Source organism: Schistocerca gregaria, chromosome 11 (assembly GCF_023897955.1).
Source record: "Schistocerca gregaria isolate iqSchGreg1 chromosome 11, iqSchGreg1.2, whole genome shotgun sequence".
NCBI lineage: Eukaryota > Metazoa > Arthropoda > Insecta > Orthoptera > Acrididae > Schistocerca > Schistocerca gregaria.
Genome location: NC_064930.1, coordinates 128,771,162 through 129,347,877, shown reverse-complemented (window position 1 = coordinate 129,347,877; position 576,716 = coordinate 128,771,162). Strand labels below are relative to the sequence as shown.

General features: G+C 42.4%; 1 non-coding gene across 1 annotated transcript; it reads left to right on the top strand.

Moving 5' to 3' along the window:
• Positions 1-532,431: 532,431 nt before the first annotated feature.
• On the top strand, positions 532,432-532,506 carry Trnat-ugu (transfer RNA threonine (anticodon UGU)). The gene has a single exon. It is a non-coding gene; the product is annotated as a tRNA-Thr (tRNA).
• The last annotated feature ends 44,210 nt before the right edge of the window (positions 532,507-576,716 follow it).

Here is a 576,716-nt window from a genome sequence, read left to right as displayed (position 1 = left end):
GTTATCGAATCGACTTAAAGCCACATCGTCACATTGGCCGCTCTTCTCTCTGAAACGGTTGTACTTATCGTCTGCAAAACTATGTCGCGTGCTGCGGTATGCGGAGAAACTAAAAGCACCGTAGTAGAACACAGATGAAGCTTCTAAGTTGATGTAATAGCCAGTAAGAAGTAGTACAGTTCAAGTTTTAGGTATTGATTATTGACTTTTTAGCTGGCTTTGGTGGCTTGGACATGAGCTAGGATCTTAATATTCTGCATGAAAGGAGGACTAGCAGCCGAGTTGCACGGGAGAATGGGAAAAGTGTTCATATGTAGTAAAAACCTAAGAAATCCGTCCGTTTTCGTCATTTGTTATCGAATCGACTTAAAGCCAGATCGTCACATTAGCCGCTCTTCTCTCTGAAACGGTTGTACTTATCGTCTGCAAAGCTATGTCGCGTGCTGCGGTATGCGGAGACACTAAAATCACCACAGTAGAACACAGATGAAGCTTCTAAGTTGATGTAACAGCCAGTAAGAAGTAGTACAATTCAAGTTTTAGGTATTGAATATTGACCTTTTTGCTGGCTTTGGTGCCTTGGACATGTGCTAGGACCTTAAGATTCTGCATGAAAGGAGGACTAGCTGCCGAGTTGCACGGGAGAATGTGAAAAGTGTTCATATGTAGTAAAAACCTGCGAAATCCGTCCGTTTTCGTCATTTGTTATCGAATAGACTTAAAGCCAGATCGTCACATTGGCCGCTCTTCTCTCTGAAACGGTTGTACTTATCGCCTGCAAAGCTTTGTCGCGTGCTGCGGTATGCTGAGACACTACAAGCACCATAGTAGAACACAGATGAAGCTTCTAAGTTGAGGTAATAGCCAGTAAGAGGTAGTACAATTCAAGTTTTAGGTATTGAATATTGACCTTTTAGCTGTCTTTGGTGCCTTGGACATGAGATAGGACCTTAAGATTCTGCATGAAAGGAGGACTAGCAGCCGAGTTGCACGGGAGAATGTGAAAAGTGTTCATATGTAATAAAAACCTGAGACATCCGTCCGTTTTCGTCATTTGTTATCGAATCGACGTAAAGCCAGATCGTCACATTGGCCGCTCTTCTCTCTGAAACGGTTGTACTTATCGTCTGCAAGGCTTTGTCGCGTGCTGCGGTATGCGGAGAAACTAAAAGCACCGTAGTAGATCACAGATGAAGCTTCTAAGTTGATGTAATAGCCAGTAAGAGGTAGTACAATTCAAGTTTTAGGTATTGAATATTGACCTTTTAGCTGGCTTTGGTGCCTTGGACATGAGCTAGGACCTTAAGATTCTGCATGAAAGGAGGACTAGCAGCCGAGTTGCACGGGAGAATGTGAAAAGTGTTCATATGTAGTAAAAAAATGAGTTATTCGTCCGTTTTCGTCATTTGTTATCGAATCGACTTAAAGCCACATCGTCACATTGGCCGCTCTTCTCTCTGAAACGGTTGTACTTATCGTCTGCAAAGCTATGTCGCGTGCTGCGGTATGCTGGACACTAAAAGCACCATAGTAGAACACAGATCACGCTTCTAAGTTGATGTAATAGCCAGTAAGAAGTAGTACAATTCAAGTTTTAGGTATTGAATATTGACCTTTTAGCTGGCTTTGGTGCCTTGGACATGAGCTAGGACCTTAAGATTCTGCATGGAAGGAGGACTAGCAGCCGAGTTGCACGGGAGAATGTGAAAAGTGTTCATATGTAGTAAAAAAATGAGACATCCGTCCGTTTTCGTCATTTGTTATCGAATCGACTTAAAGCCACATCGTCACATTGGCCGCTCTTCTCTCTGAAACGGTTGTACTTATCGTCTGCAAAACTATGTCGCGTGCTGCGGTATGCGGAGAAACTAAAAGCACCGTAGTAGAACACAGATGAAGCTTCTAAGTTGATGAAATAGCCAGTAAGAAGTAGTACAATTCAAATTTTAAGTATTGATTATTGACTTTTTAGCTGGCTTTGGTGCCTTGGACATGAGCTAGGATCTTAATATTCAGCATGAAAGGAGGACTAGCAGCCGAGTTGCATGGCAGAATGTGAAAAGTGTTCATATGTAGTAAAAACCTTAGAAATCCGTCCGTTTTCGTCATTTGTTATCGAATCGACTTAAGGCCAGATCGTCACATTAGCCGCTCTTCTCTCTGAAACGGTTGTACTTATCGTCTGCAAAGCTATGTCGCGTGCTGCGGTATGCGGAGACACTAAAATCACCCCAGTAGAACACAGATGAAGCTTCTAAGTTGATGTAATAGCCAGTAAGAAGTAGTACAATTCAAGTTTTAGGTATTGAATATTGACCTTTTTGCTGGCTTTGGTGCTTTCGACATGTGCTAGGACATTAAGATTCTGCATGAAAGGAGGACTAGCTGCTGAGTTGCACGGGAGAATGTGAAAAGTGTTCATATGTAGTAAAAACCTTAGAAATCCGTCCGTTTTCGTCATTTGTTATCGAATCGACTTAAAGCCTGATCGTCCATTAGCCGCTCTTCTCTCTGAAACGGTTGTACTTATCGTCTGCAAAGCTATGTCGCGTGCTGCGGTATGCGGAGACACTAAAATCACCACAGTAGAACACAGATGAAGCTTCTAAGTTGATGTAACAGCCAGTAAGAAGTAGTACAATTCAAGTTTTAGGTATTGAATATTGACCTTTTTGCTGGCTTTGGTGCCTTGGACATGTGCTAGGACCTTAAGATTCTGCATGAAAGGAGGACTAGCTGCCGAGTTGCACGGGTGAATGTGAAAAGTGTTCATATGTAGTAAAAACCTGAGAAATCCGTCCGTTTTCGTCATTTGTTATCGAATAGACTTAAAGCCAGATCGTCACATTGGCCGCTCTTCTCTCTGAAACGGTTGTACTTATCGTCTGCAAAGCTTTGTCGCGTGCTGCGGTATGCTGAGACACTACAAGCACCATAGTAGAACACAGATGAAGCTTCTAAGTTGAGGTAATAGCCAGTAAGAGGTAGTACAATTCAAGTTTTAGGTATTGAATATTGACATTTAGCTGTCTTTGGTGCCTTGGACATGAGATAGGACCTTAAGATTCTGCATGAAAGGAGGACTAGCAGCCTAGTTGCACGGGAGAATGTGAAAAGCGTTCATATGTAATAAAAACCTGAGACATCCGTCCGTTTTCGTCATTTGTTATCGAATCGATGTAAAGCCAGATCGTCACATTGGCCGCTCTTCTCTCTGAAACGGTTGTACTTATCGTCTGCAAAGTTTTGTCGCTTGCTGCGGTATGCTGAGACACTACAAGCACCATAGTAGAACACAGATGAAGCTTCTAAGTTGAGGTAATAGCCAGTAAGAGGTAGTACAATTCAAGTTTTAGGTATTGAATATTGACCTTTTAGCTGGCTTTGGTGCCTTGGACATGAGCTAGGACCTTAAGATTATGCATGAAAGGAGGACTAGCAGCCGAGTTGCACGGGAGAATGTGAAAAGTGTTCATATGTAGTAGAAACCTGAGAAATCCGTCCGTTTTCGTCATTTGTTATCGAATCGACTTAAAGCCAGATCGTCACATTGGCCGCTCTTCTCTCTGAAACGGTTGTACTTATCGTCTGCAAAGCTATGTCGCGTGCTGCGGTATGCTGAGACACTAAAAGCACCATAGTAGAACACAGATCACGCTTCTAAGTTGATGTAATAGCCAGTAAGAAGTAGTACAATTCAAGTTTTAGGTATTGAATATTGACCTTTTAGCTGTCTTTGGTGCCTTGGACATGAGCTAGGACCTTAAGATTCTGCATGGAAGGAGGACTAGCAGCCGAGTTGCACGGGAGAATGTGAAAAGTGCTCATATGTAGTAAAAAAATGAGACATCCGTCCGTTTTCGTCATTTGTTATCGAATCGACTTAAAGCCACATCGTCACATTGGCCGCTCTTCTCTCTGAAACGGTTGTACTTATCGTCTGCAAAACTATGTCGCGTGCTGCGGTATGCGGAGAAACTAAAAGCACCGTAGTAGAACACAGATGAAGCTTCTAAGTTGATGAAATAGCCAGTAAGAAGTAGTACAATTCAAGTTTTAGGTATTGAATATTGACCATTTTGCTGGCTTTGGTGCCTTCGACATGTGCTAGGACTTTAAGATTCTGCATGAAAGGAGGACTAGCTGCCGAGTTGCACGGGAGAATGTGAAAAGTGTTCATATGTAGTAAAAACCTGAGAAATCCGTCCGTTTTCGTCATTTGTTATCGAATAGACTTAAAGCCAGATCGTCACATTGGCCGCTCTTCTCTCTGAAACGGTTGTACTTATCGTCTGCAAAGCTTTGTCGCGTGCTGCGGTATGCTGAGACACTACAAGCACCATAGTAGAACACAGATGAAGCTTCTAAGTTGAGGTAATAGCCAGTAAGCGGTAGAACAATTCAAGTTTTAGGTATTGGATATTGACCTTTTAGCTGTCTTTGGTGCCTTGGACATGAGATAGGACCTTAAGATTCAGCATGAAAGGAGGACTAGCAGCCGAGTTGCACGGGAGAATGTGAAAAGTGTTCATATGTAATAAAAACCTGAGACATCCGTCCGTTTTCGTCATTTGTTATCGAATCGACATAAAGCCAGTTCGTCACATTGGCCGCTCTGCTCTCTGAAATGGTTGTACATATCGTCTGCAAAGCTATGTCGCGTACTGCGGTATTCGGAGACACTAAAAGCACCACAGTAGAACACAGATCACGCTTCTAAGTTGATGTAATAGCCAGTAAGAAGTAGTACAATTCAAGTTTTAGGTATTGAATATTGACCTTTTAGCTGGCTTTGGTGCCTTGGACATGAGCTAGGACCTTAAGATTCTGCATGAAAGGAGGACTGGCAGCCGAGTTGCACGGGAGAATGTGAAAAGTGTCCATATGTAGTAAAAAAATGAGACATCCGTCCGTTTTCGTCATTTGTTATCGAATCGACTTAAAGCCACATCGTCACATTGGCCGCTCTTCTTTCTGAAACGGTTGTACTTATCGTCTGCAAAACTATGTCGCGTGCTGCGGTATGCGGAGAAACTAAAAGCACCGTAGTAGATCACAGATGAAGCTTCTAAGTTGATGTAATAGCCAGTAAGAAGTAGTCCAATTCAAGTTTTAGGTATCGGTTATTGACTTTTTAGCTGGCTTTGGTGCCTTGACCATGAGCTAGGACCTTAAGATTCTGCATGAAAGGAGGACTAGCAGCCGAGTTGCACGGCAGAATGTGAAAAGTGTTCATATGTAGTAAAAACCTGAGAAATCCGTCCGTTTTCGTCATTTGTTATCGAATCGACTTAAAGCCAGATCGTCACATTGGCCGCTCTTCTCTCTGAAACGGTTGTACTTATCGTCTGCAAAACTATGTCGCATGCTGCGGTATGCGGAGAAACTAAAACCACCGTAGGAGAACTCACATGAAGCTTCTAAGTTGATGTAATAGCCAGTAAGAAGTAGTACAATTCAAGTTTTAGGTATTGATTATTGACTTTTTAGCTGGCTTTGGTGCCTTGGACATGAGCTAGGATCTTAATATTCTGCATGAAAGGAGGACTAGAAGCCGAGTTGCACGGGAGAATGTGAAAAGTGTTCATATGTAGTAAAAACCTGAGAAATCCGTCCTTTTTCGACATTTGTTATCGAATCGACTTAAAGCCAGATCGTCACATTGGCCGCTCTTCTCTGTAGACGGTTGTACTTATCGTCTGCAAAGCTTTGTCGCGTGCTGCGGTATGCTGAGACACTACAAGCACCATAGTAGAACACAGATGAAGCTTCTAAGTTGAGGTAATAGCCAGTAAGAGGTAGTACAATTCAAGTTTTAGGTATTGAATATTGACCTTTTAGCTGTCTTTGGTGCCTTGGACATGAGATAGGACCTTAAGATTCTGCATGAAAGGAGGACTAGCAGCTGAGTTGCACGGGAGAATGTGAAAAGTGTTCATATGTAATAAAAACCTGAGAAATCCGTCCGTTTTCGTCATTTGTTATCGAATCGACGTAAAGCCAGATCGTCACATTGGCCGCTCTGCTCTCTGAAATGGTTGTACTTATCGTCTGCAAAGGTATGTCGCGTGCTGCGGTATGCTGAGACACTAAAAGCACCATAGTAGAACACAGATCACGCTTCTAAGTTGATGTAATAGCCAGTAAGAAGTAGTACAATTCAAGTTTTAGGTATTGAATATTGACCTTTTAGCTGGCTTTGGTGCCTTGGACATGAGCTAGGACCTTAAGATTCTGCATGAAAGGAGGACTAGCAGCCGAGTTGCACGGGAGAATGTGGAAAGTGTTCATATGTAGTAAAAAAATGAGACATCCGTCCGTTTTCGTCATTTGTTATCGAATCGACTTAAAGCCACATCGTCACATTGGCCGCTCTTCTCTCTGAAACGGTTGTACTTATCGTCTGCAAAACTATGTCGCGTGCTGCGGTATGCGGAGAAACTAAAAGCACCGTAGTAGATCACAGATGAAGCTTCTAAGTTGATGTAATAGCCAGAAAGAAGTAGTACAATTCAAGTTTTAGGTATTGATTATTGACTTTTTAGCTGGCTTTGGTGCCTTGGACATGAGCTAGGACCTTAATATTCTGCATGAAAGGAGGACTAGCAGCCGAGTTGCACGGGAGAATGTGAAAAGTGTTCATATGTAGTAAAAACCTTAGAATCCGTCCGTTTTCGTCATTTGTTATCGAATCGACTTAAAGCCAGATCGTCACATTAGCCGCTCTTCTCTCTGAAATGGTTGTACTTATCGTCTGCAATGCTATGTCGCGTGCTGCGGTATGCGGAGACACTAAAATCACCACAGTAGAACACAGATGAAGCTTCTAAGTTGATGTAATAGCCAGAAAGAAGTAGTACAATTCAAGTTTTAGGTATTGATTATTGACTTTTTAGCTGGCTTTGGTGCCTTGGACATGAGCTAGGACCTTAATATTCTGCATGAAAGGAGGACTAGCAGCCGAGTTGCACGGGAGAATGTGAAAAGTGTTCATATGTAGTAAAAACCTGAGAAATCCGTCCGTTTTCGTCATTTGATATCGAATAGACTTAAAGCCAGATCGTCACATTGGCCGCTCTTCTCTCTGAAACGGTTGTACTTATCGTCTGCAAAGCTATGTCGCGAGCTGTTTTATGCGGAGACACTAAAATCACCATAGTAGGAACAGATGAAGCATCTAAGTTGATGTAATAGCCAGTAAGAAGTAATCCAATTCAAGTTTTGGGTATCGATTATTGACTTTTTAGCTGGCTTTGGTGCCTTGGACATGAGCTAGGACCTTAAGATTCTGCATGAAAGGAGGACTAGCAGCCGAGTTGCACGGGAGAATGTGAAAAGTGTTCATATGTAATAAAAACCTGAGAAATCCGTCCGTTTTCGTCATTTGTTATCGAATTGACTTAAAGCCACATCGTCACATTGGCCGCTCTTCTCTCTGAAACGGTTGTACTTATCGTCTACAAAGCTATGTCGCGTGCTGCGGTATGCGGAGACACTAAAATCACCACAGTAGAACACAGATGAAGCTTCTAAGTTGATGTAACAGCCAGTAAGAAGTAGTAAAATTCAAGTTTTAGGTATTGAATATTGACCTTTTTGCTGGCTTTGGTGCCTTGGACATGAGCTAGGACCTTAAGATTCTGCATGAAAGGAGGACTAGAAGCCGAGTTGCACGGGAGAATGTGAAAAGTGTTCATATGTAATAAAAACCTGAGAAATCCGTCCGTTTTCGTCATTTGTTATCGAATTGACTTAACGCCAGAGCGTCACATTGGCCGCTCTTCTCTCTGAAACGGTTGTACTTATCGTCTACAAAGCTATGTCGCGTGCTGCGGTATGCGGAGACACTAAAAGCACCATAGTAGAACACAGATGAAGCTTCTAAGTTAATGTAATAGCCAGTAAGAAGTAGTACAATTCAAGTTTTAGGTATCGATTATTGACTTTTTAGCTGGCTTTGGTGCCTTGGACATGAGCTAGGACCTTAAGATTCTGCATGAAAGGAGGACTAGCAGCCGAGTTGCACGGGAGAATGTGAAAAGTGTTCATATGCAGTAAAAACCTGAGACATCCGTCCGTTTTCGTCATTTGTTATCGAATCGACTTAAAGCCAGATCGTCACATTTTCCGCTCTTCTCTCTGAAACGGTTGTACTTATCGTCTGCAAAGCTATGTCGCGTGCTGCGGTATGCTGAGACACTAAAAGCACCATAGTAGAACACAGATGAAGCTTCTAAGTTGATGTAATAGCCAGTAAGAAGTAGTACAATTCAAGTTTTAGGTATTGAATATTGAATTTTTAGCTGGCTTTGGTGCCTTGGACATGAGCTAGGACCTTAATATTCTGCATGAAAGGAGGACTAGAAGCCGAGTTGCACGGGAGAATGTGAAAAGTGTTCATATGTAGTAAAAACCTGAGAAATCCGTCCGTTTTCGTCATTTGTTACCAAATCGACTTAAAGCCAGATCGTCACATTGGCCGATCTTCTCTCTGAAACGGTTGTACTTATCGTCTGCAAAGCTATGTCGCGTGTTGACGTAGGCGGAAACAGGAAAAGCACCATAATAGAACACAGATGAAGGTTCTAAGTTGATGTAATAGCCAGTAAGAAGTAGTCCAATTCAAGTTTTAGGTATCGGTTATTGACTTTTTAGCTGGCTTTGGTACCTTGACCATGAGCTAGGACCTTAAGATTCTGCATGAAAGGAGGACTAGCAGCCGAGTTGCACAGCAGAATGTGAAAAGTGTTCATATGTAGCAAAAACCTGAGAAATCCGTCAGTTTTCGTCATTTGTTATCGAATCGACTTAAAGCCAGATCGTCACATTGGCCGCTCTTCTCTATGAAACGGTTGTACTTATCGTCTGCAAAACTATGTCGCGTGCTGCGGTATGCGGAGAAACTAAAACCACCGTAGGAGCACAAACATGAAGCTTCTAAGTTGATGTAATAGCCAGTAAGAAGTAGTCCAATTCAAGTTTTAGGTATTGATTATTGACTTTTTAGCTGGCTTTGGTGCCTTGGACATGAGCTAGGACCTTAAGATTCTGCATGAAAGGAGGACTAGCAGCCGAGTTGCACGGGAGAATGTGAAAAGTGTTCATATGTAGTAAAAACCTGAGAAATCCGTCCGTTTTCGTCATTTGTTATCGCATCGACTTAAAGCCAGATCGACACATTGGCCGCTCTTCTCTCTGAAACGCTTGTACTTATCGTCTGCAAAGCTTTGTCGCGTGCTGCGGTATGCTGAGACACTACAAGCACCATAGTAGAACACAGATGAAGCTTCTAAGTTGAGGTAATAGCCAGTAAGAGGTAGTACAATTCAAGTTTTAGGTATTGAATATTGACCTTTTAGCTGGCTTTGGTGCCTTGGACATGAGCTAGGACCTTAAGATTCTGCATGAAAGGAGGACTAGCAGCCGAGTTGCACGGGAGAATGTGAAAAGTGTTCATATGTAGTAAAAAAATGAGACATCCGTCCGTTTTCGTCATTTGTTATCGAATCGACTTAAAGCCACATCGTCACATTGGCCGCTCTTCTCGCTGAAACGGTTGTACTTATCGTCTGCAAAACTATGTCGCGTGCTGCGGTATGCGGAGACACTAAAATCACCACAGTAGAACACAGATGAAGCTTCTAAGTTGATGTAACAGCCAGTAAGAAGTAGTACAATTCAAGTTTTAGGTATTGAATATTGACCTTTTTGCTGGCTTTGGTGCCTTGGACATGTGCTAGGACCTTAAGATTCTGCATGAAAGGAGGACTAGCTGCCGAGTTGCACGGGAGAATGTGAAAAGTGTTCATATGTAGTAAAAACCTGAGAAATCCGTCCGTTTTCGTCATTTGATATCGAATAGACTTAAAGCCAGATCGTCACATTGGCCGCTCTTCTCTCTGAAACGGTTGTACTTATCGTCTGCAAAGCTATGTCGCGAGCTGTTTTATGCGGAGACACTAAAATCACCATAGTAGGAACAGATGAAGCATCTAAGTTGATGTAATAGCCAGTAAGAAGTAATCCAATTCAAGTTTTGGGTATCGATTATTGACTTTTTAGCTGGCTTTGGTGCCTTGGACATGAGCTAGGACCTTAAGATTCTGCATGAAAGGAGGACTAGCAGCCGAGTTGCACGGGAGAATGTGAAAAGTGTTCATATGTAATAAAAACCTGAGAAATCCGTCCGTTTTCGTCATTTGTTATCGAATTGACTTAAAGCCACATCGTCACATTGGCCGCTCTTCTCTCTGAAACGGTTGTACTTATCGTCTACAAAGCTATGTCGCGTGCTGCGGTATGCGGAGACACTAAAATCACCACAGTAGAACACAGATGAAGCTTCTAAGTTGATGTAACAGCCAGTAAGAAGTAGTAAAATTCAAGTTTTAGGTATTGAATATTGACCTTTTTGCTGGCTTTGGTGCCTTGGACATGAGCTAGGACCTTAAGATTCTGCATGAAAGGAGGACTAGAAGCCGAGTTGCACGGGAGAATGTGAAAAGTGTTCATATGTAATAAAAACATGAGAAATCCGTCCGTTTTCGTCATTTGTTATCGAATTGACTTAACGCCAGAGCGTCACATTGGCCGCTCTTCTCTCTGAAACGGTTGTACTTAACGTCTACAAAGCTATGTCGCGTGCTGCGGTATGCGGAGACACTAAAAGCACCATAGTAGAACACAGATGAAGCTTCTAAGTTAATGTAATAGCCAGTAAGAAGTAGTACAATTCAAGTTTTAGGTATCGATTATTGACTTTTTAGCTGGCTTTGGTGCCTTGGACATGAGCTAGGACCTTAAGATTCTGCATGAAAGGAGGACTAGCAGCCGAGTTGCACGGGAGAATGTGAAAAGTGTTCATATGCAGTAAAAACCTGAGACATCCGTCCGTTTTCGTCATTTGTTATCGAATCGACTTAAAGCCAGATCGTCACATTGGACGCCCTTCTCTCTGAAACGGTTGTACTTATCGTCTGCAAAGCAATGTCGCGTGCTGCGGTATGCTGAGACACTAAAAGCACCATAGTAGAACACAGATGAAGCTTCTAAGTTGATGTAATAGCCAGTAAGAAGTAGTACAATTCAAGTTTTAGGTATTGAATATTGAATTTTTAGCTGGCTTTGGTGCCTTGGACATGAGCTAGGACCTTAATATTCTGCATGAAAGGAGGACTAGCAGCCGAGTTGCATGAGAGAATATGAAAAGTGTTCAAATGTAGTAAAAACATGAGAAATACGTCTGTTTTCGTCATTGGTTATCGAATCGACTTAAAGCCAGATCGTCACATTGGCCGCTCTTCTCTCTGAAACGGTTGTACTTATCGTCTGCAAAGCTATGTCGCGTACTGCGGTAATCGGAGACACTAAAAGCAACATAGTAGAACACAGATGAAGCTTCTAAAATGATGTAATAGCCAGTAAGAAGTAGTACAATTCAAGTTTTAGGTATCGATTATTGACTTTTTAGCTGGCTTTGGTGCCTTGGACATGATCTAGGACCTTAAGATTCTGCATGAAAGGAGGACTAGCAGCCGAGTTGAACGGGAGAATGTGAAAAGTGTTCATATGTAGTAAAAACCTGAGAAATCCGTCCGTTTTCGTCATTTGTTACCAAATCGACTTAAAGCCAGATCGTCACATTGGCCGATCTTCTCTCTGAAACGGTTGTACTTATCGTCTGCAAAGCTATGTCGCGTGTTGCCGTAGGCGGAAACAGGAAAAGCATCATAATAGAACACAGATGAAGCTTCTAAGTTGATGTAATAGCCAGTAAGAAGTAGTCCAATTCAAGTTTTAGGTATCGGTTATTGACTTTTTAGCTGGCTTTGGTGCCTTGACCATCAGCTAGGACCTTAAGATTCTGCATGAAAGGAGGACTAGCAGCCGAGTTGCACGGCAGAATGTGAAAAGTGTTCATATGTAGCAAAAACCTGAGAAATCCGTCCGTTTTCGTCATTTGTTATCGAATCGACTTAAAGCCAGATCGTCACATTGGCCGCTCTTCTCTCTGAAACGGTTGTACTTATCGTCTGCAAAACTATGTCGCGTGCTGCGGTATGCGGAGAAACTAAAACCACCGTAGGAGAACACACATGAAGCTTCTAAGTTGATGTAATAGCCAGTAAGAAGTAGTACAATTCAAGTTTTAGTTATTGATTATTGACTTTTTAGATGGCTTTGGTGCCTTGGACATGAGCTAGGATCTTAAGATTCTGCCTGAAAGGAGGACTAGCAGCCGAGTTGCACGGGAGAATGTGAAAAGTGTTCATATGTAGTAAAAACCTGAGAAATCCGTCCGTTTTCGTCATTTGTTATCGCATCGACTTAAAGCCAGATCGACACATTGGCCGCTCTTCTCTCTGAAACGGTTGTACTTATCGTCTGCAAAGCTTTGTCGCGTGCTGCGGTATGCTGAGACACTACAAGCACCATAGTAGAACACAGATTAAGCTTCTAAGTTGAGGTAATAGCCAGTAAGAGGTAGTACAATTCAAGTTTTAGGTATTGAATATTGACCTTTTAGCTGGATTTGGTGCCTTGGACATGAGCTAGGACCTTAAGATTATGCATGAAAGGAGGACTAGCAGCCGAGTTGCACGGGAGAATGTGAAAAGTGTTCATATGTAGTAAAAACCTGAGAAATCCGTCCGTTTTCGTCATTTGTTATCGAATCGACTTAAAGCCAGATCGTCACATTGGCCGCTCTTCTCTCTGAAACGGTTGTACTTATCGTCTGCAAAGCTATGTCGCGAGCTGTTTTATGCGGAGACACTAGAATAACCATAGTAGGAACAGATGAAGCATCTAAGTTGATGTAATAGCCAGTAAGAAGTAATCCAATTCAAGTTTTGGGTATCGATTATTGACTTTTTAGCTGGCTTTGGTGCCTTGGACATGAGCTAGGACCTTAAGATTCTGCATGAAAGGAGGACTAGCAGCCGAGTTGCACGGGAGAATGTGAAAAGTGTTCATATGTAATAAAAACCTGAGAAATCCGTCCGTTTTCGTCATTTGTTATCGAATTGACTTAAAGCCAGATCGTCACATTGGCCTCTCTTCTCTCTGAAACGGTTGTACTTATCGTCTACAAAGCTATGTCGCGTGCTGCGGTATGCGGAGACACTAAAAGCACCATAGTAGAACACAGATGAAGCTTCTAAGTTAATGTAATAGCCAGTAAGAAGTAGTACAATTCAAGTTTTAGGTATCGATTATTGACTTTTTAGCTGGCTTTGGTGCCTTGGACATGAGCTAGGACCTTAAGATTCTGCATGAAAGGAGGACTAGCAGCCGAGTTGCACGGGAGAATGTGAAAAGTGTTCATAAGTAGTAAAAACCTGAGAAATCCGTCCGTTTTCGTCATTTGTTATCGAATCGACTTAAAGCCAGATCGTCACATTGGCCGCTCTTCTCTCTGAAACGGTTGTACTTATCGTCTGCAAAACTATGTCGCGTGCTGCGGTATGCGGAGAAACTAAAAGCACCGTAGTAGAACACAGATGAAGCTTCTAAGTTGATGTAATAGCCAGTAAGAAGCAGTACAATTCAAGTTTTAGGTATTGATTATTGACTTTTTAGCTGGCTTTGGTGCCTTGGACATGAGCTAGGACCTTAAGATTCTGCATGAAAGGAGGAATAGCAGCCGAGTTGCACGGGAGAATGTGAAAAGTGTTCATATGTAGTAAAAACCTGAGAAATCCGTCCGTTTGCGTCATTTGTTGTCGAATCGACTTAAAGCCAGATCGTCACATTGGCCGCTCTTCTCTCTGAAACGGTTGTACTTATCGTCTGCAAAGCTATGTCGCGTACTGCGGTATTCGGAGACACTAAAAGCACCATAGTAGAACACAGATGAAGCTTCTAAGTTGATGTAATAGCCAGTAAGAAGTAGTCCAATTCAAGTTTTATGTATCGGTTATTGACTTTTTAGCTGGCTTTGGTGCCTTGGAAATGAGCTAGGACCTTAAAATTCTGCACGAAAGTAGGACTAGCAGCCGAGTTGCACGGGAGAATGTGAAGAGTGTTCATAAGTAGTAAAAACCAGAGAAATCCGTCCGTTTTCGTCATTTGTTATCGAATCGACTTAAAGCCAGATCGTCACATTGGCCGATCTTCTCTCTGAAACGGTTGTACTTATCGTCTGCAAAGCTATGTCGCGTGTTGCCGTAGGCGGAAACAGGAAAAGCACCATAATAGAACACAGATGAAGCTTCTAAGTTGATGTAATAGCCAGTAAGAAGTAGAACAATTCAAGTTTTAGGTATTGGTTATTGACTTTTTAGCTGGTTTTGGTGCCTTGGACATGAGCTAGGACCTTAATATTCTGCATGAAAGGAGGACTAGCAGCCGAGTTGCACGGGAGAATGTGAAAAGTGTTCATATGTAGTAAAAACCTTAGAAATCCGTCCGTTTTCGACATTTGTTATCGAATCGACTTAAAGCCAGATCGTCACATTGCCCGCTCTTCTCTCTGAAACGGTTGTACTTGTCGTCTGCAAAGCTATGTCACGTGCTGTGGTATGCGGAGACACTAAAATCACCACAGTAGAACACAGATGAAGCTTCTAAGTTGATGTAATAGCCAGTAAGAAGTAGTCCAATTCAAGTTTTAGGTATCGATTATTGACTTTTTAGATGGCTTTGGTGCCTTGGACATGAGCTAGGACTTTAAGATTCTGCATAAAAGGAGGACTAGCTGCCCAGTTGCACGGGAGAATGTGAAAAGTATTCATATGTAGTAAAAACCTGAGACATCCGTCCGTTTTCGTCATTTGTTATCGAATTGACTTAAAGCCAGATCGTCACATTGCCCGCTCTTCTCTCTGAAACGGTTGTACTTATCGTCTGCAAAGCTATGTCGCGTGCTGCGGTATGCGGAGACACTAAAAGCACCATAGTAGAACACAGATGATGCTTCTAAGTTGATGTAATAGCCAGTAAGAAGTAGTACAATTCAAGTTTTAGGTATCGGTTATTGACTTTTTACCCCTCTTTGCTGCCTTGGACACGAGCTAGGAACTTAAGATTTTGCATGAAAGGAGGACTGGCAGCCGCGTTGCACAGGAGAATGTGAAAAGTGTTCATATGTAGTAAAAACCAGAGAAATCAGTCCGTTATCGTCATTTGTTGTCGATCCGATTTAAAGCCAGATCGTCACTTTGGCCGATCTTCTCTCTGAAACAGTTACATTTATAGCCTGCAAAGCTATGTCGCGTGCTGCGGTATGCCGAGACACTAAATGCACCATAGTAAAACACAGAAGAAGCTTCTAGGTTGATGTAATAGCCAGTAAGAAGCAGGACAATTCAAGTTTTAATTATCGATTATTGACTTTTTACCCTTCTTTGGTGCATTGGACATGAGCTAGGACCTTAAGATTTTGCATGAAAAGAGGACTAGCAACCGCGTTGCACGGAAGAATGTGAAAAGTATTCATATGTAGTAAAAACATGAGAAATCCGTCCGTTTTCGTCATTTGATATCGAATAGACTTAAAGCCAGATGGTCACATTGGCCGCTCTTCTCTCTGAAACGGTTGTACTTACCGTCTGCAAAGCTATGTCGCGTACTGCGGTATTCGGAAACACTAAAAGCACCATAGTAGAACACAGATGAAGCTCCTAAGATGATGTAATAGCCAGTAAGAAGTAGTACAATTCAAGTTTTAGGTATCGGTAATTGACTTTGTAGCTGGCTTTGGTGCCTTGGACATGAGCTAGGACCTTAAGATTCTGCATGAAAGGAGGACTAGCAGCCGAGTTGCACGGGAGAATGTGAAAAGTGTTCATATGTAGTACACACCTGAGAAATCCGTCCGTTTTCGTCATTTGTTATCGAATCGACTTAAAGCCAGATCGTCACATTGGCCGCTCTTCTCTCTGAAACGGTTATACTTACCGTCTGCAAAGCTATGTCGCGTGCTGCGGTATGCGGAGACACTAAAATCACCACAGTAGAACACAGATGAAGCTTCTAAGTTGATGCAATAGCCAGTAAGAAGTAGAACAATTCAAGTTTTAGGTATCGATTATTGACTCTTTAGCTGGCTTCGGTACATTGGACATGAGCTAGGACCTTAAGATTCTGCATGAAAGGAGGACTAGCAGCCGAGTTGCACGTCAGAATGTGAAAAGTCTTCATATGTAGTAAAAACCTGAGAAATCCGTCCGTTTTCGTCATTTGTTATCGAATCGACTTAAAGCCAGATGGTCACATTGGCCGCTCTTCTCTCTGAAACGTTTGTACATATCGTCTGCAAAGCTATGTCGCGTTCAGCCGTATGTGGAGACACTAAAATCACCATAGTAGAACACAGATGAAGCATCTAAGTTGATGTAATAGCCAGTAAGAAGTAGTACAATTCAAGTTTTAGGAATCGATTATTGACTTTTTAGCTAGCTTTGGTGCCTTGGACATGAGCTAGGACTTTAAGATTCTGCATGTAAGGAGGACTAGCAGCCGAGTTGCACGGGAGAATGTGAGAAGTGTTCATATGTAGTAAAAACCTGAGAAATCCGTCCGTTTTCGTCATTTGTTATCGAATCGACTTAAAGCCAGATCGTCACATTGGCCGCTCTTCTCTCTGAAACGGTTGTACTTATCGTCTGCAAAGCTATGTCGCGTGTTACGGGATGGTGAGACACTAAAAGCACCATAGTAGACCACAGATCAAGCTTCTAAGTTGATGTAATAGCCAGTAAGAAGTAGTACAATTCAAGTTTTAGGTATTGAATATGGAACTTTTTAGCCGGCTTTGGTGCCTTGGACATTAGCTAGGACCTTAAGATTCTGCATGAAAGGAGGACTAGCAGCCGAGTTGCACGGGAGAATGTGAAAAGTGTTCATATGTAGTAATAACCTGAGAAATCCGTCTTTATTCGTCATTTGTTAGCGAATCGACTTAAAGCCAGATCATCACATTGGCCGCTCTTCTCTCTGAAACGGTTGTACTTATCGTCTGCAAAGCTATGTCGCTTACTGCGGTATTCGGAGACACTACAAGCACCATAGTAGAACACAGATGAAGCTTGTAAGTTGATGTAATACCCAGTAAGAATTAGTACAATTCAAGTTTTAGGTATTGATTATTGACTTTTTAGCTGGCTTTGGTGCCTTGGACATGTGCTAGGACCTTAAGATTCGGCATGAAAGGAGGACTAGAAGCCGAGTTGCACGGGAGAATGTGAAAAGTGTTCATATGTAGTAAAAACCTGAGAAATCCGTCCGTTTTCGTCATTTGTTACCAAATCGACTTAAAGCCAGATCGTCACATTGGCCGATCTTCTCTCTGAAACGGTTGTACTTATCGTCTGCAAAGCTATGTCGCGTGTTGCCGTAGGCGGAAACAGGAAAAGCACCATAATAGAACACAGATGAAGGTTCTAAGTTGATGTAATAGCCAGTAAGAAGTAGTCCAATTCAAGTTTTAGGTATCGGTTATTGACTTTTTAGCTGGCTTTGGTGCCTTGACCATGAGCTAGGACCTTAAGATTCTGCATGAAAGGAGGACTAGCAGCCGAGTTGCACAGCAGAATGTGAAAAGTGTTCATATGTAGCAAAAACCTGAGAAATCCGTCAGTTTTCGTCATTTGTTATCGAATCGACTTAAAGCCAGATCGTCACATTTTCCGCTCTTCTCTCTGAAACGGTTGTACTTATCGTCTGCAAAGCTATGTCGCGTGCTGCGGTATGCGGAGACACTAAAAGCACCATAGTAGAACACAGATGATGCTTCTAAGTTGATGTAATAGCCAGTAAGAAGTAGTACAATTCAAGTTTTAGGTATCGGTTATTGACTTTTTACCCCTCTTTGCTGCCTTGGACACGAGCTAGGAACTTAAGATTTTGCATGAAAGGAGGACTGGCAGCCGCGTTGCACAGGAGAATGTGAAAAGTGTTCATATGTAGTAAAAACCAGTGAAATCAGTCCGTTATCGTCATTTGTTGTCGATCCGATTTAAAGCCAGATCGTCACTTTGGCCGATCTTCTCTCTGAAACAGTTACATTTATAGCCTGCTAAGCTATGTCGCGTGCTGCGGTATGCCGAGACACTAAATGCACCATAGTAGAACACAGAAGAAGCTTCTAGGTTGATGTAATAGCCAGTAAGAAGCAGGACAATTCAAGTTTTAATTATCGATTATTGACTTTTTACCCCTCTTTGCTGCCTTGGACACGAGCTAGGAACTTAAGATTTTGCATGAAAGGAGGACTAGCAGCCGAGTTGCACGGGAGAATGTGAAAAGTGTTCATATGTAGTAAAAACCTGAGAAATCCGTCCGTTTTCGTCATTTGTTATCGAATCGACTTAAAGCCAGATCGTCACATTGGCCGCTCTTCTCTCTGAAACGGTTGTACTTACCGTCTGCAAAGCTATGTCGCGTACTGCGGTATTCGGAAACACTAAAAGCACCATAGTAGAACACAGATGAAGCTCCTAAGATGATGTAATAGCCAGTAAGAAGTAGTACAATTCAAGTTTTAGGTATCGGTAATTGACTTTGTAGCTGGCTTTGGTGCCTTGGACATGAGCTAGGACCTTAAGATTCTGCATGAAAGGAGGACTAGCAGCCGAGTTGCACGGGAGAATGTGAAAAGTGTTCATATGTAGTACACACCTGAGAAATCCGTCCGTTTTCGTCATTTGTTATCGAATCGACTTAAAGCCAGATCGTCACATTGGCCGCTCTTCTCTCTGAAACGGTTATACTTACCGTCTGCAAAGCTATGTCGCGTGCTGCGGTATGCGGAGACACTAAAATCACCACAGTAGAACACAGATGAAGCTTCTAAGTTGATGCAATAGCCAGTAAGAAGTAGAACAATTCAAGTTTTAGGTATCGATTATTGACTCTTTAGCTGGCTTCGGTACATTGGACATGAGCTAGGACCTTAAGATTCTGCATGAAAGGAGGACTAGCAGCCGAGTTGCACGTCAGAATGTGAAAAGTGTTCATATGTAGTAAAAACCTGAGAAATCCGTCCGTTTTCGTCATTTCTTATCGAATCGACTTAAAGCCAGATGGTCACATTGGCCGCTCTTCTCTCTGAAACGTTTGTACATATCGTCTGCAAAGCTATGTCGCGTTCAGCCGTATGTGGAGACACTAAAATCACCATAGTAGAACACAGATGAAGCATCTAAGTTGATGTAATAGCCAGTAAGAAGTAGTACAATTCAAGTTTTAGGAATCGATTATTGACTTTTTAGCTAGCTTTGGTGCCTTGGACATGAGCTAGGACTTTAAGATTCTGCATGTAAGGAGGACTAGCAGCCGAGTTGCACGGGAGAATGTGAGAAGTGTTCATATGTAGTAAAAACCTGAGAAATCCGTCCGTTTTCGTCATTTGTTATCGAATCGACTTAAAGCCAGATCGTCACATTGGCCGCTCTTCTCTCTGAAACGGTTGTACTTATCGTCTGCAAAGCTATGTCGCGTGTTACGGGATGGTGAGACACTAAAAGCACCATAGTAGACCACAGATCAAGCTTCTAAGTTGATGTAATAGCCAGTAAGAAGTAGTACAATTCAAGTTTTAGGTATTGAATATGGAACTTTTTAGCCGGCTTTGGTGCCTTGGACATGAGCTAGGACCTTAAGATTCTGCATGAAAGAAGGACTAGCAGCCGAGTTGCACGGGAGAATGTGAAAAGTGTTCATATGTAGTAATAACCTGAGAAATCCGTCTTTATTCGTCATTTGTTAGCGAATCGACTTAAAGCCAGATCATCACATTGGCCGCTCTTCTCTCTGAAACGGTTGTACTTATCGTCTGCAAAGCTATGTCGCTTACTGCGGTATTCGGAGACACTACAAGCACCATAGTAGAACACAGATGAAGCTTGTAAGTTGATGTAATACCCAGTAAGAATTAGTACAATTCAAGTTTTAGGTATTGATTATTGACTTTTTAGCTGGCTTTGGTGCCTTGGACATGTGCTAGGTCCTTAAGATTCGGCATGAAAGGAGGACTAGAAGCCGAGTTGCACGGGAGAATGTGAAAAGTGTTCATATGTAGTAAAAACCTGAGAAATCCGTCCGTTTTCGTCATTTGTTACCAAATCGACTTAAAGCCAGATCGTCACATTGGCCGATCTTCTCTCTGAAACGGTTGTACTTATCGTCTGCAAAGCTATGTCGCGTGTTGCCGTAGGCGGAAACAGGAAAAGCACCATAATAGAACACAGATGAAGGTTCTAAGTTGATGTAATAGCCAGTAAGAAGTAGTCCAATTCAAGTTTTAGGTATCGGTTATTGACTTTTTAGCTGGCTTTGGTGCCTTGACCATGAGCTAGGACCTTAAGATTCTGCATGAAAGGAGGACTAGCAGCCGAGTTGCACAGCAGAATGTGAAAAGTGTTCATATGTAGCAAAAACCTGAGAAATCCGTCAGTTTTCGTCATTTGTTATCGAATCGACTTAAAGCCAGATCGTCACATTGGCCGCTCTTCTCTATGAAACGGTTGTACTTATCGTCTGCAAAACTATGTCGCGTGCTGCGGTATGCGGAGAAACTAAAACCACCGTAAGAGCACAAACATGAAGCTTCTAAGTTGATGTAATAGCCAGTAAGAAGTAGTCCAATTCAAGTTTTAGGTATTGATTATTGACTTTTTAGCTGGCTTTGGTGCCTTGGACATGAGCTCGGACCTTAAGATTCTGCATGAAAGGAGGACTAGCAGCCGAGTTGCACGGGAGAATGTGAAAAGTGTTCATATGTAGTAAAAACCTGAGAAATCCGTCCGTTTTCGTCATTTGTTATCGCATCGACTTAAAGCCAGATCGACACATTGGCCGCTCTTCTCTCTGAAACGGTTGTACTTATCGTCTGCAAAGCTTTGTCGCGTGCTGCGGTATGCTGAGACACTACAAGCACCATAGTAGAACACAGATGAAGCTTCTAAGTTGAGGTAATAGCCAGTAAGAGGTAGTACAATTCAAGTTTTAGGTATTGAATATTGACCTTTTAGCTGGCTTTGGTGCCTTGGACATGAGCTAGGACCTTAAGATTCTGCATGAAAGGAGGACTAGCAGCCGAGTTGCACGGGAGAATGTGAAAAGTGTTCATATGTAGTAAAAAAATGAGACATCCGTCCGTTTTCGTCATTTGTTATCGAATCGACTTAAAGCCAGATCGTCACATTGGCCGCTCTTCTCTCTGAAACGGTTGTACTTATCGTCTGCAAAGCTATGTCGCGAGCTGTTTTATGCGGAGACACTAAAATCACCATAGTAGGAACAGATGAAGCATCTAAGTTGATGTAATAGCCAGTAAGAAGTAATCCAATTCAAGTTTTGGGTATCGATTATTGACTTTTTAGCTGGCTTTGGTGCCTTGGACATGAGCTAGGACCTTAAGATTCTGCATGAAAGGAGGACTAGCAGCCGAGTTGCACGGGAGAATGTGAAAAGTGTTCATATGTAATAAAAACCTGAGAAATCCGTCCGTTTTCGTCATTTGTTATCGAATTGACTTAAAGCCACATCGTCACATTGGCCGCTCTTCTCTCTGAAACGGTTGTACTTATCGTCTACAAAGCTATGTCGCGTGCTGCGGTATGCGGAGACACTAAAATCACCACAGTAGAACACAGATGAAGCTTCTAAGTTGATGTAACAGCCAGTAAGAAGTAGTAAAATTCAAGTTTTAGGTATTGAATATTGACCTTTTTGCTGGCTTTGGTGCCTTGGACATGAGCTAGGACCTTAAGATTCTGCATGAAAGGAGGACTAGCAGCCGAGTTGCACGGGAGAATGTGAAAAGTGTTCATATGTAATAAAAACCTGAGAAATCCGTCCGTTTTCGTCATTTGTTATCGAATTGACTTAACGCCAGAGCGTCACATTGGCCGCTCTTCTCTCTGAAACGGTTGTACTTATCGTCTACAAAGCTATGTCGCGTGCTGCGGTATGCGGAGACACTAAATGCACCATAGTAGAACACAGATGAAGCTTCTAAGTTAATGTAATAGCCAGTAAGAAGTAGTACAATTCAAGTTTTAGGTATCGATTATTGACTTTTTAGCTGGCTTTGGTGCCTTGGACATGAGCTAGGACCTTAAGATTCTGCATGAAAGGAGGACTAGCAGCCGAGTTGCACGGGAGAATGTGAAAAGTGTTCATATGCAGTAAATCCTGAGACATCCGTCGGTTTTCGTCATTTGTTATCGAATCGACTTAAAGCCTGATCGTCACATTAGCCGCTCTTCTCTCTGAAACGGTTGTACTTATCGTCTGCAAAGCAATGTCGCGTGCTGCGGTATGCTGAGACACTAAAAGCACCATAGTAGAACACAGATGAAGCTTCTAAGTTGATGTAATAACCAGTAAGAAGTAGTACAATTCAAGTTTTAGGTATTGAATATTGAATTTTTAGCTGGCTTTGGTGCCTTGGACATGAGCTAGGACCTTAATATTCTGCATGAAAGGAGGACTAGCAGCCGAGTTGCATGAGAGAATATGAAAAGTGTTCAAATGTAGTAAAAACATGAGAAATACGTCTGTTTTCGTCATTGGTTATCGAATCGACTTAAAGCCAGATCGTCACATTGGCCGCTCTTCTCTCTGAAACGGTTGTACTTATCGTCTGCAAAGCTATGTCGCGTGCTACGGTGTGCGGAGACACTAAAAGCACCATAGTAGAACACAGATGAAGCTTGTAAGTTTATGTAATACCCAGTAAGAATTAGTACAATTCAAGTTTTAGGTATTGATTATTGACTTTTTAGCTGGCTTTGGTGCCTTGGACATGTGCTAGGACCTTAAGATTCTGCATGAAAGGAGGACTAGCAGCCGAGTTGCACGGGAGAATGTGAAAAGTGTTCATATGTAGTAAAAACCTGAGAAATCCGTCCGTTTTCGTCATTTGTTATCGAATCGACTTAAAGCCAGATCGTCACATTGGCCGCTCTTCTCTCTGAAACGGTTGTACTTATCGTCTGCAAAGCTATGTCGCGAGCTGTTTTATGCGGAGACACTAGAATAACCATAGTAGGAACAGATGAAGCATCTAAGTTGATGTAATAGCCAGTAAGAAGTAATCCAATTCAAGTTTTGGGTATCGATTATTGACTTTTTAGCTGGCTTTGGTGCCTTGGACATGAGCTAGGACCTTAAGATTCTGCATGAAAGGAGGACTAGCAGCCGAGTTGCACGGGAGAATGTGAAAAGTGTTCATATGTAATAAAAACCTGAGAAATCCGTCCGTTTTCGTCATTTGTTATCGAATTGACTTAAAGCCAGATCGTCACATTGGCCGCTCTTCTCTCTGAAACGGTTGTACTTATCGTCTACAAAGCTATGTCGCGTGCTGCGGTATGCGGAGACACTAAAAGCACCATAGTAGAACACAGATGAAGCTTCTAAGTTAATGTAATAGCCAGTTAGAAGTAGTACAATTCAAGTTTTAGGTATCGATTATTGACTTTTTAGCTGGCTTTGGTGCCTTGGACATGAGCTAGGACCTTAAGATTCTGCATGAAAGGAGGACTAGCAGCCGAGTTGCACGGGAGAATGTGAAAAGTGTTCATAAGTAGTAAAAACCTGAGAAATCCGTCCGTTTTCGTCATTTGTTATCGAATCGACTTAAAGCCAGATCGTCACATTGGCCGCTCTTCTCTCTGAAACGGTTGTACTTATCGTCTGCAAAGCTATGTCGCGTACTGCGGTATTCGGAGACACTAAAAGCACCATAGTAGAACACAGATGAAGCTTCTAAGTTGATGTAATAGCCAGTAAGAAGTAGTCCAATTCAAGTTTTATGTATCGGTTATTGACTTTTTAGCTGGCTTTGGTGCCTTGGAAATGAGCTAGGACCTTAAAATTCTGCACGAAAGTAGGACTAGCAGCCGAGTTGCACGGGAGAATGTGAAGAGTGTTCATAAGTAGTAAAAACGGGAGAAATCCGTCCGTTTTCGTCATTTGTTATCGAATCGACTTAAAGCCAGATCGTCACATTGGCCGATCTACTCTCTGAAACGGTTGTACTTATCGTCTGCAAAGCTATGTCGCGTGTTGCCGTAGGCGGAAACAGGAAAAGCACCATAATAGAACACAGATGAAGCTTCTAAGTTGATGTAATAGCCAGTAAGAAGTAGTACAATTCAAGTTTTAGGTATTGGTTATTGACTTTTTAGCTGGTTTTGGTGCCTTGGACATGAGCTAGGACCTTAATATTCTGCATGAAAGGAGGACTAGCAGCCGAGTTGCACGGGAGAATGTGAAAAGTGTTCATATGTAGTAAAAACCTTAGAAATCCGTCCGTTTTCGACATTTGTTATCGAATCGACTTAAAGCCAGATCGTCACATTGCCCGCTCTTCTCTCTGAAACGGTTGTACTTATCGTCTGCAAAGCTATGTCGCGTGCTGCGGTATGCGGAGACACTAAAAGCACCATAGTAGAACACAGATGATGCTTCTAAGTTGATGTAATAGCCAGTAAGAAGTAGTACAATTCAAGTTTTAGGTATCGGTTATTGACTTTTTACCCGTCTTTGCTGCCTTGGACACGAGCTAGGAACTTAAGATTTTGCATGAAAGGAGGACTGGCAGCCGCGTTTCACAGGAGAATGTGAAAAGTGTTCATATGTAGTAAAAACCTGAGAAATCCGTCCGTTTTCGTCATTTGTTATCGAATCGACTTAAAGCCAGATCGTCACATTGGCCGCTCTTCTCTCTGAAACGGTTGTACTTATCGTCTGCAAAGCTATGTCACGTGCTGTGGTCTGCGGAGACACTAAAATCACCACAGTAGAACACAGATGAAGCTTCTAAGTTGATGTAATAGCCAGTAAGAAGTAGTCAAATTCAAGTTTTAGGTATCGATTATTGACTTTTTATCTGGCTTTGGTGCCTTGGACATGAGCTAGGACCTTAAGATTCTGCATGAAAGGAGGACTAGCCGCCCAGTTGCACGGGAGAATGTGAAAAGTGTTCATATGTAGTAATAACCTGAGAAATCCGTCCTTTTTCGTCATTTGCTATCAAATCGACTTAAAACCAGATCGTCACATTGGCCGCTCTTCTCTCTGAAACTGTTGTACTTATCGTCTGCTAAACTATGTCGCGTGCTGCGGTATGCGGAGAAACTAAAAGCACCGTAGTAGAACACAGATGAAGCTTCTACGTTGATGTAAAAGCCAGTAAGAAGTAGTACAATTCAAGTTTTAGGTATTGATTATTGACTTTTTAGCTGGTTTTGGTGCCTTGGACATGAGCTAGGACCTTAATATTCTGCATGAAAGGAGGACTAGCAGCCGAGTTGCACGGGAGAATGTGAAAAGTGTTCATATGTAGTAAAAACCTTAGAAATCCGTCCGTTTTCGACATTTGTTATCGAATCGACTTAAAGCCAGATCGTCACATTGCCCGCTCTTCTCTCTGAAACGGTTGTACTTGTCGTCTGCAAAGCTATGTCACGTGCTGTGGTCTGCGGAGACACTAAAATCACCACAGTAGAACACAGATGAAGCTTCTAAGTTGATGTAATAGCCAGTAAGAAGTAGTCAAATTCAAGTTTTAGGTATCGATTATTGACTTTTTAGATGGCTTTGGTGCCTTGGACATGAGCTAGGACTTTAAGATTCTGCATAAAAGGAGGACTAGCTGCCCAGTTGCACGGGAGAATGTGAAAAGTGTTCATATGTAGTAAAAACCTGAGAAATCCGTCCGTTTTCGTCATTTGTTATCGAATCGACTTAAAGCCAGATCGTCACATTGGCCGCTCTTCTCTCTGAAACGGTTGTACTTACCGTCTGCAAAGCTATGTCGCGTACTGCGGTATTCGGAAACACTAAAAGCACCATAGTAGAACACAGATGAAGCTCCTAAGATGATGTAATAGCCAGTAAGAAGTAGTACAATTCAAGTTTTAGGTATCGGTTATTGACTTTGTAGCTGGCTTTGGTGCCTTGGACATGAGTTAGGACATTAAGATTCTGCATGAAAGGAGGACTAGCAGCCGAGTTGCACGGGAGGATGTGAAAAGTGTTCATATGTAGTACACACCTGAGAAATCCGTCCGTTTTCGTCATTTGTTATCGAATCGACTTAAAGCCAGATCGTCACATTGGCCGCTCTTCTCTCTGAAACGGTTGTACTTACCGTCTGCAAAGCTATGTCGCGTGCTGCGGTATGCGGAGACACTAAAATCACCACAGTAGAACACAGATGAAGCTTCTAAGTTGATGCAATAGCCAGTAAGAAGTAGAACAATTCAAGTTTTAGGTATCGATTATTGACTCTTTAGCTGGCTTCGGTACATTGGACATGAGCTAGGACCTTAAGATTCTGCATGAAAGGAGGACTAGCAGCCGAGTTGCACGTCAGAATGTGAAAAGTGTTCATATGTAGTAAAAACCTGAGAAATCCGTCCGTTTTCGTCATTTGTTATCGAATCGACTTAAAGCCAGATGGTCACATTGGCCGCTCTTCTCTCTGAAACGTTTGTACATATCGTCTGCAAAGCTATGTCGCGTTCAGCGGTATGTGGAGACACTAAAATCACCATAGTAGAACACAGATGAAGGATCTAAGTTGATGTAATAGCCAGTAAGAAGTAGTACAATTCAAGTATTAGGAATCGATTATTGACTTTTTAGCTAGCTTTGGTGCCTTGGACATGAGCTAGGACTTTAAGATTCTGCATGTAAGGAGGACTAGCAGCCGAGTTGCACGGGAGAATGTGAAAAGTGTTCATATGTAGTAAAAACCTGAGAAATCCGTCCGTTTTCGTCATTTGTTATCGAATCGACTTAAAGCCAGATCGTCACATTGGCCGCTCTTCTCTCTGAAACGGTTGTACTTATCGTCTGCAAAGCTATGTCGCGTGTTACGGGATGGTGAGACACTAAAAGCACCATAGTAGACCACAGATCAAGCTTCTAAGTTGATGTAATAGCCAGTAAGAAGTAGTACAATTCAAGTTTTAGGTATTGAATATGGAACTTTTTAGCCGGCTTTGGTGCCTTGGACATGAGCTAGGACCTTAAGATTCTGCATGAAAGGAGGACTAGCAGCCGAGTTGCACGGGAGAATGTGAAAAGTGTTCGTATGTAGTAATAACCTGAGAAATCCGTCTTTATTCGTCATTTGTTAGCGAATCGACTTAAAGCCAGATCATCACATTGGCCGCTCTTCTCTCTGAAACGGTTGTACTTATCGTCTGCAAAGCTATGTCGCTTACTGCGGTATTCGGTGACACTAAAAGCACCATAGTAGAACACAGATGAAGCTTCTAAGATGATGTATTAGCCAGTAAGAAGTAGTACAATTCAAGTTTCACGTATTGATTATTGACTTTTTATTTGGTTTTGGTGCCTTGGGTATGAGCTAGGACCTTAATATTCTGCATGAAAGGAGGACTAGCACCCGAGTTGCACGGCAGAATGTGAAAAGTGTTCATATGTAGTAAAAACCCTAGAAATCCGTCCATTTTCGTCATTTGTTATTGAATCGACTTAAAGCCAGATCGTCACATTGGTCGCTCTTCTCTCTGAAGCGGTTGCACTTGTCGTCTGCAAAGCTAAGTCACGTGCTGCGGTATGCGGAGACACTAAAATCACCACAGTAGAACACAGATGAAGCTTCTAAGTTGATGTAATAGCCAGTAAGAAGTAGTGCAATTCAAGTTTTAGGTATTGAATATTGACCTTTTTGCTGGCTTGGTGCCTTGGACATGTGCTAGGACCTTAAGATTCTGCATGAAAGGAGGACTAGCAGCCGGCTTGCACGGGAGAATGTGAAAAGTGTTCATATGTAGTAAAAACCTGAGACATCCGTCCGTTTTCGTCATTTGTTATCGAATTGACTTAAAGCCAGATCGTCACATTTTCCGCTCTTCTCTCTGAAACGGTTGTACTTATCGTCTGCAAAGCTATGTCGCGTGCTGCGGTATGCGGAGACACTAAAAGCACCATAGTAGAACACAGATGATGCTTCTAAGTTGATGTAATAGCCAGTAAGAATTAGTACAGTTCAAGTTTTAGGTATCGGTTATTGACTTTTTACCCCTCTTTGCTGCCTTGGACACGAGCTAGGAACTTAAGATTTTGCATGAAAGGAGGACTGGCAGCCGCGTTGCACAGGAGAATGTGAAAAGTGTTCATATGTAGTAAAAACCAGAGAAAACAGTCAGTTATCGTCATTTGTTGTCGATCCGATTTAAAGCCAGATCGCCACTTTGGCCGATCTTCTCTCTGAAACGGTTACATTTATAGCCTGCAAAGCTATGTCGCGTGCTGCGGTATGCCGAGACACTAAATGCACCATAGTAGAACACAGAAGAAGCTTCTAGGTTGATGTAATAGCCAGTAAGAAGCAGGACAATTCAAGTTTTAATTATCGATTATTGACTTTTTACCCTTCTTTGGTGCATTGGACATGCGCTAGGACCTTAAGATTTTGCATGAAAAGAGAACTAGCAACCGCGTTGCACGGGAGAATGTGAAAAGTGTTCATATGTAGTAAAAACATGAGAAATCCGTCCATTTTTGTCATTTGTTATCGAATTGACTTAAAGCCAGATCGTCACATTGGCCGCTCTTCTCACTGAAACGGTTGTACTTATCGTCTGCAAAGCTATGTCACGTGCTGTGGTATGCGAAGACACTAAAATCACCACAGTAGAACTCAGATGAAGCTTCTAAGTTGATGTAATAGCCATTAAGAAGTAGTCCTATTCAAGTTTTAGGTATCGATTATTGACTTTTTAGCTGGCTTTGGTGCCTTGGACATGAGCTAGGACCTTAAGATTCTGCATGAAAGGAGGACTAGCAGCCCAGTTGCACGGGAGAATGTGAAAAGTGTTCATATGTAGTAATAACCTGAGAAATCCGTCCTTTTTCGTCATTTGTTATCGAATCGACTTAAAGCCAGATCGTCACAATGGCCGCTCTTCTCTCTGAAACGGTTGCACTTGTCGTCTGCAAAGCTATGTCACGTGCTGCGGTATGTGGTGACACTAAAATCACCGCAGTAGAACACAGATGATGCTTCTAAGATGATGTAATATCCAGTAAGAAGTAGTACAATTCAAGTTTTAGGTATCGATTATTGACTTTTCAGCTGGCTTTGGTGCATTGGACATGAGCTAGGACCTTAAGATTCTGCATGAAAGGTGGACTAGCAGCCGAGTTCCACGGGAGAATGTGAAAAGTGTTCATATGTAGTAAAAACCTGAGAAATCCGACCGTTTTCGTCATTTGTTATCGAATCGAATTAAAGCCAGATCGTCACATTGGGCGCTCTTCTCTCTGAAACGGTTGTACTTATCGTCTGCAAAACTATGTCGCGTGCTGCGGTATGCGGAGACACTAAAAGCAACGTAGTAGAACACAGATGAAGCTTCTAAGTATATGTAATAGCCAGTTAGAAGTAGTACAATTCAAGTTTCACGTATTGATTATTGACTTTTTAGCTGGCTTTGGTGCCTTGGACATGAGCTAGGACCTTAAGATTCTGCATGAAAGGAGGACTAGCAGCCGAGTTGCACGGGAGAATGTGAAAAGTGTTCATATGTAGTAAAAACCTGAGAAATCCGTCCGTTTTCGTCATTTGTTATCGAATCGATTTAAAGCCAGATCGTCACATTGGCCGCTCTTCTCTCTGAAACGGTTGTACTTACCGTCTGCAAAGCTATGTCGCGTACTGCGGTATTCGGAAACACTAAAAGCACCATAGTAGAACACAGATGAAGCTCCTAAGATGATGTAATAGCCAGTAAGAAGTAGTACAATTCAAGTTTTAGGTATCGGTTATTGTCTTTGTAGCTGGCTTTGGTGCCTTGGACATGAGCTAGGACCTTAAGATTCTGCATGAAAGGAGGACTAGCAGCCGAGTTGCACGGGAGAATGTGAAAACTGTTCATATGTAGTACACACCTGTGAAATCCGTCCGTTTTCGTCATTTGTTATCGAATCGACTTAAAGCCAGATCGTCACATTGGCCGCTCTTCTCTCTGAAACGGTTGTACTAACCGTCTGCAAAGCTATGTCGCGTGCTGCGGTATGCGGAGACACTAAAATCACCATAGTAGAACACAGATGAAGCATCTAAGTTGATGTAATAGCCAGTAAGAAGTAGTACAATTCAAGTTTTAGGAATCGATTATTGACTTTTTAGCTAGCTTTGGTGCCTTGGACATGAGCTAGGACTTTAAGATTCTGCATGTAAGGAGGACTAGCAGCCGAGTTGCACGGGAGAATGTGAAAAGTGTTCATATGTAGAAAAAACCTGAGAAATCCGTCCGTTTTCATTTGTTATCGAATCGACTTAAAGCCAGATCGTCACATTGGCCGCTCTTCTCTCTGAAACGGTTGTACTTATCGTCTGCAAAGCTATGTCGCGTGCTACGGGATGCTTAGACACTAAAAGCACCATAGTAGACCACAGATCAAGCTTCTAAGTTGATGTAATAGCCAGTAAGAAGTAGTACAATTCAAGTTTTAGGTATTGAATATGGACCTTTTTAGCCGGCTTTGGTGCCTTGGACATGAGCTAGGACCTTAAGATTCTGCATGAAAGGAGGACTAGCAGCCGAGTTGCACGGGAGAATGTGAAAAGTGTTCATATGTAGTAATAACCTGAGAAATCCGTCTTTATTCATTATTTGTTAGCGAATCGACTTAAAGCCAGATCGTCACATTGGCCGCTCTTCTCTCTGAAACGGTTGTACCTATCGTCTGCAAAGCTATGTCGCTTACTGCGGTATTCGGAGACACTAAAAGCACCATAGTAGAACACAGATGAAGCTTCTAAGATGATGTATTAGCCAGTAAGAAGTAGTACAATTCAAGTTTCACGTATTGATTATTGACTTTTTAGCTGGTTTTGGTGCCTTGGACATGAGCTAGGACCTTAATATTCTGCATGAAAGGAGGACAAGCACCCGAGTTGCACGGCAGAATGTGAAAAGTGTTCATATGTAGTAAAAACCTTAGAAATCCGTCCATTTTCGTCATTTGTTATTGAATCGACTTAAAGCCAGATCGTCACATTGGTCGCTCTTCTCTCTGAAACGGTTGCACTTGTCGTCTGCAAAGCTATGTCACGTGCTGCGGTATGCGGAGACACTAAAATCACCACAGTAGAACACAGATGAAGCTTCTAAGTTGATGTAATAGCCAGTAAGAAGTAGTACAATTCAAGTTTTAGGTATTGATTATTGACTTTTTAGCTGGCTTTGGTGCCTTGGACATGAGCTAGGACCTTAAGATTCTGCATGAAAGGAGGACTAGCAGCCGGGTTGCACGGGAGAATGTGAAAAGTGTTCATATGTAGTAAAAACCTGAGAAATCCGTCAGTTTTCGTCATTTGTTATCGAATCGACTTAAAGCCACATCGTCACATTGGCCGCTCTTCTCTCTGAAACGGTTGTACTTATCGTCTGCAAAACTATGTCGCGTGCTGCGGTATGCGGAGAAACTAAAAGCACAGTAGTAGAACACAGATGAAGCTTCTAAGTTGATGTATTAGCCAGTAAGAAGTAGTACAATTCAAGTTTTAGGTATTGATTATTGACTTTTTAGCTGGCTTTGGTGCCTTGGACATGAGCTAGGACCTTAAGATTCTGCATGAAAGGAGGACTAGCAGCCAAGTTGCACGGGAGAATGTGAAAAGTGTTCATATGTAGTAAAAACCTGAGAAATCCGTCCGTTTTCGTCATTTGTTATCGAATCGACTTAAAGCCAGATCGTCACATTGGCCGCTCTTCTCTCTGAAACGGTTGTACTTATCGTCTGCAAAACCATGTCGCGTATGCGGTATGCGGAGAAACTAAAAGCACCGTAGTAGATCACAGATGAAGCTTCTAAGTTGATGTAATAGCCAGTAAGAGGTAGTAGAATTCAAGTTTTAGGTATCGATTATTGACTTTTTAACTGGCTTTGGTGCCGTGGACATGAGGTAGGACCTTAAGATTCTGCATGAAACGAGGACTAGCAGCCGAGTTGCACGGGAGGGTGTGAAAAGTGTTCATATGTAGTAAAAACCTGAGAAATCCGTCCGTTTTCCTCATTTGTTATCGAATCGACTTAAAGCCAGATCGTCACATTAGCCGCTCATCTTTCTGAAACGGTTGTACTTATCGTCTGCAAAGCTATGTCGCGAGCTGTGGTATGCGGAGACACTAAAATCACCATAGTAGGAACAGATGAAGCATCTAAGTTCATGTAATAGCCAGTAAGAAGTAATCCAATTTAAGTTTTGGGTATCGATTATTGACTTTCTAGCTGGCTTTGGTGCCTTGGACATGAGCTAAGAGCTTAAGATTCTGCATGAAAGGAGGACTAGCAGCCGAGTTGGACGGGAGAATGTGAAAAGTGTTCATATGCAGTAAAAACCTGAGACATCCGTCCGTTTTCGTCATTTGTTATCGAATCGACTTAAAGCCAGATCGTCACATTGGCCGCTCTTCTCTCTGAAACGGTTGTACTTATCGTCTGCAAAGCTATGTCGCCTGCTGCGGTATGCTGAGACACTACAAGCACCATAGTAGAACACAGATGAAGCTTCTAAGTTGATGTAATAGCCAGTAAGAAGTAGTACAATTCAAGTTTTAGTTATTGAATATTGAATTTTTAGCTGGCTTTGGTGCCTTGGACATGAGCTAGGACCTTAATATTCTGCATGAAAGGAGGACTAGCAGCCGAGTTGCATGAGAGAATGTGAAAAGTGTTCAAATGTAGTAAAAACCTGAGAAATACGTCTGTTTTCGTCATTTGTTATCGAATCGACTTAAAGCCAGATCGTCACATTGGCCGCTCTTCTCTCTGAAACGGTTGTACTTATCGTCTGCAAAGCTATGTCGCGTGCTGCGGTATGCGGAGACACTAAAAGCACCATAGTAGAACACAGATGAAGCTCGTAAGTTGATGTAATACCCAGTAAGAATTAGTACAATTCAAGTTTTAGGTATTGATTATTGACTTTTTAGCTGGCTTTGGTGCCTTGGACATGAGCTAGGACCTTAAGATTCTGCATGAAAGGAGGACTAGCAGCCGAGTTGCACGGGAGAATGTGAAAAGTGTTCATATGTAGTAAAAACCTGAGAAATCCGTCCGCTTTCGTCATTTGTTATCGAATCGACTTAGAGCCAGATCGACACATTGGCCACTCTTCTCTCTGAAACGGTTGTACTTATCGTCTACAAAGCTATGTCGCGTGCTGCGTTATGCGGAGACACTAAAAGCACCATAGTAGAACACAGATGAAGCTTCTAAGTTGATGTAATAGCCAGTAAGAAGTAGTACAATTCAAGTTTTAGGTATCGATTATTGACTTTATAGCTGGCTTTGGTGCCTTGGACATGAGCTAGGACCTTAAGATTCTGCATGAAAGGAGGACTAGCAGCCGAGTTGCACGGGAGAATGTCAAAAGTGTTCATATGCCATGAAAATCTGAGACATCCGTCCGTTTTCGTCATTTGTTATCGATTCGACTTAAAGCCAGATCGTCACATTGGCCGCTCTTCTCTCTGAAACGGTTGTACTTATCGTCTGCAAAGCTATGTCGCGTGCTGCAGTATGCTGAGACACTACAAGCACCATAGTAGAACACAGATGAAGCTTCTAAGTTGATGTAATATCCAGTAAGAAGTAGTACAATTCAAGTTTTATATATTGAATATTGAATTTTTAGCTGGCTTTGGTGCCTTGGACATGAGCTAGGACCTTAAGATTCTGCATGAAAGGAGGACTAGCAGCCGAGTTGCACGGGAGAATGTGAAAAGTGTTCATATCTAGTAAAAACCTGAGAAATCCGTCCGTTTTCGTCATTTGTTATCGAATCGACTTAAAGCCAGATCGTCACATTGACCGCTCTGCTCTCTGAAACGGTTGTACTTATCGTCTGCAAAGCTATGTCGCGTGCTGCGGTATGTGGAGACACTAAAAGCACCATAGTAGAACACAGATGAAGCTTCTGATGTATTAGCCAGTAAGAAGTAGTACAATTCAAGTTTTAGGTATTGATTATTGACTTTTTAGCTGGCTTTGGTGCCTTGGACATGAGCTAGGACCTTAAGATTCTGCATGAAAGGAGGACTAGCAGCCGAGTTGCACGGGAGAATGTGAAAAGTGTTCATATGTAGTAAAAACCTGAGAAATCCGTCTGTTTTCGTCATTTGTTATCGAATCGACTTAAAGCCAGATCGTCACATTGGCCGCTCTTCTCTCTGAAACGGTTGTACTTATCGTCTGCAAAGCTATGTCGCGTACTGCGGTATTCGGAGACACTAAAAGCAACATAGTAGAACACAGATGAAGCTTCTAAAATGATGTAATAGCCAGTAAGAAGTAGTACAATTCAAGTTTTAGGTATCGATTATTGACTTTTTATCTGGCTTAGGTTCCTTGGACATGAGCTAGGACCTTAAGATCCTGCATGAAAGGAGGACTAGCAGCCGAGTTGCACGGGAGAATGTGAAAAGTGTTCATATGTAGTAAAAACCTGAGAAATCCGTCCGTTTTCGTCATTTGCTACCAAATCGACTTAAAGCCAGATCGTCACATTGGCCGATCTTCTCTCTGAAACGGATGTACTTATCGTCTGCAAAGCTATGTCGCGTGTTGCCGTAGGCGGAAACAGGAAAAGCACCATAATAGAACACAGATGAAGCTTCTAAGTTGATGTAATAGCCAGTAAGAAGTAGTCCAATTCAAGTTTTAGGTATCGGTTATTGACTTTTTAGCTGGCTTTGGTGCCTTGACCATCAGCTAGGACCTTAAGATTCTGCATGAAAGGAGGACTAGCAGCCGAGTTGCACGGCAGATCGTGAAAAGTGTTCATATGTAGTAAAAACCTAAGAAATCCGTCCGTTTTTGTCATTTGTTATCGAATCGACTTAAAGCCAGATCGTCACATTGGCCGCTCTTCTCTCTGAAACGGTTGTACTTATCGTCTGCAAAGCTATGTCGCGTGCTGCGGTATGTGGAGACACTAAAAGCACCATAGTAGAACACAGATGAAGCTTCAGATGTATTAGCCAGTAAGAAGTAGTACAATTCAAGTTTTAGGTATTGATTATTGACTTTTTAGCTGGCTTTGGTGCCTTGGACATGAGCTAGGACCTTAAGATTCTGCATGAAAGGAGGACTAGCAGCCGAGTTGCACGGGAGAATGTGAAAAGTGTTCATATGTAGTAAAAACCTGAGAAATCCGTCTGTTTTCGTCATTTGTTATCGAATCGACTTAAAGCCAGATCGTCACATTGGCCGCTCTTCTCTCTGAAACGGTTGTACTTATCGTCTGCAAAGCTATGTCGCGTACTGCGGTATTCGGAGACACTAAAAGCACCATAGTAGAACACAGATCACGCTTCTTATTTGATGTAATAGCCAGTAAGAAGTAGTACAATTCAAGTTTTAGATATTGAATATTGACCTTTTAGCTGGCTTTGGTGCCTTGGACATGAGCTAGGACCTTAAGATTCTGCATGAAAGGAGGACTAGCAGCCGAGTTGCACGGGAGAATGTGAAAAGTGTTCATATGTAGTAAAAGAATGAGACATCCGTCCGTTTTCGTCATTTGTTATCGAATCGACTTAAAGCCACATCGTCACATTGGCCGCTCTTCTCTCTGAAACGGTTGTACTTATCGTCTGCAAAACTATGTCGCGTGCTGCGGTATGCGGAGAAACTAAAAGGACCGTAGTAGAACACAGATGAAGCTTCTAAGTTGATGTAATAGCCAGTAAGAAGTAGTACAATTCAAGTTTTAGGTATTGATTATTGACTTTTTAGCTGGCTTTGGTGCCTAGGACATGAGCTAGGATCTTAATATTCTGCATGAAAGGAGGACTAGCAGCCGAGTTGCACGGGAGAATGTGAAAAGTGTTCATATGTAGTAAAAACCTTAGAAATCCGTCCGTTTTCGTCATTTGTTATCGAATCGACTTAAAGCCAGATCGTCAAATTAGCCGCTCTTCTCTCTGAAACGGTTGTACTTATCATCTGCAAAGCAATGTCGCATGCTGCGGTATGCTGAGACACTAAAATCACCACAGTAGAACACAGATGAAGCTTCTAAGTTGATGTAACAGCCAGTAAGAAGTAGTACAATTCAAGTTTTAGGTATTGAATATTGACCTTTTTGCTGGATTTGGTGCCTTGGACATGTGCTAGGACCTTAAGATTCTGCATGAAAGGAGGACTAGCTGCCGAGTTGCACGGGAGAATGTGAAAAGTGTTCATATGTAATAAAAACCTGAGAAATCCGTCCGTTTTCGTCATTTGTTATCGAATTGACTTAAAGCCAGATCGTCACATTGGCCGCTCTTCTCTCTGAAACGGTTGTACTTATCGTCTACAAAGCTATGTCGCGTGCTGCGGTATGCGGAGACACTAAAAGCACCATAGTAGAACACAGATAAAGCTTCTAAGTTAATGTAATAGCCAGTAAGAAGTAGTACATTTCAAGTTTTAGGTATCGATTATTGACTTTTTATCTGGCTTTGGTTCCTTGGACATGAGCTAGGACCTTAAGATCCTGCATGAAAGGAGGACTAGCAGCCGAGTTGCACGGGAGAATGTGAAAAGTGTTCATATGTAGTAAAAACCTGAGAAATCCGTCCGTTTTCGTCATTTGTTACCAAATCGACTTAAAGCCAGATCGTCACATTGGCCGATCTTCTCTCTGAAACGGATGTACTTATCGTCTGCAAAGCTATGTCGCGTGTTGCCGTAGGCGGAAACAGGAAAAGCACCATAATAGAACACAGATGAAGCTTCTAAGTTGATGTAATAGCCAGTAAGAAGTAGTCCAATTCAAGTTTTAGGTATCGGTTATTGACTTTTTAGCTGGCTTTGTTGCCTTGACCATGAGCTAGGACCTTAAGATTCTGCATGAAAGGAGGACTAGCAGCCGAGTTGCACGGCAGATCGTGAAAAGTGTTCATATGTAGTAAAAACCTAAGAAGTCCGTCCGTTTTTGTCATTTGTTATCGAATCGACTTAAAGCCAGATCGTCACATTGGCCGCTCTTCTCTCTGAAACGGTTGTACTTATCGTCTGCAAAGCTATGTCGCGTGCTGCGGTATGTGGAGACACTAAAAGCACCATAGTAGAACACAGATGAAGCTTCTGATGTATTAGCCAGTAAGAAGTAGTACAATTCAAGTTTTAGGTATTGATTATTGACTTTTTAGCTGGCTTTGGTGCCTTGGACATGAGCTAGGACCTTAAGATTCTGCATGAAAGGAGGACTAGCAGCCGAGTTGCACGGGAGAATGTGAAAAGTGTTCATATGTAGTAAAAACCTGAGAAATCCGTCTGTTTTCGTCATTTGTTATCGAATCGACTTAAAGCCAGATCGTCACATTGGCCGCTCTTCTCTCTGAAACGGTTGTACTTATCGTCTGCAAAGCTATGTCGCGTACTGCGGTATTCGGAGACACTAAAGGCAACATAGTAGAACACAGATGAAGCTTCTAAAATGATGTAATAGCCAGTAAGATGTAGTACAATTCAAGTTTTAGGTATCGATTATTGACTTTTCAGCTGGCTTCGGTGCCTTGGACATGAGCTAGGACCTTAAGATTCTGCATGAAAGGAGGACTAGCAGCCGAGTTGCACGGGAGAATGTGAAAAGTGTTCATATGTAGTAAAAACCTGAGAAATCCGTCCGTTTTCGTCATTTGTTATCGCATCGACTTAAAGCCAGATCGACACATTGGACGCTCTTCTCTCTGAAACGGTTGTACTTATCGTCTGCAAAGCTTTGTCGCGTGCTGCGGTATGCTGAGACACTACAAGCACCACAGTAGAACACGGATGAAGCTTCTAAGTTGATGTAATATCCAGTAAGAAGTAGTACAATTCAAGTTTTAGGTATCGATTATTGACTTTTTAGCTGGCTTTGGTGCCTTGGACATAAGCTAGGACCTTAAGATTATGCACGAAAGGAGTACTAGCAGCCGAGTTGCACGGGAGAATGTGAAAAGTGTTCATATGTAGTAAAAACCTGAGAAATCCGTCCGTTTTCGTCATTTGTTATCGAATCGACTTAAAGCCAGATCGTCACATTGTCCGCTCTTCTCTCTGAAACGATTGTACTTATCGTCTGCAAAGCAATGTCGCGTGCTGCGGTATGCTGAGACACTAAAAGCACCATAGTAGAACACAGATCACGCTTCTTATTTGATGTAATAGCCAGTAAGAAGTAGTACAATTCAAGTTTTAGATATTGAATATTGACCTTTTAGCTGGCTTTGGTGCCTTGGACATGAGCTAGGACCTTAAGATTCTGCATGAAAGGAGGACTAGCAGCCGAGTTGCACGGGAGAATGTGAAAAGTGTTCATATGTAGTAAAAGAATGAGACATCCGTCCGTTTTCGTCATTTGTTATCGAATCGACTTAAAGCCACATCGTCACATTGGCCGCTCTTCTCTCTGAAACGGTTGTACTTATCGTCTGCAAAACTATGTCGCGTGCTGCGGTATGCGGAGAAACTAAAAGGACCGTAGTAGAACACAGATTAAGCTTCTAAGTTGATGTAATAGCCAGTAAGATGTAGTACAATTCAAGTTTTAGGTATTGATTATTGACTTTTTAGCTGGCTTTGGTGCCTAGGACATGAGCTAGGATCTTAATATTCTGCATGAAAGGAGGACTAGCAGCCGAGTTGCACGGGAGAATGTGAAAAGTGTTCATATGTAGTAAAAACCTTAGAAATCCGTCCGTTTTCGTCATTTGTTATCGAATCGACTTAAAGCCAGATCGTCAAATTAGCCGCTCTTCTCTCTGAAACGGTTGTACTTATCGTCTGCAAAGCAATGTCGCATGCTGCGGTATGCTGAGACACTAAAATCACCACAGTAGAACACAGATGAAGCTTCTAAGTTGATGTAACAGCCAGTAAGAAGTAGTACAATTCAAGTTTTAGGTATTGAATATTGACCTTTTTGCTGGATTTGGTGCCTTGGACATGTGCTAGGACCTTAAGATTCTGCATGAAAGGAGGACTAGCTGCCGAGTTGCACGGGAGAATGTGAAAAGTGTTCATATGTAATAAAAACCTGAGAAATCCGTCCGTTTTCGTCATTTGTTATCGAATTGACTTAAAGCCAGATCGTCACATTGGCCGCTCTTCTCTCTGAAACGGTTGTACTTATCGTCTACAAAGCTATGTCGCGTGCTGCGGTATGCGGAGACACTAAAAGCACCATAGTAGAACACAGATAAAGCTTCTAAGTTAATGTAATAGCCAGTAAGAAGTAGTACATTTCAAGTTTTAGGTATCGATTATTGACTTTTTAGCTGGCTTTGGTGCCTTGGACATGAGCTAGGACCTTAAGATTCTTCATGAAAGGAGGACTAGCAGCCGAGTTGCACGGGAGAATGTGAAAAGTGTTCATATGCAGTAAAAACCTGAGAAATCCGTCCGTTTTCGTCATTTGTTATCGAATCGACTTAAAGCCAGATCGTCACATTGGCCGCTCTTCTCTCTGAAACGGTTGTACTTATCGTCTGCAAAGCTATGTCGCGTGTTGCGGTATGCTGAGACACTAAAAGCACCATAGTAGAACACAGATGAAGCTTCTAAGTTGATGTAATAGCCAGTAAGAAGTAGTACAATTCAAGTTTTAGGTATTGAATATTGAATTTTTAGCTGGCTTTGGTGCCTTGGACATGAGCTAGGACATTAATATTCTGCATGAAAGGAGGACTAGCAGCCGAGTTGCATGGGAGAATGTGAAAAGTGTTCAAATGTAGTAAAAACCAGAGAAATACGTCTGTTTTCTTCATTGGTTATCGAATCGACTTAAAGCCAGATCGTCACATTGGCCGCTCTTCTCTCTGAAACGCTTGTACTTATCGTCTGCAAAGCTATGTCGCGTGCTGCGGTATGCGGAGACACTAAAAGCACCATAGTAGAACACAGATGAAGCTTGTAAGTTGATGTAATACCCAGTAAAAATTAGTACAATTCAAGTTCTAGGTATTGATTATTAACTTTTAGGTGGCTTTGGTGCCTTGGACATGAGCTAGGACCTTAAGATTCTGCATGAATGGAGGACTAGCAGCCGAGTTGCACGGGAGAATGTGAAAAGTGTTCATATGTAGTAAAAACCTGAGAAATCCGTCCGTTTTCTTCATTTGTTATCGAATCGACTTAAAGCCAGATCGTCACATTGGCCGCTCTTCTCTCTGAAACGGTTGTACTTATCGTCTGCAAAGCTATGTCGCGTACTGCGGTATTCGGAGACACTAAAAGCAACATAGTAGAACACAGATGAAGCTTCTAAAATGATGTAATAGCCAGTAAGAAGTAGTACAATTCTAGTTTTAGGTATCGATTATTGACTTTTTAGCTGGCTTTGGTGCCTTGGACATGAGCTAGGACCTTAAGATTCTGCATGAAAGGAGGACTAGCAGCCGAGTTGCACGGGAGAATGTGAAAAGTGTTCATATGTAGTAAAAACCTGAGAAATCCGACCGTTTTCGTCATTTGTTACCAAATCGACTTAAAGCCAGATCGTCACATTGGCCGATCTTCTCTCTGAAACGGTTGTACTTATCGTCTGCAAAGCTATGTCGCGTGTTGCCGTAGGCGGAAACAAGAAAAGCACTATAATAGAACACAGATGAAGCTTCTAAGTTGATGTAATAGCCAGTAAGAAGTAGTACAATTCAAGTTTGAGGTATTGATTATTGACTTTTTAGCTGGCTTTGGTGCCTTGGACATGAGCTAGGATCTTAATATTCTGCATGAAAGGAGGACCAGCAGCCGAGTTGCACGGGAGAATGTGAAAAGTGTTCATATGTAGTAAAAACCTTAGAAATCCGTCCGTTTTCGTCATTTGTTATCGAATCGACTTAAAGCCAGATCGTCACATTAGCCGCTCTTCTCTCTGAAACGGTTGTACTTATCGTCTACAAAGCTATGTCGCGTGCTGCGGTATGCGGAGACACTAAAATCACCACAGTAGAACACAGATGAAGCTTCTAAGTTGATGTAACAGCCAGTAAGAGGTAGTACAATTCAAGTTTTAGGTATTGAATATTGACCTTTTTGCTGGCTTTGGTGCCTTGGACATGTGCTAGGACCTTAAGATTCTGCATGAAAGGAGGACTAGCAGCCGAGTTGCACGGGAGAATGTGAAAAGTGTTCATATGTAATAAAAACCTGAGAAATCCGTCCGTTTTCGTCATTTGTTATCGAATTGACTTAAAGCCAGATCGTCACATTGGCCGCTCTTCTCTCTGAAACGGTTGTACTTATCGTCTACAAAGCTATGTCGCGTGCTGCGGTATGCGGAGACACTAAAATCACCACAGTAGAACACAGATGAAGCTTCTAAGTTGATGTAACAGCCAGTAAGAAGTAGTACAATTCAAGTTTTAGGTATCGATTATTGACTTTTTAGCTGGCTTTGGTGCCTTGGACATGAGCTAGGACCTTAAGATTCTGCATGAAAGGAGGACTAGCAGCCGAGTTGCACGGGAGAATGTGAAAAGTGTTCATATGCAGTAAAAACCTGAGACATCGGTCCGTTTTCGTCATTTGTTATCGAATCGACTTAAAGCCAGATCGTCACATTGGCCGCTCTTCTCTCTGAAACGGTTGTACTTATCGTCTGCAAAGCTATGTCGCGTGCTGCGGTGTGCGGAGACACTAAAAGCACCATAGTAGAACACAGATGAAGCTTGTAAGTTGATGTAATACCCAGTAAGAATTAGTACAATTCAAGTTCTAGGTATTGATTATTGACTTTTAGGTGGCATTGGTGCCTTGGACATGAGCTAGGACCTTAAGATTCTGCATGAAAGGAGGACTAGCAGCCGAGTTGCACGGGAGAATGTGAAAAGTGTTCATATGTAGTGAAAACCTGAGAAATCCGTCCGTTTTCGTCATTTGTTATCGAATCGACTTAAAGCCATATCGTCATATTGGCCGCTCTTCTCTCTGAAACGGTTGTACTTATCGTCTGCAAAGCTATGTCGCGTACTGCGGTATTCGGAGACACTAAAAGCAACATAGTAGAACACAGATGAAGCTTCTAAAATGATGTAATAGCCAGTAAGAAGTAGTACAATTCAAGTTTTAGGTATCGATTATTGACTTTTTAGCTGGCTTTGGTGCCTTGGACATGAGCTAGGACCTTAAGATTCTGCATGAAAGGAGGACTAGCAGCCGAGTTGCACGGGAGAATGTGAAAAGTGTTCATATGTAGTAAAAACCTAAGAAATCCGTCCGTTTTCGTCATTTGTTACCAAATCGACTTAAAGCCAGATCGTCACATTGGCCGCTCTTCTCTCTGAAACGGTTGTACTTATCGTCTGCAAAGCTATGTCGCGTGTTGCCGTAGGCGGAAACAGGAAAAGCACTATAATAGAACACAGATGAAGCTTCTAAGTTGATGTAATAGCCAGTAAGAAGTAGTCCAATTCAAGTTTTAGGTATCGGTTATTGACTTTTTAGCTGGCTTTGGTGCCTTGACCATGAGCTAGGACCTTAAGATTCTGCATGAAAGGAGGACTAGCAGCCGAGTTGCACGGCAGAATGTGAAAAGTGTTCATATGTAGTAAAAACCTGAGAAATCCGTCCGTTTTCGTCGTTTGTTATCGAATCGACTTAAAGCCGGATCGTCACATTGGCCGCTCTTCTCTCTGAAACGGTTGTACTTATCGTCTGCAAAACTATGTCGCGTGCTGCGGTATGCGGAGACACTAAAATCACCACAGTAGAACACAGATGAAGCTTCTAAGTTGATGTAACAGCCAGTAAGAAGTAGTACAATTCAAGTTTTAGGTATCGATTATTGACTTTTTAGCTGGCTTTGGTGCCTTGGACATGAGCTAGGACCTTAAGATTCTGCATGAAAGGAGGACTAGCAGCCGAGTTGCACGGGAGAATGTGAAAAGTGTTCATATGCAGTAAAAACCTGAGACATCGGTCCGTTTTCGTCATTTGTTATCGAATCGACTTAAAGCCAGATCGTCACATTGGCCGCTCTTCTCTCTGAAACGGTTGTACTTATCGTCTGCAAAGCTATGTCGCGTGCTGCGGTGTGCGGAGACACTAAAAGCACCATAGTAGAACACAGATGAAGCTTGTAAGTTGATGTAATACCCAGTAAGAATTAGTACAATTCAAGTTCTAGGTATTGATTATTGACTTTTAGGTGGCATTGGTGCCTTGGACATGAGCTAGGACCTTAAGATTCTGCATGAAAGGAGGACTAGCAGCCGAGTTGCACGGGAGAATGTGAAAAGTGTTCATATGTAGTGAAAACCTGAGAAATCCGTCCGTTTTCGTCATTTGTTATCGAATCGACTTAAAGCCATATCGTCATATTGGCCGCTCTTCTCTCTGAAACGGTTGTACTTATCGTCTGCAAAGCTATGTCGCGTACTGCGGTATTCGGAGACACTAAAAGCAACATAGTAGAACACAGATGAAGCTTCTAAAATGATGTAATAGCCAGTAAGAAGTAGTACAATTCAAGTTTTAGGTATCGATTATTGACTTTTTAGCTGGCTTTGGTGCCTTGGACATGAGCTAGGACCTTAAGATTCTGCATGAAAGGAGGACTAGCAGCCGAGTTGCACGGGAGAATGTGAAAAGTGTTCATATGTAGTAAAAACCTGAGAAATCCGTCCGTTTTCGTCATTTGTTACCAAATCGACTTAAAGCCAGATCGTCACATTGGCCGCTCTTCTCTCTGAAACGGTTGTACTTATCGTCTGCAAAGCTATGTCGCGTGTTGCCGTAGGCGGAAACAGGAAAAGCACTATAATAGAACACAGATGAAGCTTCTAAGTTGATGTAATAGCCAGTAAGAAGTAGTCCAATTCAAGTTTTAGGTATCGGTTATTGACTTTTTAGCTGGCTTTGGTGCCTTGACCATGAGCTAGGACCTTAAGATTCTGCATGAAAGGAGGACTAGCAGCCGAGTTGCACGGCAGAATGTGAAAAGTGTTCATATGTAGTAAAAACCTGAGAAATCCGTCCGTTTTCGTCATTTGTTATCGAATCGACTTAAAGCCGGATCGTCACATTGGCCGCTCTTCTCTCTGAAACGGTTGTACTTATCGTCTGCAAAACTATGTCGCGTGCTGCGGTATGCGGAGAAACTAAAACCACCGTAGAAGAACACACATGAAGCTTCTAAGTTGATGTAATAGCCAGTAAAAAGTAGTACAATTCAAGTTTTAGGTATTGATTATTGACTTTTTAGCTGGCTTTGGTGCCTTGGACATGAGCTAGGACCTTAAGATTCTGCATGAAAGGAGGACTAGCAGCCGAGTTGCACGGGAGAATGTGAAAAGTGTTCATATGTAATAAAAACCTGAGACATCCGTCCGTTTTCGTCATTTGTTATCGAATCGACGTAAAGCCAGATCGTCACATTGGCCGCTCTGCTCTCTGAAATGGTTGTACATATCGTCTGCAAAGCTATGTCGCGTACTGCGGTATGTGGAGACACTAAAAGCACCACAGTAGAACACAGATGAAGCTTCTAAGTTGATGTAATATCCAGTAAGAAGTAGTACAATTCAAGTTTTAGGTATCGATTATTGACTTTTTAGCTGGCTTTGGTGCCTTGGACATGAGCTAGTACCTTAAGATTATGCATGAAAGGAGGACTAGCAGCCGAGTTGCACGGGAGAATGTGAAAAGTGTTCATATGTGGTAAAAAAATGAGACATCCGTCCGTTTTCGTCATTTGTTACCGAATCGACTTAAAGCCACATCGTCACATTGGCCGCTCTTCTCTCTGAAACGGTTGTACTTATCGTCTGCAAAACTATGTCGCGTGCTGCGGTATGCGGAGAAACTAAAAGCACCGTAGTAGAACACAGATGAAGCTTCTAAGTTGATGTAGTAGCCAGTAAGAAGTAGTGCAATTCAAGTTTTAGGTATTGATTATTGACTTTTTAGCTGGCTTTGGTGCCTTGGACATGAGCTAGGATCTTAATATTCTGCATGAAAGGAGGACTAGCAGCCGAGTTGCACGGGAGAATGTGAAAAGTGTTCATATGTAGTAAAAACCTTAGAAATCCGTCCGTTTTCGTCATTTGTTATCGAATCGACTTAAAGCCAGATCGTCACATTAGCCGCTCTTCTCTCTGAAACGGTTGTACTTATCGTCTGCAAAGCTATGTCGCGTGCTGCGGTATGCGGAGACACTAAAATCACCACAGTAGAACACAGATGAAGCTTCTAAGTTGATGTAACAGCCAGTAAGAAGTAGTACAATTCAAGTTTTAGGTATTGATTATTGACTTTTTAGCTGGCTTTGGTGCCTAGGACATGAGCTAGGATCTTAATATTCTGCATGAAAGGAGGACTAGCAGCCGAGTTGCACGGGAGAATGTGAAAAGTGTTCATATGTAGTAAAAACCTTAGAAATCCGTCCGTTTTCGTCATTTGTTATCGAATCGACTTAAAGCCAGATCGTCAAATTAGCCGCTCTTCTCTCTGAAACGGTTGTACTTATCGTCTGCAAAGCAATGTCGCATGCTGCGGTATGCTGAGACACTAAAATCACCACAGTAGAACACAGATGAAGCTTCTAAGTTGATGTAACAGCCAGTAAGAAGTAGTACAATTCAAGTTTTAGGTATTGAATATTGACCTTTTTGCTGGATTTGGTGCCTTGGACATGTGCTAGGACCTTAAGATTCTGCATGAAAGGAGGACTAGCTGCCGAGTTGCACGGGAGAATGTGAAAAGTGTTCATATGTAATAAAAACCTGAGAAATCCGTCCGTTTTCGTCATTTGTTATCGAATTGACTTAAAGCCAGATCGTCACATTGGCCGCTCTTCTCTCTGAAACGGTTGTACTTATCGTCTACAAAGCTATGTCGCGTGCTGCGGTATGCGGAGACACTAAAAGCACCATAGTAGAACACAGATAAAGCTTCTAAGTTAATGTAATAGCCAGTAAGAAGTAGTACATTTCAAGTTTTAGGTATCGATTATTGACTTTTTAGCTGGCTTTGGTGCCTTGGACATGAGCTAGGACCTTAAGATTCTTCATGAAAGGAGGACTAGCAGCCGAGTTGCACGGGAGAATGTGAAAAGTGTTCATATGCAGTAAAAACCTGAGAAATCCGTCCGTTTTCGTCATTTGTTATCGAATCGACTTAAAGCCAGATCGTCACATTGGCCGCTCTTCTCTCTGAAACGCTTGTACTTATCGTCTGCAAAGCTATGTCGCGTGCTGCGGTATGCGGAGACACTAAAAGCACCATAGTAGAACACAGATGAAGCTTGTAAGTTGATGTAATACCCAGTAAAAATTAGTACAATTCAAGTTCTAGGTATTGATTATTAACTTTTAGGTGGCTTTGGTGCCTTGGACATGAGCTAGGACCTTAAGATTCTGCATGAATGGAGGACTAGCAGCCGAGTTGCACGGGAGAATGTGAAAAGTGTTCATATGTAGTAAAAACCTGAGAAATCCGTCCGTTTTCTTCATTTGTTATCGAATCGACTTAAAGCCAGATCGTCACATTGGCCGCTCTTCTCTCTGAAACGGTTGTACTTATCGTCTGCAAAGCTATGTCGCGTACTGCGGTATTCGGAGACACTAAAAGCAACATAGTAGAACACAGATGAAGCTTCTAAAATGATGTAATAGCCAGTAAGAAGTAGTACAATTCTAGTTTTAGGTATCGATTATTGACTTTTTAGCTGGCTTTGGTGCCTTGGACATGAGCTAGGACCTTAAGATTCTGCATGAAAGGAGGACTAGCAGCCGAGTTGCACGGGAGAATGTGAAAAGTGTTCATATGTAGTAAAAACCTGAGAAATCCGTCCGTTTTCGTCATTTGTTACCAAATCGACTTAAAGCCAGATCGTCACATTGGCCGATCTTCTCTCTGAAACGGTTGTACTTATCGTCTGCAAAGCTATGTCGCGTGTTGCCGTAGGCGGAAACAAGAAAAGCACTATAATAGAACACAGATGAAGCTTCTAAGTTGATGTAATAGCCAGTAAGAAGTAGTACAATTCAAGTTTGAGGTATTGATTATTGACTTTTTAGCTGGCTTTGGTGCCTTGGACATGAGCTAGGATCTTAATATTCTGCATGAAAGGAGGACCAGCAGCCGAGTTGCACGGGAGAATGTGAAAAGTGTTCATATGTAGTAAAAACCTTAGAAATCCGTCCGTTTTCGTCATTTGTTATCGAATCGACTTAAAGCCAGATCGTCACATTAGCCGCTCTTCTCTCTGAAACGGTTGTACTTATCGTCTACAAAGCTATGTCGCGTGCTGCGGTATGCGGAGACACTAAAATCACCACAGTAGAACACAGATGAAGCTTCTAAGTTGATGTAACAGCCAGTAAGAAGTAGTACAATTCAAGTTTTAGGTATTGAATATTGACCTTTTTGCTGGCTTTGGTGCCTTGGACATGTGCTAGGACCTTAAGATTCTGCATGAAAGGAGGACTAGCAGCCGAGTTGCACGGGAGAATGTGAAAAGTGTTCATATGTAATAAAAACCTGAGAAATCCGTCCGTTTTCGTCATTTGTTATCGAATTGACTTAAAGCCAGATCGTCACATTGGCCGCTCTTCTCTCTGAAACGGTTGTACTTATCGTCTACAAAGCTATGTCGCGTGCTGCGGTATGCGGAGACACTAAAAGCACCATAGTAGAACACAGATGAAGCTTCTAAGTTAATGTAATAGCCAGTAAGAAGTAGTACAATTCAAGTTTTAGGTATCGATTATTGACTTTTTAGCTGGCTTTGGTGCCTTGGACATGAGCTAGGACCTTAAGATTCTGCATGAAAGGAGGACTAGCAGCCGAGTTGCACGGGAGAATGTGAAAAGTGTTCATATGCAGTAAAAACCTGAGACATCGGTCCGTTTTCGTCATTTGTTATCGAATCGACTTAAAGCCAGATCGTCACATTGGCCGCTCTTCTCTCTGAAACGGTTGTACTTATCGTCTGCAAAGCTATGTCGCGTGCTGCGGTGTGCGGAGACACTAAAAGCACCATAGTAGAACACAGATGAAGCTTGTAAGTTGATGTAATACCCAGTAAGAATTAGTACAATTCAAGTTCTAGGTATTGATTATTGACTTTTTAGCTGGCTTTGGTGCCTTGGACATGAGCTAGGACCTTAAGATTCTGCATGAAAGGAGGACTAGCAGCCGAGTTGCACGGGAGAATGTGAAAAGTGTTCATATGTAGTAAAAACCTGAGAAATCCGTCCGTTTTCGTCATTTGTTACCAAATCGACTTAAAGCCAGATCGTCACATTGGCCGCTCTTCTCTCTGAAACGGTTGTACTTATCGTCTGCAAAGCTATGTCGCGTGTTGCCGTAGGCGGAAACAGGAAAAGCACTATAATAGAACACAGATGAAGCTTCTAAGTTGATGTAATAGCCAGTAAGAAGTAGTCCAATTCAAGTTTTAGGTATCGGTTATTGACTTTTTAGCTGGCTTTGGTGCCTTGACCATGAGCTAGGACCTTAAGATTCTGCATGAAAGGAGGACTAGCAGCCGAGTTGCACGGCAGAATGTGAAAAGTGTTCATATGTAGTAAAAACCTGAGAAATCCGTCCGTTTTCGTCATTTGTTATCGAATCGACTTAAAGCCGGATCGTCACATTGGCCGCTCTTCTCTCTGAAACGGTTGTACTTATCGTCTGCAAAACTATGTCGCGTGCTGCGGTATGCGGAGAAACTAAAACCACCGTAGGAGAACACACATGAAGCTTCTAAGTTGATGTAATAGCCAGTAAAAAGTAGTACAATTCAAGTTTTAGGTATTGATTATTGACTTTTTAGCTGGCTTTGGTGCCTTGGACATGAGCTAGGACCTTAAGATTCTGCATGAAAGGAGGACTAGCAGCCGAGTTGCACGGGAGAATGTGAAAAGTGTTCATATGTAATAAAAACCTGAGACATCCGTCCGTTTTCGTCATTTGTTATCGAATCGACGTAAAGCCAGATCGTCACATTGGCCGTTCTGCTCTCTGAAATGGTTGTACATATCGTCTGCAAAGCTATGTCGCGTACTGCGGTATGTGGAGACACTAAAAGCACCACAGTAGAACACAGATGAAGCTTCTAAGTTGATGTAATATCCAGTAAGAAGTAGTACAATTCAAGTTTTAGGTATCGATTATTGACTTTTTAGCTGGCTTTGGTGCCTTGGACATGAGCTAGTGCCTTAAGATTATGCATGAAAGGAGGACTAGCAGCCGAGTTGCACGGGAGAATGTGAAAAGTGTTGATATGTGGTAAAAAAATGAGACATCCGTCCGTTTTCGTCATTTGTTACCGAATCGACTTAAAGCCACATCGTCACATTGGCCGCTCTTCTCTCTGAAACGGTTGTACTTATCGTCTGCAAAACTATGTCGCGTGCTGCGGTATGCGGAGAAACTAAAAGCACCGTAGTAGAACACAGATGAAGCTTCTAAGTTGATGTAGTAGCCAGTAAGAAGTAGTGCAATTCAAGTTTTAGGTATTGATTATTGACTTTTTAGCTGGCTTTGGTGCCTTGGACATGAGCTAGGATCTTAATATTCTGCATGAAAGGAGGACTAGCAGCCGAGTTGCACGGGAGAATGTGAAAAGTGTTCATATGTAGTAAAAACCTTAGAAATCCGTCCGTTTTCGTCATTTGTTATCGAATCGACTTAAAGCCAGATCGTCACATTAGCCGCTCTTCTCTCTGAAACGGTTGTACTTATCGTCTGCAAAGCTATGTCGCGTGCTGCGGTATGCGGAGACACTAAAATCACCACAGTAGAACACAGATGAAGCTTCTAAGTTGATGTAACAGCCAGTAAGAAGTAGTACAATTCAAGTTTTAGGTATTGAATATTGACCTTTTTGCTGGCTTTGGTGCCTTGGACATGTGCTAGGACCTTAAGATTCTGCATGAAAGGAGGACAAGCTGCCGAGTTGCACGGGAGAATGTGAAAAGTGTTCATATGTAGTAAAAACCTGAGAAATCCGTCCGTTTTCGTCATTTGTTATCGAATAGACTTAAAGCCAGATCGTCACATTGGCCGCTCTTCTCTCTGAAACGATTGTACTTATCGTCTGCAAAGCAATGTCGCGTGCTGCGGTATGCTGAGACACTAAAAGCACCATAGTAGAACACAGATCACGCTTCTTATTTGATGTAATAGCCAGTAAGAAGTAGTACAATTCAAGTTTTAGATATTGAATATTGACCTTTTAGCTGGCTTTGGTGTCTTGGACATGAGCTAGGACCTTAAGATTCTGCATGAAAGGAGGACTAGCAGCCGAGTTGCACGGGAGAATGTGAAAAGTGTTCATATGTAGTAAAAGAATGAGACATCCGTCCGTTTTCGTCATTTGTTATCGAATCGACTTAAAGCCACATCGTCACATTGGCCGCTCTTCTCTCTGAAACGGTTGTACTTATCGTCTACAAAGCTATGTCGCGTGCTGCGGTATGCGGAGACACTAAAAGCACCATAGTAGAACACAGATGAAGCTTCTAAGTTAATGTAATAGCCAGTAAGAAGTAGTACAATTCAAGTTTTAGGTATCGATTATTGACTTTTTAGCTCCCTTTGGTGCCTTGGACATGAGCTAGGACCTTAAGATTCTGCATGAAAGGAGGACTAGTAGCCGAGTTGCACGGGAGAATGTGAAAAGTGTTCATATGCAGTAATAACCTGAGACATCGGTCCGTTTTCGTCATTTGTTATCGAATCGACTTATAGCCAGATCTTCACATTGGCTGCTCTTCTCTCTGAAACGGTTGTACTTATCGTCTGCAAAGCTATGTCGCGTGCTGCGGTATGCTGAGACACTAAAAGCACCATAGTAGAAACAGATGAAGCTTCTAAGTTGATGTAATAGCCAGTAAGAGGAAAGTACAATTCAAGTTTTAGGTATTGAATATTGAATTTTTAGCTGGCTTTGGTGCCTTGGACATGAGCTAGGACCTTAATATTCTGCATGAAAGGAGGACTAGCAGCCGAGTTGCATGGGAGAATGTGAAAAGTGTTCAAATGTAGTAAAAACCTGAGAAATACGTCTGTTTTCTTCATTGGTTATCGAATCGACTTAATGCCAGATCGTCACATTGGCCGCTCTTCTCTCTGAAACGCTTGTACTTATCGTCCGCAAAGCTATGTCGCGTGCTGCGGTATGCGGAGACACTAAAAGCACCATAGTAGAACACAGATGAAGCTTGTAAGTTGATGTAATACCCAGTAAGAATTAGTACAATTCAAGTTCTAGGTATTGATTATTGACTTTTATGTGGCTTTGGTGCCTTGGACATGAGCTAGGACCTTAAGATTCTGCATGAAAGGAGGACTAGCAGCCGAGTTGCACGGGAGAATGTGAAAAGTGTTCATATGTAGTAAAAACCTGCGAAATCCGTCCGTTTTCGTCATTTGTTATCGAATCGACTGAAAGCCAGATCGTACTTGGCCGCTCTTATCTCTGAAACGGTTGTACTTATCGTCTGCAAAGCTATGTCGCGTGCTGCCGTAGGCGGAAACAGGAAAAGCACTATAATAGAACACAGATGAAGCTTCTAAGTTGGTGTAATAGCCAGTAAGAAGTAGTCCAATTCAAGTTTTAGGTATCGGTTATTGACTTTTTAGATGGCTTTGGTGCCTTGACCATGAGCTAGGACCTTAAGATTCTGCATGAAAGGAGGACTAGCAGCCGAGTTGCACGGCAGAATGTGAAAAGTGTTCATATGTAGTAAAAACCTGAGAAATCCGTCCGTTTTCGTCATTTGTTATCGAATCGACTTAAAGCCGGATCGTCACATTGGCCGCTCTTCTCTCTGAAACGGTTGTACTTATCGTCTGCAAAACTATGTCGCGTGCTGCGGTATGCGGAGAAACTAAAACCACCGTAGGAGAACACACATGAAGCTTCTAAGTTGATGTAATAGCCAGTAAGAAGTAGTACAATTCAAGTTTTAGGTATTGATTATTGACTTTTTAGCTGGCTTTGGTGCCTTGGACATGAGCTAGGACCTTAAGATTCTGCATGAAAGGAGGACTAGCAGCCGAGTTGCACGGGAGAATGTGAAAAGTGTTCATATGTAGTAAAAACCTGAGAAATCCGTCCGTTTTCGTCATTTGTTATCGCATCGACTTAAAGCCAGATCGACACATTGGCCGCTCTTCTCTCTGAAACGGTTGTACTTATCGTCTGCAAAGCTTTGTCGCGTGCTGCGGTATGCTGAGACACTACAAGCACCATAGTAGAACACAGATGAAGCTTCTAAGTTGAGGTAATAGCCAGTAAGAGGTAGTACAATTCAAGTTTAAGGTATTGAATATTGACCTTTTAGCTGGCTTTGGTGCATTGGACAAGAGATAGGACCTTAAGATTCTGCATGAAAGGAGGACTAGCAGCCGAGTTGCACGGGAGAATGTGAAAAGTGTTCATATGTAATAAAAACCTGAGACATCCGTCCGTTTTCGTCACTTGTTATCGTATCGACGTAAAGCCAGATCGTCACATTGGCCGCTCTGCTCTCTGAAATGGTTGTACATATCGTCTGCAAAGCTATGTCGCGTACTGCGGTATTCGGAGACACTAAAAGCACCACAGTAGAACACAGATGAAGCTTCTAAGTTGATGTAATATCCAGTAAGAAGTAGTACAATTCAAGTTTTAGGTATCGATAATTGACTTTTTAGCTGGCTTTGGTGCCTTGGACATGAGCTAGGACCTTAAGATTCTGCATGAAAGGAGGACTAGCAGCCGAGTTGCACGGGAGAATGTGAAAAGTGTTCATATGTATTAAAAACCTGAGAAATCCGTCCGTTTTCGTCATTTGTTACCAAATCGACTTAAAGCCAGATCGTCCCATTGGCCGATCATCTCTCTGAAACGGTTGTACTTATCGTCTGCAAAGCTATGTCGCGTGTTGCCGTAGGCGAAACAGGAAAAGCACTATAATAGAACACAGATGAAGCTTCTAAGTTGATGTAATAGCCAGTAAGAAGTAGTCCAATTCAAGTTTTAGGTATCGGTTATTGACTTTTTAGCTGGCTTTGGTGCCTTGACCATGAGCTAGGACCTTAAGATTCTGCATGAAAGGAGGACTAGCAGCCGAGTTGCACGGGAGAATGTGAAAAGTGTTCATATTTAGTAAAAACCTTAGAAATCCGTCCGTTTTCGTCATTTGTTATCGAATCGACTTAAAGCCAGATCGTCACATTAGCCGCTCTTCTCTCTGAAACGGTTGTACTTATCGTCTACAAAGCTATGTCGCGTGCTGCGGTATGCGGAGACACTAAAAGCACCATAGTAGAACACAGATGAAGCTTCTAAGTTAATGTAATAGCCAGTAAGAAGTAGTACAATTCAAGTTCTAGGTATCGATTATTGACTTTTTAGCTGGCTTTTGTGCCTTGGACATGAGCTAGGACCTTAAGATTCTGCATGAAAGGAGGACTAGCAGCCGAGTTGCACGGGAGAATGTGAAAAGTGTTCATATGCAGTAAAAACCTGAGACATCGGTCCGTTTTCGTCATTTGTTATCGAATCGACTTAAAGCCAGATCGTCACATTGGCCGCTCTTCTCTCTGAAACGGTTGTACTTATCGTCTGCAAAGCTATGTCGCGTGCTGCGGTGTGCGGAGACACTAAAAGCACCATAGTAGAACACAGATGAAGCTTGTAAGTTGATGTAATACCCAGTAAGAATTAGTACAATTCAAGTTCTAGGTATTGATTATTGACTTTTAGGTGGCATTGGTGCCTTGGACATGAGCTAGGACCTTAAGATTCTGCATGAAAGGAGGACTAGCAGCCGAGTTGCACGGGAGAATGTGAAAAGTGTTCATATGTAGTGAAAACCTGAGAAATCCGTCCGTTTTCGGCATTTGTTATCGAATCGACTTAAAGCCATATCGTCATATTGGCCGCTCTTCTCTCTGAAACGGTTGTACTTATCGTCTGCAAAGCTATGTCGCGTACTGCGGTATTCGGAGACACTAAAAGCAACATAGTAGAACACAGATGAAGCTTCTAAAATGATGTAATAGCCAGTAAGAAGTAGTACAATTCAAGTTTTAGGTATCGATTATTGACTTTTTAGCTGGCTTTGGTGCCTTGGACATGAGCTAGGACCTTAAGATTCTGCATGAAAGGAGGACTAGCAGCCGAGTTGCACGGGAGAATGTGAAAAGTGTTCATATGTAGTAAAAACCTGAGAAATCCATCCGTTTTCGTCATTTGTTACCAAATCGACTTAAAGCCAGATCGTCACATTGGCCGCTCTTCTCTCTGAAACGGTTGTACTTATCGTCTGCAAAGCTATGTCGCGTGTTGCCGTAGGCGGAAACAGGAAAAGCACTATAATAGAACACAGATGAAGCTTCTAAGTTGATGTAATAGCCAGTAAGAAGTAGTACAATTCAAGTTTTAGGTATTGATTATTGACTTTTTAGCTGGCTTTAGTGCCTTGGACATGAGCTAGGACCTTAAGATTCTGCATGAAAGGAGGACTAGCAGCCGAGTTGCACGGGAGAATGTGAAAAGTGTTCATATGTAATAAAAACCTGAGACATCCGTCCGTTTTCGTCATTTGTTATCGAATCGACGTAAAGCCAGATCGTCACATTGGCCGCTCTGCTCTCTGAAATGGTTGTACATATCGTCTGCAAAGTTGTGTCGCGTACTGCGGTATTCGGAGACACTAAAAGCACCACAGTAGAACACAGATGAAGCTTCTAAGTTGATGTAATATCCAGTAAGAAGTAGTACAATTCAAGTTTTAGGTATCGATTATTGACTTTTTAGCTGGCTTTGGTGCCTTGGACATGAGCTAGTACCTTAAGATTATGCATGAAAGGAGGACTAGCAGCCGAGTTGCACGGGAGAATGTGAAAAGTGTTCATATGTAGTAAAAAAATGAGACATCCGTCCGTTTTCGTCATTTGTTACCGAATCGACTTAAAGCCACATCGTCACATTGGCCGCTCTTCTCTCTGAAACGGTTGTACTTATCGTCTGCAAAACTATGTCGCGTGCTGCGGTATGCGGAGAAACTAAAAGCACCGTAGTAGAACACAGATGAAGCTTCTAAGTTGATGTAGTAGCCAGTAAGAAGTAGTGCAATTCAAGTTTTAGGTATTGATTATTGACTTTTTAGCTGGCTTTGGTGCCTTGGACATGAGCTAGGATCTTAATATTCTGCATGAAAGGAGGACTAGCAGCCGAGTTGCACGGGAGAATGTGAAAAGTGTTCATATGTAGTAAAAACCTTAGAAATCCGTCCGTTTTCGTCATTTGTTATCGAATCGAATTAAAGCCAGATCGTCACATTAGCCGCTCTTCTCTCTGAAACGGTTGTACTTATCGTCTGCAAAGCTATGTCGCGTGCTGCGGTATGCGGAGACACTAAAATCACCACAGTAGAACACAGATGAAGCTTCTAAGTTGATGTAACAGCCAGTAAGAAGTAGTACAATTCAAGTTTTAGGTATTGAATATTGACCTTTTTGCTGGCTTTGGTGCTTGGACATGTGCTAGGACCTTAATATTCTGCATGAAAGGAGGACTAGCTGCCGAGTTGCACGGGAGAATGTGAAAAGTGTTCATATGTAGTAAAAACCTGAGAAATCCGTCCGTTTTCGTCATTTGTTATCGAATAGACTTAAAGCCAGATCGTCACATTGGCCGCTCTTCTCTCTGAAACGGTTGTACTTATCGTCTGCAAAGCTATGTCGCGTGCTGCGGAATGCTGAGACACTAAAAGCACCATAGTAGAAACAGATGAAGCTTCTAAGTTGATGTAATAGCCAGTAAGAGGAAAGTACAATTCAAGTTTTAGGTATTGAATATTGAATTTTTAGCTGGCTTTGGTGCCTTGGACATGAGCTAGGACCTTAATATTCTGCATGAAAGGAGGACTAGCAGCCGAGTTGCATGGGAGAATGTGAAAAGTGTTCAAATGTAGTAAAAACCTGAGAAATACGTCTGTTTTCGTCATTGGTTATCGAATCGACTTAAAGCCAGATCGTCACATTGGCCGCTCTTCTCTCTGAAACGCTTGTACTTATCGTCTGCAAAGCTATGTCGCGTGCTGCGGTATGCGGAGACACTAAAAGCACCATAGTAGAACACAGATGAAGCTTGTAAGTTGATGTAATACCCAGTAAGAATTAGTACAATTCAAGTTCTAGGTATTGATTATTGACTTTTAGGTGGCTTTGGTGCCTTGGACATGAGCTAGGACCTTAAGAATCTGCATGAAAGGAGGACTAGCAGCCGAGTTGCACGGGAGAATGTGAAAAGTGTTCATATGTAGTAAAAACCTGCGAAATCCGTCCGTTTTCGTCATTTGTTATCGAATCGACTGAAAGCCAGATCGTACTTGGCCGCTCTTCTCTCTGAAACGGTTGTACTTATCGTCTGCAAAGCTATGTCGCGTGTTGCCGTAGGCGGAAAAGGGAAAAGCACTATAACAGAACACAGATGAAGCTTCTAAGTTGGTGTAATAGCCAGTAAGAAGTAGTCCAATTCAAGTTTTAGGTATCGGTTATTGACTTTTTAGATGGCTTTGGTGTCTTGACCATGAGCTAGGACCTTAAGATTCTGCATGAAAGGAGGACTAGCAGCCGAGTAGCACGGCAGAATGTGAAAAGTGTTCATATGTAGTAAAAACCTGAGAAATCCGTCCGTTTTCGTCATTTGTTATCGAATCGACTTAAAGCCGGATCGTCACATTGGCCGCTCTTCTCTCTGAAACGGTTGTACTTATCGTCTGCAAAACTATGTCGCGTGCTGCGGTATGCGGAGAAACTAAAACCACCGTAGGAGAACACACATGAAGCTTCTATGTTGATGTAATAGCCAGTAAGAAGTAGTACAATTCAAGTTTTAGGTATTGATTATTGACTTTTTAGCTGGCTTTGGTGCCTTGGACATGAGCTAGGACCTTAAGATTCTGCATGAAAGGAGGACTAGCAGCCGAGTTGCACGGGAGAATGTGAAAAGTGTTCATATGTAGTAAAAACCTGAGAAATCCGTCCGTTTTCGTCATTTGTTATCGCATCGACTTAAAGCCAGATCGACACATTGGCCGCTCTTCTCTCTGAAACGGTTGTACTTATCGTCTGCAAAGCTTTGTCGCGTGCTGCGGTATGCTGAGACACTACAAGCACCATAGTAGAACACAGATGAAGCTTCTAAGTTGAGGTAATAGCCAGTAAGAGGTAGTACAATTCAAGTTTAAGGTATTGAATATTGACCTTTTAGCTGGCTTTGGTGCATTGGACAAGAGATAGGACCTTAAGATTCTGCATGAAAGGAGGACTAGCAGCCGAGTTGCACGGGAGAATGTGAAGAGTGTTCATATGTAATAAAAACCTGAGACATCCGTCCGTTTTCGTCACTTGTTATCGTATCGACGTAAAGCCAGATCGTCACATTGGCCGCTCTGCTCTCTGAAATGGTTGTACATATCGTCTGCAAAGTTATGTCGCGTACTGCGGTATTCGGAGACACTAAAAGCACCACAGTAGAACACAGATGAAGCTTCTAAGTTGATGTAATAGCCAGTAAGAAGTAGTCCAATTCAAGTTTTAGGTATCGGTTATTGACTTTTTAGCTGGCTTTGGTGCCTTGACCATGAGCTAGGACCTTAAGATTCTGCATGAAAGGAGGACTAGCAGCCGAGTTGCACGGGAGAATGTGAAAAGTGTTCATATGTAGTAAAAACCTTAGAAATCCGTCCGTTTTCGTCATTTGTTATCGAATCGACTTAAAGCCAGATCGTCACATTAGCCGCTCTTCTCTCTGAAACGGTTGTACTTATCGTCTGCAAAGCTATGTCGCGTGCTGCGGTATGCGGAGACACTAAAATCACCACAGTAGAACACAGATGAAGCTTCTAAGTTGATGTAACAGCCAGTAAGAAGTAGTACAATTCAAGTTTTAGGTATTGAATATTGACCTTTTTGCTGGCTTTGGTGCCTTGGACATGTGCTAGGACCTTAAGATTCTGCATGAAAGGAGGACTAGCTGCCGAATTGCACGGGAGAATGTGAAAAGTGTTCATATGTAGTAAAAACCTGAGAAATCCGTCCGTTTTCGTCATTTGTTATCGAATAGACTTAAAGCCAGATCGTCACATTGGCCGCTCTTCTCTCTGAAACGGTTGTACTTATCGTCTGCAAAGCTATGTCGCGAGCTGTGGTATGCGGAGACACTAAAATCACCATAGTAGGAACAGATGAAGCATCTAAGTTGATGTAATAGCCAGTAAGAAGTAATCCAATTCAAGTTTTGGGTCTCGATTATTGACTTTTTAGCTGGCTTTGGTGCCTTGGACATGAGCTAGGACCTTAAGATTCTGCATGAAAGGAGGACTAGCAGCCGAGTTGCACGGGAGAATGTGAAAAGTGTTCATATGTAATAAAAACCTGAGAAATCCGTTCGTTTTCGTCATTTGTTATCGAATTGACTTAAAGCCAGATCGTCACATTGGCCGCTCTTCTCTCTGAAACGCTTGTACTTATCGTCTGCAAAGCTATGTCGCGTGCTGCGGTATGCGGAGAAACTAAAACCACCGTAGGAGAACACACATGAAGCTTCTAAGTTGATGTAATAGCCAGTAAGAAGTAGTACAATTCAAGTTTTAGGTACTGATTATTGACTTTTTAGCTGGCTTTGGTGCCTTGGACATGAGCTAGGACCTTAAGATTCTGCATGAAAGGAGGACTAGCAGCCGAGTTGCACGGGAGAATGTGAAAAGTGTTCATATGCAGTAAAAACCTGAGAAATCCGTCCGTTTTCGTCATTTGTTATCGCATCGACTTAAAGCCATATCGACACATTGGCCTCTCTTCTCTCTGAAACGGTTGTACTTATCGTCTGCAAAGCTTTGTCGCGTACTGCGGTATGCTGAGACACTACAAGCACCATAGTAGAACACAGATGAAGCTTCTAAGTTGAGGTAATAGCCAGTAAGAGGTAGTACAATTCAAGTTTAAGGTATTGAATATTGACCTTTTAGTTGGCTTTGGTGCCTTGGACATGAGATAGGACCTTAAGATTCTGCATGAAAGGAGGACTAGCAGCCGAGTTGCACGGGAGAATGTGAAAAGTGTTCATATGTAATAAAAACCTGAGACATCCGTCCGTTATCGTCATTTGTTATCGGATCGACGTAAAGCCAGATCGTCACATTGGCCGCTCTGCTCTCTGAAATGGTAGTACATATCGTCTGCAAAGCTATGTCGCGTACTGCGGTATTCGGAGACACTAAAAGCACCACAGTAGAACACAGATGAAGCTTCTAAGTTGATGTAATATCCAGTAAGATGTAGTACAATTCAAGTTTTAGGTATCGATTATTGACTTTTTAGCTGGCTTTGGTGCCTTGGACATGAGCTAGGACCTTAAGATTATGCATGAAAGGAGGACTAGCAGCCGAGTTGCACGGGAGAATGTGAAAAGTGTTCATATGTAGTAAAAACCTGAGAAATCCGTCCGTTTTCGTCATTTGTTATCGAATCGACTTAAAGCCAGATCGTCACATTGGCCGCTCTTCTCTCTGAAACGGTTGTACTTATCGTCTGCAAAGCTATGTCGCGTGCTGCGGTATGCTGAGACACTAAAAGCACCATAGTAGAACACAGATCACGCTTCTAAGTTGATGTAATAGCCAGTAAGAAGTAGTACAATTCAAGTTTTAGGTATTGAATACTGACCTTTTAGCTGGCTTTGGTGCCTTGGACATGTGCTAGGACCTTAAGATTCTGCATGAAAGGAGGACTAGCAGCCGAGTTGCACGGGAGAATGTGAAAAGTGTTCAGACGTAGTAAAAACCTTAGAAATCCGTCCGTTTTCGTCATTTGTTATCGAATCGACTTAAAGCCAGATCGTCACATTAGCCGCTCTTCTCTCTGAAACGGTTGTACTTATCGTCTGCAAAGCTATGTCGCGTGCTGCGGTATGCGGAGACACTAAAATCACCACAGTAGAACACAGATGAAGCTTCTAAGTTGATGTAACAGCCAGTAAGAAGTAGTACAATTCAAGTTTTAGGTATTGAATATTGACCTTTTTGCTGGCTTTGGTGCCTTGGACATGTGCTAGGACCTTAAGATTCTGCATGAAAGGAGGACTAGCTGCCGAGTTGCACGGGAGAATGTGAAAAGTGTTCATATGTAGTAAAAACCTGAGAAATCCGTCCGTTTTCGTCATTTGTTATCGAATAGACTTAAAGCCAGATCGTCACATTGGCCGCTCTTCTCTCTGAAACGGTTGTACTTATCGTCTGCAAAGCTATGTCGCGAGCTGTGGTATGCGGAGACACTAAAATCACCATAGTAGGAACAGATGAAGCATCTAAGTTGATGTGATAGCCAGTAAGAAGTAATCCAATTCAAGTTTTGGGTATCGATTATTGACTTTTTAGCTGGCTTTGGTGCCTTGGACATGAGCTAGGACCTTAAGATTCTGCATGAAAGGAGGACTAGCAGCCGAGTTGCACGGGAGAATGTGAAAAGTGTTCATATGTAATAAAAACCTGAGAAATCCGTCCGTTTTCGTCATTTGTTATCGAATTGACTTAAAGCCAGATCGTCACATTGGCCGCTCTTCTCTCTGAAACGGTTGTACTTATCGTCTGCAAAGTTATGTCGCGTGCTGCGGTATGCGGAGACACTAAAAGCACCATAGTAGAACACAGATGAAGCTTGTAAGTTGATGTAATAGCCAGTAAGAATTAGTACAATTCAAGTTTTAGGTATTGATTATTGACTTTTTAGCTGGCTTTGGTGCCTTGGACATGAGCTAGGACCTTAAGATTCTGCATGAAAGGAGGACTAGCAGCCGAGTTGCACGGGAGAATGTGAAAAGTGTTCATATGCAGAAAAAACCTGAGACATCCGTCCGTTTTCGTCATTTGTTATCGAATCGACTTAAGCCAGATCGTCACATTGGCCGCTCTTCTCTCTGAAACGGTTGTACTTATCGTCTGCAAAGCTATGTCGCGTGCTGCGGTATGCTGAGACACTAAAAGCACCATAGTAGAACACAGATCAAGCTTCTAAGTTGATGTAATAGCCAGTAAGAAGTAGTACAATTCAAGTTTTAGGTATTGAATATTGACCTTTTAGCTGGCTTTGGTGCCTTGGACATGAGCTAGGACCTTAAGATTCTGCATGAAAGGAGGACTAGCAGCCCAGTTGCACGGGAGAATGTGAAAAGTGTTCATATGTAGTAAAAACCTGAGACATCCGTCCGTTTTCGACATTTGTTATCGAATCGACTTAAAGCCACATCGTCACATTGGCCGCTCTTCTCTCTGAAACGGTTGTACTTATCGTCTGCAAAACTATGTCGCGTGCTGCGGTATGCGGAGAAACTAAAAGCACCGTAGTAGAACACAGTTGAATCTTCTAAGTTGATGTATTAGCCAGTAAGAAGTAGTACAATTCAAGTTTTAGGTATTGATTATTGACTTTTTAGCTGGCTTTGGTGCCTTGGACATGAGCTAGGATCTTAATATTCTGCATGAAAGGAGGACTAGCAACCGAGTTGCACGGGAGAATGTGAAAAGTGTTCATATGTAGTAAAAACCTTAGAAATCCGTCCGTTTTCGACATTTGTTATCGAATCGACTTAAAGCCAGATCGTCACATTAGCCGCTCTTCTCTCTGAAACGGTTGTACTTATCGTCTGCAAAGCTATGTCGCGTGCTGCGGTATGCGGAGACACTAAAAGCACCATATTAGAACACAGATGAAGCTTCTAAGTTAATGTAATAGCCAGTGAGAAGTAGTACAATTCAAGTTTTAGGTATCGATTATTGACTTTTTAGCTGGCTTTGGTGCCTTGGACATGAGCTAGGACCTTAAGATTCTGCATGAAATGAGGACTAGCAGCCGAGTGGCACGGGAGAATGTGAAAAGTGTTCATATGCAGTAAAAACCTGAGACATCCGTCCGTTTTCGTCATTTGTTATCGAATCGACTTAAAGCCAGATCGTCACATTGGCCGCTCTTCTCTCTGAAACGGTTGTACTTATCGTCTGCAAAGCTATGTCGCGTGCTGCGGTATGCTGAGACACTAATAGCACCATAGTAGAACACAGATCAAGCTTCTAAGTTGATGTAATAGCCAGTAAGAAGTAGTACAATTCAAGTTTTAGGTATTGAATATTGAATTTTTAGTTGGCTTTGGTGCCTTGGACATGAGCTAGGACCTTAATATTCTGCATGAAAGGAGGACTAGCAGCCGGGTTGCATGAGAGAATGTGAAAAGTGTTCAAATGTAGTAAAAACCTGAGAAATACGTCTGTTTTCGTCATTGGTTATCGGATCGACCTAAAGGCAGATCGTCACATTTTCCGCTCTTCTCTCTGAAACGCTTGTACTTATCGTCTGCAAAACTATGTCGCGTGCTGCGGTATGCGGAGACACTAAAAGCACCTTAATAGAACACAGATGAAGCTTGTAAGTTGATGTAATACCCAGTAAGAATTAGTACAACTCAAGTTTTAGGTATCGATTATTGACTTTTTAGCTGGCTTTGGTGCCTTGGACATGAGCTAGGACCTTAAGATTCTGCATGAAAGGAGGACTAGCAGCCGAGTTGCACGGGAGAATGTGAAAAGTGTTCATATGTAATAAAAACCTGAGAAATCCGTCCGTTTTCGTCATTTGTTATCGTATTGACTTAAAGCCAGATCGTCACATTGGCCGCTCTTCTCTCTGAAACGGTTGTACTTATCGTCTACAAAGCTATGTCGCGTGCTGCGGAATGCGGAGACACTAAAAGCACCATAGTAGAACACAGATGAAGCTTCTAAGTTAATGTAATAGCCAGTAAGAAGTAGTACAATTCAAGTTTTAGGTATCGATTATTGACTTTTTAGCTGGCTTTGGTGCCTTGGACATGAGCTAGGACCTTAAGATTCTGCATGAAAGGAGGACTAGCAGCCGAGGTGCACGGGAGAATGTGAAAAGTGTTCATATGTAGTAAAAACCTGAGAAATCCGTCCGTTTTCGTCATTTGTTATCGAATCGACTTAAAGCCAGATCGTCACATTGGCCGCTCTTCTCTCTGAAACGGTTGTACTTATCGTCTGCAAAGCTATGTCGCGTACTGCGGTATTCGGAGACTCTAAAAGCACCATAGTAGAACACAGATGAAGCTTCTAAAATGATGTAATAGCCAGTAAGAAGTAGTACAATTCAAGTTTTAGGTATCGATTATTGACTTTTTAGCTGGCTTTGGTGCCTTGGACATGAGCTAGGACCTTAAGATTCTGCATGAAAGGAGGACTAGCAGCCGAGTTGCACGGGAGAATGTGAAAAGTGTTCATATGTAGTAAAAACCTGAGAAATCCGTCCGTTTTCGTCATTTGTTATCGAATCGACTTAAAGCCAGATCGTCACATTGGCCGCTCTTCTCTCTGAAACGGTTGTACTTATCGTCTGCAAAACTATGTCGCGTGCTGCGGTATGCGGAGAAACTAAAACCACCGTAGGAGAACACACATGAAGCTTCTAAGTTGATGTAATAGCCAGTAAGAAGTAGTACAATTCAAGTTTTAGGTATTGATTATTGACTTTTTAGCTGGCTTTGGTGCCTTGGACATGAGCTAGGACCTTAAGATTCTGCATGAAAGGAGGACTAGCAGCCGAGTTGCACGGGAGAATGTGAACAGTGTTCATATGCAGTAAAAACCTGAGAAACCGTCCGTTTTCGTCATTTGTTATCGCATCGACTTAAAGCCATATCGACACATTGGCCGCTCTTCTCTCTGATACGGTTGTACTTATCGTCTGCAAAGCTATGTCGCGTACTGAGGTATTCGGAGACACTAAGAGCACCACAGTAGAACACAGATGAAGCTTCTAAGTTGATGTAATATCCAGTAAGATGTAGTACAATTCAAGTTTTAGGTATCGATTATTGACTTTTTAGCTGGCTTTGGTGCCTTGGACATGAGCTAGAACCTTAAGATTATGCATGAAAGGAGGACTAGCAGCCGAGTTGCACGGGAGAATGTGAAAAGTGTTCATATGTAGTAAAAACCTGAGAAATCCGTCCGTTTTCGTCATTTGTTATCGAATCGACTTAAAGCCAGACCGTCACATTGGCTGCTCTTCTCTCTGAAACGGTTGTAATTATCGTCTGCAAAGCTATATCGCGTGCTGCGGTATGTTGAGACACTAAAAGCACCATAGTAGAACACAGATCAGCTTCTAAGTTGATGTAATAGCCAGTAAGAAGTAGTACAATTCAAGTTTTAGGTATTGAATATTGACCTTTTAGCTGGCTTTGGTGCCTTGGACATGAGCTAGGACCTTAAGATTCTGCATGAAAGGAGGACTAGCAGCCGAGTTGCCCGGGAGAATGTGAAAAGTGTTCATATGTAGTAAAAAAATGAGACATCCGTCCGTTTTCGTCATTTGTTACCGAATCGACTTAAAGCCACATCGTCACATTGGCCGCCCTTCTCTCTGAAACGGTTGTACTTATCGTCTGCAAAACTATGTCGCGTGCTGCGGTATGCGGAGAAACTAAAAGCACCGTAGTAGAACACAGATGAAGCTTCTAAGTTGATGTAATAGCCAGTAAGAAGTAGTACAATTCAAGTTTTAGGTATTGATTATTGACTTTTTAGCTGGCTTTGGTGCCTTGGACATGAGCTAGGACCTTAATATTCTGCATGAAAGGAGGACTAGCAGCCGAGTTGCACGGGAGAATGTGAAAAGTGTTCATATGTAGTAAAAACCTTAGAAATCCGTCCGTTTTCGTCATTTGTTATCGAATCGACTTAAAGCCAGATCGTCACATTAGCCGCTCTTCTCTCTGATACGGTTGTACTTATCGTCTGCAAAGCTATGTCGCGTGCTGCGGTATGCGGAGACACTAAAAGCACCATAGTAGAACACAGATGAAGCTTCTAAGTTGATGTAATAGCCAGTAAGTAGTAGTACAATTCAAGTTTTAGGTATTGAATATTGAATTTTTAGCTGGCTTTGGTGCCTTGGACATGGGTTAGGAAGTTAATATTCTGCATGAAAGGAGCACTAGCAGCCGAGTTGCACGGGAGAATGTGAAAAGTGTTCATATGTAGTAAAAACCTTAGAAATCCGTCCGTTTTCGTCATTTGTTATCGAATCGACTCAAAGCCAGATCGTCACATTAGCCGCTCTTCTCTCTGAAACGGTTGTACTTATCGTCTGCAAAGCTATGTCGCGTGCTGCGGTATGCGGAGACACTAAAATCACCACAGTAGAACACAGATGAAGCTTCTAAGTTGATGTAACAGCCAGTAAGAAGTAGTACAATTCAAGTTTTAGGTATTGAATATTGACCTTTTTGCTGGCTTTGGTGCATTGGACATGTGCTAGGACCTTAAGATTCTGCATGAAAGGAGGACTAGCTGCCGAGTTGCACGGGAGAATGTGAAAAGTGTTCATATGTAGTAAAAACCTGAGAAATCCGTCCGTTTTCGTCATTTGTTATCGAATAGACTTAAAGCCAGATCGTCACATTGGCCGCTCTTCTCTCTGAAACGGTTGTACTTATCGTCTGCAAAGCTATGTCGCGAGCTGTGGTATGCGGAGACACTAAAATCACCATAGTAGGAACAGATGAAGCATCTAAGTTGATGTGATAGCCGGTAAGAAGTAATCCAATTCAAGTTTTGGGTATCGATTATTGACTTTTTAGCTGGCTTTGGTGCCTTGGACATGAGCTAGGACCTTAAGATTCTGCATGAAAGTAGGACTAGCAGCCGAGTTGCACGGGAGAATGTGAAAAGTGTTCATATGTAATAAAAACCTGAGAAATCCGTCCGTTTTCGTCATTTGTTATCGAATTGACTTAAAGCCAGATCGTCACATTGGCCGCTCTTCTCTCTGAAACGGTTGTACTTATCGTCTGCAAAGTTATGTCGCGTGCTGCGGTATGCGGAGACACTAAAAGCACCATAGTAGAACACAGATGAAGCTTGTAAGTTGATGTAATAGCCAGTAAGAATTAGTACAATTCAAGTTTTAGGTATTGATTATTGACTTTTTAGCTGGCTTTGGTGCCTTGGACATGAGCTAGGACCTTAAGATTCTGCATGAAAGGAGGACTAGCAGCCGAGTTGCACGGGAGAATGTGAAAAGTGTTCATATGCAGAAAAAACCTGAGACATCCGTCCGTTTTCGTCATTTGTTATCGAATCGACTTAAAGCCAGATCGTCACATTGGCCGCTCTTCTCTCTGAAACGGTTGTACTTATCGTCTGCAAAGCTATGTCGCGTGCTGCGGTATGCTGAGACACTAAAAGCACCATAGTAGAACACAGATCGAGCTTCTAAGTTGATGTAATAGCCAGTAAGAAGAGGTACAATTCAAGTTTTAGGTATTGAATATTGACCTTTTAGCTGGCTTTGGTGCCTTGGACATGAGCTAGGACCTTAAGATTCTGCATGAAAGGAGGACTAGCAGCCCAGTTGCACGGGAGAATGTGAAAAGTGTTCATATGTAGTAAAAACCTGAGACATCCGTCCGTTTTCGACATTTGTTATCGAATTGACTTAAAGCCACATCGTCACATTGGCCGCTCTTCTCTCTGAAACGGTTGTACTTATCGTCTGCAAAACTATGTCGCGTGCTGCGGTATGCGGAGAAACTAAAAGCACCGTAGTAGAACACAGATGAATCTTCTAAGTTGATGTATTAGCCAGTAAGAAGTAGTACAATTCAAGTTTTAGGTATTGAATATTGACCTTTTTGCTGGCTTTGGTGCCTTGGACATGTGCTAGGACCTTAAGATTCTGCATGAAAGGAGGACTAGCAACTGAGTTGCACGGGAGAATGTGAAAAGTGTTCATATGTAGTAAAAACCTGAGAAATCCGTCCGTTTTCGTCATTTGTTATCGAATCGACTTAAAGCCAGATCGTCACATTGGCCGCTCTTCTCTCTGAAACGGTTGTACTTATCGTCTGCAAAGCTATGTCGCGTACTGCGGTATTCGGAGACTCTAAAAGCAACATAGTAGAACACAGATGAAGCTTCTTAAATGATGTAATAGCCAGTAAGAAGTAGTACAATTCAAGTTTTAGGTATCGATTATTGACTTTTTAGCTGGCTTTGGTGCCTTGGACACGAGCTAGGACCTTAAGATTCTGCATGAAAGGAGGACTAGCAGCCGAGTTGCACGGGAGAATGTGAAAAGTGTTCATATGTAGTAAAAACCTGAGAAATCCGTCCGTTTTCGTCATTTGTTATCGAATCGACTTAAAGCCAGATCGTCACATTGGCCGCTCTTTTTCTCTGAAACGGTTGTACTTATCGTCTGCAAAACTATGTCGCGTGCTGCGGTATGCGGAGAAACTAAAACCACCGTAGGAGAACACACATGAAGCTTCTAAGTTGATGTAATAGCCAGTAAGAAGTAGTACAATTCAAGTTTTAGGTATTGATTATTGACTTTTTAGCTGGCTTTGGTGCCTTGGACATGAGCTAGGACCTTAAGATTCTGCATGAAAGGAGGACTAGCAGCCGAGTTGCACGGGAGAATGTGAAAAGTGTTCATATGCAGAAAAACCTGAGAAATCCGTCCGTTTTCGTCATTTGTTATCGCATCGACTTAAAGCCATATCGACACATTGGCCGCTCTTCTCTCTGAAACGGTTGTACTTATCGTCTGCAAAGCTTTGTCGCGTACTGCGGTATGCTGAGACAATACAAGCACCATAGTAGAACACAGATGAAGCTTCTAAGTTGAGGTAATAGCCAGTAAGAGGTAGTACAATTCAAGTTTAAGGTATTGAATATTGACCTTTTAGTTGGCTTTGGTGCCTTGGACATGAGATAGGACCTTAAGATTCTGCATGAAAGGAGGACTAGCAGTCGAGTTGCACGGGAGAATGTGAAAAGTGTTCATATGTAATAAAAACCTGAGACATCCGTCTGTTTTCGTCATTTGTTATCGGATCGACGTAAAGCCAGATCGTCACATTGGCCGCTCTGCTCTCTGAAATGGTAGTACATATCGTCTGCAAAGCTATGTCGCGTACTGAGGTATTCGGAGACACTAAAAGCACCACAGTAGAACACAGATGAAGCTTCTAAGTTGATGTAATATCCAGTAAGATGTAGTACATTTCAAGTTTTAGGTATCGATTATTGACTTTTTAGCTGGCTTTGGTGCCTTGGACATGAGCTAGGACCTTAAGATTATGCATGAAAGGAGGACTAGCAGCCGAGTTGCACGGGAGAATGTGAAAAGTGTTCATATGTAGTAAAAACCTGAGAAATCCGTCCGTTTTCGTCATTTGTTATCGAATCGACTTAAAGCCAGATCGTCACATTGGCCGCTCTTCTCTCTGAAACGGTTGTACTTATCGTCTGCAAAGCTATGTCGCGTGCTGCGGTATGTTGAGACACTAAAAGCACCATAGTAGAACACAGATCACGCTTCTAAGTTGATGTAATAGCCAGTAAGAAGTAGTACAATTCAAGTTTTAGGTATTGAATATTGACCTTTTAGCTGGCTTTGGTGCCTTGGACATGAGCTAGGACCTTAATATTCTGCATGAAAGGAGGACTAGCAGCCGAGTTGCACGGGAGAATGTGAAAAGTGTTCATATGTAGTAAAAACCTTAGAAATCCGTCCGTTTTCGTCATTTGTTATCGAATAGACTTAAAGCCAGATCGTCACATTGGCCGCTCTTCTCTCTGAAACGGTTGTACTTATCGTCTGCAAAGCTATGTCGCGAGCTGTGGTATGCGGAGACACTAAAATCACCATAGTAGGAACAGATGAAGCATCTAAGTTGATGTGATAGCCAGTAAGAAGTAATCCAATTCAAGTTTTAGGTATCGATTATTGACTTTTTAGCTGGCTTTGGTGCCTTGGACATGAGCTAGGACCTTAAGATTCTGCATGAAAGTAGGACTAGCAGCCGAGTTGCACGGGAGAATGTGAAAAGTGTTCATATGTAATAAAAACCTGAGAAATCCGTCCGTTTTCGTCATTTGTTATCGAATTGACTTAAAGCCAGATCGTCACATTGGCCGCTCTTCTCTCTGAAACGGTTGTACTTATCGTCTGCAAAGTTATGTCGCGTGCTGCGGTATGCGGAGACACTAAAAGCACCATAGTAGAACACAGATGAAGCTTGTAAGTTGATGTAATAGCCAGTAAGAATTAGTACAATTCAAGTTTTAGGTATTGATTATTGACCTTTTAGCTGGCTTTGGTGCCTTGGACATGAGCTAGGACCTTAAGATTCTGCATGAAAGGAGGACTAGCAGCCGAGTTGCACGGGAGAATGTGAAAAGTGTTCATATGCAGAAAAAACCTGAGACATCCGTCCGTTTTCGTCATTTGTTATCGAATCGACTTAAAGCCAGATCGTCACATTGGCCGCTCTTCTCTCTGAAACGGTTGTACTTATCGTCTGCAAAGCTATGTCGCGTGCTGCGGTATGCTGAGACACTAAAAGCACCATAGTAGACCACAGATCAAGCTTCTAAGTTGATGTAATAGCCAGTAAGAAGTAGTACAATTCAAGTTTTAGGTATTGAATATTGACCTTTTAGCTGGCTTTGGTGCCTTGGACATGAGCTAGGACCTTAAGATTCTGCATGAAAGGAGGACTAGCAGCCCAGTTGCACGGGAGAATGTGAAAAGTGTTCATATGTAGTAAAAACCTGAGACATCCGTCCGTTTTCGACATTTGTTATCGAATCGACTTAAAGCCACATCGTCACATTGGCCGCCTTTCTCTCTGAAACGGTTGTACTTATCGTCTGCAAAACTATGTCGCGTGCTGCAGTATGCGGAGAAACTAAAAGCACCGTAGTAGAACACAGATGAATCTTCTAAGTTGATGTATTAGCCAGTAAGAAGTAGTACAATTCAAGTTTTAGGTATTGATTATTGACTTTTTAGCTGGCTTTGGTGCCTTGGACATGAGCTAGGATCTTAAGATTCTGCATGAAAGGAGGACTAGCAACCGAGTTGCACGGGAGAATGTGAAAAGTGTTCATATGTAGTAAAAACCTTATAAATCCGTCCGTTTTCGACATTTGTTATCGAATCGACTTAAAGCCAGATCGTCACATTGGCCGCTCTTCTCTCTGAAACGGTTGTACTTATCGTCTGCAAAGCTATGTCGCGTGCTGCGGTATGCGGAGACACTAAAATCACCACAGTAGAACACAGATGAAGCTTCTAAGTTGATGTAACATCCAGTAAGAAGTAGTACAATTCAAGTTTTAGGTATTGAATATTGACCTTTTTGCTGGCTTTGGTGCCTTGGACATGTGCTAGGACCTTAAGATTCTGCATGAAAGGAGGACTAGCTGCCGAGTTGCACGGGAGAATGTGAAAAGTGTTCATATGTAGTAAAAACCTGAGAAATCCGTCCGTTTTCGTAATTTGTTATCGAATAGACTTAAAACCAGATCGTCACATTGGCCGCTCTTCTCTCTGAAACGGTTGTACTTATCGTCTGCAAAGCTATGTCGCGAGCTGTGGTATGCGGAGACACTAAAATCACCATAGTAGGAACAGATGAAGCATCTAAGTTGATGTAATAACCAGTAAGAAGTAATCCAATTCAAGTTTTGGGTATCGATTATTGACTTTTTAGCTGGCTTTGGTGCCTTGGACATGAGCTAGGACCTTAAGATTCTGCATGAAAGGAGGACTAGCAGCCGAGTTGCACGGGAGAATGTGAAAAGTGTTCGTATGTAATAAAAACCTGAGAAATCCGTCCGTTTTCGTCATTTGTTATCGAATCGACTTAAAGCCAGATCGTCACATTGGCCGCTCTTCTCTCTGAACGGTTGTACTTATCGTCTACAAAGCTATGTCGCGTGCTGCGGTATGCGGAGACACTAAAAGCACCATATTAGAACACAGATGAAGCTTCTAAGTTAATGTAATAGCCAGTGAGAAGTAGTACAATTCAAGTTTTAGGTATAGATTATTGACTTTTTAGCTGGCTTTGGTGCCTTGGACATGAGCTAGGACCTTAATATTCTGCATGAAAGGAGGACTAGCAGCCGAGTTGCATGAGAGAATGTGAAAAGTGTTCAAATGTAGTAAAAACCTGAGACATCCGTCTGTTTTCGTCATTGGTTATCGAATCGACTTAAAGCCAGATCGTCACATTGGCCGCTCTTCTCTCTGAAACGCTTGTACTTATCGTCTGCAAAACTATGTCGCGTGCTGCGGTATGCGGAGACACTAAAAGCACCTTAATAGAACACAGATGAAGCTTGTAAGTTGATGTAATACCCAGTAAGAATTAGTACAATTCAAGTATTAGGTATCGATTATTGACTTTTTAGCTGGCTTTGGTGCCTTGGACATGAGCTAGGACCTTAAGATTCTGCATGAAAGGAGGACTAGCAGCCGAGTTGCACGTGAGAATGTGAAAAGTGTTCATATGTAGTACAAACCTGAGAAATCCGTCCGTTTTCGTCATTTGTTATCGATTCGACTTAAAGCCATATCGACACATTGGCCGCTCTTCTCTCTGAAACGGTTGTACTTATCGTCTGCAAAGCTCTGTCGCGTGCTGCGGTATGCTGAGACACTACAAGCACCATAGTAGAACACAGATGAAGCTTCTAAGTTGATGTAATAGCCAGTAAGAGGTAGTAAATTCAAGTTTTAGGTATTGAATATTGACCTTTTAGCTGGCTTTGGTGCCTTGGACATGAGCTAGGACCTTAAGATTCTGCATGAAAGGAGGACTAGCAGCCGAGTTGCACGGGAGAATGTGAAAAATGTTCATATGTAGTAAAAAAATGAGACATCCGTCCGTTTTCGTCATTTGTTATCGAATCGACTTAAAGCCTCATCGTCACATTGGCCGCTCTTCTCTCTGAAACGGTTGTACTTATCGTCTGCAAAACTATGTCGCGGGCTGCGGTATGCGGAGAAACTAAAAGCACCGTAGTAGAACACAGATGAAGCTTCTAAGTTGATGTAATAGCCAGTAAGAAGTTTTAGGTATTGATTATTGACTTTTTAGCTGATTTTGGTGCCTTGGACATGAGCGAGGACCTTAATATTCTGCATGAAAGGAGGCCTAGCAGCCGAGTTGCACGGGAGAATGTGAAAAGTGTTCATATGTAGTAAAAACCTGAGAAATCCGTCCGTTTTCGTCCTTTGTTATCGAATCGACTTAAAGCCAGATCGTCACATTGGCCGCTCTTCTCTCTGGAACGGTTGTACTTATCGTCTGCAAAGCTATGTCGCGTACTGCGGTATTCGGAGACACTAAAAGCACCATAGTCGAACACAGATGAAGCTTCTAAGATGATGTAATAACCAGTAAGAAAAAGTACAATTCAAGTTTTAGGTATCGGTTATTGACTTTTTAGCTGGCTTTGGTGCCTTGGACATGAGCTAGGACCTTAAGATTCTGCATGAAAGGAGGACTAGCAGCCGAGTTGCACGGGAGAATGTGAAAAGTGTTCATATGTAGTAAAAACCTTAGAAATCCGTCCGATTTCGTCATTTGTTATCGAATCGACTTAAAGCCAGATCGTCACATTGGCCGCTCTTCTCTCTGAAACGGTTGTACTTGTCGTCTGCAAAGCTATGTCACGTGCTGTGGTATGCGGAGACACTAAAATCACCACAGTAGAACACAGATGAAGCTTCTAAGTCGATGTAATAGCCAGTAAGAAGAAGTACAATTGAAGTTTTACGTATTGAATATTGACCTTTTTGCTGGCTTTGGTGCCTTGGACATGTGCTAATACCTTAAGATTCTGCATGAAAGGAGGCCTAGCAGCCGAGTTGCACGGGCGAATGTGAAAAGTGTTCATATGTAGTAAAAACCTGAGAAATCCGCCCGTTTTCGTCCTTTGTTATCGAATCGACTTAAAGCCAGATCGTCACATTGGCCGCTCTTCTCTCTGGAACGGTTGTACTTATCGTCTGCAAAGCTATGTCGCGTACTGCGGTATTCGGAGACACTAAAAGCACCATAGTCGAACACAGATGAAGCTTGTAAGATGATGTAATAACCAGTAAGAAAAAGTACAATTCAAGTTTTAGGTATCGGTTATTGACTTTTTAGCTGGCTTTGGTGCCTTGGACATGAGCTAGGACCTTAAGATTCTGCATGAAAGGAGGACTAGCAGCCGAGTTGCACGGGAGAATGTGAAAAGTGTTCATATGTAGTACAAACCTGAGAAATCCGTCCGTTTTCGTCATTTGTTATCGAATCGCCTTAAAGCCAGATCGTCACATTGGCCGCTCTTCTCTCTGAAACGGTTGTACTTATCGTCTGCAAAGCTATGTCGCGTGTTGCCGTAGGCGGAAACAGGAAAAGCACCATAATAGAACACAGATGAAGCTTCTAAGTTGATGTAGTAGCCAGTAAGAAGTAGTACAATTCAAGTTTTAGTTATCGGTTATTGACTTTTTACCCTTCTTTGGTGCCTTGGACACGAGCTAGGAACTTAAGATTTTGCATGAAGGAGGACTAGCAGCCGAGTTGCACGGGAGAATGTGAAAAGTGTTCATATGTAGTAAAACCTGAGAAATACGTCCGTTTTCGTCATTTGTTATCGAATCGACTTAAAGCCAGATCGTCACATTGGCCGCTCTTCTCTCTGAAACGGTTGTACTTATCGTCTGCAAAGCTATGTCGCGTGCTGCGGTATGCTGAGACACTAAAAGCACCATAGTAGAACACAGATCAAGCTTCTAAGTTGATGTAATAGCCAGTAAGAAGTAGTACAATTCAAGTTTTAGGTATTGAATATTGACCTTTTAGCTGGCTTTGGTGCCTTGGACATGAGCTAGGACCTTAAGATTCTGCATGAAAGGAGGACTAGCAGCCCAGTTGCACGGGAGAATGTGAAAAGTGTTCATATGTAGTAAAAACCTGAGAAATCCGTCCGTTTTCGTCATTTGTTATCGAATTGACTTAAAGCCAGATCGTCACATTGGCCGCTCTTCTCACTGAAACGGTTGTACTTATCGTCTGCAAAGCTATGTCGCGTGCTGCGGTATGTGGAGACACTAAAAGCACCTTAATAGAACACAGATGATGCTTCTAAGTTGATGTAATACCCAATAAGAAGTAGTACAATTCAAGTTTTAGGTATCGAATATTGACTTTTTAGCTGGCTTTGGTGCCTTGGACATGAGCTAGGACCTTAAGATTATGCATGAAAGGAGGACTAGCAGCCGAGTTGCACGGGAGAATGTGAAAAGTGTTCATATGTAGTAATAACCTGAGAAATCCGCCCGTTTTCGTCATTTGTTATCGAATCGACTTAAAGCCAGATCGTCACATTGGGCGCTCTTCTCTCTGAAACGGTTGTACTTATCGTCTGCAAAACTATGTCGCGTGCTGCGGTATGCGGAGAAACTAAATGCAACGTAGTAGAACACAGATGAAGCTTCTAAGTTGATGTAATAGCCAGTAAGAAGTAGTACAATTCAAGTTTTATGTATTGATTATTGACTTTTTAGCTGGCTTTGGTGCCTTGGACATGAGCTAGGACCTTAAGATTCCGCATGAAAGGAGGACTAGCAGCCGAGTTGCACGTGAGAATGTGAAAAGTGTTCATATGTAGTAAAAACCTGAGAAATCCGTCCGTTTTCGTCATTTGTTATCGAATCGACTTAAAGCCAGATCGTCACATTGGACGCTCTTCTCTCTGAAACGGTTGTACTTACCGTCTGCAAAGCTATGTCGTGTACTGCGGTATTCGGAAACACTAAAAGCACCATAGTAGAACACAGATGAAGCTCCTAAGATGATGTAATAGCCAGTAAGAAGTAGTACAATTCAAGTTTTAGGTATCGGTTTTTGACTTTTTAGCTGGCTTTGGTGCCTTGGACATGAGCTAGGACCTTAAGATTCTGCATGAAAGGAGGACTAGCAGCCGAGTTGCACGGGAGAATGTGAAAAGTGTTCATATGTAGTACAAACCTGAGAAAACCGTCCGTTTTCGTCATTTGTTATCGAATCGACTTAAAGCCAGATCGTCACATTGGCCGCTCTTCTCTCTGAAACGGTTGTTCTTATCGTCTGCAAAGCTATGTCGCGTACTGCGGTATTCGGAGACAATAAAAGCACCATAGTAGAACACAGATGAAGCTTCTAAGATGATGTAATAGCCAGTAAGAAGTAGTACAATTCAAGTTTTAGGTATTGAATATTGACCTTTTAGTTGGCTTTGGTGCCTTGGACATGAGCTAGGACCTTAAGATTCTGCATGAAAGGAGGACTAGCAGCCGAGTTGCACGGGAGAATGTGAAAAATGTTCATATGTAGTAAAAAAATGAGATATCCGTCCGTTTTCGTCATTTGTTATCGAATCGACTTAAAGCCACATCGTCACATTGGCCGCTCTTCTCTCTGAAACGGTTGTACTTATCGTCTGCAAAACTATGTCGCGTGCTGCGGTATGCGGAGAAACTAAAAGCACCGTAGTAGAACACAGATGAAGCTTCTAAGTTGATGTAATAGCCAGTAAGAAGTAGTACAATTCAAGTTTTAGGTATTGATTATTGACTTTTTAGCTGGTTTTGGTGCCTTGGACATGAGCTAGCAACTTAATATTGTGCATCATAGGAGGACTAGCAGCCGAGTTGCACGGGAGAATGTGAAAAGTGTTCATATGTAGTAAAAACCTTAGAAATCCGTCCGTTTTCGTCATTTGTTATTGATTCGACTTAAAGCCAGATGGTCACATAAGCCGCTCTTCTCTCTGAAACGGTTGTACATATCGTCTGCAAAGCTATGTAGCGTGCAGCGGCATGTGGAGACACTAAAATCACCATAGTAGAACACAGATGAAGCATCTAAGTTGATGTAATAGCCAGTAAGAAGTAGTACAATTTAAGTTTTAGGAATCGATTATTGACTTTTTAGCTGGCTTTGGTGCCTTGGACATGAGCTAGGACCTTAAGATTCTGCATGAAAGGAGGACTAGCAGCCGAGTTGCATGGGAGAATGTGAAAAGTGTTCATATGTAGTAAAATCATGAGAAATCCGTCCGTTTTCGTCATTTGTTATCGAATCGACTTAAAGCCAGATCGTCACATTGGCCGCTCTTCTCTCTGAAACGGTTGTACTTATCGTCTGCAAACCTATGTCGCGTGCTGCGGTATGCTAAGACACTAAAAGCACCATAGTAGAACACAGATCAAGCTTCTAAGTTGATGTAATAGCCAGTAAGAAGTAGCACAATTCAAGTTTTAGGTAATGAATATGGAACTTTTAGCTGGCTTTGGTGCATTGGACATGAGCTAGGACGTTAAGATTCTGCATGAAAGGTGGACTAGCAGCCGAGTTGCACGGGAGAATGTGAAAAGTGTTCATATGTAGTAATAACCTGAGAAATCCGTCCTTTTTCGTCATTTGCTCTCGCATCGACATAAAGCCAGATCGTCACATTGGCCGCTCTTCTCTCTGAAACGGTTGTGCTTACCGTCTGCAAAGCTATGTCGCGTGTTGCCGTAGGCGGAAACAGGAAAAGCACCATAGTAGAATACAGATGAAGCTTCTAAGTTGATGTAATAGCCAGTAATAAGTAGTCCAATTCAAGATTTAGGTATCGGTTATTGACTTTTTAGCTGGCTTTGGTGCCTTGTACATGAGCTAGGACCTTAAGATTCTGCATGAAAGGAGGACTAGCAGCCGAGTTGCACGGTAGAATGTGAAAAGTGTTCATATGTAGTAAAAACCTCAGAAATCCGTCCGTTTTCGTCATTTGTTATCGAATCGACTTAAAGCCGGATCGTCACATTGGCCGCTCTTCTCTCTGAAACGGTTGTGCTTATCGAGTGCAAAACTATGTCGCGTGCAGCGATATGCGGAGAAACTAAAAGCGCCGTAGTAGAACACAGATGAAGCTTCTAAGTTGATGTAATAGCCAGTAAGAAGTAGTCCAATTCAAGTTTTAGATATCGATTATCGACTTTTCAGCTGGCTTTGGTGCCTTGGACATGAGCTATGACTTAAAGATTCTGCATAAAAGGAGGACTAGCAGCCCAGTTGCACGGGAGAATGTGAAAAGTGTTCACATGTAGTAAAAACCTTTGAAATCAGTCCGTTTTCGTCATTTGTTATCGAATCGACTTAAAGCCAGATCGTCACATTGGCCGCTCTGCTCTCTGAAACGGTTGTACTTATCGTCTGCAAAGCTATGTCGCGTACTGCGGCATTCGGAGACACTAAAAGCAACATAGTAGAACACAGATGAAGCTCCTAAGATGATGTAATAGCCAGTAAGAAGTAGTACAATTCAAGTTTTAGGTATCGGTTATTGACTTTTTAGCTGGCTTTGGTGCCTTGTACATGAGCTAGGACCTTAAGATTCTGCATGAAAGGAGGACTAGCAGCCGAGTTGCACGGTAGAATGTGAAAAGTGTTCATATGTAGTAAAAACCTGAGAAATCCGTCCGTTTTCGTCATTTGTTATCGAATCGACATAAAGCCAGATCGTCACATTGGCCGCTCTTCTCTCTGAAACGGTTGTACTTATCGTCTGCAAAGCTATGTCGCGTGCTGCGGTATGCTGAGACACTAAAAGCACCATAGTAGAACACAGATCAAGGTTCTAAGTTGATGTAATAGCCAGTAAGAAGTAGTACAATTCAAGTTTTACGTATTGAATATGGACCTTTTAGCTGGCTTTGGTGCCTTGGACATGAGCTAGGACCTTAAGATTCTGCATGAAAGGAAGACTAGCAGCCGAGTTGCACGGGAGAAAGTGAAAAGTGTTCATATGTAGTAAAAACCTGAGAAATCCGTCCGTTTTCGTCATTTGTTATCGAATCGACATAAAGCCAGATCGTCACATTGGCCGCTCTTCTCTCTGAAACGGTTGTACTTATCGTCTGCAAAGCTATGTCGCGTGCTGCGGTATGCTGAGACACTAAAAGCACCATAGTAGAACACAGATCAAGGTTCTAAGTTGATGTAATAGCCAGTAAGAAGTAGTACAATTCAAGTTTTACGTATTGAATATGGACCTTTTAGCTGGCTTTGGTGCCTTGGACATGAGCTAGGACCTTAAGATTCTGCATGAAAGGAAGACTAGCAGCCGAGTTGCACGGGAGAAAGTGAAAAGTGTTCATATGTAGTAATAACCTGAGAAATCCGTCCTTTTTGGTCATTTGCTATCGAATCGACATAAAGCCAGATCGTCACATTGGCCGCTCTTCTCTCTGAAACGGTTGTACTTATCGTCTGCAAAGCTATGTCGCGAGCTGTGGTATGCGGAGACACTAAAATCACCATAGTAGGAACAGATGAAGCATCTAAGTTGATGTAATAGCCAGTAATAAGTAGTCCAATTCAAGATTTAGGTATCGATTATTTACTTTTTAGCTGGCTTTCTTGCCTTGGACATGAGCCAGGACTTTAAGATTCTGCATAAAAGGAGGACTAGCAGCCCAGTTGCACGGGAGAATGTGAAAAGTGTTCATATGTAGTAAAAACCTGAGAAATCCGTTTTCGTCATTTGTTATCGAATCGCCTTAAAGCCAGAACGTCACATTGGCCCATCTTCTCTCTGAAACGGTTGTACTTATCGTCTGCAAAGCTATGTCGCGTGCTGCGGTATGCGGAGACACTAAAATCACCATAGTAGAACACAGATGAAGCTTCTATGATAATGCAATAGCCAGTAAGAAGTAGAACAATTCAAGTTTTAGGTATCGATTATTGACTTTTTAGCTGGCTTCGGTACCTTGGACATGAGCTAGGACCTTAAGATTCTGCATGAAAGGAGGACTAGCAGCCGAGTTGCACGGGAGACTGTGAAAAGTTTTCATATGTAGTAAAAACCTGAGAAATCCATCCGTTTTCGTCATTTGTTATCGAATCGACTTAAAGCCAAATCTTCACATTGGCTACTCTTCTCTCTGAAACGGTTGTACTTATCGTCTGCAAAGCTATGTCGCGTGCTGCGGTATGTGGAGACACTAAAAGCACCATAGTAGAACACAGATGAAGCATCTAAGTTGATGTAATAGCCAGTAAGAAGTAGTACAATTTAAGTTTTAGGAATCGATTATTGACTTTTTAGCTGGCTTTGGTGCCTTGGACATGAGCTATGACTTAAAGATTCTGCATAAAAGGAGGACTAGCAGCCCAGTTGCACGGGAGAATGTGAAAAGTGTTCACATGTAGTAAAAACCTGAGACATCCGTCCATTTTCGTCATTTGTTATTGAATCTGCTTAAAGCCAGATCGTCACATTGGCCGCTCTTCTCTCTGTAACGGTTGTACTTATCGTCTGCAAATTTATGTCGCGTACTGCGGTATGCTGAGACACTAAAAGAACCATAGTAGAACACAGATGAAGCATCTAAGTTGATTTAATAGCCAGTAAGAAGTTGTACAATTCAAGTTTTAGGAATCGATTATTGACCTTTTAGCTGGCTTTGGTGCCTTGGACATGAGCTAGGACCTTAAGATTCTGCATGAAAGGAAGACTAGCAGCCGAGTTGCATGGGAGAATGTGAAAAGTGTCATATGTAGTAAAAACCTGAGAAATCCGTCCTTTTTCGACATTTGTTATCGAATCGACATAAAGCCAGATCGTCACATTGGCCGCTCTTCTCTCTGAAACGGTTGTGCTTATCGTCTGCAAAGCTATGTCGCGTGTTGCCGTAGGCGGAAACAGGAAAAGCACCATAGTAGAACACAGATGAAGCTTCTAAGTTGATGTAATAGCCAGTAATAAGTAGTCCAATTCAAGATTTAGGTATCGATTATTTACTTTTTAGCTGGCTTTCGTGCCTTGGACATGAGCCAGGACTTTAAGATTCTGCATAAAAGGAGGACTAGCAGCCCAGTTGCACGGGAGAATGTGAAAAGTGTTCATATGTAGTAAAAACCTGAGAAATCCGTTTTCGTCATTTGTTATCGAATCGACTTAAAGCCAGAACGTCACATTGGCCGCTCTTCTCTCTGAAACGGTTGTACTTATCGTCTGCAAAGCTATGTCGCGTGCTGCGGTATGTGGAGACACTAAAATCACCATAGTAGAACACAGATGAAGCTTCTAAGATGATGCAATAGCCAGTAAGAAGTAGAACAATTCAAGTTTTAGGTATCGATTATTGACTTTTTAGCTGGCTTCGGTACCTTGGACATGAGCTAGGACCTTAAGATTCTGCATGAAAGGAGGACTAGCAGCCGAGTTGCACGAGAGAATGTAAAAAGTGTTCATATGTAGTAAAAACCTGAGAAATCCGTCCGTTTTCGTCATTTGTTATCGAATCGACTTAAAGCCAGATCGTCACACTGACCGCTCTTCTCTCTGAAACGGTTGTACTTATCGTCTGCAAAGCTATGTCGCGTGCTGCGGTATGTGGAGACACTAAAATCACCATAGTAGAACACAGATGAAGCTTCTAAGATGATGCAATAGCCAGTAAGAAGTAGAACAATTCAAGTTTTAGGTATCGATTATTGACTTTTTAGCTGGCTTCGGTACCTTGGACATGAGCTAGGACCTTAAGATTCTGCATGAAAGGAGGACTAGCAGCCGAGTTGCACGAGAGAATGTGAAATGTGTTCATATGTAGTAAAAAACCTGAGAAATCAGTCCGTTTTCGTCATTTGTTATCGAATCGACTTAAAGCCAGATCGTCACATTGGCCGCTCTTCTCTCTGAAACGGTTGTACTTATCGTCTGCAAAGCTATGTCGCGTACTGCGGCATTCGGAGACACTAAAAGCAACATAGTAGAACACAGATGAAGCTCCTAAGATGATGTAATAGCCAGTAAGAAGTAGTACAATTCAAGTTTTAGGTATCGGTTATTGACTTTTTAGCTGGCTTTGGTGCCTTGTACATGAGCTAGGACCTTAAGATTCTGCATGAAAGGAGGACTAGCAGCCGAGTTGCACGGTAGAATGTGAAAAGTGTTCATATGTAGTAAAAACCTGAGAAATCCGTCCGTTTTCGTCATTTGTTATCGAATCGACATAAAGCCAGATCGTCACATTGGCCGCTCTTCTCTCTGAAACGGTTGTACTTATCGTCTGCAAAGCTATGTCGCGTGCTGCGGTATGCTGAGACACTAAAAGCACCATAGTAGAACACAGATCAAGGTTCTAAGTTGATGTAATAGCCAGTAAGAAGTAGTACAATTCAAGTTTTACGTATTGAATATGGACCTTTTAGCTGGCTTTGGTGCCTTGGACATGAGCTAGGACCTTAAGATTCTGCATGAAAGGAAGACTAGCAGCCGAGTTGCACGGGAGAATGTGAAAAGTGTTCATATGTAGTAATAACCTGAGAAATCCGTCCTTTTTCGTCATTTGCTATCGAATCGACATAAAGCCAGATCGTCACATTGGCCGCTCTTCTCTCTGAAACGGTTGTGCTTACCGCCTGCAAAGCTATGTCGCGTGTTGCCGTAGGCGGAAACAGGAAAAGCACCATAGTAGAATACAGATGAAGCTTCTAAGTTGATGTAATAGCCAGTAATAAGTAGTCCAATTCAAGATTTAGGTATCGATTATTTACTTTTTAGCTGGCTTTCGTGCCTTGGACATGAGCCAGGACTTTAAGATTCTGCATAAAAGGAGGACTAGCAGCCCAGTTGCACGGGAGAATGTGAAAAGGGTTCATTTGTAGTAAAAACCTGAGAAATCCGTTTTCGTCATTTGTTATCGAATCGACTTAAAGCCAGAACGTCACATTGGCCCCTCTTCTCTCTGAAACGGTTGTACTTATCGTTGATGTAATAGCCAGTAATAAGTAGTCCAATTCAAGATTTAGGTATCGATTATTTACTTTTTAGCTGGCTTTCGTGCCTTGGACATGAGCCAGGACTTTAAGATTCTGCATAAAAGGAGGACTAGCAGCCCAGTTGCACGGGAGAATGTGAAAAGGGTTCATTTGTAGTAAAAACCTGAGAAATCCGTTTTCGTCATTTGTTATCGAATCGACTTAAAGCCAGAACGTCACATTGGCCCCTCTTCTCTCTGAAACGGTTGTACTTATCGTCTGCAAAGCTATGTCGCGTGCTGCGGTATGCGGAGACACTAAAATCACCATAGTAGAACACAGATGAAGCTTCTAAGATGATGCAATAGCCAATAAGAAGTAGAACAATTCAAGTTTTAGGTATCGATTATTGACTTTTTAGCTGGCTTCGGTACCTTGGACATGAGCTAGGACCTTAAGATTCTGCATGAAAGGAGGACTAGCAGCCGAGTTGCACGGGAGACTGTGAAAAGTTTTCATATGTAGTAAAAACCTGAGAAATCCGTCCGTTTTCGTCATTTGTTATCGAATCGACTTAAAGCCAAATCTTCACATTGGCTACTCTTCTCTCTGAAACGGTTGTACTTATCGTCTGCAAAGCTATGTCGCGTGCTGCGGTATGTGGAGACACTAAAAGCACCATAGTAGAACACAGATGAAGCTTCTAAGTTGATGTAATAGCCAGTAAGAAGTAGTAGAATTCAAGTTTTAGGTATCGATTATTGACTTTTTAGCTGGCTTTCGTGATTTGGACATGAGCAAGGACCTTAAGATTCTGCATGAAAGGAGGACAATCAGCCGAGTTGCACGGGAGAATGTGAAAAGTGTTCATATGTAGTTAAAACCTGAGAAATCCGTCCGTTTTCGTCATTTGTTATCGAATCGACTTAAAGCCAGATCGTCACATTGGCCGCTCTTCTCTCTGAAACGGTTGTACTTATCGTCTGCAAAGCTATGTCGCGTGCAGCGATATGCGGAGAAACTAAAAGCGCCGTAGTAGAACACAGATGAAGCTTCTAAGTTGATGTAATAGCCAGTAAGAAGTAGTCCAATTCAAGTTTTAGATATCGATTATCGACTTTTCAGCTGGCTTTGGTGCCTTGGACATGAGCTATGAGTTAAAGATTCTGCATAAAAGGAGGACTAGCAGCCCAGTTGCACGGGAGAATGTGAAAAGTGTTCATATGTAGTAATAACCTGAGAAATCCGTCCTTTTTCGTCATTTGCTCTCGCATCGACATAAAGCCAGATCGTCACATTGGCCGCTCTTCTCTCTGAAACGGTTGTGCTTACCGTCTGCAAAGCTATGTCGCGTGTTGCCGTAGGCGGAAACAGGAAAAGCACCATAGTAGAATACAGATGAAGCTTCTAAGTTGATGTAATAGCCAGTAATAAGTAGTCCAATTCAAGATTTAGGTATCGATTATTGACTTTTTAGCTGGCTTTCGTGCCTTGGACATGAGCCAGGACTTTAAGATTCTGCATAAAAGGAGGACTAGCAGCCCAGTTGCACGGGAGAATGTGAAAAGTGTTCATATGTAGTAAAAACCTGAGAAATCCGTCCGTTTTCGTCATTTGTTATCGAATCGACTTAAAGCCGGATCGTCACATTGGCCGCTCTTCTCTCTGAAACGGTTGTACTTATCGTCTGCAAAGCTATGTCGCGTGCTGCGGTATGCTGAGACACTAAAAGCACCATAGTAGAACACAGATGAAGCTTCTAAGTTGATGTAATAGCCAGTAAGAAGTAGTACAATTCAAGTTATAGGTATCGATTATTGACTTTTTAGCTGTCTTTGGTGCCTTGGACAAGAGCTACGACCTTGACATTCTGCATGAAAGAAGGACTAACAGCCGAGTTGCACGGGAGACTGTGAAAAGTTTTCATATGTAGTAAAAACCTCAGAAATCCGTCCGTTTTCGTCATTTGTTATCGAATCGACTTAAAGCCAAATCGTCACATTGGCTACTCTTCTCTCTGAAACGGTTGTACTTATCGTCTGCAAAGCTATGTCGCGTGCTGCGGTATGTGGGGACACTAAAAGCACCATAGTAGAACACAGATGAAGCTTCTAAGCTGATGTAATAGCCAGTATGAAGTAGTAGAATTCAAGTTTTAAGTATCGATTATTGACTTTTTAGCTGGCTTTCGTGCCTTGGACATGAGCAAGGACCTTAAGATTCTGCATGAAAGGAGGACAATCAGCCGAGTTGCACGGGAGAATGTGAAAATTGTTCATATGTAGTAAAAACCTGAGAAATCCGTCCGTTTTCGTCATTTGTTAGCGAATCGACTTAAAGCCACATCGTCACATTGGCCGCTCTTCTCTCTAAAACGGTTGTGCTTATCGAGTGCAAAACTATGTCGCGTGCAGCGATATGCGGAGAAACTAAAAGCGCCGTAGTAGAACACAGATGAAGCTTCTAAGTTGATGTAATAGCCAGTAAGAAGTAGTCCAATTCAAGTTTTAGATATCGATTATCGACTTTTCAGCTGGCTTTGGTGCCTTGGACATGAGCTATGACTTAAAGATTCTGCATAAAAGGAGGACTAGCAGCCCAGTTGCACGGGAGAATGTGAAAAGTGTTCACATGTAGTAAAAACCTTTGAAATCAGTCCGTTTTCGTCATTTGTTATCGAATCGACTTAAAGCCAGATCGTCACATTGGCCGCTCTGCTCTCTGAAACGGTTGTACTTATCGTCTGCAAAGCTATGTCGCGTACTGCGGCATTCGGAGACACTAAAAGCAACATAGTAGAACACAGATGAAGCTCCTAAGATGATGTAATAGCCAGTAAGAAGTAGTACAATTCAAGTTTTAGGTATCGGTTATTGACTTTTTAGCTGGCTTTGGTGCCTTGTACATGAGCTAGGACCTTAAGATTCTGCATGAAAGGAGGACTAGCAGCCGAGTTGCACGGTAGAATGTGAAAAGTGTTCATATGTAGTAAAAACCTGAGAAATCCGTCCGTTTTCGTCATTTGTTATCGAATCGACATAAAGCCAGATCGTCACATTGGCCGCTCTTCTCTCTGAAACGGTTGTACTTATCGTCTGCAAAGCTATGTCGCGTGCTGCGGTATGCTGAGACACTAAAAGCACCATAGTAGAACACAGATCAAGGTTCTAAGTTGATGTAATAGCCAGTAAGAAGTAGTACAATTCAAGTTTTACGTATTGAATATGGACCTTTTAGCTGGCTTTGGTGCCTTGGACATGAGCTAGGACCTTAAGATTCTGCATGAAAGGAAGACTAGCAGCCGAGTTGCACGGGAGAAAGTGAAAAGTGTTCATATGTAGTAATAACCTGAGAAATCCGTCCTTTTTCGTCATTTGCTATCGAATCGACATAAAGCCAGATCGTCACATTGGCCGCTCTTCTCTCTGAAACGGTTGTACTTATCGTCTGCAAAGCTATGTCGCGAGCTGTGGTATGCGGAGACACTAAAATCACCATAGTAGGAACAGATGAAGCATCTAAGTTGATGTAATAGCCAGTAATAAGTAGTCCAATTCAAGATTTAGGTATCGATTATTTACTTTTTAGCTGGCTTTCTTGCCTTGGACATGAGCCAGGACTTTAAGATTCTGCATAAAAGGAGGACTAGCAGCCCAGTTGCACGGGAGAATGTGAAAAGTGTTCATATGTAGTAAAAACCTGAGAAATCCGTTTTCGTCATTTGTTATCGAATCGCCTTAAAGCCAGAACGTCACATTGGCCCATCTTCTCTCTGAAACGGTTGTACTTATCGTCTGCAAAGCTATGTCGCGTGCTGCGGTATGCGGAGACACTAAAATCACCATAGTAGAACACAGATGAAGCTTCTATGATAATGCAATAGCCAGTAAGAAGTAGAACAATTCAAGTTTTAGGTATCGATTATTGACTTTTTAGCTGGCTTCGGTACCTTGGACATGAGCTAGGACCTTAAGATTCTGCATGAAAGGAGGACTAGCAGCCGAGTTGCACGGGAGACTGTGAAAAGTTTTCATATGTAGTAAAAACCTGAGAAATCCATCCGTTTTCGTCATTTGTTATCGAATCGACTTAAAGCCAAATCTTCACATTGGCTACTCTTCTCTCTGAAACGGTTGTACTTATCGTCTGCAAAGCTATGTCGCGTGCTGCGGTATGTGGAGACACTAAAAGCACCATAGTAGAACACAGATGAAGCATCTAAGTTGATGTAATAGCCAGTAAGAAGTAGTACAATTTAAGTTTTAGGAATCGATTATTGACTTTTTAGCTGGCTTTGGTGCCTTGGACATGAGCTATGACTTAAAGATTCTGCATAAAAGGAGGACTAGCAGCCCAGTTGCACGGGAGAATGTGAAAAGTGTTCACATGTAGTAAAAACCTGAGACATCCGTCCATTTTCGTCATTTGTTATTGAATCTGCTTAAAGCCAGATCGTCACATTGGCCGCTCTTCTCTCTGTAACGGTTGTACTTATCGTCTGCAAATTTATGTCGCGTACTGCGGTATGCTGAGACACTAAAAGAACCATAGTAGAACACAGATGAAGCATCTAAGTTGATTTAATAGCCAGTAAGAAGTTGTACAATTCAAGTTTTAGGAATCGATTATTGACCTTTTAGCTGGCTTTGGTGCCTTGGACATGAGCTAGGACCTTAAGATTCTGCATGAAAGGAAGACTAGCAGCCGAGTTGCATGGGAGAATGTGAAAAGTGTCATATGTAGTAAAAACCTGAGAAATCCGTCCATTTTCGTCATTTGTTGTCGAATCGACTTCAAGCCAGATCGTCACATTGGCCGCTCTTCTCTCTGAAACGGTTGTACTTATCGTCTGCAAAACTATGTCGCGTGCTGCGGTATGCGGAGACACTAAAATCACCATAGTAGAACACAGATGAAGCTTCTAAGTTGATGCAATAGCCAGTAAGAAGTAGAACAATTCAAGTTTTAGGTATTGATTATTGACTTTTTAGCTGGCTTCGGTGCCTTTGACATGAGCTAGGACCTCAAGATTCTGCATGAAAGGAGGACTAGCAGCCGATTTTCACGGGAGAATGTGAAAAGTGTTCATATGTAGTAAAAACCTTAGAAATCCGTCCGTTTTCGTCATTTGTTATCGAATCGACATAAAGCCAGATCGTCACATTGGCCGCTCTTCTCTCTGAAACGGTTGTACTTATCGTCTGCAAAGCTATGTCGCGTGCTGCGGTATGCTGAGACACTAGAAGCACCATAGTAGAACACAGATCAAGGTTCTAAGCTGATGTAATAGCCAGTAAGAAGTAGTACAATTCAAGTTTTACGTATTGAATATGGAACTTTTAGCTGGCTTTGGTGCCTTGGACATGAGCTAGGACCTTAAGATTCTGCATGAAAGGAGGACTAGCAGCCGAGTTGCACGGGAGAATGTGAAAAGTGTTCATATGTAGTAAAAACCTGAGAAATCCGTCCTTTTTCGACATTTGTTATCGAATCGACATAAAGCCAGATCGTCACATTGGCCGCTCTTCTCTCTGAAACGGTTGTGCTTATCGTCTGCAAAGCTATGTCGCGTGTTGCCGTAGGCGGAAACAGGAAAAGCACCATAGTAGAACACAGATGAAGCTTCTAAGTTGATGTAATAGCCAGTAATAAGTAGTCCAATTCAAGATTTAGGTATCGATTATTTACTTTTTAGCTGGCTTTCGTGCCTTGGACATGAGCCAGGACTTTAAGATTCTGCATAAAAGGAGGACTAGCAGCCCAGTTGCACGGGAGAATGTGAAAAGTGTTCATATGTAGTAAAAACCTGAGAAATCCGTTTTCGTCATTTGTTATCGAATCGACTTAAAGCCAGAACGTCACATTGGCCGCTCTTCTCTCTGAAACGGTTGTACTTATCGTCTGCAAAGCTATGTCGCGTGCTGCGGTATGTGGAGACACTAAAATCACCATAGTAGAACACAGATGAAGCTTCTAAGATGATGCAATAGCCAGTAAGAAGTAGAACAATTCAAGTTTTAGGTATCGATTATTGACTTTTTAGCTGGCTTCGGTACCTTGGACATGAGCTAGGACCTTAAGATTCTGCATGAAAGGAGGACTAGCAGCCGAGTTGCACGAGAGAATGTAAAAAGTGTTCATATGTAGTAAAAACCTGAGAAATCCGTCCGTTTTCGTCATTTCTTATCGAATCGACTTAAAGCCAGATCGTCACACTGACCGCTCTTCTCTCTGAAACGGTTGTACTTATCGTCTGCAAAGCTATGTCGCGTGCTGCGGTATGTGGAGACACTAAAATCACCATAGTAGAACACAGATGAAGCTTCTAAGATGATGCAATAGCCAGTAAGAAGTAGAACAATTCAAGTTTTAGGTATCGATTATTGACTTTTTAGCTGGCTTCGGTACCTTGGACATGAGCTAGGACCTTAAGATTCTGCATGAAAGGAGGACTAGCAGCCGAGTTGCACGAGAGAATGTGAAATGTGTTCATATGTAGTAAAAAACCTGAGAAATCAGTCCGTTTTCGTCATTTGTTATCGAATCGACTTAAAGCCAGATCGTCACATTGGCCGCTCTGCTCTCTGAAACGGTTGTACTTATCGTCTGCAAAGCTATGTCGCGTACTGCGGCATTCGGAGACACTAAAAGCAACATAGTAGAACACAGATGAAGCTCCTAAGATGATGTAATAGCCAGTAAGAAGTAGTACAATTCAAGTTTTAGGTATCGGTTATTGACTTTTTAGCTGGCTTTGGTGCCTTGTACATGAGCTAGGACCTTAAGATTCTGCATGAAAGGAAGACTAGCAGCCGAGTTGCACGGGAGAATGTGAAAAGTGTTCATATGCAGTAAAAACCTGAGAAATCCGTCCGTTTTCGTCATTTGTTATCGAATCGACTTAAAGCCAGATCGTCACATTGGCCGCTCTTCTCTCTGAAACGGTTGTGCTTATCGTCTGCAAAGCTATGTCGCGTACTGCGGTATTCGGAGACACTAAAAGCAAAATAGTAGAACACAGATGAAGCTCCTAAGATGATGTAATAGCCAGTAAGAAGTAGTACAATTCCAGTTTTAGGTAATGAATATTGACCTTTTAGCTGGCTTTGGTGCCTTGGACATGAGCCAGGACTTTAAGATTCTGCATAAAAGGAGGACTAGCAGCCCAGTTGCACGGGAGAATGTGAAAAGGGTTCATTTGTAGTAAAAACCTGAGAAATCCGTTTTCGTCATTTGTTATCGAATCGACTTAAAGCCAGAACGTCACATTGGCCCCTCTTCTCTCTGAAACGGTTGTACTTATCGTCTGCAAAGCTATGTCGCGTGCTGCGGTATGCGGAGACACTAAAATCACCATAGTAGAACACAGATGAAGCTTCTAAGATGATGCAATAGCCAGTAAGAAGTAGAACAATTCAAGTTTTAGGTATCGATTATTGACTTTTTAGCTGGCTTCGGTACCTTGGACATGAGCTAGGACCTTAAGATTCTGCATGAAAGGAGGACTAGCAGCCGAGTTGCACGGGAGACTGTGAAAAGTTTTCATATGTAGTAAAAACCTGAGAAATCCGTCCGTTTTCGTCATTTGTTATCGAATCGACTTAAAGCCAAATCTTCACATTGGCTACTCTTCTCTCTGAAACGGTTGTACTTATCGTCTGCAAAGCTATGTCGCGTGCTGCGGTATGTGGAGACACTAAAAGCACCATAGTAGAACACAGATGAAGCTTCTAAGTTGATGTAATAGCCAGTAAGAAGTAGTAGAATTCAAGTTTTAGGTATCGATTATTGACTTTTTAGCTGGCTTTCGTGATTTGGACATGAGCAAGGACCTTAAGATTCTGCATGAAAGGAGGACAATCAGCCGAGTTGCACGGGAGAATGTGAAAAGTGTTCATATGTAGTTAAAACCTGAGAAATCCGTCCGTTTTCGTCATTTGTTATCGAATCGACTTAAAGCCAGATCGTCACATTGGCCGCTCTTCTCTCTGAAACGGTTGTACTTATCGTCTGCAAAGCTATGTCGCGTGCTGCGGTATGCGGAGACACTAAAATCACCATAGTAGAACACAGATGAAGCATCTAAGTTGATGTAATAGCCAGTAAGAAGTAGTACAATTTAAGTTTTAGGAATCGATTATTGAATTTTTAGCTGGCTTTGGTGCCTTGGACATGAGCTATGACTTAAAGATTCTGCTTAAAAGGAGGACTAGCAGCCCAGTGGCACGGGAGAATGTGAAAAGTGTTCACATGTAGTAAAAACCTGAGACATCCGTCCGTTTTCGTCATTTGTTATTGAATCTGCTTAAAGCCAGATCGTCACATTGGCCGCTCTTCTCTCTGAAACGGTTGTACTTATCGTCTGCAAATCTATGTCGCGTACTGCGGTATGCTGAGACACTAAAAGAACCATAGTAGAACACAGATGAAGCTTCTAAGTTGATTTAATAGCCAGTAAGAAGTTGTACAATTCAAGTTTTAGGAATCGATTATTGACCTTTTAGCTCTCTTTGGTGCCTTGGACATGAGCTAGGACCTTAAGATTCTGCATGAAAGGAGGACTAGCAGCCGAGTTGCACGGGAGAATGTGAAAAGTGTTCATATGTAGTAAAAACCTGAGAAATCCGTCCGTTTTCGTCATTTGTTGTCGAATCGACTTCAAGCCAGATCGACACATTGGCCGCTCTTCTCTCTGAAACGGTTGTACTTATCGTCTGCAAAGCTATGTCGCGTGCTGCGGTATGCGGAGACACTAAAATCACCATAGTAGAACACAGATGAAGCTTCTAAGTTGATGCAATAGCCAGTAAGAAGTAGAACAATTCAAGTTTTAGGTATCGATTATTGACTTTTTAGCTGGCTTTGGTGCATTGTACATGAGCTAGGACGTTAAGATTCTGCATGAAAGGTGGACTAGCAGCCGAGTTGCACGGGAGAATGTGAAAAGTGTTCATATGTAGTAAAAACCTTTGAAATCAGTCCGTTTTCGTCATTTGTTATCGAATCGACTTAAAGCCAGATCGTCACATTGGCCGCTCTGCTCTCTGAAACGGTTGTACTTATCGTCTGCAAAGCTATGTCGCGTACTGCGGCATTCGGAGACACTAAAAGCAACATAGTAGCACACAGATGAAGCTCCTAAGATGATGTAATAGCCAGTAAGAAGTAGTACAATTCAAGTTTTAGGTATCGGTTATTGACTTTTTAGCTGGCTTTGGTGCCTTGTACATGAGCTAGGACCTTAAGATTCTGCATGAAAGGAGGACTAGCAGCCGAGTTGCACGGTAGAATGTGAAAAGTGTTCATATGTAGTAAAAACCTGAGAAATCCGTCCGTTTTCGTCATTTGTTATCGAATCGACATAAAGCCAGATCGTCACATTGGCCGCTCTTCTCTCTGAAACGGTTGTACTTATCGTCTGCAAAGCTATGTCGCGTGCTGCGGTATGCTGAGACACTAAAAGCACCATAGTAGAACACAGATCAAGGTTCTAAGTTGATGTAATAGCCAGTAAGAAGTAGTACAATTCAAGTTTTACGTATTGAATATGGACCTTTTAGCTGGCTTTGGTGCCTTGGACATGAGCTAGGACCTTAAGATTCTGCATGAAAGGAAGACTAGCAGCCGAGTTGCACGGGAGAAAGTGAAAAGTGTTCATATGTAGTAATAACCTGAGAAATCTGTCCTTTTTCGTCATTTGCTATCGAATCGACATAAAGCCAGATCGTCACATTGGCCGCTCTTCTCTCTGAAACGGTTGTACTTATCGTCTGCAAAGCTATGTCGCGAGCTGTGGTATGCGGAGACACTAAAATCACCATAGTAGGAACAGATGAAGCATCTAAGTTGATGTAATAGCCAGTAATAAGTAGTCCAATTCAAGATTTAGGTATCGATTATTTACTTTTTAGCTGGCTTTCTTGCCTTGGACATGAGCCAGGACTTTAAGATTCTGCATAAAAGGAGGACTAGCAGCCCAGTTGCACGGGAGAATGTGAAAAGTGTTCATATGTAGTAAAAACCTGAGAAATCCGTTTTCGTCATTTGTTATCGAATCGCCTTAAAGCCAGAACGTCACATTGGCCCCTCTTCTCTCTGAAACGGTTGTACTTATCGTCTGCAAAGCTATGTCGCGTGCTGCGGTATGCGGAGACACTAAAATCACCATAGTAGAACACAGATGAAGCTTCTAAGATAATGCAATAGCCAGTAAGAAGTAGAACAATTCAAGTTTTAGGTATCGATTATTGACTTTTTAGCTGGCTTCGGTACCTTGGACATGAGCTAGGACCTTAAGATTCTGCATGAAAGGAGGACTAGCAGCCGAGTTGCACGGGAGACTGTGAAAAGTTTTCATATGTAGTAAAAACCTGAGAAATCCGTCCGTTTTCGTCATTTGTTATCGAATCGACTTAAAGCCAAATCTTCACATTGGCTACTCTTCTCTCTGAAACGGTTGTACTTATCGTCTGCAAAGCTATGTCGCGTGCTGCGGTATGTGGAGACACTAAAAGCACCATAGGAGAACACAGATGAAGCTTCTAAGTTGATGTAATAGCCAGTAAGAAGTAGTAGAATTCAAGTTTTAGGTATCGATTATTGACTTATTAGCTGGCTTTCGTGCCTTGGACATGAGCAAGGACCTTAAGATTCTGCATGAAAGGAGGACAATCAGCCGAGTTGCACGGGAGAAAGTGAAAAGTGTTCATATGTAGTTAAAACCTGAGAAATCCGTCCGTTTTCGTCATTTGTTATCGAATCGACTTAAAGCCAGATCGTCACATTGGCCGCTCTTCTCTCTGAAACGGTTGTACTTATCGTCTGCAAAGCTATGTCGCGTGCTGCGGTATGCGGAGACACTAAAATCACCATAGTAGAACACAGATGAAGCATCTAAGTTGATGTAATAGCCAGTAAGAAGTAGTACAATTCAAGTTTTAGGTATCGATTATTGACTTTTTAGCTGGCTTTTGCCTTGGACATGAGCTAGGACTTTAAGATTCTGCATAAAAGGAGGACTAGCAGCCCAGTTGCACGGGAGAATGTGAAAAGTGTTCACATGTAGTAAAAACCTGAGACATCCGTCCGTTTTCGTCATTTGTTATTGAATCGACTTAAAGTCAGATCGTCACATTGGCCGCTCTTCTCTCTGAAACGGATGTACTTATCGTCTGCAAAGCTATGTCGCGTTCTGCTGTATTCGGAGACACTAAAAGCACCACAGTAGAACACAGATGAAGCTTCTAAGATGACGTAATAGCCAGTAAGAAGTAGTACATTTCAAGTTTTATGTATCGGTTATTGACATTTTAGCAGGCTTTGGTGCCTTGGACATGAGCTAGGACCTTAAGATTCTGCATGAAAGGAGGACTAGCAGCCGAGTTGCACGGGAGAATGTGAAAAGTGTTCATATGTAGTAAAAACCTGAGAAATCCGTCCATTTTCGTCATTTGTTGTCGAATCGACTTCAAGCCAGATCGTCACATTGGCCGCTCTTCTCTCTGAAACGGTTGTACTTATCGTCTGCAAAGCTATGTCGCGTGCTGCGGTATGCGGAGACACTAAAATCACCATAGTAGAACACAGATGAAGCTTCTAAGTTGATGCAATAGCCAGTAAGAAGTAGAACAATTCAAGTTTTAGGTATTGATTATTGACTTTTTAGCTGGCTTCGGTGCCTTTGACATGAGCTAGGACCTCAAGATTCTGCATGAAAGGAGGACTAGCAGCCGATTTTCACGGGAGAATGTGAAAAGTGTTCATATGTAGTAAAAACCTTAGAAATCCGTCCGTTTTCGTCATTTGTTATCGAATCGACATAAAGCCAGATCGTCACATTGGCCGCTCTTCTCTCTGAAACGGTTGTACTTATCGTCTGCAAAGCTATGTCGCGTGCTGCGGTATGCTGAGACACTAGAAGCACCATAGTAGAACACAGATCAAGGTTCTAAGTTGATGTAATAGCCAGTAAGAAGTAGTACAATTCAAGTTTTACGTATTGAATATGGAACTTTTAGCTGGCTTTGGTGCCTTGGACATGAGCTAGGACCTTAAGATTCTGCATGAAAGGAGGACTAGCAGCCGAGTTGCACGGGAGAATGTGAAAAGTGTTCATATGTAGTAAAAACCTGAGAAATCCGTCCTTTTTCGTCATTTGTTATCGAATCGACATAAAGCCAGATCGTCACATTGGCCGCTCTTCTCTCTGAAACGGTTGTGCTTATCGTCTGCAAAGCTATGTCGCGTGTTGCCGTAGGCGGAAACAGGAAAAGCACCATAGTAGAACACAGATGAAGCTTCTAAGTTGATGTAATAGCCAGTAATAAGTAGTCCAATTCAAGATTTAGGTATCGATTATTTACTTTTTAGCTGGCTTTCGTGCCTTGGACATGAGCCAGGACTTTAAGATTCTGCATAAAAGGAGGACTAGCAGCCCAGTTGCACGGGAGAATGTGAAAAGTGTTCATATGTAGTAAAAACCTGAGAAATGCGTTTTCGTCATTTGTTATCGAATCGACTTAAAGCCAGAACGTCACATTGGCCGCTCTTTTCTCTGAAACGGTTGTACTTATCGTCTGCAAAGCTATGTCGCGTGCTGCGGTATGTGGAGACACTAAAATCACCATAGTAGAACACAGATGAAGCTTCTAAGATGATGCAATAGCCAGTAAGAAGTTGAACAATTCAAGTTTTAGGTATCGATTATTGACTTTTTAGCTGGCTTCGGTACCTTGGACATGAGCTAGGACCTTAAGATTCTGCATGAAAGGAGGACTAGCAGCCGAGTTGCACGAGAGAATGTAAAAAGTGTTCATATGTAGTAAAAACCTGAGAAATCCGTCCGTTTTCGTCATTTGTTATCGAATCGACTTAAAGCCAGATCGTCACACTGACCGCTCTTCTCTCTGAAACGGTTGTACTTATCGTCTGCAAAGCTATTTCGCGTGCTGCGGTATGTGGAGACACTAAAATCAACATAGTAGAACACAGATGAAGCTTCTAAGATGATGCAATAGCCAGTAAGAAGTAGAACAATTCAAGTTTTAGGTATCGATTATTGACTTTTTAGCTGGCTTCGGTACCTTGGACATGAGCTAGGACCTTAAGATTCTGCATGAAAGGAGGACTAGCAGCCGAGTTGCACGAGAGAATGTGAAATGTGTTCATATGTAGTAAAAACCTGAGAAATCAGTCCGTTTTCGTCATTTGTTATCGAATCGACTTAAAGCCAGATCGTCACATTGGCCGCTCTGCTCTCTGAAACGGTTGTACTTATCGTCTGCAAAGCTATGTCGCGTACTGCGGCATTCGGAGACACTAAAAGCAACATAGTAGAACACAGATGAAGCTCCTAAGATGATGTAATAGCCAGTAAGAAGTAGTACAATTCAAGTTTTAGGTATCGGTTATTGACTTTTTAGCTGGCTTTGGTGCCTTGTACATGAGCTAGGACCTTAAGATTCTGCATGAAAGGAGGACTAGCAGCCGAGTTGCACGGTAGAATGTGAAAAGTGTTCATATGTAGTAAAAACCTGAGAAATCCGTCCGTTTTCGTCATTTGTTATCGAATCGACATAAAGCCAGATCGTCACATTGGCCGCTCTTCTCTCTGAAACGGTTGTACTTATCGTCTGCAAAGCTATGTCGCGTGCTGCGGTATGCTGAGACACTAAAAGCACCATAGTAGAACACAGATCAAGGTTCTAAGTTGATGTAATAGCCAGTAAGAAGTAGTACAATTCAAGTTTTACGTATTGAATATGGACCTTTTAGCTGGCTTTGGTGCCTTGGACATGAGCTAGGACCTTTAAGATTCTGCATAAAAGGAGGACTAGCAGCCCAGTTGCACGGGAGAATGTGAAAAGGGTTCATTTGTAGTAAAAACCTGAGAAATCCGTTTTCGTCATTTGTTATCGAATCGACTTCAAGCCAGAACGTCACATTGGCCCCTCTTCTCTCTGAAACGGTTGTACTTATCGTCTGCAAAGCTATGTCGCGTGCTGCGGTATGCGGAGACACTAAAATCACCATAGTAGAACACAGATGAAGCTTCTAAGATGATGCAATAGCCAGTAAGAAGTAGAACAATTCAAGTTTTAGGTATCGATTATTGACTTTTTAGCTGGCTTCGGTACCTTGGACATGAGCTAGGACCTTAAGATTCTGCATGAAAGGAGGACTAGCAGCCGAGTTGCACGGGAGACTGTGAAAAGTTTTCATATGTAGTAAAAACCTGAGAAATCCGTCCGTTTTCGTCATTTGTTATCGAATCGACTTAAAGCCAAATCTTCACATTGGCTACTCTTCTCTCTGATACGGTTGTACTTATCGTCTGCAAAGCTATGTCGCGTGCTGCGGTATGTGGAGACACTAAAAGCACCATAGTAGAACACAGATGAAGCTTCTAAGTTGATGTAATAGCCAGTAAGAAGTAGTAGAATTCAAGTTTTAGGTATCGATTATTGACTTTTTAGCTGGCTTTCGTGCCTTGGACATGAGCAAGGACCTTAAGATTCTGCATGAAAGGAGGACAATCAGCCGAGTTGCACGGGAGAATGTGAAAAGTGTTCATATGTAGTTAAAACCTGAGAAATCCGTCCGTTTTCGTCATTTGTTATCGAATCGACTTAAAGCCAGATCGTCACATTGGCCGCTCTTCTCTCTGAAACGGTTGTACTTATCGTCTGCAAAGCTATGTCGCGTGCTGCGGTATGCGGAGACACTAAAATCACCATAGTAGAACACAGATGAAGCATCTAAGTTGATGTAATAGCCAGTAAGAAGTAGTACAATTTAAGTTTTAGGAATCGATTATTGACTTTTTAGCTGGCTTTGGTGCCTTGGACATGAGCTATGACTTAAAGATTCTGCATAAAAGGAGGACTAGCAGCCCAGTTGCACGGGAGAATGTGAAAAGTGTTCACATGTAGTAAAAACCTGAGACATCCGTCCGTTTTCGTCATTTGTTATTGAATCTGCTTAAAGCCAGATCGTCACATTGGCCGCTCTTCTCTCTGAAACGGTTGTACTTATCGTCTGCAAATCTATGTCGCGTACTGCGGTATGCTGAGACACTAAAAGAACCATAGTAGAACACAGATGAAGCTTCTAAGTTGATTTAATAGCCAGTAAGAAGTTGTACAATTCAAGTTTTAGGAATCGATTATTGACCTTTTAGCTCTCTTTGGTGCCTTGGACATGAGCTAGGACCTTAAGATTCTGCATGAAAGGAGGACTAGCAGCCGAGTTGCATGGGAGAATGTGAAAAGTGTCATATGTGGTAAAAACCTGAGAAATCGGTCCGTTTTCGTCACTTGTTATCGAATCGACTTAAAGCCAGATTGTCAAATTGGCCGCTCTTCTCTCTGAAACGGTTGTACTTATCGTCTGCAAAGCTATGTCGCGTGCTGCGGTATGCGGAGACACTGAAATCACCATAGTAGAACACAGATGAAGCATCTAAGTTGATGTAATAGCCAGTAAGAAGTAGTACAATTCAAGTTTTAGGTATCGATTATTGACTTTTTAGCTGGCTTTTGCCTTGGACATGAGGTAGGACTTCAAGATTCTGCATAAAAGGAGGACTAGCAGCCCAGTTGCACGGGAGAATGTGAAAAGTGTTCACATGTAGTAAAAACCTGAGACATCCGTCCGTTTTCGTCATTTGTTATTGAATCGACTTAAAGTCAGATCGTCACATTGGCCGCTCTTCTCTCTGAAACGGTTGTACTTATCGTCTGCAAAGCTATGTCGCGTACTGCTGTATTCGGAGACACTAAAAGCACCGCAGTAGAACACAGATGAAGCTTCTAAGATGACGTAATAGCCAGTAAGAAGTAGTACATTTCAAGTTTTATGTATCGGTTATTGACTTTTTAGCAGGCTTTGGTGCCTTGGACATGAGCTAGGACCTTAAGATTCTGCATGAAAGGAGGACTAGCAGCCGAGTTGCACGGGAGAATGTGAAAAGTGTTCATATGTAGTAAAAACCTGAGAAATCCGTCCGTTTTCGTCATTTGTTGTCGAATCGACTTCAAGCCAGATCGTCACATTGGCCGCTCTTCTCTCTGAAACGGTTGTACTTATCGTCTGCAAAGCTATGTCGCGTGCTGCGGTATGCGGAGACACTAAAATCACCATAGTAGAACACAGATGAAGCTTCTAAGTTGATGCAATAGCCAGTAAGAAGTAGAACAATTCATGTTTTAGGTATTGATTATTGACTTTTTAGCTGGCTTCGGTGCCTTTGACATGAGCTAGGACCTCAAGATTCTGCATGAAAGGAGGACTAGCAGCCGATTTTCACGGGAGAATGTGAAAAGTGTTCATATGTAGTAAAAACCTTAGAAATCCGTCCGTTTTCGTCATTTGTTATCGAATCGACATAAAGCCAGATCGTCACATTGGCCGCTCTTCTCTCTGAAACGGTTGTACCTATCGTCTGCAAAGCTATGTCGCGTGCTGTGGTATGCTGAGACACTAGAAGCACCATAGTAGAACACAGATCAAGGTTCTAAGTTGATGTAATAGCCAGTAAGAAGTAGTACAATTCAAGTTTTATGTATTGAATATGGACCTTTTAGCTGGCTTTGGTGCCTTGGACATGAGCTAGGACCTTAAGATTCTGCATGAAAGGACGACTAGCAGCCGAGTTGCACGGGAGAATGTGAAAAGTGTTCATATGTAGTAATAACCTGAGAAATCCGTCCTTTTTCGTCATTTGCTATCGAATCGACATAAAGCCAGATCGTCACATTGGCCGCTCTTCTCTCTGAAACGGTTGTGCTTACCGTCTGCAAAGCTATGTCGCGTGTTGCCGTAGGCGGAAACAGGAAAAGCACCATAGTAGAATACAGATGAAGCTTCTAAGTTGATGTAATAGCCAGTAATAAGTAGTCCAATTCAAGATTTAGGTATCGATTATTTACTTTTTAGCTGGCTTTCGTGCCTTGGACATGAGCCAGGACTTTAAGATTCTGCATAAAAGGAGGACTAGCAGCCCAGTTGCACGGGAGAATGTGAAAAGGGTTCATTTGTAGTAAAAACCTGAGAAATCCGTCCGTTTTCGTCATTTGTTATCGAATCGACTTAAAGCCAAATCTTCACATTGGCTACTCTTCTCTCTGAAACGGTTGTACTTATCGTCTGCAAAGCTATGTCGCGTGCTGCGGTATGTGGAGACACTAAAAGCACCATAGTAGAACACAGATGAAGCTTCTAAGTTGATGTAATAGCCAGTAAGAAGTAGTAGAATTCAAGTTTTAGGTATCGATTATTGACTTTTTAGCTGGCTTTCGTGCCTTGGACATGAGCAAGGACCTTAAGATTCTGCATGAAAGGAGGACAATCAGCCGAGTTGCACGGGAGAATGTGAAAAGTGTTCATATGTAGTTAAAACCTGAGAAATCCGTCCGTTTTCGTCATTTGTTATCGAATCGACTTAAAGCCAGATCGTCACATTGGCCGCTCTTCTCTCTGAAACGGTTGTACTTATCGTCTGCAAAGCTATGTCGCGTGCTGCGGTATGCGGAGACACTAAAATCACCATAGTAGAACACAGATGAAGCATCTAAGTTGATGTAATAGCCAGTAAGAAGTAGTACAATTTAAGTTTTAGGAATCGATTATTGACTTTTTAGCTGGCTTTGGTGCCTTGGACATGAGCTATGACTTAAAGATTCTGCATAAAAGGAGGACTAGCAGCCCAGTTGCACGGGAGAATGTGAAAAGTGTTCACATGTAGTAAAAACCTGAGACATCCGTCCGTTTTCGTCATTTGTTATTGAATCTGCGTAAAGCCAGATCGTCACATTGGCCGCTCTTCTCTCTGAAACGGTTGTACTTATCGTCTGCAAATCTATGTCGCGTACTGCGGTATGCTGAGACACTAAAAGAACCATAGTAGAACACAGATGAAGCTTCTAAGTTGATTTAATAGCCAGTAAGAAGTTGTACAATTCAAGTTTTAGGAATCGATTATTGACCTTTTAGCTCTCTTTGGTGCCTTGGACATGAGCTAGGACCTTAAGATTCTGCATGAAAGGAGGACTAGCAGCCGAGTTGCATGGGAGAATGTGAAAAGTGTCATATGTAGTAAAAACCTGAGAAATCGGTCCGTTTTCGTCATTTGTTATCGAATCGACTTAAAGCCAGATTGTCAAATTGGCCGCTCTTCTCTCTGAAACGGTTGTACTTATCGTCTTCAAAGCTATGTCGCGTGCTGCGGTATGCGGAGACACTGAAATCACCATAGTAGAACACAGATGAAGCATCTAAGTTGATGTAATAGCCAGTAAGAAGTAGTACAATTCAAGTTTTAGGTATCGATTATTGACTTTTTAGCTGGCTTTTGCCTTGGACATGAGGTAGGACTTTAAGATTCTGCATAAAAGGAGGACTAGCAGCCCAGTTGCACGGGAGAATGTGAAAAGTGTTCACATGTATTAAAAACCTGAGACATCCGTCCGTTTTCGTCATTTGTTATTGAATCGACATAAAGCCAGATCGTCACATTGGCCGCTCGTCTCTCTGAAACGGTTGTGCTTATCGTCTGCAAAGCTATGTCGCGTGTTGCCGTAGGCGGAAACAGGAAAAGCACCATAGTAGAACACAGATGAAGCTTCTAAGTTGATGTAATAGCCAGTAATAAGTAGTCCAATTCAAGATTTAGGTATCGATTATTTACTTTTTAGCTGGCTTTCGTGCCTTGGACATGAGCCAGGACCTTGACATTCTGCATGAAAGAAGGACTAGCAGCCGAGTTGCACGGGAGACTGTGAAAAGTTTTCATATGTAGTAAAAACCTGAGAAATCCGTCCGTTTTCGTCATTTGTTATCGAATCGACTTAAAGCCAGATCGTCACACTGACCGCTCTTCTCTCTGAAACGGTTGTACTTATCGTCTGCAAAGCTATGTCGCGTGCTGCGGTATGCTGAGACACTAAAAGCACCATAGTAGAACACAGATGAAGCTTCTAAGTTGATGTAATAGCCAGTAAGAAGTAGTACAATTCAAGTTTTATGTATCGATTATTGACTTTTTAGCTGGCTTTGGTGCCTTGGACATGAGCTAGGACCTTGACATTCTGCATGAAAGAAGGACTAGCAGCCGAGTTGCACGGGAGACTGTGAAAAGTTTTCATATGTAGTAAAAACCTGAGAAATCCGTCCGTTTTCGTCATTTGTTATCGAATCTACGTAAAGCCACATCGTCACATTGGCCGCTCTTCTCTCTGAAACGGTTGTACTTATCGTCTGCAAAGCTATGTCGCGTGCTGCGGTATGCGGAGACACTAAAATCACCATAGTAGAACACAGATGAAGCATCTAAGTTGATGTAATAGCCAGTAAGAAGTAGTACAATTCAAGTTTTAGGAATCGATAATTGACTTTTTAGCTGGCTTTGGTGCTTGGACATGAGCTATGACTTAAAGATTCTGCATAAAAGGAGGACTAGCAGCCCAGTTGCACGGGAGAATGTGAAAAGTGTTCACATGTAGTAAAAACCTGAGACATCCGTCCGTTTTCGTCATTTGTTATTGAATCGGCTTAAAGCCAGATCGTCACATTGGCCGCTCTTCTCTCTGAAACGGATGTACTTATCGTCTGCAAATCTATGTCGCGTAATGCGGTATGCTGAGACACTAAAAGAACCATAGTAGAACACAGATGAAGCATCTAAGTTGATGTAATAGCCAGTAAGAAGTAGTACAATTCAAGTTTTAGGAATCGATTATTGACCTTTTAGCTGGCTTTGGTGCATTGGACATGAGCTAGGACCTTAAGATTCTGCATGAAAGGAGGACTAGCAGCCGAGTTGCACGGGAGAATGTGAAAAGTGTTCATATGTAGTAAAAACCTGAGAAATCCGTCCGTTTTCGTCATTTGTTGTCGAATCGACTTCAAGCCAGATCGTCACATTGGCCGCTCTTCTCTCTGAAACGGTTGTACTTATCGTCTGCAAAGCTATGTCGCGTGCTGCGGTATGCGGAGACACTAAAATCACCATAGTAGAACACAGATGAAGCTTCTAAGTTGATGCAATAGCCAGTAAGAAGTAGAACAATTCAAGTTTTAGGTATTGATTATTGACTTTTTAGCTGGCTTCGGTGCCTTTGACATGAGCTAGGACCTCAAGATTCTGCATGAAAGGAGGACTAGCAGCCGATTTTCACGGGAGAATGTGAAAAGTGTTCATATGTAGTAAAAACCTTAGAAATCCGTCCGTTTTCGTCATTTGTTATCGAATCGACATAAAGCCAGATCGTCACATTGGCCGCTCTTCTCTCTGAAACGGTTGTACTTATCGTCTGCAAAGCTATGTCGTGTGCTGCGGTATGCTGAGACACTAGAAGCACCATAGTAGAACACAGATCAAGGTTCTAAGTTGATGTAATAGCCAGTAAGAAGTAGTACAATTCAAGTTTTACGTATTGAATATGGACCTTTTAGCTGGCTTTGGTGCCTTGGACATGAGCTAGGACCTTAAGATTCTGCATGAAAGGAAGACTAGCAGCCGAGTTGCACGGGAGAATGTGAAAAGTGTTCATATGTAGTAATAACCTGAGAAATCCGTCCTTTTTCGTCATTTGCTATCGAATCGACATAAAGCCAGATCGTCACATTGGCCGCTCTTCTCTCTGAAACGGTTGTGCTTACCGTCTGCAAAGCTATGTCGCGTGTTGCCGTAGGCGGAAACAGGAAAAGCACCATAGTAGAATACAGATGAAGCTTCTAAGTTGATGTAATAGCCAGTAATAAGTAGTCCAATTCAAGATTTAGGTATCGATTATTTACTTTTTAGCTGGCTTTCGTGCCTTGGACATGAGCCAGGACTTTAAGATTCTGCATAAAAGGAGGACTAGCAGCCCAGTTGCACGGGAGAATGTGAAAAGGGTTCATTTGTAGTAAAAACCTGAGAAATCCGTTTTCGTCATTTGTTATCGAATCGACTTAAAGCCAGAACGTCACATTGGCCCCTCTTCTCTCTGAAACGGTTGTACTTATCGTCTGCAAAGCTATGTCGCGTGCTGCGGTATGCGGAGACACTAAAATCACCATAGTAGAACACAGATGAAGCTTCTAAGATGATGCAATAGCCAGTAAGAAGTAGAACAATTCAAGTTTTAGGTATCGATTATTGACTTTTTAGCTGGCTTCGGTACCTTGGACATGAGCTAGGACCTTAAGATTCTGCATGAAAGGAGGACTAGCAGCCGAGTTGCACGGGAGACTGTGAAAAGTTTTCATATGTAGTAAAAACCTGAGAAATCCGTCCGTTTTCCTCATTTGTTATCGAATCGACTTAAAGCCAAATCTTCACATTGGCTACTCTTCTCTCTGAATCGGTTGTACTTATCGTCTGCAAAGCTATGTCGCGTGCTGCGGTATGTGGAGACACTAAAAGCACCATAGTAGAACACAGATGAAGCTTCTAAGTTGATGTAATAGCCAGTAAGAAGTAGTAGAATTCAAGTTTTAGGTATCGATTATTGACTTTTTAGCTGGCTTTCGTGCCTTGGACATGAGCAAGGACCTTAAGATTCTGCATGAAAGGAGGACAATCAGCCGAGTTGCACGGGAGAATGTGAAAAGTGTTCATATGTAGTTAAAACCTGAGAAATCCGTCCGTTTTCGTCATTTGTTATCGAATCGACTTAAAGCCAGATCGTCACATTGGCCGCTCTTCTCTCTGAAACGGTTGTACTTATCGTCTGCAAAGCTATGTCGCGTGCTGCGGTATGCGGAGACACTAAAATCACCATAGTAGAACACAGATGAAGCATCTAAGTTGATGTAATAGCCAGTAAGAAGTAGTACAATTTAAGTTTTAGGAATCGATTATTGACTTTTTAGCTGGCTTTGGTGCCTTGGACATGAGCTATGACTTAAAGATTCTGCATAAAAGGAGGACTAGCAGCCCAGTTGCACGGGAGAATGTGAAAAGTGTTCACATGTAGTAAAAACCTGAGACATCCGTCCGTTTTCGTCATTTGTTATTGAATCTGCTTAATGCCAGATCGTCACATTGGCCGCTCTTCTCTCTGAAACGGTTGTACTTATCGTCTGCAAATCTATGTCGCGTACTGCGGTATGCTGAGACACTAAAATAACCATAGTAGAACACAGATGAAGCTTCTAAGTTGATTTAATAGCCAGTAAGAAGTTGTACAATTCAAGTTTTAGGAATCGATTATTGACCTTTTAGCTCTCTTTGGTGCCTTGGACATGAGCTAGGACCTTAAGATTCAGCATGAAAGGAGGACTAGCAGATGAGTTGCATGGGAGAATGTGAAAAGTGTCATATGTAGTAAAAACCTGAGAAATCGGTCCGTTTTCGTCACTTGTTATCGAATCGACTTAAAGCCAGATTGTCAAATTGGCCGCTCTTCTCTCTGAAACGGTTGTACTTATCGTCTGCAAAGCTATGTCGCGTGCTGCGGTATGCGGAGACACTGACATCACCATAGTAGAACACAGATGAAGCATCTAAGTTGATGTAATAGCCAGTAAGAAGTAGTACAATTCAAGTTTTAGGTATCGATTATTGACTTTTTAGCTGGCTTTTGCCTTGGACATGAGGTAGGACTTTAAGATTCTGCATAAAAGGAGGACTAGCAGCCCAGTTGCACGGGAGAATGTGAAAAGTGTTCACATGTAGTAAAAACCTGAGACATCTGTCCGTTTTCGTCATTTGTTATTGAATCGACATAAAGCCAGATCGTCACATTGGCCGCTCGTCTCTCTGAAACGGTTGTGCTTATCGTCTGCAAAGCTATGTCGCGTGTTGCCGTAGGCGGAAACAGGAAAAGCACCATAGTAGAACACAGATGAAGCTTCTAAGTTGATGTAATAGCCAGTAAGAAGTAGTCCAATTCAAGATTTAGGTATCGATTATTTACTTTTTAGCTGGCTTTCGTGCCTTGGACATGAGCCAGGACTTTAAGATTCTGCATAAAAGGAGGACTAGCAGCCCAGTTGCACGGGAGAATGTGAAAAGTGTTCATATGTAGTAAAAACCTGAGAAATCCGTTTTCGTCATTTGTTATCGAATCGACTTAAAGCCAGAACGTCACATTGGCCTCTCTTCTCTATGAAACGGTTGTACTTATCGTCTGCAAAGCTATGTCGCGTGCTGCGGTATGTGGAGACACTAAAATCACCATAGTAGAACACAGATGAAGCTTCTAAGATGATGCAATAGCCAGTAAGAAGTAGAACAATTCAAGTTTTAGGTATCGATTATTGACTTTTTAGCTGGCTTCGGTACCTTGGACATGAGCCAGGACCTTAAGATTCTGCATGAAAGGAGGACTAGCAGCCGAGTTGCACGAGAGAATGTAAAAAGTGTTCATATGTAGTAAAAACCTGAGAAATCCGTCCGTTTTCGTCATTTGTTATCGAATCGACTTAAAGCCAGATCGTCACACTGACCGCTCTTCTCTCTGAAACGGTTGTACTTATCGTCTGCAAAGCTATGTCGCGTGCTGCGGTATGCTCAGACACTAAAAGCACCATAGTAGAACACAGATGAAGCTTCTAAGTTGATGTAATAGCCAGTAAGAAGTAGTACAATTCAAGTTTTATGTATCGATTATTGACTTTTTAGCTGGCTTTGGTGCCTTGGACATGAGCTAGGACCTTGACATTCTGCATGAAAGAAGGACTAGCAGCCGAGTTGCACGGGAGACTGTGAAAAGTTTTCATATGTAGTAAAAACCTGAGAAATCCGTCCGTTTTCGTCATTTGTTATCGAATCGACGTAAAGCCACATCGTCACATTGGCCGCTCTTCTCTCTGAAACGGTTGTACTTATCGTCTGCAAAGCTATGTCGCGTGCTGCGGTATGCGGAGACACTAAAATCACCATAGTAGAACACAGATGAAGCATCTAAGTTGATGTAATAGCCAGTAAGAAGTAGTACAATTCAAGTTTTAGGAATCGATTATTGACTTTTTAGCTGGCTTTGGTGCTTGGACATGAGCTATGACTTAAAGATTCTGCATAAAAGGAGGACTAGCAGCCCAGTTGCACGGGAGAATGTGAAAAGTGTTCACATGTAGTAAAAACCTGAGACATCCGTCCGTTTTCGTCATTTGTTATTGAATCGGCTTAAAGCCAGATCGTCACATTGGCCGCTCTTCTCTCTGAAACGGTTGTACTTATCGTCTGCAAATCTATGTCGCGTAATGCGGTATGCTGAGACACTAAAAGAACCATAGTAGAACACAGATGAAGCATCTAAGTTGATGTAATAGCCAGTAAGAAGTAGTACATTTCAAGTTTTATGTATCGGTTATTGACTTTTTAGCTGGCTTTGGTGCCTTGGACATGAGCTAGGACCTTAAGATTCTGCATGAAAGGAGGACTAGCAGCCGAGTTGCATGGGAGAATGTGAAAAGTGTCATATGTAGTAAAAACCTGAGAAATCGGTCCGTTTTCGTCATTTGTTATCGAATCGACTTAAAGCCAGATCGTCAAATTGGCCGCTCTTCTCTTTGAAACGGTTGTACTTATCGTCTGCAAAGCTATGTCGCGTGCTGCGGTATGCGGAGACACTAAAATCACCATAGTAGAACACAGATGAAGCATCTAAATTGATGTAATAGCCAGTAAGAAGTAGTACAATTCAAGTTTTAGGAATCGATTATTGACTTTTTAGCTGGCTTTTGCCTTGGACATGAGCTAGGACTTTAAGATTCTGCATAAAATTAGGACTAGCAGCCCAGTTGCACGGGAGAATGTAAAAAGGGTTCACATGTAGTAAAAACCTGAGACATCCGTCCGTTTTCGTCATTTGTTATTGAATCGACTTAAAGTCAGATCGTCACATTGGGCGCCCTTCTCTCTGACGGTTGTACTTATCGTCTGCAAAGGTATGTCGCGTACTGCTGTATTCGGAGACACTAAAAGCACCACAGTAGAACACAGATGAAGCTTCTAAGATGACGTAATAGCCAGTAAGAAGTAGTACATTTCAAGTTTTATGTATCGGTTATTGACTTTTTAGCTGGCTTTGGTGCCTTGGACATGAGCTAGGACCTTAAGATTCTGCATGAAAGGAGGACTAGCAGCCGAGTTGCACGGGAGAATGTGAAAAGTGTTCATATGTAGTAAAAACCTGAGAAATCCGTCCGTTTTCGTCATTTGTTGTCGAATCGACTTCATGCCAGATCGTCACATTGGCCGCTCTTCTCTCTGAAACGGTTGTACTTATCGTCTGCAAAGCTATGTAGCGTGCTGCGGTACGCGGAGACACTAAAATCAACATAGTAGAACACAGATGAAGCTTCTAAGTTGATGCAATAGCCAGTAAGAAGTAGAACAATTCAAGTTTTAGGTATTGATTATTGACTTTTTAGCTGGCTTCGGTGCCTTTGACATGAGCTAGGACCTCAAGATTCTGCATGAAAGTAGGACTAGCAGCCGATTTGCACGGGAGAATGTGAAAAGTGTTCATATGTAGTAAAAACCTTAGAAATCCGTCCGTTTTCGTCATTTGTTATCGAATCGACATAAAGCCAGATCGTCACATTGGCCGCTCTTCTCTCTGAAACGGTTGTACTTATCGTCTGCAAAGCTATGTCGCGTGCTGCGGTATGCTGAGACACTAAAAGCACCATAGTAGAACACAGATCAAGGTTCTAAGTTGATGTAATAGCCAGTAAGAAGTAGTACAATTCAAGTTTTACGTATTGAATATGGAACTTTTAGGTGGCTTTGGTGCCTTGGACATGAGCTAGGACCTTAAGATTCTGCATGAAAGGAGGACTAGCAGCCGAGTTGCACGGAAGAATGTGAAAAGTGTTCATATATAGTAAAAACCTGAGAAATCCGTCCTTTTTCGTCATTTGTTATCGAATCGACATAAAGCCAGATCGTCACATTAGCCGCTCTTCTCTCTGAAACGGTTGTGCTTATCGTCTGCAAAGCTATGTCGCGTGTTGCTGTAGGCGGAAACAGGAAAAGCACCATAGTAGAACACAGATGAAGCTTCTAAGTTGATGTAATAGCCAGTAATAAGTAGTCCAATTCAAGCTTTAGGTATCGATTATTTATTTTTAGCTGGCTTTCGTGCCTTGGACATGAGCCAGGACTTTAAGATTCTGCATAAAAGGAGGACTAGCAGCCCAGTTGCACGGGAGAATGTGAAAAGTGTTCATATGTAGTAAAAACCTGAGAAATCCGTCCGTTATCGTCATTTGTTATCGAACCGACTTAAAGCCAGATCGTCACATTGGCCGCTCTTCTCTCTGAAAAGGTTGTACTTATCGTCTGCAAAGATTTGTCGCGTGCTGCGGTATGCGGAGACACTAAAAGCACCATAGTAGAACACAGACGAAGCTTCTAAGTTGACGTAATAGCCAGTAAGAAGTAGTACAATTCAAGTTTTAGATATCGATTATTGACTTTTTAACTGGCTTTGGTGCCTTGGACATGAGCTAGGACCTTGACATTCTGCATGAATGGAGGACTAGCAGCCGAGTTGCACGGGAGAATGTGAAAAGTGTTCATATGTATTAAAAACCTGAGAAATTCGTCCGTTTTCGTCATTTGTTATCGAATCGACTTAAAGCCAGATCGTCATATTGGCCGCTCTTCTGTCTGAAACGGTTGTACTTATCGTCTGCAAAGCTATGTCGCGTGCTGCGGTATGCAGAGACACTAAAATCACCATAGTAGAACACAGATGAAGCTTCTAAGTTGATGCAATAGCCAGTAAGAAGTAGAACAATTCAAGTTTTAGGTATTGATTATTGACTTTTTAGCTGGCTTCGGTGCCTTTGACATGAGCTAGGACCTCAAGATTCTGCATGAAAGTAGGACTAGCAGCCGATTTGCACGGGAGAATGTGAAAAGTGTTCATATGTAGTAAAAACCTTAGAAATCCGTCCGTTTTCGTCATTTGTTATCGAATCGACATAAAGCCAGATCGTCACATTGGCCGCTCTTCTCTCTGAAACGGTTGTACTTATCGTCTGCAAAGCTATGTCGCGTGCTGCGGTATGCTGAGACACTAAAAGCACCATAGTAGAACACAGATCAAGGTTCTAAGTTGATGTAATAGCCAGTAAGAAGTAGTACAATTCAAGTTTTACGTATTGAATATGGAACTTTTAGGTGGCTTTGGTGCCTTGGACATGAGCTAGGACCTTAAGATTCTGCATGAAAGGAGGACTAGCAGCCGAGTTGCACGGAAGAATGTGAAAAGTGTTCATATATAGTAAAAACCTGAGAAATCCGTCCTTTTTCGTCATTTGTTATCGAATCGACATAAAGCCAGATCGTCACATTAGCCGCTCTTCTCTCTGAAACGGTTGTGCTTATCGTCTGCAAAGCTATGTCGCGTGTTGCTGTAGGCGGAAACAGGAAAAGCACCATAGTAGAACACAGATGAAGCTTCTAAGTTGATGTAATAGCCAGTAATAAGTAGTCCAATTCAAGCTTTAGGTATCGATTATTTATTTTTAGCTGGCTTTCGTGCCTTGGACATGAGCCAGGACTTTAAGATTCTGCATAAAAGGAGGACTAGCAGCCCAGTTGCACGGGAGAATGTGAAAAGTGTTCATATGTAGTAAAAACCTGAGAAATCCGTCCGTTATCGTCATTTGTTATCGAATCGACTTAAAGCCAGATCGTCACATTGGCCGCTCTTCTCTCTGAAAAGGTTGTACTTATCGTCTGCAAAGATTTGTCGCGTGCTGCGGTATGCGGAGACACTAAAAGCACCATAGTAGAACACAGACGAAGCTTCTAAGTTGACGTAATAGCCAGTAAGAAGTAGTACAATTCAAGTTTTAGATATCGATTATTGACTTTTTAACTGGCTTTGGTGCCTTGGACATGAGCTAGGACCTTGACATTCTGCATGAATGGAGGACTAGCAGCCGAGTTGCACGGGAGAATGTGAAAAGTGTTCATATGTAGTAAAAACCTGAGAAATTCGTCCGTTTTCGTCATTTGTTATCGAATCGACTTAAAGCCAGATCGTCATATTGGCCGCTCTTCTCTCTGAAACGGTTGTACTTATCGTCTGCAAAGCTATGTCGCGTGCTGCGGTATGCCGAGACACTAAAATCACCATAGTAGAACACAGATGTAGCTTCTAAGTTGATGCAATAGCCAGTAAGAAGTAGAACAATTCAAGTTTTAGGTATCGATTATTGACTTTTTAGCTGGCTTTCGTGACTTGGACATGAGCCAGGACTTTAAGATTCTGCATAAAAGGAGGACTAGCAGCCCAGTTGCACGGGAGAATGTGAAAAGTGTTCATATGTAGTAAAAACCTGAGCAATCCGTCCGTTTTCGTCATTTGTTATCGAATCGACTTAAAGCCAGATGGTCCCATTGGCCGCTCTTCTCTCTGAAACGTTTGTACATATCGTCTGCAAAGCTATGTCGCGTGCAGCGGTATGTGGAGACACTAAAATCACCATGGTAGAACACAGATGAAGCATCTAAGTTGATGTAATAGCCAGTAAGAAGTAGTCCAATTCAAGATTTAGGTATCGATTATTGACTTTTTAGCTGGCTTTCGTGCCTTGGACATGAGCTAGGACTTTAAGATTCTGCATGAAAGAAGGATTAGCAGCCCAGTTGCACGGGAGAATGTGAATAGTGTTCATATGTAGTAAAAACCTGAGAAATCCGTCCGTTTTCGTCATTTGTTATCGAATCGACTTAAAGCCACATCGTCACATTGGCCGCTCTTCTCTCTGAAACGGTTGTACTTATCGTCTGCAAAGCTATGTCGCGTACTGCGGTATGCTGAGACACTAAAAGCACCATAGTAGAACACAGACGAAGCTTCTAAGTTGATGTAATAGCCAGTAAGAAGTAGTACAATTCAAGTTTTAGATATCGATTATTGACTTTTTAACTGTCTTTGGTGCCTTGGACATGAGCTAGGACCTTGACATTCTGCATGAAAGGAGGACTAGCAGCCGAGTTGCACGTGAGAATGTGAAAAGTGTTCATATGTAGTAAAAACCTAAGAAATCCGTCCGTTTTCGTCATTTGTTATCGAATCGACTTAAAGCCAGATGGTCACATTGGCCACTCTTCTCTCTGAAACGGTTGTACTTATCGTCTGCAAAGCTATGTCGCGTGCAGCGGTATGTGGAGACACTAAAATCACCATAGTAGAACACAGGTGAAGCTTCTAAGTTGATGTAATAGCCAGTAAGAAGTAGTACAATTCAAGTTTTAGGAATCGATTATTGACTTTTTAGCTGGCTTTTGTGCCTTGGCCATAAGCTAGGACCTTAAGATTCTGCATGAAAGGAGGACTAGCAGCCGAGTTGCACGGGAGAATGTGAAAAGTGTTCATATGTAGTAAAATCCCGAGAAATCCGTCCGTTTTCGTCATTTGTTATTGAATCGACTTAAAGCCAGATCGTCACATTGGCCGCTCTTCTCTCTGAAACGGTTGTACATATCGTCTGCAAAGCTATGTCGCGTGCAGCGGTATGTGGAGACGCTAAAATCACCATAGCAGAACTTAGATGAAGCATCTAAGTTGATATAATAGCCAGTAAGAAGTTGTACAATTCAAGTTTTTGGAATCGATTATTGACTTTTTAGCTGGCTTTTGCCTTGGACATGAGCTAGGACTCTAAGATTCTGCATAAAAAGGAGGACTAGCAGCCCAGTTGCACGGGAGAATGTGAAAAGTGTTCACATGTAGTAAAAACCTGAGAAATCCGTCCGTCTTCGTCATTTGTTATCGAATCGACTTAAAGCCAGTTCGTCACATTGGCCGCTCTGCTCTCTGAAACGGTTGTACTTATCGTCTGCAAAGCTATGTCGCGTACTGCTGTATTCGGAGACACTAAAAGCACCATAGTAGAACACAGATGAAGCTCCTAAGATGACGTAATAGCCAGTAAGAAGTAGTACATTTCAAGTTTTAGGTATCGGTTATTGACTTTTTAGCTGGCTTTGGTGCCTTGGACATGAGCTAGGACCTTAAGATTCTGCATGAAAGGAGGACTAGCAGCCGAGTTGCACGGGAGAATGTGAAAAGTGTTCATATGTAGTAAAAACCTGAGAAATCCGTCCGTTTTCGTCATTTGTTATCGAATCGACTTAAAGCCAGATCGTCCCATTGGCCGCTCTTCTCTCTGAAACGGTTGTACTTATCGTCTGCAAAGCTATGTCGCGTGCTGCGGTATGCGGAGACACTAAAAGCACCGTAGTAGAACACAGATGAAGCTTCTAAGCTGATGTAATAGCCGGTAAGAAGTAGTACAATTCAAGTTTTAGGTATCGATTATTGACTTTTTAGCTGGCTTTGGTGCCTTGGACATGAGCTAGGACCTTAAGATTCCGCATAAAAGGAGGAGTAGCAGCCCAGTTGCACGGGAGAATGTGAAAAGTGTTCACATGTAGTAAAAACTGAGACATCCGTCCGTTTTCGTCATTTGTTATTGAATCGACTTAAAGCCAGATCGTCACATTGGCCGCTCTTCTCTCTGAAACGGTTGTACTTATCGTCTGCAAAGCTATGTCGCGTGCTGCGGTATGCGGAGACACTAAAAGCACCATAGTAGAACACAGATGAAGCTTCTAAGTGTATGTAATAGCCAGTAAGAAGTAGTACAATTCAAGTTTTAGGTATTGAATATTGAACTTTTAGCTGGCTTTGGTGCCTTGGATATGAGCTAGGACCTTGACATTCTGCATGAAAGGAGGAATAGCAGCCGAGTTGCACGGGAGACTGTGAAAAGTGTTCATATGTAGTAAAAACCTTAGAAATCCGTCCGTTTTCGTCATTTGTTATCGAATCGACTTAAAGCCAGATCGTCACATTGGCCGCTCTTCTCTCTGAAACGGTTGTACTTATCGTCTGGAAAGCTATGTCGCGTGCTGCGGTATGTGGAGACACTAAAAGCACCATAGTAGAACACAGATGAAGCTTCTAAGTTGATGTAATAGCCAGTAAGAAGTAGTGTAATTCAAGATTTAGCTATCGATTATTGACTTTTTAGCTGGCTTCGGTACCTTGGACATGAGCTAGGACCTTAAGATTCTGCATAAAAGGAGGACTAGCAGCCCAGTTGCACGGGAGAATGTGAAAAGTGTTCATATGCAGTAAAAACCTGAGAAATCCGTCCGTTTTCGTCATTTGTTATCGAATCGACTTAAAGCCAGATCGCCACATTGGCCGCTCTTCTCTCTGAAACGCTTGTACTTATCGTCTGCAAAGCTATGTCGCGTGCTGCGGTATGCGGAGACACTAAAAGCACCATAGTAGAACACAGAACAAGCTTCTAAGTTGATGTAATAGCCAGTAAGAAGTAGTACAGTTCAAGTTTTAGGTATTGAATATTGACCTTTTAGCTGGCTTTGGTGCCTTGGACATGAGCTAGGACCTTAAGATTCTGCATGAAAGGAGGACTAGCAGCCGAGTTGCACGGGAGAATGTGAAAAGTGTTCATATGTAGTAAAAACCTGAGAAATCCGTCCGTTTTCGTCATTTCTTATCGATCGACTTAAAGCCAGATCGTCACATTGGCCGCTCTTCTCTCTGAAACGGTTGTATTTATCGTCTGCAAAGCTATGTCGCGTGCTGCGCTATGTGGAGACACTAAAAGCACCATAGTAGAACACAGATGAAGCTTCTAAGTTGATGTAATAGCCAGTAAGAAGTAGTACAATTCAAGTTTTAGGTATCGATTATTGACTTCTTAGCTGGCTTTGGTGCCTTGTACATGAGCTAGGACCTTAAGATTCTGCATGAAAGGAGGAGTAGCAGCCGAGTTGCACGGGAGAATGTGAAATGTGTTTATATGTAGTAAAAACCGGAGAAATTCGTCCGTTTTCGTCATTTGTTATCGAATCGACTGAAAGCCAGATCGTCACATTGGCCGCTTTTCTCTCTGAAACGCTTGTACTTATCGTCTGCAAAGCTATGTCGCGTGCTGCGGTATGCGGAGACACTAAAATCACCATAGTATAACACAGATGAAGCTACTAAGTTGATGCAATAGCCAGTAAGAGGTAGTCCAATTCAAGATTTAGGTATCGATTATTGACTTTTTAGCTGGCTTCGGTACCTTGGACATGAGCTAGGACCTTAAGATTCTGCATAATAGGAGGACTAGCAGCCCAGTTGCACGGGAGAATGTGAAAAGTGTTCATATGCAGTAAAAACCTGAGAAATCCGTCCGTTTTCGTCATTTGTTATCGAATCGACTTAAAGCCAGATCGTCACATTGGCCGCTCTTCTCTCTGAAACGCTTGTACTTATCGTCTGCAAAGCTATGTCGCGTACTACGGTATTCGGAGACACTAAATGCACCATAGTAGAACACAGATGAAGCTCCTAAGATGATGTAATAGCCAGTAAGAAGTAGTAGAATTCAAGTTTTAGGTAATGAATATTGACCTTTTAGCTGGCTTTGGTGCTTTGGACATGAGCTAGGACCTTAAGATTCTGCATGAAAGGAGGACTAGCAGCCGAGTTGCACGGGAGAATGTGAAAAGTGTTCATATGTAGTAAAAACCTGAGAAATCCGTCCGTTTTCTTCATTTGTTATCGAATCGACTTAAAGCCTGATCGTCACATTGGCCGCTCTTCTCTCTGAAACGGTTGTATTTATCGTCTGCAGAGCTATGTCGCGTGCTGCGGTATGCGGAGACACTAAAAGCACCATAGTAGAACACAGATCAAGCTTCTAAGTTGATGTAATAGCCAGTAAGAAGTAGTACAGTTCAAGTTTTAGGTATTGAATATTGACCTTTTAGCTGGCTTTGGTGCCTTGGACACGAGCTAGAACCTTAAGATTCTGCATGAAAGGAGGACTAGCAGCCGAGTTGCACGGGAGAATGTGAAAAGTGTTCATATGTAGTAAAAACCTGAGAAATCCGTCCGTTTTCGTCATTTGTTATCGAATTGACTTAAAGCCAAATCGTCACATTGGCCGCTCTTCTCTCTGAAACGGTTGTACTTATCGTCTGCAAAGCTGTGTCGCGTGCTGCGGTATGCGGAGAAACTAAAAGCACCGTAGTAGAACACAGATGAAGCTTCTAAGTTGATGTAATAGCCAGTAAGAAGTTAGGTATCGATTATTGACTTTTTAGCTGGCTTTGGTGCCTTGGACATGAGCTAGGACCTTAACATTCTGCATGAAAGGAGGACTAGCAGCCGCGTTGCTCGGGAGAATGTGAAAAGTGTTCATATGTAGTAAAAACCTGAGAAATCCGTCCGGTTTCGTCATTTGTTATCGAATCGAGTTAAAGCCAGATCGTCACATTGGCCGCTCTTCTCTCTGAAACGGTTGTACTTATGGACTGCAAAGCTATGTCGCGTGCTGCAGTATGCTGAGACACTAAAAGCACCATAGTAGAACACAGATGAAGCTTCTAAGTTGATGTAATAGCCGGTAAGAAGTAGTCCAATTCAAGTTTTAGGTATCGATTATTGACTTTTTAGCTGGCTTTGGTGCCTTGGACATGAGCTAGGACCTTAAGATTCTGCATAAAAGGAGGAATAGCAGCCCAGTTGCACGGGAGAATGTGAAAAGTGTTCATATGTAGTAAAAACCTGAGAAATCCGTCGGTTTTCGTCATTTGTTATCGAATCGACTTAAAGCCAGATCTTCACATTGGCCGCTCTTCTCTCTGAAACGGTTGTACTTATCGTCTGCAAAGCCATGTCGCGTGCTGCGGTATGCGGAGACATTAAAATCACCATAGTAGAACACAGATGAAGCTACTAAGTTGATGCAATAGCCAGTAAGATGTAGTCCAATTCAAGATTTAGGTATCGATTATTGACTTTTTAGCTGGCTTCGGTACCTTGGACAAGAGCTAGGACCTTAAGATTCTGCATAAAAGGAGGACTAGCAGCCCAGTTGCACGGGAGAATGTGAAAAGTGTTCATATGTAGTAAAAACCTGAGAAATTCGTCCGTTTTCGTCATTTGTTATAGAATCGACTTAAAGCCAGATCGTCACATTGGCCGCTCTTCTCTCTGAAACGGTTGTATTTATCGTCTGCAAAGCTATGTCGCGTGCTGCGCTATGCGGAGACACTAAAAGCACCATAGTAGAACACAGATGAAGCTTCTAAGTTGATGTAATAGCCAGTAAGAAGTAGTACAATTCAAGTTTTAGGTATCGATTATTGACTTCTTAGCTGACTTTGGTGCCTTGTACATGAGCTAGGACCTTAAGATTCTGCATGATAGGAGGAGCAGCAGCCGAGTTGCACGGGAGAATGTGAAAAGTGTTTATATGTAGTAAAAACCGGAGAAATTCGTCAGTTTTCGTCATTTGTTATCGAATCGACTGAAAGGCAGATCGTCACATTGGCCGCTCTTCTCTCTGAAACGGTTGTACTTATCGTCTGCAAAGCTATGTCGCGTGCTGCGGTATGCGGAGACATTAAAATCACCATAGTAGAACACAGATGAAGCTACTAAGTTGATGCAATAGCCAGTAAGAAGTAGTCCAATTCAAGATTTAGGTATCGATTATTGACTTTTTAGCTGGCTTCGGTACCTTGGACAAGAGCTAGGACCTTAAGATTCTGCATAAAAGGAGGACTAGCAGCCCAGTTGCACGGGAGAATGTGAAAAGTGTTCATATGTAGTAAAAACCTGAGAAATCCGTCCGTTTTCGTCATTTGTTATCGAATCGACTTAAAGCCAGATCGTCACATTGGCCGCTCTTCTCTCTGAAACGCTTGTACTTATCGTCTGCAAAGCTATGTTGCGTACTACGGTATTCGGAGACACTAAATGCACCATAGTAGAACACAGATGAAGCTCCTAAGTTGATGTAATAGCCAGTAAGAAGTAGTAGAATTCAAGTTTTAGGTAATGAATATTGACCTTTTTGCTGGCTTAGGTGCCTTGGACATGGGCTAGGACCTTAAGATTCTGCAAGAAAGGAGGACTAGCAGCCGAGTTGCACGGGAGAATGTGAAAAGTTTTCATATGTAGTAAAAACCTGAGAAATCCGTCCGTTTTCGTCATTTGTTATCGAATCGACTTAAAGCCAGATCGTCACACTGGCCGCTCTTCTCTCTGAAACGGTTGTATTTATCGTCTGCAAAGCTATGTCGCGTGCTGCGGTATGCGGAGACACTAAAAGCACCATAGTAGAACACAGATGAAGCTTCTAAGTTGATGTAATAGCCAGTAAGAAGTTAGGTATCGATTATTGACTTTTTAGCTGGCTTTGGTGCCTTGGACATGAGCTAGGACCTTAACATTCTGCATGAAAGGAGGACTAGCAGCCGCGTTGCTCGGGAGAATGTGAAAAGTGTTCATATGTAGTAAAAACCTGAGAAATCCGTCCGGTTTCGTCATTTGTTATCGAATCGAGTTAAAGCCAGATCGTCACATTGGCCGCTCTTCTCTCTGAAACGGTTGTACTTATGGACTGCAAAGCTATGTCGCGTGCTGCAGTATGCTGAGACACTAAAAGCACCATAGTAGAACACAGATGAAGCTTCTAAGTTGATGTAATAGCCGGTAAGAAGTAGTCCAATTCAAGTTTTAGGTATCGATTATTGACTTTTTAGCTGGCTTTGGTGCCTTGGACATGAGCTAGGACCTTAAGATTCTGCATAAAAGGAGGAATAGCAGCCCAGTTGCACGGGAGAATGTGAAAAGTGTTCATATGTAGTAAAAACCTGAGAAATCCGTCGGTTTTCGTCATTTGTTATCGAATCGACTTAAAGCCAGATCTTCACATTGGCCGCTCTTCTCTCTGAAACGGTTGTACTTATCGTCTGCAAAGCCATGTCGCGTGCTGCGGTATGCGGAGACATTAAAATCACCATAGTAGAACACAGATGAAGCTACTAAGTTGATGCAATAGCCAGTAAGATGTAGTCCAATTCAAGATTTAGGTATCGATTATTGACTTTTTAGCTGGCTTCGGTACCTTGGACAAGAGCTAGGACCTTAAGATTCTGCATAAAAGGAGGACTAGCAGCCCAGTTGCACGGGAGAATGTGAAAAGTGTTCATATGTAGTAAAAACCTGAGAAATTCGTCCGTTTTCGTCATTTGTTATAGAATCGACTTAAAGCCAGATCGTCACATTGGCCGCTCTTCTCTCTGAAACGGTTGTATTTATCGTCTGCAAAGCTATGTCGCGTGCTGCGCTATGCGGAGACACTAAAAGCACCATAGTAGAACACAGATGAAGCTTCTAAGTTGATGTAATAGCCAGTAAGAAGTAGTACAATTCAAGTTTTAGGTATCGATTATTGACTTCTTAGCTGACTTTGGTGCCTTGTACATGAGCTAGGACCTTAAGATTCTGCATGATAGGAGGAGCAGCAGCCGAGTTGCACGGGAGAATGTGAAAAGTGTTTATATGTAGTAAAAACCGGAGAAATTCGTCAGTTTTCGTCATTTGTTATCGAATCGACTGAAAGGCAGATCGTCACATTGGCCGCTCTTCTCTCTGAAACGGTTGTACTTATCGTCTGCAAAGCTATGTCGCGTGCTGCGGTATGCGGAGACATTAAAATCACCATAGTAGAACACAGATGAAGCTACTAAGTTGATGCAATAGCCAGTAAGAAGTAGTCCAATTCAAGATTTAGGTATCGATTATTGACTTTTTAGCTGGCTTCGGTACCTTGGACAAGAGCTAGGACCTTAAGATTCTGCATAAAAGGAGGACTAGCAGCCCAGTTGCACGGGAGAATGTGAAAAGTGTTCATATGTAGTAAAAACCTGAGAAATCCGTCCGTTTTCGTCATTTGTTATCGAATCGACTTAAAGCCAGATCGTCACATTGGCCGCTCTTCTCTCTGAAACGCTTGTACTTTTCGTCTGCAAAGCTATGTTGCGTACTACGGTATTCGGAGACACTAAATGCACCATAGTAGAACACAGATGAAGCTCCTAAGATGATGTAATAGCCAGTAAGAAGTAGTAGAATTCAAGTTTTAGGTAATGAATATTGACCTTTTTGCTGGCTTAGGTGCCTTGGACATGGGCTAGGACCTTAAGATTCTGCAAGAAAGGAGGACTAGCAGCCGAGTTGCACGGGAGAATGTGAAAAGTTTTCATATGTAGTAAAAACCTGAGAAATCCGTCCGTTTTCGTCATTTGTTATCGAATCGACTTAAAGCCAGATCGTCACACTGGCCGCTCTTCTCTCTGAAACGGTTGTATTTATCGTCTGCAAAGCTATGTCGCGTGCTGCGGTATGCGGAGACACTAAAAGCACCATAGTAGAACACAGATGAAGCTTCTAAGTTGATGTAATAGCCAGTAAGAAGTAGTACATTTCTAGTTTTAGGTATTGAATATTGACCTTTTAGCTGGCTTTGGTGCCTTGGACATGAGCTAGGACCTTAAGATTCTGCATGAAAGGAGGACTAGCAGCCGAGTTGCACGGGAGAATGTGAAAAGTGTTCATATGTAGTAAAAACCTGAGAAATCCGTCCGTTTTCGTCATTTGTTATCGAATTGACTTAAAGCCAGATCGTCACATTGGCCGCTCTTCTCTCTGAAACGGTTGTACTTATCGTCTGCAAAGCTGTGTCGCGTGCTGCGGTATGCGGAGAAACTAAAAGCACCGTAGTAGAACACAGATGAAGCTTCTAAGTTGATGTAATAGCCAGTAAGAAGATAGGTATCGATTATTGACTTTTTAGCTGGCTTTGGTGCCTTGGACATGAGCTAGGACCTTAACATTCTGCATGAAAGGAGGACTAGGAGCCGCGTTGCTCGGGAGAATGTGAAAAGTGTTCATATGTAGTAAAAACCTGATAAATCCGTCCGGTTTCGTCATTTGTTATCGAATCGAGTTAAAGCCAGATCGTCACATTGGCCGCTTTTCTCTCTGAAACGGTTGTACTTATCGTCTGCAAAGCTATGTCGCGTGCTGCGGTATGCTGAGACACTAAAAGCACCATAGTAGAACACAGATGAAGCTTCCAAGTTGATGTAATAGCCAGTAAGAAGTAGTCCATTTCAAGTTTTAGGTATCGATTATTGACTTTTTAGCTGGCTTTGGTGCCTTGGACATGAGCTAGGACTTTAAGATTCTGCATAAAAGGAGGACTAGCAGCCCATTTGCACGGAAGAATGTGATAAGTGCTCATATGTAGTAAAAACCTGAGAAATCCGTCCGTTTTCGTCATTTGTTATCGAATCGACTTAAAGCCAGATCGTCACATTCGCCGCTCTTCTCTCTGAAACGGTTGTACTTATCGTCTGCAAAGCTATGTCGCGTGCTGCGGTATGCGGAGACACTAAAAGCACCATAGTAGAACACATATGAAGCTTCAAAGTTGATGTAATAGCCAGTAACAAGTAGTACAGTTCAAGTTTTAGGTATCGATTATTGTCTTTTTAGCTGGCTTTGGTGCATTGGACATGAGCTAGGAACTTAACGTTCTGCATGAAACGAGGACTAGCAGCCGAGTTGCATGGGAGAATGTGAAAAGTGTTCATATGTAGTAAAAACCTTAGAAATCCGTCCGTTTTCATCATTTGTTATCGAATCGACTTAAAGCCAGATCGTCACATTGGCCACTCTTCTCCGTGAAACGGTTGTACTTATCGTCTGCAAAGCTATGTCGCGTGCTGCGGTATGCGGAGACACGAAAATCATCATAGTAGAACACAGATGAAGCTTCTAAGTTGATGTAATAGCCAGTAAGAAGAAGTACAATTCAAGTTTTAGGTATCGATTATTGACTTTTTAGCTGGCTTTGGTGCTTTGGACATGAGCTAGGACATTGAGATTCTGCGTGAAAGGAGGACTAGCAGCCGAGTTGCACGGGAGAATGTGAAAAGTGTTCATATGTAGTAAAAACCTGAGAAATCCGTCCGTTTTCTTCATTTGTTATCGAATCGACTTAAAGCCTGATCGTCACATTGGCCGCTCTTCTCTCTGAAACGGTTGTATTTATCGTCTGCAGAGCTATGTCGCGTGCTGCGGTATGCGGAGACACTAAAAGCACCATAGTAGAACACAGATCAAGCTTCTAAGTTGATGTAATAGCCAGTAAGAAGTAGTACAGTTCAAGTTTTAGGTATTGAATATTGACCTTTTAGCTGGCTTTGGTGCCTTGGACACGAGCTAGAACCTTAAGATTCTGCATGAAAGGAGGACTAGCAGCCGAGTTGCACGGGAGAATGTGAAAAGTGTTCATATGTAGTAAAAACCTGAGAAATCCGTCCGCTTTTCGTCATTTGTTATCGAATTGACTTAAAGCCAAATCGTCACATTGGCCGCTCTTCTCTCTGAAACGGTTGTACTTATCGTCTGCAAAGCTGTGTCGCGTGCTGCGGTATGCGGAGAAACTAAAAGCACCGTAGTAGAACACAGATGAAGCTTCTAAGTTGATGTAATAGCCAGTAAGAAGTTAGGTATCGATTATTGACTTTTTAGCTGGCTTTGGTGCCTTGGACATGAGCTAGGACCTTAACATTCTGCATGAAAGGAGGACTAGCAGCCGCGTTGCTCGGGAGAATGTGAAAAGTGTTCATATGTAGTAAAAACCTGAGAAATCCGTCCGGTTTCGTCATTTGTTATCGAATCGACTTAAAGCCAGATCGTCACATTCGCCGCTCTTCTCTCTGAAACGGTTGTACTTATCGTCTGCAAAGCTATGTCGCGTGCTGCGGTATGCGGAGACATTAAAATCACCATAGTAGAACACAGATGAAGCTACTAAGTTGATGCAATAGCCAGTAAGAAGTAGTCCAATTCAAGATTTAGGTATCGATTATTGACTTTTTAGCTGGCTTCGGTACCTTGGACAAGAGCTAGGACCTTAAGATTCTGGATAAAAGGAGGACTAGCAGCCCAGTTGCACGGGAGAATGTGAAAAGTGTTCATATGTAGTAAAAACCTGAGAAATCCGTCCGTTTTCGTCATTTGTTATCGAATCGACTTAAAGCCAGATCGTCACATTGGCCGCTCTTCTCTCTGAAACGCTTGTACTTATCGTCTGCAAAGCTATGTTACGTACTACGGTATTCGGGGACACTAAATGCACCATAGTAGAACACAGATGAAGCTCCTAAGATGATGTAATAGCCAGTAAGAAGTAGTAGAATTCAAGTTTTAGGTAATGAATATTGACCTTTTTGCTGGCTTAGGTGCCTTGGACATGGGCTAGGACCTTAAGATTCTGCAAGAAAGGAGGACTAGCAGCCGAGTTGCACGGGAGAATGTGAAAAGTGTTCATATGTAGTAAAAACCTGAGAAATCCGTCCGTTTTCGTCATTTGTTATCGAATCGACTTAAAGCCAGATCGTCACACTGGCCGCTCTACTCTCTGAAACGGTTGTATTTATCGTCTGCAAAGCTATGTCGCGTGCTGCGGTATGCGGAGACACTAAAAGCACCATAGTAGAACACAGATCAAGCTTCTAAGTTGATGTAATAGCCAGTAAGAAGTAGTACATTTCTAGTTTTAGGTATTGAATATTGACCTTTTAGCTGGCTTTGGTGCCTTGGACATGAGCTAGGACCTTAAGATTCTGCATGAAAGGAGGACTAGCAGCCGAGTTGCACGGGAGAATGTGAAAAGTGTTCATATGTAGTAAAAACCTGAGAAATCCGTCCGTTTTCGTCATTTGTTATCGAATTGACTTAAAGCCAGATCGTCACATTGGCCGCACTTCTCTCTGAAACGGTTGTACTTATCGTCTGCAAAGCTGTGTCGCGTGCTGCGGTATGCGGAGAAACTAAAAGCACCGTAGTAGAACACAGATGAAGCTTCTAAGTTGATGTAATAGCCAGTAAGAAGATAGGTATCGATTATTGACTTTTTAGCTGGCTTTGGTGCCTTGGACATGAGCTAGGACCTTAACATTCTGCATGAAAGGAGGACTAGGAGCCGCGTTGCTCGGGAGAATGTGAAAAGTGTTCATATGTAGTAAAAACCTGATAAATCCGTCCGGTTTCGTCATTTGTTATCGAATCGAGTTAAAGCCAGATCGTCACATTGGCCGCTTTTCTCACTGAAACGGTTGTACTTATCGTCTGCAAAGCTATGTCGCGTGCTGCTGTATGCTGAGACACTAAAAGCACCATAGTAGAACACAGATGAAGCTTCCAAGTTGATGTAATAGCCAGTAAGAAGTAGTCCATTTCAAGTTTTAGGTATGGATTATTGACTTTTTAGCTGGCTTTGGTGCCTTGGACATGAGCTAGGACCTTAAGATTCTGCATAAAAGGAGGACTAGCAGCCCAGTTGCACGGGAGAATGTGAAAAGTGTTCATATGTAGTAAAAACCTGAGAAATCCGTCGGTTTTCGTCATTTGTTATCGAATCGACTTAAAGCCAGATCTTCACATTGGCCGCTCTTCTCTCTGAAACGGTTGTACTTATCGTCTGCAAAGCTATGTCGCGTGCTGCGGTATGCCGAGACACTAAAAGCACCATAGTAGAACACATATGAAGCTTCAAAGTTGATGTAATAGCCAGTAACAAGTAGTACAGTTCAAGTTTTAGGTATCGATTATTGACTTTTTAGCTGGCTTTGGTGCATTGGACATGAGCTAGGACCTTAACATTCTGCATGAAAGGAGGACTAGCAGCCGAGTTGCACGGGAGAATGTGAAAAGTGTTCATATGTAATAAAAACCTGAGAAATCCGTCCGTTTTCGTCATTTGTTATCGAATCGACTTAAAGCCAGATCGTCACATTGGCCGCTCTTCTATCTGAAACGGTTGTACTTATCGTCTACAAAGCTATGTCGCGTGCTGCGGTATGCGGAGACACTAAAAGCACCATAGTAGAACACAGATGAAGCTTCTAAGTTGATGTAATAGCCAGTAAGAAGTAGTACAATTCAAGTTTTAGGTATCGATTATTGCCTTTTTAGCTTGCTTTGGTGCATTGGACATGAGCTAGGACCTTAGGATTCTGCATGAAACGAGGAGTAGCAGCCGAGTTGCACGGGAGAATGTGAAAAGTTTCATATGTAGTAAAAACCTGAGAAATTCGTCCGTTTTCGTCATTTGTTATCGAATCGACTTAAAGCCAGATCGTCACATTGGCCGCTCTTCTCTCTGAAACGCTTGTACTTATCGTCTGCAAAGCTATGTTGCGTACTACGGTATTCGGAGACACTAAATGCACCATAGTAGAACACAGATGAAGCTCCTAAGATGATGTAATAGCCAGTAAGAAGTAGTAGAATTCAAGTTTTAGGTAAAGAATATTGACCTTTTTGCTGGCTTAGGTGCCTTGGACATGGGCTAGGACCTTAAGATTCTGCATGAAAGGAGGACTAGCAGCCGAGTTGCACGGGAGAATGTGAAAAGTGTTCATATGTAGTAAAAACCTGAGAAATCCGTCCGTTTTCGTCATTTGTTATCGAATCGACTTAAAGCCAGATCGTCACACTGGCCGCTCTTCTCTCTGAAACGGTTGTATTTATCGTCTGCAAAGCTATGTCGCGTGCTGCGGTATGCGGAGACACTAAAAGCACCATAGTAGAACACAGATGAAGCTTCTAAGTTGATGTAATAGCCAGTAAGAAGTAGTACATTTCTAGTTTTAGGTATTGAATATTGACCTTTTAGCTGGCTTTGGTGCCTTGGACATGAGCTACGACCTTAAGATTCTGCATGAAAGGAGGACTAGCAGCCGAGTTGCACGGGAGAATGTGAAAAGTGTTCATATGTAGTAAAAACCTGAGAAATCCGTCCGTTTTCGTCATTTGTTATCGAATTGACTTAAAGCCAGATCGTCACATTGGCCGCTTTTCTCTCTGAAACGGTTGTACTTATCGTCTGCAAAGCTATGTCGCGTGCTGCGGTATGCTGAGACACTAAAAGCACCATAGTAGAACACAGATGAAGCTTCCAAGTTGATGTAATAGCCAGTAAGAAGTAGTCCATTTCAAGTTTTAGGTATCGATTATTGACTTTTTAGCTGGCTTTGGTGCCTTGGACATGAGCTAGGACTTTAAGATTCTGCATAAAAGGAGGACTAGCAGCCCATTTGCACGGAAGAATGTGATAAGTGCTCATATGTAGTAAAAACCTGAGAAATCCTTCCGTTTTCGTCATTTGTTATCGAATCGACTTAAAGCCAGATCGTCACATTCGCCGCTCTTCTCTCTGAAACGGTTGTACTTATCGTCTGCAAAGCTATGTCGCGTGCTGCGGTATGCGGAGACACGAAAATCATCATAGTAGAACACAGATGAAGCTTCTAAGTTGATGTAATAGCCAGTAAGAAGAAGTACAATGCAAGTTTTAGGTATCGATTATTGACTTTTTAGCTGGCTTTGGTGCTTTGGACATGAGCTAGGACCTTGAGATTCTGCGTGAAAGGAGGATTAGCAGCAGAGTTGCACGGGAGAATGTGAAAAGTGTTCGCATGTAGTAAAAACCTGAGAAATCCATCCGTTTTCGTCATTTGTTATCGAATCAACTTAGAGCCAGATCGTCACATTGGCCACTCTTCTCCGTGAAACGGTTGTACTTATCGTCTGCAAAGCTATGTCACGTGCTGCGGTATGCGGAGACACGAAAATCATCATAGTAGAACACAGATGAAACTTCTAAGTTGATGTAATAGCCAGTAAGAAGTAGTACAATTCAAGTTTTAGGTATCGATTATTGACTTTTTAGCTGGCTTTGGTGACTTGGACATGAGCTACGACCTTGACATTCTGCGTGAATGGAGGACTAGCAGCAGAGTTGCACGGGAGAATGTGAAAAGTGTTCATATGTAGTAAAAACCTGAGAAATCCGTCCGTTTTCGTCATTTGTTATCGAATCGACTTAAAGCCAGATCGTCACATTGGCCGCTCTTCTCTCTGAAACGGTTGTATTTATCGTCTGCAAAGCTATGTCGCGTGCTGCGCTATGTGGAGACACTAAAAGCACCATAGTAGAACACAGATGAAGCTTCTAAGTTGATGTAATAGCCAGTAAGAAGTAGTACAATTCAAGTTTAAGTATCGATTATTGACTTCTTAGCTGGCTTTGGTGCCTTGTACATGAGCTAGGACCTTAAGATTCTGCATGAAAGGAGGAGTAGCAGCCGAGTTGCACGGGAGAATGTGAAATGTGTTTATATGTAGTAATAACCGGAGAAATTCGTCCGTTTTCGTCATTTGTTATCGAATCGACTGAAAGCCAGATCGTCACATTGACCGCTCTTCTCTCTGAAACGCTTGTACTTATCGTCTGCAAAGCTATGTCGCGTGCTGCGGTATGCGGAGACACTAAAATCACCATAGTATAACACAGATGAGGCTACTAAGTTGATGCAATAGCCAGAAAGAAGTAGTCCAATTCAAGATTTAGGTATCGATTATTGACTTTTTAGCTGGCTTCGGTACCTTGGACATGAGCTAGGACCTTAAGATTCTGCATAAAAGGAGGACTAGCAGCCCAGTTGCACGGGAGAATGTGAAAAGTGTTCATATGCAGTAAAAACCTGAGAAATCCGTCCGTTTTCGTCATTTGTTATCGAATCGACTTAAAGCCAGATCGTCACATTGGCCGCTCTTCTCTCTGAAACGCTTGTACTTATCGTCTGCAAAGCTATGTCGCGTACTACGGTATTCGGAGACACTAAATGCACCATAGTAGAACACAGATGAAGCTCCTAAGATGATGTAATAGCCAGATAGAAGTAGTAGAATTCAAGTTTTAGGTAATGAATATTGACCTTTTAGCTGGCTTTGGTGCCTTGGACATGAGCTAGGACCTTAAGATTCTGCATGAAAGAAGGACTAGCAGCCGAGTTGCACCGGAGAATGTGAAAAGTGTTCATATGTAGTAAAAACCTGAGAAATCCGTCCGTTTTCGTCATTTGTTATCGAATTGACTTAAAGCCAAATCGTCACATTGGCCGCTCTTCTCTCTGAAATTGTTGTATTTACCGTCTGCAAAGCTATGTCGAGTGTTGCGGTATGCGGAGACACTAAAAGCACCATAGTAGAACACAGATGAAGCTTCTAAGTTGATGTAATAGCCAGTAAGAAGTAGTACAGTTCAAGTTTTTGGTATTGAAAATTGACCTTTTAGCTGGCTTTGGTGCCTTGGGCACGAGCTAGGACCTTAAGATTCTGCATGAAAGGAGGACTAGCAGCCCAGTTGCACGGGAGAATGTGAAAAGTGTTCATATGTAGTAAAAACCTGAGAAATCCGTCCGTTTTCGTCATTTGTTATCGAATTGACTTAAAGCCAAATCGTCACATTGGCCGCTCTTCTCTCTGAAACGGTTGTACTTATCGTCTGCAAAGCTGTGTCGCGTGCTGCGGTATGCGGAGAAACTAAAAGCACCGTAGTAGAACACAGATGAAGCTTCTAAGTTGATGTAATAGCCAGTAAGAAGTTAGGTATCGATTATTGACTTTTTAGCTGGCTTTGGTGCTTTGGACATGAGCTAGGACCTTAACATTCTGCATGAAAGGAGGACTAGCAGCCGCGTTGCTCGGGAGAATGTGAAAAGTGTTCATATGTAGTAAAAACCTGAGAAATCCGTCCGTTTTCGTCATTTGTTATCGAATCGACTTAAAGCCAGATCGTCACATTGGCCGCTCTTCTCTCTGAAACGGTTGTATTTATCGTCTGCAAAGCTATGTCGCGTGCTGCGCTATGCGGAGACACTAAAAGCACCATAGTAGAACAGAGATGAAGCTTCTAAGTTGATGTAATAGCCAGTAAGAAGTAGTACAATTCAAGTTTTAGGTATCGATTATTGACTTCTTAGCTGGCTTTGGTGCCTTGTACATGAGCTAGGACCTTAAGATTCTGCATGAAAGGAGGAGTAGCAGCCGAGTTGCACGGGAGAATGTGAAAAGTGTTTATATGTAATAAAAACCGGAGAAATTCGTCCGTTTTCGTCATATGTTATCGAATCGTCTGAAAGCCAGATCGTCACATTGGCCGCTCTTCTCTCTGAAACGGTTGTACTTATCGTCTGCAAAGCTATGTCGCGTGCTGCGGTATGCGGACACACTAAAATCACCATAGTAGAACACAGATGAAGCTACTAAGTTGATGCAATGGCCAGTAAGAAGTAGTGTAATTCAAGATTTAGGTATCGATTATTGACTTTTTAGCTGGCTTCGGTACCTTGGACATGAGCTAGGACCTTAAGATTCTGCATAAAAGGAGGACTAGCAGCCCAGTTGCACGGGAGAATGTGAAAAGTGTTCATATGCAGTAAAAACCTGAGAAATCCGTCCGTTTTCGTCATTTGTTATCGAATCGACTTAAAGCCAGATCGCCACATTGGCCGCTCTTCTCTCTGAAACGCTTGTACTTATCGTCTGCAAAGCTATGTCGCGTGCTGCGGTATGCGGAGACACTAAAAGCACCATAGTAGAACACAGAACAAGCTTCTAAGTTGATGTAATAGCCAGTAAGAAGTAGTACAGTTCAAGTTTTAGGTATTGAATATTGACCTTTTAGCTGGCTTTGGTGCCTTGGACATGAGCTAGGACCTTAAGATTCTGCATGAAAGGAGGACTAGCAGCCGAGTTGCACGGGAGAATGTGAAAAGTGTTCATATGTAGTAAAACCTGAGAAATCCGTCCGTTTTCGTCATTCGTTATCGAATTGACTTAAAGCCAGATCGTCACATTGGCCGCTCTTCTCTCTGAAACGGTTGTACTTATCGTCTGCAAAGCTGTGTCGCGTGCTGCGGTATGCGGAGAAACTAAAAGCACCGTAGTAGAACACAGATGAAGCTTCTAAGTTGATGTAATAGCCAGTAAGAAGATAGGTATCGATTAGTGACTTTTTAGCTGGCTTTGGTGCCTTGGACATGAGCTAGGACCTTAACATTCTGCATGAAAGGAGGACGAGCAGCCGCGTTGCTCGGGAGAATGAGAAAAGTATTCATATGTAGTAAAAACCTGAGAAATCCGTCCGGGTTCGTCATTTGTTATCGAATCGAGTTAGAGCCAGATCGTCACATTGGCCGCTCTTCTCTCTGAAACGGTTGTACTTATCGTCTGCAAAGCTATGTCACGTGCTGTGGTATGCGGAGACACTAAAATCACCACAGTAGAACTCAGATGAAGCTTCTAAGTTGATGTAATAGCCAGTAAGAAGTAGTCCAATTCAAGTTTTAGGTATCGATTATTGACTTTTTAGCTGGCTTTGGTGCCTTGGACATGAGCTAGGACCTTAAGATTCTGCATAAAAGGAGGACTAGCAGCCGAGTTGCACGGGAGAATGTGAAAAGTGTTCATATGTAATAAAAACCTGAGACATCCGTCAGTTTTCGTCATTTGTTATCGAATTGACTTAAAGCCAGATGGTCACATTGACCGCTCTTCTCTCTGAAACGGTTGTACTTATCGTCTGCAAAGCTATGTCGCGTGCTGCGGTATGCGGAGACACTAAAAGCACCATAGTAGAACACATATGAAGCTTCAAAGTTGATGTAATAGCCAGTAACAAGTAGTACAGTTCAAGTTTTAGGTACCGATTATTGACTTTTTAGCTGGCTTTGGTGCATTGGACATGAGCTAGGACCTTAACGTTCTGCATGAAAGGAGGACTAGCAGCCGAGTTGCATGGGAGAATGTGAAAAGTGTTCATATGTCGTAAAAACCTTAGAAATCCGTCCGATTTCGTCATTTGTTATCGAATCGACTTAAAGCCAGATCGTCACATTGGCCACTCTTCTCCGTGAAACGGTTGTACTTATCGTCTGCAAAGCTATGTCGCGTGCTGCGGTATGCGGAAACACGAAAATCATCATAGTAGAACACAGATGAAGCTTCTAAGTTGATGTAATAGCCAGTAAGAAGTAGTACAATTCAAGTTTTAGGTATCGTTTATTGACTTTTTAGCTGGCTTTGGTGCCTTGGACATGAGCTACGACCTTGAGATTCTGCGTGAATGGAGGACTAGCAGCAGAGTTGCACGGGAGAATGTGAAAAGTGTTCGCATGTAGTAAAAACCTGAGAAATCCGTCCGTTTTCTTCATTTGTTATCGAATCGACTTAAAGCCAGATCGTCACATTGGCCGCTCTTCTCTCTGAAACGGTTGTACTTATCTTCTGCAAAGCTATGTCGCGTGCTGCGGTATGCGGAGACACTAAAATCACCATAGTAGAACACAGATGAAGCTACTAAGTTGATGCAATAGCCAGTAAGAAGTAGTCCAATTCAAGATTTAGGTATTGAATATTGACCTTTTAGCTGGCATTGGTGCCTTGGACATGAGCAAGGACCTTAAGATTCTGCATGAAAGGTGGACTAGCAGCCGAGTTGCACGGGAGAATGTGAAAAGTGTTCATATGTAGTCAAAACCTGAGAAATCCGTCCGTTTTCGTCATTTGTTATCGAATCGACTTAAAGCCAGATCGTCACATTGGCCGCTCTTCTCTCTGAAACGGTTGTATTTTTCGTCTGCAAAGCTATGTCGCGTGCTGCGCTATGCGGAGACACTAAAAGCACCATAGTAGAACACAGATGGAACTTCTAAGTTGATGTAATAGCCAGTAAGAATTAGTACAATTCAAGTTTTTGGTATCGATTATTGACTTCTTAGCCGGCTTTGGTGCCTTGGACATGAGCTAGGACCTTAAGATTCTGCATGAAAGGAGGAGTATCAGCCGAGTTGCACGGGAGAATGTGAAAAGTGTTTATATGTAGTAAAAACCGGAGAAATTCGTCCGTTTTCGTCATTTGTTATCGAATCGACTGAAAGCCAGATAGTCACATTGGCCGCTCTTCTCTCTGAAACGCTTGTACTTATCGTCTGCAAAGCTATGTCACGTGCTGCGGTATGCGGAGACAATAAAATCACCATAGTAGAACACTGGTGAAGCTACTAAGTTGATGCAATAGCCAGTAAGAAGTAGTCCAATTCAAGAGTTAGGTATCGATTATTGACTTTTTAGCTGGCTTCGGTACCTTGGACATGAGCTAGGACCTTAAGATTCTGCATAAAAGGAGGACTAGCAGCCGCGTTGCACGGGAGAATGTGAAAAGTGTTCATATGCAGTAAAAACCTGAGAAATCCGTCCGTTTTCGTCATTTGTTATCGAATCGACTTAAAGCCAGATCGTCACATTGGCCGCTCTTCTCTCTGAAACGGTTGTGCTTATCGTCTGCAAAGCTATGTCGCGTACTGCGGTATTCGGAGACACTAAAAGCAAAATAGTAGAACACAGATGAAGCTCCTAAGATGATGTAATAGCCAGTAAGAAGTAGTACAATTCCAGTTTTAGGTAATGAATATTGACCTTTTAGCTGGCTTTGGTGCCTTGGACATGAGCTAGGACCTTAAGATTCTGCATGAAAGGAGGAATAGCAGCCGAGTTGCACGAGAGAATGTTAAAAGTGTTCATATGTAGTAAAAACCTGAGAAATCCGTCCGTTTTCGTCATTTGCTATCGAATCGACTTAAAGCCAGATCGCCACATTGGCCGCTCTTCTCTCTGATACGGTTGTACGTATTGTCTGCAAAGCTATGTCGCGTACTGCGGTATTCGGAGACACTAAAAGCAAAATAGTAGAACACAGATGAAGCTCCTAAGATGATGTAATAGCCAGTAAGAAGTAGTACAATTCAAGTTTTAGGTAATGAATATTGACCTTTTAGCTGGCTTTGGTGCCTTGGACATGAGCTAGGACCTTAAGATTCTGCATGAAAGGAGGAATAGCAGCCGAGTTGCACGAGAGAATGTGGAAAGTGTTCATATGTAGTAAAAACCTGAGAAATCCGTCCGTTTTCGTCATTTGTTATCGAATCGAGTTAAAGCCAGATCGTCTCATTGGCTGCTCTTCTCACTGAAACGGTTGTACTTATCGTCTGCAAAGCTATGTCGCGTGCTACGCTACGCGGAGGCACTAAAAGCACCATAGTAGAACGCAGATGAAGCTTCTAAGTTGATGTAATAGCCAGTAAGAAGTAGTACAATTCAAGTTTTAGGTATCGATTATTGACTTCTTAGCTGGCTTTGGTGCCTTGGACATGAGCTATTACCTTATGATTCTGCATGAAAGGAGGACTAGCAGCCGACTTGCACGGGAGAATGTGAAAAGTGTTCAGATGTAGAAAAACCTGATAAATCCGTCCGTTTTCGTCATTTGTTATCGAATCGAGTTAAAGCCAGATTGTCACATTGACCGCTCTTCTCTCTGAAACGGTTGTACTTATCGTCTGCAAATCTATGTCGCGTGCTGCGCTAATCGGAGGCACTAAAAGCACCATAGTAGAACACAGATGAAGCTTCTAAGTTGATGTAATAGCCAGTAAGAAGTAGTACAGTTCAAGTTTTAGGTATTGGATATTGACCTTTTAGCTGGCTTTGGTGCCTTGGACATGAGCAAGGACCTTAAGATTCTACATGAAAGGAGGACTAGCAGCCGAGTTGCACGGGAGAATGTGAAAAGTTTTCATATGTAGTAAAAACCTGAGAAATCCGCCCATTTTCGACATTTGTTATCGAATCGACGTAAAGCCAGATCGTGACATTGGCCGCTCTGCTCTCTAAAACGGTTGTACTTATTGTCTGCAAAGCTATGTCGCGTACTGCGGTATTCGGAGACACTAAAAGCACCATAGTAGAACACAGCTGAAGCTCCTAAGATGATGTAATAGCCAGTAAGAAGTAGTACAATTCAAGTTGTAGGTATCGGTTATTGACTTTTTAGCTGGCTTTGGTGCCTTGGACATGAGCAAGGACCTTAAGATTCTACATGAAAGGAGGACTAGCAGCCGACTTGCACGGGAGAATGTGAAAAGTGTTCATATGTAGTAAAAACCTGAGAAATCCGTCCGTTTTCGTCATTTGTTATCGAATCGAGTTAAAGCCAGATCGTCACATTGACCGCTCTTCTCTCTGAAACGGTTGTACTTATCGTCTGCAAATCTATGTCGCGTGCTGCGCTAATCGGAGGCACTAAAAGCACCATAGTAGAACACAGATGAAGCTTCTAAGTTGATGTAATAGCCAGTAAGAAGTAGTACAATTCAAGTTTTAGGTATCGATTATTGACTTCTTAGCTGGCTTTGGTGCTTTGGACATGAGCTAGGACCTTGAGATTCTGCGTGAAAGGAGGACTAGCAGCAGAGTTGCACGGGAGAATGTGAAAAGTGTTCGCATGTAGTAAAAACCTGAGATATCCGTCCGTTTTCTTCATTTGTTATCGAATCGACTTAAAGCCAGATCGTCACATTGGCCGCTCTTCTATCTGAAACGGTTGTACTTATCGTCTACAAAGCTATGTCGCGTGCTGCGGTATGCGGAGAAACTAAAAGCACCGTAGTACAACACAGATGAAGCTTCTAAGTTGATGTAATAGCCAGTAAGAAGATAGGTATCGATTATTGACTTTTTAGCTGGCTTTGGTGCCTTGGACATGAGCTAGGACCTTAACATTCTGCATGAAAGGAGGACTAGCAGCCGCGTTGCTCGGGAGAATGTGAAAAGTGTTCATATGTAGTAAAAACCTGAGAAATCCGTCCGGTTTCGTCATTTGTTATCGAATCGAGTTAGAGCCAGATCGTCACATTGGCCGCTCTTCTCTCTGAAACGGTTGTACTTATCGTCTGCAAAGCTATGTCGCGTGCTGCGGTATGCTGAGACACTAAAAGCACCATAGTAGAACACAGATGAAGCTTCTAAGTTGATGTAATAGCCAGTAAGAAGTAGTCCAATTCAAGTTTTAGGTATCGATTATTGACTTTTTAGCTGGCTTTGGTGCTTTGGACATGAGCTAGGACCTTGAGATTCTGCGTGAAAGGAGGACTAGCAGCAGAGTTGCACGGGAGAATGTGAAAAGTGTTCGCATGTAGTAAAAACCTGAGAAATCCGTCCGTTTTCGTCATTTGTTATCGTATCGACTTAAAGCCAGATCGTCACATTGGCCGCTCCTCTCTCTGAAACGGTTGTGCTTATCGTCTGCAAAACAATGTTGTGTGCTGCGGTATGCGGAGAAACTAAAAGCACCGTAGTAGAATACAGATGAAGCTTCTAAGTTGATGCAATAGTCAGTAAGAAGTAGTACAGTTCAAGTTTTAGGTATCAATTATTGACTTTTTAGCTGTCTTTGGTGCCTTGGACATGAGCTATGACCTTAAGATTCTGCATGAAAGGAGGACTATCAGCCGAGTTGCACGGGAGAATGTGAAAAGAGTTCATATGTAGTAAAAACCTGAGAAATCCGTCCGTTTTCGTCATTTTTTATCGAATCAACTTAGAGCCAGATCGTCACATTGGCCACTCTTCTCCGTGAAACGGTTGTACTTATCGTCTGCAAAGCTATGTCACGTGCTGCGGTATGCGGAGACACGAAAATCATCATAGTAGAACACAGATGAAACATCTAAGTTGATGTAATAGCCAGTAAGAAGTAGAACAATTCAAGTTTTAGGTATCGATTATTGACTTTTTAGCTGGCTTTGGTGCCTTGGACATGAGCTACGACCTTGAGATTCTGCGTGAATGGAGGACTAGCAGCAGAGTTGCACGGGAGAATGTGAAAAGTGTTCGCATGTAGTAAAAACCTGAGAAATCCGTCCGTTTTCTTCATTTGTTATCGAATCGACTTAAAGCCAGATCGTCACATTGGCCGCTCTTCTCTCTGAAACGTTTGTACTTATATTCTGCAAAGCTATGTCGCGTGCTGCGGTATGTGGAGACACTAAAAGCACCATAGTAGAACAGAGATGAAGCTTCTAAGTTGATGTAATAGCCAGTAAGAAGTAGTACAATTCAAGTTTTAGGAACTGAATATTGAATATTTAGCTGGCTTTGGTGCCTTGGACATGAGGTAGGACCTTAATATTCTGCATGAAAGGAGGACTAGCAGCCGAGTTGCACGGGAGAATGTGAAAAGTGTTCATATGTAATAAAAACATGAGAAATCCGTCCGTTTTCGTCATTTGTTATCGAATCGACTTAAAGCCAGATCGTCACATTGGCCGCTCGTCTCTCTGAAACGGTTGTACTTATCGTCTACAAAGCTATGTCGCGTGCTGCGGTATGCGGAGACACTAAAATCACCATAGTAGAACACAGATGAAGCTACTAAGTTGATGCAATAGCCAGTAAGAAGTAGTCCAATTCAAGATTTAGGTATTGAATATTGACCTTTTAGCTGGCATAGGTGCCTTGGACATGAGAAATTACCTTAAGATTCTGCATGAAAGGTGGACTAGAAGCCGAGTTGCACGGGAGAATGTGAAAAGTGTTCATATGTAGTAAAAACCTGAGAAATCCGTCCATTTTCGTCATTTGTTATCGAATCGACTTAAAGCCAGATCGTCACATTGGCCGCTCTTCTCTCTGAAACGGTTGTATTTTTCGTCTGCAAAGCTATGTCGCGTGCTGCGCTATGCGGAGACACTAAAAGCACCATAGTAGAACACAGATGAAACTTCTATGTTGATGTAATAGCCAGTAAGAATTAGTACAATTCAAGTTTTTGGTATCGATTATTGACTTCTTAGCCGGCTTTGGTGCCTTGGACATGAGCTAGGACCTTAAGATTCTGCATGAAAGGAGGAGTATCAGCCGAGTTGCACGGGAGAATGTGAAAAGTGTTTATATGTAGTAAAAACCGGAGAAATTCGTCCGTTTTCGTCATTTGTTATCGAATCGACTGAAAGCCAGATAGTCACATTGGCCGCTCTTCTCTCTGAAACGCTTGTACTTATCGTCTGTAAAGCTATGTCACGTGCTGCGGTATGCGGAGACAATAAAATCACCATAGTAGAACACAGGTGAAGCTACTAAGTTGATGCAATAGCCAGTAAGAAGTAGTCCAATTCAAGATTTAGGTATCGATTATTGACTTTTTAGCTGGCTTCGGTACCTTGGACATGAGCTAGGACCTTAAGATTCTGCATAAAAGGAGGACTAGCAGCCGCGTTGCACGGGAGAATGTGAAAAGTGTTCATATGTAGTAAAAACCTGAGAAATCCGTCCGTTTTCGTCATTTGTTATCGAATCGACTTAAAGCCAGATCGTCACATTGGTCGCTCTTCTCTCTGAAACGGTTGTGCTTATCGTCTGCAAAACTATGTCGCGTGCTGCGGTATGCGGAGAAACTAAAAGCACCATAGTAGATCACAGATGAAGCTTCTAAGAGGATGTATTAGCCAGTAAGAAGTAGTACAATTCAAGTTTTAGGTATCGATTATTGACTTTTTAGCTGGCTTTGGTGCCTTGGACATGAGCTAATACCTAACATTCTGCATGAAAGGAGGACTAGCAACCGAGTTGCACGGGAGAATGTGAAAAGTGTTCATATGCAGTAAAAACCTGAGAAATCCGTCCGTTTTCGTCATTTGTTATCGAATCGACTTAAAGCCAGATCGTCACATTGGCCGCTCTTCTCTCTGAAACGGTTGTGCTTATCGTCTGCAAAGCTATGTCGCGTACTGCGGTATTCGGAGACACTAAAAGCAAAATAGTAGAACACAGATGAAGCTCCTAAGATGATGTAATAGCCAGTAAGAAGTAGTACAATTCAAGTTTTAGGTAATGAATATTGACCTTTTAGCTGGCTTTGGTGCCTTGGACATGAGCTAGGACCTTAAGATTCTGCATGAAAGGAGGAATAGCAGCCGAGTTGCACGAGAGAATGTGAAAAGTGTTCATATGTAGTAAAAACCTGAGAAATCCGTCCGTTTTCGTCATTTGCTATCGAATCGACTTAAAGCCAGATCGCCACATTGGCCGCTCTTCTCTCTGAAACGGTTGTACGTATTGTCTGCAAAGCTATGTCGCGTACTGCGGTATTCGGAGACACTAAAAGCACCATAGTAGAACACAGATGAAGCTCCTAAGATGATGTAATAGCCAGTAAGAAGTAGTACAATTCAAGTTGTAGGTATCGGTTATTGACTTTTTAGCTGGCTTTGGTGCCTTGGACATGAGCTAGGACCTTAACATTCTGCATGAAAGGAGGACTAGCAGCCGACTTGCACGGGAGAATGTGAAAAGTGTTCATATGTAGTAAAAACCTGAGAAATCCGTCCGTTTTCGTCATTTGTTATCGAATCGAGTTAAAGCCAGATCGTCACATTGGCTGCTCTTCTCACAGAAACGGTTGTACTTATCGTCTGCAAAGCTATGTCGCGTGCTGCGCTACGCGGAGGCACTAAAAGCACCATAGTAGAACACAGATGAAGCTTCTAAGTTGATGTAATAGCCAGTAAGAAGTAGTACAATTCAAGTTTTAGGTATCGATTATTGACTTCTTAGCTGGCTTTGGTGCCTTGGACATGAGCTATTACCTTATGATTCTGCATGAAAGTAGGACTAGCAGCCGAGTTGCACGGGAGAATTTGAAAAGTTTTCATATGTAGTAAAAACCTGAGAAATCCGTCCGTTTTCGTCATTTGTTATCGAATCGACTTAAAGCTAGATCGTCACATTGGCCGCTCTTCTCTCTGAAACGGTTGTACTTATCGTCTGCAAAGCTGTGTCGCGTGCTGCGGTATGCGGAGAAACTAAAAGCACCGTAGTAGAACACAGATGAAGCTTCTAAGTTGATGTACTAGCCAGTAAGAATTTAGGTATCGATTATTGACTTTTTAGCTGGCTTTGGTGCCTTGGACATGAGCTAGGACCTTAACATTCTGCATGAAAGGAGGACTAGCAGCCGAGTTGCACGGGAGAATGTGAAAAGTGTTCGCATGTAGTAAAAACCTGAGATATCCGTCCGTTTTCTTCATTTGTTATCGAATCGACTTAAAGCCAGATCGTCACATTGGCCGCTGTTCTCTCTGAAACGGTTGTACTTATCGTCTGCAAAGCTATGTCGCGTGCTGCGGTATGCTGAGACACTAAAAGCACCATAGTACAACACAGATCAAGCTTCTAAGTTGATGTAATAGCCAGTAACAAGTAGTACAGTTCAAGTTTTAGGTATCGATTATTGACTTTTTAGCTGGCTTTGGTGCATTGGACATGAGCTAGGACCTTAACGTTCTGCATGAAAGGAGGACTAGCAGCCGAGTTGCATGGGAGAATGTGAAAAGTGTTCATATGTAGTAAAATCCTTGTAAATCCGTCCGTTTTCGTCATTTGTTATCGATTAGACTTATAGCCAGATCGTCACATTGGCCACTCTTCTCCGTGAAACGGTTGTACCTATCGTCTGCAAAGCTATGTCGCGTGCTGCGGTATGCGGAGACACGAAAATCATCATAGTAGAACACAGATGAAGCTTCTATGTTGGTGTAATAGCCAGTAAGAAGTAGTACAATTCAAGTTTTAGGTATCGATTATTGACTTCTTAGCTGGCTTTGGTGCCTTGTACATGAGCTAGGACCTTAAGATTCTGCATGAAAGTATGAGTAGCAGCCGAGTTGCACGGGAGAATGTGAAATGTGTTTATATGTAGTAATAACCGGAGAAATTCGTCCGTTTTCGTCATTTGTTATCGAATCGACTGAAAGCCAGATCGTCACATTGGCCGCTCTTCTGTCTGAAACGCTTGTACTTATCGTCTGCAAAGCTATGTCGCGTGCTGCGGTATGCGGAGACACTAAAATCACCATAGTATAACACAGATGAAGCTACTAAGTTGATGCAATAGCCAGAAAGAAGTAGTCCAATTCAAGATTTAGGTATCGATTATTGACTTTTTAGCTGGCTTCGGTACCTTGGACATGAGCTAGGACCTTAAGATTCTGCATAAAAGGAGGACTAGCAGCCCAGTTGCACGGGAGAATGTGAAAAGTGTTCATATGCAGTAAAAACCTGAGAAATCCGTCCGTTTTCGTCATTTGTTATCGAATCGACTTAAAGCCAGATCGCCAAATTGGCCGCTCTTCTCTCTGAAACGCTTGTACTTATCGTCTGCAAAGCTATGTAGCGTACTACGGTATTCGGAGACACTAAATGCACCATAGTAGAACACAGATGAAGCTCCTAAGATGATGTAATAGCCAGATAGAAGTAGTAGAATTCAAGTTTTAGGTAATGAATATTGAACTTTTAGCTGGCTTTGGTGCCTTGGACATGAGCTAGGACCTTAAGATTCTGCATGAAAGACGGACTAGCAGCCGAGTTGCACGGGAGAATGTGAAAAGTGTTCATATGTAGTAAAAACCTGAGAAATCCGTCCGTTTTCGTCATTTGTTATAGAATTGACTTAAAGCCAAATCGTCACATTGGCCGCTCTTCTCTCTGAAACGGTTGTACTTGTCGTCTGCAAAGCTGTGTCGCGTGCTGCGGTATGCGGAGAAACTAAAAGCACCGTAGTAGAACACAGATGAAGCTTCTAAGTTGATGTAATAGCCAGTAAGTAGTTAGGTATCGATTATTGACTTTTTAGCTGGCTTTGGTGCTTTGGACATGAGCTAGGACCTTAACATTCTGCATGAAAGGAGGACTAGCAGCCGCGTTGCTCGGGAGAATGTGAAAAGTATTCATATGTAGTAAAAACCTGAGAAATCCGTCCGTTTTCGTCATTTGTTATCGAATCGACTTAAAGCCAGATCGTCACATTGGCCGCTCTTCTCTCTGAAACGGTTGTACTTATCGTCTGCAAAGCTATGTCGCGTGCTGCGGTATGCGGAGACACTAAAAGCACCATAGTAGAACACATATGAAGCTTCTAAGTTGATGTAATAGCCAGTAACAAGTAGTACAGTTCAAGTTTTAGGTATCGATTATTGACTTTTTAGCTGGCTTTGGTGCATTGGACATGAGCTAGGACCTTAACATTCTGCATGAAAGGAGGACTAGCAGCCGAGTTGCACGAGAGAATGTGAAAAGTGTTCATATGTAGTAAAAACCTGAGAAATCCGTCCGTTTTCGTCATTTGCTATCGAATCGACTTAAAGCCAGATCGCCACATTGGCCGCTCTTCTCTCTGAAACGGTTGTACGTATTGTCTGCAAAGCTATGTCGCGTACTGCGGTATTCGGAGACACTAAAAGCACCATAGTAGAACACAGATGAAGCTCCTAAGATGATGTAATAGCCAGTAAGAAGTAGTACAATTCAAGTTGTAGGTATCGGTTATTGACTTTTTAGCTGGCTTTGGTGCCTTGGACATGAGCTAGGTCCTTAACATTCTGCATGAAAGGAGGACTAGCAGCCGACTTGCACGGGAGAATGTGAAAAGTGTTCATATGTAGTAAAAACCTGAGAAATCCGTCCGTTTTCGTCATTTGTTATCGAATCGAGTTAAAGCCAGATCGTCACATTGGCTGCTCTTCTCACAGAAACGGTTGTACTTATCGTCTGCAAAGCTATGTCGCGTGCTGCGCTACGCGGAGGCACTAAAAGCACCATAGTAGAACACAGATGAAGCTTCTAAGTTGATGTAATAGCCAGTAAGAAGTAGTACAATTCAAGTTTTAGGTATCGATTATTGACTTCTTAGCTGGCTTTGGTGCCTTGGACATGAGCTATTACCTTATGATTCTGCATGAAAGTAGGACTAGCAGCCGAGTTGCACGGGAGAATTCGAAAAGTTTTCATATGTAGTAAAAACCTGAGAAATCCGTCCGTTTTCGTCATTTGTTATCGAATCGACTTAAAGCTAGATCGTCACATTGGCCGCTCTTCTCTCTGAAACGGTTGTACTTATCGTCTGCAAAGCTGTGTCGCGTGCTGCGGTATGCGGAGAAACTAAAAGCACCGTAGTAGAACACAGATGAAGCTTCTAAGTTGATGTAATAGCCAGTAAGAATTTAGGTATCGATTATTGACTTTTTAGCTGGCTTTGGTGCCTTGGACATGAGCTAGGACCTTAACATTCTGCATGAAAGGAGGACTAGCAGCTGAGTTGCACGGGAGAATGTGAAAAGTGTTCGCATGTAGTAAAAACCTGAGATATCCGTCCGTTTTCTTCATTTGTTATCGAATCGACTTAAAGCCAGATCGTCACATTGGCCGCTGTTCTCTCTGAAACGGTTGTACTTATCGTCTGCAAAGCTATGTCGCGTGCTGCGGTATGCTGAGACACTAAAAGCACCATAGTACAACACAGATCAAGCTTCTAAGTTGATGTAATAGCCAGTAACAAGTAGTACAGTTCAAGTTTTAGGTATCGATTATTGACTTTTTAGCTGGCTTTGGTGCATTGGACATGAGCTAGGACCTTAACGTTCTGCATGAAAAGAGGACTAGCAGCCGAGTTGCATGGGAGAATGTGAAAAGTGTTCATATGTAGTAAAATCCTTGTAAATCCGTCCGTTTTCGTCATTTGTTATCGAATAGACTTATAGCCAGATCGTCACATTGGCCACTCTTCTCCGTGAAACGGTTGTACCTATCGTCTGCAAAGCTATGTCGCGTGCTGCGGTATGCGGAGACACGAAGATCATCATAGTAGAACACAGATGAAGCTTCTATGTTGGTGTAATAGCCAGTAAGAAGTAGTACAATTCAAGTTTTAGGTATCGATTATTGACTTCTTAGCTGGCTTTGGTGCCTTGTACATGAGCTAGGACCTTAAGATTCTGCATGAAAGTATGAGTAGCAGCCGAGTTGCACGGGAGAATGTGAAATGTGTTTATATGTAGTAATAACCGGAGAAATTCGTCCGTTTTCGTCATTTGTTATCGAATCGACTGAAAGCCAGATCGTCACATTGGCCGCTCTTCTGTCTGAAACGCTTGTACTTATCGTCTGCAAAGCTATGTCGCGTGCTGCGGTATGCGGAGACACTAAAATCACCATAGTATAACACAGATGAAGCTACTAAGTTGATGCAATAGCCAGAAAGAAGTAGTCCAATTCAAGATTTAGGTATCGATTATTGACTTTTTAGCTGGCTTCGGTACCTTGGACATGAGCTAGGACCTTAAGATTCTGCATAAAAGGAGGACTAGCAGCCCAGTTGCACGGGAGAATGTGAAAAGTGTTCATATGCAGTAAAAACCTGAGAAATCCGTCCGTTTTCGTCATTTGTTATCGAATCGACTTAAAGCCAGATCGACACATTGGCCGCTCTTCTCTCTGAAACGCTTGTACTTATCGTCTGCAAAGCTATGTAGCGTACTACGGTATTCGGAGACACTAAATGCACCATAGTAGAACACAGATGAAGCTCCTAAGATGATGTAATAGCCAGATAGAAGTAGTAGAATTCAAGTTTTAGGTAATGAATATTGAACTTTTAGCTGGCTTTGGTGCCTTGGACATGAGCTAGGACCTTAAGATTCTGCATGAAAGACGGACTAGCAGCCGAGTTGCACGGGAGAATGTGAAAAGTGTTCATATGTAGTAAAAACCTGAGAAATCCGTCCGTTTTCGTCATTTGTTATAGAATTGACTTAAAGCCAAATCGTCACATTGGCCGCTCTTCTCTCTGAAACGGTTGTACTTGTCGTCTGCAAAGCTGTGTCGCGTGCTGCGGTATGCGGAGAAACTAAAAGCACCGTAGTAGAACACAGATGAAGCTTCTAAGTTGATGTAATAGCCAGTAAGTAGTTAGGTATCGATTATTGACTTTTTAGCTGGCTTTGGTGCTTTGGACATGAGCTAGGACCTTAACATTCTGCATGAAAGGAGGACTAGCAGCCGCGTTGCTCGGGAGAATGTGAAAAGTATTCATATGTAGTAAAAACCTGAGAAATCCGTCCGTTTTCGTCATTTGTTATCGAATCGACTTAAAGCCAGATCGTCACATTGGCCGCTCTTCTCTCTGAAACGGTTGTACTTATCGTCTGCAAAGCTATGTCGCGTGCTGCGGTATGCGGAGACACTAAAAGCACCATAGTAGAACACATATGAAGCTTCTAAGTTGATGTAATAGCCAGTAACAAGTAGTACAGTTCAAGTTTTAGGTATCGATTATTGACTTTTTAGCTGGCTTTGGTGCATTGGACATGAGCTAGGACCTTAACATTCTGCATGAAAGGAGGACTAGCAGCCGAGTTGCACGAGAGAATGTGAAAAGTGTTCATATGTAGTAAAAACCTGAGAAATCCGTCCGTTTTCGTCATTTGCTATCGAATCGACTTAAAGCCAGATCGCCACATTGGCCGCTCTTCTCTCTGAAACGGTTGTACGTATTGTCTGCAAAGCTATGTCGCGTACTGCGGTATTCGGAGACACTAAAAGCACCATAGTAGAACACAGATGAAGCTCCTAAGATGATGTAATAGCCAGTAAGAAGTAGTACAATTCAAGTTGTAGGTATCGGTTATTGACTTTTTAGCTGGCTTTGGTGCCTTGGACATGAGCTAGGTCCTTAACATTCTGCATGAAAGGAGGACTAGCAGCCGACTTGCACGGGAGAATGTGAAATGTGTTCATATGTAGTAAAAACCTGAGAAATCCGTCCGTTTTCGTCATTTGTTATCGAATCGAGTTAAAGCCAGATCGTCACATTGGCTGCTCTTCTCACAGAAACGGTTGTACTTATCGTCTGCAAAGCTATGTCGCGTGCTGCGCTACGCGGAGGCACTAAAAGCACCATAGTAGAACACAGATGAAGCTTCTAAGTTGATGTAATAGCCAGTAAGAAGTAGTACAATTCAAGTTTTAGGTATCGATTATTGACTTCTTAGCTGGCTTTGGTGCCTTGGACATGAGCTATTACCTTATGATTCTGCATGAAAGTAGGACTAGCAGCCGAGTTGCACGGGAGAATTCGAAAAGTTTTCATATGTAGTAAAAACCTGAGAAATCCGTCCGTTTTCGTCATTTGTTATCGAATCGACTTAAAGCTAGATCGTCACATTGGCCGCTCTTCTCTCTGAAACGGTTGTACTTATCGTCTGCAAAGCTGTGTCGCGTGCTGCGGTATGCGGAGAAACTAAAAGCACCGTAGTAGAACACAGATGAAGCTTCTAAGTTGATGTAATAGCCAGTAAGAATTTAGGTATCGATTATTGACTTTTTAGCTGGCTTTGGTGCCTTGGACATGAGCTAGGACCTTAACATTCTGCATGAAAGGAGGACTAGCAGCCGAGTTGCACGGGAGAATGTGAAAAGTGTTCATATGTAATAAAAACCTGAGAAATCCGTCCGTTTTCGTCATTTGTTATCGAATCGACTTAAAGCCAGATCGTCACATTGGCCGCTCTTCTATCTGAAACGGTTGTACTTATCGTCTACAAAGCTATGTCGCGTGCTGCGGTATGCGGAGACACTAAAAGCACCATAGTAGAACACAGATGAAGCTTCTAAGTTGATGTAATAGCCAGTAAGAAGTAATACAATTCAAGTTTTAAGTATCGATTATTGCCTTTTTAGCTTGCTTTGGTGCCTTGGACATGAGCTAGGACCTTAGGATTCTGCATGAAAGGAGGAGTAGCAGCCGAGTTGCACGGGAGAATGTAAAAAGTGTTCATATGTAGTAAAAACCTGAGAAATCCGTCCGTTTTCGTCATTTGTTTTCGAATCGACTTAAAGCCAGATCGTCACATTGGCCGCTCTTCTCTCTGAAACGGTTGTATTTATCGTCTGCAAAGCTATGTCGCGTGCTGCGCTATGCGGAGACACTAAAAGCACCATAGTAGAACACAGATGAAGCTTCTAAGTTGATGTAATAGCCAGTAAGATGTAGTACAATTCAAGTTTTAGGTATCGATTATTGACTTCTTAGCTGGCTTTGGTGCCTTGTACATGAGCTAGGACCTTAAGATTCTGCATGAAAGGAGGAGTAGCAGCCGAGTTGCACGGGAGAATGTGAAAAGTGTTTATATGTAATAAAAACCGAAGAAATTCGTCCGTTTTCGTCATTTGTTATCGAATCGACTGAAAGCCAGATCGTCACATTGGCCGCTCTTCTCTCTGAAACGGTTGTACTTATCGTCTGCAAAGCTATGTCGCGTGCTGCGGTATGCGGAGACACTAAAATCACCATAGTAGAACACAGATGAAGCTACTAAGTTGATGCAATGGCCAGTAAGAAGTAGTCTAATTCAAGATTTAATTATCGATTATTGACTTTTTAGCTGGCTTCGGTACCTTGGACATGAGCTAGGACCTTAAGATTCTGCATAAAAGGAGGACTAGCAGCCCAGTTGCACGGGAGAATGTGAAAAGTGTTCATATGCAGTAAAAACCTGAGAAATCCGTCCGTTTTCGTCATTTGTTATCGAATCGACTTAAAGCCAGATCGTCACATTGGCCGCTCTTCTCTCTGAAACGGTTGTACTTATCGTCTGCAAAGCTGTGTCGCGTGCTGCGGTATGCGGAGAAACTAAAAGCACCGTAGTAGAACACAGATGAAACTTCTAAGTTGATGTAATAGCCAGTAAGAATTTAGGTATCGATTATTGGCTTTTTAGCTGGCTTTGGTGCCATGGACATGAGCTAGGACCTTAACATTCTGCATGAAAGGAGGACTAGCAGCCGAGTTGCACGGGAGAATGTGAAAAGTGTTCGCATGTAGTAAAAACCTGAGATATCCGTCCGTTTTCTTCATTTGTTATCGAATCGACTTAAAGCCAGATCGTCACATTGGCCGCTGTTCTCTCTGAAACGGTTGTACTTATCGTCTGCAAAGCTATGTCGCGTGCTGCGGTATGCTGAGACACTAAAAGCACCATAGTACAACACAGATCAAGCTTCTAAGTTGATGTAATAGCCAGTAACAAGTAGTACAGTTCAAGTTTTAGGTATCGATTATTGACTTTTTAGCTGGCTTTGGTGCATTGGACATGAGCTAGGACCTTAACGTTCTGCATGAAAGGAGGACTAGCAGCCGAGTTGCATGGGAGAATGTGAAAAGTGTTCATATGTAGTAAAATCCTTGTAAATCCGTCCGTTTTCGTCATTTGTTATCGAATAGACTTATAGCCAGATCGTCACATTGGCCACTCTTCTCCGTGAAACGGTTGTACTTATCGTCTGCAAAGCTATGTCGCGTGCTGCGGTATGCGGAGACACGAAAATCATCATAGTAGAACACAGATGAAGCTTCTATGTTGGTGTAATAGCCAGTAAGAAGTAGTACACTTCAAGTTTTAGGTATCGATTATTGACTTCTTAGCTGGCTTTGGTGCCTTGTACATGAGCTAGGACCTTAAGATTCTGCATGAAAGTATGAGTAGCAGCCGAGTTGCACGGGAGAATGTGAAATGTGTTTATATGTAGTAATAACCGGAGAAATTCGTCCGTTTTCGTCATTTGTTATCGAATCGACTGAAAGCCTGATCGTCACATTGGCCGCTCTTCTGTCTGAAACGCTTGTACTTATCGTCTGCAAAGCTATGTCGCGTGCTGCGGTATGCGGAGACACTAAAATCACCATAGTAGAACACAGATGAAGCTCCTAAGATGATGTAATAGCCAGATAGAAGTAGTAGAATTCAAGTTTTAGGTAATGAATATTGAACTTTTAGCTGGCTTTGGTGCCTTGGACATGAGCTAGGACCTTAAGATTCTGCATGAAAGACGGACTAGCAGCCGAGTTGCACGGGAGAATGTGAAAAGTGTTCATATGTAGTAAAAACCTGAGAAATCCGTCCGTTTTCGTCATTTGTTATAGAATTGACTTAAAGCCAAATCGTCACATTGGCCGCTCTTCTCTCTGAAACGGTTGTACTTGTCGTCTGCAAAGCTGTGTCGCGTGCTGCGGTATGCGGAGAAACTAAAAGCACCGTAGTAGAACACAGATGAAGCTTCTAAGTTGATGTAATAGCCAGTAAGAAGTTAGGTATCGATTATTGACTTTTTAGCTGGCTTTGGTGCTTTGGACATGAGCTAGGACCTTAACATTCTGCATGAAAGGAGGACTAGCAGCCGCGTTGCTCGGGAGAATGTGAAAAGTATTCATATGTAGTAAAAACCTGAGAAATCCGTCCGTTTTCGTCATTTGTTATCGAATCGACTTAAAGCCAGATCGTCACATTGGCCGCTCTTCTCTCTGAAACGGTTGTACTTATCGTCTGCAAAGCTATGTCGCGTGCTGCGGTATGCGGAGACACTAAAAGCACCATAGTAGAACACATATGAAGCTTCTAAGTTGATGTAATAGCCAGTAACAAGTAGTACAGTTCAAGTTTTAGGTATCGATTATTGACTTTTTAGCTGGCTTTGGTGCATTGGACATGAGCTAGGACCTTAACATTCTGCATGAAAGGAGGACTAGCAGCCGAGTTGCACGGGAGAATGTGAAAAGTGTTCATATGTAATAAAAACCTGAGAAATCCGTCCGTTTTCGTCATTTGTTATCGAATCGACTTAAAGCCAGATCGTCACATTGGCCGCTCTTCTATCTGAAACGGTTGTACTTATCGTCTACAAAGCTATGTCGCGTGCTGCGGTATGCGGAGACACTAAAAGCACCATAGTAGAACACAGATGAAGCTTCTAAGTTGATGTAATAGCCAGTAAGAAGTAATACAATTCAAGTTTTAAGTATCAGTTATTGCCTTTTTAGCTTGCTTTGGTGCCTTGGACATGAGCTAGGACCTTAGGATTCTGCATGAAAGGAGGAGTAGCAGCCGAGTTGCACGGGAGAATGTAAAAAGTGTTCATATGTAGTAAAAACCTGAGAAATCCGTCCGTTTTCGTCATTTGTTATCGAATCGACTTAAAGCCAGATCGTCACATTGGCCGCTCTTCTCTCTGAAACGGTTGTATTTATCGTCTGCAAAGCTATGTCGCGTGCTGCGCTATGCGGAGACACTAAAAGCACCATAGTAGAACACAGATGAAGCTTCTAAGTTGATGTAATAGCCAGTAAGAAGTAGTACAATTCAAGTTTTAGGTATCGATTATTGACTTCTTAGCTGGCTTTGGTGCCTTGTACATGAGCTAGGACCTTAAGATTCTGCATGAAAGGAGGAGTAGCAGCCGAGTTGCACGGGAGAATGTGAAAAGTGTTTATATGTAATAAAAACCGAAGAAATTCGTCCGTTTTCGTCATTTGTTATCGAATCGACTGAAAGCCAGATCGTCACATTGGCCGCTCTTCTCTCTGAAACGGTTGTACTTATCGTCTGCAAAGCTATGTCGCGTGCTGCGGTATGCGGAGACACTAAAATCACCATAGTAGAACACAGATGAAGCTACTAAGTTGATGCAATGGCCAGTAAGAAGTAGTCTAATTCAAGATTTAATTATCGATTATTGACTTTTTAGCTGGCTTCGGTACCTTGGACATGAGCTAGGACCTTAAGATTCTGCATGAAAGGAGGACTAGCAGCCGAGTTGCACGGGAGAATGTGAAAAGTGTTCATATGTAGTAAAAACCTGAGAAATCCGTCCGGTTTCGTCATTTGTTATCGAATCGAGTTAGAGCCAGATCGTCACATTGGCCGCTCGTCTCTCTGAAACGGTTGTACTTATCGTCTACAAAGCTATGTCGCGTGCTGCGGTATGTGGAGACACTAAAAGTACCATAGTAGAACAGAGATGAAGCTTCTAAGTTGATGTAATAGCCAGTAAGAAGTAGTACAATTCAAGTTTTAGGAACTGAATATTGAATATTTAGCTGGCTTTGGTGCCTTGGACATGAGCTAGGACCTTAATATTCTGCATGAAAGGAGGACTAGCACCCGAGTTGCACGGGAGAATGTGAAAAGTGTTCATATGTAATAATAACCTGAGAATTCCGTCCGTTTTCGTCATTTGTTATCGAATCGACTTAAAGCCAGATCGTCACATTGGCCGCTCGTCTCTCTGAAACGGTTGTACTTATCGTCTACAAAGCTATGTCGCGTGCTGCGGTATGCGGAGACACTAACATCACCATAGTAGAAAACAGATGAAGCTACTAAGCTGATGCAATAGCCAGTAAGAAGTAGTCCAATTCAAGATTTAGGTATTGAATATTGACCTTTTAGCTGGCATTGGTGCCTTGGACATGAGCAAGGGCCTTAAGATTCTGCATGAAAGGTGGACTAGCAGCCGAGTTGCACGGGAGATTGTGAAAAGTGTTCATATGTAGTAAAAACCTGAGAAATTCGTCCGTTTTCGTCATTAGTTATCGAATCGACTTAAAGCCAGATCGTCACATTGGCCGCTCTTCTCTCTGAAACGGTTGTATTTATCGTCTGCAAAGCTATGTCGCGTGCTGCGGTATGCTGAGACACTAAAAGCACCATAGTAGAACACAGATGAAGCTTCTAAGTTGATGTAATAGCCAGTAAGATATAGTCCAATTCAAGTTTTAGGTATCGATTATTGACTTTTTGTTTGGCTTTGGTGCCTTGGACATGGGCTAGGACCTTAAGATTCTGCATAAAAGGAGGACTAGCAGCCGAGTAGCACGGGAGAATGTGAAAAGTGTTTATATGTAATAAAAACCTGAGACATCCGTCAGTTTTCGTCATTTGTTATCGAATTGACTTAAAGCCAGATGGTCACATTGACCGCTCTTCTCTCTGAAACGGTTGTACTTATCGTCTGCAAAGCTATGTCGCGTGCTGCGGTAGGCGGAGACACTAAAAGCACCATAGTAGAACACATATGAAACTTCAAAGTTGATGTAATAGCCAGTAACAAGTAGTACAGTTCAAGTTTTAGGTATCGATTATTGACTTTTTAGCTGGCTTTGGTGCATTGGACATGAGCTAGGACCTTAACGTTCTGCATGAAAGGAGGACTAGCAGCCGAGTTGCATGGGAGAATGTGAAAAGTGTTCATATGTAGTAAAAACCTTAGAAATCCGTCCGTTTTCGTCATTTGTTATCGAGTCGACTTAAAGCCAGATCGTCACATTGGCCACTCTTCTCCGTGAAACGGTTGTACTTATCGTCTGCAAAGCTATGTCACGTGCTGCGGTATGCGGAGACACGAAAATCATCATAGTAGAACACAGATGAAGCTTCTAAGTTGATGTAATAGCCAGTAAGAAGTAGTACAATTCAAGTTTTAGGTATCGATTATTGACTTTTTAGCTGGCTTTGGTGCCTTGGACATGAGCTACGATCTTGAGATTCTGCGTGAATGGAGGACTAGCAGCAGAGTTGCACGGGAGAATGTGAAAAGTGTTAGCATGTAGTAAAAACCTGAGAAATCCGTCCGTTTTCTTCATTTGTTATCGAATCGACTTAAAGCCAGATCGTCACATTGGCCGCTCTTCTCTCTGAAACGGTTGTATTTATCTTCTGCAAAGCTATGTCGCGTGCTGCGGTATGTGGAGACACTAAAAGTACCATAGTAGAACAGAGATGAAGCTTCTAAGTTGATGTAATAGCCAGTAAGAAGTAGTACAATTCAAGTTTTAGGAACTGAATATTGAATATTTAGCTGGCTTTGGTGCCTTGGACATGAGCTAGGACCTTAATATTCTGCATGAAAGGAGGACTAGCACCCGAGTTGCACGGGAGAATGTGAAAAGTGTTCATATGTAATAATAACCTGAGAATTCCGTCCGTTTTCGTCATTTGTTATCGAATCGACTTAAAGCCAGATCGTCACATTGGCCGCTCGTCTCTCTGAAACGGTTGTACTTATCGTCTACAAAGCTATGTCGCGTGCTGCGGTATGCGGAGACACTAACATCACCATAGTAGAAAACAGATGAAGCTACTAAGCTGATGCAATAGCCAGTAAGAAGTAGTCCAATTCAAGATTTAGGTATTGAATATTGACCTTTTAGCTGGCATTGGTGCCTTGGACATGAGCAAGGGCCTTAAGATTCTGCATGAAAGGTGGACTAGCAGCCGAGTTGCACGGGAGATTGTGAAAAGTGTTCATATGTAGTAAAAACCTGAGAAATTCGTCCGTTTTCGTCATTAGTTATCGAATCGACTTAAAGCCAGATCGTCACATTGGCCGCTCTTCTCTCTGAAACGGTTGTATTTTTCGTCTGCAAAGCTATGTCGCGTGCTGCGCTATGCGGAGACACTAAAAGCACCATAGTAGAACACAGATGAATCTTCTAAGTTGATGTAATAGCCAGTAAGAATTAGTACAATTCAAGTTTTTGGTATCGATTATTGACTTCTTAGCCGGCTTTGGTGCCTTGGACATGAGCTAGGACCTTAAGATTCTGCATGAAATGAGGAGTATCAGCCGAGTTGCACGGGAGAATGTGAAAAGTGTTTATATGTAGTAAAAACCGGAGAAATTCGTCCGTTTTCGTCATTTGTTATCGAATCGACTGAAAGCCAGATAGTCACATTGGCCGCTCTTCTCTCTGAAACGCTTGTACTTATCGTCTGCAAAGCTATGTCACGTGCTGCGGTATGCGGAGACAATAAAATCGCCATAGTAGAACACAGGTGAAGCTACTAAGTTGATGCAATAGCCAGTAAGAAGTAGTCCAATTCAAGATTTAGGTATCGATTATTAACTTTTTAGCTGGCTTCGGTACCTTGGACATGAGCTAGGACCTTAAGATTCTGCATAAAAGGAGGACTAGCAGCCGCGTTGCACGGGAGAATGTGGAAAGTGTTCATATGCAGTAAAAACCTGAGAAATCCGTCCGTTTTCGTCATTTGTTATCGAATCGACTTAAAGCCAGATCGTCACATTGGCCGCTCTTCTCTCTGAAACGGTTGTGCTTATCGTCTGCAAAACTATGTCGCGTGCTGCGGTATGCGGAGAAACTAAAAGCACCATAGTAGATCACAGATGAAGCTTCTAAGATGATGTATTAGCCAGTAAGAAGTAGTACAATTCAAGTTTTAGGTATCGATTATTGACTTTTTAGCTGGCTTTGGTGCCTTGGACATGAGCTAATACCTTATCATTCTGCATGAAAGGAGGACTAGCAACCGAGTTGCACGGGAGAATGTGAAAAGTGTTCATATGCAGTAAAAACCTGAGAAATCCGTCCGTTTTCGTCATTTGTTATCGAATCGACTTAAAGCCAGATCGTCACATTGGCCGCTCTTCTCTCTGAAACGGTTGTGCTTATAGTCTGCAAAGCTATGTCGCGTACTGCGGTATTCGGAGACACTAAAAGCAAAATAGTAGAACACAGATGAAGCTCCTAAGATGATGTAATAGCCAGTAAGAAGTAGTACAATTCAAGTTTTAGGTAATGAATATTGACCTTTTAGCTGGCTTTGGTGCCTTGGACATGAGCTAGGACCTTAAGATTCTGCATGAAAGGATTAATAGCAGCCGAGTTGCACGAGAGAATGTGAAAAGTGTTCATATGTAGTAAAAACCTGAGAAATCCGTCAGTTTTCGTCATTTGCTATCGAATCGACTTAAAGCCAGATCGCCACATTGGCCGCTCTTCTCTCTGAAACGGTTGTACGTATTGTCAGCAAAGCTATGTCGCGTACTGCGGTATTCGGAGACACTAAAAGCACCATAGTAGAACACAGATGAAGCTCCTAAGATGATGTAATAGCCAGTAAGAAGTAGTACAATTCAAGTTGTAGGTATCGGTTATTGACTTTTTAGCTGGCTTTGGTGCCTTGGACATGAGCTAGGACCTTAAGATTCTGCGTGAAAGGAGGACTAGCAGCCGACTTGCACGGGAGAATGTGAGAAGTGTTCATATGTAGAAAAACCTGAGAAATCCGTCCGTTTTCGTCATTTGTTATCCAATCGAGTTAAAGCCAGATCGTCACATTGGCTGCTCTTCTCACTGAAACGGTTGTACTTATCGTCTGCAAAGCTATGTCGCGTGCTGCGCTACGCGGAGGCACTAAAAGCACCATAGTAGAACACAGATGAAGCTTCTAAGTTGATGTAATAGCCAGTAAGAAGTAGTACAATTCAAGTTTTAGGTATCGATTATTGACTTCTTAGCTGGCTTTGGTGCCTTGGACATGAGCTATTACCTTATGATTCTGCATGAAAGTAGGACTAGCAGCCGAGTTGCACGGGAAAATTTGAAAAGTTTTCATATGTAGTAAAAACCTGAGAAATCCGTCCGTTTTCGTCATTTGTTATCGAATCGACTTAAAGCCAGATCGTCACATTGGCCGCTCTTCTCTCTGAAACGGTTGTACTTATCGTCTGCAAAGCTGTGTCGCGTGCTGCGGTATGCGGAGAAACTAAAAGCACCGTAGTAGAACACAGATGAAGCTTCTAAGTTGATGTAATAGCCAGTAAGAAGTTAGGTATTGATTATTGACTTTTTAGCTGGCTTTGGTGCCTTGGACATGAGCTAGGACCTTAACATTCTGCATGAAAGGAGGACTAGCAGCCGAGTTGCACGGGAGAATGTGAAAAGTGTTCAGATGTAGTAAAAACCTGAGAAATCCGTCCATTTTCGTCATTTGTTATCGAATCGACTTAAAGCCAGATCGTCACATTGGCCGCTCTTCTCTCTGAAACGGTTGTATTTATCGTCTGCAAAGCTATGTCGCGTGCTGCGGTATGCGGAGACACTAAAAGCACCATAGTAGAACACAGATGAAGCTTCTAAGTTGATGTAATAGCCAGTAAGAAGTAGTACAGTTCAAGTTTTAGGTATTGGATATTGACCTGTTAGCTGGCTTTGGTGCCTTGGACATGAGCAAGGACCTTAAGATTCTGCATGAAAGGAGGACTAGCAGCCGAGTTGCACGGGAGACTGTGAAAAGTGTTCATATGTAGTAAAAACCTGAGAAATCCGTCCATTTTCGTCATTTGTTATCGAATCGACGTAAAGCCAGATCGTGACATTGGCCGCTCTGCTCTCTAAAACGGTTGTACTTATTGTCTGCAAAGCTATGTCGCGTACTGCGGTATTCGGAGACACTAAAAGCACCATAGTAGAACACAGCTGAAGCTCCTAAGATGATGTAATAGCCAGTAAGAAGTAGTACAATTCAAGTTGTAGGTATCGGTTATTGACTTTTTAGCTGGCTTTGGTGCCTTGGACATGAGCTAGGACCTTAAGATTCTGCATGAAAGGAGGACTAGCAGCCGACTTGCACGGGAGAGTGTGAAAAGTGTTCATATGTAGTAAAAACCTGAGAAATCCGTCCGTTTTCGTCATTTGTTATCGAATCGAGTTAAAGCCAGATCGTCACATTGGCCGCTGTTCTCTCTGAAACGGTTGTACTTATCGTCTGCAAAGCTATGTCGCGTGCTGCGGTATGCTGAGACACTAAAAGCACCATAGTACAACACAGATCAAGCTTCTAAGTTGATGTAATAGCCAGTAACAAGTAGTACAGTTCAAGTTTTAGGTATCGATTATTGACTTTTTAGCTGGATTTGGTGCATTGGACATGAGCTAGGACCTTAACGTTCTGCATGAAAGGAGGACTAGCAGCCGAGTTGCATGGGAGAATGTGAAAAGTGTTCATATGTAGTAAAATCCTTGTAAATCCGTCCGTTTTCGTCATTTGTTATCGAATAGACTGATAGCCAGATCGTCACATTGGCCACTCTTCTCCGTGAAACGGTTGTACTTATCGTCTGCAAAGCTATGTCGCGTGCTGCGGTATGCGGAGACACGAAAATCATCATAGTAGAACACAGATGAAGCTTCTATGTTGGTGTAATAGCCAGTAAGAAGTAGTACAATTCAAGTTTTAGGTATTGAATATTGACCTTTTAGCTGGCTTTGGTGCCTTGGACATGAGCTAGGACCTTAAGATTCTGCATGAAAGGAGGACTAGCAGCCGAGTTGCACGGGAGAATGTGAAAAGTGTTCGCATGTAGTAAAAACCTGAGAAATCCGTCCGATTTCGTCATTTATACTTATCGTCTACAAAGCTATGTCGCGTGCTGCGCTATGCGGAGACACTAAAAGCACCATAGTAGAACACAGATGAAGCTTCGAAGTTGATGTAATAGCCAGTAAGAAGTAGTACAATTCAAGTTTTTGGTATCGGTTGTTGACTTTTTAGCTGGCTTTGGTGCCTTGGACATGAGCTAGGACCTTAAGATTCTGCATGAAAGGGCTAGCTGCCGAGTTGCACGGGAGAATGTGAAAAGTGTTCATATTTAGTAAAAACCCAAGAAATCCGTCCGTTTTCGTCATTTGTTATCGAAACGTCTTAAAGCCAGATCGTCACATTGACCGCTCTTCTCTCTGAAACGTTTGTACTTATCGTCTGCAAAGCTATGTCGCGTGCTGCGGTATGCGGAGACACTAAAAGCACCATAGTAGAACACAGATGAAGCTTCTAAGTTGATGTAATAGCCAGTAAGATGTAGTACAATTGAAGTTTTAGTTATCGATTACTGACTTTGTAGCTGGCTTTGATGCCTTGGACATGAGCTAGGACCTTAAGATTCTGCATGAAAGGAGGACTAGCAGCCGAGTTGCACGGGAGAATGTGAAAACTGTTCATATGTAGTAAAAACCTGAGAAATCCGTCCGTTTTCGTCATTTGTTATCGAATCGACTTAAAGCCAGATCGTAACATTGGCCGCTCTTCTCTCTGAAACGGATGTACTTATCGTCTGCAAAGCTATGTCGCGTGCTGCGGTATGCGGAGACACTAAAATCACCATAGTAGAACACAGATGAAGCTTCTAAGTTGATGTAATAGCCAGTAAGAAGTAGTACAATTCAAGTTTTAAGTATCGGTTATTGACTTTTTAGCTGGCTTAGGTGCCTTGGACCTGAGCTAGGACCTTAAGATTCTGCATGAAAAGAGGGCTAGCAGCCGAGTTGCACGGGAGAATGTGAAAAGTGTTCATATGTAGTAATAACCTGAGAAATCCGTCCGTTTTTGTCATTTGTTATCGAATCGACTTAAAGCCAGATCGTCACATTGGCCGCTCTTCTCTCTGAACAGTTGTACTTATCGTCTGCAAAGCTATGTCGCGTGCTGCGGTATGCTGAGACACTAAAAGCACCATAGTACAACACAGATCAAGCTTCTAAGTTGATGTAATAGCCAGTAAGAAGTAGTACAATTCTAGTTTTAGGTATCGGTTATTGACTTTTTAGCTGGCTTTGGTGCCTTGGACATGAGCTAGGACCTTAAGATTCTACATGAAAGGAGGACTAGCTGCCGAGTTGCACGGAAGAATGTGAAAAGTGTTCATATGTAGTAAAAACCCAAGAAATCCGTCCGTTTTCGTCATTTGTTATCGAATCGTCTTAAAGCCAGATCGTCATATTGACCGCTCTTCTCTCTGAAACGGTTGTACTTATCGTCTGCAAAGCTATGTCGCGTTCTGCGGTATGCGGAGACACTAAAAGCACCATAGTAGAACACAGATAAAGCTTCTAAGATGATGTAATAGCCAGTAAGAAATAATACAATTCAAGTTTTAGATATAGTTATTGACTTTTTAGCTGGCTTTGGTGCATTGGACATGGGCTATGACCTTAAGATTCTGCATGAAAGGAGGACTAGCAGCCGAGTTGCACGGGAGAATGTGAAAAGTGTTCATATGTAGTAAAAACCTGAGAAATCCGTTTTCGTCATTTGTTATCGAATCGACTTAAAGCCAGATCGTCACATTTGCCGCTCTTCTCTCTGAAACCGTTGTACTTATCGTCTGCAAAGACATGTCGCGTGCTGCGATATGCGGAGACACTAAAAGCACCATAGTAGAACACAGATGAAGCTTCTAAGTTAATGTAATAGCCAGTAAGAAGTAGTACAATTCAAGTTTTAGATATTGATTATTGACTTTTTAGCTGGCTTTGGAGCCTTGGACATGATCTAGGACCTTAAGATTCTGCATGAAAGAAGGACTAGCAGCCGAGTTGCCCGGCAGAATGTGAAAAATGTTCATATGTAGTAAAAACCTGAGAAATCCGTCCGTTTTCGTCATTTGTTATCGAATCGACTTTTAGCCAGATCGTCACATTGGCCGCTCTTCTCTCTGAAACGGTTGTACTTATCTTCTGCAAAGCTATGTCGCGTGCTGCGGTATGTGGAGACACTAAAAGCACCATAGTAGAACAGAGATGAAGCTTCTAAGTTGATGTAATAGCCAGTAAGAAGTAGTAGAATTCAAGTTTTAGGTATTGATTATTGACTTTTTAGCTGGCTTTGGTGCCTTGGACATAAGCTAGGACATTAAGATTCTGCATGAAAGGAGGACTAGCAGCCGAGTTGCACGGGAGAATGTGAAAAGTGTTCATATGTAATAAAATCCTGAGAAATCCATCCGTTTTCGTCATTTGTTATCGAATCGACTTAAAGCCAGATCGTCACATTGGCCGCTCTTCTCTCTGATACGGTTGTACTTATCGTCTACAAAGCTATGTCGCGTGCTGCGGTATGCGGAGACACTAAAAGCACCATAGTAGAACACAGATGAAGCTTCTAAGTTGATGTAATAGCCAGTAAGAAGTAGTACAATTCAAGTTTTAGGTATCGGTTATTGACTTTTTAGCTGGCTTTGGTGCCTTGGACATGAGCTAGGACCTTAAGATTCTGCATGAAAGGAGGAATAGCTGCCGAGTTGCACGGGAGAATGTGAAAAGTGTTCATATGTAGTAAAAACCCAAGAAATCCGTCCGTTTTCGTCATTTGTTATCGAATCGAGTTAAAGCCAGATCGTCACATTGGCCGCTCTTCTCTCTGAAACGGTTGTACTTATCGTCTGCAAAGCTATGTCGCGTGCTGCGCTAATCGGAGGCACTAAAAGCACCATAGTAGAACACAGATGAAGCTTCTAAGTTGATGTAATAGCCAGTAAGAAGTAGTACAATTCAAGTTTTAGGTATCGATTATTGACTTCTTAGCTGGCTTTGGTGCTTTGGACATGAGCTAGGACCTTGAGATTCTGCGTGAAAGGAGGTCTAGCAGCAGAGTTGCACGGGAGAATGTGAAAAGTGTTCGCATGTAGTAAAAACCTGAGATATCCGTCCGTTTTCTTCATTTGTTATCGAATCGACTTAAAGCCAGATCGTCACATTGGCCGCTGTTCTCTCTGAAACGGTTGTACTTATCGTCTGCAAAGCTATGTCGCGTGCTGCGGTATGCTGAGACACTAAAAGCACCATAGTACAACACAGATCAAGCTTCTAAGTTGATGTAATAGCCAGTAACAAGTAGTACAGTTCAAGTTTTAGGTATCGATTATTGACTTATTAGCTGGCTTTGGTGCATTGGACATGAGCTAGGACCTTAACGTTCTGCATGAAAGGAGGACTAGCAGCCGAGTTGCATGGGAGAATGTGAAAAGTGTTCATATGTAGTAAAATCCTTGTAAATCCGTCCGTTTTCGTCATTTGTTATCGAATAGACTTATAGCCAGATCGTCACATTGGCCACTCTTCTCCGTGAAACGGTTGTACTTATCGTCTGCAAAGCTATGTTGCGTGCTGCGGTATGCGGAGACACGAAAATCATCATAGTAGAACACAGATGAAGCTTCTATGTTGGTGTAATAGCCAGTAAGAAGTAGTACAATTCAAGTTTTAGGTATTGAATATTGACCTTTTAGCTGGCTTTGGTGCCTTGGACATGAGCTAGGACCTTAAGATTCTGCATGAAAGGAGGACTAGCAGCCGAGTTGCACGGGAGAATGTGAAAAGTGTTCGCATGTAGTAAAAACCTGAGAAATCCGTCCGATTTCGTCATTTATACTTATCGTCTACAAAGCTATGTCGCGTGCTGCGGTATGCGGAGACACTAAAAGCAGCATAGTAGAACACAGATGAAGCTTCTAAGTTGATGTAATAACCAGTAAGAAGTAGTACAATTCAAGTTTTAGGTATCGGTTGTTGACTTTTTAGCTGGCTTTGGTGCCTTGGACATGAGCTAGGACCTTAAGATTCTGCATGAAAGGGCTAGCTGCCGAGTTGCACGGGAGAATGTGAAAAGTGTTCATATTTAGTAAAAACCCAAGAAATCCGTCCGTTTTCGTCATTTGTTATCGAAACGTCTTAAAGCCAGATCGTCACATTGACCGCTCTTCTCTCTGAAACGTTTGTACTTATCGTCTGCAAAGCTATGTCGCGTGCTGCGGTATGCGGAGACGTTAAAAGCACCATAGTAGAACACAGATGAAGCTTCTAAGTTGATGTAATAGCCAGTAAGAAGTAGTACAATTGAAGTTTTAGTTATCGATTACTGACTTTGTAGCTGGCTTTGATGCCTTGGACATGAGCTAGGACCTTAAGATTCTGCATGAAAGGAGGACTAGCAGCCGAGTTGAACGGGAGAATGTGAAAACTGTTCATATGTAGTAAAAACCTGAGAAATCCGTCCGTTTTCGTCATTTGTTATCGAATCGACTTAAAGCCAGATCGTAACATTGGCCGCTCTTCTCTCTGAAACGGATGTACTTATCGTCTGCAAAGCTATGTCGCGTGCTGCGGTATGCGGAGACACTAAAATCACCATAGTAGAACACAGATGAAGCTTCTAAGTTGATGTAATAGCCAGTAAGAAGTAGTACAATTCAAGTTTTAAGTATTGATTATTGACCTTTTAGCTGCCTTGGTGCCTTGGACAAGAGCTAGGACCTTGAGATTCTGCATGAAAGGAGGACTAGCAGCCGAGTTGCACGGGAGAATGTGAAAAGTGTTCGCATGTAGTAAAAACCTGAGAAATCCGTCCGTTTTCGTCATTTGTTATCGAATCGACTTAAAGCCAGATCGTCACATTGGCCGCTCTTCTCTCTAAACGGTTGTACTTATCGTCTGCAAAGCTATGTCGCTTGCTGCGGTATGCGGAGACGCTAATATCACCATAGTAGAACAGAGATGAAGCTTCTAAGTTGATGCAATTGCCAGTAAGAAGTAGTACAATTCAAGTTTTAGGTATCGATTATTGACTTTTTAGCTGGCTTAGGTGCCTTGGACCTGAGCTAGGACCTTCAGATTCTGCATGAAAAGAGGGCTAGCAGCCGAGTTGCACGGGAGAATGTGAAAAGTGTTCATATGTAGTAATAACCTGAGAAATCCGTCCGTTTTTGTCATTTGTTATCGAATCGACTTAAAGCCAGATCGTCACATTGGCCGCTCTTCTCTCTGAACAGTTGTACTTATCGTCTGCAAAGCTATGTCGCGTGCTGCGGTATGCTGAGACACTAAAAGCACCATAGTGCAACACAGATCAAGCTTCTAAGTTGATGTAATAGCCAGTAAGAAGTAGTACTATTCTAGTTTTAGGTATCGGTTATTGACTTTTTAGCTGGCTTTGGTGCCTTGGACATGAGCTAGGACCTTAAGATTCTACATGAAAGGAGGACTAGCTGCCGAGTTGCACGGGAGAATGTGAAAAGTGTTCATATGTAGTAAAAACCCAAGAAATCCGTCCGTTTTCGTCATTTGTTATCGAATCGTCTTAAAGCCAGATCGTCACATTGACCGCTCTTCTCTCTGAAACGGTTGTACTTATCGTCTGCAAAGCTATGTCGCGTGCTGCGGTATGCGGAGACACTAAAAGCACCATAGTAGAACACAGATGAAGCTTCTAAGATGATGTAATAGCCAGTAAGAAATAATACAATTCAAGTTTTAGATATAGTTATTGACTTTTTAGCTGGCTTTGGTGCATTGGACATGGGCTATGACCTTAAGATTCTGCATGAAAGGAGGACTAGCAGCCGAGTTGCACGGGAGAATGTGAAAAGTGTTCATATGTAGTAAAAACCTGAGAAATCCGTTTTCGTCATCTGTTATCGAATCGACTTAAAGCCAGATCGTCACATTTGCCGCTCTTCTCTCTGAAACCGTTGTACTTATCGTCTGCAAAGACATGTCGCGTGCTGCGATATGCGGAGACACTAAAAGCACCATAGTAGAACACAGATGAAGCTTCTAAGTTAATGTAATAGCCAGTAAGAAGTAGTACAATTCAAGTTTTAGATATTGATTATTGACTTTTTAGCTGGCTTTGGAGACTTGGACATGATCTAGGACCTTAAGATTCTGCATGAAAGAAGGACTAGCAGCCGAGTTGCCCGGCAGAATGTGAAAAATGTTCATATGTAGTAAAAACCTGAGAAATCCGTCCGTTTTCGTCATTTGTTATCGAATCGACTTTTAGCCAGATCGTCACATTGGCCGCTCTTCTCTCTGAAACGGTTGTACTTATCTTCTGCAAAGCTATGTCGCGTGCTGCGGTATGTGGAGACACTAAAAGCACCATAGTAGAACAGAGATGAAGCTTCTAAGTTGATGTAATAGCCAGTAAGAAGTAGTAGAATTCAAGTTTTAGGTATTGATTATTGACTTTTTAGCTGGCTTTGGTGCCTTGGACATAAGCTAGGACATTAAGATTCTGCATGAAAGGAGGACTAGCAGCCGAGTTGCACGGGAGAATGTGAAAAGTGTTCATATGTAATAAAATCCTGAGAAATCCATCCGTTTTCGTCATTTGTTATCGAATCGACTTAAAGCCAGATCGTCACATTGGCCGCTCTTCTCTCTGATACGGTTGTACTTATCGTCTACAAAGCTATGTCGCGTGCTGCGGTATGCGGAGACACTAAAAGCACCATAGTAGAACACAGATGAAGCTTCTAAGTTGATGTAATAGCCAGTAAGAAGTAGTACAATTCAAGTTTTAGGTATCGGTTATTGACTTTTTAGCTGGCTTTGGTGCCTTGGACATGAGCTAGGACCTTAAGATTCTGCATGAACGTAGGAATAGCTGCCGAGTTGCACGGGAGAATGTGAAAAGTGTTCATATGTAGTAAAAACCCAAGAAATCCGTCCGTTTTCGTCATTTGTTATCGAATCGTCTTAAAGCCAGATCGTCACATTGACCGCTCTTCTCTCTGAAACGGTTGTACTTATCGTCTGCAAAGCTATGTCGCGTGCTGCGGTATGCGGAGACATTAAAAGCACCATAGTAGAACACAGATGAAGCTTCTAAGTTGATGTAATAGCCAGTAAGAAGTAGTACAATTCAAGTTTTAAGTATTGATTATTGACCTTTTAGCTGCCTTGGTGCCTTGGACATGAGCTAGGACCTGGAGATTCTGCATGAAAGGAGGACTAGCAGCCGAGTTGCACGGGAGAATGTGAAAAGTGTTCGCATGTAGTAAAAACCTAAGAAATCCGTCCGTTTTCGTCATTTGTTATCGAATCGACTTATAGCCAGATCGTCACATTGGCCGCTCTTCTCTCTGAAACGGTTGTACTTATCGTCTGCAAAGCTATGTCGCGTGCTGCGGTATGCGGAGACACTAAAATCACCATAGTAGAACACAGATGAAGCATCTAAGTTGATGTAATAGCCAGTAAGAAGTAGTACAATTCAAGTTTTAGGTATCGATTATTGACTTTTTAGCTGGCTTTGGTGACTTGGACATGAGCTAGGACCTTAAGGTTCTATATGAAAGGAGGACTAGCAACCGAGTTGCACGGTAGAATGTGAAAAGTGTTAATATGTAATAAAAACCTGAGAAATCCGTCCGTTTTAGTCATTTGTTATCGAATCGACTTAAAGCCAGATCGTCACATTGGCCGCTCTTCTCTCTGAAACGGTTGTACTTATCGTCTACAAAGCTATGTCGCGTGCTGCGGTATGCGGAGACACTAAAAGCACCATAGTAGAACACAGATGAAGCTTCTAAGTTGATGTAATAGCCAGTAAGAAGTAGTACAATTCAAGTTTTAGGTATGGGTTATTGACTTTTTAGCTGGCTTTGGTGTCTTGGACATGAGCTAGGACCTTAAGATTCTGCATGAAAGGTGGACTAGCTGCCGAGTTGCACGGGAGAATGTGAAAAGTGTTCATATGTAGTAAAAACCCAACAAATCCGTCCGTTTTCGTCATTTGTTATCGAATCGTCTTAAAGCCAGATCGTCACATTGACCGCTCTTCTCTCTGAAACGGTTGTACTTATCGTCTGCAAAGCTATGTCGCCTGCTGCGGTATGCGGAGACACTAAAAGCACCATAGTAGAACAGAGATGAAGCTTCTAAGTTGATGTAATAGCCAGTAAGAAGTAGTACAATTCAAGTTTTAAGTATTGATTATTGACCTTTTAGCTGCCTTGGTGCCTGGGACATGAGCTAGGTCCTTGAGATTCTGCATGAAAGGAGGACTAGCAGCCGAGTTGCACGGGAGAATGTGAAAAGTGTTCGCATGTAGTAAAAACCTGAGAAATCCTTCCGTTTTCGACATTTGTTATCGAATCGACTTATAGCCAGATCGTCACATTGGCCGCTCTTCTCTCTGAAACGGTTGTACTTATCGTCTGCAAAGCTATGTCGCGTGCTGCGGTATGCGGAGACACTAAAATCACCATAGTAGAACACAGATGAAGCATCTAAGTTGATGTAATAGCCAGTAAGAATTAGTCCAATTGAAGTTTTTGGTATCGATTATTGACATTTTAGCTGGCTTTGGTGACTTGGACATGAGCTAGGACCTTAAGATTCTGCATGAAAGGAGGACTAGCAGCCGAGTTGCACGGGAGAATGTGAAAAGTGTTCATATGTAGTAAAAATCTGAGAAATCCGTCCGTTTTCGTCATTTGTTATCGAATCGACTTAAAGCCAGATCGTCACATTGGCCGCTCTTCTCTCTGAACGGTTGTACATATCGTCTGCAAAGCTATGTCGCGTGCTGCGGTATGCGGAGACAAGAAAATCTTCATAGTAGAACACAGATGAAGCTTCTAAGTTGATGTAATAGCCAGTAAGAAGTAGTACAATTCAAGTTTTAGGTACTGATTATTTACTTTTTAGCTGGCTTTGGTGCCTTGGGCATGAGCTAGGACCTTAAGATTCTGCATGAAAGGAGGACTAGCAGCCGAGTTGCACGGGAGAATGTGAAAAGTGTTCATATGTAGTAAAAACCTGAGAAATCCGTCCGTTTTCGTCATTTGTTATCGAATCGACTTAAAGCCAGATCGTCACATTGGCCGCTCTTCTCTCTGAAACGGTTGTACTTATCGTCTGCAAAGCTATGTCGCGTGCTGCGGTATGCGCAGACACTAAAAGCACCATAGTATAAAACAGATGAAGCTTCTAAGTTGATCTAATAGCCAGTAAGAAGTAGTACAACTCAAGTTTTATGTATCGATTATTGACTTTTTAGCAGGCTTCGGTGCCTTGGACATGAGCTAGGACCTTAAGATTCTGCATGAAAGGAGGACTAGCAGCCGAGTTGCACGGGAGAATGTGGAAAGTGTTCATATGTAGTAAAAACCTGAGAAATCCGTCCGTTTTCGTCATTTGTTATCGAATCGACTTAAAGCCAGATCGTGACATTGGTCACTCTTCTCTCTGAAACGGTTGTACTTATTGTCTGCAAAGCCATGTCGCGTGCTGCGGTATGCGGAGACACGAAAATCATCATAGTAGAACACAGATAAAGCTTCTAAGTTGATGTAATAGCCAGTAAGAACTAGTACAATTCAAGTTTTAGGTATCGATTATTGACTTTTTAGCTGGCTTTGGTGCCTTGGACATGAGCTAGGACCTTACGATTCTGCATGAATGGAGGACTAGCAGCCGAGTTGCACGGGAGAATGTGAAAAGTGTTTATATGTAGTAAAAACCTGAGAAATCCGTCCGTTTTCGTCATTTGTTATCGAATCGACTTAAAGCCAAATCGTCACATTGGCCGCTCTGCTCTCTGAAACGGTTGTACTTATCGTCTGCAAAGCTATGTCGCGTACTGCGGTATTCGGAGACACTAAACGCACCATAGTAGAACACAGATGAAGCTTCTAAGTTGATGTAATAGCCAGTAAGAAGTAGTACAATTCAAGTTTTAGATATTGATTATTGACTTTTTAGCTGGCTTTGGTGCCTTGGACATGATCTAGGACCTTAAGATTCTGCATGAAAGAAGGACTAGCAGCCGAGTTGCCCGGGAGAATGTGGAAAGTGTTCATATGTAGTAAAAACCTTAGAAATCCGTCCGTTTTCGTCATTTCTTTATCCAATCGACTTAAAGCCAGATCGTCACATTAGCCGCTCTTCTCTCTGAAACGGTTGTACTTATCGTCTGCAAAACTATGTCGCGTGCTGCGGTATGCGGAGAAACTAAAAGCACCGTAGTAGAACATAGATGAAGGTTCTAATTTGATGTAATAGCCAGTAAGAAGTAGTCCAATTCAAGTTTTAGGTATCGATTATTGACTTTTTAGCTGGCTTTGGTGCCTTGGACATGAGCTACGACCTTAAGATTCTGCATAAAAGGAGGACTAGCAGCCGAGTTGCACGGGAGAATGTGAAAAGTGTTCATATGTAGTAAAAACCTGAGACATCCGTCCGTTTTCGTCATTTGTTATCGAATCGACTCAAAGCCAGATCGTAACATTGGCCGCTCTTCTCTCTAAAACGGTTGTTCTTATCGTCTGCAAAGCTATGTCGCGTGCTGCGGTATGCGGAGACACTAAAATGAGCATAGTAGAACACAGATGAAGTATCTAAGTTGATGTAATAGCCAGTAAGAAGTAGTCGAATTCAAGTTTTAGGTATCGATTATTGACTTTTTAGCTGGCTTTGGTGACTTGGACATGAGCTAGGACCTTAAGATTCTGCATGAAAGGAGGACTAGCAGCCGAGCTGCACGGGAGAATGTGAAAAGTGTTAATATGTAGTAAACACCTGAGAAATCCGTCCGTTTTCGTCATTTGTTATCGAATCGACTTAAAGCCAGATCGTCACATTGGCCGCTCTTCTCTCTGAACGGTTGTACTTATCGTCTGCAAAGCTATGTCGCGTACTGCGGCATTCGGAGACACTAAAAACACCATAGTAGAACACAGATGAAGCTTCTAAGATGATGTAATAGCCAGTAAGAAGTTGTACAATTCAATTTTTAGGTATCGGTTAGTGACTTTTTGGCTCGCTTTGGTCCCTTGGACATGAGCTAGTACCTTAAGATTCTGCATGAAAGGAAGACTAGGAGCAGAGTTGCACGGGAGAATGTGAAAAGTGTTCATATGTAGTAAAAACCTGAGAAATCCGTCCGTTTTCGTCATTTGTTATCGAATCGACTTAAAGCCAGATCGTCACATTGGTCACTCTTCTCTCTGAAACGGTTGTACTTATTGTCTGCAAAGCCATGTCGCGTGCTGCGGTATGCGGAGACACGAAAATCATCATAGTAGAACACAGATAAAACTTCTAAGTTGATGTAATAGAGAGTAAGAACTAGTACAATTCAAGTTTTAGGTATCGATTATTGACTTTTTAGCTGGCTTTGGTGCCTTGGACATGAGCTAGGACCTTACGATTCTGCATGAATGGAGGACTAGCAGCCGAGTTGACGGGAGAATGTGAAAAGTGTTCATATGTAGTAAAAACCTGATAAATCCGTCCGGTTTCGTCATTTGTTATCGAATCGAGTTAAAGCCAGATCGTCACATTGGCCGCTTTTCTCTCTGAAACGGTTGTACTTATCGTCTGCAAAGCTATGTCGCGTGCTGCGGTATGCTGAGACACTAAAAGCACCATAGTAGAACACAGATGAAGCTTCCAAGTTGATGTAATAGCCAGTAAGAAGTAGTCCATTTCAAGTTTTAGGTATCGATTATTGACTTTTTAGCTGGCTTTGGTGCCTTGGACATGAGCTAGGACTTTAAGATTCTGCATAAAAGGAGGACTAGCAGCCCATTTGCACGGAAGAATGTGATAAGTGCTCATATGTAGTAAAAACCTGAGAAATCCGTCCGTTTTCGTCATTTGTTATCGAATCGACTTAAAGCCAGATCGTCACATTCGCCGCTCTTCTCTCTGAAACGGTTGTACTTATCGTCTGCAAAGCTATGTCGCGTGCTGCGGTATGCGGAGACACTAAAAGCACCATAGTAGAACACATATGAAGCTTCAAAGTTGATGTAATAGCCAGTAACAAGTAGTACAGTTCAAGTTTTAGGTATCGATTATTGACTTTTTAGCTGGCTTTGGTGCATTGGACATGAGCTAGGAACTTAACGTTCTGCATGAAACGAGGACTAGCAGCCGAGTTGCATGGGAGAATGTGAAAAGTGTTCATATGTAGTAAAAACCTTAGAAATCCGTCCGTTTTCATCATTTGTTATCGAATCGACTTAAAGCCAGATCGTCACATTGGCCACTCTTCTCCGTGAAACGGTTGTACTTATCGTCTGCAAAGCTATGTCGCGTGCTGCGGTATGCGGAGACACGAAAATCATCATAGTAGAACACAGATGAAGCTTCTAAGTTGATGTAATAGCCAGTAAGAAGAAGTACAATTCAAGTTTTAGGTATCGATTATTGACTTTTTAGCTGGCTTTGGTGCTTTGGACATGAGCTAGGACATTGAGATTCTGCGTGAAAGGAGGACTAGCAGCCGAGTTGCACGGGAGAATGTGAAAAGTGTTCATATGTAGTACAAACCTGAGACATCCGTCCGTTTTCGTCATTTGTTATCGAATCGACTTAAAGCCAGATCGTAACATTGGCCGCCCTTCTCTCTAAAACGGTTGTACTTATCGTCTGCAAAGCTGTGTCGCGTGCTGCGGTATGCGGAGAAACTAAAAGCACCGTAGTAGAACATTGATGAAGGTTCTAAGTTGATGTAATAGCCAGTAAGAAGTAGTCCGATTCAAGTTTTAGGTATCGATTATTGACTTTTTAGCTGGCTTTGGTGCCTTGGACATGAGCTAGGACCTTAAGATTCTGCATAAAAGGAGGACTAGCAGCCGAGTTGCACGGGAGAATGTGAAAAGTCTTCATATGTAGTAAAAAACTGAGAAATCCGTCCGTTTTCGTCATTTGTTATCGAATCGACTCAAAGCCAGATCGTAACATTGGCCGCTCTTCTCTCTAAAACGGTTGTACTTATCGTCTACAAAGCTATGTCGCGTGCTGCGGTATGCGGAGACACTAAAAGCACCATAGTAGAACACAGATGAAGCTTCTAAGTTGATGTAACAGCCAGTAAGAAGTAGTACAATTCAAGTTTTAGGTATCGATTATTGACTTTTTAGCTGGCTTTGGTGCCTTGGACATGATCTAGGACCTTAAGATTCTGCATGAAAGAAGGACTAGCAGCCGAGTTGCCCGGGAGAATGTGAAATGTGTTCATATGTAGTAAAAACCTGAGAAATCCGTCCGTTTTCGTCATTTTTTTATCCAATCGAGTTAAAGCCAGATCGTCACATTGGCCGCTCTTCTCTCTAAAACGGTTGTACTTATCGTCTGCAAAACTATGTCGCGTGCTGCGGTATGAGGAGAAACTAAAAGCACCGTAGTAGAACATACATGAAGGTTCTAAGTTGATGTAATAGCCAGTAAGAAGTAGTCCAATTCAAGTTTTAGGTATCGATTATTGACTTTTTAGCTGGCTTTGGTGCCTTGGACATGAGCTAGGACCTTAAGATTCTGCATAAAAGGAAGACTAGCAGCCGAGTTGCACGGGAGAATGTGAAAAGTGTTCATATGTAGTAAAAACCTGAGACATCCGTCCGTTTTCGTCATTTGTTATCGAATCGACTTAAAGCCAGATCGTAACATTAGCCGCTCTTCTCTCTAAAACGGTTGTACTTATCGTCTGCTAAGCTGTGTCGTGTGCTGCGGTATGCGGAGAAACTAAAAGCACCGTAGTAGAACATAGATGAAGCATCTAAGTTGATGTAATAGCCAGTAACAAGTAGTCCAATTTAAGTTTTAGGTATCGATTATTGACTTTTTAAATGGCTTTGGTGACTTGGACATGAGCTAGGACCTTAAGATTCTGCATGAAAGGAGGACTAGCAGCCCAGTTGCACAGAAGAATGTGAAAAGTGTTCATATGTAGTAAAAACCTGAGAAATCCGTCCGTTTTCGTCATTTGTTATCGAATCGACTGAAAGCCAGATGGTCACATTGGCCGCTCTTCTCTCTGAAACGGTTGTACTTATCGTCTGCAAAGCTATGACGCGTACTGCGATATTCGGAGACACTAAAAACACCATAGTAGAACACAGATGAGGCTTTTAAGATGATGTAATAGCCAGTAAGAAGTAGTACAATTCAATTTTTAGGTATCGGTTATTGACTTTTTAGCTGGCTTTGGTGCCTTGGACAAGAGCTAGGACCTTACGATTCTGCATGAAAGGAGGACTAGCAGCCGAGTTGCACGGGAGAATGTGAAAAGTGTTTATATGTAGTAAAAACCTGAGAAATCCGTCCGTTTTCGTCATTTGTTATCGAATCGACTTAAAGCCAGATGGTCACATTGGCCGCTCTTCTCTCTGAAACGGTTGTACTTATCGTCTGCAAAGCTATGTCACGTACTGCGGTATTCGGAGACACTAAAAACACCATAGTAGAACACAGATAAAGCTTCTAAGTTGATGTAATAGCCAGTAAGAACTAGTACAATTCAAGTTTTAGGTATCGATTATTGACTTTTTAGCTGGCTTTGGTGCCTTGGACAAGAGCTAGGACCTTACGATTCTGCATGAAAGGAGGACTAGCAGCCGAGTTGCACGGGAGAATGTGAAAAGTGTTTATATGTAGTAAAAACCTGAGAAATCCGTCCGTTTTCGTCATTTGTTATCGAATCGACTTAAAGCCAAATCGTCACATTGGCCGCTCTGCTCTCTGAAACGGTTGTACTTATCGTCTGCAAAGCTATGTCGCGTACTGCGGTATTCGGAGACACTAAACGCACCATAGTAGAACACAGATGAAGCTTCTAAGTTGATGTAATAGCCAGTAAGAAGTAGTACAATTCAAGTTTTAGATATTGATTATTGACTTTTTAGCTGGCTTTGGTGCCTTGGACATGATCTGGGACCTTAAGATTCTGCATCAAAGAAGGATTAGCAGCCGAGTTGCCCGGGAGAATGTGAAAAGTGTTTATATGTAGTAAAAACCTTAGAAATCCGTCCGTTTTCGTCATTTTTTTATCCAATCGACTTAAAGCCAGATCGTCACATTGGCTGCTCTTCTCTCTGAAACGGTTGTACTTATCGTCTGCAAAACTATGTCGCGTGCTGCGGTATGCGGAGAAACTAAAAGCACCGTAGTAGAACATAGATGAAGGTTCTAATTTGATGTAATAGCCAGTAAGAAGTAGTCCAATTCAAGTTTTAGGTATCGATTATTGACTTTTTAGCTGGCTTTGGTGCCTTGGACATGAGCTAGGACCTTAAGATTATGCATAAAAGGAGGACTAGCAGCCGAGTTGCACGGGAGAATGTGAAAAGTGTTCATATGTAGTACAAACCTGAGACATCCGTCCGTTTTCGTCATTTGTTATCGAATCGACTTAAAGCCAGATCGTAACATTGGCCGCCCTTCTCTCTAAAACGGTTGTACTTATCGTCTGCAAAGCTGTGTCGCGTGCTGCGGTATGCGGAGAAACTAAAAGCACCGTAGTAGAACATTGATGAAGGTTCTAAGTTGATGTAATAGCCAGTAAGAAGTAGTCCGATTCAAGTTTTAGGTATCGATTATTGACTTTTTAGCTGGCTTTGGTGCCTTGGACATGAGCTAGGACCTTAAGATTCTGCATAAAAGGAGGACTAGCAGCCGAGTTGCACGGGAGAATGTGAAAAGTCTTCATATGTAGTAAAAACCTGAGAAATCCGTCCGTTTTCGTCATTTGTTATCGAATCGACTCAAAGCCAGATCGTAACATTGGCCGCTCTTCTCTCTAAAACGGTTGTACTTATCGTCTACAAAGCTATGTCGCGTGCTGCGGTATGCGGAGACACTAAAAGCACCATAGTAGAACACAGATGAAGCTTCTAAGTTGATGTAACAGCCAGTAAGAAGTAGTACAATTCAAGTTTTAGGTATCGATTATTGACTTTTTAGCTGGCTTTGGTGCCTTGGACATGATCTAGGACCTTAAGATTCTGCATGAAAGAAGGACTAGCAGCCGAGTTGCCCGGGAGAATGTGAAATGTGTTCATATGTAGTAAAAACCTGAGAAATCCGTCCGTTTTCGTCATTTTTTTATCCAATCGAGTTAAAGCCAGATCGTCACATTGGCCGCTCTTCTCTCTAAAACGGTTGTACTTATCGTCTGCAAAACTATGTCGCGTGCTGCGGTATGCGGAGAAACTAAAAGCACCGTAGTAGAACATACATGAAGGTTCTAAGTTGATGTAATAGCCAGTAAGAAGTAGTCCAATTCAAGTTTTAGGTATCGATTATTGACTTTTTAGCTGGCTTTGGTGCCTTGGACATGAGCTAGGACCTTAAGATTCTGCATAAAAGGAAGACTAGCAGCCGAGTTGCACGGGAGAATGTGAAAAGTGTTCATATGTAGTAAAAACCTGAGACATCCGTCCGTTTTCGTCATTTGTTATCGAATCGACTTAAAGCCAGATCGTAACATTAGCCGCTCTTCTCTCTAAAACGGTTGTACTTATCGTCTGCTAAGCTGTGTCGCGTGCTGCGGTATGCGGAGAAACTAAAAGCACCGTAGTAGAACATACACTCCTGGAAATTGAAATAAGAACACCGTTAATTCATTGTCCCAGGAAGGGGAAACTTTATTGACACATTCCTGGGGCCAGATACATCACACGATCACACTGACAGAACCACAGGCACATAGACACAGGCAACAGAGCATGCACAATGTCGGCACTAGTACACTGTATATCCACCTTTCGCAGCAGTGCAGGCTGCTATTCTCCCATGGAGACGATAGTAGAGATGCTGGATGTAGTCCTGTGGAACGGTTTGCCATGCCATTTCCACCTGGCGCCTCAGTTGGACCAGCGTTCGTGCTGGACGTGCAGACCGCGTGAGACGACGCTTCATCCAGTCCCAAACATGCTCAATGGGGGACAGATCCGGAGATCTTGCTGGCCAGGGTAGTTGACTTACACCTTCTAGGACACGTTGGGTGACACGGGATACATGCGGACGTGCATTGTCCTGTTGGAACAGCAAGTTCCCTTGCCGGTCTAGGAATGGTAGAACGATGGGTTCGATGACGGTTTCGATGTACCGTGCACTATTCAGTGTCCCCTCGACGATCACGAGAGGTGTATGGCCAGTGTAGGAGATCGCTCCCCACACCATGATGCCGGGTGTTGGCCCTGTGTGCCTCGGTCGTATGCAGTCCTGATTGTGGCTCTCACCTGCACGGCGCCAAACACGCATACGACCATCATTGGCACCAAGGCAGAAGCGACTCTCATCGCTGAAGACTACACGTCTTCATTCGTCCCTCCATTCACGCCTGTCGCGACACCACTGGAGGCGGGCTGCACGATGTTGGGGCGTGAGCGGAAGACGGCCTAACGGTGTGCGGGACCGTAGCCCAGCTTCATGGAGACGGTTGCGAATGGTCCTCGCCGATACCCCAGGAGCAACAGTGTCCCTAATTTGCTGGGAAGTGGCGGTGCGGTCCCCTACGGCACTGCGTAGGATCCTACGGTCTTGGCGTGCATCCGTGCGTCGCTGCGGTACGGTCCCAGGTCGACGGGCACGTGCACCTTCCGCCGACCACTGGCGACAACATCGATGTACTGTGGAGACCTCACGCCCCACGTGTTGAGCAATTCGGCGGTACATCCACCCGGCCTCCCGCATGCCCACTATACGGCCTCGCTCAAAGTCCGTCAACTGCACATACGGTTCACGTCCACGCTGTCGCGGCATGCTACCAGTGTTAAAGACTGCGATGGAGCTCCGTATGCCACGGCTAACTGGCTGACACTGACGGCGGCAGTGCACAAATGCTGCGCAGCTAGCGCCATTCGACGGCCAACACCGCGGTTCCTGGTGTGTCCGCTGTGCCGTGCGTGTGATCATTGCTTGTACAGCCCTCTCGCAATGTCCGGAGCAAATATGGTGGGTCTGACACACCGGTGTCAATGTGTTCTTTTTTCCATTTCCAGGAGTGTAGATGAAGCATCTAAGTTGATGTAATAGCCAGTAAGAAGTAGTACAATTTAAGTTTTAGGTATCGATTATTGACTTTTTAAATGGCTTTGGTGACTTGGACATGAGCTAGGACCTTAAGATTCTGCATGAAAGGAGGACTAGCAGCCCAGTTGCACGGGAGAATGTGAAAAGTGTTCATATGTAGTAAAAACCTGAGAAATCCGTCCGTTTTCGTCATTTGTTATCGGATCGACTTAAAGCCAGATGGTAACATTGGCCGCTCTTCTCTCTGAAACGGTTGTACTTATCGTCTGCAAAGCTATGACGCGTACTGCGATATTCGGAGACACTAAAAACACCATAGTAGAACACAGATGAGGCTTTTAAGATGATGTAATAGCCAGTAAGAAGTAGTACAATTCAATTTTTAGGTATCGGTTATTGACTTTTTAGCTGGCTTTGGTGCCTTGGACAAGAGCTAGGACCTTACGATTCTGCATGAAAGGAGGACTAGCAGCCGAGTTGCACGGGAGAATGTGAAAAGTGTTTATATGTAGTAAAAACCTGAGAAATCCGTCCGTTTTCGTCATTTGTTATCGAATCGACTTAAAGCCAAATCGTCACATTGGCCGCTTTGCTCTCTGAAACGGTTGTACTTATCGTCTGCAAAGCTATGTCGCGTACTGCGGTATTCGGAGACACTAAACGCACCATAGTAGAACACAGATGAAGCTTCTAAGTTGATGTAATAGCCAGTAAGAAGTAGTACAATTCAAGTTTTAGATATTGATTATTGACTTTTTAGCTGGCTTTGGTGCCTTGGACATGATCTAGGACCTTAAGATTCTGCATGAAAGAAGGACTAGCAGCCGAGTTGCCCGGGAGAATCTGAAAAGTGTTCATATGTAGTAAAAACCTTAGAAATCCGTCCGTTTTCGTCATTTTTTTATCCAATCGACTTAAAGCCAGATCGTCACATTGGCCGCTCTTCTCTCTGAAACGGTTGTACTTATCGTCTGCAAAACTATGTCGCGTGCTGCGGTATGCGGAGAAACTAAAAGCACCGTAGTAGAACATAGATGAAAGTTCTAATTTGATGTAATAGCCAGTAAGAAGTAGTCCAATTCAAGTTTTAGGTATCGATTATTGACTTTTTAGCTGGCTTTGGTTCCTTGGACATGAGCTAGGACCTTAAGATTCTGCATAAAAGGAGGACTAGCAGCCGAGTTGCACGGGAGAATGTGAAAAGTGTTCATATGTAGTAAAAACCTGAGACATCCGTCCGTTTTCGTCATTTGTTATCGAATCGACTTAAAGCCAGATCGTAACATTGGCCGCCCTTCTCTCTAAAACGGTTGTACTTATCGTCTGCAAAGCTGTGTCGCGTGCTGCGGTATGCGGAGAAACTAAAAGCACCGTAGTAGAACATTGATGAAGGTTCTAAGTTGATGTAATAGCCAGTAAGAAGTAGTCCGATTCAAGTTTTAGGTATCGATTATTGACTTTTTAGCTGGCGTTGGTGCCTTGGACATGAGCTAGGACCTTAAGATTCTGCATAAAAGGAGGACTAGCAGCCGAATTGCACGGGAGAATGTGAAAAGTCTTCATATGTAGTAAAAACCTGAGAAATCCGTCCGTTTTCGTCATTTGTTATCGAATCGACTCAAAGCCAGATCGTAACATTGGCCGCTCTTCTCTCTAAAACGGTTGTACTTATCGTCTACAAAGCTATGTCGCGTGCTGCGGTATGCGGAGACACTAAAAGCACCATAGTAGAACACAGATGAAGCTTCTAAGTTGATGTAACAGCCAGTAAGAAGTAGTACAATTCAAGTTTTAGGTATCGATTATTGACTTTTTAGCTGGCTTTGGTGCCTTGGACATGAGCTAGGACCTTACGATTCTGCATGAAAGGAGGACTAGCAGCCGAGTTGCACGGGAGAATGTGAAAAGTGTTTATATGTAGTAAAAACCTGAGAAATCCGTCCGTTTTCGTCATTTGTTATCGAATCGACTTAAAGCCAAATCGTCACATTGGCCGCTCTGCTCTCTGAAACGGTTGTACTTATCGTCTGCAAAGCTATGTCGCGTACTGCGGTATTCGGAGACACTAAACGCACCATAGTAGAACACAGATGAAGCTTCTAAGATGATGTAATAGCCAGTAAGAAATAGTACAATTCAAGTTTTAGATATCGTTATTTACATTTTAGCTGGCTTTGGTGCCTTGGACATGGGCTATGACCTTAAAATTCTGATGAAAGGAGGACTAGCAGCCGAGTTGCACGGGAGAATGTGAAAAGTGTTCATATCTACTAAAAACCTGAGAAATCCGTCCGTTTGCGTCATTTGTTATCGAATCGACTTAAAGCCAGATCGTCACATTGGCCGCTCTTCTCTCTGAAACCGTTGTACTTATCGTCTGCAAAGCTATGTCGCGTGCTGCGATATGCGGAGACACTAAAAGCACCATAGTAGAACACAGATGAAGCTTCTAAGTTGATGTAATAGCCAGTAAGACGTAGTACAATTCAAGTTTTAGATATTGATTATTGACTTTTTAGCTGGCTTTGGTGCCTTGGACATGATCTAGGACCTTAAGATTCTGCATGAAAGAAGGACTAGCAGCCGAGTTGCCCGGGAGAATGTGAAAAGTGTTCATATGTAGTAAAAACCTGAGACATCCGTCCGTTTTCGTCATTTGTTATCGAATCGACTTAAAGCCAGATCGTAACATTAGCCGCTCTTCTCTCTAAAACGGTTGTACTTATCGTCTGCTAAGCTGTGTCGCGTGCTGCGGTATGCGGAGAAACTAAAAGCACCGTAGTAGAACATAGATGAAGCATCTAAGTTGATGTAATAGCCAGTAAGAAGTAGTCCAATTTAAGTTTTAGGTATCGATTATTGACTTTTTAAATGGCTTTGGTGACTTGGACATGAGCTAGGACCTTAAGATTCTGCATGAAAGGAGGACTAGCAGCCCAGTTGCACGGGAGAATGTGAAAAGTGTTCATATGTAGTAAAAACCTGAGAAATCCGTCCGTTTTCGTCATTTGTTATCGAATCGACTTAAAGCCAGATGGTCACATTGGCCGCTCTTCTCTCTGAAACGGTTGTACTTATCGTCTGCAAAGCTATGACGCGTACTGCGATATTCGGAGACACTAAAAACACCATAGTAGAACACAGATGAGGCTATTAAGATGATGTAATAGCCAGTAAGAAGTAGTACAATTCAATTTTTAGGTATCGGTTATTGACTTTTTAGCTGGCTGCGGTGCCTTGGACAAGAGCTAGGACCTTACGATTCTGCATGAAAGGAGGACTAGCAGCCGAGTTGCACGGGAGAATGTGAAAAGTGTTTATATGTAGTAAAAACCTGAGAAATCCGTCCGTTTTCGTCATTTGTTATCGAATCGACTTAAAGACAAATCGTCACATTGGCCGCTCTGCTCTCTGAAACGGTTGTACTTATCGTCTGCAAAGCTATGTCGCGTACTGCGGTATTCGGAGACACTAAACGCACCATAGTAGAACACAGATGAAGCTTCTAAGTTGATGTAATAGCCAGTAAGAAGTAGTCCAATTCAAGTTTTAGGTATCGATTATTGACTTTTTAGCTGGCTTTGGTGCCTTGGACATGAGCTAGGACCTTAAGATTCTGCATAAAAGGAGGACTAGCAGCCGAGTTTCACGGGAGAATGTGAAAAGTGTTCATATGTAGTAAAAACCTGAGAAATCCGTCCGTTTTCGTCATTTGTTATCGAATCGACTTAAAGCCAGATCGTAACATTGGCCGCTCTTCTCTCTAAAACGGTTGTACTTATCGTCTGCAAAGCTGTGTCGCGTGCTGCGGTATGCGGAGAAACTAAAAGCACCGTAGTAGAACATTGATGAAGGTTCTAAGTTGATGTAATAGCCAGTAAGAAGTAGTCCGATTCAAGTTTTAGGTATCGATTATTGACTTTTTAGCTGGCTTTAGTGCCTTGGACATGAGCTAGGACCTTAAGATTCTGCATAAAAGGAGGACTAGCAGCCGAGTTGCACGGGAGAATGTGAAAAGTCTTCATATGTAGTAAAAACCTGAGAAATCCGTCCGTTTTCGTCATTTGTTATCGAATCGACTCAAAGCCAGATCGTAACATTGGCCGCTCTTCTCTCTAAAACGGTTGTACTTATCGTCTGCAGAGCTATGTCGCGTGCTGCCGTATGTGGAGACACTAAAATCACCATAGTAGAACACAGATGAAGCTTCTAAGTTGATGTAATAGCCAGTAAGAAATAGTACAATTCAGCTTTTAGGTATCGATTATTGACTTTTTAGCTGGCTTTGGTGCCTTGGACATGAGCTAGGACCTTGAGATTCGGCATGAAAGGAGGACTAGCAGCCGAGTTGCACGGGAGAATGTGAAAAGTGTTCATATGTAGTAAAAACCTGAGAAATCCGTCCGTTTTCGTCATTTGTTATCGAATCGACTTAAAGCCAGATCGTCACATTTGCCGCTCTTCTCTCTGAAACGGTTGTACTTATCGTCTGCAAAGCTATGACGCGTACTGCGATATTCGGAGACACAAAAAACACCATAGTAGAACACAGATGAAGCTTTTAAGATGATGTAATAGCCAGTAAGAAGTAGTACAATTCAATTTTTAGGTATCGGTTATTGACTTTTTAGCTGGCTTTGGTGCCTTGGACATGAGCTAGGACCTTGAGATTCGGCATGAAAGGAGGACTAGCAGCCGAGCTGCACGGCAGAATGTGAAAAGTGTTCATATGTAGTAAAAACCAACCTGAGAAATCCGTCTGTTTTCGTCATTTGTTATCGAATCGACTTAAAGCCAAATCATCTCATTGGCAGCTCTGCTCTCTGAAACGGTTGTTCTTATCGGCTGCAAAGCTATGTCGCGTACTGCGGTATTCGGAGACACTAAAAGCACCATAGTAGAACACAGATGAAGCTTCTAAGTTGATGTAATAGCCAGTAAGAAATAGTACAATTCAAGTTTTAGATATCGTTATTGACTTTTTAGCTGGCTTTGGTGCCTTAGACATGGGCTATGACCTTAAGATTCTGCATGAAAGGAGGACTAGCAGCCGAGTTGCACGGGAGAATGTGAAAAGTGTTCATATGTAGAAAAACCTGAGAAATCCGTCCGTTTGCGTCATTTGTTATCGAATCGACTTAAAGCCAGATCGTCACATTTGCCGCTCTTCTCTGTGAAACCGTTGTACTTATCGTCTGCAAAGCTATGTCGCGTGCTGCGGTATGCGGAGACATTAAAAGCACCATAGTAGAACACAGATGAAGCTTCTAAGTTGATGTAATAGCCAGTAAGAAGTAGTACAATTCAAGTTTTAAGTATTGATTATTGACCTTTTAGCTGCTTTGGTGCCTTGGACATGAGCTAGGACCTTGAGATTCCGCATGAAAGGAGGACTATCAGCCGAGTTGCACGGGAGAATGTGAAAAGTGTTCGCATGTAGTAAAAACCTGAGAAATCCGTCCGTTTTCGTCATTTGTTATCGAATCAACTTATAGCCAGATCGTCACATTGGCCGCTCTTCTCTCTGAAACGGTTGTACTTCTCGTCTACAAAGCTATGTCGCGTGCTGCGGTTTGCGGAGACACTAAAAGCACCATAGTAGAACACAGATGAAGCTTCTAAGTTGATGTAATAGCCAGTAAGAAGTAGTACAATTCAAGTTTTAGGTATCGGTTATTGACTTTTTAGCTGGCTTTGGTGACTTGGACATGAGCTAGGACCTTAAGATTCTGCATGAAAGGAGGACTAGCTGCCGAGTTGCACGGGAGAATGTGAAAAGTGTCCATATGTAGTAAAAACCCAAGAAATCCGTCCGTTTTCGTCATTTGTTATCGAATCGACTTAAAGCCAGATCGTCACATTTACCGCTCTTCTCTCTGAAACGGTTGTACTTATCGTCTGCAAAGCTATGTCGCGTGCTGCGGTATGCGGAGACACTAAAATCAGCATAGTAGAACACAGATGAAGCATCTACGTTGATGTAATAGCCAGTAATAAGTAGTCCAATTGAAGTTTTTGGTATCGATTATTGACATTTTAGCTGGCTTTGGTGACTTGGACATGAGCTAGGACCTTAAGATTCAGCATGAAAGGAGGACTAGCAGCCGAGTTGAACGGGAGAATGTGAAAAGTGTTCATATGTAGTAAAAACCTCAGAAATCCGTCCGTTTTCGTCATTTGTTATCGAATCGACTTAAAGCCAGATCGTCACATTTGCCGTTCTTCTCTCTGAATCCATTGTACTTATCGTCTGCAAAGCTATGTCGCGTGCTGCGGTATGCGGAGACACTAAAAGCACCATAGTAGAACACAGATGAAACTTCTAAGTTGATGTAATAGCCAGTAAGATGTAGTACAATTCAAGTTTTAGATATTGATTATTGACTTTTTAGCAGGCTTTGGTGCCTTGGACATGATCTAGGACCTTAAGATTCTGCATGAAAGAAGGACTAGCAGCCGAGTTGCACGGCAGAATGTGAAAAGTGTTCATATGTAGTAAAAACCAACCTGAGAAATCCGTCTGTTTTCGTCATTTGTTATCGAATCGACTTAAAGCCAAATCATCTCATTGGCAGCTCTGCTCTCTGAAACGGTTGTTCTTATCGTCTGCAAAGCTATGTCGCGTACTGCGGTATTCGGAGACACTAAAAGCACCATAGTAGAACACAGATGAAGCTTCTAAGTTGATGTAATAGCCAGTAAGATGTAGTACAATTCAAGTTCTAGGTATCGATTATTGACTTTTTAGCTGGCTTTGGTGCCTTGGACATGAGCAAGGACCTTGAGATACTGCATGAAAGGAGGACTAGCAGCCGAGTTGCACGGGACAATGTGAAAAGAGTTCATATGTAGTAAAAACCTGATAAATCCGTCCGTTTTCGTCATTTGTTATCGAATCGACTTAAAGCCAGATCGTCACATTGGCCGCTCTTATCTCTGAAACGGTTGTACTTATCGTCTGCAAAGCTATGTCGCGTACTGCGGTATTCGGAGACACTAAAAACACCATAGTAGAACACAGATGAAGCTTCTGAGATGATATAATAGCCAGTAAGAAATAGTACAATTCAAGTTTTAGATATCGTTATTGACTTTTTAGCTGGCTTTGGTGCCTTAGACATGGGCTATGACCTTAAGATTCTGCATGAAAGGAGGACTAGCAGCCGAGTTGCACGGGAGAATGTGAAAAGTGTTCATATGTAGAAAAACCTGAGAAATCCGTCCGTTTGCGTCATTTGTTATCGAATCGACTTAAAGCCAGATCGTCACATTTGCCTCTCATCTCTGTGAAACCGTTGTACTTATCGTCTGCAAAGCTATGTTCGCGTGCTGCGATATGCGGAGACACTAAAAGCACCATAGTAGAACACAGATGAAGCTTCTAAGTTGATGTAATAGCCAGTAAGAAGTAGTACAATTCAAGTTTTAGGTATCGGTTATTGACTTTTTAGCTGGCTTTGGTGCCTTGGACATGAGCTAGGACCTTAAGATTCTGCATGAAAGGAGGACTAGCTGCCGAGTTGCACGGGAGGATGTGAAAAGTGTTCATATGTAGTAAAAACCCAAGAAATCCGTCAGTTTTCGTCATTTGTTATCGAATCGTCTTAAAGCCAGATCGTCACATTGACCGCTCTTCTCTCTGAAACGGTTGTACTTATCGTCTGCAAAGCTATGTCGCGTGCTGCGGTATGCGGAGACATTAAAAGCACCATAGTAGAACACAGATGAAGCTTCTAAGTTGATGTAATAGCCAGTAAGAAGTAGTACAATTCAAGTTTTAAGTATTGATTATTGACCTTTTAGCTGCCTTGGTGCCTTGGACATGAGCTAGGACCTTGAGATTCCGCATGAAAGGAGGACTATCAGCCGAGTTGCACGGGAGAATGTGAAAAGTGTTCGCATGTAGTAAAAACCTGAGAAATCCGTCCGTTTTCGTCATTTGTTATCGAATCGACTTATAGCCAGATCGTCACATTGGCCGCTCTTCTCTCTGAAACGGTTGTACTTATCGTCTACAAAGCTATGTCGCGTGCTGCGGTATGCGGAGACACTAAAAGCACCATAGTAGAACACAGATGAAGCTTCTAAGTTGATGTAATAGCCAGTAAGAAGTAGTACAATTCAAGTTTTAGGTATCGGTTATTGACTTTTTAGCTGGCTTTGGTGACTTGGACATGAGCTAGGACCTTAAGATTCTGCATGAAAGGAGGACTAGCTGCCGAGTTGCACGGGAGAATGTGAAAAGTGTTCATATGTAGTAAAAACCCAAGAAATCCGTCCGTTTTCGTCATTTGTTATCGAATCGACTTAAAGCCAGATCGTCACATTTACCGCTCTTCTCTCTGAAACGGTTGTACTTATCGTCTGCAAAGCTATGTCGCCTGCTGCGGTATGCGGAGACACTAAAAGCACCATAGTAGAACACAGATGAAGCTTCTAAGTTGATGTAATAGCCAGTAAGAAGTAGTACAATTCAAGTTTTAAGTATTGATTATTGACCTTTTAGCTGCCTTGGTGCCTTGGACATGAGCTAGGACCTTGAGATTCTGCATGAAAGGAGGACTAGCAGCCGAGTTGCACGGGAGAATGTGAAAAGTGTTCGCATGTAGTAAAAACCTGAGAAATCCGTCCGTTTGCGTCATTTGTTATCGAATCGGCTTATAGCCAGATCGTCATATTGGCCGCTCTTCTCTCTGAAACGGTTGTACTTATCGTCTGCAAAGCTATGTCGCGTGCTGCGGTATGCGGAGACACTAAAATCAGCATAGTAGAACACAGATGAAGCATCTAAGTTAATGTAATAGCCAGTAAGAAGTAGTCCAATTGAAGTTTTTGGTATCGATTATTGACATTTTAGCTGGCTTTGGTGACTTGGACATGAGCTAGGACCTTAAGATTCAGCATGAAAGGAGGACTAGCAGCCGAGTTGCACGGGAGAATGTGAAAAGTGTTCATATGTAGTAAAAACCTGAGAAATCCGTCCGTTTTCGTCATTTGTTATCGAATCGACTTAAAGCCAGATCGTCACATTGGCCGCTCTTATCTCTGAACGGTTGTACATATCGTCTGTAAAGCTATGTCGCGTACTGCGGTATGCGGAGACAAGAAAATCTTCATAGTAGAACACAGATGAAGCTTCTAAGTTCATGTAATAGCCAGTAAGAAGTAGTACAATTCAACTTTTAGTTATCGATTATTGACTTTTTAGCTGGCTTTGATGCCTTGGACATGAGCTAGGACCTTAAGATTCTGCATGAAAGGAGGACTAGCAGAGGAGTTGCACGGGTGAATGTGAGAAGTGTTCATACGTAGTAAAAACCTGAGAAATCCGTCCGTTTTCGTCATTTGATATCGAATCGACTTAAAGCCAGATCGTCACATTGGCCGCTCTTCTCTCTGAAACCGTTGTACTTATCGTCTGCAAAGCTATGTCGCGTGCTGCGGTATGCGGAGACACTAAAAGCACCATATTAGAACACAGATGAAGCTTCTAAGTCGATGCAATAGCCAGTAAGAAGTAGTACAATTCAAGTTTTATGTATCGATTATTGACTTTTTAGCTGGCTTCGGTGCCTTGGACATGAGCTAGGACCTTAAGATTCTGCATGAAAGGAGGACTAGCAGCCGAGTTGCACGGAAGAATGTGGAAAGTGTTCATATGTAGTAAAAACCTGAGAAATCCGTCCGTATTCGTCATTTGTTATCGAATCGACTTAAAGCCAGATGGTCACATTGGCCGCTCTTCTCTCCGAAACGGTTGTACTTATCGTCTGCAAAGCTATGTCACGTACTGCGGTATTCGGAGACACTAAAAACACCATAGTAGAACAAGGATGAAGCTTCTAAGATGATGTAATAGCCAGTAAGAAGTTGTACAATTCAATTTTTAGGTATCGGTTATTGACTTATTAGCTGGCATTGGTGCCTTGGACATGAGCTACAACCTTACGATTCTGCATGAAAGGAGGACTAGCAGCCGAGTTGCACGGGAGAATGTGAAAAGTGTTTATATGTAGTAAAAACCTGAGAAATCCGTCCGTTTTCGTCATTTGTTATCGAATCGACTTAAAGCCAAATCGTCACATTGGCCGCTCTGCTCTCTGAAAAGGTTGTACTTATCGTCTGCAAAGCTTTGTCGCGTACTGCGGTATTCGGAGACACTAAACGCACCATAGTAGAACACAGATGAAGCTTCTAAGATGATGTAATAGCCAGTAAGAAATAGTACAATTCAAGTTTTAGATATCGTTATTGACTTTTTAGCTGGCTTTGGTGCCTTGGACATGGGCTATGACCTTAAGATTCTGCATGAAAGGAGGACTAGCAGCCGAGTTGCACGGGAGAATGTGAAAAGTGTTCATATCTAGTAAAAACCTGAGAAATCCGTCCGTTTGCGTCATTTGTTATCGAATCGATTTAAAGCCAGATCGTCACATTGGCCGCTCTTCTCTCTGAAACCGTTGTACTTATCGTCTGCAAAGCTATGTCGCGTGCTGCGATATGCGGAGACACTAAAAGCACCATAGTAGAACACAGATGAAGCTTCTAAGTTGATGTAATAGCCAGTAAGAAGTAGTACAATTCAAGTTTTAGATATTGATTATTGACTTTTTAGCTGGCTTTGGTGCCTTGGACAAGAGCTAGGACCTTACGATTCTGCATGAAAGAAGGACTAGCAGCCGAGTTGCACGGGAGAATGTGGAAAGTGTTCATATGTAGTAAAAACCTGAGAAATCCGTCCGTTTTCGTCATTTGTTATCGAATCGACTTGAAGCCAAATCGTCACATTGGCCGCTCTGCTCTCTGAAACGGTTGTACTTATCGTCTGCAAAACTATGTCGCGTGCTGCGGTATGCGGAGAAACTAAAAGCACCGTAGTAGAACATAGATGAAGGATCTAAGTTGATGTAATAGCCAGTAAGAAGTAGTCCAATTCAAGTTTTAGGTATCGATTATTGACTTTTTAGCTGTCATTGGTGCCTTGGACATGAGCTAGGACCTTAAGATTCTGCATAAAAGGAGGACTAGCAGCCGAGTTGCACGGGAGAATGTGAAAAGTGTTCATATGTAGTAAAAACCTGAGACATCCGTCCGTTTTCGTCATTTGTTATCGAATCGACTTAAAGCCAGATGGTCACATTGGCCGCTCCTCTCTCTGAAACGGTTGTACTTATCGTCTGCAAAGCTATGTCACGTACTGCGGTATTCGGAGACACTAAAAACACCATAGTAGAACACAGGTAAAGCTTCTAAGTTGATGTAATAGCCAGTAAGAACTAGTTCAATTCAAGTTTTAGGTATCGATTATTGACTTTTTAGCTGGCTTTGGTGCCTTGGACATGAGCTATGACCTTAAGATTATGCATGAAAGGAGGACTAGCAGCCGAGTTGCACGGGAGAATGTGAAAAGTGTTCGCATGTAGTAAAAACCTGAGAAATCCGTCCGTTTGCGTCATTTGTTATCGAATCGACTTAAACCCAGATCGACACATTTGCCGCTCTTCTCTCTGAAACCGTTGTACTTATCGTCTGCAAAGCTATGTCGCGTGCTGCGATATGCGGAGACACTAAAAGCACCATAGTAGAACCCAGATGAAGCTTCTAAGTTGATGTAATAGCCAGAAAGAAGTAGTACAATTCAAGTTTTAGATATTGATTATTGACTCTTTAGCTGGCTTTGGGGCCTTGGACATGATCTAGGACCTTAAGATTCTGCATGAAAGAAGGACTAGCAGCCGAGTTGCACGGGAGAATGTGAAAAGTGTTCATATGTAGTAAAAACCTGAGAAATCCGTCCGTCTTCGTCATTTGTTATCCAATCGACTTAAAGCCAGATCGTCACATTGGCCGCTCTTCTCTCTGAAACGGTTGTACTTATCGTCTGCAAAACTATGTCGCGTGCGGCGGTATGCGGAGAAACTGAAAGCACCGTAGTAGAACACAGATGAAGGTTCTAAGTTGATGTAATAGCCAGTAAGAAGTAGTCCAATTCAAGTTTTAGGAATCGATTATTGACTTTGTAGCTGGCTTTGGTGCCTTGGACATGAGCTAGGACCTTCAGATTCTGCATAAAAGGAGGACTAGCAGCAGAGTTGCACGGGAGAATGTGAAAAGTGTTCATATGTAGTAAAAACCTGAGACATCCGTCCGTTTTCGTCATTTGTTATCGAATCGACTTAAAGCCAGATCGTAACATTAGCCGCTCTTCTCTCTAAAACGGTTGTACTTATCGTCTGCAAAGCTATGTCGCGTGCTGCGGTATGCGGAGACACTAAAATCACCATAGTAGAACACAGATGAAGCTTTTAAGTTGATGTAATAGCCAGTAAGAAGTAGTAGAATTCAAGTTTTAGGTATCGATTATTGATTTTTAGCTGGCTTCGGAGCCTTGGACATGAGCTAGGACCTTGAGATTCGGCATGAAAGGAGGACTAGCTGCCGAGTTGCACGGGAGAATGTGAAAAGTGTTCATATGTAGAAAAAACCTGAGAAATCCGTCCGTTTTCGTCATTTGTTATCGAATCGACTTAAAGCCAGATCGTCACATTGGCCGCTCTTCTCTCTGAAACGGTTGTACTTATCGTCTGCAAAGCTATGACGCGTACTGCGATATTCGGAGACACTAAAAACACCATAGTAGAACACAGATGAAGCTTTTAAGATGATGTAATAGCCAGTAAGAAGTAGTACAATTCAATTTTTAGGTATCGGTTATTGACTTTTTAGCTGGCTTCGGTGCCTTGGACATGAGACAGGACCTTAAGATTCTGCATGAAAGGAGGACTAGCAGCCGAGTTGCACAGGAGAATGTGAAAAGTGTTCATATGTAGTAAAAACCTGAGAAATCCGTCCGTTTTCGTCATTTGTTATCGAATCGACTTAAAGCCAGATCGTTACATTGGCCACTCTTCTCTCAGAAACGGTTGTACTTATCGTCTGCAAAGCTATGTCGCGTACTGCGGTATTCGGAGACACTAAACGCACCATAGTAGAACACAGATGAAGCTTCTAAGTTGATGTAATAGCCAGTAAGAAGTAGTACAATTCAAGTTTTAGATATTGATTATTGACATTTTAGCTGGCTTTGGTGCCTTGGACATGATCTAGGACCTTAAGAATCTGCATGAAAGAAGGACTAGCAGCCGAGTTGCCCAGAAGAATGTGAAAAGTGTTCATATGTAGTAAAAACCTTAGAAATCCGTCCGTTTTCGTCATTTTGTTATCCAATCGACTTAAAGCCAGATCGTCACATTGGCCGCTCTTCTCTCTGAAACGGTTGTACTTATCGTCTGCAAAACTATGTCGCGTGCTGCGGTATGCGGAGAAACTAAAGGCACCGTAGTAGAACATAGATGAAGGTTCTAAGTTGATGTAATAGCCAGTAAGAAGTAGTCCAATTCAAGTTTTAGGTATCGATTATTGACTTTTTAGCTGGCTTTGGTGCCTTGGACATGAGCTAGGACCTTAAGATTCTGCATAAAAGGAGGTCTAGCAGCCGAGTTGCACGGGAGAATGTGAAAAGTGTTCATAGGTAGTAAAAACCTGAGAAATCCGTCCGTTTTCGTCATTTGTTATCGAATCGACTTAAAGCCAAATCGTCACATTGGCCGCTCTGCTCTCTGAAACGGTTGTACTTATCGTCTGCAAAGCTATGTCGCGTACTGCGGTATTCGGAGACACTAAACGCACCATAGTAGAACACAGATGAAGCTTCTAAGATGATGTAATAGCCAGTAAGAAATAGTACAATTCAAGTTTTAGATATCGTTATTGACTTTTTAGCTGGCTTTGGTGCCTTGGACATGGGCTATGACCTTAAGATTCTGCATGAAAGGAGGACTAGCAGCCGAGTTGCACGGGAGAATGTGAAAAGTGTTCATATCTAGTAAAAACCTGAGAAATCCGTCCGTTTGCGTCATTTGTTATCGAATAGACTTAAAGCCAGATCGTCACATTGGCCGCTCTTCTCTCTGAAACCGTTGTACTTATCGTCTGCAAAGCTATGTCGCGTGCTGCGATATGCGGAGACACTAAAAGCACCATAGTAGAACACAAATGAAGCTTCTAAGTTGATGTAATAGCCAGTAAGAAGTAGTACAATTCAAGTTTTAGATATTGATTATTGACTTTTTAGCTGGCTTTGGTGCCTTGGACAAGAGCTAGGACCTTACGATTCTGCATTAAAGAAGGACTAGCAGCCGAGTTGCACGGGAGAATGTGAAAAGTGTTTATACGTAGTAAAAACCTGAGAAATCCGTCCGTTTTCGTCATTTGTTATCGAATCGACTTGAAGCCAAATCGTCACATTGGCCGCTCTGCTCTCTGAAACCGTTGTACTTATCGTCTGCAAAACTATGTCGCGTGCTGCGGTATGCGGAGAAACTAAAAGCACCGTAGTAGAACATAGATGAAGGATCTAAGTTGATGTAATAGCCAGTAAGAAGTAGTCCAATTCAAGTTTTAGGTATCGATTATTGACTTTTTAGCTGTCATTGGTGCCTTGGACATGAGCTAGGACCTTAAGATTCTGCATAAAAGGAGGACTAGCAGCCGAGTTGCACGGGAGAATGTGAAAAGTGTTCATATGTAGTAAAAACCTGAGACATCCGTCCGTTTTCGTCATTTGTTATCGAATCGACTTAAAGCCAGATGGTCACATTGGCCGCTCTTCTCTCTGAAACGGTTGTACTTATCGTCTGCAAAGCTATGTCACGTACTGCGGTATTCGGAGACACTAAAAACACCATAGTAGAACACAGGTAAAGCTTCTAAGTTGATGTAATAGCCAGTAAGAACTAGTTCAATTCAAGTTTTAGGTATCGATTATTGACTTTTTAGCTGGCTTTGGTGCCTTGGACATGAGCTATGACCTTAAGATTATGCATGAAAGGAGGACTAGCAGCCGAGTTGCACGGGAGAATGTGAAAAGTGTTCGCATGTAGTAAAAACCTGAGAAATCCGTCCGTTTGCGTCATTTGTTATCGAATCGACTTAAAGCCAGATCGTCACATTTGCCGCTCTTCTCTCTGAAACCGTTGTACTTATCGTCTGCAAAGCTATGTCGCGTGCTGCGATATGCGGAGACACTAAAAGCACCATAGTAGAACCCAGATGAAGTTTCTAAGTTGATGTAATAGCCATTAAGAAGTAGTACAATTCAAGTTTTAGATATTGATTATTGACTCTTTAGCTGGCTTTGGGGCCTTGGACATGATCTAGGACCTTAAGATTCTGCATGAAAGAAGGACTAGCAGCCGAGTTGCACGGGAGAATGTGAAAAGTGTTCATATGTAGTAAAAACCTGAGAAATCCGTCCGTTTTCGTCATTTGTTATCCAATCGACTTAAAGCCAGATCGTCACATTGGCCGCTCTTCTCTCTGAAACGGTTGTACTTATCGTCTGCAAAACTATGTCGCGTGCGGCGGTATGCGGAGAAACTGAAAGCACCGTAGTAGAACACAGATGAAGGTTCTAAGTTGATGTAATAGCCAGTAAGAAGTAGTCCAATTCAAGTTTTAGGAATCGATTATTGACTTTGTAACTGGCTTTGGTGCCTTGGACATGAGCTAGGACCTTAAGATTCTGCATAAAAGGAGGACTAGCAGCAGAGTTGCACGGGAGAATGTGAAAAGTGTTCATATGTAGTAAAAACCTGAGACATCCGTCCGTTTTCGTCATTTGTTATCGAATCGACTTAAAGCCAGATCGTAACATTAGCCGCTCTTCTCTCTAAAACGGTTGTACTTATCGTCTGCAAAGCTATGTCGCGTGCTGCGGTATGCGGAGACACTAAAATCACCATAGTAGAACACAGATGAAGCTTTTAAGTTGATGTAATAGCCAGTAAGAAGTAGTAGAATTCAAGTTTTAGGTATCGATTATTGATTTTTAGCTGGCTTCGGAGCCTTGGACATGAGCTAGGACCTTGAGATTCGGCATGAAAGGAGGACTAGCTGCCGAGTTGCACAGGAGAATGTGAAAAGTGTTCATATGTAGAAAAAACCTGAGAAATCCGTCCGTTTTCGTCATTTGTTATCGAATCGACTTAAAGCCAGATCGTCACATTGGCCGCTCTTCTCTCTGAAACGGTTGTACTTATCGTCTGCAAAGCTATGACGCGTACTGCGATATTCGGAGACACTAAAAACACCATAGTAGAACACAGATGAAGCTTTTAAGATGATGTAATAGCCAGTAAGAAGTAGTACAATTAAATTTTTAGGTATCGGTTATTGACTTTTTAGCTGGCTTCGGTGCCTTGGACATGAGACAGGACCTTAAGATTCTGCATGAAAGGAGGACTAGCAGCCGAGTTGCACAGGAGAATGTGAAAAGTGTTCATATGTAGGAAAAACCTGAGAAATCCGTCCGTTTTCGTCATTTGTTATCGAATCGACTTAAAGCCAGATCGTTACATTGGCCACTCTTCTCTCAGAAACGGTTGTACTTATCGTCTGCAAAGCTATGTCGCGTACTGCGGTATTCGGAGACACTAAACGCACCATAGTAGAACACAGATGAAGCTTCTAAGTTGATGTAATAGCCAGTAAGAAGTAGTACAATTCAAGTTTTAGATATTGATTATTGACATTTTAGCTGGCTTTGGTGCCTTGGACATGATCTAGGACCGTAAGATTCTGCATGAAAGAAGGACTAGCAGCCGAGTTGCCCAGGAGAATGTGATAAGTGTTCATATGTAGTAAAAACCTTAGAAATCCGTCCGTTTTCGTCATTTTGTTATCCAATCGACTTAAAGCCAGATCGTCACATTGGCCGCTCTTCTCTCTGAAACGGTTGTACTTATCGTCTGCAAAACTATGTCGCGTGCTGCGGTATGCGGAGAAACTAAAAGCACCGTAGTAGAACATAGATGAAGGTTCTAAGTTGATGTAATAGCCAGTAAGAAGTAGTCCAATTCAAGTTTTAGGTATCGATTATTGACTTTTTGCTGGCTTTGGTGCCTTGGACATGAGCTAGGACCTTAAGATTCTGCATAAAAGGAGGTCTAGCAGCCGAGTTGCACGGGAGAATGTGAAAAGTGTTCATATGTAGTAAAAACCTGAGACATCCGTCCGTTTTCGTCATTTGTTATCGAATCGACTTAAAGCCAGATCGTAACATTGGCCGCTCTTCTCTCTAAAACGGTTGTACTTATCGTCTGCAAAGCTGTGTCGCGTGCTGCGATATGCGGAGAAACTAAAAGCACCGTAGTAGAACATTGATGAAGGTTCTAAGTTGATGTAATAGCCAGTAAGAAGTAGTCCAATTCAAGAGTTAGGTATCGATTATTGACTTTTTAGCTGGCTTTGGTGACTTGGACATGAGCTAGGACCTTAAGATTCTGCATGAAAGGAGGACTAGCAGCCGAGTTGCACGGGAGAATGTGAAAAGTGTTCATATGTAGTAAAAACCTGAGAAATCCGTCCGTTTTCGGCATTTGTTATCGAATCGACTTAAAGCCAGATCGTCACATTGGCCGCTCTTCTCTCTGAACGGTTGTACTTATCGTCTGCAAAGCTATGTCGCGTACTGCGGTATTCGGAGACACTAAACGCACCATAGTAGAACACAGATGAAGCTTCTAAGATGATGTAATAGCCAGTAAGAAATAGTACAATTCAGTTTAGATATCGTTATTGACTTTTTAGCTGGCTTTGGTGCCTTGGACATGAGCTATGACCTTAAGATTATGCATGAAAGGAGGACTAGCACCCGAGTTGCACGGGAGAATGTGAAAAGTGTTCATATCTAGTACAAACCTGAGAAATCCGTCCGTTTTCGTCATTTGTTATCGAATCGACTTAAAGCCAGATCGTCACATTTGCCGCTCTTCTCTCTGAAACCGTTGTACTTATCGTCTGCAAAGCTATGTCGCGTGCTGCGATATGCGGAGACACTAAAAGCACCATAGTAGAACCCAGATGAAGCTTCTAAGTTGATGTAATAGCCAGTAAGAAGTAGTACAATTCAAGTTTTAGATATTGATTATTGACTCTTTAGCTGGCTTTGGGGCCTTGGACATGATCTAGGACCTTAAGATTCTGCATGAAAGAAGGACTAGCAGCCGAGTTGCACGGGAGAATGTGAAAAGTGTTCATATGTAGTAAAAACCTGAGAAATCCGTCCGTTTTCGTCATTTGTTATCCAATCGACTTAAAGCCAGATCGTCACATTGGCCGCTCTTCTCTCTGAAACGGTTGTACTTATCGTCTGCAAAACTATGTCGCGTGCGGCGGTATGCGGAGAAACTAAAAGCACCGTAGTAGAACACAGATGAAGGTTCTCAGTTGATGTAATAGCCAGTAAGAAGTAGTCCAATTCAAGTTTTAGGAATCGATTATTGACTTTGTAGCTGGCTTTGGTGCCTTGGACATGAGCTAGGACCTTAAGATTCTGCATAAAAAGAGGACTAGCAGCCGAGTTGCACGGGAGAATGTGAAAAGTGTTCATATGTAGTAAAAACCTGAGACATCCGTCCGTTTTCGTCATTTGTTATCGAATCGACTTAAAGCCAGATCGTAACATTGGCCGATCTTCTCTCTAAAACGGTTGTACTTATCGTCTGCAAAGCTATGTCGCGTGCTGCGGTATGCGAAGACACTAAAATCACCATAGTAGAACACAGATGAAGCTTCTAAGTTGATGTAATAGCCAGTAAGAAGTAGTACAATTCAAGTTCTAGGTATCGATCATTGACTTTTTAGCTGGCTTTGGTGCCTTGGACATGAGCAAGGACCTTGAGATTCTGCATGAAAGGAGGACTAGCAGCCGAGTTGCACGGGACAATGTGAAAAGAGTTCATATGTAGTAAAAACCTGAGAAATCCGTCCGTTTTCGTCATTTGTTATCGAATCGACTAAAAGCAAGATCATCACATTGGCCGCTCTTATCTCTGAAACGGTTGTACTTATCGTCTGCAAAGCTATGTCGCGTACTGCGGTATTCGGAGACACGAAAAACACCATAGTAGAACACTGATGAACCTTCTAAGATGATATAATAGCCAGTAAGAAGTAGTACAATTCAAGTTTTAGGTATCGGTTATTGAATTTTTAGCTGGCTTTGGTGCCTTGAACATGAGCTAGGACCTTAAGATTCTGTATGAAAGGAGGACTAGCAGCCTAGTTGCACGGGAGAATGTGAAAACTGTTCATATGTAGTAAAAACCAACCTGAGAAATCCGTCCGTTTTCGTCATTTATTATCGAATCGACTTAAAGCCAGATCGTCACATTGGCCGCTCTTCTCTCTGATACGCTTGTACTTATCGTCTGCAAAGCTATGTCGCGTGCTGCGGTATGCGGAGGCACTAAAAGCACCATAGTAGAATACATATGAAGCTTCTAAGATGATGTAATAGCCAGTAAGAAGTTGTACAATTCAAGTTTTAGGTATTGATTATTGACTTTTTAGCTGGCTTTGGAGCCTTGGACATGAGCTAGGACCTTAAGATTCTTCATGAAAGGAGGAGTAGCAGCCGAGTTGCACGGGAGAATGTGAAAAGTGTTCATATGTAGTAAAAACCTGAGAAATCCGTCCGTTTTCCTCATTTGTTATCGAATCGACTTAAAGCCAGATCGTCACATTGGCCGCTCTTCTCTCTCTGGAACGGTTGTACTTATCGTCTGCAAAGCTAGGTCGCGTGCTGCGGTATGCGGAGACACTAAAAGCACCATAGTAGAACACAGATGAAGCTTCTAAGTTGATGTAGTAGCCAGTAAGAAGTAATCCAATTCAAGTTTTAGGTATCGATTATTGACTTTTTAGCTGGCTTTGGTGCCTTGGACATGAGCTAGGACCTTAAGATTCTGCATAAAAGTAGGACTAGCTGCCCAGTTGCACGGGAGAATGTGAAAAGTGTTCATATGTAGTAAAAACCTGAGACATCCGTCCGTTTTCGTCATTTGTTATCGAATAGACTTAAAGCCAGATCGTCACATTGGCCGCTCTTCTCTCTGAAACCGTTGTACTTATCGTCTGCAAAGCTATGTCGCGTGCTGCGGTATGCGGAGACCCTAAAAGCACCATAGTAGAACACATATGAAGCTTTTAAGTTGATGTAATAGCCAGTAACAAGTAGTACAGTTCAGGTTTTAGGTATCGATTATTGACTTTTTAGCTGGCTGCGGTGCCTTGGACATGAGCTAGGACCTTAAGATTCTGCATGAAAGGAGGACTAGCAGCCGAGTTGCTCGGGAGAATGTGAAAAGTGTTCATATGTAGTAAAAACCTGAGAAATCCGTCCGTTTTCGTCATCTGTTATCAAATCGACTTAAAGCCAGATGGACACATTGGCCGCTCTTCTCTCTTAAACGGTTGTACTTATCGCCTGGAGAGCTATGTCGCGTGCTGCGCTATGTGGAGACACGAAAATCACCATAGTAGAACACAGATGAAGCTTCTAAGTTGATGTAATAGCCACTAAGAAATAGTACAATTCAAGTTTTAGGTATCGATTATTGACTTTTTAGCTGGCCTTGGTGCCTTGGACATGAGCTAGGACCTTGAGATTCGGCATGAAAGGAGGACTAGCAGCCGAGTTGCACGGGAGAATGTGAAGAGTGTTCATATGTAGTAAAAACCTGAGAAATCCGTCCGTTTGCGTCATTTGTTATCGAATCGACTTAAAGCCCGATCGTCACATTGGCCGCTCTTCCCTCTGAAACGGTTTTACTTATCGTCTGCAAAGCTATGTCGCGTACTGTTGTATTCGGAGACACTAAACGCACCATAGTAGAACACAGATGAAGCTTCTAAGATGATATAATAGCCAGTAAGAAATAGTAGAATTCAAGTTTTAGGTATACTTATTGACTTTTTAGCTGGCTTTAGTGCCTTGGACATGAGCTATGACCTTAAGATTCTGCATGAAAGGAGGACTAGCACCCGAGTTGCACGGGAGAATGTGAAAAGTGTTCATATCTAGTAAAAACCTGAGAAATCCGTCCGTTTCCGTCATTTGTTATCTAATCGACTTAAAGCCAGATCGTCACATTTGCCGTTCTTTTGTCTGAAACCGTTGTACTTTTCGTCTGCAAAGCTATGTCGCGTGCTGCGGTATGCGGAGACACTAAAAGCACCATAGTAGAACACAGATGAAGCTTCTATGTTGATGTAATAGCCAGTAAGAAGTAGTCCAATTCAAGTTTTAGGTATCGATTATTGACTTTTTAGCTGGCTTTGGTGCCTTGGACATGAGCTAGGACCTTAAGATTCTGCATAAAAGGAGGACTAGCAGCCGAGTTGCACGGGAGAATGTGAAAAGTGTTCATATGTAATAAAAACCTGAGACATCCGTCAGTTATCGTCATTTGTTATCGAATTGACTTAAAGCCAGATGGTCACATTAACCGCTCTTCTCTCTGAAACGGTTGTACTTATCGTCTGCAAAGCTATGTCGCATGCTGTGGTATGTGGAGACAATAAAATCACCATAGTAGAACACAGATGAAGCTTCTAAGTTGATGTAATAGCCAGTAAGAAGTAGTACAATTCAAGTTCTAGGTATCGATTATTGACTTTTTAGCTGGCTTTGGTGCCTTGGACATGAGCAAGGACCTTGAGATTCTGCATGAAAGGAGGACTAGCAGCCGAGTAGCACGAGACAATGTGAAAAGAGTTCATATGTAGTAAAAACCTGAGAAATCCGTCCGTTTTCGTCATTTGTTATCGAATCGACTTAAAGCCAGATCATCACATTGGCCGCTCTTATCTCTGAAACGGTTGTACTTATCGTCTGCAAAGCTATGTCGCGTACTGCGGTATTCGGAGACACTAAAAACACCATAGTAGAACACAGATGAAGCTTCTAAGATGATATAATAGCCAGTAAGAAGTAGTACAATTCAAGTTTTAGGTATCGGTTATTGAATTTTTAGCTGGCTTTGGTGCCTTGAACATGAGCTAGGACCTTAAGATTCTGTATGAAAGGAGGACTAGCAGCCCAGTTGCACGGGAGAATGTGAAAACTGTTCATATGTAGTAAAAACCAACCTAAGAAATCCGTCCGTTTTCGTCATTTGTTATCGAATCGACTTAAAGCCAGATCGTCACATTGGCCGCTCTTCTCTCTGAAACGGTTGTACTTATCGTCTGCAAAGCTATGTCGCGTGCTGCGGTATGCGGAGGCACTAAAAGCACCATAGTAGAATACTTATGAAGCTTCTAAGATGATGTAATAGCCAGTAAGAAGTTGTACAATTCAAGTTTTAGGTATTGATTATTGACTTTTTAGCTGGCTTTGGTGCCTTGGACATGAGCTAGGACCTTAAGATTCTTCATGAAAGGAGGAGTAGCAGCCGAGTTGCACGGGAGAATGTGAAAAGTGTTCATATGTAGTAAAAACCTGAGAAATCCGTCCGTTTTCGTCATTTGTTATCGAATCGACTTAAAGCCAGATCGTCACATTGGCCGCTCTTCTCTCTCTGGAACGGTTGTACTTATTGTCTGCAAAGCTAGGTCGCGTGCTGCGGTATGCGGAGACACTAAAAGCACCATAGTAGAACACAGATGAAGCTTCTAAGTTGATGTAATAGCCAGTAAGAAGTAATCCAATTCAAGTTTTAGGTATCGATTATTGACTTTTTAGCTGGCTTTGGTGCCTTGGACATGAGCTAGGACCTTAAGATTCTGCATAAAAGGAGGACTAGCTGCCCAGTTGCACGGGAGAATGTGAAAAGTGTTCATATGTAGTAAAGACCTGAGAAATCCGTCCGTTTTCGTCATTTGTTATCGAATCGACTTAAAGCCAGATGGACACATTGGCCGCTCTTCTCTCTTAAACGGTTGTACTTATCGTCTGGAGAGCTATGTCGCGTGCTGCGCTATGTGGAGACACGAAAATCACCATAGTAGAACACAGATGAAGCTTCTAAGTTGATGTAATAGCCACTAAGAAATAGTACAATTCAAGTTTTAGGTATCGATTATTGACTTTTTAGCTGGCCTTGGTGCCTTGGACATGAGCTAGGACCTTGAGATTCGGCATGAAAGGAGGACTAGCAGCCGAGTTGCACGGGAGAATGTGAAAAGTGTTCATATGTAGTAAAAACCTGAGAAATCCGTCCGTTTGCGTCATTTGTTATCGAATCGACTTAAAGCCCGATCGTCACATTGGCCGCTCTTCCCTCTGAAACGGTTTTACTTATCGCCTGCAAAGCTATGTCGCGTACTGTTGTATTCGGAGACACTAGACGCACCATAGTAGAACACAGATGATGCTTCTAAGATGATATAATAGCCAGTAAGAAATAGTAGAATTCAAGTTTTAGGTATACTTATTGACTTTTTAGCTGGCTTTAGTGCCTTGGACATGAGCTATGACCTTAAGATTCTGCATGAAAGGAGGACTAGCAGCCGAGTTGCACGAGACAATGTGAAAAGAGTTCATATGTAGTAAAAACCTGAGAAATCCGTCCGTTTTCGTCATTTGTTATCGAATCGACTTAAAGCCAGATCATCACATTGGCCGCTCTTATCTCTGAAACGGTTGTACTTATCGTCTGCAAAGCTATGTCGCGTACTGTTGTATTCGGAGACACTAAACGCACCATAGTAGAACATAGATGAAGCTTCTAAGATGATGTAATAGCCAGTAAGAAGTAGTCCAATTCAAGTTTTAGGTATCGATTATTGACTTTTTAGCTGGCTTTGGTGCCTTGGACATGAGCAAGGACCTTGAGATTCTGCATGAAAGCTGGACTAGCAGCCGAGTTGCACGAGACAATGTGAAAAGAGTTCATATGTAGTAAAAACCTGAGAAATCCGTCCGTTTTCGTCATTTGTTATCGAATCGACTTAAAGCCAGATCATCACATTGGCCGCTCTTATCTCTGAAACGGTTGTACTTATCGTCTGCAAAGCTATGTCGCGTTCTGCGGTATTCGGAGACACTAAAAACACCATAGTAGAACACAGATGAAGCTTCTAAGATGATATAATAGCCAGTAAGAAGTAGTACAATTCAAGTTTTAGGTATCGGTTATTGAATTTTTAGCTGGCTTTGGTGCCTTGAACATGAGCTAGGACCTTAAGATTGTGTATGAAAGGAGGACTAGCAGCCCAGTTGCACGGGAGAATGTGAAAACTGTTCATATGTAGTAAAAACGAACCTAAGAAATCCGTCCGTTTTCGTCATTTGTTATCGAATCGACTTAAAGCCAGATCGTCACATTGGCCGCTCTTCTCTCTGAAACGGTTGTACTTATCGTCTGCAAAGCTATGTCGCGTGCTGCGGTATGCGGAGGCACTAAAAGCACCATAGTAGAATACTTATGAAGCTTCTAAGATGATGTAATAGCCAGTAAGAAGTTGTACAATTCAAGTTTTAGGTATTGATTATTGACTTTTTAGCTGGGTTTGGTGCCTTGGACATGAGCTAGGACCTTAAGATTCTTCATGAAAGGAGGAGTAGCAGCCGAGTTGCACGGGAGAATGTGAAAAGTGTTCATATGTAGTAAAAACCTGAGAAATCCGTCCGTATTCATCATTTGTTATCGAATCGACTTAAAGCCAGATCGTCACATTGGCCGCTCTTCCCTCTCTGGAACGGTTGTACTTATCGTCTGCAAAGCTAGGTCGCGTGCTGCGGTATGCGGAGACACTAAAAGCACCATAGTAGAACACAGATGAAGCTTCTAAGTTGATGTAATAGCCAGTAAGAAGTAATCCAATTCAAGTTTTAGGTATCGATTATTGACTTTTTAGCTGGCTTTGGTGCCTTGGACATGAGCTAGGACCCTAAGATTCTGCATAAAAGGAGGACTAGCTGCCCAGTTGCACGGGAGAATGTGAAAAGTGTTCATATGTAGTAAAAACCTGAGACATCCGTCCGTTTTCGTCATTTGTTACCGAATAGACTTAAAGCCAGATCGTCACATTGGCCGCTCTTCTCTCTGAAACCGTTGTACTTATCGTCTGCAAAGCTATGTCACGTGCTGCGGTATGCGGAGACACTAAAAGCACCATAGTAGAACACAGATGAAGCTTTTAAGTTGATGTAATAGCCAGTAAGAAGTAGTAGAATTCAAGTTTTAGGTATCGATTATTGACTTTTTAGCTGGCTGCGGTGCCTTGGACATGAGCTAGGACCTTAAGATTCTGCATGAAAGGAGGACTAGCAGCCGAGTTGCTCGGGAGAATGTGAAAAGTGTTCATATGTAGTAAAAACCTGAGAAATCCGTCCGTTTTCGTCATTTGTTATCAAATCGACTTAAAGCCAGATGGACACATTGGCCGCTCTTCTCTCTTAAACGGTTGTACTTATCGTCTGGAGAGCTATGTCGCGTGCTGCGCTATGTGGAGACACAAAAATCACCATAGTAGAACACAGATGAAGCTTCTAAGTTGATGTAATAGCCACTAAGAAATAGTACAATTCAAGTTTTAGGTATCGATTATTGACTTTTTAGCTGGCTTTGGTGCTTTGGACATGAGCTAGGACCTTGAGATTCGGCATGAAAGGAGGACTAGCAGCCGAGTTGCACGGGAGAATGTGAAAAGTGTTCATATGTAGTAAAAACCTGAGAAATCCGTCCGTTTGCGTCATTTGTTATCGAATCGACTTAAAGCCCGATCGTCACATTGGCCGCTCTTCCCTCTGAAACGGTTTTACTTATCGTCTGCAAAGCTATGTCGCGTACTGTTGTATTCGGAGACACTAAAAGCACCATAGTAGAACACAGATGAAGCTTCTAAGATGATATAATAGCCAGTAAGAAATAGTAGAATTCAAGTTTTAGGTATACTCATTGACTTTTTAGCTGGCTTTAGTGCCTTGGACATGAGCTATGACCTTAAGATTCTGCATGAAAGGAGGACTAGCACCCGAGTTGCACGGGAGAATGTGAAAAGTGTTCATATGTAGTAAAAACCTGAGAAACACGTCCGTTTTCGCCATTTGTTATCTAATCGACTTAAAGCCAGATCGTCACATTTGCCGTTCTTTTCTCTGAAACCGTTGTACTTTTCGTCTGCAAAGCTATGTCGCGTGCTGCGGTATGCGGAGACACTAAAAGCACCATAGTAGAACACAGATGAAGCTTCTAAGTTGATGTAATAGCCAGTAAGAAGTAGTCCAATTCAAGTTTTAGGTATCGATTATTGACTTTTTAGCTGGCTTTGGTGCCTTGGACATGAGCTAGGACCTTAAGATTCTGCATAAAAGGAGGACTAGCAGCCGAGTTGCACGGGAGAATGTGAAAAGTGTTCATATGTAATAAAAACCTGAGACATCCGTCAGTTTTCGTCATTTGTTATCGAATTGTCTTAAAGCCAGATGGTCACATTAACCGCTCTTCTCTCTGAAACGGTTGTACTTATCGTCTGCAAAGCTATGTCGCATGCTGCGGTATGTGGAGACAATAAAATCACCATAGTAGAACACAGATGAAGCTTCTAAGTTGATGTAATAGCCAGTAAGAAGTAGTACAATGCAAGTTTTAGGTATCGATTATTGACATTTTAGCTGGCTTTGGTGCCTTGGACATGAGCTAGGATCTTGAGATTCTGCATGAAAGGAGGACTAGCAGCCGAGATGCACGGGACAATGTGAAAAGTGTTCATATGTAGTAAAAACCTGAGAAATCCGTCCGTTTTCGTCATTTGTTATCGAATCGACTTAAAGCCAGATCGTCACATTGGCCGCTCGTCTCTCTGAAACGGTTGTACTTATCGTCTGCAAAGCTATGTCGCGTGCTGCGGTGTGCGGAGGCACTGAAAGCACCATAGTAGAACACAGATGAAGCTTCTAAGATGATGTAATAGAAAGTAATAAGTTGTACAATTCAAGTCTTAGGTATTGATTATTGAATTTTTAGCTGGCTTTGGTGCCTTGGACATGAGCTAGGACCTTAAGATTCTTCATGAAAGGAGGAGTAGCAGCCGAGTTGCACGGGAGAATGTGAAAAGTGTTCATATGTAGTAAAAACCTGAGAAATCCGTCCGTTTTGTCATTTGTTATCGAATCGACTTAAAGCCAGGTCGTCACATTAGCCGCTCTTCTCTCTGAAACGGTTGTACGTATCGTCTGCAAAGCTATGTCGCGTGCTGCGGTATGCGGAGACACTAAAAGCACCATAGTAGAACACAGATGAAGCTTCTAAGTTGATGTAATACCCAGTAAGAAGTAATCCAATTCAAGTTTTAGGTATCGATTATTGACTCTTTAGCTGGCTTTGGTGCCTTGGACATGAGCTAGGACCTTAAGATTCTGCATGAAAGGAGGACTAGCAGCCGAGTTGCACTGGAGAATGTGAAAAGTGTTCTCAAGGAGTAAAAACCTGAGAAATCCGTCCGTTTTCGTCATTTGTTATCGAATCGACTTAAAGCCAGATCGTCACATTGGCCGCTCTTCTCTCTCTGGAACGGTTGTACTTATCGTCTGCAAAGCTAGGTCGCGTGCTGCGGTATGCGGAGACACTAAAAGCACCATAGTAGAACACAGATGAAGCTTCTACGTTGATGTAATAGCCAGTAAGAAGTAATCCAATTCAAGTTTTAGGTATCGATTATTGACTTTTTAGCTGGCTTTGGTGCCTTGGACATGAGCTAGGACCTTAAGATTCTGCATGAAAGGAGGACTAGCAGCCGAGTTGCACGGGAGAATGTGAAAAGTGTTCATATATAGTAAAAACCTGAGAAATCCGTCCGTTTTCGTCATTTGTTATCAAATCGACTTAAAGCCAGATGGACACATTGGCCGCTCTTCTCTCTTAAACTGTTGTACTTATCGTCTGGAGAGCTATGTCGCGTGCTGCGCTATGTGGAGACACTAAAATCACCATAGTAGAACACAGATGAAGCTTCTAAGTTGATGTAATAGCCACTAAGAAATAGTACAATTCAAGTTTTAGGTATCGATTATTGACTTTTTAGCTGGCTTTGGTGCCTTAGACATGAGCTAGGACCTTGTGATTCGGCATGAAAGGAGGACTAGCAGCCGAGTTGCACGGGAGAATGTGATAAGTGTTCATATGTAGTAAAAACCTGAGAAATCCGTCCGTTTTCGTCATTTGTTATCGAATCGACTTAAAGCCCGATCGTCACATTGGCCGCTCTTCTCTCTGAAACGGTTGTACTTATCGTCTGCAAAGCTATGTCGCGTACTGTTGTATTCGGAGACACTAAACGCACCATAGTAGAACACAGATGAAGCTTCTAAGATGATATAATAGCCAGTAACAAATAGTAGAATTCAAGTTTTAGGTATACTTATTGACTTTTTAGCTGGCTTTAGTGCCTTGGACATGATCTATGACCATAAGATTCTGCATGAAAGGAGGACTAGCACCCGAGTTGCACGGGAGAATGTGAAAAGTGTTCATATGTAGTAAAAACCTGAGAAATCCGTCCGTTTTCGTCATTTGTTATCTAATCGACTTAAAGCCAGATCGTCACATTTGCCGTTCTTTTCTCTGAAACCGTTGTACTTTTCGTCTGCAAAGCTATGTCGCGTGCTGCGGTATGCGGAGACACTAAAAGCACCATAGTAGAACACAGATGAAGCTTCTAAGTTGATGTAATAGCCAGTAAGAAGTAGTCCAATTCAAGTTTTAGGTATCGATTATTGACTCTTTAGCTGGCTTTGGTGCCTTGGACATGAGCTAGGACCTTAAGATTCTGCATGAAAGGAGGACTAGCAGCCGAGTTGCACGGGACAATGTGAAAAGTGTTCATATGTAGTAAAAACCTGAGAAATCCGTCCGTTTTCGTCATTTGTTACCGAATCGACTTAAAGCCAGATCGTCACATTGGCCGCTCTTCTCTCTGAAACGGTTGTACTTATCGTCTGCAACGCTATGTCGCGTGCTGCGGTGTGCGGAGGCACTAAAAGCACCATAGTAGAACACAGATGAAGCTTCTAAGATTATGTAATAGAAAGTAATAAGTTGTACAATTCAAGTTTTAGGTATTGATTATTGACTTTTTAGCTGGCTTTGGTGCCTTGGACATGAGCTAGGACCTTAAGATTCTTCATGAAAGGAGGAGTAGCAGCCGAGTTGCACGGGAGAATGTGAAAAGTGTTCATATGTAGTAAAAACCTGAGAAATCCGTCCGTTTTCGTCATTTGTTATCGAATCGACTTAAAGCCAGATCGTCACATTGGCCGCTCTTCTCTCTGATACGGTTGTACTTATCGTCTGCAAAGCTATGTCGCGTGCTGCGGTATGCGGAGACACTAAAAGCCCCATAGTAGAACACAGATGAAGTTTCTAGGTTGATGTATAGCCAGTAAGAAGTAGTCCAATTCAAGTTTTAGGTATCGATTATTGACTTTTTAGCTGGCTTTGGTGCCTTGGACATGAGCTAGGACCTTAAGATTCTGCATGAAAGGAGGAGTAGCAGCCGAGTTGCACGGGAGAATGTGAAAAGTGTTCATATGTGGTAAAAACCTGAGAAATCCGTCCGTTTTCGTCATTTGTTATCGAATAGACTTAAAGCCAGATCGTCACATTGGCCGCTCTTCTCTCTGAAACCGTTGTACTTATCGTCTGCAAAGCTATGTCGCATGCTGCGGTATGCGGAGACACTAAAAGCACCATAGTAGAACACAGATGAAGCTTTTAAGTTGATGTAATAGCCAGTAAGAAGTAGTAGAATTCAAGTTTTAGGTATCGATTATTGACTTTTTAGCTGGCTTCGGTGCCTTGGACATGAGCTAGGACCTTAAGATTCTGCATGAAAGGAGGACTAGCAGCCGAGTTGCACAGGAGAATGTGAAAAGTGTTCATATGTAGTAAAAACCTGAGAAATCCGTCCGATTTTGTCGTTTGTTATCAAATCGACTTAATGCCAGATGGACACATTGGCCGCTCTTCTCTCTTAAACGGATGTACTTATCGTCTGGAGAGCTATGTCGCGTGCTGCGCTATGTGGAGACACTAAAATCACCATAGTAGGACACAGATGAAGCATCTAAGTTGATGTAATAGCCACTAAGAAATAGTACAATTCAAGTTTTAGGTATCGATTATTGACTTTTTAGCTGGCGTTGGTGCCTTGGACATGAGCTAGGACCTTGAGATTCGGCATGAAAGGAGGACTAGCAGCCGAGTTGCACGGGAGAATGTGAAAGTGTTCATATGTAGTAAAAACCTGAGAAATCCGTCCGTTTTCGTCATTTGTTATCGAATCGACTTAAAGCCCGATCGTCACATTGGCCGCTCTTCTCGCTGAAACGGTTGTACTTATCGTCTGCAAAGCTATGTCGCGTACTGTTGTATTCGGAGACACTAAACGCACCATAGTAGAACACAGATGAAGCTTCTAAGATGATATAATAGCCAGTAAGAAATAGTAGAATTCAAGTTTTAGGTATACTTATTGACTTTTTAGCTGGCTTTAGTGCCTTGGACATGAGCTATGACCTTAAGATTCTGCATGAAAGGAGGACTAGCACCCGAGTTGCACGGGAGAATGTGAAAAGTGTTCATATGTAGTAAAAACCTGAGAAATCCGTCCGTTTTCGTCATTTGTTATCTAATCGACTTAAAGCCAGATCGTCGCATTTGCCGTTCTTTTCTCTGAAACCGTTGTACTTTTCGTCTGCAAAGCTATTTCGCGTGCTGCGGTATGCGGAGACACTAAAAGCACTATAGTAGAACACAGATGAAGCTTCTAAGTTGATGGAATAGCCAGTAAGAAGTAGTCCAATTCAATTTTAAGGTATCGATTATTGACTTTTTAGCTGGCTTTGGTGCCTTGGACATGAGCTAGGACCTTAAGATTCTGCATAAAAGGAGGACTAACAGCCGAGTTGCACGGGAGAATGTGAAAAGTGTTCATATGTAATAAAAACCTGAGACATCCGTCAGTTTTCGTCATTTGTTATCGAATTGACTTAAAGCCAGATGGTCACATTGACCGCTCTTCTCTCTGAAACGGTTGTACTTATCGTCTGCAAAGCTATGTCGCATGCTGCGGTATGTGGAGACAATAAAATCACCATAGTAGAACACAGATGAAGCTTCTAAGTTGATGTAATAGCCAGTAAGAAGTAGTACAATTCAAGTTTTAGGTATCGTTTATTGACTTTTTAGCTGGCTTTGGTGCCTTGGACATGAGCTAGGACCTTGAGATTCTGCATGAAAGGAGGACTAACAGCCGAGTTGCACGGGACAATGTGAAAAGTGTTCATATGTAGTAAAAACCTGAGAAATCCGTCCGTTTTCGTCATTTGTTATCGAATCGACTTAAAGCCAGATCGTCACATTGGCCGCTCTTCTCTCTGAAACGGTTGTACTTATCGTTTGCAAAGCTATGTCGCGTGCTGCGGTGTGCGGAGGCACTAAAAGCACCATAGTAGAACACAGATGAAGCTTCTAAGATGATATAATAGCCAGTAAGAAATAGTAGAATTCAAGTTTTAGGTATACTTATTGACCTTTTAGCTGGCTTTAGTGCCTTGGACATGAGCTATGACCTTAAGATTCTGCATGAAAGGAGGACTAGCACCCGAGTTGCACGGGAGAATGTGAAAAGTGTTCATATGTAGTAAAAACCTGAGAAATCCGTCCGTTTTCGTCATTTGTTATCGAATCGACTTAAAGCCAGATCGTCACATTTGCCGTTCTTCTCTCTGAAACCGTTGTACTTTTCGTCTGCAAAGCTATTTCGCGTGCTGCGGTATGCGGAGACACTAAAAGCACCATAGTAGAACACAGATGAAGCTTCTAAGTTGATGGAATAGCCAGTAAGAAGTAGTCCAATTCAATTTTAAGGTATCGATTATTGACTTTTTGGCTGGCTTTGGTGCCTTGGACATGAGCTAGGACCTTAAGATTCTGCATAAAAGGAGGACTAACAGCCGAGTTGCACGGGAGAATGTGAAAAGTGTTCATATGTAATAAAAACCTGAGACATCCGTCAGTTTTCGTCATTTGTTATCGAATTGACTTAAAGCCAGATGGTCACATTGACCGCTCTTCTCTCTGAAACGGTTGTACTTATCGTCTGCAAAGCTATGTCGCATGCTGCGGTATGTGGAGACAATAAAATCACCATAGTAGAACACAGATGAAGCTTCTAAGTTGATGTAATAGCCAGTAAGAAGTAGTACAATTCAAGTTTTAGGTATCGTTTATTGACTTTTTAGCTGGCTTTGGTGCCTTGGACATGAGCTAGGACCTTGAGATTCTGCATGAAAGGAGGACTAACAGCCGAGTTGCACGGGACAATGTGAAAAGTGTTCATATGTAGTAAAAACCTGAGAAATCCGTCCGTTTTCGTCATTTGTTATCGAATCGACTTAAAGCCAGATCGTCACATTGGACGCTCTTCTCTCTGAAACGGTTGTACTTATCGTTTGCAAAGCTATGTCGCGTGCTGCGGTGTGCGGAGGCACTAAAAGCACCATAGTAGAACACAGATGAAGCTTCTAAAATGATGTAATAGAAAGTAATAACTTGTACAATTCAAGTTTTAGGTATTGATTATTGACTTTTTAGCTGGGTTTGGTGCATTGGACATGAGCTAGGACCTTAAGATTCTTCATGAAAGGAGGAGTAGCAGCCGAGTTGCACGGGAGAATGAGAAAAGTGTTCATAAGTAGTAAAAACCTGAGAAATTCGTCCGTTTTCGTCATTTGTTATCGAATCGACTTAAAGCCAGATCGTCACATTGGCCGCTCTTCTCTCTGAAACGGTTGTACTTATCGTCTGCAAAGCTATGTCGCGTGCTGCGGTATGCGGAGACACTAAAAGCACCATAGTAGAACACAGATGAAGCTTCTAAGTTGATGTAATAGCCAGTAAGAAGTAGTCCAATTCAAGTTTTAGGTATCGATTATTGACTTTTTAGCTGGCTTTGGTGCCTTGGACATGAGCTAGGACCTTAAGATTCTGCATAAAAGGAGGACTAGCAGCCCAGTTGCACGGGAGAATATGAAAAGTGTTCATATGTAGTAAAAACCGGAGACATCCGTCCTTTTTCGTCATTTGTTATGGAATCGACTTAAATCCAGATCGTCACATTAACCGCTCTTCTCTCTGAAACCGTTGTACTTATCGTCTGCAAAGCTATGTCGCGTGCTGCGGTATGCGGAGACACTAAAAGCACCATAGTAGAACACAGATGAAGCTTCTAAGTTGATGTAATAGCCAGTATTAAGTAGTACAATTCAAGTTTTAGGTACCGGTTATTGACTTTTTAGCTGGCTTTGGTGCCTTGGACATGAGCTAGGACCTTAAGATTCTGCATGAAAGGAGGACTAGCAGCCGGGTTGCACGGGAGAATGTAAAAGTGTTCAAATGTAGTAAAAACCTGAGAAATCCGTCAGTTTTCGTCATTTGTTATCGAATCGACTTAAAGCCAGATCGTCACATTGACCGCTCTTCTCTCTGAAACGGTTGTACTTATCGTCTGCAAAGCTATGTCGCATGCTGCGGTATGTGGAGACAATAAAATCACCATAGTAGAACACAGATGAAGCTTCTAAGTTGATGTAATAGCCAGTAAGAAGTAGTACAATTCAAGTTTCAGGTATCGATTATTGACTTTTTAGCTGGCTTTGGTGCCTTGGACATGAGCTAGGACCTTGAGATTCTGCATGAAAGGAGGACTAACAGCCGCGTTGCACGGGACAATGTGAAAAGTGTTCATATGTAGTAAAAACCTGGGAAATCCGTCCGTTTTCGTCATTTGTTATCGAATCGACTTAAAGCCAGATCGTCACATTGGCCGCTCTTCTCTCTGAAACGGTTGTACTTATCGTCTGCAAAGCTATGTCGAGTGCTGCGGTGTGCGGAGGCACTAAAAGCACCATAGTAGAACACAGATGAAGCTTCTAAAATGATGTAATAGAAAGTAATAAGTTGTACAATTCAAGTTTTAGGTATTGATTATTGACTTTTTAGCTGGGTTTGGTGCCTTGGACATGAGCTAGGACCTTAAGATTCTGCATGAAAGGAGGACTAGCAGCCGGGTTGCACGGGAGAATGTAAAAGTGTTCAAATGTAGTAAAAACCTGAGAAATCCGTCAGTTTTCGTCATTTGTTATCGAATCGAATTAAAGCCAGATCGTCACATTGACCGCTCTTCTCTCTGAAACGGTTGTACTTATCGTCTGCAAAGCTATGTCGCATGCTGCGGTATGTGGAGACAATAAAATCACCATAGTAGAACACAGATGAAGCTTCTAAGTTGATGTAATAGCCAGTAAGAAGTAGTACAATTCAAGTTTTAGGTATCGATTATTGACTTTTTAGCTGGCTTTGGTGCCTTGGACATGAGCTAGGACCTTAAGAATCTGCATGAAAGGAGGAGTAGCAGCCGTGTTGCACGGGAGAATGAGAAAAGTGTTCATAAGTAGTAAAAACCTGAGAAATTCGTCCGTTTTCGTCATTTGTTATCGAATCGACTTAAAGCCAGATCGTCACATTGGCCGCTCTTCTCTCTGAAACGGTTGTACTTATCGTCTGCAAAGCTATGTCGCGTGCTGCGGTATGCGGAGACACTAAAAGCACCATAGTAGAACACTGATGAAGCTTCTAAGTTTATGTAATAGCCAGTAAGAAGTAGTCCAATTCAAGTTTTAGGTATCGATTATTGACTTTTTAGCTGGCTTTGGTGCCTTGGACATGAGCTAGGACCTTAAGATTCTGCATAAAAGGAGGACTAGCAGCCCAGTTGCACGGGAGAATATGAAAAGTGTTCATATGTAGTAAAAACCTGAGACATCCGTCCTTTTTCGTCATTTGTTATCGAATCGACTTAAATCCAGATCGTCACATTAACCGCTCTTCTCTCTGAAACCGTTGTACTTATCGTCTGCAAAGCTATGTCGCGTTCTGCGGTATGCGGAGACACTAAAAGCACCATAGTAGAACACAGATGAAGCTTCTAAGTTGATGTAATAGCCAGTATTAAGTAGTACAATTCAAGTTTTAGGTACCGGTTATTGACTTTTTAGCTGGCTTTGGTGCCTTGGACATGAGCTAGGACCTTAAGATTCTGCATGAAAGGAGGACTAGCAGCCGGGTTGCACGGGAGAATGTAAAAGTGTTCAAATGTAGTAAAAACCTGAGAAATCCGTCAGTTTTCGTCATTTGTTATCGAATCGACTTAAAGCCAGATCGTCACATTGACCGCTCTTCTCTCTGAAACGGTTGTACTTATCGTCTGCAAAGCTATGTCGCATGCTGCGGTATGTGGAGACAATAAAATCACCATAGTAGAACACAGATGAAGCTTCTAAGTTGATGTAATAGCCAGTAAGAAGTAGTACAATTCAAGTTTCAGGTATCGATTATTGACTTTTTAGCTGGCTTTGGTGCCTTGGACATGAGCTAGGACCTTGAGATTCTGCATGAAAGGAGGACTAATAGCCGAGTTGCACGGGACAATGTGAAAAGTGTTCATATGTAGTAAAAACCTGAGAAATCCGTCCGTTTTCGTCATTTGTTATCGAATCGACTTAAAGCCAGATCGTCACATTGGCCGCTCTTCTCTCTGAAACCGTTGTACTTATCGTCTGCAAAGCTATGTCGCGTGCTGCGGTGTGCGGAGGCACTAAAAGCACCATAGTAGAACACAGATGAAGCTTCTAAAATGATGTAATAGAAAGTAATAAGTTGTACAATTCAAGTTTTAGGTATTGATTATTGACTTTTTAGCTGGGTTTGGTGCCTTGGACATGAGCTAGGACCTTAAGATTCTGCATGAAAGGAGGACTAGCTGCCGGGTTGCACGGGAGAATGTAAAAGTGTTCAAATGTAGTAAAAACCTGAGAAATCCGTCAGTTTTCGTCATTTGTTATCGAATCGACTTAAAGCCAGATCGTCACATTGACCGCTCTTCTCTCTGCAACGGTTGTACTTATCGTCTGCAAAGCTATGTCGCATGCTGCGGTATGTGGAGACAATAAAATCACCATAGTAGAACACAGATGAAGCTTCTAAGTTGATGTAATAGCCAGTAAGAAGTAGTCCAATTCAAGTTTTAGGTATCGAATATTGACTTTTTAGCTGGCTTTGGTGCCTTGGACATGACCTAGGACCTTAAGATTCTGCTTAAAAGGAGGACTAGCAGCCCAGTTGCACGGGAGAATATGAAAAGTGTTCATATGTAGTAAAAACCTGGGACATCCGTCCTTTTACGTCATTTGTTATCGAATCGACTTAAAGCCAGATCGTCACATTGGCCGCTCTTCTCTCTGAAACCGTTGTACTTATCGTCTGCAAAGCTATGTCGCGTGCTGCGGTATGCGCAGACACTAAAAGCACCATAGTAGAACACAGATGAAGTTTCTAAGTTGATGTAATAGCCAGTAAGAAATAGTACAATTCAAGTTTCAGGTATCGTCATTGACTTTTTAGCTGGCTTTGGTGCCTTGGACATGAGCTAGGACCTTAAGATTCTGCATGAAAGGAGGACTAGCAGCCGAGTTGTACTGGAGAATGTGAAAAGTGTTCTCATGGAGTAAAAACCTTAGAAATCCGTCCGTTTTCGTCATTTGTTATCGAATCGACTTAAAGCCAGATCGTCACATTGGCCGATCTTCTCTCTGAGACGGTTGTACTTATCGTCTGCAAAGCTATGTCGCGTGCTGCGCTTTGCGGAGACACTAAAAGCACCATAGTAGGACACAGATGAAGCTTCTAAGTTGATGTAATAGCCAGTATTAAGTAGTACAATTCAAGTTTTAGGTACCGGTTATTGACTTTTTAGCTGGCTTTGGTGCCTTGGACATGAGCTAGGACCTTAAGATTCTGCATGAAAGGAGGACTAGCAGCCGGGTTGCACGGGAGAATGTAAAAGTGTTCAAATGTAGTAAAAACCTGAGAAATCCGTCCGTTTTCGTCATTTGTTATCGAATCGACTTAAAGCCAGATCGTCACATTGGCCGCTCTTCTCTCTGAAACGGTTGTACTTATCGTCTGCAAAACTATGTCGCGTGCTGCGGTATGCGCAGACACGAAAATCATCATAGTAGAACACAGATGAAGCTTCTAAGTTGATGTAATAGCCAGTAAGAACTAGTACAATTCAAGTTTTAGGTATCGATTATTGACTTTATAGCTGGCTTTGGTGCCTTGGACATGAGCTAGGACCTTAAGATTCTGCATGAAAGGAGGACTAGCTGCCTAATTGCACGGGAGAATGTGAAAAGTGTTAATATAGTGTAAAAACCTGAGAAATCCGTTCGTTTTCGTCATTTGTTATCGAATCGACTTAAAGCCAGATGGTCACATTGGCCGCTCTTCTCTCTGAAACAGTTGTACTTACCGTCTGCAGAGCTATGTCGCGAGCTGCGGTATGCAGAGACACTAAAAGCACCATAGTAGAACACAGATGATACTTCCAAGTTGATGTAATAGCCAGTAAGAAGTAGCAAAATTCAAGTTTTAGGTACTGATTATTGACTTTTTAGCTGGCATTGGTGCCTTGGACACGACCTAGGACCTTAAGATTCTGCATTAAAGGAGGACTAGCAGCCGAGTTGCACGGGAGAATGTGAAAAGTGTTCATATAGAGTAAAAACCTGAGAAATCCGTTAGTTTTCGTCATTTGTAATCGAATCGACTTAAAGCCAAATCGTCACATTGGCCGCTCTTCTCTCTGAAACGGTTGTACTTATCGTCTGCAAAGCAATGTCGCGTACTGTGGAATTCGGAGACACTAAAAGCACCATAGTAGAACACAGATGAAGCTTCTAAGATGATGTAATAGGCAGCAAGAAATAGTACAATTCAAGTTTTAGGAATCGGTTATTGACTTTTTACCCTTGTTTGGTGACTTGGACATGAGCTAGCACCTTAAGATTCTGCATGAAAGGAGGACTAGCAGCCGAGTTGCACAGGAGAATGTGTAAAGTGTTCATATGTAGTAAAAACCTGAGAAATCCGTTCGTTTTCGTCATTTGTTATCGAATCGACTTAAAGCCACATGGTCACATTGGCCGCTCTTCTCTCTGAAACGGTTGTACTTACCGTCTGCAGAGCTATGTCGCGTGCTGCGGTATGCAGAGACACTAAAAGCACCATTGTAGAACACAGATGATACTTCCAAGTTGATGTAATAGCCAGTAAGAAGTAGTAAAATTCAATTTTTATGTACTGATTATTGACTTTTTAGCTGGCTTTGGTGCCTTGGACATGAGCTAGGACCTTAAGATTCTGCATGAAAAGAGGACTAGCAGCCGAGTTGCACGGGAGAATGTGAAAAGTGTTCATATGTAGTAAAAACGTGAGAAATCCGTCCGTTTTTGTCATTTGTTATCGAATCGACTTAAAGGCAGATCGTCACACTGGCCACTCTTCTCTCTGAAACGGTTGTACTTATCGTCTGCAAAGCTATGTCGCGTGCTGCGGTATGCGGGGACACTAAAATCACCATACTAGAACACAGATGAAGCTTCTAAGTTGATGTAATAGCCACTAAAAAGTAGTAGAATTCAAGTTTTAGGTATCGATTATTGACTTCTTAGTTGGCTTTGGTGCCTTGGACATGAGCTATTACCTTAAGATTCTGCATGAAAGGAGGACTAGCAGCCGAGTTGCACGGGATAATGTGAAAAGTGTTCATATGTAGTAAAAACCTGAGAAATCCGTCCGTTTTCGTCATTTGTTATCGAATCGACTTAAAGCCCGATCGTCACATTGGCCGCTCTTCTCTCTGAAACGGTTGTACTTATCGTCTGCAATGCTATGTCGCGTGCTGCGGTATGCGGAGACACTAAAATCTCCATAGTTGAACACAGATGAAGCTTCTAAGTTGATGTAATAGCCAGTAAGAAGTAGTACAATTCAAGTTTTAGGTATCGATTATTGACTTCTTAGTTGGCTTTGGTGCCTTGGACATGAGCTATTACCTTAAGATTCTGCATGAAAGGAGGACTAGCAGCCGAGTTGCACGGGAGAATGTAAAAGTGTTCATATGTAGTAAAAACCTGAGAAATCCGTCCGTTTTCGTCATTTGTTATCGAATCGACTTAAAGCCCGATCGTCACATTGGCCGCTCTTCTCTCTGAAACGGTTGTACTTATCGTCTGCAATGCTATGTCGCGTGCTGCGGTGTGCGGAGGCACTAAAAGCACCATAGTAGAACACAGATGAAGCTTCTAAAATGATGTAATAGAAAGTAATAAGTTGTACAATTCAAGTTTTAGGTATTGATTATTGACTTTTTAGCTGGGTTTGGTGCCTTGGACATGAGCTAGGACCTTAAGATACTGCATGAAAGGAGGACTAGCAGCCGGGTTGCACGGGAGAATGTAAAAATGTTCAAAAGTAATAAAAACCTGAGAAATCCGTCAGTTTTCGTCATTTGTTATCGAATCGACTTAAAGCCAGATCGTCACATTGACCGCTCTTCTTCCTGAAACGGTTGTACTTATCGTCTGCAAAGCTATGTCGCATGCTGCGGTATGTGGAGACAATAAAATCGCCATTGTAGAACACAGATGAAGCTTCTAAGTTGATGTAATAGCCAGTAAGAAGTAGTACAATTCAAGTTTTAGGTATCGATTATTGACTTTTTAGCTGGCTTTGGTGCCTTGGACATGAGCTAGGACCTTGAGATTCTGCATGAAAGGAGGACTAACAGCCGAGTTGCACGGGACAATGTGAAAAGTGTTCATATGTAGTAAAAACCTTAGAAATCCGTCCGTTTTCGTCATTTGTTATCGAATCGACTTAAAGCCAGATCGTCACTTTGGCCGCTCTTCTCTCTGAAACGGTTGTACTTATCGTCTGCAAAGCTATGTCGCGTGCTGCGGTGTGCGGAGGCACTAAAAGCACCATAGTAGAACACAGATGAAGCTTCTAAAATGATGTAATAGAAAGTAATAAGTTGTACAATTCAAGTTTTAGGTATTGATTATTGACTTTTTAGCTGGGTTTGGTGCCTTGGACATGAGCTAGGACCTTAAGATTCTTCATGAAAGGAGGAGTAGCAGCAGAGTTGCACGGGAAAATGTGAAAAGTGTTTATATGTAGTAAAAACCTGAGAAATCCGTCCGTTTTAGTCATTTGTTATCGAATCGACTTAAAGCCAGATCGTCACATTGGCCGCTCTTCTCTCTGAAACGGTTGTACTTATCGTCTGCAAAGCTATGTCGCGTGCTGCGGTATGCGGAGACACTAAAAGCACCATAGTAGAACACAGATGAAGCTTCTAAGTTGATGTAATAGCCAGTAAGAAGTAGTCCAATTCAAGTTTTAGGTATCGAATATTGACTTTTTAGCTGGCTTTGGTGCCTTGGACATGAGCTAGGACCTTAAGATTCTGCATGAAAGGAGGACTAGCAGCCGATGTGCACGGGAGAATGTGAAAAGTGTTCAAATAGAGTAAAAACCTGAGAAATCCGTCCGTTTTCGTCATTTGTTATCGAATCGACTTAAAGCCAAATCGTCACATTGGCCGCTCTTCTCTCTGAAACGGTTGTACTTATCGTCTGCAGAGCTACGTCGCGTGCTGCGGTATGCAGAGACACTAAAAGCACCATAGTAGAACACAGATGACACTTCCAAGTTGATGTAATAGCCAGTAAGAAGTAGTACAATTCAAGTTTTAGGAACCGGTTATTGACTTTTTACCCTTGTTTGGTGCCTTGGACATGACCTAGGAACTTAAGATTTTACATGCAGGAGGACTAGCAGCCGAGTTGCACGGGAGAATGTGTAAAGTGTTCATATGTAGTAAAAACCTGAGAAATCCGTTCGTTTTCGTCATTTGTTATCGAATCGACTTAAAGCCAGATCGTCACATTGGCCGCTCTTCTCTCTGAAACGGTTGTACTTATCGTCTGCAAAGCTATGTCGCGTGCTGCGGTATGCGGAGACACTATAAGCACCATAGTAGAACACAGATGAAGCTTCTAAGTTGATGTAATAGCCAGTAAGAAGTAGTCCAATTCAAGTTTTAGGTATCGAATATTGACTTTTTAGCTGGCTTTGGAGCCTTGGACATGAGCTAGGACCTTAAGATTCTGCATAAAAGGAGGACTAGCAGCCCAGTTGCACGGGAGAATATGAAAAGTGTTCATATGTAGTAAAAACCTGAGACATCAGTCCTTTTTCGTCATTTATTATCGAATCGACTTAAAGCTAGATCGTCACATTGGCCTCTCTTCTCTCTGAAACCGTTGTACTTATCGTCTGCAAAGCTATGTCGCGTGCTGCGGTATGCGGAGACACTAAAAGCACCATAGTAGAACACAGATGAAGCTTCTAAGCTGATGTAATAGCCAGTAAGAAATAGTACAATTCAAGTTTTAGGTATCGTTATTGACTTTTTAGCTGGCTTTGGTGCCTTGGACATGAGCTATGACCTTAAGATTCTGCATGAAAGGAGGACTAGCAGCCGAGTTGCACTGGAGAATGTGAAATGTGTTCGTATGTAGTAAAAACCTGAGAAATCCGTCCGTTTTCGTCATTTGTTATCGAATCGACTTAAAGCCAGATCGTCACATTGGCCGCTCTTCTCTCTGAGACGGTTGTACTTATCGTCTGCAAAGCTATGTCGCGTGCTGCGGTATGCGGAGACACTAAAAGCACCATAGTAGAACACAGATGAAGCTTCTAAGTTGATTTAATAGCCAGTATTAAGTAGTACAATTCAAGTTTTAGGAACCGGTTATTGACTTTTTAGATGGCTTTGGTGCCTTGGACATGAGCTAGGACCTTAAGATTCTGCATGAAAGGAGGACTAGCAGCCGGGTTGCACGGGAGAATGTAAAAGTGTTCGAATGTAGTAAAAACCTGAGAAATCCGTTCGTTTTCGTCATTTGTTATCGAATCGACTTAAAGCCAGATGCTCACATTGGCCGCTCTTCTCTCTGAAAAGGTTGTACTTACCGTCTGCAGAGCTATGTCGCGAGCTGCGGTATGCAGAGACACTAAAAGCACCATAGTAGAACACAGATGATACTTCCAAGTTGATGTAATAGCCAGTAAGAAGTAGTAAAATTCAAGTTTTAGGTACTGATTATTGACTTTTTAGCTGGCTTTGGTGCCTTGGACATGAGCTAGGACCTTAAGATTCTGCATGAAAGGAGGACTAGCAGCCGAGTTGCACGGGAGAATGTGAAAAGTGTTCATATGTAGTAAAAACGTGAGAAATCCGTCCGTTTTTGTCATTTGTTATCGAATCGACTTAAAGCCAGATCGTCACACTGGCCACTCTTCTCTCTGAAACGGTTGTACTTATCGTCTGCAAAACTATGTCGCATGCTGCGGTATGCGGAGACACTAAAAGCACCATAGTAAAACTCCGATGAAGCTTCTAAGTTGATGTAATAGCCAGTAAGATGTAGTACAATTCAAGTTTTAGCTACTGATTATTGACTTTTTAGCTGGCTTTGGAGCCTTGGACACGAGCTAGGACCTTAAGATTCTGCATGAAAGGAGGACTAGCAGCCGAGTTGCACGGGAGAATGTGAAAAGTGTTCATATAGAGTAAAAACCTGAGAAATCCGTTAGTTTTCGTCATTTGTAATCGAATCGACTTAAAGCCAAATCGTCACATTGGCCGCTCTTCTCTCTGAAACGGTTGTACTTATCGTCTGCAAAGCTATGTCGCGTACTGCGGTATTCGGAGACACTAAAAGCACCATAGTAGAACACAGATGAAGCTTCAAAGATGATGTAATAGGCAGTAAGAAATAGTACAATTCAAGTTTTAGGAATCGGTTATTGACTTTTTACCCTTGTTTGGTGACTTGGACATGAGCTAGCACCTTAAGATTCTGCATGAAAGGAGGACTAGCAGCCGAGTTGCAGGGGAGAATGTGAAAAGTGTTCATATGTAGTAAAAACCTGAGAAATCCGTTCGTTTTCGTCATTTGTTATCGAATCGACTTAAAGCCAAATCGTCACATTGGCCGCTCTTCTCTCTGAAACGGTTGTACTTATCGTCTGCAAAGCTATGTCGCGTACTGCGGTATTCGGAGACACTAAAAGCACCATAGTAGAACACAGATGAAGCTTCTAAGATGATGTAATAGGCAGTAAGAAATAGTACAATTCAAGTTTTAGGAATCGGTTATTGTCTTTTTACCCTTGTTTGGTGACTTGGACTTGAGCTAGCACCTTAAGATTCTGCATGAAAGGAGGACTAGCAGCCGAGTTGCACGGGAGAATGTGTAAAGTGTTCATATGTAGTAAAAACCTGAGAAATCCGTTCGTTTTCGTCATTTGTTATCGAATCGACTTAAAGCCAGATGGTCACATTGGCCGCTCTTCTCTCTGAAACGGTTGTACTTACCGTCTGCAGAGCTATGTCGCGTGCTGCGGTATGCAGAGACACTAAAAGCACCATAGTAGAACACAGATGATACTTCCAAGTTGGTGTAATAGCCAGTAAGAAGTAGTAAAATTCAAGTTTTAGGTACTAATTATTGAATTTTTAGCTGGCTTTGGTGCCTTGGACATGAGCTAGGACCTTAAGATTCTGCATGAAAGCAGGACTAGCAGCCTAATTACAAGGGAGAATGTGAAAAGTGTTCATATAGAGTAAAAACCTGAGAAATCCGTTAGTTTTCGTCATTTGTAATCGAATCGACTTAAAGCCAAATCGTCACATTGGCCGCTCTTCTCTCTGAAACGGTTGTACTTATCGTCTGCAAAGCTATGTCGCGTACTGCGGTATTCGGAGACACTAAACGCACCATAGTAGAACACAGATGAAGCTTCTAAGATGATGTAATAGGCAGTAAGAAATAGTACAATTCCAGTTTTAGGAATCGGTTTTTGACTTTTTACCCTTGTTTGGTGACTTGGACATGAGCTAGCACCTTAAGATTCTGCATGAAAGGAGGACTAGCAGCCGAGTTGCACAGGAGAATGTGTAAAGTGTTCATATGTAGTAAAAACCTGAGAAATCCGTTCGTTTTCGTCATTTGTTATCGAATCGACTTAAAGCCAGACCGTCACATTGGCCGCTCTTCTCTCTGAAACGGTTGTACTTACCGTCTGCAGAGCTATGTCGCGTGCTGCGGTATGCAGAGACACTAAAAGCACCATTGTAGAACACAGATGATACTTCCAAGTTGATGTAATAGCCAGTAAGAAGTAGTAAAATTCAATTTTTATGTACTGATTATTGACTTTTTAGCTGGCTTTGGTGCCTTGGACATGAGCTAGGACCTTAAGATTCTGCATGAAAGGAGGACTAGCAGCCGAGTTTGCACGGGAGAATGTGAAAATTGTTCATATGTAGTAAAAACGTGAGAAATCCGTCCGTTTTTGTCATTTGTTATCGAATCGACTTAAAGGCAGATCGTCACACTGGCCACTCTTCTCTCTGAAACGGTTGTACTTATCGTCTGCAAAGCTATGTCGCGTGCTGCGGTATTCGGAGACACTAAACGCACCATAGTAGAACACAGATGAAGCTTCTAAGTTGATGTAATAGCCAGTAAGAAGTAATACAATTCAAGTTTTAGGTATTGATTATTGAATTTTTAGCTGGCTTTGGTGCCTTGGACATGAGCTAGGACCTTAAGATTCTGCATGAAAGGAGGACTAGCAGCCGATGTGCACGGGAGAATGTGAAAAGTGTTCAAATAGAGTAAAAACCTGAGAAATCCGTCCGTTTTCGTCATTTGTTATCGAATCGACTTAAAGCCAAATCGTCACATTGGCCGCTCTTCTCTCTGAAACGGTTGTACTTATCGTCTGCAGAGCTACGTCGCGTGCTGCGGTATGCAGAGACACTAAAAGCACCATAGTAGAACACAGATGACACTTCCAAGTTGATGTAATAGCCAGTAAGAAGTAGTACAATTCAAGTTTTAGGAACCGGTTATTGACTTTTTACCCTTGTTTGGTGCCTTGGACATGACCTAGGAACTTAAGATTTTACATGCAGGAGGACTAGCAGCCGAGTTGCACGGGAGAATGTGTAAAGTGTTCATATGTAGTAAAAACCTGAGAAATCCGTTCGTTTTCGTCATTTGTTATCGAATCGACTTAAAGCCAGATCGTACTTGGCCGCTCTTCTCTCTGAAACGGTTGTACTTATCGTCTGCAGAGCTATGTCGCGTGCTGCGGTATGCAGAGACACTAAAAGCACCATAGTAGAACACAGATGACACTTCCAAGGTGATGTAATAGCCAGTAAGAAGTAGTACAATTCAAGTTTAGTTACTGATTATTGACTTTTTAGCTGGCTTTGGTGCCTTGGACATGAGCTAGGACCTTAAGATTCTGCATGAAAGGAGGACTAGCAGCCGAGTTGCAGGGGAGAATGTGAAAAGTGTTCACATGTAGTAAAAACCTGTGAAATCCGTCCGTTTTCGTCATTTGTTATCGAATCGACTTAAAGCCAGATCGTCACATTGGCCGCTCTTCTCTCCGAAACGGTTGTACTTATCGTCTGCAAAGCTATGTCGCATATTGCGGTATGCGGAGACACTAAAAGCACCATAGTAAAACACCGATGAAGCTTCTAAGTTGATGTAATAGCCAGTAAGATGTAGTACAATTCAAGTTTTAGCTACTGATTATTGACTTTTTAGCTGGCTTTGGTGCCTTGGACATGAGCTAGGACCTTAAGATTCTGCATGAAAGGAGGACTAGCAGCCGAGTTGCACAGGAGAATGTGAAATGTGTTCATATGTAGTAAAAACCTGAGAATACCGTCCGTTTTCGTCATTTTTATCGAATCGACTTAAAGCCAAATCGTCACATTGGCCGCTCTTCTCTCTGAAACGGTTGTACTTATCGTCTGCAGAGCTACGTCGCGTGCTGCGGTATGCAGAGACACTAAAAGCACCATAGTAGAACACAGATGACACTTCCAAGTTGATGTAATAGCCAGTAAGAAGTAGTACAATTCAAGTTTTAGTTACTGATTATTGACTTTTTAGCTGGCTTTGGTGCCTTGGACATGAGCTAGGACCTTAAGATTCTGCATGAAAGGAGGAGTAGCAGCCGAGTTGCCCAGGAGAATGTGAAAAGTGTTCATATGTAGTAAAAACCTGAGATATCCGTCCGTTTTCGTCATTTGTTATCGAATCGACTTAAAGCCAGATCGTCACATTGGCCGCTCTTCTCTCGGAAACGGTTGTACTTATCGTCTTCAAAGCTATGTCGCGTGCTGCGGTATGCGGAGACACTAAAAGCACCATAGTAGAACACAGATGAAGCTTCTAAGTTGATGTAATAGCCAGTAAGAAGTAGTACAATTCAAGTTTAAGCTATCGATTATTGACTTCTTAGATGGATTTGGTGCCTTGGACATGAGCTGGGACCTTAAGATTATGCATGAAAATAGGACTAGCAACCGAGTTGCACGGGAGATTGTGAAAAGTGTTCATATGTAGTAAAAACCTGAGAAATCCGTCCGTTTTCGTCATTTGTTTCGAATCGACATAAAGCCAGATCGTCACTTTGGCCGCTCTTCTCTCTGAAACGATTGTACTTATCGTCTGCAAAGCTATGGTTCGTGCTGCGGTATGCGGAGACACTAAAAGCACCATAGTAGAACACAGATGAAGCTTCTATGATGATGTAATAGCCAGTAAGAAGTAGTACAATTCAAGTTTTAGGTATCGATTAATGACTTTTTAGCTGGCTTTGGTGCCTTGGACATGAGCTATTACCTTAAGATTCTGCATGAAAGGAGGACTAGCAGCCGAGTTGCACGGGAGAATGTGAAAAGTGTTCATATGTAGTAAAAACCTGAGAAATCCGTCCGTTTTCGTCATTTGTTATCGAATCGACTTAAAGCCAGATCGTCACATTGGCCGCTCTTCTCTCTGAAACGGTTGTACTTATCGTCTGCAGAGCTATGTCGCGTGCTGCGGTATGCAGAGACACTAAAAGCACCATAGTAGAACACAGATGACACTTCCAAGTTGATGTAATAGCCAGTAAGAAGTAGTACAATTCAAGTTTTAGTTACTGATTATTGACTTTTTAGCTGCCTTTGGTGCCTTGGACATGAGCTACGACCTTAAGATTCTGCATGAAAGGAGGACTAGCAGCCGAGTTGCCCAGGAGAATGTGAAAAGTGTTCATATGTAGTAAAAACCTGAGAAATCCGTCCGTTTTCGTCATTTGTTATCGAATCGACTTAAAGCCAGATCGTCACATTGGCCGCTCTTCTCTCGGAAACGGTTGTACTTATCGTCTTCAAATCTATGTCGCATGCTGCGGTATGCGGAGACACTAAAAGCACCATAGTAGAACACAGATGAAGCTTCTAAGTTGATGTAATAGCCAGTAAGATGTAGTACAATTCAAGTTTTAGCTACTGATTATTTGCATTTAGCTGGCTTTGGAGCCTTGGACATGAGCTAGGACCTTAAGATTCTGCATGAAAGGAGGCCTAGCAGCCGCGTTACACAGGAGAATGTGAAAAGTGTTTATATGTAGTAAAAACCTGAGAAGTCCGTCCGTTTTCGTCATTTGTTATCGAATCGACTTAAAGCCAGTTCGTCACATTGGCCGCTCTTCTCTCTGAAACGGTTGTACTTATCGTCTGCAAAGCTATGTCGCGTGCTGCGGCATGCGGGGACACTAAAATCACCATAGTGGAACACAGATGAAGCTTCTAAGTTGATGTAATAGCCAGTAAGATGTAGTATAATTCAAGTTTTAGGTATCGATTATTGACCTTTTAGCTGGCTTTGATGCCTTGGACATGAGCTAGGACCTTAAGATTCTGCATGAAAGGAGGACTAGCAGCCGAGTTGCACGGAAGAATGTGAAAAGTGTTCAAACAGAGTAAAAACCTGAGAAATCCGTCCGTTTGCGTCATTTTTGTCGAATCGACTTAAAGCCAAATCGTCACATTGGCCGCTCTGCTCTCTGAAACGGTTGTACTTATCGTCTGCAAAGCTATGCCGCGTACTGCGGTATTCGGAGACACTAAAAGCACCATAGTAGAACACAGATGTAGCTTCTAAGATGATGTAATAGCCAGTAAGAAATAGTACCATTCAAGTTTTAGGAATCGGTTATTGACTTTTTACCCTTGTTTGGTGCCTTGGACATGAGCTAGGAACTTAAGATTTTACATGCAGGAGGACTAGCAGACGAGTTGAACGGGAGAATGTGTAAAGTGTTCATATGTAGTAAAAACCTGAGAGATCCGTCCGTTTTCGTCATTTGTTATCGAATCGACTTAAAGCCAGATTGTCACATTGGCCGCTCTTCTCTCAGAAACGGTTGTACTTATCGTCTGCAATGCTATGTCGCGTGCTGCGCTATGCGGAGACACTAAAAGCACCATAGTGGAACACAGATGAAGCTTCTAAGTTGATGTAATAGCCAGTAAGAAGTTGTACAATTCAAGTTTTAGGTATCGATTATTGACTTTTTAGCTGGCTTTGACGCCTTGGACATCAGCTAGGACCTTAAGATTCTGCATGAAAGGAGGACTAGCATCCGAGTTGCACGGGAGAATTTGAAAAGTGTTCATATGTAGTAAAAACCTGAGAAATCCGTCCGTTTACGTCATTTGTTATCGAATCGTCTTAAAGCCTGATTGTCACATTGGCCGCTCTTTTCTCTGAAACGGTTGTACTTATCGTCTGCAAAGCTGTGTCGCGTGCTGCGGTATGCGGAGACACTAAATGCACCATAGTAGAACACAGATGAAGCTTCTATGATGATGTAATAGCCAATAAGAAGTAGTACAATTCAAGTTTTAGGTATCGATTATTGACTTTTTAGCTGGCTTTGGTGCCTTGGACATGAGGTAGGACCTTAAGATTCTGCATGAAAGGAGGACTAGCAGCCGCGTTGGATGGGAGAACGTGAATAATGTTCATATGTAGTAAAAACCTGAGAAATACGTCCGTTTTCGTCATTTGTTATCGAATCGACTTAAAGCCAGATCATCACATTGGCCGCTCTTCTCTCTGAAACGGTTGTCCTTATCGCCTGCAAAGCTATGTCGCGAGATGCGGTATGCGGAGACACTAAAAGCACCATAGTAGAACACAGATGAAGCTTCTAAGTTGATGTAATAGCCAGTAAGAAGTAGTATAATTCAAGTTTTAAGTATCGATTATTGACTTTTTAGCTGGCTTTGGTGCCTTGGACATGAGCTAGGACCTTAAGATTCTGCATGAAAGGAGGACTAGCAGCCGAGTTGCACGGGAGAATGTGAAAAGTGTTCATATGTAGTAAAAACCTGAGGAATCCGTCCGTTTTCGTCATTTGTTATCGAATCGATTTAAAGCCAGATCGTCACATTGGCCGCTCTTCTCTCTGAAACGGTTGTACTTATCATCTGCAAAGCTATGTCGTATGCTGCGGTAGGCGGAGACACTGAACCCACCACCGTAGAACACAGATGAAACTTCTAAGATGATGTAATAGCCAGTAAGAAGTAGTACAATTCAAGTTTTAGGTATCGATAATTGACTTTTTAGCTGGCTTTGGTGCCTTGGACATGAGCTAGGACCTTAAGATTCTGCATGAAAGGAGGACTAGCAGCCGAGTTGCACGGGAGAATGTGAAAAGTGTTCTTATGTAGTAAAAACCTGAGAAATCCGTCCGTTTTCGTCATTTGTTATCGAATCGACATAAGCCAGATCGTCACATTGGCCCCTCTTTTCTCTGAAACGGTTGTACTTATCGTCTGCAAAGCTATGTCGCGTACTGCGGTGTGCGGAGACACTAAAAGCACCATGGTAGAACACAGATGAAGCTTCTTAGTTGATGTAATAGCCAGTAAGAAGTAGTACAATTCAAGTTTTAGGTATCGATTATTGACTTTTTAGCTGGCTTTGATGCCTTGGACATGAGCTAGGACCTTAAGATTCTGCATGAAAGGAGGACTAGCAGCCGAGTTGCACGGGAGAATGTGAAAATTGTTCATATGTATTAAAAACCTGAGAAATCGGTCCGTTTTCGTCATTTGTTATCGAATCTACTTAAAGCCAGACCGTCACACTGGCCGCTCTTCTCTCTGAAACGGTTTTACTTATCGTCTGCAAAGCTATGTCGCGTGCTGTGGTATGCGGAGACACTAAAAGCACCATAGTAGAACACAGATGAAGCTTCTATGATGATGTAATAGCCAGTAAGAAGTAGTACAATTCAAGTTTTAGGTATCGATTATTGAGTTTTTAGCTGGCTTTGGTGCCTTGGACATGAGGTAGGACCTTAAGATTCTGCATGAAAGGAGGACTAGCAGCCGCGTTGGATGGGAGAATGTGAATAGTGTTCATATGTAGTAAAAACCTGAGAAATCCGTCCGTTTTCGTCATTTGTTACCGAATCGACTTAAAGCCAAATCGTCACATTGGCCGCTCTTCTCTCTGAAACGGTTGTCCTTATCGCCTGCAAAGCTATGTCGCGTGATGCGGTATGCGGAGACACTAAAAGCACCATAGTAGAACACAGATGAAGCTTCTATGTTGATGTAATAGCCAGTAAGAAGTAGTACAATTCAAGTTTTAGGTACTGATTATTGACTTTTTAGCTGGCTTTGGAGCCTTGGACATGAGCTAGGACATTAAGATTCTGCATTAAAGGAGGACTAGCAGCCGCGTTGCACGGGAGAATGTGAAATGTGTTCATATGTAGTAAAAACCTGAGAAATCCGTCCGTTTTCGTCATTTGTTATCGAATCGACCTAAAGCCCGATCGTCACATTGGCCGCTCTTCTCTCTGAAACGGTTGTACTTATCGCCTGCAAAGCTATGTCGCGTGATGCGGTATGCGGAGACACTAAAAGCACCATAGTAGAACACAGATGAAGCTTCTAAGTTGATGTAATAGCCAGTAAGAAGTAGTACAATTCAAGTTTTAGGTATCGATTATTGACTTTTTAGCTGGCTTTGGTGCCTTGGACATGAGCTAGGACCTTAAGATTCTGCATGAAAGGAGGACTAGCGGCCGCGTTGTACGGGAGAATGTGAAATGTGTTCATATGTAGTAAAATCCTGAGAAATACGTCCGTTTTCGTCATTTGTTATCGAATCGACATAAGCCAGATCGTCACATTGGCCCCTCTTTTCTCTGAAACGGTTGTACTTATCGTCTGCAAAGCTATGTCGCGTACTGCGGTGTGCGGAGACACTAAAAGCACCATGGTAGAACACAGATGAAGCTTCTTAGTTGATGTAATAGCCAGTAAGAAGTAGTACAATTCAAGTTTTAGGTATCGATTATTGACTTTTTAGCTGGCTTTGATGCCTTGGACATGAGCTAGGACCTTAAGATTCTGCATGAAAGGAGGACTAGCAGCCGAGTTGCATGGGAGAATGTGAAAAGTGTTCATATGTAGTAAAAACCTCAGAAATCTGTCCGTTTTCGTCATTTGTTATCGAATCGACTTAAAGCCAGATCGTCACATTGGCCGCTCTTCTCTCTGAAACGGTTGTACTTATCGTCTGCAAAGCTATGTCGCGTGCTGCGGTATGCGGAGACACTAAAAGCACCACAGTAGAACACAGATGATGCTTCTAAGTTGATGTAATAGCCAGTAAGAAGTAGTACAATTCACGTTTTAGGTATAGATTATTGACTTATTAGCTGGCTTTGGTGCCTTGGACATGAGCTAGGACCTTAAGATTCTGCATGAAAGGAGGACTAACAGCCGAGTTGCATGGGAGAATGTGAAAAGTGTTCATATGTAGTAAAAACCTGAGAAATCCGTCCGTTTTCGTCATTTGTTATCGAATCGACTTAAAGCCAGATCGTCACTTGGCCGCTCTTCTCACTGAAACGGTTCTACTTATCGTCTGCAAAGCTATGTCGCGTGCTGCGGTATGCGGAGACACTAAAAGCACCATAGTAGAACACAGATGAAGCTTCTAAGTTGATGTAATAGCCAGTAAGAAGTAGTACAATTCAAGTTTTAGGTACTGATTATTGACTTTCTAGCTGGCTTTGGTGCCTTGGACATGAGCTAGGACCATAAGATTCTGCATGAAAGGAGGACTAGCAGCCGCGTTGCACGGGAGAATGTGAAATGTGTTCATATGTAGTAAAAACTTGAGAAATCCGTCTGTTTTCGTCATTTGTTATCGAATCGACTTAAAGCCCGATCGTCACATTGGCCGCTTTTCTCTCTGAAACGGTTGTACTTATCGTCTGCAAAGCTATGTCGCGTGCTGCGGTATGCGGAGACACTAAAATCACCATAGTAGAACACAGATGAAGCTTCTAAGTTGATGTAATAGACAATAAGAAGTAGTACAATTCAAGTTTTAGGTATGGATTATTAACTTTTTAGCTGGCTTTGGTGCCTTGGGCATGAGCTAGGACCTTAAGATTCTGCATGAAAGGAGGACTAGCAGCCGAGTTGCACGGAAGAATGTGAAAAGTGTTCAAATAGAGTAAAAACCTGAGAAATCCGTCCGTTTGCGTCATTTTTGTCGAATCGACTTAAAGCCAAATCGTCACATTGGCCGCTCTGCTCTCTGAAACGGTTGTACTTATCGTCTGCAAAGCTATGTCGCGTACTGCGGTATTCGGAGACACTAAAAGCACCATAGTAGAACACAGATGTAGCTTCTAAGATGATGTAATAGCCAGTAAGAAATAGTACCATTCAAGTTTTAGGAATCGGTTATTGACTTTTTACCCTTGTTTGGTGCCTTGGACATGAGCTAGGAACTTAAGATTTTACATGCAGGAGGACTAGCAGACGAGTTGAACGGGAGAATGTGTAAAGTGTTCATATGTAGTAAAAACCTGAGAAATCCGTCCGTTTTCGTCATTTGTTATCGAATCGACTTAAAGCCAGATTGTCACATTGGCCGCTCTTCTCTCAGAAACGGTTGTACTTATCGTCTGCAATGCTATGTCGCGTGCTGCGCTATGCGGAGACACTAAAAGCACCATAGTGGAACACAGATGAAGCTTCTAAGTTGATGTAATAGCCAGTAAGAAGTTGTACAATTCAAGTTTTAGGTATCGATTATTGACTTTTTAGCTGGCTTTGACGCCTTGGACATCAGCTAGGACCTTAAGATTCTGCATGAAAGGAGGACTAGCATCCGAGTTGCACGGGAGAATTTGATAAGTGTTCATATGTAGTAAAAACCTGAGAAATCCGTCCGTTTACGTCATTTGTTATCGAATCGTCTTAAAGCCTGATTGTCACATTGGCCGCTCTTTTCTCTGAAACGGTTGTACTTATCGTCTGCAAAGCTGTGTCGCGTGCTGCGGTATGCGGAGAAACTAAAAGCACCATAGTAGAACACAGATGAAGCTTCTAAATTGATGTAATAGTCAGTAAGAAGTAGTACAATTCACGTTTTAGATATGGATTATTGACTTTTTAGCTGGCTTTGGTGCCTTGGACATGAGCTAGGACCTTAAGATTCTGCATGAAAGGAGGACTAACAGCCGAGTTGCATGGGAGAATGTAAAAAGTGTTCATATGTAGTAAAAACGTGAGAAATCTGTCCGTTTTTGTCATTTGTTATCGTATCGACTTAAGCCAGATCGTCACACTGGCCACTCTTCTCTCTGAAACGGTTGTACTTATCGTCTGCAAAGCTATGTCGCATGCTGCGGTATGCGGAGACAGTAAAAGCACCACAGTAAAACACCGATGAGGCTTCTAAGTTGATGTAATAGCCAGTAAGAAGTAGTACAATTCAAGTTTTAGCTACTGATTATTGACTTTTTAGCTGGCTTTGGAGCGTTGGACATGGGCTAGGACCTTAAGATTCTGCATGAAAGGAGGACTAGCAGCCGAGTTGCACGGGAGAATGTGAAAATTGTTCATATGTATTAAAAACCTGAGAAATCCGTCCGTTTTCGTCATTTGTTATCGAATCGACTTAAAGCCAGACCGTCACACTGGCCGCTCTTCTCTCTGAAACGGTTCTACTTATCGTCTGCAAAGCTATGTCGCGTGCTGTGGTATGCGGAGACACTAAATGCACCATAGTAGAACACAGATGAAGCTTCTATGATGATGTAATAGCCAGTAAGAAGTAGTACAATTCAAGTTTTAGGTATCGATTATTGACTTTTTAGCTGGCTTTGGTGCCTTGGACATGAGGTAGGACCTTAAGATTCTGCATGAAAGGAGGACTAGCAGCCGCGTTGGATGGGAGAACGTGAATAGTGTTCATATGTAGTAAAAACCTGAGAAATACGTCCGTTTTCGTCATTTGTTATCAAATCGACTTAAAGCCAGATCGTCACATTGGCCGCTCTTCTCTCTGAAACGGTTGTCCTTATCGCCTGCAAAGCTATGTCGCGAGATGCGGTATGCGGAGACACTAAAAGCACCATAGTAGAACACAGATGAAGCTTCTAAGTTGATGTAATAGCCAGTAAGAAGTAGTATAATTCAAGTTTTAAGTATCGATTATTGACTTTTTAGCTGGCTTTGGTGCCTTGGACATGAGCTAGGACCTTAAGATTCTGCATGAAAGGAGGACTAGCAGCCGAGTTGCACGGGAGAATGTGAAAAGTGTTCATATGTAGTAAAAACCTGAGGAATCCGTCCGTTTTCGTCATTTGTTATCGAATCGACTTAAAGCCAGATCGTCACATTGGCCGCTCTTCTCTCTGAAACGGTTGTACTTATCATCTGCTAAGCTATGTCGTATGCTGCGGTAGGCGGAGACACTGAAACCACCACAGTAGAACACAGATGAAACTTCTAATTTGATGTAATAGCCAGTAAGAAGTAGTACAATTCAAGTTTTAGGTATCGATTATTGACTTTTTAGCTGGCTTTGGTGCCTTGGACATGAGCTAGGACCTTAAGATTCTGCATGAAAGGAGGACTAGCGGCCGCGTTGTACGGGAGAATGTGAAATGTGTTCATATGTAGTAAAATCCTGAGAAATACGTCCGTTTTCGTCATTTGTTATCGAATCGACTTAAAGCCAGATCGTCACATTGGCTGCTCTTCTCTCTGAAACGGTTGTACTTATCGTCTGGAAAGCTTTGTCGCGTGCTGCGGTATGCGGAGACACTGAAAGCACCATAGTAGAACACAGATGAAGCTTCTAAGATGATGTAATAGCCAGTAGGAAGTAGTACAATTCAAGTTTTAGGTATCGATTATTGACTTTTTAGCTGGCTTTGGTGCCTTGGACATGAGCTAGGACCTTAAGATTCTGCATGAAAGGAGGACTAGCAGCCGAGTTGCACGGGAGAATGTGAAAAGTGTTCATATGTAGTAAAAACCTGAGAAATCCGTCCGTTTTCGTCATTTGTTATCGAATCGACATAAGCCAGATCGTCACATTGGCCCCTCTTTTCTCTGAAACGGTTGTACTTATCGTCTGCAAAGCTATGTCGCGTACTGCGGTGTGCGGAGACACTAAAAGCACCATGGTAGAACACAGATGAAGCTTCTTAGTTGATGTAATAGCCAGTAAGAAGTAGTACAATTCAAGTTTTAGGTATCGATTATTGACTTTTTAGCTGGCTTTGATGCCTTGGACATGAGCTAGGACCTTAAGATTCTGCATGAAAGGAGGACTAGCAGCCGAGTTGCATGGGAGAATGTGAAAAGTGTTCATATGTAGTAAAAACCTGAGAAATCTGTCCGTTTTCGTCATTTGTTATCGAATCGACTTAAAGCCAGATCGTCACATTGGCCGCTCTTCTCTCTGAAACGGTTGTACTTATCGTCTGCAAAGCTATGTCGCGTGCTGCGGTATGCGGAGACACTAAAAGCACCACAGTAGAACACAGATGATGCTTCTAAGTTGATGTAATAGCCAGTAAGAAGTAGTACAATTCACGTTTTAGGTATCGATTATTGACTTTTTAGCTGGCTTTGGTGCCTTGGACATGAGCTAGGACCTTAAGATTCTGCATGAAAGGAGGACTAACAGCCGAGTTGCATGGGAGAATGTGAAAAGTGTTCATATGTAGTAAAAACGTGAGAAATCCGTCCGTTTTTGTCATTTGTTATCGTATCGACTTAAAGCCAGATCGTCACACTGGCCACTCTTCTCTCTGAAACGGTTGTACTTATCGTCTGCAAAGCTATGTCGCATGCTGCGGTATGCGGAGACAGTAAAAGCACCATAGTAAAACACCGATGAAGCTTCTAAGTTGATGTAATAGCCAGTAAGATGTAGTACAATTCAAGTTTTAGCTACTGATTATTGACTTTTTAGCTGGCTTTGGAGCCTTGGACATGGGCTAGGACCTTAAGATTCTGCATGAAAAGAGGACTAGCAGCCGAGTTGCACGGGAGAATGTGAAAATTGTTCATATGTATTAAAAACCTGAGAAATCGGTCCGTTTTCGTCATTTGTTATCGAATCGACTTAAAGCCAGACCGTCACACTGGCCGCTCTTCTCTCTGAAACGGTTCTACTTATCGTCTGCAAAGCTATGTCGCGTGCTGTGGTATGCGGAGACACTAAAAGCACCATAGTAGAACACAGATGAAGCTTCTAAGTTGATGTAATAGCCAGTAAGAAGTAGTACAATTCAAGTTTTAGGTATCGATTATTGACTTTTTAGCTGGCTTTGGTGCCTTGGACATGAGCTAGGACCTTAAGATTCTGCATGAAAGGAGGACTAGCGGCCGCGTTGTACGGGAGAATGGGAAATGTGTTCATATGTAGTAAAATCCTGAGAAATACGTCCGTTTTCGTCATTTGTTATCGAATCGACTTAAAGCCAGTTCGTCACATTGGCTGCTCTTCTCTCTGAAACGGTTGTACTTATCGTCTGGAAGGCTTTGTCGCGTGCTGCGGTATGCGGAGACACTGAAAGCACCATAGTAGAACACAGATGAAGCTTCCAAGATGATGTAATAGCCAGTAAGAAGTAGTACAATTCAAGTTTTAGGTATCGATTATTGACTTTTTAGCTGGCTTTGGTGCTTTGGACATGAGCTAGGACCTTAAGATTCTGCATGAAAGGAGGAGTAGCAGCCGAGTTGCAGGGGAGAATGTGAAAAGTGTTCATATGTAGTAAAAACCTGAGAAATCCGTCCGTTTTCGTCATTTGTTATCGAATCGACTTAAAGCCAGATCGTCACATTGGCCGCTTTTCTCTCTGAAACGGTTGTACTTATCGTCTTCAAAGCTATGTCGCGTGCTGCGGTATGCGGAGACACTAAAAGCACCATGGTAGAACACAGATGAAGCTTCTAAGTTGATGTAATAGCCAGTAAGAAGTAGTACAATTCAAGTTTTAGGTATCGATTATTGACTTCTTAGCTGGCTTTGGTGCCTTGGACATGAGCTAGGACCTCAAGATTCTGCATGAAAGGAGGACTAGCAGCCGAGTTGCACGGGAGAATGTGAAAAGTGTTCATATGTAGTAAAAACCTGAGGAATCCGTCCGTTTTCGTCATTTGTTATCGAATCGACTTAAAGCCAGATCGTCACATTGGCCGCTCTTCTCTCTGAAACGGTTGTACTTATCATCTGCTAAGCTATGTCGTATGCTGCGGTAGGCGGAGACACTGAAACCACCACAGTAGAACACAGATGAAACTTCTAATTTGATGTAATAGCCAGTAAGAAGTAGTACAATTCAAGTTTTAGGTATCGATTATTGACTTTTTAGCTGGCTTTGCTGCCTTGGACATGAGCTAGGACCTTAAGAATCTGCATGAAAGGAGGACTAGCGGCCGAGTTGCAGGTAAGAATGTGAAAAGTGTTCATATGTAGTAAAAACCTGAGAAATCCGTCCGTTTTCGTCATTTGTTATCGAATCGACTTAAAGCCCGATCGTCACAATGGCCGCTCTTCTCTCTGAAACGGTTGTACTTATCGCCTGCAAAGCTATGTCGCGTGATGCGGTATGCGGAGACACTAAAAGCACCATAGTAGAACACAGATGAACCTTCTAAGTTGATGTAATAGCCAGTAAGAAGTAGTACAATTCAAGTTTTAGGTATCGATTATTGACTTTTTAGCTGGCTTTGGTGCCTTGGACATGAGCTAGGACCTTAAGATTCTGCATGAAAGGAGGACTAGCGGCCGCGTTGTACGGGAGAATGTGAAATGTGTTCATATGTAGTAAAATCCTGAGAAATACGTCCGTTTTCGTCATTTGTTATCGAATCGACTTAAAGCCAGATCGTCACATTGGCTGCTCTTCTCTCTGAAACGGTTGTACTTATCGTCTGGAAAGCTTTGTCGCGTGCTGCGGTATGCGGAGACACTGAAAGCACCATAGTAGAACACAGATGAAGCTTCTAAGATGATGTAATAGCCAGTAGGAAGTAGTACAATTCAAGTTTTAGGTATCGATTATTGACTTTTTAGCTGGCTTTGGTGCCTTGGACATGAGCTAGGACCTTAAGATTCTGCATGAAAGGAGGACTAGCAGCCGAGTTGCACGGGAGAATGTGAAAAGTGTTCATATGTAGTAAAAACCTGAGAAATCCGTCCGTTTTCGTCATTTGTTATCGAATCGACATAAGCCAGATCGTCACATTGGCCCCTCTTTTCTCTGAAACGGTTGTACTTATCGTGTGCAAAGCTATGTCGCGTACTGCGATGTGCGGAGACACTAAAAGCACCATGGTAGAACACAGATGAAGCTTCTTAGTTGATGTAATAGCCAGTAAGAAGTAGTACAATTCAAGTTTTAGGTATCGATTATTGACTTTTTAGCTGGCTTTGATGCCTTGGACATGAGCTAGGACCTTAAGATTCTGCATGAAAGGAGGACTAGCAGCCGAGTTGCATGGGAGAATGTGAAAAGTGTTCATATGTAGTAAAAACCTGAGAAATCTGTCCGTTTTCGTCATTTGTTATCGAATCGACTTAAAGCCAGATCGTCACATTGGCCGCTCTTCTCTCTGAAACGGTTGTACTTATCGTCTGCAAAGCTATGTCGCGTGCTGCGGTATGCGGAGACACTAAAAGCACCACAGTAGAACACAGATGATGCTTCTAAGTTGATGTAATAGCCAGTAAGAAGTAGTACAATTCACGTTTTAGGTATCGATTATTGACTTTTTAGCTGGCTTTGGTGCCTTGGACATGAGCTAGGACCTTAAGATTCTGCATGAAAGGAGGACTAACAGCCGAGTTGCATGGGAGAATGTGAAAAGTGTTCATATGTAGTAAAAACGTGAGAAATCCGTCCGTTTTTGTCATTTGTTATCGTATCGACTTAAAGCCAGATCGTCACACTGGCCACTCTTCTCTCTGAAACGGTTGTACTTATCGTCTGCAAAGCTATGTCGCATGCTGCGGTATGCGGAGACAGTATAAGCACCATAGTAAAACACCGATGAAGCTTCTAAGTTGATGTAATAGCCAGTAAGATGTAGTACAATTCAAGTTTTAGCTACTGATTATTGACTTTTTAGCTGGCTTTGGAGCCTTGGACATGGGCTAGGACCTTAAGATTCTGCATGAAAAGAGGACTAGCAGCCGAGTTGCACGGGAGAATGTGAAAATTGTTCATATGTATTAAAAACCTGAGAAATCGGTCCGTTTTCGTCATTTGTTATCGAATCGACTTAAAGCCAGACCGTCACACTGGCCGCTCTTCTCTCTGAAACGGTTCTACTTATCGTCTGCAAAGCTATGTCGCGTGCTGTGGTATGCGGAGACACTAAAAGCACCATAGTAGAACACAGATGAAGCTTCTAAGTTGATGTAATAGCCAGTAAGAAGTAGTACAATTCAAGTTTTAGGTATCGATTATTGACTTTTTAGCTGGCTTTGGTGCCTTGGACATGAGCTAGGACCTTAAGATTCTGCATGAAAGGAGGACTAGCGGCCGCGTTGTACGGGAGAATGGGAAATGTGTTCATATGTAGTAAAATCCTGAGAAATACGTCCGTTTTCGTCATTTGTTATCGAATCGACTTAAAGCCAGTTCGTCACATTGGCTGCTCTTCTCTCTGAAACGGTTGTACTTATCGTCTGGAAGGCTTTGTCGCATGCTGCGGTATGCGGAGACACTGAAAGCACCATAGTAGAACACAGATGAAGCTTCCAAGATGATGTAATAGCCAGTAAGAAGTAGTACAATTCAAGTTTTAGGTATCGATTATTGACTTTTTAGCTGGCTTTGGTGCTTTGGACATGAGCTAGGACCTTAAGATTCTGCATGAAAGGAGGACTAGCAGCCGAGTTGCAGGGGAGAATGTGAAAAGTGTTCATATGTAGTAAAAACCTGAGAAATCCGTCCGTTTTCGTCATTTGTTATCGAATCGACTTAAAGCCAGATCGTCACATTGGCCGCTCTTCTCTCTGAAACGGTTGTACTTATCGTCTTCAAAGCTATGTCGCGTGCTGCGGTATGCGGAGACACTAAAAGCACCATGGTAGAACACAGATGAAGCTTCTAAGTTGATGTAATAGCCAGTAAGAAGTAGTACAATTCAAGTTTTAGGTATCGATTATTGACTTCTTAGCTGGCTTTGGTGCCTTGGACATGAGCTAGGACCTTAAGATTCTGCATGAAAGGAGGACTAGCAGCCGAGTTGCACTGGAGAATGTGAAAAGTGTTCATATGTAGTAAAAACCAGAGAAATCCGTCCGTTTGCGTCATTTTTGTCGAATCGACTTAAAGCCAAATCGTCACATTGGCCGCTCTGCTCTCTGAAACGGTTGTACTTATCGTCTGCAAAGCTATGTCGCGTACTGCGGTATTCGGAGACACTAAAAGCACCATAGTAGAACACAGATGTAGCTTCTAAGATGATGTAATAGCCAGTAAGAAATAGTACCATTTAAGATTTAGGAATCGGTTATTGACTTTTTACCCTTGTTTGGTGCCTTGGACATGAGCTAGGACCTTAAGATTCTGCATGAAAGGAGGACTAACAGCCGAGTTGCACGGGAGAATGTAAAAAGTGTTCATATGTAGTAAAAACGTGAGAAATCTGTCCGTTTTTGTCATTTGTTATCGTATCGACTTAAGCCAGATCGTCACACTGGCCACTCTTCTCTCTGAAACGGTTGTACTTATCGTCTGCAAAGCTATGTCGCATGCTGCGGTATGCGGAGACAGTAAAAGCACCACAGTAAAACACCGATGAAGCTTCTAAGTTGATGTAATAGCCAGTAAGATGTAGTACAATTCAAGTTTTAGCTACTGATTATTGACTTTTTAGCTGGCTTTGGAGCGTTGGACATGGGCTAGGACCTTAAGATTCTGCATGAAAGGAGGACTAGCAGCCGAGTTGCACGGGAGAATGTGAAAATTGTTCATATGTATTAAAAACCTGAGAAATCCGTCCGTTTTCGTCATTTGTTATCGAATCGACTTAAAGCCAGACCGTCGCACTGGCCGCTCTTCTCTCTGAAACGGTTCTACTTATCGTCTGCAAAGCTATGTCGCGTGCTGTGATATGCGGAGACACTAAATGCACCATAGTAGAACACAGATGAAGCTTCTATGATGATGTAATAGCCAGTAAGAAGTAGTACAATTCAAGTTTTAGGTATCGATTATTGACTTTTTAGCTTTCTTTGGTGCCTTGGACATGAGGTAGGACCTTAAGATTCTGCATGAAAGGAGAACTACCAGCCGCGTTGGATGGGAGAACGTGAATAGTGTTCATATGTAGTAAAAACCTGAGAAATACGTCCGTTTTCGTCATTTGTTATCGAATCGACTTAAAGCCAGATCGTCACATTGGCCGCTCTTCTCTCTGAAACGGTTGTCCTTATCGCCTGCAAAGCTATGTCGCGAGATGCGGTATGCGGAGACACTAAAAGCACCATAGTAGAACACAGATGAAGCTTCTAAGTTGATGTAATAGCCAGTAAGAAGTAGTATAATTCAAGTTTTAAGTATCGATTATTGACTTTTTAGCTGGCTTTGGTGCCTTGGACATGAGCTAGGACCTTAAGATTCTGCATGAAAGGAGGACTAGCAGCCGAGTTGCACGGGAGAATGTGAAAAGTGTTCATATGTAGTAAAAACCTGAGGAATCCGTCCGTTTTCGTCATTTGTTATCGAATCGACTTAAAGCCAGATCGTCACATTGGCCGCTCTTCTCTCTGAAACGGTTGCACTTATCATCTGCTAAGCTATGTCGTATGCTGCGGTAGGCGGAGACACTGAAACCACCACAGTAGAACACAGATGAAACTTCTAATTTGATGTAATAGCCAGTAAGAAGTAGTACAATTCAAGTTTTAGGTATCGATTATTGAATTTTAGCTGGCTTTGCTGCCTTGGACATGAGCTAGGACCTTAAGAATCTGCATGAAAGGAGGACTAGCAGCCGAGTTGCAGGTAAGAATGTGAAAAGTGTTCATATGTAGTAAAAACCTGAGAAATCCGTCCGTTTTCGTCATTTGTTATCGAATCGACTTAAAGCCCGATCGTCACAATGGCCGCTCTTCTCTCTGAAACGGTTGTACTTATCGCCTGCAAAGCTATGTCGCGTGATGCGGTATGCGGAGACACTAAAAGCACCATAGTAGAACACAGATGAAGCTTCTAAGTTGATGTAATAGCCAGTAAGAAGTAGTACAATTCAAGTTTTAGGTATCGATTATTGACTTTTTAGCTGGCTTTGGTGCCTTGGACATGAGCTAGGACCTTAAGATTCTGCATGAAAGGAGGACTAGCAGCCGAGTTGCACGGGAGAATGTGAAAAGTGTTCATATGTAGTAAAAACCTGAGAAATCCGTCCGTTTTCGTCATTTGTTATCGAATCGACATAAGCCAGATCGTCACATTGGCCCCTCTTTTCTCTGAAACGGTTGTACTTATCGTCTGCAAAGCTATGTCGCGTACTGCGGTGTGCGGAGACACTAAAAGCACCATGGTAGAACAAAGATGAAGCTTCTTAGTTGATGTAATAGCCAGTAAGAAGTAGTACAATTCAAGTTTTAGGTATCGATTATTGACTTTTTAGCTGGCTTTGATGCCTTGGACATGAGCTAGGACCTTAAGATTCTGCATGAAAGGAGGACTAGCAGCCGAGTTGCATGGGAGAATGTGAAAAGTGTTCATATGTAGTAAAAACCTGAGAAATCTGTCCGTTTTCGTCATTTGTTATCGAATCGACTTAAAGCCAGATCGTCACATTGGCCGCTCTTCTCTCTGAAACGGTTGTACTTATCGTCTGCAAAGCTATGTCGCATGCTGCGGTATGCGGAGACAGTAAAAGCACCACAGTAGAACACAGATGATGCTTCTAAGTTGATGTAATAGCCAGTAAGAAGTAGTACAATTCACGTTTTAGGTATCGATTATTGACTTTTTAGCTGGCTTTGGTGCCTTGGACATGAGCTAGAACCTTAAGATTCTGCATGAAAGGAGGACTAACAGCCGAGTTGCATGGGAGAATGTGAAAAGTGTTCATATGTAGTAAAAACGTGAGAAATCCGTCCGTTTTTGTCATTTGTTATCGTATCGACTTAAAGCCAGATCGTCACACTGGCCACTCTTCTCTCTGAAACGGTTGTACTTATCGTCTGCAAAGCTATGTCGCATGCTGCGGTATGCGGAGACAGTAAAAGCACCATAGTAAAACACCGATGAAGCTTCTAAGTTGATGTAATAGCCAGTAAGATGTAGTACAATTCAAGTTTTAGCTACTGATTATTGACTTTTTAGCTGGCTTTGGAGCCTTGGACATGGGCTAGGACCTTAAGATTCTGCATGAAAGGAGGACTAGCAGCCGAGTTGCACGGGAGAATGTGAAAATTGTTCATATGTATTAAAAACCTGAGAAATCGGTCCGTTTTCGTCATTTGTTATCGAATCGACTTAAAGCCAGACCGTCACACTGGCCGCTCTTCTCTCTGAAACGGTTCTACTTATCGTCGGCAAAGCTATGTCGCGTGCTGTGGTATGCGGAGACACTAAAAGCACCATAGTAGAACACAGATGAAGCTTCTATGATGATGTAATAGCCAGTAAGAAGTAGTACAATTCAAGTTTTAGGTATCGATTATTGACTTTTTAGCTGGCTTTGGTGCCTTGGACATGAGGTAGGACCTTAAGATTCTGCATGAAAGGAGGACTAGCAGCCGCGTTGGATGGGAGAATGTGAATAGTGTTCATATGTAGTAAAAACCTGAGAAATCCGTCCGTTTTCGTCATTTGTTATCGAATCGACCTAAAGCCCGATCGTCACATTGGCCGCTCTTCTCTCTGAAACGGTTGTACTTATCGCCTGCAAAGCTATGTCGCGTGATGCGGTATGCGGAGACACTAAAAGCACCATAGTAGAACACAGATGAAGCTTCTAAGTTGATGTAATAGCCAGTAAGAAGTAGTACAATTCAAGTTTTAGGTATCGATTATTGACTTTTTAGCTGGCTTTGGTGCCTTGGACATGAGCTAGGACCTTAAGATTCTGCATGAAAGGAGGACTAGCGGCCGCGTTGTACGGGAGAATGTGAAATGTGTTCATATGTAGTAAAATCCTGAGAAATACGTCCGTTTTCGTCATTTGTTATCGAATCGACTTAAAGCCAGATCGTCACATTGGCTGCTCTTCTCTCTGAAACGGTTGTACTTATCGTCTGGAAGGCTTTGTCGCGTGCTGCGGTGTGCGGAGACACTGAAAGCACCATAGTAGAACACAGATGAAGCTTCTAAGGTGATGTAATAGCCAGTAAGAAGTAGTACAATTCAAGTTTTAGGTATCGATTATTGATTTTTAGCTGGCTTTGGTGCTTTGGACATGAGCTAGGACCTTAAGATTCTGCATGAAAGGAGGACTAGCAGCCGAGTTGCAGGGGAGAATGTGAAAAGTGTTCATATGTAGTAAAAACCTGAGAAATCCGTCCGTTTTCGTCATTTGTTATCGAATCGACTTAAAGCCAGATCGTCACATTGGCCGCTCTTCTCTCTGAAACGGTTGTACTTATCGTCTTCAAAGCTATGTCGCGTGCTGCGGTATGCGGAGACACTAAAAGCACCATGGTAGAACACAGATGAAGCTTCTAAGTTGATGTAATAGCCAGTAAGAAGTAGTACAATTCAAGTTTTAGGTATCGATTATTGACTTCTTAGCTGGCTTTGGTGCCTTGGACATGAGCTAGGACCTTAAGATTCTGCATGAAAGGAGGACTAGCAGCCGAGTTGCACGGGAGAATGTGAAAAGTGTTCATATGTAGTAAAAACCTGAGAAATCCGTCCGTTTTCGTCATTTGTTATCGAATCGACTTAAAGCCAGATCGTCACTTGGCCGCTCTTCTCACTGAAACGGTTCTACTTATCGTCTGCAAAGCTATGTCGCGTGCTGCGGTATGCGGAGACACTAAAAGCACCATAGTAGAACACAGATGAAGCTTCTAAGTTGATGTAATAGCCAGTAAGAATTAGTACGATTCAAGTTTTAGGTATCGATTATTGACATTTTAGCTGGCTTTGGTGCTTTGGACATAAGCTAGGACCTTAAGATTCTGCATGAAAGGGGGATTAGCAGCCGAGTTGTACGGGAGAATGTGAAAAGTCTTCATATGTAGTAAAAACCTGAGAAATCCGTCCGTTTTCGTCATTTGTTATGGAATCGACTTAAAGCCAGATCGTCACATTGCCGCTCTTCTCTCTGAAACGGTTGTACTTATCGTCTGCAAAGCTATGTCGCGTGCTGCGTTATGCGGAGACACTAAAAGCACCATAGTAGAACACAGATGAAGCTTCTAAGTTGATGTAATAGCCAGTAAGAAGTAGTACAATTCAAGTTTTAGGTTCTGATTATTTACTTTTTAGCTGGCTTTGGTGCCTTGGACATGAGCTGGGACCTTAAGATTCTGCATGAAAGGAGGACTAGCAGGCGAGTTGTACGGGAGAAAGTGAGAAGTTTTCATATGTAGTAAAAACCTGAGAAATCCGTCCGTTTTCGTCATTTGTTATCGAATCGAATTAAGGCCAGATCGTCACATTGGCCACTCTTCTCTCTGAAACGGTTGTACTTATCGTCTGCAAAGCTATGTCGCGTGCTGCGGTATGCGGAGACACTAAAAGCACCATAGTAGAACACAGATGAAGCTTCTATGATGATGTAATAGCCAGTAAGAAGTAGTACTTCAAGTTTTAGGTATCGATTATTGATTTTTTAGCTGGCTCTGGTGCCTTGGACATGAGCTAGGACCTTAAGATTCTGCATGAAAGGAGGACTAGCAGCCGAGTTGCAGGTTAGAATGTGAAAAGTGTTCATATGTAGTAGAAACCTGAGAAATCCGTCCGTTTTCGTCATTTGTTATCGAATCGACTTAAAGCCCGATCGTCACATTGCCCGGTCTTCTCTCTGAAACCGTTGTACTTATCGTCTGCAAAGCTATGTCGCGTGCTGCGGTATGCGGAGACAATAAAATCACCATAGTAGAACACAGATGAAGCTTCTAAGTCGATGTAATAGCCAGTAAGAAGTAGTACAATTCAAGTTTTAGGTACTGATTATTGACTTTTTAGCTGGCTTTGGTGCCTTGGACATGAGCTAGGACCTTAAGATTCTGCATGAAAGGAGGACTAGCAGCCGAGTTGCACGGGAGAATGTGAAAAGTGTTCATATGTAGTAAAAACCTGAGAAATCCGTCCGTTTTCGTCATTTGTTATCGAATCGACTTAAAGCCAGAACGTCACATTGGCCGCTCTTCTCTCTGAAACGGTTGTACTTATCGTCTGCAAAGCTATTTCGCGTGCTGCGGTATGCGGAGACAATAAAAGCACCATAGTAGAACACAGATGAAGCTTCTATGATGATGTAATAGCCAGTAAGAAGTAGTACAATTCAAGTATTAGGTATCGATTATTGACTTTTTAGCTGGCTTTGGTGCCTTGGACATGAGCTAGGACCTTAAGATTCTGCATGAAAGGAGGACTAGCAGCCGCGTTGGATAGGAGAATGTGAAAAGTGTTCATATGTAGTAAAAACCTGAGAAATCCGTCCGTTTTCGTCATTTGTTATCGAATCGACTTAAAGCCAGATCGTCACATTGGCTGCTCTTCTCTCTGAAACGGTTGTACTTATCGTCTGGAAAGCTTCGTCGCGTGCTGCGGTGTGCGGAGACACTAAAAGCACCATAGTAGAACACAGATGAAGCTTCTAAGATGATGTAATAGCCAGTAAGAAGTAGTACAATTCAAGTTTTAGGTATCGATTATTGACTTTTTAGCTGGCTTTGGTGCCTTGAAAATGAGCTAGGACCTTAAGATTCTGCATGAAAGGAGGACTAGCAACCGAATTGCACGGGAGAATGTGAAAAGTGTTCAAATGTAGTAAAAACCTGAGAAATCCGTCCGTTTTCGTCATTTGTTATCGAATCGACTTAAAGAGAGATCGTCACATTTGCCGCTCTTCTCTCTGAATCGGTTGTACTTATCATCTTCAAAGCTATGTCGCGTGCTGCGGTATGCGGAGACACTAAAAGCACCATAGTAGAACACAGATGAAGCTTCTAAGTTGATGTAATAGCCAGTAAGAAGTAGTACAATTCAAGTTTTAGGTATCGATTATTGACTTTTTAGCTGGCTTTGGTGCCTTGGACATGAGCTAGGACCTTAAGATTCTGCATGAAAGGAGGACTAGCAGCCGCGTTGGATGGGAGAATGTGAATAGTGTTCATATGTAGTAAAAACCTGAGAAATCCGTCCGTTTTCGTCATTTGTTATCGAATCGACTTAAAGCCAGATCGTCACATTGGCCGCTCTTCTCTCTGAAACGGTTGTCCTTATCGCCTGCAAAGCTATGTCGCGTGATGCGGTATGCGGAGACACTAAAAGCACCATAGTAGAACACAGATGAAGCTTCTAAGTTGATGTAATAGCCAGTAAGAAGTAGTACAATTCAAGTTTTAGGTACTGATTATGGACTTTTTAGCTGGCTTTGGAGCCTCGGACATGAGCTAGGACCTTAAGATTCTGCATGAAAGGAGGACTAGCAGCCGCGTTGCACGGGAGAATGTGAAATGTGTTCATATGTAGTAAAAACCTGAGAAATCCGTCCGTTTTGTCATTTGATATCGAATCGACTTAAAGCCCGATCGTCACATTGGCCGCTCTTCTCTCTGAAACGGTTGTACTTATCGCCTGCTAAGCTATGTCGTGTGATGCGGTATGCGGAGACACTAAAAGCACCATAGTAGAACACAGATGAAGCTTCTAAGTTGATGTAATAGCCAGTAAGAAGTAGTACAATTCATGTTTTAGGTATCGATTATTGACTTTTTAGCTGGCTTTGGTGCTTTGGACATGAGCTAGGACCTTAAGATTCTGCATGAAAGGAGGACTAGCAGCCGAGTTGCAGGGGAGAATGTGAAAAGTGTTCATATGTAGTAAAAACCTGAGAAATCCGTCCGTTTTCGTCATTTGTTATCGAATCGACTTAAAGCCAGATCGTCACATTGGCCGCTCTTCTCTCTGAAACGGTTGTACTTATCGTCTTCAAAGCTATGTCGCGTGCTGCGGTATGCGGAGACACTAAAAGCACCATGGTAGAACACAGATGAAGCTTCTAAGTTGATGTAATAGCCAGTAAGAAGTAGTACAATTCAAGTTTTAGGTATCGATTATTGACTTCTTAGCTGGCTTTGGTGCCTTGGACATGAGCTAGGACCTTAAGATTCTGCATGAAAGGAGGACTAGCAGCCGAGTTGCACGGGAGAATGTGAAAAGTGTTCATATGTAGTAAAAACCTGAGAAATCCGTCCGTTTTCGTCATTTGTTATCGAATCGACTTAAAGCCAGATCGTCACTTGGCCGCTCTTCTCACTGAAACGGTTCTACTTATTGTCTGCAAAGCTATGTCGCGTGCTGCGGTATGCGGAGACACTAAAAGCACCATAGTAGAACACAGATGAAGCTTCCAAGTTGATGTAATAGCCAGTAAGAAGTAGTACAATTCAAGTTTTAGGTACTGATTATTGACTTTTTAGCTGGCTTTGGTGCCTTGGACATGAGCTAGGACCATAAGATTCTGCATGAAAGGAGGACTAGCAGCCGCGTTGCACGGGAGAATGTGAAATGTGTTCATATGTAGTAGAAACCTGAGAAATCCGTCCGTTTTCGTCATTTGTTATCGAATCGACTTAAAGCCCGATCGTCACATTGCCCGGTCTTCTCTCTGAAACCGTTGTACTTATCGTCTGCAAAGCTATGTCGCGTGCTGCGGTATGCGGAGACAATAAAATCACCATAGTATAACACAGATGAAGCTTCTAAGTCGATGTAATAGCCAGTAAGAAGTAGTATTCAAGTTTTAGGTACTGATTATTGACTTTTTAGCTGGCTTTGGTGCCTTGGACATGACCTAGGACCTTAAGATTCTGCATGAAAGGAGGACCAGCAGCCGAGTTGCACGGGAGAATGTGAAAAGTGTTCATATGTAGTAAAAACCTGAGAAATCCGTCCGTTTTCGTCATTTGTTATCGAATCGACTTAAAGCCAGAACGTCACATTGGCCGCTCTTCTCTCTGAAACGGTTGTACTTATCGTCTGCAAAGCTATTTCGCGTGCTGCGGTATGCGGAGACAATAAAAGCACCATAGTAGAACACAGATGAAGCTTCTAAGTTGATGTAATAGCCAGTAAGAAGTAGTACAATTCAAGTTTTAGGTACTGATTATTGACTTTTTAGCTGGCTTCGGAGCCTTGGACATGAGCTAGGACCTTAAGATTCTGCATGAAAGGAGGACTAGCAGCCGCGTTGCACGGGAGAATGTGAAATGTGTTCATAAGTAGTAAAAACCTGAGAAATCCGTCCGTTTTCGTCATTTGTTATCGAATCGAATTAAAGCCCGATCGTCACATTGGCCGCTCTTCTCTCTGAAACGGTTGTACTTATCGCTTGCTAAGCTATGTCGCGTGATGCGGTATGCGGAGACACTAAAAGCACCATAGTAGAACACAGATGAAGCTTCTAAGTTGATGTAATAGCCAGTAAGAAGTAGTACAATTCAAGTTTTAGGTATCGATTATTGACTTTTTAGCTGGCTTTGGTGCCTTGGACATGAGCTAGGACCTTAAGATTCTGCATGAAAGGAGGACTAGCAGCCGCGTTGTACGGGAGAATGTGAAATGTGTTCATATGTAGTAAAATCCTGAGAAATACGTCCGTTTTCGTCATTTGTTATCGAATCGACTTAAAGCCAGATCGTCACATTGGCTGCTCTTCTCTCTGAAACGGTTGTACTTATCGTCTGGAAGGCTTTGTCGCGTGCTGCGGTATGCGGAGACACTGAAAGCACCATAGTAGAACACAGATGAAGCTTCTAAGATGATGTAATAGCCAGTAAGAAGTAGTACAATTCATGTTTTAGGTATCGATTATTGACTTTTTAGCTGGCTTTGGTGCTTTGGACATGAGCTAGGACCTTAAGATTCTGCATGAAAGGAGGACTAGCAGCCGAGTTGCAGGGGAGAATGTGAAAAGTGTTCATATGTAGTAAAAACCTGAGAAATCCGTCCGTTTTCGTCATTTGTTATCGAATCGACTTAAAGCCAGATCGTCACTTGGCCGCTCTTCTCACTGAAACGGTTCTACTTATCGTCTGCAATGCTATGTCGCGTGCTGCGGTATGCGGAGACACTAAAAGCACCATGGTAGAACACAGATGAAGCTTCTAAGTTGATGTAATAGCCAGTAAGAAGTAGTACAATTCAAGTTTTAGGTATCGATTATTGACTTCTTAGCTGGCTTTGGTGCCTTGGACATGAGGTAGGACCTTAAGATTCTGCATGAAAGGAGGACTAGCAGCCGAGTTGCACGGGAGAATGTGAAAAGTGTTCATATGTAGTAAAAACCTGAGAAATCCGTCCGTTTTCGTCATTTGTTATCGAATCGACTTAAAGCCAGATCGTCACTTGGCCGCTCTTCTCACTGAAACGGTTCTACTTATCGTCTGCAAAGCTATGTCGCGTGCTGCGGTATGCGGAGACACTAAAAGCACCATAGTAGAACACAGATGAAGCTTCTAAGTTGATGTAATAGCCAGTAAGAAGTAGTACAATTCAAGTTTTAGGTACTGATTATTGACTTTTTAGCTGGCTTTGGTGCCTTGGACATGAGCTAGGACCATAAGATTCTGCATGAAAGGAGGACTAGCAGCCGCGTTGCACGGGAGAATGTGAAATGTGTTCATATGTAGTAAAAACTTGAGAAATCCGTCTGTTTTCGTCTTTTGTTATCGAATCGACTTAAAGCCCGATCGTCACATTGGCCGCTCTTCTCTCTGAAACGGTTGTACTTATCGTCTGCAAAGCTATGTCGCGTGCTGCGGTATGCGGAGACACTAAAATCACCATAGTAGAACACAGATGAAGCTTCTAAGTTGATGTAATAGACAATAAGAAGTAGTACAATTCAAGGTTTAGGTATGGATTATTAACTTTTTAGCTGGCTTTGGTGCCTTGGGCATGAGCTAGGACCTTAAGATTCTGCATGAAAGGAGGACTAGCAGCCAAGTTGCACGGGAGAATGTGAAAAGTGTTCATATGTAGTAAAAACCTGAGAAATCCGTCCTTTTTCGTCATTTGTTATCGAATCGACTTAAAGCCAGATCGTCACATTGGCCGCTCTTCTCTCTGAAACGGTTGTACTTATCGTCTGCAAAGGTATGTCGCGTGCTGCGGTATGCGGAGACACTAAAAGCACCATAGTAGAACACAGATGAAGCTTCTAAGTTGATGTAATAGCCAGTAAGAAGTAGTACAATTCAAGTTTTAGGTATCGATTATTGACTTTTTAGCTGGCTTTGGTGCCTTGGACATGAGCTAGGACCTTAAGATTCTGCATGAAAGGAGGACTAGCGGCCGCGTTGTACGGGAGAATGTGAAATGTGTTCATATGTAGTAAAATTCTGAGAAATACGTCCGTTTTCGTCATTTGTTATCGAATCGACTTAATGCCAGATCGTCACATTGGCTGCTCTTCTCTCTGAAACGGTTGTACTTATCGTCTGGAAGGCTTTGTTGCGTGCTGCGGTATGCGGAGACACTGAAAGCACCATAGTAGAACACAGATGAAGCTTCTAAGATGATGTAATAGCCAGTAAGAAGTAGTACAATTCATGTTTTAGGTATCGATTATTGACTTTTTAGCTGGCTTTGGTGCTTTGGACATGAGCTAGGACCTTAAGATTCCGCATGAAAGGAGGACTAGCAGCCGAGTTGCAGGGGAGAATGTGAAAAGTGTTCATATGTAGTAAAAACCTGAGAAATCCGTCCGTTTTCGTCATTTGTTATCGAATCGACTTAAAGCCAGATCGTCACATTGGCCGCTCTTCTCTCTGAAACGGTTGTACTTATCGTCTTCAAAGCTATGTCGCGTGCTGCGGTATGCGGAGACACTAAAAGCACCATGGTAGAACACAGATGAAGCTTCTAAGTTGATGTAATAGCCAGTAAGAAGTAGTACAATTCAAGTTTTAGGTATCGATTATTGACTTCTTAGCTGGCTTTGGTGCCTTGGACATGAGCTAGGACCTTAAGATTCTGCATGAAAGGAGGACTAGCAGCCGAGTTGCACGGGAGAATGTGAAAAGTGTTCATATGTAGTAAAAACCTGAGAAATCCGTCCGTTTTCGTCATTTGTTATCGAATCGACTTAAAGCCAGATCGTCACTTGGCCGCTCTTCTCACTGAAACGGTTCTACTTATCGTCTGCAAAGCTATGTCGCGTGCTGCGGTATGCGGAGACACTAAAAGCACCATAGTAGAACACAGATGAAGCTTCTAAGTTGATGTAATAGCCAGTAAGAAGTAGTACAATTCAAGTTTTAGGTACTGATTATTGACTTTTTAGCTGGCTTTGGTGCCTTGGACATGAGCTAGGACCATAAGATTCTGCATGAAAGGAGGACTAGCAGCCGCGTTGCACGGGAGAATGTGAAATGTGTTCATATGTAGTAAAAACTTGAGAAATCCGTCCGTTTTCGTCATTTGTTATCGAATCGACTTAAAGCCCGATCGTCACATTGGCCCCTCTTCTCTCTGAAACGGTTGTACTTATCGTCTGCAAAGCTATGTCGCGTGCTGCGGTATGCGGAGACACTAAAATCACCATAGTAGAACACAGATGAAGCTTCTAAGTTGATGTAATAGACAATAAGAAGTAGTACAATTCAAGGTTTAGGTATGGATTATTAACTTTTTAGCTGGCTTTGGTGCCTTGGGCATGAGCTAGGACCTTAAGATTCTGCATGAAAGGAGGACTAGCAGCCGAGTTGCACGGGAGAATGTGAAAAGTGTTCATATGTAGTAAAAACCTGAGAAATCCGTCCTTTTTCGTCATTTGTTATCGAATCGACTTAAAGCCAGATCGTCACATTGGCCGCTCTTCTCTCTGAAACGGTTGTACTTATCGTCTGCAAAGGTATGTCGCGTGCTGCGGTATGCGGAGACACTAAAAGCACCATAGTAGAACACAGATGAAGCTTCTATGATGATGTAATAGCCAGTAAGAAGTAGTACAATTCAAGTTTTAGGTATCGATTATTGATTTTTTAGCTGGCTTTGGTGCCTTGGACATGAGCTTGGACCTTAAGATTCTGCATGAAAGGAGGACTAGCAGCCGAGTTGCAGGTTAGAATGTGAAAAGTGTTCATATGTAGTAAAAACCTGAGAAATCCGTCCGTTTTCGTCATTTGTTATCGAATCGACTTAAAGCCAGATCGTCACATTGGCCGCTCTTCTCTCTGAAACGGTTGTACTTATCGTCTTCAAAGCTATGTCGCGTGCTGCGGTATGCGGAGACACTAAAAGCACCATAGTAGAACACAGATGAAGCTTCTAAGTTGATTTAATGGCCAGTAAGAAGTAGTACAATTCAAGTTTTAGGTATCGATTATTGACTTCTTAGCTGGCTTTGGTGCCTTGGACATGAGCTAGGACCTTAAGATTCTGCATGAAAGGAGGACTAGCAGCCGAGTTGCACGGGAGTATGTGAAAAGTGTTCATAAGTAGTAAAAACCTGAGAAATCCGTCCGTTTTCGTCATTTGTTATCGAATCGACTTAAAGCCCGATCGTAACATTGGCCGCTCTTCTCTCTGAAACGGTTGTACTTATCGCCTGCTAAGCTATGTCGCGTTATGCGGTATGCGGAGACACTAAAAGCACCATAGTAGAACACAGATGAAGCTTCTAAGTTGATGTAATAGCCAGTAAGAAGTAGTACAATTCAAGTTTTAGGTACTGATTATGGACTTTTTAGCTGGCTTTGGAGCCTTGGACATGAGCTAGGACCTTAAGATTCTGCATGAAAGGAGGACTAGCAGCCGCGTTGCACGGGAGAATGTGAAATGTGTTCATATGTAGTAAAAACCTGAGAAATCCGTCCGTTTTCGTCATTTGTTATCGAATCGACTTAAAGCCCGGTCGTAACATTGGCCGCTCTTCTCTCTGAAACGGTTGTACTTATCGCCTGCTAAGCTATGTCGCGTTATGCGGTATGCGGAGACACTAAAAGCACCATAGTAGAACACAGATGAAGCTTCTAAGTTGATGTAATAGCCAGTAAGAAGTAGTACAATTCAAGTTTTAGGTATCGATTATTGACTTTTTAGCTGGCTTTGGTGCCTTGGACATGAGCTAGGACCTTAAGATTCTGCATGAAAGGAGGACTAGCGGCCGCGTTGTACGGGAGAATGTGAAATGTGTTCATATGTAGTAAAATCCTGAGAAATACGTCCGTTTTCGTCATTTGTTATCGAATCGACTTAAAGCCAGATCGTCACATTGGCTGCTCTTCTCTCTGAAACGGTTGTACTTATCGTCTGGAAGGCTTTGTCGCGTGCTGCGGTATGCGGAGACACTGAAAGCACCATAGTAGAACACAGATGAAGCTTCTAAGATGATGTAATAGCCAGTAAGAAGTAGTACAATTCATGTTTTAGGTATCGATTATTGACTTTTTAGCTGGCTTTGGTGCTTTGGACCTGAGCTAGGACCTTAAGATTCTGCATGAAAGGAGGACTAGCAGCCGAGTTGCAGGGGAGAATGTGAAAAGTGTTCATATGTAGTAAAAACCTGAGAAATCCGTCCGTTTTCGTCATTTGTTATCGAATCGACTTAAAGCCAGATCGTCACATTGGCCGCTCTTCTCTCTGAAACGGTTGTACTTATCGTCTTCAAAGCTATGTCGCGTGCTGCGGTATGCAGAGACACTAAAAGCACCATGGTAGAACACAGATGAAGCTTCTAAGTTGATGTAATAGCCAGTAAGAAGTAGTACAATTCAAGTTTTAGGTATCGATTAATGACTTCTTAGCTGGCTTTGGTGCCTTGGACATGAGCTAGGACCTTAAGATTCTGCATGAAAGGAGGACTAGAAGCCGAGTTGCACGGGAGAATGTGAAAAGTGTTCATATGTAGTAAAAACCTGAGAAATCCGTCCGTTTTCGTCATTTGTTATCGAATCGACTTAAAGCCAGATCGTCACTTGGCCGCTCTTCTCACTGAAACGGTTCTACTTATCGTCTGCAAAGCTATGTCGCGTGCTGCGGTATGCGGAGACATTAAAAGCACCATAGTAGAACACAGATGAAGCTTCTAAGTTGATGTAATAGCCAGTAAGAAGTAGACCAATTCAAGTTTTAGGTACTGATTATTGACTTTTTAGCTGGCTTTGGTGCCTTGGACATGAGCTAGGACCATAAGATTCTGCATGAAAGGAGGACTAGCAGCCGCGTTGCACGGGAGAATGTGAAATGTGTTCATATGTAGTAGAAACCTGAGAAATCCGTCCGTTTTCGTCATTTGTTATCGAATCGACTTAAAGCCAGATCGTCACATTGGCCGCTCTTCTCTCTGAAACGGTTGTACTTATCGTCTTCAAAGCTATGTCGCGTGCTGCGGTATGCGGAGACACTAAAAGCACCATAGTAGAACACAGATGAAGCTTCTAAGTTGATGTAATAGCCAGTAAGAAGTAGTACAATTCAAGTTTTAGGTATCGATTATTGACATCTTAGCTGGCTTTGGTGCCTTGGACATGAGCTAGGACCTTAAGATTCTGCATGAAAGGAGGACTAGCAGCCGAGTTGCACGGGAGAATGTGAAAAGTGTTCATATATAGTAAAAACCTGAGAAATCCGTCCGTTTTCGTCATTTGTTATCGAATCGACTTAAAGCCAGATCGTCACTTGGCCGCTCTTCTCACTGAAACGGTTCTACTTATCGTCTGCAAAGCTATGTCGCGTGCTGCGGTATGCGGAGACATTAAAAGCACCATAGTAGAACACAGATGAAGCTTCTAAGTTGATGTAATAGCCAGTAAGAAGTAGTCCAATTCAAGTTTTAGGTACTGATTATTGACTTTTTAGCTGGCTTTGGTGCCTTGGACATGAGCTAGGACCATAAGATTCTGCATGAAAGGAGGACTAGCAGCCGCGTTGCACGGGAGAATGTGAAATGTGTTCATATGTAGTAGAAACCTGAGAAATCCGTCCGTTTTCGTCATTTGTTATCGAATCGACTTAAAGCCAGATCGTCACATTGGCCGCTCTTCTCTCTGAAACGGTTGTACTTATCGTCTTCAAATCTATGTCGCGTGCTGCGGTATGCGGAGACACTAAAAGCACCATAGTAGAACACAGATGAAGCTTCTAAGTTGATGTAATAGCCAGTAAGAAGTAGTACAATTCAAGTTTTAGGTATCGATTATTGACTTTTTAGCTGGCTTTGGTGCCTTGGACATGAGCTAGGACCTTAACATTCTGCATTAAAGGAGGACTAGCAGCCGCGTTGCACGGGAGAATGTGAAATGTGTTCATATGTAGTAGAAACCTGAGAAATCCGTCCGTTTTCTTCATTTGTTATCGAATCGACTTAAAGCCCGATCGTCACATTGGCCGGTCTTCTCTCTGAAACGGTTGTACTTATCGTCTGCAAAGGTATGTCGCGTGCTGCGGTATGCGGAGACAATAAAATCACCATAGTAGAACACAGATGAAGCTTCTAAGTCGATGTAATAGCCAGTAAGAAGTAGTACAATTCAAGTTTTAGGTACTGATTATTGACTTTTTAGCTGGCTTTGGTGCCTTGGACATGAGCTAGGACCTTAAGATTCTGCATGAAAGGAGGACTAGCAGCCGAGAGCACGGGAGAATGTGAAAAGTGTTCATATGTAGTAAAAACCTGAGAAATCCGCCCGTTTTCGTCATTTGTTATCGAATCGACTTAAAGCCAGATCGTCACATTGGCCGCTCTTCTCTCTGAAACGGTTGTACTTATCGTCTGCAAAGCTATGTCGCGTGCTGCGGTATGCGGAGACAATAAAAGCACCATAGTGGAACACAGATGAAGCTTCTATGATGATGTAATAGCCAGTAAGAAGTAGTACAATTCAAGTTTTAGGTATCGATTATTGACTTTTTAGCTGGCTTTGGTGCCTTGGACATGAGCTAGGACCTTAAGATTCTGCATGAAAGGAGGACTAGCAGCCGCGTTGGATAGGAGAATGTGAAAAGTGTTCATATGTAGTAAAAACCTGAGAAATCCGTCCGTTTTCGTCATTTGTTATCGAATCGATTTAAAGCCAGATCGTCACATTGGCTGCTCTTCTCTCTGAAACGGTTGTACTTATCGTCTGGAAAGCTTTGTCGCGTGCTGCGGTATGCGGAGACACTAAAAGCACCATAGTAGAACACAGATGAAGCTTCTAAGATGATGTAATAGCCAGTAAGAAGTAGTACAATTCAAGTTTTAGGTATCGATTATTGACTTTTTAGCTGGCTTTGGTGCCTTGAACATGAGCTAGGACCTTAAGATTCTGCATGAAAGGAGGACTAGCAGCCGAGTTGCACGGGAGAATGTGAAAAGTGTTCAAATGTAGTAAAAACCTGAGAAATCCGTCCGTTTTCGTCATTTGTTATCGAATCGACTTAAAGCCAGATCGTCACATTGGCCGCTCTTCTCTCTGAAACGGTTCTACTTATCGTCTTCAAAGCTATGTCGCGTGCTGCGGTATGCGGAGACACTAAAAGCACCATAGTAGAACACAGATGAAGCTTCTAAGTTGTTGTAATAGCCAGGAAGAAGTAGTACAATTCAAGTTTTAGGTACTGATTATTTACTTTTTAGCTGGCTTTTGTGCCTTGGGCATGAGCTAGGACCATAAGATTCTGCATGAAAGGAGGACTAGCAGCCGAGTTGCACGGGAGAATGTGAAAAGTGTTCATATGTAGTAAAAACCTGAGAAATCCGTCCGTTTTCGTCATTTGTTATCGAATCGACTTAAAGCCAGATCGTCACATTGGCCGCTCTTCTCTCTGAAACGGTTGTACTTATCGTCTGCAAAGCTATGTCGCATGCTGCGGTATGCGCAGACACTAAAAGCACCATAGTATAAAACAGATGAAGCTTCTAAGTTCATGTAATAGCCAGTAAGAAGTAGTACAACTGAAGTTTTAGGTATCGATTATTGACTTTTTAGCTGGCTTTGGTGCCTTGGACATGAGCTAGGACCTTAAGATTCTGCATGAAAGGAGGACTAGCAGCCTCGTTGCACGGGAGAATGTGAAATGTGTTCATATGTAGTAGAAACCTGAGAAATCCGTCCGTTTTCGTCATTTGTTATCGAATCGACTTAAAGCCCGATCGTCAAATTGGCCGCTCTTCTCTCTGAAACGGTTGTACCTATCGTCTGCAAAGCTATGTCGCGTGCTGCGGTATTCGGAGACAATAAAATCACCATAGTAGAACACAGATGAAGCTTCTAAGTCGATGTAATAGCCAGTAAGAAGTAGTACAATTCAAGTTTTAGGTATCGATTATTGACTTCTTAGATGGATTTGGTGCCTTGGACATGAGCTAGGACCTTAAGATTCTGCATGAAAGGAGGACTAGCAGCCGAGTTGCACGGGACAATATGAAAAGTGTTCATATGTAGTAAAAACCCGAGAAATCTGTCCGTTTTCGTCATTTGTTATCGAATCGCCTTAAAGCCAGATCGTCACTTGGCCGCTCTTCTCTCTGAAACGGCTGTACTTATCGTCTGCAAAGCTATGTGGCGTGCTGCGGTATGCGGGGACACTAAAAGCACCATAGTTGAACACAGATTAAGCTTCTAAGTTGATGTAATAGCCAGTAAGAAGTAGTACAATTCAAGTTTTAGTTATCGATTATTGACTTTTGAGCTGGCTTTGGTGCCTTGGACATGAGCTAGGACCTTAAGATTCTGCATGAAAGGAGGACTAGCAGCCGAGTTGCACGGGAGAATGTGAAAAGTGTTCATATGTAGTAAAAACCTGAGAAATCCGTCCGTTTTCGTCATTTGTTATCGAATCGACTTAAGGCCAGATCGTCACATTGGCCGCTCTTCTCTCTGAAACGGTTGTACTTATCGTCTTCAAATCTATGTCGCGTGCTGCGGTATGCGGAGACACTAAAAGCACCATAGTAGAACACAGATGAAGCTTCTAAGTTGACGTAATAGCCAGTAAGAAGTAGTACAATTCAAGTTTTAGGTATCGATTATTGACTTTTTGCTGGCTTTGGTGCCTTGGACATGAGCTAGGACCTTAAGATTCTGCATTAAAGGAGGACTAGCAGCCGCGTTGCACGGGAGAATGTGAAATGTGTTCATATGTAGTAGAAACCTGAGAAATCCGTCCGTTTTCGTCATTTGTTATCGAATCGACTTAAAGCCCGATCGTCACATTGGCCGGTCTTCTCTCTGAGACCGTTGTACTTATCGTCTGCAAAGCTATGTCGCGTGCTGCGGTATGCGGAGACAATAAAATCACCATAGTAGAACACAGATGAAGCTTCTAAGTCGATGTAATAGCCAGTAAGAAGTAGTACAATTCAAGTTTTAGGTACTGATTATTGACTTTTTAGCTGGCTTTGGTGCCTTGGACATGAGCTAGGACCTTAAGATTCTGCATGAAAGGAGGACTAGCAGCCGAGTTGCACGGGAGAGTGTGAAAAGTGTTCATATGTAGTAAAAACCTGAGAAATCCGTCCGTTTTCGTCATTTGTTATCGAATCGACTTAAAGCCAGATCGTCACATTGGCTGCTCTTCTCTCTGAAACGGTTGTACTTATCGTCTGGAAAGCTTTGTCGCGTGCTGCGGTATGCGGAGACACTAAAAGCACCATAGTAGAACACAGATGAAGCTTCTAAGATGATGTAATAGCCAGTAAGAAGTAGTACAATTCAAGTTTTAGGTATCGATTATTGACTTTTTAGCTGGCTTTGGTGCCTTGAACATGAGCTAGGACCTTAAGATTCTGCATGAAAGGAGGACTAGCAGCCGAGTTGCACGGGAGAATGTGAAAAGTGTTCAAATGTAGTAAAAACCTGAGAAATCCGTCCGTTTTCGTCATTTGTTATCGAATCGACTTAAAGCCAGATCGTCACATTGGCCGCTCTTCTCTCTGAATCGGTTGTACTTATCATCTTCAAAGCGATTTCGCGTGCTGCGGTATGCGGAGACACTAAAACCACCATAGTAGAACACAGATGAAGCTTCTAAGTTGATGTAATAGCCAGTAAGAAGTAGTACAATTCAAGTTTTAGGTATCGATTATTGACTTCTTAGCTGGCTTTGGTGCCTTGGACATGAGCTAGGACCTTAAGATTCTGCATGAAAGGAGGACTAGCACTTGAGTTGCACGGGAGAATGTGAAAAGTGTTCATATGTAGTAAAAACCTGAGAAATCCGTCCGTTTTCGTCATTTGTTATCGAATCGACTTAAAGCCAGATCGTCACTTGGCCGCTCTTCTCTCTGAAACGGTTCTACTTATCGTCTGCAAAGCTATGTCGCGTGCTGCGGTATGCGGAGACACGAAAAGCACCATAGTAGAACACAGATGAAGCTTCTAAGTTGATGTAATAGCCAGTAAGAAGTAGTACAATTCAAGTTTTAGGTACTGATTATTTACTTTTTAGCTGGCTTTGGTGCCTTGGACATGAGCTAGGACCTTAAGATTCTGCATGAAAGGAGGACTAGCAGCCGCGTTGCACGGGAGAATGTGAAATGTGTTCATATGTAGTAAAAACTTGAGAAATCCGTCTGTTTCCGTCATTTGTTATCGAATCGACTTAAAGCCCGATCGTCACATTGGCCGCTCTTCTCTCTGAAACGGTTGTACTTATCCTCTGCAAAGCTATGTCGCGTGCTGCGGTATGCGGAGACACTAAAAGCACCATAGTAGAACACAGATGAAGCTTCTATGATGATGTAATAGCCAGTAAGAAGTAGTACAATTCAAGTTTTAGGTATCGATTATTGACTTTTTAGCTGGCTTTGGTGCCTTGGACATGAGCTAGTACCTTAAGATTCTGCATGAAAGGAGGACTAGCAGCCGCGTTGGATGGGAGAATGTGAATAGTGTTCATATGTAGTAAAAACCTGAGAAATCCGTCCGTTTTCGTCATTTGTTATCGAATCGACTTAAAGCCAGATCGTCACATTGGCCGCTCTTCTCTCTGAAACGGTGGTCCTTATCGCCTGCAAAGCTATGTCGCGAGATGCGGTATGCGGAGACACTAAAAGCACCATAGTAGAACACAGTTGAAGCTTCTAAGTTGATGTAATAGCCAGTAAGAAGTAGTATAATTCAAGTTTTAAGTATCGATTATTGACTTTTTAGCTGGCTTTGGTGCCTTGGACATGAGCTAGGACCTTAAGATTCTGCATGAAAGGAGGACTAGCAGCCGAGTTACACGGGAGAATGTGAAAAGTGTTCATATGTAGTAAAAACCTGAGAAATCCGTCCGTTTTCGTCATTTGTTATCGAATCGACTTAAAGCCAGATCGTCACATTGGCCGCTCTTCTCTCTGAAACGGTTGTACTTATCATCTGCAAAGCTATGTCGTATGCTGCGGTAGGCGGAGACACTGAAACCACCACAGTAGAACACAGATGAAGCATCTAATTTGATGTAATAGCCAGTAAGAAGTAGTACAATTCAAGTTTTAGGTATCGATTATTGACTTTTTAGCTGGCTTTGGTGCCTTGGACATGAGCTAGGACCTTAAGATTCTGCATGAAAGGAGGACTAGCAGCCGAGTTGCACGGGAGAATGTGAAAAGTGTTCATATGTAGTAAAAACCTGAGAAATCCGTCCGTTTTCGTCAATTGTTATCGAATCGACTTAAAGCCAGATCGTCACATTGGCCGCTCTTCTCTCTGAAACGGTTGTACTTATCGTCTGCAAAGCTATGTCGCGTGCTGCGGTATGCGCAGACACTAAAAGCACCATAGTATAAAACAGATGAAGCTTCTAAGTTGATGTAATAGCCAGTAAGAAGTAGTACAACTCAAGTTTTAGGTATCGATTATTGACTTTTTATTTGGCTTTGGTGCCTTGGACATGAGCTAGGACCTTAAGATTCTGCATGAAAGGAGGACTAGCAGCCGCGTTGCACGGGAGAATGTGAAATGTGTTCATATGTAGTAGAAACCTGTAAAATCCGTCCGTTTTCGTCATTTGTTATCGAATCGACTTAAAGCCCGATCGTCACATTGGCCGCTCTTCTCTCTGAAACGTTTGTACTTGTCGTCTGCAAAGCTAAGTCGCGTGCTGCGGTATGCGGAGACAATAAAATCACCATAGTAGAACACAGATGAAGCTTCTAAGTCGATGTAATAGCCAGTAAGAAGTAGTACAATTCAAGTTATAGGTATCGATTATTGACTTCTTAGATGGATTTGGTGCCTTGGACATGAGCTAGGACCTTAAGATTCTGCATGAAAGGAGGACTAGCAGCCGAGTTGCACGGGACAATATGAAAAGTGTTCATATGTAGTAAAAACCTGAGAAATCCGTCCGTTTTCGTCATTTGTTATCGAATCGCCTTAAAGCCAGATCGTCACTTGGCCGCTCTTCTCTCTGAAACGGCTGTACTTATCGTCTGCAAAGCTATGTCGCGTGCTGCGGTATGCGGAGACACTAAAAGCACCATAGTAGAACACAGATTAAGCTTCTAAGTTGATGTAATAGCCAGTAAGAAATAGTACAATTCAAGTTTTAGGTACTGATTATTGACTTTTTAGCTGGCTTTGGTGCCTTGGACACGAGCTAGGACCTTAAGATTCTGCATGAAAGGAGGACTAGCAGCCGAGTTGCACGGGAGAATGTGAAAAGTGTTCATATGTAGTAAAAACCTGAGAAATCCGCCCGTTTTCGTCATTTGTTATCGGATCGACTTAAAGCCAGATCGTCACATTGGCCGCTCTTCTCTCTGAAACGGTTGTACTTATCGTCTGCAAAGCTATGTCGCGTGCTGCGGTATGCGCAGACACTAAAAGCACCATAGTATAAAACAGATGAAGCTTCTAAGTTGATGTAATAGCCAGTAATAAGTAGTACAACTCAAGTTTTAGGTATCGATTATTGACTTTTTAGCTGGCTTTGGTGCCTTGGACATGAGCTAGGACCTTAAGATTCTGCATGAAAGGAGGACTAGCAGCCGCGTTGCACGGGAGAATGTGAAATGTGTTCATATGTAGTAGAAACCTGAGAAATCCGTCCGTTTTCGTCATTTGTTATCGAATCGACTTAAAGCCAGATCGTCACATTGGCCGCTCTTCTCTCTGAAACGATTGTACTTATCGTCTTCAAAGCTATGTCGCGTGCTGCGGTATGCGGAGACACTAAAAGCACCATAGTAGAACACAGATGAAGCTTCTAAGTTGATGTAATAGCCAGTAAGAAGTAGTACAATTCAAGTTTTAGGTATCGATTATTGACTTTTTAGCTGGCTTTGGTGCCTTGGACATGAGCTAGGACCTTAAGATTCTGCATGAAAGGAGGACTAGCAGCCGCGTTGCACGGGAGAATGTGAAATGTGTTCAAATGTAGTAGAAACCTGAGAAATCCGTCCGTTTTCGTCATTTGTTATCGAATCGACTTAAAGCCAGATCGTCACATTGGCCGGTCTTCTCTCTGAAACGGTTGTACTTATCGTCTGCAAAGCTATGTCGCGTGCTGCGGTATGCGGAGACAATAAAATCACCATAGTAGAACACAGATGAAGCTTCTAAGTCGATGTAATAGCCAGTAAGAAGTAGTACAATTCAAGTTTTAGGTACTGATTATTGACTTTTTAGCTGGCTTTGGTGCCTTGGACATGAGCTAGGACCTTAAGATTCTGCATGAAAGGAGGACTAGCAGCCGAGTTGCACGGGACAATATGAAAAGTGTTCATATGTAGTAAAAACCTGAGAAATCCGTCCGTTTTCGTCATTTGTTATCTAATCTACTTAAAGCCAGATCGTCACATTGGCCGCTCTTCTCTCTGAAACGGTTGTACTTATCGTCTGCAAAGCTATGTCGCGTGCTGCGGTATGCGGAGACACTAAAAGCACCATAGTAGAACACAGATGAAGCTTCTATGATGATGTAATAGCCAGTAAGAAGTAGTACAATTCAAGTTTTAGGTATCGATTATTGACTTTTTAGCTGGCTTTGGTGCCTTGGACAGGAGCTAGGACCTTACGATCCTGCATGAAAGGAGGACTAGCAGCCGCGTTGGATAGGAGAATGTGAAAAGTGTTCATATGTAGTAAAAACCTGAGAAATCCGTCCGTTTTCGTCATTTGTTATCTAATCTACTTAAAGCCAGATCGTCACATTGGCCGCTCTTCTCTCTGAAACGGTTGTACTTATCGTTTGGAAAGCTTTGTCGCGTGCTGCGGTATGCGGAGACACTAAAAGCACCATAGTAGAACACAGATGAAGCTTCTAAGATGATGTAATAGCCAGTAAGAAGTAGTACAATTCAAGTTTTAGGTATCGATTATTGACTTTTTAGCTGGCTTTGGTGCCTTGAACATGAGCTAGGACCTTAAGATTCTGCATGAAAGGACGACTAGCAGCCGAGTGGCACGGGAGAATGTGAAAAGTGTTCATATGTAGTGAAAACCTGAGAAATCCGTCCGTTTTCGTCATTTGTTATCGAATCGACTTAAAGCCAGATCGTCACATTGGCCGCTCTTCTCTCTGAAACGGTTGTACTTATCGTCTTCAAAGCTATGTCGCGTGCTGCGGTATGCGGAGACACTAAAAGCACCATAGTAGAACACAGATGAAGCTTCTAAGTTGATGTAATAGCCAGTAAGAAGTAGTACAATTCAAGTTTTAGGTATCGATTATTGACTTCTTAGCTGGCTTTGGTGCCTTGGACATGAGCTAGGACCTTAAGATTCTGCATGAAAGGAGGACTAGCACTTGAATTGCACGGGAGAATGTGAAAAGTGTCATATGTAGTAAAAACCTGAGAAATCAGTCCGTTTTCGTCATTTGTTATCGAATCGACTTAAAGCCAGATCGTCACTTGGCCGCTCTTCTCTCTGAAACGTTTGTACTTGTCGTCTGCAAAGCTAAGTCGCGTGCTGCGGTATGCGGAGACAATAAAATCACCATAGTAGAACACAGATGAAGCTTCTAAGTCGATGTAATAGCCAGTAAGAAGTAGTACAATTCAAGTTTTAGGTATCGATTATTGACTTCTTAGATGGATTTGGTGCCTTGGACATGAGCTAGGACCTTAAGATTCTGCATGAAAGGAGGACTAGCAGCCGCGTTGCACGGGAGAATGTGAAATGTGTTCATATGTAGTAGAAACCTGAGAAATCCGTCCGTTTTCGTCATTTGTTATCGAATCGACTTAAAGCCCGATCGTCACATTGGCCGCTCTTCTCTCTGAAACGGTTCTACTTATCGTCTGCAAAGCTATGTCGCGTGCTGCGGTATGCGGAGACACTAAAAGCACCATAGTAGAACACAGATGAAGCTTCTAAGTTGATGTAATAGCCAGTAAGAAGTAGTACATTTCAAGTTTTAGGTACTGATTATTTACTTTTTAGCTGGCTTTGGTGCCTTGGGCATGAGCTAGGACCTTAAGATTCTGCATGAAAGGAGGACTAGCAGCCGAGTTGCACGGGAGAATGTGAAAAGTGTTCATATGTAGTAAAAACCTGAGAAATCCGTCCGTTTTCGTCATTTGTTATCGAATCGACTTAAAGCCAGATCATCATTGGCCGCTCTTCTCTCTGAAACGGTTGTACTTATCGTCTGCAAAGCTATGTCGTATGCTGTGGTAGGCGGAGACACTGAAACCACCACAGTATAACACACGTGAAGCTTCTAATTTGATGTAATAGCCAGTAAGAAATAGTACAATTCAAGTTTTAGGTATCGATTATTGACTTTTTAGCTGGCTTTGATGCCTTGGACATGAGCTAGGACCTTAAGAATCTGCATGAAAGGAGGACTAGCAGCCGAGTTGCAGGGAAGAATGTGAAAAGTGTTCATATGTTGTAAAAACCTGAGAAATCCGACCGTTTTCGTCATTTGTTATCGAATCGACTTAAAGCCAGATCATCATTGGCCGCTCTTCTCTCTGAAACGGTTGTACTTATCGTCTGCAAAGCTATGTCGTATGCTGTGGTAGGCGGCGACACTGAAACCACCACAGTATAACACAGATGAAGCTTCTAAGTTGATGTAATAGCCAGTAAGAAGTAGTACAATTCAAGTTTTAGGTACTGATTATTTACTTTTTAGCTGGCTTTGGTGCCTTGGACATGAGCTGAACCTTAAGATTCTGCATGAAAGGAGGACTAGCAGCCGCGTTGCACGGGAGAATGTGAAATGTGTTCATATGTAGTAAAAACTTGAGAAATCCGTCCGTTTTCGTCATTTGTTATCGAATCGACTTAAAGCCCGATCGTCACATTGGCCGCTCTTCTCTCTGAAACGTTTGTACTTGTCGTCTGCAGAGCTAAGTCGCGTGCTGCGGTATGCGGAGACAATAAAATCACCATAGTAGAACACAGATGAAGCTTCTAAGTTGATGTAATAGCCAGTAAGAAGTAGTACAATTCAAGTTTTAGGTATCGATTATTGACTTCTTAGCTGGCTTTGGTGCCTTGAACATGAGCTAGGACCTTAAGATTCTGCATGAAAGGAGGACTAGCACTTGAATTGCACGGGAGAATGTGAAAAGTGTCATATGTAGTAAAAACCTGAGAAATCAGTCCGTTTTCGTCATTTGTTATCGAATCGACTTAAAGCCAGATCGTCACTTGGCCGCTCTTCTCTCTGAAACGTTTGTACTTGTCGTCTGCAAAGCTAAGTCGCGTGCTGCGGTATGCGGAGACAATAAAATCACCATAGTAGAACACAGATGAAGCTTCTAAGTCGATGTAATAGCCAGTAAGAAGTAGTACAATTCAAGTTTTAGGTATCGATTATTGACTTCTTAGATGGATTTGGTGCCTTGGACATGAGCTAGGACCTTAAGATTCTGCATGAAAGGAGGACTAGCAGCCGCGTTGCACGGGAGAATGTGAAATGTGTTCATATGTAGTAGAAACCTGAGAAATCCGTCCGTTTTCGTCATTTGTTATCGAATCGACTTAAAGCCCGATCGTCACATTGGCCGCTCTTCTCTCTGAAACGGTTCTACTTATCGTCTGCAAAGCTATGTCGCGTGCTGCGGTATGCGGAGACACTAAAAGCACCATAGTAGAACACAGATGAAGCTTCTAAGTTGATGTAATAGCCAGTAAGAAGTAGTACATTTCAAGTTTTAGGTACTGATTATTTACTTTTTAGCTGGCTTTGGTGCCTTGGGCATGAGCTAGGACCTTAAGATTCTGCATGAAAGGAGGACTAGCAGCCGAGTTTCACGGGAGAATGTGAAAAGTGTTCATATGTAGTAAAAACCTGAGAAATCCGTCCGTTTTCGTCATTTGTTATCGAAACGACTTAAAGCCAGATCATCATTGGCCGCTCTTCTCTCTGAAACGGTTGTACTTATCGTCTGCAAAGCTATGTCGTATGCTGTGGTAGGCGGAGACACTGAAACCACCACAGTATAACACACGTGAAGCTTCTAATTTGATGTAATAGCCAGTAAGAAATAGTACAATTCAAGTTTTAGGTATCGATTATTGACTTTTTAGCTGGCTTTGATGCCTTGGACATGAGCTAGGACCTTAAGAATCTGCATGAAAGGAGGACTAGCAGCCGAGTTGCAGGGAAGAATGTGAAAAGTGTTCATATGTTGTAAAAACCTGAGAAATCCGTCCGTTTTCGTCATTTGTTATCGAATCGACTTAAAGCCAGATCATCATTGGCCGCTCTTCTCTCTGAAACGGTTGTACTTATCGTCTGCAAAGCTATGTCGTATGCTGTGGTAGGCGGAGACACTGAAACCACCACAGTATAACACAGATGAAGCTTCTAAGTTGATGTAATAGCCAGTAAGAAGTAGTACAATTCAAGTTTTAGGTACTGATTATTTACTTTTTAGCTGGCTTTGGTGCCTTGGACATGAGCTGAACCTTAAGATTCTGCATGAAAGGAGGACTAGCAGCCGCGTTGCACGGGAGAAAGTGAAATGTGTTCATATGTAGTAAAAACTTGAGAAATCCGTCCGTTTTCGTCATTTGTTATCGAATCGACTTAAAGCCCGATCGTCACATTGGCCGCTCTTCTCTCTGAAACGTTTGTACTTGTCGTCTGCAAAGCTAAGTCGCGTGCTGCGGTATGCGGAGACAATAAAATCACCATAGTAGAACACAGATGAAGCTTCTAAGTCGATGTAATAGCCAGTAGGAAGTAGTACAATTCAAGTTTTAGGTATCGATTATTGACTTCTTAGATGGATTTGGTGCCTTGGACATGAGCTAGGACCTTAAGATTCTGCATGAAAGGAGGACTAGCCGCCGAGTTGCACGGGACAATATGAAAAGTGTTCATATGTAGTAAAAACCTGAGAAATCCGTCCGTTTTCGTCATTTGTTATCGAATCGCCTTAAAGCCAGATCGTCACTTGGCCGCTCTTCTCTCTGAAACGGCTGTACTTATCGTCTGCAAAGCTATGTGGCGTGCTGCGGTATGCGGAGACACTAAAAGCACCATAGTAGAACACAGATTAAGCTTCTAAGTTGATGTAATAGCCAGTAAGAAGTAGTACAATTCAAGTTTTAGGTACTGATTATTGACTTTTTAGCTGGCTTTGGTGCCTTGGACATGAGCTAGGACCTTAAGTTTCTGCATGAAAGGAGGACTAGCATCCGAGTTGCACGGGAGAATGTGAAAAGTGTTCATATGTAGTAAAAACCTGAGAAATCCGTCCGTTTTCGTCATTTGTTATCGAATCGACTTAAAGCCAGATCGTCACATTGGCCGCTCTTCTCTCTGAAACGGTTGTACTTATCGCCTGCAAAGATATGTTGCGTGCTGCGGTATGCGGAGACACTAAAAGCACCATAGTAGAACACAGATGAAGCTTCTATGATGATGTAATAGCCAGTAAGAAGTAGTACAATTAAAGTTTTAGGTATCGATTATTGACTTTTTAGCTGGCTTTGGTGCCTTGGACATGACCTAGGACCTTAAGATTCTGCATGAAAGGAGGACTAGCAGCCGCGTTGGATGGGAGAATGTGAAAAGTGTTCATATGTAGTAAAAACCTGAGAAATCCGTCCGTTTTCGTCATTTGTTATCGAATCGACTTAAAGCCAGATCGTCACATTGGCCGCTCTTCTCTCTGAAACGGTTGTACTTATCGCCTGCAAAGCTATGTCGCGTGATGCGGTATGCAGAGGCACTAAAAGCACCATAGTAGAACACAGATGAAGCTTCTAAGTTGATGTAATAGCCAGTAAGAAGTAGTACAATTCAAGTTTTAGGTATCGATTATTGACTTTTTAGCTGGCTTTGGTGCCTTGGACATGAGCTAGGACCTTAAGATTCTGCATGAAAGGAGGACTAGCAGCCGAGTTGCACGGGAGAATGTGAAAAGTGTTCATATGTAGTAAAAACCTGAGAAATCCGTCCGTTTTCGTCATTTGTTATCGAATCGACTTAAAGCCAGATCATCATTGGCCGCTCTTCTCTCTGAAACGGTTGTACTTATCGTCTGCAAAGCTATGTCGTATGCTGTGGTAGGCGGGGACACTGAAACCACCACAGTATAACACAGGTGAAGCTTCTAATTTGATGTAATAGCCAGTAAGAAATAGTACAATTCAAGTTTTAGGTATCGATTATTGACTTTTTAGCTGGCTTTGATGCCTTGGACATGAGCTAGGACCTTAAGAATCTGCATGAAAGGAGGACTAGCAGCCGAGTTGCAGGGAAGAATGTGAAAAGTGTTCATATGTAGTAAAAACCTGAGAAATCCGTCCGTTTTCGTCATTTGTTATCGAATCGACTTAAAGCCAGATCGTCACTTGGCCGCTCTTCTATCTGAAACGGCTGTACTTATCGTCTGCAAAGCTATGTGGCGTGCTGCGGTATGCGGAAACACTAAAAGCACCATAGTAGAACACAGATTAAGCTTCTAAGTTTATGTAATAGCCAGTAAGAAGTAGTACAATTCAAGTTTTAGTTACTGATTATTGACTTTTTAGCTGGCTTTGGTGCCTTGGACATAAGCTAGGACCTTAAGATTCTGCATGAAAGGAGGACTATTAGCCGAGTTGCACTCGAGAATGTGAAAAGTGTTCATATGTAGCAAAAACCTGAGATATCCGTCCGTTTTCGTCATTTGTTATCGAATCGACCTAAAGCCAGATCGTAACATTGGCTGCTCTTCTCTCTGAAACGGTCGTACTTATCGTCTGCAAAGCTATGTCGCGTGCTGCGGTGTGCGGAAACACTAAAAGCACCATAGTAGAACACAGATGAAGCTTCTAACTTGATGTAATAGCCAGTAAGAAGTAGTACAATTCAAGTTTTAGGTATCGATTATTGACTTTTTAGCTGGCTTTGGTGCCTTGGACATGAGCTACGACCTTAAGATTCTGCATGAAAGGAGGACTAGCAGCCGAGTTGCACGGGAGAATGTGAAAAGTGTTCATATGTAGTAAAAACCTGAGAAATCCGTCCGTTTTCATCATTTGTTATCGAATGACTTAAAGCCAGATCGTCACATTGGCCCCTCTTTTCTCTGAAACGGTTGTACTTATCGTCTGCAAAGCTATGTCGCGTGCTGCGGTGTGCGGAGACACTAAAAGCACCATAGTAGAACACAGATGAAGCTTCTAAGTTGATGTAATAGCCAGGAAGAAGTAGTACAATTCAAGTTTTAGGTATCGATTATTGACTTTTTAGCTGGCTTTGGTGCCTTGGACATGAGCTAGGACCTTAAGATTCTGCATAGAAGGAGGACTAGCAGCCGCGTTGCACGGGAGAATGTGAAATGTGTTCATATGTAGTAGAAACCGGAGAAATCCGTTCGTTTTCGTCATTTGTTATCGAATCGACTTAAAGCCCAATCGTCACATTGGCCGCTCTTCTCTCTGAAACGGTTGTACTTATCGTTTGCAAAGCTATGTCGTATGCTGCGGTATGCGGAGACACTAAAACCAGCACAGTAGAACACAGATGAAGCTTCTAAGTTGATGTAATACCCAGTAAGAAGTAGTACAATTCAAGTTTTATGTATTGATTATTGACTTTTTAGCTGGCTTTGGTGCCTTGGACATGAGCTAGGACCTTAAGAATCTGCATGAAAGGAGGACTAGCAGCTGAGTTGCACGGGAGAATGTGAAAAGTATTCATATGTAGTAAAAACCTGAGAAATCCGTCCGTTTTCGTCATTTGTTATCGAATCGACTTAAAGCCAGATCGTCACATTGGCCGCTCTTCTCACTGAAACGGTTCTACTTATCGTCTGCAAAGCTATGTCGCGTGCTGCGGTACGCGGAGACTCTAAAAGCACCATAGTAGAACACAGATGAAGCTTCTAAGTTGATGAAATAGCCAGTAAGAAGTAGTACAATTCAAGTTTTAGGTATGGATTATTGACTTTTTAGCTGGCTTTGGTGCCTTGGACATGAGCTAAGACCTTAAGATTCTGCATGATAGGAGGACTAGCACCCGCGTTGCACGGGAGAATGTGAAATGTGTTCATATGTAGTAGAAACCTGAGAAATCCGTCCGTTTTCGTCATTTGTTATCGAATCGACTTAAAGCCCGATCGTCACATTGGCCGCTCTTCTCTCTGAAACGGTTGTACTTATCGTCTGGAAAGCTTTGTCGCGTGCTGCGGTATGCGGAGACAATAAAATCATCATAGCAGAACACAGATGAAGCTTCTAAGTCGATGTAATAGCCAGTAAGGAGTAGTACAATTCAAGTTTTAGGTATGGATTATTGACTTTTTAGCTGGCTTTGGTGCCTTGGACATGACCTAGGACCTTAAGATTCTGCATGAAAGGAGGACTAGCAGCCGCGTTGCACGGGAGAATGTGAAATGTGTTCATATGTAGTAGAAACCTGAGAAATCCGTCCGTTTTCGTCATTTGTTATCGAATCGACTTAAAGCCCGATCGTCACATTGGCCGCTCTTCTCTCTGAAACGTTTGTACTTGTCGTCTGCAAAGCTAAGTCGCGTGCTGCGGTATGCGGAGACAATAAAATCACCATAGTAGAACACAGATGAAGCTTCTAAGTCGATGTAATAGCCAGTAAGAAGTAGTACAATTCATGTTTTAGGTATCGATTATTGACTTTTTAGATGGATTTGGTGCCTTGGACATGAGCTAGGACCTTAAGATTCTGCATGAAAGGAGGACTAGCAGCCGAGTTGCACGGGACAATATGAAAAGTGTTCATATGTAGTAAAAACCTGAGAAATCCGTCCGTTTTCGTCATTTGTTATCGAATCGCCTTAAAGCCAGATCGTCACTTGGCCGCTCTTCTCTCTGAAACGGCTGTACTTATCGTCTGCAAAGCTATGTGGCGTGCTGCGGTATGCGGAGACACTAAAAGCACCATAGTAGAACACAGATTAAGCTTCTAAGTTGATGTAATAGCCAGTAAGAAGTAGTACAATTCAAGTTTTAGGTACTGATTATTGACTTTTTAGCTGGCTTTGGTGCCTTGGACATGAGCTAGGACCTTAAGTTTCTGCATGAAAGGAGGACTAGCATCCGAGTTGCACGGGAGAATGTGAAAAGTGTTCATATGTAGTAAAAACCTGAGAAATCCGTCCGTTTTCGTCATTTGTTATCGAATCGACTTAAAGCCAGATCGTCACATTGGCCGCTCTTCTCTCTGAAACGGTTGTACTTATCGCCTGCAAAGATATGTTGCGTGCTGCGGTATGCGGAGACACTAAAAGCACCATAGTAGAACACAGATGAAGCTTCTAAGTTGATGTAATAGCCAGTAAGAAGTAGTACAATTAAAGTTTTAGGTATCGATTATTGACTTTTTAGCTGGCTTTGGTGCCTTGGACATGACCTAGGACCTTAAGATTCTGCATGAAAGGAGGACTAGCAGCCGCGTTGGATGGGAGAATGTGAAAAGTGTTCATATGTAGTAAAAACCTGAGAAATCCGTCCGTTTTCGTCATTTGTTATCGAATCGCCTTAAAGCCAGATCGTCACTTGGCCGCTCTTCTCTCTGAAACGGCTGTACTTATCGTCTGCAAAGCTATGTGGCGTGCTGCGGTATGCGGAGACACTAAAAGCACCATAGTAGAACACAGATTAAGCTTCTAAGTTGATGTAATAGCCAGTAAGAAGTAGTACAATTCAAGTTTTAGGTACTGATTATTGACTTTTTAGCTGGCTTTGGTGCCTTGGACATGAGCTAGGACCTTAAGTTTCTGCATGAAAGGAGGACTAGCATCCGAGTTGCACGGGAGAATGTGAAAAGTGTTCATATGTAGTAAAAACCTGAGAAATCCGTCCGTTTTCGTCATTTGTTATCGAATCGACTTAAAGCCAGATCGTCACATTGGCCGCTCTTCTCTCTGAAACGGTTGTACTTATCGCCTGCAAAGATATGTTGCGTGCTGCAGTATGAGGAGACACTAAAAGCACCATAGTAGAACACAGATGAAGCTTCTAAGATGATGTAATAGCCAGTAAGAAGTAGTACAATTAAAGTTTTAGGTATCGATTATTGACTTTTTAGCTGGCTTTGGTGCCTTGGACATGACCTAGGACCTTAAGATTCTGCATGAAAGGAGGACTAGCAGCCGCGTTGGATGGGAGAATGTGAAAAGTGTTCATATGTAGTAAAAACCTGAGAAATCCGTCCGTTTTCGTCATTTGTTATCGAATCGACTTAAAGCCAGATCGTCACATTGGCCGCTCTTCTCTCTGAAACGGTTGTACTTATCGCCTGCAAAGCTATGTCGCGTGATGCGGTATGCGGAGACACTAAAAGCGCCATAGTAGAACACAGATGAAGCTTCTAAGTTGATGTAATAGCCAGTAAGAAGTAGTACAATTCAAGTTTTAGGTATCGATTATTGACTTTTTAGCTGGCTTTGGTGCCTTGGACATGAGCTAGGACCTTAAGATTCTGCATGAAAGGAGGACTAGCAGCCGAGTTGCACGGGAGAATGTGAAAAGTGTTCATATGTAGTAAAAACCTGAGAAATCCGTCCGTTTTCGTCATTTGTTATCGAATCGACTTAAAGCCAGATCATCATTGGCCGCTCTTCTCTCTGAAACGGTTGTACTTATCGTCTGCAAAGCTATGTCGTATGCTGTGGTAGGCGGGGACACTGAAACCACCACAGTATAACACAGGTGAAGCTTCTAATTTGATGTAATAGCCAGTAAGAAATAGTACATTTCAAGTTTTAGTTATCGATTATTGACTTTTTAGCTGGCTTTGATGCCTTGGACATGAGCTAGGACCTTAAGAATCTGCGTGAAAGGAGGACTAGCAGCCGAGTTGCAGGGAAGAATGTGAAAAGTGTTCATATGTAGTAAAAACCTGAGACATCCGTCCGTTTTCGTCATTTGTTATCGAATCGACTTAAAGCCAGATCGTCACATTGGCCGCTCTTCTCTCTGAAACGGTTGTACTTATCGTCTGCAAAGCTATGTCGCGTGCTGCGGTATGCGGACACTCTAAAAGCACCATAGTAGAACACAGATGAAGCTTCTAAGTTGATGTAATAGCCAGTAAGAAGTAGTGCAATTCAAGTTTTAGGTACTGATTATTTACTTTTTAGCTGGCTTTGGTGCCTTGGACATGAGCTAGGACCTTAAGATTCTGCATGAAAGGAGGACTAGCAGCCGAGTTGCACAGAAGAATCTGAAAAGTGTTCATATGTAGTACAAACCTGAGAAATCCGTCCGTTTTCGTCATTTGTTATCAAATCGACTTAAAGCCAGATCGTCACATTGGCCGCTCTTCTCTCTGAAACGGTTGTACTTATCGTCTACAAAGCTATGTCGCGTGCTGCGGTATGCGCAGACACTAAAAGCACCATAGAATAAAACAGATGAAGCTTCTAAGTTGATGTAATAGCCAGTAAGAAGTAGTACAACTGAAGATTTAGGTATCGATTATTGACTTTTTAGCTGGCTTTGGTGCCTTGGACATGAGCTAGGACCTTAAGATTCTGCATGATAGGAGGACTAGCAGCCGCGTTGCACGGGAGAATGTGAAATGTGTTCATATGTAGTAGAAACCTGAGAAATCCGTCCGTTTTCGTCATTTGTTATCGAATCGACTTAAAGCCCGATCGTCACATTGGCCGCTCTTCTCTCTGAAACGGTTCTACTTATCGTCTGCAAAGCTAAGTCGCGTGCTGCGGTATGCGGAGACAATAAAATCACCATAGCATAACACAGATGAAGCTTCTAAGTCGATGTAATAGCCAGTAAGAAGTAGTACAATTCAAGTTTTAGGTATCGATTATTGACTTCTTAGATGGATTTGGTGCCTTGGACATGAGCTAGGACATTAAGATTCTGCATGAAAGGAGGACTAGCAGCCGAGTTGCACGGGACAATAAGAAAAGTGTTCATAAGTAGTAAAAACCTGAGAAATCCGTCCGTTTTCGTCATTTGTTATCGAATCGCCTTAAAGCCAGATCGTCACTTGGCTGGTCTTCTCTCTGAAACGGCTGTACTTATCGTCTGAAAAGCTATGTGGCGTGCTGCGGTATGCGGAGACACTAAAAGCACCATAGTAGAACACAGATTAAGCTTCTAAGTTTATGTAATAGCCAGTAAGAAGTAGTACAATTCAAGTTTTAGTTACTGATTATTGACTTTTTAGCTGGCTTTGGTGCCTTGGACATGAGCTAGGACCTTAAGATTCTGCATGAAAGGAGGACTATTAGCCGAGTTGCACTCGAGAATGTGAAAAGTGTTCATATGTAGCAAAAACCTGAGATATCCGTCCGTTTTCGTCATTTGTTATCGAATCGACTTAAAGCCAGATCGTCACATTGGCCGCTCTTCTCTCTGAAACGGTTGTACTTATCGTCTGCAAAGCTATTTCGCGTGCTGCGGTATGCGCAGACACTAAAAGCACCATAGTATAAAACAGATGAAGCTTCTAAGTTGATGTAATAGCCAGTAAGAAGTAGTACAACTGAAGTTTTAGGTATCGATTATTGACTTTTTAGCTGGCTTTGTTGAATTGGACATGAGCTAGGACCTTAAGATTCTGCATGATAGGAGGACTAGCAGCCGCGTTGCAGGGAAGAATGTGAAAAGTGTTCATATGTGGTAAAAACCTGAGAAATCCGTCCGTTTTCGTCATTTGTTATCGAATCGACTTAAAGCCAGATCGTCACATTGGCCGCTCTTCTCTCTGAAACGGTTGTACTTATCGTCTGCAAAGCTATGTCGTATGCTGTGGTAGGCGGGGACACTGAAACCACCACAGTATAACACAGGTGAAGCTTCTAATTTGATGTAATAGCCAGTAAGAAATAGTACATTTCAAGTTTTAGTTATCGATTATTGACTTTTTAGCTGGCTTTGATGCCTTGGACATGAGCTAGGACCTTAAGAATCTGCGTGAAAGGAGGACTAGCAGCCGAGTTGCAGGGAAGAATGTGAAAAGTGTTCATATGTAGTAAAAACCTGAGACATCCGTCCGTTTTCGTCATTTGTTATCGAGTCGACTTAAAGCCAGATCGTCACATTGGCCGCTCTTCTCTCTGAAACGGTTGTACTTATCGTCTGCAAAGCTATGTCGCGTGCTGCGGTATGCGGACACTCTAAAAGCACCATAGTAGAACACAGATGAAGCTTCTAAGTTGATGTAATAGCCAGTAAGAAGTAGTACAATTCAAGTTTTAGGTACTGATTATTTACTTTTTAGCTTGCTTTGGTGCCTTGGACATGAGCTAGGACCTTAAGATTCTGCATGAAAGGAGGACTAGCAGTCGCGTTGCACGGGAGAATGTGAAATGTGTTCATATGTAGTAAAAACTTGAGAAAACCGTCCGTTTTCGTCATTTGTTATCGAATCGACTTAAAGGCAGATCGTCACATTGGCCGCTCTTCTCTCTGAAACGGTTGTACTTATCGTCTGCAAAGCTATGTCGCGTGCTGCGGTATGCGGAGACACTAAAATCACCATAGTAGAACACAGATGAAGCTTCTAAGATGATGTAATAGACAATAAGAAGTAGTACAATTCAAGTTTTAGGTATGGATTATTGACTTTTTAGCTGGCTTTGGTGCCTTGGGCATGAGCTAGGCCCTTAAGATTCTGCATGAAAGGAGGACTAGCAGCCGAGTTGCACAGGAGAATCTGAAAAGTGTTCATATGTAGTAAAAACCTGAGAAATCCGTCCGTTTTCGTCATTTGTTATCAAATCGACTTAAAGCCAGATCGTCACATTGGCCGCTCTTCTCTCTGAAACGGTTGTACTTATTGTCTACAAAGCTATGTCGCGTGCTGCGGTATGCGCAGACACTAAAAGCACCATAGAATAAAACAGATGAAGCTTCTAAGTTGATGTAATAGCCAGTAAGAAGTAGTACAACTGAAGATTTAGGTATCGATCATTGACTTTTTAGCTGGCTTTGGTGCCTTGGACATGAGCTAGGACCTTAAGATTCTGCATGATAGGAGGACTTGCAGCCGCGTTGCACGGGAGAATGTGAAATGTGTTCATATGTAGTAGAAACCTGAGAAATCCGTCCGTTTTCGTCATTTGTTATCGAATCGACTTAAAGCCCGATCGTCACATTGGCCGCTCTTCTCTCTGAAACGGTTGTACTTATCGTCTGCAAAGCTAAGTCGCGTGCTGCGGTATGCGGAGACAATAAAATCACCATAGCAGAACACAGATGAAGCTTCTAAGTCGATGTAATAGCCAGTAAGAAGTAGTACAATTCAAGTTTTAGGTATCGATTATTGACTTCTTAGATGGATTTGGTGACTTGGACATGAGCTAGGACCTTAAGATTCTGCATGAAAGGAGGACTAGCAGCCGAGTTGCACGGGACAATAAGAAAAGTGTTCATAAGTAGTAAAAACCTGAGAAATCCGTCCGTTTTCGTCATTTGTTATCGAATCGACTTAAAGCCAGATCGTCACTTGGCCGCTCTTCTCTCTGAAACGGCTGTACTTATCGTCTGCAAAGCTATGTGGCGTGCTGCGGTATGCGGAGACACTAAAAGCACCATAGTAGAACACAGATTAAGCTTCTAAGTTTATGTAATAGCCAGTAAGAAGTAGTACAATTCAAGTTTTAGTTACTGATTATTGACTTTTTAGCTGGCTTTGGTGCCTTGGACATGAGCTAGGACCTTAAGATTCTGCATGAAAGGAGGACTATTAGCCGAGTTGCACTCGAGAATGTGAAAAGTGTTCATATGTAGCAAAAACCTGAGATATCCGTCCGTTTTCGTCATTTGTTATCGAATCGACTTAAAGCCAGATCGTCACATATGCCGCTCTTCTCTCTGAAACGGTTGTACTTATCGTCTGCAAAGCTATTTCGCGTGCTGCGGTATGCGCAGACACTAAAAGCACCATAGTATAAAACAGATGAAGCTTCTAAGTTGATGTAATAGCCAGTAAGAAGTAGTACAACTGAAGTTTTAGGTATCGATTATTGACTTTTTAGCTGGCTTTGTTGAATTGGACATGAGCTAGGACCTTAAGATTCTGCATGATAGGAGGACTAGCAGCCGCGTTGCAGGGAAGAATGTGAAAAGTGTTCATATGTGGTAAAAACCTGAGAAATCCGTCCGTTTTCGTCATTTGTTATCGAATCGACTTAAAGCCAGATCGTCACATTGGCCGCTCTTCTCTCTGAAACGGTTGTACTTATCGTCTGCAAAGCTATGTCGCGTGCTGCGGTATGCGGAGACTCTAAAAGCAACATAGTAGAACACAGATGAAGCTTCTAAGTTGATGTAATAGCCAGTAAGAAGTAGTACAATTAAAGTTTTAGGTATCGATTATTGACTTTTTAGCTGGCTTTGGTGCTTTGGACATGAGCTAGGACCTTAAGATTCTGCTTTAAAGGAGGACTAGCAGCTGAGTTGCACGGGAGAATGTGAAAAGTATTCATATGTAGTAAAAACCTGAGAAATCCGTCCGTTTTCGTCATTTGTTATCGAATCGACTTAAAGCCAGATCGTAACATTGGCTGCTCTTCTCTCTGAAACGGTTGTACTTATCGTCTGCAAAGCTATGTCGCGTGCTGCGGTGTGCGGAGACACTAAAAGCACCATAGTAGAACACAGATGAAGCTTCTAAGTTGATGTAATAGCCAGTAAGAAGTAGTACAATTCAAGTTTTAGGTATCGATTATTTACTTCGTAGCTGGCTTTGGTGCCTTGGACATGAGCTACGACCTTAAGATTCTGCATGAAAGGAGGACTAGCAGCCGAGTTGCACGGGAGAATGTGAAAAGTGTTCATATGTAGTAAAAACCTGAGAAATCCGTCCGTTTTCATCATTTGTTATCGAATCGACTTAAAGCCAGATCGTCACATTGGCCCCTCTTTTCTCTGAAACGGTTGTACTTATCGTCTGCAAAGCTATGTCGCGTGCTGCGGTGTGCGGAGACACTAAAAGCACCATAGTAGAACACAGATGAAGCTTCTAAGTTGATGTAATAGCCAGTAAGAAGTAGTACAATTCAAGTTTTAGGTATCGATTATTGACTTTTTAGCTGGCTTTGGTGCCTTGGACATGAGCTAGGACCTTAAGATTCTGCATAGAAGGAGGACTAGCAGCCGCGTTGCACGGGAGAATGTGAAATGTGTTCATATGTAGTAGAAACCTGAGAAATCCGTTCGTTTTCGTCATTTGTTATCGAATCGACTTAAAGCCCGATCGTCACATTGGCCGCTCTTCTCTCTGAAACGGTTGTACTTATCGTCTGCAAAACTATGTCGTATGCTGCGGTATGCGGAGACACTAAAACCACCACAGTAGAACACAGATGAAGCTTCTAAGTTGATGTAATACCCAGTAAGAAGTAGTACAATTCAAGTTTTATGTATTGATTATTGACTTTTTAGCTGGCTTTGGTGCATTGGACATGAGCTAGGACCTTAAGAATCTGCATGAAAGGAGGACTAGCAGCCGAGTTACACGGGAGAATGTAAAAACTGTTCATATGTAGTAAAAACCTGAGAAATCCGTCCGTTTTCGTCATTTGTTATCGAATCGACTTAAAGCCAGATCGCAACATTGGCCGCTCTTCTCTCTGAAACGGTTGTACTTATCGTCTTAAAAGCTATTTCGCGTGCTGCGGTACGCGGAGACTCTAAAAGCACCATAGTAGAACACAGATGAAGCTTCTAAGTTGATGAAATAGCCAGTAAGAAGTAGTACAATTCAAGTTTTAGGTATCGATTATTGACTGTTTAGCTGGCTTTGATGCCTTGGACATGATCTAGGACCTTAAGATTCTCCATGAAAGGAGGACTAGCTGCCGAGTTGCACGGGAGAATGTGAAACGTGTTCATATGTAGTAAAAACCTGAGAAATCCGTCCGTTTTCGTCATTTGTTATCGAATCGACTTAAAGCCAGATCGTCACTTGGCCGCTCTTATCCCTGAAACGGTTGTACTTATCGTCTGCAAAGCTATGTCGCGTGCTGCGGTGTGCGGAGACACTAAAAGCACCATAGTAGAACACAGATGAAGCTTCTAAGTTGATGTAATATCCAGTAAGAAGTAGTACAACTCAAGTTTTAGGTATCGATTATTGACTTTTTAGCTGGCTTTGGTGCCTTGGACATGAGCTAGGACCTTAAGATTCTACATAGAAGGAGGACTAGCAGCCGCGTTGCACGGGATAATGTGAAATGTGTTCATATGTAGTAGAAACCTGAGAAATCCGTTCGTTTTCGTCATTTGTTATCGAATCGACTTAAAGCCCGATCGTCACATTGGCCGCTCTTCTCTCTGAAACGGTTGTACTTATCGTTTACAAAGCTATGTCGTATGCTGCGGTATGCGGAAACACTAAAACCACCACAGTAGAACACAGATGAAGCTTCTAAGTTGATGTAATAGCCAGTAAGAAGTAGTACAATTCAAGTTTTAGGTATTGATTATTGACTTTTTAGCTGGCTTTGGTGCCTTGGACATGAGCTAGGACCTTAAGAATCTGCATGAAAGGAGGACTAGCAGCCGAGTTGCACGGGAGAATGTAAAAAGTGTTCATATGTAGTAAAAACCTGAGAAATCCGTCCGTTTTCTTCATTTGTTATCGAATCGACTTAAAGCCAGATCGTAACATTGGCCGCTCTTCTCTCTGAAACGGTTGTACTTATCGTCTGCAAAGCTATTTCGCGTGCTGCGGTACGCGGAGACTCTAAAAGCACCATAGTAGAACACAGATGAAGCTTCTAAGTTGATGTAATAGCCAGTAAGAAGTAGTACAATTCAATTTTTAGGTATTGATTATTGACTTTTTAGCTGGTTTTGGTGCCTTGGAAATGAGCTAGGACCTTAAGATTCTGCATGAAAGGAGGACTAGCAGCCGAGTTGCACGGGAGAATGTGAAAAGTGTTCATATGTAGTAAAAACCTGAGAAATCCGTCCGTTTTCGTCATTTGTTATCGAATAGACTTAAAGCCAGATCGTCACATTGGCCGCTCTTCTCTCTGAAACGGTTGTACTTATCGTCTGCAAAGCTATGTCGCGTGCTGTGGTATGCGGAGACACTAAAAGCACCATAGTAGAACACAGATGAAGCTTCTAAGTTGATGTAATAGCCAGTAAGAAGTAGTACAATTCAAGTTTTAGGTAGTGATTATTGACTTTTTAGCTGGCTTTGGTGCCTTGGACATGAGCTAGGACATTAAGATTCTGCATGAAAGGAGGACTAGCAGCCGAGTTGCACGGGACAATGTGAAAAGTGTTCATATGTAGTAAAAACCTGAGAAATCCGTCCGTTTTCGTCATTTGTTATCGAATAGACTTAAAGCCAGATCGTCACATTGGCCGCTCTTCTCTCTGAAACGGTTGTACTTATCGTCTGCAAAGCTATGTCGCGTGCTGCGGTATGCGGAGACACGAAAAGCACCATAGTAGAACACAGATGAAGCTTTTAAGTAAATGTAATAGCAAGTAAGAAGTAGTAAAATTCAAGTTTTAGGTACTGATTATTGACTTTTTAGCTGGCTTTGGTGCCTTGGACATGGGCTAGGACCTTAAGATTCTGCATGAAATTAGGACTAGCAGCCGAGTTGCACGGGAGAATGTGAAAAGTGTTCACATGTAGTAAAAACCTGAGAAATCCGTCCATTTTCGTCATTTGTTATCGAATCGACTTAAAGCCAGATCGTCCCTTGGCTGCTCTTCTCTCTGAAACGGTTGTACTTATCGTCTGCAAAGCTATGTCGTATGCTGCGGTATATGGAGACACTAAAACCACCACAGTAGAACACAGATGAAGCTTCTAAGTTGATGTGATAGCCAGTAAGAAGTAGTTCAATTCAAGTTATAGGTACTGATTATTTACTGTTTAGCTGGCTTTGCTGCCTTGGACATGAGCTAGGACCTTAAGATTCTGCATGAATGGAGGACTAGCAGCAGCGTTTCACGGGAGAATGTGAAAAGTGTTCATATGTAGTAAAAACCAGAGAAATCCGTCCGTTTTCGTCATTTGTTATCGAATCGACTTAGAGCCCGATCGTCACATTGGCCGCTCTATTCTCTGAAACGGTTGTACTTATCGTCTACAAAGCTATGTCGTATGCTGCGGTATGTGGAGACACTAAAACCACCACAGTAGAACACAGATGAAGCTTCTAAGTTGATGTGATAGCCAGTAAGAAGTAGTTCAATTCAAGTTATAGGTACTGATTATTTACTTTTTAGCTGGCTTTGCTGCCTTGGACATGAGCTAGGACCTTAAGATTCTGCATGAATGGAGGACTAGCAGCAGCGTTTCACGGGAGAATGTGAAAAGTGTTCATATGTAGTAAAAACCTGAGAAATCCGTCCATTTTCGTCATTTGTTATCGAATCGACTTAAAGCCAGATCGTCCCTTGGCTGCTCTTCTCTCTGAAACGGTTGTACTTATCGTCTGCAAAGCTATGTCGTATGCTGCGGTATGTGGAGACACTAAAACCACCACAGTAGAACACAGATGAAGCTTCTAAGTTGATGTGATAGCCAGTAAGAAGTAGTTCAATTCAAGTTTTAGGTATCGATTATTGACTTTTTAGCTGGCTTTGCTGCCTTGGACATGAGCTAGGACCTTAAGATTCTGCATGAATGGAGGACTAGCAGCAGCGTTTCACGGGAGAATGTGAAATGTGTTCATATGTAGTAGAAACCTGAGAAATCCGTTCGTTTTCGTCATTTGTTATCGAATCGACTTAAAGCCCGATCGTCACATTGGCCGCTCTTCTCTCTGAAACGGTTGTACTTATCGTCTGCAAAACTATGTCGTATGCTGCGGTATGCGGAGACACTAAAACCACCACAGTAGAACACAGATGAAGCTTCTAAGTTGATGTAATACCCAGTAAGAAGTAGTACAATTCAAGTTTTATGTATTGATTATTGACTTTTTAGCTGGCTTTGGTGCATTGGACATGAGCTAGGACCTTAAGAATCTGCATGAAAGGAGGACTAGCAGCCGAGTTACACGGGAGAATGTAAAAACTGTTCATATGTAGTAAAAACCTGAGAAATCCGTCCGTTTTCGTCATTTGTTATCGAATCGACTTAAAGCCAGATCGCAACATTGGCCGCTCTTCTCTCTGAAACGGTTGTACTTATCGTCTTAAAAGCTATTTCGCGTGCTGCGGTACGCGGAGACTCTAAAAGCACCATAGTAGAACACAGATGAAGCTTCTAAGTTGATGAAATAGCCAGTAAGAAGTAGTACAATTCAAGTTTTAGGTATCGATTATTGACTGTTTAGCTGGCTTTGATGCCTTGGACATGATCTAGGACCTTAAGATTCTCCATGAAAGGAGGACTAGCTGCCGAGTTGCACGGGAGAATGTGAAACGTGTTCATATGTAGTAAAAACCTGAGAAATCCGTCCGTTTTCGTCATTTGTTATCGAATCGACTTAAAGCCAGATCGTCACTTGGCCGCTCTTATCCCTGAAACGGTTGTACTTATCGTCTGCAAAGCTATGTCGCGTGCTGCGGTGTGCGGAGACACTAAAAGCACCATAGTAGAACACAGATGAAGCTTCTAAGTTGATGTAATATCCAGTAAGAAGTAGTACAACTCAAGTTTTAGGTATCGATTATTGACTTTTTAGCTGGCTTTGGTGCCTTGGACATGAGCTAGGACCTTAAGATTCTACATAGAAGGAGGACTAGCAGCCGCGTTGCACGGGATAATGTGAAATGTGTTCATATGTAGTAGAAACCTGAGAAATCCGTTCGTTTTCGTCATTTGTTATCGAATCGACTTAAAGCCCGATCGTCACATTGGCCGCTCTTCTCTCTGAAACGGTTGTACTTATCGTTTACAAAGCTATGTCGTATGCTGCGGTATGCGGAAACACTAAAACCACCACAGTAGAACACAGATGAAGCTTCTACGTTGATGTAATAGCCAGTAAGAAGTAGTACAATTCAAGTTTTAGGTATTGATTATTGACTTTTTAGCTGGCTTTGGTGCCTTGGACATGAGCTAGGACCTTAAGAATCTGCATGAAAGGAGGACTAGCAGCCGAGTTGCACGGGAGAATGTAAAAAGTGTTCATATGTAGTAAAAACCTGAGAAATCCGTCCGTTTTCTTCATTTGTTATCGAATCGACTTAAAGCCAGATCGTAACATTGGCCGCTCTTCTCTCTGAAACGGTTGTACTTATCGTCTGCAAAGCTATTTCGCGTGCTGCGGTACGCGGAGACTCTAAAAGCACCATAGTAGAACACAGATGAAGCTTCTAAGTTGATGTAATAGCCAGTAAGAAGTAGTACAATTCAAGTTTTAGGTATCGATTATTGACTGTTTAGCTGGCATTGGTGCCTTGGACATTATCTAGGACCTTAAGATTCTCCATGAAAGGAGGACTAGCAGCCGAGTTGCACGGGAGAATGTGAAACGTGTTCATATGTAGTAAAAACCTGAGAAATCCGTCAGTTTTCGTCATTTGTTATCGAATCGACTTAAAGCCAAATCGTCACTTGGCCGCTCTTATCCCTGAAACGGTTGTACTTATCGTCTGCAAAGCTATGTCACGTGCTGCGGTATGCGGAGACACTAAAAGCACCATAGTAGAACACAGATGAAGCTCCTAAGTTGATGTAATAGCCAGTAAGAAGTAGTTCAATTCAAGTTATAGGTACTGATTATTTACTTTTTAGCTGGCTTTGCTGCCTTGGACATGAGCTAGGACCTTAAGATTCTGCATGAATGGAGGACTAGCAGCAGCGTTTCACGGGAGAATGTGAAAAGTGTTCATATGTAGTAAAAACCTGAGAAATCCGTCCGTTTTCGTCATTTGTTATCGAATCGACTTAGAGCCCGATCGTCACATTGGCCGCTCTATTCTCTGAAACGGTTGTACTTATCGTCTACAAAGCTATGTCGTATGCTGCGGTATGTGGAGACACTAAAACCACCACAGTAGAACACAGATGAAGCTTCTAAGTTGATGTGATAGCCAGTAAGAAGTAGTACAATTCAATTTTTAGGTATTGATTATTGACTTTTTAGCTGGTTTTGGTGCCTTGGAAATGAGCTAGGACCTTAAGATTCTGCATGAAAGGAGGACTAGCAGCCGAGTTGCACGGGAGAATGTGAAAAGTGTTCATATGTAGTAAAAACCTGAGAAATCCGTCCGTTTTCGTCATTTGTTATCGAATAGACTTAAAGCCAGATCGTCACATTGGCCGCTCTTCTCTCTGAAACGGTTGTACTTATCGTCTGCAAAGCTATGTCGCGTGCTGTGGTATGCGGAGACACTAAAAGCACCATAGTAGAACACAGATGAAGCTTCTAAGTTGATGTAATAGCCAGTAAGAAGTAGTACAATTCAAGTTTTAGGTAGTGATTATTGACTTTTTAGCTGGCTTTGGTGCCTTGGACATGAGCTAGGACATTAAGATTCTGCATGAAAGGAGGACTAGCAGCCGAGTTGCACGGGACAATGTGAAAAGTGTTCATATGTAGTAAAAACCTGAGAAATCCGTCCGTTTTCGTCATTTGTTATCGAATAGACTTAAAGCCAGATCGTCACATTGGCCGCTCTTCTCTCTGAAACGGTTGTACTTATCGTCTGCAAAGCTATGTCGCGTGCTGCGGTATGCGGAGACACGAAAAGCACCATAGTAGAACACAGATGAAGCTTTTAAGTAAATGTAATAGCAAGTAAGAAGTAGTAAAATTCAAGTTTTAGGTACTGATTATTGACTTTTTAGCTGGCTTTGGTGCCTTGGACATGGGCTAGGACCTTAAGATTCTGCATGAAATTAGGACTAGCAGCCGAGTTGCACGGGAGAATGTGAAAAGTGTTCACATGTAGTAAAAACCTGAGAAATCCGTCCATTTTCGTCATTTGTTATCGAATCGACTTAAAGCCAGATCGTCCCTTGGCTGCTCTTCTCTCTGAAACGGTTGTACTTATCGTCTGCAAAGCTATGTCGTATGCTGCGGTATATGGAGACACTAAAACCACCACAGTAGAACACAGATGAAGCTTCTAAGTTGATGTGATAGCCAGTAAGAAGTAGTTCAATTCAAGTTATAGGTACTGATTATTTACTTTTTAGCTGGCTTTGCTGCCTTGGACATGAGCTAGGACCTTAAGATTCTGCATGAATGGAGGACTAGCAGCAGCGTTTCACGGGAGAATGTGAAAAGTGTTCATATGTAGTAAAAACCTGAGAAATCCGTCCGTTTTCGTCATTTGTTATCGAATCGACTTAGAGCCCGATCGTCACATTGGCCGCTCTATTCTCTGAAACGGTTGTACTTATCGTCTACAAAGCTATGTCGTATGCTGCGGTATGTGGAGACACTAAAACCACCACAGTAGAACACAGATGAAGCTTCTAAGTTGATGTGATAGCCAGTAAGAAGTAGTTCAATTCAAGTTATAGGTACTGATTATTTACTTTTTAGCTGGCTTTGCTGCCTTGGACATGAGCTAGGACCTTAAGATTCTGCATGAATGGAGGACTAGCAGCAGCGTTTCACGGGAGAATGTGAAAAGTGTTCATATGTAGTAAAAACCTGAGAAATCCGTCCATTTTCGTCATTTGTTATCGAATCGACTTAAAGCCAGATCGTCCCTTGGCTGCTCTTCTCTCTGAAACGGTTGTACTTATCGTCTGCAAAGCTATGTCGTATGCTGCGGTATGTGGAGACACTAAAACCACCACAGTAGAACACAGATGAAGCTTCTAAGTTGATGTGATAGCCAGTAAGAAGTAGTTCAATTCAAGTTTTAGGTATCGATTATTGACTTTTTAGCTGGCTTTGCTGCCTTGGACATGAGCTAGGACCTTAAGATTCTGCATGAATGGAGGACTAGCAGCAGCGTTTCACGGGAGAATGTGAAAAGTGTTCATATGTAGTAAAAACCTGAGAAATCCGTCCGTTTTCGTCATTTGTTATCGAATCGACTTAGAGCCCGATCGTCACATTGGCCGCTCTATTCTCTGAAACGGTTGTACTTATCGTCTACAAAGCTATGTCGTATGCTGCGGTATGTGGAGACACTAAAACCACCACAGTAGAACACAGATGAAGCTTCTAAGTTGATGTGATAGCCAGTAAGAAGTAGTTCAATTCAAGTTATAGGTACTGATTATTTACTTTTTAGCTGGCTTTGCTGCCTTGGACATGAGCTAGGACCTTAAGATTCTGCATGAATGGAGGACTAGCAGCAGCGTTTCACGGGAGAATGTGAAAAGTGTTCATATGTAGTAAAAACCTGAGAAATCCGTCCGTTTTCGTCATTTGTTATCGAATCGACTTAAAGCCCGATCGTCACATTGGCCGCTCTATTCTCTGAAACGGTTGTACTTATCGTCTACAAAGCTATGTCGTATGCTGCGGTATGTGGAGACACTAAAACCACCACAGTAGAACACAGATGAAGCTTCTAAGTTGATGTGATAGCCAGTAAGAAGTAGTACAATTCAATTTTTAGGTATTGATTATTGACTTTTTAGCTGGTTTTGGTGCCTTGGAAATGAGCTAGAACCTTAAGATTCTGCATGAAAGGAGGACTAGCAGCCGAGTTGCACGGGAGAATGTGAAAAGTGTTCATATGTAGTAAAAACCTGAGAAATCCGTCCGTTTTCGTCATTTGTTATCGAATAGACTTAAAGCCAGATCGTCACATTGGCCGCTCTTCTCTCTGAAACGGTTGTACTTATCGTCTGCAAAACTATGTCTCGTGCTGCGGTATGCGGAGACAATAAAATCACCATAGTAGAACACAGATGAAGCTTCTAAGTTGATGTAATAGCCAGTAAGAAGTAGTACAATTCAAGTTTTAGCTATCGATTATTGACTGTTTAGCTGGCTTTGGTGCCTTGGACATGATCTAGGACCTTAAGATTCTCCATGAAAGGAGGACTAGCAGCTGAGTTGCACGGGAGAATGTGAAACGTGTTCATATGTAGTAAAAACCTGAGAAATCCGTCAGTTTTCGTCATTTGTTATCGAATCGACTTAAAGCCAGATCGTCACTTGGCCGATCTTATCCCTGAAACGGTTGTACTTATCGTCTGCAAAGCTATGTCTCGTGCTGCGGTATGCGGAGACACTAAAAGCACCATAGTAGAACACAGATGAAGCTTCTAAGTTGATGTAATAGCCAGTAAGAAGTAGTACAATTCAAGTTTTATGTATTGATTATTGACTTCTTAGCTGGCTTTGGTGCCTTGGACATGAGCTAGGACCTTAAGATTCTGCATGAAACTAGAACTAGCAGCCGAGTTGCACGGGAGAATGTGAAAAGTGTTCATATGTAGTTAAAACCTGAGAAATCCGTCCGTTTTCGTCATTTGTTATCGAATCGACTTAAAGCCAGATCGTCACTTGGCCGATCTTATCCCTGAAACGGTTGTACTTATCGTCTGCAAAGCTATGTCTCGTGCTGCGGTATGCGGAGACACTAAAAGCACCATAGTAGAACACAGATGAAGCTTCTAAGTTGATGTAATAGCCAGTAAGAAGTAGTACAATTCAAGTTTTAGGTACTGATTATTTACTTTTTAGCTTACTTTGGTGCCTTGGACATGAGCTAGGACCTTAAGTTTCTGCATGAAAGAAGGAGTAGCAGCCGAGTTACACGGGAGAATGTGAAAAATGTTCATATGTAGTAAAAACCTGAGAAATCCGTCCGTTTTCTTCATTTGTTATCGAATCGACTTAAAGCCAGATCGTCTCATTGGCTGCTCTTCTCTCTGAAACGGTTGTACATATCGTCTGCAAAGCTATGTCTCGTGCTGCGGTATGCGGAGACAATAAAATCACCATAGTAGAACACAGATGAAGCTTCTAAGATGATGTAATAGCCAGTAAGAAGTAGTACAATTCAAGTTTTATGTATTGATTATTGACTTCTTAGCTGGCTTTGGTGCCTTGGACATGAGCTAGGACCTTAAGATTCTGCATGAAATTAGGACTAGCAGCCGAGTTACACGGGAGAATGTGAAACGTGTTCATATGTAGTAAAAACCTGAGAAATCCGTCCGTTTTCGTCATTTGTTATCGAATCGACTTAAAGCCCGATCGTCACATTGGCCGCTCTTCTCTCTGAAACGGTTGTACCTATCGTTTGCAAAGCTATGTCGTATGCTGCGGTATGCGGAGACACTAAAACCATCACAGTAGAACACAGATGAAGCTTCTAAGTTGATGTAATAGCCAGTAAGTAGTAGTACAATTCAAGTTTTAGGTATCGATTATTGACTTTTTAGCTGGCTTTGGTGCCTTGGACATGAGCTAGGACCTTAAGAATCTGCATGAAAGGAGGACTAGCAGCCGAGTTGCACGGGAGAATGTAAAAAGTGTTCATATGTAGTAAAAACCTGAGAAATCCGTCCGTTTTCGTCATTTGTTATCGAATCGACTTAAAGCCAGATCGTAACATTGGCCGCTCTTCTCTCTGAAACGGTTGTACTTATCGTCTGCAAAGCTATTTCGCGTGCTGCGGTACGCGGAGACTCTAAAAGCACCATAGTAGAACACAGATGAAGCTTCTAAGTTGATGTAATAGCCAGTAAGAAGTAGTACAATTCAAGTTTTAGCTATCGATTATTGACTGTTTAGCTGGCTTTGGTGCCTTGGACATGAGCTAGGACCTTAAGATTCTGCATGAAAGGAGGACTAGCAGCCGAGTTGCACGGGACAATGTGAAAAGTGTTCATATGTAGTAAAAACCTGAGAAATCCGTCCGTTTTCGTCATTTGTTATCGAATCGACTTAAAGCCCGATCGTCACAATTTCCGCTCTTCCCTCTGAAACGGTTGTACTTATCGTCTGCAAAGCTATGTCGCGTGCTGCGGTATGCGGAGACACTAAAAGCACCATAGTAGAACACAGAAGAAGCTTCTAAGTTGAAGTAATAGCCAGTAAGAAGTAGTACAATTCAAGTTTTAGTTATCGATTATTCCCTTTTGGCCGGCTTTGGTGGCTTGGACATGACCTAGGACCTTAAGATTCTGCATGAAACTAGAACTAGCAGCCGAGTTGCACGGGAGAATGTGAAAAGTGTTCATATGTAGTTAAAACCTGAGAAATCCGTCCGTTTTCGTCATTTGTTATCGAATCGACTTAAAGCCAGATCGTCACTTGGCCGATCTTATCCCTGAAACGGTTGTACTTATCGTCTGCAAAGCTATGTCTCGTGCTGCGGTATGCGGAGACACTAAAAGCACCATAGTAGAACACAGATGAAGCTTCTAAGTTGATGTAATAGCCAGTAAGAAGTAGTACAATTCAAGTTTTAGGTACTGATTATTTACTTTTTAGCTTACTTTGGTGCCTTGGACATGAGCTAGGACCTTAAGTTTCTGCATGAAAGAAGGAGTAGCAGCGGAGTTACACGGGAGAATGTGAAAAATGTTCATATGTAGTAAAAACCTGAGAAATCCGTCCGTTTTCTTCATTTGTTATCGAATCGACTTAAAGCCACATCGTCTCATTGGCTGCTCTTCTCTCTGAAACGGTTGTACTTATCGTCTGCAAAGCTATGTCGTATGCTGCGGTATGTGGAGACACTAAAACCACCACAGTAGAACACAGATGAAGCTTCTAAGTTGATGTGATAGCCAGTAAGAAGTAGTTCAATTCAAGTTATAGGTACTGATTATTTACTTTTTAGCTGGCTTTGCTGCCTTGGACATGAGCTAGGACCTTAAGATTCTGCATGAATGGAGGACTAGCAGCAGCGTTTCACGGGAGAATGTGAAAAGTGTTCATATGTAGTAAAAACCTGAGAAATCCGTCCGTTTTCGTCATTTGTTATCGAATCGACTTAGAGCCCGATCGTCACATTGGCCGCTCTATTCTCTGAAACGGTTGTACTTATCGTCTACAAAGCTATGTCGTATGCTGCGGTATGTGGAGACACTAAAACCACCACAGTAGAACACAGATGAAGCTTCTAAGTTGATGTGATAGCCAGTAAGAAGTAGTTCAATTCAAGTTATAGGTACTGATTATTTACTTTTTAGCTGGCTTTGCTGCCTTGGACATGAGCTAGGACCTTAAGATTCTGCATGAATGGAGGACTAGCAGCAGCGTTTCACGGGAGAATGTGAAAAGTGTTCATATGTAGTAAAAACCTGAGAAATCCGTCCATTTTCGTCATTTGTTATCGAATCGACTTAAAGCCAGATCGTCCCTTGGCTGCTCTTCTCTCTGAAACGGTTGTACTTATCGTCTGCAAAGCTATGTCGTATGCTGCGGTATGTGGAGACACTAAAACCACCACAGTAGAACACAGATGAAGCTTCTAAGTTGATGTGATAGCCAGTAAGAAGTAGTTCAATTCAAGTTTTAGGTATCGATTATTGACTTTTTAGCTGGCTTTGCTGCCTTGGACATGAGCTAGGACCTTAAGATTCTGCATGAATGGAGGACTAGCAGCAGCGTTTCACGGGAGAATGTGAAAAGTGTTCATATGTAGTAAAAACCTGAGAAATCCGTCCGTTTTCGTCATTTGTTATCGAATCGACTTAGAGCCCGATCGTCACATTGGCCGCTCTATTCTCTGAAACGGTTGTACTTATCGTCTACAAAGCTATGTCGTATGCTGCGGTATGTGGAGACACTAAAATCACCACAGTAGAACACAGATGAAGCTTCTAAGTTGATGTGATAGCCAGTAAGAAGTAGTTCAATTCAAGTTATAGGTACTGATTATTTACTTTTTAGCTGGCTTTGCTGCCTTGGACATGAGCTAGGACCTTAAGATTCTGCATAAATGGAGGACTAGCAGCAGCGTTTCACGGGAGAATGTGAAAAGTGTTCATATGTAGTAAAAACCTGAGAAATCCGTCCGTTTTCGTCATTTGTTATCGAATCGACTTAAAGCCCGATCGTCACATTGGCCGCTCTATTCTCTGAAACGGTTGTACTTATCGTCTACAAAGCTATGTCGTATGCTGCGGTATGTGGAGACACTAAAACCACGACAGTAGAACACAGATGGATCTTCTAAGTTGATGTGATAGCCAGTAAGAAGTAGTTCAATTCAATTTTTTGGTATTGATTATTGACTTTTTAGCTGGTTTTGGTGCCTTGGAAATGAGCTAGAACCTTAAGATTCTGCATGAAAGGAGGACTAGCAGCCGAGTTGCACGGGAGAATGTGAAAAGTGTTCATATGTAGTAAAAACCTGAGAAATCCGTCCGTTTTCGTCATTTGTTATCGAATAGACTTAAAGCCAGATCGTCACATTGGCCGCTCTTCTCTCTGAAACGGTTGTACTTATCGTCTGCAAAACTATGTCTCGTGCTGCGGTATGCGGAGACAATAAAATCACCATAGTAGAACACAGATGAAGCTTCTAAGTTGATGTAATAGCCAGTAAGACGTAGTACAATTCAAGTTTTAGCTATCGATTATTGACTGTTTAGCTGGCTTTGGTGCCTTGGACATGATCTAGGACCTTAAGATTCTCCATGAAAGGAGGACTAGCAGCTGAGTTGCACGGGAGAATGTGCAACGTGTTCATATGTAGTAAAAACCTGAGAAATCCGTCAGTTTTCGTCATTTGTTATCGAATCGACTTAAAGCCAGATCGTCACTTGGCCGATCTTATCCCTGAAACGGTTGTACTTATCGTCTGCAAAGCTATGTCTCGTGCTGCGGTATGCGGAGACACTAAAAGCACCATAGTAGAACACAGATGAAGCTTCTAAGTTGATGTAATAGCCAGTAAGAAGTAGTACAATTCAAGTTTTAGGTACTGATTATTTACTTTTTAGCTTTCTTTGGTGCCTTGGACATGAGCTAGGACCTTAAGTTTCTGCATGAAAGGAGGACTAGCAGCCGCGTTACACGGGAGAATGTGAAAAATGTTCATATGTAGTAAAAACCTGAGAAATCCGTCCGTTTTCTTCATATGTTATCGAATCGACTTAAAGCCAGATCGTCACATTGGCCGCTCTTCTTTCTGAAACGGTTGTACATATCGTCTGCAAAACTATGTCTCGTGCTGCGGTATGCGGAGACAATAAAATCACCATAGTAGAACACAGATGAAGCTTCTAAGATGATGTAATAGCCAGTAAGAAGTAGTACAATTCAAGTTTTATGTATTGATTATTGACTTCTTAGCTGGCTTTGGTGCCTTGGACATGAGCTAGGACCTTAAGATTCTCCATGAAAGGAGGACTAGCAGCCGAGTTTCACGGGAGAATGTGAAACGTGTTCATATGTAGTAAAAACCTGAGAAATCCGTCAGTTTTCGTCATTTGTTATCGAATCGACTTAAAGCCAGATCGTCACTTGGCCGATCTTATCCATGAAACGGTTGTACTTATCGTCTGCAAAGCTATGTCTCGTGCTGCGGTATGCGGAGACACTAAAAGCACCATAGTAGAACACAGATGAAGCTTCTAAGTTGATGTAATAGCCAGTAAGAAGTAGTACAATTCAAGTTTTAGGTATCGATTATTGACTTTTTAGCAGGCTTTGGTGCCTTGGACATGAGCTAGGACCTTAAGATTCTGCATGAAAGGAGGACTAGCAGGCGAGTTGCACGGGACAATGTGAAAAGTGTTCATATGTAGTAAAAACCTGAGTAATCCGTACGTTTTCGTCATTTGTTATCGAATCGACTTAAAGCCCGATCGTCACATTGGCCGCTCTTCTCTCTGAGACGGTTGTACCTATCGTTTGCAAAGCTATGTCGTATGCTGCGGTATGCGGAGACACTAAAACCATCACAGTAGAACACAGATGAAGCTTCTAAGTTGATGTAATAGCCAGTAAGTAGTAGTACAATTCAAGTTTTAGGTATCGATTATTGACTTTTTAGCTGGCTTTGGTGCCTTGGACATGAGCTAGGACCTTAAGAATCTGCATGAAAGGAGGACTAGCAGCCGAGTTGCACGGGAGAATGTAAAAAGTGTTCATATGTAGTAAAAACCTGAGAAATCCGTCCGTTTTCGTCATTTGTTATCGAATCGACTTAAAGCCAGATCGTAACATTGGCCGCTCTTCTCTCTGAAACGGTTGTACTTATCGTCTGCAAAGCTATTTCGCGTGCTGCGGTACGCGGAGACTCTAAAAGCACCATAGTAGAACACAGATTAAGCTTCTAAGTTGATGTAATAGCCAGTAAGAAGTAGTACAATTCAAGTTTTAGCTATCGATTATTGACTGTTTAGCTGGCTTTGGTGCCTTGGACATGAGCTAGGACCTTAAGATTCTGCATGAAAGGAGGACTAGCAGCCGAGTTGCACGGGACAATGTGAAAAGTGTTCATATGTAGTAAAAACCTGAGAAATCCGTACGTTTTCGTCATTTGTTATCGAATCGACTTAAAGCCCGATCGTCACAATTTCCGCTCTTCCCTCTGAAACGGTTGTACTTATCGTCTGCAAAGCTATGTCGCGTGCTGCGGTATGCGGAGACACTAAAAGCACCATAGTAGAACACAGAAGAAGCTTCTAAGTTGAAGTAATAGCCAGTAAGAAGTAGTACAATTCAAGTTTTAGTTATCGATTATTCCCTTTTGGCCGGCTTTGGTGGCTTGGACATGACCTAGGACCTTAAGATTCTGCATGAAACTAGAACTAGCAGCCGAGTTGCACGGGAGAATGTGAAAAGTGTTCATATGTAGTTAAAACCTGAGAAATCCGTCCGTTTTCGTCATTTGTTATCGAATCGACTTAAAGCCAGATCGTCACTTGGCCGATCTTATCCCTGAAACGGTTGTACTTATCGTCTGCAAAGCTATGTCTCGTGCTGCGGTATGCGGAGACACTAAAAGCACCATAGTAGAACACAGATGAAGCTTCTAAGTTGATGTAATAGCCAGTAAGAAGTAGTACAATTCAAGTTTTAGGTATCGATTATTGACTTTTTAGCAGGCTTTGGTGCCTTGGACATGAGCTAGGACCTTAAGATTCTGCATGAAAGGAGGACTAGCAGCCGAGTTGCACGGGACAATGTGAAAAGTGTTCATATGTAGTAAAAACCTGAGTAATCCGTACGTTTTCGTCATTTGTTATCGAATCGACTTAAAGCCCGATCGTCACAATTTCCGCTCTTCCCTCTGAAACGGTTGTACTTATCGTCTGCAAAGCTATGTCGCGTGCTGCGGTATGCGGAGACACTAAAAGCACCATAGTAGAACACAGAAGAAGCTTCTAAGTTGAAGTAATAGCCAGTAAGAAGTAGTACAATTCAAGTTTTAGTTATCGATTATTCCCTTTTGGCCGGCTTTGGTGGCTTGGACATGACCTAGGACCTTAAGATTCTGCATGAAACTAGAACTAGCAGCCGAGTTGCACGGGAGAATGTGAAAAGTGTTCATATGTAGTTAAAACCTGAGAAATCCGTCCGTTTTCGTCATTTGTTATCGAATCGACTTAAAGCCAGATCGTCACTTGGCCGATCTTATCCCTGAAACGGTTGTACTTATCGTCTGCAAAGCTATGTCTCGTGCTGCGGTATGCGGAGACACTAAAAGCACCATAGTAGAACACAGATGAAGCTTCTAAGTTGATGTAATAGCCAGTAAGAAGTAGTACAATTCAAGCTTTAGGTACTGATTATTTACTTTTTAGCTTACTTTGGTGCCTTGGACATGAGCTAGGACCTTAAGTTTCTGCATGAAAGAAGGAGTAGCAGCCGAGTTACACGGGAGAATGTGAAAAATGTTCATATGTAGTAAAAACCTGAGAAATCCGTCCGTTTTCTTCATTTGTTATCGAATCGACTTAAAGCCAGATCGTCTCATTGGCTGCTCTTCTCTCTGAAACGGTTGTACATATCGTCTGCAAAGCTATGTCTCGTGCTGCGGTATGCGGAGACAATAAAATCACCATAGTAGAACACAGATGAAGCTTCTAAGATGATGTAATAGCCAGTAAGAAGTAGTACAATTCAAGTTTTATGTATTGATTATTGACTTCTTAGCTGGCTTTGGTGCCTTGGACATGAGCTAGGACCTTAAGATTCTGCATGAAATTAGGACTAGCAGCCGAGTTACACGGGAGAATGTGAAACGTGTTCATATGTAGTAAAAACCTGAGAAATCCGTCCGTTTTCGTCATTTGTTATCGAATCGACTTAAAGCCCGATCGTCACATTGGCCGCTCTTCTCTCTGAGACGGTTGTACCTATCGTTTGCAAAGCTATGTCGTATGCTGCGGTATGCGGAGACACTAAAACCATCACAGTAGAACACAGATGAAGCTTCTAAGTTGATGTAATAGCCAGTAAGTAGTAGTACAATTCAAGTTTTAGGTATCGATTATTGACTTTTTAGCTGGCTTTGGTGCCTTGGACATGAGCTAGGACCTTAAGAATCTGCATGAAAGGAGGACTAGCAGCCGAGTTGCACGGGAGAATGTAAAAAGTGTTCATATGTAGTAAAAACCTGAGAAATCCGTCCGTTTTCGTCATTTGTAATCGAATCGACTTAAAGCCAGATCGTAACATTGGCCGCTCTTCTCTCTGAAACGGTTGTACTTATCGTCTGCAAAGCTATTTCGCGTGCTGCGGTACGCGGAGACTCTAAAAGCACCATAGTAGAACACAGATTAAGCTTCTAAGTTGATGTAATAGCCAGTAAGAAGTAGTACAATTCAAGTTTTAGCTATCGATTATTGACTGTTTAGCTGGCTTTGGTGCCTTGGACATGAGCTAGGACCTTAAGATTCTGCATGAAAGGAGGACTAGCAGCCGAGTTGCACGGGACAATGTGAAAAGTGTTCATATGTAGTAAAAACCTGAGAAATCCGTACGTTTTCGTCATTTGTTATCGAATCGACTTAAAGCCCGATCGTCACAATTTCCGCTCTTCCCTCTGAAACGGTTGTACTTATCGTCTGCAAAGCTATGTCGCGTGCTGCGGTATGCGGAGACACTAAAAGCACCATAGTAGAACACAGAAGAAGCTTCTAAGTTGAAGTAATAGCCAGTAAGAAGTAGTACAATTCAAGTTTTAGTTATCGATTATTCCCTTTTGGCCGGCTTTGGTGGCTTGGACATGACCTAGGACCTTAAGATTCTGCATGAAACTAGAACTAGCAGCCGAGTTGCACGGGAGAATGTGAAAAGTGTTCATATGTAGTTAAAACCTGAGAAATCCGTCCGTTTTCGTCATTTGTTATCGAATCGACTTAAAGCCAGATCGTCACTTGGCCGATCTTATCCCTGAAACGGTTGTACTTATCGTCTGCAAAGCTATGTCTCGTGCTGCGGTATGCGGAGACACTAAAAGCACCATAGTAGAACACAGATGAAGCTTCTAAGTTGATGTAATAGCCAGTAAGAAGTAGTACAATTCAAGTTTTAGGTACTGATTATTTACTTTTTAGCTTACTTTGGTGCCTTGGACATGAGCTAGGACCTTACGTTTCTGCATGAAAGAAGGAGTAGCAGCCGAGTTACACGGGAGAATGTGAAAAATGTTCATATGTAGTAAAAACCTGAGAATTCCGTCCGTTTTCTTCATTTGTTATCGAATCGACTTAAAGCCAGATCGTCTCATTGGCTGCTCTTCTCTCTGAAACGGTTGTACATATCGTCTGCAAAGCTATGTCTCGTGCTGCGGTATGCGGAGACAATAAAATCACCATAGTAGAACACAGATGAAGCTTCTAAGATGATGTAATAGCCAGTAAGAAGTAGTACAATTCAAGTTTTATGTATTGATTATTGACTTCTTAGCTGGCTTTGGTGCCTTGGACATGAGCTAGGACCTTAAGATTCTGCATGAAATTAGGACTAGCAGCCGAGTTACACGGGAGAATGTGAAACGTGTTCATATGTAGTAAAAACCTGAGAAATCCGTCCGTTTTCGTCATTTGTTATCGAATCGACTTAAAGCCCGATCGTCACATTGGCCGCTCTTCTCTCTGAAACGGTTGTACCTATCGTTTGCAAAGCTATGTCGTATGCTGCGGTATGCGGAGACACTAAAACCATCACAGTAGAACACAGATGAAGCTTCTAAGTTGATGTAATAGCCAGTAAGTAGTAGTACAATTCAAGTTTTAGGTATCGATTATTGACTTTTTAGCTGGCTTTGGTGCCTTGGACATGAGCTAGGACCTTAAGAATTCTGCATGAAAGGAGGACTAGCAGCCGAGTTGCACGGGAGAATGTAAAAAGTGTTCATATGTAGTAAAAACCTGAGAAATCCGTCCGTTTTCGTCATTTGTTATCGAATCGACTTAAAGCCAGATCGTAACATTGGCCGCTCTTCTCTCTGAAACGGTTGTACTTATCGTCTGCAAAGCTATTTCGCGTGCTGCGGTACGCGGAGACTCTAAAAGCACCATAGTAGAACACAGATGAAGCTTCTAAGTTGATGTAATAGCCAGTAAGAGGTAGTACAATTCAAGTTTTAGCTATCGATTATTAACTGTTTAGCTGGCTTTGGTGCCTTGGACATGATCTAGGACCTTAAGATTCTCCATGAAAGGAGGACTAGCAGCCGAGTTGCACGGGAGAATGTGAAACGTGTTCATATGTAGTAAAAACCTGAGAAATCCGTCAGTTTTCGTCATTTGTTATCGAATCGACTTAAAGCCAGATCGTCACTTGGCCGATCTTATCCCTGAAACGGTTGTACTTATCGTCTGCAAAGCTATGTCTCGTGCTGCGGTATGCGGAGACACTAAAAGCACCATAGTAGAACACAGATGAAGCTTCTAAGTTGATGTAATAGCCAGTAAGAAGTAGTACAATTCAAGCTTAAGTACTGATTATTTACGTTTTAGCTTACTTTGGTGCCTTGGACATGAGCTAGGACCTTAAGTTTCTGCATGAAAGGAGGACTAGCAGCCGAGTTACACGGGAGAATGTGAAAAATGTTCATATGTAGTAAAAACCTGAGAAATCCGTCCGTTTTCTTCATTTGTTATCGAATCGACTTAAAGCCAGATCGTCACATTGGCCGCTCTTCTCTCTGAAACGGTTGTACATATCGTCTGCAAAGCTATGTCGCGTGCTGCGGTGTGCGGAGACACTAAATGCACCATATTAGAACACAGATGAAGCTTCTAAGTTGATGTAATAGCCAGTAAGAAGTAGTACAATTCAAGTTTTAGGTATCAGTTATTGACTTTTTAGCTGGCTTTGGTGCCTTGGACATGAGCTAGGACCTTAAGATTCTGCATAGAAGGAGGACTAGCAGCCGCGTTGCACGGGAGAATGTGAAACGTGTTCATATGTAGTAGAAACCTGAGAAATCCGTCCGTTTTCGTCATTTGTTATCGAATCGACTTAAAGCCCGATCGTCACATTGGCCGCTCTTCTCTCTGAAACGGTTGTACCTATCGTTTGCAAAGCTATGTCGTATGCTGCGGTATGCGGAGACACTAAAACCATCACAGTAGAACACAGATGAAACTTCTAAGTTGATGTAATAGCCAGTAAGAAGTAGTACAATTCAAGTTTTAGGTATCGATTATTGACTTTTTAGCTGGCTTTGGTGCCTTGGACATGAGCTAGGACCTTAAGAATCTGCATGATAGGAGGACTAGCAGCCGAGTTGCACGGGAGAATGTAAAAAGTGTTCATATGTAGTAAAAACCGGAGAAATCCGTCCGTTTTCGTCATTTGTTATCGAATCGACTTAAAGCCAGATCGTAACATTGGCCGCTCTTCTCTCTGAAACGGTTGTACTTATCGTCTGCAAAGCTATTTCGCGTGCTGCGGTACGCGGAGACTCTAAAAGCACCATAGTAGAACACAGATGAAGCTTCTAAGTTGATGTAATAGCCAGTAAGAAGTAGTACAATTTAAGTTTTAGCTATCGATTATTGACTGTTTAGCTGGGTTTGGTGCCTTGGACATGATGTAGGACCTTAAGATTCTCCATGAAAGGAGGACTAGCAGCCGAGTTGCACGGGAGAATGTGAAACGTGTTCATATGTAGTAAAAACCTGAGAAATCCGTCAGTTTTCGTCATTTGTTTTCGAATCGACTTAAAGCCAGGTCGTCACTTGGCCGATCTTATCCCTGAAACGGTTGTACTTATCGTCTGCAAAGCTATGTCTCGTGCTGCGGTATGCGGAGACACTAAAAGCACCATAGTAGAACACAGATGAAGCTTCTAAGTTGATGTAATAGCCAGTAAGAAGTAGTACAATTCAAGCTTAAGTACTGATTATTTACGTTTTAGCTTACTTTGGTGCCTTGGACATGAGCTAGGACCTTAAGATTCTGCATGAAAGGAGGACTAGCAGCCGAGTTGCACGGGACAATGTGAAAAGTGTTCATATGTAGTAAAAACCTGAGAAATCCGTCCGTTTTCGTCATTTGTTATCGAATCGACTTAAAGCCCGATCGTCACAATTTCCGCTCTTCCCTCTGAAACGGTTGTACTTATCGTCCGCAAAGCTATGTCGCGTGCTGCGGTATGCGGAGACACTAAAAGCACCATAGTAGAACACAGAAGAAGCTTCTAAGTTGAAGTAATAGCCAGTAAGAAGTAGTACAATTCAAGTTTTAGGTATCGATTATTCCCTTTTGGCCGGCTTTGGTGGCTTGGACATGAGCTAGGACCTTAAGATTCTGCATAGAAGGAGGACTAGCAGCCGCGTTGGACGGGAGAATGTGAAACGTGTTCATATGTAGTAGAAACCTGAGAAATCCGTCCGTTTTCGTCATTTGTTATCGAACCGACTTAAAGCCCGATCGTCACATTGGCCGCTCTTCTCTCTGAAACGGTTGTACCTATCGTTTGCAAAGCTATGTCGTATGCTGCGGCATGCGGAGACACTAAAACCATCCCAGTAGAACACAGATGAAGCTTCTAAGTTGATGTAATAGCCAGTAAGAAGTAGTACAATTCAAGTTTTAGGTATCGATTATTGACTTTTTAGCTGGCTTTGGTGCCTTGGACATGAGCTAGGACCTTAAGTTTCTGCATGAAAGGAGGACTAGCAGCCGAGTTACACGGGAGAATGTGAAAAATGTTCATATGTAGTAAAAACCTGAGAAATCCGTCCGTTTTCGTCATTTGTTATCGAATCGACTTAAAGCCAGATCGTAACATTGGCCGCTCTTCTCTCTGAAACGGTTGTACTTATCGTCTGCAAAGCTATTTCGCGTGCTGCGGTACGCGGAGACTCTAAAAGCACCATAGTAGAACGCAGATGAAGCTTCTAAGTTGATGTAATAGCCAGTAAGAAGTAGTACAATTCAAGTTTTAGCTATCGATTATTGACTGTTTAGCTGGCTTTGGTGCCTTGGACATGATGTAGGACCTTAAGATTCTCCATGAAAGGAGGACTAGCAGCCGAGTTGCACGGGATAATGTGAAACGTGTTCATATGTAGTAAAAACCTGAGAAATCCGTCAGTTTTCGTCATTTGTTATCGAATCGACTTAAATCCAGATCGTAACATTGGCCGCTCTTCTCTCTGAAACGGTTGTACTTATCGTCTGCAAAGCTATTTAGCGTGCTGCGGTACGCGGAGACTCTAAAAGCACCATAGTAGAACACAGATGAAGCTTCTAAGTTGATGTAATAGCCAGTAAGAAGTAGTACAATTCAAGTTTTAGCTATCGATTATTGACTGTTTAGCTGGCTTTGGTGCCTTGGACATGATCTAGGACCTTAAGATTCTCCATGAAAGGAGGACTAGCAGCTGAGTTGCACGGGAGAATGTGAAACGTGTTCATATGTAGTAAAAACCTGAGAAATCCGTCCGTTTTCTTCATTTGTTATCGAATCGACTTAAAGCCAGATCGTCACATTGGCCGCTCTTCTCTCTGAAACGGTTGTACATATCGTCTGCAAAGCTATGTCTCGTGCTGCGGTATGCGGAGACAATAAAATCACCATAGTAGAACACAGATGAAGCTTCTAAGATGATGTAATAGCCAGTAAGAAGTAGTACAATTCAAGTTTTATGTATTGATTATTGACTTCTTAGCTGGCTTTGGTGCCTTGGACATGAGCTAGGACCTTAAGATTCTGCATGAAATTAGGACTAGCAGCCGAGTTGCACGGGAGAATGTGAAAAGTGTTCACATGTAGTAAAAACCTGAGAAATCCGTCCGTTTTCGTCATTTGTTATCGAATCGACTTAAAGCCAGATCGTCCCTTGGCTGCTCTTCTCTCTGAAACGGTTCTACTTATCGTCTGCAAAGCTATGTCGCATGCTGCGGTATGCGGAGACACTAAAAGTACCATAGTAGAACACAGATGAAGCTTCTAAGTTGATGTAATAGCCAGTAAGAAGTAGTACAATTCAAGTTTTAGCTATCGATTATTGACTGTTTAGCTGGCTTTGGTGCCTTGGACATGATCTAGGACCTTGAGATTCTCCATGAAAGGAGGACTAGCAGCCGAGTTGCACGGGAGAATGTGAAACGTGTTCATATGTAGTAAAAACCTGAGAAATCCGTCAGTTTTCGTCATTTGTTATCGAATCGACTTAAAGCCAGATCGTCACTTGGCCGATCTTATCCCTGAAACGGTTGTACTTATCGTCTGCAAAGCTATGTCTCGTGCTGCGGTATGCGGAGACACTAAAAGCACCATAGTAGAACACAGATGAAGCTTCTAAGTTGATGTAATAGCCAGTAAGAAGTAGTACAATTCAAGCTTAAGTACTGATTATTTACGTTTTAGCTTACTTTGGTGCCTTGGACATGAGCTAGGACCTTAAGTTTCTGCATGAAAGGAGGACTAGCAGCCGAGTTACACGGGAGAATGTGAAAAATGTTCATATGTAGTAAAAACCTGAGAAATCCGTCCGTTTTCTTCATTTGTTATCGAATCGACTTAAAGCCAGATCGTCACATTGGCCGCTCTTCTCTCTGAAACGGTTGAACATATCGTCTGCAAAGCTATGTCGCGTGCTGCGGTGTGCGGAGACACTAAATGCACCATATTAGAACACAGATGAAGCTTCTAAGTTGATGTAGTAGCCAGTAAGAAGTAGTACAATTCAAGTTTTAGGTATCAGTTATTGACTTTTTAGCTGGCTTTGGTGCCTTGGACATGAGCTAGGACCTTAAGATTCTGCATAGAAGGAGGACTAGCAGCCGCGTTGCACGGCAGAATGTGAAACGTGTTCATATGTAGAAGAAACCTGAGAAATCCGTCCGTTTTCGTCATTTGTTATCGAATCGACTTAAAGCCCGATCGTCACATTGGCCGCTCTTCTCTCTGAAACGGTTGTACCTATCGTTTGCAAAGCTATGTCGTATGCTGCGGTATGCGGAGACACTAAAACCATCACAGTAGAACACAGATGAAGCTTCTAAGTTGATGTAATAGCCAGTAAGAAGTAGTACAATTCAAGTTTTAGGTATCGATTATTGACTTTTTAGCTGGCTTTGGTGCCTTGGACATGAGCTAGGACCTTAAGAATCTGCATGAAAGGAGGACTAGCAGCCAAGTTGCACGGGAGAATGTAAAAAGTGTTCATATGTAGTAAAAACCTGAGAAATCCGTCCGTTTTCTTCATTTGTTATCGAATCGACTTAAAGCCAGATCGTAACATTGGCCGCTCTTCTCTCTGAAACGGTTGTACTTATCGTCTGCAAAGCTATGTCGCATGCTGCGGTATGCGGAGACACTAAAAGCACCATAGTAGAACACAGATGAAGCTTCTAAGTTGATGTAATAGCCAGTAAGAAGTAGTACAATTCAAGTTTTAGGTATCAGTTATTGACTTTTTAGCTGGCTTTGGTGCCTTGGACATGAGCTAGGACTTTAAAATTCTGCATAGAAGGAGGACTAGCAGCCGCGTTGCACGGGAGAATGTGAAACGTGTTCATATGTAGTAGAAACCTGAGAAATCCGTCCGTTTTCGTCATTTGTTATCGAATCGACTTAAAGCCCGATCGTCACATTGGCCGCTCTTCTCTCTCAAACGGTTGTACCTATCGTTTGCAAAGCTATGTCGTATGCTGCGGTATGCGGAGACACTAAAACCACCACAGTAGAACACAGATGAAGCTTCTAAGTTGATGTAATAGCCAGTAAGAAGTAGTACAATTCAAGTTTTAGGTATCGATTATTGACTTTTTAGCTGGCTTTGGTGCCTTGGACATGAGCTAGGACCTTAAGATTCTGCATGAAAGGAGGACTAGCAGCCGAGTTGCACGTGAGAATGTAAAAAGTGTTCATATGTAGTAAAAACCTGAGAAATCCGTCTGTTTTCGTCATTTGTTATCGAATCGACTTAAAGCCAGATCGTAACATTGGCCGCTCTTCTCTCTGAAACGGTTGTACTTATCGTCTGCAAAGCTATTTCACGTGCTGCGGTACGCGGAGACTCTAAAAGCACCATAGTAGAACACAGATGAAGCTTCTAAGTTGATGTAATAGCCAGTAAGAAGTAGTACAAATCAAGTTTTAGCTATCGATTATTGACTGTTTAGCTGGCTTTGGTGCCTTGGACATGATCTAGGACCTTAAGATTCGCCATGAAAGGAGGACTAGCAGCCGAGATGCACGGGAGAATGTGAAACGTGTTCATATGTAGTAAAAACCTGAGAAATCCGTCAGTTTTCGTCATTTGTTATCGAATCGACTTAAAGCCAGATCGTCACTTGGCCGATCTTATCCCTGAAACGGTTGTACTTATCGTCTGCAAAGCTATGTCTCGTGACGCGGTATGCGGAGACACTAAAAGCACCATAGTAGAACACAGATGAAGCTTCTAAGTTGATGTAATAGCCAGAAAGAAGTAGTACAATTCAAGCTTAAGTACTGATTATTTACGTTTTAGCTTACTTTGGTGCCTTGGACATGAGCTAGGACCTTAAGTTTCTGCATGAAAGGAGGACTAGCAGCCGAGTTACACGGGAGAATGTGAAAAATGTTCATATGTAGTAAAAACCTGAGAAATCCGTCCGTTTTCTTCATTTGTTATCGAATCGACTTAAAGCCCGATCGTCACATTGGCCGCTATTCTCTCTGAAACGGTTGTACTTATCGTCTGCAAAGCTATGTCGTATGCTGCGGTATATGGAGACACTAAAACCACCACAATTGAACACAGATGAAGCTTCTAAGTTGATGTGATAGCCAGTCAGAAGTAGTACAATTCAAGTTTTAGGTATCGATTATTGACTTTTTAGCTGGCTTTGGTGCCTTGGACACGAGCTACGACCTTAAGATTCTGCATGAAAGGAGGACTAGCAGCCGAGTTGCACGGGAGAATGTGAAAAGTGTTCATATGTAGTAAAAACCTGAGAAATCCGTCCGTTTTCGTCATTTGTTATCGAATCGACTTAAAGCCAAATCGTTACATTGGCCGCTCTTCTCTCTGAAACGGTTGTACGTATCGTCTTCAAAGCTGTGTCGCGTGCTGCGGTATGCGGAGACACTAAAAGCACCATAGTAGAACACAGATGAAACTTCTAAGTTGATGTAATAGCCAGTAATATATAGTACAATTCAAGTTTTAGGTATCGATTATTGACTTTTTAGCTGGCTTTGGTGCCTTGGACATGAGCTAGGACCTTAAGATTCAGCATGAAAGGAGGACTAGCAGCCGAGTTGCACGGGAGAATGTGAAAAGTGTTCATATGTAGTAAAAACCTGAGAAATCCGTCCGTTTTCGTCATTTGTTATCGAATCGACTTAAAGCCAGATCGTCACATTGGCCCCTCTTTTCTCTGAAACGGTTGTACTTATCGTCTGCAAAGCTATGTCGCGTGCTGCGGTGTGCGGAGACACTAAAAGCACCATAGTAGAACACAGATGAAGCTTCTAAGTTGATGTAATAGCCAGTAAGAAGTAGTAGAATTCAAGTTTTAGGTATCGATTAATGACTTTTTAGCTGGCTTTGGTGCCTTGGACATGAGCTAGGACCTTAAGATTCTGCATAGAAGGAGGACTAGCAGCCGCGTTGCACGGGAGAATGTGAAATGTGTTCATATGTAGTAGAAACCAGAGAAATCCGTTCGTTTTCGTCATTTGTTATCGAATCGACTTAAAGCCCGATCGTCACCTTGGCCGCTCTTCTCTCTGAAACGGTTGTACTTATCGTTTGCAAAGCTATGTCGTATGCTGCGGTATGCGGAGACACTAAAACCACCACAGTAGAACACAGATGAAGCTTCTAAGTTGATGTAATACCCAGTAAGGAGTAGTACAATTCAAGTTTTAGGTATTGATTATTGACTTTTTAGCTGGCTTTGGTGCCTTGGACATGAGCTAGGACCTTAAGAATCTGCATGAAAGGAGGACTAGCAGCCGAGTTACACGGGAGAATGTAAAGAGTGTTCATATGTAGTAAAAACCTGATAAAAATGCGTCCGTTTTCGTCATTTGTTATCGAATCGACTTAAAGCTAGATCGTAAAATTGGCCGCTCTTCTCTCTGAAACGGTTGTACTTATCGTCTGCAAAGCTATTTCGCGTGCTGCGGTACGCGGAGACCCTAAAAGCACCATAGTAGAACACAGATGAAGCTTATAAGTTGATGTAATAGCCAGTAAGAAGTAGTACAATTCAAGTTTTAGGTATCGATTATTGACTGTTTAGCTGGCTTTGGTGCCTTGGATATGATCTAGGACCTTAAGATTCTCCATGAAAGGAGGACTAGCTGCCGAGTTGCACGGGAGAATGTGAAACGTGTTCATATGTAGTAAAAACCTGAGAAATCCGTCAGTTTTCGTCATTTGTTATCGAATCGACTTAAAGCCAGATCGTCACTTGGCCGCTCTTATCCCTGAAACGGTTGTACTTATCGTCTGCAAAGCTATGTCGCGTGCTGCGGTGTGCGGAGACACTAAAAGCACCATAGTAGAACACAGATGAAGCTTCTAAGTTGATGTAATAGCCAGTAAGAAGTAGTACAATTCAAGTTTTAGGTATCGATTATTGACTTTTTAGCTGGCTTTGGTGCCTTGGACATGAGCTACGACCTTAAGATTCTGCATAGAAGGAAGACTAGCAGCCGCGTTGCAAGGGAGAATGTGAAATGTGTTCATATGTAGTAGAAACCTGAGAAATCCGTTCGTTTTCGTCATTTGTTATCGAATCGACTTAAAGCCCGATCGTCACATTGGCCGCTCTTCTCTCTGAAACGGTTGTACTTATCGTTTACAAAGCTATGTCGTATGCTGCGGTATGCGGAGACACTAAAACCACCACAGTAGAACACAGATGAAGCTTCTAAGTTGATGTAATAGCCAGTAAGAAGTAGTACAATCCAAGTTTTAGGTATTGATTATTGACTTTTTAGCTGGCTTTGGTGCCTTGGACATGAGCTAGGACCTTAAGAATCTGCATGAAAGGAGGACTAGCAGCCGAGATGCACGGGAGAATGTAAAAAGTGTTCATATGTAGTAAAAACCGGAGAAATCCGTCCGTTTTCGTCATTTGTTATCGAATCGACTTAAAGCCAGATCGTAACATTGGCCGCTCTTCTCTCTGAAACGGTTGTACTTATCGTCTGCAAAGCTATTTCGCGTGCTGCGGTACGCGGAGACTCTAAAAGCACCAAAGTAGAACACAGATGAAGCTTCTAAGTTGATGTAATAGCCAGTAAGAAGTAGTACAATTCAAGTTTTAGGTATCGATTATTGACTGTTTAGCTGGCTTTGGTGCCTTGGACATGATCTAGGACCTTAAGATTCTCCATGAAAGGAGGACTAGCAGCCGAGTTGCACGGGAGAATGTGAAACGTGTTCATATGTAGTAAAAACCTGAGAAATCCGTCCGTTTTCGTCATTTGTTATCGAATCGACTTAAAGCCAGATCGTCACTTGGCCGCTCTTATCCCTGAAGCGGTTGTACTTATCGTCTGCAAAGCTATGTCACGTGCTGCGGTCTGCGGAGACACTAAAAGCACCATAGTTGAACACAGATGAAGCTTCTAAGTTGATGTAATAGCCAGTAAGAAGTAGTACAATTCAAGTTATAGGTACTGATTATTTACTTTTCAGCTGGCTTTGCTGCCTTGGACATGAGCTAGGACCTTAAGATTCTGCATTAATGGAGGACTAGCAGCAGCGTTTCACGGGAGAATGTGAAAAGTGTTCATATGTAGTAAAAACCTGAGAAATCCGTCCGTTTTCGTCATTTGTTATCGAATCGACTTAAAGCCCGATTGTCACATTGGCCGCTCTTCTCTCTGAAACGGTTGTACTTATCGTCTGCAAAGCTATGTCGTATGCTGCGGTATGTGGAGACACTAAAACCACCACAGTAGAACACAGATGAAGCTTCTAAGTTGATGTGATAGCCAGTAAGAAGTAGTACAATTCAATTTTTAGGTATTGATTATTGACTTTTTAGCTGGCTTTGGTGCCTTGGACATGAGCTAGGACCTTAAGATTCTGCATGAAAGGAGGACTAGCAGCCGAGTTGCACGGGACAATGTGAAAAGTGTTCATATGTAGTAAAAACCTGAGAAATCCGTCCGTTTTCGTCATTTGTTATCGAATCGACTTAAAGCCCGATCGTCACAATGGCCGCTCTTCCCTCTGAAACGGTTGTACTTATCGTCTGCAAAGCTATGTCGCGTGCTGCGGTATGCGGAGACACTAAAAGCACCATAGTAGAACACAGAAGAAGCTTCTAAGTTGAAGTAATAGCCAGTAAGAAGTAGTACAATTCAAGTTTTAGTTATCGATTCTTCCCTTTTTGTCGGCTTTGGTGGCTTGGACATGAGCTAGGACCTTAAGATTCTGCATAGAAGGAGGACTAGCAGCCGCGTTGCACGGGAGAATGTGAAACGTGTTCATATGTAGTAGAAACCTGAGAAATCCGTCCTTTTTCGTCATTTGTTATCGAATCGACTTAAAGCCCGATCGTCACATTGGCCGCTCTTCTCTCTGAAACGGTTGAACTTATCGTCTGCAAAGCTATGTCGCGTGCTGCGGTATGCGGAGACACTAAAAGCACCATAGTAGAACACAGATGAAGCTTCTAAGTTGATGTAATAGCCAGTAAGAAGTAGTACAATACAAGTTTTATGTATTGATTATTGACTTCTTAGCTGGCTTTGGTGATCTGGACATGAGCTAGGACCTTAAGATTCTGCATGAAATTAGGACTAGCAGCCGAGTTTCACGGGAGAATGTGAAAAGTGTTCATATGTAGTAAAAACCTGAGAAATCCGTCCGTTTTCGTCATTTGTTATCGAATCGACTTAAAGCCAGATCGTAACATTGGCTGCTCTTCTCTCTGAAACGGTTCTACTTATCGTCTGCAAAGCTATGTCGCATGCTGCGGTATGCGGTGACACTAAAAGCACCATAGTAGAACACAGATGAAGCTTCTAAGTTGATGTAATAGCCAGTAAGAAGTAGTACAATTCAAGTTTTAGGTATCAGTTATTGAATTTTTAGCTGGCTTTGGTGCCTTGGACATGAGCTAGGACCTTAAGATTCTGCATAGAAGGAGGACTAGCAGCCGCGTTGCACGGGAGAATGTGAAACGTGTTCATATGTAGTAGAAACCTGAGAAATCCGTCCTTTTTCGTCATTTGTTATCGAATCGACTTAAAGCCCGATCGTCACATTGGCCGCTCTTCTCTCTGAAACGGTTGTACCTATCGTTTGCAAAGCTATGTCGTATGCTGCGGTATGCGGAGACACTAAAACCACCACAGTAGAACACAGATGAAGCTTCTAAGTTGATGTAATAGCCAGTAAGAAGTAGTACAATTCAAGTTTTAGGTATCGATTATTGACTTTTTAGCTGGCTTTGGTGCCTTGGACATGAGCTAGGACCTTAAGAATCTGCATGAAAGGAGGACTAGCAGCCGAGTTGCACGGGAGAATGTAAAAAGTGTTCATATGTAGTAAAAACCTGAGAAATCCGTCCGTTTTCGTCATTTGTTATCGAATCGACTTAAAGCCAGATCGTAACATTGGCCGCTCTTCTCTCTGAAACGGTTGTACTTATCGTCTGCAAAGCTATTTCGCGTGCTGCGGTACGCGGAGACTCTAAAAGCACCATAGTAGAACACAGATGAAGCTTCTAAGTTGATGTAATAGCCAGTAAGAAGTAGTACAGTTCAAGTTTTAGCTATCGATTATTGACTGTTTAGCTGGCTTTGGTGCCTTGGACATGATCTAGGACCTGAAGATTCTCCATGAAAGGAGGACTAGCAGCCGAGTTGCACGGGAGAATGTGAAACGTGTTCATATGTATTAAAAACCTGAGAAATCCGTCAGTTTTCGTCATTTGTTATCGAATCGACTTAAAGCCAGATCGTCACTTGGCCGATCTTATCCCTGAAACGGTTGTACTTATCGTCTGCAAAGCTATGTCTCGTGCTGCGGTATGCGGAGACACTAAAAGCACCATAGTAGAACACAGATGAAGCTTCTAAGTTGATGTAATAGCCAGTAAGAAGTAGTACAATTCAAGTTTTAGGTATCGATTATTGACTTTTTAGCTGGCTTTGGTGCCTTGGACATGAGCTAGGACCTTAAGATTCTGCATGAAAGGAGGACTATCAGCCGAGCTGTACCGGAGAATGTGAAAAGTGTTCATATGTAGTAAAAACCTAGATATCCGTCCGTTTTCGTCATTTGTTATCGAATCGACTTAAAGCCAGATCGCCACATTGGCCGCTCTTCTCTCTGAAACGGTTGTACATATCGTCTGCAAAGCTATGTCGCGTGCTGCGGTATGCGGAGACAATAAAATCACCATAGTAGAACACAGATGAAGCTTCTAAGATGATGTAATAGCCAGTAAGAAGTAGTACAATTCAAGTTTTATGTATTGATTATTGACGTCTTAGCTGGCTTTGGTGCCTTGGACATGAGCTAGGACCTTAAGATTCTGCATGAAATTAGGACTAGCAGCCGAGTTGCACGGGAGAATGTGAAAAGTGTTCACATGTAGTAAAAACCTGAGAAATCCGTCCGTTTTCGTCATTTGTTATCGAATCGACTTAAAGCCAGATCGTCACTTGGCTGCTCTTCTCTCTGAAACGGTTCTACTTATCGTCTGCAAAGCTATGTCGCATGCTGCGGTATGCGGAGACACTAAAAGCACCATAGTAGAACACAGATGAAGCTTCTAAGTTGATGTAATAGCCAGTAAGAAGTAGTACAATTCAAGTTTTAGGTATCAGTTATTGACTTTTTAGCTGGCTTTGGTGCCTTGGACATGAGCTAGGACCTTAAGATTCTGCATAGAAGGAGGACTAGCAGCCGCGTTGCACGGGAGAATGTGAAACGTGTTCATATGTAGTAGAAACATGAGAAATCCGTCCGTTTTCGTCATTTGTTATCGAATCGACTTAAAGCCCATTCGTCACCTTGGCCGCTCTTCTCTCTGAAACGGTTGTACCTATCGTTTGCAAAGCTATGTCGTATGCTGCGGTATGCGGAGACACTAAAACCACCACAGTAGAACACAGATGAAGCTTCTAAGTTGATGTAATAGCCAGTAAGAAGTAGTACAATTCAAGTTTTAGGTATCGATTATTGACTTTTTAGCTGGCTTTGGTGCCTTGGACATGAGCTAGGACCTTAAGAATCTGCATGAAAGGAGGACTAGCAGCCGAGTTGCACGGGAGAATGTAAAAAGTGTTCATTTGTAGTAAAAACCTGAGAAATCCGTCCGTTTTCGTCATTTGTTATCGAATCGACTTAAAGCCAGATCGTAACATTGGCCGCTCTTCTCTCTGAAACGGTTGTACTTATCGTCTGCAAAGCTATTTCGCGTGCTGCGGTACGCGGAGACTCTAAAAGCACCATAGTAGAACACAGATGAAGCTTCTAAGTTGATGTAATAGCCAGTAATAAGTAGTACAATTCAAGTTTTAGGTATCGATTATTAACTGTTTAGCTGGCTTTGGTGCCTTGGACATGATCTAGGACCTTAAGATTCTCCATGAAAGGAGGACTAGCAGCCGACTTGCACGGGAGAATGTGAAACGTGTTCATATGTAGTAAAAACCTGAGAAATCCGTCAGTTTTCGTCATTTGTTATCGAATCGACTTAAAGCCAGATCGTCACTTGGCAAATCTTATCCCTGAAACGGTTGTACTTATCGTCTGCAAAGCTATGTCTCGTGCTGCGGTATGCGGAGACACTAAAAGCACCATAGTAGAACACAGATGAAGCTTCTAAGTTGATGTAATAGCCAGTAAGAAGTAGTACAATTCACGTTTTAGGTACTGATTATTTACGTTTTAGCTTACTTTGGTGCCTTGGACATGAGCTAGGACCTTAAGTTTCTGCATGAAAGGAGGACTAGCAGCCGAGTTACACAGGAGAATGTGAAAAATGTTCATATGTAGTAAAAACCTGAGAAATCCGTCCGTTTTCTTCATTTGTTATCGAATCGACTTAAAGCCAGATCGTCACATTGGCCGCTCTTCTCTCTGAAACGGTTGTACATATCGTCTGCAAAGCTATGTCGCGTGCTGCGGTGTGCGTAGACACTAAATGCACCATAGTAGAACACAGATGAAGCTTCTAAGTTGATGTAATAGCCAGTAAGAAGTAGTACAATTCAAGTTTTATGTATCGATTATTGACTTTTTAGCTGGCTTTGGTGCCTTGGACATGAGCTAGTACCTTAAGATTCTGCATGAAAGGAGGACTAGCAGCCGCGTTGCACGGGAGAATGTGAAATGTGTTCATATGTAGTAAAAACCTGAGAAATCCGTCCGTTTTCGTCATTTGTTATCGAATCGACTTTAAGCCAGATCGTCACATTGGCCGCTCTTCTCTCTGAAACGGTTGTACATATCGTCTGCAAAGCTATGTCGCGTGCTGCGGTGTGCGGAGACACTAAATGCACCATAGTAGAACACAGATGAAGCTTCTAAGTTGATGTAATAGCCAGTAAGAAGTAGTACAATTCAAGTTTTAGGTAGTGATTATTGACTTTTGGCTGGCTTTGGTGCCTTGGACATGAGCTAGGACATTAAGATTCTGCATGAAAGGAGGACTAGCAGCCGAGTTGCACGGGAGAATGTGAAAAGTGTTCACATGTAGTAAAAACCTGAGAAATCCGTCCGTTTTCGTCATTTGTTATCGAATCGACTTAAAGCCAGATCGCCACTTGGCTGCTCTTCTCTCTGAAACGGTTCTACTTATCGTCTGCAAAGCTATGTCGCATGCTGCGGTATGCGGAGACACTAAAAGCACCATAGTAGAACACAGATGAAGCTTCTAAGTTGATGTAATAGCCAGTAAGAAGTAGTACAATTCAAGTTTTAGGTACTGATTATTTACTTTTTAGCTGGCTTTGGTGCCTTGGACATGAGCTAGGACCTTAAGATTCTGCATGAAAGGAGGACTAGCAGCCGAGCTGCACGGGAGAATGTGAAAAGTGTTCATATGTAGTACAAACCTGAGAAATCCGTCCGTTTTCGTCATTTGTTATCGAATCGACTTAAAGCCAGATCGTAACATTGGCTGCTCTTCTCTCTGAAACGGTTCTACTTATCGTCTGCAAAGCTATGTCGCATGCTGCGGTATGCGGTGACACTAAAAGCACCATAGTAGAACACAGATGAAGCTTCTAAGTTGATGTAATAGCCAGTAAGAAGTAGTACAATTCAAGTTTTAGGTATCAGTTATTGAATTTTTAGCTGGCTTTGGTGCCTTGGACATGAGCTAGGACCTTAAGATTCTGCATAGAAGGAGGACTAGCAGCCGCGTTGCACGGGAGAATGTGAAACGTGTTCATATGTAGTAGAAACCTGAGAAATCCGTCCTTTTTCGTCATTTGTTATCGAATCGACTTAAAGCCCGATCGTCACATTGGCCGCTCTTCTCTCTGAAACGGTTGTACCTATCGTTTGCAAAGCTATGTCGTATGCTGCGGTATGCGGAGACACTAAAACCACCACAGTAGAACACAGATGAAGCTTCTAAGTTGATGTAATAGCCAGTAAGAAGTAGTACAATTCAAGTTTTAGGTATCGATTATTGACTTTTTAGCTGGCTTTGGTGCCTTGGACATGAGCTAGGACCTTAAGAATCTGCATGAAAGGAGGACTAGCAGCCGAGTTGCACGGGAGAATGTAAAAAGTGTTCATATGTAGTAAAAACCTGAGAAATCCGTCCGTTTTCGTCATTTGTTATCGAATCGACTTAAAGCCAGATCGTAACATTGGCCGCTCTTCTCTCTGAAACGGTTGTACTTATCGTCTGCAAAGCTATTTCGCGTGCTGCGGTACGCGGAGACTCTAAAAGCACCATAGTAGAACACAGATGAAGCTTCTAAGTTGATGTAATAGCCAGTAAGAAGTAGTACAGTTCAAGTTTTAGCTATCGATTATTGACTGTTTAGCTGGCTTTGGTGCCTTGGACATGATCTAGGACCTGAAGATTCTCCATGAAAGGAGGACTAGCAGCCGAGTTGCACGGGAGAATGTGAAACGTGTTCATATGTATTAAAAACCTGAGAAATCCGTCAGTTTTCGTCATTTGTTATCGAATCGACTTAAAGCCAGATCGTCACTTGGCCGATCTTATCCCTGAAACGGTTGTACTTATCGTCTGCAAAGCTATGTCTCGTGCTGCGGTATGCGGAGACACTAAAAGCACCATAGTAGAACACAGATGAAGCTTCTAAGTTGATGTAATAGCCAGTAAGAAGTAGTACAATTCAAGTTTTAGGTATCGATTATTGACTTTTTAGCTGGCTTTGGTGCCTTGGACATGAGCTAGGACCCTAAGATTCTGCATGAAAGGAGGACTATCAGCCGAGTTGTACCGGAGAATGTGAAAAGTGTTCATATGTAGTAAAAACCTAGATATCCGTCCGTTTTCGTCATTTGTTATCGAATCGACTTAAAGCCAGATCGCCACATTGGCCGCTCTTCTCTCTGAAACGGTTGTACATATCGTCTGCAAAGCTATGTCGCGTGCTGCGGTATGCGGAGACAATAAAATCACCATAGTAGAACACAGATGAAGCTTCTAAGATGATGTAATAGCCAGTAAGAAGTAGTACAATTCAAGTTTTATGTATTGATTATTGACGTCTTAGCTGGCTTTGGTGCCTTGGACATGAGCTAGGACCTTAAGATTCTGCATGAAATTAGGACTAGCAGCCGAGTTGCACGGGAGAATGTGAAAAGTGTTCACATGTAGTAAAAACCTGAGAAATCCGTCCGTTTTCGTCATTTGTTATCGAATCGACTTAAAGCCAGATCGTCACTTGGCTGCTCTTCTCTCTGAAACGGTTCTACTTATCGTCTGCAAAGCTATGTCGCATGCTGCGGTATGCGGAGACACTAAAAGCACCATAGTAGAACACAGATGAAGCTTCTAAGTTGATGTAATAGCCAGTAAGAAGTAGTACAATTCAAGTTTTAGGTATCAGTTATTGACTTTTTAGCTGGCTTTGGTGCCTTGGACATGAGCTAGGACCTTAAGATTCTGCATAGAAGGAGGACTAGCAGCCGCGTTGCACGGGAGAATGTGAAACGTGTTCATATGTAGTAGAAACATGAGAAATCCGTCCGTTTTCGTCATTTGTTATCGAATCGACTTAAAGCCCATTCGTCACCTTGGCCGCTCTTCTCTCTGAAACGGTTGTACCTATCGTTTGCAAAGCTATGTCGTATGCTGCGGTATGCGGAGACACTAAAACCACCACAGTAGAACACAGATGAAGCTTCTAAGTTGATGTAATAGCCAGTAAGAAGTAGTACAATTCAAGTTTTAGGTATCGATTATTGACTTTTTAGCTGGCTTTGGTGCCTTGGACATGAGCTAGGACCTTAAGAATCTGCATGAAAGGAGGACTAGCAGCCGAGTTGCACGGGAGAATGTAAAAAGTGTTCATTTGTAGTAAAAACCTGAGAAATCCGTCCGTTTTCGTCATTTGTTATCGAATCGACTTAAAGCCAGATCGTAACATTGGCCGCTCTTCTCTCTGAAACGGTTGTACTTATCGTCTGCAAAGCTATTTCGCGTGCTGCGGTACGCGGAGACTCTAAAAGCACCATAGTAGAACACAGATGAAGCTTCTAAGTTGATGTAATAGCCAGTAATAAGTAGTACAATTCAAGTTTTAGGTATCGATTATTAACTGTTTAGCTGGCTTTGGTGCCTTGGACATGATCTAGGACCTTAAGATTCTCCATGAAAGGAGGACTAGCAGCCGACTTGCACGGGAGAATGTGAAACGTGTTCATATGTAGTAAAAACCTGAGAAATCCGTCAGTTTTCGTCATTTGTTATCGAATCGACTTAAAGCCAGATCGTCACTTGGCAAATCTTATCCCTGAAACGGTTGTACTTATCGTCTGCAAAGCTATGTCTCGTGCTGCGGTATGCGGAGACACTAAAAGCACCATAGTAGAACACAGATGAAGCTTCTAAGTTGATGTAATAGCCAGTAAGAAGTAGTACAATTCAAGTTTTAGGTACTGATTATTTACGTTTTAGCTTACTTTGGTGCCTTGGACATGAGCTAGGACCTTAAGTTTCTGCATGAAAGGAGGACTAGCAGCCGAGTTACACAGGAGAATGTGAAAAATGTTCATATGTAGTAAAAACCTGAGAAATCCGTCCGTTTTCTTCATTTGTTATCGAATCGACTTAAAGCCAGATCGTCACATTGGCCGCTCTTCCCTCTGAAACGGTTGTACATATCGTCTGCAAAGCTATGTCGCGTGCTGCGGTGTGCGTAGACACTAAATGCACCATAGTAGAACACAGATGAAGCTTCTAAGTTGATGTAATAGCCAGTAAGAAGTAGTACAATTCAAGTTTTATGTATCGATTATTGACTTTTTAGCTGGCTTTGGTGCCTTGGACATGAGCTAGGACCTTAAGATTCTGCATGAAAGGAGGACTAGCAGCCGCGTTGCACGGGAGAATGTGAAATGTGTTCATATGTAGTAAAAACCTGAGAAATCCGTCCGTTTTCGTCATTTGTTATCGAATCGACTTTAAGCCAGATCGTCACATTGGCCGCTCTTCTCTCTGAAACGGTTGTACATATCGTCTGCAAAGCTATGTCGCGTGCTGCGGTGTGCGGAGACACTAAATGCACCATAGTAGAACACAGATGAAGCTTCTAAGTTGATGTAATAGCCAGTAAGAAGTAGTACAATTCAAGTTTTAGGTAGTGATTATTGACTTTTGGCTGGCTTTGGTGCCTTGGACATGAGCTAGGACATTAAGATTCTGCATGAAAGGAGGACTAGCAGCCGAGTTGCACGGGACAATGTGAAAAGTGTTCATATGTAGTAAAAACCTGAGAAATCCGTCCGTTTTCGTCATTTGTTATCGAATCGACTTAAAGCCCGATCGTCAAAATGGCCGCTCTTCCCAATGAAACGGTTGTACTTATCGTCTGCAAAGCTATGTCGCGTGCTGCGGTATGCGGATACACTAAAAGCACCATAGTAGAACACTGATGAAGCTTCTAAGTTGATGTAATAGCCAGTAAGAAGTAGTACAATTCAAGTTTTAGGTATCGATTATTGACTTTGTAGCTGTCTTTGGTGCCTTGGACATGAGCTAGGACCTTAAGATTCTGCATGAAAGGCGATCTAGGAGCCGAGTTGCACGGGAGAATGTGAAAAGTGTTCATATGTAGTAAAAACCTGAGAAATCCGTCCGTTTTCGTCATTTGATATCGAATCGACATAAAGCCAGATCGTCACATTGGCCGCTCTTCTCTCTGAAACGGTTGTACTTACCGTCTGCAAAGCTATGTCGCGTGCTGCGGTATGCGGAGACTGTAAAAGCACCATAGTAGAACACAGATGAAGCTTCTAAGTTGATGTAATAGCCAGTAAGAAGTAGTACAATTCAAGTTTTATGTATTGATTATTGACTTCTTAGCTGGCTTTGGTGCGTTGGACATGAGCTAGGACCTTAAGATTCTGCATGAAAGGAGGACTAGCAGCCGAGTTGCACGGGAGAATGTGAAAAGTGTTCACATGTAGTAAAAACCTGAGAAATCCGTCCGTTTTCGTCATTTGTTATCGAATCGACTTAAAGCCAGATCGCCACTTGGCTGCTCTTCTCTCTGAAACGGTTCTACTTATCGTCTGCAAAGCTATGTCGCATGCTGCGGTATGCGGAGACACTAAAAGCACCATAGTAGAACACAGATGAAGCTTCTAAGTTGATGTAATAGCCAGTAAGAAGTAGTACAATTCAAGTTTTAGGTACTGATTATTTACTTTTTAGCTGGCTTTGGTGCCTTGGACATGAGCTAGGACCTTAAGATTCTGCATGAAAGGAGGACTAGCAGCCGAGCTGCACGGGAGAATGTGAAAAGTGTTCATATGTAGTACAAACCTGAGAAATCCGTCCGTTTTCGTCATTTGTTATCGAATCGACTTAAAGCCAGATCGTCACATTGGCCGCTCTTCTCTCTGAAACGGTTGTACTTATCGTCTGGAAAGCTATGTCGCGTGCTGCGGTATGCGGAGACACTAAAAGCACCATAGTAGAACACAGATGAAGCTTCTAAGATGATGTAATAGCCAGTAAGAAGTAGTAAAATTCAAGTTTTAGGTATCGATTATTGACTTTTTAGCTGGCTTTGGTGCCTTGGACATGAGCTGGGACCTTAAGATTCTGCATTAAAGGAGGACTAGCAGCCGCGTTGCACGGGAGAATGTGAAATGTGTTCATATATGGTAGAAACCTGAGAAATCCGTCCGTTTTCGTCATTTGTTATCGAATCGACTTAAAGCCCGATCGTCACATTGGCCGCTCTTATCTCTGAAACGGTTGTACTTATCGTCTGCAAAGCTATGTCTCGTGCTGCGGTATGCGGAGACACTAAAAGCACCATAGTAGAACACAGATGAAGCTTCTAAGTTGATGTAATAGCCAGTAAGAAGTAGTACAATTCAAGTTTTAGGTACTGATTATTTACGTTTTAGCTTACTTTGGTGCCTTGGACATGAGCTAGGACCTTACGTTTCTGCATGAAAGGAGGACTAGCAGCCGAGTTACACAGGAGAATGTGAAAAATGTTCATATGTAGTAAAAACCTGAGAAATCCGTCCGTTTTCTTCATTTGTTATCGAATCGACTTAAAGCCAGATCGTCACATTGGCCGCTCTTCTCTCTGAAACGGTTGTACATATCGTCTGCAAAGCTATGTCGCGTGCTGCGGTGTGCGGAGACACTAAATGCACCATAGTAGAACACAGATGAAGCTTCTAAGTTGATGTAATAGCCAGTAAGAAGTAGTACAATTCAAGTTTTAGGTAGTGATTATTGACTTTTTGGCTGGCTTTGGTGCCTTGGACATGAGCTAGGACATTAAGATTCTGCATGAAAGGAGGACTAGCAGCCGAGTTGCACGGGACAATGTGAAAAGTGTTCATATGTAGTAAAAACCTGAGAAATCCGTCCGTTTTCGTCATTTGTTATCGAATCGACTTAAAGCCCGATCGTCAAAATGGCCGCTCTTCCCAATGAAACGGTTGTACTTATCGTCTGCAAAGCTATGTCGCGTGCTGCGGTATGCGGAGACACTAAAAGCACCATAGTAGAACACTGATGAAGCTTCTAAGTTGATGTAATAGCCAGTAAGAAGTAGTACACTTCAAGTTTTAGGTATCGATTATTGACTTTTTAGCTGGCTTTGGTGCCTTGGACATGAGCTAGGACCTTAAGATTCTGCATCAAAAGGAGGACTAGCAGCCGAGTTGCATGGGAGAATGTGAAAAGTGTTCATATGTAGTAAAAACCTGAGAAATCCGTCCGTTTTCGTCATTTGATATCGAATCGACATAAAGCCAGATCGTCACATTGGCCGCTCTTCTCTCTGAAACGGTTGTACTTACCGTCTGCAAAGCTATGTCGCGTGCTGCGGTATGCGGAGACTGTAAAAGCACCATAGTAGAACACAGATGAAGCTTCTAAGTTGATGTAATAGCCAGTAAGAAGTAGTACAATTCAAGTTTTAGGTATCGATTATTGACTTTTTGGCTGGCTTTGGTGCCTTGGACATGAGCTAGGACATTAAGATTCTGCATGAAAGGAGGACTAGCAGCCGAGTTGCACGGGACAATGTGAAAAGTGTTCATATGTAGTAAAAACCTGAGAAATCCGTCCGTTTTCGTCATTTGTTATCGAATCGACTTAAAGCCCGATCGTCAAAATGGCCGCTCTTCCCAATGAAACGGTTGTACTTATCGTCTGCAAAGCTATGTCGCGTGCTGCGGTATGCGGAGACACTAAAAGCACCATAGTAGAACACTGATGAAGCTTCTAAGTTGATGTAATAGCCAGTAAGAAGTAGTACACTTCAAGTTTTAGGTATCGATTATTGACTTTTTAGCTGGCTTTGGTGCCTTGGACATGAGCTAGGACCTTAAGATTCTGCATGAAAGGAGGACTAGCAGCCGAGTTGCACGGGAGAATGTGAAAAGTGTTCACATGTAGTAAAAACCTGAGAAATCCGTCCGTTTTCGTCATTTGTTATCGAATCGACTTAAAGCCAGATCGCCACTTGGCTGCTCTTCTCTCTGAAACGGTTCTACTTATCGTCTGCAAAGCTATGTCGCATGCTGCGGTATGCGGAGACACTAAAAGCACCATAGTAGAACACAGATGAAGCTTCTAAGTTGATGTAATAGCCAGTAAGAAGTAGTACAATTCAAGTTTTAGGTACTGATTATTTACTTTTTAGCTGGCTTTGGTGCCTTGGACATGAGCTAGGACCTTAAGATTCTGCATGAAAGGAGGACTAGCAGCCGAGCTGCACGGGAGAATGTGAAAAGTGTTCATATGTAGTACAAACCTGAGAAATCCGTCCGTTTTCGTCATTTGTTATCGAATCGACTTAAAGCCAGATCGTCACATTGGCCGCTCTTCTCTCTGAAACGGTTGTACTTATCGTCTGGAAAGCTATGTCGCGTGCTGCGGTATGCGGAGACACTAAAAGCACCATAGTAGAACACAGATGAAGCTTCTAAGATGATGTAATAGCCAGTAAGAAGTAGTAAAATTCAAGTTTTAGGTATCGATTATTGACTTTTTAGCTGGCTTTGGTGCCTTGGACATGAGCTGGGACCTTAAGATTCTGCATTAAAGGAGGACTAGCAGCCGCGTTGCACGGGAGAATGTGAAATGTGTTCATATATGGTAGAAACCTGAGAAATCCGTCCGTTTTCGTCATTTGTTATCGAATCGACTTAAAGCCCGATTGTCACATTGGCCGCTCTTCTCTCTGAAACGGTTGTACTTATCGTCTGCAAAGCTATGTCGCGTGCTGCGGTACGCGGAGACAATAAAATCACCATAGTAGAACACAGATGAAGCTTCTAAGTTGATATAATAGCCAGTAAGAAGTAGTACACTTCAAGTTTTAGGTATCGATTATTGACTTTTTAGCTGGCTTTGGTGATCTGGACATGAGCTAGGACCTTAAGATTCTGCATCAAAAGGAGGACTAGCAGCCGAGTTGCACGGGAGAATGTGAAAAGTGTTCATATGTAGTAAAAACCTGAGAAATCCGTCCGTTTTCGTCATTTGTTATCGAATCAACTTAAAGCCAGATCGTCAAATTGGCCCCTCTTTTCTCTGAAACGGTTGTACTTATCGTCTGCTTAGCTATGTCGCGTGCTGCGGTATGCGGAGACAATAAAATCACCATAGTAGAACACAGATGAAGCTTCTAAGTTGATATAATAGCCAGTAAGAAGTAGTACACTTCAAGTTTTAGGTATCGATTATTGACTTTTTAGCTGGCTTTGGTGATCTGGACATGAGCTAGGACCTTAAGATTCTGCATGAAAGGAGGACTAGCAGCCGAGTTGCACGGGAGAATGTTAAAAGTGTTCATATGTAGTAAAAACCTGAGAAATCCGTCCGTTTTCGTCATTTGTTATCGAATCGACTTAATGCCAGAACGTCACATTGGCCGCTCCTCTCTCTGAAACGGTTGTACTTATCGTCCTCAAAGCTATGTCGCGTGCTGAGGTATGCGGAGACACTAAAAGCACCATAGTAGAACACAAATGAAGCTTCTAAGTTGATGTAATAGCCATTAAGAAGTAGTACAATTCAAGTTTTAGGTATCGATTATTGACATTTTAGCTGGCTTTGGTGCCTTGGACATGAGCTAGGACCTTAAGATTCTGCATTAAAGGAGGACTAGCAGCCGCGTTGCACGGGAGAATGTGAAATGTGTTCATATGTAGTAGAAACCTGAGAAATCCGTCCGTTTTCGTCATTTGTTATCGAATCGACTCAAAGCCAGATCGTCACATTGGCCGCTCTTCTCTCTGAAACGGTTGTACTTATCGTCTGCAAAGTTATGTCGCGTGCTGCGGTATGCGGAGACAATAAAATCACCATAGTAGAACACAGATGAAGCTTCTAAGATGATGTAATAGCCAGTAAGAAGTAGTACAATTCAAATTTAGGTATCGATTATTGACTTTTTAGCTGGCTTTGGTGATCTGGACATGAGCTAGGACCTTAAGATTCAGCATCAAAAGGAGGACTAGCAGCCGAGTTGCACGGGAGAATGTGAAAAGTGTTCATATGTAGTAAAAACCTGAGATATCCGTCCGTTTTCGTCATTTGTTATCGAATCGACGTAAAGCCAGATCGTCAAATTGGCCCCACTTTTCTGTGAAACGGTTGTACTTATCGTCTGCAAAGCTATGTCGCGTGCTGCGGTATGCGGAGACAATAAAATCACCATAGTAGAACACAGATGAAGCTTCTAAGTTGATATAATAGCCAGTAAGAAGTAGTACACTTCAAGTTTTAGGTATCGATTATTGACTTTTTAGCTGGCTTTGGTGCCTTGGACATGAGCTAGGACCTTAAGATTCTGCATCAAAAGGAGGACTAGCAGCCGAGTTGCATGGGAGAATGTGAAAAGTGTTCATATGTAGTAAAAACCTGAGAAATCCGTCCGTTTTCGTCATTTGTTATCGAATCGACTTAAAGCCAGATCGTCAAATTGGCCCCTCTTTTCTCTGAAACGGTTGTACTTATCGTCTGCAAAGCTATGTAGCGTGCTGCGGTATGCGGAGACACTAAAAGCACCATAGTAGAACACAGATGAAGCTTCTAAGTTGATGTAACAGCCAGTAAGAAGTAGTACAATTCAAGTTTTAGGTATAGATTATTGACTTTTTAGCTGGCTTTGGTGCCTTGGACATGGGCTAGGACCTTAAGATTCTGCATTAAAGGAGGACTAGCAGCCGAGTTGCACGGGAGAATGTGAAATGTGTTCATATGTAGTAGAAACCTGAGAAATACGTCCGTTTTCGTCATTTGTTATCGAATCGACTTAAAGCCCGATCGTCACATTGGCCGCTCTTCTCTCTGAAACGGTTGTACATATCGTCTGCAAAGCTATGTCGCGTACTGCGGTATGCGGAGACAATAAAATCACCATAGTAGAACACAGATGAAGCTTCTAAGTTGATATAATAGGCAGTAAGAAGTAGTACACTTCAAGTTTTAGGTATCGATTATTGACTTTTTAGCTGGCTTTGGTGCCTTGGACATGAGCTAGGACATTAAGATTCTGCATGAAAGGAGGACTAGCAGCCGAGTTGCACGGGACAATGTGAAAAGTGTTCATATGTACTAAAAACCTGAGAAATCCGTCCGTTTTCGTCATTTGTTATCGAATCGACTTAAAGCCCGATCGTCAAAATGGCCGCTCTTCCCAATGAAACGGTTGTACTTATCGTCTGCAAAGCTATGTCGCGTGCTGCGGTATGCGGAGACACTAAAAGCACCATAGTAGAACACTGATGAGCTTCTAAGTTGATGTAATAGCCAGTAAGAAGTAGTACAATTCAAGTTTTAGGTATCGATTATTGACTTTTTAGCTGTCTTTGGTGCCTTGGACATGAGCTAGGACCTTAAGATTCTGCATGAAAGGCGATCTAGCAGCCGAGTTGCACGGGAGAATGTGAAAAGTGTTCATATGTAGTAAAAACCTGAGAAATCCGTCCGTTTTCGTCATTTGATATCGAATCGACATAAAGCCAGATCGTCACATTGGCCGCTCTTCTCTCTGAAACGGTTGTACTTACCGTCTGCAAAGCTATGTCGCGTGCTGCGGTATGCGGAGACTGTAAAAGCACCATAGTAGAACACAGATGAAGCTTCTAAGTTGATGTAATAGCCAGTAAGAAGTAGTACAATTCAAGTTTTATGTATTGATTATTGACTTCTTAGCTGGCTTTGGTGCGTTGGACATGAGCTAGGACCTTAAGATTCTGCATGAAAGGAGGACTAGCAGCCGAGTTGCACGGGAGAATGTGAAAAGTTTTCACATGTAGTAAAAACCTGAGAAATCCGTCCGTTTTCGTCATTTGTTATCGAATCGACTTAAAGCCAGATCGCCACTTGGCTGCTCTTCTCTCTGAAACGGTTGTACTTATCGTCCTCAAAGCTATGTCGCGTGCTGCGGTATGCGGAGACACTAAAAGCACCATAGTAGAACACAAATGAAGCTTCTAAGTTGATGTAATAGCCATTAAGATGTAGTACAATTCAAGTTTTAGGTATCGATTATTGACTTTTTAGCTGGCTTTGGTGCCTTGGACATGAGCTAGGACCTTAAGATTCTGCATTAAAGGAGGACTAGCAGCCGCGTTGCACGGGAGAATGTGAAATGTGTTCATATGTAGTAGAAACCTGAGAAATCCGTCCGTTTTCGTCATTTGTTATCGAATCGACTCAAAGCCAGATCGTCACATTGGCCGCTCTTCTCTCTGAAACGGTTGTACTTATCGTCTGCAAAGTTATGTCGCGTGCTGCGGTATGCGGAGACAATAAAATCACCATAGTAGAACACAGATGAAGCTTCTAAGATGATGTAATAGCCAGTAAGAAGTAGTACACTTCAAGTTTTAGGTATCGATTATTGACTTTTTAGCTGGCTTTGGTGATCTGGACATGAGCTAGGACCTTAAGATTCTGCATGAAAGGAGGACTAGCAGCCGAGTTGCACGGGAGAATGTGAGAAGTGTTCATATGTAGTAAAAACCTGAGAAATCCGTCCGTTTTCGTCATTTGTTATCGAATCGACTTAATGCCAGAACGTCACATTGGCCGCTCCTCTCTCTGAAACGGTTGTACTTATCGTCCTCAAAGCTATGTCGCGTGCTGCGGTATGCGGAGACACTAAAAGCACCATAGTAGAACACAAATGAAGCTTCTAAGTTGATGTAATAGCCATTAAGAAGTAGTACAATTCAAGTTTTAGGTATCGATTATTGACTTTTTAGCTGGCTTTGGTGCCTTGGACATGAGCTAGGACCTTAAGATTCTGCATTAAAGGAGGACTAGCAGCCGCGTTGCACGGGAGAATGTGAAATGTGTTCATATGTAGTAGAAACCTGAGAAATCCGTCCGTTTTCGTCATTTGTTATCGAATCGACTCAAAGCCAGATCGTCACATTGGCCGCTCTTCTCTCTGAAACGGTTGTACTTATCGTCTGCAAAGTTATGTCGCGTGCTGCGGTATGCGGAGACAATAATATCACCATAGTAGAACACAGATGAAGCTTCTAAGTTGATATAATAGCCAGTAAGAAGTAGTACACTTCAAGTTTTAGGTATCGATTATTGACTTTTTAGCTGGCTTTGGTGCCTTGGACATGAGCTAGGACCTTAAGATTCTGCATCAAAAGGAGGACTAGCAGCCGAGTTGCATGGGAGAATGTGAAAAGTGTTCATATGTAGTAAAAACCTGAGAAATCCGTCCGTTTTCGTCATTTGTTATCGAATCGACTTAAAGCCAGATCGTCAAATTGGCCCCTCTTTTCTCTGAAACGGTTGTACTTATCGTCTGCAAAGCTATGTAGCGTGCTGCGGTATGCGGAGACAATAAAATCACCATAGTAGAACACAGATGAAGCTTCTAAGTTGATATAATAGCCAGTAAGAAGTAGTACACTTCAAGTTTTAGGTACCGATTATTGACTTCTTAGCTGGCTTTGGTGCCTTGGACATGAGCTAGGACCTTAAGATTCTGCATCAAAAGGAGGACTAGCAGCCGCGTTGAACGGGAGAATGTGAAAAGTGTTCATATGTAGTAAAAACCTGAGAAATCCGTCCGTTTTCGTCATTTGTTATCGAATCGACTTAAAGCCAGATCGTCACATTGGCCGCTCCTCTCTCTGAAACGGTTGTACTTATCGTCCTCAAAGCTATGTCGCGTGCTGCGGTATGCGGAGACACTAAAAGCACCATAGTAGAACACAGATGAAGCTTCTAAGTTGATGTAACAGCCAGAAAGAAGTAGTACAATTCAAGTTTTAGGTATAGATTATTGACTTTTTAGCTGGCTTTGGTGCCTTGGACATGAGCTAGGACTTTAAGATTCTGCATTAAAGGAGGACTAGCAGCCGAGTTGCACGGGAGAATGTGAAATGTGTTCATATGTAGTAGAAACCTGAGAAATCCGTCCGTTTTCGTCATTTGTTATCGAATCGACTTAAAGCCAGATCGCCACTTGGCTGCTCTTCTCTCTGAAACGGTTCTACTTATCGTCTGCAAAGCTATGTCGCATGCTGCGGTATGCGGAGACACTAAAAGCACCATAGTAGAACACAGATGAAGCTTCTAAGTTGATGTAATAGCCAGTAAGAAGTAGTACAATTCAAGTTTTAGGTACTGATTATTTACTTTTTAGCTGGCTTTGGTGCCTTGGACATGAGCTAGGACCTTAAGATTCTGCATGAAAGGAGGACTAGCAGCCGAGCTGCACTGGAGAATGTGAAAAGAGTTCATATGTAGTACAAACCTGAGAAATACGTCCGTTTTCGTCATTTGTTATCGAATCGACTTAAAGCCAGATCGCCACATTGGCCGCTCTTCTCTCTGAAACGGTTGTACTTATCGTCTGGAAAGCAATGTCGCGTGCTGCGGAATGCGGAGACACTAAAAGCACCATAGTAGAACACAGATGAAGCTTCTAAGATGATGTAATAGCCAGTAAGAAGTAGTAAAATTCAAGTTTTAGGTATCGATTATTGACTTTTTAGCTGGCTTTGGTGCCTTGGACATGAGCTGGGACCTTAAGATTCTGCATTAAAGGAGGACTAGCAGCCGCGTTGCACGGGAGAATGTGAAATGTGTTCATATATGGTAGAAACCTGAGAAATCCGTCCGTTTTCGTCATTTGTTATCGAATCGACTTAAAGCCCGATCGTCACATTGGCCGCTCTTCTCTCTGAAACGGTTGTACTTATAGTCTGCAAAGCTATGTCGCGTGCTGCGGTACGCGGAGACAATAAAATCACCATAGTAGAACACAGAAGAAGCTTCTAAGTTGATATAATAGCCAGTAAGAAGTAGTACACTTCAAGTTTTAGGTATCGATTATTGACGTTTTAGCTGGCTTTGGTGATCTGGACATGAGCTAGGACCTTAAGATTCTGCATGAAAGGAGGACTAGCAGCCGAGTTGCACGGGAGAATGTGAGAAGTGTTCATATGTAGTAAAAACCTGAGAAATCCGTCCGTTTTCGTCATTTGTTATCGAATCGACTTAATGCCAGAACGTCACATTGGCCGCTCCTCTCTCTGAAACGGTTGTACTTATCGTCCTCAAAGCTATGTCGCGTGCTGCGGTATGCGGAGACACTAAAAGCACCATAGTAGAACACAAATGAAGCTTCTAAGATGATGTAATAGCCAGTAAGAAGTAGTACAATTCAAGTTTTAGGTATCGATTATTGACTTTTTAGCTGGCTTTGGTGATCTGGACATGAGCTAGGACCTTAAGATTCAGCATCAAAAGGAGGACTAGCAGCCGAGTTGCACGGGAGAATGTGAAAAGTGTTCATATGTAGTAAAAACCTGAGAAATCCGTCCGTTTTCGTCATTTGTTATCGAATCGACTTAAAGCCAGATCGTCAAATTGGTCCCACTTTTCTCTGAAACGGTTGTACTTATCGTCTGCAAAGCTATGTCGCGTGCTGCGGTATGCGGAGACAATAAAATCACCATAGTAGAACACAGATGAAGCTTCTAAGTTGATATAATAGCCAGTAAGAAGTAGTACACTTCAAGTTTTAGGTATCGATTATTGACTTTTTAGCTGGCTTTGGTGCCTTGGACATGAGCTAGGACCTTAAGATTCTGCATCAAAAGGAGGACTAGCAGCCGAGTTGCATGGGAGAATGTGAAAAGTGTTCATATGTAGTAAAAACCTGAGAAATCCGTCCGTTTTCGTCATTTGTTATCGAATCGACTTAAAGCCAGATCGTCAAATTGGCCCCTCTTTTCTCTGAAACGGTTGTACTTATCGTCTGCAAAGCTATGTAGCGTGCTGCGGTATGCGGAGACAATAAAATCACCATAGTAGAACACAGATGAAGCTTCTAAGTTGATATAATAGCCAGTAAGAAGTAGTACACTTCAAGTTTTAGGTACCGATTATTGACTTCTTAGCTGGCTTTGGTGCCTTGGACATGAGCTAGGACCTTAAGATTCTGCATCAAAAGGAGGACTAGCAGCCGCGTTGAACGGGAGAATGTGAAAAGTGTTCATATGTAGTAAAAACCTGAGAAATCCGTCCGTTTTCGTCATTTGTTATCGAATCGACTTAAAGCCAGATCGTCACATTGGCCGCTCCTCTCTCTGAAACGGTTGTACTTATCGTCTGGAAAGCTATGTCGCGTGCTGCGGTATGCGGAGACACCAAAAGCACCATAGTAGAACACAGATGAAGCTTCTAAGTTGATGCAACAGCCAGTAAGAAGTAGTACAATTCAAGTTTTAGGTATAGATTATTGACTTTTTAGCTGGCTTTGGTGCCTTGGACATGAGCTAGGACCTTAAGATTCTGCATTAAAGGAGGACTAGCAGCCGAGTTGCACTGGAGAATGTGAAATGTGTTCATATGTAGTAGAAACCTGAGAAATACGTCCGTTTTCGTCATTTGTTATCGAATCGACTTAAAGCCCGATCGTCACATTGGCCGCTCTTCTCTCTGAAACGGTTGTACTTATCGTCTGCAAAGCTATGTCGCGTACTGCGGTATGCGGAGACAATAAAATCACCATAGTAGAACACAGATGAAGCTTCTAAGTTGATATAATAGGCAGTAAGAAGTAGTACACTTCAAGTTTTAGGTATCGATTATTGACTTTTTAGCTGGCTTTGGTGCCTTGGACATGAGCTAGGACCTTAAGATTCTGCATCAAAAGGAGGACTAGCAGCCGAGTTGCACGGGAGAATGTGAAAAGTGTTCATATGTAGTAAAAACCTGAGAAATCCGTCCGTTTTCGTCATTTGTTATCGAATCGACTTAAAGCCAGATCGTCAAATTGGCCCCTCTTTTCTCTGAAACGGTTGTACTTATCGTCTGCTTAGCTATGTCGCGTCCTGTGGTATGCGGAGACACTAAAAGCACCATAGTAGAACACAAATGAAGCTTCTAAGTTGATGTAATAGCCATTAAGAAGTAGTACAATTCAAGTTTTAGGTATCGATTATTGACTTTTTAGCTGGCTTTGGTGCCTTGGACATGAGCTAGGACCTTAAGTTTCTGCATTAAAGGAGGACTAGCAGCCGCGTTTCACGGGAGAATGTGAAATGTGTTCATATGTAGTAGAAACCTGAGAAATCCGTCCGTTTTCGTCATTTGTTATCGAATCGACTCAAAGCCAGAACGTCACATTGGCCGCTCTTCTCTCTGAAACGGTTGTACTTATCGTCTGCAAAGTAATGTCGCGTGCTGCGGTATGCGGAGACAATAAAATCACCATAGTAGAACACAGATGAAGCTTCTAAGATGATGTAATAGCCAGTAAGAAGTAGTACAATTCAAGTTTTAGGTATCGATTATTGACTTTTTAGCTGGCTTTGGTGATCTGGACATGAGCTAGGACCTTAAGATTCAGCATCAAAAGGAGGACTAGCAGCCGAGTTGCACGGGAGAATGTGAAAAGTGTTCATATGTAGTAAAAACCTGAGAAATCCGTCCGTTTTCGTCATTTGTTATCGAATCGACTTAAAGCCAGATCGTCAAATTGGCCCCACTTTTCTGTGAAACGGTTGTACTTATCGTCTGCAAAGCTATGTCGCGTGCTGCGGTATGCGGAGACAATAAAATCACCATAGTAGAACACAGATGAAGCTTCTAAGTTGATATAATAGCCAGTAAGAAGTAGTACACTTCAAGTTTTAGGTACCGATTATTGACTTTTTAGCTGGCTTTGGTGCCTTGGACATGAGCTAGGACCTTAAGATTCAGCATCAAAAGGAGGACTAGCAGCCGCGTTGCACGGGAGAATGTGAAAAGTGTTCATATGTAGTAAAAACCTGAGAAATCCGTCCGTTTTCGTCATTTGTTATCGAATCGACTTAAAGCCAGATCGTCACATTGGCCGCTCCTCTCTCTGAAACGGTTGTACTTATCGTCCTCAAAGCTATGTCGCGTGCTGCGGTATGCGGAGACACTAAAAGCACCATAGTAGAACACAGATGAAGCTTCTAAGTAGATGTAACAGCCAGTAAGAAGTAGTACAATTCAAGTTTTAGGTATAGATTATTGACTTTTTAGCTGGCTTTGGTGCCTTGGACATGAGCTAGGACCTTAAGATTCTGCATTAAAGGAGGACTAGCAGCCGAGTTGCACGGGAGAATGTGAAATGTGTTCATATGTAGTAGAAACCTGAGAAATACGTCCGTTTTCGTCATTTGTTATCGAATCGACTTAAAGGCCGATCGTCACATTGGCCGCCCTTCTCTCTGAAACGGTTGTACTTATCGTCTGCAAAGCTATGTCGCGTGCTGCGGTATGCGGAGACAATAAAATCACCATAGTAGAACACAGATGAAGGTTCTAAGTTGATATAATAGCCAGTAAGAAGTAGTACACTTCAAGTTTTAGGTATCGATTATTGACTTTTTAGCTGGCTTTGGTGATCTGGACATGAGCTAGGACCTTAAGATTCTGCATCAAAAGGAGGACTAGCAGCCGAGTTGCACGGGAGAATGTGAAAAGTGTTCATATGTAGTAAAAACCTGAGAAATCCGTCCGTTTTCGTCATTTGTTATCGAATCGACTTAAAGCCAGATCGTCACATTGGCCGCTCTTCTCTCTGAAACGGTTGTACTTATTGTCTGGAAAGCTATGTCGCGTGCTGCGGTATGCGGAGACACTAAAAGCACCATAGTAGAACACAGATGAAGCTTCTAAGATGATGTAATAGCCAGTAAGAAGTAGTAAAATTCAAGTTTTAGGTATCGATTATTGACTTTTTAGCTGGCTTTGGTGCCTTGGACATGAGCTGGGACCTTAAGATTCTGCATTAAAGGAGGACTAGCAGCCGCGTTGCACGGGAGAATGTGAAATGTGTTCATATGTTGTAGAAACCTGAGAAATCCGTCCGTTTTCGTCATTTGTTATCGAATCGACTTAAAGCCCGATCGTCACATTGGCCGCTCTTCCCTCTGAAACGGTTGTACTTATCGTCTGCAAAGCTATGTCGCGTGCTGCGGTACGCGGAGACAATAAAATCACCATAGTAGAACACAGATGAAGCTTCTAAGTTGATATAATAGCCAGTAAGAAGTAGTACACTTCAAGTTTTAGGTATCGATTATTGACTTTTTAGCTGGCTTTGGTGATCTGGACATGAGCTAGGACCTTAAGATTCTGCATCAAAAGGAGGACTAGCAGCCGAGTTGCACGGGAGAATGTGAAAAGTGTTCATATGTAGTAAAAACCTGAGAAATCCGTCCGTTTTCGTCATTTGTTATCGAATCGACTTAAAGCAAGATCGTCAAATTGGCCCCTCTTTTCTTTGAAACGGTTGTACTTATCGTCTGCAAAGCTATGTCGCGTGCTGCGGTATGCGGAGACAATAAAATCACCATAGTAGAACACAGATGAAGCATCTAAGTTGATATAATAGCCAGTAAGAAGTAGTACACTTCAAGTTTTAGGTATCGATTATTGACTTTTTAGCTGGCTTTGGTGATCTGGACATGAGCTAGGACCTTAAGATTCTGCATGAAAGGAGGACTAGCAGCCGAGTTGCACGGGAGAATGTGAAAAGTGTTCATATGTAGTAAAAACCTGAGAAATCCGTCCGTTTTCGTCATTTGTTATCGAATCGACTTAATGCCAGAACGTCACATTGGCCGCTCCTCTCTCTGAAACGGTTGTACTTATCGTCCTCAAAGCTATGTCGCGTGCTGCGGTATGCGGAGACACTAAAAGCACCATAGTAGAACACAAATGAAGCTTCTAAGTTGATGTAATAGCCATTAAGAAGTAGTACAATTCAAGTTTTAGGTATCGATTATTGACTTTTTAGCTGGCTTTGGTGCCTTGGACATGAGCTAGGACCTTAAGATTCTGCATTAAAGGAGGACTAGCAGCCGCGTTTCACGGGAGAATGTGAAATGTGTTCATATGTAGTAGAAACCTGAGAAATCCGTCCGTTTTCGTCATTTGTTATCGAATCGACTTAAAGCCAGATCGCCACATTGGCCGCTCGTCTCTCTGAAACGGTTGTACTTATCGTCTGCAAAGTTATGTCGCGTGCTGCGGTATGCGGAGACAATAAAATCACCATAGTAGAACACAGATGAAGCTTCTAAGATGATGTAATAGCCAGTAAGAAGTAGTACAATTCAAGTTTTAGGTATCGATTATTGACTTTTTAGCTGGCTTTGGTGATCTGGACATGAGCTAGGACCTTAAGATTCAGCATCAAAAGGAGGACTAGCAGCCGAGTTGCACGGGAGAATGTGAAATGTGTTCATATGTAGTAAAAACCTGAGAAATCCGTCCGTTTTCGTCATTTGTTATCGAATCGACTTAAAGCCAGATCGTCAAATTGGCCCCACTTTTCTCTGAAACGTTTGTACTTATCGTCTGCAAAGCTATGTCGCGTGCTGCGGTATGCGGAGACAATAAAATCACCATAGTAGAACACAGATGAAGCTTCTAAGTTGATATAATAGCCAGTAAGAAGTAGTACACTTCAAGTTTTAGGTATCGATTATTGACTTTTTAGCTGGCTTTGGTGCCTTGGACATGAGCTAGGACCTTAAGATTCTGCATCAAAAGGAGGACTAGCAGCCGAGTTGCATGGGAGAATGTGAAAAGTGTTCATATGTAGTAAAAACCTGAGAAATCCGTCCGTTTTCGTCATTTGTTATCGAATCGACTTAGAGCCAGATCGTCAAATTGGCCCCTCTTTTCTCTGAAACGGTTGTACTTATCGTCTGCAAAGCTATGTCGCGTGCTGCGGTATGCGGAGACAATAAAATCACCATAGTAGAACACAGATGAAGCTTCTAAGTTGATATAATAGCCAGTAAGAAGTAGTACACTTCAAGTTTTAGGTACCGATTATTGACTTTTTAGCTGGCTTTGGTGCCTTGGACATGAGCTAGGACCTTAAGATTCTGCATCAAAAGGAGGACTAGCAGCCGCGTTGCACGGGAGAATGTGAAAAGTGTTCATATGTAGTAAAAACCTGAGAAATCCGTCCGTTTTCGTCATTTGTTATCGAATCGACTTAAAGCCAGATCGTCACATTGGCCGCTCCTCTCTCTGAAACGGTTGTACTTATCGTCCTCAAAGCTATGTCGCGTGCTGCGGTATGCGGAGACACTAAAAGCACCATAATAGAACACAGATGAAGCTTCTAAGTTGATGTAACAGCCAATAAGAAGTAGTACAATTCAAGTTTTAGGTATAGATTATTGACTTTTTAGCTGGCTTTGGTGCCTTGGACATGAGCTAGGACCTTAAGATTCTGCATTAAAGGAGGACTAGCAGCCGAGTTGCACGGGAGAATGTGAAATGTGTTCATATGTAGTAGAAACCTGAGAAATACGTCCGTTTTCGGCATTTGTTATCGAATCGACTTAAAGCCCGATCGTCACATTGGCCGCTCTTCTCTCTGAAACGGTTGTACTTATCGTCTGCAAAGCTATGTCGCGTGCTGCGGTATGCGGAGACAATAAAATCACCATAGTAGAACACAGATGAAGCTTCTAAGATGATGTAATAGCCATTAAGAAGTAGTACAATTCAAGTTTTAGGTATCGATTATTGACTTTTTAGCTGGCTTTGGTGATCTGGACATGAGCGAGGACCTTAAGATTCTGCATCAAAAGGAGGACTAGCAGCCGAGTTGCACGGGAGAATGTGAAAAGAGTTCATATGTAGTAAAAACCTGAGAAATCCGTCCGTTTTCGTCATTTGTTATCGAATCGACTTAAAGCCAGATCGTCAAATTGGCCCCTCTTTTCTCTGAAACGGTTGTACTTATCGTCTGCAAAGCTATGTCGCGTGCTGCGGTATGCGGAGACAATAAAATCACCATAGTAGAAAACAGATGAAGCTTCAAAGTTGATATAATAGCCAGTAAGAAGTAGTACACTTCAAGTTTTAGGTATCGATTATTGACTTTTTAGCTGGCTTTGGTGCCTTGGACATGAGCTGGGACCTTAAGATTCTGCATTAAAGGAGGACTAGCAGCCGCGTTGCACGGGAGAATGTGAAATGTGTTCATATGTGGTAGAAACCTGAGAAATCTGTCCGTTTTCGTCATTTGTTATCGAATCGACTTGAAGCCCGATCGTCACATTGGCCGCTCTTCTCTCTGAAACGGTTGTACTTATCGTCTGCAAAGCTATGTCGCGTGCTGCGGTACGCGGAGACAATAAAATCACCATAGTAGAACACAGATGAAGCTTCTAAGTTGATATAATAGCCAGTAAGAAGTAGTACACTTCAAGTTTTAGGTATCGATTATTGACTTTTTAGCTGGCTTTGGTGATCTGGACATGAGCTAGGACCTTAAGATTCAGCATCAAAAGGAGGACTAGCAGCCGAGTTGCACGGGAGAATGTGAAAAGTGTTCATATGTAGTAAAAACCTGAGAAATCCGTCCGTTTTCGTCATTTGTTATCGAATCGACTTAAAGCCAGATCGTCAAATTGGCCCCTCTTTTCTCTGAAACGGTTGTACTTATCGTCTGCAAAGCTATGTCGCGTGCTGCGGTATGCGGAGACAATAAAATCACCATAGTAGAACACAGAAGAAGCTTCTAAGTTGATATAATAGCCAGTAAGAAGTAGTACACTTCAAGTTTTAGGTATCGATTATTGACTTTTTAGCTGGCTTGTTGCCTTGGACATGAGCTAGGACCTTAAGATTCTGCATTAAAGGAGGACTAGCAGCCGCGTTGCACGGGAGAATGTGAAATGTGTTCTTATGTAGTAGAAACATGAGAAATCCGTCCGTTTTCGTCATTTGTTATCGAATCGACTTAAAGCCCGATCGTCACATTGGCCGCTCTTTTCTCTGAAACGGTTGTACTTATCGTCTGCAAAGCTATGTCGCGTGCTGCGGTATGCGGAGACACTAAAAGCACCATAGTAGAACACAGATGAAGCTTCTAAGATGATGTAATAGCCAGTAAGAAGTAGTACACTTCAAGTTTTAGGTATCGATTATTGACTTTTTAGCTGGCTTCGGTGATCTGGACATGAGCTAGGACCTTAAGATTCTGCATGAAAGGAGGACTAGCAGCCGAGTGGCACGGGAGAATGTGAAAAGTGTTCATATGTAGTAAAAACCTGAGAAATCCGTCCGTTTTCGTCATTTGTTATCGAATCGACTTAATGCCAGAACGTCAAATTGGCCGCTCCTCTCTCTGAAACGGTTGTACTTATCGTCCTCAATGCTATGTCGCGTGCTGCGGTATGCGGAGACACTAAAAGCACCATAGTAGAACACAGATGAAGCTTCTAAGTTGATATAATAGCCAGTAAGAAGTAGTACAATACAAGTTTTAGGTATCGATTATTGACATTTTAGCTGGCTTTGGAGCCTTGGACATGAGCTAGGACCTTAAGATTCTGCATCAAAAGGAGGACTAGCAGCCGAGTTGCACGGTAGAATGTGAAAAGTGTTCATATGTAGTAAAACCCTTAGAAATTTGTCCGTTTTCGTCATTTGTTATCGAATCGACTTAAAGCCAGATCGTCAAATAGGCCCCTCTTTTCTCTGAAACGGTTGTACTTATCGTCTGCAAAGCTATGTCGCGTGCTGCGGTATGCGGAGACAATAAAATCACCATAGTAAAACACAGATGAAGCTTCTAAGTTGATATAATAGCCAGTAAGAAGTAGTACACTTAAAGTTTTAGGTATCGATTATTGACTTTTTAGCTGGCTTTGGTGCCTTGGACATGAGCTAGGACCTTAAGATTCTGCATCAAAAGGAGGACTAGCAGCCGAGTAGCACGGGAGAATGTGAAAAGTGTTCATATGTAGTAAAAACCTGAGAAATCCGTCCGTTTTCGTCATTTGTTATCGAATCGACTTAAAGCCAGATCGTCACATTGGCCGCTCTTCTCTCTGAAACGGTTGTACTTATCGTCTGGAAAGCTATGTCGCGTGCTGCGGTATGCGGAGACACTAAAAGCACCATAGTAGAACACAGATGAAGCTTCTAATATGATGTAATAGCCAGTAAGAAGTAGTACAATTCAAGTTTTAGGTATCGATTATTGACTTTTTAGCTGGCTTTGGTGATCTGGACATGAGATAGGACCTTAAGATTCTGCATGAAAGGAGGACTAGCAACCGAGTTGCACGGGAGAATGTGAAAAGTGTTCATATGTAGTAAAAACCTGAGAAATCCGTCCATTTTCGTCATTTGTTATCGAATCGACTTAATGCCAGAACGTCACATTGGCCGCTCTTCTAACTGAAACGGTTGTACTTATCGTCCTCAAAGCAATGTCGCGTGCTGCGGTATGCGGAGACACTAAAAGCACCATAGTAGAACACAGATGAAGCTTCTAAGTTGATGTAATAGCCAGTAAGAAGTAGTACAATTCAAGTTTTAGGTATTGATTATTGACTTTTTAGCTGGCTTTGGTGCTCTGGACATGAGCTAGGACCTTAAGATTCTGCATTAAAGGAGGACTAGCCGCCGCGTTGCACGGGAGAATGTGAAATGTGTTCATATGTAGTAGAAACCTGAGAAATACGTCCGTTTTCGTCATTTGTTATCGAATCGACTTAAAGCCCGATCGTCACATGGCCGCTCTTCTCTCTGAAACGGTTGTACTTATCGTCTGCAAAGCTATGTCGCGTGCTGCGGAATGCGGAGACAATAAAATCACCATAGTAGAACACAGATGAAGCTTCTAAGATGATGTAATAGCCAGTAAGAAGTAGTACAATTCAAGTTTTAGGTATCGATTATTGACTTTTTAGCTGGCTTTGGTGATCTGGACATGAGCGAGGACCTTAAGATTCTGCATCAAAAGGAGGACTAGCAGCCGCGTTGCACGGGAGAATGTGAAATGTGTTCATATGTGGTAGAAACCTGAGAAATCTGTCCGTTTTCGTCATTTGTTATCGAATCGACTTAAAGCCCGATCGTCACATTGGCCGCTCTTCTCTCTGAAACGGTTGTACTTATCGTCTGCAAAGCTATGTCGCGTGCTGCGGTACGCAGAGACAATAAAATCACCATAGTAGAACACAGATGAAGCTTCTAAGTTGATATAATAGCCAGTAAGAAGTAGTACACTTCAAGTTTTAGGTATCGATTATTGACTTTTTAGCTGGCTTTGGTGATCTGGACATGAGCTAGGACCTTAAGATTCAGCATCAAAAGGAGGACTAGCAGCCGAGTTGCACGGGAGAATGTGAAAAGTGTTCATATGTAGTAAAAACCTGAGAAATCCGTCCGTTTTCGTCATTTGTTATCGAATCGACTTAAAGCCAGATCGTCAAATTGGCCCCTCTTTTCTCTGAAACGGTTGTACTTATCGTCTGCAAAGCTATGTCGCGTGCTGCGGTATGCGGAGACAATAAAATCACCATAGTAGAACACAGAAGAAGCTTCTAAGTTGATATAATAGCCAGTAAGAAGTAGTTCACTTCAAGTTTTAGGTATCGATTATTGACTTTTTAGCTGGCTTGTTGCCTTGGACATGAGCTAGGACCTTAAGATTCTGCATTAAAGGAGGACTAGCAGCCGCGTTGCACGGGAGAATGTGAAATGTGTTCTTATGTAGTAGAAACATGAGAAATCCGTCCGTTTTCGTCATTTGTTATCGAATCGACCTAAAGCCCGATCGTCACATTGGCCGCTCTTTTCTCTGAAACGGTTGTACTTATCGTCTGCAAAGCTATGTCGCGTGCTGCGGTGTGCGGAGACACTAAAAGCACCATAGTAGAACACAGATGAAGCTTCTAAGATGATGTAATAGCCAGTAAGAAGTAGTACACTTCAAGTTTTAGGTATCGATTATTGACTTTTTAGCTGGCTTGTTGCCTTGGACATGAGCTAGGACCTTAAGATTCTGCATTAAAGGAGGACTAGCAGCCGCGTTGCACGGGAGAATGTGAAATGTGTTCTTATGTAGTAGAAACATGAGAAATCCGTCCGTTTTCGTCATTTGTTATCGAATCGACTTAAAGCCCGATCGTCACATTGGCCGCTCTTTTCTCTGAAACGGTTGTACTTATCGTCTGCAAAGCTATGTCGCGTGCTGCGGTATGCGGAGACACTAAAAGCACCATAGTAGAACACAGATGAAGCTTCTAAGATGATGTAATAGCCAGTAAGAAGTAGTACACTTCAAGTTTTAGGTATCGATTATTGATTTTTTGGTTGGCTTTGGTGATCTGGACATGAGCTAGGACCTTAAGATTCTGCATGAAAGGAGGACTAGCAGCCGAGTGGCACGGGAGAATGTGAAAAGTGTTCATATGTAGTAAAAACCTGAGAAATCCGTCCGTTTTCGTCATTTGTTATCGAATCGACTTAATGCCAGAACGTCAAATTGGCCGCTCCTCTCTCTGAAACGGTTGTACTTATCGTCCTCAAAGCTATGTCGCGTGCTGCGGTATGCGGAGACACTAAAAGCACCATAGTAGAACACAGATGAAGCTTCTAAGTTGATATAATAGCCAGTAAGAAGTAGTACAATACAAGTTTTAGGTATCGATTATTGACATTTTAGCTGGCTTTGGAGCCTTGGACATGAGCTAGGACCTTAAGATTCTGCATCAAAAGGAGGACTAGCAGCCGAGTTGCACGGTAGAATGTGAAAAGTGTTCATATGTAGTAAAACCCTTAGAAATCTGTCCGTTTTCGTCATTTGTTATCGAATCGACTTAAAGCCAGATCGTCAAATAGGCCCCTCTTTTCTCTGAAACGGTTGTACTTATCGTCTGCAAAGCTATGTCGCGTGCTGCGGTATGCGGAGACAATAAAATCACCATAGTAAAACACAGATGAAGCTTCTAAGTTGATATAATAGCCAGTAAGAAGTAGTACACTTAAAGTTTTAGGTATCGATTATTGACTTTTTAGCTGGCTTTGGTGCCTTGGACATGAGCTAGGACCTTAAGATTCTGCATCAAAAGGAGGACTAGCAGCCGAGTAGCACGGGAGAATGTGAAAAGTGTTCATATGTAGTAAAAACCTGAGAAATCCGTCCGTTTTCGTCATTTGTTATCGAATCGACTTAAAGCCAGATCGTCACATTGGCCGCTCTTCTCTCTGAAACGGTTGTACTTATCGTCTGGAAAGCTATGTCGCGTGCTGCGGTATGCGGAGACACTAAAAGCACCATAGTAGAACACAGATGAAGCTTCTAATATGATGTAATAGCCAGTAAGAAGTAGTACAATTCAAGTTTTAGGTATCGATTATTGACTTTTTAGCTGGCTTTGGTGATCTGGACATGAGCTAGGACCTTAAGATTCTGCATGAAAGGAGGACTAGCAACCGAGTTGCACGGGAGAATGTGAAAAGTGTTCATATGTAGTAAAAACCTGAGAAATCCGTCCATTTTCGTCATTTGTTATCGAATCGACTTAATGCCAGAACGTCACATTGGCCGCTCTTCTAACTGAAACGGTTGTACTTATCGTCCTCAAAGCAATGTCGCGTGCTGCGGTATGCGGAGACACTAAAAGCACCATAGTAGAACACAGATGAAGCTTCTAAGTTGATGTAATAGCCAGTAAGAAGTAGTACAATTCAAGTTTTAGGTATTGATTATTGACTTTTTAGCTGGCTTTGGTGCTCTGGACATGAGCTAGGACCTTAAGATTCTGCATTAAAGGAGGACTAGCCGCCGCGTTGCACGGGAGAATGTGAAATGTGTTCATATGTAGTAGAAACCTGAGAAATACGTCCGTTTTCGTCATTTGTTATCGAATCGACTTAAAGCCCGATCGTCACATTGGCCGCTCTTCTCTCTGAAACGGTTCTACTTATCGTCTGCAAAGCTATGTCGCGTGCTGCGGTATGCGGAGACAATAAAATCACCATAGTAGAACACAGATGAAGCTTCTAAGATGATGTAATAGCCAGTAAGAAGTAGTACAATTCAAGTTTTAGGTATCGATTATTGACTTTTTAGCTGGCTTTGGTGATCTGGACATGAGCGAGGACCTTAAGATTCTGCATCAAAAGGAGGACTAGCAGCCGCGTTGTACGGGAGAATGTGAAATGTGTTCATATGTGGTAGAAACCTGAGAAATCTGTCCGTTTTCGTCATTTGTTATCGAATCGACTTAAAGCCCGATCGTCACATTGGCCGCTCTTCTCTCTGAAACGGTTGTACTTATCGTCTGCAAAGCTATGTCGCGTGCTGCGGTACGCGGAGACAATAAAATCACCATAGTAGAACACAGATGAAGCTTCTAAGTTGATATAATAGCCAGTAAGAAGTAGTACACTTCAAGTTTTAGGTATCGATTATTGACTTTTTAGCTGGCTTTGGTGATCTGGACATGAGCTAGGACCTTAAGATTCAGCATCAAAAGGAGGACTAGCAGCCGAGTTGCACGGGAGAATGTGAAAAGTGTTCATATGTAGTAAAAACCTGAGAAATCCGTCCGTTTTCGTCATTTGTTATCGAATCGACTTAAAGCCAGATCGTCAAATTGGCCCCTCTTTTCTCTGAAACGGTTGTACTTATCGTCTGCAAAGCTATGTCGCGTGCTGCGGTATGCGGAGACAATAAAATCACCATAGTAGAACACAGAAGAAGCTTCTAAGTTGATATAATAGCCAGTAAGAAGTAGTTCACTTCAAGTTTTAGGTATCGATTATTGACTTTTTAGCTGGCTTGTTGCCTTGGACATGAGCTAGGACCTTAAGATTCTGCATTAAAGGAGGACTAGCAGCCGCGTTGCACGGGAGAATGTGAAATGTGTTCTTATGTAGTAGAAACATGAGAAATCCGTCCGTTTTCGTCATTTGTTATCGAATCGACTTAAAGCCCGATCGTCACATTGGCCGCTCTTTTCTCTGAAACGGTTGTACTTATCGTCTGCAAAGCTATGTCGCGTGCTGCGGTGTGCGGAGACACTAAAAGCACCATAGTAGAACACAGATGAAGCTTCTAAGATGATGTAATAGCCAGTAAGAAGTAGTACAATTCAAGTTTTAGGTATCGATTATTGACTTTTTAGCTGGCTTTGGTGATCTGGACATGAGCTAGGACCTTAAGATTCTGCATGAAAGGAGGACTAGCAGCCGAGTGGCACGGGAGAATGTGAAAAGTGTTCATATGTAGTAAAAACCTGAGAAATCCGTCCGTTTTCGTCATTTGTTATCGAATCGACTTAATGCCAGAACGTCACATTGGCCGCTCCTCTCTCTGAAACGGTTGTACTTATCGTCCTCAAAGCTATGTCGCGTGCTGCGGTATGCGGAGACACTAAAAGCACCATAGTAGAACACAGATGAAGCTTCTAAGTTGATATAATAGCCAGTAAGAAGTAGTACAATACAAGTTTTAGGTATCGATTATTGACATTTTAGCTGGCTTTGGAGCCTTGGACATGAGCTAGGACCTTAAGATTCTGCATCAAAAGGAGGACTAGCAGCCGAGTTGCACGGTAGAATGTGAAAAGTGTTCATATGTAGTAAAACCCTTAGAAATCTGTCCGTTTTCGTCATTTGTTATCGAATAGACTTAAAGCCAGATCGTCAAATAGGCCCCTCTTTTCTCTGAAAAGGTTGTACTTATCGTCTGCAAAGCTATGTCGCGTGCTGCGGTATGCGGAGACAATAAAATCACCATAGTAAAACACAGATGAAGCTTCTAAGTTGATATAATAGCCAGTAAGAAGTAGTACACTTAAAGTTTTAGGTATCGATTATTGACTTTTTAGCTGGCTTTGGTGCCTTGGACATGAGCTAGGACCTTAAGATTCTGCATCAAAAGGAGGACTAGCAGCCGAGTAGCACGGGAGAATGTGAAAAGTGTTCATATGTAGTAAAAACCTGAGAAATCCGTCCGTTTTCGTCATTTGTTATCGAATCGACTTAAAGCCAGATCGTCACATTGGCCGCTCTTCTCTCTGAAACGGTTGTACTTATCGTCTGGAAAGCTATGTCGCGTGCTGCGGTATGCGGAGACACTAAAAGCACCATAGTAGAACACAGATGAAGCTTCTAATATGATGTAATAGCCAGTAAGAAGTAGTACAATTCAAGTTTTAGGTATCGATTATTGACTTTTTAGCTGGCTTTGGTGATCTGGACATGAGCTAGGACCTTAAGATTCTGCATGAAAGGAGGACTAGCAACCGAGTTGCACGGGAGGATGTGAAAAGTGTTCATATGTAGTAAAAACCTGAGAAATCCGTCCATTTTCGTCATTTGTTATCGAATCGACTTAATGCCAGAACGTCACATTGGCCGCTCTTCTAACTGAAACGGTTGTACTTATCGTCCTCAAAGCAATGTCGCGTGCTGCGGTATGCGGAGACACTAAAAGCACCATAGTAGAACACAGAAGAAGCTTCTAAGTTGATGTAATAGCCAGTAAGAAGTAGTACAATTCAAGTTTTAGGTATTGATTATTGACTTTTTAGCTGGCTTTGGTGCTCTGGACATGAGCTAGGACCTTAAGATTCTGCATTAAAGGAGGACTAGCCGCCGCGTTGCACGGGAGAATGTGAAATGTGTTCATATGTAGTAGAAACCTGAGAAATACGTCCGTTTTCGTCATTTGTTATCGAATCGACTTAAAGCCCGATCGTCACATTGGCCACTCTTCTCTCTGAAACGGTTGTACTTAACGTCTGCAAAGCTATGTCGCGTGCTGCGGTATGCGGAGACAATAAAATCACCATAGTAGAACACAGATGAAGCTTCTAAGATGGTGTAATAGCCAGTAAGAAGTAGTACAATTCAAGTTTTAGGTATCGATTATTGACTTTTTAGCTGGCTTTGGTGCCATGGACATGAGCTAGGACCTTAAGATTCTGCATTAAAGGAGGACTAGCAGCGGCGTTGCACGGGAGAATGTGAAATGTGTTCGTTTGTAGTAAAAACCTGAGAAATCCGTCCGTTTTCGTCATTTGTTATCGAATCGACTTAAAGCCAGATCGTCAAATTGGCCCCTCTTTTCTCTGAAACGGTTGTACTTATCGTCTGCAAAGCTATGTCGCGTGCTGCGGTATGCGGAGACAACAAATTCACCATAGTAGAACACAGATGAAGCTTCTAAGTTGATATAATAGCCAGTAAGAAGTAGTACACTTCAGGTTTTAGGTATCGATTATTGACTTTTTAGCTGGCTTTGGTGCCTTGGACATGAGCTAGGACCTTAAGATTCTGCATCAAAAGGAGGACTAGCAGCCGAGTTGCACGGGAGAAAGTGAAAAGTGTTCATATGTAGTAAAAACCTGAGAAATCCGTCCGTTTTCGTCATTTGTTATCGAATCGACTTAAAGCCAGATCGTCACATTGGCCGCTCTTCTCTCTGAAACGTTTGTACTTATCGTCCTCAAAGCTATGTCGCGTGCTGCGGTATGCGGAGACACTAAAAGCACCATAGTAGAACACAGATGAAGCTTCTAAGTTGATGTAATAGCCAGTAAGAAGTAGTACAATTCAAGTTTTAGGTATCGATTATTGACTTTTTAGCTGGCTTTGGTGCCTTGGACATGAGCTAGGACCTTAAGATTCTGCATTAAAGGAGGACTAGCAGCCGCGTTGCACGGAAGGATGTGAAATGTGTTCATATGTAGTAGAAACCTGAGAAATACGTCCGTTTTCGTCATTTGTTATCGAATCGACTTAAAGCCAGATCGTCACATTGGCCGCTCTTCTCTCTGAAACGGTTGTACTTATCGTCTGCAAAGCTATGTCGCGTGCTGCGGTATGCGGAGACAATAAAATCACCATAGTAGAACACAGATGAAGCTACTAAGTTGATATAATAGCCAGTAAGAAGTAGTACAATACAAGTTTTAGGTATCGATTATTGACATTTTAGCTGGCTTTGGAGCCTTGGACATGAGCTAGGACCTTAAGATTCTGCATCAAAAGGAGGACTAGCAGCCGAGTTGCACGGGAGAATGTGAAAAGTGTTCATATGTAGTAAAAACCTTAGAAATCTGTCCGTTTTCGTCATTTGTTATCGAATCGACTTAAAGCCAGATCGTCAAATAGGCCCCTCTTTTCTCTGAAACGGTTGTACTTATCGTCTGCAAAGCTATGTCGCGTGCTGCGGTATGCGGAGACAATAAAATCACCATAGTAGAACACAGAAGAAGCTTCTAAGTTGATATAATAGCCAGTAAGAAGTAGTACACTTAAAGTTTTAGGTATCGATTATTGACTTTTTAGCTGGCTTTGGTGCCTTGGACATGAGCTAGGACCTTAAGATTCTGCATGAAAGGAGGACTAGCAGCAGAGTTGCACGGGAGAATGTGAAAAGTGTTCATATGTAGTAGAAACCTGAGAAATACGTCCGTTTTCATCATTTGTTATCGAATCGACTTAAAGGCCGATCGTCACATTGGCCGCTCTTCTCTCTGAAACGGTTGTACTTATCGTCTGCAAAGCTATGTCGCGTGCTGCGGTATGCGGAGACAGTAAAATCACCATAGTAGAACACAGATGAAGCTTCTAAGATGGTGTAATAGCCAGTAAGAAGTAGTACAATTCAAGTTTTAGTTATCGATTATTGACTTTTTAGCTGGCTTTGGTGCCATGGACATGAGCTAGGACCTTAAGATTCTGCATTAAAGGAGGACTAGCAGCCGCGTTGCACGGGAGAATGTGAAATGTGTTCATATGTAGTAGAAACCTGAGAAATACGTCCATTTTCGTCATTTGTTATGGAATCGACTTAAAGCCCGATCGTCACATTGGCCGCTCTTCTCTCTGAAACGGTTGTACTTATCGTCTGCATAGCAATGTCACGTGCTGCGGTGTGCGGAGACACTAAAAGCACCATAGTAGAACACAGATGAAGCTTCTAAGTTGATGTAATAGCCAGTAAGAAGTAGTACACTTCAAGTTTTAGGTATCGATTATTGACTTTTTAGCTGGCTTTGGTGTCTTGGACATGAGCTAGGACCTTAAGATTCTGCATTAAAGGAGGACTAGCAGCCGCGTTGCACGGGAGAATGTGAAAAGTGTTCATATGTAGTAAAAACCTGAGAAATCCGTCCGTTTTCGTCATTTGTTATCGAATCGACTTAAAGCCAAATCGTCACATTGGCCGCTCTGCTCTCTGAAACGGTTGTACTTATCGTCTGCAAAGCTATGTCGCGTACTGCGGTATTCGGAGACACTAAAAGCACCATAGTAGAACACAGATGAAGCTTCTAAGTTGATGTAATAGCCAGTAAGAAGTAGTACAATTCAAGTTTTAGCTATCGATTATTGACTTTTTAGCTGGCTTTGGTGCTCTGGACATGAGCTAGGACCTTAAGATTCTGCATTAAAGGAGGACTAGCAGCCGCGTTGCACGGGAGAATGTGAAATGTGTTCATATGTAGTAGAAACCTGAGAAATACGTCCGTTTTCGTCATTTGTTATCGAATCGACTTAAAGCCCGATCGTCACCTTGGCCGCTCTTCTCTCTGAAACGGTTGTACTTATCGTCTGCAAAGCTATGTCGCGTGCTGCGGTATGCGGAGACACTAAAAGCACCATAGTAGAACACAGATGAAGCTTCTAAGTTGATGTAATAGCCAGTAAGAAGTAGTAAACTTCAAGTTTTAGGTATCGATTATTGACTTTTTAGCTGGCTTTGGTGCCTTGGGCATGAGCTAGGACCTTAAGATTCTGCATCAAAAGGAGGACTAGCAGCCGAGTTGCACGGGAGAATGTGAAAAGTGTTCATATGTAGTAAAAACCTGAGAAATCCGTCCGTTTTCGTCATTTGTTATCGAATCGACTTAAAGCCAAATCGTCACATTGGCCGCTCTGCTCTCTGAAACGGTTGTACTTATCGTCTGCAAAGCTATGTCGCGTACTGCGGTATTCGGAGACACTAAAAGCACCATAGTAGAACACAGATGAAGCTTCTAAGATGATGTAATAGCTAGTAAGAAATAGTACAATTCAAGTTTTAGGTATCGATTGTTGACTTTTTAGCTGGCTTCGGTGCCTTGGACGTGACCTAGGACCTTAAGATTCTGCATGAAAGGAGGACTAGCAGCCGAGTTTCACGGGAGAATGTGAAAAGTGTTCATATGTAGTAAAAACCTGAGAAATCCGTCCGTTTTCGTCATTTGTTACCGAATCGACTTAAAGCCAGATCGTCACTTGGCTGCTCTTCTCTCTGAAACGGTTGTACTTACCGTCTGCAAAGCTATGTCGCATGCTGCGGTATGCGGAGACACTAAAAGCACCACAGTAGAACACAGATGAAGCTTCTAAGTTGATGTAATAGAAAGTAAGAAGTAGTACAATTCAAGTTTTAGGTATCGATTATTGACTTTTTAGCTGGCTTTGGTGCCTTGGACATGAGCTAGGACCTTACGATTCTGCATTAAAGGAGGACTAGCAGCCGCGTTGCACGGGAGAATGTGAAATGTGTTCATATGTAGTGGAAACCTGAGAAATCCGTCCGTTTTCGTAATTTGTTATCGAATCGACTTAATGAAAGAACGTCACATTGGCCGCTCCTCTCTCTGAAACGGTTGTACTTATCGTCCTCAAAGCTATGTCGCGTGCTGCTGTATGCGGAGACTCTAAAAGCACCATAGCATAACACAGATGAAGCCTCTAAGATGATGTAATTGCCAGTAAGAAGTAGTACAATTCAAGTTTTATTTATCGATTATTGAATTTTAGCTGGCTTTGGTGCCTTGGACATGAGCTAGAACCTTAAGATTTTGCATGAAAGGAGGACTAGCAGCCGAGTTGCATGGGACAATGTGAAAAGTGTTCATATGTAGTAAAAACCTGAGAAATCCGTCCGTTTTCGTCATTTGTTATCGAATCGACTTAAAGCCAGATCGTCACATTGGCCGCTCTTCTCTCTGAAACGGTTGTACTTATCGTCTGCAAAGCTATGTCGCGTGCTGCGGTATGCGGAGACACTAAAGGCACCATAGTAGAATACAGATGAAGCTTCTAAGATGATGTAATAGCCAGTAAGATGTAGTACAATTCAAGTTTTAGGTATCGATTATTGACTTTTTAGCTGGCTTTGGTGCCTTGGACATGAGCTAGGACCTTAAGATTCTGCATGAAAGGAGGACTAGCAGCCGAGTTGCACGGTAGAATGTGATAAGTGTTCATATGTAGTAAAAACATGAGAAATCCGTCCGTTTTCGTCATTTGTTATCGAATCGACTTAAAGCCAGTTCGTACATGGCCGCTCTTCCCTCTGAAACGGTTGTACTTATCGTCTGCAAAGCTGTGTCGCGTGCTGCGGTATGCGGAGACACTAAAAGCACCATAGCAGAACACAGATGAAGCTTCTAAGTTGATGTAATAGCCAGTAAGATGTAGTACAATTCAAGTTTTAGGTATCGATTATTGACTTCTTAGATGGATTTGGTGCCTTGGACATGAGCTAGGACCTTAAGATTCTGCATGAAAGGAGGACTAGCAGCCGAGTTGCACGGGAGAAAGTGAAAAGTGTTCATATGTAGTAAAAACCTGAGAAATCCGTCCGTTTTCGTCATTTCTTATCGAATCGACTCAAAGCCAGATCGTCACATTGGCCGCTCTTCACTCTGAAACGGCTGTACTTATCGTCAGCAAAGCTATGTCGCGTGCTGCGGTATGCGGAGACACTAAAAGCTCCATAGTAGAACACAGATGAAGCTTCTAAGATGATGTAATAGCCAGTAAGAAGTAGTACAATTCAAGTTTTAGGTATCGATTATTGACTTTTTAGCAGGCTTTGGTGCCTTGGACATGAGCTAGTACCTTAAGATTCTGCATGAGAGCAGGACTAGCAGCCGAGTTGCACGGGAAAATGTGAAAAGTGTTCATATGTAGTAAAAACCTGAGAAATCCGTCCGTTTTCGTCATTTGTTATCGAATCAACTTAAAGCCAGATCGTCACATTGGCCGCTCTTCTCTCTGAAACGGTTGTACTTATCGTCCTCAAAGCTATGCCGCGTGCTGCGTTATGCGGAGACACTAAAAGCACCATAGCAGAACACAGATGAAGCTTCTAAGTTGATGTAATAGCCAGTAGGAAGTAGTGCAATTCAAGTTTTAGGTATCGATTATTGACTTCTTAGCTGGCTTTGGTGCCTTGGAATTGAGCTAGGACCTTAAGATTCTGCATGAAAGGAGGACTAGCAGCCGAGTTGCACGGGAGAATGTGAAAAGTGTTCATATGTAGTAAAAACCTGAGAAATCCGTCCGTTTTCGTCATTTGTTATCGAATCGACTTAAAGCCAGATCGTCACATTGGCCGCTCTTCTCTCTGAAACGGTTGTACTTATCGTCTGCAGAGCTATGTCTCGTGCTGCGGTATGCGGAGACACTAAAAGCACCACAGTAGAACACAGATGAAGATTCTAAGTTGACGTAATAGCCACTAAGAAGTAGTACAATTCGAGTTTAGGTATCGATTATTGACTTTTTAGCTGGCTTTGGTGCCTTGGACATGAGCTAGGACCTTAAGAATCTGCATGAAAGGAGGACTAGCAGCCGAGTTGCACGGGAGAGTGTGGAAAGTGTTCATATGTAGTAAAAACCTGAGAAATCCGTCCGTTTTCGTCATTTGTTATCGAATCGACTTAAAGGCAGATCGTCACATTTGCCGCTATTCTCTCTGAAACGGTTGTACTTATCGTCTGCAAAGCTATGTCGCGTGCTGCGGTATGCGGAGACACTAAAAGCACCATAGTAGGACACAGATGAAGCTTCTAAGTTGATGTAATAGCCAGTAAGAAGTAGTACAATTCAAGTAATAGGTATTGATTATTGACTTTTTAGCTGGCTTTGGTGCCTTGGACATGAGCTAGGACCTTAAGAATCTGCATGAAAGGAGGACTAGCAGCCGAGTTGCACGGGAGAGTGTGGAAAGTGTTCATATGTAGTAAAAACCTGAGAAATCCGTCCGTTTTCGTCATTTGTTATCGAATCGACTTAAAGCCAGATCATGACATTGGAAGCTCTTCTCTCTGAAACGGTTGTTCTTATCGTCTGCTTAGCTATGTCGCGTGTTGCGGTATGCGGAGACACTAAAATCACCATACTAGAACACAGATGAAGATTCTAAGTTGACGTAATAGCCACTAAGAAGTAGTACAATTCAAGTTTTAGGTACCGATTATTGAATTTTTAGCTGGCTTTTTGTGCCTTGGACATGAGCTAGGACCTTACGAATCTGCATGAAAGGAGGACTAGCAGCCGAGTTGCACGGGAGAATGTGAGAAGTGTGCATATGTAGTAAAAACCTGAGAAATCCGACCGTTTTCGTCATTTGTTATCGAATCGACTTAAAGCCAGATCGTCACTTGGCCGCTCTTTTCTCTGGAACGGTTGTACTTATCGTCTGCAAAGCTATGTCGCGTGCCGCGGTATGCGGAGACACTAAAAGCACCATAGTAGAACACAGATGAAGCTTCTAAGTTGATGTAATAGCAAGTAAGTAGTAGTACAATTCAAGTTTTAGGTACTGATTATTGACTTTTTGGCTGGCTTTGGTGCCTTGGACATGAGCTAGGACCTTAAGATTCTGCATGAAAGGAGGACTAGCAGCCGAGTTGCACGGGAGAATGTGGAATGTATTCATATGTAGTAAAAACCTAGATATTCGCCCGTTATCGTCATTTGTTATCGAATCGACTTAAAGCCATATCTTCACATTGGCCGCTCTTCTCTCTGAAACGGTTGTTCTTATCGTCTGCAAAGCTATGACGTCTGCTGCGGTATGCGGAGACACTAAAACCACCATAATAAAACACAGATGAAGCTTCTAAGTTGATGTAATAGCCAGTAAGAAGTAGTACAACTCAAGTTTTAGGTATCGTTTATTGACTTTTTAGCTGGCTTTGGTGCCTTGGACATGAACTAGGACCTTGAGATCCTGCATGAAAGGAGGACTAGCAGCCGAGTTGCACGGGACAGTGTGAAAAGTGTTCATATGTAGTAAAAACCTGAGAAATCCGTCCGTTTTCGTAATTTGTCATCGAATCGACTTAAAGCCAGATCGTCACATTGGTCGCTCTTCTCTCTGAAACGGTTGTACTTATCGTCTGCAAAGCTATGTCGCGTGCTGCGGTATGCGGAGACACTAAAAGGACCATAGTAGAAAACAGATGAAGCTTCTAAGATGATGTAATTGCCAGTAAGAAGTAGTACAATTCAAGTTTTAGTTACTGATTATTGACTTTTTAGCTGGCTTTGGTGCCTTGGACATGAGCTAGGACCTTAAGATTCTGCATGAAAGGAGAACTAGCAGCCGAGTTGCATGGGAGAATTTGAAAAGGGTTCATATGTAGTAAAAACCTGAGAAATCCGTCCGTTTTCGTCATTTGTTATCGAATCGACTTAAAGCCAGATCGTCACATTGGCCGCTCTTCTCTCTGAAACGGTTGTACTTATCGTCTGCAAAGCCATGTCGCGTGATGCGGTATGCGGAGACACTATGAGCACCATAGTAGAACACAGATGAAGCTTCTAATTTGATGTAATAGCCAGTAAGAAGTAGTACAATTCAAATTTTAGGTTCTGATTATTTACTTTATAGCTGGCTTTGGTGCCTTGGACATGAGCTAGGACCTTAAGATTCTGCATGAAAGGAGGACTAGCAGCCGAGTTGCACGGGAGAATGTGAAAAGTGTTCATATGTAGTAAAAACCTGAGAAATCCGTCCGTTTTCGTCATTTGTTATCGAATCGACTTAAAGCCAGATCGTCACATTGGCCGCTCTTCTCTCTGAAACGGTTGTACTTATCGTCTGGAAAGCTATGTCGCGTGCTGCGGTATGCGGAGACACTAAAAGCACCATAGTAGAACACAGATGAAGCTTCTAAGTTGATGTAATAGCCAGTAAGAAGTAGTACAATTCAAGTAATAGGTATTGATTATTGACTTTTTAGCTGGCTTTGGTGCCTTGGACATGAGCTAGGACCTTAAGAATCTGCATGAAAGGAGGACTAGCAGCCGAGTTGCACGGGAGAGTGTGGAAAGTGTTCATATGTAGTAAAAACCTGAGAAATCCGTCCGTTTTCGTCATTTGTTATCGAATCGACTTAAAGCCAGATCATGACATTGGCCGCTCTTCTCTCTGAAACGGTTGTACTTATCGTCTGCAGAGCTATGTCGCGTGCTGCGGTATGCGGAGACACTAAAATCACCATAGTAGAACACAGATGAAGATTCTAAGTTGACGTAATAGCCACTAAGAAGTAGTACAATTCAAGTTTTAGGTACCGATTATTGAATTTTTAGCTGGCTTTTTGTGAGTTGGACATGAGCTAGGACCTTACGAATCTGCATGAAAGGAGGACTAGCAGCCGAGTTGCACGGGAGAATGTGAGAAGTGTGCATATGTAGTAAAAACCTGAGAAATCCGACCGTTTTCGTCATTTGTTATCGAATCGACTTAAAGCCAGATCGTCACTTGGCCGCTCTTTTCTCTGGAACGGTTGTACTTATCGTCTGCAAAGCTATGTCGCGTGCTGCGGTATGCGGAGACACTAAAAGCACCATAGTAGAACACAGATGAAGCTTCTAAGTTGATGTAATAGCAAGTAAGTAGTAGTACAATTCAAGTTTTAGGTACTGATTATTGACTTTTTGGCTGGCTTTGGTGCCTTGGACATGAGCTAGGACCTTAAGATTCTGCATGAAAGGAGGACTAGCAGCCGAGTTGCACGGGAGAATGTGGAATGTATTCATATGTAGTAAAAACCTAGATATTCGCCCGTTATCGTCATTTGTTATCGAATCGACTTAAAGCCATATCTTCACATTGGCCGCTCTTCTCTCTGAAACGGTTGTTCTTATCGTCTGCAAAGCTATGACGTCTGCTGCGGTATGCGGAGACACTAAAACCACCATAGTAAAACACAGATGAAGCTTCTAAGTTGATGTAATAGCCAGTAAGAAGTAGTACAACTCAAGTTATAGGTATCGTTTATTGACTTTTTAGCTGGCTTTGGTGCCTTGGACATGAACTAGGACCTTGAGATTCTGCATGAAAGGAGGACTAGCAGCCGAGTTGCACGGGACAGTGTGAAAAGTGTTCATATGTAGTAAAAACCTGAGAAATCCGTCCGTTTTCGTAATTTGTTATCGAATCGACTTAAAGCCAGATCGTCACATTGGCCGCTCTTCTCTCTGAAACGGTTGTACTTATCGTCTGCAAAGCTATGTCGCGTGATGCGGTATGCGGAGACACTAAAAGCACCATAGTAGAACACAGATGAAGCTTCTAATTTGATGTAATAGCCAGTAAGAAGTAGTACAATTCAAATTTTAGGTTCTGATTATTTACTTTATAGCTGGCTTTGGTGCCTTGGACATGAGCTAGGACCTTAAGATTCTGCATGAAAGGAGGACTAGCAGCCGAGTTGCACGGGAGAATGTGAAAAGTGTTCATATGTAGTAAAAACCTGAGAAATCCGTCCGTTTCCGTCATTTGTTATCGAATCGACTTAAAGCCAGATCGTCACATTGGCCGCTCTTCTCTCTGAAACGGTTGTACTTACCGTCTGCAAAGCTATGTCGCGTGCTGCGGCATGCGGAGTCACAAAAAGCACCATAGTAGAACACAGATGAAGCTTCTAAGTTGATGTAATAGCCAGTAGGAAGTAGTGCAATTCAAGTTTTAGGTATCGATTATTGACTTCTTAGCAGGCTTTGGTGCCTTGGAAATCAGCTAGTACCTTAAGATTCTGCATGAAAAGAGGACTAGAGCCGAGTTGCACGGGAGAATGTGAAAAGTGTTCATATGTAGTAAAAACCTGAGAAATCCGTCCGTTTTCGTCATTTGTTATCGAATCGACTTAAAACCAGATCGTACTTGGCCGCAATTCTCTCTGAAACGGTTGTACTTATCGTCTGCAAAGCTATGTCGCGTGCTGCGGTGTGCGGAGACACTAAAAGCACCATAGTAGAACACAGATGAAGCTTCTAAGTTGATGTAATAGCCAGTAAGAAGTAGTACAATACAAGTTTTAGGTACTGATTATTTACTTTATAGCTGGCTTTGGTGCCTTGGACATGAGCTAGGACCTTAAGATTCTGCATGAAAGGAGGACTAGCAGCCGAGTTGCACGGGAGAGTGTGAAAAGTGTTTAGATGTAGTAAAAACCTGAGAAATCCGTCCGTTTTCGTCATTTGTTATCGAATCGACTTAAAGCCAAATCGCCACATTGGCCGCTCTTCTCTCTGAAACGGTTGTACTTATCGTCTGCAAAGCTATGTCGCGTGCTGCGGTATGTGGAGACACTAAAAGCACCATAGTAGAACACAGATGAAGCTTCTAAGTTGATGTAATAGCCAGTAGGAAGTAGTGCAATTCAAGTTTTAGGTATCGATTATTGACTTCTCAGCTGGCTTTGGTGCCTTGGAAATCAGCTAGTACCTTAAGATTCTGCATGAAAGGAGAACTAGCAGCCGAGTTGCATGGGAGAATTTGAAAAGGGTTCATATGTAGTAAAAACCTGAGAAATCCGTCCGTTTTCGTCATTTGTTATCGAATCGACTTAAAGCCAGATCGTCACATTGGCCGCTCTTCTCTCTGAAACGGTTGTACTTATCGTCTGCAAAGCCATGTCGCGTGATGCGGTATGCGGAGACACTATGAGCACCATAGTAGAACACAGATGAAGCTTCTAATTTGATGTAATAGCCAGTAAGAAGTAGTACAATTCAAATTTTAGGTTCTGATTATTTACTTTATAGCTGGCTTTGGTGCCTTGGACATGAGCTAGGACCTTAAGATTCTGCATGAAAGGAGGACTAGCAGCCGAGTTGCACGGGAGAATGTGAAAAGTGTTCATATGTAGTAAAAACCTGAGAAATCCGTCCGTTTTCGTCATTTGTTATCGAATCGACTTAAAGCCAGATCGTCACATTGGCCGCTCTTCTCTCTGAAACGGTTGTACTTATCGTCTGCAGAGCTATGTCTCGTGCTGCGGTATGCGGAGACACTAAAAGCACCACAGTAGAACACAGATGAAGATTCTAAGTTGACGTAATAGCCACTAAGAAGTAGTACAATTCGAGTTTAGGTATCGATTATTGACTTTTTAGCTGGCTTTGGTGCCTTGGACATGAGCTAGGACCTTAAGAATCTGCATGAAAGGAGGACTAGCAGCCGAGTTGCACGGGAGAGTGTGGAAAGTGTTCATATGTAGTAAAAACCTGAGAAATCCGTCCGTTTTCGTCATTTGTTATCGAATCGACTTAAAGCCAGATCGTCACATTTGCCGCTATTCTCTCTGAAACGGTTGTACTTATCGTCTGCAAAGCTATGTCGCGTGCTGCGGTATGCGGAGACACTAAAAGCACCATAGTAGAACACAGATGAAGCTTCTAAGTTGATGTAATAGCCAGTAAGAAGTAGTACAATTCAAGTAATAGGTATTGATTATTGACTTTTTAGCTGGCTTTGGTGCCTTGGACATCAGCTAGGACCTTAAGATTCTGCATGAAAGGAGAACTAGCAGCCGAGTTGCATGGGAGAATTTGAAAAGGGTTCATATGTAGTAAAAACCTGAGAAATCCGTCCGTTTTCGTCATTTGTTATCGAATCGACTTAAAGCCAGATCGTCACATTGGCCGCTCTTCTCTCTGAAACGGTTGTACTTACCGTCTGCAAAGCTATGTCGCGTGCTGCGGCATGCGGAGTCACAAAAAGCACCATAGTAGAACACAGATGAAGCTTCTAAGTTGATGTAATAGCAAGTAAGAAGAAGTACAATTCTATGTTTTGGTACTGATTATTGACTTTTTAGCTGGCTTTGGTGCCTTGGACATGAGCTAATACCTTAAGATTCTGCATGAAAGGAGGACTAGCAGCCGAGTTGCACGGGAGAGTGTGAAAAGTGTTTAGATGTAGTAAAAACCTGAGAAATCCGTCCGTTTTCGTCATTTGTTATCGAATCGACTTAAAGCCAAATCGTCACATTGGCCGCTCTTCTCTCTGAAACGGTTGTACTTATCGTCTGCAAAGCTATGTCGCGTACTGCGGTATGTGGAGACACAAAAAGCACCATAGTAGAACACAGATGAAGCTTCTAAGTTGATGTAATAGCCAGTAGGAAGTAGTGCAATTCAAGTTTTAGGTATCGATTATTGACTTCTTAGCTGGCTTTGGTGCCTTGGAAATCAGCTAGTACCTTAAGATTCTGCATGAAAAGAGGACTAGAGCCGAGTTGCACGGGAGAATGTGAAAAGTGTTCATATGTAGTAAAAACCTGAGAAATCCGTCCGTTTTCGTCATTTGTTATCGAATCGACTTAAAGCCAGATCGTACTTGGCCGCAATTCTCTCTGAAACGGTTGTACTTATCGTCTGCAAAGCTATGTCGCGTGCTGCGGTGTGCGGAGACACTAAAAGCACCATAGTAGAACACAGATGAAGCTTCTAAGTTGATGTAATAGCCAGTAAGAAGTAGTACAATACAAGTTTTAGGTACTGATTATTTACTTTATAGCTGGCTTTGGTGCCTTGGACATGAGCTAGGACCTTAAGATTCTGCATGAAAGGAGGACTAGCAGCCGAGTTGCACGGGAGAGTGTGAAAAGTGTTTAGATGTAGTAAAAACCTGAGAAATCCGTCCGTTTTCGTCATTTGTTATCGAATCGACTTAAAGCCAAATCGTCACATTGGCCGCTCTTCTCTCTGAAACGGTTGTACTTATCGTCTGCAAAGCTATGTCGCGTGCTGCGGTATGTGGAGACACTAAAAGCACCATAGTAGAACACAGATGAAGCTTCTAAGTTGATGTAATAGCCAGTAGGAAGTAGTGCAATTCAAGTTTTAGGTATCGATTATTGACTTCTTAGCTGGCTTTGGTGCCTTGGAAATCAGCTAGTACCTTAAGATTCTGCATGAAAGGAGAACTAGCAGCCGAGTTGCATGGGAGAATTTGAAAAGGGTTCATATGTAGTAAAAACCTGAGAAATCCGTCCGTTTTCGTCATTTGTTATCGAATCGACTTAAAGCCAGATCGTCACATTGGCCGCTCTTCTCTCTGAAACGGTTGTACTTATCGTCTGCAAAGCCATGTCGCGTGATGCGGTATGCGGAGACACTATGAGCACCATAGTAGAACACAGATGAAGCTTCTAATTTGATGTAATAGCCAGTAAGAAGTAGTACAATTCAAATTTTAGGTTCTGATTATTTACTTTATAGCTGGCTTTGGTGCCTTGGACATGAGCTAGGACCTTAAGATTCTGCATGAAAGGAGGACTAGCAGCCGAGTTGCACGGGAGAATGTGAAAAGTGTTCATATGTAGTAAAAACCTGAGAAATCCGTCCGTTTTCGTCATTTGTTATCGAATCGACTTAAAGCCAGATCGTCACATTGGCCGCTCTTCTCTCTGAAACGGTTGTACTTATCGTCTGGAAAGCTATGTCGCGTGCTGCGGTATGCGGAGACACTAAAAGCACCATAGTAGAACACAGATGAAGCTTCTAAGTTGATGTAATAGCCAGTAAGAAGTAGTACAATTCAAGTAATGGGTATTGATTATTGATTTTTTAGCTGGCTTTGGTGCCTTGGACATGAGCTAGGACCTTAAGAATCTGCATGAAAGGAGGACTAGCAGCCGAGTTGCACGGGAGAGTGTGGAAAGTGTTCATATGTAGTAAAAACCGGAGAAATCCGTCCGTTTTCGTCATTTGTTATCGAATCGACTTAAAGCCAGATCATGACATTGGCCGCTCTTCTCTCTGAAACGGTTGTACTTATCGTCTGCAGAGCTATGTCGCGTGCTGCGGTATGCGGAGACACTAAAATCACCATAGTAGAACACAGATGAAGATTCTAAGTTGACGTAATAGCCACTAAGAAGTAGTACAATTCAAGTTTTAGGTACCGATTACTGAATTTTTAGCTGGCTTTTTGTGAGTTGGACATGAGCTAGGACCTTACGAATCTGCATGAAAGGAGGACTAGCAGCCGAGTTGCACGGGAGAATGTGAGAAGTGTGCATATGTAGTAAAAACCTGAGAAATCCGACCGTTTTCGTCATTTGTTATCGAATCGACTTAAAGCCAGATCGTCACTTGGCCGCTCTTTTCTCTGGAACGGTTGTACTTATCGTCTGCAAAGCTATGTCGCGTGCTGCGGTATGCGGAGACACTAAAAGCACCATAGTAGAACACAGATGAAGCTTCTAAGTTGATGTAATAGCAAGTAAGTAGTAGTACAATTCAAGTTTTAGGTACTGATTATTGACTTTTTGGCTGGCTTTGGTGCCTTGGACATGAGCTAGGACCTTAAGATTCTGCATGAAAGGAGGACTAGCAGCCGAGTTGCACGGGAGAATGTGGAATGTATTCATATGTAGTAAAAACCTAGATATTCGCCCGTTATCGTCATTTGTTATCGAATCGACTTAAAGCCATATCTTCACATTGGCCGCTCTTCTCTCTGAAACGGTTGTTCTTATCGACTGCAAAGCTATGACGTCTGCTGCGGTATGCGGAGACACTAAAACCACCATAGTAAAACACAGATGAAGCTTCTAAGTTGATGTAATAGCCAGTAAGAAGTAGTACAACTCAAGTTTTAGGTATCGTTTATTGACTTTTTAGCTGGCTTTGGTGCCTTGGACATGAACTAGGACCTTGAGATTCTGCATGAAAGGAGGACTAGCAGCCGAGTTGCACGGGACAGTGTGAAAAGTGTTCATATGTAGTAAAAACCTGAGAAATCCGTCCGTTTTCGTAATTTGTTATCGAATCGACTTAAAGCCAGATCGTCACATTGGCCGCTCTTCTCTCTGAAACGGTTGTACTTATCGTCTGCAAAGCTATGTCGCGTGATGCGGTATGCGGAGACACTAAAAGCACCATAGTAGAACACAGATGAAGCTTCTAATTTGATGTAATAGCCAGTAAGAAGTAGTACAATTCAAATTTTAGGTTCTGATTATTTACTTTATAGCTGGCTTTGGTGCCTTGGACATGAGCTAGGACCTTAAGATTCTGCATGAAAGGAGGACTAGCAGCCGAGTTGCACGGGAGAATGTGAAAAGTGTTCATATGTAGTAAAAACCTGAGAAATCCCTCCGTTTTCGTCATTTGTTATCGAATCGACTTAAAGCCAGATCGTCACATTTGCCGCTATTCTCTCTGAAACGGTTGTACTTATCGTCTGCAAAGCTATGTCGCGTGCTGCGGTATGCGGAGACACTAAAAGCACCATAGTAGAACACAGATGAAGCTTCTAAGTTGATGTAATAGCCAGTAAGAAGTAGTACAATTCAAGTAATAGGTATTGATTATTGACTTTTTAGCTGGCTTTGGTGCCTTGGACATCAGCTAGGACCTTAAGATTCTGCATGAAAGGAGAACTAGCAGCCGAGTTGCATGGGAGAATTTGAAAAGGGTTCATATGTAGTAAAAACCTGAGAAATCCGTCCGTTTTCGTCATTTGTTATCGAATCGACTTAAAGCCAGATCGTCACATTGGCCGCTCTTCTCTCTGAAACGGTTGTACTTACCGTCTGCAAAGCTATGTCGCGTGCTGCGGCATGCGGAGTCACAAAAAGCACCATAGTAGAACACAGATGAAGCTTCTAAGTTGATGTAATAGCAATTAAGAAGAAGTACAATTCTATGTTTTGGTACTGATTATTGACTTTTTAGCTGGCTTTGGTGCCTTGGACATGAGCTAATACCTTAAGATTCTGCATGAAAGGAGGACTAGCAGCCGAGTTGCACGGGAGAGTGTGAAAAGTGTTTAGATGTAGTAAAAACCTGAGAAATCCGTCCGTTTTCGTCATTTGTTATCGAATCGACTTAAAGCCAAATCGTCACATTGGCCGCTCTTCTCTCTGAAACGGTTGTACTTATCGTCTGCAAAGCTATGTCGCGTGCTGCGGTATGTGGAGACACTAAAAGCACCATAGTAGAACACAGATGAAGCTTCTAAGTTGATGTAATAGCCAGTAGGAAGTAGTGCAATTCAAGTTTTAGGTATCGATTATTGACTTCTTAGCTGGCTTTGGTGCCTTGGAAATCAGCTAGTAACTTAAGATTCTGCATGAAAAGAGGACTAGAGCCGAGTTGCACGGGAGAATGTGAAAAGTGTTCATATGTAGTAAAAACCTGAGAAATCCGTCCGTTTTCGTCATTTGTTATCGAATCGACTTAAAGCCAGATCGTACTTGGCCGCTATTCTCTCTGAAACGGTTGTACTTATCGTCTGCAAAGCTATGTCGCGTGCTGCGGTGTGCGGAGACACTAAAAGCACCATAGTAGAACACAGATGAAGCTTCTAAGTTGATGTAATAGCCAGTAAGAAGTAGTACAATACAAGTTTTAGGTACTGATTATTTACTTTATAGATGGCTTTGGTGCCTTGGACATGAGCTAGGACCTTAAGATTCTGCATGAAAGGAGGACTAGCAGCCGAGTTGCATGGGAGAATGTGAAAAGTGTTCATATGTAGTAAAAACCTGAGAAATCCGTCCGTTTTCGTCATTTGTTATCGAATCGACTTAAAGCCAGATCGTCACATTGGCCGCTCTTCTCTCTGAAACGGTTGTACTTATCGTCTGCAAAGCTATGTCGCGTGCTGCGGCATGCGGGGACACAAAAAGCACCATAGTAGAACACAGATGAAGCTTCTAAGAAGATGTAATAGCAAGTAAGAAGAAGTACAATTCTATGTTTTGGTACTGATTATTGACTTTTTAGCTGGCTTTGGTGCCTTGGACATGAGCTAGGACCTTAAGATTCTGCATAAAAGGAGGACTAGCAGCCGAGTTGCACGGGAGAGTGTGAAAAGTGTTTATATGTAGTAAAAACCTAAGAAATCCGTCCGTTTTCGTCATTTGTTATCGAATCGACTTAAAGCCAGATCGTCACATTGGCCGCTCTTCTCTCTTAAACGGTTGAACTTATCGTCTGCAAAGCTATGTCGCGTGCTGCGGTATGTGGAGACACTAAACGCACCATAGTAGAACACAGATGAAGCTTCTAAGTTGATGTAATAGCCAGTAGGAAATAGTGCAATTCAAGTTTTAGATATCAATTATTGACTTCTTAGCTGGCTTTGGTGCCTTGGACATGAGCTAGGACCTTAAGGTTCTGCATGAAAGGAGGACTAGCAGCCGAGTTGCACGGGAGAATGTGAAAAGTGTTCACATGTAGTAAAAACCTGCGAAATCCGTCCGTTTTCGTCATTTGTTATCGAATCGACTTAAAGCCAGATCGTACTTGGCCGCTCTTCTCTCTGAAACGGTTGTACTTATCGCGTGCAAAGCTATGTCGCGTGCTGCGGTATGCGGAGACACTAAAAGCACCATAGTAGAACACAGATGAAGCTTCTAAGCTGATGTAATAGCCAGTAAGAAGTAGTACTATTCAAGTTTTAGGTATCGGTTATTGAGTTTTTAGCTGGTTTTGGTGCCTTGGACATGAGCTAGGACCTTAAGATTCTGCATGAAAGGAGGAGTAGCAGCCGAGTTGCACGGGAGAATGTGAAAAGTGTTCATATGTAGTAAAAACCTGAGAAATCCGTCCGTTTTCGTCATTTGTTATCGAATCGACTTAAAGCCAGATCGTTACATTGGCCGCTCTTCTCTCTGGAACCATTGTACTTATCGTCTGCAAAGCTATGTCGTGTGCTGCGGTATGCGGAGACACTAAAAGCACCATAGTAGAACACAGATGAAGCTTCTAAGTTGATGTAATAGCTAGTAAGAAGTAGTACAATTCAAGTTTTAGGTATTGATTATTGACTTTTTAGCTGGCTTTGGTGCCTTGGACATGAGGTAGGACCTTAAGAATCTGCATGAAAGGAGGACTAGCAGCCGAGTTGCACGGGAGAATGTGAAAAGTGTTCATATGTAGTAAACACCTGCGAAATCCGTCCGATTTCGTCATTTGTTATCGAATCGACTTAAAGCCAGATCGTCACATTGGCCGCTCTTCTCTGTGAAACGGTTGTACTTATCGTCTGCAGAGCTATGTCGCGTGCTGCGGTATGCGGAGACACCAAAAGCACCACAGTAGAACACAGATGAAGATTCTAAGTTGTCGTAATAGCCACTAAGAAGTAGTACAATTCAAGTTTTAGGTATCGATTATTGACTTTTTAGCTGGCTTTGGTGCCTTGGACATGAGCTAGGACCTTAAGATTCTGCATGAAAGGAGGACTAGCAGCCGAGTTGCACGGGAGAATGTGAAAAGTGTTCATATGTAGTAAAAACCTGAGAAATCCGTCCGTTTTCGACATTTGTTATCGAATCGACTTAAAGCCAAATCGTCACATTGGCCGCTCTTCTCTCTGAAACGGTTGTACTTATCGTCTGCAAAGCTATGTCGCGTGCTGCGGTATGTGGAGACACTAAAAGCACCATAGTAGAACACAGATGAAGCTTCTAAGTTGATGTAATAGCCAGTAGGAAGTAGTGCAATTCAAGTTTTAGGTATCGATTATTGACTTCTTAGCTGGCTTTGGTGCCTTGGACATGAGCTAGGACCTTAAGATTCTGCATGAAAGGAGGACTAGAGCCGAGTTGCACGGGAGGATGTAAAAAGTGTTCATATGTAGTAAAAACCTGAGAAATCCGTCCGTTTTCGTCATTTGTTATCGAATCGACTTAAAGCCAGATCGTACTTGTCCGCTATTCTCTCTGAAACGGTTGTACTTATCGTCTGCAAAGCTATGTCGCGTGCTGCGGTATGCGGAGACACTAAAAGCACCATAGTAGAACACAGATGAAGCTTCTAAGTTGATGTAATAGCCAGTAAGAAGTAGTACAATTCAAGTTTTAGGTATTGATTATTGACTTTTTAGCTGGCTTTGGTGCCTTGGACATGAGCTAGGACCTTAAGATTCTGCATGAAAGGAGGACTAGCAGCCGAGTTGCACGGGAGAATGTGAAAAGTGTTCATGTGTAGTAAACACCTAAGAAATCCGTCCGATTTCGTCATTTGTTATCGAATCGACTTAAAGCCAGATCGTCACATTGGCCGCTCTTCTCTCTGTAACGGTTGTACTTATCATCTGCAAAGCTATGTCGCGTGCTGCGGCATGCGGAGACACAAAAAGCACCATAGTAGAACACAGATGAAGCTTCTAAGTTGATGTAATAGCAAGTAAGAAGAAGTACAATTCTATGTTTTGGTACTGATTATTGACTTTTTAGCTGGCTTTGGTGCCTTGGACATGAGCTAGAACCTTAAGATTCTGCATAAAAGGAGGACTAGCAGCCGAGTTGCACGGGAGAGTGTGAAAAGTGTTTATATGTAGTAAAAACCTAAGAAATCCGTCCGTTTTCGTCATTTGTTATCGAATCGACTTAAAGCCAGATCGTCACATTGGCCGCTCTTCTCTCTTAAACGGTTGTACTTATCGTCTGCAAAGCTATGTCGCGTGCTGCGGTATGCGGAGACACTAAAATCACCATAGTAGAACACAGATGAAGATTCTAAGTTGACGTAATAGCCACTAAGAATTAGTACAATTCAAGTTTTAGGTACCGATTATTGAATTTTTAGCTGGCTTTTTGTGAGTTGGACATGAGCTAGGACCTTACGAATCTGCATGAAAGGAGGACTAGCAGCCGAGTTGCACGGGAGAATGTGAGAAGTGTGCATATGTAGTAAAAACCTGAGAAATCCGACCGTTTTCGTCATTTGTTATCGAATCGACTTAAAGCCAGATCGTCACTTGGCCGCTCTTTTCTCTGGAACGGTTGTACTTATCGTCTGCAAAGCTATGTCGCGTGCTGCGGTATGCGGAGACACTAAAAGCACCATAGTAGAACACAGATGAAGCTTCTAAGTTGATGTAATAGCCAGTAAGAAGTAGTACAATTCAAGTTTTAGGTATCGGTTATTGACTTTTTAGCTGGCTTTGGTGCCTTGGACATGAGCTAGGACCTTAAGATTCTCCATGAAAGGAGGAGTAGCAGCCGAGTTGCACGGGAGAATGTGAAAAGTGTTCATATGTAGTAAAAACCTGAGAAATCCGTCCGTTTTCGTCATTTGTTATCGAATCGACTTAAAGCCAGATCGTCACATTGGCCGCTGTTCTCTCTGGAACCATTGTACTTATCGTCTGCAAAGCTATGTCGCGTGCTGCGGTATGCGGAGACACTAAAAGCACCATAGTAGAACACAGATGAAGCTTCTAAGTTGATGTAATAGCTAGTAAGAAGTAGTACAATTCAAGTTTTAGGTATTGATTATTGACTTTTTAGCTGGCTTTGGTGCCTTGGACATGAGCTAGGACCTTAAGAATCTGCATGAAAGGAGGACTAGCAGCCGAGTTGCACGGGAGAATGTGAAAAGTGTTCATATGTAGTAAACACCTGCGAAATCCGTCCGATTTCGTCATTTGTTATCGAATCGACTTAAAGCCAGATCGTCACATTGGCCGCCCTTCTCTGTGAAACGGTTGTACTTATCGTCTGCAGAGCTATGTCGCGTGCTGCGGTATGCGGAGACACCAAAAGCACCACAGTAGAACACAGATAAAGATTCTAAGTTGACGTAATAGCCACTAAGAAGTAGTACAATTCAAGTTTTAGGTATCGATTATTGACTTTTTAGCTGGCTTTGGTGCCTTGGACATGAGCTAGGACCTTAAGAATCTGCATGAAAGGAGGACTAGCAGCCGAGTTGCACGGGAGAATGTGAAAAGTGTTCATATGTAGTAAAAACCTGAGAAATCCGTCCGTTTTCGTCATTTGTTATCGAATCAACTTAAAGCCAGGTCGTCACATTTGCCGCTCGTCTCTCTGAAACGGTTGTACTTATCGTCTGCAAAGCTATGTCGCGTGCTGCGGTATGCGGAGACCCTAAAAGCACCATAGTAGAACACAGATGAAGCTTCTAAGTTGATGTAATAGCCAGTAAGGAGTAGTACAATTCAAGTTTTAGGTATTGATTATTGACTTTTTAGCTGGCTTTGGTGCCTTGGACATGAGCTAGGACCTTAAGACTCTGCATGAAAGGAGAACTAGCAGCCGAGTTGCACGGGAGAGTGTGAAAAGTGTTTATATGTAGTAAACACCTAAGAAATCCGTCCGATTTCGTCATTTGTTACCGAATCGACTTAAAGCCAGATCGTCACATTGGCCGCTCTTCTCTCTGAAACGGTTGTACTTATCATCTGCAGAGCTATGTCGCGTGCTGCGGTATGCGGAGACACTAACTCACCACAGTAGAACACAGATGATGATTCTAAGTTGACGTAATAGCCACTAAGAAGTAGTACAATTCAAGTTTTAGGTATCGATTATTGACTTTTTAGCTGGCTTTGGTTCCTTTGACATGAGCTAGGACCTTAAGATTCTGCATGAAAGGAGAGCTAACAGCCGAGTTGCATGGGAGAACTTGAAAAGGGTTCATATGTAGTAAAAACCTGAGAAATCCGTCGGTTTTCGTCATTTGTTATCGAATCGACTGAAAGCCAGATCGTCAAATTGGCCGCTCTTCTCTCTGAAACGGTTGTACTTATCGTCTGCAAAGCTATGTCGCGTGCTGCGGCATGCGGAGACACAGAAAGCACCATAGTAGAACACAGATGAAGCTTCTAAGTTGATGTAATAGCAAGTAAGAAGAAGTACAATTCTATGTTTTGGTACTGATTATTGACTTTTTAGCTGGCTTTGGTGCCTTGGACATGAGCTAGGACCTTAAGATTCTGCATAAAAGGAGGACTAGCAGCCGAGTTGCACGGGAGAGTGTGAAAAGTGTTTATATGTAGTAAAAACCTGAGAAATCCGTCCGTTTTCGTTATTTGTTATCGAATCGACTTAAAGCCAGATCGTCACATTGGCCGCTCTTCTCTCTTAAACGGTTGTACTTATCGTCTGCAAAGCTATGTCGCGTGCTGCGGTATGTGGAGACACTAAAAGCACCATAGTAGAACACAGATGAAGCTTCTAAGTTGATGTAATAGCCAGTAAGAAGTAGTACAATTCAAGTTTTAGGTATCGATTATTGACTTTTTAGCTGGCTTTGGTGCCTTGGACATGAGCTAGGACCTTAAGAATCTGCATGAAAGGAGGACTAGCAGCCGAGTTGCACGGGAGAATGTGAAAAGTGTTCATATGTAGTAAAAACCTGAGAAATCCGTCCGTTTTCGTCATTTGTTATCGAATCAACTTAAAGCCAGGTCGTCACATTTGCCGCTCTTCTCTCTGAAACGGTTGTTATTATCGTCTGCAAAGCTATGTCGCGTGCTGCGGTATGCGGAGACCCTAAAAGCACCATAGTAGAACACAGATGAAGCTTCTAAGTTGATGTAATAGCCAGTAAGGAGTAGTACAATTCAAGTTTTAGGTATTGATTATTGACTTTTTAGCTGGCTTTGGTGCCTTGGACGTGAGCTACGACCTTAAGATTCTGCATGAAAGGAGAAATAGCAGCCGAGTTGCACGGGAGAGTGTGAAAAGTGTTTATATGTAGCAAAAACCTGAGAAATCCGTCCGTTGTTGTTATTCGTTATCGAATCGACTTAAAGCCAGATCGTCACATTGGCCGCTCTTCTCTCTGAAACGGTTGTACGTATCGTCTGCAAAGCTATGTCGCGTGCTGCGGTATGTGGCGACACTAAAATCACCATAGTAGAACACAGATGAAGCTTCTAAGTTGATGTAATAGCCAAAAAGAAGTAGTACAATTCAAGTTTTAGGTTTTGATTATTGACATTTTAGCTTACTTTGGTTCCTTGGACATGAGGTAGGACCTTAACATTCTGCATGAAAGGAGAACTAGCAGCCGAGTTGCACGGGAGAATGTGAAAAGTGTTCATATGTAGTAAAAACCTGAGAAATCCGTCCGTTTTCGACATTTGTTATTGAATCGACTTAAAGCCAAATTGTCACATTGGCCGCTCTTATCTCTGAAACGGTTGTACTTATCGTCTGCAAAGCTATGTCGCGTGCTGCGGTATGTGGAGACACTAAAAGCACCATAGTAGAACACAGATGTAGCTTCTAAGTTGATGTAATAACCAGTAAGAAGTAGTACAATTCAAGTTTTAGGTATCGATTATTGACTTTTTGGATGGCTTTGGTGCCTTGGACATGAGCTAGGACCTTCTGCATGAAAGGAGGACTAGCGGCCGAGTTGCACGGGAGAATGTGGAATGTATTAATATGTAGTAAAAACCTAGATATACGCCCGTTATCGTCATTTGTTATCGAATCGACTTAAAGCCAGATCTTCACATTGGCCGCTCTTCTCTCTGAAACGGTTGTTCTTATCGTCTGCAAAGCTATGACGTGTGCTGCGGTATGCGGAGACACTAAAAGGACCATAGTAGAACACAGATTAAGCCTCTGAGATGAAGTAATTGCCAGTAAGAAGTAGTACAATTCAAGTTTTAGGTATTGATTATTGACATTTTAGCTTACTTTGGTTCCTTGGACATGAGGTAGGACCTTAACATTCTGCATGAAAGGAGAACTAGCAGCCGAGTTGCACGGGAGAATGTGAAAAGTGTTCATATGCAGTAAAAACCCGAAAAATCCGTCCGTTTTCGTCATTTGTTATCGAATCGACTTAAAGCCAGATCGTCACATTGGCCGCACTTCTCTCTGAAATGGCTGTACTTATCGTCTGCAAAGCTATGACGTGTGCTGCGGTATGCGGAGACACTAAAGCCACCATAGTAAAACACAGATGAAGCATCTAATTTAATGTAATAGAAAGTAAGAAGTAGTACAATTCAAGTTTTAGGTATCGATTATTGACTTTTTAGCTGGCTTTGGTGCCTTGGACATGAGCTAGGACCTTAAGAATCTGCATGAAAGGAGGACTAGCAGCCGAGTTGCACGGGAGAAAGTGAAAAGTGTTCATATGTAGTAAAAACCTGAGAAATTCGTCCGTTTTCGTCATTTGTTATCGAATCGACTTAAAACCAGATCGTCACATTGGTCGCTCTTTTCTCTTAAACGATTGTACTTATCGTCTGCAAAGCTATGTCGTGTGCTGCGGTATGCGGAGACACTAAAAGCACCATAGTAGAACATAGATGAAGGTTCTAAGTTGATGTAATAGCCAGTAAGAAGTAGTCCAATTCAAGTTTTAGGCATCCATTATTGACTTTTTAGCTGGCTTTGGTGCCTTGGACATGAGCTAGGACCTTAAGATTCTGCATGAAAGGAGGACTAGCAGCCGAGTTGCACGGGAGAATGTGAAAAGTGTTCATATGTAGTAAAATCCTGAGAAATCCGTCCGTTTTCGTCATTTGTTATCGAATCGACTTAAAGCCTGATCGTCACATTGCCGCTCTTCTCTCTGGAACGGTTGTACTTATCGTCTGCAAAGCTATGTCGCGTGCTGTGGTATGCGGAGACACTAAATGCACCATAGTAGAACACAGATGAAGCTTCTAAGTTGATGTAATAGCCAGTAAGAAGTAGTACAGTTCAAGTTTTAGCTATCGATTATTGACTGTTTAGCTGGCTTTGGTGCCTTGGACATGATCTAGGACCTTAAGATTCTCCATGAAAGGAGGACTAGCAGCCGAGTTGCACGGGAGAATGTGAAACGTGTTCATATGTAGTAAAAACCTGAGAAATCCGTCAGTTTTCGTCATTTGTTATCGAATCGACTTAAAGCCAGATCGTCACTTGGCCGATCTTATCCCTGAAACGGTTGTACTTATCGTCTGCAAAGCTATGTCTCGTGCTGCGGTATGCGGAGACACTACAAGCAGCATAGTAGAACACAGATGAAGTTTCTAAGTTGATGTAATAGCAAGTAAGAAGAAGTACAATTCTATGTTTTGGTACTGATTATTGACTTTTTAGCTGGCTTTAGTGCCTTGGACATAAGCTAGGATCTTAAGATTCTGCATGAAACGAGGACTAGCAGCAGAGTTGCACGGGACAATGTGAAAAGTGTTCATCTGTAGTAAATCCTGAGATATCCGTCCGTTTTCGTCATTTGTTATCGAATCGACTTAAAGCCAGATCGTCACATTGGCCGCTCTTCTCTCTGAAACGGTTGTACTTATCGTCTGCAAAGCTATGTCGCGTGCTGCGGTATGCGGAGACACTAAAAGGACCATAGTAGAACACAGATTAAGCCTCTGAGATGAAGTAATTGCCAGTAAGAAGTAGTACAATTCAAGTTTTAGGTATCGATTATTGACTTTTTAGCTGGCTTTGGTGCCTTGGACATGAGCTAGGACCTTAAGATTCTGCATGAAAGGAGGACTAGCAGCCGAGTTGCATGGTGAGTGTGAAAAGTGTTCACATGTAGTAAAAACCTGAGAAATCCGTCCGTTTTCGTCATTTGTTATCGAATCGACGTAAAGCCAGCTCGTCACATTTGCCGCTCTTTTCTCTGAAACGATTGTACTTATCGTCTGCAAAGCTATGTCGCGTGCTGCGGTATGCGGAGACACTAAAAGCACCATAGTAGAACACAGACGAAGGTTCTAAGTTGATGTAATAGCCAGTAAGAAGTAGTCCAATTCAAGTTTTAGGTATCGATTATTGACTTTTTAGCTGGCTTTGGTGCCTTGGACATGAGCTAGGACCTTAAGATTCTGCATGAAAGGAGGACTAGCAGCCGAGTTGCACAAAAGAATGTGAAAATTGTTCATATGTAGTAAAAACCTGAGAAATCCGTCCGTTTTCGTCATTTGTTATCGAATCGACTTAAAGCCAGATCGTCACATTGGCCGCTCTTCTCTCTTGAACGGTTGTACTTATCGTCTACAAAGCTATGTCGCGTGCTGCGGTATGCGGAGACACTAAATGCACCATAGTAGAACACAGATGAAGCTTCTAAGTTGATGTAATAGCCAGTAAGAAGTAGTACAATTCAAGTTTTAGGTATCGATTATTGACTTTTTAGCTGGCTTTGGTGCCTTGGACATGAGCTAGGACCTTAAGATTCTGCATGAAAGGAGGACTAGCAGCCGAGTTGCACGGAAGAGTGTGAAAAGTGTTCTCATGGAGTAAAAACCTGAGAAATCCGTCGTTTTCGTCATTTGTTATCGAATCGACTTAAAGCCAGATCGTCACATTTGCCGCTCTTCTCTCTGAAACGGTTGTACTTATCGTCTGCAAAGCTATGTCGCGTGCTGCGGTATGCGGAGACACTAAAAGCACCATAGCAGAACACAGATGAAGCTTCTAAGTTGATGTAATAGCCAGTAAGAAGTAGTCCAATTCAAGTTTTAGGTATCGATTATTGACTTTTTAGCTGGCTTTGGTGCCTTGGACATGAGCTAGGACCTTAAGATTCTGCATGAAAGGAGGACTAGCAGCCGAGTTGCATGGTGAGTGTGAAAAGTGTTCACATGTAGTAAAAACCTGAGAAATCCGTCCGTTTTCGTCATTTGTTATCGAATCGACGTAAAGCCAGCTCGTCACATTTGCCGCTCTTTTCTCTGAAACAGTTGTACTTATCGTCTGCAAAGCTATGTCGCGTGCTGCGGTATGCGGAGACACTAAATGCACCATAGTAGAACACAGATGAAGCTTCTAAGTTGATGTAATAGCAAGTAAGAAGAAGTACAATTCTATGTTTTGGTACTGATTATTGACTTTTTAGCTGGCTTTGGTGCCTTGGACATGAGCTAGGACCTTAAGATTCTGCATGAAACGAGGACTAGCAGCAGAGTTGCACGGGACAATGTGAAAAGTGTTCATCTGTAGTAAAAACCTGAGATATCCGTCCGTTTTCGTTATTAGTTATGGATTCGACTTAAAGCCAGATCGTCACATTGGCCGCTCTTCTCTCTGAAACGGTTGTACTTATCGTCTGCAAAGCTATGTCGCGTGCTGCGGTATGCGGAGACACTAAAAGGACCATAGTAGAACACAGATTAAGCCTCTGAGATGAAGTAATTGCCAGTAAGAAGTAGTACAATTCAAGTTTTAGGTATCGATTATTGACTTTTTAGCTGGCTTTGGTGCCTTGGACATGAGCTAGGACCTTAAGATTCTGCAGCCGAGTTGCACAAAAGAATGTGAAAATTGTTCATATGTAGTAAAAACCTGAGAAATCCGTCCGTTTTCGTCATTTGTTATCGAATCGACTTAAAGCCAGATCGTCACATTGGCCGCTCTTCTCTCTGGAACGGTTGTACTTACCATCTACAAAGCTATGTCGCGTGCTGCGGTATGCGGAGACACTAAATGCACCATAGTAGAACACAGATGAAGCTTCTAAGTTGATGTAATAGCCACTAAGAAGTAGTACAATTCAAGTTTTAGGTATCGATTATTGACTTTTTAGCTGGCTTTGGTGCCTTGGTCATGAGCTAGGACCTTAAGATTCTGCATGAAAGGAGGACTAGCAGCCGAGTAGCACGGGAGAATGTGAAAAGTGTTCATATGCAGTAAAAACCCGAATAATCCGTCCGTTTTCGTCATTTGTTATCGAATCGACTTAAAGCCAGATCGCCACATTGGCCGCTCCTCTCTCTGAAATGGCTGTACTTATCGTCTGCAAAGCTATGACGTGTGCTGCGGTATGCGGAGACACTAAAACCACCATAGTAAAACACAGATGAAGCATCTAATGTAATGTAATAGACAGTAAGAAGTAGTACAATTCAAGTTTTAGGTATCGATTACGGACTTTTTAGCTGGCTTTGGTGCCTTGGGCATGAGCTAGGACCTTAAGAATCTGCATGAAAGGAGGACTAGCAGCCGAGATGCACGGGAGAATGTGGAATGTATTCATATGTAGTAAAAACCTAGATATACGCCCGTTATCGTCATTTGTTATCGAATCGACTTAAAGCCAGATCTTCACATTGGCCGCTCTTCTCTCTGAAACCGTTGTACTTATCGTCTGCAAAGCTATTTCGCGTGCTGCGGTATGCGGAGACACTAAAAGCACCATAGTAGAACATAGATGAAGGTTCTAAGTTGATGTAATAGACAGTAAGAAGTAGTACAATTCAAGTTTTAGGTATCGATTATGGACTTTTTAGCTGGCTTTGGTGCCTTGGGCATGAGCTAGGACCTTAAGACTCTGCATGAAAGGAGGACTAGCAGCCGAGTAGCACGGGAGAATGTGAAAAGTGTTCATATGCAGTAAAAACCCGAAAAATCCGTCCGTTTTCGTCATTTGTTATCGAATCGACTTAAAGCCAGATCGCCACATTGGCCGCTCTTCTCTCTGAAATGGCTGTACTTATCGTCTGCAAAGCTATGACGTGTGCTGCGGTATGCGGAGACACTAAAACCACCATAGTAAAACACAGATGAAGCATCTAATTTAATGTAATAGACAGTAAGAAGTAGTACAATTCAAGTTTTAGGTATCGATTATGGACTTTTTAGCTGGCTTTGGTGCCTTGGACATGAGCTAGGACCTTAAGAATCTGCATGAAAGGAGGACTAGCAGCCGAGTTGCACGGGAGAAAGTGAAAAGTGTTCATATGTAGTAAAAACCTGAGAAATTCGTCCGTTTTCGTCATTTGTTATCGAATCGACTTAAAACCAGATCGTCAGATTGGTCGCTCTTTTCTCTCAAAAGATTGTACTTATCGTCTGCAAAGCTATGTCGCGTGCTGCGGTATGCGGAGACACTAAAAGCACCATAGTAGAACATAGATGAAGGTTCTAAGTTGATGTAATAGACAGTAAGAAGTAGTCCAATTCAAGTTTTAGGTATCCATTATTGACTTTTTAGCTGGCTTTGGTGCCTTGGACATGAGCTAGGACCTTAAGATTCTGCATGAAAGGAGGACTAGCAGCCGAGTTGCACGGGAGAATGTGAAAAGTGTTCATATGTAGTAAAATCCTGAGAAATCCGTCCGTTTTCGTCACTTGTTATCGAATCGACTTAAAGCCAGATCGTCACATTGGCCGCTCTTCTCTCTGGAACGGTTGTACTTATCGTCTGCAAAGCTATTTCGCGTGCTGCGGTATGCGGAGACACTAAAATTACCATAGTAGAACACAGATTAAGCCTCTAAGATGAAGTAATTGCCAGTAAGAAGTAGTACAATTCAAGTTTTAGGTATCGATTATTGACTTTTTAGCTGGCTTTGGTGCCTTGGACATGAGCTAGGACCTTAAGATTCTGCATGAAAGGAGGACTAGCAGCCGAGTTGCACGGGAGAGTGTGAAAAGTGTTCACATGTAGTAAAAACCTGAGAAATCCGTCCGTTTTCGTCATTTGTTATCGAATCGACTTAAAGCCAGATCGTCACATTTGCCGCTCTTTTCTCTGAAACGATTGTACTTATCGTCTGCAAAGCTATGTCGCGTGCTGCGGTATGCGGAGACACTAAAAGCACCATAGTAGAACTTAGACGAAGGTTCTAAGTTGATGTAATAGCCAGTAAGAAGTAGTCCAATTCAAGTTTTAGGTATCCATTATTGACTTTTTAGCTGGCTTTGGTGCCTTGGACATGAGCTAGGACCATAAGATTCTGCATAAAAGGAAGACTAGCAGCCGAGTTGCACGGGAGAATGTGAAAATTGTTAATATGTAGTAAAAACCTGAGAAATCCGTCCGTTTTCGTCATTTGTTATCGAATCGACTTAAAGCCAGATCGTCACATTGGCCGCTCTTCACTCTGGAACGCTTGTACTTATCGTCTACAAAGCTATGTCGCGTGCTGCGTTATGCGGAGACACTAAATGCACCATAGTAGAACACAGATGAAGCTTCTAAGTTGATGTAATAGCCAGTAAGAAGTAGTACAATTCAAGTTTTAGGTATCGATTATTGACTTTTTAGCTGGCTTTGGTGCCTTGGACATGAGCTAGGACCTTAAGATTCTGCATGAAAGGAGGACTAGCAGCCGAGTAGCACGGGAGAATGTGAAAAGTGTTCATATGCAGTAAAAACCCGAAAAATCCGTCCGTTTTCGTCATTTGTTATCGAATCGACTTAAAGCCAGATCGTCACATTGGCCGCTCTTCTCTCTGAAACAGTTTTACTTATCGTCTGCAAAGCTATGTCGCGTGCTGCGGTATGCGGAGACACTAAAAGCACCATAGTAGAACACAGATGAAGCTTCTTAGTTGATGTAATAGCCAGTAAGAAGTAGTACAATTCAAGTTTTAGGTATCGATTATTGGCTTTTTAGCTGGATTTGGCGCCTTGGACATGAGCTAGGACCTTAAGATTCTGCATGAAAGGAGGACTAGCAGCCGCGTTGCACGGGAGAATGTGAAAAGTGTTCATATGTAGTAAAAACCTTAGAAATCCGTCCGTTTTCGTCATTTGTTATCGAATCGACTTAAAGCCAGATCGCCACATTGGCCGCTCTTCTCTCTGAAATGGCTGTACTTATCGTCTGCAAAGCTATGACGCGTGCTGCGGTATGCGGATACACTAAAACCACCATAGTAAAACACAGATGGAGCATCTAATTTAATGTAATAGACAGTAAGAAGTAGTACAATACAAGTTTTAGGTACTGATTATTGACTTTTTACCTGGCTTTGGTGCCTTGGGCATGAGCTAGGACCTTAAGAATCTGCATGAAAGGAGGACTAGCAGCCGAGTTGCACGGGAGAATGTGAAAAGTGTTGATATGTAGTAAAAACCTGAGAAATCCGTCCGTTTTCGTAATTTGTTATCGAATCGACTTAAAGCCAGATCGTCACATTGGCCCCTCTTCTCTCTGAAACGGTTGTATTTATCGTCTGCAAAGCTATGTCGCGTGCTGCGGTATGCGGAGTCACTAAAAGCACCATAGTAGAAAACAGATGAAGCTCCTAAGTTGATGTGATAGCCAGTGAGAAGTAGTACAATTCAAGTTTTAGGTATCGATTATTGACTTTTTAGCGGGTTTGGTGCCTTGGACATGAGCTACGACCATAAGATTCTGCATGAAAGGAGGACTAGCAGCCGAGTTGCACGGGAGAATGTGAAAAGTGTTCATATGTAGTAAAAACCAGACAAATCCGTCCGTTTTCGTCATTTGTTATCGAATCGACTCAAAGCCAGATCATGACATTGGCCGCTCTTCTCTCTGAAATCGTCGTAATTATCGTCTGCAAAGCTATGTCTCGTGCTCCGGAATGCGGAGACACTAAAAGCACCATAGTAGAAAACAGATGAAGCTTCTAAGTTGATGTAATTGCCAGTAGGATATAGTACAGTTCAAGTTTTAGGTATCGATTATTGACTTTTTTCCCTTCTTTGGTGACTTGGACATGAGCAAGGACCTTAAGAATCTGCATGAAAGGAGGACTAGCAGCCGAGTTGCACGGGAGAATGTGAAAAGTGTTCATATGTTGTAAAAACCTGAGAAATCCCTCCGTTTTCGTCATTTGTTATCGAATCGACTTAAAGCCAGATCGTCACATTGGTCGCTCTTTTCTCTGAAACGATTGTACTTATCGTCTGCAAAGCTATGTCGCGTGCTGCGGTATGCGGAGACACTAAAAGCACCATAGTAGAACATAGATGAAGGTTCTAAGTTGATGTAATAGCCAGTAAGAAGTAGTCCAATTCAAGTTTTAGGTATCCATTATTGACTTTTTAGCTGGGTTTGGTGCCTTAGACATGAGCTAGGACCTTAAGGTTCTGCATGAAAGGAGGACTAGGAGCCGAGTTGCACGGGAGAATGTGAAAATAGTTCATATGTAGAAAAATCCTGAGAAATCCGTCCGTTTTCGTCATTTGTTATCGAATCGACTTAAAGCCTGATCGTCACATTGGCCGCTCTTTTCTCTGGAACGGTTGTACTTATCGTCTGCAAAGCTATGTCGCGTGCTGCGGTATGCGGAGACACTAAATGCACCATAGTAGAACACAGATGAAGCTTCTAAGTTGATGTAATAGCCAGTAAGTAGTAGTACAATTTAAGTTTTAGGTAGTGATTATTGACTTTTTAGCTGGCTTTGGTGCCTTGGACATGAGCTAGGACCTTAAGATTCTGCATGAAAGGAGGACTAGCAGCCGAGTTGCACGGGACAATGTGAAAAGTGTTCATATGTAGTAAATACCTGAGAAATCCGTCCGTTTTCGTAATTTGTTATCGAATCGACTTCAAGCCAGATCGTCACATTGGCCGCTCTTCTCTCTGAAACGGGTTGTACTTATCGTCTGCAAAGCTATGTCGCGTGCTGCGGTATGCGGAGACACTAAAAGGACCATAGTAGAACACAGATTAAGCCTCTGAGATGAAGTAATTGCCAGTAAGAAGTAGTACAATTCAAGTTTTAGGTATCGATTATTGACTTTTTAGCTGGCTTTGGTGCCTTGGACATGAGCTAGGACCTTAAGATTCTGCAGCCGAGTTGCACAAAAGAATGTGAAAATTGTTCATATGTAGTAAAAACCTGAGAAATCCGTCCGTTTTCGTCATTTGTTATCGAATCGACTTAAAGCCAGATCGTCACATTGGCCGCTCTTCTCTCTGGAACGGTTGTACTTACCATCTACAAAGCTATGTCGCGTGCTGCGGTATGCGGAGACACTAAATGCACCATAGTAGAACACAGATGAAGCTTCTAAGTTGATGTAATAGCCACTAAGAAGTAGTACAATTCAAGTTTTAGGTATCGATTATTGACTTTTTAGCTGGCTTTGGTGCCTTGGTCATGAGCTAGGACCTTAAGATTCTGCATGAAAGGAGGACTAGCAGCCGAGTAGCACGGGAGAATGTGAAAAGTGTTCATATGCAGTAAAAACCCGAATAATCCGTCCGTTTTCGTCATTTGTTATCGAATCGACTTAAAGCCAGATCGCCACATTGGCCGCTCCTCTCTCTGAAATGGCTGTACTTATCGTCTGCAAAGCTATGACGTGTGCTGCGGTATGCGGAGACACTAAAACCACCATAGTAAAACACAGATGAAGCATCTAATGTAATGTAATAGACAGTAAGAAGTAGTACAATTCAAGTTTTAGGTATCGATTACGGACTTTTTAGCTGGCTTTGGTGCCTTGGGCATGAGCTAGGACCTTAAGAATCTGCATGAAAGGAGGACTAGCAGCCGAGATGCACGGGAGAATGTGGAATGTATTCATATGTAGTAAAAACCTAGATATACGCCCGTTATCGTCATTTGTTATCGAATCGACTTAAAGCCAGATCTTCACATTGGCCGCTCTTCTCTCTGAAACCGTTGTACTTATCGTCTGCAAAGCTATTTCGCGTGCTGCGGTATGCGGAGACACTAAAAGCACCATAGTAGAACATAGATGAAGGTTCTAAGTTGATGTAATAGACAGTAAGAAGTAGTACAATTCAAGTTTTAGGTATCGATTATGGACTTTTTAGCTGGCTTTGGTGCCTTGGGCATGAGCTAGGACCTTAAGACTCTGCATGAAAGGAGGACTAGCAGCCGAGTTGCACGGGAGAAAGTGAAAAGTGTTCATATGTAGTAAAAACCTGAGAAATTCGTCCGTTTTCGTCATTTGTTATCGAATCGACTTAAAACCAGATCGTCACATTGGTCGCTCTTTTCTCTCAAAAGATTGTACTTATCGTCTGCAAAGCTATGTCGCGTGCTGCGGTATGCGGAGACACTAAAAGCACCATAGTAGAACATAGATGAAGGTTCTAAGTTGATGTAATAGACAGTAAGAAGTAGTCCAATTCAAGTTTTAGGTATCCATTATTGACTTTTTAGCTGGCTTTGGTGCCTTGGACATGAGCTAGGACCTTAAGATTCTGCATGAAAGGAGGACTAGCAGCCGAGTTGCACGGGAGAATGTGAAAAGTGTTCATATGTAGTAAAATCCTGAGAAATCCGTCCGTTTTCGTCACTTGTTATCGAATCGACTTAAAGCCAGATCGTCACATTGGCCGCTCTTCTCTCTGGAACGGTTGTACTTATCGTCTGCAAAGCTATTTCGCGTGCTGCGGTATGCGGAGACACTAAAATTACCATAGTAGAACACAGATTAAGCCTCTAAGATGAAGTAATTGCCAGTAAGAAGTAGTACAATTCAAGTTTTAGGTATCGATTATTGACTTTTTAGCTGGCTTTGGTGCCTTGGACATGAGCTAGGCCCTTGAGATTCTGCATGAAAGGAGGACTAGCAGCCGAGTTGCACGGGAGAATGTGAAAAGTGTTCATATGTAGTAAAAACCTTAGAAATCCGTCCGTTTTCGTCATTTGTTATCGAATCGACTTAAAGCCAGATCGCCACATTGGCCGCTCTTCTCTCTGAAATGGCTGTACTTATCGTCTGCAAAGCTATGACGCGTGCTGCGGTATGCGGATACACTAAAACCACCATAGTAAAACACAGATGGAGCATCTAATTTAATGTAATAGACAGTAAGAAGTAGTACAATTCAAGTTTTAGGTATCGATTATTGACTTTTTAGCTGGCTTTGGTGCCTTGGACATGAGCTAGGACCTTAAGATTCTGCATGAAAGGAGGACTAGCAGCCGAGTAGCACGGGAGAATGTGAAAAGTGTTCATATGCAGTAAAAACCCGAAAAATCCGTCCGTTTTCGTCATTTGTTATCGAATCGACTTAAAGCCAGATCGTCACATTGGCCGCTCTTCTCTCTGAAACAGTTTTACTTATCGTCTGCAAAGCTATGTCGCGTGCTGCGGTATGCGGAGACACTAAAAGCACCATAGTAGAACACAGATGAAGCTTCTTAGTTGATGTAATAGCCAGTAAGAAGTAGTACAATTCAAGTTTTAGGTATCGATTATTGGCTTTTTAGCTGGATTTGGCGCCTTGGACATGAGCTAGGACCTTAAGATTCTGCATGAAAGGAGGACTAGCAGCCGCGTTGCACGGGAGAATGTGAAAAGTGTTCATATGTAGTAAAAACCTTAGAAATCCGTCCGTTTTCGTCATTTGTTATCGAATCGACTTAAAGCCAGATCGCCACATTGGCCGCTCTTCTCTCTGAAATGGCTGTACTTATCGTCTGCAAAGCTATGACGCGTGCTGCGGTATGCGGATACACTAAAACCACCATAGTAAAACACAGATGGAGCATCTAATTTAATGTAATAGACAGTAAGAAGTAGTACAATACAAGTTTTAGGTACTGATTATTGACTTTTTACCTGGCTTTGGTGCCTTGGGCATGAGCTAGGACCTTAAGAATCTGCATGAAAGGAGGACTAGCAGCCGAGTTGCACGGGAGAATGTGAAAAGTGTTGATATGTAGTAAAAACCTGAGAAATCCGTCCGTTTTCGTAATTTGTTATCGAATCGACTTAAAGCCAGATCGTCACATTGGCCCCTCTTCTCTCTGAAACGGTTGTATTTATCGTCTGCAAAGCTATGTCGCGTGCTGCGGTATGCGGAGTCACTAAAAGCACCATAGTAGAAAACAGATGAAGCTCCTAAGTTGATGTGATAGCCAGTGAGAAGTAGTACAATTCAAGTTTTAGGTATCGATTATTGACTTTTTAGCGGGTTTGGTGCCTTGGACATGAGCTACGACCATAAGATTCTGCATGAAAGGAGGACTAGCAGCCGAGTTGCACGGGAGAATGTGAAAAGTGTTCATATGTAGTAAAAACCAGACAAATCCGTCCGTTTTCGTCATTTGTTATCGAATCGACTCAAAGCCAGATCATGACATTGGCCGCTCTTCTCTCTGAAATCGTCGTAATTATCGTCTGCAAAGCTATGTCTCGTGCTCCGGAATGCGGAGACACTAAAAGCACCATAGTAGAAAACAGATGAAGCTTCTAAGTTGATGTAATTGCCAGTAGGATATAGTACAGTTCAAGTTTTAGGTATCGATTATTGACTTTTTTCCCTTCTTTGGTGACTTGGACATGAGCAAGGACCTTAAGAATCTGCATGAAAGGAGGACTAGCAGCCGAGTTGCACGGGAGAATGTGAAAAGTGTTCATATGTTGTAAAAACCTGAGAAATCCCTCCGTTTTCGTCATTTGTTATCGAATCGACTTAAAGCCAGATCGTCACATTGGTCGCTCTTTTCTCTGAAACGATTGTACTTATCGTCTGCAAAGCTATGTCGCGTGCTGCGGTATGCGGAGACACTAAAAGCACCATAGTAGAACATAGATGAAGGTTCTAAGTTGATGTAATAGCCAGTAAGAAGTAGTCCAATTCAAGTTTTAGGTATCCATTATTGACTTTTTAGCTGGGTTTGGTGCCTTAGACATGAGCTAGGACCTTAAGGTTCTGCATGAAAGGAGGACTAGGAGCCGAGTTGCACGGGAGAATGTGAAAATAGTTCATATGTAGAAAAATCCTGAGAAATCCGTCCGTTTTCGTCATTTGTTATCGAATCGACTTAAAGCCTGATCGTCACATTGGCCGCTCTTCTCTCTGGAACGGTTGTACTTATCGTCTGCAAAGCTATGTCGCGTGCTGCGGTATGCGGAGACACTAAATGCACCATAGTAGAACACAGATGAAGCTTCTAAGTTGATGTAATAGCCAGTAAGTAGTAGTACAATTTAAGTTTTAGGTAGTGATTATTGACTTTTTAGCTGGCTTTGGTGCCTTGGACATGAGCTAGGACCTTAAGATTCTGCATGAAAGGAGGACTAGCAGCCGAGTTGCACGGGACAATGTGAAAAGTGTTCATATGTAGTAAATACCTGAGAAATCCGTCCGTTTTCGTAATTTGTTATCGAATCGACTTCAAGCCAGATCGTCACATTGGCCGCTCTTCTCTCTGAAACGGGTTGTACTTATCGTCTGCAAAGCTATGTCGCGTGCTGCGGCATGCGGAGACACAAAAAGCACCATAGTAGAACACAGATGAAGCTTCTAACTTGATGTAATAGCAAGTAAGAAGAAGTACAATTCTATGTTTTGGTACTGATTATTGACTTTTTAGCTGGCTTTGGTGCCTTGGACATGAGCTAGGACCTTAAGATTCTGCATGAAACGAGGACTAGCAGCCGCGTTGCACGGGAGAATGTGAAAAGTGTTCATATGTAGTAAAAACCTGAGAAATCCGTCCGTTTTCGTCATTTGTTATCGAATCGACTTAAAGCCAGATCGTCACATTGGCCGCTCTTCTCTCTGAAACGGTTGTACTTATCGTCTGCAAAGCTATTTCGCGTGCTGCGGTATGCGGAGACACTAAAAGTACCATAGTAGAACACAGATTAAGCCTCTAAGATGAAGTAATTGCCAGTAAGAAGTAGTACAATTCAAGTTGTAGGTAGTGATTATTGACTTTTTAGCTGGCTTTGGTGCCTTGGACATGAGCTAGGACCTTAAGATTCTGCATGAAAGGAGGACTAGCAGCCGAGTTGCACGGGACAATGTGAAAAGTGTTCATATGTAGTAAATACCTGAGAAATCCGTCCGTTTTCGTAATTTGTTATCGAATCGACTTCAAGCCAGATCGTCACATTGGCCGCTCTTCTCTCTGAAACGGGTTGTACTTATCGTCTGCAAAGCTATGTCGCGTGCTGCGGTATGCGGAGACACTAAAAGCACCGTAGTAGAACACAGATGAAGCTTCTAAGTTGATGTAATAGCCAGTAAGAAGTAGTACAATTCAAGTTTTAGGTATCGATTATTGGCTTTTTAGCTGGCTTTGGTGCCTTGGACATGAGCTAGGACCTTAAGATTCTGCATGAAAGGAGGACTAGCAGCCGAGTTGCACGGGAGAATGTGAAAAGTGTTCATATGTTGTAAAAACCTGAGAAATCCGTCCGTTTTCGTCATTTGTTATCGAATCGACTTAAAGCCAGATCGTCACATTGGTCGCTCTTTTCTTTGAAACGATTGTACTTATCGTCTGCAAAGCTATGTCGCGTGCTGCGGTATGCGGAGACACTAAAAGCACCATAGTAGAACATAGATGAAGGTTCTAAGTTGATGTAATAGCCAGTAAGAAGTAGTCCAATTCAAGTTTTAGGTATCCATTATTGACTTTTTAGCTGGCTTTGGTGCCTTGGACATGAGCTAGGACCTTAAGATTCTGCATGAAAGGAGGACTAGGAGCCGAGTTGCACGGGAGAATGTGAAAAGTGTTCATATGTAGTAAAATCCTGAGAAATCCGTCCGTTTTCGTCATTTGTTATCGAATCGACTTAAAGCCTGATCGTCACATTTGCCGCTCTTTTCTCTGAAACGATTGTACTTATCGTCTGCAAAGCTATGTCGCGTGCTGCGGTATGCGGAGACACTAAAAGCACCATAGTAGAACACAGATGAAGCATCTACGTTGATGTAATAGAAAGTAAGAAGTAGTACAATTCAAGTTTTAGGTATAGATTATTGACTTTTTAGCTGGCTTTGGTGCCTTGGACATGAACTAGGACCTTAAGATTCTGCATGAAAGGAGGACTAGCATCCGAGTTGCAAGGGAGAATGTGAAAAGTGTTCATATGTAGTAAAAACCTGAGAAATCGGTCCGTTTTCATCATTTGTTATCGAATCGACTTAAAGCCAGATCGTCACATTGGCCGCTCTTCTCTCTGAAACACTTGTACTTATCGTCTGCAAAGCTATGTCGCGTGCTGCGATATGCGGAGACACTAAAAGCACCATAGTAGAACACAGATGAACCTTCTAAGTTGATGTAATAGCCAGTAAGAAGTAGTACAATTCAAGTTTTAGGTATCGATTATTGACTTTTTAGCTGGCTTTGGTGCCTTGGACATGAGCTAGGACCTTAAGATTCTGCATGAAAGGAGGACTAGCAGCCGAGTATCACGGGAGAATGTGAAAAGTGTTCATATGCAGTAAAAACCCGAAAAATCCGTCCGTTTTCGTCATTTGTTATCGAATCGACTTAAAGCCAGATCGTAACATTGGCCGCTCTTCTCTCTGAAACAGTTGTACTTATCGTCTGCAAAGCTATGTCGCGTGCTGCGGTATGCGGAGACACTAAAAGCACCGTAGTAGAACACAGATGAAGCTTCTAAGTTGATGTAATAGCCAGTAAGAAGTAGTACAATTCAAGTTTTAGGTATCGATTATTGGCTTTTTAGCTGGCTTTGGTGCCTTGGACATGAGCTAGGACCTTAAGATTCTGCATGAAAGGAGGACTAGCAGCCGCGTTGCACGGGAGTATGTGAAAAGTGTTCATATGTAGTAAAAACCTTAGAAATCCGTCCGTTTTCGTCATTTGTTATCGAATCGACTTAAAGCCAGATCGCCACTTTGGCCGCTCTTCTCTCTGAAATGGCTGTACTTATCGTCTGCAAAGCTATGACGTGTGCTGCGGTATGCGGAGACACTAAAACCACCATAGTAAAACACAGATGAAGCATCTAATTTAATGAAATAGACAGTAAGAAGTAGTACAATTCAAGTTTTAGGTACTGATTATTGACTTTTTAGCTGGCTTTGGTGCCTTGGGCATGAGCTAAGACCTTAAGAATCTGCATGAAAGGAGGACTAGCAGCCGAGTTGCACGGGAGAATGTGAAAAGTGTTCATATGTAGTAAAAACCAGACAAATCCGTCTGTTTTCGTCATTTGTTATCGAATCGACTTAAAGCCAGATCGTCACATTGGCCCCTCTTCTCTCTGAAACGGTTGTACTTATCGTCTGCAAAGCTATGTCGCGTGCTGCGGTATGCGGAGTCACTAAAAGCACCATAGTAGAACACAGATGAAGCTCCTAAGTTGATGTGATAGCCAGTGAGAAGTAGTACAATTCAAGTTTTAGGTATCGATTATTGACTTTTTAGCGGGCTTTGGTGCCTTGGACATGAGCTACGACCTTAAGATTCTGCATGAAAGGAGGACTAGCAGCCGAGTTGCACGGGAGAATGTGAAAAGTGTTCATATGTAGTAAAAACCAGACAAATCCGTCCGTTTTCGTCATTTGTTATCGAATCGACTTAAAGCCAGATCATGACATTGGCCGCTCTTCTCTCTGAAATCGTCGTAATTATCGTCTGCAAAGCTATGTCTCGTGCTGCGGAATGCGGAGACACTAAAAGCACCATAGTAGAAAACAGATGAAGCTTCTAAGTTGATGTAATTGCCAGTAGGATATAGTACAGTTCAAGTTTTAGGTATCGATTATTGACTTTTTTCCCTTCTTTGGTGACTTGGACATGAGCAAGGACCTTAAGAATCTGCATGAAAGGAGGACTAGCAGCCGAGTTGCACGGGAGAATGTGAAAAGTGTTCATATGTTGTAAAAACCTGAGAAATCCGTCCGTTTTCGTCATTTGTTATCGAATCGACTTAAAGCCAGATCGTCTCATTGGTCGCTCTTTTCTCTGAAACGATTGTACTTATCGTCTGCAAAGCTATGTCGCGTGCTGCGGTATGCGGAGACACTAAAAGCACCATAGTAGAACATAGATGAAGGTTCTAAGTTGACGTAATAGCCAGTAAGATGTAGTCCAATTCAAGTTTTAGGTATCCATTATTGACTTTTTAGCTGGCTTTGGTGCCTTGGACATGAGCTAGGACCTTAAGATTCGGCATGAAAGGAGGACTAGGAGCCGAGTTGCACGGGAGAATGTGAAAAGTGTTCATATGTAGTAAAATCCTGAGAAATCCGTCCGTTTTCGTCATTTGTTATCGAATCGACTTAAAGCCTGATCGTCACATTGGCCGCTCTTCTCTCTGGAAAGGTTGTACTTATCGTCTGCAAAGCTATGTCGCGTGCTGCGGTATGCGGAGACACTAAATGCACCATAGTAGAACACAGATGAAGCATCTAAGTTGATGTAATAGCCAGTAAGAAGTAGTACAATTCAAGTTTTAGGTAGTGATTATTGACTTTTTAGCTGGCTTTGGTGCCTTGGACATGAGCTAGGACCTTAAGATTCTGCATGAAAGGAGGACTAGCTGCCGAGTTGCACGGGACAATGTGAAAAGTGTTCATATGTAGTAAAAACCTGAGATTCCGTCCGTTTTCGTCATTTGTTATCGAATCGACTTAAAGCCAGATCGTCACATTGGCCGCTCTTCTCTCTGAAACGGTTGCACTTATCGTCTGCAAAGCTATGTCGCGTGCTGCGGCATGCGGAGACACAAAAAGCACCATAGTAGAACACAGATGAAGCTTCTAAGTTGATGTAATAGCAAGTAAGAAGAAGTATAATTCTATGTTTTGGTACTGATTATTGACTTTTTAGCTGGCATTGGTGCCTTGGACATGAGCTAGGACCTTAAGATTCTGCATGAAACGAGGACTAGCAGCAGAGTTGCACAGGAGAATGTGAAAAGTGTTCATATGTAGTAAAAACCTGCGAAATCCGTCCGTTTTCGTCATTTGTTATCGAATCGACTTAAAGCCAGATCGTACTTGGCCGCTCTTCTCTCTGAAACGGTTGTACTTATCGTCTGCAAAGCAATGTCGCGTGCTGCGGTATGCGGAGACACTTAAAACACCATAGTAGAACACAGATGAAGCTTCTAAGTTGATGTAATAGCCAGTAAGAATTAGTACAATTCAAGTTTTAGGTATCGATTATTGACTTTTTAGCTGGCTTTGGTGCCTTGGACATGAGCTAGGACCTTAAGATTCTGCATGAAAGGAGGACTAGCAGCCGAGTAGCACGGGAGAATGTGAAAAGTGTTCATATGCAGTAAAAACCCGAAAAATCCGTCCGTTTTCGTCATTTGTTATCGAATCGACTTAAAGCCAGATCGTCACATTGGCCGCTCTTCTCTCTGAAACAGTTGTACTTATCGTCTGCAAAGCTATGTCACGTGCTGCGGTATGCGGAGACACTTAAAGCACCATAGTAGAACACAGATGAAGCTTCTAAGTTGATGTAATAGCCAGTAAGAAGTAGTACAATTCAAGTTTTAGGTATCGATTATTGGCTTTTTAGCTGGCTTTGGCGCCTTGGACATGAGCTAGGACCTTAAGATTCTGCATGAAAGGAGGACTAGCAGCCGCGTTTCACGGGAGAATGTGAAAAGTGTTCATATATAGTAAAAACCTTAGAAATCCGTCCGTTTTCGTCATTTGTTATCGAATCGACTTAAAGCCAGATCGCCACATTGGCCGCTCTTCTCTCTGAAATGGCTGTACTTATCGTCTGCAAAGCTATGACGTGTGCTGCGGTATGCGGAGACACTAAAACCACCATAGTAAAACACAGATGAAGCATCTAATTTAATGTAATAGACAGTAAGAAGTAGTACAATTCAAGTTTTAGGTATCGATTATGGACTTTTTAGCTGGCTTTGGTGCCTTGGGCATGAGCTAGGACCTTAAGAATCTGCATGAAAGGAGGACTAGCAGCCGAGTTGCACGGGAGAATGTGAAAAGTGTTCATATGTAGTAAAAACCTGAGAAATCCGTACGTTTTCGTAATTTGTTATCGAATCGACTTAAAGCCAGATCGTCACATTGGCCCCTCTTCTCTCTGAAACGGTTGTACTTATCGTCTGCAAAGCTATGTCGCGTGCTGCGGTATGCGGAGTCACTAAAAGCACCATAGTAGAACAGAGATGAAGCTCCTAAGTTGATGTGATAGCCAGTGAGAAGTAGTACAATTCAAGTTTTAGGTATCGATTATTGACTTTTTAGCGGGCTTTGGTGCCTTGGACATGAGCTACGACCTTAAGATTCTGCATGAAAGGAGGACTAGCAGCCGAGTTGCACGGGAGAATGTGAAAAGTGTTCATATGTAGTAAAAACCTGAGAAATCCGTCCGTTTTCGTCATTTGTTATCGAATCGAGTTAAAGCCAGATCGTACTTGGCCGCTCTTCTCTCTGAAACGGTTGTACTTATCGTCTGCAAAGCTATGTCGCGTGCTGCGGTATGCGGAGACACTAAATGCACCATAGTAGAACACAGATGAAGCTTCTAAGTTGATGTAATAGCTAGTAAGAAGTAGTAAACTTCAAGTTTTAGGTATCGATTATTGACTTTTTAGCTGGCTTTGGTGCCTTGGACATGAGCTAGGACCATAAGATTCTGCATGAAAGGAGAACTAGCACCCGAGTTGCACGGGAGAATGTGAAAAGTGTTCATATGTAGTAAAAACCTGAGATATCCGTCCGTTTTCGTCATTTGTTATCGAATCGACTTAAAGCCAGATCGTCACATTTGCCGCTCTTCACTCTGAAACGGTTATACTTATCGTCTGCAAAGCTATGTCGCGTGCTGCGGTATGCGGAGACACTAAAAGCACCATAGTAGAACACAGATGAAGCTTCTAAGTTGATGTAATAGCCAGTTAGAAGTAGTACAATTCAAGTTTTAGGTATCGATTATTGATTTTTTAGCTGGCTTTGGTGCCTTGGACATGAGTTAGGACCTTAAGAATCTGCATGAAAGGAGGACTAGCAGCCGAGTAGCACGGGAGAATGTGAAAAGTGTTCATATGTAGTAAACACCTGAGAAATCCGTCCGATTTCGTCATTTGTTATCGAATCGACTTAAAGCCAGATCGTCACATTGGCCGCTCTTCTCTGTGAAACGGTTGTACTTATCGTCTGCAGAGCTATGTCGCGTGCTGCGGTATGCGGAGACACCAAAAGCACCACAGTAGAACACAGATGAAGAGTCTAAGTTGACGTAATAGCCAGTAAGATGTAGTACAATTCAAGTTTTAGGTATCGATTATTGACTTTTTAGCTGGCTTTGGTGCCTTGGACATGAGCTAGGACCTTAAGATTCTGCATGAAAGGAGGACTAGCAGCCGAGTTGCACGGGAGAATGTGAAAAGTGTTCATATGTAGTAAAAACCTGAGAAATCCGTCCGTTTTCGTCATTTGTTATCGAATCAACTTAAAGCCAGATCGTCACATTTGCCGCTCTTCTCTCTGAAACGGTTGTACTTATCGTCTGCAAAGCTATGTCGCGTGCTGCGGTATGCGGAGACACTATAAGCACCATAGTAGAACACAGATGAAGCTTCTAAGTTGATGTAATAGCCAGTAAGAAGTAGTACAATTCAAGTTTTAGGTATTGATTATTGACATTTTAGCTTACTTTGGTTCCTTGGACATGAGCTAGGACCTTAACATTCTGCATGAAAGGAGAACTAGCAGCCGAGTTGCACGGGAGAATGTGAAAAGTGTTCATATGTAGTAAAAACCTGAGAAATCCGTCCGTTTTCGACATTTTTTATTGAATCGACTTAAAGCCAAATTGTCACATTGGCCGCTCTTCTCTCTGAAACGGTTGTCCTTATCGTCTGCAAAGCTATGTCGCGTGCTGCGGTATGCGGAGACACTATAAGCACCATAGTAGAACACAGATGAAGCTTCTAAGTTGATGTAATAGCCAGTAAGAAGTAGTACAATTCAAGTTTTAGGTATCGGTTATTGACTTTTTAGCTGGCTTTGGTGCCTTGGACATGAGTTAGGACCTTAAGAATCTGCATGAAAGGAGGACTAGCAGCCGAGTAGCACGGGAGAATGTGAAAAGTGTTCATATGTAGTAAACACCTGAGAAATCCGTCCGATTTCGTCATTTGTTATCGAATCGACTTAAAGCCAGATCGTCACATTGGCCGCTCTTCTCTGTGAAACGGTTGTACTTATCGTCTGCAGAGCAATGTCGCGTGCTGCGGTATGCGGAGACACCAAAAGCACCACAGTAGAACACAGATGAAGAGTCTAAGTTGACGTAATAGCCAGTAAGATGTAGTACAATTCAAGTTTTAGGTATCGATTATTGACTTTTTAGCTGGCTTTGGTGCCTTGGACATGAGCTAGGACCTTAAGATTCTGCATGAAAGGAGGACTAGCAGCCGAGTTGCACGGGAGAATGTGAAAAGTGTTCATATGTAGTAAAAACCTGAGAAATCCGTCCGTTTTCGTCATTTGTTATCGAATCAACTTAAAGCCAGATCGTCACATTTGCCGCTCTTCTCTCTGAAACGGTTGTACTTATCGTCTGCAAAGCTATGTCGCGTGCTGCGGTACGCGGAGACCCTAAAAGCACCATAGTAGAACACAGATGAAGCTTCTAAGTTGATGTAATAGCCAGTAAGAAGTAGTACAATTCAAGTTTTAGGTATTGATTACTGACTTTTTAGCTGGCTTTGGTGCCTTGGACATGAGCTAGGAACTTAAGATTCTGCATGAAAGGAGGATTAGCAGCCGAGTTGCACGGGAGAGTGTGAAAAGTGTTTATATGTAGTAAAAACCTAAGAAATCCGTCCGTTGTTGTCATTTGTTATCGAATCGACTTAAAGCCAGATCGTCACATTGGCCGCTCTTCTCTCTGAAACGGTTGTACGTATCGTCTGCAAAGCTAAGTCGCGTGTTGCGGTATGTGGAGACACTAAAAGCACCATAGTAGAACACAGATGAAGCTTCTAAGTTGATGTAATAGCCAGTAAGAAGTAGTACAATTCAAGTTTTAGGTATTGATTATTGACATTTTAGCTTACTTTGGTTCCTTGGACATGAGCTAGGACCTTAACATTCTGCATGAAAGAAGAACTAGCAGCCGAGTTGCACGGGAGAATGTGAAAAGTGTTCATATGTAGTAAAAACCCTAGAAATCCGTCCGTTTTCGACATTTTTTATTGAATCGACTTAAAGCCAAATTGTCACATTGGCCGCTCTTATCTCTGAAACGGTTGTACTTATCGTCTGCAAAGCTATGTCGCGTGCTGCGGTATGTGGAGACACTAAAAGCACCATAGTAGAACACAGATGAAGCTTCTAAGATGTTGTAATAGCCAGTAAGAAGTAGTACAATTCCAATTTTAGGTATCAATTATTGACTTTTAGCTGGCTTTGGTGCCTTGGACATGAGGTAGGACCTTAAGATTCTGCATGAAAGGAGGACTAGCAGCCGAGTTGCACGGGAGAATGTGAAAAGTTTTCATATGCAGTAAAAACCTGAGAAATCCGTCCGTTTTTGTCATTAGTTATTGAATCGACTTAAAGCCAGATCGTCACATTGGCCGCTCTTCTCTCTGAAACGGTTGTACGTATCGTCTGAAAGCTATGTCGCGTGCTGCGGTATGCCGAGACACTAAAAATACCATAGTAGAACACGGATGAAGCTTCTAAGTTGATGTAATAACCAGTAAGAAGTAGTACAATTCAAGTTTTAGGTATCTATTATTGACTTTTTAGACGGCTTTGGTGCTTTGGACATGAGCTAGGACCTTAAGATTCTGCATGAAAGGAGGACTAGCAGCCGAGTTGCACGGGAGAATGTGGAATGTATTCATATGTAGTAAAAACCTAGATATACGATCGTTATCGTCATTTGTTATCGAATCGACTTAAAGCCAGATCGTAACATTGGCCGCTCTTCTCTCTGAAACGGTTGTTCTTATCGTCTGCAAAGCTATGACGTGTGCTGCGGTATGCGGAGAAACTAAAAGGACCATAGTAGAACACAGATGAAGCTTCTAAGATGATGTAATTGCCAGTAAGAAGTAGTACAATTCAAGTTTTAGTTACTGATTATTGACTTTTTAGGTGGCTTTGGTGCCTTGGACATGAGCTAGGACCTTAAGATTCTGCATGAAAGGAGAACTAGCTGCCGAGTTGCATGGGAGAATTTGAAAAGGGTTCATATGTAGTAAAAACCTGAGAAATCCGCCCGTTTTCGTCATTTGTTATCGAATCGACTTAAAGCCAGATCTTCACATTGGCCGCTCTTCTTTTTGAAACGGTTGTTCTTATCGTCTGCAAAGCTATGACGTGTGCTGCGGTATGCGGAGAAACTAAAAGGACCATAGTAGAACACAGATGAAGCTTCTAAGATGATGTAATTGCCAGTAAGAAGTAGTACAATTCAAGTTTTAGTTACTGATTATTGACTTTTTAGGTGGCTTTGGTGCCTTGGACATGAGCTAGGACCTTAAGATTCTGCATGAAAGGAGAACTAGCTGCCGAGTTGCATGGGAGAATTTGAAAAGGGTTCATATGTAGTAAAAACCTGAGAAATCCGCCCGTTTTCGTCATTTGTTATCGAATCGACTTAAAGCCAGATCGTCACATTTGCCGCTCTTCACTCAGAAACGGTTGTACTTATCGTCTGCAAAGCTATGTCGCGTGCTGCGGTATGCGGAGACACTAAAAGCACCATAGTAGAACACAGACGAAGGTTCTAAGATGATGTAATAGCCAGTAAGAAGTAGTCCAATTCAAGTTTTAGGTATCGATTATTGACTTTTTAGCTGGCTTTGGTGCCTTGGACATGAGCTAGAACCTTAAGAATCTGCATGAAAGGAGGACTAGCAGCCGAGTTGCACGGGAAAATGTGAAAAGTGTTCATATGTAGTAAACACCTGAGAAATCCGTCCGATTTCGTCATTTGTTATCGAATCGACTTAAAGCCAGATCGTCGCATTGGCCGCTCTTCTCTGTGAAACGGTTGTACTTATCGTCTGCAGAGCTATGTCGCGTGCTGCGGTATGCGGAGACACCAAAAGCACCACAGTAGAACACAGATGAAGATTCTAAGTTGACGTAATACCCACTAAGAAGTAGTACAATTCAAGTTTTAGGTATCGATTATTGACTTTTTAGCTGGCTTTGGTGCCTTGGACATGAGCTAGGACCTTAAGAATCTGATTGAAAGGAGGACTAGCAGCCGAGTTGCACGGGAGAATGTGAAAAGTGTTCATATGTAGTAAAAACCTGAGAAATCCGTCCGTTTTCGTCATTTGTTATCGAATCAACTTAAAGCCAGATCGTCACATTTGCCGCTCTTCTCTCTGAAACGGTTGTACTTATCGTCTGCAAAGCTATGTCGCGTGCTGCGGTATGCGGAGACCCTAAAAGCACCATAGTAGAACACAGATGAAGCTTCTAAGTTGATGTAATAGCCAGTAAGAAGTAGTACAATTCAAGTTTTAGGTATTGATTATTGACTTTTTAGCTGGCTTTGGTGCCTTGGACATGCGCTAGGACCTTAAGATTCTGCATGAAACGAGGACTAGCAGCAGAGTTGCACGGGACAATGTGAAAAGTGTTCATATGTAGTAAAAACCTGAGATATCCGTCCGTTTTCGTCATTTGTTATCGAATCGACTTAAAGCCAGATCGTCACATTGGCCGCTCTTCTCTCTGAAACGGTTGTACTTATCGTCTGCAAAGCTATGTCGCGTGCTGCGGTATGCGGAGACACTAAAAGGACCATAGTAGAACACAGATTAAGCCTCTAAGATGAAGTAATTGCCAGTAAGAAGTAGTACAATTCAAGTTTTAGGTATCGATTATTGACTTTTTAGCTGGCTTTGGTGTCTTGTACATGAGCTAGGACCTTAAGATTCTGCATGAAAGGAGGACTAGCAGCCGAGTTGCACGGGAGAGTGTGAAAAGTGTTCACATGTAGTAAAAACCTGAGAAATCCGTCCGTTTTCGTCATTTGTTATCGAATCGACTTAAAGCCAGATCGTCACATTTGTCGCTCTTTTCTCTGAAACGATTGTACTTATCGTCTGCAAAGCTATGTCGCGTGCTGCGGTATGCGGAGACACTAAAAGCACCATAGTAGAACACAGACGAAGGTTCTAAGTTGATGTAATAGCCAGTAAGAAGTAGTCCAATTCAAGTTTTAGGTATCGATTATTGACTTTTTACCTGGCTTTGGTGCCTTGGACATGAGCTAGGACCTTAAGATTCTGCATGAAAGGAGGACTAGCAGCCGAGTTGCACGGGAGAATGTGAAAATTGATCATATGTAGTAAAAACCTGAGAAATCCGTCCGTTTTCGTCATTTGTTATCGAATCTAATTAAAGCCAGATCGTCACATTGGCCGCTCTTCTCTCTGGAACGGTTGTACTTATCGTCTACAAAGCTATGTCGCGTGCTGCGGTATGCGGGGACACTAAATGCACCATAGTAGAACACAGATGAAGGTTCTAAGTTGATGTAATAGCCAGTAAGAAGTAGTACAATTCAAGTTTTAGGTATCGATTATTGACTTTTTAGGTGGCTTTGGTGCCTTGGACATGAGCTAGGACCTTAAGATTCTGCATGGAAGGAGGACTAGCAGCCGAGTTGCACGGGAGAGTGTGAAAAGTGTTCACATGGAGTAAAAACCTGAGAAATCCGTCCGTTTTCGTCATTTGTTATCGAATCGACTTAAAGCCAGATCGTCACATTTGCCGCTCTTCTCTCTGAAACGGTTGTACTTATCGTCTGCAAAGCTATGTCGCGTACTGCGGTATGCGGAGACACTAAGAGCACCATAGTAGAACACAGATGAAGCTTCTAAGTTGATGTAATAGCCAGTAAGAAGTAGTACAATTCAAGTTTTAGGTATCGATTATTGACTTTTTAGCTGGCTTTGGTGCCTTGGACATGAGCTAGGACCTTAAGTATCTGCATGAAAGGAGGACTAGCAGCCGCGTTGCACGGGAGAATGTGAAAAGTGTTCATATGTAGTAAAAACCTTAGAAATCCGTCCGTTTTCGTCATTTGTTATCGAATCGACTTAAAGCCAGATCGCCACATTGGCCGCTCTTCTCTCTGAAATGGCTGTACTTATCGTCTGCAAAGCTATGACGTGTGCTGCGGTATGCGGAGACACTAAAACCACCATAGTAAAACACAGATGAAGCATCTAATTTAATGTAATAGACGGTAAGAAGTAGTACAATTCAAGTTTTAGGTATCGATTATGGACTTTTTAGCTGGCTTTGGTGCCTTGGGCATGAGCTAGGACCTTAAGAATCTGCATGCAAGGAGGACTAGCAGCCGAGTTGCACGGGAGAATGTGAAAAGTGTTCATATGTAGTAAAAACCTGAGAAATCCGTCCGCTTTCGTAATTTGTTATCGAATCGACTTAAAGCCAGATCATGACATTGGCCGCTCTTCTCTCTGAAATCGTCGTAATTATCGTCTGCAAAGCTATGTCGCGTGCTGCGGAATGCGGAGACACTAAATGCACCATAGTAGAACACAGATGAAGCTTCTAAGTTGATGTAATAGCCAGTAAGAAGTAGTAAAATTCAAGTTTTAGGTATCGATTATTGACTTTTTAGCTGGCTTTGGTGCCTTGGACATGAGCTAGGACTTTAAGATTCTGCATGAAAGGAGGACTAGCAGCCGAGTTGCACGGGAGAATGTGGAATGTGTTCATATGTAGTAAAAACCTAGAAATCCGTCCGTTTTCGTCATTTGTTATCGAATCGACTTAAAGCCAGATCGTCACATTGGCCGCTCTTTTCTCTGAAACGGTTGTACTTATCGTCTGCAAAGCTATGTCGCGTGCTGCGGTATGGGGAGACACTAAAAGGACCATAGTACAACACAGATGAAGCCTCTAAGATGATGTAATTGCCAGTAAGAAGTAGTACAATTCAAGTTTTAGGTATCGATTATTGACTTTTTAGCTGGCTTTGGTGCCTTGGACTTGAGCTAGGACCTTAAGATTCTGCATGAAAGGAGGACTAGAGGCCGAGTTGCACGGGAGAGTGTGAAAAGTGTTCACATGTAGTAAAAACCTGAGAAATCCGTCCGTTTTCGTCATTTGTTATCGAATCGACTTAAAGCCAGATCGTCACATTTGCCGCTCTTCACTCTGAAACGGTTATACTTATCGTCTGCAAAGCTATGTCGCGTGCTGCGGTATGCAGAGACACTAAAAGCACCATAGCAGAACACAGATGAAGTTTCTAAGTTGATGTAATAGCCAGTTAGAAGTAGTACAATTCAAGTTTTAGGTATCGATTATTGATTTTTTAGCTGGCTTTGGTGCCTTGGACATGAGCTAGGACCTTAAGATTCTGCATGAAAGGAGGACTAGTTGCCGAGTTGCACGGGAGAAAGTGAAAAGTGTTAATATGTAGTAAAAACCTGAGAAATTAGTCCGTTTTCGCCATTTGTTATCGAATCGACTTAAAACCAGATCGTCACATTGGTCGCTCTTTTCTCTGAAACGATTGTACTTATCGTCTGCAAAGCTATGTCGCGTGCTGCTGTATGCGGAGACACTAAAAGCACCATAGTAGAACACAGATGAAGGTTCTAAGTTGATGTAATAGCCAGTAAGAGGTAGTCAAATTCAAGTTTTAGGTATCCATTATTGACTTTTTAGCTGGCTTTGGTGCCTTGGACATGAGCTAGGACCTTAAGATTCTGCATGAAACGAGGAACGAGGACTAGCAGCCGAGTTGCACGGCAGAATGTGAAAAGTGTTCATATGTAGTAAAAACCTGAGTAATCCGTCCGTTTTCGTCATTTGTTATCGAATCGACTTAAAGCCAGATCGTCACATTGGCCGCTCTTCTCTCTGGAACGGTTGTACTTATCGTCTGCAAAGCTATGTCGCGTGCTGCGGTATGCGGAGGCACTAAATGCACCATAGTAGAACACAGATGAAGCTTCTAAGTTGATGTAATTGCCAGTAAGAAGTAGTACAATTCAAGTTTTAGGTATCGATTATTGAATTTTTAGCTGGCTTTGGTGCCTTGGACATGAGCTAGGACCTTAAGATTCTGCATGAAAGGAGGACTAGCAGCCGAGTTGCACGGGAGAGTGTGAAAAGTGTTCACATGGAGTAAAAACCTGAGAAATCCGTCCGTTTTCGTCATTTGTTATCGAATCGACTTAAAGCCAGATCGTCACATTTGCCGCTCTTCTCCCTGAAACGGTTGAACTTATCGTCTGCAAAGCTATGTCGCGTGCTGCGGTATGCGGAGAAACTAAAAGCACCATAGTAGAACACAGATGAAGCTTCTAAGTTGATGTAATAGCCAGTAAGAAGTAGTACAATTCAAGTTTTAGGTATCGATTATTGACTTTTTAGCTGTCTTTGGTGCCTTGGACATGAGCTAGGATCTTAAGATTCTGCATGAAAGGAGGACTAGCAGCCGAGTTGCACGGGAGAATGTGAAAAGTGTTCATATGCAGTAAAAACCCGAAAAATCCGTCCGTTTTCGTCATTTGTTATCGAATCGACTTAAAGCCAGATCGTGACATTGGCCGCTCTTCTTTCTGAAACGGTTGTACTTATCGTCTGCAAAGCTATGTCGCGTGCTGCGGTATGAGGAGACACTAAAACCACCATAGTAAAACACAGATGAAGCATCTAATTTAATGTAATAGCCAGTAAGAAGTAGTACAATTCAAGTTTTAGGTATCGATTATTGACTTTTTAGCTGGCTTTGGTGCCTTGGGCATGAGCTAGGACCTTAAGAATCTGCATGAAAGGAGGACTAGCAGCCGAGTTGCACGGGAGAATGTGAGAAGTGTTCATATGTAGTAAAAACCTGAGAAATCCGTCGGTTTTCGTCATCTGTTATCGAATCGACTAAAAGCCAGATCGTCATATTGGTCGCTCTACTCTCTGAAACGATTGTACTTATCGTCTGCAAAGCTATGTCTCGTGCTGCGGTATGCAGAGACACTAAAAGCACCATAGTAGAACACAGACGAAGGTTCTAAGTTGATGTAATAGCCAGTAAGAAGTAGTCCAATTCAAGTTTTAGGTATCGATTATTGACTTTTTACCTGGCTTTGGTGCCTTGGACATGAGCTAGGAACTTAAGATTCCGCATGAAAGGAGGACTAGCAGCCGAGTTGCACGGCAGAATGTGAAAATTGTTCATATGTAGTAAAAACCTGAGAAATCCGTCCGTTTTCGTCATTTGTTATCGAATCTAATTAAAGCCAGATCGTCACATTGGCCGCTCTTCTCTCTGGAACGGTTGTACTTATCGTCTACAAAGCTATGTCGCGTGCTGCGGTATGCGGGGACACTAAATGCACCATAGTAGAACACAGATGAAGCTTCTAAGTTGATGTAATAGCCAGTAAGAAGTAGTACAATTCAAGTTTTAGGTATCGATTATTGACTTTTTAGGTGGCTTTGGTGCCTTGGACAAGAGCTAGGACCTTAAGATTCTGCATGGAAGGAGGACTAGCAGCCGAGTTGCACGGGAGAGTGTGAAAAGTGTTCACATGGAGTAAAAACCTGAGAAATCCGTCCGTTTTCGTCATTTGTTATCGAATCGACTTAAAGCCAGATCGTCGCATTGGCCGCTCTTCTCTGTGAAACGGTTGTACTTATCGTCTGCAGAGCTATGTCGCGTGCTGCGGTATGCGGAGACACCAAAAGCACCACAGTAGAACACAGATGAAGATTCTAAGTTGACGTAATACCCACTAAGAAGTAGTACAATTCAAGTTTTAGGTATCGATTATTGACTTTTTAGCTGGCTTTGGTGCCTTGGACATGAGCTAGGACCTTAAGAATCTGATTGAAAGGAGGACTAGCAGCCGAGTTGCACGGGAGAATGTGAAAAGTGTTCATATGTAGTAAAAACCTGAGAAATCCGTCCGTTTTCGTCATTTGTTATCGAATCAACTTAAAGCCAGATCGTCACATTTGCCGCTCTTCTCTCTGAAACGGTTGTACTTATCGTCTGCAAAGCTATGTCGCGTGCTGCGGTATGCGGAGACCCTAAAAGCACCATAGTAGAACACAGATGAAGCTTCTAAGTTGATGTAATAGCCAGTAAGAAGTAGTACAATTCAAGTTTTAGGTATTGATTATTGACTTTTTAGCTGGCTTTGGTGCCTTGGACATGCGCTAGGACCTTAAGATTCTGCATGAAACGAGGACTAGCAGCAGAGTTGCACGGGACAATGTGAAAAGTGTTCATATGTAGTAAAAACCTGAGATATCCGTCCGTTTTCGTCATTTGTTATCGAATCGACTTAAAGCCAGATCGTCACATTGGCCGCTCTTCTCTCTGAAACGGTTGTACTTATCGTCTGCAAAGCTATGTCGCGTGCTGCGGTATGCGGAGACACTAAAAGGACCATAGTAGAACACAGATTAAGCCTCTAAGATGAAGTAATTGCCAGTAAGAAGTAGTACAATTCAAGTTTTAGGTATCGATTATTGACTTTTTAGCTGGCTTTGGTGTCTTGTACATGAGCTAGGACCTTAAGATTCTGCATGAAAGGAGGACTAGCAGCCGAGTTGCACGGGAGAGTGTGAAAAGTGTTCACATGTAGTAAAAACCTGAGAAATCCGTCCGTTTTCGTCATTTGTTATCGAATCGACTTAAAGCCAGATCGTCACATTTGTCGCTCTTTTCTCTGAAACGATTGTACTTATCGTCTGCAAAGCTATGTCGCGTGCTGCGGTATGCGGAGACACTAAAAGCACCATAGTAGAACACAGACGAAGGTTCTAAGTTGATGTAATAGCCAGTAAGAAGTAGTCCAATTCAAGTTTTAGGTATCGATTATTGATTTTTTACCTGGCTTTGGTGCCTTGGACATGAGCTAGGACCTTAAGATTCTGCATGAAAGGAGGACTAGCAGCCGAGTTGCACGGGAGAATGTGAAAATTGTTCATATGTAGTAAAAACCTGAGAAATCCGTCCGTTTTCGTCATTTGTTATCGAATCTAATTAAAGCCAGATCGTCACATTGGCCGCTCTTCTCTCTGGAACGGTTGTACTTATCGTCTACAAAGCTATGTCGCGTGCTGCGGTATGCGGGGACACTAAATGCACCATAGTAGAACACAGATGAAGCTTCTAAGTTGATGTAATAGCCAGTAAGAAGTAGTACAATTCAAGTTTTAGGTATCGATTATTGACTTTTTAGGTGGCTTTGGTGCCTTGGACATGAGCTAGGACCTTAAGATTCTGCATGGAAGGAGGACTAGCAGCCGAGTTGCACGGGAGAGTGTGAAAAGTGTTCACATGGAGTAAAAACCTGAGAAATCCGTCCGTTTTCGTCATTTGTTATCGAATCGACTTAAAGCCAGATCGTCACATTTGCCGCTCTTCTCTCTGAAACGGTTGTACTTATCGTCTGCAAAGCTATGTCGCGTACTGCGGTATGCGGAGACACTAAAAGCACCATAGTAGAACACAGATGAAGCTTCTAAGTTGATGTAATAGCCAGTAAGAAGTAGTACAATTCAAGTTTTAGGTATCGATTATTGACTTTTTAGCTGGCTTTGGTGCCTTGGACATGAGCTAGGACCTTAAGATTCTGCATGAAAGGAGGACTAGCAGCCGCGTTGCACGGGAGAATGTGAAAAGTGTTCATATGTAGTAAAAACCTTAGAAATCCGTCAGTTTTCGTCATTTGTTATCGAATCGACTTAAAGCCAGATCGCCACATTGGCCGCTCTTCTCTCTGAAATGGCTGTACTTATCGTCTGCAAAGCTATGACGTGTGCTGCGGTATGCGGAGACACTAAAACCACCATAGTAAAACACAGATGAAGCATCTAATTTAATGTAATAGACGGTAAGAAGTAGTACAATTCAAGTTTTAGGTATCGATTATGGACTTTTTAGCTGGCTTTGGTGCCTTGGGCATGAGCTAGGACCTTAAGAATCTGCATGAAAGGCGGACTAGCAGCCGAGTTGCACGGGAGAATGTGAAAAGTGTTCATATGTAGTAAAAACCTGAGAAATCCGTCCGCTTTCGTAATTTGTTATCGAATCGACTTAAAGCCAGATCATGACATTGGCCGCTCTTCTCTCTGAAATCGTCGTAATTATCGTCTGCAAAGCTATGTCGCGTGCTGCGGAATGCGGAGACACTAAATGCACCATAGTAGAACACAGATGAAGCTTCTAAGTTGATGTAATAGCCAGTAAGAAGTAGTAAAATTCAAGTTTTAGGTATCGATTATTGACTTTTTAGCTGGCTTTGGTGCCTTGGACATGAGCTAGGACTTTAAGATTCTGCATGAAAGGAGGACTAGCAGCCGAGTTGCACGGGAGAATGTGGAATGTGTTCATATGTAGTAAAAACCTAGAAATCCGTCCGTTTTCGTCATTTGTTATCGAATCGACTTAAAGCCAGATCGTCACATTGGCCGCTCTTTTCTCTGAAACGGTTGTACTTATCGTCTGCAAAGCTATGTCGCGTGCTGCGGTATGGGGAGACACTAAAAGGACCATAGTAGAACACAGATGAAGCCTCTAAGATGATGTAATTGCCAGTAAGAAGTAGTACAATTCAAGTTTTAGGTATCGATTATTGACTTTTTAGCTGGCTTTGGTGCCTTGGACTTGAGCTAGGACCTTAAGATTCTGCATGAAAGGAGGACTAGAGGCCGAGTTGCACGGGAGAGTGTGAAAAGTGTTCACATGTAGTAAAAACCTGAGAAATCCGTCCGTTTTCGTCATTTGTTATCGAATCGACTTAAAGCCAGATCGTCACATTTGCCGCTCTTCACTCTGAAACGGTTATACTTATCGTCTGCAAAGCTATGTCGCGTGCTGCGGTATGCAGAGACACTAAAAGCACCATAGCAGAACACAGATGAAGTTTCTAAGTTGATGTAATAGCCAGTTAGAAGTAGTACAATTCAAGTTTTAGGTATCGATTATTGATTTTTTAGCTGGCTTTGGTGCCTTGGACATGAGCTAGGACCTTAAGATTCTGCATGAAAGGAGGACTAGTTGCCGAGTTGCACGGGAGAAAGTGAAAAGTGTTAATATGTAGTAAAAACCTGAGAAATTAGTCCGTTTTCGCCATTTGTTATCGAATCGACTTAAAACCAGATCGTCACATTGGTCGCTCTTTTCTCTGAAACGATTGTACTTATCGTCTGCAAAGCTATGTCGCGTGCTGCTGTATGCGGAGACACTAAAAGCACCATAGTAGAACACAGATGAAGGTTCTAAGTTGATGTAATAGCCAGTAAGAGGTAGTCAAATTCAAGTTTTAGGTATCCATTATTGACTTTTTAGCTGGCTTTGGTGCCTTGGACATGAGCTAGGACCTTAAGATTCTGCATGAAACGAGGAACGAGGACTAGCAGCCGAGTTGCACGGCAGAATGTGAAAAGTGTTCATATGTAGTAAAAACCTGAGTAATCCGTCCGTTTTCGTCATTTGTTATCGAATCGACTTAAAGCCAGATCGTCACATTGGCCGCTCTTCTCTCTGGAACGGTTGTACTTATCGTCTGCAAAGCTATGTCGCGTGCTGCGGTATGCGGAGGCACTAAATGCACCATAGTAGAACACAGATGAAGCTTCTAAGTTGATGTAATTGCCAGTAAGAAGTAGTACAATTCAAGTTTTAGGTATCGATTATTGAATTTTTAGCTGGCTTTGGTGCCTTGGACATGAGCTAGGACCTTAAGATTCTGCATGAAAGGAGGACTAGCAGCCGAGTTGCACGGGAGAGTGTGAAAAGTGTTCACATGGAGTAAAAACCTGAGAAATCCGTCCGTTTTCGTCATTTGTTATCGAATCGACTTAAAGCCAGATCGTCACATTTGCCGCTCTTCTCCCTGAAACGGTTGTACTTATCGTCTGCAAAGCTATGTCGCGTGCTGCGGTATGCGGAGAAACTAAAAGCACCATAGTAGAACACAGATGAAGCTTCTAAGTTGATGTAATAGCCAGTAAGAAGTAGTACAATTCAAGTTTTAGGTATCGATTATTGACTTTTTAGCTGTCTTTGGTGCCTTGGACATGAGCTAGGATTTTAAGATTCTGCATGAAAGGAGGACTAGCAGCCGAGTTGCACGGGAGAATGTGAAAAGTGTTCATATGCAGTAAAAACCCGAAAAATCCGTCCGTTTTAGTCATTTGTTATCGAATCGACTTAAAGCCAGATCGTGACATTGGCCGCTCTTCTTTCTGAAACGGTTGTACTTATCGTCTGCAAAGCTATGTCGCGTGCTGCGGTATGAGGAGACACTAAAACCACCATAGTAAAACACAGATGAAGCATCTAATTTAATGAAATAGCCAGTAAGAAGTAGTACAATTCAAGTTTTAGGTATCGATTATTGACTTTTTAGCTGGCTTTGGTGCCTTGGGCATGAGCTAGGACCTTAAGAATCTGCATGAAAGGAGGACTAGCAACCGAGTTGCACGGGAGAATGTGAGAAGTGTTCATATGTAGTAAAAACCTGAGAAATCCGTCGGTTTTCGTCATCTGTTATCGAATCGACTAAAAGCCAGATCGTCATATTGGTCGCTCTACTCTCTGAAACGATTGTACTTCTCGTCTGCAAAGCTATGTCTCGTGCTGCGGTATGCGGAGACACTAAAAGCACCATAGTAGAACACAGACGAAGGTTCTAAGTTGATGTAATAGCCAGTAAGAAGTAGTCCAATTCAAGTTTTAGGTATCGATTATTGACTTTTTACCTGGCTTTGGTGCCTTGGACATGAGCTAGGAACTTAAGATTCCGCATGAAAGGAGGACTAGCAGCAGAGTTGCACGGCAGAATGTGAAAATTGTTCATATGTAGTAAAAACCTGAGAAATCCGTCCGTTTTCGTCATTTGTTATCGAATCTAATTAAAGCCAGATCGTCACATTGGCCGCTCTTCTCTCTGGAACGGTTGTACTTATCGTCTACAAAGCTATGTCGCGTGCTGCGGTATGCGGGGACACTAAATGCACCATAGTAGAACACAGATGAAGCTTCTAAGTTGATGTAATAGCCAGTAAGAAGTAGTACAATTCAAGTTTTAGGTATCGATTATTGACTTTTTAGGTGGCTTTGGTGCTTTGGACAAGAGCTAGGACCTTAAGATTCTGCATGGAAGGAGGACTAGCAGCCGAGTTGCACGGGAGAGTGTGAAAAGTGTTCACATGGAGTAAAAACCTGAGAAATCCGTCCGTTTTCGTCATTTGTTATCGAATCGACTTAAAGCCAGATCGTCACATTTGCCGCTCTTCTCTCTGAAACGGTTGTACTTATCGTCTGCAAAGCTATGTCGCGTACTGCGGTATGCGGAGACACTAAAAGCACCATAGTAGAACACAGATGAAGCTTCTAAGTTGATGTAATAGCCAGTAAGAAGTAGTACAATTCAAGTTTTAGGTATCGATTATTGACTTTTTAGCTGGCTTTGGTGCCTTGGACATGAGCTAGGACCTTAAGATTCTGCATGAAAGGAGGACTAGCAGCCGCGTTGCACGGGAGAATGTGAAAAGTGTTCATATGTAGTAAAAACCTTAGAAATCCGTCCGTTTTCGTCATTTGTTATCGAATCGACTTAAAGCCAGATCGCCACATTCGCCGCTCTTCTCTCTGAAATGGCTGTACTTATCGTCTGCAAAGCTATGACGTGTGCTGCGGTATGCGGAGACACTAAAACCACCATAGTAAAACACAGATGAAGCATCTAATTTAATGTAATAGACGGTAAGAAGTAGTACAATTCAAGTTTTAGGTATCGATTATGGACTTTTTAGCTGGCTTTGGTGCCTTGGGCATGAGCTAGGACCTTAAGAATCTGCATGAAAGGAGGACTAGCAACCGAGTTGCACGGGAGAATGTGAAAAGTGTTCATATGTAGTAAAAACCTGAGAAATCCGTCCGCTTTCGTAATTTGTTATCGAATCGACTTAAAGCCAGATCATGACATTGGCCGCTCTTCTCATGAAATCGTCGTAATTATCGTCTGCAAAGCTATGTCTCGTGCTCCGGAATGCGGAGACACTAAAAGCACCATAGTAGAAAACAGATGAAGCCTCTAAGTTGATGTAATAGCCAGTAGGATATAGTACAGTTCAAGTTTTAGGTATCGATTATTGACTTTTTTCCCTTCTTTGGTGACTTGGACATGAGCAAGGACCTTAAGTATCTGCATGAAAGGAGGACTAGCAGCCGAGTTGCACGGGAGAATGTGAAAAGTGTTCATATGTTGTAAAAACCTGAGAAATCCGTCCGTTTTCGTCATTTGTTAGCGAATCGACTTAATGCCAGATCGTCACTTGGCCTCTCTTCTGTCTGGAACGGTTGTACTTATCGTCTGCAAAGCTATGTCGCGTGCTGCGGAATGCGGAGACACTAAATGCACCATAGTAGAACACAGATGAAGCTTCTAAGTTGATGTAATAGCCAGTAAGATATAGTACAATTCAAGTTTTAGGTATCGACTATTGACTTTTTAGCTGGCTTTGGTGCCTTGGACATGAGCTAGGACTTTAAGATTCTGCATGAAAGGAGGACTAGCAGCCGAGTTGCACGGGAGAATGTGGAATGTGTTCATATGTAGTAAAAACCTAGAAATCCGTCCGTTTTCGTCATTTGTTATCGAATCGACTTAAAGCCAGATCGTCACATTGGCCGCTCTTTTCTCTGAAACGGTTGTACTTATCGTCTGCAAAGCTATGTCGCGTGCTGCGGTATGGGGAGACACTAAAAGGACCATAGTAGAACACAGATGAAGCCTCTAAGATGATGTAATTGCCAGTAAGAAGTAGTACAATTCAAGTTTTAGGTATCGATTATTGACTTTTTAGCTGGCTTTGGTGACTTGGACTTGAGCTAGGACCTTAAGATTCTGCATGACAGGAGGACTAGAGGCCGAGTTGCACGGGAGAGTGTGAAAAGTGTTCACATGTAGTAAAAACCTGAGAAATCCGTCCGTTTTCGTCATTTGTTATCGAATCGACTTAAAGCCAGATCGTCACATTTGCCGCTCTTCACTCTGAAACGGTTATACTTATCGTCTGCAAAGCTATGTCGCGTGCTGCGGTATGCGGAGACACTAAAAGCACCATAGCAGAACACAGATGAAGTTTCTAAGTTGATGTAATAGCCAGTTAGAAGTAGTACAATTCAAGTTTTAGGTATCGATTATTGATTTTTTAGCTGGCTTTGGTGCCTTGGACATGAGCTAGGACCTTAAGATTCTGCATGAAAGGAGGACTAGTTGCCGAGTTGCACGGGAGAAAGTGAAAAGTGTTAGTATGTAGTAAAAACCTGAGAAATTAGTCCGTTTTCGCCATTTGTTATCGAATCGACTTAAAATCAGATCGTCACATTGGTCGCTCTTTTCTCTGAAACGATTGTACTTATCGTCTGCAAAGCTATGTCGCGTGCTGCTGTATGCGGAGACACTAAAAGCACCACAGTAGAACACAGATGAAGGTTCTAAGTTGATGTAATAGCCAGTAAGAGGTAGTCAAATTCAAGTTTTAGGTATCCATTATTGACTTTTTAGCTGGCTTTGGTGCCTTGGACATGAGCTAGGACCTTAAGATTCTGCATGAAACGAGGAACGAGGACTAGCAGCCGAGTTGCACGGCAGAATGTGAAAAGTGTTCATATGTAGTAAAAACCTGAGTAATCCGTCCGTTTTCGTCATTTGTTATCGAATCGACTTAAAGCCAGATCGTCACATTGGCCGCTCTTCTCTCTGGAACGGTTGTACTTATCGTCTGCAAAGCTATGTCGCGTGCTGCGGTATGCGGAGGCACTAAATGCACCATAGTAGAACACAGATGAAGCTTCTAAGTTGATGTAATTGCCAGTAAGAAGTAGTACAATTCAAGTTTTAGGTATCGATTATTGAATTTTTAGCTGGCTTTGGTGCCTTGGACATGAGCTAGGACCTTAAGATTCTGCATGAAAGGAGGACTAGCAGCCGCGTTGCACGGGAGAGTGTGAAAAGTGTTCACATGGAGTAAAAACCTGAGAAATCCGTCCGTTTTCGTCATTTGTTATCGAATCGACTTAAAGCCAGATCGTCACATTTGCCGCTCTTCTCTCTGAAACGGTTGTACTTATCGTCTGCAAAGCTATGTCGCGTGCTGCGGTATGCGGAGAAACTAAAAGCACCATAGTAGAACACAGATGAAGCTTCTAAGTTGATGTAATAGCCAGTAAGAAGTAGTACAATTCAAGTTTTAGGTATCGATTATTGACTTTTTAGCTGTCTTTGGTGCCTTGGACATGAGCTAGGATCTTAAGATTCTGCATGAAAGGAGGACTAGCAGCCGAGTTGCACGGGAGAATGTGAAAAGTGTTCATATGCAGTAAAAACCCGAAAAATCCGTCCGTTTTCGTCATTTGTTATCGAATCGACTTAAAGCCAGATCGTCACATTGGCCGCTCTTCTCTCTGAAACGGTTGTACTTATCGTCTGCAAAGCTATGTCGCGTGCTGCGGAATGCGGAGACACTAAATGCACCATAGTAGAACACAGATGAAGCTTCTAAGTTGATGTAATAGCCAGTAAGATATAGTACAATTCAAGTTTTAGGTATCGACTATTGACTTTTTAGCTGGCTTTGGTGCCTTGGACATGAGCTAGGACTTTAAGATTCTGCATGAAAGGAGGACTAGCAGCCGAGTTGCACGGGAGAATGTGGAATGTGTTCATATGTAGTAAAAACCTAGAAATCCGTCCGTTTTCGTCATTTGTTATCGAATCGACTTAAAGCCAGATCGTCACATTGGCCGCTCTTTTCTCTGAAACGGTTGTACTTATCGTCTGCAAAGCTATGTCGCGTGCTGCGGTATGGGGAGACACTAAAAGGACCATAGTAGAACACAGATGAAGCCTCTAAGATGATGTAATTGCCAGTAAGAAGTAGTACAATTCAAGTTTTAGGTATCGATTATTGACTTTTTAGCTGGCTTTGGTGACTTGGACTTGAGCTAGGACCTTAAGATTCTGCATGACAGGAGGACTAGAGGCCGAGTTGCACGGGAGAGTGTGAAAAGTGTTCACATGTAGTAAAAACCTGAGAAATCCGTCCGTTTTCGTCATTTGTTATCGAATCGACTTAAAGCCAGATCGTCACATTTGCCGCTCTTCACTCTGAAACGGTTATACTTATCGTCTGCAAAGCTATGTCGCGTGCTGCGGTATGCGGAGACACTAAAAGCACCATAGCAGAACACAGATGAAGTTTCTAAGTTGATGTAATAGCCAGTTAGAAGTAGTACAATTCAAGTTTTAGGTATCGATTATTGATTTTTTAGCTGGCTTTGGTGCCTTGGACATGAGCTAGGACCTTAAGATTCTGCATGAAAGGAGGACTAGTTGCCGAGTTGCACGGGAGAAAGTGAAAAGTGTTAGTATGTAGTAAAAACCTGAGAAATTAGTCCGTTTTCGCCATTTGTTATCGAATCGACTTAAAATCAGATCGTCACATTGGTCGCTCTTTTCTCTGAAACGATTGTACTTATCGTCTGCAAAGCTATGTCGCGTGCTGCTGTATGCGGAGACACTAAAAGCACCACAGTAGAACACAGATGAAGGTTCTAAGTTGATGTAATAGCCAGTAAGAGGTAGTCAAATTCAAGTTTTAGGTATCCATTATTGACTTTTTAGCTGGCTTTGGTGCCTTGGACATGAGCTAGGACCTTAAGATTCTGCATGAAACGAGGAACGAGGACTAGCAGCCGAGTTGCACGGCAGAATGTGAAAAGTGTTCATATGTAGTAAAAACCTGAGTAATCCGTCCGTTTTCGTCATTTGTTATCGAATCGACTTAAAGCCAGATCGTCACATTGGCCGCTCTTCTCTCTGGAACGGTTGTACTTATCGTCTGCAAAGCTATGTCGCGTGCTGCGGTATGCGGAGGCACTAAATGCACCATAGTAGAACACAGATGAAGCTTCTAAGTTGATGTAATTGCCAGTAAGAAGTAGTACAATTCAAGTTTTAGGTATCGATTATTGAATTTTTAGCTGGCTTTGGTGCTTTGGACAAGAGCTAGGACCTTAAGATTCTGCATGGAAGGAGGACTAGCAGCCGAGTTGCACGGGAGAGTGTGAAAAGTGTTCACATGGAGTAAAAACCTGAGAAATCCGTCCGTTTTCGTCATTTGTTATCGAATCGACTTAAAGCCAGATCGTCACATTTGCCGCTCTTCTCTCTGAAACGGTTGTACTTATCGTCTGCAAAGCTATGTCGCGTGCTGCGGTATGCGGGGACACTAAATGCACCATAGTAGAACACAGATGAAGCTTCTAAGTTGATGTAATAGCCAGTAAGAAGTAGTACAATTCAAGTTTTAGGTATCGATTATTGACTTTTTAGGTGGCTTTGGTGCTTTGGACAAGAGCTAGGACCTTAAGATTCTGCATGGAAGGAGGACTAGCAGCCGAGTTGCACGGGAGAGTGTGAAAAGTGTTCACATGGAGTAAAAACCTGAGAAATCCGTCCGTTTTCGTCATTTGTTATCGAATCGACTTAAAGCCAGATCGTCACATTTGCCGCTCTTCTCTCTGAAACGGTTGTACTTATCGTCTGCAAAGCTATGTCGCGTACTGCGGTATGCGGAGACACTAAAAGCACCATAGTAGAACACAGATGAAGCTTCTAAGTTGATGTAATAGCCAGTAAGAAGTAGTACAATTCAAGTTTTAGGTATCGATTATTGACTTTTTAGCTGGCTTTGGTGCCTTGGACATGAGCTAGGACCTTAAGATTCTGCATGAAAGGAGGACTAGCAGCCGCGTTGCACGGGAGAATGTGAAAAGTGTTCATATGTAGTAAAAACCTTAGAAATCCGTCCGTTTTCGTCATTTGTTATCGAATCGACTTAAAGCCAGATCGCCACATTCGCCGCTCTTCTCTCTGAAATGGCTGTACTTATCGTCTGCAAAGCTATGACGTGTGCTGCGGTATGCGGAGACACTAAAACCACCATAGTAAAACACAGATGAAGCATCTAATTTAATGTAATAGACGGTAAGAAGTAGTACAATTCAAGTTTTAGGTATCGATTATGGACTTTTTAGCTGGCTTTGGTGCCTTGGGCATGAGCTAGGACCTTAAGAATCTGCATGAAAGGAGGACTAGCAACCGAGTTGCACGGGAGAATGTGAAAAGTGTTCATATGTAGTAAAAACCTGAGAAATCCGTCCGCTTTCGTAATTTGTTATCGAATCGACTTAAAGCCAGATCATGACATTGGCCGCTCTTCTCATGAAATCGTCGTAATTATCGTCTGCAAAGCTATGTCTCGTGCTCCGGAATGCGGAGACACTAAAAGCACCATAGTAGAAAACAGATGAAGCCTCTAAGTTGATGTAATAGCCAGTAGGATATAGTACAGTTCAAGTTTTAGGTATCGATTATTGACTTTTTTCCCTTCTTTGGTGACTTGGACATGAGCAAGGACCTTAAGTATCTGCATGAAAGGAGGACTAGCAGCCGAGTTGCACGGGAGAATGTGAAAAGTGTTCATATGTTGTAAAAACCTGAGAAATCCGTCCGTTTTCGTCATTTGTTAGCGAATCGACTTAATGCCAGATCGTCACTTGGCCTCTCTTCTGCCTGGAACGGTTGTACTTATCGTCTGCAAAGCTATGTCGCGTGCTGCGGAATGCGGAGACACTAAATGCACCATAGTAGAACACAGATGAAGCTTCTAAGTTGATGTAATAGCCAGTAAGATATAGTACAATTCAAGTTTTAGGTATCGACTATTGACTTTTTAGCTGGCTTTGGTGCCTTGGACATGAGCTAGGACTTTAAGATTCTGCATGAAAGGAGGACTAGCAGCCGAGTTGCACGGGAGAATGTGGAATGTGTTCATATGTAGTAAAAACCTAGAAATCCGTCCGTTTTCGTCATTTGTTATCGAATCGACTTAAAGCCAGATCGTCACATTGGCCGCTCTTTTCTCTGAAACGGTTGTACTTATCGTCTGCAAAGCTATGTCGCGTGCTGCGGTATGGGGAGACACTAAAAGGACCATAGTAGAACACAGATGAAGCCTCTAAGATGATGTAATTGCCAGTAAGAAGTAGTACAATTCAAGTTTTAGGTATCGATTATTGACTTTTTAGCTGGCTTTGGTGACTTGGACTTGAGCTAGGACCTTAAGATTCTGCATGACAGGAGGACTAGAGGCCGAGTTGCACGGGAGAGTGTGAAAAGTGTTCACATGTAGTAAAAACCTGAGAAATCCGTCCGTTTTCGTCATTTGTTATCGAATCGACTTAAAGCCAGATCGTCACATTTGCCGCTCTTCACTCTGAAACGGTTATACTTATCGTCTGCAAAGCTATGTCGCGTGCTGCGGTATGCGGAGACACTAAAAGCACCATAGCAGAACACAGATGAAGTTTCTAAGTTGATGTAATAGCCAGTTAGAAGTAGTACAATTCAAGTTTTAGGTATCGATTATTGATTTTTTAGCTGGCTTTGGTGCCTTGGACATGAGCTAGGACCTTAAGATTCTGCATGAAAGGAGGACTAGTTGCCGAGTTGCACGGGAGAAAGTGAAAAGTGTTAGTATGTAGTAAAAACCTGAGAAATTAGTCCGTTTTCGCCATTTGTTATCGAATCGACTTAAAATCAGATCGTCACATTGGTCGCTCTTTTCTCTGAAACGATTGTACTTATCGTCTGCAAAGCTATGTCGCGTGCTGCTGTATGCGGAGACACTAAAAGCACCACAGTAGAACACAGATGAAGGTTCTAAGTTGATGTAATAGCCAGTAAGAGGTAGTCAAATTCAAGTTTTAGGTATCCATTATTGACTTTTTAGCTGGCTTTGGTGCCTTGGACATGAGCTAGGACCTTAAGATTCTGCATGAAACGAGGAACGAGGACTAGCAGCCGAGTTGCACGGCAGAATGTGAAAAGTGTTCATATGTAGTAAAAACCTGAGTAATCCGTCCGTTTTCGTCATTTGTTATCGAATCGACTTAAAGCCAGATCGTCACATTGGCCGCTCTTCTCTCTGGAACGGTTGTACTTATCGTCTGCAAAGCTATGTCGCGTGCTGCGGTATGCGGAGGCACTAAATGCACCATAGTAGAACACAGATGAAGCTTCTAAGTTGATGTAATTGCCAGTAAGAAGTAGTACAATTCAAGTTTTAGGTATCGATTATTGAATTTTTAGCTGGCTTTGGTGCCTTGGACATGAGCTAGGACCTTAAGATTCTGCATGAAAGGAGGACTAGCAGCCGCGTTGCACGGGAGAGTGTGAAAAGTGTTCACATGGAGTAAAAACCTGAGAAATCCGTCCGTTTTCGTCATTTGTTATCGAATCGACTTAAAGCCAGATCGTCACATTTGCCGCTCTTCTCTCTGAAACGGTTGTACTTATCGTCTGCAAAGCTATGTCGCGTGCTGCGGTATGCGGAGAAACTAAAAGCACCATAGTAGAACACAGATGAAGCTTCTAAGTTGATGTAATAGCCAGTAAGAAGTAGTACAATTCAAGTTTTAGGTATCGATTATTGACTTTTTAGCTGTCTTTGGTGCCTTGGACATGAGCTAGGATCTTAAGATTCTGCATGAAAGGAGGACTAGCAGCCGAGTTGCACGGGAGAATGTGAAAAGTGTTCATATGCAGTAAAAACCCGAAAAATCCGTCCGTTTTCGTCATTTGTTATCGAATCGACTTAAAGCCAGATCGTCACATTGGCCGCTCTTCTCTCTGAAACGGTTGTACTTATCGTCTGCAAAGCTATGTCGCGTGCTGCGGAATGCGGAGACACTAAATGCACCATAGTAGAACACAGATGAAGCTTCTAAGTTGATGTAATAGCCAGTAAGATATAGTACAATTCAAGTTTTAGGTATCGACTATTGACTTTTTAGCTGGCTTTGGTGCCTTGGACATGAGCTAGGACTTTAAGATTCTGCATGAAAGGAGGACTAGCAGCCGAGTTGCACGGGAGAATGTGGAATGTGTTCATATGTAGTAAAAACCTAGAAATCCGTCCGTTTTCGTCATTTGTTATCGAATCGACTTAAAGCCAGATCGTCACATTGGCCGCTCTTTTCTCTGAAACGGTTGTACTTATCGTCTGCAAAGCTATGTCGCGTGCTGCGGTATGGGGAGACACTAAAAGGACCATAGTAGAACACAGATGAAGCCTCTAAGATGATGTAATTGCCAGTAAGAAGTAGTACAATTCAAGTTTTAGGTATCGATTATTGACTTTTTAGCTGGCAATGGTGACTTGGACTTGAGCTACGACCTTAAGATTCTGCATGACAGGAGGACTAGAGGCCGAGTTGCACGGGAGAGTGTGAAAAGTGTTCACATGTAGTAAAAACCTGAGAAATCCGTCCGTTTTCGTCATTTGTTATCGAATCGACTTAAAGCCAGATCGTCACATTTGCCGCTCTTCACTCTGAAACGGTTATACTTATCGTCTGCAAAGCTATGTCGCGTGCTGCGGTATGCGGAGACACTAAAAGCACCATAGCAGAACACAGATGAAGTTTCTAAGTTGATGTAATAGCCAGTTAGAAGTAGTACAATTCAAGTTTTAGGTATCGATTATTGATTTTTTAGCTGGCTTTGGTGCCTTGGACATGAGCTAGGACCTTAAGATTCTGCATGAAAGGAGGACTAGTTGCCGAGTTGCACGGGAGAAAGTGAAAAGTGTTAGTATGTAGTAAAAACCTGAGAAATTAGTCCGTTTTCGCCATTTGTTATCGAATCGACTTAAAATCAGATCGTCACATTGGTCGCTCTTTTCTCTGAAACGATTGTACTTATCGTCTGCAAAGCTATGTCGCGTGCTGCTGTATGCGGAGACACTAAAAGCACCACAGTAGAACACAGATGAAGGTTCTAAGTTGATGTAATAGCCAGTAAGAGGTAGTCAAATTCAAGTTTTAGGTATCCATTATTGACTTTTTAGCTGGCTTTGGTGCCTTGGACATGAGCTAGGACCTTAAGATTCTGCATGAAACGAGGAACGAGGACTAGCAGCCGAGTTGCACGGCAGAATGTGAAAAGTGTTCATATGTAGTAAAAACCTGAGTAATCCGTCCGTTTTCGTCATTTGTTATCGAATCGACTTAAAGCCAGATCGTCACATTGGCCGCTCTTCTCTCTGGAACGGTTGTACTTATCGTCTGCAAAGCTATGTCGCGTGCTGCGGTATGCGGAGGCACTAAATGCACCATAGTAGAACACAGATGAAGCTTCTAAGTTGATGTAATTGCCAGTAAGAAGTAGTACAATTCAAGTTTTAGGTATCGATTATTGAATTTTTAGCTGGCTTTGGTGCCTTGGACATGAGCTAGGACCTTAAGATTCTGCATGAAAGGAGGACTAGCAGCCGCGTTGCACGGGAGAGTGTGAAAAGTGTTCACATGGAGTAAAAACCTGAGAAATCCGTCCGTTTTCGTCATTTGTTATCGAATCGACTTAAAGCCAGATCGTCACATTTGCCGCTCTTCTCTCTGAAACGGTTGTACTTATCGTCTGCAAAGCTATGTCGCGTGCTGCGGTATGCGGAGAAACTAAAAGCACCATAGTAGAACACAGATGAAGCTTCTAAGTTGATGTAATAGCCAGTAAGAAGTAGTACAATTCAAGTTTTAGGTATCGATTATTGACTTTTTAGCTGTCTTTGGTGCCTTGGACATGAGCTAGGATCTTAAGATTCTGCATGAAAGGAGGACTAGCAGCCGAGTTGCACGGGAGAATGTGAAAAGTGTTCATATGCAGTAAAAACCCGAAAAATCCGTCCGTTTTCGTCATTTGTTATCGAATCGACTTAAAGCCAGATCGTCACATTGGCCGCTCTTCTCTCTGAAACGGTTGTACTTATCGTCTGCAAAGCTATGTCGCGTGCTGCGGTATGCGGAGACACTAAAAGCACCATAGTAGAACACAGATGAAGCTTCTAAGTTGATGTAATAGCCAGTAAGAAGTAGTACAATTCAAGTTTTAGGTATCGATTATTGGCTTTTTAGCTCGCTTTGGCGCCTTGGGCATGAGCTAGGACCTTAAGATTCTGCATGAAAGGAGGACTAGCAGCCGCGTTGCACGGGAGAATGTGAAAAGTGTTCATATGTAGTAAAAACCTTAGAAATCCGTCCGTTTTCGTCATTTGTTATCGAATCGACTTAAAGCCAGATCGCCACATTGGCCGCTCTTCTCTCTGGAACCGTTGTACTTATCGTCTGCAAAGCTATGACGTGTGCTGCGGTATGAGGAGACACTAAAACCACCATAGTAAAACACAGATGAAGCATCTAATTTAATGTAATAGAAAGTAAGAAGTAGTACAATTCAAGTTTTAGGTATCGATTATTGACTTTTTAGCTGGCTTTGGTGCCTTGGGCATGAGCTAGGACCTTAAGAATCTGCATGAAAGGAGGACTAGCAGCCGAGTTGCACGGGAGAATGTGAGAAGTGTTCATATGTAGTAAAAACCTGAGAAATCCGTCCGTTTTCGTCATCTGTTATCGAATCGACTAAAAGCCAGATCGTCATATTGGTCGCTCTACTCTCTGAAACGATTGTACTTATCGTCTGCAAAGCTATGTCGCGTGCTGCGGTATGCGGGGACACTAAAAGCACCACAGTAGAACACAGAAGAAGGTTCTAAGTTGATGTAATAGCCAGTAAGAAGTTGTCCAAATCAAGTTTTAGGTATCGATAATTGACTTTTTAGCGGGCTTTGGTGCCTTGGACATGAGCTAGGAACTTAAGATTCCGCATGAAAGGAGGACTAGCAGCCGAGTTGCACGGGAGAATGTGAAAAGTGTTCATATGTAGTAAAAACTTGAGAAATCCGTCCGTTTTCGTCATTTGTTATCGACTCGACTTAAAGCCAGATCATCACATTGGCCGCTCTTCTCTCTGAAATCGTCGTAATTATCGTCTGCAAAGCTATGTCTCGTGCTGCGGTATGCGGAGACACTAAAAGCACCATAGTAGAACACAGACGAAGGTTCTAAGTTGATGTAATAGCCAGTAAGAAGTAGTCCAATTCAAGTTTTAGGTATCGATTATTGACTTTTTACTTGGCTTTGGTGCCTTGGACATGAGCTAGGACCTTAAGATTCTGCATGAAAGGAGGACTAGCAGCCGAGTTGCACGGGAGAATGTGAAAATTGTTCATATGTAGTAAAAACCTGAGAAATCCGTCCGTTTTCGTCATTTGTTATCGAATCTAATTAAAGCCAGATCGTCACATTGGCCGCTCTTCTTTCTGGAACGGTTGTACTTATCGTCTACAAAGCTATGTCGCGTGCTGCGGTATGCGGGGACACTAAATGCACCATAGTAGAACACAGATGAAGCTTCTAAGTTGATGTAATAGCCAGTAAGAAGTAGTACAATTCAAGTTTTAGGTATCGATTATTGACTTTTTAGGTGGCTTTGGTGCCTTGGACATGAGCTAGGACCTTAAGATTCTGCATGGAAGGAGGACTAGCAGCCGAGTTGCACGGGAGAGTGTGAAAAGTGTTCACATGGAGTAAAAACCTGAGAAATCCGTCCGTTTTCGTCATTTGTTATCGAATCGACTTAAAGCCAGATCGTCACATTTGCCGCTCTTCTCTCTGAAACAGTTGCACTTATCGTCTGCAAAGATATGTCGCGTACTGCGGTATGCGGAGACACTAAAAGCACCATAGTAGAACACAGATGAAGCTTCTAAGTTGATGTAATAGCCAGTAAGAAGTAGTACAATTCAAGTTTTAGGTATCGATTATTGACTTTTTAGCTGGCTTTGGTGCCTTGGACATGAGCTAGGACCTTAAGATTCTGCATGAAAGGAGGACTAGAGCCGCGTTGCACGGGAGAATGTGAAAAGTGTTCATATGTAGTAAAAACCTTAGAAATCCGTCCGTTTTCGTCATTTGTTATCGAATCGACTTAAAGCCAGATCGCCACATTGGCCGCTCTTCTCTCTGAAATGGCTGTACTTATCGTCTGCAAAGCTATGACGTGTGCTGCGGTATGCGGAGACACTAAAACCACCATAGTAAAACACAGATGAAGCATCTAATTTAATGTAATAGACGGTAAGAAGTAGTACAATTCAAGTTTTAGGTATCGATTATGGACTTTTTAGCTGGCTTTGGTGCCTTGGGCATGAGCTAGGACCTTAAGAATCTGCATGAAAGGAGGACTAGCAGCCGAGTTGCACGGGAGAATGTGAAAAGTGTTCATATGTAGTAAAAACCTGAGAAATCCGTCCGCTTTCGTAATTTGTTATCGAATCTACTTAAAGCCAGATCATGACATTGGCCGCTCTTCTCTCTGAAATCGACGTAATTATCGTCTGCAAAGCTATGTCTCGTGCTCCGGAATGCGGAGACACTAAAAGCACCATAGTAGAAAACAGATGAAGCCTCTAAGTTGATGTAATAGCCAGTAGGATATAGTACAGTTCAAGTTTTAGGTATCGATTATTGACTTTTTTCCCTTCTTTGGTGACTTGGACATGAGCAAGGACCTTAAGAATCTGCATGAAAGGAGGACTAGCAGCCGAGTTGCACGGGAGAATGTGAAAAGTGTTCATATGTTGTAAAAACCTGAGAAATCCGTCCGTTTTCGTCATTTGTTAGCGAATCGACTTAAAGCCAGATCGTCACTTGGCCGCTCTTCTCTCTGGAACGGTTGTACTTATCGTCTGCAAAGCTATGTCGCGTGCTGCGGTATGCGGAGACACTAAATGCACCATAGTAGAACACAGATGAAGCTTCTAAGTTGATGTAATAGCCAGTAAGAAGTAGTAAAATTCAAGTTTTAGGTATCGATTATTGACTTTTTAGCTGGCTTTGGTGCCTTGGACATGAGCTAGGACCTTAAGATTCTGCATGAAAGGAGAACTAGCACCCGAGTTGCACGGGAGAATGTGAAAAGTGTTCATATGTAGTAAAAACCTGAGAAATCCGTCCGTTTTCGTCATTTGTTATCGACTCAACTTAAAGCCAGATCATCACATTGTCCGCTTTTCTCTCTGAAACGGTCGTAATTATCGTCTGCAAAGCTATGTCTCGTGCTCTGGTATGCGGAGACACTAAAAGCACCATAGTAGAACACAGATGAAGCTTCTAAGTTGATGTAATAGCCAGTAAGATATAGTACAATTCAAGTTTTAGGTATCGACTATTGACTTTTTAGCTGGCTTTGGTGCCTTGGACATGAGCTAGGACTTTAAGATTCTGCATGGAAGGAGGACTAGCAGCCGAGTTGCACGGAGAATGTGGAATGTGTTCATATGTAGTAAAAACCTAGAAATCCGTCCGTTTTCGTCATTTGTTATCGAATCGACTTAAAGCCAGATCGTCACATTTGCCGCTCTTCACTCTGAAACTGTTATACTTATCGTCTGCAAAGCTATGTCGCGTGCTGCGGTATGGGGAGACACTAAAAGGACCATAGTAGAACACAGATGAAGCCTCTAAGATGATGTAATTGCCAGTAAGAAGTAGTACAATTCAAGTTTTAGGTATCGATTATTGACTTTTTAGCTGTCTTTGGTGCCTTGGACATGAGCTAGGATCTTAAGATTCTGCATGAAAGGAGGACTAGCAGCCGAGTTGCACGGGAGAATGTGAAAAGTGTTCATATGCAGTAAAAACCCGAAAAATCCGTCCGTTTTCGTCATTTGTTATCGAATCGACTTAAAGCCAGATCGTCACATTGGCCGCTCTTCTCTCTGAAACGGTTGTACTTATCGTCTGCAAAGCTATGTCGCGTACTGCGGTATGCGGAGACACTAAAAGCACCATAGTAGAACACAGATGAAGCTTCTAAGTTGATGTAATAGCCAGTAAGAAGTAGTACAATTCAAGTTTTAGGTATCGATTATTGGCTTTTTAGCTCGCTTTGGCGCCTTGGACATGAGCTAGGACCTTAAGATTCTGCATGAAAGGAGGACTAGCAGCCGCGTTGCACGGGAGAATGTGAAAAGTGTTCATATGTAGTAAAAACCTTAGAAATCCGTCCGTTTTCGTCATTTGTTGTCGAATCGACTTAAAGCCAGATCGCCACATTGGCCGCTCTTCTCTCTGGAACCGTTGTACTTATCGTCTGCAAAGCTATGACGTGTGCTGCGGTATGAGGAGACACTAAAACCACCATAGTAAAACACAGATGAAGCATCTAATTTAATGTAATAGAAAGTAAGAAGTAGTACAATTCAAGTTTTAGGTATCGATTATTGACTTTTTAGCTGGCTTTGGTGCCCTGGGCATGAGCTAGGACCTTAAGAATCTGCATGAAAGGAGGACTAGCAGCCGAGTTGCACGGGAGAATGTGAGAAGTGTTCATATGTAGTAAAAACCTGAGAAATCCGTCGGTTTTCGTCATCTGTTATCGAATCGACTAAAAGCCAGATCGTCATATTGGTCGCTCTACTCTCTGAAACGATTGTACTTATCGTCTTCAAAGCTATGACGTGTGCTGCGGTATGCGGAGACACTAAAACCACCATAGTAAAACACAGATGAAGCATCTAATTTAATGTAATAGCCAGTAAGAAGTAGTACAATTCAAGTTTAAGGTATCGATTATGGACTTTTTAGCTGGCTTTGGTGCCTTGGACATGAGCTAGGACCTTAACATTTTGCATGAAAGGAGGACTAGCAGCCGAGTTGCACGGGAGAATGTGAAAAGTGTTCATATGTAGTAAAAACCTAGAAATCCGACCGTTTGCGTCATTTGTTATCGAATCGACTTAAAGCCAGATCGTCACATTGGTCGCTCTTCTCTCTGAAACGATTGTACTTATCGTCTGCAAAGCTATGTCGCGTGCTGCGGTATGCGGAGACACTAAACGCACCATAGTAGAACACAGATGAAGGTTCTAAGTTGATGTAATAGCCAGTAAGAAGTAGACCAATTCAAGTTTTAGGTATCGATTATTGACTTTTTAGCGGGCTTTGGTGCCTTGGACATGAGATAGGACCTTAAGATTCTGCACGAAAGGAGGACTAGCAGCCGAGTTGCACGGGAGAATATGAAAAGTGTTCATATGTAGTAAAAACCTGAGATATCCGTCCGTTTTCGTCATTTGTTATCGACTCGACTTAAAGCCAGATCATTACATTGGCCGCTCTTCTCTCTGAAATCGTCGTAATTATCGTCTGCAAAGCTATGTCTCGTGCTTCGGAATGCGGAGACACTAAAAGCACCATAGTAGAACACAGATGAAGCTTCTAAGTTGATGTAATAGCCAGTAAGATATAGTACAATTCTAGTTTTAGGTATCGATTATTGACTTATAAGCTGGCTTTGGTGCCTTGGACATGAGCTAGGACCTTAAGATTCTGCATGAAAGGAGGACTAGCAGCCGAGTTGTACGGGAGAATGTGAAAAGTGTTCATATGTCGTAAAAACCTAGAAATCCGTCCGTTTTCGTCATTTGTTATCGAATCCACTTAAAGCCAGATCGTCATATTGGCCGCATTTATGTCTAAAACGGATGTACTTATCGACTGCAAAGCTATGTCGCGTGCTGCGGTATGCGGGGACACTAAAAGCATCATAGTAGAACACAGATGAAGCTTCTAAGTTGATGTAATAGACAGTAAGAAGTAGTACAATTCAAGTTTTATGTATCGATTATTGACTTTATAGCTATGTTTGGTGCCTTGGACATGAGCTAGGACCTTAAGATTCTGCATGAAAGGAGGACTAGCAGCTGATTAGCACGGGAGAATGTGAAAAGTGTTCATATGTAGTAAAAACCTGAGAAATACGTCCGTTTTCGTCATTTGTTATCGACTCGACTTAAAGCCAGATCTTCACATTGGCCGCTCTTCTCTCTGAAACGGTTGTACTTATCGTCTGCAAAGCTATGACGTGTGCTGCGGTATGCGGAGACACTAAAACCACGATAGTAAAACACAGATGAAGCTTCTAAGTTGATGTAATAGCCAGTAAGATATAGTACAATTCTAGTTTTAGGTATCGATTATTGACTTTTTAGCTGGCTTTGGTTCCTTGGACATGAGCTAGGACCTTAAGATTCTGCATGAAAGGAGGACTAGCAGCCGCGTTGCACGGGAGAATGTGAAAAGTGTTCATATGTAGTAAAAACCTGAGAAATCCGTCCGTTTTCGTCATCTGTTATCGAATCGACTTAAAGCCAGATCGTCAGATTGGCCGCTCTTCTCTCTGAAACGATTGTACTTATCGTCTACTAAGCTATGTCGCGTGCTGCGGTATGCGGGGACACAAAAAAGCACCACAGGAGAACACAGATGAAGGTTCTAAGTTGATGTAATAGCCAGTAAGAAGTAGTCCAATTCAAGTTTTAGGTATCGATTATTGACTTTTTAGCGGGCTTTGGTGCCTTGGACATGAGCTAGGACCTTAAGATTCTGCACGAAAGGAGGACTAGCAGCCGAGTTGCACGGGAGAATATGAAAAGTGTTCATATGTAGTAAAAACCTGAGAAATCCGTCCGTTTTCGTCATTTGTTATCGACTCGACTTAAAGCCAGATCATTACATTGGCCGCTCTTCTCTCTGAAATCGTCGTAATTATCGTCTGCAAAGCTATGTCTCGTGCTCCGGAATGCGGAGACACTAAAAGCACCATAGTAGAACACAGATGAAGCTTCTAAGTTGATGTAATAGCCAGTAAGATATAGTACAATTCTAGTTTTAGGTATCGATTATTGACTTATTAGCTGGCTTTGGTGCCTTGGACATGAGCTAGGACCTTAAGATTCTGCATGAAAGGAGGACTATAAACCGCGTTGCACGGGAGAATGTGAGAAGTGTTCATATGTAGTAAAAACCTGAGAAATCCGTCCGTTTTCGTCATTTGTTATCGAATCGACTTAAAGCCAGAATGTCACACTGGCCGCTCTTCTATCTGAAACGGTTGTACTTATCGTCTGCAAAGCTATGTCGCGTGCTGCGGTATGCGGAGACACTAAAAGAACCATAGTAGAACACAGATGAAGGTTCTAAGTTGATGTAATAGCCAGTAAGAAGTAGTCCAATTCAAGTTTTAGGTATCGATTATTGACTTTTTACCTGGCTTTGGTTCCTTGGACATGAGCTAGGACCTTAAGATTCTGCATGATAGGAGGCCTAGCTGCAGAGTTGCACGGAAGAATGTGAAAAGTGTTCATATGTAGTAAAAACCTAAGAAATCGGTCCGTTTTTGTCATTTGTTTTACACTCGACTTAAAGCCAGATCATCACATTGGCCGCTCTTCTCTCTGAAACGGTTGTACTTATCGTCTGCAAAGCAATGTCGCGTGCTGCGGCATGCGGAGACACTAAAAGCACCAAAGTAGAACACAGATGAAGCTTTTAAGTTGATGTAATAGCCAGTAAGAAGTAGACCAATTCAAGTTTTAGGTAATGATTATTGACTTTTTAGCTGGCTTTGGTCCCTTGGACATGAGCTAGGAACTTAAGATTCTGCATGAATGGAGGACTAGTTGCCGAGTTGCACGGGAGAATGTGAAAAGTGTTCATATGTAGTAAAAACCTGAGAAATCCGTCCGTTTTCGTCATTTGTTATCGACTCGACTTAAAGCCAGATCTCCACATTGGCCGCTCTTCTCTCTGAAACGGTCCTAATTATCGTCTGCAAAGCTATTTCTCGTGCTCCGGTATGCGGAGACACTAAAAGCACCATAGTAGAAAACAGATGAAGCTTCTAAGTTGATGTAATAGCCAGTAAGATATAGTACAATTCAAGTTTTAGGTATCGATTATTGACTTTTTAGCTGGCTTTGGTGCCTTGGACATGAGCTAGGACCTTAAGATTCTGCATGAAAGGAGGACTAGCAGCCGAGTTGCACGGAAGAATGTGGAATGTGTTCATATGTAGTAAAAACCTAGAAATCCGTCCGTTTTCGTAATTTGTTATAGAATCGACTTAAAGCCAGATCGTCACATTGGCCGCTCTTCTCTCTGAAACGGTTCTACTTATCGTCTGCAAAGCTACGTCGCGTGCTGCGATATGCGGAGACACTAAAAGCACCATAGTAGAACACAGATGAAGCTTGAAAGTTGATGTAATAGACAGTAAGAAGTAGTACAATTCAAGTTGTAGGTATCGATTATTGACTTTATAGCTATCTTTGGTGCCTTGGACATGAGCTAGGACCTTAAGATTCTGCATGAAAGGAGGACTAGCAGCTGATTTGCACGGGAGAATGTGAAAGGTGTTCATATGTAGTAAAAACCTGAGAAATCCGTCCGTTTTCGTCATTTGTTATCGACTCGACTTAAAGCCAGATCTTCACATTGGCCGCTCTTCTCTCTGAAACTGTTGTACTTATCGTCTGCAAAGCTATGACGTGTGCTGCGGTATGCGGAGACACTAAAACCACCATAGTAAAACACAGATGAAGCTTCTAAGTTAATGTAATAGCCAGTAAGATATAGTACAATTCTAGTTTTAGGTATCGATTATTGACTTTTTAGCTGGCTTTGGTTCCTTGGACATGAGCTAGGACCTTAAGATCCTGCATGAAAGGAGGACTAGCAGCCGCGTTGCACGGGAGAATTTGAGAAGTGTTCATATGTAGTAAAAACCTAGAAATCCGTCCGTTTTCGTCATTTGTTACCGAATCGACTTAAAGCCCGATCGTCACATTGGCCGCTGTTCTCTCTGAAACGGTTGTACTTATCGTCTGCAAAGCTATGTCGCGTGCTGCGGTATGCGGAGACACTAAAAGCACCATAGTAGAACACAGATGAAGGTTCTAAGTTGATGTAATAGCCAGTAAGAAGTAGTCCAATTCAAGTTTTATTTATCGATTATTGACTTTTTAGCTGGCTTTGGTGCCTTGGACATGAGCTAGGACCTTGAGATTCTGCATGAAAGGAGGACTAGCAGCCGAGTTGCACGGGAGAATGTGAAAAGTGTTCATTTGTAGTAAAAACCTAGAAATCCGTCCGTTTTTGTCATTTGTTATCGAATCGACTTAAAGCCAGATCGTCACATTGGTCGCTCTTCTCTCTGAAACGATTGTATTTATCGTCTGCAAAGCTATGTCGCGTGCTGCGGTATGCGGAGACACTAAAAGTACCATAGTAGAACACAGATGAAGGTTCTAAGTTGATGTAATAGCCAGTAAGAAGTAGACCAATTCAAGATGTAGGTATCGATTTTTGACTTTTTAGCTGGCTTTGGTTCCTTGGACATGAGCTAGGACGTTAAGATTCTGCATGAAAGGAAGACTAGCTGCCGAGTTGCACGGGAGAATGTGAAAAGTGTTCATATGTAGTAAAAACCTGAGAAATCCGTCCGTTTTCGTCATTTGTTATCGACTCGACTTCAAGCCAGATCTTCACATTGGCCGCTCTTCTCTCTGAAACGGTCCTAATTATCGTCTGCAAAGCTATGTCTCGTGCTCCGGTATGCGGAGACACTAAAAGCACCATAGTAGAAAACAGATGAAGCTTCTAAGTTGATGTAATAGCCAGTAAGATATAGTACAATTCAAGTTTTAGGTTTCGATTATTGACTTTTTAGCTGGCTTTGGTGCCTTGGACATGAGCTAGGACCTTAAGATTCTGCATGAAAGGAGGACTAGCAGCCGAGTTGCACGGAAGAATGTGGAATGTGTTCATATGTAGTAAAAACCTAGAAATCCGTCGGTTTTCGTCATTTGTTATCGAATCGACTTAAAGCCAGATCGTCACATTGGCCGCTCTTCTCTCTGAAACGGTTGTACTTATCGTCTGCAAAGCTACGTCGTGTGCTGCGGTATGCGGAGACACTGAAAGATCCATAGTAGAACACAGATGAAGCTTCTAAGTTGATGTAATAGCCAGTAAGAAGTAGCACAATTCAAGTTTTAGGTATTGATTATTGACTTTTTAGCTGGCTTTGGTCCCTTGGACATGAGCTAGGAACTTAAGATTCTGCATGAATGGAGGACTAGTTGCCGAGTTGCACGGGAGAATGTGAAAAGTGTTCATATGTAGTAAAAACCTGAGAAATCCGTCCGTTTTCGTCATTTGTTATCGACTCGACTTAAAGCCAGATCTCCACATTGGCCGCTCTTCTCTCTGAAACGGTCCTAATTATCGTCTGCAAAGCTATTTCTCGTGCTCCGGTATGCGGAGACACTAAAAGAACCATAGTAGAAAACAGATGAAGCTTCTAAGTTGATGTAATAGCTAGTAAGATATAGTACAATTCAAGTTTTAGGTATCGATTATTGACTTTTTAGCTGGCTTTGGTGCCTTGGACATGAGCTAGGACCTTAAGATTCTGCATGAAAGGAGGACTAGCAGCCGAGTTGCACGGAAGAATGTGGAATGTGTTCATATGTAGTAAAAACCTAGAAATCCGTCCGTTTTCGTAATTTGTTATAGAATCGACTTAAAGCCAGATCGTCACATTGGCCGCTCTTCTCTCTGAAACGGTTCTACTTATCGTCTGCAAAGCTACGTCGCGTGCTGCGATATGCGGAGACACTAAAAGCACCATAGTAGAACACAGATGAAGCTTGAAAGTTGATGTAATAGACAGTAAGAAGTAGTACAATTCAAGTTGTAGGTATCGATTATTGACTTTATAGCTATCTTTGGTGCCTTGGACATGAGCTAGGACCTTAAGATTCTGCATGAAAGGAGGACTAGCAGCTGATTTGCACGGGAGAATGTGAAAGGTGTTCATATGTAGTAAAAACCTGAGAAATCCGTCCGTTTTCGTCATTTGTTATCGACTCGACTTAAAGCCAGATCTTCACATTGGCCGCTCTTCTCTCTGAAACTGTTGTACTTATCGTCTGCAAAGCTATGACGTGTGCTGCGGTATGCGGAGACACTAAAACCACCATAGTAAAACACAGATGAAGCTTCTAAGTTAATGTAATAGCCAGTAAGATATAGTACAATTCTAGTTTTAGGTATCGATTATTGACTTTTTAGCTGGCTTTGGTTCCTTGGACATGAGCTAGGACCTTAAGATCCTGCATGAAAGGAGGACTAGCAGCCGCGTTGCACGGGAGAATTTGAGAAGTGTTCATATGTAGTAAAAACCTAGAAATCCGTCCGTTTTCGTCATTTGTTACCGAATCGACTTAAAGCCCGATCGTCACATTGGCCGCTGTTCTCTCTGAAACGGTTGTACTTATCGTCTGCAAAGCTATGTCGCGTGCTGCGGTATGCGGAGACACTAAAAGCACCATAGTAGAACACAGATGAAGGTTCTAAGTTGATGTAATAGCCAGTAAGAAGTAGTCCAATTCAAGTTTTATTTATCGATTATTGACTTTTTAGCTGGCTTTGGTGCCTTGGACATGAGCTAGGACCTTGAGATTCTGCATGAAAGGAGGACTAGCAGCCGAGTTGCACGGAAGAATGTGGAATGTGTTCATATGTAGTAAAAACCTAGAAATCCGTCCGTTTTCGTCATTTGTTATCGACTCGACTTCAAGCCAGATCTTCACATTGGCCGCTCTTCTCTCTGAAACGGTCCTAATTATCGTCTGCAAAGCTATTTCTCGTGCTCCGGTATGCGGAGACACTAAAAGCACCATAGTAGAAAACAGATGAAGCTTCTAAGTTGATGTAATAGCTAGTAAGATATAGTACAATTCAAGTTTTAGGTATCGATTATTGACTTTTTAGCTGGCTTTGGTGCCTTGGACATGAGCTAGGACCTTAAGATTCTGCATGAAAGGAGGACTAGCAGCCGAGTTGCACGGAAGAATGTGGAATGTGTTCATATGTAGTAAAAACCTAGAAATCCGTCCGTTTTCGTAATTTGTTATAGAATCGACTTAAAGCCAGATCGTCACATTGGCCGCTCTTCTCTCTGAAACGGTTCTACTTATCGTCTGCAAAGCTACGTCGCGTGCTGCGATATGCGGAGACACTAAAAGCACCATAGTAGAACACAGATGAAGCTTGAAAGTTGATGTAATAGACAGTAAGAAGTAGTACAATTCAAGTTGTAGGTATCGATTATTGACTTTATAGCTATCTTTGGTGCCTTGGACATGAGCTAGGACCTTAAGATTCTGCATGAAAGGACGACTAGCAGCCGAGTTGCACGGAAGAATGTGGAATGTGTTCATATGTAGTAAAAACCTAGAAATCCGTCCGTTTTCGTCATTTGTTATCGAATCGACTTAAAGCCAGATCGTCACATTGGCCGCTCTTCTCTCTGAAACGGTTGTACTTATCGTCTGCAAAGCTACGTCGTGTGCTGCGGTATGCGGAGACACTGAAAGATCCATAGTAGAACACAGATGAAGCTTCTAAGTTGATGTAATAGCCAGTAAGAAGTAGCACAATTCAAGTTTTAGGTATCGATTATTGACTTTTTAGCTGGCTTTGGTGCCTTGGACATGAGCTAGGACCTTAAGATTCTGCATGAAAGGAGGACTATCAGCCGAGTTGTACCGGAGAATGTGAAAAGTGTTCATATGTAGTAAAAACATAGATATCCGTCCGTTTTCGTCATTTGTTATCGAATCCACTTAAAGCCAGATCGTCATATTCGCCGCATTTATGTCTAAAACGGTTGTACTTATCGACTGCAAAGCTATGTCGCGTGCTGCGGTATGCGGAGACACTAAAAGCATCATAGTAGAACACAGATGAAGCTTCTAAGTTGATGTAATAGACAGTAAGAAGTAGTACAATTCAAGTTTTAGGTATCGATTATTGACTTTATAGCTATCTTTGGTGCCTTGGACATGAGCTAGGACCTTAAGATTCTGCATGAAAGGAGGACTAGCAGCTGATTTGCACGGGAGAATGTGAAAAGTGTTCATATGTAGTAAAAACCTGAGAAATCCGTCCGTTTTCGTCATTTGTTATCGACTCGACTTAAAGCCAGATCTTCACATTGACCGCATTTCTGTCTAAAACGGTTGTACTTATCGTCTGCAAAGCTATGTTGCTTGCTGCAGTATGTGGAGACACTAAACGCACCATAGTAGAACATATATGAAGCTTCTAAGTTGATGTAATAGCCAGTAAGATATAGTACAATTCAAGTTTCAGGTATCGATTATTGACTTTATAGCTGACTCTGGAGACTTGGACATAGCTAGGACCATAAGATTCTGCATGAAAGGGGGACTAGCAGCCGAGTTCCACCGGAGAATGTGAAAAGTGTTCATATGTAGTAAAAACCTGAGAAATCCGTCCGTATTGGTCATTTGTTATCGAATCGACTTAAAGCCAGATCGTCAAATTGGTCGCTCTTCTCTCTGAAACGATTGTACTTATCGTCTGCCAAGCTATGTCGCGTGCTTCGGTATGCGGAGACACTAAAAGCACCATAGTAGAACACAGATGAAGCTTCTAAGTTGATGTAATAGCCAGTAAGATGTAGTACAATTCAAGTTTTAGGTACCGATTTTTGACTTTTTAGGTGGCTTTGGTGCCTTGGACATGAGCTAGGACCTTAAGATTCTGCATGAAAGGAGAACTAGCAGCTGAGTTGCACGGGAGAATGTGAAAAGTGTTCATATGCAGTAAAAACCTGAGAAATCCGTCCGTTTTCGTCATTTGTTATCGAATCGACTTAAAGCCAGATCGTCACAATGGCCGCTCTTCTCTCTGAAACAGTTGTACTTATCGTCTGCAAAGCTATGTCGCGTGCTGCGGCATGCGGAGACACAAAAAGCACCATAGTAGAATACAGATGAAGCTTCTAAGTTGATGTAATAGCAAGTAAGAAGTAGTACAATTCTATGTTTTGGTACTGAATACTGACTTTTTAGCTGGCTTTGGTGCCTTGGACATATGCTAGGACCTTAAGATTCTGCATGAAAGGAGGACTAGCAGCAGAGTTGCACGGGACAATGCGAAAAGTGTTCATATGTAGTAAAAACCTGAGAAATCCGTCCGTTTTCGTCATTTGTTATCGAATCGACTTAAAGCCAGATCGTCACATTAGCCGCTCTTCTCTCTGAAACGGATGTACTTATCGTCTGCAAAGCTATGTCGCGTGCTGCGGTATGCGCAGACACTAAAAGCACCATAGTAGAACACAGATGAAGCTTCTAAGTTGATGTAATAGCCAGTAAGAAGTAGTACAATTCAAGTTTTAGGTATCGATTATTGGCTTTTTAGCTGGCTTTGGGGCCTTGGACATGAGCTAGGACCTTAAGATTCTGCATGAAAGGAGGACTAGCAGCCGCGTTGCACGGGAGAATGTGAAAAGTGTTCATATGTAGTAAAAACCTTAGAAATCCGTCGGTTTTCGTCATTTGTTATCGAATCGACTTAAAGCCAGATCGCCATATTGGCCGCTCTTCTCTCTGAAATGGCTGTACTTATCGTCTGCAAAGCTATGACGCGTGCTGCGGTATGCGGAGACACTAAAACCACCATAGTAAAACACAGATGAAGCATCAAATTTAATGTAATAGAAAGTAAGATGTACTACAATTCAAGTTTTAGGTATCGATTATATACTTTTTAGCTGGCTTTGGTGCCTTGGGCAAGAGCTAGGACCTTAAGAATCTGCATGAAAGGAGGACTAGCAGCGGAGTTGCACGGGAGAATGTGAAAAGTGTTCATATGTAGTAAAAACCTGAGAAATCCGTCCGTTTTCGTCATTTGTTATCGAATCGACTTAAAGCCAGATCGTCACATTGGCCGCTCTTCTCTCTGAAACGGTTGTACTTATCGTCTGCAAAGCGATGTCGCGTGCTGCGGTATGCGCAGACACTAAAAGCACCATAGTAGAAAACAGATGAAGCTTCTAAGTTGATATAATAGCCAGTAAGAAGTAGTACAATTTAAGTTTTAGGTATCGATTATTGACTTTTTAGCTGGCTTTGGTGCCTTGGACATGAGCTAGGACCTTGAGATTCTGCATGAAAGGAGGACTAGCAGCCGAGTTGCACGGAAGAATGTGGAATGTGTTCATATGTAGTAAAAACCTAGAAATCCGTCCGTTTTCGTCATTTGTTATCGACTCGACTTCAAGCCAGATCTTCACATTGGCCGCTCTTCTCTCTGAAACGGTCCTAATTATCGTCTGCAAAGCTATTTCTCGTGCTCCGGTATGCGGAGACACTAAAAGCACCATAGTAGAAAACAGATGAAGCTTCTAAGTTGATGTAATAGCTAGTAAGATATAGTACAATTCAAGTTTTAGGTATCGATTATTGACTTTTTAGCTGGCTTTGGTGCCTTGGACATGAGCTAGGACCTTAAGAATCTGCATGAAAGGAGGACTAGCAGCCGAGTTGCACGGAAGAATGTGGAATGTGTTCATATGTAGTAAAAACCTAGAAATCCGTCCGTTTTCGTAATTTGTTATAGAATCGACTTAAAGCCAGATCGTCACATTGGCCGCTCTTCTCTCTGAAACGGTTCTACTTATCGTCTGCAAAGCTACGTCGCGTGCTGCGATATGCGGAGACACTAAAAGCACCATAGTAGAACACAGATGAAGCTTGAAAGTTGATGTAATAGACAGTAAGAAGTAGTACAATTCAAGTTGTAGGTATCGATTATTGACTTTATAGCTATCTTTGGTGCCTTGGACATGAGCTAGGACCTTAAGATTCTGCATGAAAGGACGACTAGCAGCCGAGTTGCACGGAAGAATGTGGAATGTGTTCATATGTAGTAAAAACCTAGAAATCCGTCCGTTTTCGTCATTTGTTATCGAATCGACTTAAAGCCAGATCGTCACATTGGCCGCTCTTCTCTCTGAAACGGTTGTACTTATCGTCTGCAAAGCTACGTCGTGTGCTGCGGTATGCGGAGACACTGAAAGATCCATAGTAGAACACAGATGAAGCTTCTAAGTTGATGTAATAGCCAGTAAGAAGTAGCACAATTCAAGTTTTAGGTATCGATTATTGACTTTTTAGCTGGCTTTGGTGCCTTGGACATGAGCTAGGACCTTAAGATTCTGCATGAAAGGAGGACTATCAGCCGAGTTGTACCGGAGAATGTGAAAAGTGTTCATATGTAGTAAAAACATAGATATCCGTCCGTTTTCGTCATTTGTTATCGAATCCACTTAAAGCCAGATCGTCATATTCGCCGCATTTATGTCTAAAACGGTTGTACTTATCGACTGCAAAGCTATGTCGCGTGCTGCGGTATGCGGAGACACTAAAAGCATCATAGTAGAACACAGATGAAGCTTCTAAGTTGATGTAATAGACAGTAAGAAGTAGTACAATTCAAGTTTTAGGTATCGATTATTGACTTTATAGCTATCTTTGGTGCCTTGGACATGAGCTAGGACCTTAAGATTCTGCATGAAAGGAGGACTAGCAGCTGATTTGCACGGGAGAATGTGAAAAGTGTTCATATGTAGTAAAAACCTGAGAAATCCGTCCGTTTTCGTCATTTGTTATCGACTCGACTTAAAGCCAGATCTTCACATTGACCGCATTTCTGTCTAAAACGGTTGTACTTATCGTCTGCAAAGCTATGTTGCTTGCTGCGGTATGTGGAGACACTAAACGCACCATAGTAGAACATATATGAAGCTTCTAAGTTGATGTAATAGCCAGTAAGATATAGTACAATTCAAGTTTCAGGTATCGATTATTGACTTTATAGCTGACTCTGGAGACTTGGACATAGCTAGGACCATAAGATTCTGCATGAAAGGGGGACTAGCAGCCGAGTTCCACCGGAGAATGTGAAAAGTGTTCATATGTAGTAAAAACCTGAGAAATCCGTCCGTATTGGTCATTTGTTATCGAATCGACTTAAAGCCAGATCGTCAAATTGGTCGCTCTTCTCTCTGAAACGATTGTACTTATCGTCTGCCAAGCTATGTCGCGTGCTTCGGTATGCGGAGACACTAAAAGCACCATAGTAGAACACAGATGAAGCTTCTAAGTTGATGTAATAGCCAGTAAGATGTAGTACAATTCAAGTTTTAGGTACCGATTTTTGACTTTTTAGGTGGCTTTGGTGCCTTGGACATGAGCTAGGACCTTAAGATTCTGCATGAAAGGAGAACTAGCAGCTGAGTTGCACGGGAGAATGTGAAAAGTGTTCATATGCAGTAAAAACCTGAGAAATCCGTCCGTTTTCGTCATTTGTTATCGAATCGACTTAAAGCCAGATCGTCACAATGGCCGCTCTTCTCTCTGAAACAGTTGTACTTATCGTCTGCAAAGCTATGTCGCGTGCTGCGGCATGCGGAGACACAAAAAGCACCATAGTAGAATACAGATGAAGCTTCTAAGTTGATGTAATAGCAAGTAAGAAGTAGTACAATTCTATGTTTTGGTACTGAATACTGACTTTTTAGCTGGCTTTGGTGCCTTGGACATATGCTAGGACCTTAAGATTCTGCATGAAAGGAGGACTAGCAGCAGAGTTGCACGGGACAATGCGAAAAGTGTTCATATGTAGTAAAAACCTGAGAAATCCGTCCGTTTTCGTCATTTGTTATCGAATCGACTTAAAGCCAGATCGTCACATTAGCCGCTCTTCTCTCTGAAACGGTTGTACTTATCGTCTGCAAAGCTATGTCGCGTGCTGCGGTATGCGCAGACACTAAAAGCACCATAGTAGAACACAGATGAAGCTTCTAAGTTGATGTAATAGCCAGTAAGAAGTAGTACAATTCAAGTTTTAGGTATCGATTATTGGCTTTTTAGCTGGCTTTGGGGCCTTGGACATGAGCTAGGACCTTAAGATTCTGCATGAAAGGAGGACTAGCAGCCGCGTTGCACGGGAGAATGTGAAAAGTGTTCATATGTAGTAAAAACCTTAGAAATCCGTCGGTTTTCGTCATTTGTTATCGAATCGACTTAAAGCCAGATCGCCATATTGGCCGCTCTTCTCTCTGAAATGGCTGTACTTATCGTCTGCAAAGCTATGACGCGTGCTGCGGTATGCGGTGACACTAAAACCACCATAGTAAAACACAGATGAAGCATCAAATTTAATGTAATAGAAAGTAAGATGTACTACAATTCAAGTTTTAGGTATCGATTATATACTTTTTAGCTGGCTTTGGTGCCTTGGGCAAGAGCTAGGACCTTAAGAATCTGCATGAAAGGAGGACTAGCAGCGGAGTTGCACGGGAGAATGTGAAAAGTGTTCATATGTAGTAAAAACCTGAGAAATCCGTCCGTTTTCGTCATTTGTTATCGAATCGACTTAAAGCCAGATCGTCACATTGGCCGCTCTTCTCTCTGAAACGGTTGTACTTATCGTCTGCAAAGCGATGTCGCGTGCTGCGGTATGCGCAGACACTAAAAGCACCATAGTAGAAAACAGATGAAGCTTCTAAGTTGATATAATAGCCAGTAAGAAGTAGTACAATTTAAGTTTTAGGTATCGATTATTGACTTTTTAGCTGGCTTTGGTGCCTTGGACATGAGCTAGGACCTTAAGATTCTGCATGAAAGGAGAACTAGCATCGGAGTTGCATGGGAGAATGTGAAAAGTGTTCATATGTAGTAAAAACCTGAGAAATCCGTCCGTTTTGTCATTTGTTATCGACTCAACTTAAAGCCAGATTATCACATTGGCCGCTCTTCTCTCTGAAACGGTCGTAATTATCGTCTGCAAAGCTATGTCTCGTGCTCCAGTATTCGGAGACACTAAAAGCACCATAGTAGAACACAGATGAAGCTTCTAAGTTGATGTAATAGCCAGTAAGATATAGTACAATTCAAGTTTTAGGTATTGATTATTGACTTTTTAGCTGGCTTTGGTGCCTTGGACATGAGCTAGGACCTTAAGATTCTGCATGAAAGGAGGACTAGCACCCGAGTTGGACGGGAGAATGTGAAAAGTGTTCATATGCAGTAAAAACCCGAAAAATCCGTTCGTTATCGTCATTTTTTATCGAATCGACATAAGGCCAGATCGTCACATTGGCCGCTCTTCTCTCTGAAATGGTTGTACTTATCGTCTGCATAGATATGACGTGTGCTGCGTTATGCGGAGACACTACAACCACCATAGTAAAACACAGATGAAGCATCTAATTTAATGTAATAGCCAGTAAGAAGTAGTACAATTCAAGTTTTAGGTATTGATTATTGACTTTTTAGCTGGCTTTGGTGCCTTGGACATGAGCTAGGACCTTAAGATTCTGCATGAAAGGAGGACTATCAGCCGAGTTGCACGGGAGAATGTGAAAAGTGTTCATATGTAGTAAAAATCTGAGAAATCCGTCCGTTTTCGTCATTTGTTACCGAATCGACTTAAAGCCAGATCGTCACATTGGTCGCTCTTCTCTCTGAAACGATTGTACTTATCGACTGCGAAGCTATGTCGCGTGCTGCGGTATCCGGAGACACTAAAACCACCATAGTAAAACACAGATGAAGCATCTAATTTAATGTAATAGCCAGTAAGAAGTAGTACAATTCAAGTTTTAGGTATCGATTATGGACTTTTTAGCTGGCTTTGGTGCCTTGGACATGAGCTAGGACCTTAAGAATCTGCATGAAAGGAGGACTAGCAGCCGAGTTGCACGGGAGAATGTGAAAAGTGTTCATATGTAGTAAAAACCTGAGAAATCCGTCCGTATTCGTCATCTGTTACCGAATCGAATTAAAGCCAGATCGTCACATTGGTCGCTCTTCTCTCTGAAACGATTGTACTTATCGACTGCAAAGCTCTGTCGCGTGCTGCGGTATCCGGAGACACTAAAAGCACCATAGTAGAACACAGATGAAGGTTCTAAGTTGATGTAATAGCCAGTAAGAAGTAGTCCAATTCAAGTTTTAGGTATCGATTATTGACTTTTTAGCTGGCTTTGGTTCCTTGGACATGAGCTAGGACCTGAAGATTCTGCATGAAAGGAGGACTAGCTGCCGAGTTGCACGGGAGAATGTGAAAAGTGTTCATATGTAGTAAAAACCTGAGAAATCACTCCGTTTTCGTCATTTGTTATCGACTCGACATAAAGCCAGATCTTCACATTGGCCGCTCTTCTCTCTGAAACGGTCCTAATTATCGTCTGCAAAGCAATGTCTCGTGCTCCGGTATGCGGAGACACTAAAAGCACCATAGTAGAAAACAGATGAAGCTTCTAAGTTGATGTAATAGCCAGTAAGATATAGTACAATTCTAATTTTGGGTATCGATTATTGACTTTTTAGCTGGCTTTGGTGCCTTGGACATGAGCTAGGACCTTAAGATTCTGCATGAAAGGAGGACTAGCAGCCGAGTTGCACGGGAGAATGTGGAATGTGTTCATATGTAGTAAAAACCTAGAAATCCTTCCGTTTTCGTCATTTGTTATCGAATCGACTTAAAGCCAGATCGTCACATTGGCCGCTCTTCTCTCTGAAACGGTTGTACTTATCGTCTGCAAAGCTATGTCGCGTGCTGCGGTATGCGCAGACACTAAAAGCACCATAGTAGAAAACAGATGAAGCTTCTAAGTTGATGTAATAGCCAGTAAGAAGTAGTACAACTCAAGTTTTAGGTATCGATAATTGACTTTTATCTTGCTTGTGTGCCTTGGACATGAGCTAGGACCTTGATATTCTGCATGAAAGGAGGACTATCAGCCGAGATGCACGGGTGAATGTGAAAAGTGTTCACATGTAGCAAAAACATTAGAAATCTGTCCGTTTTCGTCATTTGTTATCGACTCGACTTAAAGCCAGATCATCACATTGGCCGCACTTCTCTCTGAAATAGTCCTAATTATCGTCTGCAAAGCTATGTCTCTTGCTCCGGTATGCGGAGACACTAAAAGCACCATAGTAGAAAACAGATGAAGCTTCTAAGTTGATGTAATAGCCAGTAAGATATAGTACAATTCAAGTTTTAGGTTTCGATTATTGACTTTTAAGCTGGCTTTGGTGACTTGGTCATGAGCTAGGACCTTAAGATTCTGCATGAAAGGAGGACTAGCAGCCGAGTTGCACAGGAGAATGTGGAATGTGTTCATATGTAGTAAAAACCTAGAAATCCGTCCGTTTCCGTCATTTGTTACCGAATCGACTTAAAGCCAGATCGTCACATTGGCCGCTCTTCTCTCTGAAACGGTTGTACTTATCGTCTGCAAAGCTATGTCGCGTGCTGCGGTATGCGGAGACACTAAAAGCACCATAGTAGAACACAGATGAAGCTTCTAAGTTGATGTAATAGCCAGTAAGAAATTAGTACAATTCAAGTTTTAGGTATCGATTATTGACTTTTTAGGTGGCTTTGGTGCCTTGGACTTGAGCTAGGACCTTAAGATTCTGCATGAAAGGAGGACTAGCAGCCGAGTTGCACGGGAGAATGTGAAAAGTGTTCATATGCAGTAAAAACCCGAAAAATCCGTTCGTTATCGTCATTTTTTTATCGAATCGACATAAGGCCAGATCGTCACATTGGCCACTCTTCTCTCTGAAATGGTTGTACTTATCGTCTGCAAAGATATGACGTGTGCTGCGGTATGCGGAGACACTAAAACCACCATAGTAAAACACAGATGAAGCATCTAATTTAATGTAATAGCCAGTAAGAAGTAGTACAATTCAAGTTTTAGGTATCGATTATGGACTTTTTAGCTGGCTTTGGTGCCTTGGACATGAGCTAGGACCTTAAGAATCTGCATGAAAGGAGGACTAGCAGCCGAGTTGCACGGGAGAATGTGAAAAGTGTTCATATGTATTAAAAACCTGAGAAATCCGTCCGTATTCGTCATTTGTTACCGAATCGAATTAAAGCCAGATCGTCACATTGGTCGCTCTTCTCACTGAAACGATTGTACTTATCGACTACAAAGCTCTGTCGCGTGCTGCGGTATACGGAGACACTAAAAGCACCATAGTAGAACACAGATGAAGGTTCTAAGTTGATGTAATAGCCAGTAAGAGGTAGTCCAATTCAAGTTTTAGGTATCGATTATGGACTTTTTAGCTGGCTTTGGTTCCTTGGACATGAGCTAGGGCCTTAAGATTCTGCATGAAAGGAGGACTAGCTGCCGAGTTGCACGGGAGAATGTGAAAAGTGTTCATATGTAGTAAAAACCTGAGAAATCCGTCCGTTTTCGTCATTTGTTATCGACTCGACTTAAAGCCAGATCTTCACATTGGCCGCTCTTCTCTCTGAAACGGTCCTAATTATCGTCTGCAAAGCTATGTCTCGTGCTCCAGTATGTGGAGACACTAAAAGCACCATAATAGAACACAGATGAAGCTTCTAAGTTGATGTAATAGCCAGTAAGAAGTAGTCCAATTCAAGTTTTAGGTATCGATTATTGACTTTTTAGCTGGCTTTGGTTCCTTGGACATGAGCTAGGACCTTAAGATTCTGCATGAAAGGAGGCCTAGCTGCAGAGTTGCACGGGAGAATGTGAAAAGTGTTCATATGTAGTTAAAACCTGAGAAATCGGTCCGTTTTCGTCATTTGTTATCGACTCGACTTAAAGCCAGATCATCACATTGGCCGCACTTCTCTCTGAAATAGTCCTAATTATCGTCTGCAAAGCTATGTCTCTTGCTCCGGTATGCGGAGACACTAAAAGCACCATAGTAGAAAACAGATGAAGCTTCTAAGTTGATGTAATAGCCAGTAAGATATAGTACAATTCAAGTTTTAGGTTTCGATTATTGACTTTTAAGCTGGCTTTGGTGACTTGGTCATGAGCTAGGACCTTAAGATTCTGCATGAAAGGAGGACTAGCAGCCGAGTTGCACAGGAGAATGTGGAATGTGTTCATATGTAGTAAAAACCTAGAAATCCGTCCGTTTTCGTCATTTGTTACCGAATCGACTTAAAGCCAGATCGTCACATTGGCCGCTCTTCTCTCTGAAACGGTTGTACTTATCGTCTGCAAAGCTATGTCGCGTGCTGCGGTATGCGGAGACACTAAAAGCACCATAGTAGAACACAGATGTAGCTTCTAAGTTGATGTAATAGCCAGTAAGAAATTAGTACAATTCAAGTTTTAGGTATCGATTATTGACTTTTTAGGTGGCTTTGGTGCCTTGGACTTGAGCTAGGACCTTAAGATTCTGCATGAAAGGAGGACTAGCAGCCGAGTTGCACGGGAGAATGTGAAAAGTGTTCATATGCAGTAAAAACCCGAAAAATCCGTTCGTTATCGTCATTTTTTTATCGAATCGACATAAGGCCAGATCGTCACATTGGCCACTCTTCTCTCTGAAATGGTTGTACTTATCGTCTGCAAAGATATGACGTGTGCTGCGGTATGCGGAGACACTAAAACCACCATAGTAAAACACAGATGAAGCATCTAATTTAATGTAATAGCCAGTAAGAAGTAGTACAATTCAAGTTTTAGGTATCGATTATGGACTTTTTAGCTGGCTTTGGTGCCTTGGACATGAGCTAGGACCTTAAGAATCTGCATGAAAGGAGGACTAGCAGCCGAGTTGCACGGGAGAATGTGAAAAGTGTTCATATGTATTAAAAACCTGAGAAATCCGTCCGTATTCGTCATTTGTTACCGAATCGAATTAAAGCCAGATCGTCACATTGGTCGCTCTTCTCACTGAAACGATTGTACTTATCGACTACAAAGCTCTGTCGCGTGCTGCGGTATACGGAGACACTAAAAGCACCATAGTAGAACACAGATGAAGGTTCTAAGTTGATGTAATAGCCAGTAAGAGGTAGTCCAATTCAAGTTTTAGGTATCGATTATGGACTTTTTAGCTGGCTTTGGTTCCTTGGACATGAGCTAGGGCCTTAAGATTCTGCATGAAAGGAGGACTAGCTGCCGAGTTGCACGGGAGAATGTGAAAAGTGTTCATATGTAGTAAAAACCTGAGAAATCCGTCCGTTTTCGTCATTTGTTATCGACTCGACTTAAAGCCAGATCTTCACATTGGCCGCTCTTCTCTCTGAAACGGTCCTAATTATCGTCTGCAAAGCTATGTCTCGTGCTCCAGTATGCGGAGACACTAAAAGCACCATAGTAGAAAACAGATGAAGCTTCTAAGTTGATGTAATAGCCAGTAAGATATAGTACAATTCAAGTTTTAGGTTAGGATTATTGACTTTTTAGCTGGCTTTGGTGCCTTGGACATGAGCTAGGACCTTAAGATTCTGCATGAAAGGAGGACTAGCAGCCGAGTTTCATGGGAGAATGTGGAATGTGTTCATATGTAGTAAAAACCTAGAAATCCGTCCATTTTCGTCATTTGTTACCGAATCGACTTAAAGCCAGATCGTCACATTGGCCGCTCTTCTCTCTGAAACGGTTGTACTTATCGTCTGCAAAGCTATGTCGCGTGCTCGGTATGCGGAGACACTAAAAGCACCATAGTAGAACACAGATGAAGCTTCTAAGTTGATGTAATAGCCAGTAAGAAGTAGTACAATTCAAGTTTTAGGTATCGATTATTGACTTTTTAGCTGGCTTTGGTGCCTTGGACATGAGCTAGGACCTTAAGAATCTGCATGAAAGGAGGACTAGCAGCCGAGTTGCACGGGAGAATGTGAAAAGTGTTCATATGTAGTAAAAATCTGAGAAATCCGTCCGTTTTCGTCATTTGTTACCGAATCGACTTAAAGCCAGATCGTCACATTGGTCGCTCTTCTCTCTGAAACGATTGTACTTATCGACTGAGAAGCTATGTCGCGTGCTGCGGTATCCGGAGACACTAAAAGCACCATAGTAGGACACAGATGAAACTTCTAAGTTGATGTAATAGCCAGTAAGAAGTAGTCCAATTCAAGTTTTAGGTATCGATTATTGACTTTTTAGCTGGCTTTGGTGCCTTGGACATGAGCTAGGACCTTAAGATTCTGCATGAAAGGAGGACTAGCAGCAGAGTTGCACGGGACAATGTGAAAAGTGTTCATATGTAGTAAAAACGTAGAAAACCGTCCTTTTTCGTCATTTGTTATCGAATCGACTTAAAGCCAGATCGTCACATTGGTCGCTCTTCTCTCTGAAACGATAGTACTTCTCGTCTGCAAAGCTATGTCGCGTGCTGCGGTATGCGGAGACACTAAAAGCACCATAGTAGAACACAGATGAAGGTTCTAAGTTGATGTAATAGCCAGTAAGAAGTAGACCAATTCATGTTTTAGGTATCGATTATTGACTTTTTAGCTGGCTTTGGTTCCTTGGACATGAGCTAGGACCTTAAGATTTTGCATGAAAGGAGGACTAGCTGCCGAGTTGCACGGGAGAATGTGAAAAGTGTTCATATGTAGTAAAAACCTGAGAAATCCGTCCGTTTTCGTCATTTGTTATCGACTCGACTTAAAGCCAGATCTTCACATTGGCCGCTCTTCTCTCTGAAACGGTCCTAATTATCGTCTGCAAAGCTATGTCGCGTGCTCGGTATGCGGAGACACTAAAAGCACCATAGTAGAACACAGATGAAGCTTCTAAGTTGATGTAATAGCCAGTAAGAAGTAGACCAATTCAAGTTTTAGGTATCGATTATTGACTTTTTAGCTGGCTTTGGTTCCTTCGACATGAGCTAGGTCCTTAAGATTCTGCATGAAAGGAGGACTAGCTGCCGAGTTGCACGGGAGAAAGTGAAAAGTGTTCACATGTAGTAAAAACCTGAGAAATCCGTCCGTTTTCGTCATTTGTTATCTACTCGACTTAAAGCCAGATCTTCACATTGGCCGCTCTTCTCTCTGAAACGGTCCTAATTATCGTCTGCAAAGCTTTGTCTCGTGCTCCGGTATGCGGAGACACTAAAAGCACCATAGTAGAAAACAAGATGAAGCTTGTAAGTTGATGTAATAGCCAGTAAGATATAGTACAATTCAAGTTTTAGGTATCGATTATTGACTTTTTAGCTGGCTTTGGTGCCTTGGACATGAGCTAGGACCTTAAGATTCTGCATGAAAGGAGGACTAGCAGCCGAGTTGCACGGAAGAATGTGAAATGTGTTCATATGTAGTAAAAACCTAGAAATCCGTCCGTTTTCGGCATTTGTTATCGACTCGACTTAAAGCCAGATCTTCACATTGGCCGCTCTTCTCTCTGAAACGGTTGTCCTTATCGTCTGCAAAGCTATGACGTGTGCTGCGGTATGCGGAGACACTAAAACCACCATAGTAAAACACAGATGAAGCTTCTAAGTTGATGTAATAGCCAGTAAGATATAGTACAATTCTAGTTTTAGGTATCGATTATTGACTTTATAGCTGGCTTTGGTGCCTTGGACATGAGCTAGGACGTTAAGATTCTGCATGAAAGGAGGACTAGCAGCCGCGTTGCACGGGAGAATGTGAGAAGTGTTCATATGTAGTAAAAACCTGAGAAATCCGTCCTTTTTCGTCATTTGTTTACGAACCGACTTAAAGCCAGAATGTCACATTGGCTGCTCTTCTCTCTGAAACGGTTGTACTTATTGTCTGCAAAGCTATGACGTGTGCTGCGGTATGCGGAGACACTAAAACCACAATAGTAAAACACAGGTAGAGCATCTAATTTAATGTAATAGCCAGTAAGAAGTAGTCCAATTCAAGTTTTAGGTATCGATTATTAATTTCTTAGCTGGCTTTGGTGCCTTGGACATGAGCTAGGACCTTAAGATTCTGCATGACAGGAGGACTAGCAGCTGAGTTGCACGGGAGAATGTGAAAAGTGTTCATATGCAGGAAAAACCCGAAAAATCCGTTCGTTATCGTCATTTGTTATCGAATCAACTTAAAGCCAGATCGTCACATTGGTCGCTCTTCTCTCTGAAACGATTGTACTTATCGACTGCATCGCTATGTCGCGTGCTGCGGTATGCGGAGACACTAAAAGCACCATAGTAGAACACAGATGAAGCTTCTAAGTTGATGTAATAGCCAGTAAGAAGTAGTACAATTCAAGTTTTAGGTATCGATTATTGGCTTTTTAGCTCGCTTTGGCGCCTTGGACATGAGCTAGGACCTTAAGATTCTGCATGAAAGGAGGACTAGCAGCCGCGTTGCACGGGAGAATGTGAAAAGTGTTCATATGTAGTAAAAACCTTAGAAATCCGTCCGTTTTCGTCATTTGTTATCGAATCGACTTAAAGCCAGATCGCTACATTGGCCGCTCTTCTCTCTGGAACCGTTGTACTTATCGTCTGCAAAGCTATGACGTGTGCTGCGGTATGAGGAGACACTAAAACCACCATAGTAAAACACAGATGAAGCATCTAATTTAATGTAATAGAAAGTAAGAAGTAGTACAATTCAAGTTTTAGGTATGGATTATTGACCTTTTAGCTGGCTTTGGTGCCCTGGGCATGAGCTAGGACCTTAAGAATCTGCATGAAAGGAGGACTAGCAGCCGAGTTGCACGGGAGAATGTGAGAAGTGTTCATATGTAGTAAAAACCTGAGAAATCCGTCGGTTTTCGTCATCTGTTATCGAATCGACTAAAAGCCAGATCGTCATATTGGTCGCTCTACTCTCTGAAACGATTGTACTTATCGTCTGCAAAGCTATGTCGCGTGCTGCGGTATGCGGGGACACTAAAAGCACCACAGTAGAACACAGAAGAAGGTTCTAAGTTGATGTAATAGCCAGTAAGAAGTTGTCCAATTCAAGTTTTAGGTATCGATAATTGACTTTTTAGCGGGCTTTGGTGCCTTGGACATGAGCTAGGAACTTAAGATTCCGCATGAAAGGAGGACTAGCAGCCGAGTTGCACGGGAGAATGTGAAAAGTGTTCATATGTAGTAAAAACTTGAGAAATCCGTCCGTTTTCGTCATTTGTTATCGACTCGACTTAAAGCCAGATCATCACATTGGCCGCTCTTCTCTCTGAAATCGTCGTAATTATCGTCTGCAAAGCTATGTCTCGTGCTCCGGAATGCGGAGACACTAAACGCACCATAGTAGAAAACAGATGAAGCTTCTAAGTTGATGTAATAGCCAGTAATATATAGTACAATTCAAGTTACACGTATCGATTATTGACATTATAGCTTGCTCTGGAGCCTTGGACATGAGCTAGGTCTTTGAGATTCTGCATGAAAGGAAGACTAGCAGCTGAGTTGCACGGGAGAATGTGAAAAGTGTTCATATGCAGTAAAAACCCGAAAAACCCGTTCGTTATCGTCATTTTTTTATCGAATCGACATAAAGCCAGATCGTCACATTGGCCGCTCTTCTCTCTGAAATGGTTGTACTTATCGTCTTCAAAGCTATGACGTGTGCTGCGGTATGCGGAGACACTAAAACCACCATAGTAAAACACAGATGAAGCATCTAATTTAATGTAATAGCCAGTAAGATATAGTACAATTCTAGTTTTAGGTATCGATTATTGACTTATAAGCTGGCTTTGGTGCCTTGGACATGAGCTAGGACCTTAAGATTCTGCATGAAAGGAGGACTAGCAGCCGAGTTGTACGGGAGAATGTGAAAAGTGTTCATATGTCGTAAAAACCTAGAAATCCGTCCGTTTTCGTCATTTGTTATCGAATCCACTTAAAGCCAGATCGTCATATTGGCCGCATTTATGTCTAAAACGGATGTACTTATCGACTGCAAAGCTATGTCGCGTGCTGCGGTATGCGGGGACACTAAAAGCATCATAGTAGAACACAGATGAAGCTTCTAAGTTGATGTAATAGACAGTAAGAAGTAGTACAATTCAAGTTTTATGTATCGATTATTGACTTTATAGCTATGTTTGGTGCCTTGGACATGAGCTAGGACCTTAAGATTCTGCATGAAAGGAGGACTAGCAGCTGATTAGCACGGGAGAATGTGAAAAGTGTTCATATGTAGTAAAAACCTGAGAAATACGTCCGTTTTCGTCATTTGTTATCGACTCGACTTAAAGCCAGATCTTCACATTGGCCGCTCTTCTCTCTGAAACGGTTGTACTTATCGTCTGCAAAGCTATGACGTGTGCTGCGGTATGCGGAGACACTAAAACCACGATAGTAAAACACAGATGAAGCTTCTAAGTTGATGTAATAGCCAGTAAGATATAGTACAATTCTAGTTTTAGGTATCGATTATTGACTTTTTAGCTGGCTTTGGTTCCTTGGACATGAGCTAGGACCTTAAGATTCTGCATGAAAGGAGGACTAGCAGCCGCGTTGCACGGGAGAATGTGAAAAGTGTTCATATGTAGTAAAAACCTGAGAAATCCGTCCGTTTTCGTCATCTGTTATCGAATCGACTTAAAGCCAGATCGTCAGATTGGCCGCTCATCTCTCTGAAACGATTGTACTTATCGTCTACTAAGCTATGTCGCGTGCTGCGGTATGCGGGGACACAAAAAAGCACCACAGGAGAACACAGATGAAGGTTCTAAGTTGATGTAATAGCCAGTAAGAAGTAGTCCAATTCAAGTTTTAGGTATCGATTATTGACTTTTTAGCGGGCTTTGGTGCCTTGGACATGAGCTAGGACCTTAAGATTCTGCACGAAAAGAGGACTAGCAGCCGAGTTGCACGGGAGAATATGAAAAGTGTTCATATGTAGTAAAAACCTGAGAAATCCGTCCGTTTTCGTCATTTGTTATCGACTCGACTTAAAGCCAGATCATTACATTGGCCGCTCTTCTCTCTGAAATCGTCGTAATTATCGTCTGCAAAGCTATGTCTCGTGCTCCGGAATGCGGAGACACTAAAAGCACCATAGTAGAACACAGATGAAGCTTCTAAGTTGATGTAATAGCCAGTAAGATATAGTACAATTCTAGTTTTAGGTATCGATTATTGACTTATAAGCTGGCTTTGGTGCCTTGGACATGAGCTAGGACCTTAAGATTCTGCATGAAAGGAGGACTATAAACCGCGTTGCACGGGAGAATGTGAGAAGTGTTCATATGTAGTAAAAACCTGAGAAATCCGTCCGTTTTCGTCATTTGTTATCGAATCGACTTAAAGCCAGAATGTCACACTGGCCGCTCTTCTATCTGAAACGGTTGTACTTATCGTCTGCAAAGCTATGTCGCGTGCTGCGGTATGCGGAGACACTAAAAGAACCATAGTAGAACACAGATGAAGGTTCTAAGTTGATGTAATAGCCAGTAAGAAGTAGTCCAATTCAAGTTTTAGGTATCGATTATTGACTTTTTACCTGGCTTTGGTTCCTTGGACATGAGCTAGGACCTTAAGATTCTGCATGAGAGGAGGCCTAGCTGCAGAGTTCCACGGAAGAATGTGAAAAGTGTTCATATGTAGTAAAAACCTAAGAAATCGGTCCGTTTTTGTCATTTGTTTTACACTCGACTTAAAGCCAGATCATCACATTGGCCGCTCTTCTCTCTGAAACGGTTGTACTTATCGTCTGCAAAGCAATGTCGCGTGCTGCGGCATGCGGAGACACTAAAAGCACCAAAGTAGAACACAGATGAAGCTTTTAAGTTGATGTAATAGCCAGTAAGAAGTAGACCAATTCAAGTTTTAGGTATTGATTATTGATTTTTTAGCTGGCTTTGGTCCCTTGGACATGAGCTAGGAACTTAAGATTCTGCATGAATGGAGGACTAGTTGCCGAGTTGCACGGGAGAATGTGAAAAGTGTTCATATGTAGTAAAAACCTGAGAAATCCGTCCGTTTTCGTCATTTGTTATCGACTCGACTTAAAGCCAGATCTCCACATTGGCCGCTCTTCTCTCTGAAACGGTCCTAATTATCGTCTGCAAAGCTATTTCTCGTGCTCCGGTATGCGGAGACACTAAAAGCACCATAGTAGAAAACAGATGAAGCTTCTAAGTTGATGTAATAGCCAGTAAGATATAGTACAATTCAAGTTTTAGGTATCGATTATTGACTTTTTAGCTGGCTTTGGTGCCTTGGACAGGAGCTAGGACCTTAAGATTCTGCATGAAAGGAGGACTAGCAGCCGAGTTGCACGGAAGAATGTGGAATGTGTTCATATGTAGTAAAAACCTAGAAATCCGTCCGTTTTCGTAATTTGTTATAGAATCGATGTAAAGCCAGATCGTCACATTGGCCGCTCTTCTCTCTGAAACGGTTCTACTTATCGTCTGCAAAGCTACGTCGCGTGCTGCGATATGCGAGACACTAAAAGCACCATAGTAGAACACAGATGAAGCTTGAAAGTTGATGTAATAGACAGTAAGAAGTAGTACAATTCAAGTTGTAGGTATCGATTATTGACTTTATAGCTATCTTTGGTGCCTTGGACATGAGCTAGGACCTTAAGATTCTGCATGAAAGGAGGACTAGCAGCTGATTTGCACGGGAGAATGTGAAAGGTGTTCATATGTAGTAAAAACCTGAGAAATCCGTCCGTTTTCGTCATTTGTTATCGACTCGACTTAAAGCCAGATCTTCACATTGGCCGCTCTTCTCTCTGAAACTGTTGTACTTATCGTCTGCAAAGCTATGACGTGTGCTGCGGTATGCGGAGACACTAAAACCACCATAGTAAAACACAGATGAAGCTTCTAAGTTAATGTAATAGCCAGTAAGATATAGTACAATTCTAGTTTTAGGTATCGATTATTGACTTTTTAGCTGGCTTTGGTTCCTTGGACATGAGCTAGGACCTTAAGATCCTGCATGAAAGGAGGACTAGCAGCCGCGTTGCACGGGAGAATTTGAGAAGTGTTCATATGTAGTAAAAACCTAGAAATCCGTCCGTTTTCGTCATTTGTAACCGAATCGACTTAAAGCCCGATCGTCACATTGGCCGCTGTTCTCTCTGAAATGGTTGTACTTATCGTCTGCAAAGCTATGTCGCGTGCTGCGGTATGCGGAGACACTAAAAGCACCATAGTAGAACACAGATGAAGGTTCTAAGTTGATGTAATAGCCAGTAAGAAGTAGTCCAATTCAAGTTTTATTTATCGATTATTGACTTTTTAGCTGGCTTTGGTGCCTTGGACATGAGCTAGGACCTTGAGATTCTGCATGAAAGGAGGACTAGCAGCCGAGTTGCACGGGAGAATGTGAAAAGTGTTCATTTGTAGTAAAAACCTAGAAATCCGTCCGTTTTTGTCATTTGTTATCGAATCGACTTAAAGCCAGATCGTCACATTGGTCGCTCTTCTCTCTGAAACGATTGTATTTATCGTCTGCAAAGCTATGTCGCGTGCTGCGGTATGCGGAGACACTAAAAGTACCATAGTAGAACACAGATGAAGGTTCTAAGTTGATGTAATAGCCAGTAAGAAGTAGACAAATTCAAGATGTAGGTATCGATTTTTGACTTTTTAGCTGGCTTTGGTTCCTTGGACATGAGCTAGGACGTTAAGATTCTGCATGAAAGGAAGACTAGCTGCCGAGTTGCACGGGAGAATGTGAAAAGTGTTCATATGTAGTAAAAACCTGAGAAATCCGTCCGTTTTCGTCATTTGTTATCGACTCGACTTCAAGCCAGATCTTCACATTGGCCGCTCTTCTCTCTGAAACGGTCCTAATTATCGTCTGCAAAGCTATGTCTCGTGCTCCGGTATGCGGAGACACTAAAAGCACCATAGTAGAAAACAGATGAAGCTTCTAAGTTGATGTAATAGCCAGTAAGATATAGTACAATTCAAGTTTTAGGTTTCGATTATTGACTTTTTAGCTGGCTTTGGTGCCTTGGACATGAGCTAGGACCTTAAGATTCTGCATGAAAGGAGGACTAGCAGCCGAGTTGTACGGAAGAATGTGGAATGTGTTCATATGTAGTAAAAACCTAGAAATCCGTCCGTTTTCGTCATTTGTTATCGAATCGACTTAAAGCCAGATCGTCACATTGGCCGCTCTTCTCTCTGAAACGGTTGTACTTATCGTCTGCAAAGCTACGTCGTGTGCTGCGGTATGCGGAGACACTGAAAGATCCATAGTAGAACACAGATGAAGCTTCTAAGTTGATGTAATAGCCAGTAAGAAGTAGCACAATTCAAGTTTTAAGTATCGATTATTGACTTTTTAGCTGGCTTTGGTGCCTTGGACATGAGCTAGGACCTTAAGATTCTGCATGAAAGGAGGACTATCAGCCGAGTTGTACCGGAGAATGTGAAAAGTGTTCATATGTAGTAAAAACCTAGATATCCGTCCGTTTTCGTCATTTGTTATCGAATCCACTTAAAGCCAGATCGTCATATTCGCCGCATTTATGTCTAAAACGGTTGTACTTATCGACTGCAAAGCTATGTCGCGTGCTGCGGTATGCGGAGACACTAAAAGCATCATAGTAGAACACAGATGAAGCTTCTAAGTTGATGTAATAGACAGTAAGAAGTAGTACAATTCAAGTTTTAGGTATCGATTATTGACTTTATAGCTATCTTTGGTGCCTTGGACATGAGCTAGGACCTTAAGATTCTGCATGAAAGGAGGACTAGCAGCTGATTTGCACGGGAGAATGTGAAAAGTGTTCATATGTAGTAAAAACCTGAGAAATCCGTCCGTTTTCGTCATTTGTTGTCGACTCGACTTAAAGCCAGATCTTCACATTGACCGCATTTCTGTCTAAAACGGTTGTACTTATCGTCTGCAAAGCTATGTTGCTTGCTGCGGTATGTGGAGACACTAAACGCACCATAGTAGAACATATATGAAGCTTCTAAGTTGATGTAATAGCCAGTAAGATATAGTACAATTCAAGTTTCAGGTATCGATTATTGACTTTATAGCTGACTCTGGAGACTTGGACATAGCTAGGACCATAAGATTCTGCATGAAAGGGGGACTAGCAGCCGAGTTGCACCGGAGAATGTGAAAAGTGTTCATATGTAGTAAAAACCTGAGAAATCCGTCCGTATTGGTCATTTGTTATCGAATCGACTTAATGCCAGATCGTCAAATTGGTCGCTCTTCTCTCTGAAACGATTGTACTTATCGTCTGCCAAGCTATGTCGCGTGCTTCGGTATGCGGAGACACTAAAAGCACCATAGTAGAACACAGATGAAGCTTCTAAGTTGATGTAATAGCCAGTAAGATGTAGTACAATTCAAGTTTTAGGTATCGATTTTTGACTTTTTAGGTGGCTTTGGTGCCTTGGACATGAGCTAGGACCTTAAGATTCTGCATGAAAGGAGGACTAGCAGCCGCGTTGCACGGGAGAATGTGAAAAGTGTTCATATATAGTAAAAACCTGAGAAATCCGTCCGTTTTCGTCATTTGTTATCGAATCGACTTAAAGCCAGATCGCCACATTGGCCGCTCTTCTCTCTGAAACGGTTGTACTTATCGTCTGCAAAGCGATGTCGCGTGCTGCGGTATGCGCAGACACTAAAAGCACCATAGTAGAAAACAGATGAAGCTTCTAAGTTGATATAATAGCCAGTAAGAAGTAGTACAATTTAAGTTTTAGGTATCGATTATTGACTTTTTAGCTGGCTTTGGTGCCTTGGACATGAGCTAGGACCTTAAGATTCTGCATGAAAGGAGAACTAGCATCGGAGTTGCACGGGAGAATGTGAAAAGTGTTCATATGTAGTAAAAACCTGAGAAATCCGTCCGTTTTGTCATTTGTTATCGACTCAACTTAAAGCCAGATTATCACATTGGCCGCTCTTCTCTCTGAAACGGTCGTAATTATCGTCTGCAAAGCTATGTCTCGTGCTCCAGTATGCGGAGACACTAAAAGCACCATAGTAGAACACAGATGAAGCTTCTAAGTTGATGTAATAGCCAGTAAGATATAGTACAATTCAAGTTTTAGGTATTGATTATTGACTTTTTAGCTGGCTTTGGTGCCTTGGACATGAGCTAGGACCTTAAGATTCTGCATGAAAGGAGGACTAGCACCCGAGTTGGACGGGAGAATGTGAAAAGTGTTCATATGCAGTAAAAACCCGAAAAATCCGTTCGTTATCGTCATTTTTTATCGAATCGACATAAGGCCAGATCGTCACATTGGCCGCTCTTCTCTCTGAAATGGTTGTACTTATCGTCTGCATAGATATGACGTGTGCTGCGTTATGCGGAGACACTACAACCACCATAGTAAAACACAGATGAAGCATCTAATTTAATGTAAGAGCCAGTAAGAAGTAGTACAATTCAAGTTTTAGGTATCGATTATGGACTTTTTAGCTGGCTTTGGTGCCTTGGACATGAGCTAGGACCTTAAGAATCTGCATGAAAGGAGGACTAGCAGCCGAGTTGCACGGGAGAATGTGAAAAGTGTTCATATGTAGTAAAAATCTGAGAAATCCGTCCGTTTTCGTCATTTGTTACCGAATCGACTTAAAGCCAGATCGTCACATTGGTCGCTCTTCTCTCTGAAGCGATTGTACTTATCGACTGCGAAGCTATGTCGCGTGCTGCGGTATCCGGAGACACTAAAAGCACCATAGTAGAACACAGATGAAGCTTCTAAGTTGATGTAATAGCCAGTAAGAAGTAGTCCAATTCACGTTTTAGGTATCGATTATTGACTTTTTAGCTGGCTTTGGTGCCTTGGACATGAGCTAGGACCTTAAGATTCTGCATGAAAGGAGGACTAGCAGCAGAGTTGCACGGGACAATGTGAAAAGTGTTCATATGTAGCAAAAACCTAGAAAACCGTCCTTTTTCGTCATTTGTTATCGAATCGACTTAAAGCCAGATCGTCACATTGGTCGCTCTTCTCTCTGAAACGATAGTACTTCTCGTCTGCAAAGCTATGTCGCGTGCTGCGGTATGCGGAGACACTAAAAGCACCATAGTAGAACACAGATGAAGGTTCTAAGTTGACGTAATAGCCAGTAAGAAGTAGACCAATTCAAGTTTTAGGTATCGATTATTGACTTTTTAGCTGGCTTTGGTTCCTTGGACATGAGCTAGGACCTTAAGATTCTGCATGAAAGGAGGACTAGCAGCCGAGTTGCATGGGAGAATGTGAAATGTGTTCATATGTAGTAAAAACCTAGAAATCCGTCCGTTTTCGTCATTTGTTAGCGAATCGACTTAAAGCCAGATCGTCACATTGGCCGCTCTTCTCTCTGAAACGGTTGTACTTATCGTCTGCAAAGCTATGTCGCGTGCTGCGGTATGCGGAGACACTAAAAGCACCATAGTAGAACACAGATGAAGCTTCTAAGTTGATGTAATAGCCAGTAAGAAGTAGTCCAATTCAAGTTTTAGGTTTCGATCATTGACTTTTAGGTTGGCTTTGCTGCCTTGGACATAAGCTAGGACCTTAAGATTCTGCATGAACGGAGGACTAGCAGCCGAGTTGCACAGGAGAATGTGGAATGTGTTCATATGTAGTAAAAACCTAGAAATCCGTCCGTTTTCGTCATTTGTTACCGAATCGACTTAAAGCCAGATCGTCACATTGGCCGCTCTTCTCTCTGAAACGGTTGTACTTATCGTCTGCAAAGCTATGTCGCGTGCTGCGGTATGCGGAGACACTAAAAGCACCATAGTAGAACACAGATGAAGCTTCTAAGTTGATGTAATAGCAAGTAAGATATAGTACAATTCAAGTTTTAGGTATCGATTATTGACTTTTTAGGTGGCTTTGGTGCCTTGGACTTGAGCTAGGACCTTAAGATTCTGCATGAAAGGAGGACTAGCAGCCGAGTTGCACGGGAGAATGTGAAAAGTGTTCATATGCAGTAAAAACCCGAAAAATCCGTTCGTTATCGTCATTTTTTTATCGAATCGACATAAGGCCAGATCGCCACATTGGCCGCTCTTCTCTCTGAAATGGTTGTACTAATCGTCTGCAAAGATATGACGTGTGCTGCGGTATGCGGAGACACTAAAACCACCATAGTAAAACACAGATGAAGCATCTAATTTAATGTAATAGCCAGTAAGAAGTAGTACAATTCAAGTTTTAGGTATCGATTATGGACTTTTTAGCTGGCTTTGGTGCCTTGGACATGAGCTAGGACCTTAAGAATCTGCATGAAAGGAGGACTAGCAGCCGAGTTGCACGGGAGAATGTGAAAAGTGTTCATATGTAGTAAAAACCTGAGAAATCCGTCCGTATTCGTCATTTGTTACCGAATCGAATTAAAGCCAGATCGTCACATTGGTCGCTCTTCTCTCTGAAACGATTGTACTTATCGACTGCAAAGCTCTGTCGCGTGCTGCGGTATCCGGAGACACTAAAAGCACCATAGTAGAACACAGATGAAGGTTCTAAGTTGATGTAATAGCCAGTAAGAAGTAGTCCAATTCAAGTTTTAGGTATCGATTATTGACTTTTTAGCTGGCTTTGGTTCCTTGGACATGAGCTAGGACCTGAAGATTCTGCATGAAAGGAGGACTAGCTGCCGAGTTGCACGGGAGAATGTGAAAAGTGTTCATATGTAGTAAAAACCTGAGAAATCACTACGTTTTCGTCATTTGTTATCGACTCGACTTAAAGCCAGATCTTCACATTGGCCGCTCTTCTCTCTGAAACGGTCCTAATTATCGTCTGCAAAGCAATGTCTCGTGCTCCGGTATGCGGAGACACTAAAAGCACCATAGTAGAAAACAGATGAAGCTTCTAAGTTGATGTAATAGCCAGTAAGATATAGTACAATTCTAATTTTGGGTATCGATTATTGACTTTTTAGCTGGCTTTGGTGCCTTGGACATGAGCTAGGACCTTAAGATTCTGCATGAAAGGAGGACTAGCAGCCGAGTTGCACGGGAGAATGTGGAATGTGTTCATATGTAGTAAAAACCTAGAAATCCTTCCGTTTTCGTCATTTGTTATCGAATCGACTTAAAGCCAGATCGTCACATTGGCCGCTCTTCTCTCTGAAACGGTTGTACTTATCGTCTGCAAAGCTATGTCGCGTGCTGCGGTATGCGCAGACACTAAAAGCACCATAGTAGAAAACAGATGAAGCTTCTAAGTTGATGTAATAGCCAGTAAGAAGTAGTACAACTCAAGTTTTAGGTATCGATAATTGACTTTTATCTTGCTTGTGTGCCTTGGACATGAGCTAGGACCTTGATATTCTGCATGAAAGGAGGACTATCAGCCGAGATGCACGGGTGAATGTGAAAAGTGTTCACATGTAGCAAAAACATTAGAAATCTGTCCGTTTTCGTCATTTGTTATCGAATCGACTTAAAGCCAGATCGTTACATTGGCCGCTCTTCTCTCTGAAACGGTTGTACTTATCGTCTGCAAAGCTATGTAGCGTGCTGCGGTATGTGGAGACACTAAAAGCACCATAATAGAACACAGATGAAGCTTCTAAGTTGATGTAATAGCCAGTAAGAAGTAGTCCAATTCAAGTTTTAGGTATCGATTATTGACTTTTTAGCTGGCTTTGGTTCCTTGGACATGAGCTAGGACCTTAAGATTCTGCATGAAAGGAGGCCTAGCTGCAGAGTTGCACGGGAGAATGTGAAAAGTGTTCATATGTAGTTAAAACCTGAGAAATCGGTCCGTTTTCGTCATTTGTTATCGACTCGACTTAAAGCCAGATCATCACATTGGCCGCACTTCTCTCTGAAATAGTCCTAATTATCGTCTGCAAAGCTATGTCTCTTGCTCCGGTATGCGGAGACACTAAAAGCACCATAGTAGAAAACAGATGAAGCTTCTAAGTTGATGTAATAGCCAGTAAGATATAGTACAATTCAAGTTTTAGGTTTCGATTATTGACTTTTAAGCTGGCTTTGGTGACTTGGTCATGAGCTAGGACCTTAAGATTCTGCATGAAAGGAGGACTAGCAGCCGAGTTGCACAGGAGAATGTGGAATGTGTTCATATGTAGTAAAAACCTAGAAATCCGTCCGTTTTCGTCATTTGTTACCGAATCGACTTAAAGCCAGATCGTCACATTGGCCGCTCTTCTCTCTGAAACGGTTGTACTTATCGTCTGCAAAGCTATGTCGCGTGCTGCGGTAGGCGGAGACACTAAAAGCACCATAGTAGAACACAGATGAAGCTTCTAAGTTGATGTAATAGCCAGTAAGAAATTAGTACAATTCAAGTTTTAGGTATCGATTATTGACTTTTTAGGTGGCTTTGGTGCCTTGGACTTGAGCTAGGACCTTAAGATTCTGCATGAAAGGAGGACTAGCAGCCGAGTTGCACGGGAGAATGTGAAAAGTGTTCATATGCAGTAAAAACCCGAAAAATCCGTTCGTTATCGTCATTTTTTTATCGAATCGACATAAGGCCAGATCGCCACATTGGCCACTCTTCTCTCTGAAATGGTTGTACTTATCGTCTGCAAAGATATGACGTGTGCTGCGGTATGCGGAGACACTAAAACCACCATAGTAAAACACAGATGAAGCATCTAATTTAATGTAATAGCCAGTAAGAAGTAGTACAATTCAAGTTTTAGGTATCGATTATGGACTTTTTAGCTGGCTTTGGTGCCTTGGACATGAGCTAGGACCTTAAGAATCTGCATGAAAGGAGGACTAGCAGCCGAGTTGCACGGGAGAATGTGAAAAGTGTTCATATGTATTAAAAACCTGAGAAATCCGTCCGTATTCGTCATTTGTTACCGAATCGAATTAAAGCCAGATCGTCACATTGGTCGCTCTTCTCACTGAAACGATTGTACTTATCGACTACAAAGCTCTGTCGCGTGCTGCGGTATACGGAGACACTAAAAGCACCATAGTAGAACACAGATGAAGGTTCTAAGTTGATGTAATAGCCAGTAAGAGGTAGTCCAATTCAAGTTTTAGGTATCGATTATGGACTTTTTAGCTGGCTTTGGTTCCTTGGACATGAGCTAGGGCCTTAAGATTCTGCATGAAAGGAGGACTAGCTGCCGAGTTGCACGGGAGAATGTGAAAAGTGTTCATATGTAGTAAAAACCTGAGAAATCCGTCCGTTTTCGTCATTTGTTATCGACTCGACTTAAAGCCAGATCTTCACATTGGCCGCTCTTCTCTCTGAAACGGTCCTAATTATCGTCTGCAAAGCTATGTCTCGTGCTCCGGTATGCGGAGACACTAAAAGCACCATAGTAGAAAACAGATGAAGCTTCTAAGTTGATGTAATAGCCAGTAAGATATAGTACAATTCAAGTTTTAGGTTAGGATTATTGACTTTTTAGCTGGCTTTGGTGCCTTGGACATGAGCTAGGACCTTAAGATTCTGCATGAAAGGAGGACTAGCAGCCGAGTTTCATGGGAGAATGTGGAATGTGTTCATATGTAGTAAAAACCTAGAAATCCGTCCATTTTCGTCATTTGTTACCGAATCGACTTAAAGCCAGATCGTCACATTGGCCGCTCTTCTCTCTGAAACGGTTGTACTTATCGTCTGCAAAGCTATGTCGCGTGCTCGGTATGCGGAGACACTAAAAGCACCATAGTAGAACACAGATGAAGCTTCTAAGTTGATGTAATAGCCAGTAAGAAGTAGTACAATTCAAGTTTTAGGTATCGATTATTGACTTTTTAGCTGGCTTTGGTGCCTTGGACATGAGCTAGGACCTTAAGAATCTGCATGAAAGGAGGACTAGCAGCCGAGTTGCGCGGGAGAATGTGAAAAGTGTTCATATGTAGTAAAAATCTGAGAAATCCGTCCGTTTTCGTCATTTGTTACCGAATCGACTTAAAGCCAGATCGTCACATTGGTCGCTCTTCTCTCTGAAACGATTGTACTTATCGACTGCGAAGCTATGTCGCGTGCTGCGGTATCCGGAGACGCTAAAAGCACCATAGTAGGACACAGATGAAACTTCTAAGTTGATGTAATAGCCAGTAAGAAGTAGTCCAATTCAAGTTTTAGGTATCGATTATTGACTTATTAGCTGGCTTTGGTGCCTTGGACATGAGCTAGGACCTTAAGATTCTGCATGAAAGGAGGACTAGCAGCAGAGTTGCACGGGACAATGTGAAAAGTGTTCATATGTAGTAAAAACGTAGAAAACCGTCCTTTTTCGTCATTTGTTATCGAATCGACTTAAAGCCAGATCGTCACATTGGTCGCTCTTCTCTCTGAAACGATAGTACTTCTCGTCTGCAAAGCTATGTCGCGTGCTGCGGTATGCGGAGACACTAAAAGCACCATAGTAGAACACAGATGAAGCTTCTAAGTTGATGTAATAGCCAGTAAGAAGTAGACCAATTCAAGTTTTAGGTATCGATTATTGACTTTTTAGCTGGCTTTGGTTCCTTGGACATGAGCTAGGACCTTAAGATTCTGCATGAAAGGAGGACTAGCAGCCGAGTTGCATGGGAGAATGTGGAATGTGTTCATATGTAGTAAAAACCTAGAAATCCGTCCGTTTTCGTCATTTGTTAGCGAATCGACTTAAAGCCAGATCGTCACATTGGCCGCTCTTCTCTCTGAAACGGTTGTACTTATCGACTGCAAAGCTATGTCGCGTGCTGCGGTATGCGGAGACACTAAAAGCACCATAGTAGAACACAGATGAAGCTTCTAAGTTGATGTAATAGCCAGTAAGAGGTAGTCCAATTCAAGTTTTAGGTATCGATTATGGACTTTTTAGCTGGCTTTGGTTCCTTGGACATGAGCTAGGGCCTTAAGATTCTGCATGAAAGGAGGACTAGCTGCCGAGTTGCACGGGAGAATGTGAAAAGTGTTCATATGTAGTAAAAACCTGAGAAATCCGTCCGTTTTCGTCATTTGTTATCGACTCGACTTAAAGCCAGATCTTCACATTGGCCGCTCTTCTCTCTGAAACGGTCCTAATTATCGTCTGCAAAGCTATGTCGCGTGCTCGGTATGCGGAGACACTAAAAGCACCATAGTAGAACACAGATGAAGCTTCTAAGTTGATGTAATAGCCAGTAAGAAGTAGTACAATTCAAGTTTTAGGTATCGATTATTGACTTTTTAGGGGGCTTTGGTGCCTTGGACTTGAGCTAGGACCTTAAGATTCTGCATGAAAGGAGGACTAGCAGCCGAGTTGCACGGGAGAATGTGAAAAGTGTTGATATGCAGTAAAAACCTGAAAAATCCGTTCGTTATCGTCATTTTTTTATCGAATCGTCATAAGGCCAGATCGTCACATTGGCCGCTCTTCTCTCTGAAATGGTTGTACTTATCGTCTGCAAAGACATGACGTGTGCTGCGGTATGCGGAGACACTAAAATCACCATAGTAAAACACAGATGAAGCATCTAATTTAATGTAATAGCCAGTAAGAAGTAGTACAATTCAAGTTTTAGGTATCGATTATTGACTTTTTAGCTGGCTTTGGTGCCTTGACATGAGCTAGGACCTTAAGAATCTGCATGAAAGGAGGACTAGCAGCCGAGTTGCACGGGAGAATGTTAAAAGTGTTCATATGTAGTAAAAACCTGAGAAATCCGTCCGTATTCGTCATTTGTTACCGAATCGACTTAAAGCCAGATCGTCACATTGGTCGCTCTTCTCTCTGAAACGATAGTACTTATCGACTGCAAAGCTATGTCGCGTAATGCGGTATCCGGAGACACTAAAAGCACCATAGTAGAACACAGATAAAGGTTCTAAGTTGATGTAATAGCCAGTAAGAAGTAGTCCAATTCAAGTTTTACGTATCGATTATTAACTTTTTAGCTGGCTTTGGTGCCTTGGACATGAGCTAGGACCTTAAGATTCTGCATGAAAGGGGGACTAGCAGCAGAGTTGCACGGGACAATGTGAAAAGTGTTCATATGTAGTAAAAACCTAGAAATCCGTCCGTTTTCGTCATTTGTTATCGAATCGACTTAAAGCCAGATCGTCACATTGGTCGCTCTTCTCTCTGAAACGATTGTACTTATCGTCTGCAAAGCTATGTCGCGTGCTGCGGTATGCGGAGACACTAAAAGCACCATAGTAGAACACAGATGAAGCCTCTAATTTGATGTAATAGCCAGTAAGAAGTAGACCAATTCAAGTTTTAGGTATCGATTATTGACTTTTTAGCTGGCTTTGGTTCCTTCGACATGAGCTAGGTCCTTAAGATTCTGCATGAAAGGAGGACTAGCTGCCGAGTTGCACGGGAGAAAGTGAAAAGTGTTCACATGTAGTAAAAACCTGAGAAATCCGTCCGTTTTCGTCATTTGTTATCGACTCGACTTAAAGCCAGATCTTCACATTGGCCGCTCTTCTCTCTGAAACGGTCCTAATTATCGTCTGCAAAGCTTTGTCTCGTGCTCCGGTATGCGGAGACACTAAAAGCACCATAGTAGAAAACAAGATGAAGCTTGTAAGTTGATGTAATAGCCAGTAAGATATAGTACAATTCAAGTTTTAGGTATCGATTATTGACTTTTTAGCTGGCTTTGGTGCCTTGGACATGAGCTAGGACCTTAAGATTCTGCATGAAAGGAGGACTAGCAGCCGAGTTGCACGGAAGAATGTGAAATGTGTTCATATGTAGTAAAAACCTAGAAATCCGTCCGTTTTCGTCATTTGTTATCGACTCGACTTAAAGCCAGATCTTCAGATTGGCCGCTCTTCTCTCTGAAACGGTTGTACTTATCGTCTGCAAAGCTATGACGTGTGCTGCGGTATGCGGAGACACTAAAACCACCATAGTAAAACACAGATGAAGCTTCCAAGTTGATGTAATAGCCAGTAAGATATAGTACAATTCTAGTTTTAGGTATCGATTATTGACTTTATAGCTGGCTTTGGTGCCTTGGACATGAGCTAGGACGTTAAGATTCTGCATGAAAGGAGGACTAGCAGCCGCGTTGCACGGGAGAATGTGAGAAGTGTTCATATGTAGTAAAAACCTGAGAAATCCGTCCTTTTTCGTCATTTGTTTACGAACCGACTTAAAGCCAGAATGTCACATTGGCTGCTCTTCTCTCTGAAACGGTTGTACTTATTGTCTGCAAAGCTATGACGTGTGCTGCGGTATGCGGAGACACTAAAACCACAATAGTAAAACACAGATAGAGCATCTAATTTAATGTAATAGCCAGTAAGAAGTAGTCCAATTCAAGTTTTAGGTATCGATTATTAATTTCTCAGCTGGCTTTGGTGACTTGGACATGAGCTAGGACCTTAAGATTCTGCATGACAGGAGGACTAGCAGCTGAGTTGCACGGGAGAATGTGAAAAGTGTACATATGCAGGAAAAACCCGAAAAATCCGTTCGTTATCGTCATTTGTTATCGAATCAACTTAAAGCCAGATCGTCACATTGGTCGCTCTTCTCTCTGAAACGATTGTACTTATCCACTGCATCGCTATGTCGCGTGCTGCGGTATGCGGAGACACTAAAAGCACCATAGTAGAACACAGATGAAGCTTCTAAGTTGATGTAATAGCCAGTAAGAAGTAGTACAATTCAAGTTTTAGGTATCGATTATTGACTTTTTAGCTGGCTTTGGTGCCTTGGACATGAGCTAGGACCTTAAGATTCTGCATGAAAGGAGAACTAGCAGCCGAGTTGCACGGGAGTATGTGAAAAGTGTTCATATGTAGTAAAAACCTGAGAAATCCGTCCTTTTTCGTCATTTGTTAACGAATCGACTTAAAGCCAGAATGTCACATTGGCTGCTCTTCTCTCTGAAACGGTTGTACTTATCGTCTGCAAAGCTATGACGTGTGCTGCGGTATGCGGAGACACTAAAACCACAATAGTAAAACACAGATAGAGCATCTAATTTAATGTAATAGCCAGTAAGAAGTAGTCCAATTCATGTTTTAGGTATCGATTATTAATTTCTTAGCTGGCTTTGGTGCCTTGGACATGAGCTAGGACCTTAAGAATCTGCATGAAAGGAGGACCAGCAGCCGAGTTGCACGGGAGAATGTGGAAAGTGTTCATATGTAGTAAAAAAATGAGAAATCCGTCCGTTTTCGTCATTTGTTATCGAATCGACTTAAAGCCAGATCGTCACATTGGTCGCTCTTCTCTCTGAAACGATTGTACTTATCGTTTGCAAAGCTATGTCGCGTGCTGCGGTATGCGGAGACACTAAAAGCACCATAGTAGAACACAGATGAAGGTTCTAAGTTGATGTAATAGCCAGTAAGAAGTAGTACAATTCAAGTTTTAGGTATCGATTATGGACTTTTTAGCTGGCTTTGGTGCCTTGGACATGAGCTAGGACCTTAAGAATCTGCATGAAAGGAGGACTATCAGCCGAGTTGTACCGGAGAATGTGAAAAGTGTTCATATGTAGTAAAAACCTAGATATCCGTCCGTTTTCGTCATTTGTTATCGAATCCACTTAAAGCCAGATCGTCATATTCGCCGCATTTATGTCTAAAACGGTTGTACTTATCGACTGCAAAGCTATGTCGCGTGCTGCGGCATGCGGAGACACTAAAAGCATCATAGTAGAACACAGATGAAGCTTCTAAGTTGATGTAATAGACAGTAAGAAGTAGTACAATTCAAGTTTTAGGTATCGATTATTGACTTTATAGCTATCTTTGGTGCCTTGGACATGAGCTAGGACCTTAAGATTCTGCATGAAAGGAGGACTAGCAGCTGATTTGCACGGGAGAATGTGAAAAGTGTTCATATGTAGTAAAAACCTGAGAAATCCGTCCGTTTTCGTCATTTGTTATCGACTCGACTTAAAGCCAGATCTTCACATTGACCGCATTTCTGTCTAAAACGGTTGTACTTATCGTCTGCAAAGCTATGTTGCTTGCTGCGGTATGTGGAGACACTAAACGCACCATAGTAGAACATATATGAAGCTTCTAAGTTGATGTAATAGCCAGTAAGATATAGTACAATTCAAGTTTCAGGTATCGATTATTGACTTTATAGCTGACTCTGGAGACTTGGACATAGCTAGGACCATAAGATTCTGCATGAAAGGGGGACTAGCAGCCGAGTTGCACCGGAGAATGTGAAAAGTGTTCATATGTAGTAAAAACCTGAGAAATCCGTCCGTATTGGTCATTTGTTATCGAATCGACTTAAAGCCAGATTGTCAAATTGGTCGCTCTTCTCTCTGAAACGATTGTACTTATCGTCTGCCAAGCTATGTCGCGTGCTTCGGTATGCGGAGACACTAAAAGCACCATAGTAGAACACAGATGAAGGTTCTAAGTTGATGTAATAGCCAGTAAGATGTAGTACAATTCAAGTTTTAGGTATCGATTTTTGACTTTTTAGGTGGCTTTGGTGCCTTGGACATGAGCTAGGACCTTAAGATTCTGCATGAAAGGAGGACTAGCAGCCGCGTTGCACGGGAGAATGTGAAAAGTGTTCATATATAGTAAAAACCTGAGAAATCCGTCCGTTTTCGTCATTTGTTATCGAATCGACTTAAAGCCAGATCGTCACATTGGCCGCTCTTCTCTCTGAAACGGTTGTACTTATCGTCTGCAAAGCGATGTCGCGTGCTGCGGTATGCGCAGACACTAAAAGCACCATAGTAGAAAACAGATGAAGCTTCTAAGTTGATATAATAGCCAGTAAGAAGTAGTACAATTTAAGTTTTAGGTATCGATTATTGACTTTTTAGCTGGCTTTGGTGCCTTGGACATGAGCTAGGACCTTAAGATTCTGCATGAAAGGAGAACTAGCATCGGAGTTGCACGGGAGAATGTGAAAAGTGTTCATATGTAGTAAAAACCTGAGAAATCCGTCCGTTTTGTCATTTGTTATCGACTCAACTTAAAGCCAGATTATCACATTGGCCGCTCTTCTCTCTGAAACGGTCGTAATTATCGTCTGCAAAGCTATGTCTCGTGCTCCAGTATGCGGAGACACTAAAAGCACCATAGTAGAACACAGATGAAGCTTCTAAGTTGATGTAATAGCCAGTAAGATATAGTACAATTCAAGTTTTAGGTATTGATTATTGACTTTTTAGCTGGCTTTGGTGCCTTGGACATGAGCTAGGACCTTAAGATTCTGCATGAAAGGAGGACTAGCACCCGAGTTGGACGGGAGAATGTGAAAAGTGTTCATATGCAGTAAAAACCCGAAAAATCCGTTCGTTATCGTCATTTTTTATCGAATCGACATAAGGCCAGATCGTCACATTGGCCGCTCTTCTCTCTGAAATGGTTGTACTTATCGTCTGCATAGATATGACGTGTGCTGCGTTATGCGGAGACACTACAACCACCATAGTAAAACACAGATGAAGCATCTAATTTAATGTAAGAGCCAGTAAGAAGTAGTACAATTCAAGTTTTAGGTATCGATTATGGACTTTTTAGCTGGCTTTGGTGCCTTGGACATGAGCTAGGACCTTAAGAATCTGCATGAAAGGAGGACTAGCAGCCGAGTTGCACGGGAGAATGTGAAAAGTGTTCATATGTAGTAAAAATCTGAGAAATCCGTCCGTTTTCGTCATTTGTTACCGAATCGACTTAAAGCCAGATCGTCACATTGGTCGCTCTTCTCTCTGAAACGATTGTACTTATCGACTGCGAAGCTATGTCGCGTGCTGCGGTATCCGGAGACACTAAAAGCACCATAGTAGAACACAGATGAAGCTTCTAAGTTGATGTAATAGCCAGTAAGAAGTAGTCCAATTCACGTTTTAGGTATCGATTATTGACTTTTTAGCTGGCTTTGGTGCCTTGGACATGAGCTAGGACCTTAAGATTCTGCATGAAAGGAGGACTAGCAGCAGAGTTGCACGGGACAATGTGAAAAGTGTTCATATGTAGTAAAAACCTAGAAAACCGTCCTTTTTCGTCATTTGTTATCGAATCGACTTAAAGCCAGATCGTCACATTGGTCGCTCTTCTCTCTGAAACGATAGTACTTCTCGTCTGCAAAGCTATGTCGCGTGCTGCGGTATGCGGAGACACTAAAAGCACCATAGTAGAACACAGATGAAGGTTCTAAGTTGACGTAATAGCCAGTAAGAAGTAGACCAATTCAAGTTTTAGGTATCGATTATTGACTTTTTAGCTGGCTTTGGTTCCTTGGACATGAGCTAGGACCTTAAGATTCTGCATGAAAGGAGGACTAGCAGCCGAGTTGCATGGGAGAATGTGGAATGTGTTCATATGTAGTAAAAACCTAGAAATCCGTCCGTTTTCGTCATTTGTTAGCGAATCGACTTAAAGCCAGATCGTCACATTGGCCGCTCTTCTCTCTGAAACGGTTGTACTTATCGTCTGCAAAGCTATGTCGCGTGCTGCGGTATGCGGAGACACTAAAAGCACCATAGTAGAACACAGATGAAGCTTCTAAGTTGATGTAATAGCCAGTAAGAAGTAGTCCAATTCAAGTTTTAGGTTTCGATCATTGACTTTTAGGTTGGCTTTGGTGCCTTGGACATAAGCTAGGACCTTAAGATTCTGCATGAACGGAGGACTAGCAGCCGAGTTGCACAGGAGAATGTGGAATGTGTTCATATGTAGTAAAAACCTAGAAATCCGTCCGTTTTCGTCATTTGTTACCGAATCGACTTAAAGCCAGATCGTCACATTGGCCGCTCTTCTCTCTGAAACGGTTGTACTTATCGTCTGCAAAGCTATGTCGCGTGCTGCGGTATGCGGAGACACTAAAAGCACCATAGTAGAACACAGATGAAGCTTCTAAGTTGATGTAATAGCAAGTAAGATATAGTACAATTCAAGTTTTAGGTATCGATTATTGACTTTTTAGGTGGCTTTGGTGCCTTGGACTTGAGCTAGGACCTTAAGATTCTGCATGAAAGGAGGACTAGCAGCCGAGTTGCACGGGAGAATGTGAAAAGTGTTCATATGCAGTAAAAACCCGAAAAATCCGTTCGTTATCGTCATTTTTTTATCGAATCGACATAAGGCCAGATCGCCACATTGGCCGCTCTTCTCTCTGAAATGGTTGTACTAATCGTCTGCAAAGATATGACGTGTGCTGCGGTATGCGGAGACACTAAAACCACCATAGTAAAACACAGATGAAGCATCTAATTTAATGTAATAGCCAGTAAGAAGTAGTACAATTCAAGTTTTAGGTATCGATTATGGACTTTTTAGCTGGCTTTGGTGCCTTGGACATGAGCTAGGACCTTAAGAATCTGCATGAAAGGAGGACTAGCAGCCGAGTTGCACGGGAGAATGTGAAAAGTGTTCATATGTAGTAAAAACCTGAGAAATCCGTCCGTATTCGTCATTTGTTACCGAATCGAATTAAAGCCAGATCGTCACATTGGTCGCTCTTCTCTCTGAAACGATTGTACTTATCGACTGCAAAGCTCTGTCGCGTGCTGCGGTATCCGGAGACACTAAAAGCACCATAGTAGAACACAGATGAAGGTTCTAAGTTGATGTAATAGCCAGTAAGAAGTAGTCCAATTCAAGTTTTAGGTATCGATTATTGACTTTTTAGCTGGCTTTGGTTCCTTGGACATGAGCTAGGACCTGAAGATTCTGCATGAAAGGAGGACTAGCTGCCGAGTTGCACGGGAGAATGTGAAAAGTGTTCATATGTAGTAAAAACCTGAGAAATCACTCCGTTTTCGTCATTTGTTATCGACTCGACTTAAAGCCAGATCTTCACATTGGCCGCTCTTCTCTCTGAAACGGTCCTAATTATCGTCTGCAAAGCAATGTCTCGTGCTCCGGTATGCGGAGACACTAAAAGCACCATAGTAGAAAACAGATGAAGCTTCTAAGTTGATGTAATAGCCAGTAAGATATAGTACAATTCTAATTTTGGGTATCGATTATTGACTTTTTAGCTGGCTTTGGTGCCTTGGACATGAGCTAGGACCTTAAGATTCTGCATGAAAGGAGGACTAGCAGCCGAGTTGCACGGGAGAATGTGGAATGTGTTCATATGTAGTAAAAACCTAGAAATCCTTCCGTTTTCGTCATTTGTTATCGAATCGACTTAAAGCCAGATCGTCACATTGGCCGCTCTTCTCTCTGAAACGGTTGTACTTATCGTCTGCAAAGCTATGTCGCGTGCTGCGGTATGCGCAGACACTAAAAGCACCATAGTAGAAAACAGATGAAGCTTCTAAGTTGATGTAATAGCCAGTAAGAAGTAGTACAACTCAAGTTTTAGGTATCGATAATTGACTTTTATCTTGCTTGTGTGCCTTGGACATGAGCTAGGACCTTGATATTCTGCATGAAAGGAGGACTATCAGCCGAGATGCACGGGTGAATGTGAAAAGTGTTCACATGTAGCAAAAACATTAGAAATCTGTCCGTTTTCGTCATTTGTTATCGAATCGACTTAAAGCCAGATCGTTACATTGGCCGCTCTTCTCTCTGAAACGGTTGTACTTATCGTCTGCAAAGCTATGTAGCGTGCTGCGGTATGTGGAGACACTAAAAGCACCATAATAGAACACAGATGAAGCTTCTAAGTTGATGTAATAGCCAGTAAGAAGTAGTCCAATTCAAGTTTTAGGTATCGATTATTGACTTTTTAGCTGGCTTTGGTTCCTTGGACATGAGCTAGGACCTTAAGATTCTGCATGAAAGGAGGCCTAGCTGCAGAGTTGCACGGGAGAATGTGAAAAGTGTTCATATGTAGTTAAAACCTGAGAAATCGGTCCGTTTTCGTCATTTGTTATCGACTCGACTTAAAGCCAGATCATCACATTGGCCGCACTTCTCTCTGAAATAGTCCTAATTATCGTCTGCAAAGCTATGTCTCTTGCTCCGGTATGCGGAGACACTAAAAGCACCATAGTAGAAAACAGATGAAGCTTCTAAGTTGATGTAATAGCCAGTAAGATATAGTACAATTCAAGTTTTAGGTTTCGATTATTGACTTTTAAGCTGGCTTTGGTGACTTGGTCATGAGCTAGGACCTTAAGATTCTGCATGAAAGGAGGACTAGCAGCCGAGTTGCACAGGAGAATGTGGAATGTGTTCATATGTAGTAAAAACCTAGAAATCCGTCCGTTTTCGTCATTTGTTACCGAATCGACTTAAAGCCAGATCGTCACATTGGCCGCTCTTCTCTCTGAAACGGTTGTACTTATCGTCTGCAAAGCTATGTCGCGTGCTGCGGTAGGCGGAGACACTAAAAGCACCATAGTAGAACACAGATGAAGCTTCTAAGTTGATGTAATAGCCAGTAAGAAATTAGTACAATTCAAGTTTTAGGTATCGATTATTGACTTTTTAGGTGGCTTTGGTGCCTTGGACTTGAGCTAGGACCTTAAGATTCTGCATGAAAGGAGGACTAGCAGCCGAGTTGCACGGGAGAATGTGAAAAGTGTTCATATGCAGTAAAAACCCGAAAAATCCGTTCGTTATCGTCATTTTTTTATCGAATCGACATAAGGCCAGATCGTCACATTGGCCACTCTTCTCTCTGAAATGGTTGTACTTATCGTCTGCAAAGATATGACGTGTGCTGCGGTATGCGGAGACACTAAAACCACCATAGTAAAACACAGATGAAGCATCTAATTTAATGTAATAGCCAGTAAGAAGTAGTACAATTCAAGTTTTAGGTATCGATTATGGACTTTTTAGCTGGCTTTGGTGCCTTGGACATGAGCTAGGACCTTAAGAATCTGCATGAAAGGAGGACTAGCAGCCGAGTTGCACGGGAGAATGTGAAAAGTGTTCATATGTATTAAAAACCTGAGAAATCCGTCCGTATTCGTCATTTGTTACCGAATCGAATTAAAGCCAGATCGTCACATTGGTCGCTCTTCTCACTGAAACGATTGTACTTATCGACTACAAAGCTCTGTCGCGTGCTGCGGTATACGGAGACACTAAAAGCACCATAGTAGAACACAGATGAAGGTTCTAAGTTGATGTAATAGCCAGTAAGAGGTAGTCCAATTCAAGTTTTAGGTATCGATTATGGACTTTTTAGCTGGCTTTGGTTCCTTGGACATGAGCTAGGGCCTTAAGATTCTGCATGAAAGGAGGACTAGCTGCCGAGTTGCACGGGAGAATGTGAAAAGTGTTCATATGTAGTAAAAACCTGAGAAATCCGTCCGTTTTCGTCATTTGTTATCGACTCGACTTAAAGCCAGATCTTCACATTGGCCGCTCTTCTCTCTGAAACGGTCCTAATTATCGTCTGCAAAGCTATGTCTCGTGCTCCGGTATGCGGAGACACTAAAAGCACCATAGTAGAAAACAGATGAAGCTTCTAAGTTGATGTAATAGCCAGTAAGATATAGTACAATTCAAGTTTTAGGTTAGGATTATTGACTTTTTAGCTGGCTTTGGTGCCTTGGACATGAGCTAGGACCTTAAGATTCTGCATGAAAGGAGGACTAGCAGCCGAGTTTCATGGGAGAATGTGGAATGTGTTCATATGTAGTAAAACCTAGAAATCCGTCCATTTTCGTCATTTGTTACCGAATCGACTTAAAGCCAGATCGTCACATTGGCCGCTCTTCTCTCTGAAACGGTTGTACTTATCGTCTTGCAAAGCTATGTCGCGTGCTCGGTATGCGGAGACACTAAAAGCACCATAGTAGAACACAGATGAAGCTTCTAAGTTGATGTAATAGCCAGTAAGAAGTAGTACAATTCAAGTTTTAGGTATCGATTATTGACTTTTTAGCTGGCTTTGGTGCCTTGACATGAGCTAGGACCTTAAGAATCTGCATGAAAGGAGGACTAGCAGCCGAGTTGCACGGGAGAATGTGAAAAGTGTTCATATGTAGTAAAAATCTGAGAAATCCGTCCGTTTTCGTCATTTGTTACCGAATCGACTTAAAGCCAGATCGTCACATTGGTCGCTCTTCTCTCTGAAACGATTGTACTTATCGACTGCGAAGCTATGTCGCGTGCTGCGGTATCCGGAGACGCTAAAAGCACCATAGTAGGACACAGATGAAACTTCTAAGTTGATGTAATAGCCAGTAAGAAGTAGTCCAATTCAAGTTTTAGGTATCGATTATTGACTTTTTAGCTGGCTTTGGTGCCTTGGACATGAGCTAGGACCTTAAGATTCTGCATGAAAGGAGGACTAGCAGCAGAGTTGCACGGGACAATGTGAAAAGTGTTCATATGTAGTAAAAACGTAGAAAACCGTCCTTTTTCGTCATTTGTTATCGAATCGACTTAAAGCCAGATCGTCACATTGGTCGCTCTTCTCTCTGAAACGATAGTACTTCTCGTCTGCAAAGCTATGTCGCGTGCTGCGGTATGCGGAGACACTAAAAGCACCATAGTAGAACACAGATGAAGCTTCTAAGTTGATGTAATAGCCAGTAAGAAGTAGACCAATTCAAGTTTTAGGTATCGATTATTGACTTTTTAGCTGGCTTTGGTTCCTTGGACATGAGCTAGGACCTTAAGATTCTGCATGAAAGGAGGACTAGCAGCCGAGTTGCATGGGAGAATGTGGAATGTGTTCATATGTAGTGAAAACCTAGAAATCCGTCCGTTTTCGTCATTTGTTAGCGAATCGACTTAAAGCCAGATCGTCACATTGGCCGCTCTTCTCTCTGAAACGGTTGTACTTATCGACTGCAAAGCTATGTCGCGTGCTGCGGTATGCGGAGACACTAAAAGCACCATAGTAGAACACAGATGAAGCTTCTAAGTTGATGTAATAGCCAGTAAGAGGTAGTCCAATTCAAGTTTTAGGTATCGATTATGGACTTTTTAGCTGGCTTTGGTTCTTTGGACATGAGCTAGGGCCTTAAGATTCTGCATGAAAGGAGGACTAGCTGCCGAGTTGCACGGGAGAATGTGAAAAGTGTTCATATGTAGTAAAAACCTGAGAAATCCGTCCGTTTTCGTCATTTGTTATCGACTCGACTTAAAGCCAGATCTTCACATTGGCCGCTCTTCTCTCTGAAACGGTCCTAATTATCGTCTGCAAAGCTATGTCGCGTGCTCGGTATGCGGAGACACTAAAAGCACCATAGTAGAACACAGATGAAGCTTCTAAGTTGATGTAATAGCCAGTAAGAAGTAGTACAATTCAAGTTTTAGGTATCGATTATTGACTTTTTAGGGGGCTTTGGTGCCTTGGACTTGAGCTAGGACCTTAAGATTCTGCATGAAAGGAGGACTAGCAGCCGAGTTGCACGGGAGAATGTGAAAAGTGTTGATATGCAGTAAAAACCTGAAAAATCCGTTCGTTATCGTCATTTTTTTATCGAATCGTCATAAGGCCAGATCGTCACATTGGCCGCTCTTCTCTCTGAAATGGTTGTACTTATCGTCTGCAAAGACATGACGTGTGCTGCGGTATGCGGAGACACTAAAATCACCATAGTAAAACACAGATGAAGCATCTAATTTAATGTAATAGCCAGTAAGAAGTAGTACAATTCAAGTTTTAGGTATCGATTATTGACTTTTTTGCTGGCTTTGGTGCCTTGACATGAGCTAGGACCTTAAGAATCTGCATGAAAGGAGGACTAGCAGCCGAGTTGCACGGGAGAATGTGAAAAGTGTTCATATGTAGTAAAAACCTGAGAAATCCGTCCGTATTCGTCATTTGTTACCGAATCGACTTAAAGCCAGATCGTCACATTGGTCGCTCTTCTCTCTGAAACGATAGTACTTATCGACTGCAAAGCTATGTCGCGTAATGCGGTATCCGGAGACACTAAAAGCACCATAGTAGAACACAGATAAAGGTTCTAAGTTGATGTAATAGCCAGTAAGAAGTAGTCCAATTCAAGTTTTACGTATCGATTATTAACTTTTTAGCTGGCTTTGGTGCCTTGGACATGAGCTAGGACCTTAAGATTCTGCATGAAAGGGGGACTAGCAGCAGAGTTGCACGGGACAATGTGAAAAGTGTTCATATGTAGTAAAAACCTAGAAATCAGTCCGTTTTCGTCATTTGTTATCGAATCGACTTAAAGCCAGATCGTCACATTGGTCGCTCTTCTCTCTGAAACGATTGTACTTATCGTCTGCAAAGCTATGTCGCGTGCTGCGGTATGCGGAGACACTAAAAGCACCATAGTAGAACACAGATGACGGTTCTAAGTTGATGTAATAGCCAGTAAGAAGTAGACCAATTCAAGTTTTAGGTATCGATTATTGACTTTTTAGCTGGCTTTGGTTCCTTCGACATGAGCTAGGTCCTTAAGATTCTGCATGAAAGGAGGACTAGCTGCCGAGTTGCACGGGAGAAAGTGAAAAGTGTTCACATGTAGTAAAAACCTGAGAAATCCGTCCGTTTTCGTCATTTGTTATCGACTCGACTTAAAGCCAGATCTTCACATTGGCCGCTCTTCTCTCTGAAACGGTCCTAATTATCGTCTGCAAAGCTTTGTCTCGTGCTCCGGTATGCGGAGACACTAAAAGCACCATAGTAGAAAACAAGATGAAGCTTGTAAGTTGATGTAATAGCCAGTAAGATATAGTACAATTCAAGTTTTAGGTATCGATTATTGACTTTTTAGCTGGCTTTGGTGCCTTGGACATGAGCTAGGACCTTAAGATTCTGCATGAAAGGAGGACTAGCAGCCGAGTTGCACGGAAGAATGTGAAATGTGTTCATATGTAGTAAAAACCTAGAAATCCGTCCGTTTTCGTCATTTGTTATCGACTCGACTTAAAGCCAGATCTTCACATTGGCCGCTCTTCTCTCTGAAACGGTTGTACTTATCGTCTGCAAAGCTATGACGTGTGCTGCGGTATGCGGAGACACTAAAACCACCATAGTAAAACACAGATGAAGCTTCCAAGTTGATGTAATAGCCAGTAAGATATAGTACAATTCTAGTTTTAGGTATCGATTATTGACTTTATAGCTGGCTTTGGTGCCTTGGACATGAGCTAGGACGTTAAGATTCTGCATGAAAGGAGGACTAGCAGCCGCGTTGCACGGGAGAATGTGAGAAGTGTTCATATGTAGTATAAACCTGAGAAATCCGTCCTTTTTCGTCATTTGTTTACGAACCGACTTAAAGCCAGAATGTCACATTGGCTGCTCTTCTCTCTGAGACGGTTGTACTTATTGTCTGCAAAGCTATGACGTGTGCTGCGGTATGCGGAGACACTAAAACCACAATAGTAAAACACAGATAGAGCATCTAATTTAATGTAATAGCCAGTAAGAAGTAGTCCAATTCAAGTTTTAGGTATCGATTATTAATTTCTTAGCTGGCTTTGGTGACTTGGACATGAGCTAGGACCTTAAGATTCTGCATGACAGGAGGACTAGCAGCTGAGTTGCACGGGAGAATGTGAAAAGTGTACATATGCAGGAAAAACCCGAAAAATCCGTTCGTTATCGTCATTTGTTATCGAATCAACTTAAAGCCAGATCGTCACATTGGTCGCTCTTCTCTCTGAAACGATTGTACTTATCCACTGCATCGCTATGTCGCGTGCTGCGGTATGCGGAGACACTAAAAGCACCATAGTAGAACACAGATGAAGCTTCTAAGTTGATGTAATAGCCAGTAAGAAGTAGTACAATTCAAGTTTTAGGTATCGATTATTGACTTTTTAGCTGGCTTTGGTGCCTTGGACATGAGCTAGGACCTTAAGATTCTGCATGAAAGGAGAACTAGCAGCCGAGTTGCACGGGAGTATGTGAAAAGTGTTCATATGTAGTAAAAACCTGAGAAATCCGTCCTTTTTCGTCATTTGTTAACGAATCGACTTAAAGCCAGAATGTCACATTGGCTGCTCTTCTCTCTGAAACGGTTGTACTTATCGTCTGCAAAGCTATGACGTGTGCTGCGGTATGCGGAGACACTAAAACCACAATAGTAAAACACAGATAGAGCATCTAATTTAATGTAATAGCCAGTAAGAAGTAGTCCAATTCATGTTTTAGGTATCGATTATTAATTTCTTAGCTGGCTTTGGTGCCTTGGACATGAGCTAGGACCTTAAGAATCTGCATGAAAGGAGGACCAGCAGCCGAGTTGCACGGGAGAATGTGGAAAGTGTTCATATGTAGTAAAAAAATGAGAAATCCGTCCGTTTTCGTCATTTGTTATCGAATCGACTTAAAGCCAGATCGTCACATTGGTCGCTCTTCTCTCTGAAACGATTGTACTTATCGTTTGCAAAGCTATGTCGCGTGCTGCGGTATGCGGAGACACTAAAAGCACCATAGTAGAACACAGATGAAGGTTCTAAGTTGATGTAATAGCCAGTAAGAAGTAGTACAATTCAAGTTTTAGTTATCGATTATTGACTTTTTAGCTGGCTTTGGTGCCTTGGACATGAGCTAGGACCTTAAGATTCTGCATGAAAGGAGAACTAGCAGCCGCGTTGCACGGGAGAATGTGAAAAGTGTTCACATGTAGTAAAAACCTGAGAAATCCGTCCGTTTTCGTCATTTGTTATCGAATCGACTTAAAGCCAAATCGTCACATTGGCCTCTTTTCTCTCTGAAACGGTTGTACTTATCGTCTGCAAAGCTATGTCGCGTGCTGCGGTATGTGGAAATACTAAAAGCACCATAGCAGAACACAGATGAAGCTTCTATGTTGATGTAATAGCCAGTAAGAAGTAGTACAATTCAAGTATTAGGTATCGATTATTGACTTTTTAGCTGGCTTTGGTGCGGTTGGACATGAGCTAGGACCTTAAGATTCTGCATGAAAAGAGAACTAGCAGCCGAGTTGCACGGGAGAATGTGAAAAGTGTTCATATGTAGTAAAAACCTGAGAAATTCGTCCGTTATCGTCATTTGTTATCGAATCGACTTAAAACCAGAATGTCACACTTGCCGCTCTTCTCTCTGAAACGGTTGTACTTATCGTCTGCAAAGCTAAGACGTGTGCTGCGGTATGCGGAGACACTAAAACCACCATAGTAAAACACAGATGAAGCATCTAATTTAATGTAATAGCCAGTAAGAAGTAGTACAATTCAAGTTTTAGGTATCGATTATTGACTTTTTAGCTGGCTTTGGTTCCTTGGACATGAGCTAGGACCTTAAGATTCTGGATGAAAGGAGGACTAGCAGCCGAGTTGCACGGGAGAATGTGAAAAGTGTTCATATGTAGTAAAAACCTAGGAATCCGTCCGTTTTCGTCATTTGTTATCGAATCGACTTAAAGCCAGATCGTCACATTGGCCGCATTACTGTCTAAAACGGTTGTACTTATCGTCTGCAAAGCTATGTCGCGTGCTGCGGTATGTGGAAATACTAAAAGCACCATAGCAGAACACAGATGAAGCTTCTATGTTGATGTAATAGCCAGTAAGAAGTAGTACAATTCAAGTATTAGGTATCGATTATTGACTTTTTAGACGGCTTTGGTGCATTGGACATGAGCTAGGACCTGAAGATTTTGCATGAAGGGAATTCTAGCAGCCACGTTGCACGGGGTGATGTGAAAAGTTTCGTATGTAGTGAAAAGCTGTGAAATCCGCCCGTTTTCGTTATTTCTATCGAATCGACCTAATGCCAGATCGTCTTATTGGCCGCTCTTCTCTCTGAAATGGTTACATTTATCGTGTGCAAAGCTTTGTCGCGTGCTGCGGTATGTGGAAACAGTAAAAGCACCATAATATAATACAAAAGAAGCATCTAAGTTGATGTGATAGCCAGTACGAAGCAGTACAATTCAAGTTTTAGTTATCGATTATTGCCTTTTTTAGACGGCCTTGGTGCCTTGGACATGAGCTAGGACCTTAAGATTTTGCATGAAAGGAGGTCTCCCAGCCACGTTGCACGACAGAATGTGAAAAGTGCTCATATATATTAGACACCTGAGAAATCCGCCCGTTTTCGTCATTTGCTATCGAATCGATTTAATGCCATATCGTCAAATTTGCCGCCCTTCTCTCTGAAACGGTTACATTTATCGTGTGCAAACCTATGTTGCGGGCTTCGGAATGCCTGGACACTAAAAGCACCATAATGGAACATAGGAGAAGCATTTAAGTTGATGTGATAGCCAGTACGAAGCCGTACATTTCAAGTTTTAGTTATCGATTATTGACTTTTTAGACGGCTTTGGTGCCTTGGACATGAGCTAGTACCTTAAGATTTTGTATGAAGGTATGTATAGCAGCCGCGTTGCACAGGGGAATGTGAAAGGTGTTCATATGTAGTGAAAACCTGAGAAATCTGCCCGTTTTCGGCATTTGCTATCGAATCGACTTAATGCCAGATCGTCATATTGACGGTTCTTCTCTCTGAAATGGTTACATTTATCGTTTGCAATGCTATGTCGCGTGCTGCGGTATGTGGAGACACGAAAAGCACCATAATATAATACAACAGAAGCACCTAAGTTAATGTGATAGCCAGTACGAAGCAGTAGAATTCAAGTTTCAGTTATCGATTATTGCCTTTTTTAGACGGCTTTGGTGCCTTGGACATGACCTACGACCATCAGATTTTGCAGGAATGGAAGTCTAGCAGCCGCCTTGCACGGGAGAATGTGAAAAGTATTGATATGTAGTGAAAACTTGTGAAATCCGCCTGTTTTCGTTATTTGCTATTGATTCGACTTAATGCCAGATCGTCATCTTGGCCGCTGTTCTCTCTGAAACGGTTACATTTATCGTGTGCAAAGATATGTCGCGTGCTGTGGTATGCGGAGACACTAAAAGCACCATAATGGAACACAGAAGATGCTTCTAAGTTGATGTGATAGCCAGTAAGAAGCAGTACAATTCAAGTTTTAGTTATCGATTATTGACTTTTTAGATGGAGATGAGCTGGGACTTTACGATTTGCATGAGGGAGTTATAGCAGCCGCGTTGCACGTTGGAATGTGAAAAATGTTCATATGTAGTGAAAACCTGAGAAATCCTCCAGTTTTCGTCATTTGCTATCGAATCGACTTTTGCCAGATGGTCATATTGGCCGCTCTTCTCTCTGAAACTGTTACATTTATCGTGTGCAAAGCTATGTCGCGTGCTTCGGTATGCGGAGACACTAAAAGCACCATAATACAACACAGATGAAGTTTCTAAGTTGTTGTGATAGCCAGTAAGAAGCAGTACAATTCAAGTTTTAGTTATCGATTACTGACTTTTTAGACGGCTTTGGTGCCTTGGACATGAGCTAGGACGTTAAGATTTTGCATGAGGGAGTTCTAGCAGCCGCCTTTCACGGGGGAATGTGAAATGTGTTCATATGTAGTGTAAACCTGAGAAATCGCCCCGTTTTCGTCATTTGCTATCGAATCGACTAAATGCCAGATCGTCATATTGCCCGCTCTTCTCTCTGAAACGGTTACATTTATCGTGTGCAACGCTATGTCGCGTGCTGTGGAATACGGAGACACTAGAAGCACCATAATAGAACACAGAAGAAGCTTCTAAGTTGAAGTGATAGCCAGTACGAAGCAGTCCAATTCAAGTTTTAGTTAACGATTATTTACTTTTTAGACGGCTTGGTGCCTTGGACATGAGCTAGGACCTTATGATTTTGCATGAAGGGAGTTCTAGCAGCCGCGTTGGATGGGGGTATGTGAAAGGTGTTCATATGTAGTGAAAACCTGAGAAATCGGCAAGTTTTCATCATTTGCTATCGAATCGACTTCATGCCATATCGTCATATTGGCCGCTCTTCTCTCGGAAACTATTATTTTTTTCGTGTTCAAAGCTATGTCGCGTGCTGTGGTATGTGGAGACACTAGAAGCACCATAATAGAACACAGAAGAAGCTTCTAGGTTGATGTGATAGCCAGTACGAAGCAGTACAATTCAAGTTTTATTTATCGATTATTGACTTTTTAGACGGCTTTGGTGCTTTGAACATGAGCTAGGACCTTAAGATTCTGCATGAAGGGAGATCTAGCAGCCGCGTTGCACGGGGGAATGTGAAAAGTGGTTATATGCAGTGAAAACGTGAGAAATCTGCCCGTTTTCGACATTAGCTATCGAATCGACTTTTGCCAGATCGTCAATTTGGCTGCTCTTCTCTCTGTAACGGTTACATTTATCGTGTGCAAAAGCTATGTTGCGTGCTGCGGTATGCGTAGACACTAAAAGCAACATAATAGAACAGAGATGAAGCTTCTAAATTGATGTGATAGCCTGTACGAAGCAGTACAATTCAAGTTTTATTTATCGATTATTGAATTTTTAGAAGATTTTGTGCCTTGGACATGGGCTAGGGCCTTGTGACCTTGCATGAAGGGAGGTCTAGAATCCGCGTTGCACGGGGGAATGTGAAAAGTGTTCATATGTAGAGAAAACCTGAGAAATCCCCCCGTTTTCGTCATTTGCTATCGAATCGACTAAATGCCAGATCGTCATATTGCCCGCTCTTCTCTCTGAAACGGTTACATTTATCGTGTGCAACGCTATGTCGCGTTCTGCGGTATGCGGAGACACTAAAAGCACCATAACAGAACTCAAAAGAAGCTTCTAAATTGGTGTGATAGCCAGTCCGAAGCAGTACATTTCAAGTTTCAGTTATCGATTATTGACTTTTGAAACGGCTTTGGTGCCTTGGACATGAACTAGGACCTTAAGATTTTGCATAAAGGTAGGTCTAGTAGGCGCGTTGCACTGCGGAATGTGAAAAGTGTTCATACGTTGTGAAAACCTGAGAAATCCGCCCATTTTCGTCATTTGCTATCGAATCGACTTAATGCCAGATCGTCATATTGCACGCTCTTCGCTTTGAAACGGTTACATTTATCGTGTGTAAAGCAATGTCGCTGCTGTGGTATGCGGAGACACTAAAAGCAACGTAATAGAACACAGAAGAAGCTTCTAAGTTGATGAGATAGTCAGTCCTAAGCAGTACAATTGAAGTATTAGTTATCGATTATTGACTTTTCAGACGATTTTGGTGACTTGGTCATGAGCTAGGACCTTACGACCTTGCATGACGGGAGGTTTAGCAACCGCGTTGGACGGGGGAATGTGAAAAGTGTTCATATGTAGTGTAAACGTGAGAAATCCGCCCTTTTTCGTCATTTGCTATCGAATCGACTTAATGCCAAATCGTCATATTGGCAGCTCTTCACTCTGAAACGGTTACATTTATCGTGTGAAAAGCTATGTCTCGTGATGTGGTATGCGGAGACACTAGAAGCACCATAATAGAACACAGAAAAAGCTTCTAGGTTGATGTGATCGCCAGTACGAAGCAGTAAAATTGAAGCTTTTGTTACAGATTATTGACTTATTAGACGATTTTGGTGCCATGTACATGCGCTAGGACCTTACGACCTTGCATGAAAGGAGTCTAGCAGCCGCGTTGCACGGGGGAATGTGAAAAGTGTTCACATGTAGTGAAATCCTGAGAAATCGTCTCGTTTTCGTCATTTGCTATCGAATCGACTTAATGCCAGATCGTCATATTGGCCGCTCTTCTCTCTAAAACGGTTACATTTATCGTGTGCAAAGCTATGTCGCGTGCTGCGGTATGCGGAGACACTAAGAGCACCATAATAGAACACAGAAGAAGTTTCTAAGTTGATGTGATAGCCAGTAAGAAGCAGTACAATTCAAGTTTTAGTTATCGATTATTGACTTTTTAGATGGCTTTGGTGCCTTGGACATGAGCTGGGACCATAAGATTTTGCATGAAGGAGTTATAGCAGCCGCGTTGCACGGGGGAATGTGAAATGTGTTCATATGTAGTGAATACCTGAGAAATCCGCCCGTTTTCCTCATTTGCTATCGAATCGACTTAATGCCAGATCGTCATATTGCACGCTCTTCGCTTTGAAACGGTTACATTTATCGTCTGCAAAGCAATGTCGCGTGCTGCGGTATGCGGAGACACTTAAAGCACCATAATAGAACACAGAAGAAGCATCTAAGTTGATGTGATAGCTAGTATGAAGCAGTACAAATTAAGTTTTAGATATAGATTATTGAATTTTTAGACGGTTTTGGTGCCTTGGACATGAGCTAGGACATTACGATTTTGCATGAATGGAGGTCTAGCATCCGCGTTCCACGGGGGAATGTGAAAAGTGTTCATATGTAGTGGAAACATGAGAAATCCGCCCGTTTTCGTCATTTGCTATCGAATCGACTTTTGCCAGATCGTCATATTTGCCGCTCTTCTCTATGAAACGGTTACAATTATCGTGTGCAAAGCTATGTCGCGTGCTGCGGAATGCGGAGACACTACAAGCACCATAGTAGAACACAGAAGAAGCTTCTAAGTTGACGTAATAGCCAGTAAGAAGCCGAAAAATAATTCTTTTAGCTATCGATTATTGACATTTTAGTCGGCTTTGGAGCACTGGACATGAGCTAGGATATTAAGATTTTGCATGAGGGAGTTCTAGCAGCCGCGTTGCACGGGGGAATGTGCAAAGTGTTCATATGTAGTAAAAACCGAGAAATCCGCCGATTACGTCATTTGCTATCGAATCGACTTTTGTCAGATCGTCATATTGCCCGCTCTTCTCTCTGAAACGGTTACATTTATCGTGTGAAAAGTATGTCGCGTGCTGCGGTATGCGTAGACAATAAAAGCACCAAAATAGAACAGAGAGGAAGCTTCTATGTTGATGTGATAGCCAGTACGAAGCGGTACAATTCAGGTTTTAGTTATCGATTATTGACTTCTTAGACGGCTTTGGTGCCTTGGACATGAGCTAGGACCTTAAGATTTTGCATGAGGGAGTTCTAGCAGCCACGTTGCCCGGGGGAATGTGAAAAGTGTTCATATGTAGTGAAAACCTGAGAAAACCGCCGATATCGACATTTGCTATCGAATCGACTTAACGCCAAATCGTCATATTGGCCGCTCTTCTCTCTGAAACGGTTACATTTATCGTGTTCAAAGCTATGTCGCGTGCTGCGGTATGCGTAGACACTAAAAGCAACATAATAGAACACAGAAGAAGTTTCTAAGATGATGTAATAGCCAGTACGAAGCAGTACAATTCAAGTTTTAGTTATCGATTATTGACTTTTTAGACGGCTTTGGTTCCTTTGAGATGAGCTAGGACCTTAAGATATTGCATAAAGGGATGACTAAGAGAAGCGATGCACGGGTGAATGTGAAAATTGTTCATATGTAGAGAAAACCTGAGATATCCGAGCGTTTTCGTAATTTGCTATCGAATCCACTTAATTTCAGATCGTCATATTGCCCGCTATTCTCTCTGATACCGTCACATTTATCGTGTACAGAGGTATGTCGCGCGCTGCGGTATGGAGAGACACTAAAAGCACCATAATAGAACACAGAAGATGCTTCTAAGTTGATGTGATAGCCAGTAAGAATCAGTGCAATTAAGGTTTTAGTTATCGATTATTGACTTCTTAGACGGCTTTTGTGCCTTGGACATGAGATAGGACCTTAAGATTTTGCATGAAGGGAGGTCTAGCAGCCGCATTGCACGGGGGAATGTGAAAAGTGTTCATATGTTGTGAAACCCTAGAAATCCACCCGTTTTCGTCATTTGCTATGGAATCGACTTTTGCCAGATCGTCATATTGGCCGCTCTTTTCTCTGAAACGGTTACATTTATCGTGTGCAAAGCTAAGTAGCGTGTTGCGGTATGCGGAGACACTAAAAGCACCATAATAGAACACAGAAGAAGCTTCTAAGTTGATGTGATAGCCAGTACATAGCAGTACAATTCAAGTTTTAGTTATCGATTATTGACTGTTTATACGGCTTTGGTGCCTTGGACATGAGCTAGGACCTTAAGATTTTGCATGAAGGGAGGTGTAGCAACCGCATTGAACGGGGAATGTGAAAAGAGTTCATATGTAGTGAAAACCTGAGAAATCCTTCCGTTTTCGTAATCTGCTATCGAATCGACTTAATGCCAGATCGTCATATTGGCCAGTAATCTCTCTGAAACGGTTACATTTATCGTGTGCAAAGCTATGTAACGTGCTGCGAAATGCAGAGATACTAAAAGCACCATAATGGAACACAGAAGATTATTCTAAGTTGATGTGATAGCCAGTACCAAGTAGTACAATTCAAGTTTTAGCTATCGATTATTGACTTTGTAGACAGCTTTGGTGCCTTGGGTATCAGCTAGCACCGTAAGATTTTCCTTCAAGGGAGGTCTAGCAGCCGCGTTGCAGGGGTGAATGTGAAAAGTGTTCATATGTAGTGAAGACCTGAGTTTTCGTCATTTGCTATCGAATCGACATTTCCCAGATCGTCATATTGGCCGCACTTCTCTCTGAAACGGTTACATTTACCGTGTGCAAAGCTATGTCGCGTGCTGCGGTATGCGGAGACACTAAAAGCACTATAATAGTACACAGAAGAATCTTCGAAGTTGATGTGATAGCCAGTACGAAGCAGTACAATTCAAGTTTTAGTTATCGATTATTGAATTTTAGACAGCTTTGGTGCCTTGGACATGAGCTAGGACCATGAGAATTTGCATGAATGGAGGTCTAGCAGCCGCGTTGCACGACGGAATTTGAAAAGTGTTCAAATGTAGTGGAAACCGGAGAAATCCGCCAGTTTTCGTCATTTGCTATCGAATCGACTTAATGCCAGATCTTCGTATTGGCCGCTCATCGCTCTGAAACTGCTACATTTATCGTGTGCAAAGCTATATGGCGTACTGCGGTATGTGGAGACACTAAATGCACCATAATAGAACACAGATGAAGCTTCTAAGTTAATGTGATAATCAGTACGATGCAGTACAATTCAAGTTTTAGTTATCGATTATTAACTTTTTAGACGGCTTCGGTGCCTTGGACATGATCCAGGAATTTAAGATTTGGCATGAACCGAGGTCTAGCAGCCACGTTGTACAAGAGATTGTGAAAACTGTTCATATGTAGTGAAAAACTAGAAATACGCCGTTTTCGTCATTTTCTCTCGAATCGAATTAATGCCAGATCGTCATATTGGCCGCACTTCTCTCTGAAACGGTTACATTTACCGTGTGAAAAGCTATGTCGCGTGCTGCGGTATGCGGAGACACTAAAAGCACCATAATGGTACACAGAAGAATCTTCGAAGTTGATGTGATAGCCAGTAAGAAGTAGTACAATTCAAGTTTTAGGTATCGATTATTGACTTTTAGCTGGCTTTGGTGCCTTGGACATGAGCTAGGACATTACCATTTTGCGATAAGGGAGGTCTAGCGACCGCGTTGCACGGGGGAATGTGAAAAGTGTTCATATGTAGTGAAAACCTGAGAAATCCGCCCGTTTTCGTCACTTGTAATCGAATCGACTTAATGCCAGATCGTCATATTGCCCGCTATTCTCTCTGAAACCGTTACATATATCGTGTGCAAAGCTATATCGCGTGCTGCGGTATGTGGAGACACTAAAAGCACCATAAAAGAACACAGATTAAGCTTCTAAGTTGATGTGATAGCCAAAACGAAGCAGTACAATTCAAGTTTTACCTATCGATTATTGACTTTTTAGACGGCGTTGGTGCCTTCGACATGAGCTAGGACCTTAAAATTTTGCATGAATGGAGATCTAGCAGCCGCGTTGCACGGGGGAATGTGAAAAGTGTTCTTATGTAGCGAAAACCTGAGAAATCCGCCCGTCTTCGTCATTTGCTGTCGATTCGAGTTTTGCCAGATCGTCATATTGGCCGGTTTTCACCCTGAGAAGGTTACATTTATCGTTAGGAAAGCTATGTCACGTGCTGCGGTATGCGGAGTCACTAAAAGCACCATAATAGATCAAAGAAGAAGCTTCTAAGTTGATGTGATATCCAGTTCGAAACAGTCCAATTCAAGTTTTAACTATCGATTATTGACTATTTAGACGGCTTTCGTGCCTTGGACATGAGCTAGGACCTTAAAATTTTGCATGAAGGGAGATCCAGCAGCCGCGTTACACGGGGTAATGTGAAAAGTGTTCATATGTAGTGAAAACCTGATAAACCCGCCCGTTTTCTTCATTTGCTATCGAATCGACTTAATGCCAGATCGTCATATTGGACGTACTTCTCTCTGAAACGGTTACATTTATAGTGTGCGAAGCTATGTCACGTGGTGCGGTATGCGGAGTCACTAAAAGCACCATAATAGATCAAAGAAGAAGCTTCTAAGTTGATGTGATAGCCACTACGACGCAGTACAATTCAAGTTTTAATTTTTGAGTATTGACTTTTTAGACGGCTTTGTTGCCTCTGACGCGAGGTAGGACCATAAGATTTTGCATGAAGGGAGGTCTAGCAGCCGTCATGCCCTGGGGAATGTGAACAGTGTTCATATGTAGTGAAAACCTGAGGAATCCGCCCGTTTTCGTCATTTGCCATCGAATCGACCTAATGCCAGATCGTCATATTTCGCGCTCCTCTCTCTGAAACGGTTACATTATTCGTGTGCAAAGCCATGTCGCGTGCTGCGTTATGCGGAGACACTAAGAGCACCATAATGGATCACAGAAGAAGCTTCTAAGTAGAAGTGATAGCCAGTAAGAAGCAGTACAAATCAAGTTTTAGTTATCGATATTGACTTCTTAGACGGCTTTGGTGCCTTGGACATGAGCTAGGACCTTACGATTATGCATGAAGGGAGGTCTAGCAGCCGTAATGCACTGGGGAATGTGAAAAGTGTTCATATGTAGTGAAAACCTGGGAAATACACCCGTTTTCGTGATTTGCTATCGAATCGACATTTGCCAGATCGTCATATTTTCGGCTCTTCTCTCTGAAACGGTGACATTTATCGTGTGCAAAGCTTTGTCGCGTGCTGCGGTATGCGGAGACACTAAAAGCACCATAATAGAACACAGAATAAGGTTCTAAGTTGGTGTGATAGCCAAAACGAAGCAGTACAATTCAAGTTCTAGTTATCGGTTATTGACATTTTAGACGGTTATGGTGCATTGCACATGGGCTAGGACCTTAAGATTTTCCATGAAGGGACGTCTAGCAGCCGCGTTGCACGGGGTAATGTGAAAAGTGTTCATTTGTAGTGAAAACCTTAGAAATCCGCCATTTCGTCATTTGTTATCGAATCGACTTTTGCCAGTTCGTCTTATAACTGGTCTTCTCTCTGAAACGGTTACATTTATCGTGTGCAAAGGTATGTAGCGTGCTGCGGTACGCGGGGACCCTCAAAGCACCATCATAGAACACAGAAGAAGCTTCTAAGTTGATGTGACAGCCAGTACGTAGCAGGACTATTCAAGTTTTTGTTATCGATTATTGACTTTTTATACGGCTTTGGTGCCTTCGACATGAGCTCGGACCTTAAGATTTTTCATGAAGTGAGGTCTAGCAGCCGCGTTGCACGGCGGAATGTGAAAAGTGTTCATATGTAGTGAAAACCTGAGAAATAAGCCCGTTTTCGTCATTTGCTATCGAATCGACTTAATGCCAGATCGTCATACTGGCCGCACTTGTCTCTGAAACGGTTACATTTATCGTGTGCAAAGCTATGTCGCGTGCTGCGGTATGCGGAGACACTAAAATCACCATAATAGAACAAAGAAGAAGCTTCTAAGTTGATGTGATAGCCAGTACGAAGCAGTACAATTCAAGTTTTATCTATCGATTATTTTCTTTTTAGACGGCTTTGGTTCCTTTGAGATGACCTAGGACCTGCAGATATTGCATAAAGGGATGTCTAAGAGACGCGTTGCACGGGGGAATGTGAAACGTGTTCATATACAGTGAAAACCTGAGATATCCGCCCGTTTTCGTCATTTGCTATCGAATCGACTTTTGCCAGATATTCATATTGGCCGCTCTTTTCTCTGAAACGGTGACATGTATCGTGTGCAAAGCTTTGTCGCGTGCTGCGGTATGCGGAGACACTAAAAGCACCATAAAGGATCACAGAAGAAGCTTCTAAGATGATGTGGTAGACAGTACGGAGCAGTCCAAATCAAGTTTTAACTATCGATTATTGACTTTTTAGACGGCTTTCGTGGCTTGGACATGAGGTAGTTCCGAACGATTTTGTATGAGGGAGGTCTAGCAGCCGCGTTTGACGGGGGAATGTGAGAAGTGTTCATATGTAGTGAAAACTGAGAAATCCGCCCGTTTTCGTCCTTTGCTATCGAATCGAATTAATGCCAGATCGTCATATTGGCCGCTCTTCTCTCTGAAACGGTTACATTTATCGTGTGCAAAGCTATATCGCGTGCTGCGGTACGCGGAGACCCTCAAAGCACCATAATAGAACACAGAAGAAGCTTCTAAATTGATGCGATAGCCAGTACGTAGCAGTACAATTCAAGTTTTTGTTATTGATTATTGACTTTTTATACGGCTTTGGTGCCTTCGACATGAGCTCGGACCTTAAGATTTTTCATGAAGGGAGGTCTAGCAGCCGCGTTGCATGGGGGGATGTGAAAAGTGTTCATATGTATTGGAAACCTGAGAAATCCGCCCGTTTTCGTCATATGCTATCGAATCGACTTGATGCCAGATCATCATATTGCCCGCTGTTCTCTCTGGAACCGTTATATTTATCGTGTGCAAAGCTATGTTGCGTGCTGCGGTATTCGTAGACACTAAAAGCACCATAATAGAACACAGAAGAAGTTTCTAAGTTGATGTGATAGCCAGTAAGGAGCAGTAAAATTCAAGTTTTAGTTATCGATTACTGACTTTTTAGACGTCTTTGGTGCCCTGGACATGAGCTAGGACCTTAAGATTTTGCATGAGGGAGTTCTAGCAGCCGCGGTGCACATGGGAATGTGCAAAGTGTTCATATGTAGTAAAAACCTGATAAATCCGCCGATTACGTCATTTGCTATCGAATCGATTTTTGCCAGATCGCCATATTGGCCGCTCTTCTCTTCGAAACGGTTACATTTATCGTGTGCAAAGCTATGTCGCGTGCTGCAGTATGCGGAGACACTAAATGCACCATAATAGGACACAGAAGAAGTTTCTAAGTTGGTGCGATACCCTAAAGGAAGCAGTACAATTCTAGTTTAAGTTATCGATTACTGATTTTTTAGACGGCTTTGGTGCCTTGGACATGAGATAGGACCTTAAGATTTTGCATGAAGGGAGGTGTAGCAGCCGCGTTGGACGGGGGAATGTGAAAAGTGTTCATATGTAGTGAAAACCGGAGAAATCCGCCCGTTTTCGTCATTTGCTATCGATTCTACTTTTGCCAGAGTGTCATATTGGCCGCTCTTCTCAATGAAACGGTTACAATTATCGTGTGCAAAGCTATGTCGCGTGCTGAGGTATGCAGAGACAATAAAAGCACCATAATAGGTCAGAGAAGTAGCTTCAAAGATGATGTGATAGCCTGTACTAAGCATTACAATTTTTGTTTTAGTTATCGATTAATGACTTTTTACACGTTTTTGGTGCCTTTGACATGAGCTAGGACCTTTAGGTATTGCATGAAGGGAGGTCTAGGAGCTGTGTTGCACTGGGGAATGTGAAAAGTGTTCATATGTAGTGAAAACCTGAGAAATCCGCCCGTTTTCGTCATTTGCTATCGAATCAGCTTAATGCCAGATCGTCATATAGCCCGCTTTTCTCTCTGAAACCGTTACATTTATCGTGTGCAAAGTTATGTCGTATGCTGCGGTATGCGTAGACACTAAAATCACCATAATAGAACACAGAAGAACCTTCTAAGTTGATGTGATAACCTGTACGAAGCAGTACAATTCAAGTTTTAGTTATCGATTATTGACTTTTTAAACGGCTTTGGTTCCTTTGAGATGAGCTAGGACCTTAAGATATTGCATAAAGGGATGTCTAAGAGAAGCGTTGCACGGGGGAATGTGAAAAGTGTTCATATGTAGAGAAAACCTGAGATATCCGAGCGTTTTCGTCATTTGCTATCGAATCGACTTAATTTCAGATCGTCATATTGCCCGCTATTCTCTCTGAAACCGTTACATTTATCGTGTGCAAAGATATGTCGCGTGCTGCGGTATGTGGAGACACTAAAAGCACCATAATGGATCACAGAAGAAGCTTCTAAGTTGATGTGATAGCCAGTACGAAGCAATCCAATTCAAGTTTTAACTATCGATCATTGACTTTTTACACGGCTTTCGTGGCTTGGACATTAGGTAGTTCCTTAAGATTTTGCATGAGGGAGGTCTAGCATCCGCGTTTGACAGGGGAATGTGGGAAGTGTTCATATGCTGTGGAAACCTGGAAAATCCGCCCGTTCTCCTCATTGCTATCGAATCGACATTTGCCAGATCGTCATATTGGCGGCTCTTCTCTCTGAAACGGTTACATTTATGGTTTGCAAAGCTATGTCGCGTGCTGCGGTATGCGGAGTCACTAAAAGCTCCATAATAGAACATAGATGAAGCTTCTAAGTTGCTGTGAAAGTCATTACGTAGCAGTACAATTCAAGTTTTAGTTATCGATTAATAACTTGTTAGACGGCTTCGGTGCCCTAGACATGATCAAGGACCTTAAGATTTTGCATGAAGCGAGGTCTAGCAACCGCGTTGCACGGTCGAATGTGAAATGTGTTCATATGTAGTGTAAACCTGAGAAATCCGCCCGCTTTCGTCATATGCTATCGTATCAGCTTAATGCCAGATCGTCATACTGGCCGCACTTGTCTCTGAAACGGTTACATTCATCGTGTGCAAAGCTATGTCGCGTGCTGCGGTATGCAGAGACACTAGAAGCACAATAATATAAAACAGAAAAAGCTTCTAAGTTGATGTGATAGCCAGTACGAAGCAGTACTATTCAAGATTTAGTTATCGATTATTTAATTTTTAGACGATTTTGGTGCCTTGAACATGAGCTAGGACTTTACGACCTTGCATGAAGTAAGGTCTAGCAGCCGCGTTGCACGGGGGAATGTGAAAAGTGTTCATATGTAGTGAAAACATGAGAATTCCGCCCGTTTTCGTCATTTGCTATCGAATCGACTTAATGCCAAATCGTCATATTGGCCGGTTATATCTCTGAAACAGTTACATTTATCGTGTGCAAAGCTATGTAGCGTGCTGCGGTATGCGGAGACACTAAAAGCCCCATTATAGATCACAGAAGAAGCTTCTAAGTTGATGTGATAGCCAGTTAGAAGCAGTACAATTCAAGTTTCAGTTATCGATTATTGAATTTTTAGACGGCTTTGGTGCCTTGGAGATGAGCTAGGACCTTAAGATTTTGCATGAAGGGAGGTCTAGCCGCCGCGTTGCATGGGGGAATGTGAAAAGTGTTTATATGTAGTGAAAACTTGAGAAATCCGCCCGTTTTCCTCATTTGCTATCGAATCGACTTGATGCCAGATCATCATATTGCCCGCTGTTCTCTCTGAAACCGTTATATTTATCGTGTGCAAAGCTATGTTGCCTGCTGCGGTATTCGTAGACACTAAAAGCACGATAATAGAACACAGAAGAAGCTTCTAAGTTCATGTGATAGCCAGTAAGAAGCAGTAAAATTCAAGTTTTAGTTATCGATTACTGACTTTTTAGACGTCTTTGGTGCCCTGGACATGAGCTAGGACCTTAAGATTTTGCATGAAGGGAGGTGTAGCAGCCGCGTTGCACGGGGGAATGTGAAAAGTGTTCATATGTAGTGAAAAGCTGAGAAATCCGCCCGTTTTCGTCATTTGCTATCGAATCGACTTAATGCCAGATCGTCATATTACCCGCATTTCTGTCTGAAACCGTTACATTTATCGTGTGCAATGCTAAGTTGCGTGCTCCGGTATGCGTAGACACTAAAAGCACCATAATAGAACACAGAATAAGCTTCTAAGTTGATGTGATAACCAGTACGAAGCAGTACAATTCAAGTTTTTGTTATCGATTATTGACTTTTTAGACGGCTTTGGTGCCTAGGACATGAGCTAGGACCTTAAGATATTGCATGAGGGAGTTCTAGCAGCCGCGTTCCACGGGGGAAAGTGCAAAGTGTTCATATTTAGTGAAAACCTGAGAAAACCGCCGATTTCGTCATTTGCTATCGAATCGACTTTTGCCAGATCGTTATATTGGCCACTCTTCTCTCTTAAACGGTTACATGTATCGTGTTCAAAGCTATGTCGCGTACTGCGGTATGCGTAGCCACTAAAAGCACCACAATAGAACACAGAAGAAGTTTCTAAGTTGGTGTGATACCCAAAACGAAGCAGTACAATTCTAGATTAAGTTATCGATTATTGATTTTTTAGACGGCTTTGGTGCCTTGCACATGAGCTAGGACCTTAAGATTTTGCATGAAGGGAGGCCTAGCAGCCGCGTTGCACGGGGGAATGTGAAAAGTGTTCATATGTAGTGAAAACCGGAGAAATCCGCCCGTTTTCGTCATTTGCTATCGATTCTACTTTTGCCAGAGTGTCATATTGGCCGCTCTTCTCAATGAAACGGTTACAATTATCGTGTGCAAAGCTATGTCGCGTGCTGAGGTATGCAGAGACAATAAAAGCACCATAATAGGTCAGAGAAGTAGCTTCAAAGATGATGTGATAGCCTGTACTAAGCATTACAATTTTTGTTTTAGTTATCGATTAATGACTTTTTACACGTTTTTGGTGCCTTTCACATGAGCTAGGACCTTAAGGTATTGCATGAAGGGAGGTCTAGGAGCTGTGTTGCACTGGGGAATGTGAAAAGTGTTCATATGTAGTGAAAACCTGAGAAATCCGCCCGTTTTCGTCATTTGCTATCGAATCAGCTTAATGCCAGATCGTCATATAGCCCGCTTTTCTCTCTGAAACCGTTACATTTATCGTGTGCAAAGTTATGTCGTATGCTGCGTTATGCGTAGACACTAAAATCACCATAATAGAACACAGAAGAAGCTTCTAAGTTGATGTGATAACCTGTACGAAGCAGTACAATTCAAGTTTTAGTTATCGATTATTGACTTTTTAAACGGCTTTGGTTCCTTTGAGATGAGCTAGGACCTTAAGATATTGCATAAAGGGATGTCTAAGAGAAGCGTTGCACGGGGGAATGTGAAAAGTGTTCATATGTAGAGAAAACCTGAGATATCCGAGCGTTTTCGTCATTTGCTATCGAATCGACTTAATTTCAGATCGTCATATTGCCCGCTATTCTCTCTGAAACCGTTACATTTATCGTGTGCAAAGATATGTCGCGTGCTGCGGTATGTGGAGACACTAAAAGCACCATAATGGATCACAGAAGAAGCTTCTAAGTTGATGTGATAGCCAGTACGAAGCAATCCAATTCAAGTTTTAACTATCGATCATTGACTTTTTACACGGCTTTCGTGGCTTGGACATTAGGTAGTTCCTTAAGATTTTGCATGAGGGAGGTCTAGCATCCGCGTTTGACAGGGGAATGTGGGAAGTGTTCATATGCTGTGGAAACCTGGAAAATCCGCCCGTTCTCCTCATTGCTATCGAATCGACATTTGCCAGATCGTCATATTGGCGGCTCTTCTCTCTGAAACGGTTACATTTATGGTTTGCAAAGCTATGTCGCGTGCTGCGGTATGCGGAGTCACTAAAAGCTCCATAATAGAACATAGATGAAGCTTCTAAGTTGCTGTGAAAGTCATTACGTAGCAGTACAATTCAAGTTTTAGTTATCGATTAATAACTTGTTAGACGGCTTCGGTGCCCTAGACATGATCAAGGACCTTAAGATTTTGCATGAAGCGAGGTCTAGCAACCGCGTTGCACGGGGGAATGTGAAATGTGTTCATATGTAGTGTAAACCTGAGAAATCCGCCCGCTTTCGTCATATGCTATCGTATCAGCTTAATGCCAGATCGTCATACTGGCCGCACTTGTCTCTGAAACGGTTACATTCATCGTGTGCAAAGCTATGTCGCGTGCTGCGGTATGCAGAGACACTAGAAGCACAATAATATAAAACAGAAAAAGCTTCTAAGTTGATGTGATAGCCAGTACGAAGCAGTACTATTCAAGATTTAGTTATCGATTATTTAATTTTTAGACGATTTTGGTGCCTTGAACATGAGCTAGGACTTTACGACCTTGCATGAAGTAAGGTCTAGCAGCCGCGTTGCACGGGGGAATGTGAAAAGTGTTCATATGTAGTGAAAACATGAGAATTCCGCCCGTTTTCGTCATTTGCTATCGAATCGACTTAATGCCAAATCGTCATATTGGCCGGTTATATCTCTGAAACAGTTACATTTATCGTGTGCAAAGCTATGTAGCGTGCTGCGGTATGCGGAGACACTAAAAGCCCCATTATAGATCACAGAAGAAGCTTCTAAGTTGATGTGATAGCCAGTTAGAAGCAGTACAATTCAAGTTTCAGTTATCGATTATTGAATTTTTAGACGGCTTTGGTGCCTTGGAGATGAGCTAGGACCTTAGGATTTTGCATGAAGGGAGGTCTAGCCGCCGCGTTGCATGGGGGAATGTGAAAAGTGTTTATATGTAGTGAAAACTTGAGAAATCCGCCCGTTTTCCTCATTTGCTATCGAATCGACTTGATGCCAGATCATCATATTGCCCGCTGTTCTCTCTGAAACCGTTATATTTATCGTGTGCAAAGCTATGTTGCCTGCTGCGGTATTCGTAGACACTAAAAGCACGATAATAGAACACAGAAGAAGCTTCTAAGTTCATGTGATAGCCAGTAAGAAGCAGTAAAATTCAAGTTTTAGTTATCGATTACTGACTTTTTAGACGTCTTTGGTGCCCTGGACATGAGCTAGGACCTTAAGATTTTGCATGAAGGGAGGTGTAGCAGCCGCGTTGCACGGGGGAATGTGAAAAGTGTTCATATGTAGTGAAAAGCTGAGAAATCCGCCCGTTTTCGTCATTTGCTATCGAATCGACTTAATGCCAGATCGTCATATTACCCGCATTTCTGTCTGAAACCGTTACATTTATCGTGTGCAATGCTAAGTTGCGTGCTCCGGTATGCGTAGACACTAAAAGCACCATAATAGAACACAGAATAAGCTTCTAAGTTGATGTGATAACCAGTACGAAGCAGTACAATTCAAGTTTTTGTTATCGATTATTGACTTTTTAGACGGCTTTGGTGCCTAGGACATGAGCTAGGACCTTAAGATATTGCATGAGGGAGTTCTAGCAGCCGCGTTCCACGGGGGAAAGTGCAAAGTGTTCATATTTAGTGAAAACCTGAGAAAACCGCCGATTTCGTCATTTGCTATCGAATCGACTTTTGCCAGATCGTTATATTGGCCACTCTTCTCTCTTAAACGGTTACATGTATCGTGTTCAAAGCTATGTCGCGTACTGCGGTATGCGTAGCCACTAAAAGCACCACAATAGAACACAGAAGAAGTTTCTAAGTTGGTGTGATACCCAAAACGAAGCAGTACAATTCTAGATTAAGTTATCGATTATTGATTTTTTAGACGGCTTTGGTGCCTTGCACATGAGCTAGGACCTTAAGATTTTGCATGAAGGGAGGCCTAGCAGCCGCGTTGCACGGGGGAATGTGAAAAGTGTTCATATGTAGTGAAAACCGGAGAAATCCGCCCGTTTTCGTCATTTGCTATCGAATCGACTTATGCCAGATCGTCAGATTAGACGCTCTTCTCTCTGATACGGTTAAATTTATTGTCTGCAAAGCTATGGCGTGTGCTGCGTATGCGGAGATACTAAAAGCTCCATAGTAGAACACAGATGAAGCTTCTAAAATGATGTAATAGCCAGTAAGAACCAGTACAACTCAAGTTTTAGGTATCGATTATTGACTTTTTACCCATCTTTGGTGCCTTAGACATGAGCTAGGACCTCAAGATTTTGCATGAAAGGAGGCCTAGCAGCCGCATTGCACGGGAGAATGTGAAAAGTGTTCATATGTAGTAAAAACCTGAGCAATCCGTCCGTTATCGTCATTTGTTATCGATTCGAGTTAAAGTCTAATCGTCACATTGGCCGCTCTTCTCTCTAAAACGGTTACATTTATCGTCTGTAAAGCTATGTCGCGTGCTGCGGTACGCGGAGACACTAAATGCACCATATTAGAACACTGAAGAAGCTTCTAAGTTGATGTAATAGCCTGTAAGAAGTAATACAATACAAGTTTTAGATATCGATTATTGTGTTTTTAGCCTTTGGTGCCTTTGACATGAGCTAGGACCTTACGATTTTGCATGATGGGAGGTCTAGCAGCCGCGTTGCCCGAGAGAATGTGAAAAGTGTTAATTTGTAGTAAAAAACAGAGAAATCAGTCCGTTTTCGTCATTTGTTATCGAATCGGCTTTTAGCTAGATCGTCACATTGGCCGGTCTTCTTTCTGAAACGGTTACATTTATGGACTGCAAATCTATGTCGCGTGCTGCGGTATGCGGAGACACTAAATGCAGCATAGCAGAACTCATAAGGGGCTTCTAAGTTGATGTAATAGGCAGTAAGAAGTAGTACAATTCAAGTTTTAGTTATCGATTATTGACTTTTTACCCTTCTTTGGTGCGTAGGACTTGAGCTAGGACCTTACAATTTTGCACCACAGAAGAACTAGCAGCCGCGGTACAAGGGAGACTGTGTTCACAAGTAGTAAAAACCTGGAAATCCGTCCGTTTTCGTCATTTGTTATCAAATCGACTTAAAGTGAGGTCGTCATTTGCTATCGAATCGACTTTTGCCAGATCGTCATATTGGCCGCTATTTTCTCTGAAACGGTTACATTTATCGTGTGCAAAGCTATGTCGCGTGCTGCGGTATGCGGAGACACTAAAATCACCATAATAGAACAAAGAAGAAGCTTCTAAGTTGATGTGATAGCCAGTACGAGGCAGTACAATTCAAGTTTTATCTATCGATTATTTTCTTTTTAGACGGCTTTGGTTCCTTTGAGATGACCTAGGACCTGCAGATATTGCATAAAGGGATGTCTAAGAGACGCGTTGCACGGGGGAATGTGAAATGTGTTCATATGTAGAGAAAACCTGAGATATCCGAGCGCTTTCATCATTTGCTATCGAATCAACTTAATTTCAGATCGTCATATTGCACGCAATTCTCTCTGAAACCGCTACAATTATCGTGTACAAAGCTATGTCGCGTGCTGCGGTATGCGGAGACACTAAAAGCACCATAGTAGAACACAGAAAACGCTTCTAAGTTGATGTGATAGATAGTACGAAGCAGTAAATTTCAAGTTTTAGTTTTAGATTATTGACTTTTTAGACGGCTTTTGTGGCTTGGACATGAGCTAGGACATTAAGATTTTGCATGAAGGGAGGTCTAGCAGCCGCGTTGCACGGGGGAATGTGAAACGTGTTCATATACAGTGAAAACCTGAGATATCCCCCCTTTTTCGTCATTTGCTATCGAATCGACTTTTGCCAGATCGTCATATTGGCCGCTCTTTTCTCTGAAACGGTGACATGTATCGTGTGCAAAGCTTTGTCGCGTGCTGCGGTATGCGGAGACACTAAGAGCACCATAAAGGATCACAGAAGAAGCTTCTAAGTTGATGTGATAGACAGTACGGAGCAGTCCAAATCAAGTTTTAACTATCGATTATTGACTTTTTAGACGGCTTTCGTGGCTTGGACATGAGGTAGTTCCGAACGATTTTGTATGAGGGAGGTCTAGCAGCCGCGTTTGACGGGGGAATGTGAGAAGTGTTCATATGTAGTGAAAACTGAGAAATCCGCCCGTTTTCGTCCTTTGCTATCGAATCGAATTAATGCCAGATCGTCATATTGGCCGCTCTTCTCTCTGAAACGGTTACATTTATCGTGTGCAAAGCTATATCGCGTGCTGCGGTAAGCGGAGACCCTCAAAGCACCATAATAGAACACGGAAGAAGCTTCTAAATTGATGCGATAGCCAGTACGTAGCAGTACAATTCAAGTTTTTGTTATTGATTATTGACTTTTTATACGGCTTTGGTGCCTTCGACATGAGCTCGGACCTTAAGATTTTTCATGAAGGGAGGTCTAGCAGCCGCGTTGCATGGGGGGATGTGAAAAGTGTTCATATGTATTGAAAACCTGAGAAATCCGCCCGTTTTCGTCATATGCTATCGAATCGACTTGATGCCAGATCATCATATTGCCCGCTGTTCTCTCTGGAACCGTTATATTTATCGTGTGCAAAGCTATGTTGCGTGCTGCGGTATTCGTAGACACTAAAAGCACCATAATAGAACACAGAAGAAGTTTCTAAGTTGATGTGATAGCCAGTAAGGAGCAGTAAAATTCAAGTTTTAGTTATCGATTACTGACTTTTTAGACGTCTTTGGTGCCCTGGACATGAGCTAGGACCTTAAGATTTTGCATGAGGGAGTTCTAGCAGCCGCGGTGCACATGGGAATGTGCAAAGTGTTCATATGTAGTAAAAACCTGATAAATCCGCCGATTACGTCATTTGCTATCGAATCGATTTTTGCCAGATCGCCATATTGGCCGCTCTTCTCTTCGAAACGGTTACATTTATCGTGTGCAAAGCTATGTCGCGTGCTGCAGTATGCGGAGACACTAAAAGCACCATAATAGGACACAGAAGAAGTTTCTAAGTTGGTGTGATACCCTAAAGGAAGCAGTACAATTCTAGTTTAAGTTATCGATTACTGATTTTTTAGACGGCTTTGGTGCCTTGGACATGAGCTAGGACCTTAAGATTTTGCATGAAGGGAGGTGTAGCAGCCGCGTTGGACGGGGGAATGTGAAAAGTGTTCATATGTAGTGAAAACCGGAGAAATCCGCCCGTTTTCGTCATTTGCTATCGATTCGACTTTTGCCAGAGTGTCATATTGGCCGCTCTTCTCAATGAAACGGTTACAATTATCGTGTGCAAAGCTATGTCGCGTGCTGAGGTATGCAGAGACAATAAAAGCACCATAATAGGTCAGAGAAGTAGCTTCAAAGATGATGTGATAGCCTGTACTAAGCATTACAATTTTTGTTTTAGTTATCGATTAATGACTTTTTACACGTTTTTGGTGCCTTTGACATGAGCTAGGACCTTTAGGTATTGCATGAAGGGAGGTCTAGGAGCTGTGTTGCACTGGGGAATGTGAAAAGTGTTCATATGTAGTGAAAACCTGAGAAATCCGCCCGTTTTCGTCATTTGCTATCGAATCAGCTTAATGCCAGATCGTCATATAGCCCGCTTTTCTCTCTGAAACCGTTACATTTATCGTGTGCAAAGTTATGTCGTATGCTGCGGTATGCGTAGACACTAAAATCACCATAATAGAACACAGAAGAAGCTTCTAAGTTGATGTGATAACCTGTACGAAGCAGTACAATTCAAGTTTTAGTTATCGATTATTGACTTTTTAAACAGCTTGGTTCCTTTGAGATGAGCTAGGACCTTAAGATATTGCATAAAGGGATGTCTAAGAGAAGCGTTGCACGGGGGAATGTAAAAAGTGTTCATATGTAGAGAAAACCTGAGATATCCGAGCGTTTTCGTCATTTGCTATCGAATCGACTTAATTTCAGATCGTCATATTGCCCGCTATTCTCTCTGAAACCGTTACATTTATCGTGTGCAAAGATATGTCGCGTTCTGCGGTATGTGGAGACACTAAAAGCACCATAATGGATCACAGAAGAAGCTTCTAAGTTGATGTGATAGCCAGTACGAAGCAATCCAATTCAAGTTTTAACTATCGATCATTGACTTTTTACACGGCTTTCGTGGCTTGGACATTAGGTAGTTCCTTAAGATTTTGCATGAGGGAGGTCTAGCATCCGCGTTTGACAGGGGAATGTGGGAAGTGTTCATATGCTGTGGAAACCTGGAAAATCCGCCCGTTCTCCTCATTGCTATCGAATCGACATTTGCCAGATCGTCATATTGGCGGCTCTTCTCTCTGAAACGGTTACATTTATGGTTTGCAAAGCTATGTCGCGTGCTGCGGTATGCGGAGTCACTAAAAGCTCCATAATAGAACATAGATGAAGCTTCTAAGTTGCTGTGAAAGTCATTACGTAGCAGTACAATTCAAGTTTTAGTTATCGATTAATAACTTGTTAGACGGCTTCGGTGCCCTAGACATGATCAAGGACCTTAAGATTATGCATGAAGCGAGGTCTAGCAACCGCGTTGCACGGGGGAATGTGAAAAGTGTTCATATGTAGTGAAAACCTGAGAAATCCGCCCGCTTTCGTCATATGCTATCGTATCAGCTTAATGCTAGATCGTCATACTGGCCGCACTTGTCTCTGAAACGGTTACATTCATCGTGTGCAAAGCTATGTCGCGTGCTGCGGTATGCAGAGACACTAGAAGCACAATAATATAAAACAGAAAAAGCTTCTAAGTTGATGTGATAGCCAGTACGAAGCAGTACTATTCAAGATTTAGTTATCGATTATTTAATTTTTAGACGATTTTGGTGCCTTGAACATGAGCTACGACTTTACGACCTTGCATGAAGTAAGGTCTAGCAGCCGCGTTGCACGGGGGAATGTGAAAAGTGTTCATATGTAGTGAAAACATGAGAATTTCGCACGTTTTCGTCATTTGCTATCGAATCGACTTAATGCCAAATCGTCATATTGGCTGGTTATATCTCTGAAACAGTTACATTTATCGTGTGCAAAGCTATGTAGCGTGCTGCGGTATGCGGAGACACTAAAAGCCCCATTATAGATCACAGAAGAAGCTTCTAAGTTGATGTGATAGCCAGTTAGAAGCAGTACAATTCAAGTTTCAGTTATCGATTATTGAATTTTTAGACGGCTTTGGTGCCTTGGACATGAGCTAGGACCTTAAGATTTTGCATGAAGGGAGGTCTAGCCGCCGCGTTGCATGGGGGAATGTGAAAAGTGTTTATATGTAGTGAAAAATTGAGAAATCCGCCCGTTTTCCTCATTTGCTATCGAATCGACTTGATGCCAGGTCATCATATTGCCCGCTGCTCTCTGAAACCGTTATATTTATCGTGTGCAAAGCTATGTTGCGTGCTGCTGTATTCGTAGACACTAAAAGCACGATAATAGAACACAGAAGAAGCTTCTAAGTTGATGTGATAGCCAGTAAGAAGCAGTAAAATTCAAGTTTTAGTTATCGATTACTGACTTTTTAGACGTCTTTGGTGCCCTGGACATGAGCTAGGACCTTAAGATTTTGCATGAAGGGAGGTGTAGCAGCCGCGTTGCATGGGGGAATGTGAAAAGTGTTCATATGTAGTGAAAAGCTGAGAAATCCGCCCGTTTTCGTCATTTGCTATCGAATCGACTTAATGCCAGATCGTCATATTACCTGCATTTCTGTCTGAAACCGTTACATTTATCGTGTGCAATGCTAAGTTGCGTGCTCCGGTATGCGTAGACACTAAAAGCACCATAATAGAACACAGAATAAGCTTCTAAGTTTATGTGATAACCAGTACGAAGCAGTACAATTCAAGTTTTTGTTATCGATTATTGACTTTTTAGACGGCTTTGGTGCCTAGGACATGAGCTAGGACCTTAAGATTTTGCATGAGGGAGTTCTAGCAGCCGCGTTCCACGGGGGAAAGTGCAAAGTGTTCATATTTAGTGAAAACCTGAGAAAACCGCCGATTTCGTCATTTGCTATCGAATCGACTTTTGCCAGATCGTTATATTGGCCACTCTTCTCTCTTAAACGGTTACATGTATCGTGTTCAAAGCTATGTCGCGTACTGCGGTATGCGTAGACACTAAAAGCACCACAATAGAACACAGAAGAAGTTTCTAAGTTGGTGTGATACCCAAAACGAAGCAGTACAATTCTAGATTAAGTTATCGATTATTGATTTTTTAGACGGCTTTGGTGCCTTGCACATGAGCTAGGACCTTAAGATTTTGCATGAAGGGAGGTCTAGCAGCCGCGTTGGACGGGGGAATGTGAAAAGTGTTCATATGTAGTGAAAACCGGAGAAATCCGCCCGTTTTCGTCATTTGCTATCGAATCGACTTATGCCAGATCGTCAGATTAGACGCTCTTCTCTCTGATACGGTTAAATTTATCGTCTGCAAAGCTATGGCGTGTGCTGCGTATGCGGAGATACTAAAAGCTCCATAGTAGAACACAGATGAAGCTTCTAAAATGATGTAATAGCCAGTAAAAACCAGTACAACTCAAGTTTTAGCTATCGATTATTGACTTTTTACCCATCTTTGGTGCCTTAGACATGAGCTAGGACCTCAAGATTTTGCATGAAAGGAGGCCTAGCAGCCGCATTGCACGGGAGAATGTGAAAAGTGTTCATATGTAGTAAAAACCTGAGCAATCCGTCCGTTATCGTCATTTGTTAACGATTCGAGTTAAAGTCTAATAGTCACATTGGCCGCTCTTCTCTCTAAAACGGTTACATTTATCGTCTGTAAAGCTATGTCGCGTGCTGCGGTACGCGGAGACACTAAATGCACCATATTAGAACACTGAAGAAGCTTCTAAGTTGATGTAATAGCCTGTAAGAAGTAATACAATACAAGTTTTAGATATCGATTATTGTGTTTTTAGCCTTTGGTGCCTTTGACATGAGCTAGGACCTTACGATTTTGCATGATGGGAGGTCTAGCAGCCGCGTTGCACGAGAGAATGTGAAAAGTGTTAATTTGTAGTAAAAAACAGAGAAATCAGTCCGTTTTCGTCATTTGTTATCGAATCGGCTTTTAGCTAGATCGTCACATTGGCCGGTCTTCTTTCTGAAACGGTTACATTTATGGACTGCAAATCTATGTCGCGTGCTGCGGTATGCGGAGACACTAAATGCAGCATAGCAGAACACATAAGAGGCTTCTAAGTTGATGTAATAGCCAGTAAGAAGTAGTACAATTCAAGTTTTAGCTATCGATTATTGACTTTTTACCCTTCTTTGGTGCGTAGGACTTGAGCTAGGACCTTACAATTTTGCACCACAGAAGAACTAGCAGCCGCGGTACAAGGGAGACTGTGTTCACAAGTAGTAAAAACCTGGAAATCCGTCCGTTTTCGTCATTTGTTATCAAATCGACTTAAAGTGAGATCGTCATTTGCTATCGAATCGACTTTTGCCAGATCGTCATATTGGCCGCTCTTTTCTCTGAAACGGTTACATTTATCGTCTGCAAAGCTAAGTCGCGTGCTGCGGTATGCGGGGACAATAAAAGCACCATAATAGAACACAGAAGAAGGTTCTATGTTGATGTAATAGCCAGTAAGAAGTAGTACAATTCAAGTTTTAGTTATCGATTATTGACTTTTTAGCCGGCTTTGGTGCCTTGGACATGAGCTAGGACCTTAAGATTTGGCATGAAGGGAGGTCGAGCAGCCGCGTTGCACGGGGGAATGTGAAATGTGTTCATATGTAGTGAAAACCTGACAAATTCGGCCGTTTTCGTCATTTGATATCGAATCGACTTAATGCCAGATCGTCATATTGGCCGCTTTTCTCTCTGCAATGGTTATATTTATCTTCTGCAAAACTATATCGTGTCCTTCGCTATGCTTAGACACTAAAAGAACCATAGTAGAACACAGAAGAAGACTCTCAGAAGATGTAATCGGCCAGTACGAAGCATTACAATTCACATTTTACTTATCTATTATTGACTTATTAACCGGCTTTGGTTATTTGTACATGAGCTATGACCTTGAGATTGTTCATGAAACGAGGTCTGTCTGCCACGTTGCGCGGGAGAATGTGAAAAGTGTTCATATGTAGTAAAAACCTGAGAAATCCTCCCGTTTTCGTCATTTTCTATTTAATCGACTAATTGCCAGATCTGCAAGCTTATGTCGCGTGCTGCGTTATGCGGAGACAGTCAAAGCATCACAGTAGAACACAGATGAAGCTTCTCTGTTGGTGTAATCAGCGAGAAAGAACCAGTAATAAGTTGTACAATTCAAATTTTAGTTATCATTTATTGACTTATTAGCCTGCTTTGGTACCTTGGACATGAGCTAGGGCCTTAAGATTTTGCATGAAACGCGGTCTGGACGCCACGTTGCACGGGATGATGTGAAAAGTGTCCGTTTGTAGTAAAAACCTGACAAATCCGACCGTTTTCTTCATTTGCTGTCGAATCGACTTATTGGCAGATCGTCACATCGGCCGCTTTACGCTCTGAGACGGTTAAATTTATAGTCTGCAAACTTATGTCGCCTGCTGCGGTTTGCGGAGACACTAAAAGCACCATAGTAGAAGACAGAAGAAGGTGTTAAGAAGATGTATTCGGCCAGTAAGAAGCAGTACAATTCAAGTTTTAGTTATAGATTACTGACTTATTAGCCGGCTTTGGTGCCTTGGACATGATCGAGGACCTCAAGCTTTTGCATCAAACGAGGTCTGAACGTCACGTTGCACGGGGAAATGTGAAACGTGTTAATATATATTAAAAACCTAAGAAAACCTTTCGCATTTATTTAAGTTCCTTTAGTAAATAAGAATCTGTTAAAAAACTGACTACAATAATCATAATCTTGCTGTACAAGGGAAGTAGCTACTATTATTAACAGTATTTATCAACAGCAAATAAAACAAAAGGTAAAACAGAAAGATTATCAAACGTCTAATGGCACAGTAACGAAACTGAAAACAGTTCGCGACAATTTCTTCTGAAATTATTTCACCAGGAAACAACAAGAACACCGATTGAAGACTACCAAAGTTCCAAAATAAACCACTATACACAAACAACTAATTAGTACTTAGCTTTGGATGCGCCGCTACAGCTGCAACTGGTCAGCGCGGAATGTAAACACAGGTAAGAAGTTAAGTTGCTCGATACGAAACACTCGCAAATATCAGGTCACAACCCAAGAAAGGCGGAGGTGAATGAAGAAACCATTAATAAGTATCTTATATAGTAAATATTATCACAAAAACCGTTAAAATATGTATCTGAAACCTATAAATGTATGAAAACTTAGAGAGCGATTTCACACGCACTCACGCGCCTAATCGTAATGCCAGATCGTCGCAGTGGCAGCTTTGCTCACGGAACTGTTTACATATACATCTGGAAACTTACGTCATGTGCTGAGGTATGCGGTCGCACCACAAACAACAAAATAGGAGCTTCTCATTTGATGCAATCGGCAGGTAAGAAGTAGTACTACTCAAGTTTTAGGTATCGAAAATTCAACTGTAGGCCGGTTCTGGTGTCTTGCAGTTGATAGAGGACCTTGGAACATGCCTGTCTTTTTACCCCCCTCCCCCCTCGTAAGATGACTGTCTACGTACACCCGCCACCACCCCCCCCCCCCCCCTCGTAATATGTCTGCCTACCAACTCACGCCTTCTGAAAATGTGTGTCTACCCACTTCCCCCTCAGAAGATGACTCTCTACTTATCCCCCCAACCGGAAAACGTCAGTTTTCCCACCCCCTCCCCCCTCAGAAGATGACTGTCTACCTACACACCCACGGAAGATACCTGTCTACTTAACCCCCCCCCCCCCCCCCCTCGTTTGGAACGTGTCTGCCTACCTACCAGCCTCTGAAAATATGTCTTTCTATCTACAGCCCCCACCCCCCTCAGAAGATCACTCTCTACCTACTCCGCACGTGGATGATGCCTGTCTCCCTAACCCACCCTTCAGAAGATGTTTGCCTACGTACCCCTTCTTGGAAGATGTCTGTCTACCTACACACCTTTGGAAGAGGCCTGTCTACCTACCCCCTCCCCACCCCTTGGAAGATGTCTGCCCAGCTACCCTCCATCTAAGAAAATATTTGTCTACATACACCCCCTTCGGAAAATGTCTGTCTACCTACTACTGCTCTGATGATGTCTGTCTCCCTACCCCACCCTTCAGAAGATGTCTGCCTACCTTCTACTCCATGGAAGATGTCTCTATACATACCACCTATCGGGTGATGTTTGTCTACTCGCCCCCCCCCCCCACCCCATAACATGCCAATCTAACATCCCCCCCTGTGAAGATGCCTATCTATCGCCTAGCTCGGAAGCTACCCCAACTCAGAAGATTCCTATCTACCTGCACTTGGAAGATGACTATCTCTCCATCACCTTCAGAAGACTCTTATCTACCCCCTCAGAAGATGGCTGTCTACATACCCCACCCTCAGAATAGGACTGTCTCTGATCTCCCACCCTATCTGTCTGTCTACCATTCTCACACATCGAGAGAGGTGGTACAGTGGTTAGCACACTGGACTCGCATTCGGGAGGACGATGGTTCAATCCCGTCTCCGGCCATCCTGATTTAGGTTTTTCGTGATTACCCTAAATCGTTTCAGGCAAATGCCGGGATGGTTCCTCTGAAAGGGCACGGCCAATTTCTTTCCCAATCCTTCCCTAACCCGAGCTTGCGCTCCGTCTCTAATGACCTCGTTGTTGACGAGACATTAAACACTAACCACCACCACCACCATTATCACAATCAGAAACTGTCTGTCTACCAACCTCCCCCCCCCCCCCCCCCCGAAGATGTCTGCCTATCTTCCTAGGTACCGCCATTTAGAAGGTGTCTGCCTACCTACACCCACTTCAAAAGATGTGTAACTGACTACCCCACCTCCGAAGATCTCTGTCAAACCCTCCTCCCATCCCTGGAGGATGTATGTGTGCAGACCCCCCTCTTGGAAGACATTTGACAACCGAAAAAACCGCTTTGGAAGATGTATGACTTCCTACCACTACCCTCGGAAGGTGTATGTCTACCTAGCACCCCCTCGAAGATGCCTGTCTATCTACCGAACCACGGTATATGCCTGCCTCACCCTGTCAGAATATGTCTGTCTACATACCCCACATGGAAGATGTCTGTCTACTTACCCCCCCCCCCCCCCTTGGAAGATGTTTGTCTACCTATCCCCCTCTTGGAAGATGTCTGCCCACATAAACACACACTCGGAATATGTATGACTAGCCACCACTCCCCTCGGAACATGTATGTCTACCTACCCCACCTCCAGACATGTCTCTCTACCTACGCCCCCACTCATAAGTTGTGTGTCTACCAACCCGCCATTTGAAGGTGTCTGTCAACCTGGCCCTCCCTCAGAAAATGTCTGTCTACCTGCCCACCTTGGAATATTTATGTCTACCAAAACCCGGAGGATGTCTGTCTACCCAACACCCCCTCAGAAGATGATTGTCTACCTACCCCCGGAAGATTTCAGTCTACCTGCCCCCCCTCACTTCTGAAAGATGCCTGTCAATCAACCCCTCCAACAGAAAATGTCTGTCTACCTACCGCCCCTCGAAAGTTGTATGTCTACCACCCCTCCTCGGGAGATGTCTGTCTACCTACCCCCCTTCAGAAGATGTCTATCTACCTACCCCCCATCCCCTCGGTAAATGCCTGTCTACCCAACCCCCTCTCGGGAAAAGTATGTCTACCTATCCCCACTCGGAAGATGGCTGTCTACCTACCACCTCCCTCGGAATATGTCTGTATATCGAACCCGACCTCGGAATATGATTTTCCACCTAATGCATGGGAGATGTCAGTCCACCTGCACCCCACTTTGTAAAATGCCTGTCTACTTTCCACCCCTTTGGAAGATGTCTATCATCCCACCTCGGAAGATGTCTGTCTACCTACCCCCCTCTGAACATGATTGCCTACTGAACCACAACTCAGAAGATGATTGTCTACTGACCACCCAGAAGATGGAAGCCTACCTGCCCCCTCCCACTACAACAGAAGATGACCATCCATCTAACCCCCTTGGTGGATGTCGGTTCATCTCCCCCCCCCCTTGGAGGACTTTGCCTTCCTACCCCCTCGGAAGATGTATGTATTCCATTTGCCCCTCAGAAGAGGTCTATCTTCCAACCCCCCTAAGAAGATTTTTGTCTACCTACCCTGCCTTGGTATATGTATGTCTTCCTACACCCCCTCATACGATGTCTGCATACCTACCCCCCTCGGAAGAAGTCTATCATCCCTCTGTTAGAGAATTTCTGTCTACCTTGCCCCCCCCCCCCCTCGGAAGATATATGTCTTCATATCCTCTACCCTTGGTGCCTACATACTCAACCTCAGAAGATGTCTACCAACCTACCCCACCTTATAAGAAATCTTTCTACCTACCCCCCCCCCCCCCCTCATAATATGTGTGTCTACCACCTCATGGAGGATATATGTCTACTCCCCCCCCCCCCTCGTAAAATGTCTATCTTTCCCAGTTGGAAAGATGTCTATCATCCCACTCTTAGAAGGTGTCTGTCTACCTGTCCTCCCACTCTGAAAATGTCTGTGTACCTACCCTCCCTCAGGAGATATCGGTCTAATTGCCCACCGGGACTATGTCTATCTACATACTCTCAGCCTTGGAAAATACGTGCCTACCTACCCCACCCCCTGTAAGATATCTGTCTACCTACAACCTGCCCTCGGATACTGTCTGTCTACATACACCCTCTAATAAGATGTCTGTCTACCTACCCCACACTGTCTGTCTTCCTACCCCAACCATCCTCGGAAGATGTTTGTCTACCTACCCCTCCTTGGAAAATGCCTGTCTACCTAAATCTCGCTTGGAAAATATCTGTCTACCTACCCCCCATCCTTGGAAGGTGTCTGTCCACCAACTCTCCTGTCGGAAGATGTATGGCTACCTAACCCCCCTCAGAAGATGTCTGTCTATCTATCTGCCTGTGGAATGTGTATGTCTACCTAACTCCCTTAGACAATGTCAGTCTACATACCCCCCTCGGAAGATACCTGTCTACCAATACTCTTCCCTCTACATGCCAAAACTAATAAGATAGCTGCCAACCTAACCCACCTCAGAAGGTCTCTGTTTATGCACACAAACTGAACATGTATGTCTATCTACCCCCCAGAAGTTGTCTGTCTACCTGCCCCCTCAGAAAATGTCAGTCGACCTACCCCCCCTTGGAAGATTTCTGTCTACCTATAACACCTCACGGAAAATATCAGTCTACCAGCCCCCTCTCAGAAGATGTCTGTCTACCTACCACCCCCCTCAGAAGTAGTATATCTATCTACCGTACCCTTGGAACATGTCTACCTACCCCCCCCCCTCCCAGTCAGCAGTTGTCTGTCCACCACCTACATAAGTTGTCTATCTACACCCCCTCGGAAGATGTCTGTCCAATACACCACCCTCAGAAGATATCTGTCCTACCCCTCTCGAAAATGTTAGTCTACCTACACCCCAGATAATGAATGTCTACCAACCCCACCTCAGAAGATGTTTGTCTACCTACCCCATGGAAGATGTGTTTACCTACCACCACTCGTAGTATGTGTGTCTACCTACCCCCATTGGAAAATATCGGTCTACCAACTGCCCTTGAAGATGTATGCCTACATACCCAACACCCTCGGAAGACGTCTGGCTACCTAGCTCCCCCCCACGAAGATATCTGCCTTCATACCCACTTCTCTTGGAAGATGTCTGTCAACGGACCCAAATTCAGAAAACGACTGCCTACCTACCCCACCTCAAAAGATGTCTGCCTACCAACCACCCCTCGGAATATGTATGTCTACCTACACTCATTCGGAATATTGCTTTCTACCACCCCTCCCTCTGAACATGTCTATCTACCTACCTCCCTCAGAACATGTCTATCTACCAACATCCCCCACCTCTTATGAAGTCTCTCTCACTACCCCCCCCCCTTTGAAAGTGACACCCTACCTACCATCCTCAGGAAATGTCAGTCTTCCTACTCCCCATAACTCAGAAGGTGTGTCTAACTATCCCCATGGACAATGTCTGTCTACATACCCCTAGCCTCAGAAAATACTTGTCTAACTACACCCCTCAGATTATTTCTGTCTACCTACAACCCAGCCTCGGATAATGTCTGTCTACCTACCCCCTCACTAATTGTCTCTCTACGTAAGCTACCTTAGAAGATATCTGTCTACATATCCCTCATCCTCTGAAGCTGTATGTCTACTACCCCTGCTCAGAAGATGTCTGTCTACTTAAAAACCCCTCAGAACATGTCTGTCTAACAACCCCCCCCCCCAGTTGTCTGTCTACCTACCCCCTTGAAGATGTCTGTCTACCTACCCCCAGTAAAATGTCTCTGTACCCATCTTCCCCTCAGAAGATGATTGTCTACCTACCCCCGTACAGAAGATGCACCCCTTTCAGAAAATGTCTGTCTACCTACCCCATCCACACACGGAAGATTCCTATCTACCCACTTTGGACAATGCCTTTCTACCCCAACTCAGAAATGTCTATCTACTACCATCTCAGACGATGTCTGTCTACCTACCCCCCATTGAATATATCTGCCTACCCAACCCATCTTTGGAAGATGATTGGCTACCTACCCCATGGAAGATGTCAGGCAACCTGCCCGCTCACTTAGGAAGATGCCTACCTCCCCCTTGGAAGTGGTCTATTTTCCACCACTCAGAAGATGTCTGTCTAACTACCCCCTCTGAATGTATATGTCTATCAACTATGTCTGTTTACCTACTCCCATAAGATGTCTATCATCCCCCTCAGAAGGTATCTTCCTATATACTCCCTCCCCTTGGAAGATGTCTGTCTACATACCCAAACTAAGATGATGTCTGGCAATCTACTCCCCCACAGAAGATGTCTGTCTACCTACCACCCTTGGAACATCTATGTCTTTCTACTCCCCGGAAGATGTCTGTCAGTCTGCCCAACTTGGAAAATGTCTGTCTACGTGCCCTCCTTCGGAAGATGTCTATCATCCCCAGCCTCAGAAGAATTATGTCTATTTGTCCCGCACCAACAGTAGATGTCTGTGTACCTACCCCCTTAAGAAGAAGTCTGTTTACCAACCCCCCTTCAGGAGATTCTCAAACCACCCACCAGGAAAGTCTCTGTCTACCTATCCCTCCCCCCCCCCCCCTTTGGGAGATATGTGTCTACCTACAACACAACTCGGTAAATGTCTGTCTACCTACCCCTCAGAAGATGTCTGTTTATCCACACCTCCACAGATGATGTCTATCTACCTACCCCCTGCCCCCATCCTCCGAGGATGTCTGTCTTCCTACACCCTCAGAAGATGTCTGTCTACCAACCCCCCTTGGAAGATGTTGGTCTACTTACCCCTCTAGATGATGTCTGTCTACGTACACCCCTCAGAAGATGGCTGTCTACCAATCCACCAATGGGAGATGTCTGTCTACCAACCCCCTCGAAAGGTGCCTTTGTGCCTACCCCCTCAGAAGATTGTCTACCTACGAACACTCAGTAAATGTATGTATACCTACCCCCCCCCCTCGGAAGAAGTCTGTCTAATTATTCCCCACCCCTTGGTAATTTCTGTCTACATACCACTCCCTTGCAAGATGTCTGTGTACCTACTCCCTCTTGAAAGATATCTGTTTACCTACATCTTCTGTGGGGAGGTAGGAAGACACACATCTTCCGCGAGGGGTAGGTAGACAGACATATTCCAAAGCAGGGTACATGGTCAGACATCTTCTGAAGGGTGGTAGGTAGACAGACATCCTCCAAGAGGGGGGGGAGACATTTTCTGTGGTGATAATGGTAGACAAACAATTCCAAGGAGGGGTAGTTAGACAGTCATCTTCTGAGTGGTTGTTTCTTAGTCAGACGTCTTCAAGGGGGAGGACTGGTAGACCAACAGTTTCCAAGGGGGGAGACATTTTTCGATTGGGGCCAAATAGGTAAACAGATATCCTTTGAGAGGGAGGTAGACATTTTCCGGGGGGGGGGAGATATTTTCGAGGGGGAGAGTAGATTGACATCTTCTGGGAGGGGGGAGATAGTATTCTTCCATGGGGGGAGGTGAGTTGTGAGACATCTTCAAAGGTTGGGGGGGGGTGGGTCGGTAGACAGACATCTTCCAAGAAATGTCGGTAAGTAGACAGACATCTTCTGTGGGAAGTGATGGTATGTACACTTACATCTTCTGATGGGTTCGGGTAGATAAACAGGCATCTTTCATGATGGGGGGATAGAGCTCCTCGAAGATGGGGTGTAGATGTCTTTGGCAAGGAGGGTAGATAGACATATTCCGAGAGGGGGTTAGATAGATTTCTTCCATAGCGGGGATAGATAGACTTGTCCCGAGTTTGTGAGGTAGACAGACATACAGACATCTTCCTAGAATTTGGAGGTAGACAAACATATTCAGAATGGGCAGTAGACACATTCCAAATGAAGGGAGGCTGTAGAAATCTTCTGAGTCTAGGATAAATGTTCTCTGAGAGGAGGGGCTAGATGGAAATCTTAACAGGGGTGGGGTAGGTAGTCAGACATATTCTGAGAGGAGGGGGTTGATAGACAGGCATCTTTCATGAGGTGAGTTATAGACATCCGCCTGGATTAGATTAGATTAGATTAGATTAATACTTGTTCCATAGATCATGAATACGACACTTCGTAATGATGTGGAACGTGTCAGGTTAATAAAAGATGTCTGTACAAGAAATTACATTACCCAAAATATTGCATGACACTAATAACTAAGTTTTTTTTTTTTTTTTTTTTTTTACTTACTTTATATCTAAAAATTCAGCCAATGAGTAGAAGGAGTTGTCATCTAGAAATTCTTTTAATTTATTTTTAAATGTTAGTTGGCTATCTGTCAGGCTTTTGATGCTGTTTGGTAGGTGCCCAAAGACTTTCGTGGCAGCATAATTTACCCCTTTCTGTGCCAAAGTCAGATTTAACCCTGCATAGTGAAGATCATCCTTTCTCCTGGTGTTATAGGTATGCACACTGCTATTACTTTTGAATTGGGTTGGATTATTATCAACAAATTTCATAAGGGAATATATATACTGTGAGGTTACTGTGAGGATCCCTAGATCCTTAAATAGATGTCTGCAGGATGACCGTGGGTGGGCTCCAGCAATTATTCTGATTACACGTTTTTGTGCAATGAATACTTTTCTACTCAACGATGAATTACCCCAGAATATGATGCCATACGAAAGCAGTGAATGAAAGTAGGCATAGTAAGCTAATTTACTGAGATTCTTATCACCAAAATTTGCAATAACCCTAATAGCATACGTAGCTGAACTCAGACGTTTCAGCAGACCATCAATGTGTTGCTTCCAGTTTAACCTCTCATCGATGGACACACCTAAAAATTTTGAAAATTCTACCTTAGCTACAGACTTCTGTTCAAATTCTATATTTATTACTGGAGTTTTGCCATTTACTGTACGGAACTGTATATACTGTGTTTTATCAAAATTTAAAGAGAGTCCGTTTGCTGAGAACCACTTAATAATTTTGTGAAAAACATCATTTACAATTACATCACTTAGTTCTTGGTTTTTGGATGTTATTACTATACTTGTATCATCAGCAAAAAGAACTAACTTTGCATCTTCATCAATGTGGAATGGTAAGTCATTAATGTATATCAAGAACAGTAAAGGACCTAAGACCGAACCCTGTGGGACCCCGTGCTTGATAGCACCCCAGTTTGAGGAATCAACTGTTTTAACATTACACGAACCACTTATTTCAAATTTCTGCATTCTTCCAGTTAAGTATGAATTAAACCATTTGTGCACTGCCCCACTCAAACCATAATGATTTAACTTATCTAAAAGAATTCCATGATTTACACAATCAAAGGCCTTTGAGAGATCACAAAAAATACCAATGGGTGATGTCCGGTTATTCAGAGCATTTAATATTTGATCAGTGAAAGCATATATAGCATTTTCTGTTGAAAAGCCTTTCTGAAAACCAAACTGACATTTTGTTAGTACTTTATTTTTACAAATATGGGAGGCTACTCTTGAATACATTACTTTCTCAAAAATTTTTGATAGAGCTGTCAGAAGAGAGATTGGGGGATAGACATCTTCTGAGGTGGGGATAGGTATCTTCCAGTGGGTGTAGATATCTGTGGGTGGGGTAGATAGACATCTTCTGAGGTGTTGGTTGATAGTCACCTTCCTAGTGGAGGGATACAGATATATTCCGCCTGGGCTGGGTAGATAATCTTCTGAAGGGGGGTAGACGTCTTCCAAGGGGGGGTAGAGAGACAGCTTCTGAGGGGGGTAGATAGACATTTTCCAAGGATGGGGGCAGATACACATCTTCTGAGGGGGTAGATACACCTCTTCCGAGGAAGGTATGGATAGATAATCTTATGAGGTGGGTGTTGGTAGGCATCAGCTGAAGGGGGCTAGATTGGCATCTTCCGATGTGGAAGGGTTTAGGTAGGCATTTTTAGAGGGAGGGATTTCTTCCCAGGGGTTTAGATAGGCATCTTCCAAGTGGGTGTAGAATGACATCTCAGAGAGGGGGTAGACAAAATCTTCCGAGAGGGGGTAGGTAGAAAGACATCTTTCGATGGGAGAGTAGGTAAGCAGACATCTTTTGAGTGGGGTTGGTAAACTGACATCTTCCAAAGGGGCAAGGTAGACATATAGTTTCTGAGGGTGGGGCATAGGTAGACTGACACTTTCCGATGTGTGGTAAGTAGAATTACATCTTCTGAAGTGATGGGGTAGGTAGACAGACATTTTCTGAAGGGGTGTAGGTATACAGACATATACCTAGGGGGAAGGTAGACAGACATGTCCCGAGTGGTGGTAGGTAGACAGCCATGTTCCAGTTGGGTAGGTACACAGACATCATCCAAGGAGGTTAGAAGGACAGACATTTTCCATGTGGGGGTTGGTAGACATAAATCATCTGAGGGGGGAGAGACATCTTTTGAGGGGAGGGTACATAGACGGATATCTTCAGAGAGGAGGTAGTCATCCTCTGAGAGGGGGATAGTCATCCTCCGAGAGGGGGAGTAGATGTCTTCCGAGATGGGAGGCAGTTGTACATCTTCCACTGGTCTTAGCTAGGCAGACATCTTCTGAGGGAGGGTATGTAGACAGACATCTTCTGAGGGGGATAACGTCGACAGTCATCTTCTGATCGGGGTGGGTGGGTAGACAGACATCTTCCGAGTGGTGGTAGGTATGGAGACATCTTCTGAGGCTGGATTCGGTAGACAGGCATCTTCCAAGGGGGGGGTGTTGGAAGACAGATATTTTTCAAGGGGTGGGAAACATCTTCTAAAGGATGCAGTTTGGTAAGCAGTATCCTCCGAGAGGGGTCTAGACATTCTGTGAGGGGGATAACGTCGACAGTCATCTTCTGATTGGGGGGGGGGGGGTAGGTAGAAAGACATCTTCCGAGGAGTGTTAGGTATGGAGACATCTTCTGAGCCTGGGTGCGGTAGAAAGACATCTTCCAAGGGGTGGAGGGGGGTGTTGGAAGACAGACATCTTCCAAGGGGTGGGAAGCACCTTCTAAAGGATGCAGTTTGGTAGACAGACATCCTACGAGAGAGGATGTAGACATTCTCAGATGGGGAGTGTATATCTTCTGAGAGGAGTGGTAGATTGACATCTTCCGAGAGGGGGGAGATACTTTTCTTCCATGGCGGCAATAGATAGATATCTTCCGAGAGGAGGTACATAGATAGACATGTTTAAATGTGTGGTGAATGTACACAGACAACTTTCGAGAAGGGGGGTAGGTATACAGACATCCTCAGAGGGGGTGGGTTGGGAGACAGACATCTTCCGAGATAGGGATAAGATAGAGACAAATCATTCAAGGTGTGGTAGATAAATATACAGATTCTGAGGGGTTTAGGTAAACATTCATATTATGACGGAGTGTGGGTGTAGGTAGACAGAAACCATCCGAGGAGGGGTATTTAGGCAGATAATGTCTGAGAGTGTTTATGTAGACTGGCATCTTCTGAGGGGTTGTAGGAGGACAGATATCTTCCAAGTGGAGGGTTGGTAGACAGACATCTTCAGATGTGGGGTGGGGTAGGTAGCCAGACATCTTCCAATAGGGGGTTGGTAGGCAGACATATCATGTGAGGGGATGGTTTAGACAGCCTTCTTCTGATGGGTGGGTGGGTAGACTGACATCTTCCATGATGGGGCGTAGACAGAGAGACATTGTCCGAGGCAGGGTGACTATAGACATTTTTCGAGAGGGGGGGTAGTTAGACAGACTTCTTCTGGGGGGTTGTAGGTAAACTGACCTCTTCAGAGGGGTGGCGTAGAATGACATTTGCCAAGAGGGGTAGGTAGAGAGACATTTTCCGATGGTGGAAAGTAGACAACATCTTCTGATGAGTGTAGGTAGACAGACATCTTCCGAGGGGGATGTGTAGGTGGACATACATCTTCCGATGGTTGGTGGGTACATAGACAGACATATTCCAATGGGTGCGGTAGGTAGACAAACATCTTCCAAGTGCGGGCGTCGTAGACAGATATCATACAAAAGTTCATGTAGGTAGACACACATCTTCTGAGGGGGTGTAGGGAGACAGACATTTTCCGAGGGGTGTACATAGACATACATTTTCCACGTGGGGTCTAGGTAGACAGACATCTTCAGATGAGGGGGTAATTAGACAATCATCTTCTGGGGTAGGCTGACAGACATATTCAGAAGTATGGGTTGGTAGACAATACTTTATGACTGGAGGGATGTAGAGAGACATCTTCCAAGGGGTGTAAGTAGGTAGACAGACCTCTTCTGTTGTGGGATTTGTAGGTAGGCAGACATCTTCCGAAGCAGAGGTGTTGGTAAACAGACAATTATCATGGACAGGGTTAGGTAGGCAGACATCTTCCCAGTGAAGTTTTGTAGACAGACATCTTCCAACGAGGGGTTAGGTAGACTGACACCTTCTGAGGCAGGGTAGGTAGATAGTCATCTTCGGAGGAGTGTTTGGTATACAGACATCTTCCGAACGGGTGTAGGTATACAGACATATACCTAATGGGGAGGTAGACAGACATCATGGGAGTGGGGGTACGTAGACAGACAGGTGGGTAGGTATACAGACATCTTCCGAGGGGGATTAGGAGGACAGACATTTTCCATTTGAGGGTTGATAGACTTACATCATCTGAGGGAGGAGAAATATCTTTTGAGAGGAGGGTATGTAGACAGACATTTCAGAGAGAGGGTAGACATCATCCGAGAGGGAGGTAGTCATCCTCCAACACAGGGGTAGATATCTTCCAAGAGGGGTGTAAATAAATATCTTCCAAGATGCGAGGTAGATGGACCTCTTCCGAGGGTTTTAGGTAGGCAGACATGTTCCGAGGTGTGGCATGTAGACATACACCTTCTGAGGGGAATAAGGTAGACAGTCATCTTCTTATGGGAAATGGGTAGGTAGACAGACATATTCCAAGGGAGGGGGGGTAGGTAAGGAGGAGATATATTCTGAGGGTGAGTTCAGTACTCATCTTCTGAGGGGTGTTCATGGTAGACAGACATCTTTCAAAGGGGGGAGACATCTTCCAAAGTATGCGTTTTGGTATACAGACATCCTCCAAGAGGGGTGTGGACATTCTCTGATGTGGGAGTAGATATCTTCCCAGAGGAGTGGTAGTTTAACAACTTCCGAGAGGGGGGGGGGGTTGGGTAGGCAGACAGATATCCTCAGAGGTAGGGGTAGGGAGACAGATATCTCCTACAGGAGGGATAAAATCGAATCATTTGAAGGGGGTAGATAGGCATACATCTTCTGAGGGATTTAGGTAGACATTCATCTTATGACAGGGGAAGGGGGTAGGTAGACAGATCATGCGGGGGGGGGGGGGGGATATGTAGACAGATATCTTACGAGAGGGGGGTAGTTAGGCAGACATATTCTGAAGAGTTGTAGGAGGACGGACATATTCCAAGGGGTAGGTAGACAGGCATCTACAGAGGGGGTTAGGTAGACAGTCTTATCAGAGGTGTATAGGTAGACAGACATCTTCTAAGGGGTTTGGTAGACCAACATTTCCTAAGGAGTGGCAGGTAGACAAACTTCTTCCGAGTGTGGGTGGGTATGTAGACAGACACCAGTAAGGAATTGTAGGCTGACAGACATCCTTTGTGATAGATGGTAGGTAGGCAGAAATATTCCGAAGGGAGGGTTGGAAAACATACATCTTCCAATGGAAGGGGTTGGTAGTCATACATCTTCTGAGGGCTGGGTTTAGGTATACAGAGATCTTTCCAAGGGGGGGCAGGTAAGTAGACAGACATATACTCAGGGTAGGGGGATGAGAGACAGACATTTTCCGGGGGGGAGGGGTAGGTAGACAGACATCTTCTGATGGTTGGGTAGGTAGACAGACATCTTCCGGGGTGGACAGCTAATCGGACATGGTTTGAGGGAGCTTAGGTAGACAGACATTTCCGATGGGGAGTGTAGGTAGACAGACATATTCTAAGGGTGGGGAGATGAGAGACATTTTCTGATGTGGAGATAGGTAGACAGACGTCTTCTGAGGGGTTGTAGGTAGACAGACATCTTCCAAGCGGGAGCTGTAGGTAGACAGACATCTTCAGAAGGAGATTGTAGGTTGATGGACATATTTTGTGCAGGTAATGATAGATAAACAAATTCCAAGGGGTGGTAGTTTAACAGACATCTTCCCAGGGGGGCTGAGTAGATAGACATACATCATCCAACGTGGGTAGACAGACATATTCCAGGTGGAGTAGACATCCTCCAAGGGGTAGACATCTTCGAATGGTGGTGAGGGTAGGTAGACATCCTATGAGAGTGGGGTTAGAGATTCTCTGAGAGGGAGGTGTAGATAGCTACCAAGAGTGGAGGTAGATAGACATATTCCGAGTGGGGGGGGGGGTTGGATAGAAATCTTCTGGGGGTTGAAATTTGGCAGTTGGTAGACTGGGCTTTTCTGAGACTGTGTTTGGAAGACATTTTCCGAGGTGGGAGGTAGACAGATATATTCCGAGGCAGTTGGTAGGTAGACAGACTAATTCCAGGGTGGTTGGTATGCTGACAGACATCTTCTGAGGGGGGGGGGGGGGTAGACAGACATCGCCTGAGGGGCTGGAAGACACCTTCCAAAGTTTGGGGGTCTCTAGACATCTTCAGAGACAGGGGTAAACAACTTCCGAGTGGGGGGGCTGAGTAGGGGTTGGGATAGGTAGACAGACAAATTCCGAGAGGGCAGGTAGGTAGATAGACTTCTCCTTAGTGTGGGGGGGGGGGGGGTGTTGAGAGACATCTTTCAGGGTGATAGACATCTTACGAGGTGGGGAGAGAGTTTTTGTGGGGGTATAGATAGACATCTTCACAGGGTGAGGTAGGTGGACAAACATCTTCCTTAGGGGGGTGAGGTAGGCAGACATCTGACGAGGGGGCAGGTAGACAGACATCTCCTGTGGAGAGTTACGTAGACTGACATTTTATAAGGAGCAAGTAGGTAGAATTACATATTAGGTGGTGGGGCAATGAGAGACAGACAGCTTTCGATGGGGTAGAGGTAGTATGAAATCTTCCGATGTGGGAGGTGTAGGTAGATATCATCTGAGAGGGGTAGGTACACAGACATCTCCCGAGGGGTGGGGTAGGTAGACATTCATATTCTGTGGGGAGGGGTAGGTAGTCATACATATTCTAAGGGGGGGGGGATTTAGGTAGACACACATATTCCAAGGGTGTGGGTAGGTACACAGACATCATCTGAGGGGGGAGGGGAGGTGCAGGTTGACAGAGATCTTCCATGGATGGGTAGCTCGGTAGATATCTTCTGAGGGGGATAGATAGGCATATTTCGAAGGTGGGGTAGATAGCCACCTTCCCAGGGGGGGAGGGGGGCAGATCATCATAGGTGTGACGTCACGTGAGCTGCACTGCTGTTGAAATAGCTTGTTAATGTTTTATAAATTTTAGACTTCATTTACGTATTTTAAAGTTTTTTTGTGTTATTATTTTTGCCGTAAAAGCAAATTATTAGTGGATATTCATTTATCTCAGTGTTTCTTCCTGTGGTATTGACTCGAGTGGTCTATTATGTGTAAGTGTGCTTCCATGGTTCGTCTAAGCCTCGCGCCTCATCAGCGTGTTTACATTTTGCGGCGTGCACTGCATCTGCAGCGGTTATAAGCTAAGTACTGACGAACTTGTTTGTGCTCTGTAATACGTTATTAAACTGAATAGATTGCAGTGGTGTTGCTTGCCATTTTTGGCGAAATAATGACTTAATAAACTCTTGGAATCGTTCGTTCGCTGTGTTTTATAGAGTTTTCAGTGTGTTGAAGTCGTTTAGTAAATTTCGTGCTTTAGTTTTCAACTGGCGTTTAGTTTAAATTTTTTGGTTTTAGCCAATAATTTTGTGAAGTTTGGTATCGGCTGTGTTGTAGTAGTATTAATACAAGTAGCTGCTTTCTTAGTAGGCAGAGAATTTCGAGACCATAGTTGTTAGTTCTTAAATAGTGCTGCTTTTGTAACTGAACTTTGGTAACGTAGACGTATAGTTTTTTTTAGTAACTGTAAAATTTTATCGTGAGTGAGAAGTGATTGCTATGTCGTAGGTTTGTGAGTAGTGGATTAAGCTGTGGGATTTGTTCAAAGTATTTTCATTGGGGGGAATGCGGTGGGGAAGCCAGTGGTCATTTGAGGGTGATCCTGTCCTGGGAATGTAGAATCTGTAATAGAAACAAGTTAATAGAGGAGCAGGAGCGTAAGATCTGTGCCCTTCAGGTGCAGTTACAATGCGCAAAGGAGGAACTAGATAAGTTGAGGAGGGTGAAGGGTGCTGGGGAATGGGAACTGGCAGTTGACAAGAAGATAGATAGGAAAAGGAGGTAGTCAGACAGTTTTACTTTGCATACATGCAATAGATACGACAAACTGTCAAAGTTGAGCGGAGAGGAGCCTCGTGTAGCTGTATATGGAGGTAACTTGCAGCCGTCCTCAGCAATTAGGAGGCCTAGGTTCTGCTGCTAGGTAGTTACCGGGTAGAGGTGTGGGCCAGCATTTGCAAGAAGTTTTGTGGAGTGAGTACCAGGTCACAAGCATTGTGAAGCCTAATGCAGGGTTGGCTCAGGTGGCTGAAAGCATAGGGGAGTTATGTAAGAATTTTACAAAGGAGGATCAGGTAGTGATAGTGGGTGGTGCTGGGTGCAGTCGCAATAGGGACAGGGGGTATGATGTCAGTGGTGACTTGGTTAAGATAGCTACTCAAACTGGTGGCACTAATGTGCTTTTCGTGCAACTGTTTCAGCATCATGATCGGCCACACATTAATGCGGCTGTTAGGCGCGTAATTGTGGGGCTGGGGAGTGCAGTGATGGGAGAGGGCATGGATCACATCCCAGTGGTGCCAGTTGGGTCTATCAGTAGATGGGGTTTCACTAGGCATGGCCTGCACCTCAATAGGTATGCGAAGGAGAGGCTACCTAAGCTTATAGGTGACAGTGTAGTGGGTGGTGGTGGCGGTAGTGGTGTCACTCATGGAAAAATTCCTGTAGTATTTGGTGTTAGAGCTGCACCTTTTTAATACTGAAGTCAGCTGATTGGTATACCAGCTTAAAGGAAGTGCCTCTAAGGTTCAAAAATGGTTCTAATGGCTCTGAGCACTATGCAAATTAACACATGGGGTCATCAGTCGCCTAGAACTTAGAACTAATTAAACCTAACTAACCTAAGGACGTCACACACATCCATGCCTGAGGCAGGATTCGAACCTGCGACCGTAGCAGTCGCGCGGTTCCGAACTGAGCGCTTAGAACCGCAAGACCACCGCGGCCGGCGTGCCTCTAAGGGCTCTCCTCCAGAGGATGTAATGTTTCCAAGTAGAGAAGGAATTGCCATATTTCATCAGAATATAAGAGTTATTAGAGATAAAGTTAGTGAACTGCTAACAGATGTAAACGCTGAAATTATTTGTATATCAGAGCACCACTTCAATAAATTGATAATTTATAGGCTTCCTTTACCAGGCTACATATTACCTGGCTGTTTCTCAAGGAGTTCCTTGCGGGGTGGGGAGGTGTCTCCGTACATAAAAAACAATACGTTATTTGAGTCCATAGACTTATCACGACACTGCACTGAACAGATATTTGAAAGTTGTGCAGCATTTGTTGAATTTAGTGAAACTCAACTTCTAATTGCTGGTGTTTATAGGGCCTCTAACTCAAACTTCAGAGCATTTTTGCTTAAGCTAGAGAGGGTTCTTGATTCACTTTGTAGGAAGTACCAGAAAGTAGTTATATGTGGGGACTTCAATATTAATTTTGTATATGATTGTGCAAGAAAAAGGGGGGTTGGGTTGTTTGGGGAAGGAGACCAGACAGCGATGTCATTGGTCTCATCGGATTAGGGAAGGATGGGGAAGGAAGTCGGCCATGCCCTTTGAGAGGAACTAACCCAGAATTTGCCGGGAGTGATTTAGGGAAATCACGGAAAACCTGAATCAAGATGGCTGAACGCGGGACTGAACCGTCGTCCTCCCGAATGTGAGTCCAGTGCCTTAACCACTGCGCCACCTCGCTCGGTCCCAAGAAAAATGATGTTGGTAGATCTCCTAAATTCATATGATCTGATGCCAACTGTGTTTTGTTTTTTTTTTTTTCAAACTAGGGTGCAGGCGAATAGTAGCACAATTATAGACAATATTTTTATTCGTTCTTCAATACTAGATGGGCATCCTGTTAGTAAAAAAGGGAATGGCCTTTCAGACCATAATGCACAAATTTTAACACTAAAAGGTTTTTGTACTCAACCCAATGTCATATTTAGTTACAAAGAACGTAGGAAAGTCAATCCAACAGCAATAGAGTGTTTTTAAAACTTGTCAAGGAACAAGAGTGGCAAGATGTTTATAGTGCCAATAATACAGATGATAAATACAATGCTTTCCATGGCACATTTCTCATGCTCTTTGAGGGTTGTTTTCCATTAGAACATTCTGAATGGGGTACTAGCAGTAATAGACAGCACAGTTGGCTGACTAGTGGGATAATGATTTCATGTAGAACATAGGGCGAATTATATCAAAATGTTAGAAGTAGTCACAATCAAGCTAAATAAAAATTTAGTTTCAACAGGAAATCATACAAATTTCTTCGCAAATACCTTTCTGAGATTGACGTCTGAAATACTCCTCTGTGATACAAACAAGAGAGAGATTGAGTCAATAACTATATCACTGAAGACTAAGGACTCTCATGGATATGATGGAGTGCCTAGAAGCATATTAAAGTACTGTGCTGCACATGTTAGCCCTGTATTTAGCCATATCTGCAATTTTTCCTTTCGAGTTGGTCAGTTTCCTGACCGATTAAAGTACTCATCAGTAAAGCCGCTTTATGAAAAGGGAGAAAGGGATAATATAGATAATTTTAGACCTACTTCTATGCCATCAGTGTTTGCAAAAGTTACCGAAAAGGCTGTGCATGTAAGGTTAATTGATCACTTGATATCACACAATTTGCTGTCAAATGAACAGTTCGGTTTTAGAAGCCGTCTGACAACTGAAAATGCTGTATTCTGGCGTACAGACGTACTTTTATGCAAAATCGTAAGGTCCTAGCTCTTGTCCAATGCACCAAAGCCGACAAATAAGGGAATAACCGATAACTAAATCTTGAATAGTACTGCTTCTTACTGGCTACTACATCTTCTTAGAAGATATTTCTGTGTTATAATATGATGTTTTCAGTTTTCTCCGCATACCGCAACACGCGACATAATTTTGCAGACGATAAATGTAACCGTTTCAGAGAGAAAAGCGGCCAATGTGAAGATGTGGCAATAAAGTCGATTCGATAGCAAATGACGAAAGCGGGCGGATTTCTGAAGTTTTTACTACGTATGAACAGTTTCCACATTCTCCCGTGCAACGTGGTTTCCAGACGTGGTTTCATGCTGAATCTTTAGGTCGTCGGTCATGTGCAATGTACCAAAGCCGGCAAATAAGTGAATAACCGATAACTAAAACTTGACTACTACTGCTTGTTACTGGCCGATAACATCTTCTTAGAAGCTTCTTCTGTGTTCTACTATGGTGCTTTTAGTGTCTCCGCATACAGCGGCAAGAGACATAACTTTGCAGACGATGTATGTGACCGATTCAGAGAGAAAATCGACCAATATGACGATCTGGCGTTAAGTCGATTCTTTTGGCAAATGACGAAAACGGGCGGATTTCTCATGGTGTTACTACATATGAAAGCTTTTCTCATTCTCCCGTGCAACGTGGCGTACAGACGTACTTTCATGCAAAATCTTAAGAACTTAGCTCATGTCCAATGTACCAAAGCCGGCAAATAAGTGAATAAACCGATATTTAAACTTGAATAGTACTGCTTCTTATTGGCTATTACATCTTCTTAGAAGCTTTTTCTGTGTTCTAATATGATGTTTTCAGTTTTTTCTACATACCGCAACACGCGACATAATTTTGCAGCCGCTAAATGTAACCGTTTCAGAGAGAAAAGCGGCCAATATGACGATCTGACATTAAGTCGATTGGATGGAAAATGTCGAAAACGGGCGGATTTCTCATGTTGTTACTACATATGAACATTTTTTATATTCTCCTGTGCAACGTGGCGTAGAGACGTACTTTCATGCAAAATCTTAAGGTCGTAGCTCATGTCCAATGCACCAAAGCCGGCAAATAAGTGAATAAACCGATAACTGAAACTTGAATAGTACTGCTTCTTACTGGCAATTACATCTTCTTTGAAGCTTTTTCTGTATTCTAATATAATGTTTTCAGTTTTTTCCGCATACCGCAACACGCGACATAATTTTGCATACGATAAATGTAACCGTTTCAGAGAGAAAAGCGGCCTATGTTACGATCTGGCATTAAGTCGATTCGAACGCAAATGACGAAAACGGGCGGATTTCTCATGTTGTTACTATTATGTACAACTTTGTCATTCTCCCGTGCAACGTGGCGTACAGACGTAATTTCATGCAAAATCTTAAGGTTATAGCTCACGTCCAATGCACCAAAGCTTGCAAATAAGTGAATAACCGATAGCAAAAACTTGAAAGTACTGCTTCCTACTTTCGATTACATCTTCTTAGAAGCTTTTTTTGTGTTCTAATAAGATGTTTTCAGTTTTTTCCGCATATTGCAATACGCGACATACATTTTCAGACGATAAATGTAACTGTTTCAGAGAGAAAAGCAGCCAATGTGAAGATGTTGCAATAAAATTGATTCGGTAGCAAATGAAGAAAGCGGGCGGTTTTCTCCAGTTTTTACTACATATGAACAGTTTCCACATTCCCCCGTGCAATGTGGTTTCCAGACGTCGTTTCATGCAAAATCTTTACGTCGTCGGTCATGTCCAATGTACCAAAGGCGGCAAATAAGTGAATAACCGATAACTAAAACTTGAATAGTACTGCTTCTTATTGCCGATTACATCTTCTTAGAAGCTTTTTCTGTGTTCTAATATGATGTTTTCAGTTCTTTTCCGCATATTGCAACACACGACATAAATTTCCAGACGGTAAATGTAACCTTTTCAGTGAGAAAAGCGGCCAATATGACGCTCTATCATTAATTCGATTCGATGGCAAATGTCGAAAACGGGCGGAATTTTCATGTGGTTACTACATGTGAACACTTTTCACATCCTCCTGTGCATCGTGGTTTCCAGACGTCGTTTCATGCAAAATCATTAGGTCGTCGGTCATGTCCAATGTACCAAAGCCGGCAAATATGTGAATAACTGATAACTAACACTTGAATATCACTGCTTGTTACTGGCCGATTACATTTTCTTAGAAGCATCCTCTGTGTTCTACTATTTTGCCTTTAGTGTCTGCGCATACCGCGGCAATCGAAGTAACTTTGCAGACGATGAATGTAACAGTTTCAAAGAGAAAAGCGGCCAATGTGACGATCTGGCATTAAGTCGATTCGAAGGATAATGTCGAAAACGGTCGGATTTCTCATGTGGTTACTACATATGAACATCTTTTACATTCACCCGTGCAACGTGGCGTACAGACGTACTCTCATGCAAAATCTTAAGGTCCTTGCTCATGTCCAATGCACCAAGGCGGAAAATAAGTGAATAACCGATAACTAAAGCTTGTATATTACTGCTTCCTACTTTCGATTACATCTGCTTAGAAGCTTTTTCTGTGTTCTAATATAATGTTTTCAGTTTTTTCCGCATATTGCAATAAGCGACATAAATTTCCAGGCGATAAATGTAACTGTTTCAGAGAGAAAAGCGGCCAATGTGAAGATCTGGTAATACTTTCGATTCGATAGCAAACGACGAAAGCGATTGAATTCCTCAGGTTATTACTACGTATGAACACTTTCCACATTCTCCCGTGCAACGTGGCGTACAGACGTACTTTCATGCAAAATCTTAAGGTCCTAGTTCATGTCCAACCGTGCGACTGCTAAGGTCGCAGGTTTGAATCCTGCCTGGGGCATGGATGTGTGTGATCTCCTTAGGTGCGTTAGGTTTAAGTAGTTCTAAGTTGTAGGGGACTAATGATCTCAGCAGTTGAGTCCCATTGTGCTCAGAGCCATTTAAACTGATGTCCAATGCACCAAAGCCGGCAAATTAGTAAATAACCGATAGCTAAAACGTGAATAGTACTGCTTCCTACATTCGATTACATCTTCTTAGAAGCTTTTTTCGTGATCTAATATGATTTTTTCAGTTTTTTCCTCATATTGCAATACGCGACATACATTTCCAGACGATAAATGTAATTGTGTCAGAGAGAAAAGCTGCCAATGTGAAGATGTGGCAATATAACAGATTCGGTAGCAAATGACGTAAGCTGGCGGTTTTCTGTAGTTTTTACTACATATGAACAGTTTCCACATTCCCCCGTGCAAAGTGGTTTCCAGACGTCGTTTCATGCAAAACTTTAGGTCGTCGGTCATGTCCAATGTACCAAAGGCGAAAAATAAGTGAATAACCGATAGCTAAAACTTGAATAGTACTGCTTCTTACTTGCGATTACATCTTCTTAGAAGCTTTTACTGTGTTCTAATATGATGTTTTCAGTTTTTTCCTCATACCGGAAAACACGTCAAAATTTTGCAGATGATAAATGTAACCGTTTCAGAAACAAAAGCGGCCAATGTGAAGATGTTGCAATAAAATAGATTCAGTTGCAAATGACGAACGCGGGCATTTTTCTCTAGTTTTTACTACATATGAACAGTTTCCACATTCCCCCGTGCAATGTGGTTTCCAGACGTCGTTTCATGCAAAATCTTTAGGTCTTCGGTCATGTCCAATGTACCAAAGGTGGCAAATATGTGAATAACCGACAACTAAATCTTGAATAGTGCTGCTTCTTATTGGCGATTACATCTTCGTAGAATGTGCTTCTGTATTATACTATGTTGCTTTTGTGTCTCCACATACTGCGGCAAGCGACATATCTTTGCAGACGATGAATGTCTTTACTACATATGAACACTTTTCACATTTTCATATGCAACGCGTCTGCTAGACCTCCCCTCATGCAAAATCTTAAGGTACTAACTCATGTACAAGGCACCAAAGTCGGCTAAATATTCAATTTTCGGTAATTAAAACTTGAATTGTATTGCTTCTTGCCGGCTACTACATCAATTTAGAAGCTTCTTCTGTGTTCTACTATGGTGCTTTTAGTGTCTCCGCATACCTCAGAACGCAACATAGCTTTGCACACGATAAATGTAACCGTTTCAGAGAGAAGAGCAGCCAATGTGACGATCTGGCATAAAGTAGATTCGATAGCAAATGACGAAAACGAACGAATTTCTCTGGTTTTTACTACATATGAACACTCTTCACATTCTCCCATGCAACGTGGCTGCTAGTCCTCCCTTCATGCAAAATCTTAAAGTTCTAGCTCATGTCTAAGGCACCAAAGCCGGCTAAAATATCACAAGTCGATAACTGATTTTGAGTCGTACTGCTTCTTACTGGTTATTAATTCAACTTAAAAGCTTCTTCTGTGTTCTACTATGGTACTTTTAGTGTCTCCGCATTCCGCAGCACGCGACATAGTTTTGCACACGGTAAATGTAACCGTTTCATACAGAAGAGCGGCAAATGTGACTATCTGACACTAAGTCGATTCGATAGCAAATGACGAAAATGGGCGGATCTCTTACGTTTTTACTACATATGAATTCTTTTCACATTCTCCCGTACAACGGGCTGATAGTCCTCCCTTCATGCAACATCTTAAGGTACTAACTCATGTCCAAGTCACCAAAATAGGCTAGTGAGTCAATAATCGGTAACTAAAACTAGAATTGTAGTACTCCTTACTACCCGATTATATCAACTTAGAAACTTTTTCTGTGTACGACCATGATTCATTTAGTGTCTCCGCATACTTCAAAACACTACATAGTTTGGAAGACGATAAATGAAACCGTTTCAGAGATATGAGCCTCCAATGATTCGATCGTTCATTAAGTCGATTCGATAGCAAATGAAGAAAACGGGAGGATTTCAGAGGGTTTTACTACATATGAACACCTTTCACATTCTCCCTTGCAACGTGGCTGCTATTCCTCCATTCATACAAAATTTTAAGGTCCTAGCTAATGTCCAAGGCACCAAAGCCGGCTAAAAAGTCAAAAATCAATAACTAAAACTTGAATTGTAAAGCTTCTTACTGGCTATAACATCACCTTAGAAGCTTCTTCTGTGTTCTACTATGGGGCTTTTAGTGTCTCCGCATTCCGCAGCACGCGACATAGCTTTGCACACGATAAACGTAACCGTTTCAGGGAGAAGAGGAGCCAATGTGACGATCTGACATTAAGACGATTCGATAGCAAGTGAAGAAAACGGGCGGATTTCTTAGGTTTTTACTACATAAGAACAATTTTCACATTCTCCCGTGCAACGTTGCTGCTGGTCCTCCCTTCATGCATAATATTAAGGCCCTAGCTCATGTCCAAGGCACCAAAGCCGCCTTAAAAGTAAAAAATCGTTAACTAAAACTTGAATTGTACTGCTTCATATTGGCTATTACATCAACGTAGAAGCTTCTTCTGCGGTCTACTATGGTGCATTTAGTGTCTCCGCATTCCGCAGCACGCGACATAGCTTTTCACACGTTAAATGTAACCGTTTTAGAGAGAATAGCGGCCAATGTGACCATCTGCCATTAAGTCGATTCGATAGCAAATGACGAAAACGGGCGGATTTCACACGTTTTCACTACATATTAACACTTTTCACATTCTCCCATGCAACGCGGCTGCTAGACCTCCCTTCATGAAAAATCGTAAGGACCTAGCTCACGTCCAAGGCACCAAAGCCGGCTTAAAAGTCAAAAATCGATAAATAAAACTTGAATTGTACCGTTTCTTACTGGTTATTACATCAACTTAGGAGCTCCTTCTGTGTTTTACTATGGTGCTTTTAGTGTCTCCGAATTCCGCATCACGCCACATAGTTTTGCACACGATAAATGTAACCGTATCAGAGAGAAGAGCGGCCAATGTGACCATCTGACATTAAGACGATTCGATAGCAAATGACGAAAACGGGCGGATTTCCTAGGTTTTTACTACATATGAACACTCTCCACATTCTCCCGTGCAACATGGCTGCTAGTCCTCCGTTCATAGAAATTCTAAAGGTCCTAGCGCATGTCCAAGTAACCTAAGCCGGCTAAAAATTCAATAATCGATAGCTAAAACTATTATTTTACTGCTTCTTACTGCCTATTACATCAACTTAGAAGCTTCTTCTGTGTTCTACTATGGTGCTTTTAGATTCTCCGCATTCCGCAGCACGCGACATAGCTTTGCACACGATAAATGTAACCGTCTCAGAGAGAAGAGCGGTTAACGTGACGATATGACATTGAGTCGATTTGATAGCAGATGACGAAAACAGGCGGATTTCTTAGGTTTTTACTACATATGAACGCTTTTTACATTCTCCCGTGCAACGTGGCAGCTAGGCGTCCCTTCGTGCAAAATCTTAGGGTCCTAGCTCATGTCCAAGGCACCAAAGCCGGCTAAAAAGTCAAAAATCGTTAACTAAAACTTATAATTGTCCTGCTTCTTATTGGCTATTACATAAACTTAGAAGCTTCTTCTGTGTTCTACTTTGGTTCTTGTAGTGTCTCCGCATTCCGCAGCACGCGACATAGCTTTGCAGACGTTAAATTTAACCGTTTCAGAGAGAAGAGTGGCCATTGTGACGATCTGACATTAAGTCGATTCGATAGCAAATGACGAAAACGAGCGGATTTCTTAGGTTTTTACTACATGCGATCTCTTTTCACATTCTCCAGTGCAACGTGGCTGTTAGTCCTCCCTTCATGCGAAATATTAAGATCCTACCTCATGTCCAAGGCACCAAAGCCGGCTAAAAATTCAAAAATCGATAACTAAATTTCAGTTCTTCTGCTTCTTACTGGCTATTACATCAACTTAGAAGCTTTTTCTGTGTTCTACTATGGTGCTTTTAGATTCTCCGCATTCCGCAGCACGCGACATAGCTTTGCACACGATAAATGTAACCGTTTCAGAGAGAAGAGCGGCCAATGTGACGATCTGATATAAAGTCGAATCGATGGCAAATGACGAAAACAAGCGGATTACTTAGTTTTTTACTACATTCGATCACTTTTCACATTCTCCCGTGCGAGATGGCTGCTAGGCCTCCCTTCATGCAAAATCGTAAGGTCCTAGCTCATGTCCAAGGCACCAAATCCGGCTGTAAAGTCAACAATCGATAATTAAAACTTGTATTGTACTGCTTCTTACTGGTTATTACATCAACTTAGAAGCTCCTTCTGTGTTCTACATTGTGCTTTAATGTCTCCGAGTTTCGCAGCACGCAACAAAGCTTTGCGCACGATAAATGTAACCGTTTCAGAGAGAAGAGCGGCCAATGTGACGATCAGACATTAACTCGATTCGAAAGCAAATGACGAAAACGGTCGGATTTCTTTGGTTTTTACTACATATGAACACTCTCCACATTCTCCCATGCAAGGTGTTAGCTAGTCCTCCCTTCATGCAAAATCTTAAGGTCCTAGCTCATGTCAAAGTCACCAAAGCCCCTTAAAAAGGCAAAAATCGATAACTAAACTTTAATTGTACTGCTTCTTACAGGCAATTACATCAACTTCGAAGCTTCTTCTGTGCTCTACTAAGGTGCTTTTAGTGTCTCCGCATATCACAGCACGCGACAAAGATTTGCACACGATAAATGTAACTGTTTCAGAGAGAAAAGCTGCCAATTTGACGATCTGACATTAAGTCGATTCGATAGCAAATGACGAAAACGGGCAGATTTCTCAGGTTTTTACTACATATGAACAATTTTCACATTCTGCTGTGCAACGTTTCTGCTAGTCCTCCCTTCATGCAAAATCGTAAGGTCCTAGCTCATGTCCAAGGCACCGAAGCCGGCTAAAAAGTCAAAAATCGATAACTAAATTTTATTTGTACTGCTTCTTACTGGCCATTACATCAACTTAGAAGCTTCTTCTGTGTTCTACTATGGTGCTTTTAATGTCTCCGTATATCGCAGCACGCGACATAGCTTTGCACGCGATAAATGTAACCGTTTCACAGAGAAGAGCGGCCAATGTGACTATATGACATTTAGTTGATTCGATAGCAAATGACGAAAACGGGCGGATTTCTTAGGTTTTTACTACATATGAACACTTTTCACATTCTTTCGTGCAACGTTGGTGCTAGTCCTCCCTTCATGCAAAATCTTAAGGTCCTACCTCATTTGCAAGGCGCCAAAGCCGGATAAAAAGCCAAAAATCGAAAACTAAATTTTAATTGTACTGCTTTATACTGGCTATTACTTCAACTTAGAAGCTTCTTCTCTGTTCTACTATGGTTCGTTTAGTGTCTCCGCATTTCGCAGCTCGCGACATAGCTTTGCACAAGATAAATGTAACCGTTTCAGAGCGAAGAGCGGCCAATGTGACGATCTGACTTTAAGTCGATTCGATAGCAAATTTATTTATTTATTTATTTATTTATTTATTTATTTAACCTGACAAGATTAGGGCCATCAGTCCCTCTCTTACATCTAACCAGGCATTCTACTTATTTTACAGTCATATGTTGTAGTAGGCATGTTAAACTACATCTAATACAAAAAGTGAGATAAACAATTAGAAAGGTACACCTCGAAAAATACATTATTGAAGAGAAAGATTTCAGATAGGAGTGCTGGCAGCAGGGAGTGTGGGGGGAACTCATGGTGAAGGGAGGAGAGGAATAGAGGGACATGATGAAACATAATTAAGGAAAATATAAAGGAAAAGAAGACTGCGTGGCTAATAGAGATAGATGAAGAGGAAGGCATCTTTGCTATTTGACATATGAGAGGATTGGCCTTGCACATTAATTTTGTGGAGAATTTTCATGCGGATGATAGTAGGAAATGCTTCAACTTCTTCTTAAAAGCAACAGGAGATTGAATTTTCCTCAAGGTGAGGGGCAGTTTCTTCCAGAGGCGAACAGCGGCAACTGAGAAGGAGTTTGCAAAAGTTTTTGTTTTGTGAGTGGGCACAGCTAGGATACCAGATAAGAGCGACCTCGTGTTTCGATTATGATGGCATTACACGTTTTTAATCTCTGAAGCTAGGTACTGGGGTGCTTGCGCGACGAGGAGTCGGTGAAGTAGACATATAGAGTGGTAGTCACGCAGTTTGTCCGGCCGCAGCCACCCTAGCTCGGAGTATGAAGCACTAACATGATCATATCGGCGAATGTTGCAGGTGTAACGCACACAGGCATTCATGGTTAGCTCTAGCCGTCTTTTGTTTTCACTACTCATGCCTTGTTGAATCACATCACAATAGTGGAGGTTCGGTAGAACGAGTGCTTGCACGAGCTGGCGTTTCAAGTTCTGTGGGAATATGTTCCGAAACTTTTTGAGAGCATAGAGAGAAGCAGACGTCTTTCGGCACACTGCGACTGTATTCTCCGCCCAGTTGAGATGCTCGTCCAAAGTTACACCCAAGTTTTTCACTGTTTTCTGATATGGTATTGGAGTACCTTCGAGCAGAATAGGAGGTAGCCGTTCGCGGAAATCTGAACTTATTAATTTCTGATGGGCTATTAAGATTACTTGCGTCTTTTTTGCGTTTAATTTAAGCCCCTGGTTTTTCGCCCATGTCACTACTGAAGACAGATCATCATTCATCAGAGCGATTGCAGTGTTTACGTCTTCAGGTCTGACGCTTAGGTAGAGCTGGAGGTCGTCGGCATATGTTTACAGGAGGACAAAACCGATGAAAACAACAGTGGTCCTAAGACTGATCCTTGTGGCACTCCCGAAGAAACATGTTTCGAGGAAGATTTTTCATTTGCGCAGACAACACATTGCTGTCTGTCTTTTAAGTAGCTTTCAAACCATCTCATTGCACTATCAGAGAAATTAAGCTGTTGCATTTTTCTGAGTAATATGTCAAAGTTAACAGTGTCAAAAGCTTTGCTGAAGTCCAGTAGCGTCAATACTGTTGCCTTTCGATTGTCGATGGCATATTTCATTTCATCAGTTACTTTAATTAGAGCAGTGTTTGTGCTGTGATGTTTACGGAAACCAGATTGAAATTTGTCATATAGACTGAATTCATGCAAGTGTTCAGTGATTTGGTCATGAACAATATATTCAAGTGCTTTGGAAACAGCTGGCTGTATGCTAATTGGTCGGTAATAACTAGGCAGTTGCGGGTTTTCGATCTTAAAGATGGGTCGAATTATGCTTCTTTTCCATGCAGTGGGGTATATTCCGTTCACGAGGGAAAAATTAAATATGTCAGTTAAGACAGGTACTAAGATATCGGCAACATTCTTAATCATGGTTATACCGATAATGTCGTTGCCTATTGCATCAGAAGAGATTCTCATTATTGCTATTCTTGCCGTATTTGTTGTTACATGTTTTAGATGGAAGGTATCGTTGTTAGTTATCCTGTTTGGGGATTCTTGTGGACGGTAATTATCAGCCGTGCTGGTAATCAGAGGTGCAGAGAAGAATTCATTTAATTCGTTAGCTGACACATGAAAAGTAGTTTCCGATTTTGCCTTTCCGACCCCCAAGCTACGGAGATTCTTCCATAGAGTCGTGGGTGTCAGATCGCTGCATACAAGGGAGCGAGCGTGCCTGATTTTGGCATTGCGAATGCATTGTTTCACTATGTTCCGTAGCTTTCTATAATCTTCGAAACGCTCGGTTTTCGGATCTGCCTTGAAACGCCTGTGGGCAGCATCATTATTAGTCATCCTTTGACGTAATTCAGCTGTCAGCCATGGAGCAGGAGATTTTCTTACACGGACTGTGTGCGCAGGTGCATGTTTGTCATAGAGGGCAAAGAGTTTATCACCAAGTTCATTAATTTTGCCGTCGATTGAAGGTTCTCTGATTATTTGATGCCATGAGATTTCTGAGCAATCGGCTGTTAGAGCGTCAAGGTCAATACTTTTCATGTTCCTACAAGTTATGTAACGCGTAAAGTCAAAAATCGATAAATAAATTTGAATTGTACTGCTCCTTACTGGCTGTTACATCAACGTAGAATCTTCTTCTGTATTCTACTATGGTGCTTTTTGTGTCTCCGCATATCGCAGTACACGACATAGCTTTGCACACGATAAATTTAACCGTTTCAGAGAGAAGAGCGGCCAATGTGACCATTTGACATTAAGTCGATTCGATAGTAAATGACGAAAAGGGGCGGATTTGTTAGGTTTGTACTACATATGAACACTTTTCTCATTGTCCCCTGCAACGTGGCTGCTAGACCCTGCATGCAAAATCTTAAGGTCCTAGCTCATGTCCAAGGCTCCAAAGAAGGCTAAAAAGTAAAAAATCGATAACTAATCTTGAATTGTCCAGCTTCTTACTGGCTATTACATCAACTTAGTAGCTTCTTCTGTGTTCCACTATGGTGTTTTTAGTGTCTCCGCATATCGCAGCAAGCGACATAGCCTTCCACATGATAAATGTAACCGTTTCAGAGAGTAGAGCGGCCAATGTGACGATGTGACATTAAGTCGATTCGGTAGCAAATGACGAAAACGGTCGGATTTGTTGGATTTTTACTACATATGAACACTTTTCACATTCCCCCGTGCAACGTGGCTGCTAGTCCTCGTTGCATGCAAAATCTTAAGGTCATAGCTTATGTCCAAGGCACCAAAGCCGCCTAAAAATTGAAAAATCGATAACTAAACTTAAATTGTACTGCTTCTTACTGGCTATTACATCAACTAAGAATCTTCTTGTGTTCTACTATAGTGCTTTTAGTGTCTCCGAATATCGCAGCACGCGTCATAGCCTTCCACACGATAAATGTAACCGTTTCAGAGAGTGACGTTCTGTCATTAAATCGATTCGATAGCATATGACGAAAACGGGCGGATTTCTTAGGTTTTTTCTACATATAAATAGGTTTCAAATACTCCCGTGCGACGTGGCTGCTAGTCCTCCCTGCATGCAAAATCTTAAGTTCGTAGTTCATGTCCAAGCCCCAAAGCCGACTAAAGAGTCAAAATCGATAACTTGAATTGTACTGCTTCTTACTGGATATTACATCAACTTAGAAGCTTCTTCTGTGTTCTACTATGGTGCTTTTAGTGTCTCCGCATATCGCAGTACGCGACATAGCTTTGCACTCGATAAATGTAACCATTTCAGAGAGAAGAGCGGCCAATGTGACCATCTGACATTAAATCGATTCGATCGCAAATGACGAAAACGGTCGGATTTGTTAGGTTTTTACTACATATGAACTCTTTTCTCATTGTCCCCTGCAACGTGGCTGCTAGACCTCCCTGCATGCAAAATCTTAATGTCCTAGCTCATGTCCAAGGCTCCAGAGAAGGCTAAAAAGTAAAAAAATCGATAACTATACTTGAATTTTACTGCTGCATACAGGCTATTACATCTACTTAGTAGCTTCTTCTGTGTTCTACTATGGTGCTATTAGTGTCTCCGCATATCGCAGCACGCGACATAGCCTTCCACACGATAAATGTAACCGTTTCAAAGTGTAGAGCGGCCAATGTGACGAACTGACATAAAGTCGATTCGATAGCAAATGACGAAACCTGACGGACTTCTTAGGTTTTTACTACATATGATCACTTTTCACATTCTCCCGTGCAACGTGGCTGCTAGTCGTCCCTGCATGCAAAATGGTAAGGACCTAGCTGATATCCAAGGCACCAAAGAAGGCTAATAAGTCAAAAATCGATAAATAAACTTAAATTGTACTGCTTCTTACTGGCTATTACATCAACTTAGAAGCTTCTTCTGTGTTCTACTATGGTGCTTTTAGTGTCTCCGCATATCGCAGCACACGACATAGCTTTGCCCACGATAAATGTAACCGTTTCAGAGAGAAGAGCGGCCATTGTGGCGATCTGGTATTTCGTCGATTCGATAGTAGATGCCGAAAACGGGAGGATTTCTTAAGTTTTTACTACATATGATCAGTTTTCACACATTCTCGTGTAACGTGGCTCCCAGACCTCGTTTCATGCAAAATCGTAACGTCGTCAGTCATATCCCTGGCGCCATAGGCGGCTAATAATTCAATAATCGATATCTAAAACTTGAATTGTACTGCTTCTTACTGGCCGATTACATCAACTTAGAGCCGGCCGCGGTGGTCAAGAAGTTCAGGCGCTCAGTCCGGAACCGCGGGACTGCTACGCTCGGAGGTTCGAATCCTGCTCGGGCATGGATGTGTTTAATGTCCTTAGGTTAGTTAGGTTTAAGGAGTTCTACGCTCTAGGGGACTGATGAAAACAGATGTTAAGTCCCATAGTGCTCAGAGCCATTTGAACCAATAACTTAGAAGCTTCTTCTGTGTTCTATGGAGTTGCTATTAGTGCCTCCGCATGCCGCAGTCAGGGACATAAGTTTCCAGACGATAAATGTAACTGTTTTATAGAGAAAAGCATCCAATGTGACGATATGTCATTACGTCGATTCGACGGCAATTGACGAAAACGGGACGATTTCTTAGGTTTTTACAACACATGAACACTTTTCCAATTCTATCGTGTAACGTGTCTTCCAGACTTCGTTTCATGCCAAATATTAAGGTCGTCGGACATGTCTGAGGCACCAAAGCCGGATAATAAGTCAATAATCGATTACTAAAACTTGAATTTTACTGCTTCTTACTGGCTGATTACATCAACTTATAAGTTTCTTCTGTGTTTTACTGTGTTGCTATTAGTGCCTCCGCATACCGCAGCACACAAAGTAAGTTTGAAGACGATGAAGGTAACCACTTCACAGAGAAATTTCAAATTCTGTGTCTGTGTCTATTGCCTGCTCATATTGTTTAAAGCAGGTTGCTCTAAATGCCCAGTGGATCTGATTCCATTGATACCTATTCTAAACAATCTCGGATTGGTAAAGACCAAGCTCTGCTTATACTTATAGTCTGGGAAGTTGACATATCTTAGACAGTAAAATATGATGGTTAAAGATGTCCACTGAGTATTCCCATATACACTGAAGTTAGCTTTGAACAACAAATTATTAATTGGCCACCTACTCTTGACTCAATAGCTACTAAGATCTTTCACTAGTGAAGGAGGTGACGACGTTGTTATGTCCACTAGAGGCTTCTGTAGTTTGCTGAAAATGATGTGATATAATTGTGCCTTGTGATTTTCTGTGGAGTTCCAGAGTAAGTTCTATACTGGTGCAGGACATTCATTCGTGCTGTTCTCATTCGAGGCAATCCTGGATTCTGAATCTCAAGCACCAGAGGATTATAAACAGCAATGCAACCTCTGTCTTCCTGGCTGTGCACTATTTCAAAGTGCTCTGGTTGACAGTCTCTTCTCATTGTGCAGTGCTTGTAGATTATTGTAAATGGATTATCTGCATTATTTAGAACATCTCATTCTAAACTTTCTAAAGAACGAGACTTTTCTGTCATGACCACTTTTTGTGTGAGGTGATAAATACCAGGAATTTGATTGCATTTTGAGAACCTAATGGTAACTAACATTATTGTCTATGTAAATTAATGGAACTGGATTTTTCCTGAGGTCAGCAGTTTTCCGAAGGTCGTCGTTTTTCCCGAGGTCGTCGTTTTTCCCAAGGTCGGCGTTTTTCCCCGAGGTCGGCGTTTTTCCCCGAGGTGGGCGTTTTTCCCCGAGGTCGGCGTTTTCTCCCAACAGCGGCGTTTTTCCCCGATGTCGGCGTTTTTCCACGATGTCGTCGTTTTTCCCCAAGGTCGGCGATTTTCCACGATGTCGTCGTTTTTCCCAAGGTCGGCGTTTTTCCCCGAGGTCGGCGTTTTTCCCCGAGGTCGGCGTTTTTGCCCCGAGGTCGGATCAAAGATTTTTTTCCCCGAGGTCTAGAAATCTATCGATATATTGAAAATCCAAAGTATTTTCATGTATGTAGACTATACTGTTATGTCATGTCATCTTGAAACATTTATCCGACCACTAGATAATGGTATTTATCAAGATAGCGATATATTTCGTTATATCTATTTATTTCGATAATCGTTTTCTTAGGGGTACAGATTTATTTTGAGACGTCCATACTTTTCCCATTATCGATTCAATTCGATATATCGACTTACGTAGGTGCGCACATTAAATCATGATATCGATTTATTTCGAGATATCTATCTATATTGAGGAGTCTATTAATTTCGAGATATCGATTGATTTAGAGTATCCGATTATATCGAGATATCGATTTATTTTGATATACCGACACAATTAAGGTTGTCTATATATTTCCAGGTATCGATATATTTCCATGTATTGGTGTACTACAGATATCGATTCTTATCGAGATATCGATATAATTCAAGGTACCTCCATATCTCTAGTAATCCATAAATTTCTAGATATCGCTATTTTGAGAGATATCTTTATATTACGTGGTACCAATATATTTCGAGATATCGATATATTTCTGTACCTCAATTTATCTCGATATGTCGACTAGCATCGAGATTTCGGTCTACATGGTAAGCCGAAATGCGTCTAGATGTCGATATACTTCGGGATATCGACTCATTTCGGTGTAGCGGTTGTTTGAAGGTGTCGATTTATTTCGAGGTTTCGATTTATTTCACGGTGTCGATTTATTTCGAGGTTGCGATTTTTCGAGGTTGCGATTTATTTCGAGGTGGCGATTTATTTCGAGGTGGCGATTTATTTCGAGGTGTGGATTTATTTCGAGGTGTCGATGTATTTCTAGGTGACGATATATTTCGATGTTACTTGTCGACTGCATCAGCTTAGAACCTATTTCGTACAGAGTGGTGCGACTGCATACCTCAGCAGGCGACATTGATATCCAGACGATGAATTTTACCGTTTCCGAGAGAAAAGCGTGCGATGTGATGAATTGGCACTACTTCATTATGAAAACAAATGACGAAAACGTGAGGTTTTCTTCGGTTTTTCTGCCACTGCTGCCAACTTTCAGCCCACCCCCTCCTCCCCTTCCCCAGTCGTGGCGATCAGCTTTTGTGATGGAAATGGACACAGGAAAGTAATAACGTTCCATGAAATCCCATTCTAGGGACGTTCAAGGGTAAATGTTCCAGACGGTTTATTTGCATTAAGACACGCATACTGCGCATCTACAATGTCACATCTGCCAGATCGTTTCTATTGTCAACAGTGGAAAACAAAACAGCGTACTGAAGAAGCCATAGTGAGACGCGGTTTTTGGTAGACGAAATAATAGGAATACTCTAGCCATTGATAATGATGATCTAATGAGAATTCTGTTATTGTTTTGAAAGATGCATTTAAATATGCATTGAACGTAGCTCCAAATTATTTTGAGAATTATAATTGCGGTATTATGAATCTACATTGGAGATTTTGTAATGCAAAACATTTCGATCTGAGAATACTTTACGTGATAGTACGGCATTGACCTTGTGTGTCATTAGGGTAAAGTTAATTTGCCGCCATTCACATAAAATTTATCCGCCATTAACATAAAATCTATTTTTCAGCGTACTGCAATAAGGACTCACTTCAGATGATTGGACAATTAAAGTGAACTCAAACCGTTATTTTAATAGTATTCGTAGGTCCATTGCAGCATTTACCGTGGACAGTCCCTGAGCCTAGACTGTCAGTTTTATGTAGGGAGTACTACTTTAAAAAAGCACTCCGTGTTCAGGTCACAAGTGGCCAATCAGGACCATCCGACCGCCACGTCATTCTCACTGAGGGTGGAGGAGGAGCTGGCTCTCCCACTCGTTGTGGTAGTTTCCTTTGACTGGAGCCGCTACTATTCGGACGAGTAGTTCCTCAATTGGCATCGGAAGGCTGAGTGCAACCCGAAAAATGCCAACAGCGCATAGCGGCCCGGATGGTCACCCATCCAAGTGCCGACCACGCCCGAAAGTGCTAAACTTCAGTGATCTGACGGGAACCGGTGTATCCACTGCGGCAAGGCCGTTGCCCCTACCACTTTTACATGATATTTTTGATCGTAGATCAGGTCTGATGGCTAGAAAGAATGGACGTTTACCATGTTATGCACATTTATATTTTCACTACGTCGACACAGCTGGTCCAATTTCGACCAGCGGTGATGGTAGCCATAATGATCGAGCCAAGCATCCTGTGTACATTGGTTGCACCCAAGTGTGTGAGGATCACAGCATTCGTGACATTTAAATTTGTTACTTCTTTGCTACTATATTCGCAATAAATTTTGCAGACAGTATCCGCATATGACGCTGAATGCACCTACAAAATTATATCATTGTACGACACATGTTTCAGGAGATACGTCATAAAAACTCAGGACAAGGCCAGACGCTGCATAGTACGGACGTGGACGCACAGCTGTAAATAAATGCCTGGTCAACACCAAGCTTTTCCGCTAGTCATCTATAAAGATAAAAAATCCCCAATATTGCCTACGAGCGTATTTTTGAAAAACCTTTATTTTGTCATCCATTTTTTCCTGTAAAAATCGTAAAAGCCGTGCATCATTGTGTTTTCAAAAATCGTTTCTTATTGTCATCTCTTTTTATGTATTTTAAACCATCTATCGCTTGTGTAACCTGTGGCTACAAGTCCATTCCGTTTATGGGGTAATCGAAATAATAAACAACGGAAAATGTGTGGGTCAATTTCTTCCTCATTTTTCGGAACTTCTGATAATAGTAAATCGTTGGCTCTTTGAGGGTGTGATAGGTACATACAAGAGATTAGTGTAAGATTAGAATTTGTGTTAGATACAGTGCCAGGAGGTTCTGTTTCTATCTGGCTAGCTTCAGAGTACTTCACCATCTACTAAGTGATGCGTTTCATTGTGAATGGTGTGTTCTGTGCTAGGTCTACCCTTTACTGCACAATGCTGTTCCTTCGATGCTATTAAAACCAGGATGTTATCAAAATATCGCACAGTGGCAGACTGGAGTCTGCATAAATATTTCCAGTGGTGGGGAGGGGGGAAAGGCGCGTCGGGGCTGGAGTGCATGATTCTGAAACTGGCACTCTATCTACAAATCAGCTGGTCAGTTACGAGGTGCATCAAGCTACAAGACCCTAACTCTATAAGCGCTACAACTGGTCAAAGCTAAGGTTTAGCAGTATTGTGGAGAATTCTTATCTGGAAGAGTATGAGTATACTGTAACGAATAAAAACTCTTTACTCCAGATTCCAGGGAGGGTTGGGGGCGATGGGTGAAAGTGCCCTTTTGCCTATCCTCCCCTCCCCACCTCCTCCCCTCCCCCTCCCCCTCCCCCTCCCCTCCCCCTCCCCTCCGTCTCCCCTCCCCCTCCCCTCCTCCTCGCGGACGCCAATGGCTGGCCCGTTCATTTTGAGAACATCAGAGCTGCAGTAACCTTACTGAGAAACTGTTCTTCATGTCCTTGTCTGTCAATCTTACCACTCAGAACACCAGTGGGAATGTTGGTTACCGCTGAAACAACTGGTTTTCGGCTGTTATCAGTTTCCCAGACTCACTTTAAGCTAATTGTTAAAACCCGTCACAATACCAGTTTTTGTAATAACCGATTTTCAGTCTTTTATTTACATTATTTCTTCTAGTAAACGTAGAAATCAAACAAAGATTAAAAAATTTTACTTTCTCAGTTTCTTGATAAATGGAATCAAAATGTCAAATTAAATACCCTTATGATGACCTGCAGCCGTTCAGAACGAAATTAGAATTATATTAATACCGTCAGCTGCTCACGTGTGTCGATATATATCAACGGCGACAGGTGACAATGTGTGCACGTCTGGGACTCGAACCCGGGATCTCCTGCTTACATGGCAGGTGCTCTGCCCATCTGAGCCACCGAGGGCACAGACGATAGTGTGACTGCAGGTACTATCTCGCGCACGCCTCCCGCGAGACTCACATTCTCACCTTGCATGTCCACACACTACATTCGTAGTGTCCCACACCGACACACTCATTACTCGTGGAACACATTCTTACCAAGTCCAGTTCGGGGAATACGTGTGCATCTTCACAGAAGAAGGTCATGGCTGGTATTGCCAGAACCATATACTTATATGGATATGGACATGTCTTCCACGAGGAATGAGTGTGTTGGAGTGGGACTCTACGACTGTAGTGTATGGACATTCAAGGTGAGAATGTGAGTCTCGCAGGAGGCGTGCGCGAGATAGTCCCTGCAGTCGAACCATACACTGTGTCCTCTGTGCCTCAGATGGATAGAGCGTCTGTCATTTTAGCAAGAGATCCCGGGTTCGAGTCCCGGTCGCGGCACACATTTTCACTTGTCCACGTTGATATTTATCAACGCCCGCGAGCAACTGACGGTATTAATATAATTCTAATTTCTTTAAATTAAATAGTCAAATAAAACTTTGTCCGATCTTCGCTGCTGGCGAGTGCTTCTATACTACAAAAAACTGGCAATATTATCCTACTGATTATAGTTTTTAGAAGCTCTGCTCAAAAATTATATTGTAATCGGTTATCACAGCACTATGCAGGCATTACGTATAGTCCAGCGATAAAGAGTGAAAACTGCGGCAGGAGAACTCTCTTTTTCGTTTTAATTTCTCTGTTTTTAAGGGCTAAAAGCAGATAACGGCATACTACGTAGACACAGCAGCAGATCAGGCACTTTCTACTTTTATCCAGAACTATGAATGATTTGTTAAATTTTAACTTTTTTCCTTGTATGATGTCGCAAGTCGACCAAATCTAACTTTGTTCTTCACTCGTACCGCATATCGTAAAATACTTCCAGACTTCCAGATGGTGCCATTCTATGTTACAACTGACGTTCGACAACAGCGAGAAACTGTGTCCAGTCTCGCGCTCTGCTTGTATAACAGGCACAGTATTGTCTCGGCAATGTTGGACCAATCCATTTGTTGCTCGTTTCTATCAGCAGTGTTATTAAAGTGGCATACATAACTTTTCCCATTTTTTTCTGTAATAACGCCGTATTTCAGTGCTATGGAAATCTTACGAATAAAAATTACTCGTCTTTTTTTAAAAAGGTTTATTTGAAAACTAAAAATTTTACTACGACATCTGTGGCTAATTGATATATCTGTTTTTACGTGGTTATCAGGAAAAAATGAAAAGATACTTGTTATAACCGAGAGCAAACAAATACTGAAAGACATCGTTTATTCAGAACTAAAATACCCATGTCGTTTTAACTGATCGGTTTTTCTATCTATAAACTGCAGTGTCGCCATAGAAAAGTGTGTCGCTCCATCAATGTCCATATCAACTTTGAGATATGTGTTTATGCGCAATATCGGCAAATGGAAACACGAAGAGGTAATAAGCACCTGAGCGATAGAATTTATTTCACAGTCAGAAAAGTCGAGTGACAGGCAAGCCTGAATCACTGTAATAGAAATTATATGGAAAGCTGTGTAAAGGAAAATTTCCAGTTCTTTCGTGGATTCCAAAATTGAAGCAAATTCCGGGACACCAAGGTGACATAGTCTTATACGGATAGTATTCCATGACTAACGTAATTGGCCCATATACTGTACTGGTATACGGATAATATTACACGACTAACGTAATTTACCTGAAATAATTTACAAACATGTTACTGTAACATTCGCTACTACTCATTACGCTAATTCACCTTCAGCCATTAAGCGCAAATCTCAGTTATGATACGTGCGCCAAACAAAAATTTATCAACCTAGTAACTCAAGACAACTACAAACGATCATTGTGTGCAAAATAAATAGAACACTTCATAAGAAGAACATGACGGGTTTGAATCATTCCCACCGCAAAGGATGAAAAATTCAGGCTCGCACACAAGACCACTTGATAACTAACCAGAAATTCAGATTAGTTGTAGCTTCGGTGACAATCGCCTTTTTTACATTTTCCCCGTAAACTAGATAATTATGAAACGTAAGCAACTACTGTAAAATATCTGCGGCAACGGCCTTGCCGCGGAGGTTGCATCGGTTCACGTGGGATCACCGAAGTTAAGTGCGTTGTCGGGCGTTGAAGGCACTTGGATGGGTGATCATGCAGGCCGCCATGCGCTCTTGCCATTTCTCGGGGTGCACTCAGCCTCATAATGCCAATCGAGGAGCTACTCGGCCCAATAGTAGCGGCTCCGGTCAAAAAATACCAACATAACGACCGGGAGAGCAGTGTGCTGACCCCCGCCCCTCCTGTTCGCATCCTCCACGGATGATGACACGGCGGTCGGATGGTGCTGTCCCAGTAGGTCACTCGTGGCCTGAAGACGGAGTGCTTACAAAGCAAACTACTCTCCAGTGGATGGTCGTACTACTGAGACCTTGATGCCTGGCATCAATAACAGATGGCAGCATAAGAGGTTGGCTTACGCCTACTGCCGAATTTTGCGATCTGTCGTAAGCCTGCGTAAGCACGTGGGGCCTTCCGTCTTAAGTGCAAGCATATCCATTGCGTTTTCTGTCACGCGACTTGAGTGGAATGTTTCATTATTTCTGAAATTTTATAGAAATATTTTTCGTTGTATATCCTCACCATCGGTACTGAATTTACTGTAAAATTACTTGCTCACTTTTCGGAACTTCCGTTCATAGTAAATCGATACTATTTGAAGCCGTGGTAGACACGAGTCTAGTGTGCTTCACCTTCAGCACCTTCTGTGTCAGTCTCGGTTAATATGTCGCTGATTTCACAACGAACAGTTCGTTGTCTACTGAGTATACTGTCTGTTGCACGACACTATCCCTCCCACGCTGCTAAATGTAGGTCGTCAGCAAAATATGACTGCAGTGGAACAAGGGCGTCTGCAGAAATTTCCCCAGGAGGTGGTGGTGGCATTGGTAGTGGTGTGTGTGTGTGTGTGTGTGTGTGTGTGTGTGTGTGTGTGTGTGTGTGTGTGTGTGTGTGTGTGTGGAGGACTATTACTATGAAACTCACACAGTCCAGACCGCCAAGGAAAATAAACCTTGAGATTTGGAAAGAGTGTTGATCTTATACCGCTTATACTGCATATTTCAAAATTCCACCTCTAAGGGGGAGACACAGGACATGAAAGGATTTCTGAATCATGTAGCTATTAAGGTAATTTTGAAGCTAGGCATACGAACATTTGTATCTGGTTTCTAGGTCAGAAATAAAGAAATATGTGTTCCAGTATCTTTGGGAATTTAACCTCTATGAGGTGAAATAGTGGATGAACATTTTATTTTGAGATAAATAATTATGGAAGAACTATGAAAGTATTTTTAAGGCTACATCTACGAAAATTGGTATTTGACTTCAAGGCTACAAATAAGAAAATACGTGTTTCGGTGTTTTTGGAAGTTCAACCCCTAAGGGGATGAAATAGAGTGAGCTGGTGCGTTTCTGGCACCAGTTTCCGTCGATCGTTGTTTCGATCTTTGAGTCGCGGTCCAGAGGACACTGCTCCCTAAGCGACTGTAGTAGTTCTCTGTGCAGCCCAACATCGGGCTTGCCACGCTTACACTGGACACAGTTGCCAACAAATCGCCTGCCATCGCGATATAGGTTGGGCCAAAACATGTATTCCTGAGCTCGGTTCAAGGTCTTGAAGAACCCCAAATGACCCCCGTCCGCCGACTCGTGGAAATATCTGAGTGCCATGCTAACTCGTTCCTGTGGAATACAGACCTTCACTTGGCCACGGTTGGCTCCCCCTTTACACAAGAGGCCCGCACGAAGGCAACAGCTAGTGACGACGTCGCCATCCACAAACTGCTGCATATTCGGTCCCCACCCGGCGTCCTCGGCCTGTTTGCCGGCTAAGTCGAAGAAGAAGCCGGGTGTCTCGGAGAGAAGGAAATTCACCCCCAGATCCGGCTCCACGTTTCTGAAATTGGTTCATTATGAAAGCATTATGAAAGCATATCTGACAATTCGTATTCGGCTAATCTGTTACAATTTTTAAAAACTACGTGTTTCACTGGTTTTTAACTTCGAGCATAAGGGGATGAAAATTTTAATGAAATATTTATTGCGTTATATTAAAATATTTTAAATCTGCATCTACGAAAATCGGTATTTCACTTCTCAATTAGATATAAAGAAATATGCGTTATACAAACAAGAATACAAACGGCTTGATTAACAAAAACCTTGGACCCCAGCTGTCAGCATTGCTTTTTGGTCATTCAGCAAAAGACCATGCTTCAACGGCGTTAAGTTTAGAAAAGTTTAGAAAGTGTTGCAGTTTATAAAAGACATAAAAAAAACGATTAAAGAAAAAATGCTTTGCAGACCATGAACGGTCTAAGTAAGTAAAGAAGCGGATGATAAGCTAGCTATTTATGCAAATAAGTTGGTCAGTTTAAGTTCCGAGACATGTCATGCAGCAGGAACGGAATCCTATAGTTGCTACGATTGGCTAAAGGAAAAGTTTTAAGCCCTGCCCCGTTCGAAAATTCAATTTCTTTGTAGTTGCATTTTTTAAAGGTGTACTTGTCTAGACTCCTGGAACGGAAAGGTTTTTTTTTTTAATCCGTGCTTTACAAAAGTTTCTACAGTCCATTGTTTGAAGCAGTGTCACGGCTGCCATGAGCCGCGCGGTGTACCCGCCATGTGTCCAACGCCTTGTCACGGTTCGCGCGGCTCCCCCCGTTGGAGGTTCGAGTCCTCCCTCGGGCATGGTTGTGTGTGTGTTGTCCTTAGCATAGGTTACTGTAAGTAGTGTGCAAACATACGGACTGATGGTTCAAATGGCTCTGAGCACTTTGGGACTTAACATCTGAGGTCATCAGTTTCCTAGAACTTAGAACGACTTAAACGTAACTAAATTAAGGACATCACACACATCCATGCTCGAGGCAGGATTTGAACCTGCGACCGTAGCGGTCGCGTGGCTCCCGACTGAAGTGCCTACAACCGCTCGGCCACATCGGCCGGTCTATCACGTATTCTAGAAGAGCTGCACGGTCGTCAGTGGCGCCTGTTCTTTCTAGAACAGTTACTATCTTCATATCTATGGTTAAACGTCACCCAGCCATTGACCTTCGTCTGTGCGAATGCGCACAGGCTACCGGAAATCTTACGGGAATCGTCACCTTAGTGTGAGCCAGTAATGAGTGGATGGACAAATACCTATTAAGTACATTACGTAATCGGATTGTGGGCGGTTCGGGGTGTGAGTCTCACGGGAAGCGTGCGAGGGATAAATTCCTGCAGTCGTGCTGTTCATTTGTGCCCTCGATAGCTCAGATGGATTGAGCGTCTGCCTTGTAAGCAGGAGATCCTGGGTTCGAGTCCCAGTAGCGGCACACTTTTCAGCTGTCCCCATCGAAGTATATCAACAACACCTGTCGGCAGCTGAGGGTTTCAATTAATTATCAGTTGTGTAGGTGATTCGATGAACCCTTTGCCAGGCACTTAAATGTGTTTTGCAGGGTATCCATATAGATGTAGATGATAACTCGTCCCGTGTCGCACGTGCTCAAAAGGATTCATACTGCAGAATGCATGCAAACATACTCACCGAAAATACGGACGAATATCAAGTGCAGGCTGCCGAGTGCTGCATATCCAGCTTAGACAGATCGGCTTTTCCTGCCAAGAAGAACAGGAAGTTGCTGTCTAGGAACAATCAGAGGTAGAGGAAGGGCTGATAAATACTCCTTGAATTGCAGACTAAACGTAAATAACGAAAATACATTTTTGGTAAAAATTGGTCAAAACATAATCGTTTGCCCTCCGTATTGGATTAGCTGTTTTGAATATTGAAAATCTGACTTCAGATTCGTTTTCAGCGACATTAAGAATATATGTGTAACACTCAGTTCATGCAAATCGAAGTAATAATATAACTAAATGTTTTCCCTAAACTTTGAACACTTTTTTTTTCGAGTAACGATTTTCTCAGAACGGTATGCAGCATAAATTAAAAGTGGTTCGATCTCTTAACTTCTACCTCTGACCCCTAAAAGTAAACACTTTCCTTACGAACTTATAGCTATAATATGACATTTGTTAATATTAACTAATTTTTGTGTAGGCATAAGGAGTGAAACAAACCCCTCAAAATCGAACTCAAAGTTCGAATTAGCACTGTATCGTTAAATTTAAGGTTGTTTCATTGCGGTTAGGTATGCGCTCCCATTAATTTTATGTATTATCGACTGATGTTATCCATTTTCAAGTTCAGAGAAATAATGTAGTATCAACTGATGTTACCCATTTTTGAATTCAGGTAACATCTGAGGTGCCACACTGCATGCACTCTGCGTACTCCAGTCTCGCAAGCCCTTGATCAAATCATAATTACGGGCGCCATTTTTTATTGAAAATCTAAAATTAAGCTCATAGTATTGTCACTCGTAATTCCCAAACAGATCGTTCGAATGTATTTTCATTGTCTCAAAAAAAATTTCAAATTTACCCTTTTTTGCTCATTTGTATGAGAACCTGGCCGTAACGCCGGAATATAGTCACTAGATTTTTTTTCAGAGACGCTGTACGTTCGCGAGAAGACTTTCGTTCTGCGCGTGTCGAAGGACATTCCTCAGATATTACTGTGTGTGTGCTACTCAGTCGTACCATTCGAGTGTACATCTTTGCATAGTTTTCCTTTCACGATGTAAACAGTGTTCCGCTCAGTTGCTAACTGGCCAGTGAGTGGTTCCGAAGGTGTCTGATGTGCGGTGCGTTCGGTCTGCTAGGACAACAGCAGACTGGCGTGGTGCGATGGCAGAAGCAGACACTGAGGGAGCTAGCTGCTGGGACGCCAGCGAACAATTTATGCCAAGTAAGACGAAGAGGACTATTCTAAAATTACGAGCCGTCTAAAAAGTGTTTACCATTGGTAAATCTTGCTGTTGAGTCTGACAAAACTGACAGTTTTTCCTAGAGATACAGGAAATCCCCCCACCCCCACTCAATGAATATTTGGTTGTGATGACAGTCCGATTGGTAGTGTAGCCCGAGATCTAAGTTAGGTTGGAAGGTGGTAATTTGATTGAGAGTTGTTTACGCCAACGATTATGAATGCCGACTAAACGTTGTGCGAGCAGATTGCCCTGTAGCGTAGCCTAGTGTTTCCGTCCGCGCCACATTTAACACACTTTCTCTAACTGTGTACAAAAGTCTCACAACAGCCACGATTACTACGTTTCTGGTGGGGGGGAGGGTAGAGTCCACTATGTAACTTTCACGGCAAATTTTAGTAACCGCATAAACTAACCGAAATAGAAGCGTCATTTTAACTATATTTCCTTTTGTGGGAAAATAATGGTTCTCCTCTTTTGGCAGAAACTGTAATATGTAGGCGACTTATTAGTTTTTTTTAAACTCTGAATCATGATCTCAATAGACGCAGTGCTTTTTTTACGTTACTTGATTTGTGGTCTATAGTAAACAATGCAACGAATTGGTAAATTCTTTGAAGTTTGACGTGTGTTACATAGACGACGTCTGCAATGTTCGTAAGGCCAAGTTTGCATATATTCGGTGTCTGTTTTTTTGGCCATGTACTGTATAATTAAGGGGAGGAGGATTATGTTCAAGGAGCAGTGCATTAGCAGTCTATGGAGAAACTGAGAATTTGGATCTAACGAACGGCATGCTCGGGCAGTTCGTGCTATTCTGTTGACCACTGTGTAATTCGGACACAGTGATCATTGCCTCTCCCTAGTAACCAGGGGACTCGGGTGCTAATCCTGGTCTGGCACAAATTTTCAACAGTGCCCATTGACTAAAGTCTGTGCCCATTGTCAGCTAATATCATTGTTTCGGTGTTAAATAGTATTTTGTTCGCGATACGTCGTTTAGCTTTTTCATGGATAACAGCTTTGAAAAGCGTACAGGTTATATTGATATTCGCTCGTCGTTAGTCCAAGGCAACTATAGCGATTTATAAACACAGTTGTAGTTCGTATTAAGCCCACATACGTAATTGTGTCCTGTGTTTCTTTACCAAGAACTACTCCGTAAGTAATTCCCCTGTAGTGGTATTTTGTTATAGTATTTTGTTTAAATATTTATAGACTGCAGGCTTGGATGAAATATGAAACACATGTCCGAAGTTCCTGTTGATATTGCAGATACTGTTTCATCCGTACTAGGGGCCAAAACATTTCATCAAATACAGAAGGACACAATTTGTCTCGAGATTTAGCAATTTTTCGTAATAGAGGCCTTGCGTCGATATGTTTTTCTCTAATTCTTGTTTGGATTTAATCTTAAAACACACTAACTCTTCCACCACTTATTCGATATGTGTTTTCATCCCTTTCGTAGCCTAGAGTTCCTAAACGGTCGATAATATTAATAATTTCCTTTCTCAATTTTATTTTCTGTAAAATCTCCTGTTTATGGTTATTGCTAACATGTTTCACGTTCTCACTTTTATTATTTTTATTTTTCTAGTTTTGTGCCTTGTAGCCAAATTTTCTTTGAATCTGGTTTTCAATTCTGAAATAGTAACAGTTGAAGGTCAAGAGAAGATTGCGGTCTATTTGAGGAGAGTGGCTTGGAGATTTTTTATAACAGACGTATACAGGTCATGGGGATCCTTACCTATATACATTTACTTCGAGTGTGATGTAGCCCATTCTCTTGTCATGATCTCGGCTGTATCGTAGCACATTGTCTCGGTTAGGTTGGAGATTTCTGTTGAGAGTTGCCGAAGTCAACGAAAGTGATTACAAAGTAAAGACTGTGCTAACAGAACGATCTCTAGCGTAGTCCAACACGTTCTTTCTGTCCTTTTAAAGCCTCTTTTAATTAAAAATAACTAAAGCTGCAAGATACAATCACAAAAACTGTATTACGTAATAGAGTAATCCCAGACTATTGTTGTGTAAGTTGTGTGCGTACACTATTTTTTTTGTTAGTGAATATACACTTTTTTACTCATTTGCTGTGTTTCAGTTTTCCCCGTTTTCTGGCAAAAAACCTTTTCCTGTGAAGGGCCCATTAGCTTGTCGGTTATATTTGTGACATTCTCGACGGTCAGTAATTTCGTGATAGTCCATCCACCGGCGTCATTGTTAACATCTGATATAGATTTAAGTATTAGGAAGGCTAATATGAAGCTAATGCATGAGTAGGTCTAATAATTAATAAAAATAGGAATGCGGGTAAGCTACTACATACAGCATAGTTAACGCATTGTTGTGGCCAAGATAGCCACGAATCCCACGCCTACCAAAGTCGTAAAAGTAGTCCTCAGATGATGAAGAAATTGATGGTATGTGTGATGAGATAAAAGAAATCATTCAGATAGTGATGGGAGATGAAAATTTAATATTAATGGGTGACTGGAATTCGACAGTAGGAAATGGAAGAAAAGGAAACGTAGTAGGTGAATATGGAATGGGGGTAAAAAATTAAAGAGGAAGCCGCCTGGTAGGCTTTTGCCCAGAGCATAACTTAATCATAACTAACACTTGGTTCAAAAATCATGAAAGAAGGTTGTATACGTGGAAGAGACCTGGAGATACTGCAATATTTCATATAGATTATATAATGGTAAGACAGAGATTTAGGAACCATATTTTAAATTGTATGACATTTCCAGGGGCAAATGTGAACTCTGATCACAATATATTGATTATGAACTGTAGATTAAAACTGAAGAAACTGGGAAAAGGTGGGAATTTAAGGAGATGGGACCTGAAAGAACTGACAGAATCAGAAGTTGTACAGTGTTTCAGGAAGAGCATTAGGGAACGATCTACAGGAATGGGGGAACGTAATACAGTGTGATGGGGGATCTGAGTGGTGTACTGTCAAGGGGGAGGGGGGTTCCTCAGGGATCAGTGTTGGGGCCGCTATAGTTCCTTATTTATGTAAATGATATGCCCTCAAGTATTACAGGTAACTCTAAAATATTTTTGTTTGCTGATGACACTAGCTTGGTAGTAAAGGATGTTGTGTGCAACATTGACTCCGTTTCAAGTAGTGCAGTACATGACCTCAGTCCATGGCTTGTAGAAAATAAACTAACGTTAAATCACAGTAAGATTCAGTTTTTACAGTTTCTAACACACAATTCAACAAAACCTGACGTTTTAATATCACAGCATAGGCATATGATTAGTGAAACTGAACGGTTCAAATTCCTAGGTGTTCAAATAAATAGTAAGGTGTTGTGGAAAGCCCACGTTCAGGATCTTGTTCAAAGACTTAATACTGCCATTTTCACTATTGGAACGGTACCGAAAGTGAGTGATACTTCGCCAAGTAAATTAGTCTACTTTGCTTATTTCCATTCACTTATGTCGTATGGTATTATGTTTTTGGGTAACTCTTCCCATTCTAGAAGGATATTTTTGGCTCAGAAACGAGAGGTTCGGGCAAAAAGTGGTGTGAGTTCACGAACCTCTTGTCGACCTCTGTTCAGGGAGTCTGGGTATTTTGACATTGGCCTCTCAATATGTATATTCCTTATTGTCGTTTCTTGTAACCAATATTAGTTTATTTCCAACAATAAGCAGCTTTCACTCGGTTAATACTCGGGAGAAATCAAACCTCCATTTGGATCGGACTTCCTTAACTCTTGTGCAAAAATGTGTGCAGTATACTGCTGCATCCATTTTCAATAAGCTGCCACTCGAATTCAAAAATCTTAGCAGTAATCCACGCGCTTTCAAATCGAAACTGGAGTGTTTCCTCATGGGTCACTCCTTCTATTCTGTCGAGGAGTTAATTGAAAAATTAAGCTGATTCTCATTGTACTGCTGATAGCGTTTGCTTAAACTTATGGACTGATTTTCTGTCAGGTTCATGAACATGTATTATCTGTTATTACTTTTATGTTGTAAGTTCATGTGTCGCCCTAACCGCCGTCTGCTTCACGTCTGCTGTGCAGCGAGCTACCTTAATTTAAGTATTAACTGTATTGTTCTTACTTGTCACTTCTTCTTCCGTGTGTTTTTGCTTTTGCTGCCTCGGAGTGTAGCGGCAGTGGGGAGTCTAGTGCGTCGCATGGTGCACCCCAGGTGTTAGATGCTTCACCCACTGTCCCTGCTGTCGAGACATCTTCGCGGGTACCGGGCGCGGCTGGCCACCCTCTCCCCAAGGGGAGTGGCGGGTTCAGCGGCGTTCGCGGCGCACGAGGCGGAGGGTCAATGTGGAGGCTGGCCGTGTGGCATCGCCCGCTCTGCCTGTGAATGGACATGTGGCTGCTCCTTCAGCAAGGTCCGAGCAGGCACACGGGGGGAGGGGTTTATTAGTTATTGGGAGCTCCAAAGTTAGGCTGGTGATGGAGCCCCTTAGGGAAATAGCGGAAAGGTCGGGGAAGAAGGCCAGTGTTCACTCTGTGTGCTTGCCGGGGAGTCTCATCCGAGATGTGGAGGGGGCCCTACCGGCGGCGATAGAGAGCACTGGGTGCACCCGACTGCAAATTGTTGCTGATGTCGGCACCAATGACTCCTGCCGTCTGGGTTCAGAGGTCATCCTCAGTTCGTACAGGCGGTTGGCGGAGTTGGTGAAGGCGGAAAGCCTCGCTCGCGGGGTGGAATCAGAGCTAACTATTTGTAGTATCGTTGCCAGTACCGATCGCGGTCCTCTGGTTTGGATCCGAGTGGAAGGCTTAAACCAGAGGCTCAGACGATTCTTCGGAGAGCTGGGGTGCAAATTTCTCGACCTCCGCAATGGGGTGGAGAAATGTATGGTCCCCTGAATAGGTCAGCCGTGCACTACACGCCGGAAGCGGCTACGAGGGTAGCGGATTACGTGTGGAGTGCACATGGGCTTTTTATTAGGTTAGAGAATTCCCTCCCTAGGCCCGACAAGACGCCTCTTGAGACGCGGCAAGGCAGGAGTAGGCAAAATGCGACAGGGAATAACAATATTAATGTGCTAATAGTAAACTGCAGGAGCGTCTATAGAAAGGTCCCAGAACTGCTCTCATTAATAAACGGTCACAACGCCCATATAGTACTAGGGACAGAAAGTTGGCTGAAACCACATGTAAACAGTAATGAAATCCTAAACTCCGATTAGAATGTATATCGCAGAGAAAGGCTGGACAGTAAAGGGGGAGGCGTGTTTATAGCGATAAGAAGTGCAATAGTATCGAAGGAAATTGACGGAGATTCTAATTGTGAAATGATTTGGGTGAAGGTCACGGTTAAAGCAGGCTCAGACATGGTAATTGGATGTCTCTATAGGCCCCCAGGCTCAGCAGCTGTTGTGGCTCAGCACCAGAAGAATAATTTGGAAAATATTTCGAGTAGATTTCCCCACCATGTTATAGTTCTGGGTGGAGATTTTAATTTGCTGGATATAGACTGGGAGACTCAAACGTTCATAACGGGTGGCAGGGACAAAGAATCTAGTGAAATATTTTTAAGTGCTTTATCTGAAAACTACCTTGAGCAGTTAAACAGAGAACCGACTCGTGGCGATAATATATTAGACGTTCTGGTGACAAACAGACCCGAACTATTTGAATCAGTTAATGCAGAACAGGGAATCAGCGATCATAAAGCGGTTACTGCAACGACCATTTCAGCCGTAAATAGAAATATTAAAAAAGGTAATAAGATTTTTCTGTTTAGCAAAAGTGACAAAAAGCAGATTACAGAGTACCTGACGGCTCAACACAAAAGTTTTGTCTCAAGTACAGATAGTGTTGAGGATCAGTGGACAAAGTTCAAAACCATCGTACAATATGCGTTAGATGAGTATGTGCCAAGCAAGATCGTAAGAAATGGAAAAGAGCCACCGTGGTACAACAACCGAGTTAGAAAACTGCTGCGGAAGCAAAGGGAACTTCACAGCAAACATAAACATAGCCAAAGCCTTGCAGACAAACAAAAATTACGCGAAGCGAAATGTAGTGTGAGGAGGGCTATGCGAGAGGCTTTCAGTGAATTCGAAAGTAAAGTTCTATGTACTGAATTGGCAGAAAATCGTAAGAAATTTTGGTCCTATGTCAAAGCGGTAGGTGGATCAAAACAAAATGTCCAGACACTCTGTGGCCAAAATGGTACTGAAACAGAGGACGACAGACTAAAGGCCGAAATACTAAATGTCTTCTTCCAAAGCTGTTTCACAGAGGAAGACTGCACTGTGCTTCCTTCTCTTGAAGTCGCACAGTTGACAAAATGGTAGATATCGAAATAGACGACAGAGGAATAGAGAAACAATTAAAACCGCTCAAAAGAGGAAAGGCCGCTGGTCCTGATGGGATACCAGTTCGGTTTTACACAGTGTACGCGAAGGAACTTGCCCCCCTTCTTGCAGCGGTGTACCGTAGGTCTCTAGAATAGCGAAGCGTTCCAAAGGATTGGAAAAGGGCACAGGTCATCCCCGTTTTCAATAAGGGACGTCGAACAGATGTGCAGAACTATAGACCTATATCTCTAACGTCGATTAGTTGTAGAATTTTGGAACACGTATTATGTTCGAGTATAATGACTTTTCTGGAGACTAGAAATCTACTCTGTAGGAATCAGCATGGGTTTCGAAAAAGACGGCCGTGTGAAACCCAGCTCGCGCTATTCGTCCACGAGACTCAGAGGGTCTTAGACACGGGTTCACAAGTAGATGCCGTGTTTCTTGACTTCCGCAAGGCGTTTGACACAGTACCCCACAGTCGTTTAATTAACAAAGTAGGAGCATACGGACTATCAGATCAGTTGTGTGCTTGGATCGAGGAGTTCCTAGATAACAGAACGCAGCATGTCATTCTCAATGGAGAGAAGTCTTCCGAAGTAAGAGTGATTTCAGGTGTGCCGCACGGGAGTGTCATAGGGCCGTTGCTATTCACAATATTCATAAATGACCTGGTGAGTGACATCGGAAAGTCTCTGAGGCTTTTTGCAGATGATGCTGTGGTGTATCGAGAAGTTGCAACAATGGAAAATTGTACTGATATGCAGGAGGATCTGCAGCGAACAGACGCATGGTGCACGGAATGGCAATTGAATCTCAATGTAGACAAGTGTAATGTGATGCGAATACATAGAACGATAGGTCCCTTATCATTTAGCTACAAAATAGCAGGTCAGCAACTGGAAGCAGTTAATTCCATAAATTATCTGGGAGTACGCATTAGGAGTGATTTAAAATGTCGACTGTCAATGGTAAGAAAAGTGTTTCTAAAGAAGAAAAATTTGTTAACATCGAGTATAGCTTTAGGTATCAGGAAGTCTTTTCTCCGAGTATTTGTATGGAGTGTAGCCACGTATGGAAGTGAATAATGGACAATAAATAGTTTGAACAAGAAGAGAATAGAAGCTTTCGAAATGTGGTGCTACAGAAGAATGCTAAAGATTAGATGGGTAGATCACATAACTAATGTGGAGGTATTGAATAGGATACTGGAGAAGAGAACTTTGTGGCACAACTTGACTAGAAGATGGGGTCGGATGGTAGGACACGTTCTGAGACATTAAGGAATCACCAATTTAATATTGGAGGGCAACGTGAAGGGTAAAAATCGAGGAGGGAGACCAGGAGATGAATACACTAAGCAGATTCACAAGGATGTAGGTTGCAGTTGGTACTGGGAGATGAAGCTTCCACACGATACAGTAGCATGGAGAGCTACATCAAACCAGTTTGTGGACTGAAGACAACAACAACAACAACAACAACAACAACAACAAGGTATTTGTCTCATGTGTAACCTTCAACAGAAGTGGGGCAGACAAGAGGGTTAGATTATATGTACTTTCCATTGAAATTGATCCATAATGGGGAGATACTCAATGGGAAAATAATATGCTAATTTATTATCCACAGACCGCAAATGGACTGATCATGAACGAGGAATGAAAATTTGGTCACACTTCTGATAGTACACGTATTATTTGACCCCCCCCCCCCTCTCTCTCTCTCTCTCTCTCTCTCTCTCTCTCTCTCTCTCACACACACACACACACACACACACACACACACACACACACACACACTCAATCGCCCGCGCGCGCTTGTTCTACTAAGTAATTCAATTCATTAATGGTGTCGGAAGAGATGGTTACCAAGAAATCCTTTAGGCTCCTCGTAAACTGAAATCTGTCAGTAGTAAAGCTTTTTATGTCTGCCAGCAAGTTATTGAAAACATCGTTCTCCTTAATGATGGAGACTTTCTTGCACGAAAGTAATTAACTTACCAATTTTTGTGGAGATTATTCACTTCTAGTTATGACTTCATGAAATGAGCTGTTGATTTGAAAATATTCATTTGTTTTTAAACACAATATTCACGGGGAGAACGTATCTTCCATTTCCACCATGTTAACTGATCTATTTATATGACCCTTATCCTAAGTTGTGTTATATTAACGGTAAAACACAAAACATTTCTTACATGCATTTCCACTATTTTCCAACAAGCTGACAATTTTTCATGAATAATATATTAATAGTGAAATTTTTAGAAAAATTTTGAAAGACCAGTTTTGCGGGCAAATTTCAAAAATTAAAAGACCATAGTGTTCATTATAATACAATTTCTCCATGGTTTTTAATTCCTACTCCGAAGTTTTCTTTTGTTTCCTTTACTGCTTGCTCAGCAAACAGATTGAATAACATCGGGGATAGGCTACAACCCTGTCTCACTCTCTTCCCAACCACTGCTTCCCTTTCATATCCCTCGACTCTTCATGCCCTCGAGTAAGAAAACTGGTCGTTAGAATTCCATGGTTCTGGGATAAATGGTTTGAGAGGAAAGGTACATTTAGTTAGAAAAGTTACGGAAAATTTAAAGTTGTATTGCACTTACCGTCGTACATGCACTCATTTAAATTCATAGTTTCTTTCACTTTCCAATAGTACGCATGCTGTACATAAACATAACATTTGTTTCATGATATTTACTTTTTTATTTCTTGCAAGTCTTCTAGAACTTCTTTCGAAAACTTTGTGGGTAGATCTTGGCATTTGTTTTGTTCAGAAACGTTATTACTCTAGCAAACAACTGACTACGAGACAAGAAAAAATGTATTCAATAGGTGAAAGCTCAAAGCTACGGGTAAAATGTCCCTAGGCTTATCATCTCAAAGAAGAGATGGCACAGAGAAACAAGTGGGCATGTCTTACATAGCAAGCTGCCATTTAAACCGACATTTAGAACCTTCAAATACGGATTTGGACTAAAATACTTTCATATTCACACTAAGTGTAAATAAAACTGGTACAATCACCAATAAACAAAATTATTTTCATTGTTTTCGGGGTTCCTTTTGCCTTTCGGAATAAATATATTGCGAATCAGTAGTTAACATGCCTGGTTCCCCAAACAGGAGACGACTAGAAACTTCCGAAATGTGGTGGTGTAGAAGAATGCTAAAAAAGTTTTGATCGAATAGCTGATGGGGAGATACGAAATCAGATTAGGGAGCAGAGAAGTTAATGGCACAAATTGACAAAAAGAAGCGATCGTGGGTAAATGTCATATTTCGATTCCACCCATCCGCTGTGACCCACGACGTTCTGCATGACGTTGATTAGTTGCATTTCGAAGGATACCAGTGGCCTTATTAAATGTTAACTGCGATTGCCTTCGTTTCTAGAGCAATTTATAATGTTCGTTAACTATGATTTTTTTCGGAATATATCGTGATGAACTCTGGGAGGAACCACAGAACACAGCTTAAATTGTCGTTGAAGAAACGAGTAGTGATTGTATTTTTATCTTTCTTATCCGACACGTTGGGGAATCCAAGGTATAATGGGGTACACAGTTGAAAACTTTGATTAAATGTACAAAATTGATAAATAAGAGAGTTACAAATTTTTATATGAACACATTATGATGTATTAATCACAAAAATACAAGAACATTGCCATAAAATAAAACAACAATATTTTCTCACTCAAAAACAGAAATTTATAACATTTGCACGCGTCACAATGGGGTGGTAAATACAAGTGATTACAAAAACGTATAAAATTATCCGAAATGCAGAAAATATTGGCTTGCTCGTCATTTTTTTTTAGTTTAAAGTGAGTATTAATGTCAAACTACAGTTTTCATGAATCGTATCCTTTTCTTGAGGCTGTTTACAAAATTCACACACGGGGAGACACTCATCATCTTCGCTATCTATTCCTGCACAAGAATCGTGTGTCAGTTTTTTGCAGGTGGAACAAGCGACCCAACTTCCAACTGATTTTGAATATAACCCACCACAATATACACATTGACAGTCAGAACTGTCCTCATAATCACTCTCGTTAGTATTGTATTCTCTCTCCTTTTTTCCATTTACCTTCAGAATCTTTCTCTCTTTTTTGAGTTCTTAATTTTATTCTCTTTCGCAGAAAGTTTTCTGTTTGCTCTTTCTTCTTTGTCAATGTTCTTTTTTCTATTTCTCCCATTAATGACTTTTAACTCTTTTTTTGTACGGCGAATCAGTTAAAACAACGTTGTTCCCCCTTTTCAGTCTCGCTCTTTTCTTGCTTTCGTTAACTTTTGACAAGAAAATCAGAATCTCAGGTGAAATATGAAATGAGGAGGTTGTGTTGTCAGTTGTCATCCAAGAGCACCCAAGATTAGAACAATTAGCCCCAATAACTTTGTTATTCTTAGGCGTCAGTTCATTGTAACAATTCGCTGAAACCTCGTCCCCTTGATTATCCAGCCCGTTTGAGTCGTCTTTTTCAGCTGGTGTGCTAGGTGAAGGCAATTCCAATTGTTCAGATATAATAACCTCTTTATCTGACGGCCTATCACGTCCGCTGTCAGTTGTGTGTGCCGGGAGGAAGTGTGCGTCGTGAATATGGATGGGTCCGTGGGCCATATTGCAGTAGCTTCGAAACCTTTAATAGCGGTTTTCATTGTTGCGCTTTAGACGAAAGCTGAACCAAAAAGCGTTGAAATTTGAAAGATAGTTACGACTTTCCCTGCGTGGCTTCGCAGCCATTTTCGAAGCTGATCACTATAACGAGGATTTATAAAACAAACATCAAGCGGCTGAAGTCTGTGAGAGCAATGTGGTGGTAAAGAAACGCCACTCTCCCTCGCGTAGTCCATAACGTCAATGTTCGTGGTATGTGCTGAGTGGCCATCTGATATAAGGAGAACTGGGACCTGCTTTGATGCCTTAGAAAATACCACTAATTGTGGAAACCATACAAAGAAGGACTCTGTGGCCATACATGCTGTGCTGTGGACTTCAGCGCAACCTCCTGCTGCCTGTCCTAACTCAAATTCTTCCTGCTTCTTCTTTCGTGGAAAAATAATCGTAGGAGGAATGTCAGCTCCGCTTGCTGACGTACTAATGAGGCTGGTTGCAGTTTCGCCCCTTTCTGCAGATGTTAACGATCGCACTGGACGGTTCCCTTTGCAAGCTGCGATGTTCGATTAGTTTTTAGCATTAACCGAGACGCCTGTTCCATCACAATTAGTTATTTGAGAAGTCATTAGTTTGTGATTGTCAGTTACATCTGTAAGCAACGAAAAAAACCTATCGACAGCTACTTTATTAAAATCCATGATTCTTGTACCAGATGTTGCTTCGGGCTTGCGAACAAACCCGCATTTGCTTCTTCATTGTTTCATGATGTAATAAAGATTTCGATTTGTTTTGCTCGAAATTTTCGAAAAGGTATCTGTGAAACGTGCAAAAATTGAAATGGCAAAACTGTGCACCTGCCGAAATACGAGTGCGTATACTCATTTGAAAAAATGTTCCTAAACTGCTTCTGATACGCTAGAGGTTACCTCACAGTAAACAGCAATTGTAGTTGACCATTTGCCTGCACCGTATAAAGTACGGCCAATAAAATATTTTTGTAGGGAGGACACATCATCTCATCCTAAATGGAGAGTTCATCTATACGTGTAAAAGTAACCACTTGTGCCAGAGGGAAGCGTGTTGGGAGCCTTACTGTTCATGTTGTATATTAACATTACAGATAATATAAGAAAGCTCACATATTTCGAAAATGATGCCGATATCGACATTGAGGTAACAAAGGTCGTGTGAAGCGATATGCACATACAGGGGATAGTAAAAATGTGACCACCTATACTTGCATCTACATGGATACTCTGCAAATCACATTTAAGTGCCTGGCAGGTTGTTCATCGAACCACCTTCACAAGTCTCTATTATTCCAATCTCGCATAGCACCCGGAAAGAATGATCACCTGTGTCTTTCCATACGAGCTCTGACTTCCCTTATTTTATCGTTGTGGTCGTTTCTCCCTACGTAGGTCGGTGTCAACAAAATATTTTCGCATTCGGAGGAAAAAGTTGGTGATTGGAATTTCGTGAGAAGATTCTGTCGCAAAGAAAAACGCTTTTCTTTTAATGATGTCCAGCCAAAATCCTGTATCATTTGTGTGACACACTCTCTCATATTTCGCGATAATAGGAGGACGTGCTGCCTTTCTTAGGACTTTTTCGATCTACTCCGTCAGTCCGATCTTTTAAGGATCCCACATTTCCCAGCAGTATTCTAAAAGAGGACGGACAAGCGTAGTGTAGGCAGTGTCCTTTGTTGGTCTGTTACGTTTTCTAAGTGTTGTGCCAATAAAACGCAGTCTTCGGTTAGCCTTAACCGCAACATTTTCTATGTGTTCTTTCCAATTTAAGTTGTTCGTTATTGTATAATAGTAATGGCGTGTGACGAGGGCCTCCCATCGGGTAGATCGTTCGCCTGGTGCAAGTCTTTCGATTTGACGCCACTTCGGCGACTTGCGCGTCGATGGGGATGAAATGATGATTAGTACAACACAACACCCAGTCCCTGAGCGGAGAAAATCTCCGACCCAGCCGGGAATCTAACCCGGTCTTTTAGGATTGACAGTCTGTCGTGCTGACCACTCAGCTACCGCGGGCGGACGTTAGTTATTGTAACACCTAGTTAGTTAGTTGACTTTACGGCTTTTAGATTAGACTACAACTTCTCTGATAGTGATTCGTCCATTCTGCTTCACCAGCAATATTGCGGGATCAGTAACGACCTGATTTGCGGATATTGCGGGCGTACCTTAACTGGCTTCTGTCTTCATTGATTAGCGGCTACCTTTGAAATGGTTGTACCACTCCTTTAGCCCTGCAGTACCCATTACTTTGTCCACAAACACACGATGGTTTCAACTTGAGAATCGCCAAGCTTGGAGCCAAATGTGATGTAAAGACGTCATTTTGCTCAGAATACTAAATCCAACGTGTACGACTTGCAAGTGTTCCGAAGTAGTGGAGAAAATCAGGTATGTGTGCTAAATATGCCTGAAAACATGAGCCCATGCGCGCCCTGATACCATTGTTGATTTCAACAATTAAAAAAGGTCGGATATTTTTTGAACAGCTCATGTATATAAGTCATCGCCAGTGATGTCGAAAGAGCAAGATACCCCTAACTACGCCAGTTGTATAGGTAGTTCGAATGGAGCGGTCTATTGTCTGACGTATCTCCATAACAGCTCCGAACCGAATACCCCAAAGTTCGACAAATGGTTCAAATGGCTCTGAGCACTATGGGTCTTATCATCTATGGTCATCAGTCCCCTAGAACTTAGAACTACTTAAACCTAACTAACCTAAGGACATCACAAAACACCCAGCCATCACGAGGCAGACAAAATCCCTGACCCCGCCGTGAATCGAACCCGGGAACCCAGACGCGGAAAGCGAGAACGCTACCTTCACGTCAGGAATCAAGCTGAGCTCAGAAGGGCGCAATTCCGGGGCTGTCTCAGGCCGATACTGATCTTCGGCCTGACGTGGCTGCTTGTCCTGTTCCAGGGGTTGCCCCTCAGTCTGCAAGATCCGAGCAGTCGCAGAGGGTGGTCTTACTGGTAGTTGGGAGCTCCAACGTCAGGCGCGTAATGGGGCCCCTTAGGGATATGGCAGCAAGAGAGGGGAAGAAAACCAATGTGCAATCCGTGTGCATACCGGGGTGAGTCATTCCAGATGTGGAAAGGGTCCTTCCGGATGCCATGAAGGGTACAGGTTGCACCCATTTGCAGGTGGTCGCTCATGTCGACACCAATGATGTGTGTCGCTATGGATCGGAGGAAACCCTTCCTGGCTATCTGATTTGGTGAAGACTGCCAGTCTCGCTAGCCGGATGAAAGCAGAGCTCACCGCTCACCATCTGCAGCATCGTCGACAGGACTGACTGCGGGCCTTTGGTAAAGAGCTGAGTAAAGGGTCTGAATCAGAGGCTGAGATTGTTCTGTGACCGTGTGGGCTGCAGATTCCTCGACTTAAGCCATAGGGTGGTGGGGTTTCGGGTTCCGCTGGATAGGTCAGGAGTCCACTACACGCAACAAGCGGCTACACGGGTAGCAGGGGTTGTGTGGCGTGAGCTGGGCGGTTTTTTAGGTTAGATGGCCTTGGGCAAGTACAAAAAGGGCGGCAGCCTCAACGAGTTCGGGGCAAAGCAGGACATGAGGGGACCAAGCAGCAATCGGTATTGTAATGGTAAACTGTCGAAGCTGCGTTGGTAAAGTACCGGAACTTCAAGCGCTGATAGAAAGTACCGAAGCTGAAATCGTTATAGGTACAGAATGCTGGCTGAAACCAGAGAGAAATTCTGCCGAAATTTTTACAAAGGTACAGACAGATATAAAGGATAGATTGCATGCAACCGGTGGTGGAGAGTTAGTCGCTGTTAGTAGAAGTTTATCCTGTAGTGAAGTAGAAGTGGATAGTTCCTGTGAATTATTATGGGTGGAGGTTACACGCAACAGCCGAGCTAGGTTAATAATTGGCTCCTTTTACCGACCTCCCGACCCAGCAGCATTAGTGGCAGAACAACTGAGAGAAAATTTGGAATACATTTCTCATCAATTTTCTCAGCATGTTATAGTCTTAGGTAGAGATTTCAATTTACCAGATATAGACTGGGACACTCAGATGTTTAGGATGGGGCGTAGGGACAGAGCGTCGAGTGACATTATACTGAGTGCGCTATCCGAAAATTACCTCATGCAATTAAACAGAGAACCGACTCGTGGAGATGACATCTAGGGCCTACTGATAACAAACAGACCCAAACTTTTCGACTCTGTATGTGCAGAACAGGGATTAGTGATCATAAGGCTGTTGCAACATCCCTGAATATGGAAGTTAATATGAATATAAAAAGAGGGAGGAAGGCTTACGTGTTTAGCAAGGGTAATAGAAGGCAGATTTCAGTCTACCTAACAGATCAAAACGAAAATTTCTGTTCTGACACTGACAATGTTGAGTATTTTTGGAAAAAGTTCAAGGCAATCGAAAAATGCGTTTTAGACAGGTACGTGTAGAGTAAAACTGTGAGGGACGGGATAAACCCACCGTGGTTCAACAACAAAGTTAGGAAACTACTGCGAAAGCAAAGACAGCTTCACTCCAAGTATAAACGCAGCCAAAACCTCTCAGACAAACAGAAGCTAAACGATGTCAAAGTTAGCGTAAGGAGGGCTATGCGTGAAGCGTTCAGTGAATTCGAAAGTAAAATTCTATGTACCGACTTGACAGAATATCCTAGAAAGTTCTGGTCTCAATTTAAATCAGTAAGTGGTTGGAAACAGCATGTCCAGACACTCCGGGGTGATGATGGCATTGAAACAGAGGATGACAGGCGTAAAGCTGAAATACTAAACACCTTTTTCCAAAGATGTTTCATAGAGGAAGACCGCACTGCAGTTCCTTCTCTAAATCCTAGCACAAACGAGAAAATGGCTGACATCGAAATAAGTGTCCAAGGAGTAGAAAAGCAACTGGAATCACTCAACAGAGGAAAGTCCACTGGACCTGACGGGGTACCAATTCGATTCTACACAGTACGCGAAAGAACTTGCCCTCCCTTTAAACAGCCGTGTACCGCAAGTCTCTAGGGGAACGGAAGGCTCCAAATGATTGGAAAAGAGCACAGGTAGTCCGAGTCTTCAAGAAGGGTCGTAGAGCAGATGCGCAAAACTATAGACCTATATCTCTGACGTCGATCTGTTGTAGAATTTTAGTATCATGTCGTTTTTGGAAACCCAGAATCTACTCTGTAGGAATCAACACGGATTCCGGAAACATTCATCGTGTGAGACCCAACTCACTTTATTTGTTCATGAGACCCAGAAAATATTAGATACAGGCTCCCAGGTAGATGCTATTTTTCTCGACTTCCGGAAGGCGTTCGATACAGTTCCGCACTGTCGCCTGATAAATAAAGTAAGAGCCCACGGAATATCAGACCAGCTCTGTGGCTGGATTGAAGAGTTTTAACAAACAGAACACAGCATGTTGTTATCACTGGAGAGACGTCTACAGACGTTAAAATAATATCTGGCGTGCCACAGGGGAGTGTTATGGGACCATTACTTTTCACAATATATATATAAATGAGGTAGTAGATAGTGTCGGAATTCCATGCGGTTTTTCGCGGATGATTCTGTAGCATACACAGGAGTTGCAGCATTAGAAAATTGTAGCGAAATGCCGGAAGATCTGCAGCGAATAGGCCCTTGGTGCAGGGAGTGGAAACTGACCCTTAACATATACAAATGTAATGTATTGCGAATACATAGAAAGAAGGATCCTTTATTGTATGATTATATGATAGCGGATCAAACACTGGTAGCAGTTACCTCTGTAAAATATCTCGGAGTATGCGTGCGGATCGATTTGAAATGGAATGATCATATAAAATTAACTGTTGGTAAGGTGCGTACCAGGTTGAGATCCATTGGGAGAGTCCTTAGAAACTGTAGTTCATCAACAAAGGAGGTGGCTTACAAAACACTCGTTCGACCTATACTTGAGTATTGCTCATCAGTGTGGGATCCGTACCAGATCGGGTTTGCGGAGGAGATAGAGAAGATTCAAAGAAGAGCGGCTCGTTTCGTCACAGGGTTATTTGGTAACCGTGATAGCGTTACGGAGATGTTTGACAAACTCAAGTGCCAGACTCTGCAAGAGAGCCGCTCTACATCGCGGTGTAGCTTGCTCGCCAGATTTCGAGAGGGTGCGTTTCTGGATGAGGTATCGAATATATTGCTTCCCCTTACTTATACCTCTCGAGGAGATCACGAATGTAAAATTAGAGAGAGGCTTTCAGATAGTCTTTCCTCCCGCGAACCATACGCGACTGGAACAGGAAAGGGAGGTAATGACAGTGGCACGTAAAGTGCCCTCCGCCACACACCGTTGGGTGGCTTGCGGAGTATAAATATAGATGTAGATGAGTGTGGTGCGTGATGCGGCGCTCCCCATCCCTATATACCGATCAAATCAGTCACGACTTGAACCGAGCGTGCCCGAACATTGTCCTACAAAATGATGGCTGCCTCCTGCAGAAACCGACGCTGCTTCTTTCTCTCAGTTGCTTTTCAACTTTGTAACACAGTCTGTTTCGTTTTAGAGTCCAAACCGCTTAACAGATATTGTTCAAATTTGTCATGGAGACAGTTTGAACCCTTAGAAAGAACATAGCCCACTTTAAAAAGCAAGATTTTTTTTTTTTTTTGCATCAGTGAACGTAAACTACATTAAAACTTACTTATTTTGGTTGTATAACTTAAGAATTCTATAATGTATAAGTACTTCAGTAGTCGCCGCGCGGGATAGTCTCTCAAACGAAATTTCTCCCACGTCCGAGGCCTTTCAATATCACGTCTTCCATTCCGCTTGTAGTTCAGAATATTTTGGGGAAGTCTGGGACGTAGAATTCTCACCAGTCTTCACGATATTTTTGAATTTTTTAGTTTCTGTTGAAAATACTTAATTTTTCTCTAGTATCTTCATCCTAATCATTTCTTGTTGTGCAGCTCTTCGAATTTCTTAGGAACCTCATCTCTGCCGTGTGATTTTTTTTGCTTTTTTTTTAACCATGTTTTCGCTTTCATAGCATAATACAGGAACCGCGACCACGTTATAGAATTTCGGGACAATCTTTTTGTACTTTATTGCCCAATAGTCAGATAATAGTGTCACAAACAGCTTAGAATTTGTGTAATTTATTTTAAGTATCAGAGTAAAAATCAGATCTTACAGCGTAGCCTAAATGAAAGATTAAGAGACCAGTTCTAAAGCAGGATTATCCAAAACTAGTTTTAAACTGACTGAGTATTTTCCTCGGAGTGCACTTATTTTCGTTTTGTTCCTAGAAATTTTAAAGTTGTATTCATTGCATATTTCGTTCAGGTGGTATATAGATCTTTGGAGGTCATTTCGTGAACGTGAATCATGTCATCTACAAACAGAAGCACAATCAGGTATTTCTCATTCGTTATCCCAATTCCTTTGTCTTGTCATAGTTCCTGCTTTCATTTATGAAGAACGAAGTCAATGTAAATACTAAAAATGCTGACTTAATCTGCTCATTTAAATGTATACCGAACGAGCTGCCGCAGTGGTTATTACATGGCATGATGATGATGATGATGATTGGTTTTTGGGGCGCTTAACTGCACGGTTATCAGTGCCTGTACAAAGCCCCAACCTTTACACAGTCCAGTTTCGCCACCTTCACGGATGATGATGAAATGATGACACCACAGACACCTACTTCCCGGGCGGAGAAAGCAACCCAGCCGTGAATCGAACCCGGAATCCCATCACCAACAACGCTAGCTTCTACACGACGAGCTGTCAACTAGTACACTAGACTCGCATTCGGGAGGATGACGTTTAAATCCGCATCCGGCCATCCTGATACGTTTTCCGTAACTTTCCTGAATCGCTCCAAGTAAATGCTGGGATGGTTCCTTTGAAAGGGAACGGAGGACTTCTTTTACCCTTCCCTGACGCAGTGCCAACTCCTGCTCCGTCTCTAATTACCTCGACATCGATAGCACATTAAATGCAATCCTCCTTCCGTCCTTCATTTAAAGGCATAGGTTTACGCAATAAGTCGGGCGTTAAAAGTTAAAAACTGCGTACTCGTCTAAGGCAGCATAATTTCATGGCGCGCAAATTATCGAGACTATATTCACCGAGCATTTGTGAAAGGCAGCACGTGGCGACTTCCAACAAACTTCACACATAATTTCGAAACTTGGCGAAACTTTTTTTCCCCTCTGACATCCCTGACATAATGATGAAAGGAAAAAGACTTTTATCACTTCTACATTTTCGCTGATCGTGCAGTAAGGTGTCAGCATCGGCTTGATGTTTCACTTTATTACTTCTTTACTACTCACTTTATTCGCAACACATTTGTCAGACAGTATCCACAAACGTCGCCGAATGTACCTGAAAATTATAGAATTGTACAACACCTAGTTCAGTACATAAATATTGAGACGTTTTCGAAAAACTAGCTTCTCTTACAACTGAGCGTCTTCAACTGCAAAGGGTTATGTTTCTTCAGGTCAAGTTTTTAACACATTAACTGATACGGAATGTGAACGAACTTCTGAAGGTGTTTTACAAATGGGACTTCCAGTTTTCAGACAGCAATTTGGAGGGGAGAAGGGGGCCGTGGTTACGCGGTCTATTTGGAACTTCAGTGTTTTCGCAAATGATGCTGTTGCCTGTAATAAAGTTCTGTTTGAAAGAAGTCACGCCTTCATAAGGTTTCAGTGTAGTGCAAAGCATGACAACTTAGTTTAAATGTTCCCGAAATGTAAAATTGTTCGGTTCACAAAACGATATAACCTTATCCTACGAGTATAGTGCAGCGAGTCAAATTCGCTATCGCTCAACCCACATGAATACCTGGGTGTAAAAATGTCTAGAGATTTGAAATGGAACCGTCACATAGTCGCAGTCTTAGGGAAATACGGTGGATGGCTGCAATTCGTTGGTAGAATTCTAGGAAAATACAATCAGTGTACAAAAGAAATTGCTTACAAATCACACTTGCGACCCATCCCCGAATATTGCTCGAGATTCTTGGATCCTAATCAGATACAACTGCCCGGCGATACTGAATGTATACAGAGAAGGGCGGCACGAATGGTCACAGGTTTTTTGACCCGTTGGAGAATGTCACACAGTTTCTGATCAAATTGAACAGGCAGGCGCTTGGAAAGAAACGTAAAATATCCAGAGAAAGTCTACTTGGAATATTTCCGGAGGAATCCTTAACTGTTGAAATATAGGCGAATGGTAGTCAATGGAGGGAATGACTGCGAATGATCGTTAGATTTGCGTTCTCTTCCGTAGGCTGCGATGCAAACCAATCCTGGTCATATTCCCGGTGTGAGATGTAGTTGGCAGCTCTGTAAATGCTGACCGGTGAGTCGCTTAAAGCCCAGGTGAAATTAATCTCGGAGGGACACATCACGCTCTCAACCGACTAAGCTTGTCCCCTAAGGATCGCCTAGAGCCTGTGACTAGTGCATTGAATGTAAATACGGAAAACTGCAAAAACGCACTTTTTCAACTATTTGTAATTCCATTAACTAGTTTTGTAACCTTTACAGACTCATCTTCAAATGTGGCACACAGAATTTCCGTCTCTCTGGCGTGGAGACAGAGCGACAGTTACATGGCGACATGTGTCGGAAAACCAGTTATTCCACTTACTGACTAACGGACAGTTCATGGTAGACACAGACTATCCCGTGGAAGAGTAAAGTATCTCGAGGAGACCTAATTAGAAAGTTTCTAGAACTGACGTTACATGATGAAAGTAGGAATGGAATATACTGAAACCGCCTACGTATTGTAACTGTAGGAAGCGTGAAGACCAGAAGAGACTAAGCACAGCACGCACAGAGGCTTTTAAGCAGCCACGGTTCGCACGCTCCATACGTCAGTGGAGTGGGAATAAGTCCTAATAACTGGTATACTGGCAAGTTCCATCTGTCACGCAATTCACGGTCGGTTATAGACTACAAATTATAAGCTGCCTATGTTTTGTTTAAATTTGGATTACAAGAAAATGGGCGTTTTGCAAAATGTCCTACATAAGTCTCCTCACACACGCGAGACAGATCACCACCATGAGTGTTCTGCCCTAAGGCAGGTCTTCACATGTAGTTCTCCATGCAGTCCCATCATTTGTTACCCTCTTGTTTTCTCACAACTATTTTCTGTTCTTACGCTGTCCACCACCTGGTAAGTTCTGCGTCTTCTTCTTCTTCTTCTTCTTCTTCTTCTTCTTCTTGCATTCACCATTTCCTTCATACCATCAATAAACAATCTCTTCTCATTCAGTGTCCATGCCAATTGTGTTTGCTCATCCTGCTACCTTTAAAATTTCTCTCTGTTCTCCCAATCAACACCACCTCATTTCTCACTGTGCCTGCCTATTTTATCCCCTATCAACGCACCCACATAAAAGCCTCCTGTTATGAAACGTCTCGTTGGCAATTGCTATACGTATTTTCACCTCCTTATTACTTCCAATGTCGTCCATAATAGCACGTCGCAGTTATCTAAAAACACTAAATTGTTGTGTATCTTCCTGCCTAACATTATAGTTGTTCTTGCTTTTCTTGCACCTATCACCGGACATTTTGCGTTTTTCTTATTATTTCTCATTCCAATTTACTCACGTCTCTTGTTCAATTCTTTTAACATTTCAGTCATACTTTCGCTCTCTGCCAATAACACCACATGATCCACGAGTCTAATACATTCTGCTCTCCTAACAACAACCCGCCCCCGTCTATGTCGTTTCAAACGTTTTTGAATGACATGCTCCAAATATATTTACACACTAAGGAGAATAAACGTATCCCGGAGGACTTACCCCAGCGCGATGGAAATCGATACACGTGATGTTCATTCATGCCCAATAGTATCCGAACGACCTGAATTGAAATTCGCCTGATTCACATGCAACCCACATAGCGCAACTGTCTAGCAGGTCTCCTTATCGCTCCTTGGTACAGTCGTTTGACTATTGAAAGTGGTTCCAACAAGTCACCACGAGAAAAAACTGTTCTGTATCGCAATAACTCAAGATGTAAAGTAATACCACGATACTACAAATATCACGGAACACCTTATCACAGATAAGACTGCCCTTAAGGCTTGTAGCTTACATTTATTACAATAAATGACATACCTGACATTTTACCACTCTCATTATTACGTCAGATAGGTAATGCACGTAGTAAATTCGTCGTATTCATGATTTACTCTTCAAAGTAACATACCGTACTTATTATTTAACACAAAATAAGATTAAAAATTAAAGGTATTCACGAGCAGCTAATTGAGAATATTTATGAACTTCAAATGACACGACGAACCGTCTCGTTCTGCATATGGATGCAAACTCAGGTCATGCAGACTAAGCAATGATTTCGTGCCTGACGGATACTGACTGTCACTCCTGATTAGGCATTCAGAGAGTGATATACCTCGATTTTAGACAGAGCCAGTTTGCAAATTCCAACTTTAAATTACATATCGCAAGTATTTTTGCCGGACGCGAATTCCTACCCAGCACCTATTGTCCCTGTTAACGAACGACGAGAGATGTTGAATCTTGGTTCTTAACAAGTAACTTATTTGAATTGCCGTGAGGTAAGGCTTTGTGTTGGACAGGGGTTCGAACTCAGAACTTAATCGGATAGATATCGACGCACAATCAACTGTGACATTTCGGGTTTTCTCGGCAGTAGCTAGATGTTTTAACTGAAATGACGAGACGAAACATACATTTTTTTCCTTCCCAAGACTCCAACCCGGCATCTGTCGCTGTTATATTCTAGAGAAAACGAACGTTAAATATGGGTTTGTTGCACCAGCAGCGACATGTGAGCGTGTTTGAACTAGAAATAATATGACGAAGAGTTCAGTGCTCACTGGGAATACAGCTCCACACATCATATCGCTTTTGACTACACACAAAGATACGTCAGCTTCCGAATTTTTGTCCAGCTCGGACTAACATCTTGAACTTACAGTGATCTCGCAAATAGTTCTGTGTCTCACTTGGTGTCAAAAACATCACATATCGTTAGTGTTGACAACGAATGAAAATACATTAAACATTAAAATAATTATCCACCAGCAGATAGGTGTTCTCATGCTAGAGCTTGATAATACATAATGAAATCTATAGTGCCGGGCCAGGATTCGAACCCATTCACGCTCAGTATGTGGCGATGTTGAGGAATCTGCAGTTCTGAACAAAAAACAAATTGCAGACGTGCTGTATTCTCACGAAGGGATCAAATTCAGCGTTAAGTACGGTCTAAGTTGCATTCCCAGATCAGAACCGATTTTATCGATATACAGAAGCTCATATAAAATATGGACTAAATGTCCTGTGAGCCTACATAGCTTTTGTTTCGTCACTAGAAATAAATAACAAGTATAAGAAAGGTTTCTACGTGTCGCCGCTCCAGTCTCTATTGTGATTCATCCTAACGTCTACTTTGTAGTAAAGGAATATCATTTTTCATGTTAATTTCAGACCACAATGTCATTATATCTTCTTCACTTGGTGTAGCCAGAAGAGAATGGAATCTGTCTCTCCTTATCTAAAATCATTGACAGAAGTTGGAATCGAACCCAGTCCATAGATATACAAGCATATTATAAGTATGTGGCTCATTTTTCTATCGTAGCGCCGTTGCACCTCTCTGGATGAGAATTGACACACAGGCTTCCTGTAGTAATTTGCAGCAGGTTCAGTAAATTCATTTACTTGGTTGACCGAATCACAATGAACTAGCTGCCTCGACTACCCAGTGCATAAATTCGACTTTATTTTGTAATCACCGAAATAAAATCACGTACCTGCCACCTACACAGAACAGCCAACAGTGTAGGATGCACAAATTTGAAAAGGAAGTGTTTCTTTCCACTTGAGCTACTGTATTGCGCCATCTCTTTGTTGAAAACGTCGTGCATTGCAAATGTCGCATTTCATAAGTAAAGTTTTGTATTCCTAGAAACCCAAAATTTGTTTGTCAGCTGCGGGAAGAGGAGTTACCTGTTGTGCAGCATTGTAAGTTTTCACCATTGCACTATGAGCCGAAAGTATTTTTTTGCGATTTCCTTATCGATGTTTTATCTGACTGCTTGTAGCTCTTTCACAGAAGGGATAAAAACGTTACAGTCAGCGAGACTGGAAGTGCGAACCATAACAGATGCTATTTCTCAGGTCAGCGCATTACCATAGAGCTGGCGTAGAAGTACGTGTCTTAGCTTACTCTTACGAGTTCGATAATGTCAAGCACTCGTAAACCGCTATTTAAAGGACGAGATTAGTTGCGATTTCCACGTGCAACGACTTTCCTGGGCTGAAAACCGTAAATTTACAATCTTTTGTTACACCTAACGTGATAATAAATCAGATTATTCAATGGAAATGACAGGTAAAATCAAGTGAACTTTGAGGATAAATTCCGTGCGCACCAGGAAGGAACTCGTCGATCACAGAGTTGCCAAACATACGTTGCCTTGTTGTCAAATCTCAGTTACAGTACCAGCAGAAAGAAGACGAACCGATGTGATCGTACAGCGGGCTGGGAAGTGACCATAGCTGGTGTCTCCAAGTCGCGGTTGCTACGGCCTGGAATACGTAATGCGTCTGATTCGCATTTCTGTAACTAGGTTTAGGGACTGGAGCGTGGTTACTAATAATACTCCAAACTGACTGAAAACTAAGCATCATATACCAGTAACTCTCACAGTTGTTTTTATATTTATTTCGTAAGTGTACTAAAATCTAAGAAGCTCATTCAGAGACGTTTTGATGCCTCGCCGATAGTCGAGCAAAACAAACAAATAAAGAAAAAAAGAATGTGTGTGTGTATGATAGAGAGAGAGAGAGAGAGAGAGAGAGAGAGAGAGAGAGAGAGAGAGAGAGAGAGAGAGAGAAATCAAAAAGAATGAGAGAGAGTAAGAAATTGTTGTAAAGAAATTGAATCATGGTATGTAAAGAAATCTTTCATTAAAATTACACGTTACACGTCATTACGAAATATCGTATTCATGATCTATGAAACAAGAATTGATCTAATGTAATCTAATCATATCATATTGATGGCTATCCATGAAGAGTCATGAATTACCGAAATTTTTGCCAATACCAGTAATGAAATCTAAACTTGAAAATAAAAGACGACAATTTTTTTAATAAACCGGGACTCCTAACAAGACAATTTCGTCCCTGTTAACTAACCACGAAAGATGTCTGATATACCTCCATGCTCAAGTAACAAAGTGCGCATGCATTTAAAGATTAAGTGCATGATGTGAAGTTATATGACGGAGATACGAACCCAACACGTAATCGTATTGTTAATTAAGTAAAATCAAATTTACGTATCGGTTTTTCTTACCAGCTGCTAGGTGTTTGAATCTAAACTAAGGATACAAACTTTTGTACCTAAGCGACAATCTAACTACACGCCTACCGTGCATCCACAAATATAGCTTAAATATCAGTTGCTTACTCACCAACGGTAAGGTGTGTGCGTGTTTGACAAGAAATAATGACACCTATTGCGATTGTTGGCAACACATGAATAGACATTAAAAGCGCACGTTGGTTTTCACTAGCGGGACGGTGTGCACGTTATAGGGCTTGAACTGAAACTATGAATATTTTTGTATTGGATCAGGATTCGGACCCACATACTTACCTTTGGAGGAGACCTAGAGAAGGTTGCAGTCTTGCGAAAAGGGACGAAATGGTTGAACTATAATGTCCCGAGAGATTCAGATCCTCGAAAGAGGAGAAACGAATTCGAATCACAGTCCAGCACCAAATTTTTCAACGTCTCTAGTTCAATCAATTACAAGTAAAATAAGAGCCCCATCCTTTAAATGGCTATCGGTTCATAAAATAAAATAAAATTTTCTAATGTAAGTAAGTTTACTGGCGACTGTATTTCTGTTTACGATGACTTCCGCTATGTCATTTCCCAACGTAACCTGGCTCTGCCCAGTTGGTAATGATGGAACGTGATTTGTATTGCGAATTCTGGATTATAACGTCTTTCTTTTGAGGTTACCAGACGCAAAGTAAATCTGTTTGTGCTTCTTAAAAGTAAATGTCTGAACCCACGCATTGCTCCTGTGATAGTTCCACCAGGCCATTGTGCCCACATTTCCCAGCCCCAGGAGTGAGCTGCAACGGATGATGTGCTGAGCTTACAAAAGTAGTCACGGTGGATAAAACGCGAGTCTATTAAATGTTTAAGTAGAAAAAGCTTCTGACGCGGAGATTATGCTATTCTCATGTCAGCAGGATGTAAAGACCCTTGTAGGCATCATAGGCTCGATGTGAAGCCATTTTGAAATGTTCACAAATTCAGATATTTTCTTAGTTCGTGAAGATCCACTGGGAAGTGTGAAGTTACTGGATAATTGGATTATTACCGACATTATTACTATCATTTTCTTCATGCCGCTGCTGGAACACTGTACTTGAATATAAGTTCGTGCCTTTTGGTCACTATACAAGTAGTTTCCCAAGAAGAGGTTCTTTCTCTGTCTACAGAATTCTTTTCATGTTAATATCAAACATCAGCAATTACTCATAGATTACATTAAAACTAAAGTAATCGATGAAGACGTTACTTGATAACAAAAACGCGCTGCCATTCTTCTATTACTTGCGCCTAGAAATGGCTGTCGAGTGCTGCCAAACCAAAAGCTAAGAGATGTTACTGCCTGCCGATATACGTTCGAATCCCTGCCCAGTACAAAGCCTTACCTCACGGCAATTCAAGTAAGTTACTTGTTAAGAACCAAGATTCAACATCTCTCGTCGTTCGTTAACAGTGAAAATAGGTGCTGGGTAGGAATTCGCGTCCGGCAAAAATACTTGCGATATGTAATTTAAAGTTGAAATTTGAAAACTGGCTCTGTCTAAAATCGAGGTATATCACTCTCTGTATGCCTAATCAGGAGTGACAGTTAGTATCCGTCAGGCACGAAATCTTTGCTTAGTCTGCATGACCTGAGTTTGCATCCATAAGCAGAACGAGACGGTTCGTCGTGTCATTTGAAGTTCATACATATTCTCAACTGGTTGCCCGTGAATAACTTCAATTTTTAATCTCATTTTGTGTTCAATGATAAGTACGGTATGTTACTTTGAAGAGGAAATCATGAATACGACGAATATACTACGTGTATTACCTATCTGACGTAATAATGAGAGTGGTAAAATGTCAGGTATGTCATTTATTGTAATAAATGTGAGCTACAAGCCTTAAGGGCAGTCTTATCTGTGGTAAGGTGTTCCGTGATATTTGTAGTATCGTGGTATTACTTTACATCTTGAGTTATTGCGATACAGAACAGTGTTTTCTTGTGGTGATTTGTTGGAACCATTTTCAATAGTCAAACGACTGTACCAAGGAGCGATAAGGGGACCTGCTAGACAGTTGCGTTATGTGGGTTGCATGTGAATCAGGCGAAATTCAATTCGGGCGTTAGGATAGTTTTGAGCATGACTGTACGTGTAGGGGCAAATGAATGATTAGAGTTGAAGAAAAACTGGATGATTAATTCAAGACAAAGAGCTTCACAAATTGATAAGTCGATAACGTGTTGGGCCACCTCTGGCGTTTCCGCGGTCAGTTACTAGGCTTGACATTCACTGATAAAGTTAGTTTATACCCTTCTGACGGATATCGTACCAAATTCAGTTCAGTTGGTTCGTTACATCCTCAAAATCGCGACCTGCTTTAAAGAACCTGCCCATTGTGCTCCAGATGTTGAAAATTGATGAGAGATATGGCGATCTTGCTGAGCAATTTATTGCCTTGCGTGTACAAACACGTAGATACGATATCCGTGTGTGGTGCGTAAATTGTCGGTTGGCACCTCACTTAGTGTCCCGAGCAGAGTTCAAGCCGCCATAAAGACAAAGGGTGGACGCACTCCATATTAATGTCCACTAACAGGTGTCTGTACACTCACTGATAGGATAGTGTATTTCGAAATGTTAGCAGAGGCCAGAAGTTGGAGCATTTGGTCTTCCTTTTTAAAGCTTACGTGGGGCGAGTCGTAGAATCTCTAAAAAGAGACACCTCTGGCAACACTAGTTGAAAGTGGCCTTCAAACTAGCCGTCAGAGCTGCTGTAGCCGAGACGCCCCCTGGGTAAACGCTACGGATTTCTGCAGTCGCGCCTCGCGATCTGTCACGAATTATGGAATGTATTCGCAGATACCAATTGTAATACGACAACGGCTATACAGTTTGCTGGAAACGTACAGGATGTTCTGAAATTCCCATCACTACCTGCTACAACTTGTAGAGGGGACTGAGTACATAATACTCTTATTTTAAATTGTAACCCGTCTCCCGAGACGTACCGTATACTAGAACCATTTGAAAACATGTTGGTAAGGCTGTCACATTGACAAGTAATTTGTTACACTGTGGAATCAAAGAAATATCGTTTATGGCCCCCGCGAGCACGCAGAAGTGCCTCAACACGCCGTGGCATGGACTCTACTGATGGCTGAAGTCGCGCTGCAGGGAACTGACACCATGAAACCTGCAGAGCTGCCCATAAATCCGTAACAGTAAGAGGGAGCAGAGATCTCTTCTGATCAACACGTTGCAAGGCATTCCAGATATGCTAGTTAATGCTATAAAATTTACTAGAAACGTACAGTATGTTTGGGGAGTTTGGTGGCCAGCGAAAGTGTTTAGGCTCGGAAGAGTGTTCCTGCAGCCACTCTGTAGCAGCTGTGGTTGTGTGGGCCGCTCCATTGTCCTGCTGGAATTACCCACTTCCGTCGGAATCCACAATGGACACGAATGGATTCAGGTGATCAGAAAGGATGTATCTAGACGTATCAGGGATCCCAAATCACTCCGAATGCGCACGCTCTACAACGTCACAGAGCCTCCACCAGATTGAACAGTCCGCAGTTGACATGCGGGGTCCATGGAGTCATGATGTTGTCTTCATACCCATACACGTCCATACTGTATATACATTTTGAAATGAGACACGTCCAACCAGGGATTATGTTTCGAGTCATCAACAGTCCAATGTTCGTACCGATGGGCCCAAATGAGGCGTAAAGCTTTGTGCTGTGCAGCCAGCTAGGGTACACGAGTGGGCCTTCGGCTCTGAAAGCCCATGTAGATGATGTTTCCATGAATGGTTCGCATGCTGATACTTGTTGATGGTCAAGCATTGAAATTTTCAGTTATTTTCGGAAGGGTTGCACTATCGCCACTCTGAACGATTCTCTTCAGATTTTTTTTTGGCCACAGAGATGTTGGAGATTTATTGTTTTACTGGATTGCTGATATTCAGGGTGCCCTCGTGAAATGGTCGTACAGGAAAATCCCCACTTCATCGCTACCTCGTAGATGCTGTGTCCCATCGGTCTTGCGCCAAGTATAAAACCACGTTCAAAGTCACTTAAATCTTGATAACCTGCCATTGTAGCAGCAGTAACCGATCTAACAACTACGGTAGACACATGTCTTACATAGGCGTTGCCGGCGGCAGCACCATATTAAGCCTGTTTACATATCTCTGTGTTTGAATACGTATTATTATAATAGTTTCTTTGGCATTTCAGTGTAGATGTGACCGAGTACATCTATTGTTCTACAGTTTCACTCTTTAATAACCAAAGAATCAAAAAAATCGGTCTTCAGAGACACTGGTTTTACAGGAGGGCGTTTTCCAATTTGAAATTACAATGATATTATTTCCTTCAGCTGCTGACGGGCGTTAATAGATATCAACGAAGACAGGTGAAAATATGTGCCCCGACCGGAACTTGAACCAGGGATCTCCTGCTTAGATGGCAGTCGCTCTATCCATCTGAGCCACAGACGGCACAGAGGATAGTGAGACTACAGGGACTGTCTCGCGCACGCCTCCCGCGAGACCCACATTCTCACCTTTGTATGTCCACACACTACATTCGTAGCGTCCTTTCGCACATGTCCGGAAGAACAGACACAATATCCATATAAATATATTTTCCAATTCGCGTGCGCTGCGTCTCCACGGGGCACCACAGACGCACCTGCTGACGGTGAAGACACCCATAGTCGAAGACGTTGTGCAATGGCAACGAAAAGCGTGTGGGGAGGAGTCAGACGTTGTGGACAACGATCTTGATAAAGGCGACCAGCAGCTCTTCCAGTACTGTGCGCTTTGGCCACACAGGATACTCGTGTCGGTGTATTCGGCAAAAGTGTGCTCAGAAATGTTGCTCTAACACTCACAGACACATGAACGAGACTCGATCCAGGTCAGAGAGGAGACAGCCGTCAAATGACATCATAGGATCAGACGTAAGTAACCCCCCCCCCCCTCCAGTGATTATAACCCTGTTGCATACCACATTAGCGAAGGTGTATTTATACGGCTGTAGCACGGATATACCTTTCCATACATGGGCTCCTCTTCAGAATATCGTCACTCAGTTCCCTAGAAGTTTTTAACAGGAATTTTGCAACATCCTGTATCTCTCCACTAACTATACAGTTCTTTCCAGAATTAGATCCCTCTGCAGTGGAGTGTGCGCCGATATGAAATTTCCCGGCAGATTAAAACTGTGTGCGGGACCGAGACTCGAACTCGGGACCTTTGCCTTTCGTGGGTGAGTGCTCTACCATCTGAGCTACCCAAACACGACTCACGTCCCGTCTAAACAGCTTTACTTCTGCAGTACCCCGTCTCCTACCTACAGCTGTTGTACGACATTCGAAATATACGGATGTATTTCAGAATTTCGGCGTAATGCAATTTCGCAGAAACATGGCTGAATTTTCCTGTATATTGTTATCATTAAAACCAAGCACCGTCTCAGTACCTAATACTTTTTGATATGGAGACAATTTTCATCATTTCAAGCACTATTAAAGTTGGTAGGTGTAGGAAAAAAAATACCAGTACCATACTGAAAATATCGGTGAGAAGCGATAGAATTCCTACAAACAACTTGGAGAAAATCCTTTTGGGTTCTAGGCCATGTCATTATAAAACAGTGAAACAACTAAAATAACTACATTCCGACCATCGTTTGAACGATCCTCTTCAGAGCGAATAAATGCCACGAAATTTCAAATCAGCAGCAGCGAAATGAAAGGTCGATTTGGAAACAGTTCCTATTTCTTCTTTCTTATCTTCGATTAATTTCCCAAATATCTTGTTCATTTCGTATGTTGCTTTGTTTATACAAGGTGTTTCACATTTCTAGAGCTTGCAATTTTACCTAGTAACTCATGCATGCAAACGTCATCTAACGAGGCTACAGAGCATCAAAATACAGGCACCAGCCCCGGCGAATGTATGTAAGTAGAGTGTGATGCCGTGATTATTTATCAATTTGATCATGTATCATGTTCCGGAAGTTACAAGGGAATATCGTTATCATACCTCTGACGGCGGAATACAAGTACTGGTACTGTTGTTGCTAACTTTCATAGGTGGTAGTATGGATCAAAGTAAGAAAGAAATGTCCGGTAAACATGGGCTACAAAATGCATACCTGAGGCGCTATGAGCACTTGTTCAACAGTGGAGATATGTTTTATGCTAGCGAAGATGAACAAGTCCTCACAGCTCTTAAGGTATGCATTTTACAGCCCATGTGTACTGGACATTCGGTCCATACTACCACCTCTGAAAGTTTCCTGCCCTACATCTTAGCTGCAACACTACTGGTACATACTGTCACACGCAACAGGAATGTCTTTTCTTCCAATTTTACGTTATAGGGACATAACCTCAAATTTATACATTTATCCATCTCCATCATCATAGAAAATTGGTAACATCTTCATTGAATCTTTCTGTGTACACATATTTTACAGACTACAGCGCTTGTAACTTCGATACCCTGTAGCGTCGCTGGATGACGTTTCCAGACATCGATTCCTATGTAAAACTTCATCTGGTAGGTCCCCTCTACAGACGCGATAAGTGTGTAGCACGACGTGTGAAACATTTTGTATGCAAAGTGAATAACATGGGTGAATGGGCTAGAACCGAACCGCCCCCCCCCTCCCATTATCTCTCTCTCTCTCTCTCTCTCTCTCTCTCTCTCTCTCTCTCTCTCTCTCTCTCTCTCTCTCTCTGTCTCTCTCATTCTCTCACTTTCATTCTCTCACTCTCTCTTCTCAACTATCAACTGCCAGCTTTCCTTTATGTCTTTTAAGTCTTAAAATTGCTGTCTGATTTCTGGCAGAGCTCTAGATAACATGCCGCTCACTGTATTTTATCGCTGGTTGCATCATCTTAAATTCAAACTGTATATTTTGCTCAAAATTGTCAGAAGTTATTTTGTAACATCTATAGATGTTATAAATATGGGTTGAATTTCTTCAACCGATCTCTAGCGGCTAGTGTGTTCTCTCAAAATCGATTTTCCTCTAGCTCGTCTCCTCTAATTCCTGTGTAAATATTTTGGATCAGTATTTTCAGCCAGGACGTATGAAAGTGATGGTTCGATAGTATCCGCACTTATCACAATTTGCCTTATTTGGTGTTGGTGTTATTTTTTTCGTTTAGTCTGAAAATTTAGCAGTCACGTCAGTTAGCATAGATGTTGAGGAGTGAAGCAGCAAACGTCGACAGAGTGAGTCCTCGCCGGTGCTGATAGAGCCTTCTGGTGGTGAAGCCCTGCACTACAGACAACTGAGTGTGTGAGGAACTAGTAGCGACATCTAGCAGCGAAGTGATGAACAGCAAAATGGCCGTGAAAATTGAGTGACTTAAATGTCTAGTTGCTGTTTATTTCTTCCTTTACACTATTATTACAAAACAGATTACGGCATCACTGCTCGGTTTGTCTGTTACCGTATTTTTGTGTATTTCACACATTACAAAATAGTTCTGTTCTGATAACATATAATGCAAACTACATCTCGAGCGACATTAATGTACGCAGCATGTTACATTCATCATTCCCTTTTCGTAATTTAGTATTACTAATAGTTTTGTCCACACTTTTAAGCATTAAAAATGGATATGTGGCTCGAAACAGGACTACTGTTACATTAAATGTTAACAACATAATCGCACGGTATAGTGAGTTAAAGAATATTGAACAGCAACGAGAACTGTAAGTAAGTTTATGCAGTGCAACGTTAGTGATATAATAGTACAACAGTAATAGGCGTTTTTCAGCCCTTATTTCTATTTTACAGTTTCACTCATTACTGATGGCAAATGCCTTGCAGAGAACGTAATATTCTGCATCTTCGGTACGGCCTTTACAATCTCTTTCATTGAACTGCACTTAACCCGGAGAGGTAGTAATACAATTTTTTCTCTGATCTACAAGATACTTTTACAAAAAGTAGAGGCAGAGAGGTAGTCATGTAACTATTAATCGAAATATTATATGAACTATATGGGCGTGTTAGTAAAATCACCAAGAAATTCCTCTTATTAATTTTAAGTGTTATCTGTTTGATTCAGCATTCAGCTCACATAAAACCACGAGAAATATCGTTTTTATAAAAAAAAACAGTTTATGTCATTAGTGACCTGTGTAAAATCAAACATCTCATTTTGACACTAGAATAATTTGAGAAAAAAGGCCTGTTTTAGTTTTTGAAAATGCAATAAGTGAAAACAATGTATTTTTAAAAGGTATAGTCAATTGTTACGAAACGATTTATTATACAGAATTTATTAATCGCATAGTAAATCATGATACAAAAAAGAACACCTTGTTGGCTTGTGATACAATATTTTGCATTTTCTTATGACTTTGAAATAATTACTGCTTTTTCATCACTGAGAATGAGTAAAATACATTATGTAATATATGAATCAGTATGATAAACTTTTTTCGAATATTCATTGTTAACTACAAGAAAATGGCAGATGTTTGGGTATTTACCTCAGAAGTATTCAGCACACGAAGGATAACAAAAATCATTTTTTTGGTAAGGTTTTTGTTTCATAGTTTCCTACAAATATTACTGATACCATAGTGAGATATATTAAGTACCTTAAAATATATGTAGATGTGGTCTGGTGAAGAAAGTGTGTGAATTAAAATTTAAAATGCTTGCACCAGCATAACCAGGTTTAGTTTGTAGTGTGGGAGTGAGCTCCACGTGGGACCCGAAGCACGGACCCCACGGGGGTACCCGGCATGCGCCACATGCCAAGGCAGAGGTGGAGGCGAGTGTTCGGAAGTCTGAAAATTCCAGCGCCGGCCGGGGATTGAACCCCGGCCCGGCTGGGGCGAATAGCCCCAGCCGAGGCGCTGGAACGTTCCAGACCCCCTTACCACTAGACCACCGGGGAACCCGGCTGTTTCTTCCTCCATAGTCCAGCTAGTGGTCGTAGAGCACTTCCTGTTGTCCTCCGTGTTTACACCGAGGCAGCAGTGGCGTGGTGTAACAGGAAGTGTTTACTTGCGTCCGCTGGATGTCCACTTAGTGTACGACTTATTTACCCGGCTGACGTTCGTGTCGCTATAATCTCCTTAGTTCCGTTACAATTACATGCAGGGACTGAAAATCTGCCTATGCAGTTGCACGCAGTCGCATCTCACTATTTGAACCTCTGTAATTCGATCGTGTTGTCAAGACCCATGTCAGAACTGTTTATCGAAGAATGCTCATGTGTTCGGTACATTTCATAAACGGAAGCGACTGGGATAACAGACAGCCCGTAAACATTTTGTAATGAAGTGTCAGCCGGTACGTAATACTCGATATCTGGAGTTGTTTTATCGGTTATTAAGATAATCGTTTCACCCCTATACACTTAAAAAATTCCCGTTTTTTCTTAATAAAGCATAAGCACAGTACATAAATCCCTCGCGAAAATGACATCGGAGAAGTACAAGTGTTCGAGTGCCACAGAAAACAAGTGGGTCCTTGAAGGTGTGGAACGGAGAGCAGAACTAAAATAAGATGTAACGTTTCGGGATTCCCTCATAGTCGCGTAGACACTCCAGAAGCAGGAAGATCCGTTTGATGACGTCTCTTGAGGAGCGAGGAAAAAAATTCACTCTCAAATAACTACTGTACAAGATGCCTCGCCGCCTCTTGAAGGGTGTCATGGGATTCTGCAGCCGTGGACTCGGCGACCTGTGAGCCAACGCGGTGTTTCTGACCACATACATTTTAGCTGCGGGTTCTCCGACGTGCAAAGGAAGCCGCGACAATGGGGAGGCTCTGCGTGCCGTTTTGTAATAAGAACGCCTCTCCACATTTTATCGTAGGAATGATATAAATTTTAAACTTCTTAGATCCACCGAGTCATTATGTATTCTTAAAATATCTTTTAACTCTTTTTCAACACATATGTATCTTTTACCTCTTTCACTGAAGAAGCTGACCAACAGATTTTTTTTCAATTTCAGGTATTGGTTTTATTGCATTCTCCTTTAGCGTATTGATCAGAAATTGTAGGTTAAGATACCTTTGCCTTATTGAGTATCGTTTGCTATGCCAAACTTCGACAGCATTCATGGTCCTGTGCATCGAATTGATGACGGTAGATAGCTGACCGAAATCACTTTGAAATAAATTCTCTGAACGCAGATAACTTTGATACAGTAGTGTTAGGTATCGAAGTATTATCTAACGCAACTGAAGCCAACCTAAGAGTGAATTTATTTCGAAATAATTTTAGTCGACTGTCTGTCTTCACCAATTCCACATTTCAGGTTGTGTACCAGCATTTTCCATCTATTGACTGATTAAATAGTCTACGCCACTGGGCACTTGCTACGCTGTTACTCTCCATGCTTCATCAAGGCAGTCCGGTGGAAGATGGACTCTACAGCACACGTGCGGCAAGACAAACGAACTACTTCTTCATCCCTGTATTGCTCCACTAATCGCAGTTCTTGTATGTCTTCCACAGGCATTGCTTGAAATGAAAATTACAACTGTAAAATAAATGTCTCGGATAACACTGTTTTCATAGTTTAATTTGCAATCATTTCGAAGTAAAGCAATGCAGTTTTAAATGACAACCAAGTTATGACATTTTTCGGTTGAGAAAAAATATTTCACAATTATTTTGACTTTCCTCTGGTAAAAAAGCTAGTCTTCCGTGCTTCAGGTATCAACAAGTTGTTTCGAACACCTCTGAAACGTCCGTCCATAAGAAGAGCTTTATTTTCAAACATTTTCTCCCCTTCTTCGTAACTGATCACCAGGATTCATTTGTCAGGAACAGGGTTATTATCAGTCTCCAAAAAAACTTCAGTCACTTTCAAAATATCTTCGTGCTGCCGAATCCCTGAACTACTGCCACGGTTATGGGACATCCCAGAAGCTTCCCTTACACAGTGCAGTCTTTCTCATAATTCGTTATACTTGCGACGTAATCTAAACCTTTATCTCGCAAATCTTGAAATTGCTCTTTAAACCCTCCGAAAAAAGGCACTGTCTACTCACCGCAGACTGTTTCCCAGCAGTTATGCATTCGTTTCTCAATATCCACATCTGTTTCGTCAGGTTGGGCGAGAAACTTACTGTTGAGCCGTGATTCTACCATTTACAATTTTTAAACTGCCGCTGCTCCTATTCCGTTCGGAGTTCCTGTACAAGCAATTCGTATAATTACCACATTTCCGGTGCTCCTGGCACCGCTTACCATCCTTTCCCCTTTCTGTTTCCTTTTCCTTTCCTTTTTCTAACCACAGGCTCCAGTCACATTAACGTGATCACCGCCTGTGTCCGACGCTAATGAGTAGGGTATGCGTAACGCGGAAAATCAGCCACTTATGTGACATCCAAAAGGACGTGATCATTGCCTTTCGGGCCACAGGTGGATGCATTTTCGAAACGGCAGAGTTCGTAAAATGTTGGCGTGTTGCCATATTTAAAGCACTCCGCGCATGGCGCTGTCGAGAGCCGACGCTGAGGCCGTTGTGGTGCCCCACGGTCCACAGAGGACAGGAGTTAAAGGAGACCGCAGGTGAATAACGTGCAACTGCTGAGCAACTGACCATGCACGTGAACCGAAGAGCCTACCGACAGTGTCTCCTCTAAGACCACTCAGCGAAAAATGCTATGTGTGGGTCTCCACAGCAGACTCCTGGTCCACACACCTATGCTGACTGCTGTTCGTCCTCGACGAAGGCTGGAATTTTTACGCCAGTTCTGCGACTGGGCGTCCACTGAACGGTGACCTGCGGGCTTTCCAAGTGACAGACAGACGATGGCGTGTAGGGCGCGATTCACCTGAAAGTGAACACCCTGCAACAGTCGGCGGCAGGGTTAGGACAGGAGGAAGGATCGTTACGATCTCACAAACGTTATCGTGACACTCCAGTCGTTCTGGAAGGCACAGTGGATGAGCAGAAATATCGGTGGGAACCGTTGCCACACCTACATCGAGTCTTTTTTCCCTCGGAATCTACCAGCAGAACAACTAAATCTGTGACACAGCTTGCAGTGTGAAAAGCACCAGGATGAGTTTGCTGTACTCCGCCGACCACCAGGCTTCCCGGAATCGAGAATATGTGGGACCACCTCGATGAAGCTCTTCGTATCCTGGGTCCTCAACCGAAAAACGTAGCGCAGCTAACTAAGGCACCGGCGTCGGCATGGCTCAGTACCTCACTGACTCCTGCGCGTTTCTCAGTTGTCCGCGCTTCCCGTTAATCGTACTCCCCTACAGTGACTCAATGACGACACTCTCCCGTACACGTCAGCATCATCAACAGCCGCAGACTGCTGTTCACTCAGCCTGTCACCTCATTTATGTCTATACAGCATAACAGCTGTCTGTTACACTTCCTGGGACACTCCTGACGATATCCTTGTGTCTGATCAACGCTCGCCGTCGAGAACGTACTGGTATCTGTTGTAGACTTGAAGCCGCTCTCATATCTGGGAACCGACTCCGTATGCTCATACGAGGCCCTTGGTTAACAGTGTGCAGTGGAGCACCGTGCCAAAGGCTTTTCTCAAATATAGGAGAGTGCAATGTGCTTGGGACCCTTCATCCGTGGTTCGCAGTATATAATGTGCGAAAAGGGCAAGCTGCGTTTCACACGAGCTTTCTAAAACCGTGCTGATTTCTGGACGTAAGCTTTTCGGTGTCTAGGAAATTTATTATAATCATATTTAGAATACGTTCTAGGATTCTGCAGAAAATCGATGTCTGTAATTTTGCACATCCTTTCTGTTACTCTTCTTTTACACGAGTGTCACCTGCGATTTTTTAAACTGCCTTAGGTTGGACCCATTACAGGTGTAATATTCAGAAGGCAAATGTATATTGATCTCGTTATATACGGCTGCAACTTGCGCTTTTGCCAGTCCTTTGCGAAATACTGCTGGGCAAGAGAAAGGCGATAAATGCGAATGAAGTAAGTAAAACTGAAATTGACTTAACTTCTTCGCTGTCGCCGAATCCTTTCCAAGCGATGCGTCCTTGAGCGGGTCAAACAGGTAGCAATAAATGCTCTACAAGTGAGGTTGACTTTTGAAGTTTTTCTTACCAGTCAAGTACAATGCAGACAGCTTCCATTCTCCATAATATCAGCAATATGAAAATGAAAATTCACGAAAGTCAAATCTGGACTGTAGCGATAATGACGCAGAGTCTCCCAACCCATTACTGTTTCTTTTCCCTTCCAGTGGTTTCTTGGATCAGCTGCGCTATGTTTGGGCGAGCGTTGTTGTGTAATAGTATCACGTCTTTTCTTTGACATTGGCGACCCTTTCCTCTCGTTTTCGGCTTTACTTTGCTCATCACTATGTGTGAGTGGTCAGCGCTGCATCCTGTACGCTGATCTTCCAAATAATCACCAAAATACAACTACTTTGGCATCCAAATGATGGCCAGCATCACTTTCCTCGCTGATGCTCGAGTTTGAATTCCTTTCGGACAGGTGAACTAGTGTGCTTCCATTTCACTCCTTGTCTTTTCGAGTCGGGTTCCCCATTTTGAACGAAAGTTTAATCACACGTTAAAATCTCGTTCGAATAAGGTTCACCTTCACGTTCATAGCACTCTTTGTTTCCTTGTGTTGTGTGAATTCTCTCGGGACCCACGTTGGACTTGTTTCGCTGTACTTGAGCATGTCAATGACGACGTTGTGGACTGTGCCACTACCTGTTGCAGCTATTTTGCTATTCAGTTCTACTGCAACACGTCGGCCATCAGGAGGAATGTCGTCAGAGCCGGCTTTAAGCGAAGGAGGAGACAGTTCAATTGCCGGCCACGGTGTTTTTTTATTAGTCACTGAAGTTAGATTGTTTTTGAACTGTCCTACGTATTTATCAAAAATTTCCGTCTTTCGCACAGCTTCGACCATACTGAAAAAACGTTAGAGAAAATATTTCGGCCGTTTTCTGCCTTCTGAAAGGGAAAACGCATCGTTGAACGTTGCTCAGTTAATGTGGAAACTTCAACCAGACACGCCATTCTCAATTGCAACATTAAGGTTATAAACAAAACAATTATTTTTTGTCAGCCGCTCTTAGCTCATCACAGTCATGCCATCCTAAAGTCATGAAACTACAAAAATTCTTCCTACGGACTATTCGACTTCATTAATTTGCTTTGCAGGGGAAACTCACGAAGGAGTATGCGCTTAGTATTTAGTCGGTCATTTCTAGTTGATGAGAAAGTTAAAACAAACAAGTAGCAAACCATTGCTCATTTATTTAGGAACAACATTTATCAGATACAGCTGAGTAACGTTTAACCCAAACCTTAAATGTCATATATATGACACTGCTCGTAGCTGCATCATCTGGCAAGAGTACGCACTAACACCAATAACAAGAAAATGCACCATGACTTTCGTAAACTGTGCATTCTTCATGCCACTGTTGGGAGCAGACATCACACTCAATACAGTCTTCCGTGACAGACTCGTTTTAGTCTTCACCACACCTTGGGCAGTTCAAGACATGAAGTTGGAATAATAGACAATTGTGAAGGTGATTCGATAAATCCTATGCCTGGCACTTAGATATGATTTGCACAATATCCATGTGGGTGTAGATCCCTCCTTGGATTGTGCCCTGGTTGTTGCTGAAGATGATGGAGCAGTTTAATCCAGATTAGCCACAGAGATTCTACGTTGTTCGTTACTGATATTTTGTCCCTCCTTGGTTTAGTTTGTTTTCCTAACAATGCATTTTTGTACGTAGACTCAAACAGAATTCCGGATGTTTTTGCAGCTTGCTTTAGATGTTCGAAAACCTAAAATTGTGCAGTTCACAAAACGAAAAATCATAGTGTCCTATGACTACAGCATCAATAACTCTCATTTTCAGTCGGTCAGCTCACGCAAATACCTCGGTGTAACACATTGTAAGGATACGGAATGGAAGCAGGACTGAATAAAACTCAAACGATTTCTACACCTGGATAAGCGTTCGACAATGTAAAATGGTGCAAGATCGAAGTTGTGAAGAAAATAGCTCTAGGCAGAGACGGGTATATATTAGTACAAGACCCAAGAGGAAATAAGAGTGGAAGATCAAGAACGAAGTGCAAGGATTAAAAAGAGAATAAGACTTTGATGTAGTTATTCGCCTATACTGTTCAATGTTTGTATCAAAGAAGCAATGAAGAAAATAAGAGAGAGGTTCAAGATTCGCACTGAAATACGGGTTGAAAGGATATCAGTGACAGTGTTTGCTGATAATATTATCGTTGTCAGTGAAAGTGAATTACTACAGGATCTGATGAATGAAATATACAATATAATGAGTGTAGAATTAGGGGTCAGAGTAAATCAAAGACAATAGTGATGAGATGAAGCATAAACGGGAAAAGCGAGAGTCTTAACATTGGTGATAACGAAGTAAGAAATGGAACCATCACATCGTGTCGGTCAAAGATAAAGGTGGTGGCGAACTGTAATTTATTGTTAGAATTAAAGAGAAATATAATCAGTGCACAAAGATGATCTTTTTTGAACTATTGGTGCGACCCATACTCTAATATTGCTCCATGGTGTGGGACCTGTCCCATATACGAGTAGCAGGGGATATTGAACTGTTCATAATAAAGACAGCACAGGTTTGTTTGGCTCACAGGAGAATGTAACAGAGATGCTGAAGAAATTGGGAGATGCCTGAAGATACACATAAGCTATCCCGAGAAAGCTTACTTGCCAAATTTGTAGAACATACCGTAAATTTTGAATATACGAGGTGTGTTAAAAAAAATTGGGAACGTTCGTAATTTCGCGCCAATGGCGTGTTGGGGCGAAATGCAGTTGACATCCCTGCACGCGCGTGTGCTTAATGTGTAACTGCGGGAAGTTTCACTGTTGTATGTCTGTTAGCTTATTGTTCAGTGCTGTATTGACTAGAACGTTGTGTCGCACAGTTGGCGAACTTCGAGAGGGTATAGTTAGAGGAGCAATGCGCCTGCAATAAATTTTGCGTGAAACTCAAGAAAACCGCCGCTCGGGGTAGCTGCGCAGTCTAGGGCCTTGCCACGGTTCGTGTGGCTCCCCTCTGTCGGAGGTTAGAGTCCTCCCTCGGGCGTGGGTGTGTGTAAGTGGTGCAAGCCTAGGGACTGATGACATCAGCAGTTGGTCCCATAGGAACATAAGAGCTAAACTCAAGAACACCTCTACAGAGACACGCCAAATGATGCAGGAAGCCTACGGTGATGAGTGCTTAAGCCGCACTCGGTGTTACGGATGGTTCACACGGTTTAAGAACGGCCGGACGGAAGCTAAAGACGACGCTCGTCCTCCGACTTCTGCCAGCAACGCTTGTGTCAGGAACGTCAACGATCCTGTGCGTGCTGAACGAAGACTGACTGTCCGAGAGATTGCAGAAGAATGTAACATTGCAGTTGGATCGTGAAATCCTAATACAGCATCTTGCAATGTATCGTGTTGCCGCCAAGTTCGTGCCACGGCTCACGAGTCAAGAGCAGAAAGACCTCCACCTCCCAATCTGAGAAGAGCCTTAGGATCACCCAAATGAGAACGAGATGTTCCTTAAGAAAATTATAACTGGTGATGGGTCTGCAGTTATGACGTTGTCATGAAGGTTCAATCTTCACAATGTGTAGGGAAATGTTCTGAACGATCAACATATAAAATAGCTCGTCAGGTCAGCTTGGCCCTTGCAGACATTTATTTTCAAAGTTGAAAACCAAGTTGAGAAGACGAAGATTTGTAACGATAGACGCACGGTCCAGCGAAAGGCGAACCAAGTCTGCTCCCAGAAGTGGAAACGGTTTATCAGTCGTGGGGGTGATCATATACAAATATGTGAAGGTAAGCGTAGAAAATTTTTGTGGACAAAGTTCCGGAATTTTTTAAACAGACCTCTTAGACGAAAGGTAATGAATACAGGCAAGTGGTCTGCAAATGTTCGTACGCTTGAGTTCGCTTCCATTCGCTGCTGTTGAAACTGGGCTTAATAATAATATTCCCTGTGTGAGATGTAATTGGAAAACTATGTAAACGCTGAGCTGTGCGCCGCTTACAGCCCACGCGAAATTATTCTCGGAGGGACACATCATTATCCCCTTCGTGCCTAAAGTTGCTTCGGCCAAACTCAAACTCAATTGCCAGGCCGATAGCTCGTTATCCTACTGCTCTGCAAGTAACACTTGGTCTGAAACCATCTGTACGGTATGTAGGTTAAGACACTGCAGCCACTCAAAATGGTGGCTCCACGTTTGCGAGTAACTGACGAGAAAAGAAATTCTGAATTTTGTGTGACACTCCGTAGCATTAAGAAAGCTGAGTGACGTTAGTTGGTTGTGAGGTGTAATGGAAAGGATAATAGCTTCACATGTTGTGTTCGGATACCAAGATTTA